The following is a 566,116-nucleotide window of genomic DNA, read 5'->3' on the forward strand; positions in this document are numbered from 1 at the left end:
ATTATAACATACAACTAAGTAATTGCAATTAAACGTAACAACCAGTCTCAACACGTAATGTTAGCGACACAAATTGTCTTACTTCTCACTACATCGCAGTTTCTGTCCTCAAAAAGTTGAACCGAGCGCGCAGTCAAGCAGTGCAGTTATTGATGCTTTCAACCTGCACTGAACTGACCTTCCCTGGACTCTGATGCTGTCGCCTCTCGCTAATACAAGCTACAGTATGCCCAAACACGTTTTGAATTGATGCAACCGCTTATTCGTTCGAGTTACTATGGCATCTGTAACCTTATATGATTTTTCCAGGACACTCAAAGTTTTCCAGGACATTTTTTTTTTTTTTTTCTCATTTTCCATGTGTTTTCCAGGCCTGGAAGACTAGTCTTTTCCAGGTTTTCCAGGATGCGTGGGAACCCTGTTATTAACAATTTAGATCCAAAGTAGAAACTGATTAAACAGCTATAACTGGTGAAAAAAACACATCAGTCTCATGGAACATAGGAATATTGCAAACCTAATTCATCAGATGGGGAGCCATTAGTTTTCAGAGTGCAATTTTACTGGTTCTGATTGCTCCATTTGGTCCTACAACGCCTGCCTCTCCACACCGACGCAAGTACCTGTTCACAAGCCGGTCAAACAGCATGCTCTGATTCAAGGTATCAAATCTGTTCCTCTTGGATGGACGGCTTCTCCCGACCTCCAGAACACCATTGATATGCGAGTGGTCTGCATCCCCGCTGCCCTCACCCCTCCGTGGATGACTTGTACGAGCTGCAACACAAAGTACTGCACAGTCACTCGGCCATTTCTTAGTAAATTAAGAAACGTTTTACAACTGCACAAGTGTTGATTCTTCAGGAGAAACACTGTCACAATCTGAGGGCAAGTCACTGAAATTACCTCTCAACTGTCACTTCATATTAATTTATAATTTGTACTGACTCACTGAGGTGAGCAGTAAATAACTTGAAATACTCCCTACAGTAAGATATTCTTCAGTCAAACTAGACAAATGTTCTACCAAAGTGTCAATCTTATATCAAAGACTAGGGCTGTGTTCGAAGGTTCGTTCGCTAGACAGGAATTCAAAGTTAGTTCTAAACCTTCGGCGGCATGCACGCACTGTATTTATTTATTTTTTTTTTTTCTGTTTACAGAAACCGTTTGACAATGTGTGAATACTATAAATCACACTTTAAATGTCACTTGCATGCAAAATTCAATCTTTTGATTTGTATAATGCATAATTACTTAAACAAAAGTTGTTGTATCAAAATCCACTACCAAATCGGTAATGTGTTCCGAACCTTGAAAGGTCAAAATGTACCCTTCATTGCAGCCCTACAGAAGACAATGAAAACTACTGTATAATGGTGCTAGAAGAAGGCTTAGCAGGGGGATACTCCAGTTTATCATAGTTTTCCTAGTATAAAGCGTAACCATTTGCATATTATTGAGGATGATGAAGACGGGTGTGTGGAATGCATCAATGCATGTTACCTATGAATTGTTTTTCAAATTTGGCGCGTTGCCCGTGAACAGGCCACAAACACTGGGTCTGTGCTCGTGTGTATGCTGTAGAGCACAGCCGGGATGAAAGCTGGCGAAGATGCCACTAAAACGTTAATAACATTGAAATACACAGGCTTCTTAAAATGCATATGAAAGCTGTTGGTAATGGAACACAGTATTTAATCAATAAACCATATAAGAATTTCTGCAACCAAGGATATGGAAAAAACAAATGTATTTTTGTGCAAGGTTTTATTTTTGCTAATAATACCATATAATTTACAATTGATGTCCCATTCATTATTGTAGTAACACTAGGAAGATGTGGTTTACAGTATTTAAGATTTTTATAATATATGCTAAATTGAAATGCATCAACTAAAATATATTTCATGGTGTAGAATTGATATACAGTGGTAAGTTAGCTGTATGCATAATGTAACAAAACAATATAAGACTTTCATTGCCATTGCCTTTAGCAGTGAAACATACTGGCCATTTCTAGAATTATCTCCATTCAGAAAAAAAAAAAAAAGATTAATTTGAGGCACATTGCTGAGCCCATTGATGATGTTTACAAGTAGATGGTCCCATTTCCTAAGTGGTCGGTCAAATAAATTCTTTTAAATCAGTTAACCCTTTCTTATGCAGTGGATTGTGGGATACTAGAAGGGGTGTTTTTTGGTGTGCGTTTAGTTACATATTGTTAGGACTTTCTCCCAAAATAAATCTGGATGTAAATGCTTAACTTGGACCCTAGTTGTCTCCAGTCTTGTATTGTAACAATGAGTTTTAATTCAGACTATAATAATGACAGTAAGGTACTGTTTGAAAAGGCAAATGTTTGGATTTTATTTATTTATTTATTTATTTATTTATTTATTTATTTAGTATTGCTTGATGCAGTCTTAAAGTTTGCAAATCTTAGAAGCTACATATTAATTGGTGCAACGCATATTTAAAACTTAACGTATAATACATCAATTATATTTCACACGCAAGTCAAAGTTTATTTAATTTATTTAAAGTTTGATTATATCCGTACGTACCAAGATGCAGCTGTTTAGACCTGACTGATTGTTGTGACATTGTTTTGCAAGCCTTAATTTAAATGTAGCCTTACTATTCATTCCATATAGGATTTTTAAGCTAAACATATTTTTCCAACGTATTTCGCAAAACAAATTGACCACTGATGTTGGAAACTGTATCATAACTGAAATAGAACTGAATACTCACATAAGCTGCAGTGTCCATTTTGTAATGAAGCTCCTGCACCGCCAGATAACCTGCAACATAAAGGCGACACACAAGGATTTCTCATACGCAGTGAACACCACATTGGACAGCACTGGATGTAATGCCAAGCAAATTGATGCTGTGCAGGCCTGCAGTGTTTTATATTACCTGGATTGTCGCGTGTGGATATTCCACTCCTCCCCCTGCACTTTGGATCGGAGGTTGGGTGAATTGTCACTGGATACTGTGTCGGTGTGCCTGCGGATGCGTTTCGACGGAGGTGACAAGCGGGCACCACTGGAACTACCATCACTATCCGGGTCTTTCTGCAAACGGATGAATGAAGGGATGGACATCACTTTCTGGTACATTGCTTAATACACTTAAATGGAATATATGCTTCATATGTATTTTCTGTTCAGCTGTTCCAAAAATACAGATCTAAATGCAGAAATGCCCAATATTTGAAAACTATGTTGCATTATTTACAAAGAGAATATAAAAAGTTGTATACTGCAAGTATACTTGTGCCAAAATAGGATAGTATAATGGTACCAATAGTGTACTAAAACTAGATGGTAACTTTACAAGTAAAGTTGTGGGGCTTGCTTTATTGGGAAAGTAGTCAAAGTAGCTGATTTGTGTCAAAAGGAACATTGTTTACTAATTGTCTTGTTTAGAATGTGCTATAATTTGAAATTTCTCAAAGTTCTATGACAGTTAATTCAACAGTGGGAAGTAGCCTACTGAAAGAAGCTGATGTGGTTACTAAACAGCTGTACCTCTTGATTGGTAGACGCCATTCCTGTTTTGATTTCATTTGATTTGAATAGCTGAGAAGTAGAGCAAGATTTCATTTACTCTAAGTATTTGTCTAACTTGTTGGGAAAGTGGTCAAAACGGCTGTTATTTCTAAAAATTCACAGAAAACGTAGCTGGTGCGGTTACTAAAACAGCTGTACCTCTTGATTGGTAAAAGTTATTTCTGTTTTGATTTCAGATTTGAATAGCAGAGAAGTAAAGGAAGATTCCATATGCTGTAACTTTTTGTCTTACTTGTTGGGAAAGTGGTCAAAGTAGCTGATTTGTCAAAAGTTACATCGTTTACAGTAAATAGAATGTTGGAAGTATGGGAGTTTTTAAACAATGGGGAGCTTTAGAATGTCGAAAAAAGTCCCATTAAAGTGAATGAAGATGGACAAAAAAAGGACAAAAAGCTTAATAGTTTAAAAAGTATAAAAGATATCAAAAGGTTGTATACAAGCACACTATTCCAGACCGGTCTACACATTTTAAAATTTGAACAGCGTTTCTAGCTTAAACGGTGTAAGAGGAGTAGCGTGCCAAAGATGAAGAAGAAGAAGAAGTAGTATGTCAAAGATTTAAAGTGGGGACTCTTGCTTCGCAAGCCCCACTAACCAGACAATTTTGGCACAAGTATACTTGCAGTATACTACTTTTTTGTAAGGCATGATATTGGATTCTGATCCAAACTTCTTTATACCCTGTTAAATGTTGAACACTGTGGGAGGTGAAAAATAACAAATGAAATAACAAAATGTGCACGCATTATATATTAAAATGTGCAAGTGTCGTATATTAAACATACAAGTCAAATACTAAATACAGTACAACTTCGCTATAACAACTCTGTTTGGGTCCAAAGCCTTTTGTTCGCTATAGTAAAAGGACAACCCAAAACTAACAAGCTGCTGGATTAAGTTAAGGAAGTCACCTTGGATAAAGGCATTAGCTAAATTATTAATAATATTAGTTCTGTTTTTTATTATTTGATTTTCTTTATTATTACAGTATGTGCCACTACTACCACATTATTATTATTATTATTATTATTATTATTATTATTATTATTATTATTAGCAATGAGATTGTGTGAATAAAAGTAGAATTACAAGTACAGTACCTATTTGTGGCGTGCTGCAGCAGTATTCTGGCTATATAACGAAGGCCATACAGCGAGGATGTAAATAGTACTATATCTACACTCGGCTGATGGTTTGGACCTGAGACTGTTGCTGCACTCGAGACTAAGTTACAAGCAAGCACCCATACATTTAAAATACAATTACCGGTACATTTTATTAATCACATTAAAGAAATGAAAAAAGCGACGTTAACATACTACGTTTATACACACCACAGGGGCTACAGAAAGCGTTGTTTTTTTTTTTTTTTTTTAATCCGAGTCAGTGATGATAATAACGTGTTTTGTATAACGCTAACGATTTAATAAAGGTAGCAACAAGATAACAAAATGTGAATCTGGGTGAGCAGAGTACATTAGCTTGTAATTCCAGTTTGTAACTTTGTTTAAAAACCAAAGCCTTCGATATAAATTGATATATTTTGGCTGTCGTTGTCGATTTTGCACTTCGTTTCACTGGAGCAGACAGGGTCATGTGACATATACCAGTGTGCTGACTGGATAGGATTGCTTGAGTTATCAGGGATGATACACAGGGCAATCCTCGCGCGATTTGGTCACAAGCAATATAGTTGCTACTACTAGCAAATTGCTTAGACAGTTGTCGTTAGAGCTGCTGACCCGCTTTCAAAATCATATTAATAATAAAAAATAAAAAAAATGCAGAATTATTTTCATTCTCCCGTGATACTAGTAAAATTCCAGACTTTCATAATGGAGACATGGTTTTTCAAGCATTTTCAAGCCCTGGAAATCAGTTTGGCATTTTTCCATACTTTTTCCAGACTTCCAGACTAGCGTACGAACCATGTATGATTTATTGCCATATATGTTGAAATACCGTCAGAGAAGACACTCGTAATTTCTACGTCATGTTGTCCAATATGTACGAGTCTTGAGCATAGTTTTAAAGATCTGGCAGTTTTCCAATCTGTCACATCAAGTCTGTGTTGTTTCAGGTGTGTATGGTCACGTCGTTGTGAAAGTATCTTGTCGCCCGATGAAAAACCGCATCGCATTTGGTGTGTTGTAGGGATGGGAATTTTAAACGTTTAAAACATTTTTTAAAAAAACATATAAACTCTAAATAAGTGGTTAAACGCTGAATTTTATACTAGACGTATAACCGGTCATGTGACAAATTTCACCAAACGCACATTTAACATATTAATTTGAGTAATTTATCGTCCTATTCAGCAGTCCGTCACGTATCTGACTGCTGTGGTGCCACAGTAAGAGCGGACATTATAAAAGAAGGGGTTTGGCAATTCACTCCAAGTAGTTTTTCTAATTGGGGCAACAGAAAGATTGACACTGGGGTGGGTTTTATTCTCGGTCGATCTGGTGCTTCATTAGTGCACTCTGTGGTATGGTTCAGTCCACACGGGGTAAGAAAAGCGTTGTTTTTTTTTTGTTTGTTTAACGTTTGCTATATATTTTTCATAAAACTGCATCTCTAAACAAAGTAACGAGGCAAAGCCACATTTTGAGGAACCGGACGAGAAAACCGTGGTATGTAAACACAAGAAACAAATTCAATGCTTCATCATTTGAAATGAAAACATTCAGAATTACTGTGGATGGAGTTACTGAATGCAGTAAAAAGCAAACATTCATAATGAACAGAACGCTCTCTAGATGGTGCCTGTGAATACGTAAAACACGATTTTAAAAGGCTACGTTCCCTTTAAGACCTTCATTTAGTTAGCCTCACTGGAAAAACTTAAGCCACACCAAAGAATGTTAAAGAAAACCGTACTGTTTTATTGTACACAATACAATAAACATATTGACTATAACTGTCCAACAGCCCTCTCCCCTAAACACCACACTCACCACAGGTTTCCCTAAACACACATAATACAGGTGAGCTTTTCAGCTTCCAATGCCAGCCTGAATGACATACAAACAAACAACACGCTGTCACTGGTAAGGTTCATAATAGCGGCACTGTCTGCTTTTTACAACTTCACAAGGCTAAAATAATACAATTTTACTACATGATTTTTGTGAACATGTGTTTATATTATTGTTACATATAAATATTCTGTATAAACTGGTTATAAAACATACTGTTTCAGCAAGACAAAAAACATGTAGATATTTAAAATGCCAGATCGTACTCTTTACTTACACAAACAGTATATTTAAATTGCACTATAACTCTGATTCCCATTTAATCAATGGCAAACTTAGTCCCACGTGAAAAAACGTACTTGCAGATTTCGTAAATTCTGAATTAGTTTTCAGCATATTTTAGCATATTAAAGAGATAGCAAACAGCGACTGTCACTATCACGGTCATATTTTTGTTTCTAATTAGAACCTCTGTCCCGCCAAACAAAACGTTGGTTGTATAATGTGTAATCAAGCTAAATGGCTTTTGTTGAGCAAAATGAATCAATACAGATTGTTCTGTTTCATTTCATTTACCAGCACACGTTCAAAGTAATCACGCTGGCTAAGTCTTACACAAGTACATTTTTCAAAGCCCTGGCCACCGTGGCGAACTTGGTGAAAATTAATTGAGCCACACGGAAAACCTTTCGCTTGTGGCGAGAAGCTAGCGGGAACATAGAAAGGAATTTTTTTTTTTTTTTTCAATATTAATTCAGAGAACGCATAAGTGTAAATGAATTATGTATAGGCTTTTTTCACTTTGTGTCCACAGGGCCAACACAGGCACATCTCAATAGCGCAGTACAAATACAAAGAGAGACATTTACAAAGATAAAAATAATAAAACAAATGCTTTTAAAAAGGCCAAATTCCCACTATGCTTATTTATTTTATTGTAGTCTATATTCTATAGATGTTTTAATATTACATGCAGGACAGCCGCTGTAAGATCGTTACCTTTATTAAAAATGTGCACGGATGAATCTACCGATTAATCAACTAATGCCCATAAATGTATTGATCAAAAACTTGAATCGAGTAACAGCACTAATTTTAATATATACTTTGGTGTGTTGGATTTTTTTTTTTTTTTTTTTAAACTTTATACTCAAGTCTTTGCGATTGTTAAAATGTTATTTGCTTATTTAGGGGTTCTTTGGAAAATACTAACCAGGGCTGTCAGTATACATCAGAATGTAATATAGAGTGTGTGTGTATGTAGATAATGGTTGGCTTCAAAGTATAAACTCAGGTCACTGGAAACGAGGAAGTGTTGAACAGGTCTTTAAATTATTAATGTGCAGCATTTGGAGGCGAGGCAAGACTTTGCTGGGTGGAGCACCATTTACAACACTGATTTGTAACTCAACAAGCAATCTGGTGTTTCCAAACTCCCTTCAACTGTATACTGTGTAAAAGAAAGGACACCACTCCAGCCCTCAACAGTAATAGTTGTTAGGGGGGCATGCTGTATATGTGTTTTTTTTTTTTTTTAAATCAATTGAAGAGATTTATAACAAATATAAAAGCAGGAGATAACAACTGTCAAGAATTCCAGTTCTCAATAATGCCTCCATAGTCGCACAAAGCAGTATACAGTAGTCAACTATAACAATAACCATCCACGGGTATATATATACATTTGTGTTAACTGCTTTAGATTGTATCTGATAAAATATTATTGTATTTATTTATTTGCTTTTTTAGGGTTCTGTTTATTTCAGAGCTAGTTTTAACTGTATAACAAAAGCTTACTCTGTCGATTGGCCTGTTCTCCCAAAGCCAGCTAGCTTTGTTTTCACAGCTGATCACGCAAAACTCAACTCCGAATGTGCACAAAAAACAAAGCCCGCGACTCCCTCAAGAAACATTCATCACAATCACTGACAGTACACAATTAACTGACTGTACAGTAATGCAACCCATCAGTTACAAATTAATTCACCATAACGTTGGCAACAAGGTGTATTATGTCTACGTTTTACACTGATATAAAAACAAGACATATCACGAACACGACACGTAAAAACTTTACAAAAAGTTTAAGCATTACACTTTCCAGAAATACCGACAATATCAACATTTGTCCACAAGAGGCGCTCTTTTCGATCGGTTTCCCTTCCCCCAACCTCCTACTGTGTTGTAATATATTTACACACAGCTGACAAAACACAATTTAACACAACGGGGTTTTGTTTTGTCTGTTTGCTTTCACAACTCTCCGAGATCCCGTGAAACGCTGCGGGTCACGGAACCCTCTGTGACAAGGCTTCCCAGACTGTCAAACAGTAAGCCGGCGAGACACATTTATTTTTACACAAAGAGAACTTGGACTCAAACATAAACTGCTGAAATTACACAGGTGACTCGAGCAAATTTTACCAAGACAGCTCACAGGGCGAATTCCGACCACTGTCTCCTGTCCCCGCAGCCACTTTCACTCAGCAAAAAGGGACGATATTTTTTGCTTAAAATTGATCCATTTGAACAAAAGGCAAGCAACAGACCGCAGGCCAAACAATATGAGTATACCGAAATGAACCCCCCAGTCTTACATGATTGTGTTCCTCCAAACTGGTTGTGTTCCTGACAGATGACCTGGTCCTGGATGAGATGTAATGGTTGGTACTGTGCGACAATGGCAGGGAGCTCCTCCGGGTATTCACCATGTTTTTATTTGTCCTCTTTATGTTGTTTTAGCGAGTGGAGTACCAAGGCGCCATTTCTCTTAATCTCGTTCTCCCTCTACTGTCTGTAGATGAACTACACACACCAGGACTTCCGCTTTCACAGTGGACCTCTTTCCCTGTTTGTAGTTGTCAGTTTTCCGTGTAAATATAAGTAAATAACTATTTGTTGTTGTTGTTGTTTTTACAAATTCATAACTTTTATTTATTTACAAAAAAAAAAATGCAAATTCACACTTTGCGCATTTGTCGTCATTATAATTCAGCCCTGGTCTGGTAGAGAGAGACTCATCCGATTATTTTCTTCAACTTCACTGTATTATTACAGAATTAAAGTTTATTTCTTATTTTTTAACAAAAGGTTGGTTAACAGGTTTAGCACTTTAAACCCTGCAGCTGTTAAGTTATATAAAACCCATATGAACATAAAAGAGTTTTGCCGTGACGTGAAGAGCGGCACTACAGCAGCGTATGGTGTAACTTTATCTAAATATAAGATACATGTAAAATAGCCTTATAAACTGATACAATTGGTTACATTGTACACATTGTTATCCTCGACATACATGTTGTGAAGCCGTTGGTATTGTAGATTTACATAATATATCTTCCTCTGGTTTATTTTTCCTTGGACTTTTTATTATTATTTTGCCACAAACACCCCTGACCAGGTCGACTCTGCACTAGTAACATGTGCGAGCACTGGGTAGATTTGTTTTGATTTTGTAAGGGCGGAGCTACAGCCGCATTGCTCCCATCATGTGCGTGAGGTCCACATCTGTTTAAGCATAGGGATGGAAGTCTTATTGCAGATAGCAGTTGCACCCATTCCAGGTTTTAATACGAGCTTGATTAGCCACTGTAATGTAACCAGTTCAAGTGAGTCTTATCTTATTTAGCTCAGTAAAACCAGGAATGGATCAAACTGTTGCACCCTCGTGGTTCTGTTTATCTCTAACTTTAAACGAGGGTTTAAACTTGTTCCCTTTCCAGCATTTGCCCAATACTTCCATATTAAAACGCCATTCCAATGTTTACTACGGGTTGCCTTTGTATAAATCCTACTTCATCAGATTTGCTTTTAAGTTAATAACCTTTTTAAATGTGTACACAGATATGTATCTTTTAAAAAACATGGAACATTACATTCCCTGAGAAAACTTCCATTTGAAAATATACAATATAAGTTTCTCCGAGGTTTAATAAAGTATCGTATAATAATGTTCCATGCATTTCTTTGTTTTTTAAAGTTTTTTTTTTTTACATATTAAGATTTTTTTTTTTCTCAAGCATATACTGTATGTAGAACGCATATAAAAGTAAACTATGGTAGAAAGCAGTCAACATTTACATTGGAATCGTGTATTATTGTTGAAGTGTTGATTGTGAAATGGGTTAATCCGTCTCATAAAATCTGCTGGTTTAAAAAAAAAAAAAAAAACCATCAAGATATGTAACGAGTGCAGGTGCCACTTGGTATACCCGGTTAACGTAATTGTCTGAATGAGAAGGTGTCTTTACGCCTACACGTAACCGTATAATCTTGTATTGTTTGGTGGATGCATTTTGTTATTCAGTAAGTATTTTCTACAGCATCCACGTTACTTTTGCTGTGCACGTTTTGGTTACTTTCACATTGTTGCTGATTACGCAACTGCTTGGGCCATCTGCTCTGTTTCATTTGGGTGATGCCAACATATTTCTCCAGTCTTACTACTGAAAAATATTTTTTGCCTTAGTCATGAATGTAGTGAAATTCAAACGTTTACATAAAAACCAAAAGTCGGACTGTACATCGTGGAGAATAAGATAAATATATATTCTGTTCATTTTTTATTAAAAATGAGTTTCCTTTCTTCCCATTCCACTTCCACATGACTGAAAACAACAGGTTACAAAAACAGTTAGCAGCATTCTAAAGGCATATGGTTTCTCTGAAACACTTATTTTGTTTAGGTTCAATCACTTATGCTACAGTATACAGGTACTATAAACTATACTGAATAAAGCCAAGGTGGCTTCAATATAGTTTATATTGGATCAAATGGTGTGAGTACACATTATTCAGTAGAACTGCAGGGAAATACATTAGTTATTTGTAACATTTTATAGTTAAATTGAAATCCCCAACTGTTTAAGAGCTCAAAACAATTAAAACAGCCTAATTAAGCTAATTATGAGTTCAATTAAGGATTTAGTTAAGTAATTGAGAGCTCAGTTGTAATGAAAACCAGAAGACACAGGGGTTCCCAAAGACCGGATTTGAAAACCACTTCTCTAAATCTGTGGTTAACACACCCTTGGAAGAGTGTAGTAAAGCTTTCTAACTGTCAGCCATGGTAAATGCATTCACCAATTAGAATTTTTCTGACTGGTATTTTTGCTTCTCATTAATTAGTAAATAGGGCCTGACACTGGGAAATACTATGTGCAGTCATCTCAATTTTCCTCCCGCAATTCTGGCAAAATTACCGCTGCTTTGTAAATGAGGCCTCTTACATTCAGCTTCTTACAGCTAGTGTATAGTGGAGCCGCATCTTCAGTGGTTTTATCCTGAACTCCCGATGCCTGCCACACTATCTCAGTGCGGAAGAATAATTAGGAGAAGCACTGTAGATCACCATGCTCCTAATTTAGTGGGCAATGGGCTACACTATCTGGACCAAAGCTTGAAAAGCCCATGTCAGACTTTCTAAATGAAATGATATTTTTAGAAGAGATTTCCAGGAAATGTTTTGCAGACACCTTTGTGTTTTATAGTATATGCACTGCTGTGAATGCCACCTATTATATTTTATATTGGGGGTTAAAAGAATTGCTCAATTTAGATGCAGCACAGTCAATGGAATGCTTTGCACACAGGTTTTATTTTTACTAGTTGTCAAGCAGTCGTATTTCTATTCTACATATATACATATATACAATATATTTTGTTTTTTATTCTGTTTATTTTATTCTTTTTATTTGTAGGTCTTGTTTTCATAAGCCTTTTTACTTATTTGATTGTCAAGAGCTTTGTCGTGGCTAGCCATTAAAAGCTGCTGTATGAAAATTATTTGGTTGATTATTGTGGCATTTACCAGAGAATCTGAAAACACCTGTTTGATGATGCTCTTGTAGACGTGAAATTTCTGTGCTTAACCATGCACCTTTACAGCTTCTTAGATGTAAAAGGAGGCACAACATGAAAGAAGTTAATACCATAAACAACAGCAAAGGCAGAGAATGGTGTTTTTCAGGTAAGCATTTAAATATTTAGGAACATTTGTTGTATAATAACTCTAGAGAAAATGATACATTTTGAACGTGACAAGGCTGTTTTTTTCTGCATTAATGAATATTATGTTTAATCTTGAAATACCTATTTTTAGGCTATGAAATAAGCCAATTTTTACAGTGAAAAAAATACAGCCCTTCCTATGGACAATCTGGCCACTAGAGCTGGAGAGTTGTTCCTGGCTTCAGGTCAAAGTGCATTAACCCAGAGTATAGTGAATTAAACTCCCTGTTTGAGTAACTGCAGTTAGAACCACTAAGAATGACAAGAAACATCCAGTAAGAGGTAAGAGGACAAAACTAAGCTTGTTGCTATTTAAAGATACACTGGACACTTTATACAACATGTGTGTTGCACAATAATAATAATAAAAAAAGGTTTGCAGATACAATTGGAACACAAAAAGTTCATTCACACTTGATCATGCTAGGAAGAAAGGGCATGTACTGTGTTTGCTTCTTCACAGATACATGTTTTACTGTGTTGTTAGCAGGACACTGTCCGTTCTTGTACAGATATGGGGTTGTTCAATAGGCAGAGGTTGTTGTGAAACTGTGGAAGAATGGATTCACAGTGAATGATGGTGGTCTCCGAAGCTACACAGATGCTGCAGATCAGAAGTCCTTGGAGTCAATAAAAAGAGGGCAAGTATCATGCTGAACATTGTATTTATTTTGATGACCACCGATATGAATAATACATAATGTATCAATGTCTTACCCCCTGTAGGGAACAATATCCCAGAAGATTGATTCTGTATATAGTACAGGCCTCCATTAATACTTTCTTAAGAACTATTCATTCGACTGTGATGAAACTTGCTACGGGGCCTTCCATTCCTGAATCTTTTGCATGAATTATAGCTTGCTTAATTTTCATAACGGCTTGGCCATTTTATGGAATTCTGCATGGACATTTGTTGTAAAGTTATTCCACACACTATGAATAGATCACCCTGACACTATTGAATACAACCACATTGATGAAAATATGCATGGATTTTTTAAATATGCTTTTAAAGATTCTACGGATAGAGGTCTGTGTTGGGGTACACCCTGCCCTTGTGTGTATTTTGTTTATTTTGTGTTATGTGTTATTATTTAAAACAACATTCCTCCATCCAGGGGAGCAACCACCAATAAAAGGTATTAAAACCAAAACTTGTCTCGGACAACTGGAGGCTGCTAGAGTGGAAAATGCTGGCAGATGTTTGACAACAGCTTATTTTCCCACCTGAGATTGCCACCAGTAACCATCGACCTGATATTGTCTTGTGGTCTGGATCAGCACACCTTGTTCACCTGGTAGAGTTAACAGTGCCATGGGAGGATGCTGTGGATGAGGCGTACAAAAGGAAGAAACTTCGGTACGCTCAACTAGCTGCTGAAGCAGAACAGTGAGGATGGAGAGTCCAGGTTTACCCAGTGGAGGTGGGTTGTCGAGGATTTGTGGCACACTCCACAACCTGGTTTCTCAGACATAGGATTCAGTGGCCAAGAGTTGCAACACATAGTTAAGAACTTATCTGAAGCAGCAGAGAGAAGCAGCAACTGGTTCTGCTTGAGACAAAAATATTCTTATTGGGAACCTCAAGCACAGTAGAAATAAAAAAAAAAAAAAACGTTGATGTAAGGAGGGTAAGTAAGCTGGGCTTAGCTGAGTGGGGGACGGAGGGGGGTGATGCTGGGACACCAGAATCATTATTGAGCCCTCTTAAGGTGTCGTGGGCTAGTCGACGAAACACCAAGGGTGGAAGGTGCCCACTTGAAGACCCCTACTCAGCTCAGTCCAGACGGTTGTCATGCTGATGCGCCAGGGAGGCAAAATAGGCTGATCCCTGCCAGCATTACACTTCAGCCATCAACACCAGGCAGAAGGATATCTACATCATCAGATGGAATGAAACGCAGATGGATCACATTAGTTTACAGTAAAATAAGCTATGTCTTAGTTGGTGCTTATCTTGGTGAGAGCTAAGTCCAGTATTAGCATGAAGTTTTAACAACTGGAATCATTTATGTATTTAGGTCCTATTGTTTTAGATTGTCAGGGAAGAGTTATTTACCTTCCCTGCCAAATCACTTCACGTGCAGAATGTGCCGGGGCTCAATTGAATTAACAAGTAATCGAGCCCCGGCACAGCTGTATAAAAGAGTGGATCAGCCGCTCATCATGGTTGGGTTGTTCAGAGGCAGAACATAAGGTAAAGAGAACTAAGATAGCAATTGCGGCTTGTGCTGGCTTTAAACTGGCACGATACAGGTTAGCTGTGTTTGTCTATTTGTTTTGGCCATAGTGTGTTTTTTCGCGGTCTTTGGGACCTGCTCATTCATGTTACTTGTTGTTCATACCCTCGACGGGTTACCATACCTTGTGTACTGTGTTCATTTATTTTCCTTGCGTGATGCTTTGTGTAATGCTGCGACAAATATCTGAACAACCATGTATTTGCAGGGGAAAAAAAACATGTAATTGCTAACTTTCAAAATTAGCAAGAGGAAAGATAGCTCTAGCTGTGTGGGATTTCTCTCTCTCTATATATAAAAAAACAGAAGATCAACGCAGCCACTCTCGGTCCCCTATTTACTCCTGGCTGTCAAAAAGCCTTAGCATTTTAGACACTAGCTGCCAATTCATGAACTCTACATACATGTGAAGTTGCTAGTGCTGCTTCAAATTTAGGAAGCAGTCAGTCAGTCTGTAATACAGGTTAGGTACGTCACTCCGACTTGCAAAAGAAATTACTTTACAGTGATCAACTATTCTTTTCATGATGCTATCCTAGTTTTTGTTATGTGGAATGTAATAAAAGAGAAATAAAATGGATAAAAAGTAATGTTATTACTTTATGAAAACGTGTCTATGACCACTGTGTTTATTGCGAAAACATAACAATGGCAGGGATTATTTTTAAAAAATGTGTAGTCTTGCTTTTATGTACTGTTTTTACCTGACCCATAACTACTGTGTGGCATCCTTTGTTTTGTAGTTAATTCACTAGGGTAAAATAAGGTCTACACAAATTATTCTAGGATATTTTTCAACTGTAATGCAGTGGTTCATATACTGGCTTTGATAACGCTTTGCAAATTAATGGACATTTGAATACTGAATCTTGAATGGATATCTGAAACATAAAAATGCCATGCTCATCCCAGTATGGAGTAGTGGTTAGGGCTCTGGACTTGACCGGAGGGTTGTGGGTTCAATCCCAGGTGGGGACACTGCTGCTGTACTCTTGAGCAAGGTACTTTATTACTCCAGGAAAAACCCAACTGTATAAATGGGTAATTGTATGTACAAATAATGTGATATCTTGTAACAATTGTAAGTCGCCCTAGATAAGGGTGTCTGCTAAGAAATAAATAATAATAATATTACTCATTATTCAAAGAAAATAAAAAAAATGCATATAGAAAAGCATTGTACGACTGTCAATACACATTGGATAGCTTGCCCGTCCTATAAGTGCACGGTGCTTGTATCCTAAGAAAGAGAAGAGATTGTTTATGTTTCTAGGCTGTGTGGTCCAGTGGTTAAAGAAAAGGGCTTGTAACCAGGAGGTCCCCGGTTCAAATCCCACCTCAGCCACTGACTCATTGTGTGACCCTAAGCAAGTCACTTAACCTCCTTATGCTCCGTCTTTCAGGTGAGACGTAATTGTAAGTGACTCTGCAGCTGATGCATAGTTCACACACCCTAGTCTCTGTAAGTCACCTTGGATAAAGGCATCTGCTAAATAAACAAATAATAATAATAATAAGTACTAGCATTGGGGCATGTTGGATTCCAGGCACTGTCTTCTCTGCATCATGAGTCTTGGAGATAATCAGTAGAAAATCAGTACTGTTTGTTGTTGTTTAAAAGCCAATAACGTGAGGACATGTGGCACTAACCTAATGAATGAGGTCATGCTGTGCCTTTGATTAAAAAGCCAGTGTGACATTGTTAAGCATATTTAACAACATCATTTCTGTACAAAATAGCTTGTCCAAAGGCTCAGAGGGCTTGCTTTTGATAATAAAATGTGAACCCTGCAATGGAACTGCCACTGGGTTGGCCAGCAGCTGGTGAATTTAATAAATCACTAATTAAATAATTTATTTCAGAGTCACTATAAAATAATGTGGGCTCTCATCATGGGCACTGAAAAAGAAAATCAGAAAATGAGTTAAAATTTTATGGATGTGGCTCCAATTATTTCCAGGGGTAAGTTATCACTCTAAAAAGTTTTAAGGATATTAACCTTTCATCCTGTATAATATTGTTACTCTCTTATTTTTTAATCTTGGATTTAAATCAATTCAGTTGGAGCAAACATGGTTTTGTTTTGTTTTTTGTTTTGTTTTACATTATCCTTGGGTCTCGCAGCCACATGAAAACACCAACTGGCACAATAAATAAATCACCCTTTGGTAACCTTGTGCATTGTTTGTTTTTATTTATTTACTTATTGATTGATTTTCATTTTTTTCAAATCCTACCATTGCTACTAATTATTATGCCAAGGTTTCTTTATGGTAACATGCTGGAATTATAATTGGTATCCCAATGGTATTTCTCAAACTTTTCCCTAAAAGTATTTTTAGCTGGTCCTCATTTTGGAGAACCTCCTGAGAGACAGTGCCAGTCATTTGAAAACCAACATGATAAATATTTAATTCTCATCATCATTCCGATATCTTTTTCGGTGCTTCAGGAATTCTTTGGGCTTCGTACAGCAGTAAGCTCTGTCTTACTATATAACTTATTCATGGCGCCTTGAAAGAGTCTTCTTCTCTTTATTATTGTATTGTTTTATTCCTTTGGAGCTGGATAAAGCATTCACCGATGAGGAGTTGGTAAAGGTAGAGGACTGTAAGAATGAAGTGTACATGCCAGCACAAAAGGTGTTTCATCCTTTCAGGAAGCAAGGCTACAGACTGGGAAGGTAAGGACATGGTTCACGGTTCTTTATGTGGTGCAATAGGTTCACTAGCCTTTTGATTTCTGAAGGTGTAGGTTTGAATATGAAGTGAGCTCCACTAATCAAGCAGAGCTGGTGCCTCTAAGGCAGGTTTGAAGCTTGTTCGCGGTAGAGGGAAGCTCACATTTCTACTGCTTGTGATATCATTGTGTTAGGTATTGCTTTTGAGCAATGGTGTTCAAGGAATCTGTTTGTGTAGCATGGCTTGTAAGAGTTATGATGTGTAGTACAGTATATGGTATGGTATATGCTATTTACAATCTAGTAGGCTCATATGAGCATTCATTTTATTAAAAGCTAGTGGTCGTTTTTCATCGCAAAGCTTGATTAATCATTTATTTTACAAAATGATGGTGTTAAAGATAACACTATGTTTTTAACTTTTTTGGTGAAGTTTTATCACTTTGGAGTACATTTAGATACCAGTGTTTTATTGTGATTATGGAAATCTTGCATGAGAAGCAATGTTGTATATCATTTAAAAACTGTAACATAAAGGGAAAATAGACAATTATTGTCATGTTATATGACAATTATTCTAGTTTAGTTTCTGTTCGGATTGTACAGCCTCTTTCTTCTTGAGGACACCAGAATCACGGTCATGAATCACAGAGGCAGAAATGTTAAAGGGACTAGGAGCTCTTAAAATAAACAAATCCAGTGTGGAGTAGTGGTTGGGGCTCTGGACTCTTGACAGGAGGGTCGTGGGTTCAGTCCCTGGTGGGGGACACTGCTGCTGTACCCTTGAGCAAGGTACTTTACCTAGATTGCTCCAGTAAGAACCCAACTGTATAAATGGGTAATTGTATGTAAAAAACAATGTGTAAAAAATAATGTGATATCTTGTAACAATTGTAAGTCGCCCTGGATAAGGGTGTCTGCTAATAAATAAATAATAATAAAATCCCCTGGGCTGGATGAGATCCTTCCAATAGTACTCAAAGAAATGAAAGAAGTTATTTACAAACCGCTAACTTATTTACAGGGGTTGTACCGACAGATTGGAGAATTGCAAACTTAATACCGATCCACAAACGATGCATTCCGGCGCCTCCTTAAGACTCACCTCTTCAAAGAGCACCTGTAGAACTCCTCTGTTTGTATCCTGGGACACTATCACCCTTCATGTAAATGTGCTTTATTTTGCTCTTATCAGCCCCTATTTTACTGCATTTAATCCTGTACTTCAGAAAACTGTAATCTGCCAAGTTTTTAACCTGTAGTACTTTGTATTTAATCACATCCTGATGTAACTATCACTATTTAATCATATCCTGATGTAACTATCACTATTACCTGCTGTATTATTGAATTGTGGTTTGTCAAACTTGTACTTTACTTGAACAAAAGTTATTGTATTTCTTGTATTCTAACGCTTGAAATGTTTTTGCTTACGATTGTAAGTCGCCCTGGATAAGGGTGTCTGCTAAGAAATAAATAATAATAATAATAATAACACAATGGGAGACAAAACCGAACCAGGTAACTACAGACCAATAAGCCTGACTTCTATTATATGGAAACTTATGGAAACTATAATAAGATCCAAAATGGAAAATTACTTTTTTTAAAAAATGGCCAATAGGCTTTAATTGACTTGGGGTTACGCTTCAAGTATGATTATATGCTTAAAAATAATCTAGCCATCCGAGAGACACCGATGAGACACTGAACTAATGACCCATTAATGCTATGCCTAATACTAGAATGTCTATGAGTTTTAGAGAGGGGCTTCAACCGATTCACGAGGTTCATTGCTTCATTGAGGCTACAAATCATACACGGGGCTTCAAATCGCTCACAGGAGCTCATTGAGGCTTTGGATCAGTCACATGATTCAGTGATTCACTACTTCAGGTGATTCAAATGACCACTGCTTCATGTGAAGCAAACAAATGACGTAACCCGCCTCGAACCATCTGAAGCACAGTGTTCCGCATGAAGCAACACATCACGTGATCTGACTGAACCAGAATCAATACAATGCTTCGCTGAAATACAGCCTAGATTACTCCTGGAAGGAAGCATGTATTATTTCTTTCTCTCTTTTTTTCAATTTGTTTATTTAAAAAAAAAATATCAGCAAATATGATTCTTTTAGTTTTGCATTTTGGAAAATGTAATTATTATCATTTTTTAAAATCTAAAACAAGTTCTCTACACACACTTCCTCTCAGGAGCAGGGATTCGATCCTGCGCTTGACAAGCATTTCTAATTATACGATTTACTAACTAGTTGCGCCACCGGGACTATTATCTTACTTGTTTCAACACTAATTTCCCAGCCGAGTACATCAGGTCAGATATGTCTACCTTTCTAAAGCAACATTATGGTGTTTTCGATTGTACAACAATTTTACATTTCAAGTATGATAGTGCGTATGCGTGTCTCGCTTTTTTGTTGGGTAATCACATGTGTGGTTGATATATAACCAGATAACAGAGAAATTATAAAATATAACTTCATTTTGTAAGTTACAAATGACACTGACAGAGCCTGTAAAAAGCGTGCTTTACGGTGTCTCGTGTACATTAGGCTACAGATCATAATTTCTAAATGCCAAGTTCCAGGCAAAAGCAGCCTGTGTGTAACTCATATGTTCAAGTTCAAGTGTGTTCAATGACGCGGCTCTACCAATAGATGTCACTATGGAGCACGACGCGCTTTAAGTGATTCGGCTCAGTGAATCTTTTATGAAGCAAATGGTTCAGTGGTTCAAGAGGCTTCACTTTTCCCACCACTACTTTACACAGTACCTTTGTCTTTATACACTTGCGCACACTATCAAGCGGGCTTTCTATACACACCAGCCCTGAACAGACTGGCTGCTTCATTTAAATACCCTGCACCTGGCTCTAATTTACAATGATCACCAATTTACAATGATCACTAATAAAACAATTAACACAACAACTAAATTAAACCAATGTGCATTTGCACATTTTTTTTTTCTTCAGCAGGGAGAAATTTAACCCTCTCCCTGCTCACAATATATATATATATATATATATATATATATATATATATATATATATATATATATATATATATATATATATATATAAACTGTGCTTGAAGCTTTCATTTAATAATTCTGACTATACTGTATATATAGTTAAGCCACTAGGTGTCTCTTTGTTCCACTGTATTTAGGAGTCCCAAAGTGCTGCAATTTGTCTAACCAGAGCATGTTGTGCCCTTAGCCCTAGGATTGACTTTTAATGATGGCACTGCTATCCTTTACAACAGTTCCTAAATAACAAAATATATCATATTTGCAACACGCTTGACTTCTTAATAGAACAAATTCGTTTTCCCATTTGTTACTACAGTAGTCTCTGCATATAGGTGAAACAGAATTTTTCCCATTGTAAATGCTCTGCCTAAAGGAACAGGAGCTTCTCTTAAAAGAACACCCTTTCGGCACTGATAGCGATTAGTTACTAACCGATTCAAAACGGATGCAGTACTGTTTTGTAACCTGATAACTCATCATCATCAAACTCAAATTCAAAGGGTTTATTCAATATTTTCCAAACTGACTTGCATTTAACGTGTGTTGGGGTGCTGTGTTAATAACCATTGTGTTAAAATTCATTCTCGTATCTCGTATAATTACTGTTAGAGCCGCTGCTGCATTTTTACCGTATGTAGGAGTGCTTTGTTCATTTAATTTGCCAGTTAGTTTATTAAAGTTAGTTTATTGCTTTTCTCTTATTCTGTTCATTTCATATGTTGATGCATGTGCATCATGACATAAGTAATAAATATTATTATTATTATTATTATTATTATTATTATTATTATTATTATTATTTGTTTATTTAGCAGACGCCTTTATCCAAGGCGACTTACAGAGACTAGGGTGTGTGAACAATGCATCAGCTGCAGAGTCACTTACAACTACGTCTCACCCGAAAGACGGAGCACAAGGAGGTTAAGTGACTTGCTCAGGGTCACACAATGAGTAAGTGGCTGAGGTGGGATTTGAACCGGGGATTTTCTGGTTACAAGCCCTTTTCTTTAACCACTGGACCACACAGCATACATTTGTATTTATTGATTCACATCGTGATTGGCATTGGCATATTGATTTTGTCCAGTGGTCAACTCTGTCTTAAAACACTTCGGCTCCCGAGGGGTGTTCTCTTAGCCAGAGATAACATGTAATATGATTATTGTCATTGTTTATATTGATGAAAATAAATAAAATAAACAGTATTTTACTTCAACTTTTTTTTTCTCTTAGATTACCTTAAACTGGCCAGTTACACTTGGAGGAGATAACCAAGACTTTAAAATTTGCATCAGCAACATTATCACTGGTACCCTTTTTGGTCTTTGTTTGTTTGATTATACAAATGTATACAAATGTTTCAAGCACAGTGGTGTTTTTTTTTTTGTTTTGTTTTGTTTTACAAATTGTATTATACGTTAAACAGATATTTTTTTTATATCACAAACATCTGATGCAAATTGGTGCAAATTCTGGTGCAAATTAACTGGAGCACACATTGAAAATCACCAGTTATGTTTCCAGTGTGTTTTGGAAACCATCCTATAAGTCAAACTAGGCACTTTGCTTATTAAAATTAAAATCCCTTGGTTTGTGTGTGTGTGTCACAGGTTATAACACTGTGTACCTTGGACATGAATACATTAGAAATCGAGTTATTTGTGGAGCCTGATTTGTGGTTAAATGTCATCTGGTATTAGTGGACTGTATGTTCAAGCCATCCTGCTCTCTCCTGTCCCTAGTGCTGCTCTCAGAGTAATACCGGAACCCTGGCCGTCAAGCTCAGTAACTCACAGCCCATCACACGCATTCAGATCTGGCTGGCAGATGGAAGGAGACTGGTGCAGAAATGTAATCTATTTTAATTTAAGACATCACTGATGTTGTGGCAGTTCAGTCCCATTGTAAATATCGCTACATGTTTGATCATTTTAATGCACAAATGTATCTGTTTCTAGATAGACTGGCTTTGGGATGCAATATTAAAATGATAATTCAGAACATGTTCAGTTGCTACAATGGGGTAGTTTACCATAAAGGGGTCTTTTTATTGGTACAATCTATTGTACTACTAAGGAGGAAATGGATTTGGAGGTTTTATTTATTTATTTATTGCATTTATATATCGCTTTTTATACAAAAGTATCGCAAAGTACTGTACAGTACATAGCAGAAAAAAGAACAAACCACAATACATTTGTATACCATGTCGCACATACAACTGCCACAGTCAGATCATTTAAATAACAGTATACACATAATAATACAAAAGCAGCAATTTTAAAGTTACATTAAAACCCACTAAGATAAGAAAGCCATTTTATAAAAGTGTGTTTTTAGTCTTGACTTGAAAACTGTAACGGTCCCAGCTTCCCTGACAAACGAAGGCAGAGCATTCCATAATTTAGGAGCTCTACAAGAAAAAGCCCTGGTTGCTGTGTTGCTTTTGTTGACCCCAGGAATAACCAGCAGCCCCGCATCCTGTGATCTCAGAGTGCGGTTTGGAAGATACGGGGTCAGTAACTCCATTCAGGGCCTTGTAAGTTAACAGCAAAATCTTAAAATCAATTCTATACTGCACAGGAAGCCAGTGTAAACAGGCCAAAACAGGGGTAATATGTTCACTTTTCCTGGTTTTAGTCAGAATTCTAGCGGCGGTATTCTGAACAAGCTGCAAGCAGGATACCAGAAAAAACTGCATTACAATAATCAATTCTAGATGAAACAAAGGCATGCATTAGTCTGTCAGCATCGGATACGGAAATAATTGTTCTAAGTTTGGCTATATTTCTCAAATGCTAAAAAGATATAGTAACTTCCCTAATATGTCTCAAATGATAGATCAGGATCAAAGATGACCCCCCAATCTCTTAATTTCTAGTTTACGTTTTGATGAGAGACTGCAAGGGTCAAGCTCATGTAATCCCACATTTCCTTTTAGTTGGTTCTGTGATCTCACTAGCATAATCTCCATTTTATCTGAATTCAACATTAGAAAAATCTGTGACATCCAATGCTTGATGTCTGTAAGGCAAGTAGTTAATAACACCCAGGCAGAAGAAATTCCTGGCGTTAGGGACAAATATAGCTGGGTATCATCACATAGCAATGGAAGTTCACTCCATGTCTGCGGATAATGTCACCTAATGGTAGCATATATAATGAAAACAACAAGGGACCTAGAATGGAGCCCTGTGGAACACCATAGACAACTTCCAATTTTACCTCCCAAATAGGACAAACTGAAACCTATCAGAAAGATAAGATTTGAACCATAATAGGACAAGGCCAGACAGTCCTACTGTGCTTTCAAGACTATTCAGTAGGATGGAATGGTTTACAGTATCAAAGGCAGCACTTAGATCTAGAATAATTAATACTGATGAAAAGCCAGAGTCAGAACTTATCAGCAGATCGTTCACAACTCTGACAAGGGCCGTCTTGGTGCTATGTGCAGCACGGAAACTAGACTGAAACTTCTCGAATATACCATTAAGAGTTAGACATTTTTATAATTGAATTGCAACAACTCTCTCTAGAACCTTATCTAAGAATGATAGGTTGGAGATTGGCCTATAGTTATTGAGTACTTCAGGGTCCAAATTGTTTTTCTTAAGCATAGGCTTTACCACAGCTACCTTAAGTGCTGAGAGAGCTATACGGGAGGAAAGTGAACCATTTAAATTTTTTAAAATGTGGGTATTAATAACACCGGGTATTAATAACACCAAGAACATCTTTTAATAGTTTTGTAGGAATAGGATCAAGAGAGCATGTAGTAGCTCTTATATGTCAAACTAGCTCTGTCAGTTCCTGCAAGGTAATCAAAGAAAAAGCCCAAATAACAGCCTTAATAGATGTAGTTGATAAAATTGTGCTGGAGTTCTCCTTAATAGAAGGTGTCTGTGGAATCTCATTTCTGATGTCTAGTATTTTATTTTTAAAGAAATGTAAAAAGTCATTGCAGCTGTGAGAGGAGCCAATGTCAAGGGGATGACAATTAGATGAAGGATTAATTAATTTATCTAGGGTAGCAAAAAGAAATCTAGGATTATTTTTATTTGTTTCAGTTAAATTAGAATAATATGATGATCTAGAAAACGCCAGAGACTTCCTATAAACCAGGTAGCCCTTTCATGCGATGTAATGAACATGCAGTTTAGATTCACGCCATCTCCATTCTAGTTTATGACCCTCATATTTCATCTTACGAGGTGTATCATTGAACCACGTGAGTATTTTTTAAAGACACTGTCCGGGTTTTGATTGGCGCTACAGTATCTAAGATACCAGTCAAGGTGGTGTTGTAGGTATTAACCAGCTCATCTACTGATAAGGACTCGGAGTGGTAATGAGCTCAAGACATCAGAAAGCTTAACAGCAGTTGAATAATTAAATGATGTAAATGCAAGGTCCACAGTCTTTTGAGATACTGGCAGATTCACCTAAAAAAGAATGGCAAGATGATCAGAAATACATCTAGGGTCAGTGCTTAATTTGAGCCGGATCCTGCCGGAACAGGATCCCTCACCTCTCAGATTTTACTTTTTTTGTTCCGGCACCTAATTTGCCCCGATCCGGTACCTCTCGCGGCATGATTTATTATTTTTTCCACTGTTTGCACTGTAAACATTCTAATAAAAGCGATCAGAGTTAAAGTTGCTTCTGCCTCCTCGTTATTTCTCCCGCCACCCGTAAAAGCGCATCCTATCCTGCCACACCGATTCCAGACCTGCTCTCTTATTTGTACATAGAGGTTATGGGGCGGGCCGGCGAGGTAAGTAACTGATCTTGAAACAGTGGTGGTCAGCTAGTGAGAGATCCCTACGTGACACGTCACGTAGCCTAGGCTAGTCGTCGCTACTGAATTTGAAACGTGTGGTGGGAAAGGAAAGCCAAATCAAAAATGAGGAGGAAACTGCTCCTGATGGCGATGCCTTAGAGAGCAGCGCTGTCTGCGCTTAATCCCGCCAGTTCAGCATCACCACCGGCACGTCCTCCACTAGCTAGTAGACCTACTAGTGAGTCAGACTCGGCGGGAGAGAGGGACGGGGTCGGGGAGGACTAGTGATGGGCACTAGTGAATCGATTCATTTCGTTCATTTGATTCACTGATTCAATGACACAAAACCAATCAATGTAGACCGCATTAAGATTGTTTACGTAGGTTTATTTGAACCGGAAAGAACGAGTCGTTCACAAACTACACATCACAAAAGCTAGGGAGAATCTATATTTGGATCACTTGGTTCATAAACATTAAATTAAATATAGTTTGACAAAAAATAATAATATATATTTAAAATACTGGAGATAACATAACCGTTTGAACCATTAGCATTTTTTAGCCATCAGTATCAATCTAATCTAATTTAATTTAATCTTTAAAAAAAATAGTCAATTGCATTTCTTATGTGTTGTTTTTTTCTATACATTTGGAGTCACCCATTGTTTTTTACAACAAAAAAGAGAGCCTCGAACGAGTGGTATTTGTGGAACTAATCCGTGGTATTTATTCAGCACATAGCAAAACGCTGTTTGCCCAATTCCTCTTCTATCCAGTAAACCTTTGGGATTAGTCATGTGATCAATCACACGTTGAAGCACACCCATAACCGCCACCTGTACATTTTATATAAACAAAGTATATATTTAGTATTTTTCAGTGTTTAACACAGTAAAACAACATTTAGAAAATGTATATTTAATGTGCGCGTAAAATATAATAGACGTTTAAGAACGTCATCCATTAGAATGTGCAGTATCCTCCTAAAAGGTTGTTGTATCATAACTGATACTACGTTTCACCTTGTGGACTAAGGGGAATCGCCGTCATTATTAAATTATAAAATATTTAACCGTAGTTGTAAATTGTCATGTATAAAATACATTCATTCCTCAAGGTCAAATATTTAATCACAAGTTATATAATTAAGCCTTGTGTACAATAACGTTACAATACCAGTAGATGTTTGTATTTATTTATTTTGGAAATGAGGTGTATATCTCAATTATTATTATTATTATTATTATTATTATTATTATTATTATTATTATTATTATTATTATTATTATTATTATTATTAATAATAATAATAATAATAATAATAATAATAATATTTAGTAATTTGGCTGACTTTACTCAAGATGACTTAGAAGTATTAATCATAGGGAGGGATGAAACTAGCGAAAGAGTGGGTGGAATGTACATTAACGTCCTCTGACGTAAAAAAAACAACAAAGAGCGCTCAGAAAAAAGGTTTTTGAACATGCCCGAACCAAGGCCCATATAGCGGCAGCAAGCATTGTAGCCAAGGCTAAAGATGACACCTTAACACAGATTATAGTTACATTGTTTGGCTACATTGTGTTTGTCACTTTTTTCTCATGCGTTCCGGTACCTCAGAGCCCCCCGGAACACCCCCCCTCTCGCGCTCACTATGTGTTCCAGGACCTCCCTATTTACAAATTAAGCACTGTCTAGGGTTATGATGTTCTTAACAGCTAAACCTTGAGAAATTACAGATCTGAAGTATGGCCACGATTATGCGTAGGACCTTTGACATGCAGGATATAATCTAAGGAATCCAGTAGCCTCAAAAATTCCAAGGAGTTAGAATCAGAATCAATGTCAACATGAAGGTTAAAATCACCCAATAAAAGAATCCTATCATATTTCACTTTCAGTATAGATAGCAGATCCCCAAAATCAGTCAGAAATAGTGGGTTTGACTTAGGTGGTTGATAAATAATTACAGTATGAACAGGTAATGGACCGTTTAATGTCAAGGTTTAAACTTCAAAAGATGAATAACCTTCAACAATTTCCTGATTGATTCTAAGTTCTAAGAGTGAGCTTTCTGGAAAAAAGAATAGTTAAGTGGAGGAGCCTCAATCAGGGAAACCAGCTGTTTATGGTTTTTGCATCGGTTTGCAGCTGAAAAAACAAACAAACCAAAAAACATTTTAGCCTATAGCATTCCATAAAAAAGGCATTTTTTATAACTTGTAAATTGGCAGATGGGTACATACAGCAATCTAAATGTTCCTGAAGACCACATAACATAACTTGTGCCTTATTCTATGTTACAAATTTCTTATTTTGTAACCCAAAATGTATTTTTAAACACTTATAAATATCTCTTGGGTCAAAGCCACGTATGCATGATGTGCAAATCAGAGAAATCAATGGAGCCAGCAGCTATTGTATTAAGGTGCATGGCAAAACATTTTCACAGTATGTAAATAAAAAGAAAGCTTTTAATAAGCATACATACACATAGAGGAATATCATCATTTCATATTTTCAATGTTATTGAAAATCCTCTGGTAAACTCTAAAGGCACCCTTGACTTTGGCTTCAGCTGCCATATTTAAGTCATATGACTTAAGATTGCTGGCAAATAGATACGGACTGCTTGATTTATTGGACCCTATTCACAAAACTTTAAGGGCTGTTTTAAAGTGATTCTAGCAACCTGGTGCCTGTGTTGTACTTCCATTAGCTTCATAGGTTTCAAATGTGCAGTTTTGAAAGAAACACATGTTATAAAAAATATGCACTTTCATTTTAAAACATGGTACCTGGTAGTACATTAAATAAAGCTCTCAGTTTCCTTGCCTCACTCTAAGGAAATCTGTTACACAAAATGATCACTTAAAGTATTTGGTCATTTCATCTCAACAGTGCCTTTGGGGTAAAATCAACTTACTGGTTGACAGAATGTCAGATAATAAGGGAAGCAGCAGGAATGTTTAATCAGGTTTCAGTGACCACGACTGGCCAGGTCCCCAGCATGTCCTAGTGGAAACTTCCCAGTCTGAAACCTTGTCTCCATGGTTCAGGAGCTTGGTAACATCTATAACAAATCACTGTTCTAGAATATACAAACTATATTTGAATAACTATATATAGCATTGGTAAGCATTAAACTGCAATTAGGAGTCTCTAAAATATAATATATCTATTAATATAACTGTATTATAAATTCAGGCATACTGGTGGTCCTTAAAAGGTCATTAATGTTGGTATAAATATTTTTTGTATGACCTTTTAAACAATAATGTTTGAATGCCTTTGTTACTTTTATAAATATTTTCTAAAACAGCCTGGAAGTAACACAATGCTATTTGAGATTTATGAGAATACAATGTTACTTCCTATACATGCTTGCCACCTTTCCCCTTCCTTTTAATAAACTGCTCTTTCTGAGTATCCTCCCCCAACCCCCCCCCCCCCCACACACACATATACGTACGTTTACAAACAGAAACAATCTTATCTTTAAACATGCATTATAAACTTGGAAGTAAGTGTTTTTGCTTTGTCGGAAAACTAAAGTACTGTATAAAGCAGGACTATTTCCAACTGTAAATTATTTATATTGGCAAGACACAAGTACAGATAGTATAATATAAAACTTGTTTTTTATGGTGTTCATAAACCAATGATAAAACATACCTTTAAAATAGTGCTTGGGCAAACAAAATGCTTGCGTTTGTCATTGTCTTCATGTAAGTGTGCTCATTCTTACAGAGTGGTTCTGAAGCTCACTTGGGAATGACTAGCTTGTGTCCAGCACCATAAAATAAAATACAGCACAAATCAGATTTTGATTCTAGTGTGGTGTTTAGATCCTTGTTTCAAATGGAAGTGCTGTCTCAATTAGAAAGTAAACTGAAATAATCAGAAATTCAGCACAACAAAATGAGTGTAAAATAATGAATACAAATATACTAAATATATGTTTTATTACACAGACACTAAAACACAGTTTCAATGGCAGGATTTACATGCTAATGCAATGTTACGCTTATATCACGCTGTGCAATGAAAATGTCATGAAAATAGATGAGCATGATACATATGAAGGGGATAATAAATATCACAGAAAAAAACAGTAATAATAATGCAGTTCCAAACAGAAAAGTATCTATTTATGCTCAACTAATATGGTAATATAAGCACTGCAATAAAATACATCCATGTAGCCGTTTATTTATTTATTTAGCCAGGAATTTTACTCATTGAGACCAAGGCCTCAGTTATAAGGGGGTCCTGGGCAAACAACACAATACAACGTGTGGTTCAAACATAATCAGCACCTTACTGATTATATAAGGGTTTTTTCTTCACTTTTTTCTTTATTCAGAAAAAATGCAATAAAATTCATTTTTTTCCCTTTTTCTGTTAAACAGTGTTCATGCCAAACACACCTTTTAAAATGCTATTGCTAACCTTGAATGGATGTTTTGACTGTAAAAAAGAGTCTGTAATCGTAGTCTTAAAATCATTAAAATAGATTCTCAAGTATGACTGATGACTAATGTTTTCCATATTTCCGTGCTACAGTTTCAAAGCATCATGTTAACCCTTACAGCTGCGAGTAGGACAAGTTTAGTGTGATTTCCCAGTTCATCATAACCCCAGACTCAGCTGTATGCTGAAGCCACTCCTTCATTTTTTTAGTATTATAAGAAATATAATGCTAGGGGAGCTTGCTCATATGAAAACAAGCTTCATTATGGTCAGTAGATTGCCAATTTGTATTCTATTACAAAGGTCCTTAAGAGGATAAAAGGTGTATGACAAAGTGCAACTTGCTTTCCAGGTTAAATTTGAAGTCTCAAAACTAATCTAGGCCTTAGGTTCCCCTCCCTTTTCATTATGCCTTGCCACCTCCTGTTCACTCATATTAAATTTGCAAACTTGCAAACCCACCTCCTGTTCACTCATATTAAAAAGGTATTGCAAACTTGCAAACCCATTGTGTGTTTGTTTTTTTTACCACAACAAAACCTACAGTAAAGCCCTAAAATAAAATATATATATTTTTAATCATTATTATTTTTAGAATTCAATTTTAAAGTGGTGTATTCATTTTTAAAGTGCACTTACCTGGACATTTTAAGTACATATATATGGGCAAGTCTATAGGCTGTTTATCAGTTGTGAGAGTGTGCTGTGAACTGCAGTCCCTCCCTTTCTGGCAGGTGGTCAATAAAGCATCCCAGCGTCTTACTGACTGTAGTATAAACTAGTGACTGCAGAGCCATTGAGAGAGATGGCTAAAGGAAAGGGAGCCACAGAGTGTTCATCTGACAAATGGATCAAACCCCCAGGCTTGCAGCCTAGCAAAGACACACACCAGGTATGAAACCTCTTGCTTCTTTCATTCGTTCTTGCAGTAAGTTTATGTATGTAACTGATGAGTGAGATCAATCTATCTATGGTTCAATGTGTTGTAGAAACTTTTAAAGATGCAGGGAATGATTACAAACTATTCTGAACCATTTGAGGATGCCAAAAGTATATATTCCTTATATAGCAAAAGATAAACACCATGCAGTGAGAGGCAACATTTAAGCCAAAGTTGACGAATTATGATTCAGATATGTGAACTGGCACGTGCTGTTAGTCACTGGGCCAGATATATCAGGAGCTGGAAAGTAAATCTGTGGATAAAAACAAACAACTTGTGCACAACTTCAGTTCATATGTCATGTCTCTTCTTCTTCTTCTTCTTCTTCTTCTTCTTCTTCTTCTTCTTCTTCTTATTTGATTAAGTTTGTTAACCTTATTAACTTTTGAACTACACAGGATATGTGTTAATGTAGTAAATGAAGCAGGTGTGCAACAGTGTGAATTTGGATTCAATAAACACAAAATTGAATTGTGGTCTTGTAAGGTGTATTTTCTTCATAAAATAATCCATCAGTCTTCTTCGGATAAAGTCAGTTGAAAACAGTTTATTCAGGAATCAACATACAAACAGGAGCAAAGCAAATCAAATGTGATACATCAGTGATCTCACACACAGGCATCAGTTGATGGTGTTATGAGCTGCCCTGGTACAGAGATGGTATGTCTGAGCTGGCATCAGTGTTAATGTTAATTTCTGAGCTGAGCTTTCATGGCATCAGAGATGTTCATTTTTTTCTGAGCCGGCATACTGAGCTGGTTACTTTATGCGCTGGCATCAGTGTAGATGTTTCTGAGCTGAGCAAAGAAATTACTTCCTACAGCACAGATATACAGCTAGATTACATAATTTCCTTGACCAAATTTGGTCTTATTTCCCTAGCATGATGTGAGACAAAGCATATTAATAGTTAACATCTGTGTTTCTTCTTCACTTTACCATGGTCAGCAGAAACGCAGACAACAAGAAGTTACATTTAAGAGTTTTTCTAAATTCTCACAGGCAGCAAAGCGCTATACCCACGCATGACAGCAGCTATGTACAGCTTAAGTTCACTAACCCTGCGTTGATTCAGAGCTTACATTAAACAGGAAAATCACACAATGTTTACAGACAGTTTCAATGATTTCTTTACCATTTAACCCTTTGCTGCCGACGCACTGTAATTTCGTAACTTTTGTTACGATGACAAAACATGTCATATCTCAGCCGTCTAACTAGCAAACTTGTTTTTTGTTTGTGTGGGTCGTAGCCATGGCTACGGGCTGTGTCATCATACCATTGGTTTAGGGCTTGGGTGGGTGGGACGTATAATATTTTAATTACAAGGACGAGTCTCTGCCGCCACCATTACGACTGAGTGTACAGCGGATTCGAAGACCTGTATCTCCGGTTCTACAATTGCAAGAGTGCGAATCAACACATCATATAAACGGCAAGTGCTTGAAATAATTAGCCATTATTTTTTTAAGTTTTATTTTAAACTTTATATTAATTTAAAATAAAAAAAACACACTGTGTCATATGTGCTTACTGAGCAGGGCTAACTTTTATAAGACTGTAGAGACGAGTAACAACTGTAACAGCATCTTTTTTTTTATTTCTTATAGTTAGTCATAGTTATATACGTTGTTATTTTAGATTTTTTTTTTCCTTTTTTGAACTTGTTTCTCCTCAGAGATTGACTGGGGCAAATACCGCATGTGATGCCTAACTAGATATTGAATATTTATTAGCTAGCTTGTGTATGTGTGTAAAAGACAATATTATTATTTAGCTGTGTATTTTTATCGTTAGTTTAACTTTATTATTATTTAATTATTTATTTCTCTGTGTGTGAAAATGGATAGACAATCAATATAATAATAATAATAATAATAATAATAATAATAATAATAATAATAATAATAATAATAATAATAATTATTATTATTATTATTATTATTATTATTATTATTATTAATTGGTATTTATTTTAACATTTTTTGTGTGTATGCCAGGATATGGATGGAGACAAGAATCAGTTCCAGCATCTGATTCAGTCACTGAAGAGGAGGAGGGCCCTGACTGAGGAGATCGGGATCCTCTTTGTGGACCACGAAGGCATGGACACCATGGAGGACCTCATTGATGAAGAGCTGCTGCTGCAGGAAGATGAAGAGGATGATCTGGAGGAGCCCCAGTCCAGCACTTCAATTGCAGGGTAAGTATACGACACGACAGCACACATCGCTATCCTGTTCTGTGTTTTTCTTTCCCCCAATTTTCCTTTACAGCTGTTCCTGTTCCCTCCTACTTTTTGCATGTACTTGACCTCCGGACAGTTCTTACACTTGACTTATTTTTTGGTGGTTAGCTTCTCTTTTACAGCTCCTGAACCTGTGTATCCTTTCATGAAGAAACGTCGTCACTGCATGCCTCCCTCTGTATGCCTCCCTCTGTACCTTCTATACCTTCTGTTTCCTCTTTTTCTAATCCACTGCATGCTCCTAATGTCTTACAGTTTTCTTATTTGCAATTTGCCTTCCAGTTTTTTTATTGCATGTTTTCTAGGTTTCATCTTTCTGTAAAGACAATTTACTGTAAATAGTTTAGTGATTATTATCTTGTATAAAATGTTATAAAATGTATAAAACGTTATTTGTTGTTATAAAATCTGTTTTGCAATAAAAGGTTTTCAGTCTGATTTTATTTATTCTAGTTTTGAAAATAAAAAATATTCATATAAAAGTTTTGTCTAAAACTGTTTATTTTACCAATATTTGTAATTTGCTTCTTTTTTAAATTAAAAAAAAAACAGTTTTTTACTTAATATCTTGTGTGTTGTTTCTTTATTTTTTATACTTAAATAAATATAAGTGTATTTCAAACAGGGTAATGTTTCCAATATCAGTTTTTGTAAAGTCTTAGGCCTGGTCTGCATTTGCCATTTTGGAGGTCGATTTTTCTAAAATGCTATGCATTGTAAAACCTTGTCTAGCTCTGGAACTGTAGAAGATATTTCAATTCTGATTTCAGATTTGAAATCCTTGAGGTATTATGAAGCTACAATATACCGTAAGTTATTTTTTATAAAACTTGGAAAGAGTATTTTTTAATTATTTATTATTATTTTAAATTTGCCGTTTCTGGGGTTGATTTTTCTAAAATACTATGCATTGTAAAATTATGCAGCTCTGCAACTGTACAATATATTTAAACCATGATATAAAAAGCCTGCAGCTCTCCATGTTCGGGGTGGGAGTTCAGAGGAGGAACGAGAGAGCGAGTGGAGAATCAAAGAGCAAAAACTAAAACTAAAACGAAACTAAACTTACCGTCGGTTCAGTGAACGCGATTGCCCATCCTGATTGGTTTGTTTGGTGTCTGTGATTATTTTTGTTCAACCTTTTGTTTTCTGTGCTCTGTAAGTCTGTTTTTTTTGTTTAACTATTTAATTTATTTTTGCTTAATAAAAACGGTGCCACCGCATCGTTTATTTTGAAACTGCAGCACTTGGTGTCAGTATTTTTCCCTTCCTGCATCTGACCTGACGTCACCCCCAGCCACCCTGTCACAGGGTGAAATGAGGGTGTGGCAGGGTGGCTGAACGGTGACGTCACAGCAGAAGCAGGAACTAAAAACTGACACCAAATACTGCAGATCAAAGTAAATGAAAGACACGGCGGCGCCGTTTTTATTAAGCAAAAATAAAATAAAAGGTTTTAACAAAAAGAAACTTCCTTACAGAGTGAAATAAAACAGTTAAACAAAAACAAGTAACTAACACAAAATAAATAAAACTACACAGGTCAGGCTGGGCAGATTGCCTTCACTGTTCCCATGTCTTTTTAGTTTCGCTTTCTCTCTCTCCACTCTTGCTTCTCATACACATCCACCCCGAATGCAGAGAGCTGCAGGCTTTTATAGCGTGGCCGAGGGGTTTAACTGGCTAATAATTAGTCTACTACCCCTCGGCCACAATCAGCACGAGTTTATTAAATTACTGTGGATGGAACTACCCATCCACGCTACTAAACAAAACAATCGGCTACGCCGTCCTAAATACATAAACAAAACAATAACAAAACCTGCTGCGTTTCGCCGTCATATTTACAATAACTAAATACAGAAATAATGACAGAACACACGGCACCTCGTCGTCATAAATATAATAAATCATAATAAACAAACACAAAACAATAATCTGCACAGGGGCGGAGGGGGAAACCCTGTTCTAAAAATAAATACATTTTACAGGGCACCTCGCCCTGTTACAGAGGGTTTTAATGATTAGAAATCCAATTGTCTGATGACCAGTCAGAAAACGATAATGAGCTGGCAATACACAGCAATGTGCATTGCACAGTAATGAAAAAGGATTGCAGTCCTGCAAACAATAAACACGGTACAAAACACACACAATTAGACACACACGATCACAGGTCCAAAGTGAGTGCTCTCAGTGCTTGTGGTGAAGTACAATATAATACGTGCTATTGGTGAAAAACAAGTGCTGTGGTGATCCGGCTTTGTGCTGGCACCTGGCGACAGCTCCAGATTTGTGTTTAGCCGTCTAGTGCTATTTAACAAAAAAAAAACACAGACAGTTACTAAACAGAAAATACCAACAAAACACTAACAAACTTTTTATTTTTATTTTGGGGATATCTCCCGGTCCTTCCAGTCTCCTCGTATCTCTGAAACCCAAGCGAAGGAAAAGATTTACAATTCTCCGGCCCCTTTTATGCGATTATGAATGACCCCTTGGTAAACGATTGCAGCTGACTCTATTGGCTGCAGCTGCTACCTCGTTTACCTTCCAGGTCAATACGTTCCTGCAACAGAGTCTTGTCTTTTTCCAGGCTGACTGACCTCCCGACCCAGGGAATGAACTTTCAGGCCAACCTGTCCAAATCCTTTCCCTTTCGCTACTTAGTGCCCTCACAGGTCGAGAGGTTTACAACCAGAACTCATTATATTTCCGTCACAAGGACATATAAGCAAGGGGTTTCACAATGGAAAGGAACAAATGGCTGATGAAACAATAAGAACGTGTGTGCAATTTAACTGGAAAAACGTACTGTTCCATTTATGTAATGCGTTATTAGGTGTTTTGTGACACTTTACCTAAAGTTATAGCGTGTCACTTTTAACAAAAGTGGTTTTAGAACCAGTTTTTATTGGTTTAATTATGGTTTGTACATAGGTGCAAAACAGCTATTAAGTAGAAACAACTTATGTGAAATAAATATAATCAAGCTGCACTCTATGAGTCATGAAAAACTGGTTACTCCCTACAAGGCCAGGGCAATATATAGGCAAGAGTTTGAAAAGCCTTACAGTCTGCAGTGTGGAAGGTAGTGGGAATGTTAGCCATTTGAGTCAGTCTGATATTCCTATAGTGAAAAAGTGTACAGCGCTTTCTGTAAGTTCCGTGGCACTGCAGATTCAATGAAGTTTCTCTTTAGTTTTGGCACAAAGTACAAAGCCTCTGTGTCTGAGTTTAGAATGCAGTAAACATTGTTTAGGGTGGCTTAACCAAATGTTAGTAGGCAGTGTAATTACAACTGTGGTTTAAAATTGAGACTGGTGCTGTTCATAGCTTCATGCCTATTATTAAAAGACATCTAGTTAGCTATGTCTTATATACCAGTAGTTGAAAGATGCATCATATTTTAACACATCTGTCTGAGAAGGCAAAAATATGCAAATTTTACAGCCACACTTTTTGTTTGTTAGTGGAGACTACTGGACTGAAATGTTGTGTATATACAGCTATGGCCAACAGTTTTGCATCACCCTATAGATATAATTTTGCTTCATAAAGTTGAATGAAACCTGCTGAATAATGTTACGTTAACATATTGAATTACATATCGCTTTGTATTTTTCCATATACTTAATAAAAAACTGACAAAAATTGAAACATTTTGTAATCTAACATGAAATACTGTATTACTATTATGGCTTCAAGTAGACTTTTGTGATATCATTTTGTAGTTTATGATGTGAAATATAAGATCTACATTAAATGATGTCTCAATCCTAAAATTCTAGGTGATGCTAAACTTTTAGCCACACACACACAGATAATTATTTACCCAAATCTCCTAGCACTACAAGGCTCATCTGTGTTTAATCAGATTAAATAACATGTAAATACACATAGTACTGCAGTCTGTCAGTCTGGTCATATAGCATTTAATAGTCATGCGGATTAGGTCTTAAATCACAGGTAAATGCAAAGACTATTGACCTTAAATATATGTACTGCATATGGGGTTACTGAAGTCATGCAAAGGACAATAAACTGAACAATAGCCATCATTGTGTATTTGTTCTGACCAGTACAGTATATCGTACTTTAAACTATGGTTGGGAGCTAAGCATCTGAGTTATTATTGAGAGGTGAGATAATATCATTAACTAATCAGTCAAATCAATAAACTCATTAATTAGTGCATTAATTATTAATTACCTACCATAATTAGAATCAAATTCTGTACTTTGTAACTTATTAAGGTGACAGAAGTCATAGACTTTCAAAAGTTAAATAAAAAAATACAAACTGCTCACATAAAAATGGCAAATTATCTGACATATCGTAGCAAACACTAAACCTTTTTAGAGACATTTAAAAACAAACCATATTTGATACGATTTACATTTGAATGAATATAAAGGACCTAAATTCTGTCTAAATACCACTTTCACTTTTTGGACACAATGTATGACATGTGACTGCAGAATGATTATTATTTATATGTGTAATTCATGACATTGTTGTCTTTTTTCCCATGTAGCCATAGTACAGAGATTAGTTTGCTGTACTGTTCTACACTGTTGATTTGTGTGTACTCTCTTGACCCAGTCTGTAACCACTGTCTACTGTTTAATAATTGCCAAAGAACCTAGACTAATTACAATTATGGAAACCATGATGTTTTCATGAGTAAAAAAGCCTTCAAGATAATTACAGTGCCTTTGAAGGAGTATCTGGTTTGCCATGTGGTTGTTTTAGGGGTTTCCTTTTATAAATGAAAACCAGCAAAACCATTGGCAGAGTGAGAGGTTTCTAGATGTCTGCCCAATGGAACAGATACAACAGGGTATTTGAAAGGACTGTGATGTACTGTTGAACATGACTACCATGCTGCTAGTATATTTCAGTGGTTAAAGAAAAGGGCTTGTAACCAGGAGGTCTCCGGTTCAAATCGGTCCCCGGTTCAGCCACTGACTCATTGTGTGACCCTGAGCAAGTCACTTAACCTCCTTGTGCTCCGTCTTTTGGGTGAGATGTAATTGTAAGTGACTCTGCAGCTGATGCATTGTTCACACACCCTAGTCTCCGTAAGTCGCCTTGGATAAAGACGTCTGCTAAATAAACAAATAATAATAATAATAATAATTTCATTCAATTTGGTCTTTCAGCCCTAAATGAGTTGCTGTCTTGGGATGTACTGTAAGTTCATAACTCAAATAGAAATATTTGTTAACAAGGCCCAGTCAGAGCTTGCTTTCATCTTTGAAAAACAGATACATTTAATTTTTTTAGCAACCTCTGGTCACTAAGCAAATTTTGCGCACTATGTGTATTTAAAACTAAGCCTGGGAGATTAATGACTACCGTTTTATGCTGCTGTATATTTTTTATTTTTGCTCTTTTTTTCAGATTCATCAAGACAGTAGACTTTCTGTATGTAACAAGTTATGTTTTGCAATTGGAGGAGCTCCAAACCAGGTGACCGGAAGTGCCACTGGCTTTTTCCTGCAGATCTATTTGCTTGACGTTGCACGAGTAAGTAAAATCAACTCATACTTCTCACTTACAGTACTGTAAGGAGTGGGAGGGTTCAGCTTTGTTGATGTTTCTACACTCCAAACTGGTAAACCTGGTCTTTCCAAACCTCTTTCTATTTTATTGTATTTGGTGATGTGAATAAATTACCCCAAATGGAAGAACCCCAACAAGTGTGTTTAAGTTCTGCAAGGCTGATCTGTTTTCATAGCTGAGAATAAACCTCACTAGTTATAGATACTAGTTATAGTACTGTCACTAAACCTCACTAGTTATAGATACTAGAGATAGTACTGTTACATACTGTGATAGTATCAAATTAAGCTGTTCTCTAGACACTGGTGTGGATTTAATTAATACAAAGAGAAGCTAAACACAGTGCTCATAGGTACTGTTAGAGTATTTGTCACAAAGGACCCTTCTTTATTGCTGTTAGTTATTGCTGATTAGATGAATTGTCTGTTGCAGACCTCCCTTGTTATACACTCCCTCTTCCAAATATTCCTGAACTGCCTCCCTCGCTGTCCATCATCTACCAATGCACCTACAGCAGCCACGTGACTACAGAAATGCATCGCAGTCTGCCTCACCCCAGCAAAATTCTCATAGACGATTAAGCAGACAAGAGTTGCTAATCTGTGACATTGACATTACTACAATATAGGACAAGTTGGTGTACTGATAAATGTAACATACTGATTGCTATCGTGGTTTATTGAATTTTAAATGCTCCTCTTTATACTATCACCCTTGCAGCTTGGATCTGTCCCGTTATTGGTGGTATGATGAGGGAGGACTGTACCTCATTTAGATAACATTGGGTCATAGGTAACATTGTAACTGCTTACTGTTGCTGTACCTATTGCTGCAAATCACAAATGCTCTGACTGAGGGATTGCTCCCAAAGTAATTTCGCAGTCCACTTTTCAAACTGTACTGTGAAACATGCATTGAGTATTCTGATAGTATATCTGTACATTCCTTGGTGCCTTACCGTGCGACTCCTGTGTGATGAGGGGGGCAGAAGTAACTGAGAATCCCTACAGTTACGGTCCAAGCACACTTTGCCAGCTTCCGAACAGCAAGCAGCCATCAGGATGTCATAACTGTGGCTCACCACTAAAACCTGGAACAAGACCCCACTGTCTTGTGCAAATGATGTTCTAGGTATGAATCCATGCCTGACTGGCAGTGAAACCATTCAATACCCAGAGATGGTACCGTAAAAACCAAAGCACTTAGGTTGTGATTAATTACTGTATTGCAATGGGGTCTATATTTGTCTCAAGAAAATAAATAAATTAATTAATGAATAAATCTTGGAGAAACGTTGTGGAGAAATGATTTCCTTTTCTTTTGGTGCCTTGTGTTCCCCTCAGATTAGCCCATTCCAAGCTTCCTTGGTGCTGTTTATTGGAAAGGCATGGGGGGCGGTAACTGATCCTGTCGTAGGCTTTTTTATCAGTAAAAGTAAATGGACCAAGATAGGGAGACTTATGCCCTGGTGAGTACATTTTTTTAATTTATTTTTTATTTTTTAATTTTATTTGAAGATACGGTGTACCTATTCATTTTAATGTTTTTGATTATTAATTATTTAATAGTTCTCCAGGGACAAAATCTCCAATATATGTCTTTAAAATACTAAATAGCCTGGTAAAGTGAAAATAACTTGTATTTTTTACTACACAAAAATTCTCACGTTCTTTTTTAAATTGTAATCAAGTCATCAAGTTTGGTTTATTGATATATTGTACACCACTGTATCAAAATACTGTATTCGAAAATCAATGTTAATGTAAAATATGAAATTGGAAATGAATACTATGAAGATTAGCTTTATTCCACTTTACATGATTGCAATCCTGTCTTCTATTTGGCTCCTAGAATCTACAAGGAGTCATACTGTAGAAAGTTTGTAATTGACATGTGAAAACATGGCCATAGACAGCATGCAATCCTGCCATCTGCATGAAGTGAGTCAGGTTATTTTGAGTGACCTGCAAACAGTCAAGTTATCTTGGGTCCTGCGCATTAGTAAAACAGGGGCTTCAAGTGTGCTGATTGTTTATCTGTGCATCAGTAACTGGCTTAAATTACAAACATGTTATGGTATTAAATATCTGTTTTTAGGACTTATGTGTAGAAAAGCCCTAAAAGAGCATAATTCCAACTAAAATAAATTAATTAATAAATGAATAAATTAAAACATATAATAGTAATAAGAATTTTTTTAAAAATTTGTGCTACTTGTACTTAATAAAGTGCAATACTAGAATGGCACTCAAAATATTTGCAAAGTGAAATGTAACAACAATTTCAATATACAACACGGTCATGTGCATGCTAGCAATTGCCAGTCAATGACGTGGATGTAACCAGGTCCTCAGATTCCCAAGTCTCTTTTTTTAAGTGTGCTTGTTACTTGAATAGAGTGCTTTTATCACTATTACTGTTTTCACATTAAACTAACATAAAACAACAACCTCTGACTGCTGCACAACGACTGCAACTTCCCTTTCCAATTCGTGACCATGTTTAACTACATGTTATAACCATATGTTTTTACCCTTTATTTATAGCATTTTGCATACCTTAAATTTAATATAGTAACCTATATGAAAAATATTATTGTGGAACTATATTTTAATATGATTTAATAACGATTGTTTAACATAAGTAGTGCTGTCTGGCACCGTTGCAAATCAGGAATTTTTTTAGGTTTTGGTTGAAAATTGCTGGGACACCAGGACAGGGGACAGTCCCTCTCAACCCAGAACCTCTGGTCACCCTACACAGCTTACATAATCAGCTTGGAACTGGATTTTATAAATGAATAATTGTGAAAGTCCTAATTAAATTCCAGAAACAGACTTGAGCGGGTCAATTGGTTTATAAGCTTTGTTTTTTTTTTCCCCCAAAGAGAAATTTGTGTTTTCAAAGAGGATTTCAAACACAGTTCCTGAAATCACCTTACAGGATATTCCAGTATAGGGTAGCCGTTCAATTATTTGCTTTCAGTGCATGATGCAACTAACTATACAACAGCACGAGTGATATAATCTTTTGTTTGTTTTACAAAACAAAACAATTGATTTGTAAAACAGTGGTCTATGTGACTGGGTTCAGACCATGTAATAGGAAAAAATAGACAGTGCCAGAATTGGCTGCTTTCACTGGCCGTATTCAGTTAAAAATAACAGAAGGACAAGGTCAAAAGGTCATGGCAAGTAGTGTAGACATTGCTTTATTTCAGCTTCTTAGCTATTCCCAGTGTTTATCCTTTCACAACCGACAGCTACTGGGCTGAACTACCTTTTTTGTTGTTCCAAACAAATTCCAAAGCACATTTCTTTGTCAACATGAAGTGAATGTTCTGAAGGATTTGTACACAGTATGTGTGTGAACTGTAGCAAACTGTGCAGCTTCCACTGAAATCTAAAAAAAAAAGTCCTAAAAATTAGGGTGACGCAAAATTGGAGGGAAGATATAACGTTAAGAAATTTTACTTTTAGGGAGGGCATTCAAGTTACAATTTCCACCAATCAGACACACTTTTATTAAAATAAATGTCTGACACCCATGTTTGGAAAATGAAAACAACATGTGCATAAAATGCAGGTTCCACTGAGGAAGGGCGAGGGCACCTTTTCTAAAGAATGTGGGAAAGAGGCAATGAGTGAAATATATATATATATATATATATATACGGAAACAGTGTAAAATGATCAGGTCTGGAACATTCTAGCAAGGCCAGGTTTATGTTTACATTCTTTGATCTTGTTTTTAAGGAAAATGCGGTTATAAGGTTTAATACAATGACTGCATATGAATAAACTAAAAACTAAATGGCTAAAAAAAAAATTTTTTTAATGGAAGCAGAATGTCAGGCACCATCTCCTGTTTTCTGTTTTAAAACAAATTGAAGTTGGTACATGCAACAGAACTAACAAATCCAAGATAAAGAGAGCTATTTTATTATTCTTGTATAGTGAATATAACAAATTTTAATAGTAAAAGCACAGCACAGTGTAATAAAGAATAACGAAAGCATGGTAAAGAGTTGGTAAGCATTGCGAAGAATAGCAAGGTATGGTGAAGCAAATTAATAAACATGGCAAACCAGGGTAACCTATGGTAAATGCATAGTGTAACCATAGGAAAAACATGATAAAAATGCTAAAAATACAGTGAACAAATGTTGTGGTAAACATTTATAAGGTATGTGCCCTGGAATTGTTACATTTTATACAGTAGTTAAGGATGTAAACCATGATATAAATACTGATTGACATTCAAAATATGTCCTTTTTAGTATTACCAAAAAAAAGAAAAAGAAAAACATTATCAATCTGTACAACCAGCATAAACGGTTACTATTGCATCGTTTTTTATATTAACTGTATCTTCACAGGATGGTGGGCTGCACTCCTTTCGTGGTGGTCTCCTATTTCTATCTGTGGTATGTTCCTCCGTTCCATTCAGGGAAGTTCATGTGGTACCTGGGGTTCTATTGTCTTTACCAAACCATGATAACAGTAAGTACTTTACTTACATTTTACTTTCACTTGATAACAGATCTACAGAGGCCCCCTGAAATATTGGGGGTGGTGAATTAGTGAGGGGCAATTACACAATGCATGAGGGTCTCCAGCTTCTTGAAGGAGGTTCTTACTACACTGGAGTGGGGGTGATTTCTTATCGTCATGCCCTACAGTATTTTTTGCCTGCAGTAAAAGTAAACACAGCAAACGAGAAATAGGGCAATGAATGGCAAGTGCATGCACAACACCATCCAAACCATCTTCCCCTTCGACAAAGAATCCAGAAAGAACTGTGCGCAGGTGCAGGTTCCAAGGCAAAGACTGGGATGCAGTGTCATACCTTCTCTACTCGGCTGGTCTGAGATATGCAGTGTTATGGCATTACAGAAAAAAGAGTTAGGGGGGTCCACTCAAACCCACCTTGCTCGTCCTGCCACACAATAATATAATAAAAATAATACAATATATTCATAGGGGCGGGGCTCCCCGTCACATCAGTGCTCTGATTAAGTATTATAGAAGATCAGCAGAGGCCTACATCGCTTGCCCTGGAAAGTTAAATAGCACAGCCACAGCGACCACACCCCACATGAGCTGACCAAGCCTGGGATGCACAAGTGCCAAAACAGCATTCCAGGAGGTTGTTCCAAAAACATCTTTGACATTTTTGATATGCTATAGTTTTGATATGCTGAGTCAAAAAATTCACTAAAATTGTAAAAGAGTGAACAAACCTTTGTTATTAAATTCTGTAATTGTATAAAGTATTTGTCAGTCTGTTGGTTTAGAATGTATTATCTTGCTAATACAATTTAAAATGCAATGCAATAAACCACTGAACCATTATCGGTTGTACAGTATCTGTACCAGTGCCTTGTTAAGGATTTAGTGGTGAGGTTTATCTTGTTTTAAAGAAAAGCTAACCAGTAGAAGGTAGAACATGTTTGTGAATACAAAGCCATTCCAGCAAAATATATTTTATGTCTAATTTATTTAAATGATCACATTTAGAAGCTATGTGTGACAGAGAAATGTAATGGTTCCCTAAGGCAAGGATAGTTACAGTGGTATATGAGCCACTTGTAGAATGGTACCACATTAGTATTTTCAATGGTATCACAATTCATGTATAAGTACCACTGTTCTACTGTATCAGGTACAACATCCACTGTCATTGCTGGTAGTACTGTGGTCTCCTAGTGGTACAGCTATGATGTAGTTATAGTTTCCCAATGGTAGTTTCTAAAAAAACACTTTTCTGTAAGGGTGGTGGATGCGCTGCCTATTAGGTGCAAAACAAATAATTATAGGCTTTAGGAAAATGTGTAAAAAAGGGTAATAGTTTGTTTTTATTTCTTTTTAGCCTGCAGTCTGAATATTTATTATACCAGCCAATGTATTGCAGCAGAGCTGGGAAAGAAGTCGTACAGTATGTGAAGCTGTGATCTTAATGCAGAGCAATTTCATGCTGGCTAATATTGCTGGTCAATATTTTTTTAATGGATTTAAATGTAATTCAGGAATACTTCATAATAGTTTTCTGAATACCATTAATGACATTTTTTAATGGATGAAGGGTTGAGAGTATTCCACAACCCATTGCTCTCTGATTAACTTAACTTAACTTTATCTCTAGTTCCACCACATATACCAGGGTTTGATTCTTTATTTATTTAGGGTTTAATTATTTATTTATTATTGACTTTCCCCAAGAGTCTGCCAAGGATCATCCTTTGTGTTCTCTCATTATCTTGTGTAACATGTGTTGCAGAGTGCATACAGGAGCCATGGACTGTGGTGCTGGATAATGATATGTCATACTAAGTTAATTGATAGCTTATCTAGCCAAACCCTCAGGAGCGTGTAAATGTCAGTTATTCATTGTCTGTGGAAGGCCTAATGACCACTTCAGTAATTGCTGTGCAGTTTTATTTAGCATTAAAAAAAAACTCTGATACGTTCTGTAAGTTTTATGTTTCACAATTAGATTTGGTGATTAAGACTTTAGAGATACTGTTTTACTTATTCAAGCTGACAATTTCACCAGGCTGAAAAAGAAGGTGGGAACCAAGAATATTGCTGCCATATGTATTTTTTTTAAAGCACGTATTTCAGATCTACATACAATATAATGATTCAGATGTGTATATACAGTAGTATATTGTATGTACAGTAGTACTGTACATACAAAAAAACAGTACTACAGTAGTCCTGTATATACTGTATAACTGTATATACACATACTCTCTTGTCGTAGCCCCCATCAGTTTTAAAGTTTATTTATTTATATAGTGTCTTTCACACAACGTGCCCCAAAGTGCTTTACAATGCAATAAAATCAACAAGAATAGAGTAAAATTAAACACAGAGTACAGAGAAAATTGTAAGATTGAGAGTAAAACAACAGTTATTAAGGAACGATTCAATAATTAAAAGCAACAAAAATACAGTGAAAGAAAAACATACAATAAAATTAACAAAAAGGAGTAAAATGACAATATTAATAGATTGATACATAAAATCAGGATTCAAAAGCTAATCTAAAAAATGAGTTTTTAACCTTGACTTAAAAACATTAAGTGACTCTGCTTCTCTGATGTCAGATGGCAATCTATTGCAGAGTTTTGGTGCGTTACAACTGAAAGCTCTTTCACCCTTTCTCTTTGTCTTTGGAATAGCAAGTCCAAAAGTCCAGAATTGGCTGACCTTAGAGCACGGATAGGTGCATATGGGGACAGGAGCTCTTTTAAATACTCAGGAGCCAGACCATGGAGCGCCTTATAAGTCAGCAGCAGAATCTTAAACTCAATTCTAAAACGTATTGGAAGCCAATGACGGGCAGCCAGTACTGGAGTTATGTGCTCTCTTTTCTTTTTTGGGTGAATTTAAAATGAGCATGCATTACCTAATGAGATGCTCGTTGTATCCACCATTTTACTCTCCAGCCTGCATGTTTTAATCTCCACTGTTGTGATCTGATCTAGAATTGAACCTTGCATATTAGAATAGTATATTTTATAGATGGTATTGTCCTCTGACATCACTTCATTTCATCTGCTGATTTCCATTAGGGTTTTCACGTGCCTTACTCTGCCCTCACCATGTTCCTCAGTACAGATCAGAAGGAGAGGGACTCAGCTACTGCCTACAGTAAGTTTACCCTTTCCACTCTCGTCTATTGACAATATTTGCTTACAATCTTTACCAAACCACAATAAACTCTATTGTCCTTTGGTTTATTCATCAAACATTTCAGCCAAGAGTTCAGGTGGAGTAGTGGAAGTCAGTCATCTTGGTTTTTGACTGCTTTTATATTAACTCATATATTTTCCTGTTCAAATCAGAGACTGTTGCATTATTGTTGTTTTTTTAATGGTGTCCAACAGGTACCCTTCTTATTATGTTTCAGGTCTATTTGACCCCACAGAGATTTCCACTTACGTGAAGTATTATTGTTACAATTATATTATTTTTCATTCTGACACATTTTATGACTTTTCCTACCTGGGGTCATGAACACACATGACTACACATAAAGTCATATGTAGCCAACTTCTCAACATAACAGGAGCTGTGCTCTCCTAGTCTTTTGAAAAATATTTTTTCATAATGCCACATTTGAGTTGAGTTTGCCAAAATAAATGGGATTTACAATTAACAGAGGCACTTTTTTGAAAATTGAGCTTATCTCTAATATTATCAGGAACCCATTTGAGGTTTGGGAAAACTAAAAAGACTATTTGTAAAAACATAAGAGATAGAGAGGGGGGGAGAGAGAACTGAAATTTATAGATTACAGTCATCCCTTAAATAGGCCAAAAGGAAGATATGGATTGAAAATATATACTAGTAAAAAACTTAGTAAAATTTGCACTGTAATTCTCCCATGCTTTTCATATTTGTATACCATGCATTTACCATAGTGTACTGTGGTTTGTCATGGAATTTTATTATTATTATTTTTTAAATATGCCATATCTATGCTTCACTATGCTTTATTACACATTGCTATGTTTTTACTATGGTAAACTTTTATAAGGATCGGTCCTTGCCGTGTCATTTTGCTTTTCCATATAGGAATGACCATGGAGGTGTTTGGCACTCTGATTGGAGCTGCGATCCAGGGGCAGATAGTAGCCAGCGCTCATGCCTCAAAACACTGTCGCCTCTACAACGTGTCTACAGAAGCACCTGGAAACGTCAGTGAAGAATCACACAACGTGTACAGCCCCATCAGCCCTGCCTTAACTCAAGAATTCCTCTCCCATGCAGTAAGTACTATACCTTGATTACAGATGTGCCAAGCTCCCCACATTTAATCTGGGTAGTTTAGAGTCAATCCCATGACTTCCTGGCTCCACTTTCACTGGAACCACTAAACCAAAAGATCAAACAGAAGTGCAGAGAGTTCCACCCAGAAACAACCATAAGTACTGCATGTACACCAAATCCATTTACTGGGCATGGGTTACATAACAGCCAATTTAACATTAATACCAATGATTGCATTAGACTGCTGTTAGACAGTTGATTCTAAAACCCAGTCAGGTTAAAGAGTAGCCACTGTAGGATAAACATCCTGTTAAATGTTAAGATGGGGTATTGTATTGGCTTGAACAGGAATACATGCATCTACAGACCCTTTACAGGCAGTACTAGAAGTTAATACTGAGGCCATATGATTTATCCAAGATGAATAACGAAAATACAGTAAATTCATAGTTAGTAGTTTTTAAAGCAGTACACTGCAATATGTATGAGGGAATCTACAAATCTTGCCCAATCTGTACATCGCCCCACCACTGCATATTTCTTACTGATCAGGAACTGAATTTAAGCAACAGATTTTACCAAGCTGCTGAAGCCTGGGGGCAAGAGTCTGGCCTTGGAATTCTCAGGCTGGATTTATGGGGCTCCTGATCAGTGCTGAAGCAGAATGAGGTTAAGTAACCCAATGCAGAAATGAAAAAGCCAATGCATGCTCCCTGAGGGCCCCCAGCCAAGATCAGCATGTCCAGGATTCAAACCAGCAAGCTCCTGACAATATGATTCATCCAGCACTTCCACCCAGTAGTGTCTTAGCAGGATTAGCAACCGTATCTTGTTCTTTTATGGAAAAGGTTTCAAATGAAGGAAAGCTGCTTTGTTACGGTAACATGTTTACCTGTGTCACTCACAAATATTTACAAAATTCTCAGCTTCTTGGTTGTTTCGTCTGTTAACATATTTAGCTAGTTTCAACGTATTTTCAAGGGTTTGTGGCTGAAAGAAAACCCAGGTTTGCATCAGTAGCTCGAAATAAAAATAAAAATACCCTTGTCATAACAGCATTGTTGTTGTGAACAGAAACAGAGCCAAAGCATGGTGGATGAAAATGAAATAACAAACATGCTGCCATGTTTATTTCTGTTGCTCTGTTGAGGGGCTCACTTTACTTGTGGCTTCTTTTTTTACATTATACGCTAGGAAAGCACTGACATCACTTCCTTCTTTAAAGACCCGTTGCCAAGGGTGATGGTTCTAAACATAAATTTTCTTGTTCTGTATCTCTGGGAAATGTAAAATAAGGATGAGATTCAATCAGATTTTGTGATTAAAATTTGGGGTGAAGCACTGTATCTCGTGCTATTTTTAAATATGTTTCATAAAAATCAACCTTGGAAATCATCCTGTCAAAAATCACGTTGAAAATCAATGGCATGTGGTGGCTGACAGCGAATGTGTAGAACCCTCTTCACGACCCTGTGGTGACATGATACTTCCCCAGTATGTTAAACGGAAACAGAGGTTCGTCCGTTCATCAAAATAGTGGGAGCAGTACTTGCTTCTGTACTCTCTAAAAACAGTATCAACACGTAAAAAAGAGAATAAACAACATAATATCAGGAACTAACATTTTCATTTTTGTGGTACAAGATGTTTAAAGTTAATGAAAAAAACACCATCTGTTATATTTACTAACTGTGTCTTTTCCAAAGGCGGTAAACCCAACTTGGAACATTCAATAGAGCGACTAACCATTGGTGAAAATGCAGTAGAAGCTACTTTGTGCAAGCATCTTGAGTGCCACATTCCTTGGAGGCCCCTTAAAGACAGGGCAAAGTTGATGCTGGCTTGCAGGGAGCTCAACCAATGGTTAGAAAATCACAGGCTTACATTTCAGGCGTGGTTGGAAAAATGCAAAGATTTTCACAAACTGCTTTACTGTGGTTTATGAAAAAAATGAGGGTAAACACATTTTTATTTTTGTCAGTCCAAGGTTAATATTTTTAACTGGTCTGCATAATTCACTTCCTTGAAATTTGCTGAGGACTTGAAAATAATGGTTACAGTCTTGGGGAGTTCTTGAATATTTACAATAATAACAACTTTTTCAATGTCAAATATTAAAAAAAGCAAATCTGATTGTAATATATTGTTCATCTTATAAAAAAAAAGCATCTAAGGTTTGAAATTATGTATTTAAAAAAAACAATTAAGAACCTACAGCTGCAGTGGCCCACATGTCTGCGTGGGAAATAATGATTGAAACAGAAACAGCAATAGATATACATATAATATGAAATCGATTCATTCCCATCTGCACACAGCCCCATGCATTACTGACATCTGCTTGCTTCAGGATTATGAGGTAGCTTATACTCTGCTACATTTGTACACCTGGGTACTTCACTAGTCTTTTATAGACAGGTCATATTTTGTATTGGACACACAAAAGCCCTTTTTTTTTCTTTTCAGAAAGAAGTATACATGGTTGCTGCTGGTGTGATAGGAGTGGTGTTCCTACTGTGCACAGTAATTCTGTTCTTGGGAGTAAAGGAAAAAGATGGTGAGCAGTCTTTCTGTGTTGAACATACATACTGTAATTAATAGCTGTGCCTTCTAATCAAGCAGTATTTTGTGGCTAGTTCCCCAGTCTCTGCTAAGTTTTTTTCCGTCAAGATTTTACTGGGTATTTAACAGTTAGTAATAGACATGGCCAAAAGAGGTGAGAAACCAACCCAAGTGTTTGAGGTTCACTGTTGTTTAATTTGGGACCCCTGAAGTTCTACTCTGACAACTTTCTGGTACATTTTTCAAGCACTCAAATGCACCATACCCAAAACAAGAGTGTTATGCTTTCACCAGACCTTCTGACTCTGTGTACTACAACTCAGCATTCCTGTCAGGGGAACTAATACATAGCCTGTAGCTATATATCAACTCAACTATTTGAACATTTGAGATGCTTCATATTTTCATTGTTGTAAAAATTCACTTTGACCTGTGACCACCATATTGTGGTCATGTGACTTCTTGGTTTCCACATAAAGGCCTAACACTTTGAGACACTGGCTTTAAACTTAAGGCACAATTGAAGTCAATGATTCTCTATGACTATTGTGTAATTCAAACTATTATGAATCAGTGTGGCAGCAGTGTGGAGTAGTGATTAGGGCTTTGGACTCTTGACCGGAGGGTTGTGGGTTCAATCCCAGGTGGGGGACACTGCTGCTGTACCCTTGAGCAAGGTACTTTATTTAGATTGCTCCAATAAAAAACCCAACTGTATAAATGGGTAATTGTATGTAAAAATAATGTGATATCTTGTAACAATTGTAAGTTGCCCTGGATAAGGGTGTCTGCTAAGAAATAAATAATAATAATCAATATAACCATTCCAGCATATTGTTTATCTGTGTGACTGTACATCATATTTACAGACCGATATTAAATCTATACTGCATTCAGAAATCCCACTTTGACCTGTAGTACACACAGTCATTTCAAGAGTGTCCTACAGTTTGAACATACATTTTCAAAATGTAAAAATATGAACACTTACTGCTTGACTAACTTCTCTTTATCATATTCATTACCTGTGAACAAGTATTACTTTTATGGGAGTAGTGTACAGATATGGCCAAACGTTTTGCATTACCTAGAATTTCAGGATTGAGACATCTTTTATAAAAAAAAAAAAAAAAAAATATGAACATAATTTAGATCTTTTATTTAACATCATGTAATCAAAGAAACAAAATGATATTGCAGAAGTCTACTGGAAGCCATAATAATAGTATAGTATCTCATGTTAGATTTCAAAATGTCACAGTTTTTCGTTAAGTATATGGAAAACTACAAAGCAGTATGTAATTCAATATGTTAACTTAACATTATTCAGCAGGTTTCATTCGACTTTATGAAGCAAAATGAGTTAATTCTATAGGCTGATGCAAAACTTTTGGCCATAGCTGTATACTAATATTGGTCCACTGGAAATGCAGTACCCTCCTACAAGCATTGCCCTATTAAACTTGGACCTATTAAACTATGGACCTTTATGATACATTAATTCTTTAATTGAAGTCTTCTTAATTTCCTGATGAATCAGACAAAATCTTATTACTGAACATTTTATGCTGAATGGTAATCTTCCTCCTGTGGCAGATGGGATGTCTATTGCTGTTGCTGTAAGATGATTTATTTTTGAATTTTCAAATATAATTTGTTGCATTGAAAGAAAGCACAGGAAGGAGACTTGGACATCTCTGACAAGAAAATTGAAATACTGTTATTAAATATTGATTATATTTCTTCTGCTTTGTCTAGATCCCTATGCATTGAAGACAGACAAGCCAATTCAATTTCTCAAAGGATTTAAACTGGTGATGCAGCATGGACCTTACATTAAACTGACTGCAGCATTTCTCTTCATATCAGTTGCTATACAGGTAACACTGGTGTATTACCAAGAAGAAATTCTAGCAGAACACACCGTTATTACAGTGGTCTATATACAGTAGGAAACACACACAGTCACACTAAGATGGTTACTTAACTCAAGAGCCCCACTGTGACAGTCTGGCTCGCAGTGGTGTGGTGGATGACGTCACGGACCAGGAAGTAACTGACTCCAAAACAGTGGATGGGCGGGTGAAACCGAGTGCAAAAGCACTCGGCGTATTTAATAATAAACAAACAACAGATTTAAACAAAATACAAACAAAAGGGCACGAGGGCCAAACGAATAAATAAACAAACAAGTAAGTGCCGTGCTGGATTATCCAGCACGTATTAGCAATTGTTTTTTAAATATTATCCTTCTCTCCGCTCCCCGTACTCTCTACTCCAACACCCCAACATCAAGTGCAGAGAGCTGCAGGTTTATATACTCTGGCCGAGGGATTAACTAGTTGGTAATTATCTTATTATCCCCCGGCCAGAGTCTGCACGCGTTTGGTAAGGATGCATGACTGTCAGCTATTTAAGTAATCAGTAGCTGATCAGCCATGCATCCTCACGGGGTTTTTAAATAATAATAAAAGACGCGGCGCTTTTACCCGCGCCGCAAACAAAAATACAAATAATAATAAATAGGGGCGGGACACTCCGCCACACATGCCCCCCCTTGTGCGCAGCACACATGGCCCCAACGGCCACCTCCCCCCTCAGTCTTAAAGTCCCGGAAGAGGGGGAAGCAAGTTACTTCTGGGGGGTGGCCATGGTGGAATCTCTGGCACCCCCCCATTCTTCGTGGCCGGCAGTTCCCTCTTCCGGGGCTCCCGCCACACTCTATCCTGCCGCGAAAGTGCGGCTGGGGGAGCTGGTCTCCTGACCTCTCCCCCCTTCTTCATGGCCAGCAGTTCCCCTCCGTGGGGCTCCGACCACATGATCTCCAGCCGCGAAAGTGCGGCTGGGGGAGCTGGTCTCCTGACCTCCCCCCCTTTCTTCATTTCTGGCAGCTCCCTTTCATGGAGCTCCGGCCATCGTGTAGCGACCCCAGGCGAAGCAGGATCCCTGGCGACCCCAGGCAAAGCCGGACCCTCGACGACCCCAGGCGAAGCAGGATCCCTGGCGACCCCAGGCGACGGCAGCAGCAGCGGACCCTCGGAAGGCGACGGCAGCAGCAGCGGACCCTCGGAAGGCGACGGCAGCAGCAGCGGACCCTCGGAAGGCGAACTCGGGAGGGGAGCCCCTGGCCATGGAGGCGGCAGCGGGAGCTCCACTTCTCCCTCGTACCCTGTGTCCTGTGGAGAACAAAAGGCAGCCCCAGGCGATGCAGAACAGCAATCCCCAGGCAATGGCGATGGTGGGAGGGGAAAGCAGTCCTCCCACAGCGGCTGAGACGGAACCAGCAGGTATTTACCCTCTGCTGGTGGAGCTGGGAGTGGCAAGCAGTCCTCCCATGGCGGCTGAGGCGGAACCAGCAGGTATTCATCCTCTGCTGGTGGAGGTGGGAGGGGCAAGCAGTCCTCCCACGACGGTTGAGGCAGAACCAGCAGGCATTCACCCTCTGCTGGTGGAGGTGGGAGGGGCAAGCAGTCCTCCCACGACGGTGGAGGCGGAACCAGCAGGCATTCACCCTCTGCTGGTGGAGGTGGGAGGGGCAAGCAGTCCTCCCACGACGGTGGATGTGGAACCAGCAGGCATTCACCCTCTGCTGGTGGAGGTGGCGGAGGCAGAGGCAGCTCTTGCTGCTCTGCTCCTGGTGATGGTGGAGACAGAAGCAGCTCCTGCTGCTCTGCTCCTGGTGGTGGTGGAGGCAGAGGCGATGGGGCGGATGCTGGCCACTCAGAGGGAGGCTGTGGCGGTGCTGGCTCCCTCTGCTGTGGCGGCTGGGCTGGTGTGTGCCGTGCTCCCTTCAGCAGCATAAATAGAGGCTGCTGGGGAACACCAGCATCCTGCCCTTCTCCCCCCCAGAAAAATTCAGGGGGTTGAGCCTGTAACTCCTCCCCTTCTGGCTCTTGGGACTGCAGCTTGGGTCCTAAGGCTGTGGAAGCGCAGACTTCCACCTCTTGGGCTATGGACGCACCGACTCCCCCCTCTTTGGGCTGTGGACGCACCGACTCCTCCCTCTTGGGCTGTGGACGCACCGACTCCTCCCTCTTGGGCGTAGGACGCACCGACTCCCCCCTCTTGGGCGTAGGACGTTCGGGCTCCTCCCACTCGGGCGTAGGACGTTCGGGCTCCTCCCACTCGGGCGTAGGACGTTCGGGCTCCTCCCACTCGGGCGTAGGACGTTCGGGCTCCTCCCACTCGGGCGTAGGACGTTCGGGCTCCTCCCACTCGGGCGTAGGACGTTCGGGCTCCTCCCACTCGGGCGTAGGACGTTCGGGCTCCTCCCACTCGGGCGTAGGACGTTCGGGCTCCTCCCCAGGCTGTGGAGGCGAAACCAGCAGGCATTCTCCCTCTGCTGGTGGAGACGGTAGCGATGGCTCCTCTCCCTCTGATGCTGGAGACGGTAGCGATGGCTCCTCTCCCTCTGATGCTGGAGACGGCAGCGATGGCTCCTCTCCCTCTGATGCTGGAGATGGCAGCGATGGCTCCTCTCCCTCTGGCGCTGGAGACGGCAGCGATGGCTCCTCTCCCTCTGGCGCTGGAGACGGCAGCGATGGCTCCTCTCCCTCTGGCGCTGGAGACGGCAGCGATGGCTCCTCTCCCTCTGGCGCTGGAGACGGCAGCGATGGCTCCTCTCCCTCTGGCGCTGGAGACGGCAGCGATGGCTCCTCTCCCTCTGATGCTGGAGACGGCAGCGATGGCTCCTCTCCCTCTGGCGCTGGAGACGGCAGCGATGGCTCCTCTCCCTCTGGCGCTGGAGACGGCAGCGATGGCTCCTCTCCCTCTGGCGCTGGAGACGGCAGCAGCAGGGTCTCTCCCATATCCGCAGCCAGGTAGTTGAACACCATGGCTGCGATGTCTGGGAGGGAAGCTGGGTGGTGTTGCTGTTCCCAGGCCTCCCAGCGCTCCCCATCTCTTGCCCACAGGAGGTTGATCACTGCAGGGAGGGCTTCCTCATAATCCCTCCCCGGCTCCACCAGCCAGTCCCAGACTCCCTCAGAGGAGAGTGCATTCGTCCTCTTTGGAGGATGCAGGTCCTCCCTCACTGGACGCTCTGGCTCCTCTTTCTCCTGCCATGGAGGGGGTTGGTCGGGTGCTATGTGACCCACCTCCCCAACAGCGAAGCACCACTCCTCACCTTTCAAGCAGGTGGGGCAGACGTCCAGCATGGTTGAGCTACAGTGGGACCTGCGACCGGCCCCACGCTGCTGTAGCTGCTGCTTCCTCCGTCCGCTTCTTCCCATATTTTTTTTTTTTTTCCCCAAAAACACACAAAAACACTTTGGAAAAAAAAAACGAACAAAAAAACGAGCTTTTCTTTCCTGGTCCGGCTATTGGAGGCGTTTGTTTTATCCCACTTCTGACACCATATGTGACAGTCTGGCTCGCAGTGGTGTGGTGGATGACGTCACGGACCAGGAAGTAACTGACTCCAAAACAGTGGATGGGCGGGTGAAACCGAGTGCAAAAGCACTCGGCGTATTTAATAATAAACAAACAACAGATTTAAACAAAATACAAACAAAAGGGCACGAGGGCCAAACGAATAAATAAACAAACAAGTAAGTGCCGTGTTGGATTATCCAGCACGTATTAGCAATTGTTTTTTAAATATTATCCTTCTCTCCGCTCCCCGTACTCTCTACTCCAACACCCCAACATCAAGTGCAGAGAGCTGCAGGTTTATATACTCTGGCCGAGGGATTAACTAGTTGGTAATTATCTTATTATCCCCCGGCCAGAGTCTGCACGCGTTTGGTAAGGATGCATGACTGTCAGCTATTTAAGTAATCAGTAGCTGATCAGCCATGCATCCTCACGGGGTTTTTAAATAATAATAAAAGACGCGGCGCTTTTACCCGCGCCGCAAACAAAAATACAAATAATAATAAATAGGGGCGGGACACTCCGCCACACCCACGAATGAAAAAAAATTAATAAATCTGTGCCAGCATGGCTGTGCTAGACCTCTCATCGCTACAATAAATACAGTGCTCTCAGGTTTTCAGTATAATGCCTGAACAGTGGTGGGGCTTTCTTCTGAAGCACTTGAGGAAACTGGGATTATCTCATACCCACAGAACTGTTAGGCCTTATTTTTCCACTGAGCACCCGGACATCTGTGGGTTAAAAACTTTCAATTAGGAGTGTTCTCCCTTTTATTTTCTTTATTTTATAAAATGTGTTTCTTTTTATGACTGGAACAGTACTGTCACCACACAGTAATGAGACAATTTAGCCACATAAGTGTCACACCCTCTTTATTTTTAAATGACCACAATGGTTTCTAGGTTAATCGGCCTGTGTTTACAATGAGGTACAGTGAACACATGAAACCAATTGTATGATTTTGATGCTCTCTCCACGAAGTGCATGAGCCAGCTGATAATTATGTGGGGCCAAACAGGCCATAATTCATATATTTAGTGTATGCAGTGTATTGGTTCTAAAAACTATAACGGTTCTTCTGTATATGTGATTGGCTTATGTGTCAAATGCATTGATTCACGTATACATAGTTGGTTAGTGTTGAAAATGTGCTGGTTGATTTGTACAATATATTGGTTTGCATACATAAAATAATGGTTTGTGTGAATATATTGGTTTGTGTGCGTACTATATATGTTTGTGTGCATACTATATCAGTTTGTGTGCATACAATATTGATTGCCTCACTTTGTTGATTTATATGCTTAGCACATTGGATTCTGTGTGCACAATACTGGTTTGCAGCGTTGGTTTGTATCAGATAATGATTCTTGTACTGTATTTATCCTGATTATAAATGTACATTAAATAAAATAGAGATATTAACAAATTTGTTTTCTGCTCCCCCCCCCCTCAAAAAATGTATATCATCCGACAGCAATTGTTACACAACCGTATACACATACAAACCAACGCTATGGCTGCAAACCAGTATTGTGCACACGGAATCCAATGCGCTAAGCTTACAAATCAACAAAGTAAGTGAAGCAATCAATATTGTATGCACACAAACCAATACAGTATGCATGCATACCATTATAGTGTGCACGCAGTCCGTTAGTATACATGCTAACCAATATATTATGCACAAACCAATGTATTAAACATACAAACCAATACAGTGTACAAACAAACCAACCAGGACATTTTCAACACTCACCAAATATATGTATACCCGAGCCAATGCATTTGACACATAAACCAGTCATATATACAGACAAACCAATGTACTACATGTGTTACATGTATGAATTATGGCCTGTTTGGCTCCTCATAAATAATATTTCTTCTCTAAGCATTGTAAGCTGTCAAATGGCTTTTTTTTTTACTTGGCTCACAGTGCACAGCAACAGATTCTGCTGTCTAGAATTCTAATCCTTCAAACTTCATTCTCTTGTGTATAATCTATAACTATAGTTCTGTAAGACAGTAACTGAGCAGATACAACATAGTTCAATATTTTATCACAATCTGCATCTAAAAAGGTAATGTACTCTCAGTGAATATACAGAAATCAGTAGCCTAGTATCTCTGGTCATTTATATCGCAGGCTTTCGTTTCAGTAACGTAATGCACAGTCACTAGCAATTAAGAGGATTCTCATTAATATTTTGGAAAGAAACGGACATGAGTGATTTCAAATCACTGACTTGACACAACATAGGATAACTGCAGAACAGTTAAATACAGTACATCGTGTGTAGGTAGTATAAAATGTTTTTATCTTATTCGTGTATGTGGGACAGGTGAAATGGGGGGGGGGGTTATGGTTGGGGAATAAAATAAGAGTTGGCTCTGACGCCTCACCTCTCTCAAAGTTCACCAGCCACCACTAATTATTATTAGTAGTAATACTAGTAATTATTCTCAATTATTACTATCCAAATAACCAGCAGTTACATTTTTGCTGGACTCGGACTCGACTCGGACGGTCTTGACTCGGACGGTCTTGACTCGGACTAGGACTTCCAGGACTCTCTCTCAGACTCGGACTCGGACTAGGACTTCCAGGACTCGGTCTTGGACTCGGACTCGGTCTTGACTCAGACTAGGACTTCTCGGACTCAGTCTCAGACTCGGACTCGGACTCGGACTTCCAGGACTCGGCCTCAGACTCGGACTAGGACTTCTCAGACTCGGTCTTGGACTCGGACTCGGTCTTGACTCAGACTAGGACTTCCAGGACTCGGTCTTGGACTCGGACTCAGTCTTGGACTCGGACTCGGACTCGGTCTTGACTCAGACTAGGACTTCCAGGACTTGGTCTTGGACTCAGACTCGGACTCGGTCTTGACTCAGACTAGGACTTCCAGGACTCGGTCTCGGACTCGGACTAGGACTTCCAGGACTCTGTCTCAGACTCGGACTCGGACTAGGACTTCCAGGACTCGGTCTTGACTTGGACTAGGACTTCCAGGACTCTGTCTCGGACTCGGGCTTGGACTCGGACTCGGACTCAGTCTTGGACTTGGACTCGGACTCGGTCTTGACTCAGACAAGGACTTCCAGGACTCGGTCTTGACTCGGACTAGGACTTCCAGGACTCGGTCTTGGACTCGGACTCTGTCTTGACTCAGACTAGGACTTCCAGGACTCGGTCTTGACTCAGACTAGGACTTCCAGGACTCGGTCTTGACTCGGACTAGGACTTCCAGGACTCGGTCTCGGACTCGGACTCGGTCTTGGACTCGGACTCGGTCTTGACTCAGACAAGGACTTCCAGGACTCGGTCTTGACTAGGACTTCCAGGACTCGGTCTTGGACTCGGACTGTCTTGACTCAGACTAGGACTTCCAGGACTCGGTCTTGACTTGGACTAGGACTTCCAGGACTTGGTCTTGGATTCGAACTCGGACAGTCTTGACTCGGACTCGGATACGGTGGACTCGACTCCAACACTGTAAACTGTAATCTTGTAACACATACTATTTAAAAAAGATGTTCCATTATCCCCCCCCCCCCCCCCCCCCCCATCTCTAGTGATTACAGTACAGGAGGCTAAAGATGTAGGAGGCTATAATGTATAATGTGTATAATGTGAAATAATGTGATATCTTGTAACAATTGTAAGTCGCCCTAGATAAGGGCGTCTGCTAAGAAATAAATAATAATAATAATAATAATAATAATAATAATAATAATAATAATAATAATAATAATAAAGAATTAAATTACTACTTACACATATTTACAAGCTAATAATTAAATACTGACATCATATTATTACTTTCATATATGTTTTATTAAAGGCCGTTGGTTTTTGGGTATAATTACTTTTACTTGTAAAAATACATCTGTGCTATGAAATCAAAAGGGGTACCTCCGCCCAAGCCTTTTACACAGGATGCATGATCCGTTCTTCTTGTTTCTCTTGACAGCTGGTGCAGAGCAACTTTGTCCTGTTTTGTACCTACGCTGTGGACCTCCGAGATCACTTTCAGAACATTGTGTTGACACTCCTGGTAAATACATTCCTGTTCAAAATGAAATAATAAAAACAGTAATCTAGTCATAACAGTTCATTTTAATCACATAATCTTGTCTAATAATAAAATCAGTTAGAGTGAGTAGCATTTCAAAGGGAGAAAGAAATACAGCAGAACGAGGGTAAATAAAAAAAAGAAACAAACCATGTCCAATACTGTAGTTCAGTGCAATGTCAAATGATGATGTTTTTTTTTCAATCCAGATGTCTGCTGTTATGAGTATTCCACTATGGCAGTGGTTTCTGCAGAGGTTTGGCAAGAAGACAACGGCATACTGTGGCATTTCAGTAAGCTTTTCTTTCTTTGTTGTTTTCATTCTCAAGCACACTCCACCCTTATTTACAAGGCTTTCCGTTCTGTTGGTACCTCTGATACAAAACGTAGAATCAGCAGACTATGCAGCAGACTTTTATTACAATGTGCGGCTGGGGATAATAGTGGAATGCTGGGTTTGTGGTATTGACGTTATAAATAAGGGTCTCTTTCGTCACAGTATGTACCGTGAGGGCTCTAAAGGTGATTTGAAACAGTGTCGTGTATCACGTCAATCTGCAAAGAGGCTGTGACAACAACAGTGAATGTGTACCATACTTCTTAATCAAACTGGTTAATTCTACTGTATTATTACATTATATAAATCCAGCTGTATGGCATTTATATTTTTTGTGAAACCTAAAAAAGCCAATTAAGCAATTGTTATTTTGATTTCATCTTATGCTGATAACGAATTTGTGTTTTCAGATTACCAATAGGTTAGAGGATAGGTAGTAGCACTGAGGAAGCTGGCTAGTTTATCACAGTGTTTACACAACATATGGTGGATAGCATGTGCATATTTTACAAAATCAGGAAAGCCTGGGCCCAAACCATGTCACGCTGTACTGCACATAAGAAGTGTACAGTGTGATGCGTAAGTTCAGTACAGAATGTAAAACACAGGTAAGATAGCAGGCCACAAAGGTATACAAACTCGTAACTTCACTATCCTATGGTCTGGTACTATCATTTGAAATGATGGTTTCCCATAATGCTAGTAAATCCTTATATATTGTGTTTTTCTTTTGTTTTGTTTTTTCTCGGCAGTGGATAATACCATTTACAATTATGCTGGTTTGCTTCCCGAATCTTATTGTGGCCTACGTGGTGGCTGTCTCGTCTGGACTTAGTGTTGCTGCCTCTCTGTTGTTGCCATGGTAAGAACACCAAGAGAACCTTGAATGTCTTTTTGTCTCTTTTGGGGTAGGGTAGCTGGAACGGTACTTCCATCCTGTGATGCTGTGATCCAGTCGGCACCTTTGTAATTGTCATATTGGCTAAATCCAGGGAGAGAGAATTGTGGCAGGATCTATCATTGTAACTGAAACTTTGCTGAGCCAAGACGATTGGGCAGCAGTGTGGAGTAGTGGTTAGGGCTCTGGACTCCTGACTAGAGGGTCATGGGTTCAATCTTAGGTGGGGGACACTGCTGCTCTACCCTTGAGCAAGGTACCTAGATTGCTCCAGTAAAAAACCGAACTGTATAAATGGGTAATTGTATGTAAAAATAATGTGTAAAAAAATTATGTAATTGTATGTAAAAATAATGTGATATCTTGTAACAATTGTAAGTTGCCCTGGATAAGGGTGTCTGCTAAGAAATAAATAATAATAATTATGGGCCCTGTTCACAAAGCATTAAGGACTGTTTTTTTAAAATCTTGTTTTCAGTTCATGAAACCCTTTTCAGCTGTTTTAGAGAGGGTTTTTAGTTTATTCTCATTTTTAGACACAGTGTTTTTAACCTAAGAGATCTAAGTCTTCCAAAAAAAAGTCAAAAAAATAAAAATCCTTTAAACAGTTTTGTGAATAGGAACCTATACCTCCTAAAAAAAAAAATTCAATTTTTATTTTTAGGTCAATGTTGCCGGATGTAGTTGATGACTTCAGATTAATAAATCCACACTCAAAGGGACATGAAGCTATCTTCTATTCGTTCTATGCATTCTTCACAAAATTTGCTGCTGGTATTTCATTGGGAGTTTCTACACTGTGTCTCGAGTAAGTGCCTGTAAATAATATTGTTTTGGTGGTGGTTGGCAGGGGTTGATTTCCTATCCCTAAATACATGTGAGAATGTGGCTGGAGCTAAATGGAATAATCGATGATAATTAGGCTCCAGCCATATAGTATTTAAGGAGAGAAAATGCTTTGTTTGAAGGAGTTGTTTTTGGTGAGTGTTTGTTGCTGTGGTTATTTTCAAAGCTTTGTAGTGAAGGCTAATGCCCAGCTGATGGTTTTTGGCCCTTGAGCCAGTTATTTGTTCCTGTTTATTGTGTGTGAGACCTGTTTTTCTTTAACCTTTTATTTTCGCTCTGTGAGCAGTAGTGTTTGATTTGTTCGACCTTTTTATTTTGTGTTTATTAAAAATGTGCAGCAGCACTTAAACTGCAGTTTTCTTGCCTCTGAGTCTCTCCCTGCTGATACTGGCCCACAACGCTGTCCTGTCACAGTGCCATTTTTTTTTTTTTTTTTTTTTTCCATAAATTTAACCATAAGCGATGTCTGAGGATAACTTGAAATAAGTTCTGCAAATATAAAGCCCCCTTGTGTTCATTGGAGGCCTCACATCCAAGTACTGGTCCAGTGATGTGGAAACACATCATGCTTACATTTGAGATGTGCTTGTTCATGTTTATTTCTGTTAACTGTGTATCCTTTTGTTTCAGGTTTGCTGGCTATGACACAGGAGCTTGTAAACAGCCACCTGGCGTGGCTTACGTCCTGAATCTTCTGCTTGGAGCAGTTCCTGTAGTGTTTATAGTCACTGGGTTAATTTTTCTTCTGCTGTACCCGATCACTGAGGAGGTCAGGCTAAAGAACAAGCATTCACTCAGGGAGCTCAGGTAAGCTTTGACAGGTAGACAATGCTGCACATCCTAATTGATATTATTAAACATCTAGCAACTAACATTTTTTTATATTGCCAAAAGTAATTGATTTTAGTGTTAAGGGGTATAGGTAGGAACGTGCCTTATTATATTTAAAGGTTCACTAAATTTAGTCTGTTAATTTGTTACTTTTTGGTTGTCCAGGCTTCGGAGCGGAGGAACAATTTATTTAACAGAGAATATTTAACAAGGGGCTGATTCCTCAAATATATTTGATCTCGTTTGCAAAGTACACTTACAAAACGTAATCGTATGACATGGTATAAATCTAGGCTAAATTCTCATTTGTTTACTCCAACTTGTTGTTTGTGCATTTTTTGTCTTAAGTAAAATTGTGCTAATGATTTTGGATTAAATAGCTTTGAGAATCTGGTCTATTGTATCAATTAAACTTAACATTGGACAATATAACACAGAAGACCAAAAACATTAATCAAATTGTAGTTGCGTCCAGTGGGCCATAATTAGTGGGTTATAAACTCTGGATCTGATGTACTGAGATGATCCATGTGGTTTATTTATTGATCTGAAATATTGCACACTTTTATTTTTTTAATACTGAAACATTTCTTTTTAATACAGAAAGCATTGCGACAATTCAGGAAGTCAAGCAAATGAAGTGAGAAGTATTGCATAACAACCTTTGATAACAAACGGAAGATATTGGAAACCTCACATTCCAGGCTACCTGGGATATGCTTCATTATTAGTGTATAATACACTGCAAACAAATTAAACTGATATTACAGTATCATTAAAGATTTTAGTGCTGTATTTAAACAAATTGTTTAACAGTTAAATATATCTATATATTTTAATGAATTTGTGTATTTTACAATTATTTAGGTAAGTTTATTTCAGGGAATGATTACACATTGTATTGATTTGGAATAAATTAAGCTTTTTTATTTATTTAAATAAACAAGTACAACCCAATAAATTTGAAGAGGTTTTTAGTGAGCATTTTATCTGGAAAGACTTTTACATATTTACTTTTGGTTTCATACTATGAGTATTAACAGGGTATTACATGGATCAGGAATGTTCTGTGACAAATTGTATTAATCTTCTGAAGATCTGATTTATTGAAAGAGATGTTTCCTTTATCATAAGATTAAACTTGCATTTTTTTCAAAAGCATATTGGTTCTCGGGTGTGTGTGTGTGTAGATATATATAATTTTTTCTAAATATATTTATACCTGTTGACCTGCAGTGTCGCACTGCAAACAACGTGCTGAACCTTTAGTTGGTGGTTCATCTTATACTTTTGACTATTTGAAAGAATATAAAGTCTTTACAAGAAGTGTTTTTCTAAATGTACTTGACTGAGATGTTTATTTACTTTCTTTAATAACATTTGCATCAGGTAATATTTCTCTTTACTGCACATTATTATACAGGACACTAACACTGAATAAATTATTTCTACCTTTGAAATAATTAAGGCTTTACTATACTTTGTGCCCTTTTGAATTTACTAAGCAATATTTACACAGATGAACCTGTTTTATCACCTTGCTTAATATCATGCCCTGTTTATTATCACCATTTTTCAAAAACCACCATAGGTTCTTTGAGAAATTACCTATCATCTCGCAAACCTGCTTATTGTCACATTTTGTGCAGCCTGTCAAATGCTGCGTGGGCGGTCTTAACGGGATACAGTTCAGTTACAAAACACCAGCGTCATCAAATTTCTTTAACAAACACCAAGTGCAACGCCTATTTGATAGCTCTCATCAGTAGACAATCCATGCCTTTTTTAGAGAATGACAAAACATATTTGTCCTGTAGTAAACTATATGCACTTCTTTTAAATGTAAAGAGCGACTAAATGTACAATATTAAAACACTGTTTAATTCACCGTTTTTTTTTTTTTCTCGCACATGTAATATGCTGTCATAATATCAGGACTCGCTTTATTTCACAAATTATGCCTGCACGGCAATCATGATACAAAGTGGGTTCATCTGTGTGTGTATATATACTGTGTCTAGTGTGAAATTTACACTAAAAACATGGTTGTTTTGGGGTTCACACTGTTTCTCTCGCATCAGCTGACAACCAGAAGACATGGTTGTCTATAGAAGAAAAGGTTTTCAATTTGATCAATGCAAGAAACTTACCCAGTGGCAGATGTCCTTAATACATCTACATCTTCTAGGTTACTGTATTGTGTTGTCTTGTTACAGTAATTCCTTCCAAGAGGTGTAGAAGGGCAATTAAATCACACGCTGAACCTTTATAGACACAAACACGTGTATTTTTTTCAAATACACCCCCTAACTGGAGATCTATTTGAAGATCTAATCGGAGTGAAATCAAAAGCTTAATATGGATTCATTTAAGCAGAACTACCACATGCTAAATTCAAACGTATTATTCATTTACAAGCAGAGGGGCAGTTGTTTGTTTTGGAAGTATTCAGAGTATCCAAAGCTTTTTTATACAATAAGTCAGTAACTATCAAATACCAGTCACTATCACAGTACTCTCATTTATAGCTGCTATATATTCTGAACTAGCTAATGCTAGCCAGTTGGACCCTAACAATGTATTTTGTTCTTTCTTGCATTTTCTACCAGTTGAGATTCCTAATAACAGATCTAGGCTATACGACTGATCTAATCAGGGGCGGACCTAATTACAGTGTGTTTACATGCTGCTGGTGAGCACACTTCACACGGGCAATGCTAGGTACATTCTGTGGGAGTGAATAATCCTGTATAAAGGAATAATCAGCTTGCCTTAAGAAACCTGGGACACTAAGTCTAAACAAAACAAATTGAGAAGGATACAGAAGGTTTTACTATCTAGGCTGCTAATGTTGATGACAGTCCAATAAACCTGGGCATTGAAGGGGTAAAGCCCCCAAAAAACTATGGCATTGTAGGGAGAACAAAATACTGTACAAATACTGTAAAGTTCAGCAGGAAATTAAATTAGACAAACTACGTGTATATAACATTGAAAAAAGTATTGCACCAAGTATAAAATGCATTACACGATACCACAAGTTCACAGCTGATATTAATTTGGCAATAGAAAATGTATACAGTATATTACATATACAAGGTTATTTACATATCAGGTACTGATTTTTCACAACACAAAAAATAAAATTCAAAACTGTTTTTAAACACAGTACATTTCTACCGTTGATATGTTATTTGGGTATTGCAGTAATTCTTCTGTTATTTTGATATTACAGTAAATTCTTTGTTCTCTCTCTCACATACCTATTATATTGTCCTTGTAAGGCTTGTTCTCTGCAGCCCACCTGAATTAAGTATAAACTCAAATATGAAGTGAAGTAAGCTTTCTTATACTTCATAGGATAGGATTAAACTAAAACTAATTCAGTGGCAATGTAAAATCCATATTTTCCCAGCTCCTACTTTCTTGTGGATCACAAAATACAAATTTCTTTGTGTTTAATGACCTTTCAACTAGTTTATCAGAGAGGAAAACAGCCATTGTGATGGTAAACAATAATTCAAAAATAATTTAAGCCCTTCCGAGTCAGCCAGATGAATGCCATATTGCGTAAAACAGAAAAAACTTTATCGAAACACCACTTCAAAATATACAGTTGCCAAAAACATTAAAAAACTATACCGTATCAAAAGTAGGTAATACATTCATTTATGCTTGTCAATGTTAAAAGGTCACTGTGCCTTTGCCTTCACATGTCTTTAAATCAGTATATTCTAACCAAAAGCACTTGTAACCAATACTGCATGTTTATGCATTTTATAAACCCATACTAAAATAATATAGATACATACAGTGTCTCAAAAATAAAGTTTTATATGAAAATCCCAACCCTCACTTTTGTATAGCATACAGTGCAATAATGCATGTTACAGTACTCAGTTTTCGGTAGCAAAAAGTTCTGGGACAACATTTAAGTTGCAACGTGTGGAGATTCTGACTGTGACATCTTGGCACTGTAGGAAGACAATGAGACAGTTTTCGCCCTCCCATCTCTAACTGCGATTTCATCCTTGGGTTTGAATGTTAATGGAACAAAGCCTTCACCATCAGCAACCAGAACTATCCAGAGTGTGCCTATAAGGGAATAGAAACATTACAGATAATCTTAAACAAAATGACAAACATATACTGAATATTTATATACATGTATAAGGGAGTTGGCTAAAGAGATCAGTAATGCTTATGTTTGTAGTTATTTTTAAATACAGTGCATGAAAATACAGTATATAATGCACATTTAATGTGAAATTGGCTACACTAAAGAAACTTGATATTAAAGTTTAAAAATAGAGCATACAGTTGTATGTACTACAGTATATATGTATATATATATATATATATCTATATATCTATATATCTATATATATCTATATATATATATATATATATATATATATATATATATATATATATTGTCTGGTACAGAAAAGGATTAGATGTGTTAAAACTAATACCGTGGCTTAAAACAAAGTATTATAAAAGTATTATAATATTAAACACAAAAATGTTACCAATCCACTATATATATTTGTCAATAAAACATTCCCTTTGTTTCAGATCCACGTCTAAATGTACTGTATATTATATGTTAATTAAGAAAACCTTTCATTTGACAATGATGGTAAACTCAGGGTAAACTACAAACAGATCCCGTGTTACTTACAGCATTTACACTGCACTGAACTAGTATAGGTTCACTGTAATTTGCAAACCAGCAGTCCAGTTTCAGATTAGTCAAAGGATGACCTGTGTGCCACATGAAGATGTCACATGTTGTGCCATAAGCCGATTTGATTTTAAACCCTAAATCGTATCTTCGTGCTTAATCTCTGCCTATTTTCTGCTCTCTCTTAAGCTCTACACAACAACACAGTTCTAAAGCACGTGTAATGTGCATAAGAGATTATGTACCCCCTGCAAGCAGCTGGTGAACCTTGGGGCAATGCAAGAGCCTGGTGTTTTACAGATGAATTGTGTGTTGTAAGGAGGATTCATAATGTTGGTAACTCTAAGTACAGACTGGCGATTCATAGGACCCATCTGAAAGCAAAGGTGGCTTGCTGCCTCAGTGTAGTTTATCCTGGAGTAAAATGAAATTTAAATAAAAGTTTTGAACTAAAATACCAATGACAAAGGACCATATGAAATATGGGCAGGTCAACACCTTAATCTGATAAAAACAAAAAAAAAAGAGACTGGATCATGACTGTAATTAGGTCTGGACAAATATGCATATAAAGAAAGTATATTCTTGTAGTATTAGTAGGTGCCTACTGCTACAAAACCAAAGCAATAGATTTTTTTATTTATTTTTTTACAAATTCATAAAGGAAAGGTATTTACATAAAATTCAGAAAGGAAAGGCATTTAGATGTTTAAAATCGAATTAGCTACATTAGGAAAATACTTTTAGTTCCCACCCCCACCCCACCTCACCTAATCTTCCTGAGGATATTTCCCTGACTGGAGAGCTCAGACTCAGGGTCAGCATGTTTGCCTCTTAAGCCCCTTTCACACCGGCATGCTCTACCCGGGTCAGGACCCGGTGTCATGCGGGTCGGGTACGTGATTTCACACTGCTTTTGATAAAGCAGGGTTGACCTGGGTGATACACACAAGTACACAATGCGCGTATCAATGCCCCGGAAGCAGCTTGTTACAGACGCTTCCATCCAGGCTTCTCTGGATTGAACCGTCGGCCCAAATGTTGATCAGAGCAAATATCTTTACACATCCCTGTGTCTCAATCAACAAAAATATGGCTAAACAGAATAAACAGAAATGTTCCTTGCGTAAGTGAAACCTTCACGCAGGCATGGCTGTTTGTTATTGCGTCAGCTCATGAACGGCTGTCAATCATTTTGTCTCGCTCAACCCGGGTCAAAGCGTGTCAACCCACATTCTGAGATGGCTCACCGGGTCCGACCCAGGTACGTGTTTTCACACTATGCGGGATTGTGACCCGGGTCCATACCCAGGTAGGAGTGCCAGTGTGAAAGGGGGCAAAACTACAGCAATCTCTAGTGACACAAGAACGGATTCAGGGCTTGTCCAACTGATAAAATATTGTTCATTGGCTGAATCATGCAATAGGCTTTAACTGCTGTTTCAGACTGCTGTATCTGCTTATTGATCGGGACCCTTGATCAGGTGCTGCAGCTCTGGGGACTTGCATGACAGTGATTATTAGAAATCGAGTCATTTTCTTTGTATTAAAACTGTGTTGTCTTACTGCAGCCAATATCATGTACTGCATTAGAACCCTGATGAATATACTTTTTTCATTTTAATATAACGCACGTGATGATCCTGATGAATTGTTTCATTTGTAGGTTTTTAGGAGACCCCATTTTAAACTAAAACCTATGGTAAAAACAGACACAATACACAGCTTACCGTGTGACATTTCCACAATGGAGAGATTAAACAGCTCTTGGACGACTCGCAGGGACAGCTTGCCTTCACACAGCAGCACAGGCCGTCTCTCATCGATGAATACATTCTCAGAAAGCTGCTTCTGTAGATTTATGAAAACGTCATAAGCACCAACTAATACTAGAAACTGTCATTCTGAAGATGCAGATCTGTCTGGGTCTCTTTGTTGACACATAGAGCTCCCAATACTGTTAGATAGGTCATCAAATACTGGCACTGTATACCCCAACCCAGTGGCACAGCCAGGAAACAGATATACAATATAACAACATATCTTTTGCTCTGTCACTTATCACTAAAGTTCTACATTCTCAGAGCCTGACAGGAGCTTGATAGTTGGTTCTCAACTGGTCAAACGATTTGTATTTCAGCATCTAACTGGGAAATTAAGGACCACTGTGTCGCATGTACAAAAAGTAAAATGGGAGCGATTCTGATTCTTGGTCATTATTTTACTAAATACGTGTTTGTGATTTGTAATTCTTTTTTTAAAGCAGCATAGTAGTTATTCGACATTACAATGTTATTAAACACTACTACTGCATGAATTGAGTAGCTCAACAATCCAATTGATGAAGTACAATTAATCCATTAAAGAGCAATATGCCTGAAGGAGTACTGTATTGTGTGATATTTACAATAAGCCTGGATACTGTCCACTTTATTTCCTGAGTAAGTTCCTGATCATACTGTAACTGTAAAAACATATCTAATTTGAGAACGCTAAATATTAATGACTATTAACACACACAAGGAAAGAAAAATGGAAAACTTGATCTCAAGAAGTGGTTCCATATGGTCTGTATCTTCTTTTAGCATCCAGTACCAAAGTGCAAACAATGTCCTGAAATATACAGAACTGAGGCACTGCCACTCTTTACTGCCTAAAATATAATAAAAAGAAAAACCATACAACCCTATCTAGGGCAACAATGTCAATTTACAGAGAAAAAAATACATTACCTAAAAAAATATTTTAAAAAGGTGCAGTATAATGTCAAATAGATTACACTGAACCAAGCAGCTATACGGTTTACCAATAATAATGCTGGCCACTATATAGCCTACTTTCTTATTTAATAGCTTGCGTTACATCACTTACATGGCAAGTGATGTTAATAAAGGGGGGCTCAGAAGATGCTGGATAGGCTCCAGAGGATTTCTTTCCATTTCGAGTGAAGTCTGTGATTTCCGAGAGGCATTGCTGTACCTCTGAAAATCTGACAAACAAATGTTCCAGGTTTTGCGACAGCTGCTCCACATTTTTGTCCTTTGGAAGGCTGTTACTCATTGGGACGGTTGGGGCACAATTGAGTCTTTCTGCCTCTAATCGAGGAGAGCTTGGCCTGCTGGGCTCACTGCAAAACATCCCCATCATATTCAAGCCTGCTGACCGGTTTATAGGCTCTGCATCAAAATGTTCAATGGCGATCGATGAGTCGCTGGAGGTTGCTTTGTCTGTAAGGTCTGTCACACTCGTCACTGGGCTCTCCTCACTCTTGACTTCTTCGATGAACTTTCTCCTGCCGCTGGGAGACTGGATGGCAGTATTTCCTGGCAGCAGTAGCTCTTTTCCCACCGCCCGATCTTCCTTAGACAGGTTTTCAAAGTACTTCTTAATGCCTGGGATGCTGACCCCCAAGTCGAGGAGAGATTGCGGAGATTGAGCAGATACTGTCGAGGAACAAGATTCTTTATCGTAAATGAGTTCCTTGGTCATCAGTCTGATGATGTATTTGTCCGTGTTTGAGGAGGGGAGGAAAGCAGGGTCGTTTGACTTCTGCTTCCCAACTAAAAGCAACAGCATTGTGTCATTTAGGAAGCAAACCCCCTTAGGCCTCTCGTTTTTCTGAAGCTGGATCTGCTGTATATTGGGCATGGCTGAGGAGGTCACACTGTACACCAGCACCATGTTGCATGTATTGGAGGCCACTGCCACAGTATGGGCTTTGGGATCAAAGGCTATGATGTCAGGGACCAGAATACCAGGGATGCTTACTTTTCTTGTTGTGGTCACCTTTCTTTCAAATGTCACCAAGATCAGGTGCGAAGAGTCTTGACCAGTTCCAGTAGCATGGTCTCTGCGCTTCAAATGAATGAGCGGACTGGGATCAGACTTCCTGTGATTTGCAAGGATATGAGTTAAGTCCAGAGGGCCAGATGTAGAGGAAGCTATTGAACTTACAGCCAGGGATCTTTCAGAGTCAATAGACTTCCTCCTTAAATCGAAGAATCTGTCTTCATCCACAACCAGTACTGAAGACTGAGATGGTAAAGATCCTGTTTCTGTACCAGTTGGGACATCAAAAGCAATTCCAGCATTGAGACCACAAATCTTATCTAAAGGTAGCTCGGTAGCAACAGCAACTTGGGCATCCATTGTAGACTCTATAGCACAGATGTATCCTCCAACATCAAATATCGGACAAAAAGAACACATGCTTAGACTCTTCTGAATGTCATTCCAAATGTACGAGTGGAGAGCACTCCCTATAGCAACTACCAGTCGTGTGCCGTCCTTTGTCCAGCATGCACAGTGTATCAGGCCACTGGCTTTTATGTCTGCTTTCACCCTGCGATTGTCCGTCCTGACAGTAAATAATACTGATGCATCCTTTTTTGTCAGTATTGCAAGGACATCCTTCTTGGGGTGCCACACACAACCCTGGGAGAGCACAGGAAAAGGCTCTCCCATTTCGCACGTCTGCCTGCACAGGAGTTTGTTCGGCTCCAGAGTGCTGAGCTGGAGCTGCCACACAGTAACATGCTTCTTGTGCTGGACAGCAAGAAGGGGTGGGGAGTCTGTGCAGCAGGCAGGACCCCAAAATAGTCCAAGAACGTGTTCAAACTGCCCAATGACATTGGCATCACCAAACATAGGCTCCCCATTGACCATGTATATGGCTGTTAGTCCTACCTGCCTGCCATCTGTCCAGGCAATTCCATGCACAGGGTGAATAGCTTGACTTAAAGCATTAAGACCAACCCTCAAGAGCTTTGCCTTGCCAAGTTCCATTCTTCTTTAAAAAGAAAAAAACTAGGAGAAAAAAACAGAAAGAATCAAACACCGAGCCACATTTTAATGAAGAAAATCGTCCAGTACTTGAAAGCACATTACAGAGACACTACAAATATGTGCTTGAAAAGGCTCTTAGACCTCTCTTGCAATGTGAAGTGTTTAATCCTAGCCATGCGCAGTGCCACACCCAGGTCTGAGCTGATTATGCTTAAATGCCCCAACTCAAGCTCTTAAATATGCCTTTCTGATATTTTTAGACATGAAAGAGGGCAGCCTCATGTAAACCTTTTAACCTCTTACATGCTTTAAGTGGCTGACTATTTTAAAAAAGAGTCAATGTGAAGAATATAACTGGCAATGGGCTGGAGATCTTGTAAATGAAGACACACAGATCAGACTAATTTCAATTAAATATCCTCAGGTGTACAACAGTACTTAAATAATATTCCAATCTATTGTTTTTAGCAACAGCATATTCTGTGATTTGCAGGTAAAAAAAAACAGTCTTGGAAAAGGCTGCTATATTTCAACAAGATGCATTTTGTATTGTGAAAGTGTTCACTTATTTATTCATGTTAATGTATTTCTTAATTAAAGTAAATATTAACTGTCTGTCACTGGAATGTCTTGTTACGATGATGGTGATCCATACAAAAGTCATAATGCAACTCCCTATCTGCAGAGCATTTATTAACTCGCTTTATACCTTTTAGATTTGGGATCCATCCGGGATTTGGGATATAAGAAAATATCTGAAATATTGACAAGACTAAACAAAAATTATATAACTGCATAGCAACCACCAGTAGGTAATACAAAAGTGTTGTGCAACCGAAGACGGGCAGACAAAGTCGTACAATAAAAAACGAACGCATGTGTGATTTGGGGATGACGTACTGTATATGTATTTAGTTTTTACACGTATAAATTAAATATAATTTCGCAAAATGTCATTCGTCAGCAGCAAATAATCTGTCAGTTTCAGTCTGGCCCACGACATTGCTACAAAAAAACGAATTGTACATACAAATATAAGAAATCGTATACATACACACTACACACGTATCACATATACTTACCACCTCATGCGCAAGACAGAATCAAAATCCGTTTCGGCTAAGCGCTCTGGGAAGTGTAGTTCTTTCGCTTTGTTCTGAAGTTGCATTTGCAGAGTATGGCCGCTTGTGGGTGCACACAGCATAGCAGTGCGTGCCAGAGGGCAGGAAACAAAACTGCAGCGATTTTCTGGGAGTCGGATATTTAAGCACAAAAAGGTTTTACAAATATATATATATATATATATATATATATATATATATATATATATATATATATATATATATATATATATATATATATATATACAGGAGTGTAGTGCTGCGGGGTCGGCAGGAAGCGCCTTCCCCTCACTTCTTCTTGGGCAGAGAGGAAGGGCACCGCCTCCGTACTTCACGTGTACAATATTTAACTGTTTTGCTCTTTATGGAGATCGATATACATGTATCTCTTTTACAAATAAATAAGATACAAATAAGCAAATAATATAATAACCGTAAGAAACCCTTAACAGATAATGAAAAAGTTTGAATATAGCGTGCCTCTGGTCTGGAACAACAGGTGTGAATGTGAGGAACCTGTCAACGCTGTGATAAGGTGTTAGCATTTTACAATTAGGTTTAAACTATATTTGGAACAGTTCTTATTTTTAGACCTCTCTCTCTCTCTATATAATAAATCAAGTATATACAATACGCGAAACATTTATTTAAAAGATAAAACTCAATCGCAACAAACAAATAAAGGGTACCTGTGGCCTTACACATTTTTTTTTTTCTTCTCATTCGCTCTTAGTCTAAGTGGCTGCAATAAAGACAGTGAGATGAGCTGATTCTGGACCAAACCATTCAATATACGAGAGGGAGGTGGGAGTGTTACTCATAGGATTAATAATAATAATAATAATAATAATAATAATAATAATAATAATAATAATGACAGTGTTTTAATCATGGGTGTATTAGTTTATGAAACTGGTTATGAAAATATGTATTTATTTATTGTTTATCTTAAATATAAATAGCGGGAACTCTAGAGCCATATATATATATTGATTACAATTATTCTACCTTTATATATATATATATATATATATATATATATATATATATATATATATATATATATATATAATATTGCTTTACAATACCTCAACACCTAATTATTTGGATTTGTAATGAATTTGTACGCTTGTTAGCCCTTTCAAATACAGTATCTACCTACTGTAGAGTGATAGACTGCTGTTCTGTTGAGTGAATGGTGAATATATATATATATTGTAACGTCCAGCGGGCAAAAAAAAGAGAGCCAGACGACCGCAGCAAGATCTCATTCACAGATTTTATTCATCAAGGGGTCAGCACGGGTCAGTATGGGTCAGCACAGCACAGCATAGCACAGCCCCGAGCTGCTCACAGCTAAATAGGGATTCCCCCCGAGCCCTACTGGCTCACACACACAGGGGCACATTTACATACACACAAACCAATCACTCAGACCCTCAGTCCCGCGCAAGCAGCTGACTGGCGGAACCGAACACAAATCACAGTGTAGCAAACACAGACCCTTATCTACACTGTACTGTGCACGTGACACCCCAGGCAGCGCACGAGCACTGCCTAGACACAAAACGCACTTCACTCACAGACTCATGCAGGATGACACACAAACGGTGGGAAAGACAGGACAGCACACACACACACATACACTTCACCCTCAGCTCACCCCTCAGTTCTCTTAGTCCCGAAGCGATCTGGTGTTCGTCGCAAGATTAGGCAAGAGGAGTGAACTCCTAGGCCAGATGCCTGCAGCCTGTAGTTGCCCTGGAACTTGCGTCTGGGGTCTGCTACTCCAGGAGGGGTTTGGGTCCCACCCCCAGGCTGTGCTGACAGGCTCTCCCGGGATGCGACTGCCAAGTTGTGGACACGGTCGCAGCGCTGTCGCTGCTTCTGGGGGGGTTGGACCCTCCCCCCTCGGCTTTGATGTTGTGTCCCCTGTGCTGCGACCGTCTGTCAGGGTGAGAGGTGTGGTGCATCTGCTATCGTCTCCCGTCCGCTGGACGAGCCCTGCCGTTCTGTCTCGGGCGCCGTGCTCCCTCCAGCTCTGCTGCCTGCCTCTGTTCCCCCGCTCCCAGCTTCGATCCCTGGACACTTTTCAGCGCTGACCGGCAGAACTGAACACAAATCACAGTGCAGCAAACACAGACCCCTATTGACAAATATATTTTCTATAGCTCCTTTCTTGCCAACGCATCCCTAAGCACTTCACATTACAAATAAATATACAATAACATATCAAAACAAATCCAAAAACCAATGGGAAAAAAATCCATATTAACAAAACTCTAAAATAGGCCTCCCAATCTACAAAAAAGCCTCTGCGTAAAGATGTGTTTTAAGCTTTGATTTAAATGCATTTGTTGAGTCGACATTACGGATAACAGAGGCAGAAGTGTTAAAGGGACTAGGAGCTCTTAAAATAAACAAATCCCCTGGGCCGGATGAGATCATCCCAATAGTACTCAAAGAAATGTAATAAGTTATTTTCAAACTGCTAACCAAAATCATGCAACAGTCTCTTGACACAGGTTGTACCGACAGACTGGAGAATTGCAAATGTATTACCGATCCACAAAAAGGGAGACAAAACTGAACCAGGCTAAATAATTGAATCTATTCAGTCTTGAACAAAGAAGACTACGCAGTGATCTGATTCAAGCATTCAAAATTCTAAAAGGTATTGACAATGTCGACCCAGGGGACTTTTTCGACCAGAAAAAAGAAACAAGGACCAGGGGTCACAAATGGAGATTAGATAAAGGGGCATTCAGAACAGAAAATAGGAGGCACTTTTTTACACAGAGAATTGTGAGGGTCTGGAACCAACTCCCCAGGAATGTTGTTGAAGCTGACACCCAGGGATCCTTCAAGAAGCTGCTTGATGAGATTCTGGGATCAATATGCTACTAACAACCAAACGAGCAAGATGGGCCCAATGGCCTCCTCTCGTTTGTAAACTTTCTTATGTTCTTATTTCAATGGGAAGTTTGTTCCATAATACAGGTGCATAATGACTAGAGAGCTACGTTTTACCATTGTAGTCACCAGAAACCCAGCATCAGCAGATCTCAACTGGCATCCAGGGACATAAGGTAAAACCATATGATTAATGTAGGCAGGGCCATTTCCAGAGACAGCCTGAAATGTAATTAATGAAATGTTAAAAATAACTATGTACTTCACCGCAGCTGTATTCTGAACCTGCTGTAAGCGATTGATGAGTTTACAAGGTAGACCAGCCAATATGGCATTATAATAGTCCAGACGGGATGAAACAAACGCATTAATTACAGGGCAGCAGTGTGGAGTAGTGGCTGGGGTTTTGGACTCTTGACCGGAGGGTTGTGGGTTCAATCCCCAGTGGGGGACACTGCTGTTGTACCCTTGAGCAAGGTACTTTACCTAGATTGCTCCAGTAAAAACCCAACTGTATAAATGGGTAATTGTATGTAAAAATAATGTGATATCTGTATAATGTGAAATAATGTATAATGTGATATGTTGTAACAATTGTAAGTCGCCCTGGATAAGGGCGTCTGCTAAGAAATAAATAATAATAATAATAATAATAATGAATTAAAATTTCTATGTCAGGTTCAGGAAGATACAAACAGACTTGAGATATATTCCGCAGACTTCACTACAGTTGAAATGTGATACTGAAAATTAAGAGTAGAATCAAATATTACAGTAGATTTGTGTTAGTTGCATAGCCCAACAGTTTTATGCAATTAATCAGCATATGCAATTATCATATACAGTGTAATAGATTGCATATAATTGTGAAGCACATTTCTTATGACAATGTATGTTCCTTATAATTGCATATTCTAGTTAAATGCACAAAACTGATAGGCACATGGGATATGCAATTAACAGGAATCTACTGCATGTATATTTTTTATAAGAAACAAGAATTTGCGATTATCATGTAAGCAATTCATTGGAATGCACGGTACTTGTTTCATTCTTAAACCTCCAAATGAACCTAATATTATATTGGCACACTGTGGCTAAATTGAAAAATCACTGGCAAAAAAAACAAGCTAGAAAACAATATTAGCAAGTTACCTCTCATCAGCAAAATAACTTTCAAATTGTTTTTGTTTTTTTCTCAATTGTTTTGTTGTTGTCATTTTCCAGAACTTTGTAATATGAGTCTGTGTTGAATTGTGTTTTGTAGTTCACTCAGCACATTGTGAGCAGGACTCTTGCATGACCCTGCAGCTGTGCTGTCCATGCATGCGAGAATGATTCTGTCTGCAACGTGATGTTTCACTATTTGGGAATATGCATGCAGTGCTGCACCAGCAATGACCCCTGTGGGGAAAAATTGATGAAATGTGTAAAACAATATTAGTGAAGCCAAAAATATGTTTATTGGTGTAATACAAGAATAGAACTATTTCAAGAAAGCAGAGACAAATGCTCTGGGTCACAGCGGATGGAATCTGTGCCACAGACAATGGATACAACCCCTTTTTAATAACATAGAACACTCCCCTATAATGACATCATTTGAGACCCTCCCCCACCTAAACACTGTGCTCAATGTCTCTCCATTAAAAGTACCATACATCCCAAATATTAATATGGACTATCAAATTTCCTTACAATCGTCCCTTAGATACTCTAAATATAATATATGAGGAGTATCTCACCATCATACACAGTACATAATAGTTCATATTCAATTACATAACAGTGATACAAAATAATACACACTTTATCAAAAGCAGTGATTTATAAGGAATTGATTTAAGATTGAATTTAATCCCAGCAACAAGCTTCTGTTTTAGGTTGTCTAGATGCATTCTAGATCTTACCTGCCATCAAATACCTGCCATCGATAGGGTTATTAAATCAATAATTCCTATAATCAACAACTCCAATAAGATAAGTTTCTTTGTGCGAATTCAAATTATTTCACCATAATACTTGTGAATCATTTGACGAAGATATGTAAACATCATCAGCGTTATTACAAAAATAGTTAAACTCAAAGTTATAGCACCCTTAAACAGATAATCCCAGTATGTATTCTTGTACAGAAATTACATATTTCCTTCATGTATGAATTCATCAATTTTGTGTCCACTTTAACCTGTATTTCTGCTAAATGTACCTTTATCCCTTCTTCCTCTCCCAGTAGTTGTTTTAATCTATCCGTAATTTCTGGAAAGGGATTTAGTTGAAGCTTATTGAAATCAAAGGTGTCAGCAGCATGAATCATCATTCTCTTTGGCTTAGAAGGAAAAATCATATTTCCCATGTACAGATGTTTAACAGGTGGAACACAAAAAGAAGCATTCTTAATCATACAAACTTGATTGCCTATTACATAGTTCTTCAGATTAGTAGTAAAACAATATTTACCATTACCTTGGTAAGCATAATTCAATACTGAACCATAATTCATTCTTTGGACAGTTATAATACAGTTACCTTCTGTAGAGTTAACATGTGTATTAGAAGATGACATAATACATCCTGGCAAAAATGCATTCACTTTCACCACTGAACAAGTGCACAGATTCCAGCCTCTGTGACCCAGAGCATTTGTCTCTGCTTTCTTGAAATAGTTCTATTTTGGCTTCACTAATATTGTTTTTCAGGTTTTATCAATTTTTCCCTACATCCCTACTCAGCGTGGCAAGGGATTCATGGGATATGAGCAATCCAGGGCATTGTTGGGCGCAGCTGGCAGGACTTAGGGGAAGGATGCGTGGCCTCCTGATTGGATGGTACAATTCTCCCTGGATTACAAATTGTTGCAAATGTATATGTAGTCTAGTCTAAAGGCAGTTTCAGGTGAAGGCACATTTGGCTATTGTTGTTTGTATTGTGTCCAAACACGTTGAATGTATTGTGTTTGTAACAGTGTTTTATAGGATGCATACACACACAGGAAATGTTTAATAAAATATTGGGGGCTCATACAAACTAAATCCACCACCTTGCAAATTCTCTGAAAATGGCATTAACAGCATATATACAAGAACCATCATGTTGTGCATTATGGTAGGGGTACCACGTTGCCACTAATAATTGCCTTTCAATGACATCTGCTATTAGCTGGAATTAAATAACACATGTCCTTAGCACAGTATGACCTGGAAAACAGCTAAATAATTCATTTGTATATTTAACAGTACTGTAGGTATACTATTAGGTTTAATACTTAATTCTTTAGAAAAATGGAAAAGTTTTTTGTCATATCAGACGTAAGCACTCATTGCAAAGCTACAATATGCAGAACTCACAGTAATCAACTATATGAAGCAATGTGCAGCTCAAGTTTCAAAATTACTGAAGCTCATAAAATGTTTGCTGAGACAGAATTAATATAAGATCATTCATTATACAGTATCTATAATATTCTCTATATGATATTAAGACCTGACAGGACTACATTGCTGTATAATGTTATTATTTCATAAAAATGATATCTGGAAACAAGCAACTGGGAGCTGGGCCAGGTTCATAGTCATATAAAAATAAAAAAGGAAAATGGGCCTGTTGTCATAACAGATCTTTATAAGGATATATCTATATAAGTAGTGTTTTTACACCTTTTAGCAACAATAGCCCATTTCACTTTGGCATGCTCTACCCGGGTCGGAACCTACCCGGGTCAGGACCTGATGTCATGCGGGTCGGGTACTTGATTTCACACTGCTTTTGATTATTATTATTATTATTATTATTTATTTCTTAGCAGACGCCCTTATCCAGGGCGACTTACAATCGTAAGCAAAAACATTTCAAGCGTTACAATACAAGTAATACAATAAGAGGAAGAAATACAATAACTTTTGATCAAGTAAAGTACAAGTTTGACAAACCACAATTCAATAATACAGCAGGTAATAGTGATACTTACATCAGGATATGATCAAATAGTGATAGTTACATCAGGATGTGATTAAATACAAAGTACTACAGGTTAAAAACTTGGCAGATTACAGTATTCTGAAGTACAGGATTAAATGCAGTAAAATAGGGGGCAGATAAGTGCAAAATAAAGCACATTTACATGAAGGGTGATAGTGTCCCAGGATACAAACAGAGGAGTTCTACAGGTGCTCTTTGAAGAGGTGAGTCTTAAGGAGGCGCCGGAATGTGGTCAGGGACTGGGCAGTCCTGACATCTGTAGGAAGGTCATTCCACCACTGCGGAGCAAGGGTGGAGAAGGAGCGGGCTTTGGAGGCAGGGGAGCGTAGCGGTGGTAGAGCTAGTCTTCTAGTGCAGGCGGAGCGGAGAGGTCGAGTGGGGGTGTAGGGAGAGATGAGGGTCTGGAGGTAGCTGGGTGCAGACTGGTCAAGGCATCTGTAGGCTAGTACAAGAGTCTTGAACTGGATGCGAGCGGTGATCGGGAGCCAGTGGAGCGAGCGGAGTAGTGGAGTAGCGTGGGCGAAGCGAGGCAGAGAGAACACCAGGCGGGCAGCAGAGTTCTGGATGAGCTGGAGCGGACGGGTGGCGGACGCAGGGAGGCCAGCCAGGAGGGAGTTGCAGTAGTCTAGGCGGGAGAGTACCAGGGCATGGACCAGGAGCTGGGTAGCATAGTTGGTGAGGAAGGGTCGGATTCTTCGGATGTTGCTCAGGAAGAATCGGCAAGTGCGTGCCAGAGTGGAGATGTGCTGGGAATAAGAGAGGCAGGGGTCCAGGGTGACTCCAAGGTTCTTAGCTGAGGAAGAGGGAGAGAGTGTGGTAGATTCCAGAGGAACAGAGATGGAGAGATCAGAGGAGGGGGAGGAGGAGGGAAAGAAAAGGAGGTCAGATTTAGAGAGGTTGAGTTTGAGGTGATGCGAGTGCATCCAGGAGGAAATAGCAGACAGACAGGTAGAGATACGGGAGGAGATGGTGGAGTCAGAGGTGGGGAAGGAGAGGAAAATCTGAGCATCATCAGCATAGAAATGGTATGAGAAACCATAGGATGCGATGAGGGGGCCCAGGGAGCGGGTGTAGAGAGAGAACAGGAGAGGACCCAAGACTGACCCTTGGGGGACTCCAGTTAAGAGAGGGTGAGGTGTGGAGGTTGCTCCACGCCAGGTTACCTGGTAAGTGCGGTTGGAGAGGTAGGAGGAGAACCAGGCCAGAGCAGTGCCAGAGATCCCCAGGTCAGCAAGAGATGATAGTAGAATAGAGTGATCAACAGTGTCAAAGGCAGCAGAGAGGTCGAGGAGAATTAGGACAGAGGAGAGAGAGGCAGCTCGGGCACATTTAAGTGAGTTGGTGACAGACAGGAGGGTGGTTTCAGTAGAGTGAGCAGAGCGGAAGCCAGATTGGAGAGGGTCAAGCAGAGAGTGGTTGGACAGGAAAGCAGAGAGCTGGCGGTGTACAGTCCGCTCGAGGGTTGATAAAGCAGGGTTGACCTGGGTGACAGACACAAGTACGCAATGCTCGTATCAATGCCCCGGAAGCAGTTTGTTACAGACGCTTCCATCCAAGCTTCTCTGGATTGAATGTTAATTAGAGCAAATGTTTCTACATCCCTGCTGCAATCTGGCTCATGCTGTGTCTCAATCAACAAAAATATGGCTAAACAGAATAAACAGAAATGATCCTTGCAGAAGTGAAACCTTCAAACAGACGTGGCTGTTTGTTATTGCGTCGGATTACAAACGGCTGTCATGCATTTTGTTTTGCTCAACCCGGGTCAAAGTGCGTCGATCCATCTCCTGAGGTGGGGTGTTGGGACCTTGATCAACCCCAGGTACGACCCAGGTATGTGGTTTCACACTATGCTGGATTGTGACCTGGGTAAGAGTGCCAGTGTGTACAGGGGTGTTGTTAGCAAAATGGGAGTATGCCCCCCCCCAACCCCAGTCTTTTCATGGAGACCCTGAGTCCCTATGATTGACACTGATGGACCCCGATGCCTGTATGCTTGCTCTCGCAGCCTGGTCCACGGGCCTATCACATGGGGGGACAAATAAGTCATGACGTGAGAGTCATGTGCAGCCATCTCGGTGCTGTGGGTGGGCAAATGGTTTTGATTGGAGCAGGTGTCATATGGGGCTGGAACTGGACAACTTTCTCATGCTCTAGCTGTAGAGCAGTGGTCCTCAACTGGGGGTACTTGTGCCAAATTTTGCATTAATTTGAAATATGCGCATGCGTCAGCGTTTCATTGAATTTTGTATGTGTAACTATTTACGTATTAATTTATGGTTTCAATGTGATCTTTTGGTAAATTATTAAGGTATGAGATCTATACACAAGATGAGATGTATTGGAATGTTGGCGAATACTTCAAAGTGATTGGTTGATTTCTAATGTATGATTTATAATTCTCGCTGTTGTGTAAGGTGGTGCGTGATTCAGAAAAGGTTGAAAACCCCTGCTATAGAGCGTGGTTGTCATTTTGTTGAGCAGGAGCAGTGAGAACAGCCGCTTTGTGTGTATTTCTGTACAGTTTGAGTATGACACTAAAGCAATAAAAAACAATTAGATTAAATATGCTCTCAGGTTTAAGTCACTTGTTCTATTCAGCAGTGTGGCAGCAGTGTGGCGTAGTGGTTAGGGCTCTGGACTCTGGACTCTTGACCGGAGGGTTGTGGGTTCAATCCCTGGTATGGGACACTGCTGCTGTACCCTTGAGCAAGGTACTTTACCTAAATTGCTCCAGTAAAAACCCAACTGTATAAATGGGTAATTGTATGTAAAAATAATGTGATATCTTATAACAATTGTAAGTCGCCCTGGATAAGGGCGTCTGCTAAGAAATAAATAATAATAATAATAATTCAGGGTTTCAGCTACTAAATCCCTCTGCTTGTCTTGCTGCAGATTTCATAGAAAATGATTCTAAAATGCATTGTTTACCACCAAATTCTTACAAATTCCTTCTGGGGGGGAAATCCCTCCAGTGCCCCCTTTAACATAAAGTAGTCTAAATCCATGTATGAATGGTCATCTTTGTTTGAAGAACATTAGCTAGGCATGTTGTGGTCAGGTAGTATTTCAGCCACCTGAAGAACCCTTTGTGCCAGACAGTGGATTTGTGATGTCCACACAGACTTTGACTGCCAAACTTGCTTCACTGTGACATAAGGTGGATTTTAACTTAAAATGTACAATAATAATACAGTATATAGTCCACAATAAAAGTGTACCGTACATTGTACCAAGAAGTGAAGTTTCAAAGGCATGATTAAGGTGCTCTCTGTGAACAGGTTGAAAAAAATGTAACTTGCATAATGCAAAAAATTGCTTTTAAAACAGCATGGAAACTAAAGAGGCACAAAATTGTTTTTTTTTTTTTTTTTTACAGTGGAGTATCTTAGAATAGGTCTCATTATCGAGCACTTCCTGTATAATAAGGCTCTCGAAAGTAGTTTTCCTGAGGACCCTCAAAGGGAAGCAGCCACAATGCTTATCTAGAGAAGTGCTTGGGAGTGGTTGTCGTGAGACTGCAGACTGTTGATAGGTCTCCAGTTTGGCTGCTCATAATGTGCTCACTTCAGTAATTTTCTTATGATAATCATAATGGTACTTCACTTTTCTAATGCATGTCTGAAATGTGATGTATTTTCACAAAGCTTTAACTCATGAGCTACTGAATGTTTGTTTTAAATAATTAATTAATGTTTTGCACCCACAACATTTTCAAAGAAACAAACAACAGACTACTCTGGAGCAGCAATTGCATTATGTAACTTATGGTAGCTCCATACCAGTTGGAATGAATATACATGGGTATATGGACAAAGAACAAGTTGAAACACCTGCCCTAACACTGTCAATAGGATGAAGAGCAGCCATGGCCACCCAGTGTGACACTTTGCCAACGTGTAAGAAAGAAAAATAGCATTTTGTAACATATCGATATGACTGCTGAGAGCCTGCAGTGGTCTGTGTGGAGTGGAAATAGATTCTGATGGCTTTCCAATGTTTTAGCCCCTTTGTGCTGGAACAATATTGTGTGTATGTATATTTGAGAATCACATTGAGGAAAATCATTAACCATGGAGAAATATTTATTGGTCAGATGAAGAATTTTAACGAGTAAGAAAAAAAAAAATCTCCTTAACCCAAAACTCACACTGTTGCTGAAGCATTATTATGAGGTTTAAAACTAAAATTGCAACAGGTGGTACAAAGGAAGCACAACAACAGGACATTGTGACTGAGATGTGAAGTGGCTGTTGAGTGGAGAGATGAAAGTTTCAGAAATCGTGACTGAGAATGTTTTATGCTTTAATCTACAGTAATTGTGCAATTGAGTACCAACAAATCTCTCCAGGATACTTGGCCAGGGTACAGATAATTGAGATAGGGCTATAATGAGACAAGTATGTATTATATCATCATGCTTATTTACAAAGGGTACATCAATGAATGCAAATGTTTAGGGCTTTATCCATTGGTTCCACACATAAACATTAACAATAATCGTAATGGTACTCTACATCTGTACTCTACAATTACACCAACACAAATGTTTTTAGACTTGCTCTTAACAGAAGACATCTTAGTTGAATAAGAGTGTTTCACGCTTGGGGTGTTGCTATAGAAGTGTACTACTTAAATAGGGGCTCAATTAAATTGTTGGCACTTTTCCAGGATTTTCTGGCTGGTTGAGTATTCTTGTTAATGTTTTAGAGTGACGTCACACTCTGGCATTGGGGATTCTCTTTTAGGTGGCTGATTCTCAATTGTCCATTAATAATAGAACCATTTCCCAGGTCTGTGGATTTTCCTAATTGATATAAACCAAATATTCTGTTTATTACTGTATATTATGGAAACAAAATCAAAATGTTGTTGTGAAGATATATACCTGTACATGTAAGGAAATTGTGACAAGATAATAAGGTGAGTATTGAAAACATTTTTTGGTAAAGCCATTAATATAATATTTTTGATGTTCTGCATAACACAATTATTCTTAAATTGTTTTCTTGTGGAATTTTTTTTTTTTTTTTTACTCTTTCCAAATCCCGGCCCTACCCTGGAAATTATATCTGCAGGAGACACAGCTTCCAAAAACTATTCTTCCCTTGGCAACAACATCAGCCTGCACGCCAAAGTCCAACCTCCACGAAACCAAAAGTCCCACCTCTGTATTTTTGGGGACTTTGATTGGAGCTAACATACAATTTTCCGGGCCTTAAGCAAAGAATACCATCTCTAATTGGATTATAGAAACCGTCAATCATATTTATCAGAATGCCTTTCTTGGCAAAATATCGGAGGTCGGAGAAACCAAATTGAGTGCTAGAGGGAGTGCAGTATATTCTAGTGAGGACATAGGCTATTATATTTCTCGTACTACATTGTAATAACTAAAACAAGTCATGGGTGTAGAAATTGAGACAATCTCTCCAGGAGATGGTAAGGCATATTGTTTTTTTTATTTTAATAAACCGTTTTTGTTTGTGTTTCAACTAAAGATGCTTTCTTATGAGATATACTGTTAAAGCGACTCTAGAGGGTTTGGCAGCAAATACGAGTTGTAGTATTGTGGGTTTTTATTTTAGTCTTGCTGACAGCCGCATATATATATATATATAAAAGAAGTAAAAATAAAATACAAATCTCCTCAAGTCTTCCTGGACTGTGGTGTTGAGGGGGAGGGGGGTTCTGATGAGCCCGCGACATTACTGTACAGTCTACTGTATGTACTACTCTGTCGTGTCAATGCACTGATTTAATTAAAACCATCGTCGGAGAAAACAAATTATTAGCTAAACACGTCAGCCCTTATCAATTAAAGATTGTCGTAATATACGTTTACACAGGCTGGAAACTAACTAAACGCATCATTTTAAGACAGTTAAGAGACGGCACCCGGACTGACTAAAAGCCGCCTTTTGTGAATTGAAAGAACAGTACTGGTTATAAAAAACAGTATGTACGTGTTTCTGCGGCTACCCGGATGCTTGATGAAAAAAACCTAAATCACCACAACTGCAATCAAACAACAGTTAGCTAAATATAGCTGCTTTAAAAAAAAAAGCCCATGTCGAGGTGGTTACACACACTGACATGTATGTTGGCTCTTTCTAGGATGGTCGGGTTGTAGTATCCTAACTAGGAGCCAGTAGCAGTGCTGTAGTACACTCACTGGACACTATAAAGAACAGGACATACCCCATGTGATCTTAATATATATTTTTATGTGTAAATCATTTGGATCAAACATCAGCATTTAATGTATTCCACAAGGTCTTTTACAGTTTTGTTTAAATGAATGCAATGAAACAAAACGTTGACTTTTTTAAAATACTTTTGTCATTTCATTATATTCATTTCCCATTTGTTTTTGGATTTTATCATGCAGGAAGAACATTTCCAAAGAAAGGGCAGACCTGTGTTGTGCACTATACAGGTACAGTACACAGTTAAGTGTTTGCTTTTGTAACAATAAGCAGATTCTGTGAAACATCCACCATGAAACTGCAAGGCTGTTTTTGGTATTTCTCCTACAGTAAGTGATGAAATAACAGGAAAAGAATGTCCCAGTTAAACAATAAATTATCTAAGACAGGAAGCCCACAATTATGTTAACAGGAATTTGGTTCAGACATGAAAGCTTTTTTGTATTTTTTTGTATTTAGAGTGAAGAGTACACTCTTTGGAGTATTTAGATTGGCTAACATTATAATATCCCCTTAAATATAACATGCACCTTACACAAATATTTATACAATATAGTTTGAGGTGCTTCACATTGGACACTCGGGTGAGGGAGCTTGATTTGTGCCAGGCTGTAACATTAACTGGGGTTGACATAGTCCCATTTCTGACTGGATTGATCTCAGTCTGCTGGTCATCTAAATAAACTGGACTGATTCCAAAGTCATTTCAATTGGATCATTGGGCTTATGCCACTTGAAAATTGTTTAAACATTGTAACCTGTACGGCACACTGCAATAATTTTTTTTTTTGGCAAAATATAAAACCACACATTATCTTGTTTTGAATATGGTCGCAGAAGGCAGCAGATACAGTAACACATATACCACGTTTCCATGAACCACAGAATTCGGGTACATGCTTGAGTTGGCTGGAAACGAAAATGTTTTAATTTGCTTTGAAATAATTTCATATTGGTTAATAGACTAGCAAGCACTGGTAAAATCAGCTCCGTTTTATACGGTGCAGAATTAATTTATTTTAACATTTTGTTTTGTTTACTGTCTGCAGCGAATTTATGTCTTGTCATTTAACATTTTAAATCAGTAGTATTTACTGCCCAACTTGTGATAATTCGGGTAACTCGGAAAAGCATGGTAACACCACATCTTTCACCAAGTAGAGTTGTCCGTGAACTCGAGTTGTGGGAGAATTCAGGCCAAGTCAATTGCACTCGAGTTGGCTGTCCATGGAAACTAGGTATACGCTTCTGTGTAAGCAATAAGACCTGACAGAGGCATTAGCAGACATTATGGATTGTTTTGGCAATGGGGCCCGAGACGATTGTTATTATTATTATTATTATTATTATTATTATTATTATTATTATTATTATTATTAGTCTTTTCCTTGGTAATTGATTAGAATATTTCCGGATATTGAGCAGTTATTAAAAATGCTTCTGGGAAAGTTGTCTTGTAATTGGACAGTAGGAGGAGTGTGACCTCTTTGGAAGTGGTGCCACTTGCTGAAGATGGTGATTGACAGAACGTTTCCTGCAGCAGACAGCGTGCGTGACCAGGTTTTGCATTGCTCTTTGTTGACGGTCCAGTAAATTTTAAGGCTACTTTCACATAGATGACCAGTCACAGACATTATTTCCCTGCTTTGGCGTTCGACAATAGCTGGATTGTTTGTGTAGTGACTGCTCAAACCTGCAGCAATTCAAATTTTTGCCATCATGTTAACGATTACATTTTTTTTTTTACTAATGGCCTGAGTATACCAGATATTTTCATCGCTCACATTGGTTGGATCTGGTCCGGTTCGTGGATTAAGATAGAAAGCTGGAAGATTCTTCGGACATTTCATTATATATTTCTCCAGTGAGTTGATGGGGCAGTGTGGATCAATTTTAAGGTCCATGGTGTTGTTAAGGAGACTTGCAGACCTGAAACCATTTTCATCGGTTTCGATCGGGAAAGCATTATGAGGTAATTCTCCTGAGCCTTCTATGCCTATCTGTCCAGAATCATAAAAAATGTAAAAAAAAACTGGTGGAGTGATCTTGTTTGACTGGTCAAAGTGTGCATGTGACAACAATATCCCAAGCACTCCACAAATCTGGCCTGTATGGTAGGGTTGCAAGAAGGAAGCCATTACTCAAGAAATCCCACCTTGAATCCCATTTGAAGTATGCAAAAAAACACTCAGGAGATTCTGTAGCCATGTGGCAAAAAGTTTTGTGGTCTGACGAAACTAAAATGGAACTTTTTGGCCTAAATGCAAAGCGTTATGTTTGGCGCAAACCCAACACAGCGCATCACCCAAAGAACACCATCCCTACTGTGAAGCATGGTGGTGGCAGCATCATGTTAATGGGATGTTTCACATCGCAGGGACTGGGGCACTTGTCAGGATAGAAGGGAAAATGAATGAAGCAAAGTACAGAGAAGTCCTTGAGGAAAACCTGCTGCCCTCTGCAAGAAAGCTGAAACTGGGACGGAAGTTCACCTTTCAGCATGACAACGAGCGAAAGCACACAGCCAAAGCTACACTGGAGTGGCTAAGGAACAAATGTCCTTGAGTGGCCCAGTCAGAGCCCCGACCTAAATCCAATCGAAAATTTGTGGCATGACTTGAAGATTGCTGTTCATCAACGCTCCCCAAAGGAACTTGACAGAGCTTGAACAGTTTTGTAAAGAAGAATGTTCAAATATTGCCAAATCTAGGTGTGCAACGTTGGTAGAGACCTATCCCAACAGACTCACAGCTGTAATTGCTGCCAAAGGTGCTTCAACCAAGTATTAACTCAGGGGGTGGAGACTTATCCAATTATGATATTTCAGTTTTGTATTTTTAATATGTAATTTTTTTCTCAATAAAAACTTTTTTCCCCTTAACAGTGTGGAGTATGGTGTGTAGATAAGTGGAAAAAAATCCTCATTTAAATGCATTAAACTCTGAGGTACTGACACAACAAAATGTGAAAAAAAGTTCAAGGGGGTGTAGACTTTCTATAGGCACTGTACATCAACTTAGAGTAGGAGAACCTTGTGATGTAAAAGTTAAATTAGACAGTGCAGTGAACAACTATTCAGCCAAAATGTGTACGTCTACAACATTCTAATTAACATACTGTAGGCAGCAGGGCTGATTTAGTCTTGAGCAATTGATGAGGCTTTTACTATATTAAGACAGCAGTGACCCTATTTGCAAAAAGCTAGCAGGCTGTCTGTGCCTTATTCCACCTACAGACTCCTCTTATGGGATACGGTGTAACAAATGAATCATAGTGTAAATTACATAAACCCAGTGGAATCCTGATCATACTAGAATCCATGTTTTGAAGACATTCCACATAATCATTAATTAAAATGTGTGGAAAGACTGAACTGCATTTAGCACTGTCAAGTCTCTGTTGCCAAACAAAGCCAAGCTACACCTGCTGTAGAGTTCTGTTGGCTTGTGCAACCTCTTTACTGGCCATTTGCCTAATTTTTGCTTGAATTCACATTTCTTAAACCCCCAAAGCATTACTATGGCATACAAGCTTAGATAGGTTAATTATATAAAGTGTGGTTAGCGTGCACAACAGTTTATAAACTGATCACATTTATTTTGGGCAGAATTTGCTGGCAATTAGTTGCAACTGCTAGTACTTAATCGTAGCCCATCCCTGTGTCCTTGCTAACTGTTTTCCAGAGTGTTCTGCCGTGCCACTTTAGAACTGGCATGCCTGAAGCTTCTAATGTTTCTATTGCAGTTGCCTTTTTCTGCTACTAATTTTAGCTTTGCCTAATTTTATCCTTGGGCAAGTTTATCAGTGGTATTACATAACACACTGTATGTGAAGATGTGTGAAAAGTGAAATATAATTTATATTGGGACAGTCCGCAGACAGACACATGATCAAATTTATTATTCTCCTCAGTGAAACTGATATGCAGTCGTGCTGTTACGAATGTAATTCCGTTACAGTACAGGGTGGTAAAAATAGCAATGGTGTCTCCACTACTTTGCCATCATTAGGGTATAGATGAAGAAGCTCAATGTTTATTATTTTTGTTTGTGAATAATTAGGTTTAAAACCACCTGCTCAAATGTGATACTTTGCATGAATGTTTGTTATAATAAGCCATTACACATACTGTGAATGTTGGACCTGGTGAGTGGTAACCTATTACACTGTGTAACAATTTTTTTTTTTTTTTGGTTCCTGGGTAGTAAGTGTTATTTCCTAATTGCTTATGCCTCAAAAGTATAGAAAATGGCTATTATTCCCCACAAACTTTGCTTTTGTGACCAGGACAGTGATATTTTGAAATTTACCTATTTTCCAGAACATTCCAGATAGATTCAGTGCTGAGTAAACTTGGAGTAACTTCTAGAACTTTCTAGAACTTTCCAGTAATATAAATAGTAGTATAAATACAGGGGCCTTAAGCCCACCGTTCAGTTTAGTTCCAGCTGCCTAAGTGGATACATATCTGCATTTTTCTGAGATGGCACAAAGAGGCTGCAAGCATCCGGCAGACGCATTTTGCTATGTCTGCGGCCAATTTATCAAGACAAGAGTGAAAAAGTACTCCGTGGAAGCATCTGCTAAGATGTGTGCAAAGCCGGTGTCTTCGTCGGACCACAGATAAAGAAGATCCTGGAGTGCAATGAATTCCCCAAGAAGCTCACTAGTAAGGAGAAAGCGGCTTGGAACAGCTTTGTCGCAGTGGTTCGGGGCTTCCTGGGCAATCACAAGGCTGAAAACTATGTGGAGCTGGTTGAGACTCTGGTGAAGAACTATGGCACAATGGGCTGTAGGATGTCCCTCAAAGTCCATATCCTTGATGCTCATCTTGATAAATTCAAGGAGAACATGGGAGCGTACTCAGAGGAGCAAGGCGAGCGCTTCCACCAGGATATACTGGACTTTGAACGCCGCTACCAAGGACAGTATAACGAGAACCTGATGGGAGTCTACATTTGGGGGCTGATTCGTGAAAGTGATTTACAGTATAATCGTAAATCTCGAAAAACTACTCACTTCTAAATCTTTTGTAGTCATTTTTGTATTACTTTAGTATAAATACATGTTAATTTGGATTCATATGTTGTTTTTTTCTGACTTTATGTAAACGAAAAGACACAAATTCACCCGTTTTCTCATTGGAAATAGGTAAATTTCAAAATATCACTGTCCTGGTGACAAAAGCAAAGTTTGTAGGGAATAATAGCCATTTTCTATACTTTTGAGGCATAAGCAATTAGGAAATAACACTTACTACCCAGGAACAAAAATTGTGTTACATAGTGTTATTAATGGAACTGTACTGATAATTAAGAATACGATTATGTCACTGTCACGGAACCTTTGAATTTTGCAATTTTTCAGTTGGACCATGAAAACAGTGTCAACAGGAAGTGATTGTGACATTTCCAGTGCTGCTCATAATGGCTGACCTTTGCTCAGTGCATGCCATGTATTTGAGCCAAATCAAGCTAAACACCATAACATTTGTGAGACAACATTATTTGAAAATATCCCACTGTTTGAAGACAACATTCTAGCACAGAGAATATTGGGCTGACTGTGAAGCAGTTCCAGAACTGAGCAACGAGGATGTTTCACAGTTCTGGAGAGGCATTACATCCCGATTTCCAGCTCTTGCTGTAGTTGCAATGCTTAGCAGCAGTCAACAGCGTCGATGCAGAACTGTCTTTTCATCTTTTACTGTGCTGATCTGGGATGACAGACGTTGCATCAAATCTCTAAATGCATAATTTGTACCAAAAGCACAAGGGCAAAACACAAAAAGGATCAGCAAGTTATTTTTGTTATAAAGTTAAACACTTACCCATTATAGTTGTTTGAAAAAGTATCATACAAAACTACTTAAATAATTCAAAAATAGTTCACTTTTGCAAGGATTGCATTAAACATTGCTTATTTAGCAGAAATATTACACTGTTATAATTCATTATTGCACAATTCTTTGTTGCCATGACCATACCGTGAAATGTTCTACTTTCTAACATGACTGTGCAGTGAATTATGCATAATTTTATTGTGACAGAATTGCATCCCTACTGATGATGCCTTGATCAAAGTACTATTTAAGGGCATCTGTTATTACTGGTATTGTACATTTCGTCAGTATATCCTTTTCAAGGGATATTAATGTTCTTTAACATACATGTATACCTTTTTTCTTTTGCTACTGCAAGTCTATCATTGTAACAACCAGGGATTTAGTTACCGAGAGGGAAGAAAGCAAAACAGAGATCTCACTTTTCCAAAAAACCCTTTCACTGCATTAAAAACATTCAGTTACACCACTGCAGAAATCCTTGTCAAACACTTTAGTACACAATTTAAACTCCTTTTTTACATAGCTTTTGTAGATTAGCAGTCTAACGAGCATGGCAAGGAGTGTTGTACTTAAGCAGTAGTGCCCATCGATGAAGGCTCGTAGCTGACCGCAACTGGAATTATGCTTCCTGAGCCAAAGGTGCTAACAAAAGTCAAGGTCAGCTACCACACGGTAAAGCCTTCATCGAGAGGATTCTATCGCTATTAGAAAATTATTTTTCTCATTATTTGATACCTACATTTACCTTGAACGTGCCCTTCCGCTGAGAAAAGTTTTAGGAAAATAGTGCCAACAGTGTTCATAAAGGATCGCATACATAATTTTGGGTTTTTCTGTTTTTTACTTGTCAGAGTTGCTTATAGTTTATCTGGACAGTGCCAGGTATATGAATGGAGCAATATTACTGACCTGTCTGTGTCCCAGTTTGTTGATGAAAGATGCTGAGCTCCGGTCGGCTATGATTGGCTGATTCGGCAGGTGTGGGTACATGACTGGTTGCTTTCATCATGCAAAGTATTGATTGGCTGGTTTTGGTGGATAATAAAAATACATTCGGACCAGTTGTGTCTTTGTTTGTATTTGCTGTCCATTGATGTGAAGTGAGCTTTCATTACGGCAAGTCAAAATGAAAAAGCTAGCACTTGTGCAGAATGATTTTAAATTTGATTCATGTTGACGCTGTGATCTACTGTCTGATAGAAGCCTGCTAGAGCTGCAAGCTGTGAACTGAATTATTTTCTAAGGTAGATGTGTGTCCTCATTTTTTCATGGGCTTGCTTTTAGAGGCCGTATGACTTTTCCAAAAAGCATCTGTGAGTTAAATTAGCCACACTCAGGTAGAAAGCTTGGTTTGCTTAATTAAGCTTTTAGTAAAACCTGCAATGGCTTCTGCACTAAGTTATTTTTACCTTTGCAACATGTAGTGTTTATGGGCATACAGTAATGTCATATTAAGTAGGTCAAAATAAAAAATGGATAATAAAATGCATGCATTCATCAGTTTAAAATGATGCTTTTTATCTTTTACATTAACTAAAACACTGGGAACAGCGTTTCATTTAACTGGAACCACATGCAATCTGCACTTTTTAGTCAGATTCAGTGGTGAAAGGTTTAATGCATTCCGAGGACTAACTAGAGGAAAGAAGTGACCTGATTTCTTCAGAAATCCATATTTCACCATTCTGCAGATTATCTCTTTTGTCAATTATTCATTGGGCAATGTTTTGTGTGGCTTCAAGATTTCAATTAGGAGATCCTTGAATAAAAAATAAAAATAAAAAGACCTGTAGGGTATTCCAGGATGTTTTAAATAATGTTTTAGTTACTGAGGCACAGATAAGAAGATGGAATTTAGATAAAGATTTTATACTGATCAAATGCGCAACACATTTACTACTTACCCTTGTTTAAAAACATTTGTATCAATAAGGAAAATGGATGTGCAGTCAGCGTAACACAGTCAGCTTGAAGAAGGCTCTCACCTCTTTGTTCACTTTCTCCTCTCCCACCTGTCTGCTCCACGGGCTCTTCGTCCCACAGTCCCCACCACGTGTGACAGGGTAGCCATGGTCAGTCAAGCAGGAATCACACGAGGAAGAGATGCATTGAAGTGATTCTGGGCTTTTATTATTCACACACCAAAACCAAATTACCTGCATCCTGTTAATTACCTTTTGCTGTTCTAGGGCTCCTGAGTTTCTATTCTTGGGAATGGCAAATTCCGTTTTTCAAAATGACCAATCACATTTTTTTCCGTTTTTTAAAAATGACCAATTCAATTTTTTCTGTTTTAACCAAGTTAATAAGAATTAACAACGTAATTTGAATGTAAATAAAAATGTTACATTAAAAATCTATTGAATTCATTTTAATTTTTTTTTTTACAGTAAGTCCCTGAGATACTGTAGTTTTCAGGAAAAATCTTTCTTGAAGCAGTCCACTAGTAACAGCAAATAAAGTAACAAATAATAAAGGTGTTTTTTTTTTAAAAAACAGCTTATTGCTGGGATTACAATATACAGACTAGTCGAAAATGAGGGGCAGTATTACAAAAATATACAATTTTCATAAAATTACAAATTAAATACAATGTTCAGGATACTTTTATCTCTTCCATCTGTAGTTTCATCTGCAACAACGCAGACTGGTTTATGCTGTACTTGCTGTAAAACTGCTTGCATGTGTTTCTCATATAGCCTGGACAGATAGAGTTCCCTTAGTTGGAGTTTTTTAAATTTAAGGGAGCCAGACTTTAAAAAAGTTAGGAGTAGGCGGGCCAGAGTATTTTACTCTGTACATTTTTAAGCAATAATATATTGAACAAGACTTATTTTACCATATGAATAGTACTTTAATAATAGAACAGTGCAAGTATCATTACAAACATTTTAAAATGTATGTGACATATTAATAGTATAACTGTTAGGAGGTGATCAGCACTTCTTCTTTTGAGCTCCTAACTACTGTGCCCTCTGGATACGCATTTCCAAAAGCTCCTTGTCTGGTTTCAAAATGCCTTTTCATATCAACTACTGACACACATTCATTGCACAATAAACACATTGGCTTTGCGTTCGGTACAGATGGTAAAATGAATAATAATAATAAGTATTTATTGGTCCACTCATTGTTGAATCTACAATTTTCACCATTTTCTGTTCTTACTGCAGTAGCTAGAGTAGAGAGAGCCATGTTAGAACAACACGAGTAAATATACTCCAAAAGTATTCCACAGAATAGAACTCTCACAAAACAGCTAGTAGCTTTTTTTTAAACTACTCGACTCGCACAGCACACACAGCACACAGGCAGCGCCGCAGCAGAGACACAGTCCATCAGCGTAACGCCCACAAAACCACCTGTTTTCTCATTATCCAATGATCCAAATGAACATACACAAATGTTTTATACAAGCGTCATCGCTGGGCTTCTGGTTGGTGTAGTTTTCAAAGCAATCCATTAATTTTTATAGTAGAATAACAGCGGTAAAAGACTGTTTGCACAGTTGTTTTTTTTTTGTTGTTTTTTTTGAAGGTGCAGTTACAAAGCAGAATTCCATTCCCAAAATGCCAATTCTGTGACCAATACCTAATTCTGCGATTCAGTCCGTGATTCTGCGATTGTGGAAAATCAGTAGCCCTACTGTTCTTGTGATAGAAGTTTACATTTGAGGTTATCTAATCTCCAGCCATAAACTTAGTTACAGTAGTTAGTAGTACAAGTAATCATACTGTAACTGTTACCATACATAGACACTGCTTACTCCAACACTCTACTGCCATTCTTTCAGCCCTTTTATCAGTGTTTGGTTACAGGATGCGTGACTGTAATCTTCTCAATACTCACATCTCCAAATGCTACAGCATACCACCCAGATTGGGTGTCCCAGCCTCCCTCATATTCCCCAGGCAGTTGATGGAAATTATCCCGCTGCCATCAATTGCACATTCTCAGATGTATTCCAGGGTTAGAAACTAACAATTTTGTGGTACTAGTCCTGATGTAAACTTACTAGTCCATATGTGAAGTGCCAAAGTTGGTCCTTAAAAATAGGCTTACATTTTATTTTCCTAAAAAAAAAAACACTGTTATAAATTTAGATTTAAAAAAGTTAACAAAGGCACCTTAGTAAACGCTCCCACCTCGTTACTGAGCGACTACTGTACTGTGTGCTGAGAAACTGACACTGTCCGCACCAGATGGGATGACAGAGGAAAAAAAATCTCTCAGCGTGTCACCTTGCCGACCACGAAGCTCTGCCTGAAATTTACACAGATGACACAAATAGAATGTTTATTTTATTGTTCATTACATGTGTTGCTATTTACAAAAATGCTGGCTGGTTTGTGGAGTTGGGGGTTACAGCCTGTGAGTGATTAAATAACTATGAATTACTACCTACAATAATGAATGTACTCACATACACATGCAGGCTTCACTAAAGTCCCAATTTAAAGACAGTACGTTTCACTGTAGCCCTCGGGATGAAATTGTTAGCTAGGTGACTGTATTTATTTTTTTTAATTTGCAGTGGGAGAAAACTGCTTCATCAAGTACGGTAGAATCTGCCAAAACTGACGGACGCCGTTTTTTCAGAGCCGCAAGTGAATGTTTTACTTTTTAAACGCTGCAATATTAGTTGTGATTGTGAAGCACTCACACTATAATTTGACAGAACAGGTGATTTATTTGCACTATGTGGGACCTTATTGAGCCCTGAAGCACTCAAGGAATCACTGCCTTTGCACCTATTATCTGTGATTAAAGTCTGGTTTTCAAACAAACTACTTACCACTGACCAGTACTGTATTGGTATAAGAAAAGTGTGTTTTAAAAAAAGCAATTTCATCTTCCAATCATTAAAATATGCTGACGATAATGTAAACAACACCAAACTACAGACAGCGAGTCCCAAACTTTAAACGTGTTACGGTTGTTTATAGGTAAGAACTCAACTTTATTATGAATATATTGTGTTATTATGTTTTAAGCAACATATTACGATAATGTTCATTATGGTAATTGTTTATTTATTAGTTTTAAAATGTTTAGTAAAACATGTCCTATTTTTTTTTCTCGTTAGTACAACTGGCCCCCCTATGCTAATGACATCTTCAGTCTTTTTTTTTCTTCTTTTGTGGTGGGGGGTCGCAACCCAGTATAAATCACAAAATACATTTTTGTAAAATTACTTTACACTTACTATGCAACGTGTTTCAGTAAAATCAGCCCAATAAACTTCGCATCCCGCGCAGAGGGAGAACATAAATGTAAAACGCCATTAAGTGGGGTTGGCATTACACAGGAGATGAAGGGAGATTTCAGTCTTACACCACGTTAGAAAATTTACTTCTGCATTTTTTTAACACAAGACTGTCAATATGAGCTTATATCTGTTCATTTGTTTTAAATACTCACCCAGAGGATCACTGAAACACAGACATCAACTGGTCCTCATCAGATTTAATTTGCCTCGGGCGAGCGTGAGTTTCTAACCCTGGATTCAGACCTACCTGAGACTACTCCCTTGGAAACTTGGCACTAATTTTTACGTTCATTTTAAGAAGGGGTGAACGGATATGGATAGGGTTCCCCTTAACCGGCCTTTTTGCGGTGGGTACACGCACTGCCAACACAAACCTGGCCACGGGTATATGAGATGAGTGACAAAGGTGCAAGGTTTCAATGCAGTTGTACTGTAGTTAACTATGAATACAATTATAGTTCATTGTATTAAGAATAGTCTTGTGTTGTCTTGGCAGGCATGCTGCAGAACGGGAAGAAGTTTGATTCCTCCAGAGACAGAAACAAGCCTTTCAAGTTCAAGATCGGTAGACAAGAAGTAATCAAAGGCTGGGAAGACGGAGTAGCACAGGTACTGTGAACTGTCAGCCGCGTCCTGTCTGTAGTATACTATGAATGATTCTGTATTTTACCTGAAAAAGTTGAATGTTTTTATTAGTGATTGTAGTAGTTTAGAATTCATTTTGCATGGCTTAATGCTTGAAATGTGTATAACCTGCAGTGTGCTGTAATAGAACTCGTTTCTTATTTGCTTCCCACAGATGAGTTTAGGCCAGCGAGCCAAGCTAACCTGCACACCAGACATGGCTTATGGGGCTGCAGGACATCCTGGTGTCATCCCACCCAATGCCACTCTTATCTTTGATGTGGAACTTCTTAAACTGGAGTGAAGGTGACAGGAGGAACCAAAAGAAGAGGGAAGAGGAGGCAGATATAGCCAGTCATCTCAGAGAATCCTGTTCCACTGTTCTTAGTATCTTAAGTGTTCTACTTATCTCCAGCTTCATTGCCAACCTTGTCATTTAGATGCCGATCTGTTTTCGTTTAAAAAAAAAATTAAGCTTGTATTCTTTTGTTTACATGTTAATTTGTTAGCTTTGTTTATCGAAAAAAAAGATTTTCATCTGAAGTTGTACATTTTGTTGAAGCTGCAAGCAACTGAAAAACAAATACTGTATATTATATCCTCCCCCGGCCTTGTTTTAATATGAATCATTTGATAGCATGCATTACTCATTCTCAGTTCTGGCATCACAAAAACAAAAACAAAAAAAAAACAGCTGTGTATAATTTTTAAATGAAAATCCCAACATCCATTAAAATCACAATAGGGACTGAGGAGGATGCATCTTCAAACCACTGCCTTACTGTTCATGGAAACATAGAAACGGAGCATAAAACTGTATTGTATTCTGTACCTACTGGGCATTGACAACCAAATGTAAAACAGTCGTAAATGTTAAAATAGAATGGTGACATTCAGATTGCTATTTGTGAACAGACGTGGGCAGTACAACTCCGAAATAATAATAGAGAAGCTAGCCTTTGCCTTTGAAAGCAGCCTTCCTGTGTTGTTGATGTTCATCATTTCCTTTGGACAGTGACATCAATCCAATCTGTAATGTGTTTGATCTCGAACAGATGACTAGGATTAATACAGGCTTTTCCGTAAGCATTTGCCTGAAGTTATTTCCAGGATATTACATAGTTTTAACAGCATTTTTGTTTCTGTTTTACTAAAGTGAAATCAAAAAAGCTTTCAAGAAATGTGTGGTTTAGGTCATAAAGAAATACTCCATTAAATATAAGTGCATTTACATTCTTATGGTACACTATGTATACACATCCCCACCTGGCTACCCTTTTTACCTACTGGTTCATAGCGTCTTTCATAGTGGACCACCATCACAAAGCACTTTACAAGATACAAGACTAGGGTGTGTGAACTATGCATCAGCTGCAGAGTCACTTACAACAACATCTCACCCGAAAGACAGTGCACAAGGAGGTTAAGTGACTTGCTCAGGGTCACACAATGAATCAGTGGCTGAGTTGGGATTTGAACCGGGGACCTCCTAGTTACAAGCCCGTTTCTTTAACCACTGGACCACACAGCCTCCACAATGCATAACGGAGGGTAGATCTGCCTGTGCTGCCTCGTCGACTTGCAATTAAGGTGGGGAGTAGGAAGAAAATCCAATACCTAGTAGGCGAGATCAAGAAATGAGAGACAGAACAGGTAATACAAGTATGTTTAGACACTGCAGTTCTACCATTATGGAAAGGGATTGCTCTGACCCACTAGAACATCGGCAAGCTTCTTTTTAATACAATGAAATATAGCAAAACTTTTAAATACGACCTCGTGGGGTTGTATTCTCAAAGTTAGTGGAGAAAAATACCTGTTTATTTAAAAAAAAACAAAAAAAAAACGTAATTGAATTTAAGGTCTATTAATCATTCTCGTTTTGTTTATTTCTAGTTTTAACAATAACGTTGAGTTTTCCCTGTTAAGAAAAATAAGTAGTATTCAGTATTTTACTGAATAAACAGCTTTGAGAAGAGGGCCCCAGAATTCCGTATTCGAGCATCTGTCAAGTGACAAGGTGACATAGCCGCACCCCCAGATTTGAAAAGGGGTTTCCTGTGGAACACTCCCATGTTACTGTAGACAGTATAATTTAGCATAGATTAAATAGGACACTGAAAAGTAGTAAACTAAAATGGGAAACTAAAACATTTACCATATAAGATTAGGTCATTGAAAATGGCACAAATTATTATTGAAGTTATATTTAGTATTTCAATTAAAACCACTTTATATACCTCTCCATTTGCTTTAGACACATTTTACTAAAGTAAAAGTCCTTGGTTGCTGCATTATATGTTAATGTATTACAAGCTAGCGTTGTCTAGAAGTGGTTTCCTGACCACTCTCACAGTTGTTCCTGGTAGCTGGTGAATACATGGTGTTTTCAGGAAGCCCAACAATGACTTTGTTGCTTTGCTGTGCAGTGCAACACCCAGGAAATCACAGTACACTTCAGATAATGTCATTTTTATTACAGGTAATTAAACCCTAATGGTAAGTAAGAATAACATACATTTAGGAATATTTCATTAAACCTTATGAGGTTTTTATGCCTAGCAGTGTAAAATCATAAGTTCTACATGTCAGACAAAAAGCATGCATATTTTCACAGGAGAAAAATCTTTAGATCTGATATTTCAAATCTAATGAAGCTAGGAGGAAGTTAGCAAATGCTTACAGGCACTGAGGATACCTGATTCAAATATTGGTACAGGGGTAAGATGTGTAAAAACTACATGTTATGCCCTCAAGGTTAAGTACTGTCTGTTAAGTACTATTCTCCATTTACACCTCTGCCATTTCAGTTTTAACACCACACCCTTTCAAGCTGCACAGTTTCTCATGAGGCACAGTCGAGTTCCTGCAACCAACCAAGAAGTGACAATATCTGGCACAACCCATGCCCTCAAGTGCCTAATTGCTTTTATAAAATGGATCTATAAACGTTTTATAAAAAAAGAAAGGAGAAATTATATATATATATATATATATATATATATATATATATATATATATATATATATATATAGTTTCTAAAGATCCCTATGATTTATTGTATTAAAGACTTTAAATAACAAAAACAAAACAAAAACAAAAACTTGCTTAGATGTGTTCAGGTTCATTTTTCTGACTTTAAATAACTATTTTTTAAAAAAAAACTTGTTTAGTTGTTTATCTGTGAGGTGCCTGCCTTCCTGCATATTCTAGGTAACATTGTTGCTAGGTAATTCACTCCCATTGGCTCTAGCACAGAGGTAAAATTCTGCCAGTACTCACCGGCACTCAGTATCGGGACTTATTATTTAATCTGCTTTTCATCCAATGTGGATGCATTCCATCCACTCACACAGTCCACTAGCGCAGCGTTTCTCAAATGCGCTTTCATTCAACAGATTCTGCTGCCTGCATTCTGTTTCCTCATACTGCTTCTGTTAGCTGTTATCGGCTATCATTAACGTCAGTATAACCACTGCATGTTGATCGGCCAAGCTTTTTGAAGGCAAAAAGCCACATTATTGTTCTCCATAAATTACATAGTTGATAAATATATGAAATAATTATCATAACACATTTTGCCTTGCACCGATTTACCACATTGCCAGAATGTGCATGAACGTTTCTAAAATGGCAAGTGATGTGTAGGACAGTATGGATTAACATTAAAACAACAGGATAAAGAAAGTCCTGCTTCAGAACATAGTGCATAAGCATAGTGATCAGCGTTTTGTTTTGTTGTGATCCTAGTATTTTCTGTTATGAGGTGCCCAGTCCCTGACCACATTCCGGCGCCTCCTTAAGACCCACCTCTTCAAAGAGCACCTGTAGAACTCCTCTGTTTGTATCCTGGGACACTATCACCCATCATGTAAATGTGCTTTATTTTGCTCTTATCAGCCCCCTATTTTACTGCATTTAATCCTGTACTTCAGAATACTGTAATCTGCCAAGTTTTTAACCTGTAGTACTTTGTATTTAATCACATCCTGATGTAACTATCACTATTTAATCATATCCTGATGTAACTATCACTATTACCTGCTGTATTATTGAATTGTGGTTTGTCAAACTTGTACTTTGCTTGAACAAAAGTTATTGTATTTCTTGCTCTTATTGTATTACTTGTATTGTAACGCTTGAAATGTTTTTGCTTACGATTGTAAGTCGCCCTGGATAAGGGCGTCTGCTAAGAAATAAATAATAATAATAATAATAATAATAATGAGGATTGTAATAAACAAGAACCACAACGGTGAGGTGTTTTTTCGTTGTACAATGCCCCCTTTTCTAAAACATTTTGAAGAGTTTATTTAAGTTAAACATGAGTTTTCACTTGCATGTACATCTAAAAAAAAAAAAAAGAAAAATAGGAGTAAGCCGCAGTAATGAATGATATTACTTTATGAAAATGTGTCTTTTGCCACTTTGTTTATTGTGCAGAAACCATAATACTATGGATACTTTTACACTGTTTCTGCCTGGAAAATCTTTTTATGGAATAGATCATGGTAATTAATCTAGGCAGAAACACAACAGAGAAACACACAGAATATATTATTGTAGGTAAAGTAATAAGTAAAAAAGACATAAAAGAAACAGGCATATATGATCTCATCCAAGGCTATTATTGTAGCATGGCCCAGGTCCTGTTGTAGGTGAGTACCCAGGGTCTGGAAAGTATGGGGATGATTGCTGAGAATATTATGGAGATTAAAATGGCAAAGTCAAGTACATCATTAGTAGTAGTAATGCCTGTTACATAAAAACATGTGAGGGGTATTTTAGCCCCTATTGTGCATTCTTTGACTTATACCTTTTTGAATCTTTTTTATACAATTTTTTAAAGATATCTTGAAACAAAATTCCCTCTCTACAGCAGTTACTGCATAGTGTAATATTTCTTAATGCTTGTCATTTAAGGTTTAACTTAAGTGTTATATTACAGTACATGACTGAGTGATACATGCAGAGGATGTATCAGCTTCTCTTCTTTATGGTGAATTGGTTATAATTGATCAGTTTTTAAGACTTATTTTGTATTCATAAATGTATAGTGTACCGATATGTATATGTAATGTTGTTGAAGCTGACACCCTGGGATCCTTCAAGAAGCTGCTTGATGAGATTCTGGGATCAATAAGCTACTAACAACCAAACGAGCAAGATGGGCTGAATGGCCTCCTCTCGTTTGTAAACTTTCTTATGTTCTTATGTATACATTTTAAAAGTATTTATTCATTAGCAGTCAAATTGTCTCCATTTTTAAAATGTTTACACCCAGCTGTGCATACGAGTACCTGCACTTGTTTGTTGAGAATTTCACCCCTGCTCTAGCGCAACATTTCCGAAAGTGGGGGTCGTGACCCAAATGTGGTTTCTGATGGGTCGCCAAACAATCTAAAAAATGTGACGTTTACTGCACACTGTTAAGATTTAGTTTCACTATACAACTTCTTATGCTTATATTCAAAATAAATATAATTTGCATACAAATCATTAGCAGTAATTATGTAAACAATGTATTGTTTTATCACCAGTCTTCTGCTTTAAATATGAATTAAAAAAATAAAGTATAAGGTGACATTTTATTTGCGGTTACTTGGGATTTTGAAAACAGTTGTTAAAGTGGATGCAAAACGAAAATATGTCTAATCCTGCTTGCAGCTCAAAGAAACAAAACAAACAAACAAACAAACAAAAAACTCGCAATTACTATCTTAATGTAAGTTTTTCTTACACTGGTGACAGGGATGATCCGCGTCCTCATGTGTCATTTGTTCTGATATACTGGCTCACGAAAGCTAAGCCATCGACATCTTGAGACACGGCATCCAGACTGCATTGGGAAACGACACAAGTTTTTTCAGAAGAAAGCTGATCAATTAGCTAAACAGCAAGACGTTCTTAAAAAATCAGTCACTGTCTCAAAGAAGGAGATGAATGTGTCCTACCTGGTCTGTTGTCGGTATGTTTGCAATGCTTGATGTTGAATTGAAAATTAAAACTGATATTCAGTATGGTGCAACACAATTTAAAATTGACATTGTAACGTGGAGGTAAAGCAACCAAACTGAAACGCATAACTACTAGTTTACCACGAGTAAACTAATAAATGTCTAACTTCTGTGCTCTCTGTTGATTTATTTTATAGCAATGTACAGGTAACTACAGACCAAAACCTTAATTATATGTAAACTTATGGAAACTATAATACGATCCAAAATGGAAAATTACCTATATGGTAACAGTATCCTGGGAGACCGTCAGCATGGTTTTAGGAAAGGAAGATGGTGTCTAACTAACCTGCTTGATTTTTCTGAGGATGCAACAACGAGCAAGATGGGTCGAATGGTTCAAGGCTACGCATGGTTTATGCGCTTTTTTTCAGAATAGACCCTTAAGTAATTAATTTAAAGTCAAATTTGTACAGTGGTATCGGCGCTATGCATTAGTGCGAGAGGTCCCGGGTTCGCGCCTGCCCTCCGCCTGTGTGTGGATTGCCTCGCTCTGTGTGATGCGCCTGCCTGTGGGAACCAAGATCTCTACATTGGTGTCAGAAGTGGACGCAGGTACCCCGGTACACACTCGTCGGACTGTAGCCTGGTGAGCAAGTCCGGGGTGGACTTGAGGCTGGCAGGGGAGTGTGTAGCGTGCACGGGGGAAGGCAGCAGTAGGGCTGGTAGGTGACGTAATCACAAGGAGTGCGTATATCAGGCTTATGTCTTTGTATGTGATTACGTCACCTACCAGCCCTACTGCTGCCTTCCCCCGTGCACACTACAATATCTATATATATATATATAAGAAATCCAGTCATTTAAGCATTTAACAGGCTGATTTGTTTGTTTTGTGGTATTAATTTAATTTCCACTTTTTTCTAGCATGTCAATATTGCATTTTTGTAACTGTAAAGAGAGTGGGTGGCGGTGGTAAAGGAGAAGAGACAGTGAAGAATGGTGACAGTCGAATGGTTAAGAGATTGCGTGTGGTATGTCGAAAAATATAAAAATATCCACAGTTAAAAATGAAGAGTCTGTTTCAAAAGATGGCTGACACCAACTAAAAGGAGGAAAATAAAACGGAATACCTGATGACTGGATCCGACTGAAGTTACAGAAAATGACTGGTATGTACTGCAAATAAAATACCAGAATAGCGTCTTGTTTAAAATAGCAAACTGATTCATAGTGCAAATTAATATAAAATGGAAGATATGAGAAGACACCTTTGACAGCAATTTTCTTTGATTTTGGTGGTGCAGTGATACGTGGTTAAGCACAGGTGCAGTGATTCCTAGTAGTTCCTAATCGTGACACTGTGCTGGATATTGTGACAGCTTGGAACACTGAAGGACCAATCAGCATGCAGCATTCTAACACTCCGTTTTATAATATTAAATTAACAATTGTATTGTCTTGATACTAAAAGTATATACATATTGTAATGTACTACATCTGGAGAACCAACTGTTCAAGGAAAAAAGAAAGGAATAATAAATAACCATTGTCACACAATTCTGTTTATGAAGAATGCAACTTGATGGCACTTGGAGTCCCATTCTAATTTGTTTTGATGTTTAAAGTGCATATCTCCAGTGAGATTCCTGTCCATCATGCAATTTGATGCAAAACTGCTGCTTCACCTGTGGAACCCCACAACAGTAAAAGCACTTACCTCTGGTGAGTCATCTGAAGGAACTGGTGATGTGCCAAATAACAAAAAATAATTACAGTTACTCATTTCTATTAGAACACTGAAATCAGCAGAAAATCCATGTCAAGTGTCCCGTTTTAATACAAACACACACAAATCTACATTTTCAGTGTAATCCCATGTAAATACAAATTTTCATTTATAGCAATATATGTAAGGCTTACCGAACTGCTTTGAAATATAGGGGCATAGCCGTTATTCCCGTCTTTGAGTAAAATTAACTTGCTATTTACTCCTTTCAAAAAACAGTTAATTGAAGACCTACAATTTTACACCTCAAGCTCCTTTAACAGAGTTAAAGGAAGAAAGCTGAGTGCACCACCTTTGATGTTTATCACCCTCTTGGGGCTGGATTGTTGTATTACCACATGTGCTGTTATTGTACCTATAATACTCAATCCCCACCTACTGTAAATGTAACACACTGCAAATTGGCCATTAAGTATTAGGAAACCCCTGTACATTACTGATTATAGCAGAGTAGATAATGTGTCTGTAATCTGTATTCTTACCTGCTTGGTCACCATTAATCTCTTCTTCAGAAAATGGTACGGTCTACATGAAAGGAAAAAGCAAGATTTTACAGTCAAACAGTAAATGTTTGTTTATCAAGTATTTATGCCACTAAAGTTGGTTCATATAAACAGAGTTCACCAAGTTCATTGTAAAACATTTTTTTAAATAATTGTATTATATTTTTTTATTATTTTGAAGGTAATCAAATGTAACTAACTCCATAACAGTAAAGGACTGTGACAGAGAGCGAATGAATCCTAGTCTACAAATCTCCCTCCCGACCTGTGACGGCACAGTATAACAGGAACAGTGTGCCCCGGACTGTTTGACAGTTCATTCCAGGGTCAGTTGGAAGTCTGCCATCCAGAAAGGGGGTGGAGCCACAATACCAGAAGTCATCGCCTTAAAGCGGTAGGCGATGTGTCAGTCACAGATTGGAGGACCCGTGATTGGACTCGCCACCGAAGGAGGCTTGACTTAGGGTATTTCAGGGTATGTGGCCAAGCAATCTGGTCCTTTGTTACGGTTACGGACGGACCTGTAAAAGGAGTACAGAGATAAGTTAACCATGAGTGCTGTATTTTGTTTATGTTTATAACTGTTCATTTGTAATTATTAGACGGCTAAACACCCGGGAGCTGTCGCTGTCAAACCAGACTGGGAACGGCAAACCCGGATTACAACTACTGCACCAAGTCACTAATCACTGTGTATTCACCACCAGCACGGGAGCACTGTGAAAGGATGTGGAGCCATGCCGGGACATTGCCTTTGTTTGTTATTGTTTCAGGATTGAATCCCAGTATTATTTGGCTGTGGAAACACATTGCTGTGTAGATGCCAGCGCTATTATTGAACAGTGCCAAACTGGGAAAAAGAAAAATAAACGAACTGTTTGCACCGTGAACTCTGTCTGTGTGTTATTGTTGGAGCACTGCATCACCTTTACAGCTGCGCACCTCAAACCACTTTGCCACACGTGGTGTTAGACTGGGATTATGGACGTCACTACACTATCTGCGCTGTTACAGGTGCTGGAGGATAGACGGGAGGTTGCGGAGAGAGAGAGAGAGACAGGAGAGATACACGGCTCTGATTGAGAGGGTCAGTAACAACAACAGCGCTCCAGCGGGACCAGTGATGGTGATCCCCAAGGCAAGGGTGCAGAAAATTATGGTAGAGGATGACCTGGAGGCATATCTGGTGGCGGTCGAGTGACTGGTATCACCGTGTCATGGCCACAGTACTGACGCCGGGTTGCTCGAACTTGGTGTGATTGAACCTTCCAGGAGCGAGTGGTGCAGTCCGATTGTGATAGTTGGCAAAAAAGATAGCACCAAACGCTTCTGCGTTGACTTCCGTAAGGTAAACACTATTGCCAAGTTTGATGCCTACCTCATGCCTTGGGTCGACGAGCTTCTCAACAGACTGGGAACGGCAAGGTTAATCTCAAATTTGGATCTGACGAAGGGATACTGTCAGATCCCCTTAACCCACAGGAAAACTGCATTTTCTATCCCTGATGGTCTGTTTCATTTCATAACTATCCAGAGGTCTCTCTTGGGGTTGGCCGGTTATTACGCCATGTTGATCAACCCTCTAGTAAACCTCACTAAAAAGAGCACACCAAATTCAATTAAATGGACAGCAGAATGTCAGGGGGCATTTGATACTGTTATGCAGAGACTCTGCTAAGCCCCTACCCTTATCACACCAGATTGATAAGGAATTCATCCTCCACTGATGCTTTGGATGTTGGTTTGGTGGCAGTCTTGTCCTAAAAGGTAGAGGAAGTAGAACACCCCATCATGTAACTCAGTAAAAAGATGCACCCCCGGGAGCGCAAATACTCCGTAGTCGAAAAGGAGTGTTTGGTCATTAAATGGGCTACTCACTCTTTACAATGTTAAATGCTGGGACATTCGTTCAGTCTCATCACTGACCACACTCCACTCAAGTGGTTAAGCACAATGAAGGACAGCAATGCCCGGATAACTCGGTGGTACCTGGCATTATTATTATTCTTATTTATTATTATTATTTATTTCTTAGCAGACGCCCTTAATCAGGGCGACTTACAATCGTAAGCAAATACATTTCAAGTGTTACAATACAAGTAATACAATAAGAGCAAGATAAATACAATGACTTTTGTTCAAGCAAAGTACAAGTGTGACAAAATACAATTCAATAATACAGCAGATAACAGCGATAGTTACATCAGGATATGATTAAATACAAAATACTACAGATTAAACACTTGGCAGATTACAGTATTCTGAAGTACAGGATTAAATGCAGTAAAATAGGGGGCAGATAAGAGCAAATAAAGCGCATTTAAGGAAGGGTGATTGTGTCCCAGGATAAAAACAGAGGAGTTCTACAGGTGCTGTTTGAAGAGGTGAGTCTTAAGGAGGCGCCGGAATGTGGTCAGGGACTGGGCAGTCCTGACATCTGTAGGAAGGTCGTTCCACCACTGCGGAGCAAGGGTGGAGAAGGAGCGGGCTCGGGAGGCAGGGGAGCGTAGCGGAGGTAGAGCCAGTCTTCTAGTGCAGGCGGAGCGGAGAGGTCGAGTGGGGGTGTAGGGAGAGATGAGGGTCTGGAGGTCTTGAACTGGATGCAAGCGGTGATCGGGAGCCAGTGGAGTGAGCGGAGTAGCATTGCAGCCCTTCATGATTCACCGTGCAGGGAAAGACCAACAAAATGCTGTTTTTTTTTCCCGGGAGGGGGGTGTAATGGGAAAAGCAGAGTTAGCGGAGTGTTCCTTCGCCTCCACTGAGCTATGGGGTATGTGACAGAGAAGGAATGAATCTTGGCTATAAATCTCCCTCCCGACCTGTGAGGGCGCTGTGTAAAGGAAACAGTGTGCCTCGGACTGGATGGTCTGACAATTCATTCCAGGGAAAGATGGAAGTCGGCCATCTAGAAAGGGGGCAGATTGGAGAAAAAATGGTTACACTCGCTAACCAAGGTGGCGTGTCTAACGGTACGAAAGGGGACATGGCTAAGCGATCTGTTCCTTTGTTATGGTTGCGAGAGAACCGCTGAAGGAGAATAAAGTAACCATGAGTGTTTAGTGTTTGTTTGTTTTGTCATTTGTAATTGTACTTGTTTGTTCTTATTAGACGACTAACATGTACCGGGAGCTGTCACTTAAGGCCAGTACCAACCCGTACAGCACTGCACTACTGTACACAAATAAACTGTATTACACCACTTGCACTTTAGCACTCACTCTGGACTTGTGATCATGTTTGTGTCTTTGTGTGTGTTTATACTGAGTTTATTATTTTGGGACTGTAACCCGTTATTTAAAACAGTGCAATACACATTGCTGTGTACTGCCTGGGATTATTATTTACGATCGCAATGACCTGGATTACAAATGGGAACCAATAAAGAATTGTTTGGAATTGACAACTTTGTTGCCAATCATCTGTTACGCAATACATCACTTCTACACCTGTGTACTGCAAACCACTTTGCCACATTAGGCTACACATTACATTATGTAAAAATATAAATCTGTACAGTAGGTCAATACAGTATACAGTGCAATAGTAAAATCAAATGAATACCTAGCGCACTTTAAATAAAATAAATCATGCTGCTGCATTGTACACATTGGTGTACAATGCAAATAAAATATTTAAAAAAAAATGAAATTAAATGATTGTAGTATTTTATTTTTTATTTTTTTATTATTATTGTTTTTAACTTGGCCTAGACAATTAACACAAAATAGATCATGGTCCTATACAGATGCTCAGAACAGTGGCGTGCCGTGACAAAATGGACTGGGGCAGCAGAGTCGTCGCAACCCCCACCCCCCCTCCTTTTTTTAAGTGGCAGCTACCTGTAAGTGCCGAGTATATCCTTCCCTTTCTGTGTCAGCTCGGGGATCTGTGGTGTACATCTCCCTTTTTTTTTAACAATCTCCAATTTTTCAAAGAAAGTTCTCCTTGAAAAAGGATTTGTAACCAAATCGACTATGATGTCTCCGTCTTCTCACATTTTTTTTATTTTAGTGTAAAATAAAATTCGAATTAATTAGATGTTGTAAAGGTATTTATATTTATCAATGTATATTTATAAGCAATATCGTGTGAAATCCAGCTGTCCTCCTAACTGCAGTGCTAACCAAGGAATATTCATGTTTTGGGGTTGCTCACTAATGATTGGTCAGCTGTCAGAGCTTTGACTTTCCCATTGGTTCCTAAAGCAAGGCCTTCAAGTGAGGCAGAGAATACCCTGGGAGATTTATGGCCCGCCTCTGCTCACTCCTGATTGGTCGCCGGTCTAAAATAAAAACAAAAAAAACAAAGACATTCTTCAACTCGTCTATTGGTTAAACTCACTCAAGACCTTCAACTGAAACGGAGAATACCCTCAACTTTTTTTTCCTAGCGTTTGGTCGTTGTTTTAGACTTATGCGGGGGAAATGCAGATCTTAGTGGCTGATCACATCCCCTTCAGAAAACCCCTAGACCCCTAGCCACTGGTGTGCTGTGAATTTGGCAGGGGTGCAGTACCAGCCCAGACCACCAGGAAGTACAGCCTTCAAGAAGAGCAAATAAAATACAACAGCGATTAAATAAGTAGATTTAAACGGTAATACAGATCCACAAAAAGGGAGACAAAACCGAACCAGGTAGCTACAAACCAATAAGCCCGACTTCTATTGTATGTAAACTTCTGGAAACTATAATAAGATCCAATATGGAAAAATACCTATATGGTAACAGTATCCTGGGAGACAGTCAGCATGCTTTTAGGAAAGGGAGATCGTGTCTAACTAACCTGCTTGATTTTTTTGAGGATGCAACATCGACAATAGATAATTGTAAAGCATCTGACATGGTTTATTTAGATTTCCCGAAAGCTTTTGACAAAAGTCCCACATAAAAGATTAATTCTCAAACCCAACGCAGTAGGGACTCAAGGAAATGCATGCACATGGATTAGGGAGTGGTTAACATGTAGAAAACAGAAAGTACTGATTAAAGGAGAGGACCTCAAAATGGAGTGAGGTAACCAGTGGTGTACCACGGGGATCAGTATTAGGTCCTCCGATATTCCTAATCTACATTAATGATTTAGATTCTGGTATAGTTTATTTAGGAAATGCCTTTATCCAAGGCGACTTCCAGAGACTAGGGTGTGTGAACTATGCATCAGCTGCAGAGTCACTTACAACTACATCTCACACGAAAGACTGAGCACAAGAAGGTTAAGCGACTTGCTCAGGGTCACACAATGAGTCAGTGGCTGAGGTAGGATTTGAACCGGGGACCTCCTAGTTACAAGCCCGTTTCTTTAACCACTGGACCACACAGCCTCCTATAGTAAGCAAACTTGTTAAATTTGCAGACGGCACAAAAATAGGATGAGTGGCAAACTGTTGCAGCAGCAAAGGTCATTCAAAATGACCTAGACAGCATCCAGAACTGGGCAGACACATGGCAAATGACATTTAATAGAGAATGGTGTAAAGTACTGCACGCAGGCAATACAGATGTGCATTATAAATATCATGGGAGATACTGAAATTGAAAAAGGAATCTATGAAAAAGACCTAGGAGTTTATGTTGACTCAGAAATGTCTTCACCTAGACTGTGAGGAAGCTATAAAAAAAAAAAAGGCCAACAAGATGCTCAGATATATTGGGAGAAGTGTTGAATTTCAATCAAGGGAAGTAATGTTAAAACTTTACAATGCATTAGTAAGACCTCCCCTAGAATATTGTGTTCAGTTCTGGTCACCTTGTTACAAAAAGGATATTGCTGCTCTAGAAAGAGTGCAAAGAGCGACCAGAATTATCCTGGGTTTAAAAGGCATGTTGTATGCAGACAGGCTTAAAGAACTGAATCTATTCAGTCTTGAACAAAGAAGACTACGGGGTGATCTGATTTAAACATTCAGAATTCTATAAGGTATTGACAATGTCGACCCAGGGGACTTTTCCGACGTGAAAAAAGAAACAAGGACCAGGGGTCACAAATGGAGATTAGATAAAGGGGCATTCAGAACAGAAAATAGGATGCACTTTTTTACACAGAGAATTGTGAGGGTCTGGAACCAACTCCCCAGTATTGTTGTTGAAGCTGACACCCTGGGATCCTTCAAGAAGCTGCTTGATGAGATTCTGGGATCAATAAGCCACTAACAACCAAACGCGCAAGATGGGCCAAATGGCCTCCTCTCGTTTGTATACTTTCTTATGTTCTTATGTCCCGGGTTGTTCCCAGAGATCAGAAAATGCTAATCTTCTGACAGTCCCTAACATTCGTTTGTACTCTGTCGGAGACAGAGCATTTAGTTATAATGCCCCTTCTCTTTGGAACTTGCTCCTGATTCATATCAGGAATGCTAGCACAATTGAATCTTTAAACGATGTTTGAAACCGTATTTGTTTGGGTCTGTTTATTTGTAGCTGGATTATATATTAGATACAGGCTTTTTTATAGATTTTTTCTAAAGCGCCCAGAAATGCTTGCATGGAGATCGCTATAAGTGAAATTTGTATTGACTTTGTATTTGACTTTAAGCTAACTTGGTAATGACCTAGTTTTGCTCGGCGCATCGCTGGTCCCAGGGCATTTAATACAGCCGTTTTTGCTGGAAGCCATGAAGCTAAATCTTGAACTTGTTTTGGCTTGAAATGTTAAAGGAAATCTAGATTGTACTGTAAAGTGCAATCAGTAAATGCTCACAAGCTAACTTTAATCACCACTTTATTGATTTAAATAAAGTGGTGCCACTCGGGGACCCGACACCACTTCATTGAATGTTAGTTTTGCAATAATAGCCAACGAACTGTGAAATACCAGCAAAATAATTGATTGTGGCAAGAATAACTTGAGTCACTTCAGTTTATGACTTAGGTCTGTTCCCAGAAGCATGCCAGTGTTCTGCTAAATACGTATATTGCAAAGACTCATAGGACTGTTAACATTGCTCTAATGCACATTCAGTGGAGTGCTCTGGGATTATGCTCTTGCACATTTTGAAAGGTATGAGGGGGGAAGAGAGAGAGAGAGAGAGAAATCCACATCTTTGTCCGTTGATAGGTGAAAGATTTGCTAATGGCTATCTGGCTCAAATTGTGCCTGTCTTGGATAAGTGCTTGCACTTACTGGACTCTTTCTGACAAAAATAAATATCTGGTCTAGGTTTCCAGTCTTCATGGTATTTTGCCATCCAACACACCTAAACAACCTTCCCCGTTCACCGCTATTAAGGAACTCCGTACAGGGTAAAGTGGAGTGCAGTTTAAATAATCTGCACCATTGACAATGGATTCTGTCACACCGACACATTAAATTGTATTTCAGTATTCAAAGACACGGTGACCTTCCTCAGACACAGCACACAAAAAATATATTTTACAATAAACTCAAATGGAACCGGGATGTGCAATACATCCATGCCCATCCCCTGCGATGTCCACGGTTGAACTTGCCGTACAGAAATACAGAATACGCCTGTGCAACTTTAGTATGAAGCCAATGTCTAAAAGCATGTATCTTTATCATCTGGAAAAGAAAAAAAATCACGTCTCTCTTAGGTCACAGGTAAAAGTGAAGGGTGCAGTTAGATTTGTTGCAAAGTTTCCACAATGATGGACATTTCTAAACTGTTCACAGTTAAGAGTTTGTGAGATACATTGTTAGCAGTAGTAGGTGCGGCAGCAGCGGGTCGACAAACTCATACAAGCTCCTTTTACAGGGTTGCTTAAGAACTGCTATTAAACCCACAGTGTTTATCTCAGTGAGTTATTAGACAGAGACTGAACTGCATAAAGCATTTTATTTAAAATAGTATTAACAACTTTGATAACTTGAACAAAAATTAACATACGGTTTGCATTATGTGAGACAGTATAAAGAAAATCACAATTGCAATGGTCTGTACTAGGAGTTATAATGCAACTCTAACCAAAGTGAACAGTTTAAACTTGTAACTTTAAAACAGCAAGTTTGCTGTGGTTTACAGGGAATCAGGTGTTGGGGAGCTGAATTTTTCTTATTCTGTTTTGAGTGCCAGTTCTGGTTTTTTTTTTTTTCGTTAAGTTTACGTGGCAACTTTTTTTTTTTTTTAAGTTTAGGGAGCGTGTGAAAATTACACGCTTTAACTATGTTGCCATTTCTATGTTCACTAGTTTGCTCTGTGTACCTTTTTTTCTGAGAAGTGGCTTACCTTCAGTCAGAATCAGAGTATATTACAAAGCATCTGTGGATGGGAGATTTTTCGGGTGGCCGATTTTTATAGAGGTTTACAGTGACTCTCTCATGGAAAATGCAGTTACCTGCTTTTCACTGGACATGGCGGGTTATGGGGGGGGTTTGCTTTATTAGGTACACACTGGAGAATTGCGGAGATGTGTTACTGATGACAGTGACAGCTCGTGCGGGGGTAGGCTCTGTTGCTGGTATTAATGAGAGCGTGTTTCCCCTATAACACACGGCCATGTAATACAGGAAATATCAACTGGATGAACCCAGGCAGGTCAGCACAGCAGGTAATCTAAACCATTCCCCAGTTGAAATCTTCAACCTTGTTACTAATATCTAGTCCGTTTGAAGTAGATCTGTGCTATAGTCTGTAGTTTGATTTGAAATGTCATATTATAAGGTACATACAATTACAACTACAAATTTCTTCCACACATGGCAGAAAAAATTACAATAACACTGAAAGATGTATAGTGGTGTACTCTATTAAAATAGCACTACAGTTTGTATTTGCATTAAGGTCCTAGATGGCCATTTAAAGTCTATTTGTGCTCTGTATCCAGGCTGTAAAATGTTATGTGCATTTTGATGCAAGTGGAAAAATAGTTTCAGAAGCATTTTCACTGTTGCCTTTTAAGTTTGCAGTGGTTGTAAAGTACCCTGTCCATGAATTAGCACTATATGAAAGTTAATGCAGTGTAGATTGATTGATAGGATGTAGTGTAGAAGGTACAAGGTGCTCGATTGTCGTTTTGCGGCAAATAGTCAACAGGTTGTCCAGTGTTCAACAAAATGAGGTAGAGTTATTCACAGCCCTAAAAGTTAAGCTTTGTCTGATTATTGACGGTTGGAGTCTTAGGCAGTAGTGGTTTCTAGTTTTTTTTTACCATCACAAGTCACATGGTTTTTCTGCCATGTTGACGTCTTGAGAAAATAATTTGGCTTTTCACAGAAGCAGGGTAGCAGTTTAATTTCTTTCTGGAACGATATGCTGAAAATGTAGTGGAGGAACAGGTTGTATGCGGTTTCAGACTTTGCAAACAGACAGGGTAGCAGGCTCACTAGAGGTGGTATTGAGTCACTGGACCTGAACACTGACCAGAGGCTGACTGCAGCACAGGGAGCCCAACAGCCGATGAAGCCAACACTGACGAGCACTACTATCTAAAAGACAATAGACGGGACCGATTTATTTCACAGCTCAAACTCATCTCTTTAATGGGGCAGCAGTGTGGAGTAGTGGTTAGGGCTCTGGACTCTTGACCGGAGGGTTGTGGGTTCAATCCCCAGCGGGGGACACTGCTGTTGTACCCTTGAGCAAGGTACTTTATCTAGATTGCTCCAGTAAAAACCCAACTGTATAAATGGGTAATTGTATGTAAAAATAATGTGATATCTGTATAATGTGAAATAATGTATAATGTGATATCTTGTAACAATTGTAAGTCGCCCTGGATAAGGGCGTCTGCTAAGAAATAAATAATAATAATAATAATAATGAGTGAACGCGATGGATTAAAATCATATTCAACAGAATGCCACCATCTAGTGTATAAAATAAAACCACACATTGTATCTGTAATCTCTGATTAGTCACACTTTGTGTTTCATTTCCTCTAGCTTAAAGGTAAAGAAAGAAAACTGCAGTCATTTTTTTCTCTCAGGATCAGTTATCCAATGCAAGGAGTAAACGGAAATGTGTAGATACAAACACTGAATCTGTTACACATACAGTAATTATTAAAAATGGACATTGTGAACATCTGACTTTCAACTTGCACTGTAGGTTCAGCTACCATTAAATTGTGCAGTTTATGCAAACTATTTACAACACAAGCAGTATTGCTAAAAGTTGTTTCAATTTGCAATATTTTGCAATCTCAGGCCCAAATTTTTGTTTACCATTTCATATAACTAAATGTATCTTGAACAAAGCACTTAATGGGAATTTCCGACACCAATATGACAAATTTTCTGTATGGTCATTTAGGACGCAACTCACTGTTTTCTGAAATATAAATGTTAAAATGGTGTCATGGCACAGCATTTTATTTATTGCGACAGTGAAAAAAAGGTTACTACAAACATTGTATCTCCCTGAGAAATTATTCAGCTGTCAACTGAAATATATTTCTGCTATTTTTTTTAAACTTTTGGTAAGATATTAAAATTAAATGTTTTAATTACTAAATGCAATCTATTTTTCAAATGTAGTATTCATGCAAACCTTCCATTGAGCTGCTTTAAAAAGGTTCTGTGCAGCATTCTCTAATCAGTGAATTGTCTTCTACACATCCTCACAAACAAGCATGTGTGCACGACCCCAGAAAATAGTCAACATTTTATTCATAGTTACCAATAACACCGTGTAACAATTTTTTTTTTTTTGTTCCTGGGTAGTAAGTGTTATTTGCTAATTGCTTATGCCTCAAAAGTATAGAAAATGGCTATTATTCCCCACAAACTTTGCTTTTGTGACCAGGACAGTGATATTTTGAAATTTACCTATTTTCCAGAACATTCCAGATAGATTCAGTGCTGAGTAAACTTGGAGTAACTTCTAGAACTTTCCAGTAATATAAATAGTAGTATAAATACAGGAGCCGTAAGCCCACCAGTTCAGTTTAGTTCCAGCTGCCTAAGAGGATACATATCTGCATTTTTCTGAGATGGCATCAAGAGGCTGCAATGGTGGCATTCCTGATGGGTCTCCAAGGCAGTTTTACCAAGTTTCCCTGCTATCTTTGCCTTTGGGACAGCAGGGACACCAAGGCGCACTACCACAGGCGGGACTGGCCACAGCGGAACGAGTTCTCTGTGGGGAGAAACAACGTCAAGTGGGAGCCACTGGTGGACCCCCGGAAGGTGCTGATGCCACCACTGCACATCAAATTGGGCCTTATGAAACAATTTGTCAGAGCTCTAGATAAGGAGTCGGCAGCCTTCAAGTACCTTCAAGACTTCTTCCCTAAGCTGTCTGAGGCAAAGGTCAAAGCCGGTGTCTTCGTCGGGACCACAGATAAAGAAGATCCTGGAGTGCAATGAATTCCCCAAGAAGCTCACTAGTAAGGAGAAAGCGGCTTGGAACAGCTTTGTCGCAGTGGTTCGGGGCTTCCTGGGCAATCACAAGGCCGAAAACTATGTGGAGCTGGTTGAGACTCTGGTGAAGAACTACAGCACAATGGGCTGTAGGATGTCCCTCAAAGTCCATATCCTTGATGCTCATCTTGATAAAAATTCAAGGAGAACATGGGAGCGTACTCAGAGGAGCAAGGCGAGCGCTTCCACCAGGATATACTGGACTTTGAACGCCGCTACCAAGGACAGTATAACGAGAACATGATGGGAGACTACATTTGGGGGCTGATTCGTGAAAGTGATTTACAGTATAATCATAAATCTCGAAAAACTACTCACTTCTAAATCTTTTGTAGTCATTTTTGTATTATTTTAGTATAAATACATGTTAATTTGGATTCATATGTTGTTTTTTTCTGACTATGTGAACGAAAAGACACAAATTCACCCGTTTTCTCATTGGAAATAGGTAAATTTCAAAATATCACTGTCTGGTCACAAAAGCAAAGTTTGTGGGGAATAATAGCCATTTTCTATACTTTTGAGGCATAAGCAATTAGGCAATAACACTTACTACCCAGGAACAAAAATTGTGTTACATAGTGTAATTAAATACACACAGCTGTCAGCCTCCATTCCAATTTCATTGCACTGGGAATGATTGCTGTTCCCCATTGCCTTGTACGCTTTATGGATTTTCCGTGCTATTCCAAAGTAGCATACGATGATGGTCAGAGCTGGTACTGTTGTGCAGAGTATGAACATACAGATCATAAATGTAGATCCGTTGACTTTAAATTCACTCCATGTGATTAAGGAAATTTGATAGTCCATATTAATATTTGGAATGTATGGTACTTTCAATTGAGAGATACTGAGCATAGGGTTTATGTGGGGTATTTTGGAATGCAGGGTCTGTCTCAAATTCCAGATTGAGTAGAGGGAGAGCAAATATGACCATTTATGAAGGGGGTTTCACAGCTCTGCTTGGTTGCATGGTGGGATGGGAGAATCTCAGAGATAACAGATGTAAAGGAATTTTTGTGAGGCTTGAAAACTTGCCACGTACACAGGTATAGTGAGGAGGGGTCATAAATGACATTAAAACGGTGTGTTTTGGAATCTACAAAACTGAAGTGAATGCATTGTGTGGTGCTCAGTTCTACCTAGGGTTACCATGTGGCTCCAGATTAACCGGACGCTGTGAGACAGAACGGGATTTCAAACTTGCCCCTAAATTGAAATAAATGAAGGTGTAAATGAACCATCCTTAGCTACAATTAATAATGGTGCTTAAATACACGCATGCGCGTCAAATAATTGTATTATACCAAGAATGAATTGCAGTCAGTCTCTATTTTTTTCTGTTTGTTAAAATTCAATCGCCCATATTATTCTGCAAATACAATCGCATCATCATCTCGTTGCTCTATCGATAAATTAGCTATTGGTTCATTAAGATCTGATCAGAAGCAGCTGATCAGTGTGACTTGTTTGCTGCGCCCAAGCAATTCCACCACAGCAGGATTAATCTCAGCAAAGGTTGAGCTCATTTATACATGAATTACTTTCAATTTAGGGGGAATTTTGAAATCCCGGTCTGTCTCAAAGCGTCTGGTTAATCTGGAGCCATATGGTAACCCTAGTTCTACCAATCTCACTGCAGCCCAGAGTGACATGACTCTGGGCAATACAATAGTTCTATTCTTGTATTGCAGCAATAAACATATTTTTGACTTCACCAATATTGTTTTTCAGTTGTTTATCAATAGTTCCTTACAGATAGTATAAGATAACCCAAATGTATCAGGACTATACTTTCCCCAGCCAAGTAACGGGACAACTGACCACATCAAAGCATAGAGCCAGGTGAAAAGAATCATAATAGACAATTCTTCTTGCTCATCTTCACACTTTAAATAAGACAAACACCTCATTAACATAACATGTTAAAGATTAGATAGCAGGGTTCCGAAAAATATAGCATTATATGTTTCCATGTGTTGCTACAACTGTTTAAATAACGTACCTGTAATTTCTCTTTTCCTTGTCAACATCCTGACAACTTCACACTTAAAACTTTAGTCATTTTCAAAGTTATTTTCAAAATAGTCGCTCTAGTGCACCAAGGTTTGAGATCGGTCCTCAAAAAAAAAAAAAAAAAAAAGTACTCTGGCTTTTCTGTTCCACGTTATTGCTGTATTACCTGTTTGACAAAGTGGGCAATGATCCTTACTATCCTCAGGGCCTGGGACCCGTTACAGTATTTTGGATTTTAAACTAATATGACTTGTTTTACATTTATTTTTTTGCAAATTCACCATATTCCAAATTCTTACTTTTAATTGTAGGCACACTTGCATCTCTCAATGTTGATTATCCCACACTGGGGATGAAATCACCTGCAATGAGTGGAGGTGGTCGTACATATGTATGTACAAAAAATAAATGTATAAAACTAAACAAAGTCTTTGTCAATGTCACAAAAGACATTGGGAAAGACGTCAATATTCTCTTTCAAAACCTCTGTGCTCTTTGAAGCTACTGTATTCTTTAAAGATCAAAGGCAATTTATCAGATATGTGAACTCACCAGGAAACTGCAAATTCTGAGACTATAAAATCAAGTTATAGCCATTATGGTTAAAGTTATTATGCTGGAAACTCCAAAGATTCTGATTAATCCATAATAAATACAGGAGCAGTATCCTCCCAGCCAGCTATGGTTCCAGGCATGGGCAATGGCAAGTGGATACATGCCGATTGTCATCCCAAGATCAGTCACAGCTCAGGAGCTCAGACGGCTTGAGGCGGGAGGATTTCTAAAGCAGTGACAAGGACCGCTACATTTCCCAGGACAGCTGGAAAAGAGCAGGGATTAAACAACAAGCACAGTTTTAAAAAAAGTAGGAAATATACCCTTTGGTGTAATAGTAAAAATGTGTGTGTGACAGCGTTAGATCTCTTCCTCTGCCTAGGGACAGATATTGTGTGTCTAGAGTGAACTAAGCTGCATCAAGCTTGGGCAGTGACATTTAAGGCAGTGACATGTCGCCAGTCCTGGATGACTGTTGCCCCACCCACCCCTTTCTCTTTGTAAAGGCACACATGAAGTAAATATTGTATTAATTCTGGATGAATAATACTCTGGGAAGTCCTGAGATTGAGGAGCTATTGAATTATCTGCTTTAATCAGATGGGATAAAATTCACATGATTCATTAGTTTTGTCACTTCTGATATTAATCAAATAAGCAGCCTTAGATGAATAAATTAATTGGGTTCCATTCAATTAAGGAGGCTGTGTGGTCCAGTAGTTAAAGAAATGGGCTTGTAACCAAGATGTCCCCGGTTCAAATCCCACCTCAGCCACTGACTCATTGTGTGACCCTGAGCAAGTCACTTAACCTCCTTGTGCTCTGTCTTTCGGGCGAGACGTAATTGTAAGTGACTCTGCAGTTGATGCATAGTTCACACACCCTAGTCTCTGTAAGTCGCCTTGGATAAAGGCGTCTGCTAAATAAACAATAATAATAATAATAATAATAATAATAATAATAATAATAATAAATCTAACCCTTGGATGATCTAATACCACCGCCCATTTAGATGCATCATTAGATAACGTTCATGAATTGATTACTTGAATAGCCCCCATTATACTTAAACCTTTTCAACGTGGCCATATACAAAACTACAGTAAGCAACCTCTATTAACAGCAGTGTGGAGTAGTGGTTAGGGCTCTGGACCGGAGGGTTGTGGGTTCAATCCCAGGTGGGGGACACTGCTGCTGTACCCTTGAGCAAGGTACTTTACCTAGATTGTTCCAGTAAAAACCCTACTGGATAAATGGGTAATTGTATGTAAAAAAAAAAAAAAAAAATGCAATATATGTATAATGTGAAATGTATAATGCAATATCTTGTAACAATTGTAAGTCACCCTGGATAAGGGTGTCTGCTAAGAAATAAATAATAACAGACAACCCAGTTTTACAGCACACTTCCACCAAGGTGTCTTTGAGGCCCAGACCCAGAATTGCAAGTTTAAGCACTGGCATGCACTTTTTATTATTTACAATAACAAAAAGAAAAAAAAACAAACAAAAAAACCTAACTTTATTTTGGAGTACTAACTAAACTCGCTGGTTCCAGTTCTATCTAAAATCGGGCGGCTAAGCCATTTACCGATTAAAACAGTTTATAAACACACACAAAATACAAAAAAGTTCACACAGTACCTTTTAAACCACACCGGTTTCTTCACCATACCAGCCTTGCTTCGCACAGACTGGAGACTGCCCAGAACAAACACTTTCTTTCTTATTATATACCTGCCTGCTAATTAGAACCAGGTGAATCTCATTTTGGCTGTCTCCCGTGGCATTCTGGGGGATGTAGTCTTTTGGCCCCTCCTGGACTACATTGTTCTCCTTTTTCCTCCTAGTGATACAGTACCTGTCAGGAGATGCGCAATCTGCGCTCGGGAGATGTGTGACCTGGTGACGTATTTTCCGAATGAGTTCACGCAGATGGCGAATTTGGGCAGGTTTTGCACAAAATCTGAGCAGAATCTGCGCAGCATTAGGTTTCCTAGAATTTAGAATTTCTCTCAACATCACCTCCATTTTTGTTCTGTCAGAACTGTTGTTCATCTACCAAAGCTGTCCACGCTCCGTCTGCACAGACCGTGACGTTACGCGCAGACTCCCGTCTGCAATCTAGCCGGCGACAAAGTGTCGCGAACGCACCCAGTGAGAAGCGTTAGCAGCATGGAAGGTAAATCAAGAGTACCTGCGCTCGTCGAGTTCACAAAAACCATAGAGTAGACAGGGAAAGAACTGAGAAATGCCAACCTAAAATACACTGGTTCTAAAATAACTGAAATCGTTTTTGGTCTTTTTATTATTATTTATTACCAAGTATCAATAAGAAATTACTTATTTGGTGGGTCAATCAATATATTTCTTTATTTAAGTAAGTTTAAAACTTAAATACGGTAGAACAAATAGGGGTTTAGTAGTGTTTGTTGTCTGGTTTAATGTGATTTGATCAAAATCTATACTATGTTTAAAACAAAATCATTGTTTTAGAAAACAAAAAAGAACTGGCAAAAAAAGCCATATCTCAACAAAAGTGCAAACTACCACTTGCGAATCCAAACTCATCTACAAACTTATAAACTTATAAAAAACAAAAAAACAAAACGTAATAATGCACTGTACAAGAAATGAACACACAAACAACTCTCTGGAGCTTTAATAATTGTATTAATTGTATATTTCCGTAGCCTACAACCACTGGCATGGCAGCACACGGTACATATGATCAATGAAGCTGTTGCATGCCACTGTCATCTTTGTTTTCCCGAATTCCCGAATTGAGTTAATCAGACGTGTTTGGTTAATATAATACATCAGGATTTGCTTGCTGGTTTTATAGTTAGTTTGGTTAAAAAACATTTAGCTTTTTTAACTTTTCCAGACAAAAGGAAGTTTTCAATGATTTTTTAATAAGTTGTCTGTGGATTTTGTCACAGTGGATGAACAGATCACTTATTACACTGGTAAAAAAAAAAGTGTTTGTTTGCACTGCTGGGGTGTTTTGCATGTGTTTATGAAACAACAGCTACAATACCAGTCTTTTACGTTAGTAGTTTTTCAAATTACTGTACGTTTGAGCATTTTAACTACAGGTAGTGGACAAAAAAATGGAAACCCCAATGTAAAGTCACTTAATAGGGCGTTGGGCCACTATGGTATCCTGCTCTGTGGTGTTCTCGGCGGACCGTTTTTGATGAAACTGGCTGCTTGCGCCCCAGGTTGAAATTTGCAGTCAATTGATCTGCAGTTGCTCGTCTGTTTTGCCTTGCACTTCGAATTAATTCACGAATATCACGATCCTGGAGTATGCGCTTCCACCCACTGTTGCCCTTTGCTGATGATGTCTTTCCCTCGGAGTTCCATGCCGACATCACCTTAGACACCGTTGCTCGTGAAACATCAGCAAGTTGAGCTGTCTTGGTCACTGAAGCTCCTGCCAAACGCGCCCCAACAATCACCCCTCTTTCAAAATCACTGAGGTCTCCTCTTGCAGCCATGCTAGCCATAATTATAGGCAACCAGGCCTGTCCAGCATAGCAATGGGCAGCAGTGTGGAGTAGTGGTTAGGGCACTGGACTCTTGACCGGAGGGTTGTGGGTTCAATCCCCAGTGGGGGACACTGCTGTTGTACCCTTGAGCAAGGTACTTTACCTAGATTGCTCCAGTAAAAACCCAACTGTATAAATGGGCAATTGTATGTAAAATAATGTGATAACTGTATAATGTGAAATAATGTATAATGTGATATCTTGTAACAATTGTAAGTCGCCCTGGATAAGGGCGTCTGCTAAGAAATGAATAATAATAATAATAATAGTACAGTCTACTGTGCGTCACTTTGCACAGAACTAGATAACAATGTGTGAAGAAGCTATATCTAGTGAGATACATCTGCACCACAGTGGCTTGTCAGGCGTGAACACGTAAGATACAAGATTAAGTTACCTTGTGTTTAAAGTCCAGCTGTTTACACGTGTCACATATTTTTAAGAACACGTTTCTTATGTGAAAGTCATTACACCCCCTTGCTTCCACCGAACAGGCAGTACTTTCATGCCTCACTCACATTTAACCTTTACTTGATGAGGTGAACTGGACAGGGATTTTTTTTTTTTTTTTCAATTGTGTCAATGGTCTTGTTGTTGGGCACTTAATAACACAATTACTGTTGCAAATAACTCACAACGTAACAACAATTTTTATTTTATTTTTATTTTCAATTTTTCCTCATTGATATGTTTCCAGTAACTGTTTGAGGTTGAGTGTTTGTGGTCAATGATGTTGATTCTTCTGGAGCCTCCCCTTATAAACGTTTACCTTAGTAAAAGTATAGCAAAGTGTAATAAAGCATGGTGAAAGCATTATAAAGAATAGGTAAGCATTGGTATGGTAAAGCATATTAAAAACATGGCAAACCAGGGTAAACTATGGTAAGTGCGTAGTATAACCATGGGGAAAACTGGGAAAACTGAAAAAATAAGAATAAAAAATACTGTGGTAAACTTTTATAAGGGTGCTTCAGGAACATCCATGCTTCCAGTAGCATTTATACGTAGTCCAAACCTTAAATCTCAAAAGTCACTATCCAATTACAAATTCATTCCCCAGCATGATGACTGAAATATTACTTTCTGCACAAAAGTGTGGATTTTCCTAGCGCATTTAGTACTGTATGACATTTGACATTTCATTACCAGCAGCTAGCAGAGGCAAGCAGATAGTTAAGGAGACAGGAAACACACATCCCCTCAAGCACAAAGATGCCATCCCCGCTCCTTCGATCGCTTCCTAAGGAAACGTTTCACAGGAATTTAGATGCACCATTTCATTTTCTACAGTGCGTGGGTACCTGGGGAGAGCAAGCATTCATTCACACAGAAGCCATTAAGGGTTACATAACATACTCGAATGTTGTTCTGTATAACAATAAGTGCAAGACGAGAGGAAAGTCATGTTTTGAAGACATCAATACCAAATTAAAAAGACAAAAAAAACACTTTCTGGAATCATAGAGGCGGACGAAAAGATTGATTTTAAAAGTGGTTGACTAATCATTCTTCATATGTCATTTCTTGCACAATTAAAAAAAATATTTTGTTGATTTTTCAGGGAAAATTAAAGCTGTTGGCATGCAGTTTTCAAATTTAAATCAGAACCTTGCTTGAGCCATCTAACCTTGGGTTGTGTAAACACTTGTAAACATGTGATGTGGCAACAGCAATTCCACTCTGTCTACTGCCTGAAGAAAAAAAAAAAAGCCAGTGGAATGCAAGGACAATGCTACAATATAAGGGTAGAATAAATTGAATCAAAGTGAAAATAAAATCTGGAAGCAAAGGTTTTACAGCAAAAAATTATTATTCACATTTTTATTGTGTGCACTGTGTGTACGATTTATTTAATGTCTTTAACATTCTAGCGTGTTAACTATCACTTTGAAAAATGAGAAGAAAAAAAAACTTCTAGTCCTTAAAATTGTCCTTATTTTTTTAATTAAAAAATAAATGAATTAAATAGGACACCATGTTAAGAAATGTTATTACAATCTTTATTACTATATTTTACCATACCTTATATAGCATGCAGATTGTACTTTATACTGGCTAATGCATAGGATGGACCATCTGCATCTTTGCAAATCACCTACAATCACATTCATGATGCCCTTTCATCTCCACCCCACCAACTCCCTATACCACTTTTTTGACCTTTCATTTTTGGTCTTGCATTTCTTCTCTTTAGAAAAAGTAACAACATAGCAATTCTTTACACTATTAAAGAATACATGGATGCTTGAGGCTTAATTTCTGTGACTTCACATTTCCATGTGGCTTCTGAAGTATCACAGATGATAGGTGTTCCTCTACCACAAAGTCACAGCATTCATTTTACATGGTTTACCCACTGGCAGGCTCCCAAGGAAACTCTTCACAGCTGCAAATAGAAGACATAGTGCATATCAAACTGGACTAACTATGATTAAGTACTAGGTTCACAACTGGCACGTGTAGAGGCTGTATGTGCGTGCTAGTTAATCTTTATTAAATGTCAGAAAGTTTATCTTTATGCAGTATTATTGAATCGTGCTGATTCTAATAAACGTCTAGCATGCACACATTACTAACATTACTATCTAAAGCCACTCCGAATCCTGTGGGACGGTGAGCGGTCGCGGTGACTAGCTTGACGTTGAAACTCCATCCCTCAGCCTAGGTGGATGCACACTCATAGAGGAGCTTTGATTAAGTGGGTGGAGAATGTAATGAATCTCCTCCTAGCAGCTGATGAGTTAATAACATCACTTAATAACATCAGCATAAGACATCTCTTGACTACAGAGCTTGCTATTTAGTTGAATTGGAAGACGTTTGTCTTCGAACCGTATGGTTTGCAGTTAGCGTCCAGCCCTTATCTTTGAGATGCCAATTCATTTTTTGCTGGAATAAGGTGCTGTGACAGTTTCATGATATGACTGTTAGATATGGCATTGCACATGCTACCTATATACCTTTCAAACCATTTGTGATTTCTCTTCCAGTTTGACAGCAACCTCCTGATTTATGAGAATGAAGTGCTGTTCACATTTTACCGGTACGGATTACATCAGTCTCTTTATGATTATGATTAGAGCTTCTAGTTTTCGTGTTTTAGTTTGATGATCATGTGATGTCTCTTTAAAAATATTTTGAGCAGAATTGCTTTCTTAATCAAACACTAATTAGCAAAGGAAGCTGTTTCTTTTTACCCTTATATCTTGATGGAGTTAACATGAACCTGCATTTCGTTCTGGCTCTAATCGCCTAATTCAGTTTATTAATTTCCACTGTGTTAGTTTCTAGTAGTGCGTCGCTAATTTAAACAATCTGGTATTCAGTTAAGGCTTAAAAACTATTAATTAAGGTTTAAAGAGAGGGAGAGAGAAGGAAAATAAAAATCAAAAACTAGAAGCCCTAATTATGATCATGAAACTCTACTAACCCCATCTCCTCTTTCCAGGTTGAGAGTTGCCTGTCACTGTCTGGGATCCACTGGCTGAATTGTTGTTGGAGAACTGCTGGGCAACATATTCTGCTGACAGGAACAGCTCTCCAAAGTGGGATGTAGACAGGTAAGATCCTGGAATATTGTAGTACTGCTGTAAAATATAGTAACTGGAACTATGGCTGATTTTGTCCTGACTATACTTTCTATCTTTCTAGTTGTGAGAACTCTGCTGATGAGTACTTGACCATCTTTCACGCAGTCTCAAGCAATGCAATAATGCTGTTCCTGTCCCTTCTGATGAGGTTTAAAGTGAAAATGTTTTCCTTCATAAGAGGCTAGGATGCACTGAAAACAGCGCTGACATCAGGGTGGGTGGGGGGGATCAAGGGGTGTCAAGTGTCAAAAGGACACACACTCTTACTTGAAAAAACCTAATAACAAGCACAAAGAACTAATAGCAAGCACATAAAGTAGTTCAATCAAATATACCAAAGCAAATATCACCCAACGTAATATAGGCCATTCCAGTAATTGGAGCACTCCTAATAAGCCATGTCATTTCAAGCCCAGAATGTTGTGAGTACACATTCTATTGCACAAACAAATGTAGCTATTATCACAGCACTTAATATATTCTGTCAGAATGCACTATATTGCTGTTGTAGGTACTAAAATCTATCTAATCTGAATCTTGTAGCACATCTACACGCAAAGGTTGTACGTGTTAAACATAGATATTTGCACCTTACCAGTGTTTATTTTTAATTTGCACCATTTATTCTAATTTATACCTTATTTCTAGAAAACATATGCTTATACATGTAGAAATTATATTAATTAAAGAGCATATCAAGGGAAACAAATGCATTTTCCAGTATGCTTCCATTGGGTAAATCGTTCACCGGATGGTGCTCCTCCCATTGGCTTGTCAAATTAAGTTTTGATTGTAAAACAGGAAAAGTAAAGTTAAAAAAAGCTATTGTAGAAAAACATTTTTAATTTTGATTTAAAAACAGTAAGAGTCCCAGCTTCCCTTGCAGAAGAAGGCAGAGCATTCCATAATGTAGAAGCTTTTCAAGAAAAGACCCTTCCTCCTGTATTATTTTTATTCACCTTAGGGATAAACAACAGCCCTGCATCCTGTGATCTAAGAGTGTGATTAGGAATACACAGGGTCAATAATTCCTGTAAGTAACTGGGTGATAATCTATTCAGGGCCTTACATAAGTCTTAAAATCAATTCTAAACTGCACAGGGAGCCAGTGCAAAGAAGTCAAAACAGGGGTAATATGTTCACTTTCTGGTTTTAGTCATAATCCTAGTGGAGCAAAACATTTAACACTATGGGAGTTAAATTTGCATCTCTTTCAGTGTATAACTAGCACCCTTTATTGTAAAATTAATTACCTAAGTGTTCGGAAATAACACTGCTGTAGTGACAATTTAACTTGTATTCTGTAGATAAACTATGTGCACTTCAGAAGTGTAAAGTAATATCTTCATATTTTGTCAAATATTGTTTCATTGCATCAAAAGTAAATGAAAAATATTGTAGCGAGCACAGAAATGAACAGGGAGACACACACCGAGGTTCACAGATACAACATGGTTTATTTAGAAAGAAAACAGCAAGTCAGCACCATCCAAACACTCACATGCACATACAGAGACAGCCCTTTCCCCACCCCAGAGCACTACCCCCGCATCTCAATGTGACATTCACATAGTACATAAAACAACACAGGAAGGTTTCAACAGTTACAGGGTATGGCAAAATAACCAATATGGGCATTTACAATAATCACAACATTTATGACAACAATAACAACAGTATTTTCCTTACGCTATTTCCCACTCCCAGTGTTCTCTGCTTCTAATTAACATGTTTGTGAAAGCCGGCTCCGGGCACGGCCTACATTCAACAGGCGAGTCAGTCCAGCCGTGCCATTACAGAAACCGACGACTAAAATCCCAGATGCTGATATTACTCTGGATTAGTGTACTTTAAAATCAACACTAACGGTTAACACTGGAATTTCAACACTGGCCAATTTTCTGTGAGTATCAATTTTGTCATTTTGCAATTTAGTAATGTCATTGATTTGTGAGCAAGTCTGTTAGGTGTATAGTAACACCTGGCGGGTTCGCTCTTTGAAATGGCTTAGTCTTCATTCATGTGCTTTATTTTCTCTTAGTACTCATCAAAACAAACTACTGCCTATTCAAGAGTTTGCCTACATTCTGAAAACAGAAGCCAAATAGATTATGGGGTAGATGTAAGTATAGGCGCAGTGCAAATTACTCACACAAATAATGATCCGCAATTATGCTATCAATGTCTCAATATGAGCGCATCGGTCTGTTTAGCGTCCTCACTTGCAGCCCAGAGGTGACAGAGTTAGACGTACAGAGAGCAATAGTCAACTTAAAAAAGCATTCTTGTTGTTTATTTTTGCTGAATCATTACAAGTGTACTGAGTTTGCAGAAGCTTAACACGAATGACAAGCTCTGCGCGTATCCGCAGAAGATTCAAAATCGCAGGAACCCGCTTTCATTAAATGAACAGGGCACGTGAAAAGCGAAAGATTCCTGAGCGCATGCGCACAACAAACAGGGGGCACTGAATTTCAGGAGGAACTGAATTTCATACTACATGGGGAAGGGGGATATTTAGTGATATTTAGTGTTTCAATGTTTAATTCAGTGTATTTGTCTTCTGTTTATTATTTGTATTTAAATATGTTCATAATGTTTATAAATGCTGTTGTTATTATTAGAAGCAGTTTGAAAGCAGGTTGACAGCTGCAGAATCTAAACTAAACAAAAAAAAAATGGTCTTCAAGCCAGTAATCTGTGACAACTGCATGATGTGGGAAATCCGAGAAAACCCAACAGAGCTCAACCAAGTGTGTGTAAAGTGCCGCACCATCCAGGACTTGCTTCAGCGATTAAGCCTGCTAGAAAAGGAGATGGAGGAAATGAGACAGCAACAGGAGCCTGAGGAGCTGACACACCCACAATTCATGGAAGTCTGCACCCCTAGCAGACTGAAAGCCACCAGGGAGATGGAAGAGAGTCGAAACAGCTGGGTTCAGATAGGCAGAAGCAGGGAAAAAAAGAAACTTCGTCAAACACAACCACCAGAAATCCAGACAGCCAACACATTTGAGCCACTTCAACATTTAGATGACCAAAACCAACATCACGAGAATGAAAGAAACAACACCCAGGACCCTATAAACAGTGCTGACCAGGCAGCAAAAAGAAGGGAGGTCATGATTGTTGGGGACTCCATACTGAGAAACACAGCAAGTTCAGTTCGCAGTTTGGACCCCCTTACTACAACAGTGTGCTGCCTTCCAGGAGCCTCAGTCAAGCACATCACTGAGAATGTGGACAGGCTCCTAGAACGAACAGGAGATGACCCGGTAGTAATCGTCCACTTTGGTACAAACAACATTGGAAGAGACAGGCCAAGATCCCTGCAAAACAAATTCAGAGAGCTAGGAAGCAAATTAAAAGACAAGACCAAAACTGTGGTATTTTCTGGGATACTGCCGGTGCCTTGCAAAGGACCATATGGACAGCTGGAAATACAAAATCAAAATGCATGGCTGAAATCGTGGTGCACACAGGAAGGCTTCACCTTTCTTGAACATTGGAGCACTTTCTACAACAAGGACTATCTATACAGGTGGGACGGACTGCACTTAAACAGAAAGGGAACCAATCTACTCGGAGAAAGGATCCTTCAGGCGGTACAGAAGCATTTAAACTAGAAAGGAAGGGGGGAGAAAACAAAAAAACAGAAGGGAGACTACATCAAAACAAGGGCAACAACTCAGGTAAGACCACTATTAAATGTATTTATCTTAATGCTAGAAGTCTCAGAAACAAAATGTTAGAACTTGAAGCTACTGCACTAACAAGTAACTACGATGTGATAGGTGTTACAGAAACTTGGTTGTCTGAGAGTGATTGAGACGAATATAATATTAGTGGGTACACACTGTATAGGAAAGACAGGCAGGACAGAAGAGGCGGAGGGGTAGCGCTATACATAAGAAATAGCCTTGAAGCCCAGGTGTTAAATCAGGACAAAGAAAACAATGCAGAATCAATATGGGTCAGAATAATGGACACAAATTCAAAGGGCATAATAATAGGAGCATGCTATAGACCGCCAAATTCAGACGCTGAGCAAAATAATCTGTTGTACAATGACATTCGAAATGCGTGTAGAAAAGGAGAAGCCATACTAATGGGGGATTTCAACTTCCCCTGTATAAAATGGGAAAACCCAATGGGGGGCACGACGGACGAAATTGAAATGGTGGAAATGACAAATGACTGCTTCCTAACGCAATTTGTCAAGGCACCGACTAGAGGGTAGGCATGCCTTGATTTAGTCTTTTCAAATAATGAAGACAGAATAACTAAAACAGAGGTCAGAGAGCCATTGGCAAACTCAGACCACAACATGGTCTCATTTGAAATATCTTTTAAAACCCCAAAAGTAATGACTAAAGCTAAGGTTTACAATTTTAGAAAAGCAAACTACGAAGGTATGAAACAGAGACTAGTAGAAGTAGATTGGAGTAAAATAGAGAAAACATCCACAGAAAAAGGGTGGCTGTTTTTTAAAAATGTAGTACTAGAGGCACAAAACAATTATATCCCAAAAGTAGACAAATCTAAATCTAAAACAAAATGGCCCAAATGGTTTAATTAAAAAAAATATTCAGCAAAAAAAGGCACTTTACAGAGCGTTTAAAAGGGACCAAAAACAAAGCACACAGAAAGAGTACTTGGAACTGCAAACACAAGTCAAAAAGGAAGTTAGAAAGGCCAAGAGAGAGATAGAAATCAATATTGCTAAGGGGGCTAAAACCAATTCCAAAATGTTTTTCCAATATTATAACAGCAAGAGAACATTCAAAGAGGAGGTTAAATGTCTAAGAGACACAAATGGCAAAATCATAGATGAAGAAAAAAAAATAGCAAATATATTAAATGATTACTTTTCACAGGTTTTTACAAAGGAGGACATGGACAACATGCCCCACATGTCGACCTGTTCCTATCCAATTTTAAATAACTTTAGCATAACAGAGGCAGAAGTGTTAAAGGGACTAGGAGCTCTTAAAATAAACAAATCCCCTGGGCCAGATGAGATCCTCCCAATAGTACTCAAAGAAATGAAAGAAGTTATTTACAAACCGCTAACCAAGATCATGCAACAGTCTCTTGACACAGGGGTTGTACCGACAGACTGGAAAATAGCAAACGTAATACCGATCCACAAAAAGGGAGACAAAACCGAACCAGGTAACTACAGACCAATAAGCCTGACTTCTATTATATGTAAACTTATGGAAACTATAATAAGATCCAAAATGGAAAATTACCTATATGGTAACAATATCCTGGGAGACAGCCAGCATGGTTTTAGGAAAGGGAGATCATGTCTAACTAACCTACTTGACTTTTTTGAGGATGCAACATTGGAAATGGATAACTGCAAAGCATACGACATGGTTTATTTAGATTTCCAGAAAGCTTTTACAAAGTCCCGCATAAAAGATTAATTCTGAAACTGAACGCAGTAGGGATTCAAGGAAATGCATGCACATGGATTAGGGAGTGGTTAACAGGTAGAAAACAGAAAGTACTGATTAGAGGAGAAACCTCGAAATGGAGCGAGGTAACCAGTGGTGTACCACAGGGATCAGTATTAGGTCCTCTGCTATTCCTAATCTACATTAATGATTTAGACTCTGATATAGTAAGCAAACTCGTTAAATTTGCAGACGACACAAAAATGGGAGGAGTGGCAAACACTGTTGAAGCAGCAAAGGTCATTCAAAATGATCTAGACAGCATTCAAAATTGGGCAGACACATGGAAAATGAAATTTAATAGAGAAAAGTGTAAAGTATTGCATGCGGGCAATAAAAATGTGCATTATAAATATCATATGGGAGATAGTGAAATTGAAGAAGGGAACTATGAAAAAGACCTAGGAGTTTATGTTGACTCAGAAATGTCTTCATCTAGACAATGTGGGGAAGCTATAAAAAAGGCTAACAAGATGCTTGGATATATTGTGAGAAGTGTTGAATTTAAATCAAGGGAAGTAATGTTAAAACTCTACAATGCATTAGTAAGACCTCACCTATAATATTGTGTTCAGTTCTGGTCACCTCGTTACAAAAAGGATATTGCTGCTCTAGAAAGAGTGCAAAGAAGAGCGACCAGAATTATCCCGGGTTTAAAAGGCATGTCGTATGCAGACAGGCTAAAAGAATTGAATCTATTCAGTCTTGAACAAAGAAGACTACGCGGCGATCTGATTCAAACATTCAAAATCCTAAAAGGTATAGACAATGTCAAACCGGGGGACTTCTTTGACTTGAAAAAAGAAAAAAGCACCAGGGGTCATAAATGGAGATTAGATAAAGGGGCATTCAGAACAGAAAATAGGAGGCACTTTTTTACACAGAGAATTGTGAGGTTCTGGAACCAACTCCCCAGTAATGTTGTTGAAGCTGACACCCTGGGATCCTTCAAGAAGCTGCTTGATGAGATTCTGGGATCAATAAGCTACTAACAACCAAACGAGCAAGATGGGCTGAATGGCCTCCTCTCGTTTGTAAACTTTCTTATGTTCTTATGTTCTTAACTGTTATTTTGGGGGTTTTATTTGTTGTTGTTTTTACTAAAAGGCAACAATATACCAATCATCTTTGTGAAGAAATTGTGAAAGAGCAGGCAGTCAACTAATTGGTGGGTTATTAGATATTTTTGCAGAGTTAAAAATAATATTGTCGTTTCAGAATTGTTTTCAATGAACAATCCAAAGTCATGCAAACACAAAAAAGCTATGTTTATAGAAAACAAATATTCAGCAGTTAATAAAATATACTTTTCTGAAAACTTTGTGGAAACAAGATGCATGATTCGAATTTAAAAGGAGCTTGTGAGCACGCCGCTTTGTAGCCTGTCAATTACTTTATTCCTTCTTGTGCTGACAAATGGTTCACGACTGAACTATTGGTGTTGGAGAAAATGAAATGGAGACCGCAGCTGCACCTCAGCGTTTTAATTTCTCTCCTGAAGGATTTGCTGAAAATGCAGTAAATGAATGGGTTGTATGCTGTAGAGGACTTTGCAAACAAGCAGGGCAGCAGGCTTACTGTTGGAGTTATCTGGTTACTAGAATTGAAAATTGTCCAAAAGCTCACTGCTACGTAAGGTGTCCACCAAACAATGAAGCCACCACTGATGAGCACAGCCATCTAAAAAACAAAAGAAAGACATGAGAATAAGTTAAATTAGATACTAAATTATTTTAGCAAAGTGAAGCCTCCACTCAAGAACACGTTGGGGTCTAATTTTGTGATCCAAACAGTAGCAGATTGAAATACTGCCATCCTTACAATGCGTTAATCCTGATGGAGTTTTCCCCTTCCAGGTGTTATTTATTGACCCCTGTTTAACGGTAACATGAATAAATGTCATACAAATACAGGAGGAAGAGGTGACTATTACAGCAGGTTTCATAGTGTGTCATTATTTATATTGCATCCTCTATTGTTTATCTTTAAAATATCCTGTTTAAGGCTGCCATTTGTTTCCTGAGACCAATCTTTGTTCTCATGGCATTGCCATTGTCATAAAGTAATACAGTAAAGGAAACCCAAATGTTTTTTTGTTTTTTTTTACTCAAAATGACAAAAGATGAGGCTATATTGTGTCAATAGATGTTCCATTAACCTTTAATTAATTTGTAAAATATTTGTTATAATACTTCTCCATCACTATTTCTCCATCTGACACACAGTACACATCAAATAACAATTATGTGTAGGACATTTTAAAGATGTTTAAGTCAACTTAAAAAATGAAGGGGTTAGAGGGAAAAAAAAGAAAAAAAACACTTACCAGTGTATACTTATTTTCCATATTGCGGGAATGATTGATAGTTTCACTGTTTTGAATTGCTCGATAAGCTTTGTGAAGTTTCCAGACTATTCCAGAGTAGGACACTGTGATGGCCAAGCAAGGCAATAATGTGCACAGGACAAACATGCACACGATAAACGATGATCCATTGAGAGAATTGTGATACCCAGCCCAGTCTACTGAACATGAAAGGCCAAATGGTTCCGGACCATAGTGACCCCAGCCCATCAATGGAAGCAAAGCCCAAATTGTTGCATAGAGCCAGATACAGAAAATAAAGATGAAAACGGTCCGCTTGTCAAACTTGTTGCCTAAGAGCAAGCATAAAATAAAATTCAACCAATTAGTCATTGGATTTATACAACTTAACAGGCACTCTACCTTGCACAATCATTGCCGACAACAACAATTATTTCTTGTAGCATATTACAGGGTTATTAAAGGGACCATAACTGTAGGCAATTGCTTTGAAATTAAAGGTCAGTCCTTGTTGAACAATAGCAGACACAGTGAGTGACTGTTAATTTTAGGTACAGCTGGTGCTTAATGACTATATTGCAATTACACCAAATTACCTACAAAACGTTTTAATTTAAATAGGTTGAAGCTAAGAAAAAAAAAGTAAAATTTCCATTTAACACATTATTGATTCAGTTGTTGAAGTAAAGTAATAATGTAAGACTCCTTCATGAGTTCCTGAAAGAGGAATTTTGTTCAGTAGAAGCTGGTGTCTACTCCAGTCTAAAATTACACAAATAGGCGCATTCCTGGGTATGCTGTTTACTGAGCTATTTTATTTCTTGTACAGTATAAGACCATGTGCCTGTTACTTAAAAGCCTCCACAGCTGAAGAAAAGGACAGATACAAGACGTAAGGGCTAAGATATTTATAAATATGCATTACGATACAACATTGGGGTAAATTGTGGTTGCGGTAAAATCCCATATTGAAGCCTTTTCGTGTGCCATGTCACCATACTGATTGAGATAAAGCCAGGTATCCATTTGAGAACAGTTTATTTTTAAGAGTTCAGTGGGCTCAGTCCTGTGCACCTTAAAAAGTAACCAGATGCAGTATGGATTTTGATTGTTGGGACCCGATGATTTAGTAGCACATCCTTTCAACAAGGTGTATAGTAAATTACACCACTAATGCTCATGCTAGGACTGCTGAATTCAACAGAAGTAAAAGCTGAAACACATTGCAGATTTGTAATGTCAAATTAGTACAATTCTGGATTTTCGGGATTGTCTCGTGACAGGCTCTGATGATTTATCTTTTGGGTCCTGTATAAAAAGTACATAAAATGTAACAAGAACAAGGGGCTTTTCCTGGCCTGTCAAATCATTGTAGACAAACAAACTGGCAAGTAAATGAAATGGGTAGACTTAACGAATTATTTTGTGACATTGCAAACCTTCTGTTTCAATATAAATGTTATATGTCTTGATAATTGTAGCTTGTTATGTGTTTATTATGCCGGATGACAATAGTATAATTTGACCTTCAGAGTTCTGCATTTACTAGAGCAAAGCTGCCCAATCTAAACATGATGTGCAGACCACCAGGAGGCTCTTAAATAAATAAAAAAGCCTAAATATTAGAAATACAGAATTAAATAAAACTGCTTATCAAATGGTTTACCACAATCCACTGAGAGCGTAGGATTCTGGGGATTTATAGGAGAGCGTCCACCTGCCTGTCCACGTGTTACAATGTAACAGAAGGTCCTGGCAACCTGCTGTATAGCTGTCTATTCTTTTATTTACAGACGTGACTGGGTGAAGTATCTTAAACTGTATTGTGTACATACCTGTGCATCTTGAGGTTCTTGTCAGAAAACAACGCACCACGGCCATCACTGTTAAAGTCACGATGCTCGCCACACTGAACAAAAAGCCCATTGTGCCATAATATATACAGGAGGAATCACCCCCAACCCAGGCATGATTGAAGGCAGAGGCTATTGACAGTGGATACATGCTGAGTGCCATTCCAATATCAGTCACGGCCAGATTCAGAGTCAGGAACTCAGGGGGCTTCAGTTTCGATAACCGCCTTGCAGCTGTGATGAGGACTGCTGAATTCCCCAAAATGGTAAAAGCAGCTAAAACACAAACCAAATACATATTGTATATTACAGCACCCATATCTCAGCAGTTTATAAATCTATGGTATTTAGATAGTTCCTTTACTTACTTATAGTATTTTGATAAAAAAACACAGTTCAAATTTTATTTTGCTTATTCACTAGATTGAGTCCCAGACATTACACTGTACTAGACCTTGTCTGCACCAAAACGAAAGCAACAGTTTCAATTTTCCAAATATACTGTGTTGTATTTGAAAAAAACAAAACAAATGCTTTCCATAATTAGAGAATGTAGCAGGTAAGACTGCAGGATCCAGGGGAATCCTTTTGCTATTACAGCTAATTAAGCAGTAATTGATTAATGGTTAACAATTTGAGGGGTTATATACAGTAAACTAGATGTGTTGCTGTAATTGACTCCTAAGAGAAAGAAAGAAAGAAAGAAAGAAAGAAAGAAAGAAAGAAAGAAAGTTGTATTCCTACCTCCTCAAATAGGTAAACCTGTGGCACCGCCTACTCCCAGTGTGTGTGTGTTCTTTAATTTTGTTTTATATACTTTTTGTTATTATATTTTTTGTAGATGTGTTGTTTATTGCTTTTATTGGTAATTTGTAGAGCAAGGCTGTGCAGAGAGTGCTGTGTACACAATCACATCTTGCCTGAGGTAAATGTTTATTTATTTATTTTTTGTTTTAAAGTAATTTTGGTATGTTTTGGTGTTTCACAACCTGCTTGTAAAAACCAATAATGTAATAATGTGCAGCTGCAAAGGACTAGATCTGGGTAAAAAGGAACTTAATGATGAAGCATAATGTAATTAAAGTATTGATGAGGTGCTTTATTGCTACAAATGGTGTGACAGTGACATAATAAATATAACTGTTATGCAACTAGACTTAACTAAGTTGAATTATGTTCTGAGTGATTACATTTTATTTGTTCTTCCCATAGTTGAAATACTATATACTGTATGTGCTAGGAAGCACTTTTCTAATTTTACAGGGCATGACAATCTAGCAAGGGTTTTAGCAAAGAACTTGTTTATAAGCAACGCCAGCTTTTTTGGGACTGACAATGGGAGTGATAATGGCAGACGCTGGGAGATGTAAAAGCATAATATGCAGAAATATTGCTTTCTCTATTATGACTAATATCACGTTACAATTTAGGCTGAAATATAAAAAGTATTTGTTTCCCCAGGTTATATTGCAGTATCCTGGACTGATTTTCTTACAGCAAGTTAGAACCCCCCAATACTTCCCACGATCATGCTTTATATCCAAGGCAGGTATAATCTGATTATTTATTTTTTTCACATGAAAAATTCATTTTCTGTGTTGAAGCATAGTGTCTATTTTAATGATACCCTGTCGAATAATCCTGTGTTGCATCTTACCACTAGAAATCACCTAACACTAAGCAAAAAAATTGTTTTAGCTATGAAGCCTTATTAAAGTTAAAGTTAGAAAATGCCATCCTTACAGCACATACCAGCTTCTCAAATGTCATTACTAAAGACTATATATATTTTAAAAACATTTGAACCAAATACACTTTTCTTAAAATATTCACTTACCTATTACCAAAAGAAAAATTCCAGCCCCATAGTCCACAGCAGAGGACAGTTTTGATACATACTTCACGTCCATTTCTGAAGATAGACTGCTTGTGTCCACCAATTTTTAAAACAATTTGATGTAATTTCAAAGATCAGTGTAATGCCTATTAACCTATTCCTTTCAAATCGGGAAATCTAAAAACATTGCATATGCACTAGGAAAAAAAAAATCCAAAGCTCTTTGCCTAAAAAGACACTGATTCCAAACTGTAGACACAGAACAAAAATGAGTTTGCCTCATTCATTCAGCATGTTCAATGATCCACCTTTTAATTGAACCACCTAAAGCTTTCTCCTGATTCACACTGCAGCTTAAATGAGATGTTGGGAGCTTTATTTGAGCATACACACAATAGATTGAATGTCAGGGGATCTTTAATAATGCTCAGTACCAAGGAGAACTGTATTACATAACAGCTTTTACCTCTTTCTGGATTTTTAGTAAATTACACTGAATTTTAGCTGACCTAAATAACAACAGAATGTGAACAAGTTAGTAAAGCAGTGCCATTTCTTCATATTAACTTTAAATTGCTTGATGTAATAATAATAATAATAATAATAACCCCCTTAATCCAAGCTGCCCTGTACTGTTTACCAGTATTTAATCCCCCTTTATAAAAAAAATCATAGAATGACTGAGGAACCATCCCTTTTACTTGTTTAGTATAATATGTTACAGCTGTTTTTTCCTAAATCAATTAATCAAAGCAGCTGTAGCTTCAGCACTCAGTTGAATAACGTCTTTTTACAGATTTCCCCAACATATATATTAGGTATCTAGGGAGAGCTTAATGCTGAGAAGTACTTGGAACAGCTTCCAAATCCATACAGGACTCCACAGGAAGAAAATCAAATAACTATCTGAAGAAAACAGCATATTTAGATTTTTTCTTTTTTTAAACAGCTTTAATAAGTAAATTCCTCATTTCTGAAATATAATAATTCTGCATATATTATTCAAGTGTACAGACAGCATATCTGTTGGGAGAATTAATGGATTTTCAAGATTGATGTGGTCTTTGAATTTGCCTTTCAGTGTAACAAAAGTTGCCCTTATTAAAGCAGTCAGCCATGGTGATGTGACCCATTGATCCTCTCATAAGGGAGGTAGTACAGGAGAAAGGAAGCTGCAGGGCTTTGGAAGGACCTTTCAGAAACACAAGCCCCATATCTAACTGTCAAAACTAGAGCTGTACACACATCTAGGAAAGATAACACCACTTGAAACTGCAGACCACTCCTAGTTGAATACTGTTTTGAAATATATTTTAAAAAATCCATCAAAAAAGTAAAGATTCAAACTAAGATTTCTAAAAAAAAATGTATTTTTCTGTTGGTAGGCGTATACAAAATGACATAGATCTCAAGAGTTAGCAAGGGTAAAATCATTTCATTTTGTAAAATGTTTATTTCCGATTGTATTTCGTATACAACTTTAAACGTGTTTTTCATTGGATTAACATTTTTCAATTCTTCAAAAATGAGCTAAAGAAGGGTCTGCTCACTTCAGTTTTTATTCCACAAGGGAAAAGTTTCAAACCCTTAGTGACTATGTTTGATTTTCTTTCCCTGCCACGTGAAAAAAACCCATTATGCATCAAAGCAGTCTGCAGCATGGTACCTTGGGATTGGCTTTCAACAGAAATATGTATCACACAGGATACTGCCAACGCCATAACCACTGAAAACTTCTGACCAACTGGGTGGAGGGAAGGGAGGCAAATATTCACCATCCATAGGCTGCAGTGATATTAAGAATGTCCATTTCATTAGCCAAGATGGGAAAGTTGGCAATATAGTGCTGAATCCTTAAATTTATTATTATTATTATTATTTATTTCTTAGCAGACGCCCTTATCCAGGGCGACTTACAATCGTAAGCAAATACATTTCAAGTGTTACAATACAAGTAATACAATAAGAGCAAGAAATACAATAACTTTTGTTCAAGCAAAGTATAAGTGTGACAAACCACAATTCAATAATACAGCAGATAATAGTGATAGTTACATCAGGGTATGATTAAATAGTGATAGTTACATCAGGATATGATTAAATACAAAGTACTACAGGTTAAGCACTTGGCAGATTACAGTATTCTGAAGTACAGGATTAAATGCAGTAAAATAGGGGCAGATAAGAGCAAAATAAAGCACATTTACATGAAGGGTGATAGTGTCCCAGGATACAAACAGAGGAGTTCTACAGGTGCTCTTTGAAGAGGTGAGTCTTAAGGAGGCGCCGGAATGTGGTCAGGGACTGGGCAGTCCTGATAAATAATATGTGAGATCAGAGGATTTCAAATGTAGTTCTGTAGAACTAATGCCACACTACAGCACTGGAATGAAAAGAAAAAAAGGGCTGTGGCACCTTCAAACATGAGTTTTCTATTACCTTTTTTTTTTGGCCCCGACATTCAGTCCTGGTCTGTCTCTGTGTCCCGTGGGGTTCGGTTAAGACCTTAAGACTAATTTAATTTCTAACCATGGGCTGAATTCCAACCTGTCACTACAGTAAGCCTGAATAAGCCTATTTTCCAACTTTTTGCTATAAAAACTTTGTGACATAGTAGCCAGTGATATTGCTTGGATTTTAGAACAGTGATATAGGTATAATAGATATAATAGATACCAGTAATAAGAAATAAAGCCCATTTTGATAAATGCATTTTTTTATGCTCACCTTTCTGCTGCAGTTTATTTATTTTTTAATAATAATTTGACAGCCTCAGATTTATTCAGGTCACTTTTTGTAATAAAACCTTGGGTCTACACACCAATCTAGGATTGACACATAAGAAAGTTTACAAACAAGAGGCCATTCGGCCCATCTTGCTCCTTTGGTTGTTAGTAGCTTCTTGTTTGAAAATAGCTTACAGCAAAATTACCTTGTATGTTTGACATAAGCCTATCAGATACACTGTCATTATTTTATATATTACATTTCTGAATAAATAGTGGCTAGATGTGGGTGAAACATCCTTTATCAACAAGGTACTTGGTAAATTGAGCTCTCAAGTTTACTCATCTCCTGTTGTTGCCTTTAATCTGCTGTTATATATGACAAATGAAGATAAATACTAGAGTGTAATTACTCACACAAAATAGGCACGTTTCTTTATATTGCTGTGCAACTTATGGAAACGGAAGTACTTACGGGTTTGTGCCTGATTTTGATTAATGTAGATAGTATCTAGAGAAAAAACGTTTTCAACACTGGCCTTTTTTATTTTTGATATTAAGGTTTTCTACTTGTTTACATGCTATATTGTTTTAAAAAAAATAGTCAGCAACAATATGTAGAAAAGCTGGAACTTTATTTGAAATCTAGTGGTTAACAGAATACTGTATTTAATAACAGGTAAAACAAAAGGTGCAACACAATAGGTGTCACAGAACATCTTCTATCACTTACTCTTAGCATGGCCAAAATAAGTGTTTCACTATAAAAGATAGCTGTCCATGACGAGCAGTGAATTTAACAAAAGCTCATTAGAGACAACAGCAGGGGAAATAATCAAAACTCAATACTGGAGCAACAACACAAAGCATCAAGGCGTATTTGCATGTTATGCTAATTATGTTTCAGATGGATTTGCTTGTGGCGATTAAGGTGGCTTGGGGTTCGAAATGTAGTTTTACACTCAGAACACCTGTATGGTTTCTCTCCAGTGTGAGTTCTAATGTGCACCTTGAGATTGTAAGAACTGGACGTGGAATAGTCACACTGATCACAGCTGAATATTTGCTTGAGCTCCAAATGACTCCTTGCGTGGCGACCAAGATGCCGCATACTAGGAAACAAAGCTTTACACTGTTTACATTTAAATTGTTCTTCAACTTTACTGGTTAAATGCACAAGCTTATGGCGATTTAGTTGGCTCAAGGTACGAAATGAATAATCACACTCTTCACAGTGGTATGGTTTCTCACCTGTGTGGATTCTGGAGTGACACTGTAGGTTGTAAGAATTGTTAGAGAAATATTCACACTGATCACACTTGAACCGTGCACCTACATCTAAACGCTGCTTCTTGTGAAGGCTGAGACTGTTTAGGCCAGTGCTTGTATGGGGTACTGTATGAGCTTGGAGGCTGCTCTCCTTGCGCTCTGTGTAATCACAGTCATTACATGATTTATGACAGGTTTGACAAGCAGAAGCACACTGGCCACACTTGTACAGTTTTATATCTGTGTGGATCCTTACATGTATCTTCAGAGCTTTTTTTCGATTAGTTGCATAGTCACATAGCTTGCAGATATAAGACTTGGAGTCACAGTGTGTCAGTATTGGATGTTTAATCTTCCTGCTAAACACAGACTGGCACATGACACAACTACATGCTTCTGTAGTTTTCGATTTTGGAACATTCAGAATGTCTTTGTCATTTATCTTTGTATCTGGTCTCTTTTCCCACTTCAATTCTTTCCTCCTGGCGCTTTTGATGGCACGGGTTACATTCTTCACGGAAACTAATAAAAAAAGAAAAACAGATAAATAAATGACACAACATACATTAGTATACAATGAATATATGAAGTTGCATGCTGAAATTATTAATTCTAAGTTATAGAAGCAGCGACAAAACTTATAAAGCTGGCTTTATATCACAGTGTCATTCATCAATGTAAAGCAGCAACAGTAAAACATAATACAGACGAAGGAGGGATGCAGAGTTATGTGGAGTTGCAAGAGAAATCATAGCAGATTAAATACTAAAACCAAGAATGTTATTGCCAAAATATTAATGTGGGACGGATTTAAAAACAAGATGTTACATTCTGGGTAAAAAACTAAATACATAAAGACTTGTTGGAAGTGGGGGCTAGGTAACAATATTGATGTCAAGCAAAAACAGTACGTGCATGCAAGCCAAAAGTACAAATGCTTAGTGCTTACTTTTTTTGGAACAAAGCTCAGACACACAATTTTCAAGTGTTTGACCTTGCTGTGTCGCTATCTGTGGATGGTCCAGTGCGACATGGTTAGTCATCGATTCCTGCTTCAATGAAAGGCTGCATTTGTGGGTTTTCTCCTTCAACACATTTGTCATAGGTGCAACGCTGGAGCTAATCAGAGATTTCTGTTTACAGTTTTCTGCTAATTTATCAGATTCAACCAGAACAGCAGTTTGCTCGTCACAGAATGGAACTGAAATCCCATTATGTAGTTTGCCTTCCACCACTCCTTTATTTCCAGCTTCCAAAATATATGAATCTGTCAAAAAAAACAAAAACAACTTGTGATCAACTTATGATAGTTGACTATTACTTATAGATAGTGGTGCAACAATTAAATCGATGCATCGATTATTGATCATCTGTCCTTAAATTTCCCCAAGCTTCGATTACATAGAAGTGAATTGATTTATCAAATTAGAACCCAGTTTGAAGTCTCCTGTTGCCAGTTTGCATTAAAACCTTGAGTGCGATTCTTTTAGTGCTATTATGGTAGATAAACAATGTCAGCGCAATGCTGGATACGCACTTTAGGCCTCTACATTCGCGTTGGATATACCCCGTGTAAAATGAGTTGAGTTGCTTCAATGGTGAGTTATGCATTTTTTTGCACTAAAAAAAGTGTCAAGAATACAGCATATGGCTCCCGAGTGGCACATCCAGTAAAGGCGCTCTATGTGGAGTGCAGGATGTGCCCTATAGTCTGGACGTCGCGAGTTCGAGTCCAGGCTATTCTTTGCCCACCGAGGACGGGAGCTTCCAGGGGGCGGTGCTCGGCGATGCCCGGGGGGAGGGAGGGTTAGGTCGGCCAGGGTGTCCTCGGCTCACCGCGCACCAGCGACCCCTGTAGTCTGGCCGTGCCTGCGGGCTTGCCTGTAAGCTGCCCAAGAGCTGCGTTGTCCTCTGACAGTGTAGCTCTTAGGTGGCTGCATGGTGAGTCCGCAGTGTGAAGAAAAGCGGTCGGCTGACGGCACACGCTTCAGAGGACAGCGTGTGTTCGTCTTCGCCCTCCCGAGTCAGCGCAGGGGTGGTAGCGATGAGCTGAGCCTAAAAATAATTGGCCATTTCCAAATTGGGGAGAAAATAATAAAAATAATTGGCAACGGCTACATTTTTATAAAAAGAATAATCATCGAAATATACTTTGCTTTTTTTGCTTTGTCGTCCATTTCTACTATTTTACCTCCAATGCTAAAAACTAGATTTTAGCAACCTAAATCAAAACAATGCAGCACTGACTTTGTCCTACCCCCTAGTTCACAGTACTGGTCACAGAAAAGCAGTACAGACCAATAGGCTGATTAAAACTTCGTTGTCATTTGAATAGTAAACAAGAACGTGAACCGCTTTGGAGATTTTTTTTTTTTTGTAAATGTTATTTGTGGACGTTTTTTTTTTTTTTTTTTTTTCTTAAGTGTAATGCACACAGGACGGCGAAGGAATAAAAAAGGTCTATCTACAGAAGGAAGATACGTAGTTTGCGTCGCTTGCGTTGTGCAGTAGTTCATTAAGGTTTCTTTTTTTTTCCTCTCCGTACTTGTTCAGTATGCATTGGCCCCTAAAAGAGATGAATTTCGCGGTGACCCCTCAATTTCCGCAAAATCGCAATATAGGTAGACCCGTACTTATAGGTTATATGCACTGCTCCAAACAGCAAACATTAAATATGGACAAAATAACACCATGAACAGGGATCAAAAGTAAAACCCGCCCACCCGCCAAACACGGGTTAATTTGGTCTGTGGCAGGTAAATTTTACATACTTATACGCCACAGTGGCGGGCACGTTTTTGTATGATTAACACTTTGAATGCCATCGGCTCTGTGCCAGTGATGTGAATTTGTGACAGACCGCTGTACCTTTAATAAACAGAAGCTGTTGGCCAAAACAAGAAACTTGAAAAAATATGTCACTGCAATAAGCACCACAATTTCTGCTTTTGATTGCTCTATTTAATATATGCTGTCATTCAAGCTGGTTTTAGCAAATCACATAATAATAATAATAATAATAATAATAATAATAATAATAATAATAAACCTTTATTTATATAGTGCAATTCATGTACAATACAATTCAAAGTGCTTTATATACAGAAAAAAAAAAAATACAATAATAAACAGTAAGAAAAGAGTAGAGTTATTAAAAACAGAAGTAACAATAAAACTCAGAATAAAACATAAAAATGTTATGGAAAAGCTATATTAAAAAGGTATGTTTTTAATCGAGATTTGAAGATTGCAATTGAAGGTGAATCTCTGATAAAAGGGAGTAAGGAGTTCCAGAGTGTGGGGGCATTAAAACAGAAAGCAGCCTCTCCCATCCTTTTACCATTCACCCTCGGAATACATAAAAGGCCAACATTTGCAGATCTCAGAGTGCGTTCAGGCTGATAAGGAATTAGCATATCATTTAGATATTGTGGAGATAGTCCATTCAGTGCTTTAAAAACTAGTAATAGGATTTTAAAATCAATTCTGTAATGCACAGGAAGCCAATGCAATGATGCCAACACAGGCATAATGTGAGCCCTTCTTTTTGTTCTAGTTAGCATTATAGCAGCAGCATTTTGCACTAGCTGTAGACGTGATATAGCATGACTTGTAAGTCCAGAGAATAAAGCATTACAGTTACCTAACCTAGAAAAAATAAAAGAATGTACTAATTTCTTTGCATCATCCAGGACAAGAATGATCTAACTTTCGCAATGTTTCTTAAATGATAGAAGGACACTCTAGTAATGTATTTTATATGTGGTTCAAAGGAAAGTGCAGAATCAAATAACCCCCAGGTTTTTCACATTAGATTTTACATTTGACTTTAGCATACCTAGATCAATATTTGTCGAGTCCATCTGTTGATTAGAGCCTAAAAGTAAGACTTCTGTCTTATCGGAATTTAACTGTAAAAAATTCGGAGACATCCAGCTTCTAATATCGGCTAGACATTTGAAAAGGACACCGATAGCTGTTGTGTCACCTGGCTTAACAGATATATAAATCTGTGTGTCATCTGCATAGCTGTGGATATTCACCCCATGTTTACGAATGACCTCCCCGAGAGGCAGCATGTATAAAGAAAATAACATGGGACCAAGAATGGAGCCCTGCGGAACACCACATGTAATATTAGCTAGTCCAGATGTAGATTCTCCTAAGGCAACAAAATACTATCTATTCATTAAATAGGATATGAACCAATTTAGGACACTACCAGAAAGGCCCACCCATTCTCTAAGATGATTAATTAAAATCTTGTGATCCACAGTATCAAAAGCAGCACTCAGATCTAAAAGGATCAGTACAGATAAACACTTATAATCTTATACTTATATGTAGATCATTTACTACTTTGACAAGTGCAGTCTCAGTGCTATGGTTAGCGCGAAATTCTGATTGAAATTTCTCGAAGATGTTATTATTTTCAAGGAAACTATTAATTTGTTTAAAAACGACTTTTTCAAGTACCTTTGCTAAAAAAGGAAGGTTTGAAATAGGTCTAAAATTACTTAGAACTGAACTATCCAGATTTGTTTTCTTAAGTAAAGGTTTCACTAAGGCTGTTTTTAAAGAAGAAGGACTCCTTCCTGATGACAAAGAGCTATTAAATATATCAAGGACATAATTGGACAGCTTACGAAACACCTCCTTCAAGAGACTTGGTATAGGATCCAAAAGACACGTAGAAGATTTAATGTGTATAACTATTTTATTTAAGTCCTGTAAGTTAATCAGAGAAAAATAATGTAATTCTGTTTCGATTGTTTTTGGTGGCACACAGAGCTCAAAATCATTTTGTGGAATTTGATCCTTTATTGTAAGTATTTTTCCATCAAAATAATTACGGAATTCTTCACACTTGATAGGTGAGGCCACAATGCAATATTCAGGTGAAGGAGATGGGTTTACTAATCTATCAATAGTTGAGAAGAGGACTCTAGCATTGGTCTTATTTTCTGCAATAAGACTGGAGAAGTAAGCACTTCTTGCTGATATTAATGCGGCATTATACTTTGATAGGCAGTGCTTTAAAATATCGTATTTTATTTTTTTAATTTTGTATCTCTCCATTTACGCTCTGCTTTGCAACAATTTCTTTTTATCTGATGTATATCATTATTCATCCAATATGAAAGTGATGTTGCTGACAACCAAACGAAACAGAGGAGGTGGTGCTTGCGCTGTGAAGTGATAGGACTAGTTTTCTGTACAGTCCGTCAGTCTCTCTCGTTTTTTAAGAATTGAGGTAAGTTTCTGATATTTACTTAATTAAATCTAAAATGATTTTTATAAACAGCTAAAAAAAATGCTTACTGCTAAATTATTTTAAGTAATGTTTACATGTTTTTTTCCCCAATTGATTTAAAATAAAGTCAAATATTAAATATGTGTGGAAAATATTTTGCTGGATAACTGATCAAGAAAATAACTTGGTAAGTTTTCAGTCTTTGTGTGAAAGGCATAGCAGGCAGCTTGTCAGATTTGAGTGCCGCGGGAAACTTGCACAGGTTCGAAACAAACCAGACATCTTGGGCTGTACTTCCTTTCTCTCCATGATTACTTTTTACAAATAAAAATGCTACCACAGAACAGCAAAAACAGTACAAAAGAAGTTGGTGAAAATGCTGAAAATTATTTTTGCTGATGAAAATAAGATCACCCTGGCAGTGTTGTCTATTTATGTCTTGAATTACTCCTTCTTGGTTATTTTTTTATTTTCAGAATGACAAAAACATACACTGCACTGCGGGCTGTTGGTCTTCTATATGCTGACCAAGTCATAGTTGATAAAGGCAAACTGAAACTCATGCAGCCTACTTCATTGCTGCTATCATGGGTTGTGCTTCCAATCTGTTTCCACCTAATTCTTCCCTATGTGTTACCTTCAGCCACTTTGTGAATCACTTATTCAATAGCTATAAGGCTTAAAACCACATTCTAAATGACTTATTCAGTAGTTTATTAAAAAAAAAAAGGTTGGGAAATGGATACACATGGCAATATGTATATAAAGAAAGCTACAGTACGTTATAGCCATACACTGGGGTGGGCTAAAAACAAAACCAAACAACAACTGCGTTTAATGTGATACTAGATAGGCTGGCTGTATGGGACGTAAAATGAAATCTGTTACTTCTCACAATTTTCAGATTTAAAATGCATCCAGAGTTCTACATTGCCTGAATCCTCAATGTGGACATCCTCACTTCAACACAGTAAGTTAACCTTTGTATATGTTTAGTGACACATACATGCAATTTATTATATTAACTGATAGACAAAGAGAAGGAGATGTGATACCTTTTATTGGACAAACTAAACTAAACAATAATAAATCACAAGCTTTCAAGACCTCACTTCAGGTGAAAGTAGGAAAGAGAGATTGAAACTGTATGCACTTGAGTGGTGTTCATTTTTAATAACTGATTTTGCCAGATGATAATAAAAACTGATTAAAAAAAAAAAAAAAAAAAAGCCCCGAACTAAACAAAAAATAAAACCTGGAAAAATCCAAGCCCTATGCACACCCCACGAAGCACAGGTTTAAATTGTTTTTTTATACAAAACAAATATCTGTGAGCAAGAAATGATAGTACTTACGTTTCTCTTCATTAACAGATATAATAGGTCCCTCCTCTCTTTCATCACCCTCCTCTGTATTTTCAGCATCACTTCCCAAGCTTGTCTGCTCAGGGGCCAGGTTAGTGTCTTTCACATGTCCCACAGTGGAATCCAGAGCACGGGAAGTATTTTCTATAATGCTGGCGAGTTTGGAGGCTTCTTTGCTGTGGTGAAGGTTGACATCCACCTTTGATTGCTCTCTCAGATTTTCTGCAGGCACAGCTTTTTCGGACCCATCATCTAAAGACATTGGTTCATCTACACTTTGGCTATCTAAAGCAATATGAAAATCACTTATAACATGCTTGCAAGGGCTGCCTTTACTCTCCCAAAATGTCTCAGATAGCGGTCTTATATCTGCATCATGCAAGAACCTTTTCCTATTCTGGGAGGCTTTCCTCAGGATTTCAGCATCAAATGACCTTTTGGCAAGGTTTATTTGTATGTTTTCTAACTGTTCCCCATATTCAGAGTGGACAGACAACTGTTTACTGTTACTACTTTTGCTGGTAGAACCATCACATTGTGGTAATTCTAAGAAAAAAATGAAAAGATTGTGATAAATTGTTACAAAGACAGTGACCAAATACTTTTGAGATCAACTTTGATTATTGACACCTGACAAAGTCACTGCCACTTGTTACAATTTAACACTAAGGCTCTTTTATATGGAACATTTTCAATGCCACTTCAAAAACTTAAAAAAATAAATAAATTGGTGCAGAGAACCTTACACTTTACTTGAAAAAAGCAATGATTAGCCTGACTTTATATTGGATAGCAATGTGCTTTCAAAACACAGTGTCTGATCTAAATACTGCCACCCTAATATTTCTACAGATTTGTATGTAGTAAAGGTTATAGGTGAGCAAATAAATCACCACTGGGAAAAACAACAAAAAACACTGAGGAGCAGCATTTAAATCTCCTACTGTTGAGGTCAATAAAATAGACCCCATATATCTGATTTAGGAAGTCTGTTTCTGTTTGATGACCAAGTAAGTGCAAGCAAACAGATATTTATTTTCTCTAGTGTCATAACTTTAAAGCTGTGTAAATTAGTCTTTTGGGGACATTTCCATTTCAAATCTCTCCCCTCACTGCTAATTTTTGGAAACATCATTATCTAATAATTTTGGATTGCATATTGGGCTTCAAACACCACATGCTCTTGAATTCAGGAGAAATTCCACTTCCACTGATCAATCCTTAATCAAAATGTACATTAGTCTGTATGTTCTAAACTCCCAAACAAAGAAATACCTGTGTTTCAGGTGGACAGGTTAATGGTTACACCAATTTATTAAGATAACCATGATACTTGGTACCCATACATAGTTCTTCATGAATTGCAATGATGTGCATAGGAGTTGATTTAATAAACGTGTTTCGCTGGACATCTCAGTTCTCATTTTGATGTCACTCACCAATTTTAGCAACTTCTAGTCATTTTCTTTACCTTCAGCCAGTGAGTCTATATCCTCTTCATCATCACTTAAAACACATATTATAACTGGAACCATGACACAGTGACCCCCTGAATAAGGAATGGAAATGTTATTGCGTTAGTACTTTGGACAAAATAAATACATCAATAATAAAATTAAAATAAACATTTACAATACAATCCATTGCCTAATTGGTTGGTAATATGTAAAATGTATTTATTTAGCATTCTTTGCAAACCCTTCTGCCTCAGATTACAACGATGGAAGTAAAAGTCCTACTGCATATTAGTTCACCCCATTCCAGGTTTTACCACAAGCATTATTTGCTACTGTGTAAAGGGGACAAGCTCAGGAGTGTCTCGTTAAACTCATAGTAAAAGCAAGAATGGATGACACTGCTATGCATTGGGAGTCTTACTTCCAACCCTGGATTGTTTTCAGTTTCAAGATCTTGGCCACAATTGCTTAGTGGTTATGCCCCCTGAGAAAGGGAAGTAACTACGGTACTATTGATTTAGCTCAATTAAATTAAGATCTGTTCTTTTAAAACACTGGAAAAAAGTATTGCCATACATAGTGTTTGACAGTCCAACGAAGATATTCAAATGATCTTCAGAATTCTTCAAGCACCAGCAATAGCAAGTCTACACTATTCATGGTATGATGTTAATTCCTCTGGTAAAAGTGGGCTTTCATGGTCTAGACCAGTGGTACTCAACTCTGGCCCCATTTTCACTTTTAATTTGTAGTTCCCAACACACTTAGGTGTAATGTAGGAAAAAAAAGTCAATACCCGTCATACAGTAAGGGAAATATAAAAGTTACCAAAGTAAGATAAAAATGTCCTTCTCCTTCTTCTTCTCCCAACATATTTTTTTCAGACCCCAGGCACTTTTATCCACACATATGGATATTACAGGACATCCAAGTTTAATGACAATTAACATGTTTTGTGAACATGGAAATATACTAGGGAACACACTTATTGTGACGTCTATATAGTAAATGATTTATTTCTGTTTTAAAATGTAACATATGACTGCAAAAATCTTTTTTTTATATAAATATCAAAAAAGGTCTGCCATGCGTGGGATTTGAAACTATACCTTTCAGTTTGCAAGCGCATTGTGTTGCTGTCAGTGCTACACAATTAGTTGAGACATTTTCATTTAAAGTAGGAGGCTAGAAATTCCATGTAGAAGGCAGGGGGGTATGGAGGTCCTCCCCCAGCGTGGGTGCAAGTGGCAAAGCCCCCCACTGAAAACGAATTTCAGGGTTTTACAGGGCTCTAAATCCTGCCAATTTAAACAGACAGATAACCAGTGTGTGTTTATGCATATTTGTATGTGCGTGTTTGTGTGTGTACTTTTTATCTGCATTTTGTGTGTAAATGTCAATATTACTTGACCAGTTTTACAGCCACTGATTATGCAGTAAAATACCTGACCAGTACATCTTGTAGCTCATAGTGATATTTTTCGTTTAATAAAGACTGAATCAGCAAAACAAAGCAGACAAAAATAAAAACAAATCCGTCATATTCATTAATTGCGCAATGCGAATACTGTTTCCTGAATTAAATGTACATGTTAGGTTTCAGATCGATCTTTTAAGTCAATGCATAAGACATTTTATAACTCACTGTATTTTGTAGACTTTGAGTGAAAAAGACATTCTTGCATAGAACACGTAGGTTGTTTGTTTGAAAAAAGTGTTATACAATGTCATCCCTCTGCTGTACAGTTATTGACTCAGGTATATGATTGTATAGTTCGGCCATCGCTTGTAAGCTCGAAACAGATTGGTCCATTCACGGTGTGCATGGAAACATAACCCTGGAAACTAAATGCCCTCAGAGAAGGAATGTTTTACTCGACTTACATACGTAATGAATTGTGGAAATTGCCACTATTTTACTGGAATAAAACAAACATTTTGAATACAATTCACTGGAAGAGCACTGGAATTTTTTTTTTTTTTTTTTTTTTTTTTTTAAGATAACTATTTTAGGCATCTCGTCTGGCAAAGTAGACAGCAATTTAGCAGGCCTCTGGATGGAAATGAAAAGGCTGAGCAGTATTTTGAAAGATGAAGTCAGCCAGCTGAGAATTCTCGGGACTTTGTTATATTTTGGAGATTTTTCAAGTCATCACTCATCTTCATCATCATTCTGAGATTCTGATCTTGAGCTCTGAAAAATGTTGGTTTCCTGTCCGTGTAACGCTCATTTTGGTCCCTATTGGCGCAAGGAAGCACGGTTCCTCTCAATACTAGTTGTTGAGAGTAACGCTATTTGTGGTCCCCACTGGACAAAAAGGAACGTACATTTTTCTGAGAATTAGCTATGCTGAAGGATAGCCTATATATTAGCCTATATAATTGGTAAAAGTAAAACATGAATAAACATTGAAATAAATGAATACATAAATCAATACATATTTTTATTTCTTTATCTATTTTTTTTTTTCACTATAGTATAAACACTGCCATTTAATACTGCATGAAATGAGAATAAATACTCAACAGTTCTTGTTCAGTTGTATTTGTGAAGATTTTTGTACATAAAGGTTGTCATACTTTCATATATTTTTACTTTCAAATTATACTACAACGTCCCAGACAATTGCTTTGTTGCAGGACTTGTTTTCTGTTCTGTTTGTCTCATCTGTCTTTTATATGTTGCATGTACTGTAAGGGGTACAGGTCACACTGCTACTTAGCATGGGAAGGGGGAGTGAGTGAATGTGTGGGGAGAATGTGTGTTGCTGTTATCGGGGGTTGAAGAGCATGGATGTGACTGGTTGATGATGAGCCGGACCGGCAGGAAACGACGAGAGGTTATATAATAAGGGGGTGCATGAGCCTGGGGACAGTCCAGCGCTGAACTTGAATGATGCGACTGAGCAAGTGTGTGAGCTGTGACCGGAGAGAATATGCAGTGAAAGTGCCAAGACTAGGGTTATTATTTTAATGCCGTGAATTCCGGCCCGACAGGAATTCTCTGTAGTTTCAAATAAAACAAACATTTTGAGAATTCAACACCATCTCCCTGAGCACTACTTCCTAAACATGAAAACATTACAATATATTAAATGAGCACATCAAGCTTATGACAGTTTGCAAAATCAGATGAAAGCTTTCTATACAAATCGGGATGTATTGTACATGCATTTTATGTGTGTAACAAACACATTTTTTATATATAAAAAATGTAGTTGATATGAATGACACTCTCATTGAACATACATCATTTTGCACACATAACTATAAATGCATTATATATATATATATATATATATATTTTTTTTTTTTAACAGATGTAGCAGGACAGGGGGGCCTGCAATATAAAAATATTTTGTTTTTTGGCAGGGACAGAGTTAAAGTCTCCCTGCCAAGGTAATTGCTTTTGTTTAATTTAATTGTTTTGTTTAATTATCACCTTCACCTGGCAATCATTAAAATTAGAGCCAGATGCAGGGTATAAGAGGGAAGTAGTCAGTCTACTCTAGACTGCTGAATAGAGGGAGACAGAAGGTGTGCTCTGTTTTCGTGCAGTCAATGTAAAAGTAAGTGGTGTGTTAAAACTGGGTGTTTGTTTATTGACAGGTAAACGGCTTAGCCGTCCTGCGTGTTAGTCAGGGACCTGTGCAAAGTTAAGTTAGGCTCTGCATGTGAGCTAGGTGTTTGTTTTGTTTTGAATTCTTTTTTTTTATTAAAGTGTGTTAGCGCTGGAAAAATCCATTTCTGTGTCCTGGGTCTGCTTTTAAAGGGGCAAAGAACCTAAGTAGAAGCAGCTTGTTTACAATATATATAAAAGCAGGATTTGAACCCTAACTAGTCATACCTTCACTCCAGTTACATAACTGCTATGCTACACAGATCTCAACCCTTTCAACAGACTAGGCTACTATTTACATTTACCCTATCCAAACAGCAATACATTGCCTCAATATAGGTTGAACAATTTTGCTTTTCCCGTAGTGTGTGTGTTTTATAAGTGAAAAAAGAAATGATATCTTAAACAAAAACACATTGGAAATGTGAAAAAACGCCAAGTTATCAAAAGTGCCCAGCCATTTAAAGTGGAGATATCAAAAACACAAGCTGAGTTAGCAGAAACAATTGGGGTAACCTTGGCCCCCATTGGTTTTACAGTTGTGCCTATTTGCTTTGTGCTGGGCAAGGTTGCCCCAATGGCTTCTTGAAACTTGGCTTGTGTTTTTGATATCTCCACTTTAAATGGCTGGGCACTTTTGATAACTTGCCGTTTTTTCACATTTCCAATGTGTTTGTATTTCAGATTAACTACATTTGGAGTAAAAACCTGGACTGGATTAGATCTCGGCCTGTGTTGAGTACCACTGGTCTAGACAAAGGGCCTCGTTCTGGTAGCGTGAGTCTCGCATAAAAAGTGCAAAAGTGAACCAGAAAAAACTCCAGCAACTAAAGAATATTACATTACAACATTCTGCATAGTAGTGAATTTGAAGAACTGTTTAGGTGACAAATGGTTTACTCATACAGTTCCTTGATTGTTACAGAATGCGTTAGTTGTGTTTGTTTATTTTGTTAGATGAACCAATGGTGGCTTAAACATTGAGTTTAAAACATATAATCCACCAAACTTACCACCCTCAGACTGAGATGCTTCATACTGCATAGTGTCCATTTTACTCTCAACCTTCCTTTCTTCCCAATTAGGAGTATGCTTTGGTCACTTTATCAGTACTGATATGCCCTTAAAAAGAACAAGATATTTTTTAAATATTTAAATGAAACAAACAAAAATTACATACAATTTGCTACAACCTATAGATTCGTAATGGCTTTAAGTGAAATCAGTTTAGTAACACCGATCAGGCCTCCACATCCCAAAACCTTTAAAAATCAGAAGCCTCTGAAAAGGACTGGGTGGGCATGTAGAGACTGAACTACTTCATTTGAGGATGTCCCTCAAAAGGTACTTCTAGGGAGTTGCTCATGCTGATGAAGTAATGCAATCTATTTTGGTGGATCGCAAAGGGCCCCACGATCCAACAGCAGTAAAGTTAACAAGACCACAATAACGTCAACTGTTCTGCACTTTTTAGACTGCAGGTCTCTTATTGCCCAATAGCCTCACACACGTATGTTGGCACACCTGTGAATCCAGATCCATGCAATTTATAGTACAGGCCACCACTTATACGTCACCAGGTCACGCATCTCCCGAGCGCAAATTCTGCGCAGCTCGCGCACCTCCTGACAGGTACTGCGCTGGAGCAGCCGCGGCTCAAAACAATAGATGAGCGATGGCTGATAAAGAAGTGTGTAGGCAACCAGATACAATCCTCACTCCATGTGCTACTGCCACCTAGTCAGGGGGTGTGAATCGCCTTCGAGTCATGTCATTAATTATCTTATGAATGATTTGTAATACAAATTAAAATGATTTGACTCTTTTTCCATAGTTATTATACGTTTCAAATATTCAGATATTTATTCTAAAGGTTTAAACATATAAAAAAAATAATAATAATGCTAAACAGTTGAAATGAACCTAAAACCGCTCTTATTTTCAGCAGGTGTCATTGGGTATTGATGAAAGGCTATCAGGGACAGGGAATAACCTGTTTTGAATTAAGGACAAGAACTCTGCTTTAATAACAGGTAGTTGAAGTGAGATATGTGACCATATGTGCAAGTATTTGAACTATTTTTGTCCCAAATCAAAATACAATACTGTCTAAAAACCCCTTTGTGAGAGGGCGGGGGAATCCTGCCCGTTATAATACTCATTAACTTGTCTCACATCACAAAACATACGTTTATATTATCTCTTTATAGCAGGGACTGTTTCTACTATACATTTTCTGATCATGCTGTAAATTATGAAGCTGGTGGAGCAAAAAGGTAACTTCATTGCATCCACTTCCTCTGCGATTAGAATTTCTCTCATCACCACCTCCATTTTGGTTCTGCTCAGAACTGTTATTCATCTACCAAAGCTGTCCCCGCTCCGTCTGCACAGACCGTGACGTTACGCGCCGTCTGCAATCTAGCCGGCAACAAAGTGTCCTGAACGCACCCAGTGAATAACTTCGTACCACTTAATTTGAACCGATGAAACATAGGGGTTAACCATACTGACGGCATATCAAATGCTTAAATGCTACATATGGGTGCATTCTTGTAGAACAAAACACATTTCTACAAGGAATTGCATTAGTTCCAGTTGAGTTTCAATAAATACTTTCTGATTTAAATACAGGCCTATGTGATAGTTTGGTATATTCAGTCTATTTAAAACAGTAGGTAGGTGTTTATTTTTTAATTGCTTCTATATAAATTTATTAGTCGAATAATCCGCTACCGAATAATAACATTTCGCTACCTACTTTCCAGGCGTGTAGCAAAGCCTCACTACTGCCTTAAAAAGTTAACTTCTACCCTTGTTATATCACTCCTTTGTCCGCCACTGATTTTTCAAAATCCTGACATTCTGTTGCTACAAAGATTAATATAAAAACGTTTTTCATATACTTACTTGAGTACTGTTTCAAACTTTCTTTTAAGCGGTGACCGAATAACATAAACAAAGTTTTACAGGAACACGCCACTAACCGTGAAAGATTACTTCCTGTTCCCCCAACACTGGGGCACGGGGCGGCGCATTTTGAGAATAGACTTTTATTTATAACAGACATCTCACGCATTAAAACTGTTAAGTAACTAACCAGATAATAAAACGAAGCCATAACATTATATTACAAAAAAAGTCAAAACTATAAACTTACGTTTAGCTCCATCAACCAAAATTAGTTCCCCCCCAAATATCTTTATAAGAAAAAACTGCATTGAAATGTTTTGAGAAAAAGCGTTCACCTTGGAGTACTGGTTTGGTCTTTGCTCTTGAAATTATGGGAGCGTTCACGGAGATTATTCTGTGCCGAATCTGACCAATTCATAGAAGACCATTGGCTAAATTGGTCAGATTCTGCACAGAATGATCTCCGTGAACGCACCTATGTACTATGCTCTTCAGACACAAACACAACCGGAGCTCGTTTCTATACTCTAAATTCAAATACGATAGGTCTTTCAACAAGTTATGAAGTTATCACCTGCTGTTTCGATCAGTTAATACCTGTTTTTATATTTCATTCGAATTCTAGTTGGTATTCTGTTTCAATACGACACGTATTTCTAGCAATTTATACCCCCGGGGGGGGGGGGGGGGGGTGTCTATGAGCAGGTAAATGTATTACATTGTTGCAATTTTGTTGGCGGGCATAGGGCTGTAATGAGTACACTTTCTTTTTATATTTTTAAATACTAAGTATTATTTGTACACTTTATTATTTTGTTTTGAGTGTCACTATATTCATTTCTGTACGTATTGTTTCTTTTCTTGGTTATCACTGATGCGTTTAATCGCACGTTTGGTATGATTAAGGCACGCTTAGATTAGATGATTGGTAGTATGACAAACGTTGATTTTAAATAGCTACATGCTGGCGTGTTTACTTGTGCTGTCTGGTTTTATTGTAAATCCTCCTGCTGCCGTTGTATGTCATTTTGAATGGGGAGTTGTTTTATTTGGTTTAGATTTGTCCTATATTGTCCCATTTTATATATATGATTTTGCACATGGGTGAATCTGTTAAGAGTTTTAATTAAAAGTTATTAAAACAAGAGGATTGCATGAAAAATAAAGTCCAGGCAGTGAGCAGTGTCCCACTTGAAAGCAGGGTTGTTGTGCTGCTGCTGTTTGACAGGCAGTGTCTTGCTACTGTTAAAATAATCAACAACAACAGTATTGTAGAATTCAACATGAAGTAACATCATGCTATGCAACATTGTGGTTTGCATACTTTTTATTTGTAGTTTATCGGAAGGTTCTTGCAAGTTTAATTTCCATTCGACAAATGAGTCTAGATTTACCGAATAATTTAAGCATGGCCTATGATGCAGACATTCAGATGGAGCCTTAAATAGAGACTATTCCCTGGCAGAGCACCTAGTGCAAATAAGACCCAAAAGAGATACTTTCTTACCCCCAATTCACCAGACGGGCTCCCGACTTTCCACAGCTAGACAGAGAGGCCAAATTAAGAATCATTTTAGGGGAATTTGGAGACACTGCTGACCTAGCAGCTGAATATATAACAACCTGCCGCAAAATGAGTGACACAATGTAAATAACCATACCTCCACACTCTTTATTATTATTATTTATTTATTTATTTATTTATTTATTACCAGACACCCTTACCCAGGGCGACTTACAGTTGTATACAAAATAAAATACATATCAAGAATTACAGTACAATTAAGAGCAAGATACAAAATACAATGACTTCAGTGTAATGCAAGACAACACAACCCTCCGGGCTGTACTCGCGTAGCTGCGTCTCCTTTGTACTACTGGGTACATTTAAAGCATCCCTTTTTGTGGGAGACAGTTTTGTTATACTTCCATTTGGCAGGCAATGTAAGTGTTTTGCGCTAAAGCATGGTTTTGTTCCACCCAAGCTCTCAATGACCTAATTGGTTTAATTATGTGATTAATTGGACACATTTAACACAGATTTCCAGGCCTCAAAATGTTTTATAGCTAGTGCACCTTGAATCAATAGCATTTCTAAAATCATCACCTTTAAAAGACCTTGAAAAAATATTAAATATGTCCAATTGAACAAATAATTAGATCAATTAAGTTAATTGAGAGCTTAAGTTGAAATGAAAACCGGAAGACCCTGCGGCCCATGAAAACCTGAGTTTGACAGCCCTACCTAGAGGCTGTTTTATCCTTGCAGGGTCTATTTAATATAACAAAACAGCGGTTGGGGTTTTACACTTCCATTAAAAAGATGTTTCATTTTCTTCATCAGATCGACCACTGTTCAATTGAATCCAATTATTTTAAATTAAAGCCTGTCATTCTTTGTATGCTATTCCCCACAATTACAAAATATAGGATCATGTTTCTACCCATAATTACCTAACAGTTGACCAAACAACAATCAACAAACTCAAATGTTGAACATTTAGAGTTGGTTGAGGGTTACAATCAGCTAACCTCCAATTTAGCAAGTTGCAGCACTTGCTTAGTCATAATTAGTAACTGCTACCTTTGTAATAGTGTGAGAAATTACATTTTAAAAGTTTCTTTGCCAATAACTACTTATATGGAAAGTGTATGTTGAATTAATCTAAAGGATAAGGAATTATCATTCAAAATTAATGTGCTAATGATATTAGCAACATGTTATATTCATATATGCAAATTCTAACACATCCTTCCTATATTCACTAATGAAGTGTCTTGTCCTGTTATACTGTACAACGCTCTACAAATGGGCTGAATATTTGTGTTTTATAACATTATTTGACTGCTATGAACATAAGAAATGTGGAAAAATATATATTTTTAATTTCCATGTGCTGGCCCATGGCAGAACTGTAATATTACACACCTATGGGGCTCCCGAGTGGCGCAACCGCTAGAGTGCAGGATGCGCTCTATAGCCTGGACGTCGCCGGTTCGAGTCCAGACTATTCCACAGCCGACCGTGGACAAGAGCTCCCAGGGGGCGGCGCTCAATTGGCCGAGCGTCGCCCGGGGGGAGGGAGGGTTAGGTCGGCCAGGGTGTCCTCGGCTCACCGCGCAGCAGCGACCCCTGTAGTCTGGCCGGGCGCCTGCGGGCTTGCCTGTAAGCTGCCCAGAGCTGCGTTGTTCTCCGACGCTGTAGCTCTGAGGCGGCTGAAGCGGACTGACGGTATACATTACATTGTATATTGTCTTATACAAATGTCTAAAATCATAGCAAAATGTAATAAAGTACAGTGGAAGCAGTACCCCTCCTATTCGCCGCATGGCGCTATGCCTCCCCCCAAGTGCTATATGTAACAATCTTGTAGTTTTCCTTTTACCGCAATCCCATGGTGCTTTGCAGATGGAACTCGAAGAACCGTATTGAAAGCTGTGGTTACTCGAATTAGAGTAGTGTGTGGAAAATCTTGTTTAAATTGTTTTTAAAATTGGTTATTTTACTTTCCAGACGTAGAGTAACAGTAATCAATCTATAAGATGCCGCGGATTATGATAAAAGGAGGTGTTTGGCGAAATACCGAGGTAAGGCTAAAAGCAATAAAAACAAGTACGGTAACTGCATGTTCCACGTATATTTCAGTTATTTTGATTCCGCAAAATAAAATGCAGTGTCTATATTTTTGTAGATAATAATAATAATAATAATAATAATAAACATTACAACGTAAGAAAGGTTTGGGAACGAAAAAAAGGCCATTCGGTCCATCAAGGCTCGTCCCTGATTTTTAGAATGGGAAATACTTACTTACTCTGAAAATTAACAACATTGAAAAGCTAACTCCCAGGCTTGAAAATAAGAGATTTCTACTTGTTTTTCTTATACCCATTAATACCCATATAAGTCCCAGTCTTAGAGAATCCCCGTAAGATCTTGGGACAAATATATCAAATGTGCCGTTTTGACCTGAACTGACCAGAATTCGTGTTAGTATAGAGTACACTTTTGTGTACACTGTAATAAGTGCGTGCACCTGTAGCAATAGCCTATTCAGCCCCAAGAACAAACAGAGCAAATAATTTCATATAATTATTCTAGCATCACTGTCAGTTGTGTGCTTTTGCCTTGTATCTAAATGTCAAATTTAATTCCATACGTTTCCTACAAATATTATCAGCATAACAAAATAAAAGCAACCCCCTTGTCTTATATGTTTACCTGATCCACTATTGCAGAATGTGTATGATTTATACTCACCTAGAAATGCAACTTGAGCAGGAGCATCCACAACTCCAAACATACAGCTATCAAAACAGAAAGCAATGTTAATGTATACCTGCCCATGGAAAACAAGAGATTTAGCTAAAGCAAGGCTACAGAAGATGTGCTGTGGAATTAATATAAAGCGTAGACCAGTTTGTTCATCCCCTGCTCCCCTCTTGTGTCTGGTGTGTTTGGGTTAATATTTTAAACGCAGAGGTTTGTTCCATGGTGTAAACAACATGATATAACTACTTCTGTTTGGTTTTGTCCCAGGATGAAATCCTTAAAGCAGCTGTTATGAAATATGGCAAAAACCAGTGGTCCCGTATTGCTTCCCTGTTACACAGAAAATCTGCCAAGCAGTGCAAAGCTAGATGGTGAGTAAAACATTCGCAATGATGTAATTGAAATGCTAGGTTACATTTTTTGTGCTAGATTGTTGTTGAATATATGTTCACTAAGTCTTGTTTGTACGGTCTGTGTGTGAAATAGGTATGAGTGGCTTGACCCAAGCATTAAGAAGACAGAGTGGTCACGCGAGGAGGAGGAGAAGCTGCTTCATTTGGCTAAGCTGATGCCAACTCAGTGGAGGACGATTGCTCCCATCATTGGAAGAACAGCAGCTCAGTGTCTGGAGCACTACGAGTTCCTGCTGTAAGTGTCTCCTTCCAAGCTGCAAGACATTTCATCTCTCAATATAGATAATATATATGAAGATTTAACAGTAAAGTAGTTCATAAACTATGTGCCATAACCTATAAACAAGTTCTGCAGTCTAGAATACCATCTTCCATAGCCTTCTACACTATAGCTGTATCATATTTACTCCTCCGTTTGTGATATCTGGCACTTGTACACTAATTCCAAGAACAGTGTTAAAGGTGTTTTAAAAATGAAATGTTAACACTATAGCTATATGACACTTCATGTAGAGCGTGTATTTATGGAACCTTTTACTTTAAGTACTTACACATGGCGCATATTTACTACTTAATTAAATAGAAATGTTCACATTCCTAATTATGTATTTCAGAGACAAAGCTGCACAGAGAGACAATGAGGAGGACACTGCAGATGACCCTCGTAAACTCAAACCAGGCGAGATTGATCCCAACCCAGAGACGAAGCCAGCCAGGCCCGATCCTGTTGATATGGATGAAGGTACGCAATCATAAGATTAGTTTCAAGAAGGTGTTGGTGATTTGCGTACTGCAAAACAAGGTTTTAGCCAGTATTCCTGGTGGTGGTGTATTAAAATGATGTTTTAAAAAAGTGTAAATATCTGCCCTTTGTGACATGAATTTTCTTTTTTTCTCAGATGAACTTGAGATGCTTTCTGAGGCAAGAGCTCGTCTGGCTAACACTCAGGGTAAAAAGGCTAAAAGAAAAGCAAGAGAGAAGCAACTAGAGGAAGCCAGGTAATAAAAGCAGGGCTAAAGACATTTTTGCCTTAGGAGCCAATAGCTCCTAGGCCAAACATTTTGTGTGCCAAATACAACTGTTGGGTGCCACTTTAAGAGCAAGTTGGTTGCTTCCATATTCAAGTGCTTAAAATACAAGAAAAACACTATAACAGAAATGTAATGTTTGTACTCCCTGGTTTGCTGCCTCATTGTTCACCTATGCTCCCTGACACTGACTTGCTCTGCCTTGCCTGTCCTCCATGTGATCTGCTGTTCTGACACTGTACCTGTCCTCCATGTGGTCTGCTGTTCTGACACTGTACCTGTCCTCCATGTGGTCTGCTGTTTTGACACTGCACCTGTCCTCAAATGCTGCTGCTGTAACTGTTCTTCCTCATGCTGTCATTTTACATCTTTGGTTCTTTAAAAGTGAACTTTAAGGAATTTGGCCTTAACTTAAGCCTGTGAACTATATGCAAATATCAAATCTTTATTATTCACAATCTTAGTCTGCCTTACCAGATGCCCTGTGGTGCTTGGTCTGCCTCCCTGATCACCTACACTGTCAGGCACGGTAAATCAGAGAAGTATGGTAAAGTCACATTCTTGAATGGCAAATAAAGTAAAGCACAATAAATATGTAGTATAAGCATGGGAGAAGGATGGTAAACTGCAAAAACTACTGTGTGAATGTATGGTCAACTTTGAGCAACTTTTATAAGGATAATGTTATTTGCTTCTTAGTAAAACAAAGCGTACTACAAATAATCTGCAAATAATGTCTATTGCTCAAACATTATAACTCAACTAATAAACAGCAACCTTGTACCTAAAATGTCTGTTGTACCAGCATTACTACTAAAAGTCTGGCTAAAAAATGTAGTCTTCAGATGGTAAATTACAAATAAAAATGCAAACCTAAAATGGCTGACAAAAGACTTGTTAGAAAGTCGGTTTATAAAGTAAATCATGTACCTAAATAAATATCGATAAAGCGATCAATCTGACAAGTAATTTTATATATAAATGCAGTAAATAAAACAACGTGCATGGAAACACGATAACGTGTCCTAGATATATTACTAATGTCGAGGCATGGATGTCTGCCAATTTTCTTCAGCTGAACACTAGCAAATCTGAACTCCTTCTAGTAAGATCTAAAACTCAATTTAAGAATCTCAATATAGCTGCCCTGAACCTCGGAAACTGTCTGCTGCTGCCTTCCCCCACGCAGTACGAAGCCTTGGCGTACTTCTTGACAACAACCTCTCCTTTGATGCCCACATCTCCTCCATGGTCAAATCTTCCTTCTACCATCTTTGAAACAAAAGTCTGTCCCTTACCTTTCCTTCCTGGATGCGGAGATACTTTGTCATGCATTTGTCTCCTCTTGACTCGACTACTGCAACTCTATGTGGTGGTCTCCTGGCATGCGCAATAAACATACTGCAGCTAGTTCAGAATGCCGCTGCCAGGATCCTTACCAGATGTAAAAAACGTGATCATATCACCCCCCGTTTGCCTAGCTACTGGACTACCTGGAAAGTTCAGGATTACTTTAAAAATTCTCCTGCTCACCTACAATGCCCTTCATCACACAGGTCCTGAGTACCTCCTCAACTTGCTGATCCGCTATGTCCCTACCCACAAGCTGAGGTTCTTCGACTCTGGCCTGCTTGTTATCCCCAAGCAAAAGTGCACCACATTTGGAGAACGCTTGTTTAGCTTCATGGCTCAGACTCTTTGGAACTCTCTCCCAGCTTTGGTGCTGATGCTTCCACCGTCGCTCGCTTTAAATCAACTCTCAAGACCCACCTGTTCTTTCTTGCTTTCCATGCTCTTTAAGCCTGATATCTGCTATTAGCTGCTGTGTTGCTGCTACTATTTCATGTATTGTGCTACTATCATTTATTATGCACTGTTTGGTTTTTGTAAACTGTATAGCATGTATTATGCATGTCTCTGTATTTAAAGTATTATGGGTTTTCTTGTTGTTACTGCATCTTATAAAGCCCTTTGTGATGGTGGTCCACTATGAAAGGTGTTATATAAAATAAAAAATGATTGATTGATATGTAATGACATTAGTAAGGGATATGTGAGCAAGAACATAAGTAAAAGAACAGGTACAAAATCAAATCATGAGTCATCTTGCCTTCCATGTCTGTAGCGAAAATAAGATCCAAAAGCTCTTCATCCTCTAAATCAGGATCCTCACTTCCACTAGACTAATCACAATCACTGCCACTCTCCAAAACGAACTGTATTGCAGTCTGCGCATTTACCTTGCGAGATTGCTTGCTGAATTCCATTTTACAAAATTCTCTCTCTGTTTTCACTTCTAACTACAATCTCACCTGGGTTCAAAGTTGGAACCTTCCCTTCAGCCCACATGACTGTTTGAAGCCTATCAGTACACAGAGATCACATTTCAGCACTGTTTTAAATTGTGCATTTGAAAAACTAACCAGGCAGCGCTGTGAATGGGCAGGCCTGAAATATTTGGGCCAGGCCCTGAAAGGGTTAAAAGGTGTGCACTGGCATCAGTGCGTTCATCCGTATTGCACATATAAAAAATGAAAGTGGGAGATTGCACTTTTTCAGTATTTTTGTGTCCCATAAAGACAGTCGCAAAAAAAAATTTAAAAATTGTCACATTTTAGTCACAGTCTGGAGCCCAGGAAAGTGTATTTCAGTCATGATATGTTTAGTTTAAATACATCAGTCTAATGCAGTTATCCTGTTGAAATCAATGTTTACGACTCCAATGTTTTTATCCCACAAACTAACTTAATGAATACATACAGTACTGTGCAAAAGTACTTTATATTTATCAATTAACAAAATGCAAAGTGAGTGAACAGAAGAAAAATCTACATCAAATCAATATTTGGTGTGACCACCCTTTGCCTTTACAACAGCATCAATTCTTCTAGGTACACTTGCACACAGTTTTTGAAGGAACTCGGCAGGTAGGTTGGCCCAAACATCTTGGAGAACTAACCACAGTTCTGTGGATTTAGGTAGCCTCAGTTGCTTCTCTCTCTTCATGTAATCCCAGACAGACTCGATGATGTTGAGATCAGGGCTCTGTGGGGGCCATACCATCACTTCCAGGACTCCTTGTTCTTCTTTACGCTGAAGATAGTTCTTAATGACTTTCGCTGTATGTTTGGGGTCGTTGTCATGCTGCAGAATAAATTTGGGGCCAATTAGATGCCTCCCAGATGGTATTGCATGATGGATAAGTATCTGCCTGTACTTCTCAGCATTGAGGAGACCATTAATTCTGACCAAATCCCCAACTCCATTTGCAGAAATGCAGCCCCAAACTTGCAAGGAACCTCCACCATGCTTCACTGTTGCCTGCAGACACTCATTCGTGTACCACTCTCCAGCCGTTCGGCGAACAAACTGCCTTCTGCTACAGCCAAATATTTCAAATTTTGACTCATCAGTCCAGAGCACCTGCTGCCATTTTTCTGCACCCCAGTTCCTGTGTTTTCATGCATAGTTGAGTCGCTTGGCCTTGTTTCCACGTCGGAGATACAGCTTTTTGGCCGCAAGTCTTCCATGAAGGCCACTTCTGACCAGACTTCTCCAGACAGTAGATGAGTGTACCAGGGTCCCACTGTTTTCTGCCAATTCTGAGCTGATGGCACTGCTGGACATCTTTCGATTGCGAAGGGAAGTAAGCATAATGTGTCTTTCATCTGCTGCAGTAAGTTTCCTTGGCCGACCACTGTGTCTACGGTCCTCAACGTTGCCCGTTTCTTTGTTCTTCTTCAAAAGAGCTTGGACAGCACACCTGGAAACCCCTGTCTGCCTTGAAATTTCTGCCTGGGAGAGACCTTGCTGATGCAGTATAACTACCTTATGTCTTGTTGCTGTGCTCAGTCTTGCCATGGTGTATGACTTTTGACAGTAAACTGTCTTCAGCAACCTCACCTTGTTAGCCGAGTTTGGCTGTTCCTCACCCAGTTTTATTCCTCCTACACAGCTGTTTCTGTTTCAGTTAATGATTGTGTTTCAACCTACATATTGAATTGATGATCATTAGCACCTGTTTGGTATAATTGTTTAGTCATACACCTGACTAATATGCCTACAAAATCCCTGACTTTGTGCAAGTGTACCTAGAAGGATTGATGCTGTTTTGAAGGCAAAGGGTGGTCACACCAAATATGGATTTGATTTAGATTTTTCTTCTGTTCACTCACTTTGCATTTAGTTAATTGATAAATATAATCTATTAACATGTCTATTTTTGAAAGCATTCTTACTTTACATCATTTTTTCACACCCGCCTAAAACTTTTGCACAGTACTATATATATATATATAATTTTAAATTTAGTAATCGGCAATTCTTTTTTTAAATATTTCTCCCAATTTGGCATATCCAATTATTTTTAGGCTCGACTCACCGCTACCACCCCTGCGCTGACTCAGGAGCGGCAAAGACAACACACAATGTCCTCCGAAGCATGTGCCGTCAGCCGACCGCTTTTTTTCACACTGCAGACTCACCGTGCAGCCACCTCAGAGCTACAGCGTTGGAGGACAACGCAGCTCTGGACAGCTTACAGGCAAGCCCGCAGGCGCCCGGTCAGACTACACGGGTAGCTGGTGCGCGTTGAGCTGGGAAATTAATACATATTTTCAACAGCTTCAGGCTCTTTCTATAGCTTATATTTTGTTTTGTAGTCAACTATATTGCTTCAGGTACTGTTCACAACTAAGTATTGTACACCACCTGACCACATCTGGTCAATTAAAATTTTTATTTGAAGTTGCTTAAATATATCTATTTTGTGTTCCACACTTCTTCTTTTCCTTTCTTTTGTGCAACAACCTGCTCTACATAGACGACTTGCAGCGCTTCAGAAGAGAAGGGAGCTGAGGGCAGCTGGCATTGAGATACAAAAGAAAAGGAAGAAGAAAAGAGGTGTGGATTACAATGCAGAGATCCCCTTCGAAAAGAAGCCAGCTCAAGGTTTTTACGACACTTCAATGGAGAATTACCAAGCCTTGGAGCCAGACTTTAAAAGGCTGCGCCAACAGCACCTTGATGGAGACTTGAGATTGTAAGTATTCCTACATTTGTTGTTGACCAGTCATAAACCAGTGAGCTTATGTTCAATTAACCTCATACTAGGTGCATACCAACATTAAGATTAATTTCATTCATATTTAAAGTTGCCACCTTCCTTATGAAACAGATGGCTAAACAAAGGATCTAATGGCAGCGTTAGATTCCAGAGTCTTTTATAATGACTTGTAGAATTATGTATTGAGAATTCTACATTGCTGAACATGCAGAAAACATTTAGGATCATGTGGTGGAATATACAGCAATCTTTACACTTATTTCCGGTAAAATCTTAATGTATTACAGTGAAAAAGAGGACAGAGACCGCAAGAAAGATAAACAGAAGATAAAGAAGAAGAAAGAATCGGATCTCCCTTCTGCTATTTTGCAGACCAGTGGAGTGTCAGAGTTTACAAAGAAGAGGAGCAAATTAGTTCTTCCAGCGCCACAGGTATGCAGATATTTTCATCCGGGAACAAATATCAATGTACTATTTCTTGTGTTAAATATACAGTAATCCAAGCAAAACAAAGTAGTTGTTTTGTGTTTAGTTTTACGTGGAGCAAGAAATTGCAATAAATGCAATAGAAATGTGTTAATAATATCGATTTTTTTATAGCGCCATTCATAGTAGAACACCATCACAAAGTGCTTTACAGAGGTAGGCTGTGAACTGTGCATTATATGCAGAGTCGCTTACAATAGGACATTGATTTAACGTCTCATCCGCAGGATGGAGCACAAGGAGGTTAAGTGACTTGCTCACGGCCACTTAGTGAGTCAGTCGGTGGCAGAGGTGGGATTTGAACTGGTGACCTTCTGGTTACAAGCCCTGGACTTTAACCACTGGACCACACTGCCTCCTTAAGCATTTGCTTATTTCTTGATTGTCTTCATTTAAAATGTACACAAACTCTAGTTTAGACACTTGGTGGTGAAGACTTAACATTTCAAGATATTGCCTTTATACACGTGTTTACACAGATACCTTCCATTGAACTTGGTTATTCCTTAGTCAAGCTTTGTTTTTGTTTGTTTTTTAGATTTCCGACTCTGAACTGGAGGAAGTTGTAAAACTTGGACAGGCCAGTGAGCTGGCTCGTCAGACAGCTGAAGAGTCTGGAATTACCAATTCTGCGTCCAGTGCTTTGCTGTCTGAGTATAATGTGACCAACAATGCAATGGCACTGCGCACTCCGAAAACACCAGCTGCTCAGGACAGGATTCTCCAGGTAAAGTTCAAACACTTGAAATATCTAAAAAAAAACAAAAAAACAACAACAATACAACAAATCAAATTACAGAGGCAGGGGGTTGTTTTAATAAATTTGCACACACCTAACATTAATAATGGAATACTGAACATGTAAAATAAATTTAAAAAAATATGTTAATGCATTTACAGCAAGTTATTTTAACAAGAAGGAAGTTCGCTAGTAGGCGTACTGTTAACAGCAACACGACTGCATACTTATTTTATTACAGTATTTGAATTAAACGGAACAGGAAGGCGGACATGTTGCAGATATGAAGATTTACATTTTAAATTAGCAATGTTTATTAGGCAGTCAGACATTGTCTAGATCTGCATAAAAGAAAATTCACAATTCAAATTATTTTCTGCTTCGTAAAGATTATAGTGATTCCACTAAAAACAAGTAAAAAAAAAAAAACGCAGTGAAAACGCGCTTTCTGTGTGCTAACAGCTTGATTTTCAAGAGGCAAAATAAAAACTAGGTTGCAAAGGGGGATAGGGTATCTACAGTAATACAGTACAGTTGACACATGCTACGTGAAAACAAAATTTGATTTATATTCCCTTTTTCCCATTTATATTTTAATAGTATTGCAATTCCTTGGGCAATGTTTTACCTTATTTAATCCTCACTTGCCTCACTAGGCATGTGTATATAGTATATAGTATACACAGTACATTAAGTTAGCAATTTGTTTAAATCCTGAACAGGAAGCTCAGAACCTGATGGCCCTGACGAATGTGGATACACCTCTGAAAGGTGGTTTGAACACCCCCCTTCATGAGAGCGACTTCTCAGGAGTTACGCCCCAGAGACAAGTTGTCCAGACACCTAATACAGTGCTTGCCACACCATTCAGGTAACCTGCACGTTCACTTATGATTTTGGTACTAAATGTACATTTTAAAGCGTTACAAAATAATACACCTGTTCTAGCTGGTGTGTTGTGCCGGTTGGTTAACCGTGTCGTGGATCTCCTGTTCACTGCTCTAAGGTACAGGGGTCTATTGCATTTATCTAAATCACACATGGAAATAAGACTCTCATTGCATAGTAGTTTGATCTATTACGAGTTTAACTCATTCCCTGCCTTGCTGGCATTCTAAAGACAGTATTACCTTTAAAAATGTGCCATCATTGCATTTGCTGATCTCTCCCTGTTAAAATAATGTTACGCAATGTCACTTAGTTCTCTAAGTTTGACACATTTACAGTCATTGTTTTGTTATTTATTTCTAATTACACTTAATACATTGCTACACCATCCCTATACAGCTGCACAGCTTTTATATATTAATAGTGTTTACATATTGATATCTACCATATTTTACTATTACTCAGAGATTCTAAAAATTAAGTTTATAATAAACTATATCACTATACAGTGTTGTAGTTTAATGTTAGCTATATTTACTATTTCGTGACAGCATCAGTGAGAACAACATTTTCAATTCCAAAACAATTGCGCTTGTTTGGAATGAATTATGAAAAAAAAAAAACATTGATTCGTCAATAGCTAGATTACGGTATGGATAATATTCTCTTTTGAAAGTTGCCTATTAGCTTTTCAAGAAGGGGACACACCTTGAGTAATGGATCATAATCTGGCTGATCCCTCTCAATTCATAGGTTGTTGTCTACAAAATGCAGGCAATAACTGAGAATTCTATGTTTTTTTAGGCATCGTTTTAGAAAAATTAGGAGTCTGTGTAGTGGATTGTGTGGCACCATTCCAGTAATCTGATATTTGTGGTTTGCTAACGATCTGAATGCCTAGAAAAATGTATTTCTGATCAGTTGTTCTTCAATCATGAATAAGGCCCTGTGAAAATCGTGGAAATTCTTTAAAATTCACGGCAGTGTCATGGGTAAATTATCATATTTCACAGAATGTGCACGGAACTATTTTATAAATTGTGTACAGATTATTATTATTTTTTTAAACATAAAATATAGAGATAAATGCACTGACATCAAAATCAACGTCAAAGTTATTCAAGTACTTTACAAAAGCTTGTGAAACAGTGTTGTAATTAATAGCCTGTAGGTAAAGCGTATCTGCAATGACAGCTTTCAGTTCTAGTACGTCGGATGCATGTTCACCATGTAGGTCTTGCAAAACAAATACAATGTGTAACCCATACTGACCTTGGGTATCAGTCGACTCATCAGTGACCACTGACAAGCAACCAGACTGTTTTACCAATTCCATAATCCTGCTTTTAATACTCGGGAACTTTAGGTAATTATTCATGTCTCAGCTGGGCTGATGAAGGAATTACTCCACCATTTGCTACACTCAGTCTGAAGAATTTACGTAACTTTTGGTTGTCCGGTTTTTCAAGGGGTATATGTGCGCAAACAAACGTCTCAGTCAGGTCAATATTATGTGTTTTGAGTTTCACGTTTTTTAGTGGACTTTTGAACATGGAAGTCACCATTTTTGTTTCTTTGCAAGTAAAGCAGTTGCACTACTGCTCTGGATTTCTGCCTTTCTCTTTCAGTGAATACTTAAATCTAAATGTATCTGTTGGTTCTTTCACTATTAACATCCTAAAAAAAAAAAAAAAATCATATTAAAATCAGCACTTTTTATCACAGCTGGCTCGGTGGGTGGTCTCCAAGCTGTGCTGTTACTCTCCTCACTCCCTGTCATTTCCACCCCTCTGCCTGTCATCCCGCTTGCATTCTCTCTCCTTGTCAAAACCTCCTCTGACCCTGCTCCTCTCTCAATTTCTCCTTCATCCTCTACAAAGAATACATTCACCAGATCTTGCTCCACAAATCCCTCAAACTCCTCTTCACTCTCGCTATCCCAGTTAAACAAAGTCGCAGCGGGCAGGATAGAACCTTTGTGTATGGAATCAAACATCCAACAGTGCATGGAGCAGAAAAAAAGATAGATGTTTGCAAATAGCAAATTGAAAAAAAACAGAATGACCCATAAACTGCAGCTAGAAAATGTAATTACCTTTTCTGAATTATATTTATTGCACATTGATGGCTGATCAGTTTTCTGTATCCTCTAGAACGCCTACTAATGGAACAGATGGGTTGACCCCACGTGGTGCACTCACACCTAAACCAGCTATTGAAATAACTCCTGGAAGAACCCCTTTACGTGACAAGCTCAACATTAATGCTGAAGAGGGAATGGTTGATTATAATGATCCATCCTATTCTAAGCACCTGGTAAGACTAAAATAAAAAGACTAAGACTTGGGGTAGCAGTGTGGAGTAGTGGTTAGGGCTCTGGACTCTTGACCGGAGGGTTGTGGGTTCAATCCCTGGTGGGGGACACTGCTGCTGTACCCTTGAGCAAGGTACTTTACCTAGATTGCTCCAGTAAAAACCCAACTGTATAAATGGGGAATTGTATGTAAAAAATAATGTAATTGTATGTAAAAATAATGTGATATCTTGTAACAATTGTAAGTCGCCCTGGATAAGGGCGTCTGCTAAGAAATAAATAATAATAATAATAATAAAATATGTTTTTATGAATGTACTAGTTAAGTATCCACTTGATTAAGAGAGTTCATGCATGTAGTTTGTTGTCAGGTGCATATCTACAGGTATGTGTGCTCCTTAAACCCAGATATTTATTTGTAGTTGTATATTTAATTTGTTCACAACCACTTCACTTTAGTTCCTAGTTGTAAAGTAGGGCAGCAGTGTGGAGTAGTGGTTAGGGCTCTGGACTCTTGACCGGAGGGTTGTGGGTTCAATCCCCAGTGGGGGACACTGCTGTTGCACCCTTGAGCAAGGTACTTTACCTAGATTGCTCCAGTAAAAACCCAACTGTATAAATGGGTAATTGCATGTAAAAATAATGTGATATCTGTATAATGTGAAATAATGTATAATGTGATATCTTGTAACAATTGTAAGTCGCCCTGGATAAGGGCGTCTGCTAAGAAATAAATAATAATAATAATAAAGTGAAATGCTAAAGAAAAACTTGAGCATGTATGTGATTTTCAGCAGATTGGGGATATGATGCAGAATTCTTCTATTGCAATAGGAAAGAGAGTCACGTGAACAACTAAGAATGGGCTTGATGGGTTTACCAGCACCAAAAAACGACTTTGAGATTGTCCTTCCGGAGAATGCTGAAAAAGAACTGGAAGAACATGAAACAGACGAGAGCTTTGTAGAAGACGCAGCAGAAATTGACATGAGGAAACAGGTAAACTGTAGGTTTTGCTACACTGCACACTGTAAGATGTTTATTTGGCAACAAAAACTAATAAAAAATGAAAATAATTGCAACATGATATAACTAACTTCACATGTTTCATATTGATGTGATTCATATTGGGATGTGCCTAAAAAGCTTCTGTGGTAAAAACTGAAAGGTATTTTATTTCTGGTCCCTTTCAGGCAGTCAGAGATGCAGAACGTGAAAAGGAATTAAAGCAAAGACATGTGGCTGTACAAAGGAATTTTCCAAGACCATCAGAAGTGAGTTCAAAAATAAATATTGGCATAAATGTTACCCCCTTATTCCACACTTTTAAATGTAATGAAAGTGTTTTTGGGTTGATTTAGATTATAATCCTGGCTGGCCGCCAGAGTGTCCTGGTTAGTAAAGGGTACCAAGATAGACGGACAATCTAACAAAACAAATCTTGCTGTTCTGTTTTTACTATGCTAATCTTTTTTTTATTTTAATATAGGTAAATGAGACCATCTTAAGACCTTTGAATGTGGAACCACCTTTAACAGAGATTCAGAAGGCAGAAGAAATGATAAAGAAAGAAATGATCACCATGATTCACTTTGACAGCTTGCATCACCCCTACACAGATGCTTTGGATAAAAAAGCTAAAGGACTGGGGTCTGGATCGAACAATGCAGAACATATAGTATACCTGGAACGTAACCTGTATGAAAAAATGCAGGAAGATGATCTGAAAAAGGTAAGTGGGGGAGGGTTTATGGTTTCATTCAATATAAATGGAATGTCTAGGCCATACACAATTGTTAGTCACAGGACTGTATTGGTGGACTTCATGATGGGTTTTCTGATAGGTTACAAACATTCCCAATGTGTTACTTTATTATTGAATGCAATGTATATAACACTTTTATTAAATTAAAATGAGTCATTTAAAAACATTGCATATTATTAAATTCAGTAAACATTTCCCAGGGGCATGCTCCTAATAAAGGGCGTTTTATCTTAAAAGGTGTATTAACAGTACATTGCTGAATTTAGCTTTCCACAGATGTGTACATCAAGTTTAGTAAATGCCAGTATGCAAACATCTGTATTGAAATATCTACCAGCCCTCGAGACAAAATGTCTTTGAGGGATATTTGGTATGCAATAGGATTTTAAGATTTTTAAAGTTTAATATACACTTCTCTGAAATATCCCTTAATTGTTTGGATCGGTGTATCATATTGACTTTTTCTCAAATACTAAACCTGAAGTGAATAAAAATCCTTTATTAAAAAAAGAAAAAGTAACAACATGAGTGTTTGTGTGATCTTCAGGCTGATGAGCTGTTGGCACAGGAGATGGAGGTGGTGAAGCATGGCATGGGGCATGGAGATCTCTCAATTGATGCTTACAACCAGGTGTGGGAGGAGTGCTACAGCCAGGTGTTGTACCTTCCTGGGCAGGGGCGATACACACGAGCCAACCTGTCCAGCAAAAAGGACAGAATCGAATCTCTAGAAAAGAAATTGGAGGTAAGTTTCAGTAGCTATAAAGAAAACTTTATGTATTGACATAATTTCTCCAGCAGGATGCAGCATTGCTTTGTGTATATATAATTACCAGTATGTGCATCTGGTGAGGTGCTTTTGAACTTGTTTTACAAAATATATGTGTTTTATTTTTATTTAAATTTATTTATCTAGAATTGTTTGTACATCAGAATTACGATTATTATTTTTTTTAGTAGAAACAAGTCATCTTCATTGGCTGTTTAATTAACCACGTCTTCCCTGTGTTGCACAAGCAGTTAATTCAATTAACCACTCATCAGCACAGCACCACCCAGCATGTTTAAAATAAACATCTTGAAGACTCCTTGAAGATCACAGGATATCCTTACATGCGATTAAAGTTGAATCACTTACCTTTATTTTGATACCAAGAACGTCCTTGTCCAAAACTGGAGTAATCCTTCTTCAAAGTGTACATGGTACATTTGCACTCCTTTCCGCCTCCTGAGGGTTAAAAAAATATATACATATACATTTCACATACCATAATTGAACGAAAAGACTGAAGCTGCTTTTTTATGCACAATGCAACTTCATCTTAAAGCACAGGTATGCATTGGTGTTGATTTTATTTTATTTTTTACTAGATTTTGTACATGTTATGTTTCCAAGTACACTATGATATTGTTTATATTTGTTTGTGGCATTTTAAAGGCATTTACTGTTTGCACAGTTTTGTTTTCTTAAAATGAACGAATACATTATCTTAAAGAAATGGTTAACATGTTTAGCACTTAAACAGTTATTCAATACAGAACAGTTTAAATAATATCAACCAATTTTGTCCTCCCTTTGGTTTAAATTATAAGTGTACCACGTATATGTATGCGGGATGCATTTGCACCCCTTTCTGCATTCCCTGAGATCAATTATTGACGCCGGCAAAGGGTTAACACTAGAAGCCCCGCGGGAGTCATTTTGGCATTTTTTGGTTTTAAAATGTAATTTTCTCCAGTCGTGTAACACATATGGGGCAGTGCGTTCGTGTACCTTTCTATCCTTATGTATTAAATATTCACACAAAACATGAAACACGGGAGCAAGAAATAAAGGAGATATATTATATTATACCTAAAAGCCCCGGAAGCAGTCACATTGACGGCCACACAGAAAACACTTGTATTTTGATTATACAGAACAGTATTCTACTTTATTATTTTTACCAGTCCACAATGTGTTTAGCTGTAATCAGATTAGTCTCTACTCTCTGCCTGAATGAATGACTGACAGTCTGTTGTTTTCAATCAGCCTTTTGATGGCTGGCGCCTGCTTGCCAGTTGCGCTGCTTTGGTCAGTCAGTTAGCATCGGGACTAGTGAAAATAAACACCAGAGACCATTGAGTTTTACAGCGCAACAAAATATGGAGGTGATGTTTTGGATCAGATGGCACGTATTTCAAGTATTCCGTGAAAACTGGCTCCTGATGGTGGTCTGTTCAGGTGTTTTACAATGTATTGGACCTAGCAGCCATCAACTCCTGGGTACTTTACAAAGAATGCACAGAAGAATTTATCAAGGGGAGAATATATTTTATAGTTAGCACTGCAACTTCGCAAAAAGCATTTGGAACAGAGGGAGACTGCCAAGCGTGTACCCACAGCTGAAGCTGGCAACCCCGCTAAGAGCCACAAGACGCCAATGCCAGGTTGGCAAGTGCAATAAAAGTAAAACTTAGGAGAGCTGTGCCCTGTGCAGAAAGGCGGCGTGGAGAAGTGCATTATCTGTGTTGATTGTGAACAGCCTTAGACTCAAGGTAAAGAAATACCCTTTTTTGTTGAAAAAAAGAAAAATAAATTACTTTTTTTTGTGCTGTGCGCTTCTGTAAAATGTTTTTTCTAAGTTTATTTATCTACGTTGTTCAGTTGCTTTTGCTCATCTGATAATAAACCGATTTGCTGTTAAAAAGTTCAAAATGTATTGCTATCGCTTCAGTAAATGTGTATGTTGTAAACCGATGTCTGTTCAGATGTTTATTTACATTTTCTTGTTTTGATTTGTAAAATAAATGTTCATATACAGTGCCTTGCAAAAGTATCCAGACCCCTGACCAATTCTCTCGTATTACTGAATTACAAATGGTACATTGAAATTTCGTTCTGTTTGATATTTTATTTTAAAACACTGAAACTCAAAATCAATTATTGTAAGGTGACATTGGTTTTATGTTGGGAAATATTTTTAAGAAAAATAAAAAACTGAAATATCTTGCTTGCATAAGTATTTGACCCCTGTGCTGTGGAAGCTCCCAGTTTACACCGATGAAAGAAATTGCCCTAACAAGGACACAATTACCTTACCATTGGCCTCCACCTGTGAACCATTAAAGTTGCTGTCACATTTTCTGGATAAAAACCCCACTGTTGAAGGATCATTGGTCAGGCTGTGAATCTGAAGGAAAATGAAGACCAAAGAGCATTCTACCGAAGTTAGAGATAAAGTAATAAAAATGCAGAGATTAGGGAAAGGGTACAAAATAATATCCAAGTGTTTGGATATCACAGTGAGCACAGTTGGATCAATAATCAGGAAGTGGAAGCTGCATCACACCACCCAGGCACTGCCAAGAAAAGGCCATCCCTCAAAACTCAGTGCTCAAACAAGGAGATTTGTGAGAGAAGCCACAGAGAGGCCAACAATCACTTTAAAGGAGCTACAGAGTTCAGTGGCTGGGAGTGGAGTAATGGTGCACCAGTCAACCATATCAAGAGCTCTGCATAACACTGGCCTGTATGGGAGGGTGGCAAGAAAGAAGCTGTTACTCAAAAAGTACCATCTGAAAGCACGTTTGGAGTTTGCCAGAAAGCATGAGAGTGACCCAGCTGCGATGTGGGAAAAGGTTTTGTGTTCAGATGAGACCAAGATAGAGCTTTTTGGCCAAAACTCAAAGCGCTATGTTTGGCACAAACCTAACACTGCCCATGCCTCACACCATCCCTACAGTGAAGAATGGTGGAGGCAGCATCATTCTGTGGGGATGCTTCTCATCTGCAAGGACTGGGCATCTTGTTAAAATTGAAGGAAGAATGGATGGAGCAAAATACAGGGAAATACTGCAAGAGAACCTGCTTCAGTCCGCTAAAAAACTGAAGCTTGGGAGGAAATTCACCTTTCAGCAGGACAATGATCTAAAAGCAACTCAAGAACAAAGAGTGGCTCAAGAACAAAAAGGTGAATGTCCTACAGTGGCCCAGTCAAAGTCCTGATCTCACTATTTGAAAATTGCGGTCCACAAGCGTTGTCCAACCAACCTGAACAACCTGGAGCAAATCTGCCAAGAAGAATGGGCCAAAATCACTCTGATACTATGTGCAAAGCTGGTACATACTTACCCCAAAAGACTTAGCCCTTTGTGGTCCATTTATTAAATGCGCGTCAGGCACGCCAGGTCTAATTTATTTTCACACGCGCAGTTAATTTTAGACGCGCTGTTTAAAAGTATTTTTTTTCACAGTCAAACGGGTTTAAATGGCCCTGCATATCAACAAAGCACTCACTAGGCATCTCACCTATGTAAGAAGTAAATAATAATAATAGTTGTACATACCGATCAATCATCGCCTGATCACTCGTTTTATCACCAAACTCCTCAATAATGCGATCCAAGTCATTATTTTATTACTATAACATCTCAAAAAAGCTCTGCAAATGTCCGTGTTCTCTGTGCGCTGATTCACAGGCAGCCAGCTTGTTTACTTACGACCGCCCCGTTATCTGATACCAGGGCCATGTATGACTATTCATGAAATACGCCGCCTTTTTTTTTTTTTTCGACTTGTCTCGGCTCCTGTCGTTCCCACTCGGCCATTGAATGGTGTTCTCAACTTTTTCCAGAGAAAAAACGAATATAATGATGTCAGACAGGGTCCGACAATGGACCTGATAGGAATAATTGCAGTGTCGGACCAGGTCCGACAATGGACCGCAAAGGGTTAAAGCTGTTATTGCAGCGAAAGGTGGCTCTACCAAATATTAATGTGTGGGGGTTGAATACTTATGCAAGCAAGATATTTCAGTTTTTTATTTTTCTTAAAAATATTTCCCAACATAAAACCAATGTCACCTTACAATAATTGATTTTGAGTTTCAGTGTTTTAAAATAAAATATCAAACAGAATGAAATTTCAATGTGCAGTGTTTTGAATACAGCTGTCAAAAAGACGACTGCGGGGCTTCTAGTATATCTCTGGTCCTTCTAGTGTTAAAGAGTTTTCTGGTATGGTATAACGCGTCGTACTAAAATGTTTTATAAATGATCAGTGCTTAATGTTGTCTCTTCCTTGCTATAAGGCTCTCGGTTATAACACACCTCAGATATAATGCTCCTACAGCAGGTCCCCCAATTCTCTATACTAGTGATTCATACAATATTTCTACAGTAAATACAGTACCAGTGTTCAAACTGTAAACAACTTCTCAGTCTAACTTCTGTTTGTCTCTCCCTTTTTGATACAGTATCTGAAGAAAAGCTGTGCTGGTACTTTACAACACAGACATCTTATTCAACATTCATTTAATATAACTAAATAAATATTAGGCCTATTACGTGGTTGTCTTTCCTAATGTATTTACTTTTTTGCGGCGAGAGGAGCTGCAGCTTTCTCTGGGAGACGAGACGCTTCAGCTCCGCTCCGGCAGCCAAACCTGAGGCGAGCCCATTCCCTCTTCCCTTCTCCCAACACGCTTTCTTTCTCGCACTTAGGTTGCTTGTCTGTCGCTTCAAACTGTACTACTGACCGCCATTTAGCCAGGCTATTAATAGTTTAAAAACTGCTAATTAAAATGATCCATGAGTGGGAATGTTACCTTTTTTTTTTTTTTGTAAAAAATATAGCTTTGATTACATGGTGCTTTATGCATGGTTAATTCACGAAAAGTTACATTTTTGCTTCACTATATGTGCATTATAGAGAGGGAGTTATTTGATTTTGTATTTTAATCAGGTGTGTGTTGTGTCCCGCAGGGCTCCCCACCCCCTTCCCTGTTTATAACGTTCTTCGGTTATAACGCTCATATTGTCTGTCCCCCCGAGACCCGTGTTATAGCGAGGGAGCACTGTATAAGGATAAAATTAACCTCCATTATATACAGTAAAATTGATAACTAAAACAACCTAGAACTTATAACGGGTTAGAGAGCTGGCGCCACTGAAACTGCGATTTTAAGCATATTTTGTTCAGACACATATGGTTAAGTTTCTGTTAATCAAGGAAACATTTCACAAAGGGTGGGTTTGTTTAATATTTCTTGGCATGGAAAAAGAGGGCGGCGACCTGGAATTGATTCACACAGCAGCTACTTCTGAGGGGAGAAAGGGCGGCAGAAGTTTCATTCAGAGAATTAACACGATTTATAGTAGCAACAGCTGCAGACCACATTTATCATTAATGCATCAAAACGTCCTTAATTTGGTTCCAAACACAGTTGTCATATGTAGTCTAATCAGAAATACAGGGGAGCCTAAACCTGCTTCTTATTAAACTCAAGTGAATAACTAAAAATAAATGATGCATAGTTTCATCAGGGTTTACTGTGAGCGTGAAACTACAGGGTTTTGCATTTCTTATAAGCTCGCACGTAGCAAAATGTCACTATTTAGTATTTGGGTTTTTATTTTTAATGGTACAAGGTCTTTTGGTCAGCAGCCTATTGGTTTGCTACAAGTCATTGTATCACTGAAACAGAACACATTTGAGGGGGGAGATGCTGCCACTAAGAATAACTAGTAAATAACCTAGTGGAAATTGCCATATTGTATATTGTTTTAAAGTTTCCCTTATTATTATTATTATTGTTGTTGTTATTTTGTTTGTTTGTTTTTAAAGTGTAACATTATGGTAACCTGAAATGAAACCTGTAAATAGTTTGACTCGATCTGGCTATAGCCGACCACATTTTTTGAAAGGGGAAAGATCTAACTCCACCCAACCTCATTTTAAAATTAATTTAGATAATGGACCCAATAAAATGCAGCCTTGTAATTTGAGGATGATGCAGTAACCAATTAAATTGCTTGCTTTGCTCATGTTGAAACCAAAACAATAGCAAGTATGAAGCTTGTTCAAAATTTTGGTGTGTTTTTTTTAAATATATTTTATAGGAGTGTCTTGCTGGTTTTCCATTTGGAACTAATGTTTGTCTAGTTATCTTGCCTCTTTGAGCCTTTATATTAGTCAGGCATTTAATTTGATGTGAATGTTAGTCAGCTCAACAGCACTATTTTATATTTTGATACCTTGCTCTTAAGCCTCTACATCAATACTTTTTATTTCATTTGGAATGATGCATTAATTCAGATTGCTCTCTTGGGCCCGCTAGAAATCCATATGTAGGCTGGTAGCATAAAAATACTTTATACTAGCTGTCACTATTCAGGGAAAAAAACAAAACAAAAAAAAACTACACACAGGACATTTAGCAGATGCCTTTACTACAATGTTGGCCTCATTCTTCTGGCAAATGACCTGATTTAAGTCCTCACGGCATTAGTGGGCAGCAGTGTGGAGTAGTGGTTAGGGCTCTGGACTCTTGACCGGAGGGTTGTGGGTTTAATCCCAGGTGGGGGACACTGCTGCTGTACCCTTGAGCAAGGTACTTTATCTAGATTGCTCCAGTAAAAACCCAACTGTATAAATGGGTAGTTGTATGTAAAAAGAATGTAATATCGTGTAACAATCGTAAGTCGCCCAGGATAAGGGGTCTGCTAAGAAATAAATAATAATAATAATTAAGAAATGCATGTTAAATAGTAGTGAAGGTGGGTACTCCTTTCGTAAGGGCCCATGCTTCAGGGGTGTTGAACCCCAGGATAAAAATGATCATAGTAGAATTACAGGTTTTGACATTAGCACCTGCATGCACACTATTTTGTCCAACAGACCAGATGTCAGTTTGACAGACTTCAGGCATTAAATTATACCAAATACAATGAAGAACAAGTGCTAATATTGTACACTGAAAATGATTAAAAGATTGTCACATGCTTGGTGCTCCTATGGCTTAAAGCAAAGTATATCAACTCGGTTCTAGCTGATCATTCATTCTTGTTTTTAGCTGAATCCTAAGTTCCATTGTTCTAGATATTGGATATCTCAAGTTGAGAAAGTGTGCCGTTAGTCCCCTTTCAAGTATGAAATGTAACCAAAGCTGCTCCTTTTAAGGGAGTGGGGGAACCCCCATGGGAGGGTCGTCACTTAAATGTTTTGGAGCTGCAGGCAGTTCATTTTTTTCTGAGAGGTACAATGGAGACATGTGTTGATCGGTACAGACAACACAGCAGTGGTGGCTACATCAACCACAAGGGGGGTCTCCGATCTCTCTGTCTCAATCGTGTTGCCTGGGAGCGTTTACTATGGGCTCACAAACACTTGCTTTCAGTAAAAGCAGTTCACCTGCCAGGGGTGAAGAACTGGGTGGCGGACCTCCTCTCCAGAGGGGGCCCCCACAGTTCGGAATGGCGACTTCACCCAGAGGTTGTGAACCTCATCTGAGAGATGTTCGGGTGCTCAGGGATAGATCTCTTTGCGACCCAGGAGTCCACCTATTGTCTCCACTGGTATTCCCTAGTGGAGAATGGTCACCCGCTCGGCACAGATGCACAGGCCCACAGATGGACCAGGACTGTGCTCTATGCTTTCCCAACATTGCCACTGCTTCCACTGTGCATGGAGAAGATCATGCAAGATCGGGCTTGGGTGCTCTTAGTAACCCCAAAATGGCCCAGGAGGACCTGGTACTTGACACTGGCACAGCTCCTTTACGTTCAGCCGTGGTAGCTGCCGGCCCGTTGTGGCCAGCTGAGCCAGGCACGGGAGACTGTGCTATCCAGACCCAAAAGCTCTGCAGATATACTGCAATTTTTTGATGAAGGGAAATCTCCCAACATGCTTTAGGTCTACCTGGCAGCTATCTAAGCTTGTCATATTAAAATTGACTCTGTCTCCCCAGGAGCACAGTTCCTGGCGGGACAGTTTTTCTGAAGGGTGCTCAGAGGTTAAGACCCCTAGAAAGGACCTTGTCCCTAGCTGGTGACTTAATGTAGTGCTGGATGCGCTTACAAAACAGCCCCTACATTCAGCAGAGCTGAAATTCCTGTCATTAGACAGCGTTCCTGCTTGCTATTCCCGCCGTTTAGCGGGTAGGTGAAATGCAAGCATTCTCAACAGCGAAAGCCTGTTTGTTTTTTGCAGAGGCTAGAACTAAGGTTAGTCACCACAATAATCCTGCTTTTCTCCCTAAAAGCATTTCTGCTTTCCATATCAACCAATCAGTGGCCTTTCATCCACATCCTTTCATATCTGACAGGGAGAGAAAGTTCCATACGCTCTGTCCGGTTAGGGCACTGGCATATTATGTTGACCACACCCAGAGCTGGCATCGATTGGAGCAATTCTTTATTTGCATTGGGTCTAAGTCTAAAAAAATAACAAAATGGCTAGTTAGTCCAAGTACTTGCCTTTTAAATTGAGTTGTAGATCAGTACTCCTGGACTTATAGAACTGGAGACACAGATGTTTTAAAGTCTCTAGATGAATCTGCAGTGAACTCGGCTAAAATGGTGGCGTCTGTGATGCGTCTTCGTAATTATAATATTATATGACCCACCCACCTTAGCCCTAAACCAATTATATGGAGACATGGCCCGTAGTCATGGCTGTGTCCCACGCAAAAAAAGAGATTGGTGATTGGATGGCCGAGATATGATATGAAAGGTCATAGATCACATACGATCGATTTTAAAATGCTCCGGTAGCATAGGGTTAAAGGAGCAGCTTTGATATAAGTACTCAGGTAATTCAGGCTATGAGATTAAATCCCATTGGCTACTGGTTACATTTCTATTTCAGGGAATCAGGGTTATGATAATAACCTAATGTTACGTTTTATTCACCAATAGATCAACAGGGGACACATGACGATGGAGGCAAAGAGGGCGGCAAAGATGGAGAAGAAAATGAAGATCTTGCTGGGTGGTTATCAGTCAAGAGCAATGGGGCTCATAAAACAGATGAATGACCTATGGGATCAGATTGAACAGGCTAACCTGGAACTGCGCACATTTGAGGAGCTGAAGAAACACGAGGACATTGCCATCCCAAGAAGACAAGAGGTTATTACTGTTTCCAAAATGCAGATGGTCTTTTAAGTGCTGTTTAGCAAAGTTTTGCAGTTTGAACTAATTTGTGTGTTTTGTTTGTCAGGCACTTAGAGAGGATGTCCAGAGGCAGCAGGAGAGAGAAAAAGAACTACAGCAAAGATACGCTGACCTTCTTCTGGAAAAAGAGACTTTAACATCTTCCAAGTTTTAGAGCAAACCTCTATTGTGAGGTCCAATGGTGCATGCATCCAAAGCCCAATAAAGTTATTAGTGTGATTTTTGTACTGGCTGCAAGATGAAAGCTTTTCAGATGTCATTTTCTGCAGTTGTGTGTTTGGAAATCGATGTAGATTTATTTCACAGACTTGCTACAACATTCCTCAGTTCTGCCACAGACAAATATATATCTTATTGTTGGGCATTGCAAGACGGAGAAGGATGCTTAAACGTGATCTCATTTAAATGTTAAAATCCTATGCCAGAGGTGGCCAAACCGTGCCAAACAGCATGTGGCTTTCGGTGAAATGCTGGGTGACGCACACTTTGCAGCACGAATGAACTGAAGAAAGAATAATAAACAAAAAAGAAATGAGAGAAAGTACAAATAAGCACAAGGAGTTTATTTTTGTTCTCTGTATTCATTTGTGTTTATTTTTCTTTCTTCTCTCCCCTTCTCTCTTTTCATTTTCTTTGAGTCTGCATGTTCACTGCAAGGACATTTCGTCACTTGATGACATTTAACACCGCGCGTTGGCCCATGCGTATTTCGATCCTCTCGAGTGAAAGCCGGATGCGCAGTTGAAAGTCAATTTTGTAATTTTGAATCAAGTGCTTGTTCGTTTCATGGAGACAATGACATTGAGCAAACCATCTACGAGTAATAAACGAAAGTATGAGGCTTTAAGCCAGAATGGGAGGAAGAGTTTGCTTTCATTGAAAACAGTGGTAAACCTCTGTCTCATATGCAACAAATCACTTAAGTTACACACTGTAGTCTACAAGGCAAGCAACCTCAAACGTCATTATGAAACAAATCATAACAAATGTTCATCTGAATATTCTCCTGGATCAGACTTGGAGAAACAAGCTAGACTCTTTAAAAGCATGCTTCAGCAGTCTGCAGGTATTCCTTTCAGCGTTCAGTAAAGAAGCTGATCGATTCAAGTGAGTTTTGTATGGTGTGGAATGTCGTTCGTGTCAAACGTCCTTATTCAGATAAATGAATGTTTTAAAAATTGTGTTGGCGTTAGACTAGAGAGTGTATGTTTAAATGTTATATTGCAGGTCTAAAATTATATTTACATATCTTGCGTCGTGTCATGAGCAGGTACTGTAATACCTTTCAAAATAAATGCAGTGCATTTGTCATCAACAAAGCTCTCAAAAGTATTTATACACACAGCAGTCATACAAACTTTTTTTTTTGAGCATTCAGATCTTCAAGGGAAGAGCTTATAAAAAATAATTCTTACAAAAATATCTTGTGGTGTTTTTGGTGAAATCAGGGCAGTTATCACATTTTGCTTCATAATAACTAAATATATTTTATTACAGGATAAACAGAATTAATGGAAAAACACCAGTGTCACCCCTAGTAGTAGTGTTTGTCACCCCATTACAATACAATGTGGTCATTATATTATTGATGTGCAAATTACAGTACTGTTTAAGATTGCACTGATTTTGAAACCCAAACAATGCCACTTCATTCCTTATATTTTTAAGTGAAAGCTGTTCACACAATATTCATCTAAGGGTAAGCAGGTGATCAGAAGCCACACTTAAAATAAATAAATAAAGTAAAATTTAATAAAAATTGCTGTCGTAAAACTTGCATGGAATTATGTTTGTCATTGAGGACCTAATCATAAAAGACCAACTAAATACTGCTGTAAAATAACCTTGATACTATTATTTTAAATAAATGGGCTAATTGGCCAATCTTGAAATATTTGTCTTCAAACTTTTATAGAACAATTTGTATTTCAATTGGGCTTATTTTATGTTTTTTTTAGGTTTGTACCAAACCTGTAGATTTGAGTGGTCTATGTTAATAGATAATAATCTGATCTGGGTGACACAATTCATTATATAATATTGATGTTTTTGTGCAGTTCAGCAATTTCTGAACTGTAGTGGTGGTGTTTCATATAAATCTCACAAGTGTGTCCCTTGGGTGTTCTGCATTAGTTAGATCTACCATTAAAGTAACAGCAAGTCACCAAGATGATGTCGACAGAGCTATCACAAACAGGTCTGGTAATGTGTCACTCAAATAATATCACAATAATATGGATTTACAGAGAATCTTACAAAAATCACATCATATTTGGAAAAAAAAAAAAACCTGTTTGGCAATGCAAAATGTACCCTACAGGCCAGATTTGTGGAGTGCTTGGGATATTGTTGTCACATGCACAATTTGACCAGTCTTGGCCATGATCGCCTGTAGCTCTTGCAAAGTTGCCATTGGCCTCTCGGTAGCCTCTCTGATCAGTCTACTTCTTGCTAGGTCATCCAGTTTGAGGGACGGCCTGATCTAGACAGGGTCTTGGTGGTGCCATACACCTTCCACTTCTTAATAATCGTCTTGATCGTGGTCCAAGGGATATTCAAGGCCTTTGATATTTTTTTATAAACTATGGTTTGCCAATCTGCATTAAAATAAAAGGTGCTGTCATGGACACCTGTCAAAACCTGGACAAAGATATGACACACATATCAAACATTCCTTCAACAATAGATGGCAAACCAAATCCTAAATGGTGTCTTTGTTGTTGTTCTTTATTCCTCTATTGGCTACCGCAGCCACAATAGACAAAGTATTTTGAATAAATTGTAATTTTAAGATAAGTTTGGTTTTGAGGCAGCTACTTACTTTACATATGCCTGATATCTTTGCTGGTAATGGCTGTAGCAAAGTAAAATGAAGCGCTTGTGACCAAACCAGATTAAAGTCTAGTGGACTGAAATCCATTACAGTACAAAGCTTCTGTTGGAGTTTCTGCTTGTGCAGACAGTCTTGCAGCTGCTGTTGATTAAGCTGTCTCGTTACACCTTTGACATGTTGGCTTTCGTATCATTGCAGCAGTATGTTCCAGCCTGTTTTTTTCATTCACCTATTTTTATAGCATGTAACACACAAGAAGCCACTAATGCCAGGGTCAACAAGAAACCCATATAAAAATCCAGCAGCACAACGTTAAATGGCTATGCAAAAGAATATAAAGTATTACACGTATGTATGTTGTAGGGATGCATTGTGTTTTAAGCCCAGTGGGCCACATTGATGATGTCATCAGAAGATTTAGAAAAAGCTATGTCAGCATCAGAAGCTTTATATTGCAAGTGTTTCATAAACTTGTGGGGAAGGGACTTGTGGCTTGAAGAAGAACAGCCTTAATAGGTCTTGAATGAATGGATTTATAAATTATCTCTCCATTTTATAACAGACAGACAAGTGATGCCACATAGTTACATTAATTGTAACTGTCAAAGAAAATGTAGCTTTTAACAGCCTTTCGGTGCTGTATGTGCAAGGAGAATTGTAATAGGCTTGACAAGTATAACAATCTGGTTGACCACTACCGATCGCTGACATCTTTCAAACCTCAAGGCTAATTTATTTTCCAGAGATATAAAACCTGTAAAATGTGACCACTTTTTAAAATAAAGCGACAATTTTAATGGTACTTCAGACCTCAGCAGTTCAGGTCCATGCCAAACCAGTAGGGCTCTCTTCCAAAACTTAAATTTTTAATGTAAAGGAAGTGTAGGGAAATAATTTCACTTAATCACATCCATCCGCAGGGTGCGCTTGCAGCAATTTCCCTATTAGGAGGATTAAGTGCACCTTGTGTTGAATTAATATTAAGAAATAGCCTTTTATAAAAGAACCACTGGCATTTATACAGTACACAGCATTTATATATATATATATATATATATATATATATATATATATAAAAAAAATTCATATTGTGCTTTTTATTATTCATTTTATCTTTAATTTAAACATTTTAAAACCACTTTTGTTTCTTAATACTCCTTTTATTGTTAAATTGTGTACACTACAATTGAGTCTTGTAATTTGCTTTTAAAAAAGATGTTGGTCTCAATGAGCTCTTTTTTTTTGTTTAATCAAATTGTATTTAAAAAACACAAACTGTTAACTATACTCATGAAATTAAAAGAAAAAAATATAAAAAATCCAAGGATTGCATAAAAATAAAAAATAAAACTGCATTTACACACACCAGTTGATATACAGTACATCTGATCTTTGGCTGTTAGTTGTAGAAATAAACAAAACTGAAACAAAATCTGACAATTACGTCATCATTGAGCACAGTCCCATCATCGCCATAATCCAATCAATAACACAATTTGATTTGGTAAAATTGGTAATTTACTATATTTGACTCCCTGCCCTTTGCATGCAAGGTCGCATGCAAACTTTTTGAAAATCAACTCTTACACTTCCCTAACTATTCAAATGGGAGTGTATATGTGCCAGGAAAGAAAAGAAAAAAACAACACTACGTTTTACTACTGGGCAAGCAGTCAAAGAGCTGCTTTGATTTCACAGAAACATTTACAATACATCTGAGGCTAATCTGTGATTTCAGCCAATTGAATCTTGTTTGTGTCACAGTAGTTTTTAAACCTCTGGATGTCATGCAGTATTTCATGGTGTTTTTCTTTTTTTTTTATATATATATATATAAAAGAAGACTTAAATAAATAACTGCAGGTTTTGACTGCCTTGCATAATGACAGTGACTTTTACTGACAAGGACTTCTTGTAAAAATCAAAATTTTATAACTATGGGGCAGATTAAATATACATTCTGTGTGTCACTATAGCTAAAGCAGGGTAAATAGTATTTAAAAAAAAAAAATCACAATGCAGCCCAATTGCTTGGTATTAAAACAAAAATTAAGGCGCGGCACAAAGGGTATTTTGCGGCTTCTCTAGGGGGTGTGTCATTTTAACGTGGTTTAAAAACATATTCCTTCAGCCTTGTAGAAATCCCTGTTTAACCAGTGGTGTGATACCCGCTACAATTATGGAATTCAGCATGAATTGTAAGTCTCGTCTGTCTAAAACCAATGTAAACCTGATTGTGCAGTCTGGCATCAAGTCCCTTTTTTTTCTAAGTTTGTAATAAAATATATTTTGTAAATATGCACATGTCCCATGGGTATTGTACAACTGCAGTAAAATACTTAAAATACTAGAGAGTAAAATTGAAATGAACACAATCCTTGAATTACAGGGTAAACTGGACAGTACCTCTACTGTATGTACTATAATAGTTTGTCATTTATACCTTTTTCTAGTTACAGTATTAAATCAGCACACTGTATTCCTCGGCACACCTTTCTAGTAGTGCTCCCTTTTTGAGTGACAGTGAGTTATATATTTTACAGTTGGTAAACTTTTGTATGAAACATATTTAATACAAACATATTTATCTGACATATTTATTGTTAGTGTTTTTTCACACAAAATGTCACATAAACGGAAATCAAACGTTGAACATAAACTGTGCTTTTTTTTTTTACTTTTTCTGTTGCCACTAAATTTATTTAATACCTGGGTCAGCAACACAAACATTATGTAGCCTATTATACAATAGAATTTTTATTAAAATCAGTATCATAGTATCTCTTTTGAAGCTGTGTAAGAGAAACCAAAAACTGGGAAGCCAGACAAATTTTCGCCTTCCCCAAATGCATTCCTGCCTTCGTTTTAGATTGAATCTACCCCTAACTTCTTTTTAGCTGAGTATCTTATGATTTAGTGCTGTGTGTGAGGATGAACAATGATAATGCGACAATAACGTGTCCATACAAAGCTGTCAGTCTTGCTGTATAATTTTGGTGTATACACCAGCCCTCTTCCTTTCAGTGGAAAATTGAAGTGTAGTCTATATTTGAAATACATATCATAGCTCACTTTAACTAGTTATATACCCAGTATTACAGTAGGTTTTAGTGATAGTGTGCATTACAGAACCAATGAGATTTAGAAAAAAAAAACATTATAAATGACAAATATTTTCTTTAAGCTTTTTATCGACCATTAGAATATACTTTTATTTGAAACATGCTTGTTTTCTCCAGAATGTGGAGAGGTATGAAGACTATGGTAGAATGTATTGCATTATGAAATAGGAAAGACCTGACTTAAAACAATTAAAAAGAATGGAGAACCGCATTCAAAGTTAAGAAAACAGGTAGGCAGGGAATAAATATTAAATGTAAAACATGGAACTAGATATTTGATCAGAATTTTTTCTAAATATGTAACACAAACCACGGCTATGCCAGGGCTGACACTTGAGTAACCACAGCATGTTCTTGTTGGTGTAGTTTAGGTTTCTGGTGGAATTTGTTATCCCTTAGGCACTGATTAACATGAACCACTGTAACAAACAATGTGGTTTTGTTGGTGGGTATTTACAATCGAAACAGGATCATTTGTGCAAAAGTGGAGGTGTTCCCATTGGCAGGTTTCAAATCTTTTTATTTCTCAGACCTCTGTATTATAGCAGCAGGTTAATAATTCAGGGGACCTCAGATGTTGTTTACAGGCCATCATCATCATACATTTAAAAGCTCTGTTACACATACGTTTGTGTTTTATATAATAAACCCATTCCTTAAGAACAGAAGAGGGGTCCGTTCAATTGACCTAAACAGTGGCAGATCGAAATATCTTTTCAAAAAGGCCATTGTAATGAAAATCCCAACTCTAACCCTGAACCTGTGTCTCTGCAGTGTATTTCTGTCTTTACAACTCCAAGGAGGATGTCCTGTTTTAATTAAAAAGCAGTATTTACAGTACATCCGCTACTATTCAGATCAATTGAATGACAGAGCCCAAGCAATGTTGGGAACAAGTCAGGGTCAGTTTCAACAAAGCTGTTCCTATCTAGCACTATATTAGGTTCAATCCTTTGATGCTATATATTTCTCAGCAGATGCCCTTATCCAGGGCGACTTACAATTGTTACATGATATCACATTATTTTTACATACAATTACCCATTTATACAGTTGGGTTTTTACTGGAGCAATCTAGGTAAAGTACCTTGCTCAAGGGTACAGCAGCAGTGTCCCCCCACCTGGGATTGAACCCACAACCCTCTGGTCAAGAGTCCAGAGCCCTAACCACTACTCCAACCTGCTGCCCAGTGAAATGTGACCATCGGTCAACCTCATCAGTCCAGTTTAAGCTTTTCTGAACAAACCCGTCTTGTAGCTTGCTAAACATGCTTCACTTGAACCAAGACATGTACAGAACTTTAGTCCAGTCCATTAAAACCTACAAACACAAGAGGGGCTCGACTGGTAAAAATAAACATGGTCGTCCTTGTTCCAACTTTTGAAAAAGGGCATATCAAATACATGTTTTACTTTTATCTGTTAACAATATGTCATTTTAATGATGTTCTAAACCAGGGGTGCCCAATCCTGATCCTGGAGGGCCAATGCCCTCCTGGTTTTTGTTCAAACTGTACACTAAATTGATTAATTGGACCAATTAAGCTTTTAATAAGGGCTTGATTGGTCCAATTAAGTAATTTAGGGCACAGTTGCAACAAAAGCTAGGAGGGATATCAGCCATCCAGGACCAGGATTGGGCACCCTTGCTCTAAACCCTTCTGAATTCTTTGAAAATGACTCACCCCAACCCAAGCCTTCATGTGTAGTTTTGTATAACAACACACACACATTTCTTTATCTCATATTATGTCCAGTTAACATTGCTTTCTGCTTTCACAAACCTGCTGCTATCAGAGTATTTAGTTTTGGGAAAGGTTATTCAGCAAAATTTTATTCTCCCTCAACATATCACAGCACACTGTTCAAACTGATTTTAGATCCAAGTGAGTTTAGTTTAGTGAAGATTAGTGAAGTGAGTGACCAAAGATTAATAACAGGTTTAACCACATTGCCAACCACAATACTTATCATATCACAATATAACCACCATTGATTGTGTGTCTGCTGCGGTTTTGGACTCAAACCAGCGATGCTATTGATACAGGCATATTGTGCAGGGGAGGCTAAGTATGAGTCTTTACCATTAACATGTAAATTAAAAGTGAAATAACAGCTGGCTTATTTCACAGGTCTGTAAATGTACACTGAACATTCAGCTTGAATCAGACAGCCTGCCAGCATGGACCTTCCCTTCGAACATGGAAGGATAGAGAATTCCTATTTCATGCCTTAAGTTTGTAATTAGAGGTTAAACTTGTGTCAGAGCGCTCAGTAGAGCGGAATTTAATGCCACATGCCTTTCACCCGAGTTCAGGATTTAGATGTAGGGAAGGCACTGGACGGATAATTCTGAATGCTCAGAGGCAATAAACAGAGGTATGCCAAGACTGCCCTGAGAGAATGATTTTTTTTTTTTTTTTTTTTTTCAACCAGACAAATACTATTACATGGAGATGTGCCAGGCTATCTCTATTTAATTCAGATAGTCTGCAGTTGGTACATTTTCTACCATGCCTGCAGCCTGTGGCCTGCACTTGTGAGGTTTGGTCTGGTCAATGACAATTCAGATGCCAAGTATTTGACTTCTATTTACCCCATTCTACTCTATAATAAGTAAACTTAACCTATTTAAGGTTATGTCTGAAGTGTTCATACTGTAGTCAATTTGTTTTTGTAATTTTCTGACTCCTTAACATCCCATGGCTCTTATAGCCAAAAAATCTATAAATTGGCTGTTACAAGCAGAACCACCTGGTTGACTTGCGTGAATGTATACTAATATGAACTAAAGGGATCATTATCTGTAGCCCATTGACACAGACTTATATGGGATCACTACCAACATGCATTATTATTATTATTTGTTATTTAGCAGACGCCTTTATCCAAGGCGACTTACAGAGACTAGGGTGTGTGAACTATGCATCAGCTGCAGAGTCACTTACAATTACGTCTCACCCGAAAGACAGAGCACAAGGAGGTTAAGTGACTTGCTCAGGGTCACACAATGAGTCAGTGGCTGAGGTGGGATTTGAACCGGGGGCTTCCTGGTTACAAGCCCTTTTCTTTAACCACTGGACCACACAGCCTCCTGTACACATGTACGGAGAAACGAGTGAAAAAAGTGATGTGCATTACAATATTTAAACACCAGATTGTGCATATAAATATGTTACATAATAGATTTTAGATTATTTACATGTTATGGGTGTAAACATGATTTTTTATTGAATGCATATTGAATAATGACGACTTTTTGTTCTTAATAACTGACAGCTGCACTTATGATACACATTTTTAGCATATACTAGTATGTATACTGTATGCTATTAAGGCTATCACTAAGTCCTGGGGTTTTTTGCACAGTAAATGTTTATCCAGGTTAATTGGATGAAGGTTCACTTTTTAGTGATGTTTTTCAATGACCCGAATAAGGGACACTGTGTGAGTTCATATAAATTACAGTGCCTCTTGTAACATCAGTCCTACCGGTAATTTAATTATCCATCTGGTTACTTGTTCTGCATCACTGAACACCGGTGCGGTGTATATATTCAGCACTGCACGGCAACTAGTGAATTCCAGGAAAGAAGTACATAAAAAATGTATTCACTGGGCTTTTGTACCAAAATGTTGGTATCCCAGATATTATGGATGTGGTTGGTAATGACCAGCTCTACAGCTGTAAACAATATATATTTTAATTTGAAGAAGGAAAAATTGTCCACCTCGACTATATCTGGATTTAACCCTCTAATGCTGGTGCTCTATTTCTCACACATTACCCTTTTCGTTTGTCGTTTGTATGTGCAACAATTTACTACTTTTTTCTATTTTTGTCCAGGTCGGAGCTACACATTAACTGAAACTGAAAAAAAATAGTGTAGGCGTGGACTGTAATGTGTGTATACACCAAAAAAAACAAAAAACATTTTAAAATAAACCCAGGTCAATGTCCAAGGTATTAATATCTGCATGTAATTTCCTTTTATTCTCAATATTTATTTCCTATTACTTCCCAGATACAGTAATATGATGACAACCATAAACAGTCTGGGTATGCCTGGAAAGGCTGTGAGAAGTTCATTCATGTTACATCAACACCTGCAGGAAGGAAGCAATTCATTGGCAGACAAAGTGTTTTGTACACTTATCAATGGAATCATCTACACTGTGCTTCCTCCAAGCCCATAACATATACAAAAACAAATAAACAGCATAATAAGCAACACGTGGAGTGGAGTATGAGGGCTCGAAGACTGACAGCAGAGAAGAGTGGAGTCAGGAAGTTCTCAGGACAGTGACTCAGACCTACTTTCACAGAGTTATCAGACAAGTGAGGAATGAAGGTTTCAGTCATTAACCCCAAATCTCTATGCCTTTAAAGCTCCTATACGGGTAATTATATGAGCAAATGGATTGAAATGTATTTCTTTAAAGGAATCATTGTTCCTCTGCCCACTTCCTCCATGTTTCTTATCTCTCAATTTCCAACCCATCACATAGAATGACATCATAACACATCTACTTTATATCGCCCATGGACTTACCCTAATGTATATAGTATTATAGCTCTGGGGGAGTATTATTATTTATTTCTTAGCAGACGCATCTTATCCAGGGCGACTTAGAATTGTTACAAGATATCACATTATTTTTTACACATTATTTTTACATACAATTACCTATTTATACAGTTGGGTTTTTACTGGAGCAATCTAGGTAAAGTACCTTGCTCAAGGGTACAGCAGCAGTGTCCCCCACCTGGGATTGAACACACGACCCTCTGGTCAAGAGTCCAGAGTCCTAACCACTACTCCACACTGCTGCCCATGAGATCAGACTACCACCACATAACAGTCAGACTAGTTTGCCAATCTACACTGTACTAATCTGCCACCTCCAGCCACCATTAGGGGTCACCGAGCAGCTACGGCTTACAGTACAAATGTGTATATATATATATATATATATATATATATATATATATATATATATATATATATATATATATATATATATATTAATCAAGCAATTATGACACGTTATAGCTTTGCTGCCTGGAGCAAGTTGCTTTCAGGTGTTATTCCACTTATTCAGAATACAAGAGCTGACCGTGTCTTCTATTAGCAATGCTGCAGTATTAGAGTCCATGGTTTGTCAGGAGCCAGGAGATACCTGGATTTGGACCAGGTACCTAGGAACTTACAATGCAGATCCTCTCACTCCTCCTAGTTTAAACAGATCAGGACAAAGGAACATACATCTTTCATGGATGAGTAAACTATCCTGGAAAGGCAGGATTTAAGAAAGGGAATGCATGTGGCTCAGAAAAGCTGTCTACAATCAAATGCGTCATTTTCCTCTTTTTCACAATTCCTTGTACAGTAAAAGGTTTGGTACAGCCCAAACAGATTTCAGGTCAGCTTTCCTGGAAATGGATTAGAGAAAACGAATTCACTGGTACAATTTTCTTAATGTTATTTTTGAGTAAATTATTTAATTTCATTTTGCAGGTCTAACACTAAACAGGGTGCATACGATGACACAAGTATAACAGTTCCCATTCTCTTTATTTTGTCAGTGGTCCAGTTCACAGATTGTGTGTTTTACAGTTTAACTTCATCGCTGACCTGTTTATCCTGTTGTAAATTCTCATTTAGACATCAAAAATATCCAAATATAATGACGTCTCTGGTGTAAGCTGGTACAATATATTATTACACTGAGTTTTACAAAGACAAGACCTCAAGGGAAATAAGCTCCAAGTGCAAACCAAATGCACTAGGTCTATACTTTTTGTTGGTAAATAATGCAAGACATTACAATTTGTTGGCACCTGAGCATACTCCACAACGCTTTCAAATTAGACTTTACATGTAGAATCTACACAAACTACTCCACATTGATAAAGTTAAAAAATGCATATAGAATATAAATAAGTAAGATTTACAGAGAAAAACAGATTAATCTTAGCTGCATAAGTATTCAACCCCTTTGCTACTGCAGCTCTAAATCAGCTCAGGTGCAAATGATTTGTCTGAAAGGTCACAAAATTAGTGAAATGGTTTCATCCTGTGTGTACTCAAAGTGGTTTAACTTGTAGATGATTTCCCTCAGGTATATAGAGACTTTCAAGCTGCAACTCACATAGTGATCCAACAAAGCAACCATGAAGACCAAGGAGCTTTTGAAACAAGTCAGGGATAAAGTGGTAGAGAGGCACAGCAGGAGAAGCATACAAGAAAATTTCAAAGGCGCTGATTATCCCTCTAAGCACAGTGAAGTCCATCATTAAGAAGTGGAAGATGCATCATACCACCCAGACACTACCCAGATCAGGTCGCCCTCCCAAACTGAGCAACTGGGCAAACAGGAAACTGGTTCAGGATGTCACTCTGTAGCCAACAATGACCTTGAGAGATCTGCAAAGTGCTCTGTCTGAGATGGGAGTCAGTGTTCACACATCAACAATAAGCCGGTCCCTACGCAAAGCTGGCCTGTATGGACAGGTGGCAAGAAAGAAGCCATTACTCAATTGCAGTCCATCGACGATCCCCAACAAACTTATCAAAACTGGAGCAATTTTCCTGTGAAGAATGGGCAAAAATGTCACCATCCTACTGTGCAAAGCTAGTAGAGACCTATCCAAAAAGACTCATAGCATTAATTGCTGCAAAAGGTGCTTCTACCGAGTAGTGACTTAAGGGGCTGAATACTTAGGCAACCAGTACGTTTCATTTTGTACATTTTCTTTGCAAGTTTTGCTGACATTTAACCGCCTCCTCATATAAGTGTTCAGTTTAACCACTACAGCTTTGAATAAAAAAACGTTTGTTTGAAAAACTTTGCATACATTATTTGTAATTCAACAAAATATGACATTATTGGTAGGGGGTGAATACTTCTGCAAACCACCAAATATGTCCCTCAGCACAGATCTCACCATCTACTTTCTGCTGCTTTCTCTCGCTTGATACTGTTCTAGGAGTCTAGGCACTTCAGCATGTGGATGCAGACAATACTCTTAATTCTTTCAAATGCAGTGTTAGAAGCCTAATCTACAAGTATGACCACTGGCAGTGTACAGAGCAGAAAACAAAGAAGGCTTCTGACATCCATTCTCTGTTATTAAATTATAAACAGCTGCTATTTAAAAGGGCAAGGCTCTTTTTGGTTACAGCACTTGCTAAGGGTCAAGTTTAAATCGTTTTTTTTCTTGCTGAATATGACCACAAATGCACCGTAGTCTTCAAAGACAGTGTTGTGATTAATACAATCTACAATACATTATAACAAGCCAAACCACTTTTGTTTTCCTAACAAGACATGTGCTAGGGTTTTGCCTATTTCAATAGTTCCACTAGTGGTTCTTGCATTCAACCTTGTTATTACTTCTGGTAGGTACTATGGTGTCCAGGTACCTTGTGTTTCTACAAAACAAGGCCAAAGCAAAGGCACATTTTTTGTAAGAATAAAACATATTAATGGTAAGAAACTAGAAAAAACCTGCTCACTACATCGTCCCTTGCTTGTATTACATAGTTAAAACTGTTTTATTCCCTTCAGAAAATGTACCTTTATTATACTTACTTCAAGATTTTAAGTATAATTTATAATTTCAACAGCAGTTTTGTGTTTAGCTTGGTTATTATGTTAGGCACTCATTTTGCCAGAAGGTAGTTATGGTGTAAAGAACATGAGTTGTTGTGTTTGTTAGCAGGTAGTATGATATGCTCAAGAAATTGAAAATGAAAGCAAAATAGCGATTTGGAATATGCAGAAACAAGAGGCTTTGTTGCCATTTGATGCGGTCTGATAACCAATGATTAAAACCAGCTGCATCTGTACGATGCTCTCAGAAGAACAGAAGGAGAATGGGAAGTCATATATAAGGATCAAATATCCCTGCAGTACAGCAAATTCATACATAAGAATGAAGCTCCTCAAAAACAAATACCACAACACCAGTCTTGTCTGAAAGCTGGAGAAAAGACTTGTAAATGTCAGATTGTGAGGTCTTGGCACGCTCTGTCAATGCAAACTGTGTGTGATCTCTGTGTCCTCTCTGGGCCCGCAGATTTGGCTCCAGTTTCACTTGTAGAAAGACATTCTGGCTAGAATCACAATTAAAAGAAAGGAAAAATATTTTGTGTCGGTGGTATCCTACCCTATTTTTAAGGGGGGAGGTGTTTTACATCAATATTTCTTATAGATCCTTCACATTAACACTGAATAATCTATATTGAATGAAAATATAATACCATTTGGATCTTGTGTATTGTTATTATATATAAAGTTATTATTACAAAATACATTCATCTATTGAGTTAAATAACACTGAATTTTCATTCAGTTCCTTAATAAATACTGTCTACAATGTGTCAACAGATAATCTTAAGGATTACATGCAGAAACTTCCTAGTGTGCATCTTTTTCTTGGGCTCTCTCTGTTCCTGTCCCCTACACGCCACCACCATGTACCTTTATGCTTGACATCAGGAATGTGTGTGTTTAATGAAGCTCTTGACAGGTAAAGACTGTGAAAAGAGGACAGTTTGTTCTCCCAAGCTGTTGAGGCTACGGGCCCTGTGTTTGGTTTGGACACCACGTGTATGTGGAAAGGAAATTAAAAAGGCAGGGTTGTAATTTACTGGGGAGAGTGAAACAGATGTAAAGGTCTTTTTTGCTGCCTTGTTTCCAAACTTCCAAATGTGCCACAGCTGAAACAGAACTAAATGTTTTAGTGTTGGCAATAACAAGGGTATTACGATTGCCAGCTCTCTGCTGTTGCCAAGCAAGGATTGCCTAAAGGCAAATGGGTTTATCAAATCCAAATGCTTTATGAACTTGACTTCTGAATGTGCTGCATTCTAGCTGTTCATATATAAATAAAAGCATGTATATTTAGGGTTTTAACTACTGTATATGTGCAAAGGCATATCTGGTGGAGACCAAACCGTAAGTATATATATTATACTTTAGAATCGTTAGGACAGCATTTTGTTGTCCTGCTGCCTTCCTCGGACACTTTAAATACATATTTGTTAGTTAATAGGATGAACAAAGTGATAAAACAAAGATTTACTGTAATCTCCTTGGTCTTTAAAATAAAAGTGATGTATCAACAACAAGAAAATGGGTGTACTCACAGTAAAGTAATTTCAACAGAGTTACCAAATAATATAATTATTAAACAAACAAGACATGCAGAAGTCAACTGATGTCTTTTTAATCTGTGTAAAATGGAAGCCTGACAGAAGTCTTTTTTTATTTTTTTTTTATAAATGTAGTCGTTGCCAATTATTTTTTATTATTTTCTCCCCAATTTGAAATGCCCAATTATTTTTAGGCTCAGCTCACCGCTACCATCGCTGCGCTGACTCGGGAGGGGCGAAGATGAACAAACGCTGTCCTCCGAAGCGTGTGCCGTCAGCCGCCCGCTTCTTTACACTCTGCAGACTCACCGTGCAGTCACCTCAGAGCTGTGTGGGAGCTGTAGGAGGCTGTGTGGTCCAGTGGTTAAAGAAAAGGGCTTGTAACCAGGAGGTCCCCGGTTCAAATCCCACCTCAGCCACTGACTCACTGTGTGACCCTGAGCAAGTCACTTAACCTCCTTGTGCTCCGTCTTTCGGGTGAGGCGTAATTGTAAGTGACTGCAGCTGATGCATAGTTCACACACCCTAGTCTCTGTAAGTCGCCTTGGATAAAGGCGTCTGCTAAATAAACAAATAATAATAATAATAATAATAATAATAATAATAATAATAATAATAATAATAATACAGCATCGGAGGACAACGCAGCTCTGGGCAGCTTACAGGCAAGCCCGCAGGTGCCCGGCCAAACTACAGGGGTCGCTGGTGCGCGGTGAGCCGAGGACACCCTGGCCGACCTAACGCTCCCTCCCCCCGGACAACACTCGGCCAATTGAGCGCCGCCCCCTGGCAGCTCCCGTCCACGGTCGGCTGTGGAATAGCCTGGATTCGAACTCGCGACGTCCAGGCTATAGAGTGCATCCTGCACTCTAGAGAAGTCTTTTTGAAAGCTCACCAGAAGGCTGTTCGGCCTATCTAGTGGCACACAGGCCAGTCAAGTCCAGTGAAATGTTCCTCATGGTATCTGCCTGCACACATCACCTATTGGTTACTACGTCCTTCCTATGAGATAGATAGATAGCTCGAGGAACAACATTTTACTGAGGTTAACAGCAGTTCAAATTCTGGGAAGAAGGCACGAAAAGAAAATACTGAAAGATAAAGGAAAAAATACACAACCACAAGTGTTCTGTGTGTACACATGCAGCTGCTTAATAGTTTCCCCCACCTACCACAGACTGCTTAGTTTCCTAATTGATTGATTAATGAGACTGTAATGGGGGAGAAAGTGTGGATTTCAGCAGGCCACATTGGTGTTGGCACAAAACATTCCTGTTTCATTTTATTGCCCTTTTTTAAATAGCTGAATTACTTGCTCATAGCATTCCTCTGTCATTACCTTTTACTTTACGTAGTCCTCCAATGAAGTTCCATGGATGTAGCATCACTTCCATTGTGGTCCTGAGGCGATGACCCAATAGAATGAATTACTGTGTATCCTGAAGGGTGAGCTTTACAAAGTGGAACCTGACAGACACAAATGTTTTAGTAGTTTTAAAAAGAAAACCAAAAAGGGTGGCTAATTATTTGATAAGGTGATATGACACTTAAAATTCCATGTCATTAAAGTAACTTTTTTGCTTGTCTGTCTGAGTTTTTGTGGTCAGACCAAATCAAATCAAGAAATGAAAGACCAGCACCATAACTCATACAGTACCTATATGAGTTATGGTAGATATTAAGATATTAGGATGACTGCTTAGTTCCTTATATTAGAGCTGGAGGGAATAGCGAATAAACAGTGATGGCCCTGATTGACAGTTGAAGCATTTTGACTAAAAACCTATTAGAATAGTAATGACTATCAAGTATAGTAGAGCCCAATGTTGTAAATCAAGTCTATTGATAAGGGTTGTGCAAACATCATCTCGATGAAGCGCAGTGTTTATAATGGGGGACTCACCTCTGATCTTGTTAAGGATCTTGTTAAGTGTTATCAAGAGACATTATTTCATTACAATTATATATTAAAAAAAATGTACCAATCCATGGAGCCTAAATCCTTATGCACAGTAAATAGCATATCAAGGTATTATTGTTATTTATTTATTTAGCAGACGCCTTTATCCAAGGTGACTTACAGAGACTAGGGTGTGTGAACTATGGATGAGCTGTAGAGTCACTTCCAACAACGTCTCACCCGAAAGACGGAGCACAAGGAGGTTAAGTGACTTGCTCAAGGTCACACAGTGAGTTAGTGAGTGAGCTGGGATTTGAACTGGGGACCTGCTGGTTACAAGTCCTTTTCTTTAACCACCAGACCACACAAGAAACAACCCAGATCAATCATGTGTTCCTTCCAGCATCTCAGCTATTTCTTGCTAGGTTTGTACCATTATAATGGCCTAATTCCTCTTAGGGAATTTGCTCTAGATGTGAGGGGTTTGGCATTCAAAAAGAATGAAAATGAATGCAGGGGTCCTGGAGGCACATAGCGTAGAATGCATTTGTTTAATTAATATACTTACAATTTGACTCTAAAAATCTGGGTAGAGATCCAGCCCAAACAAAATGACCACAAATCCTTCTGATCATTTGACAGCTGTGGAGGGCTTATGCTGGATGAACGGAGACAGAACCCAGCCTGGGTCCAAACGTGCGCAAAACACACATCAGAGGACTTCACTCAACTGGCATCCACTCAAACATAATTAGCCATTTAATTCAAAGTACGAATAAATAAGCAGTGCGACTGATTCCCCTCCCAAACCAATAAACAGAGTTATGCTGGGGTCAGGCTGGAGGCAGTCAGTGGCACTGCAGTATGTGGAGAGTCCCAGCGCTGCACTCATTTGTGGTATCTGTGGCCTGTGGATTGGCTCCAACGCTAGCTCTTACCTTTCACCAGCAAACCCATTATTACCACTTGTGAGATGCTAGAAATCTGATCAAAGAGGAGAAAACTGCACATAGGTTTTGGGCTGCTAATCCTTATTAATGAAAGCAATTTGGGTTTAGCAACCCAAAGCTCTAGTTTCCGGACTGTTATTTAACACAGTTGTACTAACCAGTTTTTGTACAGTAAGACTATAAGGCTATTTGGAGAATTCATATATATATATATATATATATATATATATATATATATATATATATATATAATTATTCATTATAGCCTACTGTAAAAGCATTTTGATTAAAATAACAGTTTACTAAAACAGTCAAGTCTTTGTCCGAATGGTTTATTACACAGTATCCCAGTAGATGGCAATGTTGCCTCACTGTGCATTGACACAGTTACATTTTACCATTGACAGATTATGTTTTGAAATTTCTTATTTTATACAAGTTCCCACAGAAGGTTTTAACAAGGAGCAAGAACCATTGCACACTTTGTAACTTTTAAGCTTTTAAAATTTTGTTCAAAAGAAATTAGTTGGTAAAATACCATGCTGAGTAGTATAAAATTATATTTTGGGCATACCAGATTATATATTTTATTGTTATTGTCTTTTGATAAATGAGTGTACTTAAATATCAGCTGTTTCAATTTGGTATTTTTAAAAAACATTTTCAGTGGTCTTAATTTAGACCTTGTTTCCCACATCACAAAACATTCATAAAAAAAACCATAGAATCATCTTTTCAGCTTTTTACCTACACCAGAGCATCACTACACCGCAGTGCAATCTAGCACAAATGGCAGACAGTGGTCACTTTTGCATGCAGTCCAAGGACTGCATGGATTTGGAGGTTAAACTGCCCCCTCATCACTCCCCCATAAGGAGTTAGCGGATGCTTGCTTGTGTTGCAATGCTAGGCTGTGGCTTTCCTGATTTCAGTCTCCAGTGCTGTCCACGATAGGGTATTTGAAGAGTGTTAAGTTATGACCAATCTTTGGAAAGATGCTGGTCTGTCATGGCTGAAAAACATACTGTGAAGCTGAGAATAATAATGCCTCCCTACTATGTACTATAGATCTCAATGTCTAGTGATCATCTCAGCGATCCCACTAAAACAGCAGGACCTAAATGGATTATTACACATGTGGATCAATGTTCTCCTTGTTTAAAATAAGTTCATTTTTCCCCACTTGAGAAAAACAATAGCATCTGTCCTGTTCTGCCATACTCTTTTGGTGGCTGCCCCCAAACACTGCTTTATTTTTGGATTTTTAGAAACCATTGAAACATAGTTTTAAAAGGTTCATAAATGTCTACTGCAACGGTAATTGTATACAGTAAATTGAAGTCCAAGAACGCTGGTTGTGAGCTGAGGTCAGAACCAGTGTTCAGCTGTCATCTTGTGCCCTGTTCCTAACCAGAAGCCTGGTTATTTCGAACTGTCAAGCTGCCTTTTATTCATTCATTTATTCATTATGTTATGGTAACGTAACTGCAGTAATAGAAAAAAGACTTACAAACACCGGTTTGAATTATTAAAAAGTATCTTTGTGTATATGGTGGCACCAAGAAATAAAACAGAACAACATTTTACTCTTCTTTTTTATTTTTTATAAATGTGCATTGTTATTATTATTAGGGCTATAATATTATAATAACTGTCACTTTGGCAAGTGTATGTGTAGACTAGACATTATCTTTCATATTGTATTTATCTTCTGTACTGAACATAGAATCAAACAGGAAATTGTTGAACTAATTTGGTGATCTCTTATCTATATTGACTGTCAATTACAATAGGCTGGTGTAAGGATACATGCAAAGTGATTTGCTGCTGCAAAACACTCATGTTGTGGCCAAAATCTGCGTTTTGCACGCGCAAACAATGTTTAGCTGCTGTAAAGTGGAACTTTAGTGGCGACTAAAAATGTGGCATATGTAAAGAATGGTCTTCATCTGGTGTTGTGCCTGCCATCATTAATCAATTTAAATGATATTGAAATGTATTCAAATGAAGAAAAGAGCATGGAATTGGGTGGGATCTGGTTATTAAGTGGGCGCAAACATTATAATGTGGTGTAAGGATTTTGCCTTGCACTTGGGCAATTGCTGACCTTCAAAAACTTTGCACCTTGTAAGAGGAAGTGCAAACGATTGTAGAAGCAAGTAATTAAGAGCTGTATAAAACCACACACCTGCAGAGACCTGTCATTGGCTTCAGTATGGTTGCTGTGGTTCACTTCCTGATGCGGTGACGCTTGGCTCTTGTTGAGGACAGGCAGGAAAACCTTTGGAGGAGAAGGGCGATGGAGAAGACCCTGCATATTCAAACCAGGGTCACTTTGTTTGGAATGCCGGACAATGCGGTGGTAAGGTGTTATCGTCTTACTCCTCAATTCATCCTAGACCTAATAGCTGAATTTCACCTTTTTATACCTGGTTAACTGTCCTCCTGGTAACACTGACAGCATTGACTTTCTCCACTATAGATCATATGACCTCAGCCGTAAGGACTCTCAGCTCCTTCTCAGAAAACTTTTCTTAGTCTGGAGATTTGGATTTTGCAGCCACTTTTGTTTGCACTACGCCTATCCTTACATCAGCACCTAAATCTAAATTTTAGGCTAGTGGATTCCCTAGATTATGTCCAGCATGTTAAGGTCGTACTCATAAATGTGGCCATATTCTAGATTTAGTAATTTGTAATGGTTTAGTTGTTCAAAATTTCAAAAGTACTGATCTCACTTACTCTTTAGATGAGTTGATTTAACACTGTGACAAGCAGGCTCTAGTGGTTACGTCAGACCAGAAAGGAGTAAACAGACAGACAGTGGATGAAATGGTAAAGGCGCTTGCTTGCGCCGGTTTATTGTAAAATAAAAGGTTTGAACAAAACAAAACACAGGACACGGCACTTGCGGTCAAAATAAACAGACAAACAAAACGAACAGACACTAACAAACAGGGACGAACACTAAACAAACACGCACTGTGCTGGTCCTCCAGCACCACATAGCAATTGCTTACTATTTCTTTGTACTTTCGATTTTCTCTCCTCACTCTCTCCCGTTCCTTCGCCCTGAACACACAACCCTGAGTGAGTGAAACGTGCATCAATATATACAACTGTGCTGGGATTCAATTACCAATTAATTATTCACTTGAATCCCAGCACGTGAACTAAATCTGTGCAACCCTGTGCTTACATATTATTAACTACTTTAAATGCACGTGAAGTGATGTGCAATTCCGTACCTAAATACAATTATACATTTTAAATAACTTGTGCTGCACACACCCATTTATATCCCGTGCAGCCATCTCTATACACCAACATTAACACACATAACATACAACATATAACACACAAATGCACACAGGGGCGGGGCACATTGCCACAAACACCTACCGCATCTCTTTGACTAGTATCTACATACAGTAGCAGTTTAAACTCAGAGTGTCTTTTAAAAGAAGCTTGTCATGGTTTAATGATACGACTCATAAATTGAAATGTGAGGGTTGTAAATTGGAACGTAGATGGAAGGAATCTGAACTGCATCTTTATTACTTTGCATGGAAAAGTCTTTAGGTTAAATATAGGAAGGCTCTGACATTGGCTAGATCATTATATTATTCAAATTTAATCAAATCTTAGATTTATTTTTGCTTCCCTAGACACATTAGTAAATTCTCCCTCTAATACTCCCATCCTTAACATTGGCTCCTCTTATAGCTGCAATGACTTCTTAAATTATTTTCTAAATAAAATTCAGAAATCATATTGTACAGACTCCTTCTATCATGGAGGACTCTTAATTAGATAATTGTATCAATTAGGCCTGTTAAGGCTACTATGGAGGCTTTTTCCTTGAGAACCTGAACTGACAGAGCCAGTCCTGCATATGAGACCCACTACACAATGCTCTTGATCCCATTCCTACCAAACTATTAAAATATTTTTTGTGTGTTATTAATACTCAAATTTTAAAAATCATAAATGGATTACGTACCTCTGGTTAGTTCCATTAGCACTTGGACCTCAAAGTCCTTATCAGTTATCTCCAATCTGCTATTTTTAGTTAAGTTCTAGAAAGAGTTGTTGGCAATCAATTACACACATTTCTAGCATATATGAAAAATGTCAGCCTGGATTTCGTGCTGCACATAGCACAAAGACTGCCCTTGTTAGAGTTGTAAATTATGTGTTGATAAACTCTGATTTGGGCTTTCCCTCAATTTTGATTCTCCTAGATCTAAGTGCTGCTTTTGATGCTGTGGACCACTCCATTTTATTGAATCGCCTTGACAATCCTGAAAATCAGTAGGATTGTCAGGACGTGTCCTATCTTGGTTCCGGTTTTTTCTTTCCAATAATTTTCAGTTCATCCCTGTGGTTGCGCTGAAACTGGATTGTCTGAAGTTATCTCCGGTATTCTGCAGGGCTCTATTTTAAGTTCTTGGTTATTTTTGTTATATATATATATATATATATATATATATATATATATATATATATATATATATATATATATATATATATATATATATATATATATATGTTACCTTTAGGTGGTATTAGCTGCAGACATGGGGTGAAACTCCATTGTTTAAGCCAGGAATATTGGTCTTTTAAGCCACTTCTGCTGGGGTGTTATTAGCTGCTTGTCTTGCAGACATCAAGTGTTGGATGTCGCATAGCTTTTTAATGTTGAATTCTGATAAAACAGGTAATGCTAGAGGTCTCTCTAATCAAAATGTCAGTTTACTTGAGCTAGACTTTAGCAGTCTCTCATCAGAACTAAAACTAGAAATGAGAAATTCAGGGATTATCTTTGACCCTGATCTATCATTCGAGACTCATATTAGGAAAGTTACTAAATTATCCTTTTATCATTTGGAGAAATATAGCTAAACTTAGACCTATTATTTCTGTACCTGATGCAGAAAGACTAATGCATGACTTTGTTTAATCTGGAATTGATTATTGTAATGCACTTTTTTTTCTGGTATCCCAAAACATGTGGTGTCTCGTTTACAGCTTATTCAGAACACTGCCACTAGGATTATGACTAAAATGAGAAAATGTGAACATATTACCCCTGTTTTGGCCTCTTTGCACTGGCTCCCTGTGCAATTTAGAATTGAGTTTAAGATTTTGCTTTTAATTTATAAGGCCTTGAATAGATTATCACCCAGTTACTTACAGGAATTGTTAACCCTGTATATTCTTAATCACACTCTTAGATCACAGGATGCAGGGCTGTTGTTTATCCCTAAGGTGAATAAAAATAATACAGGAGGAAGGGCCTTTTCTTGAAAAGCTTCTACATTATGGAATGCTCTGCCTTCTTCTGCAAGGGAAGCTGGGACTCTTACTGTTTTTAAATCAAGATGGAAAATGTATTTTTAATTGTTATATTTTTTCAAACTAGCTTTTTAACTGTACACAAAATGCCACTGGGATTTGAATTGATCAACTCAAATCTGAACTCGAACTATGGCCACAGTCAGGCTGCTACCTTTTTCATCAGCAGTTAAGAATTACATTGGCTCCTGGATGTTTAATAAAGTGGCCAATTTTTTCACCCCGATTTTTCTACCCAATTTGGAATGTGCAATTATGTTCCTTCACCGCAGCAATTCCCCACAGCAGCTGAGAAGAACTGAAGATCAGTGGGCATCCTCCGAGCTGCTTGAGCCCACAGGGTGTCTGGCCAGTAGGGTCCACTACAGCGTGACGAAAAGAAACAGGCCCTGCTGATTCTCCCAATGCGACGCTCCCTTTGGAATCCCCAGTGAAGATCAATGACTTTGCACAGCCAGGGCGCAAACCTACGCTCCCCAGTTAAAATCGGTTTGATATCACTCATTTGCCAATGGAAATGCACAGGATCCATTTCAAATTGCTTTCAATTCGATGGCATATTAATTCTCATTTTGTGGTCTAATTAGAAGATTGACCTGTAGCACAGATATAAAAAATGCACACCATTGTATAATACACCATCATTTAAAACATTTGAAAGCCTTATTACAGTATAACTGCAAGTAACTGGAAAGTTGCAAAACCACCATGACTAAGTGGTTGTTTCGCAGGCCAGCAGTTCATCCAAAATGGTGCCCACAAAAAATCTTTAGTGCATAACATCCTGACTATGAAGTTTGTTGCAAACCATATGCTAGTACAGGAGGACTGAAAATCAATGGACATCCCCCATTTCCACTGTCTGAACAGTGGCCTCTTTTTACCCAAGACTGGAAATGTGCATGTTAACCCAGGGGAGCCTTTCCCTTTAGAAAACTACTGTATGGTTATACAACAAAGGCACCGTATCATCATACCACTATGTACACGTCAGAGGATTTTGATTACACTATAGTACACATACAGTACATATTACTATCGTCTGCATGTGCCTGAGGCCCCATTAAAGAGAAGTTTAATTTGTTCATTTTGTGGCAACAAACTTATGCTTTCACTGTCAATTTTTTTTATCGTACTATGCTTCATCAAAGTCAATATTTAGAGAACAATGTTTAGACAAATAGCTTTGACCATTTGAGGCAGATGAAAATGTAATTTCAGCTCAACCACTTAATTAAGATAATGTAGGGTTTGCATCCCTAGCACCAAAAGCATCCCTTTAATCGCAAGACCACTGAGGGGTTGAAACTGAACGAGTTTACATTTTGTGTATTTTTAAATGAGAACCTTGAATTAAAAGCCACATGGAAAAACAAGAGATGAAAGAAACAATGACATTCCTTCTCACAGACAAGGAGTTAGAATAACTGGAGCTAAATATAAATGCGTGTTATTTATAGATTTATACACTCAATATAAAAAAAAAATCCTAAACTATAATTTACCTCAGGCCATCTTGCATTATGATAGTGTTGATTCATTTACATTTTTTATGTTTTACTGGAGTGAAGAACATCATGTGGAAACTATCAACAAAATGCCATTGCTCTTTGACTAACACCTTTTCTACACTATTGCTGTTTTGTCCCCAACTGACTAACTACCCTGTATAACTAATCCAACTACAGTCACAGACAAAAGCCCACTACACTTAATATAAAATAATCCAAGAAAACATGTTAAATACAAGCAATTAGCTCACATTAGCCACTAATTACCGGTAATATGACAAAGACCAAAATACACAATTTAAATTTGTATAAAAAAAACCAAAAGAAATGAAGCAATTCAATCTCTCTCAATCACCACTACTTTTAGAATAAACAGGCTGGTTGATTTTAAAACTGCGGACATTAATAACTGCTCATACCCTAAGCTATACAAAAGAAAACATTTCATTACTTTAACAGTCTTACTAGTATAAAATTAAGTCAGAGGTTATTGATGAAACAATGAGGTTATAGTTTGATTTCAGGTTCTACTTGCAGCTGTGTGTGTCAGTACAGTGATTGCACTTCCTGAACACTCACTGGCGGTGTTTACATGCAAGTTTTAATCACGCTACTATAGTGCATTCATGACGTGTCACACGCAAATGACGCATGATTGTGCTCGTTCCAAAAGTGCACGGCAAAAAAAGTGTGTGACTTAAGTGTCATTACACTTTGGTAAAGCACGGTAAAGTGCGCGCTAATTGGCCTAATTAGTCCCATAGCAACAAACTCCAGTCGTGCAAAATACTTAACGATAGACTTTCATGAAATAACATGATACCTCCTTGTGGCAATGTGCCCCGCCCCTGTGTGCATATTATGTGTTGTATGTTGCGTGCGTGTGTAAATGTTGGTGTATAGTCATTGGTACACGGGATATAAACGGGTCTGTGTTTCACGTGTGATTTAAAAGGTAGATTTGTATTTAGGCACGAGGAGGGTACAAATCACTTCACGTGCTGGTTAAATGTAATATGTGAGCACGGGGTTGCACAGAATTAATTCACGTGCTGGGATTCAAGTGAATAATTAATTAGTAATTGAATCCCAGCACAACAGTATATTTAGATGCACATTTCTTTCACTCGTGGTTGGGTGTTCGAGAGTGGAGAACGGGAGAGAGAGAGAGAGAGAGAGAGAGAGAGAGAGAGAGAGAGAGAGAGAGAGAGAGAGAGAGGGAGAGGGAGAGGGAGAGGGAGAGGGAGAGGGAGAGAGAAGGAGAAAGAAAAGCGAAATAAAAACGTAAAGTGTTTGTTCTCACCGTGTTTGTTTGTCTCCGTGCACCGTTTGTTAAGTGTTAGTTCGTTTTGTCTGTCTATTTATTTTGGCTTAAAGTGCCGTGTCCTGTTTTGTATTGAAACCTTTTATTTTCTGTTCTGTTTAATTATTAAATGCTGAGCGCAATCACGCGCCCAGCTTCACCAAACCACATCTCTCTGTTTATTTATTTCCTGGCTCTGGTCTGACACCACCCACTCCGGCCGTCTTTGTGACACTCCTCCACTTCCCCTATGTAAAAGAACGCTCTTCTCTGGGATACGGTCTTTCTGTCCTCCTCTGTGTAAGTAAGATTTTCCTTATCCCAGTCTTACTAATACAAATCAGTTAAATATCCATCCATCCATTATTATCAATCCGCTTCTCCTGATGAGGGTCGCGGCTGAATTATATATAAATTGCATATAGAGATGTTGATTTATACCATTATTTATTCATTTCAGTGTATTATGAACAATGCATGAGAACTACTAGATTGACACCAGGTCCGCTGGACGGATGAGGAAACTCGTTCCCCCCTCCACATTATTGCGGACCTGGGGGTTATGGATGAACTGGATTCAATATGGTAATTGCGCCAGCCATCATTTACTTTTCTAAACTAAAATATGCTACCGCGGTAAAGTTAGCTTGACGTTTGATATTCGTTTGATATTCAACTCAAGCTAACCCGACATGAATGAAAATGGCTGTATCTCGCCAACCACAGAAGCTCAAACCAACTTTAATTTAAAGGAGACCAATTGTGAATTGTTTCACAGTCTCTGTTTTACATGTGAATCCTAAGAATAATTTCTGGAAAATAATTACATACCGCACTGTGGGAGGGTGCGGGTATTCACTGACACGGGAGACAGAAATGGTAGTTGACAACACCACACAGGTGCTCGGTTTTATTATTTTCTTTTTGTACTCTGGTGAGGTGTACTGATTTCTTTGAGCCCGTAGAGGGCGCTTGTGGTCCGTGGACTGGCTACCAGCTATGGTATCCAGAACCAACGGGGAATACCACGGCAGGGTACTCAGCTACAGTCCGGCACTCGCAGGTGCTCACAAATTCTAAAAACGAAAAAGGCAAAAAGAAACAGGGAAAATAAAACACAGTAAGGAAAAAATACAAAATAAATGTGCTGCACTTCGCAGCGTGAATCTCCCCAGTCGTCGCTACCTGTACGACCCGGGACTCCGTCCTACACTCTGCTGTCTCACTGTACAACAATACTGGGGCTGCCCAACGATCCCCCACTTTTCCCTTTCTTTCTTTAAAATTATTTTCTTTGATTTTTCTTTCCGGGCGTTTGTTATCCTCCCGTCTTTCGGTAGTCAAAGCGAGACCGCCTTGCTCGCTGTTCCAGTTTAAAGGGGCAGATCTGAGGAAACAACAGAGTGTTACTTTATAGGTTAACAATCCCATTAAAGTCCGCCTCCCAGCCACTCGGAGAGGGGAAAAGCACACACACCCTCTTCCCCATCTCTCCGTGTCACCGCCATGACTGGCAGGCAGACCCCACGGGACTGCCGCCCCCTTCCTGCAGCATCGTGCATGCGTCAGACGGCCAGTCCAGGTCTCTCCCTGTTACACGCACATACGCACACTTAGCCTCAGCCACGCGTAAATGGGCTTTATCTCCCCAACCACAGTAGCTAGAGCGTCCAAACCAACTTTGATGTGAAGAAGACCAATTGTGAATTATTTCACAAGCTCTCCTTTACATGTAAATCAAACAAATAAATTGTGAAAAACAATAACATACCGCATATACGCACACAGGCTACCTGACACGCGTAAAATGGCTTTATCTCCTCAACTACAGCAGCTACAGCGCTCAAACCAACTTTAATTTAAAGGATGCAAAATGTGAATTGTTTCCTCAGTTTTTGTTTTAACTGTGAAGCCTAAGAATAATTTGTGAATACAATAACATATCGCATATACACACCACTGTCCCAGCGTCAATTAAAAGTGCTCGATATCCCCAACCACAGCAGCTATAGCATTTTCAAAACAATTTTAATTTGAAGAAGACCAGTTGTGGAATGTTTTACAGCTTCTGTTTTACTAATAATAATTTGTGAAAAAACAAATGGTTGGGGATATCAAGCCATTTTACGCATGTCGGGCTAAGTGTGTGCGCATATGCAATATGTTTTGTTTTTCGCATATTATTCTTAGGATTCACATGTAAAACAAAAGCTGTGAAGCAATTCACAACTGTTCTTCTTTAAATTAAAGTTGGTTTGAACGCTGTAGCTGCTGTAGCTGCTGATCCAGGAGCATCGTCTGATGCGCCTGGAGTACAGAAGGATGTACCGTCTGATTGCACGCACCGCTGCCAGGCAGGATCGGCAATACAACCACCTCTTGGAAAGGCTGGACCACGCTGATCAACAGCACCAAGAGGTGGTTGCGTTGCACGCCGAATTTCTGCACACAATAACAAGAGAACTGCAGGTGCCTACCCCAGCTCCCGCTGAGGTGGGCACCCGTTCTGCTGTGCGCAGTCCTGCCGAATCAGCGGTTCGAGAAGTTTGTACAGAGCAATACCCACTCGCTTCTGCAGCGCCACAGGTGTACGGACATGTATTGGTGACGGCTCCATGTCCACCCGTACAAGTTCCACCAGTTGGTCAAACGTAGGTCGGATGACCCGAAATGTTTCAATCCATTGTTCGTCAGAGAAAGACTCTGAAGCACAACCTCCTCCCACCAAACAGAGGGACGATGATGCGCCCGCATTCGTCTTTCCTGCAGATGTACAAATAGAGGTCTGTACATAGGGACGAAGTGGATGAGGGTGTCTTCTGAAAAGAAAGCTCTAGATAAGAAAGCAATAGATGCACGATTCCTTTCCTGCAAACCCATTGCATGGGACTGAAGGAGTTCTTCCCATACAAGACTTAATCTAGCCAGTGTTTGTCTGCGTCTTCTCCATCCATCCAACTACATTGTAAGTAGGCCTATGATTTTATATATCCTTATAACTAATTAGCAAATACACACAAATTATGTATTTATTATATTAACAGCGTTTGTGTAAGTTTCCACATTTTCTGCATAATTAATTTTAATATTTCAACAAAGTACCTGTGTTTGAAACCAACACATCATGAGCTGTTTTTAATATATTTGTTCAACATTCACGCACATTTGTGATTACACCATGTAACAATTTTTTTTTTTTTTTTGGTTCCTGGGTAGTAAGTGTTATTTCCTAATTGCTTATGCCTCAAAAGTATAGAAAATGGCTATTATTCCCCACAAACTTTGCTTTTGTGTCCAGGACAGTGATATTTTGAAATGTACCTATTTTCCTGAACATTCCAGATAGATTCAGTGCTGAGTAAACTTGGAGTAACTTCTAGAACTTTCTAGAACTTTCCAGTAATATAAATAGTAGTATAAATACAGGGGCTTTAAGCCCACCAGTTCAGTTTAGTTCCAGCTGCCTAAGTGTTCCCCAAGAAGCTCACTAGTAAGGAGAAAGCGGCTTGGAACAGCTTTGTCACAGTGGTTCGGGGCTTCCTGGGCAATCACAAGGCAGAAAACTATGTGGAGCTGGTTGAGACTCTGGTGAAGAACTACGGCACAATGGGCTGTAGGATGTCCCTCAAAGTCCATATCCTTGATGATCATCTTGATAAATTCAAGGAGAACATGGGAGCGTACTCGGAGGAGCAAGGCGAGTGCTTCCACCAGGATATACTGGACTTTGAACGCCGCTACCAAGGACAGTATAACGAGAACATGATGGGAGACTACATTTGGGGGTTGATTCGTGAAAGTGATTTACAGTATAATCGTAAATCTCGAAAAACTACTCACTTCTAAATCTTTTGTAGTCATTTTTGTATTACTTTAGTATAAATACATGTTAATTTGGATTCATATGTTGTTTTTTTCTGACTATGTGAACGAAAAGACACAAATTCGCCCGTTTTCTCATTGGAAATAGGTAAATTTCAAAATATCACTGTCCTGGTCACAAAAGCAAAGTTTGTGGGGAATAATAGCCATTTTCTATACTTTTGAGGCATAAGCAATTAGGAAATAACACTTAATACCCAGGAACAAAAATTGTGTTACATATTGAACGCATAATACTTTTGTTTAGCACATTAACAGTTACGTAGTTGGCTAAGACTAATATATATGGGTGTGTGAAAGGACATCAGTAGCATAAGAAGCATAAGAAAAGCAGTAATGGGAATTGGTGAGTGCTGTCAGTTTTTGTACACATGCTACTTCTACCATTTCTAGAACAACTAATTCTAAACAATAATAGTAATAACTATTATTATTTTCTTCTTCTTGGCAGCATGAACCGTTTTAACTGCAAGCCCATTGCATTCTAGACAGATGGGGGGTAACCTTCTCTTCATCTCTGCCTAGCGCGTAAAGCCTCATGTAAACCCCTATGAATTATTTGAAGGATATCCTTTATCGCGCAGCATCTCTTTTCAGCGCGTTTGGTGATATTTAAATAAACCCTCCCATTATTTTATTATTAATGAGGTCGTTTGCATCTGGACGACTAAATTCTCTCTCTAAAATAAACTCATGTAAATGTGGAAGCAGAACTGTCATGACCAAAAAAGCGCGAGAGATCTGTTGTCACGCTTTTCAGTTTTTGCTTGTAAACTGCCCCACTGACGTTAATAAAAGCCTGCATACAAGCTCCTTAGATACTTTCTGCAAATCTTTGAGAAGCAGTTAACAATGGAACTACCAATATAACATATTAAACTGGTTTGACAGTCTTTACCAGCTTATCTGTGCCTCTCAAAGACATACTGCAGAACTCTCTATATGTTAACCTATAGGAAGATAGGTTCCTCCCTATCCTTTGATCTCCTATCAATCAAAATCTACTTTCTATTTAATCCATTAGTCACACTGTACACTTCCGTCTTGTGTTTTTCGTTTTGGTGAACCTAAGCGGACTTTAAGACCCCCAGGAATTTTTCTTCAGCGGAATAAATAAAAAACCAACAACAACAACAACAACAACAACAACAACAACAACAACAATAATATAAGTATAATCCTCTTATTTGGAGGATTTAGAAGATCAATTTTTGTCTGTATCGGAAAATTCTCCTACAGCTTCAACCCAGGATATGGTCAGCCCACCTCTCTTTCCTCTATCAGGCGTCTCCGTAACATCTAAACAGGTGCCTCCCGAACAGGACAGTATACCACTACCCACTGTCCAAGGAGTCAATCCCCATCAATCTAAGCAGCTCCGGGCCCAGGATACACCTCCAGAGCAACTGTGCTATAAGGACTGGACTCTCAACAAACTCATAAAAACCCTCCTCAAAAATGGTAGCGAGATCCCAGCAGGGAGCAATCGGGAATCTCTTCATTTTCTATTGTAATTCCATCTCGGCAGAACTAATTTTTCCACCTAAGAAAACGCCCCAGCCACGCTCAGCTGTCCAGTGGCCCAGGTCAGACAGCAGTCAGACTGTCTCGGAGTGTCTACTGCAGCTGCCAACACGTCATCAAACCAGCAGGCAGCAGCTCCAGCAAGCGAAACTCAACAGGAACATTCTCGCATTCTCAACGAAATAAAAGCATTCATGCAACCATTCGCAGATACCTTATCATCAGTCAAAACCAAAATCAGCAACTTGGATAAACGGGTGTCCAACATCGAGCAAGGAAAGCAAAGTTCTGCAGTTACAGTGATTTCCTCCATTCCTGCAATAAACCCAGCCACTTCTGCTCCAGCTGCAGTCACTTCTGGCATGATACTAACTCCGGTCCATACAGTCGAGTCTCTGATCTACAACCTCGCAACTGCCACAGCATATGGTTCCAGTGCCGCAAGCACTGCCTGTAGTCATTTAATATCCCCGCAGATTCGTCAAAATGTAATAGAAGGGAAGGATGTCAACCTGGTTTCACTTTTGATGGCTACATCTGAATTTTTGGACCACAGAGTAGTGGATTGTGGAGATCTTTCAGTCACTCTGAAATCCAGAGACCCCAGATTACTGAAGAATCTAACTGGGAGAATTCGTCCTTGCCTTCGCTATTTACAGAGATGTGCTATGTTCAGTATATCCAAACCGCAGACAAGAATTAGATTCCTATGAATTCTATATAGTAGAGCTATCTGTCAGATATGGAGGGACCATGTTTTTCAATTGGCAGCAGTCCCAATGCATGCAGTTTTTGATTCTACCACTCCCTTAAATATACCCATTTTAAAATAAAAACTTCTGAATCACTCAGACAAGATCTTTGTCAACTATTTAATGGACGAACTAGAGATTGGTTTTTCAACCCAAGATAGTACAGTCTCTCATCCAAAAAGAGATCGAAAAAGGATTTCTGGCCGGCCTGTTTTCAGCTCCCTGTTTCCAATCTACAGGATTAACCCTATTGGCATTGCTATTCGGAAAATGTCTGGAAAAAAGAGTCTCATCATAGGCTTATCAGCACCACGGGGGATCAAGCACCAGTAGCATCAACTTGCTCATTCCTCATGATCAATTTTCTCTAAAATACATTACTATATCGGATGCAATTCATTCAATTAAATTAGCAGGTTGTGGTTCCTGGTTAGCAAAAGCAGATAATTAGACACAATTAAAGTAATGCCAATCCATCCTTCTCTTCGTCACCTGTTTGAGATATGCTGGGAAAAATATTATTTTCAGAATCTTTGTGCTGGATACTTCTCAATGCAAACCATATTCCATTTTTGCTCCACCTACTTGATGATTTTATTTTGACCTCTCCTCCCTCAGATCCACCTGCAGAAGCGATCTCAAAAGTTTAATTTCAGAAGTTGGTGTCCCGCTTTCAGAGGAAAAAACAACTGGTCCCGTTCATTCACTGGAATTTCTAGGAATCATACTGGCCAGCCTTCCCGTATCTAAACTCGATCGTATTCGTTCCCTTACTTTGTGATAAGTAAAACTATCAGGAAGCGCACACTACTCTCTGGGTCTTTTCAATTTTACAATTCACATTATTCCCCAGGGACGGACATTTATATCACAATTACTCGCTCTTTCATCAACAGCAAAAAACTTGGACTCCTTCATTAATATTTCATCAGAAGCTAGAAAAGACATTAAAATGTGGTCTGCTCAAATACAACATTGTAACAGCCTGTCTATGTTCTATCATGATTTCATTTCAGCACAACACAACCTGGCCTTATTTCTGGATGCTTCATTTAAGGGATTCTGAGGTTTTTTAAATAATCAATGGTTTTCTAGTGCATGGCCACTAGAAATCGAAAACCTCATCACCACATTTAAAATCTACAGCTCTTCTCAAAATGTATCCAATAGTAGCGGCAGCGCACCTATGGGGTCATCTTTGGCCAAATAAATCAATTCTATTCTATTGTAATAACAAATCTACAGTGCATATTATCAAAAATATGGATTTCAAAAATATGGCGCCTAATATGGATTTCAGTATCAAGTAATTTTTCAATCCAAGCGCGCCATCTACCGGATATTGATAATAATGCAGCTGATGCCCTTTCTCGTTTACAGATTTCCAGATTTCACAGTCTGGTTCCTACAGCCCGGCCAAATCCAGCAGTAACACCCCAGTTCTACCAGCTAATTATCAGAGGACTACTCAATGAAGAACAAACATACAGGGATGCAGCCTTGCCCCTTCCAACAGATCCTCTTATTCCACTGGCTTGACCACTTATTTGACTATCTGCTCCCAAAGCAGGATTAATCCACCACATTCAACCAGGAATGGATTAAAGCTTTATAGTGCATGCATATGATTATTTACATCTTGAAACAGCTTCAATTCAGACCCATTTCATCAATTCAGCTGCAACGTTATATTTAGCATTGATTCATATCTCATCCATCCACATTGGTTTCTGGAGCAGGACTTCCCCAGGACTTCGCCTGGGCTACCAAAGGTTTTCCCCCTAAAAAGAAAGTTTTTTTTTCCTTTCCACTGAGCGGAGGGTCTTCACATAGTCAGTAGCAAGCCAGTTACTAACCTTCTTTGTTCTGTTAATTTTATTTTTTTATGCATTGGCGGTTCTTTTGTTTGTCTGCACTTGTAGGAATTTTTAGCGGGGAGCCAGGGGTCAGTCAGTTGGGGGTTAATGAGTCGCAATTCCCCGACCTTTGTGCAAGCAACGCCTCCTTTACCTACACAAGGGAGGTTCTCTCAGTGAGTCAGAGGGGACCCCAGGCCAAACACAACCTTTTAGCACCTCATGTGCTATCACCGCCCTCTAAAATCCACCTCATCGAGGGCAGCTCTCAACGAGCCAGAGTTCATCTTTCTTTCTTCCTTTCAGGTTCTCAAACCCCTGTGTGGTGGGCCCCGATAACAGAGGGACCTCCTCTTATATGTTTTCAAGACCCCGATAACAGAGGGGCCCTCTCATATGTTTTCAGGGTCCCGATAACGGAGGCGCCCACTTTGCTATAACTTTACTAACTCTTGGTCCGACATCTCTACAGGAGCCTGGCTCCCGCCCCGTGAAATAAAATTATACAGTAAACAGATTAATTAATTACATTCATTTTGTGCACACTTTCATATCTAATATTCTCTGAGAAAACAAGTTAATAACAGCAGTGTCCTCAGTTAGCCGAAGAGCCTGCAGTTCCCCTTGCCTTCAGGCATTATAACATACAGTAGCTTCTATGCCTTAACCAACAATTGACTGTTTTAGCCTTCTTAAACACTTTGCCCTAGAAGACAGCTTTCAGATGAAGCACCTGAAGCCTGTTCTCCATATGTGCAAACACAAGTTTGGCGTGGAATATCACAGTGGAGCTGGAGAGTGTGGAGAGCAACCAGAGAGCGATTCCTGACTGCTGCTTGGCAGAACATAACCATTTTGGAGGACCTCTTGAAATGCAAAAGTGCAAAAAAAAATAATAAATAGCAATTTGACCAGTGTAAGCTGTAAGGATCATTCACTCTGGTAAACCGTTTACAGGTACCATTGGCTTTGACTTTTTATTTTCTTTATGGATGATAATGCATCTCCTCACCAAGACAGAGGTCAACCAGCCTCAGGAGCATAATGTGTGTGCCTAATTTATAAAGCCAACACATTCCACCAAGCCATTAGAACAGACCATAAACTATATAATTATTAATACTTGTGGAGAAATGCATGTACATTAATAAAAAAAATACTGGTACTGGTATATAAGAAAAAAATAACATGAGATGCTAAAAGGATCATGGCTTTTTAAAGGTCATTTGTATAGGAAGTGATTGTAGCTTTAAGACCTCCAGTGCCTCCTCTATATTGAGTATAATCATTGTGTCACATATTTATTCGTACAGCGCAGCAATCGTGAGGAAGCACAACTTGAGTGGAATCGGTGATTACTTCCAATGTTTCCTAATTGCCATACCCCTACTAATTAATTCATCAATGCCACTTGGCACATGAATTATGTGAAGGCAGCACTAAGAGTAGAAACTCCGGGAAGGTTTCTCACCATCAAGAACAACATTGTTCGCTCCAGGACCACCTGTTTAAAGAAACAGTGTAGTATTTTTTTTTTTTTGTGAATCGTGGCCTGTTTCTCATCAAGCAGTGAGACACCCAGGTGTTTTCACAGCAGCCCTTGTGCTGGGACTCTTGGAGCTGCTGTTGATTTCTGTTTGCCAAACTTCGCTTTCAAGAGGTGTCAAATATCGAGAACCTGTTCCAAATGCCAAGCTAAGCAAAAAGAGTTTTCCTCCAGAAGAAAAACGGTGTTGTTCCAACTTGGCTGTTATTTTAAAATAATTAGTAAGGCAGCGTATAAAAACAGGTATGAGTGCTGTGCATGGTTAGAAGATTTTGGCAAGAGCTTGTGTTGCATGCATTGATGGAATTTGACTGTGACCACTTATTATAGAGAACTGGGGCCAGGTTTATTATCATCCCGACCTGAATCAACCTTTTTCTGTAAACATAGGTTGTTACCTTTATGGTTACGGTTTAATCTAGTTTGTAATCGTACAGTATACATACTAATAATTAAGCATATAAAAACAGACATGTGTGAGTTCTTGTTCACTGAATTAGATAAAGATTACGTAATAGTTCCCTCTAACCTTATGGGAGGCTACTATGAATAATTTTGACCTGGCAACTTAATAAATATCTCCAGGTCACTTTATTTTGGTTGGGTACTTTAAAGTCCATATCTTACATAGAAAATCATTTTTTTTGGCTTTGGGGTCGTACTTGGTTTACTTTCATAAGAAACTAAATCTCCATGATAAATTTTAGAGCACTGAGAGATGTAAAACGATCAATAATTCCGGAAAAAAACGACAACGTACCAATGATGCACAAAGTTGGCGTGACGTCACTAAGGGGAACACATACCAGGAACAGATGAGAGATATACATGGCTTCAGACTGTGAAAGCGATCATTACAAATTTCTCCAGCGTTTTGAGTAGTCTGTATTACAATAAGGACAGCGGGAGTGTGGTGTGTAATGAAAGAAATTGTGGGGAGGAAGAATAAGTGGTTTGAGGTCCGATTCTGAACTGTGTTGAACCTCCAGCAGGAGAAAATAACCACACTAGCATGAGGAATGCGAGCGACACGCCCCCTTGTCTGCAGGACGGCAATTCTGAATGTTGTTCTTGTATACAGTTAACCCTGGCTAGCCATTCATTTATGGTAATTAAAAAAAAATGTATTTCTATATTTGGCTTGTTGTACCATTTATATCTTGCAAATATACTGTTTCCCACCCACTTAAAAAATAAAGCATTGTTTATATTACAAGGCCGAAATGACTTGCATGGTCACGTATAGCTCTTCAACTTCATTCATGAAATAAACACTTATGCTTTCCTCGATTTAGTGGAATTAAATAGGCCTAACCTCCTTATGAACTGCACGTAATTATTATTATTTCTTGGCAGGCGCCCTTACCCAGTAATGTGCATATGATCATTACCTTAAAGATCAAATTAAAAATCGAAAACTTACCTTAAAAAAGGTGGATGAGTGGATTCATTCTTTTGATTTCTGCATCAGAAATCTTGAGCACGCAATGTGTTTGTACTGGTTTATAGTACTCAGACGTTATTGTATAATAATAATAATAATAATAATAATAATAATAATAATAATAATAATAATAATAACATCTGACGTCTGAAAAAACAAATGCAACATTTGCAGATAACTGATTATGGTAATCATTGGTAATCATTTCTGTATCTGTATGAAGTGTCTTATAGATGCAGCTATTTAAAAATGTATTTTGGATATATAAGTAAACGGTATGGAATTGTTTAATTAAGGCTGGTAAAAAAAAACAAAAAAACAAGTATTTTGGTTTTTAAATGGTTCTGCTGTTGTCAGGGGAAAATGAATTAATGGTCACTTACTTGATGATTGTCTTTGTGAACAGCTGTCTTTTTAAAGGTCTGCGTGTGTTTGTGAACTTGTGTACCAGTGTCTTACAAAAGAGAACAAATAAAATTTGTACCTGCCAGAGACCAACAAGTGATCATTGCACTGTGCACTGATGAACTCGTTGATTTTACTTTCACGGAATACAGTAGTTTTTTTTCTTTTCATCCAATGCATTCCCTTGTGCCGATCTGAGGTGACACCATTTAACCATCGTGAAATAGGTCTGTATGTATGATCGTTTTGTTTATGCCATAGACATATGCACGCATGTTTATGGTTTGTGTTTTCCCCTAGTGACGTCACAGATATCAAGATTCGAAATCAGGGCTTTTTTGGTGGAAGCACTCAAAATAAACTTTAGATTATATATTTCTTACAGTTATAGCGCAAAAGTATTATTATAGTGTAGTTTAATAAAATATAATCAAATTGTAACATATGGACTTTAACTACCTGAGCATGACAAGCCTAATATTGTTGTGGATTGTGAGGAGACGGTTATAAATGTGTAGTAAATCATGGTAAAGCAAAACTGATAGTATATTTTAGTAAAGTACTGTAACAGCACAGGTTAACCATAGTAATTAACAGTAAATGCTTAGGAAAAGTATGGGTAAGGCATGGCAAACTGCAATCTGACTGTGTGGGTCTTAATAAAAGTGTGCTTGAGCTGTGAGCTCTGGACGTTAGTGAAAGTCGAAGCTGTGGTCTCATTATTTCCACTACATACGAATGACACCCAGTTGTGACTGCTGTTTGTAAGACAGTCAGTCTGGTTCTGTAAAGACTCTTAAGAAAGCAGAACGTTTTTAATTTCCTGGTCTTTTGAGACAATCATTTTAGGTTCAGAAGGTTCAGACTATTAACAAATGATTGTAGTTATACAAGCTATAAGGTTGATTGCTCACAACTAGTTAAATACATGTACTTACAGTAACTATATCACATCTGCTGTTTTAGCCAACATTGTAACAAAATATACTGATCAGGGTTGTCTACACATAGACTTCACTCTTTGTAAACAAAAGCAGATGTATTGCATCTACTTAATAAACTTGAATCATCGCGGAAGTACAGCTTTTTTTTGTGTTTACCATAATGTCTACAAAAAGACATAAAATATAACAAATAATTGCTCTTTCAAAAAAAAAAAAAAGACTTGGGAGTAAAGATCTCAATAATTTTGGACCAATGTATCATTCCTGCTGTTAGGCTGCAGGATAGAGTTCAGAAACAAACACATTTGTACTGTTCCTGACTACTGCAGTCTATAACATTATAAAAAAGACATCTTGTTTGTGAAAGCTCACTTTATTAAATAACCTCAACAAAGTTTCTACTTCATCAACAGAATCAGATAACCTGGTTTTAAAACGCCTTGGCATTCTGAAATGTATTCAGGTCAATGGACGAGGTGGTCATTAGATATTACCACAAATCTAATGGAGTTTGGCAAGCCGCTGCTTTGTGCTGCAATGAAGTGGCCAAGGCAACAGTGCCCTATGGCTACTTTAGCAGTGCACTCTTGGGAATAGACTGTGGTTTCCGTCTAATTAAAGAGGCAGTGTACAATTTCACCAGGAGATAGAACAGACTACTCGTTAAGCACCATCTCATTATAAACCATTATAGATTAGAGTTGAAAGCTCTTGCCAAAGAGAGAGAGAGAGAGAGAGGTAGAAAATCCGGAACCGTGTACCCGCTGGGAAAAATACCCGGATCTTTTTCGGGTAATGATTACAAAAAAAAACCAAAAAAAAAAAAACCTACATATATGAATGTTTTACGTGCATGAGGTTAGGGTTAGGGTTAGGGTTGGGGTTAGGATCCTGGCAGTGGCATTCTGAACTAGCTGCAGTCGGTTTATGGTGCGTGTCGGGAGACCACCATAAAGAGAGTTGCAGTAGTCGAGTCGAGAGGAGACAAATGCATGACAAAGTATCTCTGCATCTGGGAGGGAAAGGTAGGGACGGACTTTGGAGATATTTCGAAGGTGGTAGAAGGAAGATTTGATCACGGAGGAGGTGTGGGCATCAAAGGAGAGGTTGCTGTCCAGAAGTACACCAAGGCTTCGTATAGTGGGGGGAAGGCAGCAGCAGACAGTTTCCGAGGTTCAGGGAGGCTATATTGAGATTCTTAAGTTGAGTTTTAAATCCTACTAGAAGGAGTTCAGATTTGCTAGTGTTCAGCTGAAGAAATCGATGTCTTGAATGCAAGCTGAGAGCTGGACCTTGGCAGAAGGGCTTCCAGGGTCAAGTTTTAAGTAGAGCTGGGTGTCATCAGCATAGGAGTGAAATATAGAAAATAATGAAGTTGACTGGTCACATTGTTTGGCAGCCATACTGGATTTTTCAAGCCAAATTTTCATATGTCCGTAAAATCAACACCGTTGCACAAAAAGTCACAAAACTTGGTAGGGTGGTATAGGCCTTTGGGAAGTTATGTCAGAACGAAAATGAAGGTCACAGGTCACATGATTTGACAGCCATATTGGATTTTTCAAGAATTTTGGCCAGTTTAAAAAAATCTTGTCCAAAACATGGGAACCGCACGGCCTGTCGTGGTTTATACCTTACATATTTTAGGGATGACATAGGGTTCTCGGGTATCCGGGTTACCCGGTTCTCGATATTACCCGAATCCATTTTCAGGATTCGATTCCTCTTCGAAGCCCTTTTTGCTAAAATCGAACGTCTCAGTTTTCCACGTAGCAGAGCCACTCGACTTGACCGGCTAGACCAGTGGTTTTCAACCTGTGGTACCTTTACTGGTATTATTATTTATTTCTTAGCAGACGATATGCGACAGGCCTGCCACTGGTACGCACCGACAATTCTTTATGACGATATGATTCCATAAAAAACAACTTTTTCAGGGGTTAGGCACAAAAATGCTGCATCTCCCTTTAAAAGTGTCAATATTTACAAATGCGTGATGACTTCGGTCTGATATAATATACTGTATATACACACACACACAATTAAAAGTATGGCAATGCAAGCTTTCAAATTTTTCAGCCAAACTATATTCAAATGGCTTACCAAACGAAATTCATAATTTTGCTTCAAAGAGGTTTAAATACTCAATTCCTGCTCGTTTATATTCTTCATCAAAATCTCTTTGATTTAAAAAAAGGACATAGTTATAAAACAAACAACACGTTTTGACACTAACGTGTATATTAACAAAGGCAGAATACATGAACCCCAGTTTCTTGCAGCAGTTGTGATAGTGACCAAACATGTGAGTACTGTTGTGTAAAAAAAGTAACTTAAAATGAACAGTTGTTTAGGAAATGTAGAACAAGAACAGCAACAAACAAAAATACACTTAAGGTTTGTGTCTTGCACACGTGCCATTAACAAAATGCCCTGAAAACTTAACGTAATTAATGAAGGTCTGTAATGCAGTAAAAAGAGCAAGAATTAAACAAACAAGTACATGAAATGGTTACTGTACCAAGCTGAAAAAAGTTGTCTTTGTGAACTCCAATAAACCAATGTTAGCTTTCACCAGTCAAATCGTAGAGTACCTAAATAAAGTTTTGAGTCACCTCAAATTGATTTTTTTCGTCTCTTGCATCTTGCATCCCAGTAGATTTTGTTACATTGTTTACCGTCAGGAGTTTAAGTGATTTAATTGCACAAGATTCCATGGTTAGATGATGAGCTGATAATGTCTCTTGAGCCAAAGAATCAGCCAAAGTAATTTAAGAGCAGCGTTACCATTATGTAAAACAGTATGTAGTGTGAGCTTTGTACTAAAGCAGGGTCTGCTGTTGAACAAAGTTTATTTCTCAAACTGACCATTTAAAAAATGTGAAAGCAGAACACACAGAAATGTGTGCGGTCAGCTGGCTTCCATTCCCTTCCCTTCCCTTCTCCCCTTCTCCCCTCCTCCCCTCCTCCAGCCATGATGTACAACTTCATTTCGACCTACTGCCAAACACACGCGCATTAGTTTGTAGTGCTTTAGGGGCAAAAACGTGTAATTAACACTTTCCAGGAATCGGGTAACCTGGTTCCTAGAAGGCCTAAAACATCTAAAAACTGTAAACTCTCAATCACTTTCATAAAGAATGAAAACAAACACAAAAAAAACACAAGATGAACTACTTAAAAGTTTTTTTAAAAAAAGAATAAAGGTAAATTAAATATTATTCACTTACACTTAATTGTTGTTTGTAATAACGGGTATTGACTGAAACCATTTAAGAAGTTAGTTCATTAGAATTTACTGAACTAAAAGACTTGAATTGTTTTGTGTTGAATTGCTGAAATGTTCTTGGTGTGGTTAATAGATTATGACATTGCCCACAAATTAAAAACAAAAAGAAAAAATGTTTTATGACGTGAAAGGACCAGTTTTCCCCCTCTATTCAAGTTGTGCAGTCCTTCAATGTGTTTGTGTTGATTCTGTTTCAGACAGTAGTTTATTTAGTCAGTGTAGTGTGAAGAGTCCAAGTCATTTCCAGGATGACTCCGGTTATGGGAAGTTCCACCCCTGTTGGGAAACCAATTGGCAGTCAATCTTTATGTGAAATGCAACATTTCTTCCCACCATCCAGGTTCATAATCAGCACAAAAGTTAGGGTACCGCCTGTATGCACTAGTCTTACCATTATCATTTTTCTCAGGGCATGCAGTTTTATTTATCTTATTTATTTAGCCTACAGTACCATGCTTATATATACATTGCTTCAATAGGTCTGGTTATATTTTCATTTGTATTTACTATCCAACCTTGCCTTACTTTTTTTCTTCATTGATTCATATATTAAATATGTACTGCAGACTCAGCCATAGTGGAAAATGAAATGCCCCTCGGGAAGACTATTGTTACCTCTAGGGTTGCCTGCGGCTTTGGGCATTATAGACCCCTGTCGGTGAAAAATTGTTGTCCCTCGGTTCAATAATTTAATCATTTGTTCTGTTTTTATTTGTGGTTCTGGAAATGTATATATCAACATGGAAGGTAGTATATGATACTGTTTCAACTGTAAAAATACATGTTTAATGCTAGATACATTTCTATGATGATATACTGTATAACGTACACAGTAGCAGTACTTATCTGTACTGATACTATTAAGGTCAGCTTATGCGAGGGTGCCATGTTAACAATGTGCTACTCAGTTACTACAGACACATTAACTTTAGTCCAGTGATTTATTATTGGCTTTTGAATGTCAAAATAGTTTAATTTGTTGTAATTTAGTGATATCATGTACTTCGGTTTATAACTGGCAGCAATGCATTGAACTCACTGGTTTGTTCATGAATATGCAAATAGCATTGTGTGATTTTGCTGTTCTAAATTCATGGCGCGGTAAGCAGTGGTCCTCTTTGTTTTGTCCTGAGAAGACTGAATCTGTCTCGACTTTTATTGTTCCCTCAGTCTCTGTTTTATTACTCTCCCACTAAATACAGAAAAATGCACTTTGTACATTGCCAGTAATTCAGAGGGAAGTTCTGTTCACTGCCTCTTTAGACCCGTAACAAGACTATTTCTTCAGTATGTCCTGCAGTTTTCATACCAGAGGCAGTGGGAATTCATTCATCTGTGCCTGAAATTCATTGTAAGCATCTCCTTTGAAAAAAAAAAAAAAAAGGAGCATTGCAAAATATTAATATAAATCACCCTACTAAGTACCATCATATAATTTTGTCAGAAATTTCTAAAATGTAATATACAAAACACAACATGAAAAGCACAGAGAAACTTTGGATATTACATTTCTAGTTGTTTAAGGTATACATAATTATATATCTATATCTATCTATATATAATGTATATATACATAGTATTATATTATAGTATTATATTATTATATATAGTATTATGGTATTATCTATCTATCTATCTCTATATATAGCGGTATATATATTAGATAGATTTTTTTTGTGTGTGTAAATCTAGTACGATTGTTGGACACTGCAACTTTAAGTCAGGCAGATCAAATTGTTTAGTCAGCCATTTACAAGTGAAAAGCATTACCTACTTAATTGTGTATGCGGACTCATATACAAAGCAAAGCAGCTTTCTGTCATATAAAATAAGAAGTCTGTATTATGAGACCTTTGATGCAGCAGAGAACGGCACTGTCTCAGAGAAAAAGCAGGTCATTGTTAATGAATGTCTGTGAAGGGATGGAGTTAAAAAAAAAAAAAAAGTATAAATACCAAGAACAGTAACAAAATACCAAGCTTTGTGTGTGTGTTTTAAATAAATAGAAATATTACTATTTGAAATCATGTATATTCTACATTAAACTTGGAAAAATGACTTGAGGAAGCCAAAGAAAATATAAGTATCATGTAGCCTTTCAAATTTGCCTTTTATATACCAAGGTCAATAAAATAACCATGTGTATTGAAAGTTCTACTATTCACAAAGCGTACAGAATAATTTATAAAGGCGTGAGGCTGTTTGTCTGAAATCTTCGATACACCATCAATGCCAACTTTCATACGGCATTCACAAGAATGACCTCACCAGGATTAGCACGCTTAAACTTACCTGGGGTTTTGGAGGAGTGCCAAACCTCCAAAGATCTTTCTTTAGTTTCAACTCTTTATTTTTATAGGCTTTGTATGACAGTATACTTCGTCACTTATGTTCATAACTGTCAAATTATATTAAGTGTTTCATGTGTCATTTCTACAGAGGTCAAAGTATTATTACAACTAGCTCCAACTTCATATCATTAATGTTGGTTAAGACAGGAAGTAAGACAGCAAGAAAACAAAGAGAATATTCTTAGGAAACAATGATCATTTATATCGTGGTTCTGGCTTTCACTCGAAACAAAAGCGGTCGCTCATTTAAAACAGTCTTCTCGTGAGAATGTGAAACAATACACACTTCAGATCATTATGTTAAGCAGTAAGTGCTTATAATTGTCTGTGATCAGTTCAAGTTTGATACAGTCCAGGAAAATAATGAATATGCCTCTTAGTGTAAAAAGGGAATAAACAGTTGTTTCATTCACACCACATTGTTAATATCCTAAAAAAAAAAAAATACATTTTTGTGAGTTTGAATGAAGTATTTTGCCAAGTGTGCCTCATTCTTGACTTTTTTAGACTTTGCAATACTGTAACAATGGAAATATTTGCTAGCATAATTTTTTCTAATAGAATTATTGAATATTGATCCAACCAAAAAGTCTTTTTCATTTTCAAACTACATGATGCAACTAGATTATCCATTACAAATTTAAGAGTGCAGAATTTAAAAAAAACCCACAAAATTATGACAAATGTTTATGTTTTTCTAAATTCAGTGCTATTGAGTGTTTAATAGCTGGATGTATGCCACTGTATATCTATTGTATGAAAAGATCTACTCACTATAAGAATAAACAACAATTACAGTTTATTTTAGTATTTCTAAAAATGTGGTCTGGCAGAGACAAACAAATCTTCAAAATTTATGTTGAAAGGTAGAAAAATACCATTTCGGGGCAATTGCGGAACTGTACAGTACAGTAGTAAAAGCATTTAGCATGTGCAATTTAATTTGTGTGTGTATTAAACCTTTTTACCTAAAATACAACATGGACCTCAGTTGAAAGTTCCTTTCCCTATTTATAGACGTTTATAGGCATGTTGATTATGTATCAAATTCTAACTGAACAGCAGTTGTGCGGCCAATATTTTTCACATTGGAGAGTTATACAGGATAGAAGAAAGTGGAAAACAAAGTTAGAACCAGGAGATACAAGGTTACATTCGCCGAATGTCCTTCCCAATCTTCTATTAGGACTAACCTTCTGTTGCAACCCCATGATATCTAAGCTTAAATTCCATGCTGACATATGGCCCAAGTCACCCATAAATGATGTCTCATCCTAGTACTCCTCACTGTAACTGAGGGGAGGACAGTGGGAAAGATCTGATCCTGCACACCTTGGCTGAAAGCAGAGTATGCTAACTCAATATCCAGATGTTACAGCGGGTAGGGAACTGATACTAGGGTTTGCACTTAGGGTGTAATAAAGGGTATATAACATGAGTTGCCAACTAAAAAATGCTTTCATAAATCAAGGAGTCTTGTCCTGTGAGGAACACAGCAAGGCTCTGTTATATTATTTATGAGCACAAATGACACATTGCAGCTCTTGAAAAAAAGGGTACCTGTGCTTTCTATATATACATTTGGTTTCTTGTTTTCTTTTAGGAACTTGTCCTGTTTCATGTTGTAGAACGAGAAATGATTATGTCGTGTCTTATAATGAATGTCATCTCATGCAGTTTGTACAGCATTAACTTATAAATAACAAAAACAAACATGAAACATAAAGCATTCTTTTATCACTTCAGAATTGTGCTGTAGTATTCTAAGGATGGGATGAAATGTTTGCCAACTATAGGATAAGGTACTGGGATTTTTACAAATCTTTAACAGTGCGTGGTTGAGTTCTATAAAATAGGTTCAACATCACCAATAAATTAAACTATTAGAGTTCCATAATCCTATCATTTTGGGTAAACAAAACCAATTATGAAACATTATGAAAATGCTAATTGTATGGCTTTGAAATGTTAAAATTTGTGCACAAATAAGGAGATTTTAAGCTTTTCACAGTATTCATAAAAGTTAATAATAATAATAAATAATAATAATAATAATAATAATAATAATAATAATTGCCACCACTGGATTCATCAGTCATGATACCCTAAATATATGTATGGATCCTTCTTAAAAGAATGGATGTGTAAACCATGCATACACAATGTCATCCGAAGGGCGTAACAGTGGCTTTTTATGCACTGCAATGGAATAACAGTTGGGTTTGAGGGGGAAAAAAAAAAAAGGTATGACCACAAACTAAGGAAAGTGCCCAATGCATTTTAAGTATAAAAGTATGTGTTGCTAGAAAATGAACAGCGTAATGGCCGTGTCTTTACATTTTTATGGCTGCATGAAAAAAAAAAAGTTTAATCAGTCAGAATGAGATTTTCAAGAGTCTTGACCTCTAATCTAACTGAAATGGTTGTCTTTGGAAGAGGTTTACTTATTCATGAATAAAGAACTGGCTTGCTTTGATTTGACAAGTTAATAACATGTTACTTAAAATTAGAGATGTTGCATTCCAGAGGACCCAGAGACATTGTTCCTCACAGACCAAGATTCAAGACACCGTGACTTTCTAGGACTGCAGCCACATACTCTTCTCCTTTTACAGTAAATCTTGCCAAGGATGCTAGGATCCTAACAGCCATCACATGCAATTTCATATTTGCATTGCACATAAGAGACAACTATTTTATTTTAACTAATGTTCAGCTATGTTCTATTTTGCATGGCTAGGATGGTTAAGGCTGACATTTTGCGTAGAGTTTTGCACACATTCAGATGTCTAGACTAAATCCCTACTCGGGCATTTTTTTTTTTTTTTTTTTTTTTTTTAAAAAGACCAAGCCATTCAAAATGTAGTGGTGTGCCCTATTCTCAAGCCTGGATACATTAGTTTGTTAACCTCCTCCTCCTCACCTAAATTAAGCATTTTCACAGTTAACTTTATGGAAGATTTTCATCATGAAGCTAACGACAGTGATTTCATAACAGGTAACTGAGCTGCAGTATGAGAATGATTTATTTTCATGATTTTTCACAACAATAAAAATTCAAAAGTTGACAAACCATTTTTGAAGGATCAGCATTTATTGGAAGCATGAAAGTGCTACTTAATAGCCCAGGTTTCCTGTATAAAGTTATGTGGAAAATGTGGACCACTAACGTGCTTCCAGTGTTGTTTTACGTGTGGCTAAATCGGTCCTGGCTCTTTTTATACAATCAGAGTAGTCTCATCCATTTTATGACCCCTTTCTGTAGGATTATGCATGATCTTACTGAAAGAAGAATATCCTGTGTTTGGAAACTTTATGTATTCTCTTAAGCATGGTAGATCGAACAGCTAGGCCTCTGTTGAAAGGGAAATTAAGTGTGACATTTATTGTGCAGATTTCAATTCCTTATTCCAAAGATGCATTTCTTGTTAAACAGAAACCGTGCTGTACTATATTGCTACTTGTTTCACTTTAGCATGTTAGCTTTTTCTTTGCTCTTGCTTTCCCAGCCACTGGCCTTTGGGCAACAACCCTGTGTGGGAACCGATGCTCTAGACTTAAAATGCTCAGCCTAGTTAACTTGCTCGGAGAAATTATAAAATGCTACTTATTCCACCAATATCAACTGATGGGCATAAACTCCTTTCTATATATTCCCCATGTCTAGTGTAATGTAAATGATGTTCAGCCCTGCACACTAGGTTGGAGTTACAAATGAACAGATTTAGACCTGGCAAATTACTGTGATAAAAAGTTTTTCAACAGGAGCAAATCTGAATGTAGCTTTAAAAAGTAAAATGTTCTTTCCAGATGAAAGCAATATTACTGCAATGTTTATTTTCTGCATTTAATCATACTCCTGCTAATGCTCCAAGCTATAAAAATAAAAAAAATAAACAGAAATGTTGCCTTCATGAGATCAGATTAGAAAATCCTCCTGATATTTCACGCAAAAAATAAATACATCCTGAATTCAAGAAATGGCAGTGTAAATCCCCCAGAGGGCACACTGGCCATACCTATGGGAGTCTGAAGGAAGCAAATATTAAGACTGATGGAAACAAATATGAAGACATTTTTCTAAACAATTTCACAAGGCCCTGTGTAGATTACTTCTAGGGTTTCTGTTAGTTAAACGTGATTTAACTCACCCAAATGTTTTGAAAATTGTATTAGGTTGAAAATAGGACACAAGAATTAAATTGTGGGTTATCAAGTTACCCCATACACCTCTCCAATATACTGTTTCCTATCAGGCATACTGCTTGGACAGGATAACGTTTCTGGATGACCTTCCGCAATCACGTCATGCCTTTGTGTTGAGTTCTGTGCAAAACATCATTAAGAGGCAGTTATTAAAGTGAGGCAATGTAAAATCTGGAAAACTACATTCCCTGTTTCCATAATCTTCTTGAATATTTTATTCATTGTTCACTGCTAGATGCCGGTGAAACAGTGTTGTACAGTAAAAGCAAATGTGCAAGCTGAAACACACAGCTTCACACACCAAAACAAGTAAAACGTAACTTTTAACCTGACAAACAATTGCTACAGTATGTCACACTGCAGTTTGCAAAACGTGATTCAGAAACTCTCACTACAGGCCAGGAGAGTGCTTTGATGGACAAGTAAATGAAGGTTTCTATAAAGGCAGATGAGATGCTCATCAGACAAAGTTCCCCTCCATAGTCTGAGTAGACTTGTAGGAACAAAGTGTATTCCACCGGATTATGTAAGCAGCGGCAGCAGCAGGCTCTGTCCTTGGGCTGCAATACGGATCTGCACATCCAGATCCTGTGAAGAAGCACCTCACCTGGATGATAGGTGTTGACAGAGTTTAAATTGTAGTGCTGTTGTTCAGGCATACCCATCATTATGTAAATATTCTACTGTATATGCAACATCATTGATAACACAAAACAAAATTGATTAGAAAAGCCAAAAAATCAATATCCGGTGATAATTCTAAAGAGTATCCAGAAACATCAAAGGATTACCAGAAAGAAGGAATGAAAACTTCACAATGGATCCAAAGAGAACACCTGCCAATAACATCACTTTGTGAGGTAAAAAGGTTAAAGGAATTAGGGTGGGTTACCAACACAATGGATTACTGTACTAGACAGTGTGGAAGATTATCATTAAATGTGACATGATTTGTAAACAAGACCTTAGTTTCTGCTGAATGGATTGCTTTTGTTCACACAAATGTGCAAAAATGCCGTCAGTTATGTCTTCCTCAGCAGCAGATGGTCACCCTTTTTTTCTTTTTTAAAAAAATCCTACATTTACAGTTTTCCCTGAAAAGAATTACTGTTCCAAATAAGAAGTGGGATGAGTGTGTTAATATTGTATGAGTAAATGCAACCTGTCAAGAAACAGCAACATTTTACAATGCTGTGTATTTTAATTAATATATTAAATATCTAAAATGTCTTGCATTTTGGATTCAAAAGAATCAAGAAAGCATTTACCACACTGTTTATTATATTATAGTTCGACACATCATGGTAAAAATGTTGTCCCCAATCCTAAAACCAAATTCTGGATAATCTGGTAAAATTTGACATTTAAAACTCAAAAAACTAAAAAAAAAAAAAAAAAAGATGTAAACATGCTAAGACTTGTTTCTGCTATGTACTGGCATGCCAGAGCAAAACTTATATTCTGTTGAGAGTAGATGTAAATATTGTTTAATAAAAAATCTGTTTAAACTATTTGATTTCTATCAGTTAACCGTTTAACTGTAGTTACACCGTCACACTAAATACCCTTTAAATAAATAACCTTTTCCCACATATTTTGTCTCTGTCATGTGTTGCCATTTGTTTACCAAACATAAAACGCTTGAAATGACCACAGATAAACTGCAACTTTAACAAACTGTGCCCACAACTACTGAACTAAAACATCTTAGTTTAAAAAAAAAAATATATATATATATATATATATATATATATATATATATATATATATATATAAAATTTAAACCACTGTACAGATGAACAAAAATGTCATCTGTTATCATAGAGCAGCGGTTCTCAGACTTTGCTGCAATGTGAACCAGCACTGACATTCTACCGAGGTCAAACTTAGGTTTCAATCTATAGTTGGCAGTAATTATATGACTGCTTGGTATTTACTAGTCAACCTCCAAATCTATGTTACACGGCAAACCAACACAGAAAATTATGGAGTCTTTTGTACTTTACTCAAATTTTTACATGACCTTCAGCATTGATGCAAAAAACCACCGAGGACACGACCTCAGTGTCCTCATAGCTAGTTACGGCCATGACTGTGACCCCCTAGTTCTATCTAGCAATAAAAATGACTACTTTAGATTTTTTACAGCCAACAGTAAAAAAATAAATAAAAAAAATGTAAAAATGCTTCTAGGCTGCCACAGTTTACACGATCGTATCACAAAGACAGCTTCTTGATCCACCTTTCGATTATGTCAGTGAGAAAAAAAGACAAATATAACTCGTCCTTGGAGTAATCTGTTAACAATATTTAAGTGATCAAAACGATCTGCCAGGTAACCATGCAAAGCAAGCCATTTAGCACAAGCTTATTGTTTTTTTTTTTATTTTATTTATTTATTTTTTTTACTGCTGGATTGGGTCGTTGTTGTTGGCACTTCAATTGCTGCAGTGTCACTCGATTCCACTTCATTACTCCCGTTTCCAACACTTTTCTTCAGAAAACTGTCAATTGTTTGATATTTAAAGCAACGTTTGGAACTCCCTTCACAACAAAAATCAGAGACTACAGAAGTGCATCCTGCTGACATGGCAAGTTGGTTGCTAGGTAACCAGTTCAGAACTTTCAGACAAAGGCAGGTAGGGTGAGGGACTAATTGGGAGTACAATTGATAAAAAAAAGTGGCAATAATAATACATTAACGTACATACTTCTTAAACTAAAATGTTTCTATTTTTATTTTGCAGGTATTCAACACATAACTTTGTTTTGACCGTTCTGTCTTTACACTGCCTTTTCAATTTTGACGCCAGCTGCTGTGCTCCGCGTACGAACACCGGTAATCGACAGTTGACTAAATCACGCCTAGCCCGATGTCATGTGTTGCCAAATAAAAAAAAGTTACAGGTAGAGGACTTGCAGAGTTCAGAGGCAGTGCGTAAAGAGCACATGTTTTGTTGGATATTTAAAACACAAAATGCCGGACACATTTTATCAACTTATATTATACGTTAACTGTTATTTAAAACGTGTATTTATTTATCGCTTAACCATTTAACCTATTACATCCCTAGTCTCTACTGTTCGACCCGGTAGAAAATTGTTAAGTCTAACTCAATTACTGTTAACGTCTTACAGTGTATCCCATCTCCATATTGAAAAAAGGCAATGCATTAATATTAAACTTCTCACAGTACCGCTGTCGTGACAAATTACTTTGAGACATGTGCATGTGTGTTCTACCATCAAGTGTTGCTAGCGATATATTTTATATTGGATATTTTATATTGCTGATCGTAGTACGCTGGAGAATCAGTGCTCTTCTCTAGGAACAGCATGTCTAATCTATCTTTGCAAGTACACTATATGCAAGTATATGTTTTGTTTGGGTTTTTGTTTGATTCATTTATGCCTTTGCTTTAAATTTGTTTAATATTGTGCCGTGTTTGTGTGTGAGGCAAAGCGCCTCAGGAGTGGAGTTCCGGACTCTAATCCTGCTCTGTATGTGTGTGTGTGTGTGTGTGTGTCTGTGGAGTGGAGTTCTGGACTAAAACCCTGCTCTGTGTGCGTGTGTGTCTGTGGAGTGGAGTTCTGGACTAAAACCCTGCTCTGTGTGCGTGTGTGTCTGGGGAGTGGAGTTCTGGACTAAAACCCTGCTCTGTGTGCGTGTGTGTCTGTGGAGTGGAGTTCTGGACTAAAACCCTGCTCTGTGTGCGTGTGTGTGTGTGTGTGTGTCTGGGGAGTGGAGTTCTGGACTAAAACCCTGCTCTGTGTGCGTGTGTGTGTGTGTGTGTGTCTGGGGAGTGGAGTTCTGGACTCTAATCCAGCTCTCTGTTTCTACGGCCATGTGTAGTTTACATTTTTGGGACTGCACTCACTATGGGGAAAGCCCAGATGCACATGAACCATTATTATTCGGGTTCGGGTCAGATCCATGGTTATTATTACGAGTTTCACTTCAGTTTGGGTCGGGTAAAAACGATGCCGGTTCCCTTGTTATTTTGGACCTGTGAAGACCTCTAGTTGCAAGCTCCCTTAACAGCATTTAAGAACAGGACTAAACTGTATAAACATATTCTTTAAAATTACTCCCGAGTGAAAGCTTTGTGAAAAGTGCCCATGGTGACAAATGAGGACATTTTCACAGAAAATTAAAATCTTGATAGCACTCTTAATACTTCCTCTTAAAGCATGTTCAATTAACTAAAGCTGGGCAAAAACATTTTAGGAAAATAAAAATTCAATAAAAACAGGTAAATTTGGACCCATTTTTATTTTGGTTTGAATCATCAAAAACGATAAATCCACATGCACATTTGTGATTGAGCTACCTTCTGCATATTTGACTGAAATGCAAAAAAACAAAAACCAATAACAAAACAATGACTCCCTAAAAATAGGTTACGCACTTTAGGATTCCAAAGAACAAATGTTAGTAACAAAATATTCCAACTTAATATATTATTATGAGGGTCTAATGGAACATATTCCATAATGGGATAAACATTTACTAATGTCAATTCTTTTTTTTCCATTTTACTTCAGTCCAAAACGTTACAAGTTGATAAACCATTAGCATTTTAAACACCAACATGCTGTAAGGTGTCCAGTTTGTATAATTAACACTACTAAATAAATTAATACTTTGATATTACATTCCTTTCAACTAAAGTTTGTTGAACTAAAATAATTGTAATATGGATTTCCAAGTCCGTGAAGACCAAAGTATTTTCAAGAACACAGGGAATGTCTTCTATGAAGGGTTTCAGATGATGAATAAAACCATGAAAGAATTACCAGCAGACTTTTTTTGTAGTCTAGAAAGAATAAAAGACAAAGGGGCCTGTTTTAATGTCAAAAACAGTGGTAAATCTTAACATGATCTTTAAAACACTTAAATCCAGTACTATAAATCACAAGAATAAAACAAATTATAAAGTCTACCAATTTAATAATTTAAACACAGCTGATTGGTGATGCTGGCCAACTGTTATAAATGTAGATCCAATATAAAAATCATGCAACCTGCATGCTCAGTGACCCCTAATGGTGGCTGGAGGTGGCAGATTAGTACAGTATAGATTGGCAAACTAGTCTGACTGTTATGTGGTGGTAGTCTGGTCTCATGGGCAGCAGTGTGGAGTAGTGGTTAGGGCTCTAGACTCTTGACCGGAGGGTCGTGGGTTCAATCCCAGGTGGGGGACACTGCTGCTATACCCTTGAGCAAGGTACTTTACCTAGATTGCTCCAGTAAAGACCCAACTGTATAAATGGGTATTTGTATGTAAAAATAATGTGATATCTTGTAACAATTGTAAGTTGCCCTGATAGATTATTAATATATATATATATATATATATATATATATATATATATATATATATATATATATATATATATATATATATATTTATGCTGAAAAGTCACCTTCAAACAGTACCACCATTTCCGGTTTCTTCAGCCATCTCCAATCAACAGGCTAGAAATGTCATCCCATTTCTGTGGTAGGCACTCTGTCAAAGAGAGGAAGAGGGAGGGGAAGAAAAATCTGCAATGAATTATCACTTCAGCTCCAGAGAGGCAGGCCGCTTTTCCGGTTTTGTAGACAAAGCTGGCTGGAATGTAATATTTTGTTTTAATTTGAACATTTCTGGCGGTAGACGTATAAACGACCACTTTGTCTATTAAAAAAATCTTCATTGTGGTTAACAAGTGGTTTGTAGTACTATTTCAGGAAAACAGTAGACACTTAAGTATGTGGATGCAACATTTTAATTATTTGTACTACACATGTCTGCAGAGGGGAGCATTACTGTCTGTTGTAAATTCAGTCAAAATTCTGTTGTCACATTGGATAAAATAATAATATGAAAAAGTCTTTAACGCTCCAAACAGTTTTATTACACTGAAGTGATGTGTACTTCTGATAATTACGAAAGAGATCAGACTTTCTTTTTTGCTTACAGGGCTTAATTCATAATAACAATGATGTGTGGTGTGTTGGTCTATTACAGGAGAGGTAATGACAGCCTACAGTGTCACATTTTAACCACGTTACTTTTGTATCCAGTTATTATCTGGCTGGGAGAAGAACTGACCTTTGCTCAGTCGGTGTGGCTATGTTCCAGACAATTAAGTACAACCATTTCTGAGTGCATGTAAACAAAACCACTGGGTTCATTAATATACCTACTTTTATCCCCTGTGCCGCAGTATGGGTAACCCCAACCCAAAGGAGAAAAAAAGGCAACTGAAGCTGTCTAATTTGGTTAGAAACACTTAATGACCAAAAATTGCTAGTGTATTGCAGGATTATCCAGGATAACATGATTACAACAACAAAAATAATAACAGAAGTCTGCATAATATATCTAATTCTGTCGAGGATTTTTATGACATATAGAAATACATATCACAGTTTACGCAGCATTGCTTGAGTTAGGTTTAATGAACAGTCACATTGCTTCCAATTGGCCTTTAAAACACTGAATGTGCAAGTTACCTGCCTTTGATAGGTACTCAGTTGTAAAGGTGAGGGAAGGACAACTTTTCTTGTGATTGCAATCAACACATTAATAAAAAGGTGTGTTTTTATTTAATACCTACCGACAAATACTTCTTAAAGGTAATTTCTCTGAATGTAACACAATTTTTGTTCCTGGGTAGTAAGTGTTATTTCCTAATTGCTTATGCCTCAAAAGTATAGAAAATGGCTATTATTCCCCACAAACTTTGCTTTTGTGACCAGGACAGTGATATTTTGAAATTTACCTATTTCCAATGAGAAAACGGGCGAATTTGTGTCTTTTCGTTCACATAAAGTCAGAAAAAAACAACATATGAATCCAAATTAACATGTATTTATACTAAAGTAATACAAAAATGACTACATAAGATTTAGAAGTGAGTAGTTTTTCGAGATTTACGATTATACTGTAAATCACTTTCACGAAATCAGCCCCCAAATGTAGTCTCCCATCATGTTCTCGTTATACTGTCCTTGGTAGGGGCGTTCAAAGTCCAGTATATCCTGGTGGAAGCGCTCGCCTTGCTCCTCCGAGTACGCTCCCATGTTCTCCTTGAATTTATCAAGATGAGCATCAAGGATATGGACTTTGAGGGACATCCTACAGCCCATTGTGCCGTAGTTCTTCACCAGAGTCTCAACCAGCTCCACATAGTTTTCTGCCTTGTGATTGCCCAGGAAGCCCCGAACCACTGCGACAAAGCTGTTCCAAGCCGCTTTCTCCTTACTAGTGAGCTTCTTGGGGAATTCATTGCACTCCAGGATCTTCTTTATCTGTGGTCCGACGAAGACACCGGCTTTGACCTTTGCCTCAGACAGCTTAGGGAAGAAGTCTTGAAGGTACTTGAAGGCTGCTGACTCCTTATCTAGAGCTCTGACAAATTGTTTCATAAGGCCCAATTTGATGTGCAGTGGTGGCATCAGCACCTTCCGGGGGTCCACCAGTGGCTCCCACTTGACGTTGTTCCTCCCCACAGAGAACTCGGTCCGCTGTGGCCAGTCCCGCCTGAAGAAAGTGCGCCTTGGTGTCCCTGCTGTCCCAAAGGCAAAGATAGCAGGGAAACCTGGTAAAACTGCCTTGGAGACCCATCAGGAATGCCACCATTTTGAAGTCTCAAAATGCGTCTGCCGGATGCTTGCAGCCTCTTGATGCCATCTCAGAAAAATGTAGATATGTATCCACTTAGGCAGCTGGAACTAAACTGAACTGGTGGGATTAAGGCCCCTGTATTTATACTACTATTTATATTACTGGAAAGTTCTAGAAGTTACTCCAAATTTACTCAGCACTGAATCTATCTGGAATGTTCTGGAAAATAAGTAAATTTCAAAATATCACTGTCCTGGTTACAAAAGCAAAGTTTGTGGGGAATAATAGCCATTTTCTATACTTTTGAGGCATAAGCAATTAGGAAATAACACTTACTACCCAGGAACCAAAAAAAAATAATAAAATGTGTTACACGGTGGTATCAGCACACCCCTAATGGTGCCATAACAGACAGAAATTGTTGAAATAGCAGTGTTTTTAGCAATTGGAGTGGAAGTGTTGATAATAACATTGGCAAGCAGAATAAAAAATATTTTATTTTTTAAGAATTTATTTTTTAATTCATTTTAAAAATTGATGGGTGTTTACTCAAGAGCCTCTGTTTTCTAAGGGCCATCAGTCTCACTGCCTAACATCGCACGAAGGGAAATTGGCAGTGAATTAATTCACTAAATTTATCTCGCTTGTTTTCTAAAGAGTACATTATTCTGCTCTTCCACACACTTCTCTCTTCTGCAAATAAAACTTTTAAATCTGCAGGACACTGTGGTGTTTTTGTATCGACAGTGTTTTGTTGTGTTTATGTACTGGTGGCACAGTTTGTTTTTAAAAACTGAAGTTAGCCTTTTTATCTAGCGTCACCAGCGTGTGTAATAAACATGGAAAAACACCAAAGTATATAGGAAAAGAGGAAAAGCTACAGTCTGTGCATTGTTATAGATCATATACAGTACCTTTATCTATTTAAATAGTTTTCCTTAAGTTTGTACACATCATGTTCACCCAGTATACACATGGCGGTGATTTTCAGGTCAGTGGTAAAATATTTTAAAATTCACAGAGGCCCTGGATTTTATAGTTAACATTAAAAAATGTCCAGATGTATTAAATTTACCATATTACAGTTGGGACTTACGCCCTTTCTACTGAAAGCACACATTTCTCTCTCAAATAAAAACAGAATAATTGACCTTACCCCCTAATAAAAATGTTATACTCTTAGAAAATATAAAACCAAGTCATTTTTAACAGGAAAATAAGTCATTTTGACTTGGTCTGATGTAGCCTGGTATGCAAACAAACATTCCCATCTTCTCTAAGCGGAAAATACACGAGACAGACAGAAATGAAACTGGCCACCGAAAAGTCCTTTGAGACTTGTCAGAGACTAAATGGTGTATAGAAAGCACACAAAACCCTCACCTGCTGTCAGGCGCACCCCCAGAAATTTTTCACATGGTACGCACAACTGAACCACACTAACATGCCATCTCATGCCGATAACTCCTCTGCATCAACATAGTGGTTCAGCCTATCAGAGTGCTGCATGTTTGTTATTATTTCCCGAGTTTCCCTTTCTAAAAATGAATAAACGCAGCGCTCTGCCATTGAGAACAGCAACTACTGTGACAGTCAAATAGTCCACAACAACAGTAAAAGCTACAAATAAACCTATTTGAAATACAGACTTAAACTAGGGGGAAAACTACTGTGAAAATCGTGGAAATTGTCTTTAGAATTCACGGCAATGTCACGGGTAAAGTATTGTATTTCGCGGAATGTGCATGGAACGATGCAACCCTGGTTCCCTGAAAGAGGAAATAATCAAGTATGGGTTATCGCCGTCAGGCGGTAGGGATTGGCTGAGCTTTATAGCAAAGCTGCTGATAGGCCTCTGCGCGAGCTGACGTGTAAGCCCGCCCCCTTGGAAGCTTACAATACGCAGAGCGCAGAGATCCTCTTTTGCTCATCTTCCTGAAGGCTTCCGGAGTGACCTCGCAGCTTGATGGTTATTTTCTCTTTTCAGGGAATCGGGGTTGCATCCGCAACCTATCGTTCCCTTTCAATTCGAAAATATCAAGTATGGGAGTGTACCCAAGCCGTCGCGACGGAGGATTCTCGGCAGTAGGACAGACTTACGTCATAACTCAACTGCATGGGCAATCCATCTACGCATATGCGGAGCAGCGCCTCAGCTCGCAATGACACCTTTCCTAAGGTGGAATAGTAAACACCATATTGTCAAACTACTCTATATGTCTGCATCTTGAGGCGTCATAAGAACATAAGAAAGTTTACAAGCGAGAGGAGGCCATTCAGCCCATCTTGCTCGTTTGGTTGTTAGTAGCTTATTGATCCCAGAATCTCATCAAGCAGCTTCTTGAAGGATCCCAGGATGTCAGCTTCAACAACATTACTAGGGAGTTGGTTCCATACCCTCACAATTCTCTGTGTAAAAAAGTACCTCCTATTTTCTGTTCTGAATGCCCCTTTATCTAATCTCCATTTGTGAACCATGGTCCTTGTTTCTTTTTTCAGGTCAAAAAAGTCCCCTGGGTCGACATTGTCTATAACAGTTGCCACAACTGGAGCTGTGGGAGACTGCAGGGGTGGGTTGAAAGCTGCCTGGATGTTTCAGGGCTGCTTTGGCTGTGCTCGCTCACGAGGGGCCTGACCGGAGCCACAAGGGCGTGGTCTACTGCCTCCTCTAGGAAGCCACCCTCCGCGCTGCGGCCTTACAAAGGTAGGCTGCCCGTGTGCTGCCATACTTCCGGGAGAAGTCTTAGTACCCCCTGGACGTGCTTAGTGTTGTGGTGGTGTCCTACGCCACTGTTGTTCTTGTGGGTGTTTGGGCTGAAAAGGCTTATGTGGCCACATTTTCGCCATCTGCTGCGATACCTCCCAGGCCTTACAGCGTTGCAGCGTCTCCTCTACCGCTGGGCCAAACATGTGCCCCGGTGTAATGGGAGCATCTAACAAAAGGGGCTTTGTGGCCACCACCAGGGACGCAATACTTCTGCCCTGCGCCCGCACATTTAGCTGGGCTAGCTTTACCAAGAGTTGGGCAACTAGCCCCAACTCAGTCCTAAGAGACACCGAAGGGTACTCTGGGAGGTCTTTTATAAGCACCGCCTGATAAACTGATAGGAGGCTGGCCACATTGGACAGCCTAAGGTGCACCTCAGTGATCCTGCATTGCTTGTTAGGGCACGCAGGATCCTTTGTCAGTCCTGAAAATGTCGGTGTCTTCACCAAGGCTGCGAAGGCTGCGTCAACTGGCGGAAAGTAAGGCCAGCTTTGCTCGCTTGCTGCACGGCAAAAACGGAAGCCTTCCGTGAAGTTGCATGGGAAGAAGCCGGAGTCCCCCATGTGGACTGCACCCCCTTAATAAAATCGGGGAATGCCGGAAGCATCCTGGGCTACTGCAACCGTGAAGGTGACTCAAAAAGAGACCGCCGAGGTTGTTCTATGGCTGGCCATTCGATCCCCAGATGATGAGTTGCTCACTCCACCAGTGACCATAGGGGGTCATTGGTGTCCAACACCTCCAACTCGGACTCTTGCTCTGAGTGATGAGAGACTAACTCCGCCTCTATGCTGTCCTCTTCAAGAAGAGGCGCCCATTTTGATGCATCCCTCGAGATGGCATCCACATCCCACACCCCTTGGGGTTGTTGCACGACCGGGACGGACAGAGGCTGTGGAGGAACCATCGGCTGGTTGGCAATTGACCCGTCCAGTTCATCCGTGGCTCGTGGCACCCTATTAGCCAGAGACATGAGCAGCGATTGCTGGCCCATCATGACATCCATAAATTGGGACATCTTAGAGGCGAGTTCTGAGACGCTGGACTTTTCTCTGTAGCGCCTGTCTTGACGAGGGGAATGAGAGCGTCCCCTTCGGCGAGGTGACCCGGAACAGGATCTTGAGGTCCGACAGGGGCGTTCCCTGCGAGGGGAGGGACCTCACGACTGCATGGACGGGCTACGGGAACGTTGCCAAGCTTGTCTGGTGTCCGGAGACCTTTGGCCAGCCGTAAGCTGGGAAGACGGACTCCTGGACAGCCGTAGCTTCACTGGCGGAGTTGCCGAAGACGACGACGGGGCAGATAGGGTGTGGGAAGACCCTGAGGAGGGGGAGTGACCCCCAACCGCTTTCCTTGCCCTCTGGTGGAGAGTGTGCATTTGAAAATTCGTGCACAATGCACAGAACGTCCTGTCCGCTAAGGCAGAAGCAGCATGGTCTGGACCCAGGCACGCCACGCTGTCTTCATGTGGGTCGTTTGCCGGCAATTTTGCCTGGCAGGTGACAGAGCGGTGTAACCCGGACATGTTCATGACACCCCGCTTGCCAAAGCATCGCGTGTCGATAATGTGCTGTTCAAAGCGCTAACACCACGCGCTGAAGCGTCGAGCGTTGAAGCGCTGCACACCGAGCCCCGAAGCGCCGAGGGTGCGTGTACCGAGTGCCGAGGCATCAGGCACCGAGCGTCGAGCACGAAGTGTCGAGCGTCGAGGGTGTGTGCACCGAGTGCCGAGGGTGTGTGCGCCGAGGGTACATGCGCCGAGGGTACGTGCACCGAGCATCGACCACCGAGAGGCGCTGCAGCAGCACTGTAACTAGTGCGAAACGATTGCTGTTAAAGTGGGCTACAGCCCTACAGCTACCGCGCGGCAGTGATGTTTACAAGCCGCAGGTGGTATTTATTGGAGTGACTGCAGCAGCAGACTCCACACTGGGTCTAGCTGCAGGCGAGACCGAGGCTGCAAAAAATTACGCGGCCTAAGGCCAAGCACACAACGCGTTCTCTAAACTCTATACTATTACATAAGGGAGAGAACAAAGGGAGAGAACAAATACAAAAACCCCCATATATATGTGACACAAATGTGTTCACGTAGTTTGGGACCTGGCTAAGCTGTCTGTATTGTAGTGCAGACAAATGTGATCCAGACCGTAATTGCAAGTATTAAGTTCCTTTAATAGTACCAAAATTAAATAAACAAAACACACAGAAGTTCTTCACAAATAATAACTACTACAGTGAACACAGTACAGTATTTTCTTCATGGATGGACTGTTTCTGGAGGCGACCCTTTGCACCAGAACTCAAGTAAGTACTTGGTGGTTCTCTTCCAATTTCCCTTTTCCTGTTGTTTTTTTGCTGTGTCCCCTTTCCTTTCTTTCCAAATGCTGTGGAGCTCCAGCAGATGGCGCTGTGGAGTCAGGTCCCTCTGGCTTCACTACATCCAGGTTTGTACTTACTATTGCCCAGTGGTCCTTTGCAGAACTGCACAGCCCAGCCAACCTTTTGTGAAGGTATAAACAAACTACTCTTCAAGTTAAATAATTTATTAACTGTACTATAACTACAGTCAGAGTACTGTTCATAAATCTATATTATATTTTTCCTTACAGGGTTCCTCTCTTTATGGAAATCAATCCCGTTGTGGATAGCCCCACTTAAAATGCCCCGTATATTGTGAGCTTTGAGTTACCGTCCCGTTACCCTGTTGGCTTCAGCAAGGGTTTCTTAAAAATAAGCACCAGTCCCGTACCACAACACATCCAGGAACGAAACACAACACGTCGTACTCACTGTGACTGCGTCCGTGTTGTATGCGTTGTTCCATCGTGTTGGTCCTCTGTCGGGAAGTATTTGTAATCCTCGGTGATCCTCTGTTCTATGTATCAGACATGAGCCGAGTGCAGCGTCTTGCTCTCGTCTGGTATTAAACGTGCGCTCCTTACGCGCACCTCTTCGACAAGTTGTAATTTCAAACCGAGTGGAACATCCCGGTTTTATTTGATATTTTATTTATAATCCTTATTGCTCACCACTTTGTCAGGTTGAAAACTCGAACTGAGTGCAGCGTCCCGTTCTCGTTTGATATTCTGTTTGTAATCCTTAATGCTCACCACTCTGTAATATAGCAGACTCGAGCCAAGTGCAGCGTCACCTTCTCGTCTGCTGTTTTAATTTCATCCGTAATATCCCTCGCACCTGTTCTCTCCTCCCCCTCTCTCCTACCTAGCAGCCTTTTAAAGTCACCGCCGTTCCCCGTCATGCAGTGCCTGGTTTCCTGGTGTTCGTTGGGAAATGTAGTTTCTGGTCCTTCTATGGAGGTATTTAATCCCTTAAAAACCTCACTCCCATCACAATATATATATATATACACATATACACACACACACACACACACACACATACATACATACATACATACACACAACAATATTATACAAATATAGAATACAAATACTAATATGTAAGGAAGACGGGCGGCGAAGAGGCCAACGCGGACAGAACGCAATGCCGAAGCAAAGCGTGAGTGAAAAATAATATATATATAAAATATATATATTAAATGCTCTGCACAGCAAACACTAAAATCAACCCCGAGAAGGGGCGATAGCCAGCTTCTCAAGCTTAAAAGCTAACGAGTACATTCAGTGAAATAAATTTGTGAAACGGTGTTGTAATTAACAGCCTGTAAAGTTTATCTGCAAGGACAGCTTTCCGTTCTAGTACATCAGATGCATGTTCACCATGTAGGTCTTGCAAAACAAGTACAATGTGTAAACCATACTGATCTTGGGCATCAGTCGAATCGTCAGTGACCAGTGACAAGCAACCAGACTGTTTTACAATTCCATAATCTGCTTGTGATACTCTGCAACTTTAGGTAAATATTCACGTCTCAGCTGGACTGATGAAGGAATCACTCCACCATTTGCTACACGCAGTCTGAAGAATTTACGTAACTTTTGGTTGTCTAATTTTTCAAGGGGGATATTTCCGCAAATGCCTCTGTCAAGTCAAAATTGAATGTGTTTTGTGCTTCACGGTTTTCAGTGGACTTTTTGAACATGGAAGTCACTGTTTTTCCATGATTTCCATGCAGCCCATGAAATTTACACAGGGCCTTACTCATAAATCTTTTATGCTGGTTCCAATTCTAATAATTTTACTCTCACAATCACTACAACTAACATTACTCATCCCCTAAGCATGGCGTATAAACATAAACCTTTTTTTGTTATACGAGACAACACAGGCAGTTCAACGAATAAAACATCAATAATAATAATAACAACAATAATAATATATAAGGAATAAACTCTCGTGGCAAGATAAATGACGTGACCGATGGTGGAGGATCAATGTCACCAGAAACCCGAGATACAATTACAGGCTATTTACTGCACACTTTGGTGTACTTTATTATAATTAGTTGTAGCCATTTACAATAGCTTGAAAAAGTAGCACACATGACCATTTCCCTTCCCTTGTTTTTTGTAATGCTTTTGTTTTGCCACTAAACTTTGGTTTTGTGAAGTCCATATGGTTACCATAGTAAAACTTTTATATTTATGTTGTGTTAAATACCTGTCTTTGACTCCTAGTATACCATAATGTTGTTGAGTTGCTCTAGTGGTACATGATAAACTTTCCTATTTTCTCCATTTTCTTCCAGGTACGCTTTTACTAAAAGTTTTAGTAAATGTATATCACTCAATGTCTTTTATCTTGTGGCAGCATTGCCCTGATTTTCAACAAACATATCTCTGTTTTCATGAGTAACATTTTGAAATCTGGTCTTCATTTTCATTAACTGACAGTTTGTGTGCTGTTGTGAAATCAGTTTGGGTCTGGGGTAACTTACCCTCTAATTTTAACAGTGAGACAGTAAAATGTATTTTCAGGGGGTAAAATTCAACCTTATAAACAGTTTGTTTAATATTATATGTACAAGTTAATTACATTAATTAATGTATCAGTTAATTACAAAGTTCCTAAATCATAAGTCATATTATGTTAAAAAGGTGACCCTAAAGAATCTGTTAGTAATGTTTAATTTACAATGTACAATGCTTGTGAGTAAAAAGACTGTATTACAGGGCCTGGTCACTTATATTTAAAACAAAATACAGTTTTAATAAATCATTTTCTAAACCATAAGCATTTTCAAGAAAGCACAAATTGTGAGCCTATAAATATTTTTGAGGCCTAATAAAAACAATTGTTTATTGTTTGTATTATTGAGTTATAATAATCTGACAAATCTACATGACAGTTGGTGATTTCCTCAGTCTCATGGTATATATTTTCATTCTTGCTTATATCTTGCTGTTTTTTAACGCTCACTAGCTTCCTTCTGTTGCAGACCATGTACCACAGAGAAAAGAAAAGACACAACTTGAGTTACATTTTTATTTATATTCAGTTAAATAAGTAGTTAAAAAAAAAAAAACCCTGCTTACATGATAATTGTTGTATCGTGGGCTCACAACTATCGTATCGTGGAAATGTATTATTGTTTCATCCCTACTCTAGACCTTCTGATTACTGTGCAGATCCATATACTGCAGTGTCACTCGCTGACAGAGGGAGCAAACATCAAGGTTTTAAAAAGGAATACAAACAGAAATCAAGGGAAAAAAGCTGAATGACATTGATTAACAAACAAATACATTATATGCATATCCTGTTTGTGTGACAATGATTTACATTGTTCCTTTTATTGTATTTAAGTTCTTCATTTTATTTAGCTCTCAATTATTAAAAAAAAAGTCAAACCAGAGGCTGCAGTGTTGGCCCGGTGTGCCATGTGGAACATTTAGTTTTAAAGTAATATTTTTCATAGATTTTTAAAAATGTTATTAATTTTTTTAATATTTTTTTTTTTCAATTTTTCATACATTTTGAAAATATAAATTAAGCAAGTGAGACAAGACCCAGACAGCGGAAGGATTTATTTAACATTAGTGAGGGGAACCCTGCCCTTTAAACAAGAGACATTCCTGGAACATTAACTGGCTGGCAAACTGGAAAAAAACAGGACAGGCTATAATATTAACTTTCATTCCTGGGACCTATAAAACAAAGAGATTCCCTCATTTTAAACATGAAATATTCCCTCTTTTTCCCTTACCACAACATTCCATTATGTGTTTATCTTCAGCTTTTTATATATATAAAAAGCCAACTTCCCATACCTTTGTCAAGGGAAAGTTTATTTGAAAACAAACAGTGGAGGTAGGCTTTTGATGCCATGGTAACTATACTCACTTATTTCTATTTAAATCTATTAATGTATTTGTGATCTAATTTACTACATAGTTAATGTAACAATTTATTTTTATATATATTTTTAAACAATTTTACCCTGTTTTTTTTTTTTCATCAAATATGAAATGGCTAATTTGAGTGAAGCCTCACCACTTCAACCCTCTTACCGATGAGGTATGAAGATCAATGGGCAACTGCTGTTTTTCATTTACCAAACCTAAGCAACGAGTTTTGCTTGGATGCTCTTCTTGGCCTGAACATTTGACTGTACAATGTCTTAAGCATTATTTAATTTGCTTTCTGACGGCACTTAAATAATAATTATTTTTCTGTGTGACTATGAACTGACTGTGGAATTAATCAAATTAAACTAAGTAAAGATGAGTGGAACAGCTAGAATTGTGAACCAGGCTCGCATTAGAAGTCAATCTGTATTTCACAAGGACAAACAGGTTGCAACCTTGCAGTTGGCAATTCCTAAAGCTGCAGAAGCACATACAGTTCATATATGAAGAGATTTAATATGGATCAGTTTCAATGCATACTCTTTAATGCACTACTAATGAAGTTCTGAACATCATAACCATTTACTAAATCAAGATGGCATTTTTTTCCCCCCTTGTAACTAACACACAGCTGCACTGTACAACCCAGCTATGTTTTCTATATTTGTCTTGACATGATTTAAATGGATCTCTTTGTTCTAAATATAAAAATACACACCACTGTACATCCAACTAAGAACCAAGAAAAATAAGTACAGAACTCCTTCCATATAAAAACAATTTATTTATGAAGTCACCACATCAATTAGCTGAAAATCAAATGTTTGGTTTAGAACTGTAATAAAACCACAGGTAATCATCAAATAAAATTATTCCCATCTTTTCCAAAATCCCATTTGACTGAATTTTATTTAAAAACTAATAAACTGGACCTGGAATGGTCAGCTGTGGAAAGAAAAACTTGAAAACCCAAAAGAGCATAAAAACACAAAATACCTTTCTGAAGTAAAGAAATAAACCACCCTGTACACAGATTGCAGATCTAACTTTGTTTTGGCAAGAAGTTTATCTTTGATTTAACAAATTTAGCATTCACAGGAAATCCTGAATGCGCAGAACAACATGCTTTCGAAGCTTCAAGTAGTTTCCTATACATATTACACATACAAAGATAGACCTCTTAATTGAAAATGGGTTGCAATCCAAATTCAACTTGGTAAGTTTATAATATACGGATGTAACTAGGGAATAATAATGCAATATCTGAAGGAACAGTTCCTTCCTGAGCAAAATGTGTTTTAATTTATAATTTAGACACAAGTAGCATTAACAGCTCTGAGACTGGAAAGAATTTCAAAGTCTACCCTCTCCCCTCCCCCAGAATGAACAAGTTATACTCCGAGACTGGAAAAGAAAACAAATTATTATCATATGTGGCCCCCTTCCTTTGAGGAAACAAAAATTATACAGAATGCATTCTCTTTAAATGCATTGTACATCTGTTGATATAAAAGTACTTTTAAGTTGTTGATTAACTGACTTAAAATATTGAAGATTCTGGGTTGATTTCTCAAAGGTAGTCTCGTCTAATCTTTATGTAAGCTGCTTACAATTGTCTACCTGGAAGCTTTTTTTTGTCTTGCCCAAACAGACTTGTCTAATGTAATTCCATGCAGTTCCCTTTCAAGTACGAAATGCAACCATTACCAAATGAGTATTTACCTAAAGACCCGAATCCTGAAAATGATATACCAAAAGTGCTCACTGTGACGCAGTCGTGACTCTGCCCCCGAGGTAGCAAAAGGACTCTTTAAGACTGACCTGAGAGCGCCTTGTTCAGATAAGTACTTTGTTGCTTCTATCGGTATATATTTCTGTTTTCTTGTGTTTTACACAAATGATGTGATATTTAAAATGAAATCACTGTAATATTTTTCTATTATGATTTTCTATTGTGTGCACTACAGCATGTTGCTAGTTATCCTGTGGAAGAAGAAGAAATCCAGTGGCAGCCCCTGCAAGGATGCCAGCCACTTCACCTGCATCAGCCCACACCTGATCCAGCTGCTACTTCACCTGAGGCATGCCCTTGGAGGAATTAGAAGCTTTCACTGCACTAGTATATGCCCGTGGAGCATTTGGTGCCAGAAGACTAGGTTACTGTTGATAGCTGTGCCAAATGCGCAAAGACAGTCTGCGGTAAGTGCACTGCATATTTTGAAAAGCGCAGGATAGGAGGCTGTCTGGGAAGGCGTGAGCTGGCTCTTCGCCATAAGGCCCAACCGTTGAGACTGGGCACAAATTAGCCAGCTGTCCAGATAATTGAGCACTCTGATGCCTTTGAGTCTCAATGGGGCCAAGATAGCTTCCATGCACTTTGAGAAGACACGTGGAGCTGGGGAGAGGCCAAATGGCAAGACACGTAACTCATACGCTGTTCCCTGATAGGCGAACCGCAGGTACTTCCTGTGCGTTGGTTTTATGGGGATGTGGAAATAGGCATCTTTGAGGTCCACTGTGATGAACTAGTCACCTGGCCTGATTCACTGCAACAGCTGTTGCATTGTCAAAATTTTGAACCGCCTTCGGCAAAGATACAGGTTGACCTGTCTGAGGTTGAGGATTGGTTTGAGGCCACCATCCCGCTTTGGCACTAGGAAGTACTTGGAGTAGAACCCCTCCTCCAACTGGAGAGGGTCTAGCATGTGAATAGCCCATTTTTGCAGCAGAGCTGCTACCTCCTGAGACACCACAGTAACATCTTGTGTCGTCATCATGTCCAAAAGTGAGGGGGATCGTGCTTGAACTGCAGCGAATAGCCGGTCTGAATGGTAGTAAGCACCCAGATGTCTGTGGTGCACTGACGCCAATAGACCAGATGGCTCCCTCAGAAGGGGCCCTGGGCCTGTTGCAGCAAAATCTTAAGGCTGCTGCTTTGCCTATTATTATTATTATTATTCATTTCTTAGCAGACGCCCTTATCCAGGGCGACTTACAATTGTTACAAGATATCACATTATACATTATTTCACATTATACAGTTATCACATTATTTTTACATACAATTGCCCATTTATACAGTTGGGTTTTTACTGGAGCAATCTAGGTAAAGTACCTTGCTCAAGGGTACAACAGCAGTGTCCCCCACTGGGGATTGAACCCACAACCCTCCGGTCAAGAGTCCAGAGCCCTAACCACTACTCCACACTGCTGCCCTATGGCTTGGCCTGGGGCTTCTGTCTCTGCGCAGGGTAGTGGAACCTATTATAGTGAACCCGAACATTGCCTTTGACAGTGGGCGCAGCCGTCTGTGCCGATCTTTGAGGATGCAGGGGCCTAGAGCACCATTTTGCTGCTGGTTTACGTACTGGAGGTAGTCGCTTGGGGAGCAGACGAATCAGCTCCTTGGTGGATTCATACGCATGGCGAGGGCGCTGAAACATCTAAACCACCGCGGGACCGAACGTATGCCCTGGAGTGATCGGGGAGTCCAACAGTGGTGCTTTATCCCAGTCAGGCACAAGTGCCTAGGAAAGCCAAAGCGGTTTCCAGCGCAGCCATGTTTCTGCATACAGCCTGTCCATTGAGTTTGGAGACACAGAGCACGTTTTTGTTCATGAGGCGCAGCTCATCCAGCTGTTGCTGTGAGGACCTGTGGTTCTCAGCGAGGGACCGTGGCAAATGCGACTGGCAGGCTACCAGGATACTATCATGTTTCGGTGATTTTAGGTATTGTTCTGTACGGGTCCACCGGTTCACAGTCACCGTGGGTGGCAATGTACAGGGATGCCCAACTGTAAAAGTCACTGACCAAACCACTCAGTCAGTACCAACACAAGATTGAGGGAAGCCTATATATATATCTATATATATTGATATCTATATCTTTCATAAGTGAAACATGTCACCTGTTCTACACTGTGCAGCAGTTCATTAAGATGGTCCAAGATTATCAATTACAACAGTTCAGGCTGTGTGGTCCAGTGGTTAATGAAAAGGGCTTGTAACCAGGAGATCCCCGGTTCAAATCCCACCTCAGCCACTGACTCATTGTGTGACCATGAGCAAGTCACTTAACCTCCTTGTGCTCCGTCTTTCGGTTGAGACGTAATTGTAAGTGACTCTGCATCTGATGCATAGTTCACACACCCTAGTCTCTGTAAGTCTCCTTGTATAAAGGCGTCTGCTAAATAAACAAATAATGAACAAACGCCAACAAAATATGACATGCAGCCCCAGTAGTGGGAAAACAGGAATCATCACAAAGCAAGCTGGTGTTATGAAGATCCCGAGCAGCTTCTTAGACTGATCTGCAGGGAGGTGGGGAGGCTTCATCAGTGAGGTCTGTGTGTCTCCCAACCGTTAAGCTACACTTAGACCCTGGACCAACACAAGGTTTAGCTGTTCCTGTCCACAGTTATGCGTGTGGCTGGTTATAAGCTGTTTCGACAGAGTCCAACAAAAATTTGTCAGCCCTTGAAACAGGGAGGCCTGGCATGTTAGAAAGGCTTATTGGATGTATTATATATCTTTGGTGAAATACTGCCTGCTGACAGGACAAGGAGGTAGAGGTACAGTGGTTACCAAACTACACAGAAGTTCAAAAAGTGTAAAAATAAAATGCATTCCTTTAACCCAAGGAGTGACCCTGGATGATTTCATCGACCATATATTACAGACTCAACAGGAATCGAAAGCAGATGTAGAGAAACTGGAATTGGTTGATATTATAAGGTAGCGAGGGAGAAACAGTAACTGAGGAATGCATTGCTGATCAGATATATATTATCTTTTAATGAACACATTATAGGCTTTATTTTTGGGTACTGAAGTGCAGCATCTGGCATATGGAGCCACTGCCACATATTTTATACTTTGCTTAAATAGCACGGCTCCTTTAAAAAAAAAAAAAAGAAAAAAAACTTTACACATAGTCACTGAGGCCGTTCTCTATTAATATGACTTATTTACAGAAGTATTTTAAATGGACCTAGAAGCAATCAGGCCTGAATTACAAAAGGATTGTTTTACCAGTGATTAACCTAAAATGAATCATCGTAAAATCTAAAATCAATATTTGCGATTAGAAAAAAAAAATGTATTTGTTTATTTCATTTATTGAACCATCCCCTACTAGAAGCATTGTGGATAAAATAATGGTTTTGAGTAAAATGTCTATTTTAGGGCACCCTGTTGTTGAAAGGTATATATGGATTCTAAATATCCTTTCTAAAAGAAATGTCATCATTTTTATAACTTCCATACTTTGTTGCTGGTTTCCATCGGAGGTGAATTTACACAGAGTGAGCGTTTTATTACTCAACCTTTTTTTTCAAATGAGTGCTGATCAGATACCTAAAAAGACAACAGCTTCACATAAAAACAGTTTAACACGGTTTTACAACTAATTTCCTTAAGTCTAAAACACAGTATCACACAAAGTAAAAAAGACAAACAGCAAAGGAGGAACAGTAGGGCACTCCGTACTGCAGGAGACACATTTATTTCCTTGCATTAAAAATAAATAACCATGTGCAAAGCATTAGCTTTCACAAAATATTAAGAGTAAAACCACAAAGGTCGCTTTACACAGAAATAAGACCTACTACAATACCACATCAGCTGATTATTTAAAATAAAAAATAAATAAATTAAAAAAGCATCATAACGACTGCCGAGGGAAACAATATTCCACATGTCCAGGGCAGAACGAAGAAAATCTCAAAGGAATGTAGGACTTTGCTGAATTAGCTACTTTATTAGTACGAAAGGAAGGGCAAACTTCTTGGGCAGCAGCTTTTTTTTTTTTAAACTTATGTCGCAAAGAATCGCAGCAAAGAAATTTGCTCATGTCAGGAAGCCAGAAACTTACTCCAAGCTTTGTTGAGTAAAGAAGAAAATAGTTTGCGCTCAGTTGTTCCCTGCTCCTATGTCTGCATCTCTGCCAAAGGAGCAGGAAGAGGAGAGGGATGAATAACTGAAAAGGAAAGATGTTTATCTTTGAACAGTATCACAATGTCCTCTGGTTAGCCATAGCAGCCAAGACGTTTACTGCATCTGAAAAGGCAGATAGTTTCTTCTGCAAAAGATGCCATTCTAAATACGATGCTTCTGCCAGGAGGAGCAACTCACACATGCAAACTATTATAAAAAAAATATCTTATTCTTCTCTTCTTACTACACTGATCATTAGACATGTATTTAATGTAACTACAGTATCTTTTGTGTTGATATACAGGCAGCACATTTTTCTTTAGAATTCTGGTCTTTTTTTTTAGTATGTTACTGCTTAAGTTTCCAAATAGAACATACTTACGTCTATTTATGCCCTTTCACTTTTAACTTGTTTAATGTTACCACATTTGAAAGCATAAATACAAAAATGATTTGAGTACTATAAAAAAAACAGACAATATAAAGTCTATGTCCTAAAGTAGTACATCAGTTATAAGTGAGGGATAAAAGGATTTTGTGCATATGGATACTGCAGGGTACACAATTATGAACCTTTTTATCAGACTATCCTCATAATCTAATCAGCATACCTTTATATGAATGATCATCAATCAATAAAATCTGAAAGAAATTAATTTAGCCGCTTTGGACAATCTGAACTGATAAAGGCAATAGCCACAATGTTTTGAAACTTAATAAATTCAATAACAAATGCCTGCAAGTCATTCGCAATGTTTTTAGCTGAAACAATTGTTAGTAAGATTTTTTAGGTTTCTTTGAGTATTTACATATTTAAAACATTTCTGTGACGTCATCCTTTGACGTTTTTATTGATTAATTCTATGAATCAACTAACTAAAAGTGGCTTTGAAGAGAAGGGGAGTATGGGGCAGATATATTGTTGATTAACGAATCCACAGTTAGTATTACACATCCGCAGAAAACAGTGGATTTGTTAACGAAACCACAGTGAGTCACAAAAATTCAACAGAAAAGAGAATACCATTTTATTATGCAACAATCATTTCAACAATTAGTTAACTGGTATTACACATTGCAAACGTAACACTTAGAAAATGGCTTGTGCTTTCAATTTAGCATTTTATATTGTTTGCTAAAAGTAGTGTCATACATTAATACTTTGGTGCTCCTGAGTGGCACATCCGGTAAAGGGTTGGAGATCGCTCGTTCAAATCCTAGCTATGCCGCTGCCGACCATGGACGGGAGTTCCCAGGGGGCGGTCCACAATTGGCCAAGCACTGCCCAGGTGGGGTAGAGGTGAGGTTGGCTGGGGAGTCCTTGGCTCACCACACACCAGTGATCCCTGTGGCTGGCCAGGCGCCTGCAGGCCTGCCTTTATGCAATTCAGAACTGCGTGGTCCTCCGACACTAAGTTCTGGATACGGCTGCACGGTGGGCTTGCAGAGTGAAAAAAAAAAGCGGACGGCTGACGGCACTCATTTTGGAGGACGCGAGTGCTAGTTTTCGTTGCAGGTGTGAGCCAGGTTGAACAATAATTGGACATTACAAAATTGGGAGAAAATTGGAAAATGAATAAAAATAATTGTTAAAATAAATTTAATTTTTTTTTCATAATTACAAATTGTGACAAAACTATTTACAATACAGTCGGCGCTGCTTTATTGGGACGCCTTGGGAGAAATAAAAATATCCTGTATAAACGGCTGTCCCAATTAAACAAGAGGCATTTGAAACGACCTTAGTCATAAGTTTTTATTTCTAAATGAAAAGAAAAATAATGAAATCACATCACATTGTGATTAAATGTTAAATACATAATATAAAATACAAGTCAATTGTTTTGTTTTATTCCTAAACAAAATTAATTGCTGTTTTTTATTTCTACATGAAATGAAAAATAATGAAAACACATCTTATCACAAAGCGAGGCATCTGCGATGATGACACACCAACTTTCTTTGCAGCCTGAAAAACCACAGGAGACTCCAGCTCGTTCAAGAGTTCAACGTGGTTTACGCAATATATGCAAGTCACAGCGTAATCAATACTCACTGCACTGCACTGAAAAGCGATCTCCCTTCATCATTTGAAAATACTGTATCCCAATTAAACAAAGTGACATCCCAATTAATTGGGAAGAACCGTTTCCTAGAGTTGTATCCCATTTAAGCAGAAATCCTGATTATCAGTATCCCGATTAGGCAGCGCAGACTGTATAACTTTAAAACACAGTTCCGGTTCCTACACGTCTTTGGTGGATAAAGCATGCTTGACAACAAAGGATGGGTTTAAACAGTATGATACCTGTATGTTTATATTCCCACGGTGTCCTGTTTCCAGTGAGAACACGGCTTCTTTTAACATCAAACAGTACAAAACAAAAACAAACCCTAGCTCATGTTTTGGATCGCCAACTAAGCTTAACAGGATCCCTACTGTACCTTTTAACAAGGAAGCTGATCCGGTTTACTTGCTTTAAATACACAAATCACAGATTTAATAAACTTTTTTTTTTTTTTTTTTTTTTTTTAACGTTCATCGCATTCAGGTCTATACCCAGTTCCTTACCTTCCCACAGACAACTATTGTCTTTGAAACCTATCCTTTTATACCTGCCTAGCTTGTTAAATTACAAACAGATGTATTAGTTTACTGATTGCCAGTCAATCAGTGTTCTTGGATAGCTATGGCATTGCGGGTGATGTAGTTTTTCATTCCTAATTTAAACAGGAAGAACTACATTTCTTTTTTTAAGTAACAAAAGCAATTTCATCATCACATTGCAAACCATCAATTACACAGACATTATATTTAAATTCAGCTTTTGCATTTCTTTCTTGGCTTTAACTATTGTTCAAACAAGCTTACAGTACTTCTCGAAAACCGATCACTTGCAATGATAGGTCTGCATCTGTTTTAATAATAACTTCAATAACTTTCAAGATAACAGTAACCTTCCCCTCCGTTCCCAGTTCACATCATTTTTTTCCTACCTATATTTCTGAAGAGGCACGCCCCAATGAAGCTGGAGGAGTGACGAGGGTGTGGTTTTAACAGAGTGGCTACTGTGATTGGATACAAACTGAGAGGCTATGGCTGCTGTGATTGGTTGTGGAGTTTTGAAGCACAGATGGAGAGAAAGTAGACAGCATTTAACAAGATGGAGAATATCTAATTACTGTATACAAATACAAGTTAATTTTTTACCTTAGGATCTAATAAATTGGATTATTATGATGACACTGTATTATTTATTTTCTTTTATACTTGTCTAATACAGTTGTTCCCAACCTCCAAAAATGTCTTGGACCACCATATACTACAGTACTATCATAGTGACACACAACCACTATACAAGGAAATTCTATTCATTTTGCTTTCCACTATAGTGTGGCAATTGATAACAATGCCATACAGGAAATGGACTAACTTAACCTAATGAGATGGCTGGTGCTGTTTCAGCGATGTCACAGCTTGAATGTCAGGTACTTTGAATTCAACGCAACAAGTGCAGAAAATCCACTTTCACAAGAGTATGTGGTGGCGAACGTGTAACCAGATGCCAGTCAGATTTCGTTGCGTGAAGATTAACTTTAAAAGAGCTGTCACAAGAAAGCTCTGTTAGGCTCTCTTACCCCTTTGATGTCAAGTGAATGTGCATTTCACTGTCAGCGTTCACGAATGGGTTTCTAATCCACTTGTTTTTTGAGACGATTCTAAGTGGCACTGAAGATTAGCTAGCTTCAAACTTTGGTTCGATAACACCTCGTAACATACAATGGCAGCGGTTGTGGCTCCTCTTCACTACCGGTCCAAGTAAATCCTATTTCCAAGTACGTATCGCTGTACATCTGCACGTTGCAGGGTTTACTCGATACTCCTCCAGTAGCGGCTCATGATTTTTTTTGACAAGTGAGGCAGACACCACAAAACCACCAATATGTGGAAATAGAGAAGGATTTTTTTTTTATATAATTGTTAAAACATCTTTAAGTATACAAAAAACAATTGGTATTTATGTAATGTGTGTCCTAAAATATTTACTTGACAAAGAATATTGTATAATATCGAAAACTACAATAATATACATATATTAGATATATCAAGTAGACTATTATGAAATAAAATAAATAATAACATGCCACCATAGCAATCCAACATATTAGATTCTGAGGTAAAAATTAACTGTCTTGTTAATGTCTACTCTCTTGCCTCCTCTCCCTCCCTGCTTCAAAACTCTGTGCCCAATCACTGCAACAGCAGTCTCAATTGAAGCCACACCCTCGTCCCGCCCCCGCTTCATTGGGACGTGTCTCTTCAGGAATACGGGAAGGAAAACAAATCACACTCCCGGTTCACATTCATTTGTTTCTTGCATTTTTATTTTTCTAATGCCACTTCCATGTTCTACACCTAAAACATAGTACTCGCTACTATATTCACTTACAACAGACACTTTTGTCTGTGTGGGATAATGAACTCAAACTCAGAGGAACTCATGAAAACTCTGCCGCAATGTGAGAGACAAACATTAACTGTTAACAACTGAAAACCAAATCCAATTACCAAATTAACAAATCAAATGGATCTCTTTATGGAACAACTATCAATTAGGAAGAAATGTTTTAAGTGGCATAAATAACTCAAAGTGTTGAAATCGGTAAGAAAAATAATCCATAATTTCTCGTGCCCAATGGCATAAATGATCCCTTACTGAGTTTAATAGTCTTGGTTGTTACAATTATTAACCATAATTAAAGTGAATAAGGGAAGAACTTGACTCACCGCCTAATTTTTAGTCCATTTGAAAGGATGTTGTTCAGCAGTGTGGAGTAGTGGTTAGGGCTCTGGACTCTTGACCAGAGGATTGTGGGTTCAATCCCAGGTGGGGGACATTGCTGCTGTACCCTTGAGCAAGGTACTTTACCTAGATTGCTCCAGTAAAAACCCAAACTGTATAAATAGGTAATTGTATGTAAAAATAATGTGTAAAAAATAATCTAATTGTATGTAAAAATAATATGATATCTTGTAACAATTGTAAGTCGCCCTGGATAAGTGTGTCTGCTAAGAAATAAATAATAATAATAACGAAAGCATTACGTCAAAGAAATAAAGTAAAACTAATTAACAGAGAAACATTATATAAAAAGTATTTTGAAAAAGTCCATAACATTTAATTACACACTATCCTGCTTAAACAAGCATTCTATTTAGAAGAAACAATGAAACACCGATATACAGTATGACAATCTACCATTCAACCAGTCGATGACGTAAACAGTTAACTTTGGACTTAAGCCACACCAACAACGCATTTTGTTCCTTTTCAGTTTTGTGTGCCTCCTCACCAAACACAAATTATTAAATTTTGTGTCGATGAGTGACCACCTGGAACCTCCTTTCTCTCAAGAACCCGTTGAGGTGTCTCAGGTCTAGGATGGGACGAAGGCCGTCGTCCTTTTTTGGCACAAAGAAATACCTCGAGTAGAACCCCTCTCTTTGAGGTGTGTTCATGAGACGGATGGCTTGTTTTTGAAGTAGTGTTTCTACCTCTTGCTTGAGGGCCAAGACCTGGAGAGGGTCATTCACGGATGTGACCGTGATCCCTCGAAAGGGAGGAGGTCCTGAGTGGAATTGCAGTGCGTAGCCGGTGTGTACGGTGGCGAGCACCCAGGAGTCTGAGATGCAACTGCAGATGGTGTTGTGCGAACGGGTGGGTCCTAGGCCGCTAGCCTTGGGCCCCTGCTGGGGCTGGGGCGGAGGCTGCCTGGAGCGGTTCCGCTGGAACTGTCTCCCTTGGGCGCTGGTGCCCCATGTCTGGCATTCCCCCGTCCTTGCTGCTGGCTCCTTGCCGTGGAGCCTGGAGGCAGTGCCTCAGGTCGCTCCGTGGTGCCGTAGGGACCTGGATAGTCTGGGTTACCATGGTAACTGCCGGACGCCAACACCTTACTCTTCCCCATGCCGAGGCCTTCCCCATACTGAGGGGAGCATCACAGCTACCTGCTGGGACGCCTCTCGCTCTCTGTGAGAGCGTTGCAAGATCTCCTCTACTGCTGGTCCAAATGTATGGCCAGGGGAGACAGGAGCATCTAATAATGCGGACCCTCACTTGGGACAGCCAGAGCTGTCTGCACGCCACCACTAAGCCTGCCAGGCTTCTGCCCAGGGCTTGCCCCTGGAACCCTGAAGTCTGCAGCAAGGTGCCCGAAACTGTGCGTAGCTCCGAAGCTAGTGGCTCGGGAAGGGTAACTGATCATAGCATGCCGTCCAGGTAGGCCGTCAAAAGGGCTCCTGTGTTAGCGAGCCACGTGACCTGTGCTTCAGCGGCGTATGTCTTTTTCAAGTGAGCTTCCGTGAGCATACAGGATCTTTTGGACAGGCCTCCCACAAGGGGGGCTCGCACTAAGGCCGCTATTGTGAAGTCCACCGGAGGGAACTGCACGAGCCCTACTGCCTCTGCTCCCTCCATGGAGGGAAGTGCGGCTGTGCTCTAGGACACGCTGGGCGCTGAGGCCAGGTGTTGCCAAGAGAATTTTACCTCCTCCAGGAAATCCGGGAATGTCGGAAAAGGCTGGGGGGTCGAAGTCTGCGCTGGTCTTTTTTGTAGAGTACTCTTCTTGAACCCAGCGCAAAAAGAGCAGGACGACCTGTCTGCCAAGGCAGCATAGGCATGCACGATGCCCAGGCACCTCACACACAGGGTGTGTTTGTCCTGCGGAGGCAATTTCCTCCTGCAGGACGTGCACAGGTGGAAAGTCAAGGTACCAAGGCTATGGAGCACCAGGGGCCCGAGGGTCTCGAGGGTACTGGGGCGCAAGGCTAAAAAAGACCTTGAAGTGTCGAAGCCTGAGGTGTACAGTCCTCGAGGTGCTGAGGATGTCGAAGCACCGAAACACAGAGGCTATGGAGCGCTGGGGAACTGAGGCCACCGAGAGCGCAATGCGCGGAGCTCAAAAAACCTCAAGGGCGTTGAAGTGCCGAGGTATGGAGTCCTCGAAGGCACCGCTGCACAGGCTTAAAAAGCCTTAAAGCGTCGAGATGCAGAGGCATGTAGCTCTCGATGTACCAAGGATGCTGAAGCACCGAGGCACCAAGGTTGTGGAGCGTCGGGACACAGAGGCCACCGAAGCGCGAGGCCCGAAAGGCCTCTAGGCGTTGAAGCGCCGAGGCATGCAGTTTTTGAGGCACCGAGGATGCCGAAGCACCGAGGTACCGAGGCTATGGAGCACCGAGGCATGGAGCCACCGCTGTCGGCAACGACAACCAGTCACACAACCAGTGCAGCGCGAAGCTTACAATGGAGTGGAGCACCCAAGGTGGCGTCTGGACCGTGTGGAGCCCTCAACCGGTGCAGCGCATAGCCTGCAGTGGGGTAGTGCAGTCACGGACCTGGAGCAGGAAGAGGAGACAGACAGAAGAAAAAGAAAACACACCTGTTCAATTTTTTTGTTTTTTTTCTTGACAGCAAGCTTTTTTTTTTGTCTTTTTTTTTCACTGCAATAGTAAAATCAGTAGTAAATCGGTGGCCTGTAGGGGCGCTAGGCCGCACAAACCGAGTGGGCGTACTGAGGTCGCCAGAGCCATCGATTCAACAGCGGCTCCACAGCGAGGCTGGACTCGCTGGAGGGTCGTGTTCTCCCTTCTCTTTTTTTTTTGTTTTTACAGCTGAAAAAAGCAGAGGAAAATTATAGCAAGGTACATGCAGCAAGCTGCAGAGGTTAGAAAACTGCCTACAATCGCTAGGCGATGTAGGCTGTTGAAGTTTTTTTTTTTTTTTTTAAATGAAACGCAGTTGCGTATCGTTGGCTCAGCCTTCAATTGACTTGAGTTTTTGATTCCGGGGAAGTGGCAAGCCGACTTCCAGCAATTACTTGCAAGGGAACTCACAAAAAACTTGAAGAAGGAGCTCTAAAGAGTCCAATTACAACTGGAAAAGGTTAGAGTAATACTCACCCACCTTACCTACCTGTCTGTGAAAGGCAAAGAGCCTGACATCTCCGCGCAGTAACTATTTATTACCTCGGTGAGGCGGGGCCGAGGACGTCACTCTGCGGAGGGGCCTATCGGCAGCTTTGATATAAAATGCTCAGCGAATACCTGACAAGCAGGCACATCCCAAAAGTATCATTGGCGGCCATCTTCGAAATGAAAGGGAACCGATCTCGAGAACCGTACTCAAAAACGCTTGAATGAATCCAGCTCAAAGCATCCACACTGAAGTACCGTTTCCTGTTTAGTCAGACTTAATGCGTATAAACAGTATTAAAATAGTCCAGTTACAGTTCCTAGCAGCGCAATGAACAGTGTAAATTAACACGATAGTATCCCACCATGCACTGTATTTTATTTTAAAATAATGTATTATGCCCCATATTAAGAGGTCCATATTGCTAAAAAAAAAAAAAAACACAAGTATTTTAATTTACATAAGTAAATGCGAACACACACACACACACACACACACACACACACGTAGGGCTTGAAGTTTTGGGGTTTTATTTTTAATTGGGTGACGTCTCTTTAAACAAATTGAGCTGATTCCATTTCATAATTAAACTCTGAAAAACTGAATTGTTCATCTCGATCCTACTTTTACTGTAACTCGCATTTCATTTTTGCAGTCGCCTAATTTAACATTGTGCTTTTGTTATTTTCCCACTAGTTTAACAGAGATGTCTTGACAATTTTTTTTTTTTTAAGCACAAAAATGAATACCTAGTGCGGAGTGTACTGATAGCAAGTCCTTCAGACGCCTGTATTTCGCCAAACATATCACAAAGCACTATGGGATATTGGAGGATACACAAAAAATGTAGTTCAGTATTACAGCTTCCACACTTCTGACAAACCGCACTACCTGATGCAATCTAATTTAGAACTGGACTTGAGACTACCCCAAGGTGGTCTCGGGTGTGGTTCTCGAGTACCGTATTAAATGTTGTGTAGTGTGGACCTAATGTTATGACCCGTGATTTACGAAAATGTACTGTGAATTTGGTGGGGCCCTAGCCATATAGACACATTTAACATAGAGTTAGATATACAATAAAGTGTCTTCTGTAAATTGTATACGAAAAAAAGAGTGTTACAGGTGTACCCCCAAAAGACAATAACAAGGACAAGGTTTTAAAGTCAGCACTCGGATATCCGTTACCCAGATACACGTAAGTCGCGTTTTACTGCCCTTGTATTAAAGAATAAAATCAATCCCCATTATATATATGTAACAAATTAATGCACTTACCCGTCACATGCGATTTCCGACTTTCACCAGTTTTCTGATACAAAGCCCATCTCTTCAATGTTACAATTTATGTGAATATCCTTCACAACCCGTGTTTAAAAAAAAAAAAAAAAAAAAATCTGCCAAATCAGTCTGTCTTATATTGTGCAATTTACACAGCGTTTCCTTCAGTTTCACCTGACGAAAATGCTGCCAAAACAAAGCAAACGAGATAAGCTAGGGTAATGTAAAAGTTAATCATTAAACCGTTTTAGATACAGTGATGTATTTTTTTTTTTTTTTTTATCTGTGATCTTTAGTTGCTTTTGTGCATTTTCATTTGCAAGTGAACTGTGACATTAGGGCCATATCGAGCACTATATTCTGCAATTTTGAATACTGACTTGGGATACTGTTTTAGTTCTGGAACTGTTTTTTTAATCTTTTGGTTTTGCTAAATTGCATTGCCTTTTACGTTTTATGCAGTTATGTGCATAGATGACATTTAGATTTCATTTTGCTGTTAGGTCATTAATGGGATATTTTACATATCGCTACAACACGTACCGGATTTAAAAGTATGTACTGTATTACAGTAAACGTGTCGTTTCTAGTTTTGGCAAGTGGTAATTTCAGAATCATATCATTCTGAATTAAAATACTACTAGCCTACTTATTTTAATCCTTTCAGATATGTATTTTTGATATTGTACGTTTTTCAGGGAACACAAAAAAGATACAAGGGTTGGAATGGGCCAAAATGAAATAATTAGATATGTGTCACTGAAGTTAACGGTCACTGAAGTCAAAATTGTATAGGGTCAGATATGTGAGTGCTGACTGTACTGTCTATTTGGACTGCTGTTTGAATGAGATGCAAATCTCAATGTGTTGTGTTGACATGGTTTTGGAAACTTCTCAAATCAGATTAAATAACAATGGACATTTTTTAGGAACTTGGCTGTAGAAACTGGCTTTGAGGCAGGGATAAAGGCAATTTACATTGCTTACACAGCCATATCAATGTGCTAGTATAACACATGGACTTTGTGCAGATATTCATGACACGACTCAAATCTGGTTTACATATAAGAGTAAGCAGTAGGAGAAACACATTTGTGCACAGTGGTCATGTGTTTGTTATTTAAAACTGTAAATTGTTTTCATACTGCCATTAGTATTTCATCAAGCTAAATTATTTTTAAAGGAAAGGCAGTTTATCCATATAATAAATAAGGTGTTTGTTGACTACAAAGTTAGCTACTTGATTTGATAGTCAAAAGAGTGTATATCCCAAATTATTTTTAACACCTGTAACTTTAATCATACAATACAGCAGGGGTCGGTAATTAAATTTCATGGTGGGCCAAATGTGCGGGCAGCTGCAGAGTGGGACACTTAGATCCCCAATTCAACCCAACCCCCCAGATGTATGCTACTTTTTAAATTTTTTTTAATGTTATTCTTCGTTCCTGTGTATTAGGATTCCAATACCATAGCGAGGCATAAATGTAACGCAATGAAGCATTTAAAATAAAAATGTGTGCTCCTTTTGAATTAACTTTTTTTATGTTTTTGTGCATGCCTGTGTATGAGGGTTCCAGTACCATAGCGAGACTTAAATGTAATACAGTATGTCGTTGTATGCAAAACCTGATATACAAACACTTTGGAATCAGTATTGCAAAACACTTAATTTTCTGCTCAGTGGCAAGAAATATATTGTAGCAGCAGGCTATGTGCCGGGTTTCCAGCAGTCAATAGAGAGACAGACAAGAGGGTGCAGTGAAAGCAGTGGAAGACGTTATGGGATGTGAAAATATTAGGTCTGCTTCCCGAATGAATGGGGCCATAGTATTTTTCTTAAATAAAATAGAAATAGTGAACAAGCTTGTGGAGACGGGAACAGTGGTAAATGATACGTTCACTCCTGTACTCCCTCTTACAGCCCCAGCCAAGAAAATCACCCCGTCTAATGTCCCCCCCATTTCCTCAAGAACAAGCTACTCGAGAGAGAGCTGGCCAGACATGAGCAGATTATGTCGGGGATAAAAAGAATCCCATTGGGATGCAAAGAGCCGCAGCTGAAACACATCGTTTCATTCCGAAGGCAGCTTTTTATGATTCTAAACAATCCAAATGAATAGTTAAGCATTATTTTAAAGTTTAGAATCAATCAATCTTTATTTTATTCAGCACCTTTTATAGTGGACCACCATCACAAAGCGCTTTACAAGATGCAGTAACAAGAAAATCCATAATACTTTAAATACAGAGAAATGCATAATACATGATACAGTTAAAAAAAAAAAAAATTGAATTGAAAATAATGATTACGTTATTTACGTAACTTCAGAGTCAAGGAAGTGTTTCAGGTGTGGGAGCGAGGGGAGTGTCATAAAAACTGTATAGAGCAAGGGGAAGAGGGGGAAGCGAGTTCCAGTGCCCAGTGTGATTCTATTTTCTCTCTTTAATTTTTTAATGAATGAGTTTAAAATCAGGAGCTTAAATATAAATGGGTGTAGAGATGCGCTGAAAAGAGCTGCTATCTTTGAATATATTAATCAAAAATATTGAAAATGTTACTTTTTTACAATAAACTCATAGTGACAACGAAAATTAAAATTGATTGGATGAAGAAATGGAAAGGCGATATTTTTTTTAGTCATGGTTCAGCTCTGAGTGCCGGAGTGGCAGTTTTATTCAGTGATAATTTTAAACCCATTTCTTTTACAGTTGACGAGGTAGTCTTAGGACGCCTGCTTGTAAGGGCAGTGATCGAGCAAAAGACTCGTTTTTATTAATATTTACGGACCTACTGATTTTTTTAAAATCTCTAGACAATGCTCTGTCAGGATGTAAAGCAGAAGAATATTTATTCTTTTGTACTGAAAACAATAAACTAGACAGGAATCACATAGAGCCACACACACAGTCTGCAAGGGAGCTACGCAAGATAATACAAAAGTGCGAACTCCAGGATATCTGGAGAGTCTTTAATAAAAGTAAAAGACAGTATTCTTTGGTAAAGGTTAGGGATAATGCCCTCTCCTTGGCTAGATTAGACCGGTTTTTAATGTTTTAAACATCATTTTAGCACTTTTAAATTACACTTATTACACCAACTGTCTAATCTCTGCCTTGTAGTTTCCAGTGTTTTAATATCATTGTTAAAAGCGTGCAGTTCTCATTGGCATTTTAACACCCTTTTAACCAGTGACACTCATTTTAAATCATGTTTTACTTTGTTTCCTGGCAGAGATGGAGGGCGCAGCAGAGTTCTTTTAATTCCCTTAGGCAGTGGTGGGACATAGGGAAACTGCTGATCCGCCAGTTCTGTCAGCAGTACACTGAGTGTCACTAAGGACATCAATGAGTCAATGACAGCACTGGAGACGGACATCCTGGAGCTCCAGACCAAGCTGATCCACTGCCTGCGGATGGAGGATGGGCATGAGCCAGGAGAGATTCGCAGGAGGGCTATGCAGTTCTATAAACAGCTCTTCTAGCAGGGGAACAGGCAGCTCGCACACACAGTTTCCACCAAGGGCTTTCACAGATCCCTGAAGAAGAAAAGGGTGGCCTGGAGAGGGCGCTTACGCTGCAGGAGCTTACAGCGGCACTGCAAAGCACTGATGGGCTCCCAGTGGATTTTTATAAGAGCTTTTGGTCCCTGCTTGGGGAAGATCTGCTGTCAGTGTTCACGGAAGGTCTGGCAGAAAAGAAACACTCAGCTGTAGGAGGGTAGTTGTTGCTCTGCTGCCCAAAAAGGCGGACCTGAGTGAAGTGAAGAACTGGAGACCCGTTGCCCTGCTATGTGCAGACTACACATTTCTTTCTAAAACACTGGCCAACAGACTGAGGGAGGTCATGGTGTCTGTGGTACACTCTGACCAAACATACTGTGTGCCCAACAGGTTGATTTTTGACAATATTTTTTTTAATTCGAGGCGTTTTTGCAGTCTCCAGGCTACTGGGACTAAATACTGGTTTGATTTCACTGGACCAGTCTACTTGATATAGTTCTAACTTCGATACCTCTGTCTACTTGATATAGTTCTAACTAATACAGCCATACTGTAACTGCAGTAAAAATAAATCTGTATTCAGATGTTATCAGAAATTAGTTTGCAATGGAAACAGCAGGCATAATTAAGAGACTTCTGGAATATCCTCTAAACAATATGCTGTATCACCAGGTGTCCATGTACTGGGCAATATCGTGGGTTTGTTAATTAGAAGAAGAAGAAGAAGAAGAAGAAGAAGAAGAAGAAGAAGAAGAAGAAGAAAAATAATGTCAAGGAGGTTTCCTACCATTACAGGTGTGAATGGTGGGGAAAAAGGGTAATGTATTGTATAAAGCACAGATTAGCAGGACGGGTCTTCACTCCAACTCCTTTTTTGCAGCCTTTCTAATGCACATGGTAAGTTTGTGTTTTTCCCCAGCTAGGGTCAATAAAGAAAGAGTAGTAAACATGATTTACAATGAAGCAGAGCTCTGGCCAGAGAGCCCAAGTTGTTGCTTCAGCCAGACCCAGAAAGTCTGATCCATTCAGGTTAATCTAGGAGTAGTTTACCTACTAAAATGATTTAGTGGACAGTCAGATGTCTCCAGCTTGGGGGGGGGGGGGGGGGGGGGAAGGAATGGGGTCGAGGGGAATGTAAATCAAAGGTGATTGGCAGGTAAGGTATATAGGCAGCAATCAGCCAAACTATGTGAAAACTGGTACAATTTCAACGAGATAATTTATAAAAATTTAAGTCAAGAGGTATACAAGAAAGACGGCTGCTGCGGCTGCTAACTAGATGCACAGATAGATTACATGCCACTGAAATAAACACTTCCAGATGCGATCATACAGAAAACCATTTACACAAGAAAAAGTTTGCTTTTATAAATCTAAAAATTAGTTTCAATAAGTTTTATTTTTTTATTATTGGCTTCCTACAATTTTCTTTTTTTATAATTTTTTTTTTAAGTTATTATGCAATAATAATTATGAATTGATAGCTTCTTGGCCATTGTTTTGCATCTTCACTTTAATTTTAATACAGAATTTCCCAATTAAAAGTGTATATGCATTTATACGTATTATGTATCTACAGTAGAACAGAGGTTCAACCTTTTTTTATTAAAGAAAACGACAGTCTAGGGACCATCAGCCCCACCGTCCCCCGCCCCCCGCCCCAAGAATCAATACCATTTTTTTTTTTTTTTTTAATAAATCTTGGCTTGGGTCAGAAAGTTTATAATTAATTAACTGTACTGTTTTATGATTAATTAATCTCCTTTAAAATATCACATACCTCACCTAGAAAAGCCTAATTATTGTTTATAATTTACAAGGTAAAATGCACGTTTCTGTGCTGTTTGCCATCAATATATACCGGTTACCGGTTATAGAAACAGCACAGGGTATTTGCTTTGTCAAAACATTATAAAGATTACCAAACTGTACCTTTGCAAATGTAACGGTTTCTTAGTTGGAAATCTCACTGGCTTCATTACTGCCTCATAACTCATGAGGCACACCCATGCACACATATGGTACAAAGCCAGGTTTTATTTTATTTATTTATTTATTTCTTAGCAGACACCCTTATCCAGGGCGACTTAGCATTGTTACAAGATATCACAAGATATCACATTATTTTTACATACAATTACACTGCTTCACTTTCTCTTACTTCAGTGCTGGTTCCCTTCGCTTGCTCCTCTTTCTGCTTTTCTCAGATTCCTGAGCTACACAATAGTGTTGTTTTACAAATAACAAACTTGTCAATTTTTTCTAGTTATTAATATGCTTGTTTATACATGATGAAAATAAATGATTGTGTCTGTTGCAGGGCCCCTTAAAGCTCAGAGCTAGATCTTTTGGTTTTAATTGTTTCTTCTAAAATAACAGCACACTCTGACTCAGTTTTCTTCAGTTACACCGAGATACCACAATATTTGGGTTTAACCACAAAGCGTTAAACCACTGCCTTTCTGCACAGAAGACGGTGTGTAAAATTTTCATCTATATTGGGTCCACATACGTTCGAGAAGCACAATATGATAATATTGTACATTATTTTTTCCTTGCAGAAAGAAATTCCAGTATTTTAAAGTTAATCATTAATGTGTACATTTTCACTTTCCTACACTTACAGTCTAACGGTTGAAATGTCTATTCTTTCACAGCTTTTGATTTCTTTGGTAAAGATTTCATAACATGTTGATATGACAGTAAATGTTAATCTAATCTTTTTGTATACTTTTACCTGCCATTTTTTTTATAGCCATGCTATGTACAGTATGATCAACAGTACAGATGGACTAAACATACTGTACTGTATGTCCTCTGTAAACTGAACCCTCTGGTAAAGATGTCCTTTTTGGTACAGTAAAGCAAACTTAAATAGGGCAGAATAGAAGTCAGTGAGAAAGGTAATTGAAAACAGACCACGGCTACCATAAACGCAATTACAATGACCGTTTTTATTACCACTAGAAATGCTACATATCATGTTCTTTTTAAACCAGCGTTTGAAGGGGAATTTGTATTGATTGCCTTAAATGGTCCCGCTTCACCAGTGAAATACGTGCAACCAAACTGGTTTTTAATACAACACAAAGCCGAATTAAATTGTAAGTTGTCCGAATAAAATAAAACAAAAAATATAGGCGATATAAAAAATAAAAAAAACAACACACTAGAAAACTAAAAAAAAAGCATGCACAAACCTGTACTAACTTCACTGCATGGTGACCTGCACTCTGACCTCATGGACACAATCTCCAAGTTAAACTGGAGCAGGTGATCAAAAGTTAGATTCCACCCAATGAGGGATGAAGAAGGTGTATTGCAGTTTGGGTCTAGACTTCAGCAGGCATGAAAACAGCACACAACTGTCTGACTTCCACTTGGCTGTCTGTGTTTTGTGGCTGGTAGACCAAGTCTGGCTGAAGCGATATGCTCTAATTAGGTTAGCCAACTTAGCACCATTGGGATCAGGAAAATATCCACATCTACTAATCTTGCTTAGTTTGCTATTGCAAGAAGCCTGATATAAGCCTATAAAATTACCATAATATACCAACGTATGCATGTCTGATGTTTTCCAAAAGTGAAAGCTGCTGAACAGACTGTGGTGCCTTGCTATATAAAAGGCAGTTTAATGATAAGCAAAGATGACAAAACATATCAAACCGTCAAATGCATCAGATTTGAAACTGTCTTCAGTTAAAATACCTTAAAGTTGTGCTCATTAAAAATAACTACTTTAAACTATGGCACAGAAAAGAATATAGGCTGTCAGTTTAATTACAGTGCAATCGAGTTTTGAAAGTGTAACCTTGGATTCCATTCCTCTAAGTGAAATACTTGGTTTCTAATATAGGTCTGCATAATGTGGGTATGTGCCAAATGAACACATTTACTGTAATTTGCTAGAAAACATTCATTTTATTGGACTGTTGTTAGAAACCACAATACCAATTAAAATAAGCATCACGGCGCATTCAACAATTACATAACTGGTTAAAAAATAAAAAACAACACCTTGACCCTTAATCTGTTCCATTAGTAAAACCTGGCATTGGGGAACGCTATCTACAAGAGGGAAATAGTTAAAATAAACAATTAAATATATTAGCTACAATGCAGTATATAAAAAAAAACTGTCACAGTTCATCGTACTGGTTTAAAGGGTAACTTCTATCTGATGTTATTTTAAGTACTTGTATCAATCCACAATAGCAACCTGTTTACAATGCTTCACATCTGGGATCAATGTGTTTTTTTAATAATCATTATTCTGCTCGCTGTTCACTGCCAGAGTTCCTCACACTTCAGTAAAGTTATATCCAGTCCCGGAATTTGTAGGATCCAATTCATGCCTGTTATGCTCTACATATTTATATTAAAAAAGTAAAACAACATCACAAGTCACAAAGCAACAGCAAAGTCACAAAAAAAAACAGCATCCCACAAAATTAATCAGGTTGCAATTTCTAGGCACACCCATGCCACTGCAACTGATTCTTGTACTCAGCCATTATATAAATTAACATCACTTATTTATGTTGCTCACGTAAATAAAAAAAATAAAAATAAACATGAAACACAGTAACTTAGATTACAAATAACCCAACAAAATACAAGCAGAGCGCAAGAAAAGTACAAAGGCTTGCCAATGAGTATCTCCATCTTTGATCTTACAAAAAATCAAAGTTGCTCTCTTCTTTGCTGCTTACAAGTTCAATTTAAAACATGTTTTTACCCACAACCAGGCCTCAACAAGATTAAGCATCTCATCTTCTTGAGTGGTATGGCAGGCTAGTTTTATTATAATTTAAATGATGTAGTCATACATGGTAAAGGTCAACATCTAATTGAAATCCAAATGTAATATTTAAGTAGCTATTTTTTTTTTCTAAAGAGGTTTTCATATGATTTCATTTATTTGTATTATAGAACATTTGACATTTTGCCCCCAAAGCACTGTGAAGTTATTTCAAGAAAACTATTTATGAGTGATTAGGTTTTAAAACCTGCATTATCAAATTACTCTGAGCATCTTTTGAGACTATATATATATATATATATATATATATATATATATATATATATATATATATATGAGTAGTTGAAGTCTCCTATTTTGTTTGTAAAAACGAGCTTATTCAATGACATGTAATCAAACGACAATGTACAAACAACCAAGATGTGTATTATTTATATATGTGCAGTTTCTTTATATTACTTCAAGGGCTTGGACTGGCACTAAGGGAAATCTTGCCACATTTAAAAAGCACAGAATAATAATAATAATAATAATAATAATAATAATAATAATAATAATAATAATAATATTTCTGGTAAAATTAAACATTAAAAATCTATATATGTTAAATTGTTTAAATGTATAACGAGTGAATAAAATGCATGCATTTTTTAATTAATACATCTAAATATTTATATTGAGATGTTACAATTAAATCTTTAAAATGCTGCTTCTTTCTGACCAGTAATTGACTACAACATCATAATATATATACTGTATATTAGATCAGATGAGCCCGATATAGGCTTTAGCATATTGCAACAGGAGCCAGTTTAAAAGCTTAATTTAATCACAACCGTACATAATTTGGCTGATGACCTCTCAAACTGCAGGACCGATAAAGAGCCAATGAATAAAAAGCATATTCAATGCCCTGACTGTTTAAATATAAATGCAACACCCAGAAAAAAAAACCCAATAAATATGGTACTCAGTGGTAATACATGTGTATACTGTAACTGATATCATTTGGATATCATGGAGAGTTTTGCAGCACACAAGCGATAGAGTTTTTTTGTTTGTTACAGGAAATATTCTTCACACACTATATACCCTATTCTTTTATACCATGACAAGGGTTTACACACACACACATATATATATTATATATATATATATATATATATATATATATATATATATATATATATATATATTTTTTTTTTTTTTCTTTTTTTCGTTTTTTTTTTTTACATTCCTGGCAATGCACAGAGATGCACTGTGCCTGGTTGGGATACCTGGCTGATATCAAGTGTAATTGGCCCTTGTGTTATTTGTATTGCAATAAGCATTTCTTAACAAAGGACTTGCAATGTGATTACAGAAGATCATGAGGTGTATGTTTTTGTCTTAATAAACTGATGATCCTTCAATTTGTCCCTGGAAATGTTATGCATTTTTTGATAAGGTACAATGTTTTGTTAAATTCCTCCCTGCTGAAGTTGTTATGTTTAATGGTTTAATTAGAATTGTTAATTGTTTTATTATTATTATCCCCTGCACCTGGTGATCATTGTAAATTAGAGCCAGGTGCAGGGTATAAAAAGGAAGCAGCCAGTCTGTCCAGGGCTGGTGTGCATAGAAAGCCCGCTTGTTAGTGTGCGCAAGCGTACAAAGACAAAGGTACTGTGTAAAACGTTTTTGGTATTAGTGATTTAAAAACTGTGTGTTTTGTTGATTTTGTTTTAGTGTGTTACAGGTAAACAGCTTAGCTGTCCTGTTTTATAGTGAGGTTCCTGTATTGTGTTTAGTTAGTGCTCAATAGAGCTAGGTGTTTATTTAGTTTATTTTGCTTTATTAAAAATCTTAGCATGCAAGCGCTTTCAAAACCCTCTATTTCTGTGTCTGGGTCAGTATTTTAAAAGGCGAAACGAACCTGAACCGCAAGGCTCGTTTACAATATATATACTGTATATATACACACATAAACATACATACACACACACAAGCAACATTTCAACTGCATTTAAAGACAATTCTATTTGAAAGTGTATTTTGTGTTTCCAAAATGGACAAAATTTACTGAGTTTTATTCCCCAGTAGAATTATGCCACCTTTATAAAGAAAATTACAGTAACCACAAATTGCTCTCAACAATTCCAATACTTCTTAGCTTTGACCACTTTAAAATCAGACTTCTCTAAGATTATAAATATAACTTTTTATGGCTCTGTTATTACGTACTGTGAATGGGGAGAGTGGGCCAACCTTGTGGCTGTAGCGTCGGATCGCCTCTCTGATGTGGGCGGGCTGGATGGCATCGTTTTGAGCCTCGAGACCACAGGCTGCAGCACTCTGCAACAGAAAAACACATCAACTGTTACTAAATCAAAAACATTGCTTTCTGCATGGCTCTGCACAACAGACCTACAGTACACACAATCAGAAAATTGAAACCTCTGTAAATGCAACACCTAAATCTTATGACACAATTAAACTCCCCCAACTATAAAACAAAAGGCAGAGACGTCATCATTAATTTAAGCACACACACAACTATTATGAGGCATACTGAATGTCTCATTTTGGTTGATAAAAAGATTACTAAAATGGATTAATCCTTCTTCACTCTATGCGGCCTGTTGCGCTACCCTTGAATCTCAATGTTTCACTCCTGCTTCAAATTAATTCATAAAATGCAGCAGAGAAATGTATTAGATGGCTAAGATCCTGAAACCGGATGTTGTGTAGATCTCAATATTAAACACAGACTTTAATAAAGAAAAATGGAAGTCAATTATTCTTTTTTTAAAAGTGGTCCAATTTCCTTATTAAAAATGATTTATAACAGCAGCCACAGATCCACATCCATTTAGAGGGGCACCCTGACTCAAAGTTGAACTTCATCTTTCCTGAAACTGTGTAAAAAGCAAATATCTGAAATGTGCATTTCTACCTTTGTAAAGCAGTAAAGTATTATGTGGAAGAAAAAAAAAACAACAACATTCAGCTACACTTTTCCATATGCTGAAACAAAGAACTGTCAGAATCTCTTCCCTTGAGATCTTGTATTTTGATTATTATTAGTTTCTCCAATCTAATCCTACAAATAACTTGATTATGATAATGATGAAAATGAAGAAGAATATAAAACTACTGGGAGGGAGGTGTGAATCTGCTTTAAATCACTTATCGAAATCTGATCCTTTACTGTAGGTCAGTGAAACCCAATTAAACATACATAATGACACAAACGAAATGTGCATGGTACTTTGTACTTCGTAACTAGTTTGTCTTGAATCTTTGATGACCCACATTTTGATATCTTTCTTTTCTACTTTCTTGAATTAAAATGATATGCACAGACCTTCTTTCTTTTCCTTTGTTTGGCCTTGCTGCTGGAATTGTGTCCCAATCCACCATTCCCCAGGGTGCTTGAGTAAGACTTCCCTTGGCTCTGCTGCCCAGAGGCTGGGGTGGAGGGTGTAGATGGAGGGGTGTTTTCAGGTGAATCTGGGTTGCTCTTTACAGCTACAGACAGCCCATGAAGATGTGCCTAAAAATTATGTAGGTTTAAAAAATATTTTTTTAAATACATTTTGAAACAAAAACTAGTGTTAAAGTCCACACAAAGAAGCATCCACTGTTGAAATATGTTCCAATCTAGCAGATTCTATTTAAATTAAACATATGATGAGAAGCATGCAATGTCAGCACACAAGGAACATGTTAGAGAAATCAGCTATATTAAAAAAAAAAAAAGAAACACAGTGGTTTACTACTGCACATACCAAGCTGACATTTGTTATGTTCTCAGCGGCTACTAGAAAACAAAGGAGGTTAGCTGCATGAAATATGTGTTTGTGCTATTTCATACTTTTTATGTGGGATGCTTAAAATGTATTGCAAGCAGGGTGGGACAAATCACTTTGTATGCTGGTGGCCATTTGGCCACTAGCTTTCAAAACCTAGTGGCCAAGTGAACTTTTATAGTGGCCATGTGACAGAGAGCGAATTAATCCGAATCAACAAATCTCCCTCTCGACCAGTTTCATTCACGAATTGGAGGAGATGTGATTGAACAAGCTATCGGAGGAGGCGGGGCTGAGGGTACTTTAGGGGGCGTGATGCCGTAATCGGTTCCTTTGTTGTGGTTGATGGGAGGAAACGAAGACGCAGAAAACAGTGAGCGAATTGTTTGTATTTGTTGCAAATAACTGTGTACCATTGTCTTTGCCAGACGGCTATTATACATATCCGGGAGCTGCCGCTTCAAGCCAGCCATAAGCCCGGACTTCACTGCACCTGTACACCAGCAAGCACCCCTGGATCAAGCACCGCACCTGCACCTAGAGCACGCACTGTCCAGAGACGTGTCTGTATCTGTGTTGTGTGTCTGTGTTTTTGTATTATTATTTCAGGACTGCAACCCCTTGGTTTATACGCTGGCAATACCCATAGTTGGGAAGAGCCAGCATTTATTATTTACACGGTCATGGAGACTGGAAAAAGAAAATAAAAAGAACCTGAACCGTGAACTTTGTGGTTGTCTGGAGCACCTGCATCACCCTTTCACCTGCGCACTGCAAACCACACTTTCACAGGACAATATGAGGAGACATGTATATTTTGCACAAGTTGCTTTGTTTTCATGTAATTGGTGTTTTTTTTATTATCTTTAAATTGTGGGAGGTTAACAATATACAATTGAGGTGCCAGGGAACTAACTCCATACAATTCCAGCGAACTATATTCTCTGCATAATATGCCAGGGAACTATTTACATTAAATGCCAGGGAACTGTTTTCCAGGAAATAACTATATTAATCAAATGCCAGGTAAGATAACTATATAAAGATTCCAGGGAAGTGAACACATTTCTTTATTTTTCAGTTACTGTCATAGTCAAGCTGGCTAAAATACCAACACTCTGTTAGCTCCTCCTCATCATCTTCAATTATTCTCATTTTCATGGAGTTGGCCAGATGCGGATTTTCCAAATCCAAATGCAAATAGATTTGACTTTTGCTTCATTTTCTTTGACATTTTATTTAGGGTAAGTAAGAGATATTTTGAAAAAAAAAAAAAAAAAAAAATCACATGCCATCTAAGCTAATCAACTGAGCAAGTCAGGGAAACTCAATGGCCTATAACACTGCAGGACTCCTGTAACACAGATCTTTTTTTTTTTAAAGCTGTGTAGTTATTTTAAAGCTGTAAGGCAGCACAGACACCTCAACACTTCTTTTGCCCCTTCTTGTTGTTGGGGTGAGGGGGATCGCCTTGCTTTTAAAGTTTCTTAATTTTCTTTAAGTTGGCAACAGTTGTCTCTTCCGAACTGCATACAACGCAGAATTCATTTGGAATGATCATTTCCGCTGTTCTACGGAAGTAAAGGGGGCCGGTTCCACAAAAGGATTGGCTCTGCAAGATCAATAGGGCAGTGCAGATTCTAACAGTTAAGCAAAAAGCCTTTACTACAGAACCGAAGTTCTGTTGTATATACTGTGAATGCTTAGTCACCAATGTGACGACTTCATGGTAAAATCTGCTGGCCATATTAAAACTAAAGGTCTCATTTGAGGACCGGACGACCTGATCTGAACCACCCTGACTGCAATTTCATTAGGATACACATCCAGTTCAGCACTAGCATCAGGTCATTACGAGTTTGGTGGTGTGTTACTTAAAAAACAGTTGTTTGTTATATTTAGTTTTTATAGCCAGTGTGAGTGTCATGGCTGCCTAATCACTTTAATGGGAATAACCATATCTATCACTGGCAGGAAAGTAAAGAGCCATTCAACCACAAATAAACCTCAAAGATGGTGCTACAGCACATAAACTACTATATAAAACATATTATTATTATTTGACTTTTCAGGTGCATTTAACATCTATTCAATGTATAGGTGTGAATATGTATTTTTACCATGGTGTAAAAATGGCACCTATCAGTTTTATGCCACGAATGGTGAGACGCAGAGGATTTCTCATTTCTTGTGTCATAAAACTGATAGAATAAAAGATTCTTGGCAGTAACTTATTTCTACCACATGGTTTTAATTACATTTTCTAAAAAAATATTATTTCTACAGGATCGTTGTTTTTTCCCCCACCTTGGTCGAGTAAAATAGATGTGGAATCTTTTTCAAACCGATCTGCTTGCAGGTAACTGACTAGTCAACATGAACAACATCACAGTAGTGTCAGTAGAAGTATCAATTACATTATAACAGCTACAGATTCAGTGTAAGATCTAATTTTGCTACCAGAAGAAAAAAAAAAATTGTGTTTTCACGTCAGCCTAAAACAATTCAGCAATTTGTAATATTATACCATTAGCTGCACTCTTGTTTGAAAATCCAAATACTCCTGTTACTGTATGTGGGACCTAATCATGACTAATTAAGCAATACAAGATAATGCACTTAAAGATCATTGCAGAGTGTTGTGCCTAAATGTAGCACTGTCTACAATAACAAGTTAAAAAATATGACACTATAGTATAAAAAATGATTAGGCAATATTATTATTATTTATTATTATTATTATTATTATTATTATTATTATTATTATTATTATTATTATTATTATTATTATTATTATTATTATTACCAATAAACATGCAATTCTGTACCAGTAAACATGCAATTATTTTTTTAACAAAGTATTTGACTGCATTTCTACTTTACAACAGTTTATTAACATTATATATCACTGTTTTACCCTTTAATTTAACCTAATAGCTGCAAAAGACATTACCTCAGCAGTAGCATTATGGTACTGCATGTAAGCTGCTGATATTGCGTGGCTGAATGGGTCTCCGGCTTTAGCTGTCATGTCTTGTTTCACCAAAAGAGCCAGGTCAACCAACTACAAATATGCATAAAAAGTATTATTAGGTATATAAATAGGTTACAATGTCAATACAAAAATGGTAAGATACTAATCATTGCAATAATGCTGCACTAAGAAAGGTATAAAACAAAAGCAAAGAATCACAAATCTGTAGCTTACAAATTATGAGGGAAGACAGTAGTGATTTAAGTTGCAAAGCTGTAATAACATTGCAGAGAAATCAAATTAATCTCAATTTAAAAAAAAAACAAAAGCTTTGTGTAATTTGGGAACATCAGTGTAAAAGAGTTGATGTATTGTGTAAACATAATTGTTGTATCAGTACAATTAAGAGCATGTCACAGCAGTGAATAATCTGGTAATAAAGTACCTGTGCCACTGTCTCATATGCCAAGTAGGACAGGATTTCCATGGCAACAGCATTTGGCTTTACTTCCAAACTGCTGCAGTCCAACCATTCCCTAAATTTGGATGCTTTTTTGGCTGATAATGAGAAAGAACATACATGGTATTAATTTGTTTAGCTGTAACAATTCTGAATAAGGGGCAGAGACACAATATCATGGCACTGTCTTTATTAAAAACAAACAAAAAAAAAAAGACTGTGTCAAGCAAACACAAAGTTGGCACACTTCTTTCGTGTTTAGAATCCAGGACAAAGCAGCAATATAAACCAACTGCTTAACATAAATGTATATTACGTACAGTAGGCAAACCACTGTTAACTGGAACTGAAAATATATAGGATGAGAAATGGAATTTGTAACTGAATAAGCAGAGCAGGCCCCAGCAGCTCAGGTGACAGAGCACAAGAACACAGAGAGAGAGGCCAAGGTTCAAGTCCTTAACTATTTGCAACTCAAACCAGTATCAGTATATACATCTATCCCTCACATATTGATGATATAAAGAGTTGTCAGTTATATTCTGCAATGTAGACTACAGCTATGGTCAAACGTTTTGCATCACCCTATAGAATTAACTAATTTTGCTTTATAAAGTCAAATGAAACCTGCTGAATAATGTTACGTTAACACATTGAATTAGATACTGCTTAACGAAACACTGAGAACTGTGATATTTTGAAATCTAACATGAAATACTGTACTACTATTATGGCTTCTGGTAGACTTTTGCAATATCATTTTGTTGTTTCTTTAATTACATGATGTTAAACAAAATATTTCAATTATGTTCATATAGTTTTCTTTTTTAAATCATATCTCAATCCAAAAATTCTAGGTGATGAAAAACTTTTGGCCACAGTAGTACTGTACGTCCTCTCTCCTTTTGATTGGTGTTTTCTAATGTCATTAAACTTGCTTCAAGCACTGGATAGTAAAGCAATTACTATATAATGGTTTTTGTCCTCATGCTCATGGAATTATAATGATAGACACTGATACTGTTAAATATTAAGACTAGTCCTAATTTTGTTAGTGAAGCACAACTGAAATGGATGTGCTGAAAACATGTTTTGGTATATCCACTGACATTTAAAGAACAATAAGGGCTGTTTTTAACAGCCATGTGATTGCACTGTTGGACAATACTAAAATCGTCATCCATTTCACTGTATTTTTGGTGCTCATTTCACTTACAGCCTTTTGTTTGGTGGTCATGCGCTTACTTGTAATGTTTTTAACGGCCTCTCTAATCTCAATCCTTTGACCCTGATTCTTAGTCATCACTTCACAGCATCTGGAGAGATGTTTTGCTGCAGGATCAAGCCTGTTAATTTATAGTCTGTTATTGTCACGGTCTACAAAACACTTCCAGTAAGTAGGTTTGTGTGCCGGTAAAGCTTTCATTCTGTCAGCATGTTATTAGTGTTGGAATGTGGTGTGCCGCCTAGCATTGGTGATTACTGAATGGGTAACCCAGCAGGGGTGTATAGAGGCTCTATACAAGTGCCTTGTATGTAAAAGTTCCCTTTCACAGCTAAAAATGGATCCTCGCATTGTCATGTTTGTTGAGTCAGTTGACATGTGGGGAATAAAATATTATGACTTATAATTTTCAGCAGTTTGAGTGGTGGCCACTTAATATTTAATCTTTAAACCCAAATCCTTCTACAGTACTTATCCCTGCCTCAATCTAATAAAATCATGCTATTACTCCTTTTTACTGTGGGAAAAGACAAATAGGTAACACTTTACATTGTGTCTATAATCACTGTGTATTTAAATACATGTGTACATGTGTAATTACAATGTTATTATGCATAGTTACAATGTACTTAACATGTACATTTTTTGCACGATATAACCCTCACCCTAAACCCCACCCTTTTCTGATACAATTGTGTACTTACATATATTGTGCAAAAGGATTTACACATTAAGTACATTGTAACTACTGTACACATAACATTGCAATTATGTGTAAGTACACATGTATTTAATAAGTAACTACTGTGTAACTAAACAGTAATTTGAGACACAATGTAAATATTTACCAAAAAACAATTATAATAAAGCCATAGATGCTTAAATTCATAGTCACAGTATTCCATTGTAAATGGTGGTAGGAGCCAATGCATTTCTGTGTCTGACTGGTTTTATGAATGTCAAGAATTTTCATTTCGAAGAACTTAATTCTGAAAAAAAAAAAAAAAAAACCACCACAACAACAACCTGCCCTTTAACCACCCAGAATATTTTTTGGACTTTCAGAATAGATCTATGACAGATAGATCCTTTTAAATACTTACAAAAGCTGAGCTGTCGACTTTCACAAAATTCAGTATATTGTGCACAATCCATCATTCTAGTCTGTTTTTCAGCTCTCTGGATAAAAGAAAGCTAATGGTGAGAAAAACGGTATAGAATATTAAATAAAAGGTTTTAAAAAATGTATTTTTAATATCAGATTCAATGTATTTTTCCTTAATAAACATTTTAAAGTGTTTTAATTATCTGGGGCTTTTTTTCTTCAGCATAAACATCTCTATCATACTGCTGAAAGGCAACCATTCCATTTGTTTTACATAAGTTCCAGATGCACCTGACCAATGAAAGAATTGTGCATACTGTTCATGAGCAGCAGCAGCCATGTGTTATCATGCAGACAATCTGTGCTTTAATCAGGTGCATACGTGGGAATACCATCAAAGTTCTCCAAGCATCCAATTTACAATTCAAAGGGTTTTTGTTAAATTCTCGGGCATGTTACAGTCAAATAAAACACCACTTAAGGTAAATGTTTGTAATATATTAGATAATAAGTATGCAGTCTACATGAACACACTCAGAAGCCCCAGGGACTTAATGTTATTAATGGCTTCCTAACATGACAAATAACATTCTTCTGTAGTGTTTAAGAACTTAAGCTTTTAGCAATTGCAGCAAAATAACAGTGCTTTTATTGCAGCTCAGCCTATTCAACAGGCATGTAATAATAATAATAATAATAATAATAACAATAATAATAATAATAATTAGTTACAGTATAATAAATACCTTTGAAATGTTTTCTGTTTACTTCTTACTGAACTTGTTTACACCTTGAAATACTAAGATATTTGATAGTTCAGGTAGCCCTGCCTGCTAAACACTGCACAAAACAAACCTTACTGGTTGGTAAAACTGTTAAAAAAGAACAACACTACGTTACATTATTATCCTAGCTCTTTAATCCTCTGTTAGCAGCTGAACTCCAAATTCACTATCCTGTGGGTAGTTTTTGGGTGATATAAGGTTATGAAATAATGACATGATAATAAAGGATTATGAATACCTTTGGATTGTATTTACAAAAAGTGAATCTTCTAAATTTTCAGTTAGAAACTGTTTAAGAAGACCAGCACCTTTCATTGAGGGTGTCACAACCACAGCTGCAACACCAAACAATTTCATACTGTACCCTTTCAGCGTACCAAAGCAAGCCATGTCAAAAAAGTAACAGCATATTGTTCTGCAATTCATCAACAGATACTATTGATGTACAGTACCATCTAAGATTTAGTTGTTGGAATGTGAATAAAGATTTTCTTTTTAACTGTTTGCAATTAATAAGATAATGTTTTAAAATTTCAGTCTGAAACTAGGCTAGATGTTGGCTAATAAGTGACAACTAGAAAAAAAAAATTCTTTAAGGCCCACTATCATGCCTCAATTCTTCTTCGCATCCTTTGCTTTGCAGACTGACTGCAATATACAGTAGCTACACTCATGGGGTTAACTGTACCTATTGTAATTTTTTTAATAATGTCCATTTTTTGTTAAATAAGCAGTTGGCAAGAGGTAAAAAGCTTATTTGGTGTGCATACTTTAATGCAGGTCAAATTAGTGTTCTAGATTTTGCTGCCTTTGAGAATAATATCCATCACCATCGTAAGAGAGACATTTTTTAAATAGTTCAACAGTACTGTATGTATATACCTATTGAATCACATGCACATGCATCAAAGTGGGGCAGATTCAGAACATATGCTAAACAGACAGAGGTATCTTTCCTTACTCTTGTTTGCCTGCTGTTCACGGAGACCACCCCTTCCCAAGATTCCCTGCAGGCTACAGACTCTTGTATATAACTCGCCAACCCCTTCTCTTTAAACTCCTGCTTGAATTTATTACTGCAAGTGTTAAATTTTGGGCTGGCACCTGTATTGAAACATTTCCTGTCTCGGACCACTGATTCCTCAGTAAAATTACAACATGCTGTACATTTACTAGATGTATTTTAATACGGGTCATAAAGCCCACTTAAGGTTTATGACTAACTTTTCCGGGACTTTAAAACTTGGTTTTTACAGCTCTTAGTTTTGAAATGTGTAGAAGCACAGTTTTACTTGCTACATCGTGGGAGGTTACAACAGTAACTTAATGTACAGTAAGTGCAGAATAAAGACTTTGCTGATATTCTTTCAGTTGGCCCGAACAAAGCTGTAATTTAACTACAGTCAGCTGAGAGAAACATACACAAACACAGAATGCAAGTCAGAGTACTGGTTTAAGTAGAGGTTTCTTATAGATTCCAGTAAATACCTCCAGCTTTCACACTGTTAAAGTTTTCAGAACACAAGTAACTTTCCCAAGCTACATTGTTAATCAGTAAAAACCTTGTCACACTAGTTTCTTTATTTCTTATTAACCAAGTTTCTTAATTTCTTCTTAATGTTTTCGTTTTTATGTATTTAAAAAAACATTCCCCTTTCTCTTAACTTAAGGCCAACACATCTGTTGTAAAGTATAGCATACAAATACAGTCCGGAGAATTGGTGTTCAGTACTGGGTGACAGCACATGATACATAATTGCTATAAGCCTATTGCGACCGGGTGGTGTATGTGTTATAGTTCTAATGCCACAAGTAGATCTCTTTGATTAATTTTCTTGATGGTTTGGTATATTTCCAAGTATGCAAAACCTCTCAAAATAAATTTTAAACATATTTGTATGTATCTGTGTTTAATAGTTTGTTGCTTGTAGACAACATTCACAATGGAAATATCTCTAAACTGAAATCTGTAATTCTGAAGGGTACAGAATCTGTGTTTTATTGTAAATATAATTTCAATATTGTAGTGCATTGAAATGATATATTATTATTTCCGACATGTGGCAGTGGCGCAGGCGTTAAAACTCAGGGCAAAACATGGTACCAAAACCACTTCACAGGATGAAGTCTGATTGCACCCGTTTATATATAGACCAAAAAAGACATAAGAAAAAAAAAAGACCATTACAGTCTCTGGATCCTTAATTGAATAAACATATGTTGGATAAAGACAAAGTTAAATCAAAGCAATTAAGTAATGTTACAGTATTGCAGTACACTCAGGATGTCTGGAAAAATGTGTCCTTATTTCCAATGTTTTAAAAATGAACGTACATCAATTACTTGTTTACCAGCTGTCATGGAAACACAGATACAAACTGAAACAAAATAAACTCCATTTTGAAATGTGAAACAAGCACCAGTGTTATTATAACTGTTTAAATTTCACGTCCTCATGGATTTCCACTAGACATAAAATATTATGTCTAGTGGAGCTTCCAAACTACTACACTACAATTTACACAACAGGGTATTAATGGGCTTTCAGATAATGTAACTATGGTAACACAATAGGATGGTATTGGTCATATTCATTGTACTTTGTTTTCAGTACCAGCATTTCTTCTTTATGTACAACCCGTCAGATACACTCCCTCTATGTACTGTATGACATGGCTGCTTTTAAATGAAACAGCTGCTCTCAACGTTGTATTTACATTTGTAAATAGAAGAGAAATGCAAATCTATAAAAATATAAGAAAATATCAAGGCACTCTCCCCTATAGTCACCTGTTTACAATACATGGTGGTTATTCTGGAAAATATTAATATTTATAAAGAAATACAAATGTCTGTAATTACATGTCTATAAGTGTACTTGATTTTAGATTATGCTATATTTTTTTCCTTTGATTTATAATTTGCATGTTTGTGTACTTTGATTGTGAGGGATGTAAATGAGAGAACTTGCAAAGCCAGCATAATCGTTAAACATTGTTATAATTACAGTCAAATAATTAAAGAGAAGATGTGTTGTTTCTGAGAACAGAGAAAAGACATCAAGGAAACAGCACAGCACTGAGGCTCTAAATTATTACAAAGGCCACTGTATCTATATATTCAATTAATTATGCTTCAGATACCACACCTTGAAAATCAAGTGATGTGAGCTATTTCACTAAATGTTTTTCCTTCTTTATGCAAGTCAAGGTTGTTATAATAGTAGAAAACACTACTGGAGGCTTTGAGTAAATTGTTGATGCTCATAATGCATCAGTGTAGAAAAATGCAATACGTCTAAGACTTTTGTGACATGAATTAGTGAGAAAAACCTTGCATACCTGCACCCTCATTTATATATATATATATATATATATATATATATATATATATATATATATATATATATATATTTTTTTTTTCTACTGACTCCATGAGACACTTCCTGTCCCAATTGTTTTGCTTTTGATGAAGAAACCATATGTGTTTCATGAATACAATGATTATGTGTATATTAGCTTTGCCATCTGATTGTTTTTTAACCAGCCTGGACAATTTTTGTCCTGCCTTGCCAGCAGTGGCACTGGAACAATTTTTAAAGTGGGGGTGCTGAAAGCCATTGAACAAAACTGTAACTCCTGTATATGATGGAAGCCATGCAAAGCCAGGGGGTGCTGCCACACCTCCAGTGCCCCTGCTTGCCGGTTGCTGGTGAAAATATTTAATGGGCTGTTTTTTGTTTGTTTTTTTTCCTCACTCAAGACTGTGATCATACTGGGACACATTTGTTTTTTTGTCCATATAAAGCTTACAGCAGTATACCTACCCAATTAACCTATACGCAACAGCTGATGCCTATCATCGGCATCTATCAATCAATTTGCTGTTGGTGTGGGAGGAGGCCAGTGTCTTGTTGGCAACCCTACTGTGTATGCAAGTCTCATATATCCAAATGGTATAGTGTGCTCTTTCAAGCAGCCGGGGGAGGGGTGGGTTGGAGATGTGTCATTAAAAATCTCATGGAATTAATGTACAAAGTTGACCTTGTTTTTTTATCTTCAAAAACAACAGGAGCAAACTTACCACTAATTATTTTTTTTTCTTTCTTCAGACTACTATGGTACCTTCTATTTTATATATGTTGTGCCTGTTTGTAAGCCTGTTTTGTAGTTGAACCATTCTATATGTATACAAAATATACCTATACTGCTATTTGTCTCAGTTCATGATGCCAGATGCTGATCACTATGGACAAACTGGATAAAAACGATAAAAATAGGAGACTGTGTGGTCCAGTGGTTAAAGAAAAGGGCTTGTAACCAGGAGGTCCCCGGTTCAAATCCCACCTGAGCCAATGATTCATTGTGTGACCCTGAGCAAGTCACTTAACCTCCTTGTGCTCCGTCTTTCGGGTGAGATGTAATTGTAAGTGACTCTGCAGCTGATGCATAGTTCACACACCCTAGTCTCTGTAAGTCGCCTTGGATAAAGGCGTCTGCTAAATAAACAAATAAAAACAACAACTTATCATCACTGGACATAATAATATATTTGCAATTATATGTACATATTCCCTGTATTCAAATTAAGGATCTTAAGTAAGATGTATTTAAACCTGTTTCATACATATAAAAACACATATAAACACTAATAAAACACTTATAAACTTCTTAAAAAAAAAAAAAAAAAAAAGAAGATTTGATGAGTACTTAAGAAGAAGTAACACATGGCTTTCCAAATAAGCACTGGCAACATAATAACTGATTAGGCTGAAAACAAGTACTGTGTCTGTCACTAACATTAGGATTGAAGCGTTTGTGAAACTTAAAATGTTTCAGTTTGGATTTGCTTAATGGAATTTGGCGAAACAAAATTACAATTACATCATCTAGTTGGTTGGAGTACTGGTATACTGACCTGACAGTACAAGACCCAATTATAAATTATAAAAGCAATGTTCAGCCACACTAATCATTTTTAACTAAGTGTGGTTCTCATGTGATGGCAGTCAACACCTCATAGTAAATCAAAGATTCCCTTTACATCCTGTTCTTATAAGCAAATCAAAATTAAGATTTTTGCTATTCAGTATATCCAGTTCTTTGGAAATGCATTTCCTGATTTTTCCTTCATCAATGACAAGGCTAGCTTTTAAAAAAAAGTACTTCTAATTTCAGTGGCTTTTGTCATACAGCTCAGCGTTCTTTGATACACAATTATAAATTATTATTATTATTATTTTTTAAATTATTATTACCTATTATTTCCTGGTTGCTGTGATATATTATATATATATATATATATATATATATATATATATATATATATATATATATATATATTTTTTTTTTTTTTTTTTGGTCGCCCTGTATCACTGGTCATGTTACATGGAGCGTGACAGGTTCTTGTCAAAAATATAGGTTCTATTAATTTAGTCACATTGCTGCACATATTCACTGTCACTGCCTTTAAAAGGTGTTTCAACCCCTGTGATGTACTTATTTCTGCTCGGCAAGCATTGCCCACAGCTAGAGTTTTATGAACAGTTGGCTCCAGGGGTAAATTGAACAGATCTGTTCCAATTTAGCTACTTGATCCAGTGATTAGAAAAAAAGTGAAGTTCTTGCCACAGAAGTGCTGTTTTTGTAGGAAAGTACAGTCTATGTATCTCCCAACAAATCTCAGACCAGCACCCCAAAGAGTCTCTCTGCAATCTTGGCATTATGGAGAAACAATACAGATCCCACACAAGTTGACAAAGATACTTTTAAACAATACCATCTGATAGTGGTGGAGTAAGTCAGAGAAAATAATAGTTGGCGAGGAGATCTGACAGAGCCCTAGAAATGATTGATGGCTTGCCTAAAGAAATACAATCCAGGCTGCTGACAAAGCAAACTCATCCTTGTGTTGTATGATCCGAAATAATACAAAAAAGAGCATCTTAAAGACTACTTTCTATGACCTGCTCTACATGCGTGGCTTTATAAGGACAGTTGAGTTACTTTAAACACTACGCTTCCTCAATCAAACTTTTTTTTTTTCTTAAATTGTATCTGTGAGCCATCTTGTCTTTTTAACATTATCCCATATGTTGGGGTAATTACTAAATTAGAAACTCAATTACTGTTTTGTTTGGTAGATGATAGCAAAGGCTTACTGATCTGGTATTAACAAAAAAAATAAAAATAAAAAAATAAAACAAATATGAGTGACAGCAATAGATAAATTTGAATTCAAAATGAACATGAAAATGAGTATAAGAAAACTGAAATTAAAAGTACACCAAGTTACTTCCCAGGAAATGTGGCATTCTGAATTGATTCAAATTTCAGTGGGCAGGTAATACATTTTGCCATAAGGCCCTGCTCTCTAAACAAAGTAAGAGCCCCTGGAGAACATGGTACTTCATTCCCTAATATTGTTCTGATCGCTTAAACATATCCATTAGAACACTCCATTAAAAAAAAAAAAAAAGCTCAGAAAACCACAGCCACTCTGGGCTACTTCCAGGATGACTAGAGCTTTATTGAAAAGGGACATGAAACGACTTGTGTTTCTATGTTTCATTATTATTATTTTTTTCCCCTTTCTGGCACTTAAAAGATTCTCATTTAGGAAATATAATTACAACTTTTGCCTGGAAGGTTATGAGTTTTAATTGGCAGTTTCCAAATGAAAGACAACCATTTTCTTTTCTTCCTCTAACTCTGTAAAAAGGAAAATAAATATATGGAAAATATGAAAATGTTTTTTCCTTTCTAAAAAATGTAATACCTCAGCCACTGCTTTATTAGAACTGCTTATACCTAGAACTGCTTATACTGTGGTGCAAAGTTGAAATAATTATATAGAAACAGAACTTAAGTCTAATTTGATAAAAGGCTGCTGACACTGCAAGACAAGTATTTTAGCTCAGTATTAAGTTGGTTCACTCATCTCCTCACAGCTTAATAAGAGTAGAAGTAACCTGTCAGTTGAAAGTGAACCTTAAGGTTCTCTTCATTTGAATGCTCCTGCTCATTAGCTCAGCTTTAACTTTAAAAATCCAAAGAGTGTGGGTGTTAAACCGAAATGATCCTTAAGCAAATGACTGGGGATTTTCAATTAATAAATTCCTTTATTTAACCAGCTGAGGAAATATGTTCTTTGCTATGGATGGGGTACTTAAGTACAATGATATAACAAAATGGATAATTTTTTATAGCACTGGGCAGAATATGGCAGTAACCTACTGTACTATATAAAAGTTAGAATCTTTATTTTGGATCAGTGGATTGTGGGACACCAGAAGACTAATGGCAGTTCTATATTTTTTGGGTGTGTTTAGTTCTCCCAAAATAAATCTGGATACGACTGAACTTGGAGCCTAGTTGTCTGCTGTTTTTCTTATTGTTACACTTACTTTTATAGTACAATAATGATGACGTGGTAATATACATTAAAGATAGGAAATTGCATTCCCGTTCTGATTACGGTACAAAAAAAAAAAGAAAAAGAAAATGCTTGATGCAGTGTTAAGGTTTGCAATGTTGGAATCTACATAGTGTTATCCGTAACAATTGGTGTGCCACATATATATATATATATATATATATATATATATATATATATATATATATATATATATATATATATATATATATATATTTTAAATACAATAACTATATTTCACATTAAATCAAAGTTTATTGGATTTCTTAAAAGTCTGAATATCTGTATGACTATAGACAGCCGTTTAGATGCGACTGATTCTTGTGACATTTATTAAACAATAACATCAAAGGCCTATTTAAGAAAAAAAAGTCTAACACAGTTACAGTTAAAATATGATGTGTTTTTATAGTTAACAATTAGAAGTAGCTGAGATACAGAGTTTTCATTTCATCTTAATATAAAGTCCAATACATTGGCTGATCTTAAAACACAGCAAAATAACTATTTTATTTCATGCTTTTTTTACAAGCAATGTTGAAAAAAAGTATTTGAGAAACTCTAATTGTTAAATTCAACGAGCTTGTGTTCTGAATTCGGCAACATAACAAATACTACTAGTACCACCACAGCAATGTATTAGCAATTTACAAAAATATATTGGTGATATTTTACTTGGTTTCAAATGCAATAACAAAATGGTCAGTATAAAGCTGAATTTAACCAGATTTGTACTTTTCATGAAATGAAAAAAAAAATTATGCGTTCAACCAGAAGTCTTATGTAATGTTATCAGGGAGAGAGACGACAGGGATAAAGGCATCGCATTAAAACTTAAAAATGTAGCTCTACTATTCTTTTCAAAGGGGAGTTTATTTTAAACTAAATATTTTTCAAACATATTTCGTTTCACAAAATCTAACTATAAAGTTCCCCATAGTGTTTCAGACTTTGAACTTCATCGCCTTTTTCTTGCACTAGAATCAATAGCCTAGTGTAACCTGCTTGTTGCTATGTGAAGTATGCAGAGGAATGTAGTGTTAAGAACTGATACTGGGGTGGAGGAAACAGTGTGTGTCATCCATGGGAGTGTGTAATACAACACACTCATTACAGGAGTGACAAAACGTGGAATGCATTGGAACACAACTATATCCAAAAATTACGGTTACCATAAACAGCCCTTCTAAAATGAGTGTGTTCACCTCTGAAGTTGTACAGGAAAGTGCAAATCTCTCACTTAACCACATAACCACAAAATGCCAGCTGAGATTATAATTTTTGGGGGGTTTTCAGCAGTGTCCACTTTTTAACAAAAGATGACCTTAAAAGTGTTCTGTTTTTCTTTTAAAGTATATGATTTCAAACAGTTAGCATGTTGACTGCCACCCACCTCCAGTCTCTCCTGCTTGACTTCATCAACGTCATCATCATCAAACAGGGCCAGGAAATCTCCGGTTTGATCAATGGAGCTGAGGAAATCGTGAGCCAACTTCTGCCGTTTGTTTACACTGCTGCTGCTGAATTTGTCTACATGTGGGAGAAAAGGGGAAGGAAAAACAGCTACAGACAGTTTCTACACATCTGCTGCACAGCTGTGTCTGTTTATACCTGACCCCTGCACTTTTATCAAATGAGCCTCTATCAGCTTTCGAGTGTTCATTTTAATTTAATTTTCACCCAAACCTCAAACAAATAACAGAAAAGACCAACATAACCGAATTTTGTATTTAGAATTCGCGGGTATGATTCCAGGAAGATCAAGTACACATTCACAGTGTAAACTGACAGAAAATAAAATGTGGCCTACAGTATTGTAATGATCTAAATACACAATAAGAACTTTAATACTGTCACACTAAAAAGTATAAATCTGCTTTTTTTGGGGGGGAACCTTATTTTTTTCAGTTATGTCAATAATCTATAGTTTTTCAACTCAATGTTACATAATAATCTTTTCAGTGCCTTTGTCATTTTATAGTGTCTCCCAGTGTACCAATGAAGAGAGACTCAAGTTTATTTTTGAGCAAGGGTTAAACATCATGAACAGGACAATAAAGACACTCATCTTGTAACTGAACTCTAACACATTCAATTCTAAACAATTTGTTGTTTGTTTTAAGATAAGATTGCTCAGATTTATAATATTGAACTAAGGACAAGTTTACAAGCTCAGTATCTGATTTCAGGCATAATTTAAGCAATGTACTGAATGCTTCGCAGTACAACTATATAACATACAATGATACTACTTAGAATTTCTTTTTATGCACAGACACAGTACAGGCTCCTGTGCAATACAGACTGTTGGATTTTTCCTTCCAAATGCTGCCTTTAAAATGATAATCCCATTGCTCAAATTACTTGAGGAAAACATCTAAATGAGTATTTTAATGTATTGAAAAAGATATTCCCCTCTTATCTTGCCTATTGTTACACAAATGGCTAGGACAGATGATTTTTCCTTCTCTTGTTAAAACTATTCATGGTAAATATGATAAGCTATATTTTGGAAAGTTGTTTTAATCCTGGGTTTTAATTTTTGGTGTAAAACATCACCCAATATGCATAAAACATTTGACATTGTTTTTTAATGTATTGAGAAAAGTAGTTTGATTATTTAAAAAAAAAAAGAAAAGAAAAAAAAGGTAGGCTAAATAGAGAATGAGTAAAAAACAGCCACCTATGTAACTGAGTTGAAAGCTCAATTTCCCATTCATATAAAATAATTCATGTTAATGATTTTAAAAGACCCTGGTTTCTCCTAGTTCTTTTTTCCATGAGCCAAGATCTCACATGAATCGAGTTTGTGACTTAAGTTAGAGCTTCGGAATATTATCTGCACAACCTCAAACTTCATCAGAAGTGTGCCAGATATGTCACTAAAGTACTTGAAACAAACTGCAGTGTCAAACATTCTGTAGTGAAAATATCTTTCTTTTTTTTTTTTTTTTAAGATGCACATAGGAATGTTCTACAGTACATACAGATGCACCTTTACTAGAAATTAATTTCTTCAGTCTCACTGTGTAGCACTACATATCCACTGAATTATATTAAAGACATTTACAATGTTTAAATTCCCAGGAAATCAGGAACCTTACAATTCATACATGGGCATCCAAAAACATACAACTAAAACAAATAATCAACAATATTATTCATTCATATTGGTTTTTACAATACATATTCAATTATTATACTACATACATGTTATACCTTTTATGAGATAATCAACTTTTTTTGGTGTGGTTTAGGGGTTTAGTTCGGTTTGTTTCTGTTAAATGTATGTATGTATATTTGCATTACAAAAAGTTAATTAAAACGGTCTGCTAACCTGGTTTTGGAAAAGACTTACATTGGTGCTGCTGGAATCAAAGTTTAGTTAAGAAGTAAAGACAAAATACTAATATTGAATACAGTACATACCCTGAATTCAAAATACAGAAATTTGAGTCACTATTGGAAGCAATTTTTCTATTTTCTATATTAAACTTGAAACTGAAGAACACATGAATCAAAATGTCAAATCCCAAGTCACAAAGCTTTTCTACAGAATACATTATTTACCATACTGTATTCTGTTTAATGTATTTTTTTACAAGAAGTTGAAAATATTCACCAAATAAAAAAACAAAACATACCATATGTGTATATCATTGAAATGCTTGGACACCAGAAGTTCAAAATGCATTTTCTTGTGAGTTATGATCTCTATAGTGTATAGGTTGTAATTACCTGTTTCAAGGGCTTCTTCGTCATCAATACTTTTAAGGATTTTGGATTTGTAATCTCGGAAAACCATGTATTTCAACAGTCGTTTCATTTTTTTCTGGAAAAGAAAGTATGTTTCTAACTAATAAAGCAGAAACATTATGCCTCTGTGCACTAGCGGAGCGGAGTGAAAACACTGCCATTTTTAACTCTTGCATTAACTGGAGGAAACGTTTTCATGCTTCACTTCTGAAACCAGCACGCTGTTAAGAGTGCATCTGCCAAGAAGTATTTATGTAGTCAAGCAAATCCAACATTGAGTAAAATATAATTATTATGACATTAACTTAACACAAAATCGGTACAGAAAAGCATAGTAGAATTGGAGAAGAAGAACACATGTTTGCATAATTGCAGTTAAACTGTTTTAATCATATAAGTGTCCTTTCTTATGTTTGCAAATAGGGAACCTCATGAGTGGAAAATTATACATATTTCTACCTCGCAAATTTACCTTGTCTTTTCGCATAAGAAATAAAATGTCTTCAGCAGTTATGACCCTAGCCCCTCTTAGCTGTGACACTTCAGCAGCTTGCTGTAACTAAAAAGAAAAAAGAAAAACAAAGTGTTTCTGACTTTTCAATGTTCAAATAACACTCAAATAATCCCGCACATGGTATGGGATCTGTGCAGCGTATAGAATAAACACACAGTAGTTTAGCATACACAAAGTTCTTCATGAAAACAGGCCAGCAACTGTTCTACACACTGACAGCTTGATTGTGTCTTTGAAATCAGAGCGTATGGAAGAAACCAGCTAGATTAAGATCAATAAATGAAAACCAGTCCTTTAAAAATACAATAAAATCTACACATCCTTTTTTTAAGCAGGAATTCAGAACCTCCGAGCTCAGCATTAAGAAATACATTAATACACCTGAAAATAATTTTATGAAATTCAATCCCTCATGCTCAGACGAGCCATGGTTTCACTCAGTATCACTGGATGAATAAGTATATTATTAATTCGAGCTCCCATGCTGGTACAACGTGAACAGCCTATTCAGAAGTTTGAGAAAAAAGTCAACAACAACAGTAGCTGTTTCTAATATTCCTAGAAAAAAGAGTTTTTACTTTTTTTGGCTGCTGCTCAATGGGCAGGAGATCCAGTCCATAAATCATTATATTGGACCGGTCATATTTTTATTATATATTTTTACGCTCACTGCATGCACACTGAATTTAACTGTTTTTGATAATACACTCAATTAATATTGTATTAAGTTTAATACAGGGGGAAACTTTCTCACAATATGTAATTTACAGCAAGAGACAATAACCAGTAACGGTAATGCTAGATAAGCCAGATGTTCAAAAATAATATTATCACACAGCCTGTAAGAAAACATTACTGAAAGAACTATACAATAATGTTAACACCACAATTAAGTCCAGTATTAATTGGAGTTAGTTAGTTAAGTAATCTAAAACATAATAAAATACTTAAATAAATAAATGAGGAGTAAGGATAACATTTATGCTCTCAGTGTCAATTTGTCAATTGCATCTTTGTGTCATTACGTACAAGACTAATCTTTCCTTCCACTCTGTTAGTTCCTAATTTGTAAAATGTTATTTTAGAATGCAGGAAAATAATGATGTTCATATGGAAAGTGTCTCCAAGAAAAAAGAAAAGAAAAGATGGCAGATATGAAGAGCGTCCTTTCAGTTGGAGCTGAGATTTCTTTTTGTTGCTTTAGGGCTACAACACGTCATTAATCAGTGTCACCTTTTTCACGAGATGATTGCATTCCAGATGCAGAGCAGTTCAATTAGAATTTGGTTAGAATTAATAAAACCTTTCATCACAAATCTTTTGGGGTTAAAATTCCCAAATACGTTGAAATCCACAGCTGCTTTACCAATGCATGTTCTTACTCTGACATACCTGACTGCTGTTTTAAAGAGCCTAAAGTTTAAATTTAAAAAACAAAATTGTACCAATGTTCTTCATTTTTAATTTTTAAATTTTTTTTTAAAATACACTGAATAAATACTTTGACCTGACACGGAATGAAAAGCTATTTTTTAATGAGGTATAGAATTATGATTGAACTAATTTAAGTACAGTAAACAATTACGAATAACTACATAATAAAAACAGATGTATTCTTGTAAAATGTCTGAACCTTTATTAAATGGAACAAGTCAGGAAAGATTATATTATATATATATTATATATATATATATATATATATATATATATATATATATATATATATATATATATATTACACATACATATTCTATTGTTGGCACACAGAGATTATCAATGTTTTCAATGTTTTTTTTGTGAAAGGAAAATAAAACTGTTCATATTTATAAAAAACACTAATAATAATAATAATAATAATAATAATAATAATAATAATAATAATACAAAACAATAAAAATAATGTTACATAAGAAATCAAAAGTGTGCCTAAGTTGTTTGCAACTAGTTTTGTAAAATTCTGTTCACAAAACAAATACATAAGAAACCTTGATAATTCAGGCTCAGGGAAGATGAGAGGGGGTGTAAATATAACTTTGTCAGGCTTACTGGTTGGTGATTTACTGATCCCCTAAATAACATCATTAAAATGAAATAACAGTAACTAAAATACTGCAACACTCCTACAGTAGATAAATATGGGGAGTCATCCAATTACTACAGATCAAAATATAACTTCAGGTTACTTACCGTAACCCTGGTTCCCTGAAAGAGAAGATGACCACCAAAACATTACTTATGGGATATGCCTGCTTATTGGTAGGCATTTACTGAGCTCTTTATATCAGATCTGCCGATAGACCCCTTCCTGGGGTGACGTCCTCGGTCCCGCCTACCGAGGGATTAAACAAACACAGTCAGCCCACGGAAGCCACGTTCTCTTTTTGCATCGAACATGTGAGGGGCGACCGATGTGACCTCACTGGTTGGGAAAGTATACCAGTGCTGTTGTGAAGGAGAAGGAACGGCAGCATATGAAGGACGCATCAGAACAGCATAACCCAAGGTTAGCAGTGCAAGCGTGCAACCTCAAGGACCCTCGTGCCTAATGAAGGCAAGAAAGGACCTATCACATTAAGGAGATAAAACCTGGAGAAAGTATGTGACGTAGCCCAGCTAGTCGCAGTACAAATATCGAACAACGAGGCCCCTCTTAAGAGGGCCCAAGATGTAGCCAACCCCCTGGTAGAGTGTGCCCAGGTGGGGGCAAGCCAGCACTGTCATACGTAGTCGAGACTGTCCACAATCCAGTGCGACAGTCCCTGCTTCGAGAGCAGCTGTCCTAGGGTCCGTATACCGTGACAGACAAAGAGCTGGTTAGTACGACACAGAGCTCTTGTCCTATCCACATAACACCTAAATGCCCGCACCGGGCAGAGGAAGTTCAATCTCCTATCCTCTTCCAAACAAAACAGAGGTGGATGGAAAGACTCCAGTTCCACAGACTTGTTCAATTTGGAATGCTGTGATCACCTTAGGGAGGAAAGCAGGGTTTGTACATAGTGACACCCTGCTGCCATCTTCCCAAATACGCATACAGGAGCTATTCAATCACGCTTATATTTCTTTCTTCTTTTTTTTTTTTTTTAAACTGCAAGGCAGTAAATACACCCACACACACAAAACAAGCTAGACTATGCCTACTGCGTACTGAGCACTGTGTGCACCGAGTATCGTGTGCACTGAGTGCCCCGAGTACCGTGTGCACCGAGTGCATGGAGTGTGCTGAGCACTGAGGGCGCTATGCGCACTGAGTACCGTGTGCACCGAGTGCCGTGTACACCATGTGCACTGAGCACCAGGCACAGTATTCACAGTGTGCACTGTGTGCACCGACTGTACTGAGCGCGCTATGTGCACCAAGGTACTAGATACCGTGCACACCGAGTACCTTGTGCACTGTGTGCATGAGTACCATGCGCACCGAATGCACTGAGACGCCACACACAGTGAGGCACTGAAGTACTACACCGAGCTGAGCGTGCATGAGGTACCGAAGCACCAGGGAGCAGCTAATGCAGCGGTGCATACCCTAACTGCATGTAATCACACACCTTGTCAGTGCGCAGCATACACCAGGGAGACACACAGGCTAAGCCGCAGCGGGCGTGTTGAAAAACAACAGGGGGGAAAAACACACTTGTGGGCGTGCCGAGGCAGCCAGCAAGGTCTACTCTACAGCGGGGACCGGTAAAACGCAGCCTTGGTGGAGGAATATACACGGCTGACTTCTTCTTGTTGTTTTTAACACTGCACTGCAGCTAAACCACAGCACAATGCAGGCAAGCTGGGTTGTGCGATCGGGTCACACAACAACGATACAACTTTGTATTTATTTATATTTCGCACTACTGCGCGTACGGCAGTCGGCAAAATCACTCAAGAGCAGGGTTACAGCAAAGCCTAGCCCCGGTGAAGGAACTGCGTTCTCCCGAAGAGTGTAAGTCAGAAAAGACACAAACACACACAGTCCTTTAAATCAATACTGCACAGGCAGTCACTCACATATGACAGACAGCAAGAAAAGGGAAGCGAGTAGGCTGCTGAAGAAAGGAGAAAAGGAAAGAGGCTTTGATTTGGAGCCGCTGATTCCACGAAAGCGGCAATCCAGCTTTCAGCACGAATGCTGGGGAACTGCAGTCAACTCAGAAAAGCTATTTTTCAAAACACGCTCAGTTCAACACCGAGGTCTTACCTTACCGTCCTGAGAGGCAAAAAGAGAACATGGCTTCCATGGGCTGACTGTTTAATCCCTCGGTAGGCGGGACAGGGGACGTCACCCCAGGAAGGGGTGTATCGGCAGATATAAAGAGCTCAGTAAATACCTACTGAGCATTTCATATATTTTTACAAACAAATACACTAGAGAGACACATATCCAGTTAGATGATTGATTTTCAGAATATACTATATATATATGTGTGTGTGTGTGTGTGTGTGTGTGTGTGTGTGTGTGTGTGTGTGTGTTAATAGAACCTCCTGTAGAAATCCACGATTGGAGGACTGGACCTGGACTTCAACACCCATTTGAAAATTAATATCCACAGCAATATATTAAGTTTATATTTTACTTATTCATGTCGAGATCAATAAGTACACTAGAAACATTGAGCACTTTTACATCGTTATCACACTGGCTGCAAATTAATGACATTACTTATATTTTAACATTCAATTCTCAAACTCAGCAAACATGTTAATTTCAATATAAAGCCATACAGATAAATAAAATAAGGAAATGCATGATTAAGTTATAAAACAGTTTGTTGAATATTACAGGCACCTTTTGTAAGAGGTTGCCTCTGACGATGGTTCCAGTTGGATTTGTAGCTGGACTGGGGTTTATACTTCAACCTGTGTAGTTTCAAATTATTCTTATTTCGACTGTGATTGGCTGCAAAGACAACAGGGCCTGCCAGAGATTTGGTAATGTTTGTTGGGTTGGTTTTTCTTGTGTGCAGTTTCCTAGTAACTGAAGACATTGTATTCTGGGAGATTGTGAGTTGATAGTGTAAGTTTTACGGGAGGTGGGAGGAGAGGCAGACAAGCTGTGCAGCAAAATTGCAATGCATATTTTTACACATTAAATTTAAATTTAGTGCTCACCTTGGATTTTTTAGTGCGTAAAAACGACAGGTACGCAGCTTATCTGGACCGCTGTATGTATATGCATGTGTGTGTGTGTGTGTGTGTGTGTGTGTGTGTGTGTGTGTATATATATATAATCGTTTCATTCTAAAAATCAATCATCTAACAGTGCATATGTGTCTCTTTAGTGTATTTGTTTGTAAAAACAGTGGAGGCGTATAGTGGGAAACTATGGCTCTCGAGGGAACGATTATAGTTACCGATAGGGGTAAGCCGCAGGTAACCTGGAGGTAACTATAGTTCTTCCCGAGGGGCCGAGGTCTGCAGTCCATATTTGTTTTATGAATCAGTCAAGAAAGTAATGTTTTTGAAGTCCATAGCGCATAGTTATTAAAGTTTTTTTTGGCATAGAACTTTCCATCTGACTTTCTCACTGCGGCATAGAATTCTCGGAGGAGTCTGTTGAGTTTGTGAACGTCGTATTTATTTACATCGCTTAGTTGGATTTGTTTGAATTTTTGGAAGTCAGAAAATGTTAGGTTATTATCATAACCCTGGTTCCCTGAAATAGAAATATAACCATTACCTGAAAAACATATAACAAAGTGGCTCAGCTGAGCCTGTAATGCAGTCATGGCCACCCCCGAGGGTATAAAGGACTGCGCGCACAGATCTCAGCATCATTTTTCCTTCAAGCCTGATGCAATCATGGACGCAGTGACCTTGAAGCTTAATGGTTACATTTCTATTTCAGGGAACCAGGGTAATGATAATAACCTAACATTCCCTTTCCAGTACAAAATGTAACCATTACCGAATGAGTCGGTATCCCAAGCTGTCGCAAGAGCAAGACTGCTGCATGACTGGAATGCTACAAAGCTAAGCCAAGGCTGTCATGTCCTTTACTATTCGGAACCCCAGTAACAAGTAGCTAGGGCAAACAAATTGCGGGAGAAACTCACCTCTATGCCAGTGTTAAGGGCTGACTAGGAAGCCACCCTTAACCCTCTAGTTCCAAAGCCAGGGTTTTGAGGATCAACAACATTTAGCCTATAGAACCTAGTACAGGTAAGGGGAGTTGCCCACACTGCAGCACTGCAAATGTCCTTGACAGACACACCATGGAATAAAGCCCACAAAGTTGCCATGCCTCTGGTGGAATGGGCATTGAGCTTCTCTGGAAGGGGCAAGTTGGCTCGCTCATAGGCAGTCCTGACTGTGTCTGCTATCCATTTGGACAGCCTCTACTTAGACAGGGCTTGACCATGGGACTTTGCCCCACAGCAGGCAAAAAAATGTTCAGACTGCCTCCAACTTTTTATCCTGTCAACATAATATGTTAGGGCCCACACTGGAAAGCCTCCAACTCCATAGACTGGTTGACATGAAATGCCGAGATAGTCTTTGGCAAAAAAGCAGGATTAGTACAGAGCATAACCTATGCCCTGACTTCTGCAAAAATCAAGCAGACTTTTGCAATTGGGAATGCCTGCATCTCACTCACCTGTTTTGCGGAGGTGATTGCAAGCAAGAAAGCCGCTTTTAGTGATAAAAATTTCAGCTCAGCTGAATGCAAGGGCTCAAATGGAGGCTTAATGAGGGCATCAAGCACCATGTTAAGCCTCCAGCGAGGAACAATATCCTTCATAGGCGGCCAAAGCCACTGAGCTCCTTTCAAAAATTGCTCCACCATGAAGTGAGCTCCTGGGGAAATGAAGTCAATTTTGATACGGCAAGCTGAAATAGCTGCCATAGGTCAGGTCGTAGGGTCGAGTCCCCAAGGCCAGCACACGCCTGAAAGACACCGCACCTGTACCCGTACTGGGAACTTGTGGGCGCTGCTCTGGCATTTTGCAGGGTGTCAATAACCCTATTGGACAGACCCACATGGGTCAAATGCAGCTGTTCAGGGGCCAGACCCAGAGCTGCAGGCTCGACGAGTCGAGATGCCACAATGTCCCCAGTGCCAGACTGAGCAGATCACGGCGCTTGGGCCGTCTTCATGGCTGGCCGCTCAGGAGCTGCATCAGGGCTGAAAACCAGAACTTCCTGGGCCAATAAGCAGCTATTAAGAACACCTTGGCGTGGTCCTGTCTGATTTTCTCCAGACACAGCGGGAGCATGGCAAGTGGTGGGAAGGCATATAATAGCTGGCTTGACCACTGGTGTGCCAAGGCATCTAAATCGCCACCGAGTCCCAGCCTCCTTTTATAGAGAACCAGAGGGTCGTTTCCTGGGAGGCAAAAAGATCCATCTCTGCTCTCTCGAATCTCACCCAAATGAGGCGTACCACCTCGGGGTGAAGCCTCCATTCTGAGGTGCTGGGAACTCCCTTTGAGAGAAGGTCTGCCGCCCAGTTTGTCACCCCAGGCAGGTGTGCAAATAATCCGCCAGCCAAGTGGATGAGAATAGAGGATATTATTAAGCAAAACAGACACTTTTATATGTTTGTTTAGAAAAACTGAGTAAATAAGTGACTGCATTTAATCTACCGAATCAAAAACAAGACAAAAACAATTTTTTTCTGAATTTTATTTGTAACTATACTAGTCTGTGTCACAGTGCACAATCAAAACTTGCACAACAATAAAAACCTACAGAACGAGATACGTGGTTTATTTATCATTATTATTTTTAAAGCTTTTTCTGCTTAAATAGTATAAGAGTTTGTTATTTAAACAAATGTTAAGTTCCTGACAGGGTTTGTAATAAACAAACTACTTTTATAACAAATCTGATTTTTATACAGACGGTTCACTTCCACTCACCTTCCCACCAAACACATTTGTTTCTAAACTTGTCACTCAAACTGCTTGCAGTGTGTGGTGGGCGGGGAGGCGGGAAGCTGTTAAGGGCTGTGCGCTTGTAGCTCTAGTCGAGTAAAACAAAACAAAATGTGAAATGCTAATGTGAAATGCTAATGATTTTAAGGTAATGACAGTATTTTGTGATCACGTGACGCCCCCCCTACAATAGCCATGCGACCCCCTTTTGGGTCAGCAACCCCAATTTGAGAAACCCTGGTGTAGCCAATACAAATACATTAAAACTTGACAGACAGAGGGTGATAGCAGGTGGAACACTGTGAAAGAGACTGAATGAATCTTAGTGTTAGATCTCCCTCCCGACCTGAGAGGGCGCAGTGTAAAGGAAACAGAGTACCCTGGACTGGATGGCCCGACAATTAATTCCCAGGGTTAGGTGAAAGTCGGCCATCTAGTAAGGGGACAGAGCTACAGTACACTAAATCATTGACCCGGACGGGAAACTATGTGGCATCTGCAGATTGGAGGAGCGGATATGCTAGTTAACCAAGGCGTCATGGTTGATGGTATATAATGGGAACGCAGTGATGTGATCTGTTCCTTGGTGAATGGTTACATTAAATGAACAGAAGGAGAACCTGTGTTGTGAAACGTGAGTGTTTTGTTTGTCGTTAATAATACTGCAATTATTTGGATGACTAACAGGATCTGGAGCTGTGGCCAAAGGCCAGCACTAAACCCGGATCAACAACACTGCACTAAAGAACTGTATTCACCACGAGCACTAGAACACGCACTGTGGACTGGTGTTTGTGTTTGTGCATGAGTTACGCGTGGGTGAACTGAAATGGCACTGTTATTATTTCAGGGCAAACCCGCGGATTATAAATAAGCAACACACGCCTCTGTATTGCTTCATTACCATTGTTATTATTTTATGGTTGTTTTGCTACCAAGCCATTGGATTTAAAAAAACATTAAACAACATTGCACCTGGATTATCATTATCTGTCTGTTTATTAATCACTGCTGCATTACCTTCACTTGCACATTGTTAACCACTTTGCCACAAACACAAACAGAATCCCACCCATTTTGAGGCTACATTAGCCAATAGCAATACAGTAGACCTTGGAAAGCATGACATAAGGTAAGCTTTTTTTTTTACTTTTACAAAATTACAAGTAGGCTTAGCTTCCATACCCTCTTATGACGAGCCGCCACCAAGATTTTATATATATTATATATATATATATATATATATATATATATATATATATATAGACACACACACATACAGTGCTCCTTGGATATAACGCTCCTACAGCATGTCCCCCAATTCCCTATACTAGATTCATGCAATATTTCTACCGTAAATACAGTACCAGTGTTATTCAAACTGTAAACAACTTCTCAGTATAACTTCCATTTCAGTCTCTCCCTTTTGATACAGTATCTGAACTGAAGAAAAGCTGTGCTGGCACTTTATAACACAGATATCTTATTCAGCATTCGTTTCATAACTAAATAAATATTAGGCCTATTACATGGTTATCTTTCCTAATGTATTTACTATTTTGCTGTAAGAAGAGCTGCAGCTTTCTCCGGGAGACGAGACGCTTCAGCTTCACTTCAGCCCCGCTCCGACAACCGAACCTGGGGCGAGCCCATTCCCTCTTCCCCTCTCCCAACCTGCTGTCCTTCTCACACTTGGTTTGCTTGTCTGTCGCTTCGAAATGAATTCCCGACCGCCATTTAGCCAGGCTATTTATAGTTTAAACACTGCTAATTATAATGATATATATATATAGCGTGATTACATGGTGCTTTATGCATGGTTAATTCACAGAAAGTTACATTTTTGCTTCACTATATATGCATTATAGAAAGGGAGTTATTTTATTTTGTATTTTAGTCAGACATATCTATTTAATATTAATTTATGCCATGCAATATAAAGTGTTACCATATATATATATATATATATATATATTATATATATATATGTATCTTTGACTACCAGTATATAGCTCTGTCATTCTAAAAAGTGTTTTTCCTTAGAGACAGTAATGTGGAAGGACTTTTTGCCTTTTGCTTTTACCAAGTTTTCTTGAATATTATGGTGTGTCCCCGATAATAGACTTGTTTTGGCAGTTTAAAAACAAAACATGTAATCTAAATGAATGTAGTCTTACAGCCTGCATGAACATCATGCAAGATTTATTTTATTCCTTCTTTTTTTCCCCCCACACAAATCTCTTTGAATACTTAATTGAGTACATTTGTAAGTAATTCTGGGTTCAGTCTTAAATATGGCTTATCCATGGTTGCTTGACAAGGTGAGAGAGAGAGAGAGAGAGAGAGAGAGAGAGAGAGAGAGAGAGAGAGAGAGAGAGAGAGAGAGAGAGAGAGAGATTAAATATACATAAAAAATAAAGCAGTATAAAAAGACTTTTCAAAACATCTGCAGAGTGGGTTACAAGGCCTTTTAAATCTGAAATATAAACAGGAGTCTAGTGGACGCAACAGGCTGGAGAAACACGATGGAGTACCATTGGAAAATTACAGATATTATATTAATCTACAGTTTACTTGTACTTTTCTTGTATTTATTTATGCATTTACTTATTTATTTGGGAGGGGTGATGGTAATTATATAGTTAGTAATAGTTAACATTTCAGAAATAGCTTAGACTTTCAAAAAGTGTCTGTCCTTGACATTAATCATGTGTTGACAGGGTACATAAACAACGTGGATGTACTAATAAAAATCTAGACACATGAAGGCATTGACTTCTCATAGAAATGTTTCTGAGTTTCTGTTTAGTACTTCTATGAATAATTTATGTAAGATCACTGGGAATATAAAAATGGATTGATTAAAATGGTTTGCCTTACTGAGTTTAAATAATTGGAACAGCACAGGCTAGTATTAAGAAACGTATAGGTACACCGGCATTGCTCATCATTACGACTCCCACACACAGATAGAATCATTAACCCACCCAGCCAGCAGTAACTTTTCTTAACCCATACATTTCTTCCGTTTTTCCCCCACAGTGTTTCCAAGGGAATGGAAATCAGCAGGTGATGTTTGCATATCACCATGGTTTCCTCTCCTACTGTTTTGAACACATTTAGAAACCAAAAATAGGTATATTAGGAGGAGAACTTGCAGTTTAGTTACTGACTGGGAGTGTGTGAGATATTTGTATATCACGGTTTATAGTTACGTATACTGATTCTAGCTCCCACCTCTATGCTAAAATCTCAGTGCTGAAAGTCTTTTTAATTTTTTCCACTGTACAATAGCAACCAAAAAGATACATATAGAGCAATAATTTTGCCAACTAATCAATCTTCTCCTAAAAATATTGCCTGTGAAGCCAGAAGTTAGATTTCCGCAAGACACTGCACGATATGTGGGGCTTCTGGACTGGTTAACATGAACATGCTTTTCTCACATGTGCAGTCTGTTGGAGATACTGTATAGCTACACTGTAATCAAAATCTAGGTACTTAGCCTTTTAGCACATCACACCCATCTATGCACATTTATATCTAAATGGTTTTGTGCTAATCCAGTCCTTAAAATGGTAAATAAAAATGTTGTGTGGTTTAACACGGACGCCTCATTGTGCATGGCTATGCTTACTCTGGATAAGGCTACTTTATTTTAAATTAAACACAAGACCGTTTCCATCATTTCTGTTCTCTTCATATTGAAGTTCCCTTTTTAATTTAAACTTAAATTTAGATCTAAAACTTAAATTTAGATCTAATTTTAAGTTTAGTTTAAACTTAAAATTAGATCTAAAACCCTGGAGAATATGACTACTTTTCTGACTTGCTTGTCCCTCTGATCATACTGAGACGATCTGCTAACAGGAGAGTTACATGTAGTTTAATATCTCAGTTTCTGCCAGTAATATGTGATAAAACAGGTTTTTAATTTCTCTTTGAAAAACCTGCTGTTTTGAAACAGTTGTTATAATTAATTTAAATCAGAATTTTGTAGTTTTAAAGGAGAACCAGCGCAAGAGGTTGGTGCACTTACATAGTTCAGACAATTTTACTTTTGATAACCTGATAATGGTTGTGGAAAATTCTGCTTGATTCAAGCACTGAACTAGCCATTCACTTCAGATACCACAGAAGCTGAGTGTCTTGTACCAGAAAGCAAACATGGCCAATATCTTAAAGGGAAAGATCATTTCTGGGGCACATTTTCATGTCTTTAGTGACAGACTTCTAATCCAATCAAGCACAGAGAGCTTAATTTACAGTATGCCCAGGAGCAGTATGTAATACTTGCTGTTGCCACTAAATACAAGTAGTTTAAAAAAAAACAACAACAACAAAAAAAACACTAAAATAGATGCCAAGCGTTTAGACAAAATAAAAGGTTATGGATAAACTATGTAGTATTCTGTGTACCCACACCTGTCTTCTCTGTCTCCTATGCCTTCTGTTGATCTAATACAGGGATTTGCAACCTTTTTTGAAACTGTACCCCTTCTGTCAGGAGGTTTCAGCTAAAGTACCCTTTACAATTTTCGCTCACTGAATGGTACCACAGTTGCAATAAAAGGCAGAATAATCTGGTTAACACATTTCTTTTTTCCCAGTTTATTTAATATATAATTTTACACAAGTCTGGGACTGACAAATTGCTGAAATCCAAACAGCAGGCTTCATTTGTAAAACTTAATTACATTTCTTTGGATGCAAATAATTAAAAGGCAGTATTTAAGAATCTTAGTAAAAACTCATATTCACATTCTATTGGGCAAAGTCATTATAAATAATACAAAATTGTCTGCAGTGTAAATGTTTATTACGTTACTATTTACTTCCCACCTCAGCATAATTGTGTGCCATTTAAAATGTTTACAATATCAAAAACATTAACCTCAAGATAAAACTATAATTGATTACTAATAATAATACACTTTTATTTTATCAAAGCCAGCATAAAAATGATCCAAAGGGACTCTGTATAACTTTGTCGCTTTGCACTTTATGATTCTTGTATTTTCCTTCAGTTTTCTATTGCTAGTAAAAAATTTACCAAACACCAAAAACATATTCAACCAGCCGCTGTTAATAAAATGCAGCCACAGTTATAAACAAAAAACATCAAATTATAGTATTGTGATGACTATGTATGGTTTACCAGAGCATTTATACTTCTAAACGCAGAAACACTGTGCTTCACTGATATGAGAAGCTGAAAACAGCAAAGATCATGAGCAGCACAGAGCGCTCTCCAGGCACAATCGCCAGACGCCTGCTTCCCCTACATATCAGAGTGGAAATCCACGCAATCGAAATCGCGCATGCGTACAGGTGGAAAATGTGGATGTAAGATTGTGTTTTTTTTTTTTTTAATTAGCAGTTAACTTTGAGCTGCTAACAAAGATTAAATAAGTATACATCATGGTTTAGAGAATCTATAATACTGTTAAAAAAAATCATTATTTTCTCTTACTTTTATTTTTATTTGTGCATTTCTGAGTCATCCTGCATACCCCCTATGACCCTTAGAAGTACCCTCAGGGGTACGCGTACCCCCCGGTTGAAAACCCCTGATCTAATACAACAGGAGTATTTCTTAAATGTTCCTCATCACTGTCCCTCATCTTGCTGGAAATAAAAGTGGGCGTGTACTAAAAAGCTGATTGGCATTTGCTGTACAATATATCAGAGCCCTTTTTCGTTCTGGTCTGACCATTCCATAAACTATTTGTGGTTATGGTTATCGTTCCAGGTGTGACCGGGGCTTCAGACCTCATCATAATCATTTATTTAATGACGTGTATAAGATTGAGGAATTACAATGAACACACAAATCAGCCGGTAACAGTTCACATACACACCAATGCAGCACAAATAAACACTTATTCCTTGAATGTATAGGACATTCCTTGTTCTATATATGTCGTTTCTCAATAATGCATTTAACCTACAGTGCAAGTGGAATTGTATTGCTTTCCTAACATTCAGTATAGGTTCAACATTTCATTCTAACAAAGTACATGAACTCCTCTGTCTCAATCTCACTCCAGGCTCACTCTGCTGCCAGTTCCCTCAGCTCAACTACACAGACAGTGGCCCTGCGTCTACCGCTCACAGGCAATATAACCCAAGCATTTATCATTTAAATGCAAAACAAAACTTTGTTCAATTACAATTCTTCTAATAACATAAGTTATTTGGAGCAGCAGTGTGGAGTAGTGGTTAGGGCTCTGGACTCTTGACCGGAGGGTTGTGGGTTCAATCCCCAGTGGGGGACACTGCTGTTGTACCCTTAAGCAAGGTACTTTACCTAGATTGCTCCAGTAAAAACCCAACTGCATAAATGGGTAATTGTATGTAAAAATAATGTGATATCTGTATAATGTGAAATAATGTATAATGTGATATCTTGTAACAATTGTAAGTCGCCCTGGATAAGGGCGTCTGCTAAGAAATAAATAATAATAATAATAATAACATATCACAGCTAAGGCTGCTCAATTGTTTAATAACAATTACACAAGCATACTTTCAAATAAGCAATTCATATGACAATATGAGTTAAGCAGCTTAGTTACTTTTTTTAACAAGGTTCAAACTGAGGTTTTTCATATGCACATTAAAAGCACAATTTAAGATAACTACTTTATCAATTTCTATGTGTTGTAATTACAATTAATTACAATTTCACAAGGGAAAGGTAATGAAATTATACTCAACGGTTCCTTGAAGACCCCAAAAGTCTGCAGAACAAATCTTCCGTTGTAGTTAAATTTTCACTTCGTTTCCACAGATCTTCAAACCCAAGTTGGGCTACTTTATCTACAAAACCCAAGTGGGGTTTCACACACGTTCTGTGTGTTTTCTTCTTTGCTTGAATGCTTCGTCTCAAACACAGACACAGTCTCATTATGCTGTAGTTTTGACAGAAACACTGTCTTGTATCCGAGTCGGGAATGGTTCATTTCGATGCATAGATAAACTGACACGCAGACGTCTCTCTTTCCTATCAGTCCTGAACAGGGAGCTTTCTTTGACATTTGTTTATTGCAGGAGACAGAATCTTCTTGCTGCCAAGAGGTATAAAGCGTTACGCTATCTTCTCTTATGGAGCCAATTCGGGGACCAAATCGGAAACCAATTCAAAGTTCTTGCTGCAAGTTATAGGACTTTGACATAAAGACCTATATATTACCCCTACAACTGTCTTCCATTGTGTTGGCCTCACTCTGCATGGGATGAATACACTATCTAATAATGACCTCCTTCGGCTGTCTTTGGCTTTTGTTTCCTCCATAAATTCTGATTGGATGGTCCGATCCTGTAGAGGAGACCCTTTGTGTCGGGTTCAGTTAAAGAACACTGGTCAGAGAGCTCACTACCCCCGCCTTTGTGCTGGGTGTTCAGAAGATGCTCCAGTCAATAGTTCACATGCTGCCCTGCATACTGCGTGTTCCAGAATGAATCCAAAAGATTAGTTCAGATATGTACTTATATCAAAAATAGTTATTAATTCCAGGCAATTGTGCCTACAAGAGGCAGTCGTTCACTGTGATGCCGAATCAGGAGATGATGTGTTACAGAAACTTCTACATGTTCCTAATAATCCAACAAGAATCAAAATGGTAATCCCCATAAAAGATTTATTACAGATTTACTGAATAGCACTTGTATGCAATGGTAGTCACTGGAAACAAAAAATACTAAGGGCCCAGGTCAATTAACTTTTAGCTAGGGCCATTTTCTTTTTTTTAGGAAATAATAAATCAATGCAATAAAACAGAGCTGACATGTACTGTAACAAAACTTGAACGATAATTCACAATAAAAATGAGCCCACCCATATTCTGTTTATAAAAATGATTCCCCCCCAGTGATCAAAACAAGCCAGCCTAAATGGGATTTTACCCTGTTAATTTCTAAAGACTTCATATTCTTTAAATTCTTTAAATTAATTACACACTAACCAAAGATTTGTTTCAGTCCTTAATACCATACTACGATGAAAGATTTTCAGTTTTGTCTCTAACATACAGATGTAAATAATTGTAAAATACAATAATTAAATTTAAAAAATCCATCATCCAGATGTGTTTAAATGGTTCAAAGTGCATTTGTACAGTACGATTTCCCAGTAATCAATAACAGTTGTTGTGATGAAAGATGTGCAATTTGATGGGGTATAAAATGCATTTCCAATATTTTCCTTTTTAAAGGACATTAATTCCTGACTATAGCAAAGAAAAGATTAAATACAGTTACAGCCTGCCAGGGTGTGGTGTGATCTTTGAATGCTACATTCTGTGTTGAAATTAATTTAGGACAGAACCATACAGCTCTTTTAAAAATATATCTAGAAAAGAGTGCGAGACAGACAGCTCCAAGGATCTCGGACAACGACAAAAGCAGGTGCCTGGTGTTGAAGGAAGTGTACCAGCCCTCATTCTTAATTAAATGTGTATATTTAATTATGGTTCATTTCCAAATGATGTTGATATCAATGAGCTGTTTCACATCACATTAGCACAAGAAAAGCTGGTCTTTCAAACTACAGAAGGACAGAGAAGAAAAATAAACAAGCCCACTGAACATAATTTCCTCCTTATTGATACTGCAAAGTTATGAAATAAAATCCATTATTTAGTTACACTGGAGAAGGCAACAGGAAGAGAAGGGAGTGTTCCAGTCACAACCACTCTGTAAAGATCAATTACATGACTTCCTTTGAAAGAAGAAAAATCATGTATAAATAGACTGGAAAACTCCAAACAGTGTTTTGCAAGGCAGACCACTGTTCACCATCCAGCAGGGTCCTTTAACCCCTTCACTTCCTTTAGGTCACATTCCATCATGCTATCTAAATAAGGTTTTAGCATAGAGTTCTTTGCAGTAGAGGTGCAACTGGTTGGCCTGTGTGGCTTTTCTGTGATGATTTACAAGCCTTGGCAATGTGCATTTTGCCATATACTGCATAGCAGTTCAGCACACAAAATATGTTTATGAACAATTCAGTTTGTGCAGAATTGCTGATTTTGGCCGAGGGGCCCACAGCGCTGCAGTGGCTTTTGGCAATACAAAAAAATAAAAAATTCTGGGCATAATTTAACTCATTGCGATTCGGCAACCTCTTCTGGTTAGGCACCCGATTTCGTGTAGACAGACTTCACACGCTGGACCCCTTTCAAGGGTTCAGTTGCTTGGTAACATCAGTTTCTGGAGTTTAGTGGGTGAAAAGAGACAACTCATCTTTAGCCTTCCTGATCTCAGTGGTGAGACAAGGGAATTTCAAATTAGGTAAAAAATAATAAATAATTGAACAACAAAAAAAAAAAAAACACAACAGGTAAACCATTTCAGACCTCTTTCCACCATGTTTTTTTTTTATTGCATTTAGTAAAGCTAATGGGTGGATGAATAATTAAGTCCTGTGGGCAAATAACAGTGAGATTTAGATCTGCCAGTATTTCAGTCATTAAAAACAATTAAAATAGGCCCAGGGAGAATAACATTGAATATCACATGCCACCAAATTATGATTTCTTTATTGAAAACAATTATCTTTTGTTTACCTTATTAAGTTAGATACTAAAAAAAACAGCATGGGTATATCCATCATAATACTGTAGAGTTTCTTAGTGCTAAACAGAAATACCAGTTATAAAATGTGCTTCAAAATAGAGCAAATCACATGGACATGAATAAATCTAAATCATTTATATTGGCTAGGACTTAGAGTGCTAGATTGAGGCAGTGTTTGAATTACTATCAGTGCTGTGTCCCCAGCTAAACACACATAATTGATCTTACTAATTCCATAGCACTGTATGTTAAATACTACCCAAGAATTTTTCATTTACTGAAAGAGGCCGCATTCAAACATTGCCAAATAGGCCAATCTGTTTTATAATTGCAATCGTATGTGCTTTCCATTTTTTTTTTTTTTGCAATTTAGATTTTTTAAATAAAGAACTTCATAGTAACATGCATAGTACTATTGCCACATTTATTAAGTTCCACACTATAGTATGCTTATTACTAAAAGGCTGAATCACGCGGTTATTCTTGTTACAGAAGGATTTTGAGACATACTTTGTAATTTAAACTCCCTAACAAGGGCAGTTATCAGTTCTAAAACACTACAATTCCTAAGAGTGTGGGAAGATATATTCTGAAAAGCCTCACTCCTACATTACAACATGTTTGGTAATTCAGATTATTTACAAGTTCCCTGCCTTGTCAGCACCGAATTCTGATATCAACATATCTCCCTCCTTGCAACAAAACAGGCTGCTAGTTGGCCTTCAGCTAATGAACTGAATATGCAGTACATGTCTTCACTGTTTTCTGAATAACACGTACATCTCAGTAGACTGCACTGCTCCACGATCAAAACATTAACAGGACTGGTGACAGAAACACGTAATCATATTAGTGTAATTTACCAATTCGGCTTACTACCTGAAAATCACACCAAGCCTTTGAACACAATGATGTTTGTTTGTTTTTTTAAAGATGAAACCAATATTCTGCATCAGCAAAACATTTTGAATGTCAACACATCATTATCAGGAACAAAAAACAAAACAAAACACACTGTTCTTCAAATTAGTTTTGCAAAACAATACATGTTTTTAAATAGTCAGTTTTTCATGAGTGTGTTTAACAGGAACATTGACAGTAAAATAAATAAATAAATAAATAAATAAATAAATAAATAAATAAAATGAAAACCACCCTGAGAACTATCCATCCAGTACTGTAAACTTTATATGATAAATATATGTTAAATACTGTACATTCTCTTTTGCTTCAGTATCATTCTAAAATTACCGTAAAAAAACATTGTATAGAAGTCGATTTTCTAGGCATTTTTGTGGGGACCTTAAAAGGAGGGAGCGACTAATACACTGGTGCGATGTATGTATAACTGTCAACAGCCCGAAGATTTTTTCAGGATCTATGGGATTCAGGTCGTGTTGCTGGGTAGAAACACAAAACCACGGTTCTAATTAAAAGTTTTAATGAGTTACTCTCAATCATTCTGAATGTTAAACGCAAGCTTTCAGACTCTTGACTGACCTCCTCTCGACCCAGACGCGTGTACGTGGAGAAAATAAAAATAGTGGTTAAAGTTATCAATATGAAAACGTCACAGCTATACTGCTTCACTGTTAACACAATAACTGTCCATCTCTATGAATTTCCTTATTCCCACTCTCCCGAGCCACTGATTTGTCAGACTGAACCTGCCCCTGGGATCTGTAGCAAACAGCTATTGGTTGGAAAGCCGAGTAAACTTATCAAGTCTTCCGTTCGTTGTAACTGCAATTCTATAATAAAGCAGGTGTCTGTCTTTGAGACTGGATAAAGTAGGAGAGTCAGACAAAAAACGAAAATGCTACACAACAGGTTTTAAATTGCATGTTGTTGAATTTGCTGAAATGCACGGCAATCATAATGCTGAAAAAACAGCGCGTGACTGGAGACGAAACAAAGACAATAAATGTGGTGAAAGAAAAACAAGCTGATAGAGGAGGAAAGAGTTAATGTCCCGTGGTAGAAAATATTTTGTTTGAATGGGGTACTTTTAGTGACTTTAATACATACTGTAACATGTTCTACATGTCAGTGCAACACAGCAGTATTCTAAAGTATGTGTGTGGTTATGGTTCTGATTAATAAAACAAAATGAATGTATTTGTAAAACTGGAAATGTAATGCTATTGTACTGCACCATATGCAACACTAAGATGTTTTCTTTACTGGTTATTAGATGGTGCACTGTTTATTTATTCATTTTTTTAATTATTTTTTTGTTTGTTTTAATTGATGCAAGCAGCCCTGTTTAATACTTTTCTTTTAAATTTGAATTAATACAACACATTTGTAAAAGCCAATGCAGCTGGAACTACATTGCCCAAGTATGATTTTGGAAATAAATGTTCAGTAAAACAAAGAAGATATGTTCTTGAAGTGTTTGGGTGCTTGATACGCTGAAATAAAATAGGTTAATAGATTGTGATATGGGATGTAAAACTTCATTTTACACTCTGTTAATTATTACTTTTTAAATCCATTCATGTACCATTTGTCAGTGGTTTACACTTTTACTACTGGAATTTACAGTACTGCAGTAGTATTGTATCTATTTTTTATTCATTTTGACATTGCATTTAAAATTTACTTGAACAAATTATGCTGAAATTTTGAAAAACTGAACAGTTTCTAGCAGTTAAAAATGAAAAACAACAAAATACAATTATTAATTGAATAAACTATTGCAAACAAGGGTTATTCTGAAACTTGTGTATTTTGCTTTATTTATTGGTGTTGAGCATGTAGGAAAAATAAATCAATTGTAAAAAAAAAAAAAAAAAAAAAAAGTATTTTAAAACACAAAAATGTGTTTTCCTAAGAATTTTAGGGTAGATGATTCACTGCAGTTTAGATGTCTGAACACCAGAGCACAGCGGTAACTCGGTTTGTTTTGAGGTGCTCTGAGGTACTGTACTGTCTGAACCCCCTGGCAGAATTGTACTTTCTAAACTATATCAGTTAAGAGCTACAAAGAGCTAAGTAGCAAGAAAAGTGAATTCGAAACAAAATCTGCATTGAGGTGCACATAGAAACATTATGAATGCAAGCACATGATATAGTAATATAGAAGTAATATAGAACACATTTGTATGTACCTGTGTCAATATGTTTGATGTATTTGTGCTTGTACACAACATTCACAATGTATCTGCAAATTGAAGTCTGTAATTGTGAAGGGTACAGAATGGACACTGCATTGTAAATCTGTAAAGCACATGTGTGTTGTATCAAATATATTGCAGTGAAATGGTGTAGTATTATTTTATACACTTACACACTGCATTGGATTATTTAACAAGGAGGATAACTTTTTTTGTGATACACATTACTTAGAAAAATGTTTTAGTTAAATAATACATAGTATTGTTTTAACCTACGTTAAATTGTTAGTTTTCTCTACATCATCTCCTTAGTTGTATCCCTCACAAGCTGCTTTTTTTTTTTTTTTTTTTTTTTTTTACTGTGTGTTCAGTAGCTTTCCTTATCACAAAGGTAAACCTTTTGTATTTAGGTTTTTGCATATCAAGTTTCATTTTTATTGTGTCACCACAACAAAAATCGCTGTGGATTTTTTCTGTTTTACTGTTTACAATCAACAGCAAACCATGTTTTGATGAAAACCGTCTCTAAATTGAGCACGATATCTGTCGTTCATGATAGAAATGTGTTTGAAACACAAAAATGTATGTGACTGCTGTAGTTGTTTTTGTTGAAAACTTCAGCTTGTTCTAGAAGACTATTGTATTTTAGTCCCGAGTAACAAGTTACCAATTTCTTTCCCAGGGTAAACATGTTTTTTTTTTTTTCCCAGTGTATAAACTTTTAAATGGGAGATCTAGTAGCTTGGAACTAAAAAACAGACATTATAATATTTCAGAAGATATAATTTTAAAGAAGATTAAAAAAGTAAGATTTTAAACAAGCCAGAAATCAAAACTCCTGAGCTGCACTTTGGCTCAAGGCATGCGAGGTAGTGTCATGCATGCACCCAACATATCATCTGTGAAGACATCTCCCAGCTGGTTCTGATCAGCATCACTTGTTTAACACTAAATATTACCCTTCACTAGACTTGTACATGGTTTCACATCCTACAGGTAATATTATTCCTATGAGGTGTTCCACTTTTATTGCTTGTCTTGCTACAGAATACCGCAGGAAATCTGTAATTTCCAGGTTTATAAAATACAGTAACTTGCTAAGCAGGTATGTTTTTACATATAAAAAAAAGAACAAACAGTTTTATACTGGTATACTTAAAACACTGTAATCTTAGGTTTTATTATGTACAGCACACACTATAAATCATAACATGACACAAACTCTCTGGCATTATATTGATATACAAAATGTGATAATGTTGCCTTGATTGATACAAAATGTGATAATGTTGCCTTGATTGATACAAAATGTGTTAATGTTGCCTTCAGAAACAGGCTCTAGTAAGAAAACATAATAAACTTGTATTCGGACTCAATCAAGCCGTTGTTCCACATGACTATAGTAAATAACTAGAAAAACAAAGCTAAATGGGTTAAAAATAAAGGCAAATATATTAGTTAAACCTGTGTTGCCAAATGGAATAAGAAGAAAGGGAAAGGATAGCTGATGGGCTTTACTAATGCATCTACTACATTCATTGTAGAGTCTGGTTTTTAATCACATAATCCAAACTTATCCTATGCTTATCTTAAATCAGACTCAAAATCTAAAAGTATGGCAAAATGTGTCTGACAGAAAGGAATACAATCTTTAGTTTTTTTTTTGCTAATAATCTTTTAATTTAAAAAAGCTATATAATGAAGTGTTTTGTTTCTAGTCTCCACAACATGTCAAGTAAAAGTACTTGTCTCAACAATCGTACACTAAATCCCTTTTAAATCACTGAACCCTGTCTTTGTTGGTTAACTTCATGTTTCCAGGAGTGAATTCACACATTAATATAAATGATATTATTCTCTGTATAGAGCCACACACAGTCCCCATAATATTGGTTATGGTCGTTTTATCTTGATTCTTTGGTCAAGTTCTCTTGATGGGTTAAAATAGGTTCTGGATCCTGGTGTTACAGGTAAAAAGACCCTTCCTGTGCTCCACACCCACGCTCATGCCTCATACACACTCCATGGCAGACATTCTAGTTTTCTGTGACTAAACCAGGAAGCTCCGGAGCTACAGTATTTCACTATGGGGTGGTGTCATACTGGATTCATTTTTGCGATGTTTAATCAAATTTGATCAGACTTTTAAAGTAAGTTTCACTATTGCCGCTAGTCCCATGATGAAATCTAAAAACCTGATGACAGAACCTAATTGAAAAGAAAAATACCGTTTTCTGAACAGCATGCACAAAAATCAAGGGAACCCAATATTTTCTATAGTGTTAAACAGGAGGCAGAGGTGTTTTGTCAGCTCCCATGCGTAATCCCAGATGCTGTCTTTTTTTTAATCTTTTATTTTTTATTTTTTTATTTTTTTACCAGGGCAGAACTTTTAGCAGTGCGATTCCACATGTACAAAGTTTCAAATCTTTCATTAATGCATGGAGAGCACATTTCAATCCAACACATGTACAAAAACAGAGTGTGCCTCTCTTTGCTTTGGAATTCTTTTGGAATTTTTTTTTTTTTTTTTTTTTTTTAACGAGCACTGTAGGCTTTCATTTAATCACGACCAGAAAACACAAGTTATTCAAAAGTATCTAGGGTGAAATGGTTTTGATTTAACACATCAACCAAAGCTGGATAGTTTGAGATAATTAATATTCTTTTTTAGGGGTGGGCAAGGATATGAAAATTGTATATCGATATCGTGCACGTGCTTCAACATCGATAATATCGCAGAAAAATATAATAACACAATTGCAATATGAAACATATTTACATATATAGACTTTAACTGACATTTACATATGAAAAGTAATAACTTTAACTTAGTGGTGCTTTGCTTCACAATATCCATGGAGAAAAACAAGGTCTTGTTATATTGCTTTACTATTCCATGCCATCATCAGCCACCTCAAAACCGAAATATTTCTATAGACTAGCCAATCAGGAAGTAATTTAATCTTCTCTGTGTATAAATACAGACTCATGACACCTCTAAAAGTATTATGTACTGTGTCATGCTGAATTTTGAAATGTGTTTTGATGTTTTAAAAGTACATCTCATTTATAATACAAAAGTTCAAATTTTTTGAACTAGGACTCGAGTCACGACTGCAAAAGACTCGGACTCGACTCAGACTCAAACTTCTGGGCTCCGTGACTCGGAGACATTAACGACGAGTCCTTTTTTATATCCTATTACACAAATAATATTACAGTTACTAGGAAACCTGTGCCCAATAAAAACTCACCCAGCAAAACATTATCCAATCACTAGTTAACCCTGTTGTCTTTGCAGCCAATCATATTAAGAATAAAACACTGGAAGCGAGTTAGGTTGCAGCATAAACATCCCCTCACACAAATCAAACTGCAGCCATCACAGACCAAGTTTTTTTTCCCCCTCTTTTGCATTAAGTTTTATAAGGATTAAATAATGTCAGCATGGTAAACAAGTAAGTAATTATTTCTTTTCACTATTTGAAACTGTGTTCTAAGTCTTTTTAAGCACTTCAGAAATACATTTCTAAAACTGCATTCTTGAAAAACATGTAATTTGATTTTTCTGAACTCCCTAAATCTCTGGAATATAATGGATTTGTTTGCACTGAAAACAGTAGAACATTGGTCACCTTAATAATTTTGAGTTTACTGAAAACAAAAACAAATGAAAAAAAGAATAAATCATAAGTTAAACCATACTTTTAGAGCTTCTTAATTCATATCAGAAAGTCGCTGTGTGGTTACATATTCTGTGTTTTGCTTCTAATCTCCACTCGTTCCCAGCACATGACATCATTGTTTGCAAGCAACGTCAGTGAATTCACCTGGCAAATTCAGTGTAAAACTAGGCACTTAAATCGTCTGAAATCGAAAACAGCCTACCTTCAAACAGGCAGATATATCAGACAGAATAACTTAATACCACTTAATTTACCAAATTATTAAATTATTTATTATGGATGTGGGAAAAACACATTAACAATACGCTGTGCAGCATCAGCCTAGAAATCTGTCTGTGTGTTACTTCATGTTTTCATTTCATTATAAACCTACACAGAGGGGAAGTACATAGACATAACGTTTTTGTGTAAAAGACAAAAGATAAAAAATACATGATCTGAAATCAAATGAACCGAAGAACAGTCTTGTAAATGCATCATTGTATTACAGACTTAATACAAGTGAAACATAATGTTTCTGTTTTGCAAAATAATAATATTAAATCTACTATTTAAGAACACAGTATACAGTATATACAGTTCCGGCAATGTCTAAATCAGATTGGCAGATTTTACCCGACTTGAAGTCAAAGTAGATGCTATAGTCAGAGGTGAAAGTAAATTTAATTAATTACCTGTGTAGTGTTATTTTCAGGTATGCATTAAAAAGCGGTACTCAGCGCACTGCACTTGCTCTCGCTTTACTAAACAACTTCTGCCAAGAAAGTAGGGAAGCGCCCATTCAAATCTAGTATGTTCTGCTGTTTTCGGTATTTTACATTTTTTTATTGAATTTATGATATTTTCCACTTTTACGTCGTTTTTAATGTAATTTATCATATTTTTCCACCATTAAGAAAATAGTATGTAAATATTTGTCATATGCAATACATTGGGTTTTGTACATTTTTACTTGTGCAACTTTGCGATGGACTTCTCGTGAATTGTTTTTTCTTTTTAGAGAAATTAATTGTCCGTTTCCAGTTTAAGTTTGTAAAATAATAAATGTATAATTAATGGTAAATGTACCTCTTTTTGACAATAGGAAAATGCCCATCAAATCGCAATTGATAGCACATGTACCAACATATGACAGTGCACCACTTTCTGACATCACACCGGTCAAGTTTTGGTACGCATACCATATTCAGACGATGTACCACTTTCTAACACTACACCGGCTCTATAGTCCAGATCACAGCTTCTATCAAAGTGAAAGACAACATCCACAAACTTGAACTTAAATCTTATCTATAAACTTCAGGTACATTCAAACAGTATTCCAATTCCAAAAGAAGATAGTGACAAACACGTTGAAAAAGGCATGCAAATAGATAAAACCAGCTAGAAAAAATAAATCAAATTATTTTTTGCATTTTAATTTTTTTATTGCAGGAACCTTGCAGGAACTGACAAAGCTAGTTCAATATATGAGAGCTACTACATGCTCTCTTGATCCTATTCCTACAAAACCATTAAAAAGATGTTCTTGGTGTTATTAATACCCAAATTAAAATTATAAGTGGTTCACTTTCCTCCGGTATAGTTCCCTCGCACTTAAGGTAGCTGTGGTAAAGCCTATGCTTAAGAAACACAATTTCCTCCATAACTATAGACCAATCTCCAACCTACCATTCCTAGATAAGGTTCTAGAGAGAGTTGTTGCAATTCAATTACAAACATTTCTAACTCTTAATGGTATATTCGAGAAGTTTCAGTCTGGTTTTCATGCCGCCCATAGCACAGAGATGGTCAGAGTTGTGAATGATCTGCTGATAAGCTGACTCTGGCTTTCCATCAGTTTTAATTCTTCTCGATCTAAGTGCTGCCTTTGATACTGTAGACCATTCCATCCTACTGAATCGTCTTGAAAGCACAGTGGGACTGTCTAGCCTTGTCCTATCCTGGTTCAAATCTTATCTTTCTGATTGGTTTCAGTTCGTCCTATGGGGAGGTAAAATCGGCATTATCGGAAGTTGTCTGTGGTGTTCCACAGGGCTTCATTCTAGGTCCCTTGTTGTTTTCATTATATATGCAACCATTAGGTGACATTATCCACAGACATGGAGTGAACTTCCATTGCTATGCTGAGGATACCCAGCTATATTTGTCCCTAAAGCCAGAAATGTCTTCAGCCTGGGTGTTATTAGCTACTTGCCTTACAGACATCAAACATTGGACGTCACAGAATATTCTAATGTTGGCTTCAGATAAAACAGAGGCTAGTGGGCTCACAGAACCAACTAAAAGAAAATGTAGGATTACATGAGCTTGTCCCTTGCAGTCTCTCATCAAAACTTAAACTAGAAATTAAGAGTTTGGGGATCATCTTTGATCCTGATCTCTCATTTGAGACTCATACTAAGGAAGTTACTAAAGTATCTTTTTACCATTTGAGAAATATAGCCAAACTTAGACCAATTATGTCTGTATCCGATGCTGACAGACTAATGCATGCCTTTGTTTCATCTAGAATTGATTATTGTAATGCAGTTTTTTCTGGTATCCCAAAACGTGTGCTGTCCCGCTTGCAGCTTGTTCAGAATACCGCCGCTAGAATTCTAGTTCTAGTAAAACCAGAAAAAGTGAACATATTACTCCTGTTTTGGCCTCTTTGCACTGGCTCCCTGTGCAATATAGAATTGATTTTAAGATTTTGCTGTTAACTTACAAGGCCCTGAATGGATTAGCACCTAGTTATTTGCAGGAGTTACTGACTATCTTCCAAGATCACAGGATGTGGGGCTGCTGGTTATTCCTAGGGTCAACAAAAGCAACACGCCCATCTTGCTCATTTGGTTGTTAGTAGCTTATTGATCCCAGAGTCTCATCAAGCAGCTTCTTGAAGGATCCCAGGGTGTCAGCTTCAACAACATTACTGCTGTGTTTGATTGCTGAAAAGAGTAGCTGGGGGCTGGCCAGCAGTGGATCCCGAACCAGAAGGTGGGCGTGTCCTGGCGTAGCAACTCGGGATAAATGGGTCAGCTGACACACCTCGAAGCGGCTGAAAAGCCAAAGCACCAGGACCATCTACACTACCCCGGACAACAACCCTGTCCCAATCAACCCGAAGGAAACGAAACCGCCACCCACCGTGTGCGGAACCGGGGTCAGAGTTTTAGTTATTAATATCCAGAGCAAGGATTAGTTTAGGGATTTTAAATCCCAATTAAAACTATAGGAGTGTGTGACAGCACGACTTCCCTGTACAGCAAGAACAGCACTCAAATATCATTTGTAGTTTTGTTTTCTCAGTGTTTTGTTTTGCCTTTTTGCATTTTCCATTCCTGTTCCTTTTGTTGTATGTCTGCTGTGTGATACCCATTGCTGCTAGTGTCCTGTGTTTTTTTAGTTTGTTGCACTTTAAATAAGTCCTGAGCACCTCGTATGAACATCCCCTCCATGTCTCTCACTTAAGCGTTCTAAGTTAGTAGTTACTCATATTCAGAAAACACACTTAAGTGAGCATTAACACTCAAGGGCCATGTTTTCAAACCGTTTACTCCATTCTTTAATTAACTCCTATTTTTTGAAAGCAGATAAAATCACGTTGATGTTACTAAATGCTGAAGAGAACGTGGATTATGTAATTTAGCTGTTTGGTTCTAGTTTTGTAAAATTAACAGGTGTTTTACATCTTTCAAAAATTAGGAGTTAATTAAAGACTGGAGGAAAGGCTTTGAAAATATATCCCAAGGTTCTTTAGTGTTTGACCTTATGAAATAGCATAGAAATATAGTAATATACTTGTGATCTGACAGATGAGATCTGGACCCATGTGGCTGTACTAAGACAATTGCATGGGCAGATCCTTTTCAGTGAACCATGTTTGGTTTGTCCATCCATTTTATGAGACAATAAAATAAACAGCAGATAGTAATGTAGATGGTTCTATGTAACCTACAAGGATGCAATGTAATATCCTCTACAACCAATCCCTACAGCATCAATACCACCACAAATAAGATTCCTGGGCAGTGTTTGCTATAACAGATGACCTCCTGTTGGTGTGGGCTTAGAAATCAGGAAAAAGTATTATGTAGATAAAAATAAACTCACTTATTTCTCTTTCTTAATGTCTAACGGGCACAATAAAATAGCAATGATCCATTAAAACAGTCTTTGCTTTCCAACTGCTACAACATGTGCTCTGTGAAAAAACGGGATGCAGGAACTATATTTTACCAGCTGGCTGCTTTAATTAAATAGATCTGCACAATAAATACTTTACCTCAAACCTTACATATATTACTTCTGTACACGGACACATGGGAGCCCCTTGTCTACTTATTTAATTTATAGTGGTGGCCTATCTTTAAAGAATTAAATGAGAAATTGCAGTAGTTGCAGAATACAGGACTCGTGGGCTTGATAAAAACATTGGACCAGGAAAGTGCTTTAAAATAACTGCCTACAATAGCTTTTCCAGCCAACTTTTGCACCTGGTGTTAAAAGAACAGCCAAGTGAACTCTGATTCATTTTTAGCATGTCAACCCAAAGTGATGTCTTTTTTCTGTAATGTTTGGGTTTCTAAGTGGAACAGACAACTAGGCCTAACTTATAGTCAATCAATTTGTGAGGCTTATGGGGAACCTGGAACCTTCAGCTCATGTTTTAATCATATTTAAGTCTACTACAAAAGTTTTGTAGGCCTGTCTAATAACTTGTGAAATACAGACTGTAACTGAGTTAAACAAATGTAATGTTGTCATTCATAGGCTATTAAATCAAACTCTTATTTAAAAATATAATTGTTAATCCTAGGCGTTTTCGTTTGATTTTAATACTTACAGTGCTCCCCCTTTATAACGCTGTAGTCATGAGCCATAGTTAAGAGACCGTGCTATTTGTGTTTCACCTTATAACAAGACTATTAGTGTTAGTGCAATGGCATTATGGGGCAAATGGGAGCCGTGACCATACCGCCTTATAACCTGTTCCGCGGTATAAAGGGCTGCCTTATAAAGGGGGAGCACGGTATATTTAAAGAAACTTTTGCAACATTAGAAAAAAATATCTTCATGCAGAAAAACTATCAGTTAAAAATAGCATTATATACCCCTGCAGAGGAGATCACCGAAAACATATAGAACCTTAAATCATGCCAACAAGAGTACAAAGAAATAATACTGGTTTTCCCAGAAAAGGATTCTGACTGTAATATTAAAAAAATATATATATATATTTGGTTTAAAAAACAGTGGTATGCCTCATAGTTAACACTAGTTAAATGGAAATATAACATTTATTTAAAGTTTAAAATGTGTTTGTGGGTCCCCGAGTGGCTCACCTGGTAGAAGCACTGCCGCGTGGTCATACAGCGCAGGTTCGCGTCCTGGCTCAGCGAAGTAGGCTAGTTTTTACTGGGAACTGGGTGAGGTAGGTAAAACCGGCAGAGACTTTCTGCTCATCGGTCTACATCGAAGCCTGCTGGCCAGGCGCCCAGTGAGCTCAGAGCAGACACCTGCAGGGCTGGCCTTTGCCCTTCAGAGGTCAGTAGCTCGCTGACATCTGCTGTTGAGTTCCTGGGTGAAAAAGGAAGCTTCCTTGGTGGTGGGATCGGAGGACGTCCACCGAATCTCCTGAGCCATGTGGGGAATTGCTGGGGTGATGAAAAAAGTAATTGGCGTTCCAAATTAGGAGAAAAATTATAACTGGACACACTAAATTTAAAAAAATAATAATAATTGGTTTTTGAAACACACATTCTGTATTAAATTATACAGAAAATGCCTGAATAAACTTAAATGCAGTCGCATAGGATGACTAGCAAAATAATGGTCTCTTAGACAAATACCCTGTCATTTTATATCAGTAACCTCACACCCTGTGCTAATTCAGACCCATGGCTGAGTGGTAAAATGAGCAAAAACTGCCTTGATGTCACAAATCTGAGCACATAAGGTGTGGGGAGAAGACGTAATGGTGAACACTAGGTGTCAGTGTAATAACCCTACTGAAACTCTGTTTGCCAACAAGCAGAATACTGCATTTCTTGTTTTGGAGGTCTCTGTGATCTTTATTAGTTTTAAAAGCTGAAATCATACTGGCAGACATAAAAGGCGTTAAGGAAGGGTGTTATCTTGTAATTGCAGAATGACGTGCATACCATATATTAAAAGTGGTAAATGTTATCATGATTCAATAATACCTTGCTTCACTACAGCTGTTTGTAGCTGAAAATCATTAAATGTTGCGCTCATTTAAAAAACGTACAGATGTTAACCAAATGACCTCATTTTCCTTGTACAGTATGACTTTTTTTGCTGTTCTAAGCTTTGACTGCAGTTTTCCAGCTTGTAGTACTAATGATTAAGGTGGTTAGATTTAGAGTGGTTATATTATGGCTTTCTTCCTATAGCTACTGAATGAGTCATGAGGATGTTAAGTGGAGGTCAGTATAGGTGAAGATCATATGGTCTTAGCTAACCTATCAGGAGGAGGATAAATGTACTGAGTTCTACTGAAGCTCACAAGACAAGTTAACTTGACCATGACTTGATTTCTGTCATCTTTCATTTAATGTTAACAAAACTTAAAGAATGCTACTGATCTGTTGCAAAGCTACCATAATATGTAAAAATGTGTTCTTATATACAGAATATGACATACTTGCTTGACTTTTTAAACTGATTTCAGTGATAACATTTAGATTAAAAGATATTGGCTGGTATTTAAAAGCTGTGTTTGTCATATTTAGGATTAATAAAGAATCAGTGTTTTACAAGGCCGCAGTGCAACTCCCTGAGCAGGACATCAATTTGGAGGTTATCAAAATACGGCAAACTAATATAGTTTGTAATTGTATTAGGAGAGAGGAAGCAGAGGTACCACAGGGACCTAATGAATCACAGGATGGAAACAATCTTTTGGCTAACCCAAACATTAGAACTTTGTGCTAAGTCACTGAGTATATATACAGCTCAGCAAACCGGAACACACTCTGTGTATACATGTACAGGACAGAGAGTGTTCACAGACCATCTGGGAGACATTTATTGTGTAATTCGGTCTATTACTACTGTGGTCTTGCTTAAATAGCATGCTCAAAAATTATAGTCAACTGCTCGGTTACACCTGGGCAAAACTAGAAATAATAGACTCGTAAAAAAAATAAAATAATAATAATAATAATTTAAGTTTATCACCTTCATAATGATTTTATTTTTCATTCTTCATAATGTCATTTGGGTCTATCTAGTTATGTGTACTGGGAAATATAGATGGATCAAGCTTGCAGAAGTGAAATATTGCGACACGCAACAGATACAATGTAGCGGCCCAGATCAAACATTCCCCACTAAATTAGACTTGCCTATTTTCACAATGCCCCAGAAACTAAATTAGGCTGTTTTGTCTTCTTAGGCCAGTGTGTCTATTTATATATGTATCCCTGAGTAATAAGGTTATGAAAAAAAAATATTCACATTTAGTAAATCCTTTCACTCTTATTTGCAACAATACATATTTCTACAGTATTCCATCACAGCTGATTTTTTTTTTTTTTACACATTATTGTTTTATTTCTCACATTTCCATACCAATATAGTCTACTCCACCCCATCAAAATGATACTACTGCCACAGTGCAGGAATACAGATTACAATTTTCAGTGGCATTAGGGAAAACAATTATATTTAGTCGTCTTTTATTACTGCTATACTGTTAAAATACTGGTACTGGTATATTGTGTAATATTCTGGTGTTGTACAATATATTGCCTACAGAACTCAGTAATACACCCTTTGGACTATAAAGATTGGCAAACTGACTCACTGATGGCTTATAATATAATAATGTATAATCTTATTTGCATATAATTGGGAATCGTCCAGACTAGCTACTGATGTCAGGATACTATGTACAGGCAGCGCTACTGATATGGCCTTATTAAACGAACAAGACAAGAAAGATTTCACTTCTGAGTAATGATGTACAAAAGAGAGGACAACTTCCTTTTTGGCCTTGTATGTATTCAACTTAATCAATAATAACAATAATAATAATGAAACGGACACCCTGGGATCCTTCAGGAAGCTGCTTGATGACAATTCTGGGATCAATTAGCTACTAACAACCAAACGAGAAAGATGGGCCGAATGGCCTCCTCTCGTTTGTAAACTTTATGTTCTTATGATAATACAAACAAAACAGACCGTGTTTCAACAGAATTAACAGCATACAGTATGTGTGAATACAAACTTCATTTTTAAGAGCTTTTGCTCCCTACTGTAATTAACCCATGTTGAAATGATCAGCTATAGAACTGTTTCCTGTGTAATAATATTTGTATTACATTTTTTTTTTTTTAATTCATTTATTTATTTATTTAATTTCCTTCCTCAGCCGTAACAAAGCTCAGATGTTATATACATCCTTCTACTGCTGCAATCTCCCATTTGGCTCAAAGAGCACTAGTGTTCAAGATGTAATTGGGTTATCAGAAAAAATAATGCTATTTTATAACGAAATAAATAACGCACTGTATAAACAGTACAAAAAGATGATGGTGGTCATGATTTTGACAAACTAAAAAGAAAACCTACTGCGCAGTAGGTTAGCACAACATGTCAAACAGCAGTACATCTGCTGAGAACAACATGCTAAAATAACACTTGATTTAAGAGTTCCGTCCCACATGGAAGGTCAAAGCAATCTGCTTTTAGAGGCACTTTCACTTCCTCTGCCGCTCAGGAGCTGTCCCTGGGCAGGTGAAAGGTTAAACAATCAGCTTGTCTGCAAGGCTACTACAAGTCCTCCTCTTAGCAATGTTCATTCTTGAAAAAAACATTAAGGTCACCTCAGGTCAGGGTTACCGACAAAGTATTCAATTCATGAGAACTACAGCCTTTACTGCTGAAAAAAAAAAAAAAACACAACAACTGGGATAAAAACTCAAATAGTAGTAGAGAAAAAAAATGCACGTGTATAGAAGCAGCACCTGTGTTGTGTGAAGTGTGAGTACTGAGAAGGCCGCAGTCAACAGGGCTGTGAACAGCCAAGTGCCGAGACTGTTCACAGCCCAACGTACAGCATGTAGGGGGACGGTATCCTGCTGTAGAGTGCGGCCAAGTTCCAATACAAGAAAACAAACAGGCTCCGCTGCCAAGAGCTAGGCCTGTGTCAGAGGGGCTGCATTTAAGCCTTTTTGTTTAAAAAGTTAGGTGAATTGTGTTTATTTTGGTTTTGTTTTGAGAATTTTTTTTTTTTTTTTTTTTTTTTTTAAACCAATACAAGTGCATCGCTGTACTCCTGTTAGCGAGGTTTCCAAAAAATACAGTGTTACAAGTCCACACTTGTTGCTACTGTTTAAGGATGTTAACAATGAAAAGAAAAATGACAGGTACTTTATTTAAACAGCTGTAGCAACATGTGGGGATGCATAACACTATTTTTGTAACCCCATTATTTACTCTTTAGGTGCAGCTGTGTACTCACTTATATGTTTATTACTGGCTAGTTAGTCTATCACAGTAACGTATATTACAGAATACCTGTGGCTATGCTTCACCAATTTTTGTTTGTGGTCTAAAACATACTGGCATGAGGTACATAAGGAACTTTTCTTTCATTACAGTATTGCTACTGCAATGTTGTGTCTACTGTATGAAGTAATAGGTCTATCCTGAGGTGCACATGTTCATTCCTGCACTAAGTTACCAATAAGCGAAATATTTTATGGAGTGACTGCTCAATGAAGAATGTCTTTTGGGCAGATTTCCACCCCAAGTAATAGGCTGCTCTGAAACAACAGGACTAAATAATTAAACATTATATTGATGATTGTTAGTCCTTGTATTGGTCGTCAAAAGTCATCTTCATAATTTGCCATATTTTTAAAGACATCCATCAGTAAGTTTATATGAAGTCAGGCCTTCTCAAAAGTGTTTTTTGGTGGGGTATTGTAATGGATCTAGTGGACATCTCACATAACCCAGTAAACCCTCCATCGATTACATGTTTGCTAAATGAACAGGTCTTAGGTGTATAATCCAGGTTGTTTCATGTGTACAGTATGTTGTTCCCATAACTTTCATGGTGCACCTAATGAAATCTTTAAAATTTTGGGAGCCTTTACAGATCCCTAGCTCCCGAGCCTGGCTGTTATCAATGGTACTGCAACTGGTTCCACCTGCAGTTCAGAACTTAATTTTCAACCAGATGATAAACTATATACATTTAGCAGTTCTCTTTGAATCTGCAGCTCTGTGTTTTTTGTATTTTAAAAAAGTACTATATATGCACCTCACTTTTTTTCCAGGAAACTACAGATAATTAAGTTATAGATACAGATGTGTCAGATCAAAAGTATGCTGGGATGCTGACAGGAATCCACTGATAATTTGACAAGTAATAACAATTAGGAGTGCAACCCACAGTCTGTAAGGCACACCTCTAACCCTAACCTCTTGCACATTCAGTTAGAACATGCATTATGCAAGACAAAGAGTTAACAACATGTGTATTGTTAAGAAGTCTTGAAAATATTCTTACCAAATGAATGAGTTGGGTGTGAACAACGTCTTCCACTAAAGAGGCCGTCACATGGAGAGGCCGCCGGGCATCCCCCAGAGCAAACCTGAAACAGAAAGCATATAAAAAAAATAAAAAAAACAGATCACATTACTGATATATTAAATAAATGATGGGGTGTGAGTAAAAACACTGAGTGAGTGAGTGAGTGAGCTAAAGCAACAACTACTGTTTTTTCTCTGCGCATGCGGCAAGGTAAATCTACCTGCACACATACTCTTTTACCAGTGGTTGTGTCACCCCAGTTATGAACAAGCTGTGGGTGTTTTGGTAATAAATAAATAAACAAACAAATAAATAAATAAATAAACAAGGAAACATGTTGGGATCTTGCTAACTTGCTAAGCAATACATTGTTTAATAAGTCTGTGTTATTCATGCACACCAGCAACATCTAGTGCACAGCAGTGCCAGGCTGAGGGAAGAATTTATTGTAATAGAAGAGGAATACAGTACTACTTCACCATGAAGCTATGGGCTTATTCTGTCTTTGAACTACTGTACCAGCTGAACTGCTCAATCTCAGCGCGCTGGATGAAGAGAGTTTCAAACTGTCATGCACGAATTAATCATTTTTATTTTTATTTTTTTATTTATTTATTATTTATTATTATTATTTTTTTATTATTATTTTTATTATTATTATTATTATTATTATTATTATTATTATTATTATTATTATTATTATACTAAACATTATGTGTGGTCTACAACGTTTCTGGAAGGCTGGTTCTCTCTTTTATTCAGCTCTTTGGGAAGGATCTTAATAACTCCCCCGACACCGTGTATCTCAAGAAAGTTATCTGGTCCTTCTATTGTTTTCTAAACTTTTTCAACAAAATATTCAAGTCATGCTCCTGAGGAGCGCATCTGATAAAGGCGCTCCTCGTGGAGTGCAGGATGCGTCCTATAGCCTGGACATCGCCGATTCGGGTCCAGGTTATTCCATTGCTGACAGTGGACGGGAGCTCCCAGGGGGCGGCGCATAATTGGCTGAGCGCCGCCCGGAGGGGCTTGGGTCGGCCAGGGTGTCCTCGGCTCACCATGCACCAGCGATCCCTGTGGTCTGGCTAGGCGCCTGCGGCCTTCCCTGTAAGCTGCCCAGAGCTGCATTGTTCTCTGACGCTGTAGTTCTGAGGTGGCTGTACGGTGAGCTTGCAGTGTGTAAAGAAGCGGGCGGCTGACGGCACACGCTTCATAGGACAGCGTATGTTCGTCTTCGCCCCTCCCGAGTCAGCACAATTAATATAAAACAGTTCCTAACAACACTTTATATTTTGTGTAATCTAAGTATAAAAACAGGTAGCATTAATAGCATTCTGTACATGAATCCATACTGTATACAGAAACACCTCAATAGGACAAACTTAGCAAACCCTGTACATTATTATACAATCACAAATCTGGTCTTGTTTGACATAATTGACAAAGCTCATGACATTCGATCACACATGAATTACATTCACAACCATGGGCTCTATCAACCTTGGCAAGCCCAAAGATCTTATCAGTTGTACCTTTATAAAGCCGCAAACATTGACAATGACCTAGATACAAAAAGGGAGCTGTCAACTAAAAGTCTGAAGGGAATTAGGAAATTGGATATTAAAATTAAAGAAAATTTAATTTAAATTAAGAATATTTTCAATCTGATAAATAACAAATGTTTCTTTGGCTACCAAGCCCACAGAAAGTGAAAAAAGCAGCTCTAGAGGCTCATCTCTGAAAGGACCCAGTGTTGAAGCAGAAATGCCTGGCTGGTGACAGCAGGGGTGCTATCTAGACTAGGACTGAAATGCTCTAACAGCACACTGTGATAATCTGGCAGCATTGGGCTTCACCTGACAGACAGCAGAGAATTAAAATGACTACCACACTTGAGTTGTACTAATAAAAAATAACTAGAACTGGAAAGTACAAGCTTTATGACATTCATTTGAGTAAGTATATAGACCCGGAAAATTGCACATTACGCTTTGCTCTCTCTTCTCCACCATAAACAAATGCCTTTAAAAATGTATATACATTCACCTGCCAAAAAATAACCCCTATTAAGTTACAAGTAGCAATTTGGGCAATAGGGCTGAAAGGCTATCCTGAAGTATTAAGAAACACTCTGACATTCCCAAGCCATCCTCATACTGTGCAATGCTGTAGGATGGATTCACCCCCATAGTGCCTCAACTGGAATAAAATATGTCAAATTCTAACTGGAATTTTTACCTGGGCCATCCCCTCTGACAGACACATACAACAATTATATACAATTGCTGTTTACGCAGCTTCCACAAAAGTATACTTAAAACGTCTAAAATGACATATTTGCCCTGTTCAACCTTTTTTTTCCCCCCCACACATCAATAAACATAACACCATGCAGGAAGTGCTCCTTCAGTTACTCAGGTGTCTGCACTGGGATTGATTTAAAAAGGTTCTGAACACACCTCCTGGTTTGACAGATCCTTCAGTTACCCAGGTCTCTGCACTGGGATTGAAGGTTCTGAACACACCTCCTGGTTTGACAGATCCTTCAGTTACTCAGGCCTCTGCACTGGGATTGAAGGTTCTGAACACACCTCCTGGTTTGATAGATCCTTCAGTTACCCAGGTCTCTGCACTGGGATTGATTTAAAAGATTCTGAACACACCTCCTGGTTTGACAGACAGCACATTAGGCCTGTGTTTAACGGCTAGTAAACAGTAAGAAAACTAAAAGGAGCTGTTAAAAATAAGTACATGTATTATGAATCACTATATTCTAGCCATTTCCCTAAATTATTGAAGGAATTGCCTGAGTCGGAAGACCGGAAACCTCAACGACTTCTCACCATGCTGCTACCATGCTAACACTTTTACATGTACCTTATCAAATGTACAAATCACTAAGTGTTGTTTGTATCTTTGCTTTCTTTTCACAGTTTTTCCCACACTACTTCTGCCAAATTTTGTTCCCCACATACAGAAAGCTTGATATCAACGTGGTGGTTTCTGCCGAAAGTGAAAACCACAGTATAGCCACAGCCACTTCCTTTTTCTTTATAAAGTACACATTATTTTAAAGCTAGTGAAAAATAAAGGCCTACTTACTAAATATTTTAATTTCAGTATTTTGTTATCTATAACAATGTGTCTATATTGCTGAACTGTCCATGTTACTGTTATTTATATAAAGCTGCAGCATACATGCAGAATTCAACCATTTTAATTTAGCTTTTCATCAGTAGTGTTTTATAGAAGAAAAAATACTACTGCAGTCAACATTCTCTTTAATTTTTATTCTGTTTTTAGAAGATATGGGAATAGTAAATTACATTACTAAACCCAAGTTAATTTACTTAATATCTGAATCACGAGCAAACAAACTTAAGCAACCTACAGTAAACATATCTGTTAGACCTTCCATTACAGATTCTATAACATGTGTAATATGATCCCCCATATTTACATAGAGATAAATAAACAGTGACTCAACATCCTTACACCGCTCTAATACTGCCCAGTACTATCCTGTTCACTCAGTAGCTTCCTTGGTTTGTGTAATTTGTAAACATAGAGAAACCAAAGTACACTTTAGGAACGTAATTTCTTCATAGGTGGTCTACAAGCAGTTAGCTATCAATACGCCTAAATACAGAGTAGGAAATGTGAACTTCCATTTATCTTTGATGGAACAAAGTGATCTGTGTAGGTGGAAAATGATTTTAAAATAAAGATGCTTGACAGATGGACTGCCATGCACCCCAAGTAATAAACCCAAACAGATTTATATGTACTTCTTTAGAAAGGGGTCGTTATAAAGTCTGTGTGGTAAAGCAGGAAATACATGGTCGTTTTGCTTAAGAGATACAATATACAATGCAATTAGACTGTATTAAACTCTGTGATATAAAGTGGCTTCTTGCATTTACTTTATTTACTTATTGTAAACTTGTAATCACTCTTTGCTTATTATATTATGAAGAGAAACAACTATGTTTTGTTTTTTTTAGGATGGTTTAAAAAAAATAATAAAAATTGTGTGTGACAGAGTGAGGTGACACGTAAATGTGTCTCAATGGTCACCGCAACTCTTTTGTATACATTTGTAAAACCTTTTAATAGAATCTGGCCTCAGTATGTTTCTGGAAACACATAAACTAGTTCCAAATCACCTGACTGAAATTGCATAGTTCTGTGGCACGAGGAATCTGTATTCTACAGCACTTGAACCATAGGGTCCTATTTAGCAAATATGTGCGCAGCCGCTTCCGCCCTGGCAAAAATGACAACGCTAGCGAACCGCCAAGATAGTGCATGAAAATGTGATTTAGAAGGCGGGTCTCAAGCATGGGCTAATGCACATCAAATAGCAAAACATGCATCTAGCCAATCAAAGCACAGTGGGGGAGTAAGGTTACAACCAATAAGCAGCCAGGAGGGGGAGAGTGAATACTTATGAAATAAAGTAAAGTAATCTATAAGGCTTTGTCTGACCTACCTGGCAATTGCAGAATCCGCAACCTCCACCAGTGAGGCTTAAAGTTCAGGATCTGCTTCCCACTGATCACACACTACTTGCACGTTGACAGAATAGGTCCCCTTACGATTTATGTAGAGGTGCCTATTCTGTGTTGGTGCGCAATTGATGGCTCCCAGGACACTAGGAAACCCATACCTCCCAAGAAAACCCTGCTTTATATTTTGTTGCAGCTTGTGAGAGAAATGGATGAATTCTCCTGCACACTTTACTAAAATTGCAGTTACATTTCGCACTGAGCTGACTGGCTCATGCCTGCAGTATAACCCACAGTAAGTTGGAACGAGCCAGAGGCATAAAATGCTAGTGCAGCAGGTACCCTTTGTGCTACAGGCAAACAGTGTGCTCTCTGCATGTCTCCCTCCAGGTCAGCCTGAAGCAGTTGGTAGATGCCAGTGATTGTTTGTCTGTTGATGCAAAATTGCTGCATCCATTGTGTGTCAGACAGGCTCAGAAAAGACAGATGACTTCTAAATATTTGGAGGATGTCTCCTCTTCCTCCTCTCTCTTTGTCTGGCCACGTAGAAATCCAGTCCGCACTCCATATTTCTTCTATTTCTCTTTTTTCTCTCTCTCTTTTCTTCGCCTGCTTCTCTGGTAGTTTCAGCGGTATTTATAGTTGACCATGAATTTTGCGCACAGTTTAGACCCCATTTTCATATGTCAATTGAAACGCAAACGCTAACACTGTTGATGGTTTGCTAAATCATTACATTTGTAACACTCCCCTAAAGTTCAGTCCACGTCCAGCACTAATGCTGGCTTGCCGGGTGGGTACTAAAACACGGTTTTGCTAAATCACATAGGTGGGCAGAGTCAGTTTGCCCACACGTGCGCCTGATTCTGGTGCGCTAACTGTCCGCAAAAGTGTTTTGGGATTGCCTTAGGGCAGGGGCTCCCAAACTTTTTTTGCTGCTACCCCTTCAGAGATTTTTTCTTGGTTGCTGCATTCCCCTCTTCTAGTAAACAGTACAATATTAAGAAAAAAATATGAATTTTGTAACATCATGTGTAAAATGAAAGCAGGCTCTACACAGGCAGTAGCTTTGTGCTTAAATTCAGCAGTTTATTAGAACAGGTCAAATACAACAATTTTGCCACAGCAAAACAAAATAATAAAAATCTCTGTGCTAAATTCCAGTCTACCTCTCGCTCTCACCGAGATACTCACTCGCACAACTGCGCTCAGACTTGCACTCCTATTTATCTCTTTGCATTAAACCACACCCTCCATCCGCCTTCACCAATCCTGGGCACGCCATTTGGACCCCAATCTCCCACCAGTATTCTGGGGGTACAAATGCATATCCAGGATTGGTGAACCTAGACAGACTGGCAACCAAGACATTCCTCCTCCCCCCCCCCCCCCCCAGACATCCCCCCCCAGACATCCCCCCCCCCCCCCCCCCCGTGGCATGGCACAGGAAAACATTATGAAATACAGAAACATAAAAGACAAACAAATGGGACAGTCAATAAGTCCTGCAACAATGGAAATCGCCGGGTCGTTAAAATATTGTAGTGTTGAGCGTCCTGTACGTTCTATCATGATACAGTGCAGCTGGGACAGCAGCAAAGGTGCAACATTTAAATAAGCGACTAATCTTTAATAAAGTTATAATATATATTTTTAAGATGGATACACTTTACAGGCTACGATAGGTCTGAAACGACATAAGTTCTGTGGACGGGGATTGGACAGATTTAACAGGGGGTTGGTCAGATTGAATCACCGAGTCTGCCATTTACCGCAGAGCTTTTACAATTGCCAGGAAGTCAGAAAAAAGTATTTTCCAGTCAGGTATTGGCGCCCCCCCCCTAATAACAGTGCCCCACAGTTTGAAAACCTCTGCCTGAGGGATCTGCGAACGTTGCTAAATAGGGCCCATAGTGTTGGAAATAGGGCTCTGAAGAGGCAACTGGGTTAATATATAAGCTGCCAACAATTTTCATTATTAAATGTCACCTGGAATCATCAAAAAAAGATTAAGGAGGGAAACGTTACAGTTGGGAGGCCAAATACATTACTACCCTTCGATCTAGCAGTATAAAAAGTTGAAATTCACATTGACGTTATTACCACTTACAGTAGGAAATCTGGATCTCTCTCTTTTTTTTTTTTTTTTTTTTTTTTTTTTTTGTGTTAATACTTTTGGGCCCCACTACAATTAATAACTGGTAGAATTCATGGAATCTATTAGTGTCTTTTACTGGCTCCAAGAATCCAAATTACTCCCTTCAGGCCCTTTGCCTGCACAAATAAAACAAGCTGTCTGAATCGATTAAAAACCATTTTCTGATTTGCATATCTTCAGTAGTAGTGGGAAAAGCTGTTAAGCTTATGCTTTTCAGAAGGTTCATACCTGCTTTTGTACATCTGTCTATATCATTGGCTATTTATTGAGACCTTTAATTAATTGTTGACCCTTAACTGTGAGAACTGCACTGTATCTGATCAATTAACTTTTACTACTTCCTTATTTAAGCTTTTTTTTCCTCCTCTTCACAAATTTTTTTTGTGCAACAAATCATGATGAATGCCAAAGGAAAATCTATAATTTAATCCAGTTGCATAATTTATTCCATTTGTTTAGTTACAAAGAGCTTCAGTTCTGACCAGGAAACTATTGAGACAACTGTCTTTCTAGAGCTTGCAGACTGGACAGTGATCAATCATTTTTCTCTCAGCAAAATGAGGACAAGTTTTTCTCTAGTCTCAACAACGCCCCCAAAATAGTGCTTTATAAAGCTGGAGGAAATTTAGTTGCATAGTCCCATCAAAAAGACTTTGATAAAAGCAATTATAAAGAACAGAAAGGAAAACATAAAATGTATCAAATACATTGCAATAAACATGACTATAATTGTGAACATACGGGTTGCCCTAAACAAATCACTTCTACATTTAGTCTTTCTTGGTTTTACATTCTTTTGATTTTTTTCCCCCCACTGTTTCATCTACGGTATTAAGGGACTCTACTGGACTTCAGTGCAATCGCTCAGTGTAGGTTGAGCGAGACAAAATGCATGCCGGCCATTCATAAGCTGATGAAATAACAAACAGGTCATGCCTGCGTGAAGGTTTCACTTCCGCAAGGAACGTTTGTTTAATCTGTTTAGCCATATTTATAAAGACTGACCATCTTAAGACCCTTTCACACTGGCATGCTCTACCTGGGTCAGGTCCTGATATCGTGCCGGTTGGCTACGTGATTTCACACTGCTTTTGATAAAGCAGGGTTGTCCTGGGGTGACAGACGCAAGTACACAATGTTCGTATCAAAGCCCCGGAAGCAGCTTGTTACGGCCGCGTCCATCATCCTGAGGTGGGCCGATGGGACCCGGGTAGGAGTGCCAGTGTGAAAGGGGCTTTAATGAACCATAGGCAACTCAAGAGTAGGTTCCTATAGATCAAAGGTGCACAACCAAACTTTTATCACGGACCGCATAGCCAGAAAACTAGTTTAACCTCATGTTTATAACGGGCCGCGCATTATGAAAGAATAATCCAAGTTTAACTATACCAAGTGTTACAATGGTTTGTTTGATCTTTTTTTTAGAGATTAAAACAAAAAAAGGATATGTTTAACAGCAGGGAACGATAAGTGTTTGTTCTTATTATAGTATGTGTAAGGGCTGCATTTTGTAAGCATAACACAAAAAGAATGACAATGATGAAACAGAATCTATTATCTTATCTTAGTCACATACCTTCCGAAGTATATATATACACACACACACACGCCAGCTAAACGGGACACACATATTATGGGCAAAGCTTAAACCAAAAGCTCAGGACCTCGCTGTACAGATGGGGCACACAGAGTTTGAACCAAATGATGGACGTCTTTCTCGCTGGAAGCAAAGACACCAGATAGTGTTTAAGTGTGAGCATGGCGAAAAGCAGGATGCTGATTCAGCAGCAGCACAGACCTGGTTGACTGAGATCCTCCCAGGTCTTATCATTAATTACACTGCAGACATTGTAAATTATGTATTGCAGACACGTAATGTTAATATGTTCAGTAAACAAAATTACAGCACTTAAGAAAGACTTAATTAGCAATAAATGCTTTTAAAGCTTTCAATACTTGTTCACATGTGTTTCTGTGCATTTTATCAGCTGTACTAATTGACTAATCTGACTTCTTGCGTTGTTTAACTGCATTTCTCTTCAGCGAGACGCCTGCTTAAGTGGGACGGTTGTTCACTCCACCGGGGTGTCCCGCTTAAGCAGCTTCAACTGTATATATACTTTATGGGGCTCACAGCAAACAGTAATGCAGTGCTGAAGGGACTTTTGGCAACCAAAGTGAATGTGCTGTGTGGAAGCCCACTAATGCCTTGATAAAGATGGCCAAGTCTGCCACACAACCACACGCTACAGGGGAAACAGTGAAAAAGGTATGAATATATCATAAGTAATTACTGTATGTCTATGAATTCTTATACAGTATAATGCTTGTTATTATCAGATGCTGTAGCATACCACTGATCTGCTTATAAAAAGTCCATCAGTAATTCCGCCCCCCCCAAAAAAAATCCAGATTGTCAAAAGTTGGCAGGTACGTAGTGGTAGTCTGAAACACCCATCTAAATGTCTGCCAGGGAAGTAAAATGATGTTGGTTTTCTGTAAATTTGCCACATCCTTTTTTATTAAATGCGTTTAGGATTCAGGACTTTAAACGGAAACAGCTTTTGTAGTGTTATGTAAATTCCCAATAAAGATCTTCAATTAAGAATGCTACTATATGAGTTTTGTAGTGATACCAAAAGTGTTCTTTCAAATCCCATCATAAACATTTGTCCATTAAAAAAAAAACTAACACAATTATGCTTTTGTAAAATTATTGCACAGATCAAATGAGCTATAACAACCCTGCCAAACAATTCACAAATGGATCATACCTTATTTAATAATGTAAATTAATACCTTTTATTATTTGTTGTTCACTATTACTTAAATAGTTCCTAAATATCATGGCATTTTTTCTCTTAATACAGAAATAGTGCCAGAAGTGGATATTCTAAAAAAAACAAAAAACAAACAAAAAAAACTCTTGATAGCAGACAGCTTATAATAATATTAATCAGAAGCACTTGCTTAAATGGAAATTGGAATATTAACAGTTTGATAAAGTTGCTAAAACTGTGTAATTGTACTGTGCATCAGTGTCAGAGATATGCTAATAGTTTTTACAACAGATATAAAAATATGGCCAAAAGTTTTCCCTCATCCTATAGAATTAACTAATTTTGCTTCATAAAGTCAAATGAAACCTGCTGAATGTTACGTTAACATATTAAACTACTTTGTAGTTTTCCATATACTTTAACAAAAAACAGACAAAATGTTTTAAAAAAAAATCAAACATGAAATACTGTACTGCTATTATGGCTTTAGGTAGACTTTTGCGATATCATTTTATAGTTTCTTTGATTACGTGGTGTTAAATAAAAGATTTAAATTATGTTCCTATTCTGTTATTATTATTTTAATTACTGGTATGTTTTAATCCTAAAATTCTAGGTGATGCAAAACTTTTGGCCATAGCTGCTAAGAAATAAATAATAATAGCTGAACAATAATAGCTTGAACAAGAACAAAAAACATTTGCAATTTGAACACACATACATACATACATACATACCATGAGATTTATAATCGCTGACAATCATGCAATGATCTTGAAGACAACTTGTTTTATAGTCTATTATTATTATTATTCATTTCTTAGCAGACGCCCTTATCCAGGGCGACTTACAATTGTTACAAGATATCACATTATACATTATTTCACATTATACAGTTATCACATTATTTTTACATACAATTGCCCATTTATACAGTTGGGTTTTTACTGGAGCAATCTAGGTAAAGTACCTTGCTCAAGGGTACAACAGCAGTGTCCCCCACTGGGGATTGAACCCACAACCCTCCGGTCAAGAGTCCAGTGTACCATTAATTGAAGAAACCTGCACATCCACACACTATTACCCACAGAATCACTCACAAGGAAAATTAGAGTCAGAAGCTGTTGGTTTAGATAGTGGGCTTTCAATCCTGTCCAAGTCAGGCTACCAAATTATAAACTACATCAATTTCAAAATTTCATGAATATTTACTTTCACTTAAAATAACAGAACTGTGAAAAGGGTGCTTTATAGTGTGTGTGCGCTCTGGACTCTAAACTAGCACAGCCCCTTGACCAGAAGCAAGAGTCAGGATTGATTTATCTGCCAGTTACAGCTTAGTTTAAGTGAAGCTTACCTATTGCATAATATTTAGAATTTGTTCTCTTTTTCCACCACCATAACTTGCCTAGGTCAATTACGATTCACATCCACACTATCTACAGACTAAGCAGCAGAGAGATGTTTATCTGTACAGTCTTTTATAATCTTATGATATGATTTCAATCTGTAGCACCCACAACTCATCATCTCATTCATGTAGTTACATGGTTATCAAATTGCATGACATCTATACTGTTTTTATTAAACGTTTTTATTAAAATAAGTGATTCATTTGAACACCAGATGTACTTATGACAAGTATTGTACTGTACAAGTGTTTTCTGCCTAGGCTGTACAGTAAGTACACAATAACCACTATTAGAGTCGTAAAAAAGAAGATCACCATGACCTGCATGCAACGAAAAAAAAAGCATGGACAGACGGACAGATCCTTGTTATTCCACCAGATCATGATACTCTCACGCTAAAGAATGCCCCATCATTTCATCACAATTGGATAAGCATTTAAGCCAGCGAGCAGACTATGAACCAAAAGTAGGCACACAAAGTACTTTAACAGCACATTTTCAGAGGAACATAATTGAACATTATAAAATTAAGAAGAAACTAATACTAATTAAACTAATTTAACGGTTTCTTGTAATTGTTTTATTCTGCTCTGAAAATGTACCGTTGCCTTTGCACTTGCTTCATAAAAGGGCAAGGTCTCTCAAATTAAAACTATCAGGGGGGAAAAAAGACAAAATACAACCGGAAAACCACTGGTGCTCTGTCTATTGCAAGCATAAACCCTGCTTTTAATTCAGGAGACCTACAGCATCTAAACTTAACATATTTGCTGCCCACAGTAAATTGATTCAGCCACCTCTCTTGCCAGCTCTACACCCAAGTAAGCAAATGCAAACTATGGTCAAACAAAACACAGGGTCTATTTACTCATTTGGCAGGTACAGAAAAAGGCTACTGTTTAGGGCAGAGCTCTGTGTCTGGCAGTGAGTGAGCTAAGAGAACAGAGAGGATTAACTAACATGTAACACAATGTTCTAGGGTATAAAACTTCTGGGTGTCCACCTGCCTGCCCACAGCAGGCAAAAATGTCGAAGCTATCCAATATACCTCTCTCTCTCTCTTCAGTCTTTTTGCTGCGATAGATTTTAAAGTATGCATGTGAACAAAAACAAAGCGTAATCTAAGGGGCATGTCGTATCAGATCGGATGGTTTGTAACCATAAAATAAAACAAATGTGAAAAAGATTCCTTCATTGTGAAAAGAAGTTGCAAACAACATAGCAATGAAAAGGTTAACGTTTACTGGACACCACATATAACGGAATGTTAATGAGAGAATCGTAGAATACAACTGCGTAACAACTAGAGCCTATGTCAAAGCATGTGCTCTGTATCATTCATATGGCCAGAGTTTCAAGCAATGTGGAAGTGAAAGACTTTACTTACTGGTTAGAACTTTTAACAGAACTTAAGTAAGAAAATCAAAGAAAACAGCTGTGTACCAGACATTAAATACAATAACATATTAAGTCGGGCTAATTTCATGGTCAGCATCACATTTAGCATAAATTATGTATATAACCTTGCAAATATGAAGTCGCAAATCTCAAATGGTTTCTGAGACACAACGGTTTGACATTGTGGCAGCATCAGACTGGCAAAAAAAAAAAAAAATCAGGAAAGGATAAAATGTAACCTAATGAATCAAAGAACACACCTGTGTAATGAGGGACCCCCTAAAGTCTGTGTAGATATCAGGGTTTAATCATCCTAAAGGACATCAAACTTGTCTGCCCTCTTACAATTAAGCATTCTGAGTGAGTGTTTCTGTTTTTTTTTCTTACTGCAAACTTTTTTTTTATTTTTATTTTTTTTATTTTTATTTTTATTTTTTAATTATTATACACAGCTTATTAGGGTGTCTGACTTTCAGGTGAAATTTCTTTCCAAATTCGGGTGAATGCTTTTTTTTTTTAAAATCGGGTAGAATTATTTAATGAAAAAAATCAGGTAGATTTAAATCAAGAAAGAATAAATTCAGGTAGAAACTGGGTTTTTATTTAGAAAGAAATAAACAATAGTTTAAATCCCCAACGTATGTATATTTCATTGGGGTATGCAAACTTTTGATGACATCTATCTCTCTCACACATACTGTATATGGAGGAATTTCTCTATTCCAATCAAGTTTTATTTTGTAGTGGAGTTGCAAGTATAATTGCACACAGAACTAAACAACTTTACTCCATGCTGTTTTACAAAGAGAAACTATCGACTGCTACATCTAAATGATTGGCTTAAACACACTCATAAAACAAATAACTGAGAAGAAAAATGTGCAACAAAAGAAAAAAAAAACCTTAAAGCTATATTGCTGTAATTTTGAAAAATCTAAATCTATCACTCTCTCTCTCATATATATATATATATATATATATATATATATATATATATATATATATATATATATATATATATATATATATATATATATACACACACACAGTGCCTATAGAAAGTCTACACACCCTTGAACTTTTTTCACATTTTGTTGCCTCAGAGTTTCATGCATTTAAATGAGGATTTTTTTCCACTTATCTACACACCATACTCCACACTGTTAAGGGGAAAAAAGTTTTTATTGAGAAAAAAAATTATATATTAAAAATACAAAACTGAAATACCATAATTGGAAAAGTCTCCACCCCCCCTGAGTTAATACTTGGTGGAAGCACCTTTGGCAGCAATTACAGCTGTGAGTCTGTTGGGATAGGTCTCTACCAACTTTGCACACCTAGATTTGGCAATATTTGAACATTCTTTTTTACAAAACTCTTCAAGCTCCGTCAAGTTCCTTGGGGAGCGTTGGACAGCAATCTTCAAGTCAAGCCACAAATTTTCGATTGGATTTACGTCGGGGCTCTGACTGGGCCACTCAAGGACATTTACCTTTTTGTTCCTTAGCCACTCCAGTGTAGCTTTGGCTGTGTGCTTTGGGTCGTTCTCATGCTGAAAGGTGAACTTCCGTCCCAGTTTTGGCTTTCTTGCAGAGGGCAGCAGGTTTTCCTCAAGGACTTCGCTGTACTTTGCTCCATTCATTTTCCCGTTTATCCTGACAAGTGCCCCAGTCCCTGCCAATGAGAAACATCCCCATAACATGATGCTGCCACCACCATGTACGGATGGTGTTCTTTGGGTGATGTGCTATGTTGGGTTTGCGCCAAACATAACGCTTTGCATTTAGGCCAAAAACTTCTATTTTAGTTTCATCAGACCACAAAACTTTTTGCCACATGACTACAGAATCTCCCGAGTGTTTTTTTGCATACTTCAAAACGGGATTCAAGGTGGGCTTTCTTGAGTAATGGCTTCCTTCTTGCCACCCTACCATACAGGCCAGATTTGTGGAGTGCTTGGGATATTGTTGTCACATGCACACTTTGACCATTCTTGGCCATAAAAGCCTGTAGCTCTTGCAAAGTTGCCATTGGCCTCTTGGTAGCCTCTCTGATCAGTCTCCTTCTTGCTCGGTCATCCAGTTTGGAGGGACGGCCTGATCTAGGCAGGGTCTTGCTGGTGCCATACACTGTCCACTTCTTAATTGTCTTGACCGTGCTCCAAGGGATATTCAAGGCCTTTGATATTTATTTATACCCATCCCCTGATCTGTGCCTTTCAACAACTTTGTCCCAGAGTTCTTTTAAAAGCTCCTTGGTGCTCATGGTTGAGTCTTTGCTTTGAAATGCACTACCCAGCAGAGGGAACCTACAGGAACTGCTGAATTTATCCTGAAATCATGTGAATCACTACAGTTTAACACAGGTGGAGGCCACTTAACTTGGTGTGTGATTTTGAAGGCGATTGGTTACACCTGAGCTAATTTAGGATTGCTATTACAAGGGAGGGTGGACACTTATCCAACCAAGCTATTTCAGTTTTATTTTTAATCAATTTTCTACAAATTTCTAGAATTTTTTTTTCACTTGGAACTTGTGGGGTAGGATGTGTAGATAAATGAAAAAAAAAAAACTATTTTAATGCATTTTAATTCCAGGCTATAAGGCAACAAAATGTGAACATTTTGAAAGGGGGTGAAGACTTTCTATAGGCACTGTATATATTACACTAAGAAGCCACATTTTTCTAATAGGTAAATCAGCTTACTGTCATCGGCGCCAGTTCTGCTCTGTTGCATTTGAATCACAGACAACTGCGCATGTGTTCAAATACAGTATGTGCCTATTTGGGGAGTTTTCAGGTTTAACCCGAATGCAGAAAAAAGCATGGGGGGGGGGGGGGGGGTGTATATTATAGAATACAGTAGCCTATGGCATATATGCTGCCATTTTTAAACATACATTTAATTTGGCCTCAAGCCTTTATTGATTTATTTGTTACCAATACAAAATGCTGTAAACATTTACTAAAAATGTTGTTTATGACGTTCTTCTCAAATATTAATGAAAACCAAACGGCTCACAGAGGTCTACAGAAGTGCCACTTTGGTATGTTTCACATTACTTTTTGGCATCAGTTGAGTTTTCTTTTCAAAAAAGGCAAAGCTCATATCCATATTTTGCACGTATAAGTTAGATCAATCCTTTTTGATTATTTTTTTAATACATTTTAATACTGTAAGGCTGGCTGCACATTTTTATTTACTTACGAAAATAAATTGCATAGATGAAGCAGGAGGGTCCAAGTTTTGATTTTTGAGGATTTAAAAATGATTCTATTGTGCATTGCAGAGCAGCAATATCTTTTTTGTAGCAAGGTGACCAAAACTGAACACAATATTCTAGATGAGATCATACTAATACATTCTAAAGTTTTAACATTACTTCCCTTGATTTAAATTCAACACTTCACTAAATATCTGAGCATCTTGTTGGCCTTTTTTTATAGCTTCCCCACATTGTCTAGATGAAAACATTTCTGAGTCAACATAAACTCCTAGGTCTTTTTCATAGATTCCTTCTTCAATTTCAGTATCTCCCATATGATATTTATAATGCACATTGTTATTGCCTGCGTGCAGTACCTTACACTTTTCTCTATTAAATGTCATTTGCCATGTGTCTGCCCAGTTCTGAATGCTGTCTAGATCATTTTGAATGACCTTTGCTGCTACAATGGTGTTTGACACTCTTCCTATTTTTGTGTCCTCTGCAAATTTAACAAATTTGCTTACTATACCATAATCTAAGTCATTAATGTAGATTAGGAAGAGCAGAGGACCTAATACTGATCTCTGTGGTACACCACGGGTTACCTTGCTACATTTTGAGGTTTCTCCTCTAATCAGTACTTTCTGTTTTCTACATGTTAACCACTCCCTAATCCATGTGCATGCATTTCCTTGAATCCCTACTGCGTTCAGTTTGAGAATTAATCTTTTATGCAGGACTTTGTCAAAAGCTTTCTGGAAATCTAAATAAACCATGTCATTTGCTTTGCAATTATCCATTGTCGATGTTGCATCCTCGAAAAAAAAATCAAGCAGGTTAGACAAGATCTCCCTTTCCTAAAGCCATGCTGACTGTCTCCCAGGATACTGTTACCATATAGGTAATTTTCCATTTTGGATCTTATTATATAGTTTCCATAAGTTTACATATAATAGAAGAAGTCAGGCTTATTGGTCTGTAGTTACCTGGTTCGGTTTTGTCTCCCTTTTTGTGGATTGGTATTGCAATTCTCCAGTCTGTCGGTACAACCCGTGTCAAGAGACTGTTGCATAATCTTGGTTAGCGGTTTGTAAATAACTTCTTTCATTTCTTTGGAGTACTATTGGGAGGATCTCATCTGGCCCAGGGGATTTGCTTATTTTAAGAGCTCCTAATCCATTTAACACTTCTGCCTCTGATGCTACAGTTATTTAAAACTGGATAGGAACAGGTCAACATGTGAGGCATGTTGTCTGTATCCTCCTTTGTAAAAACTTGTGAAAAGTAATAATTTAATATATTTGCTATTTTTTTTCTCTTAATCTGTGATTTTGCCATTTGCATCTCTTAGACATTTTATCTCCTCTTTGAATGTTCTCTTGCTGTTATAATATTGAAAAAACTTTTTAGAATTGGTTTTAGCCCCCTTAGCAATGCTCATTTCTATCTCTCTCTTGGCCTTTCTAACTTCCTTTTTGACTTGTGGTTGCAGTTCCAAGTACTCTGTGTACTTTGTTCTTGGTCCCTTTTAAACACTCTGTAAAGTGCCTTTTTTCTCTGAAATATTATATATATATATATATATATATATATATATATATATATATATATATATATATATATATATATATATATTTTTTTTTTTTTTTTTTTTCTTTAATTGATCTATTAAACCATTTGGACAATTTTGTTTTAGATTTAGATTTGTCTACTTTTGGGATGCAATTGTTTTGCGCCTCTAGTACTACATACGTGTCATGTGTATCATTGATATGACCACATGAAACAATGTAGCTGTGAAACAGTTATTTGCTACTGGACACCACAGCATGTGAGCGGAGTGGAGCGCTCATAAACACCGCTCCTCACTCTCTTCCTCTTTGAAACCGCTCGCTCCAAGGCTTTTATTTCCCCAGTTTGAGTAAAGTGAATCTTCTGCACCTCGATAGGATCATTCACAAGACAACCCCAAGCCGAACGACACGATTTCAGCTATCTTAAAGTAATTTAAGCCCAAGCTGATGGGGTCGTATTTCGGCTTGGGATCCTAACATACACTGAACCTTTTGCACATATCATGTGGTTAAAGATTTGTTTAATTGTATAAGCTTTGTGAAATATGCAATTAACATGGTTCATATATAAGCACACAATGGCTTTCGCTGTTGTAATAAAACTCTTGCTGTGCAAACTGGATATTATTGATTACTGGTTATTTTGTTAACTTTAATTATACAGGGCGATGTACAGTGTCAAATATTTTTCCTTTGCAAAACATCTTTTGGAGCAGGCGTGGTGCCAGAGGCTTTTTGTGCTCACGCTCCGCTCAGGCACTTTACCCACTCCACTCCACTCCACTCCACACTCCTAGCAAAATGGTTCCGCTTCACTCACATACTCAGCTGGACACTACAAGTAATGGGACTCAAGTGAAGGAGCCATAGAACATAGCAATGTACTATTTGCGTGTGGTTTGTCATGGATATGGGCCGGGGTAAACACTAGTCGGTAACGGAAATAACTGACTAAATCACAGAATACAGATGTGTACTAAACGTGGAGACAACAACTCAAATTGCACTTTCACTACACAATAAAATCCTAGTTATGCCTTTGGTTCATGCATTAGGCATATGGAACAATTCACACAAAAAAATCAAAATAACAAAATACCTTCAATGAGTGGAGCTATGTTAGCACTCTCTAAACCTTGCACTTAATATTGCTTATCAGCACAATACAGTTGTCAATGGAACCAGGATGTGAAGGTATCAGTAGTGACAGTGGAAATGTTTCTATGCTGTATGACTGCTGTAAGACTGGAACCAAAGTCAAGGTATCACCAAATGTAATTTGTTTTCTTTGTGTGTATAACAGGAAAATGTGGTTTCATATAACTTGACAATGCTGTTTTAGTGCTGTTAAACAGTTAAATCCTTTATGTATACAAGGAAAGGCCTACAGTATTAGCAGTGGGTTTCTCAGTGAACGCAACAGGCTCAGGGATATTTCACCACTTACTGCTGTTACACTCAACCATATCCTCTATGGATTACTTTATAAACACCTGTTACCTGTAAATCAGAAGCATTTCAATGGCAACCAGATAATTAATGACAAGTGGGTGGTTATCTTTCTATAATCATATTAAATCTGTTCATATTGTCTGAGAAACAAAATATCTAAAGGTTGATGGTTGAGCCCCATTATCTGACAGCTTTGTAAATGGATATCAGCACAGGCGGTGCCCATGTATTTACAGCTGTGAGCCCAAATGCACCTTCTACAAAAAAAACAAAAAAATGCTTAGACCTTTAGGTTTTATGTTTTAGCATTGTTCAGATATAACCAGGGTAGATATTCTTAAACTTGAGACACTACTCGTAGTTCTAACATAAGCTGTGCAACAGAGGGCAGAAAAACGGTACCACATTTAGCATATTCTGAAACTTGTATTTGTTTTCAGGAAGTACGTGTGTGCGGGAGGGTGTATGCAATTTCTTTGAGTAAATTACACATTTATCTGTAAAACACATCAGAGGTCTTCCTGCTCTTTAGAAATGCACCCAACTCCAGATGTATTGCAGTTTTTTGTTAACTGAATTTGTTGAATAGGGATACTGACACAACTTACATATTTTAAATTTATACAGTATTGAAGCAATACATACTCCTTATCAATTGCAAAATGGTTCAAGACCTTGCTGTATAGCCTTTAGTTGTTCTGTATGGTACTGTTGATTTTCACTGATTTTTTTTTTTTTGTATGGTGTTACACTAGTTCAAATATCCAATATGGATTACAAAAGGAACTCCAAGGACTAGCTTTGAGCACTTCCAAGAATTCAATTTCAAACAGGCTCTGAAGTAACAATTATGATGTCAGAGTACTCATCACAGTTACATTAAGAGAATATGTTTGAATCATATTGTTACCATACTTCACTTCTGGTTATTAGTATTGTCAGCTGAGGCACAGAAACACTAGATAAAATACAGACAATATTAATGATGCTGACAGGGACAAAAACATTACCAAGTATTACACAAAATGTAATTGTTCCTCAACAGAATAAAAACAAAAATGAAAAAGGAAAGGCATTTCAATTTAAATGTGCTTTAAAGTAATTATAAGAACTTAATAAGAAGAATAAGCTTACATCAAATGACCCAATGTTTGAAGTCCTATGTTTTTACAAGAACATTTTAACATGAATACATATCAGAACATACTTTCATATTGATAATTCACTCTAAGCCAACTGGATGAAAGCTTGATTTATCAATTGCCTTGGCCAGTTTGAACCTGACCGTCCATGCTTGTATGACACATGCAGTAAACGCTGAAGCATTATTGACACTGCATCCTGGGGCTACTACTGTACATTTGTTTGTTTATAAGACACTGATCATCGTGGTTAAGACAGGATGGAAATCTATACAAATATATCAGGATGTGTGGTGAATTATACTTTTGGTCAGTCACAAGTGACAAAGCATTCAATATGTAATTCTTTGCATAAAAGGAAAGTAGTTACTATTGGTGATTTTGGAGTGGTGTTCAAAAGAGAACCATACAGTGACTTCTGTTTATCAAACATTTTCAAGAGTCTGGTTTAATCTATTTCCTGTGAATTTGTATTTGAAACTGTGAACTATATTGCTACTGCTGTTATTGGTATTCATCTTTTCACACAAACCAATAATGCTAAATCAATAATGTACTTTGGCCCACTGCCTGGAGATCCTAGTCCTAAATGCTATCCAGTCCTCAGAAGGCATGCTTACAAGCATGCAAAACTGTAACCAACAGTAGCGTGTTGACACCCCCCTAGAGTTTGCTTTTTTACAGCTGGGTTATCAAAGAGCAGATTAAATTCTTTAACTTTTTTTAGTGTGAAGATGATGTTTAATCAGCAACAGTGACAGAACAAAAACGAAACAAACAGTGATCCAGGAGAGAATTAAACCTCATGACAAAAGGACTTTCATAAGAAAGCGGCATTCCCTGTTTACTATGCAAAGGTAAACTCTAGACTTCAAAAGCCTGCATATTCTTCATCAAAATCCTTTCTCACATCATGTACTGTATCTCCACCAGATGCTTATCGTTGGTCATATAACTTCAGATCTTTATTCCAAGACACATGTGACTACAGTAGTCTACAATGCCTGCTGCCATAAATGAAAAACTCTTTGTATCATATTTTAAGCATGCGAAAATACTAAATATCATGCAAAAGTATCACAAGATTTGTGTGATAAGTTAATGTACCAGTGTAATTGTTTGGAAAGCTTTGTGTACATCATATAAACGCTCGGGCTCCCCCCTCGTGGGCGCTACGCTCAACGCTCGGGCTCCCCCCTCGTGGGCGCTACGCTCAACGCTCGGGCTCCCCCCTCGTGGGCGCGACGCTCAACGCTCGGGCTCCCCCCTCGTGGGCGCTACGCTCAACGCTCGGGCTCCCCCCTCGTGGGCGCTACGCTCAACGCTCGGGCTCCCCCCTCGTGGGCGCTACGCTCAACGCTCGGGCTCCCCCCTCGTGGGCGCTACGCTCAACGCTCGGGCTCCCCCCTCGTGGGCGCTACGCTCAACGCTCGGGCTCCCCCCTCGTGGGCGCTACGCTCAACGCTCGGGCTCCCCCCTCGTGGGCGCTACGCTCAACGCTCGGGCTGCCCCCTCGTGGGGGCTGGACGCTCAACGCTCGGGCTCCGCCCTCGTGGGCGCTACGCTCAGCGCTCGGGCTGCCCCCTCGTGGGCGCTGGATGTTTGGGCTTCCCCCCTTTGGGCGCTGGATGCTCATGCTGCCCCCTCGTGGGTGCTGGACGCTTATGTTGACCCCTGGCATTTTCCTCTGGCATTGGGGACAGTGGATCATCCAGGTGTGCCTGAGAAAGCCAAAGCTGCCTACATACAGCTACCAGCGCAGCCAGGTTTTTCCCTACAGCCTGTGCGTTGAGCTTGGACACACAGAGCAGGTTCTTGTTAACCAGGCGCAGCTCACCCAGCTGTTGCGGTGAGGGCCTGTGGTTCTCAGCGAGGGACCGCGGCAAGTGCGACTGGTAGGCTACCAGGATGCTGTTATTAATTCCCAAGCCATATGGAGAAATGCACTGGCTGAATAGGCTCTATTGAGGATCACCTCAGAGACCTGGCACTGCTTGTTAGGGCAGGCAGCATCCTTAGATATGATCACTAAATTAGGTGCCTAGACCAAGGTGGCAATAGAACCCTCAACTGGCAGAAAATGTGCCAGACCCAGCTTCTCTGCATCATGCACCCTATATAGTGAGTCCAACAACCAGGAAACAGCAGGAGCTGTTGCCGGACGGTCCCAGGAAGACTGAATTTCAAAAAGAAAGTCCGGGTGAACTGGGGGGGGGGGGGGGGGGGGGGTATGGGAGAGGCGGTAGGCTCGTCATCGAAAATCGACTCTTTTTTCCCCTGCTGTAGGCCAGCGCACTTGCAAGATTGCAGTAGCCCTCTTGATTATTGGTATAAGCTCTGCCGACATGGAGCGCTTAACCGCAGGGGATAGAGTAGAACCCGATAGAAGAGAACCAGATAAAACCCGGGCCTGATGCAAGGAGCAAGCAATGCAGTGTACAGATTCAGTTGTACAAGTGCTGCCTCAATCTGCTTATAGATAATCGACCGGGCGGGTCAAGACCCGAGCGGGACTGGTTTGGTCCCAGACCGGTGACCTGAGCACCAGTCGGTAGCGGGATGGAACCGGGTCGGTACCTCGAAGGTACTGGGTTGGTTCAGTACCGGTTCGGTGACTTTAGCACCGGGTCAGTACGGGTATGTTACTGGGACGGTTCGGTGACTTTAGCACCAGGTTGGTACAGGTACAGTACTGGGTTAGAACCAGGTCAGCACTGGGACTGTACGGGTACGATCCTGGTCGGTACCGGTTCGGTGACTTCAGCACCAGGTCACTGCAAGGACTGTACCAGGTCAGGAGCAGAGCGGCTCGGTAACATCGGTACCAGGTTCAGTACGGGTCCGTCCATCAGTTTGCAATAACCGCGGGTGGCAACGTACAGGGATGCCCACCTGTAAAAGCCACTGGCAAAACCACTCAGTCAGTACCACACAGGAGACTGATGGAAGCCTGCTTGTTAGAAGGTACTAACATCCTTCGCAATGGTGCTTAAAAGCTGTCGCCAAAATGGCATCAAGATACTGTGGTTGTAACTGCAACAGATACACACACACACAAAAAACAGTAATTAACAATTACATGAACAACATAAAACGTCTCGTATGGTGCTAAAAAGCAAAAACAAGAAATAAAATAAGCTCCAGTCGGAGCTATGCAGCCTGGGGGGGACAGCACAGTCAGCCGACTTATGTTGCTGGATCACTGGGGAAGGAGTGACCCTAGCCGCTGACTTCACACGGGGCACAAGGCCGCAGCGGGACGAAACAAGCAACATGCTGTAGTGCACACACTACGCATAAATAGTAAAAACTATTACAGCGATTAGTTTAAATATTACATATAACTGTGTAAAAACACAATACACAGATAGAAGCAACAATGTACTTATCTGAACAAGGCTCTCCGATCAGGTCAGTCTTGAAAGGAAAAATGGCAGAGATCTGTGAGTGCAGTGCTTTTGTGCCCTCGGGGGCGGGCCATGAATGTCACAGGCTCTCTGAGCAGCTTTGATATATAATATTCAGGATTCGGGTCTTTAGGAGGTAAATACCCATATGGTTTTGTTTACATTTCATACTTGAAAGGGAACATAAATATTATCATTTCAATTATTTTTAAATGACCTCTTGAGAGTTAAAACTAATGAACTGTTGGAACACGAAATAGGCAACCAGAAACAAGCCTCTGAACAACAGTAACCACATGTGTACACTTAGAGTTTCCTATATGTCAGTCTAAAATCTTCTCTTTTAGGTGACAAAAAAAAAAAAAAAAAAAAAACACATGCTGCATCCTTCTCACGCTTTGTTTTCAGTATGCAAGAAAAAAGAAAGGGTTTAATATCGGTCATGGACAGTCAACGACTGGCCCGAAAAGAAGACCAAACTGCCTTGACACGAAGATGTAAGCCAGTGTATTGTGTGACTAGAACAGACGCTAAGAGCATGGCTGAGAACATCTCTCGTTTTGCATATTCAACTTGATTCCCCTGTGTCTGGAACTACAGGCAGGCTTGATGAAAGCCACATCCTGAGCCACAGACTGCAAGCACCTGGTTTGCACTTACAACTGGATGAAATGAAGCACCGTCAATGTAATGATGTTGACAGGCATCCTTAATATTTGTATACTGCTGCTGCGTTTTTTTTTTTTTTTTTCAAAAATACTACATGCACCTAAGCAATAACCTGTGCAGTAAAAAAAAGAAAAGAAAAAATGTTAACTCCTTGTGCCTTCAGAATTGTATGACTGGGATTGCCCTGCTGCTCTCTATGAACAAGCAGGCTACTGTATGTCAGCAATAATGCTTTTATTGCCTGTTACGTCTGTAAAAACAAAGCTGATTATGAAGAAAAAGTAAAATGACCACAGCCTGTATCCCTGTCTTTACATGTAAAATTTAAGTGTGACAAACATACTGACAGACAAGTTCCTCTATATATCCCCCAGATTATAAAGAATGGCATAACCAAGTTTTAACACAATTGGATTGGCAACCACAGTTTCTAATTCTGACATGAATACATATGTCTGTACAAGAGGTATTTGAGGTGCTTAAAAAGGGACAGAAAGATGTGTTTCAATAAAAGAGTACCTTTTTTAAGGTCTTTGCAATCCTTCAGAGTAGTTCTAAGTGCTGTTGCTTAAATATTGAGTTTAACTGAGTTTCCACCAGACCTCTCCAACCTCCTTCTTCTACCTAAAGAAAACATTGCAAGACTAGTCCCTGTGATAACATTAAGCTGATGCTAAGTAGTTATTCCATACATCCGCAAAGAAATTCAAGGTTAGACTATTGTAATACTCTGTCCGCAGTGTCCTGAACACACTTTAGTTTTTAACATATAAGTTATGACCAAGGATCCCGTTACTGTACTGTGCTTTACCTCACTGGATAGCTCACTCAATATGGCTCTCTTGTCACCAGTTATTGCCTATTTATTTAATTTATTTAGTTCTGCTCCATTACTCTTAAGTTATTTGGGATGCTACGTAACAGGTGAGTAAAACAGGCATCTTAACTGCTTTAAAAGTATACAGTATGCGAATGCAGGCTGCTCTCTTTAATCTGTGTTTTCATTAACTTTTATAAAAGTATATGTTTAAGTATCTCCAAAATCTAATTGTTTCTCACACACACACACACACACACACACAAACAAAACAAACATTTATCACCAAAAATGTACAAGTAACCACCCAGAAGTGCAGCAAACCGTTACCCTGCTCCTCTTCCCCATGTTGACAGCAGAATCATAAATGTTTGAAACGACCAGCTTCTGTACCTCCTGAGTGATTCCACATGTCTGCAATCCTGTATGTATTTTGCTTTAAAATAACCCTTCAGATTAGTCATCCAGAAGCTCCTAAACAGAGTATGTGTGATCATTATCATATCATATCATACACTTAGATAAATTCTAAAACTACAGCTAACGAAACAAGTATGTCCGTAGCATACATCACCCCCCACAGCTGTAAATTCAAAATCATCAGTATGACGAAAAAGACACAGTACAGAATAGTCCAGAATGCAAAAATTGTACGTGTGATTTACAGACGGACGTACAGACAGACAGACCGACAGGCAGACAGACAGACAGACAATCGCCAGAAACTGATACTCTCAATAGTTTATGATAAATAATGTTAACATCAAGTTACGTGATAATTGGATAAGTGGTTCTCCAGATATATATAAGAACATAAGAAAAAGTTAACAAAACGAGAGGAGGCCATTCGGCCCATCTTGCTTATTTGGTTGTTAGTAGCTTATTGATTTCAGGGAAACGTTCCCTTTCAAGAATGAAATGTAACCATTATTTTATTGTTGAGTGCACCAAAACCGTCGTAAGAGCAATATTGTAGAACGACTGGAATGCTACAAGGCTAAGCCGAGAGGCTGCCTTGCGCATTACTATACAGAACCCCAGTAACAGTAGCTAGGGAGAACTCACATTTATGCCTGTGTTTTAAGGGTCAACTAGGAAGCCGCCCTTAACACTCTAGTTCCAAATCCAGAGTTTTGAGGATCCACGACATTCAGTCTGTAGAACCTAGTGAAGGTATAGGGAATAGCCCAATTCGCTGCATTGCATATGTCCTTGACAGATGCACCCTGGAACAGAGCCCACAAAGTTGCCATTCCCCTGGTGGAATGGGCAGGGAGTTTTTCTAGAGGGGGCAAGTTGGCCGGCTCACAGACAGTCCTGACCGTGTCTGCTATCCACTTGGACAGCCGCTGCTTAGGAAATGGCTTGACCATGGGACAGCCCCATAGCAGACAAAAAAATTGTTTGGACTGCCTTCAACTTTTCGTCCTGTAAACTTAGTTTGGTGACTTTAGCACCGGGTTGGTATGGTATGGCACCGGGTCGGTTCAGTACCAGTTTGTTGAATTTAGCACCGGGTCAGTACAGGTACGGTACCGGGTCATTTCTGTGACTTTAGCAGCTGTCCGGTACGGGTACGGTCCGGGACGGAGCCGTGGCCGGTGAGGTAATCTCAGTCCCAGTTCGGTGCTTGTTAGAATGGTACTAACAACCTTCATAATGGTGATGCTAAAGCTGTCACCAAAACAGCAGCAAGATACTGTGCAAGCAATCACAACCGAAGCATCTTGGTCCTGTGCAGTGCTGCCGACCACAGCAGCTACTCTTGCTGCACGTGTGCTATAGCGTAGTCTCTGCAAAAGAAAACGGAAAACATACAAGAGAAAAAAATGTTCAGATATTTTTATCTTGCTCCTAATTGTATTATTACTTGTACTGTGATTCTTGAAATGTATTTTTGTTTACGACTGTAAGTCACCCTGGATAAGGGCGTTTGCTAAGAAATAAATAATAAAAATAATAATAATAATAATAATAATAATAATAATAATAATAATAATAATAATAATAATAATACAGTAATTTTAACAATTACATAAATAACAAAACGCAGGGTTAGAAATTCCTGCTCGCATGAGGCAAATTAAATATGATGAGGACTAGTTGATGTCTGTGTCTCAGTAATCCTCTGGGCGAGTACTTAAAACAAATGTACAGATATACTCTTACAGTGATGAGTGTAGCAGTGATGAATAAGCATTCATAAATGCTTACAAAACTGTCACTCGGGACTGAAACCTCCCTTCATCTCCCCTTCAATGTCAACCTCACTTAATGACATTTTACGTTTCTGTTCTGTCTCTGCGTGGGGTACAAAGTTTATTGGCCGTTTTAATTTACTAAAACATGCTGCATCTTTGAAGTAAGTGTAAACATACTGCATCTTTAAAGTAAGCGACTCCCCCACCACAAAAGAAAAAAAAAAAAAAAAAAAAAAAGACTTAAGATGTCATTAGCAAAGGTGATTTGTACTAACAAGATCAAAATAGGCCACATTTTACTAAACATTTTAAAACTAATAAATAAACAATTACCATCATGAACACTATCATAATATGTTGCCTAAAACATCACACAATACATTCATAATAAAGTTGAGTTCTACATATAATCAACAGTAACACGTTTAAAGTTTGGGACTTGCTGTCTGTATTAGCTTGGTGTTGTTTAGATTATCATCAGCATATTTTAAGTGATTGGAAGCTGAAATGACTTCTTAAAAAAAAAAAACAACACACAACACTTCTTATACCAATACAGTACTGGTGAGCGATAATTAATTAGTTTGGAAACCAGGCTTTAAATCACTGATAATATGTGCATAGGCAGCGACTCTGTGGGTGCTCTGGGGCTCAAGCACCAATGGGGGAAAAATAAGGTCCCGCATAGTGCAAATTAGTCACCTGTTCTGTCAAATTATAGTCTGGATGCTTCACAATCACAACTATTATTGCAGCGTTTAAAAAGTAAAACATTCCCTGGCAGCTCTGACAAACCGACAGATCTCTGACAGATCCTTCACATATTCAAATCCATGTATACAATGTCTCCCAGCTTTCTTGAAAAGATCTGCGTTTCCCTCATTTTTCTTTTGTATTTGTTATGCTCTCATTAGTATCCAACCTAGCAGATTCAGCATCCATCAGTTCTGGCAGATTCTACTGTACTTGCTGAAGCTGTTTTCTCCCACTGCTAATTAAAAAAAAAAAAAAATAGCCATCTACCTAACAATTTCATCCCGAGGGCTACAGTGAAACGTACTGTCTTTAAATTGGGACTTTAGTAAAGACAGCGTGTGTATGTGAGTACATTCATTATTGTAGGTAGTAATTCATAGTTATTTAATCACTCACAGGCTGTAACCCCCAACTCCACAAACCAGCCAGCATTTTTGTAAATAGCAACACATTTCATTTGTGTCGGTGTCAGTTTCAGGCGGAGCTTCATGGTCGGCAAGGTGACACAGCTGAGAGAATTTTTTTCCTCTGTCATCCCGTCTGGTGCTGTCAGTGTCAGTTTCTCAGCACACAGTACAGTAGTCACTCAGTAACGAGAACAGGCGATTGATCGATCTGTAGGTGTGTTTACTAAGGTGCCTTTATTTTATTTTTTTTTTAAATGTAATCTAAAATCTGTTTATTTTTTTAGGAAAATAAATTGTAAGCCTATTTTTAGGGACCCCAACTGTTGTTGTTGATTCCAACTTAGGCACTTCACATAAGGACTAGTAAATTTATATCGGGACTACCAAGTTTCAAAAGGTACTTGTCCTATACAACAATATTGTTTGTTTTTAACCCTGTAAAACGTCTTTTTAGCCAGCCAAACAAGAAATAAATAACTCCAGTCAGAGATATTGCAGCCTGAGGGGAGAGCAGTCAGCAGACTTATGTTGTTGGATCCCTGCGGAGGATCGAATCTAGCCACTGGCTTCACGTGGGCCACAAGGCCGCAGTGGGAATTATCAAACAGGCTGTAGTGCACAAAATATGCTTAATTTGTAAAAACTATTCCAGCAATTATTGTAATATCACAGAAAATGTGTGTAAAAACACAATAAAAAATAAAATATATAGCAGACAGAAGTAACAAGCACTTATCTGAACTAGGCTCTCCGGTCAGGTCAGTCTTGAAATGAAAAATGGCTCCGAGATCTGTGACTGGAGTACGTTTATGTCCTCGGGGGCGGGGTACGACTGAGCCACAGGCTCGTTGAGCAGCTTTGGTATATCTTATTCAGGTTTCAGGTCTTTAGAAGGTAAATACCCATACGGTAATAGTTACATTTCATACTTTAAAAGGGACCTGAACTATAGGAGATACTAAATTTTGTATAGTATTACTCCTTATTACAAAACAAAACTGAAAAAATAACACAGCAGCACATACAGGGTTTAGTCATGCAGTGATACAACCTGTATGAAATGTCACCACTATTTGTCTCTTCTTAATGAAATCACATTTGTTGTATACAATATTGATTCATTCAATGTCAGAAATAAAGAAACTTTAAGCATAAATATTAAATAAATCTTAATTAAATACGAATTAACAGGTGTATACAGTACAGCCTTCACTTTGTAAATTAACAAATCTGATTTTGCAATCGAAAACCAACGTTAGAGAGAAAAAAAGGACACTCAATGGCAGGCAGTGTGTTAGAGTTTGCATTCCCTTACAATTTTTAGCAAATCCAAGAGTTTTGTTTTTTTTGCCCACACTGCTACAGATTGGTATTTGTGAATTAGTGTGCTGAGAGTATTTCCTATTCTGCCTATGACACCTATAAAGCAACTACAGTAGGTTACTTAAAATACTGAAACTACAAGTTCAAATAACAAACAGCCTGGAAAATATATAAGGAGGTGTGAAGAAAGCCCTTTTTGCAGAGTAGGAAAGAAAAGCCAGACATGCAGTTCTGGGATACATTCTGCAGCAGCAAGTTTCTTCTGATGACGTGGTCTTTAACAGCAGGTCTGTGTAAATTACAGAGCAAAAAAATACACAATGTGGTTCTAGTCATTTAAAATGATGTGGCAGATAGCATTAGTACATGATGGAAAAAGATGACAGTACGGCTGAGTAATTGGGGTAAGTCATAGCATTTCAATAGGCACTCAATGTGACCCTATTTGGATCAAATATTTTGGATGCACTTCATGGTGAATGGCATCATGATTTGTTAGCATTTACTTAATTTAATTTTGGCTGTTTTATAGCATCCAAGACACTGGGCAGATTATTGTATGAAAATGATCTCCAAGAACTATGGTGTCAACCATATAATTTTATTTAAAATGGTCAAATGTTGCTGCCTGTTCTTTTTAACCAACATATCCATTGATCAAGTGACTTCTGAACTTTTCTGATGAAAGTTGGTTTTACTGTACTGCAAACTCTAAAGAATTGTGGGCCTGCTAGGTAAGTTACGGTTTATTATAACAATTATTATGTTTATTATGTATATCTATGATATATTTTAACCACAATACAAAACAATCAAACAAACAAAAACACAGGCAAGTCAATAAGTAACCAGGTTAAGAACCCTTACTCCATAATCTTGGTAAAGCATGATGTAGGGCATGTTCATCGAATCTCCCATTGTCAACAAGACACTAAAGAATGTTTAAGGGAACATTTCTGTTCTTAAAGCTATTCCTGGTGCCAGTTCAGGACTTGATTACCACCAGTGATATCAGAGAGGCCTGAGATCACAGAAGCAGCCCTTTTTGTTGGGTTGCTCTTTTAGCCATTAATCCTCCACTGCCTGTAGTACTTTGAGAACAGTCCCAGTGCTACATTCCAAGCCCAGATAAGTTTCAAAAGGATATGCAATCAAATGTCTACCAACAGCAATTGCAATCAGTCCAATCACATCTGCATTCTAGTCAAACGTTTGTTTTCTACTTTTACACACTTATACAAACAATCAAAGTAACATTATGTGCATTTCTGATATAGGACCTTATTCACTCAGAATTGTATTATTACTGGTAAAGAAGCCTACATCAGCCCTTGGGAATTTCCAGTCAGACAATTCCATAACTGCTTGCCTACTCATGTACAATTACAATATAAACCATCTGTTTATTCCTGTGATCATTTTAGGTGGGGTCTAAAAGGTCAAAAGGAAAATTTATTTAAAGTTTCAGATGATGAAAATGTAAAACAAACATTTTTGTATAAATTGCATCAGTCTCTTAGTAATACACAAAGCTGCACTAGTATAGGACTACCTTACCTAAGGTAACATTGGGGTAGTTCAAGATTAGAGCTAAATCAGGGTCTGTGAAACCAGACACAAGTCTTTACTATTATTACAGTAGGTTAAAAAAAAAACACTAGTGACGGTTGTCTGCAAACTTTGAAGACACTGACATATCTATCCCAACTCATTTATCCCATGTTCAATGGGGACTTTAATTCAGATGAAAACTAACACCAGGGAAGCACACTGACATTTCTCTGTTGTAAAAAACCTTGTGATGACATAAATTATCTTTTCGCAATCCTTTCTTTAAATTTATTATAATTTTTTTTTTTTTACCCTAACCAGTATCTTGAGACTTGTAATCTGCCACATCAAATACCCCCCTCAGAATCAACAAGCCGCTTCAAAAGGAGAGACATACACGTAGCACAGATAGATTTGGCATTCTGGAGGTGCAATATCGCAGATGAGGGTAGCTTTTGTACAAGCTTGAGCATACTTGGTTACTTCTGTCTGCTATAGAGTGCTTCTACAATTCTCCCTTGTACTGTACTGTATGTATGGAAAAAATGTATTGCAATAAAAAAAAGGGGGGGGGTCATGATATTTTCTGAACGATAGTTGTTTTTTTTTCAGCTGTTTTTTTTAAGGCCGTAGCAACGTTTGGTTGTTTCCATTGTTTTAAACCACAAATAGTAAAAGTGTACCATGTATACTGCAAACAAAATAGCAAATGCACGCTTCAGCACTTTTGAAAGGATATGGAAATGTAGTACATATCAAAAATGTGCATGTGACCTACAAAACTTTTCAGAAATACATGGAATGGCTTATAGTTGTGGTGAAACATGAACATTTTGTCATTAATTTAAAATCTTCTTTCAAATTGTAAAACTGAAATAAGACAAATCCCAAAACGTCAAAAAATGGGAAGCAGTTGTTATTAGACCATACCAAAGATTTTTATTACCAAGGAACATTAAAAAACAAAAAAGGTACTCCCTTTTTTTTTAATACTTAAGTCCCTGAAGCATGCTCTACCTGGGTCGGAATCTACCCAGGGTCAGGACCCAGTGTCATGTGGGTATGACCCAGGTACATGGTTTCACACTAGATTTTGACTGGGTAGCCAAAACCCGGGTTGGAGTGTGTGGCAATGTGCCCCTCCTCTGTGTGTATTTTTGTGTTTTATGTTGTATGTTGCGTGTGTTAATGTTGGTGTATTGTAGTTGGTACACAGGATATAATGTGGGTAATGAGCATGAGTGTTTAAAATGTAGAATTGTATTTAGGCACAGGGATTGCACTACCACTTCACATGCATTTAAAGTCTTTAATAATATGTGAGCAAGGGGTTGCACAGATTTAATTCATGTGCTGGAATTCAAGTGAATAATTAAATCGGTAATTGAATCCCAGCACAATTGTATATATAGATGCACGTTTCACTCACTCAGGTTTGTGTGTTCGGTGAGTGGAGAACGGGTGTGGAGAAGGAGGTAAAGTAAATTAAAAAGAAACTAGAAAATAATTGCTACAGCCTGCTGGAAGCACCAGCACGGTACTTGTTTTGTGTTTAGGGTTTGTCCACCCTGTTTGTTAGTGTCTATTTGTTTTGTTTGTCTGTTTATTTTGGCCACAAGTGCAGTGTCCTGTTTTCTGTTTTGTTCAACCTTTTTATTTTCTGGGTGTTATTAAAACACTGAGCTCAACAGCGTCTCAGATTCACTCACCACTACTGTCCGTTTGTGTACTCCTTTCTGGTCTGACGTCATCACTAAAGCCAGCCTGTCACAGAGTGCCAGTGGGAAAGGGACTTAGTTGAAAACACAAAATGTAAAATACAAAAGTCTTACACTGAACATTGCAGATTGTCAGACAGGAATCAGAATCAATGCAGAATTAAAATCTGTAACCTGCAGCATGTACCAGGCTTTATTTATTATTTCATTAGGAAACATTTCCTTGCAGAGCGCTGATCATATCGTAGTTAAATATCAGTGCCTGCCATTCTGAAAAGTCATGATTGCAGTATCTACTCTACTGTTCAGCCTGTGTTACCAGCTACAAATTCACTTTGACTCAAAAGCTCCAATTTATCTGTACTGTGTCAAAGTTTGGTCCACTGCCTGCAGTTAGTGTTCAGTTGGATAAGATGCATCTAGTACACATTACAGGTGTATGCGCTACGCATCAAATGCCAGCTGATTGGACAGGAAAGGAAAGAAGGGCCAGAACACCAAAAGTTAAGTTTTGATAGAACCATTTTCTTTTTTTTTTTTTTTTTTAATTACTGTCAATAGTTTTAACTACTTTAATATAAAAATAAATAATCTACAATCACAACCTTCCTAAAAAAAAAATTACAATGTGCGCAACCCTAAAAAGACGTCACCTCATCACTTTCTTCAGAGTAAATTACCAAATCACATTACTAATTTTTATACAGTAATATATATGTATTGTAACCATGTTGACATTGTATGCAGCCCTTAAATTACGTTCCCACTGGATCAATAAAACAATAACTTAATTTTTAAACTCTGAAAAATGTAACAGCAATTGTAACTGTCACCAGTGTGCAACACAACTAACAGTAAGCATACAACAATTGTCAATTCTACATCTACATAAAAAAAGGCTTCAGTTTACCAATTGCAGTCAGGAAATGATAAGCCTGAGATATAAAAATGAGGTATGGTTTTGTATTCAGTTTTTTTTCCTTTCTATTTCTTATCTTTAATTGCATCGTACTTCTGTCTTTAATTATAAAGACTTACTTATCTTTGAATGCAAACCACTGTAATTGTTTTAAATGTGGCTTAAGCACCTGTCATATCTCAGAGAATATAAGATTTGACAACACAGCACGCCACATGCAGATATATACTGTCAAGTATTAAATGCTGAAGTCTTTAATACTTTAGTATCTCTATAGTTTTTTTTTTTTTTTTTTAATACTTAAAATAATAAGCTTCTCTGTTCAAAACTCAGGTACAGATACTGTGGTAACACTTAGGTAACCAGCACATCATTTAAATGTTACCTCAGCGTAATTTGCATAATGACGTACTGTATTATTATTATAATTTTTAAAAATCGGCAGAAACAAAATTGTGTTGCAAAAGCTCATCTGCAAAAGTAGATCCTAGTAACATAAATCACAACAGTGCTCCCCGCTGTTTTAGGTTCTCAAGGCACAACACACAAGACGAGAGGATGTCAGCCATTTGCAATACATCTGTGAGCCATTTTAAATCTAACCCTAATGGTTTGAGATATCTAAAATGGTTTGAATTTGCCATCTAAAATATAGTCTGAGAAGTTGAATAAACACTGGCAGCAGCAGATTTACTACAACATAACCGCCCATACACGGATGCATAAAAATGATTGTGAAACTATGGTACAGAACTTGCTGATTACAGTACCTTTCCCCACTTATACACACAAACTGCAGTGCGTGCTCATGTTTCATGTAAAAACGAAACTATCAAGATAAAAAAAAAATCTAAATTACTAAAACAAATATGAAAACATTATTTAGACATAAAAGGTTTAATAAAAAAAAATACATCACCCCACAGAAAGCACTAATTTTGAAATCCCCCTCCCTAAAGGGAAATCCTTCAACCGGAGAAATCTGCATGTGTAAAACCAGGTGGGTGGCCAAAATTGGCCCGTCTACCCCTGCTCTTTGTTCCAACCCTGTTCTAAAATGTTTAATTGAACCAAGTAAAACTGCATCCAGACCCTGAAGTAGTTAATTATATAATTTCACTGTTAAAGCTGAAGTGGAATGGCGACTCTAGACTGGACACCCATGGTGTAAAATGATAATATTTCACTGCAATATGTTCATGAAAATTGGGCCCTATGTGTATGGGTTTGTCATATGAGTGAATGGAGCCTATGGAAAACAACAGCAATATGGATTATACCATCGGTATGTATAGTGGCATCCAGAAATGTCTTCTGGTAAAAAGTGACAACACTCTTGTTCCGGACAGAGTAGCAGAGCTTTCATTCCTTTATATATATTATATATATATATATATATATATATATATATATATATATATATATATATATTATATATATTATATATATATATATATATATATATATATATATATATATATATATATATATAAAAAGTGTTACTGAACTGGTTGAAGGGTTTACAAGATAACAAATTACTTTCCTTAGCTTTCTGCTTTGTTGTGCGTATTCCTGCAATATCTTTTTTCAAAATAATTGATTTTTTAAAATATTTTTATTAATGTATCCCTGGTCATTTAAATCAGTTTTGAGCAGTTATTTTAATTTTAAATCGGTTCTGCATCGGGTCTTCCTGTCAAAATGCCTTCTGAATTCACAACATCAGCACTTGCATCCAACCTGTTCATCCACAAACATTTCATTTTTAAAGAACAATTGTGAGAATTGGATTCGAACGTTTTATCTCGGGGATTGGAGTCAAGTTACCGATCCGTTGTATTATTGTACAGCACATCAGCACAGTGCACTTGCTGTGGCAATTGTGCCTATAGGGTATATAATATATGCCTATATTTAGTTGATGTGTTTTTCTTGTTTTGTTTGCTTATTTGGATATCTAGATAAATCTAAATAAATGTAAGATTTATATTAAACAGGGATCAATAGTACATTCTTTAATGTGTGACAGTTAATGATAAATGCTAATATGGATTAAAATAAGATTAGTGCAGAATGAAACGAGAAACAAAACAATACTATTTTTTTATGGTGATATGTTTTTGAACTATAAAATGTACTGTAGTTTTGCTATTTGTAAATTGAATGAACAGAAGTCCCAGTTTATTCAGTAAGAATGAGGGAAGTGGTTTGGAGAAAAAATGTGCATAACAAACTCCCAAACCACAGCCAATCTGCAACTCCCCTTTATTCTTAACAGGTGATCGATTTCAGGGAAGTTTGAGGGAAGATAAGTGGGATGTTTCAGTACTGTGCATCATGGAAGTTAATTTGAGCTTGTTACCTTCCTAGGTGTCTCTCTCTCTCCTTTTTTTTTTTTTTGAGTTTATTCACTTTTTTTGTAATGGAGACTACAGAAAGTTTAAAAATAGTTTTGTACCATTTATAAAATAGCATTTTAGCAAAGGCTCTGGGAGTGTGTTTCAGTTCTGCTGCTTAGTTTATCTTTAAATACGTAACATTACGATAACTACTTAACTACAGTAATGGCATGTTTTTTAAAATAAGCAGAAGTTTTACTTAAATTTTGTGAAATTATTTTTATGGAAATTGAGATAAATGACATACATGGAGCACTCACCCAAAATGTATAGCAGTGGAGGAAGTGGCAGGTTGATGTTACCTATTTTCACTGCAGCCATTGACTGGATTTAAGGACACTTTGACATGTAGCACATAAGCATGAGCGCATTAGAGGTGGGCTCCTGGATTTCTTTAGGCGCATGTCCAGTTTTGCAGTCAAACTCCTCACTCTAACTTGAGTGGGCTGTGTCCTGTTTGGTTGTAGGGACTGACAATTTACTCCTACCCCCTAAACCACTGGACATGTGTTTTCAAGTATATGTGATGACTGGTTGCTGTACTCAGAATTTCTGGCTAGACAGTTGGTTGAGGAAAATTACAGTATGAATTTTATCCCTGAAAGTCACTGGGTAATCTTAATAATAGGGCAGAAATTGGGGGAAAGAAATACAGTGCTGAAAGAAATTATGCATTTCACACCCGTTTTTATGAGTGTGGTTTTTGTAATCAGCCAGCAGGGCATCGTTGGAACCTCTCTAATAGGGTTGATGATGGACACTTAAATGCAAGACCTGATGTCAGTTTTAGTGAGAATACCATATACACATACACTGAAACAGGATACAGGGTCTCATAACCTTGATTTGTAAATGAAGTGAAAACATATCAAGTTGAAAGAAATCCCTTTCACCCACAGCGGTAGTCATTTCTTCATATAATCAGCCTTTCCAAATTATAAGTGTATGTCAAGGAAAAACAATATTGAATCTTAATCCCTCTCGTCAAAAAAATAAATAAATAAATATTTATATATACAGTATATATATATATATATATACAGTGCCTTGCGAAAGTATTCGGCCCCCTTGAACTTTGCGACCTTTTGCCACATTTCAGGCTTCAAACATAAAGATATGAAACTGTAATTTTTTGTGAAGAATCAACAACAAGTGGGACACAATCATGAAGTGGAACGAAATTTATTGGATATTTCAAACTTTTTTAACAAATAAAAAACGGAAAAATTGGGCGTGCAAAATTATTCAGCCCCTTTACTTTCAGTGCAGCAAACTCTCTCCAGAAGTTCAGTGAGGATCTCTGAATGATCCAATGTTGACCTAAATGACTAATGATGATAAATAGAATCCACCTGTGTGTAATCAAGTCTCCGTATAAATGCACCTGCACTGTGATAGTCTCAGAGGTCCGTTTAAAGCGCAGAGAGCATCATGAAGAACAAGGAACACACCAGGCAGGTCCGAGATACTGTTGTGGAGAAGCTTAAAGCCGGATTTGGATACAAAAAGATTTCCCAAGCTTTAAACATCCCAAGGAGCACTGTGCAAGCGATAATATTGAAATGGAAGGAGTATCAGACCACTGCAAATCTACCAAGACCTGGCCGTCCCTCTAAACTTTCAGCTCATACAAGGAGAAGACTGATCAGAGATGCAGCCAAGAGGCCCATGATCACTCTGGATGAACTGCAGAGATCTACAGCTGAGGTGGGAGACTCTGTCCATAGGACAACAATCAGTCGTATACTGCACAAATCTGGCCTTTATGGAAGAGTGGCAAGAAGAAAGCCATTTCTTAAAGATATCCATAAAAAGTGTCGTTTACAGTTTGCCACAAGCCACCTGGGAGACACACCAAACATGTGGAAGAAGGCGCTCTGGTCAGATGAAACCAAAATCGAACTTTTTGGCAACAATGCAAAACGTTATGTTTGGCGTAAAAGCAACACAGCTCATCACCCTGAACACACCATCCCCACTGTCAAACATGGTGGTGGCAGCATCATGGTTTGGGCCTGCTTTTCTTCAGCAGGGACAGGGAAGATGGTTAAAATTGATGGGAAGATGGATGGAGCCAAATACAGGACCATTCTGGAAGAAAACCTGATGGAGTCTGCAAAAGACCTGAGACTGGGACAGAGATTTGTCTTCCAACAAGACAATGATCCAAAACATAAAGCAAAATCTACAATGGAATGGTTCACAAATAAACATATCCAGGTGTTAGAATGGCCAAGTCAAAGTCCAGACCTGAATCCAATCGAGAATCTGTGGAAAGAACTGAAAACTGCTCTTCACAAATGCTCTCCATCCAACCTCACTGAGCTCGAGCTGTTTTGCAAGGAGGAATGGGCAAAAATTTCAGTCTCTCGATGTGCAAAACTGATAGAGACATACCCCAAGCGACTTAAAGCTGTAATCGCAGCAAAAGGTGGTGCTACAAAGTATTAACTTAAGGGGGCTGAATAATTTTGCACGCCCAATTTTTCCGTTTTTTATTTGTTAAAAAAGTTTGAAATATCCAATAAATTTCGTTCCACTTCATGATTGTGTCCCACTTGTTGTTGATTCTTCACAAAAAATTACAGTTTCATATCTTTATGTTTGAAGCCTGAAATGTGGCAAAAGGTCGCAAAGTTCAAGGGGGCCGAATACTTTCGCAAGGCACTGTATATATACACACACAGTATATATATATATATATATATATATATATATATATATATACATATACACATACATATATACACACACACATATATATATATATATATATATATATATATATATATATATATATATATATATATATATATATATATATATATATATAAAAATGTTGCAGCTTAAAAGCAATGGTTTATGCATACCTAAATTATGTTTTTTTTTTATTTTTTTATTAAGTACTCAAAAACATAAAACTACATCACATGTTTAACACTTTTTTTTATTACATTTTTTAGTAAAATCTTTTTCAACTGTTTTAGTGAGGGTTTGTTAGTTCTCATTTTGAAAGCGATGTTTAACTTAAGAGAATAGTCAGCACTCCGATATCTGTTACCCAGATACACGTCAGTCGTGTTTTACCACCCTTATATTAAGAATCAAATCAATCCCCCAATTTCCGACTCCGTCACCAGTTTTCTGATACTAAGCCCATCTCTTCAATGTTACAATTTATTTGAATATCCGTCACAGCCCATGTTTTATTTTTTTTCTGTCTGCGTGCCAAATCAGTCTGTGCAGTTACACAGCGCTTTTCAGAATCATATTGTTCTGAATTAAAACACTTCTGTTAAATATAGTACTGTACCAACAAAACCAATACATTACATCTAAAATGGAAGCCTACTTATTTTAAAACAAACAGTCTTTTTAGATATGTATTTTTGATATTGTATATTTGTGTTACCTGAAAAACGGACAAGGGTTAGAATGGGCCAAAATGAAATAATCAGGTGCGTCACACACGTTTAACCGTCACTGAAGTTTCTAGGGCCAGATATGTAAGTGCTGACTGTAGTTATAAAACATTCTTCCAAAACAATCCTAAAAACAAATCCTTAAAACAATCCTCAAAACAGTACAAAGTTTTGTGAAATCGGGCCTATTAACTCTTAACATAAAAGCGTTACACGTACTTTTATTAAAGTGGCTGCCATAGGGCCATGGCTTTGATAAATGCAAGACCGCTGTAGTTTTATAAATATAGTTTCACAGTCATACTTCAGTGCAGCGGTTCTCATAACTGAAAACAAGTTCTAGTGGAGACATTTGTTCTGTAAGGCAATACTGAATGTAAGAGATCAAAAGCATCTTTGAAAGTGTATTTTACTGCAAAATTATGGAAATGTGTTCTTTCCCAACTAATTAATTGGAGTAGGAAAATAATATTTAAATCCTTATTTGAAGAGGCACAATATATGAACAGGTCATATATCTTTGAAGAAAAAAAACAACAAAAAAAAAAAAGAAAACACAACACTTGGACCCCGTTTCATAGAATTCACACGTTACATCCAAAATAAAACACAATTCAAGGACTCATAGCTGTATTCTGATCCAAGCACTGCAAATGCTATTGTAAATCGAGATGCATTTTCATCCAGATAGCTGCATACATACTATCTGAACTGCCCTTCTACTGCAGTTCCAATAACAACACTCATGCTCTTGAATTTCCAATAGTGCACTTTAATGTACTATGGTTGATTTGTTTCTCATAATATCTATGTTATAATCCTTCGGGATTCTTTTTGATCTACAAGCAATTCTTCCTTTAAAGCAGGTCAACTTTAAATGACAGAGTAAAAAAAAAAAAAAAAAAAAAAGGAAAAAAGAAGCCAAGACAGATTTTTAACATTGAATTTGGTTGTTTGTCAATTTTGTATAATTAGTGGCTGTGCAGTTAACCCGGTAAACATATTAATGTCAATATAATGAGTGGAGGAATTAACTGCAGGAATCAATTTTAAATAATAGATCATAATAGAATGAATAAGCACTTCTCAAAGTAACTGCACAAGTCAATGACCACCCAAGTATAGGGATGTATTTAAACTATCAAGTTCTTTATATAACAATGGAAGGAACTCCATTCCTTGACCACACACAGGCAGAACAGCAAGAAAAGGAAATATTAACAGGAAATAAATCAACAATTTAACTGGACACATTAAGACTTACAATATTCTACATGGCTTGCATTTCGAAGGCTTGAGGCACCAAGCCAGAAGATACAATCCCAGTTCTGCAGTACAAGTACTTTGTATTCTTTTAACTTCTTTATTACACCACTTTATTAAATAAGCAATGCTTTAAAATATTAAAACATTTCTATTGTTTGAACAAAGCTGTATTAAAAGTGCCTATGAGGCATGTGTTAACACTTACTGTACTGTGTGGTTTTCGGATTATCGGATGTTTCTGTGACTTCTGAGGACTTGTTTCTTATTTCTACACTGCACTCTTTAATCACTCATAAACAGTACAGTAGGTTTCACACATGTAAAACATGGCAAGGTTCCATTATTAGACATGTCAAATCGAACTGTGTCTGTTTAATTAGGTGGGCAATAGAAAAAGATTACATAAGTCACAATATTAATGCTCCAAAAATAATAGTTCACAATTTATTATATTTAAAAAAAAAAAAAAAAAAAAATCTAAGCATCACTATAAAAACAGCCCTTAGACTACCAGGAGAGGACATTAATACAGACCAACTGAATGCTATTTTTGGACCAAAATAAATTGAGGACCAGTTTAACGAATGTGACTGGACAGTATGTATGTAAAAATGTTAGCTTATTATCATAACCCTGGTTCCCTGAAATAGAAATGTAACCATTACGATTCGGTATTTACCTCAATCCTGAATATTGTATGCCAAAGCTGCTCTTTGAGCCTGTGACACAGTCATTGCCCGCCTCCAAGGGCACAAAAGGACTGCGCTCCTATTATGTCTGCTATCCACTTGGACAACCGCTGCTTAGAGAGGCTTGACCATGGTACTTAGCCCCATAGCAGACAAAAAATTGTTTGGACTGCCTCCCAACTTTTCATCCTGTCAACACAGTACGCCAGAGGCTGCACTGGGCAGAGCGTATGGCGCTGCCGCTCTGTCAGACTGGAAAGGAGGTGCATTATTCACCACGTTTAGCCTCCAGCGAGGAACAATGTCCTTCATAGGCGGCCGAAGCCACCGAACCACTTTCGAAAACTGCCCCGCCAGGAAGAGCTCCTGTTGTATTACTGCCATGGGACAAGTCGTGGGATCGAACCCATGAGGCAGACACCACGTCTGAAAGACACCTCACTTGTACCCATACTGGGAACCAGTGGATGCTGAGTGTCCAGAGTGTCAATAATCCTATTGGACAGACCTAGACGGCTCAAATGCAGCCGTTCAGGGGCCAGACCCAGAGCCCTCGTGCCCGACTGCTCAGGTCACGGCGCTTCGGCAGTCTGTACGGCTGGCCGCTCATCAGGGTTGAAAACCAGTCTCTCCTTGGCCAATAAGGGGATACTAGGTGCACCTTGGCCCGGTCCTGACACAGCAGGAGCAGAGCGAGCGGTGGGAAGGCGTAGAACAGATGCCTCGGCCACTGGTGTGAAAAGGCATTTATTGCCAGTGGGTCCCCGCCTCCTATTATGAAGAACCAGAGGGGACATTGGGTTGATTTTTGGGAGGCAAAGAAACCTATCTCTGTTCTCCTGAACCTCTCCCAGATGAGGCTCACCATCTCGGGCGAAGCCTCCACTTTGAGCTGCTAGGGACTCCCCTTGAGAGGTCCACCACCCAGTTTGTCACCCCAGGCAGATGTACTGGATCTCAAAGAGAAAATCCAGGTGAACTTGCAAGCAACAACAACAACCGAAGATGGACAGCACAGTCAGCCGACTTATGTTCCTGGATCCCTGGGAAGGAGCGACTCGAGCTGCTGGCTTCATACGGGGCACAAGGCTGCAGCAGGACGCAACAAGCAACAGGCTGTAGTGCACACAATGCACGTAATTTGTATAAACTATTACAGTGATTAGTTTAAAATATCGGAGGCTCGTGGGTTCAATCCCGGGTGGGGGACACTGCTGCTGTACCCTTGAGCAAGGTACTTTACCTAGATTGCTCCAGTAAAAACCCAACTGTATAAATGGATAATTGTATGTAAAAAAATGTGTAAAAAATTGTATGTAAAAATAATGTGATATCTTGTAACAATTGTAAGTCGCCCTGGATAAGGGCGTCTGCTAAGAAAACGAAGACGACGACAACAACAACAACAACAACAACAACAACAGAGCTCTCCAAATCAGGTCAGTCTTGAAAGGAAAAATGGCACTGAAATTTGCAAGCGCAGTGCTTTTGTGACCTCAGGGGTGGGCCAAGACTGCGTCACAGGCTCAAAAAGGGCAGCTTTGGTATACAATATTCAGGATTCGGGTCTTTAGGAGGTAAATACCCATTCGGTAATGGTTACATTTCGTATTTGAAAGGGAACAATAACGATACAGTAATATTAGAAATATGAAAAGAAACTTAATAAATTAATTGACAAACATCGAAGGCAGGAAGAAAGACTTCTGTCCGAAATGTCTGAATTGAATTAATTACGCTTATTTTAGTATTTCTAAATAACTTCTGCAAAAAATGTATTTATTGCTGTAATTTAGTAGCATATGACTGTATATTAGCCAGTTCTCTAAAAGCTAGAAACCAGAATCTACAGTATTTACTGAATAAACATACTTAAATCTAGAATTATTTTTAGAGATGGTCAGTTCTTAATACATTCATGAATAAAGAGATACACATTAGCTTTGGAACTTTCCATCAGTCTGTGTATATAAAATACACACACACACACACACACACACACACACACACACACACACACACAATAATATATATATATATATATATGTAGCGATGTGCCCTATAATTCCGTGTTGTGTAAATCCTTACTGTCACTTTAAATATTAATTGGAAAACAAGGAGGGATGTGGTTGGAGGATTTCTTTGCAGTGCAGAGGTTAAAAAGGGGGAATGGGGTTTAGAGAAAAAAAGAGAGAAACATGGAGACGTGCTGATTTGGTGGTTTTAAGTTCTGTTGTTTTTTTCCAATTGTCTTCCTAACCTAACAATGTCATCAACCGTATGTGATCTACCACGCAAATGGCTAGTAAAGTAAGGATTCGTATTTTTAAGCATTAATTTCACTATTTCAGACTCTTGCATATCTGTCTTCCACCTTTTACACAAGGCCCGATAGCTATAAGCATAATTCTGAAGGGATTCCTGATTTTTCTGCTTTCGATTTCTCACGCGTTCAGCCATCTCATCTTCATAATCATCAGATAAAAATGCAGCCAAAAACTTATCCTGAAATTCCTGCCAACCTCTTACTTGTTCACGGGCAATTTCCCACCAATCCCTTGCTATACCATGCAACACATTTCTGAAGGTAGCAAGAATTTCAGAATCCAACATAGGACGCAAAGCAAGAAAATCACGGCATTTAGAAAGATACAACACAGGATCTATTTCATCCTGAGGTCGACCAAAAGAAGGAAAAAACAGTTTAATAGGCAACTTCACCACACTAGAAGTAGAAGTACTTGGCCCACCACTAGCCCTCCTAGATTCATCAGGTTTTACTTGGGTCACTTCAAATCCTTTATACTGGGACTCCAAAACTTTAACTCTCTTTTTTAAAAGTTCATTTTCCTGAGACAGAGCTTTCACGTCTTGCTGAATCTGGACATGCTTAGTGGCAACATCTTCCACCAGATTCTGGTTAAGTTCAATTTGTTGGATTTCTACTTGACTAATCCTATCATTCAAAGCTGTAATATTAACAGTGAGCTTATTTAAAACATCCGCCCTAAGATTAACCAACTCTTTAAAAGAGTCCTCCAAAGTGTGTTCCATATGTCCAACCATAGTTTTACATTCTTCATTAGTTTGCTCCAAAGCCTCTTTAATAAAAACAAGTTCCATTTGCATTTCTTGTTGTTTAACATCATTTGCCTGTCGTATTACTTGCATTTTCTCTACTACTGCCCGAATAATTTCTACATTACGAGCCAACCCAGCCATTTCTAAACCTACAGGCCGTAAAGATAATGAAATTGGTGTTGGTAAGGGTAGAAGGGGTGGAAACAACACAGGTGAATGGGACTCCTCCAAATCTACCAAAGAATCCTCTCTAGTCTTAGAGCTGATATCATACTTAATCTGGGCAAGTTCTATATTGCCAACATTAAGATCAAACAGTTCCTCAGGTACCTCAAATCCAGTAGCCATCTTTAAAAATGTTAACAAATATAATAAATACAAAATATTAGGGGGTCCCATCTGGGGTGCCAAATTATGTAACGCTTGGCGATCTGGGGTGCCAGGTAAACCTACAATTTTACCATTTATTTATTCTCACCAACCCGCTACTAGGACATACTAGAAAATTCCACTACACCCTATATATCCAGGGGAAAATAGATCGAATTTATTATGTTAACTAAAGAAAGGAAAATACCAGAAACAAGGGTTTAAAAAACAATGAATAACATTCCACAAATTAACAAGAGTCAATTCGATAGTTACAGAATATTAGTATTTAAATAGTCATTTCATACAATTAGTAAGAGCGCCAACTATTGCACACCCTTAAGTAAATATTGCACATCCAAATAACAGTAGCACTTATTCAGAGGTAGTAGTTATAAATACATATTGCACATGACCAATAGCAACACCTTCAATTAATAAGCAGAGTTGTTAATCAATTTGCACACATTTAAATACATATTGCACATGACCAGTAGCAACACCTTCAATTAATAAGCAGAGTTGTTAATCAATTTGCTCACATTTAAATACATATTAACAAACCCAAAAAAGAAAAACACATCCATTATGCTCTATGGTTTACAATTCATTTAAAATGTACCTAACTACAACTACCCAAATGATTCTACATTAGCGCAATTAATGGGTCAAGAGCCCGGTAACTAAGTATGTACATATATATATATATATATATATATATATATATATATATATATAAACAAAACCATAAAGCACCTAGGACGTTGCAGTGCACTGCAAAATAAAAATACTAACAATATATATATATATATATATATAAATATATAAACACAAACACACTGTGTATATATAGATTGATGACAGGCCAATTTTTAACATGGTAAATATGTTTGTTGGATACTAATGTTAAGGGCTATCAGGGTAATTCAAGCAAGTTATTTAATTACCCATCTAATCTGGGCACAGACAGTTGCACAAGCAAGAGTTGCATACAAAGTGTTCATATTTTCTACAAGCAGATTTACGGCAAATATCTTATTGCTATTATTTAAAGCTGATTTCCTAACAACTTTAGATGCTTTATTTTATTGTAAAAGACAATAAATCAGAAAATGACAATTTTACCCACCATGTGTGGCAATATGGCTAATAAATACATATACATAGCTGAAACAGTCTGAGCGACAGAGGTTAATCCACTTGGAAGAGAACTTTTCCTATTAACATATACATATGTTGTACTGTATCATACTACTGTCGCTGGACTGGGGGACACAAGGGCTCATAAAAAAAAAAAACACTAACATTTTTGCAGCTGGAAGCAAAGTTAAATTCACAACATAATTAAATAATTACTTGTGTAATAGGAAATAGTCTTCACAAAGGTAATTATATATTTCCAAAACAGAAAACTGCCCATTAAGATACAGTATTCAATAACAGTGATTAAACATATACAAAAAAAAAAAAACTAGGATGAGTCCACACCCTTCATTTAGCCTCCAATAAAATACTTCAGTTTAATATTAGAAGACTAAATTTAAAAAATGTATACATTTCCTCCAGCTTTGAAATATTTACTAGTAAAAAGCATTAAGTTTTACCGAGTTAACTTTTTTTTTACACTTATTTTCATGGTAGTATATCACAGACCAAAACAAATGTGTTTGTGCTACTTCTAGATTAGGCTACTTTTAAGAGTGTTAAAGAAAAAATAAAACAATATACATTATAAAGAGGCACAAACTACATTTATTCAGAAATACAATTTATGCCTATAAATAAGCATATGCTGTATCTGATTTGGCTTCACTTCAAATACAAAATATTTTATTTTGCCTGTACTGTATTTGTTATTACTCTGACTACTATGTACTATATTTTCTTGTACAATGTTTTAAATATATAATTAAACAAAGGCATAGGAAAATGCTGCTTATGAGGTTAAAAAAAAATTATAAAATGATATGAAACTAAATACAGGGTTTCATTTCAATCAAGGATGGATCTGCTAACATTTTAAACCACAAGAGCAAAGCTCATCTAGTTTTTTTTAAAGTAACAACAAAACCAAGTACTGGAGTTTGTATTCAATTTCATACTATCTATAATGCTCATTATATACACCCAAACGAAGGGAAGAGTGGACATTTTATAGTACAAACTGCATTAAGTGTGGTCATTATCTAAAGAAAAACAGCAAGCCTACATCTCTTTGAAAAATCAAGAGCGATTTACAGTGTGTGTGATGAAGAAAGGGTTTTATTTTGAGAACTAATGCAAAAAAAAAAAAGATTAAGGGTAGAGAAGATATGCGTACAAGACCAATAGTGTGTAAGGCAATGTTTGAATAATAATATGGTCGAGAGGTTTGTTTCCAAAATAACTCTGTTCACATTGTTAGGAAACACACTATGAAAATAAGATAATGAAGTAGTAAGTTCCTTTGGAGTTTGCATCACACTCCGCTTCACTTGGTTTGGTTCCACGCTCAGCCACACTGCACAAATACATACGCAACCCAGTTTCTTTGCCCAAGATTATTTTAAAACAAGAATTGTTAATTGAATGTTGGGTAGTGAATCGTATCCCAGAAACTTTTTTTTTTTTTTTTTTTACTGCAATCAAGTAATCAGCAGTAAATTTCATATTTTAATTTCCCTTAATTATATTTTTTCTCAGCAGTACACTTCCTAATTACAGTCCCAAGTATTTCTGGGCATTCTGCTTTCACATTTCTTAAAATGGTCAGTTTAAGAAATAAACTTTGTTTAGCAACAGCTGACCCTGCTTTAATACAAAACTGTTTTTCATTATGGTAAAAGTACTCTTAAATTGCCATGCCTGCTTCTTTGGCTGAAGACAGAACTGGGGAATCTGCTGCGCAATTAAATCATCCTAAACCGCTGACGGTAAACAATGTCTGGGATGTATGATGCAAAAAAAAAAGTTCATCTGGACTCAAAACTTTATTTAGGCACTCTACGGTTTGACTGGCAAAAGATAACATTGGTTTATTAGAGTTCACAAAGATAACTTTTTTCAGCTTGGTACGGTAACCTTTTCGCTTCCTTTTGTGTTTAATTGTTGAGCTTTTTGCTGCATTACTGCCCTGCATTAATAATTTTCTTTATTTGAAGTTCCCATTGCATTTTGTTATATAATCGTATGTGTGCAACACACAAACCTTAAAAGTATATTTGTATTTTTCTTTTTCGCTGTTCTCGTTCTATATTTCTTAAATGCAACTGATCATTTTAAGCAAATGTTTTAGACAACAGTACCGACACGTTTGGTCACCATCACAACTGTTGCACGGATATATATTTTGTAATCATAGGTTGCTCAAAAAAAACAAACAAAAAATACCCACACTGTACTACTAAACATCAATAGGAAATGAACCTGCTGTTATTAACATTTTTACCAAACTACATCAACTCAGCTGCTGTCTCCTTGCAGATAAATGCAGAGACTCAAGTGAGACATCATTGGACAGCAGTTTCAGAAGAATTGTATGCTGGGTATTGTAGTGCCTAAGTTAAAAACACCTACAGACTACACACCTCTCCCAGGATTGAACCACTGCATTCTGGTCATTGTAGTTTTCTGTAGGAACTCGTTATACAGGCAAGTGTGACATCATTAGAAGCCCCCACGCCTGCGCTTTTAAAAGAGACCGAACCCGGAAGGCTGTCTCTTTCGGAGTGAACGAGTTAAAAGGCACGAAACTGAACTTATGGAGCCGAGTCATGTGATTGAATCCTTGGCTTCGGTTAATTGTCTAGGAACGTCTGATCCGGACACAGGATACGTCTTTGGAAAGCCTCAAGCCTGCGCTCAACCACAAGACTTTCTAACTAGAAATGAATAGGGCTGAATTGAAAAGAGTTAAAGCATGTGATATGCGTTTATATATATATATATATATATATATTACACACATACACACACACACACACACACATATATATATATATATATATATATATATTTATATATATATATATATATATACACACAGACGGGCTCAAATTTGTTGGTACCCCTCCACAAAAAACGAAGAATGCACAATTTTCTCTGAAATAACTTGAAACTGACAAAAGTAATTGGCATCCACCATTGTTTATTCCATATTTAATAGAAATCAGACTTTGCTTTTGATTTTTTATTCAACATAATATTGTAAATAAGAAAACAAATGAAAATGGCATGAACAAAAATGATGGGACCGCTAACCTAATATTTTGTTGCACAACCTTTAGAGGCAATCACTGCAATCAAACGTTTCCTGTAGCTCTCAATGAGACTTCTGCACCTGTTAACAGGTAGTTTGGCCCACTCTTCCTGAGCAAACTGCTCCAGCTGTCTCACGTTTGATGGGTGCCTTCTCCAGACTGCAAGTTTCAGCTCTTTCCATAGATGTTCGATAGGATTCAGGTCAGGACTCATAGAAGGCCACTTCAGAATAGTCCAATGTTTTGTTCTTATCCATTCTTGGGTGCTTTTAGCTGTGTGTTTTGGGTCATTATCCTGTTGGAAGACCCATGACCTGCAACTGAGACAGAGCTTTCTGACACTGGGCAGTACGTTTTGCTCCAGAATGCCTTGATAGTCTTGAGATTTCACTGTGCCCTGCACAGATTCAAGGCACCCTGTGCCAGGCGCAGCAAAGCAGCCCCAAAACATAACCAAGCCTCCTCCATGTTTCACTTTAGGTATGGTGTTCTTTTCTTTGAAAGCTTCATTTTTTTGTCTGTGAACATACAGCTGATGTGACTTGCCAAAAAGCTCTAGTTTTGACTCATCTGTCCAAAGGAAATTCTCCCAGAAGGATTGTGGCTTGTCAATATGCATTTTAGCAAATTCCAGTCTGGCTTTTTTATGTTTTTCTTTCAAACGTGGAGTCCTCCTGGGTCTTCTTCCATGGAGCCCACTTTCGCTCAAAAAGCGACGGATGGTGCGATCAGAAACTGACGTACCTTCACCTTGGAGTTCAACTTGTATCTCTTTGGCAGTTATCCTTGGTTCTTTTTCTACCATTCGCACTATCCTTCTGTTCACTCTGGGGTCGATTTTCCTCTTGCGGTCGCTCCCAGGGAGGTTGGCTACAGTTCCATGGACCTTAAATTCTTAATATTTGCAACTGTTGTCACAGGAACATCAAGCTGCTTGGAGATGGTCTTGTAACCTTTACCTTTACCATGCTTGTCTATTATTTTCTTTCTGATCTCCTCAGACAACTCTCTCCTTTGCTTTCTCTGGTCCATGTTCAGTGTGGTGCACACAATGATACCAAACAGCACAGTGACTACATTTCTCCATTTAAATAGGCTGAATGACTGATTACAAGATTAGAGACATGTGTGATACTAATTAAAGAAACTAATTAGTTTGAAATATCACTATAATCCAATTATTTATTATCTTTTCTAAGGGGTACCAACAAATGTGTCCAGGCCATTTTAGAATATCTTTGTAGAATAAGCAATAATTCATCTCTTTTCACAGCTTCTTTGCTTTATTCTATGACATACCAAAGGCATGCAAGTATACATGATAAAATAGCTTTTAATTTCATCACTTTTCAGGAGGAATGAAGCTTTATTTCAATTAGCTGTAAGGGTACCAACAAATTTGAGCACATCTGTATATATATATCATACATACACATACTTGCATACATATACACACTTACATACATACACACACACACACCACGTTGCATTCATAATATTGACACATGCTTTTAAAAGGGAGAGACAGCATTTTTGTGCCTAACCCTGAAAAAACAGTTGTCAACTTTTTTGTTGTCGGATTTGCAATCGTTTTAGTCGCAGTCTGGAGTCCTGCACCATCATTTCTAATTTCTCTGTGATTCAGTGGTACAAACAGATTGATACATTACAATGGTGTGATTGAGGGAGTATTTTGGTTGAGGAATCCTATCGTCAAAGAAAAACTGCTGGTGTGTACCATTTGCAAGGCTGTCATGTACCAGTACAGGGGCCACAGGTTGAAAAGCACTGCTCTTTAGTGTTACATGATGACGACTGTAGAAACATTCACTATCACACCCATCGTCGGCTTCTCTGCGCTCATTGATTGCTACAAACATGTCCTTATTTTTACAGTGTGAGTTCTGTCTTTGTGTATGCTTATCAAAGCCACTGTGTTTAAAAGTTGTCATTGTTTTTGCTTTTCTGTGGAGAGTGGCTCCTGCAGGAATAATTGAATGTGTTGCCTTGTTAAACTTAAAATAACAGAATCATGATGCAAATCAGACTAGACATACTTATTTGTCCTGAAATAATGTTCCAGCTCAAACCCAAAGAGACATTATGTTATAAATAAGGTAAGCCCATATGTATAGGTGCGATTCATTATATTACCATGTTCTGATACTCGAAATAACTTTACAACTATGAAAAGAAACTTAATAAATGAATTGACTAACATAAAAAGTACCGAGAAAGACTTCTAGTCAAAACATTTTCATTGAATTAATTACGTTTCTTTTAGTATTTTTAAACTTGTTCCAAAAATGTCCTAACCAAGTTTCATCACTATTGGAAAAGTGATTCTCTCTATATATCTTTAAATTGTGGTAAATACATTTCCTTGACTTTCTTTTAATATTTTAATAAAATTCACATTTCATTCGAGTTGCTGGAATGCATAATATTATTACATCTGCTTTGCAACAACCCAACCTTACCAGATGCTTGAATCTGCAAAGTTGTTAATAAACGCTGTACTGATGAACAGAGTAGCATATATAAGGAACACATTGTTTAGGAAACCATGTGGCACAGATTTGCACAATGTTGGTGGCATTGTAAGGATCTGCTGCATATGCCACTAACACCACACTGAAATACTGTATTCTAGATAGGCCTCCTACCTGGCCTTCAAACAAATGTAACAGAAAACATATGCTTATGATTGGCTGTCATTGATTAAAACAAGAATGCTGCATGGACATCAACATCTGAGGTTTGCGTAGCGTACATCTCCATTCTCATCTGAAAAGGAATCCATCTTCTCTGGAATTCCTTGTTAAATATTGTATACATTTAATCTCCTCAAGTAGAGGGATCTGTTTCCTATTGAACGTACTGTATATGCAATGTATTCAGCCAGATCAGTAGGACTGGCCAACCTTTCTGATAATACACCTTCTACAATCTACAGTCGTTAACATAGCAGTTAATAAAATGTATAAAATGCTGAAAGTGTACCTATAGATTCAAAAGAGCTTGTTACCCAGCACCCTGGATGAAGAATATAATTGTATATAAAAATATAAAATAATAATAAATAAAAAAAAATAAAAAATACATGTTTTAAATCATTTTCAATACAACCTCAAATAAAACTTTAAAAAATCACACCAATATGCTATCTAACCTTGTACTGCTGTTCCCTCAAAATGTAAATACGTTATGTTGGTGTATTCATTTTATTTTACTGGAAAGCATACAGACATGTTTGGGTTATGGTTGTTTCCTTTGCCAATGCTTTGAAACAATCCCTTAGGTTATATTCTTCAAACTTTATAAAAACGGACAGCATTAAGCAAGACAACCCCATGACTGGCATTTTGCCACATCCACTAAAACAAATGTTAACTATTCCAATCCCTATACAGCAGCACACTTTTTTTGAACAAAGTAAATATTTCACTAAATCTGTAGATGCAGCTCTGGTGGCTAACCAAAAACCCTGTTAGAAAACCACTGCTCATAGAAGGTCATTCATAAACTACTACTTATTATAAATGCAAAACCTGTACATATCTTATATGTACATCATCATCAGCAGCAGCAGCAGCAGCATGGTTCATTCTATGGTCTGTATTTGTTTGTATGGTTTATTCTACGGTCTATTTGTTTGTATGGTTTATTCTATGGTCTGTATTTTTTTTGCATGAGTTTACCAAAGGCTCAGTAGCTGTTTGTTTAAAACCTGTTTGGTAGCCCTACGTTTCTCTAACAAGAAAACCAAAATCACCACAAGGATGTCCAACAATTGGCTAACCTCAAACAGAGATGCTCACCAATGTTTTGGAGTCCTGACCAAAGATCAGAAAACCAACCTGTGATAAGAATTCTAAATGAAACCTCACTCTAAGGCTTTGGGTAAAGAAAAGTGTTCTTTTGTGGTTACCATTGAACAACATTTAAACCAAGCTGTGGTATTAAATCTCACCTAACATGTTTTTTGACAGATGAGTAAAATAGTACATAACATAGAATAACTGTGTATTGTAACACTTAATATATAACTTGATACTTAAATGTCCTTCAACCAGCTATGTCTTACTGAACAGGCAGTGGGGTTTACAAAGAAAAAAAAAAAAAAAAACTTGCTGCCAACTATGTTGTATGTATTTCTGCTAATAAAAGGATTTTATAAATGTTTCCATAGTCATTTTCAAAGTAATTTATATTTCCAATGAAATGTTCTACTTTCTTTTACATTTCACAAATACATTTCAGTGTTTTGTAGTTAGTGTGGATGACATCATAATCAACACCTTGCTCTGTCTAGGTTTGACTACTTTAATGTAATGTTATTTAGCTTTCCTTAGTACAGCCTACATACAGTAGATTTCAGCTGGTGCAGTATACAGTTGTAAGTGATCTTTTGAGGACTAAAAAAATTATCACGTCACATTTTGGATCTTCACTTGTTTTCAGTCAAACAACTGTTTTCTTTCTATTAGTTTTAAACTGCCTCCAACGCAAAGATATGCTTTCAAGTCCTAGCTAGACATTACACATTATGTTTTTGAAAATGTCCCTATGACGTGCCAGTTAAAGTTGTATGCAATGTCTCTCTATGAACAGTGTAATATCAATGACGTTGTCGTTGTTGTGGCTGTTGTTATAAGTTCCTAAAAAGAAAGCAGCCACATACTGTATTTGAAGCTCATATAACAGCTACCGTTTTTTTCAGCAATCCAACATGTATACTCAACATTTATGGAATATGGATGGTAAATGACATAATGACATGTGGAACGACTATTAAACTCCCATTATAGTCAGTTAGCCAGTCAAGCACATACTTGAACTTATGTGGAAATTGCATTGTGTTTTAAAACATATTTTCTCTGCCTGTGTAACAAACATGTATTCTTAGATAATTCTTCCTCTGAACATTAATGCCACTTATTAGGTTTAAAAAAGTTATTTTCCAACAAAATGTCTTATGGGAAGGTTCATATCATAATATACTGTAGCTTTTGTACACCAAATGGCTCTATAGTGAATTAAATGTACTGTTCAGAAGCATTAAAATATGTTTAGCTTACCGATTATAAGAATAATTAAAAGTCATATTCAACACAACAAAATGTTTGTGTATTACATATCTGTTATTGTACAAAATCTTAAAATTCAAGACCACTTTGCAATGAAGCATATTTCTACTGCCCATAAAGTCTCAAGGTCTGCCGGAAACACCGTGTTTCTTAAAACACTGAGAGATGTGCCAAAACCTCAAAATATTGCCAGACACTGCTGAAAGGTGGCAGAAAGACAAGAATTATATCTGGAGTGTGGTCTTATCATGTTGCCACATAAGAACATGTGCCTCCATATCAAATTAATAATTGCCACTGGTATAACTCATTTTGTATACCAATTTATATAAAAATGTACAATAAATATGAAATACGAAACTGCAATCCAGTGACTAAGGCCATAAAAGGCTGAAAAATTGACACTCCATCTCAACCCTGACATGAAAGTCAACCCTGATTTTTAAGTTTGAGCTAAAAGCTCCTTTTATGAAAGGATAAGATATTTCTGCTGGTAAAGTTTTTTTCTAATGACGACAAAGCTTTTTCACAGCACAGTATATTACAGAAGAACTTCAAACCAATGAGACCTATTAACCAGAAAGGTGTCTTTAATGGGTCTGCTTCCAGAGGGGCAGTCCAACGTGCAGGGGAGAGCTGCAGGGGAATTGTGATTCTGAAGGTCCTGTCAGCTGGATTCGTTATGATGACCAACTAAGCCTGCGCAGAACCACAATTAACAACCTAAACTACCCAAAAGGTTTGTCCGAGCCTTATCGCAAACAGATACATCAGCAATACATATTTTTCAATGTATTCTTTTTGCTTGCATTTTACTACTAGATAAATAGCATAATTAAAATTATAATTTAAAAAGTAGTCTGTCCACTGTCATAACTTTTCTAAATCTGTGGAGCAATATAGCCCAAGTTTTAAAACACTGCTTATACTACAGCGTATTTTAGCATTACCACGTGTTCATTAGTAATGTTGTTGTTTGGGCTGTCGGGTTATTCGTGGTAGTTTGGTGGGAGTTGTTTATTTTTTGGCAGTTGTTCCGTTGAACATTTTCCGTTCATCTGAAAAGTGTTGTGCATGTATTTCCTTTAAAAATGTACATCCCATGGTATATGACTCATTCCTGTAACAAATTATCTTATTAGAATAATACAAATACACTGTATATACACCTTTAATAAATCAGTGAGCTTTTATTTATTTATTTCACCTATTTAAAAAAAAGATTACCTTAAAATTCATACTGCAACTACTTAGTTAAGGGTTTAAAAACAAATATTTATTGAGTATCTGGATTACCTTGTTATGGTATGAAGCCAGGATTTAATGATGTTGATCTGTTTCACCCCTGCAATTTACAGTGTCTTTCAACAAAAGACTAGCCTGTATTACTGTACAGCCACACCACATTTGTACCAAATTTCCTTTTAATCATTGGAGGATGCAAAGACCACTGATTTAAAAATAAATAAATACAAATAATTCAAAGCTTGCCATTTCCATTTGGTGTCGTTGTTCACATCACAACAAACATGAAGATAATTTTAACAAAGAAGAAACAAAGGCATGGCTTATAATAAATAAGTGAATATTCAGTAGAACTTTAGCTAGATTTTCCAAATTTGTTATGGCAGGTATATCCCAACTGTAAATCTGGATGACAGTTTTATACCTAAACAGTACACTTGGCAAATAAAATAAGTAAGGTATTATTTGCACAGTCCATTTGTATCACCCAGCCAGTTTATTAGCGATCATATCATCCAAACAGCCAGTTTGCAAGGCTACAACTTACAGAGTAGGCCTATACAGTAGAACCCCAGAGTTACGAACACCAAACTTACGAACTGCCTGGTCTACCGAACCCCCACTTAACGGGAAGTATGCAATCACGCGTGCAATGCAACCAGATAGGCGCTCCCACAGAAGCGGTGTGTTTGTCATGGAGAAGGCAAAATTATTGTACCAATAAATGTATTCAGAAAAGGAGGCTGAATGAAAAAAAAAAAAAACACAAAACAGCACAATGGTAACCCAGGTTTTCCTGGACGTTTATATCCGTGTTCTTGCTACAGTTACAATTTCAATGTAGCCATTTTCCATGTTTTACAGACTTTAGAACCATAACAATATGGGTATTGCATTACTGTACTGTATCCTTGTATTATTCTTCAGATTGAGGGTGTAGATAGCAGGTGTACACATTTATTAAACCATTGAAAACTAATTATTTTTCAGAGTTACAGGCATTTCAGCCTTACGAACAACCTCCATTCCCAAGGGGTTTGTAACACTGCGGTTTTACTGTAGATATATTTTTTTCTCAAAACAGGTCAATAATATTGCATTAGGCCCAAGGTTAGAAAATGTACCTTGGATTTCCATGATGACTTTGTAATGTTTCAGATGACAAATTAATACAGAATAAAGATGCAATAATATAAGTGACATCAAATTACTGTACCGTGTATGGCAAATGAAAATACATATGGATGTAAAAATGAAAAAAATGGACACTTTACTAGCACATTAAAAATATAAAAGGTTTCAAATACAATTCCTGTATTTATAACCCTTTATTTTCAGAATACACTGCTTACTGTATCTTGTGACCAGTATGTATATCTTCAATACTGCCCTTACACAATCATTATAGGATACTATATAGAATGTTATAACCCCAATATACTGCACAGTTTGTAACTCTTATACAAAGCACAACAAATAACGTACAATCTCCTAAAACTGCCTATTATACCACAAGTATTATAATAATTTTACAGTGAAATCTATTCAGCACTCATAATCCAAATGTTTATCACAACAACAATATGAAGCCCAAAACTAAATTTGACCGATCGCCAGAACAAACATTTAAGAGAGAGTTCTGGTAGCTTCTGTGATTTACCTGTGTCAACAGTTCCACATCCAGGCACTAGACAGTGCCTGACCACAGACCAGCCAGCTGGTGCAATTATTCATACTATTGCTAATAATCACGTCTACATATTTGCAGCTTGCACCTATAATTATATGTGAAGGATATCCCCAGGCTTAGGAAAGAGCATCAGCCCTTTCAATGTGAGTTTAACAGTTTTAAACCAGCATAACTGAACAGCTTTTCATAGAATACATGTAGTTGCCTTGAAAAAAAGCAGTCTATTGGAAAAGAACAGAAATGTTAACAATTGATAAAGGCCTACACTGGACCACTATTTGTTTATACTAGATACCAGTTACTGTATGCAACATGGCAATAGTAAAATCTCTCCTCAACTGAACACTAAGCAATAGTGATGTGTCAGGTCGATGAGAACCACTATACAGTGCATGCAATAGCTGGGTTCATTGTAAAAACGACCTTATTACAGTAACACCTGTAAATAATTGTGCTTCCTGCAGAATGTTATCAATACAAAGAAAATCACCATTTGGAATCCTCTTTTTTCTGAGCCTTAACAGAGCTTCGACATTTCTTGCTTAACCTCCAACCCCCGCAAGTAGATGGAAAGCATATCTGCCAACAAGTAAAAAATACTTTGGTGGAAAGTAGACTGAACTAAAGATCTGCTTTCTGAGTGTAAACTGTTCAATCATAGAATAACATATTTCACATAACAATGGAATTATATTTTAGTTTAACATTGCACACAGTTTTAGGACACTGAATCTATTCTGTAATATACCAGTTTTGCTAATGTACCAGTGTAAAAAAATGTGAACAAATGGCATCTTAACTCATCCCTGATTAGTGAAAAGTAAAACAAAGTCAAGACTAAACTTGGTTCTCATTCAGTATATAATAAATAAAAAAGAAGGATAAATACAAAGCTCAGAGGATAGGTAATCTATACCCTAGCCACAGTTAAATAGCTTTTCACATAGTTGAAACTACACAAAAACAAATTGACAAAAAAAAAAAAAAAAAAAAGAAGTGTCTTAGTCTCAGGAATTAAACAAACTATAAAAGAGCCCTTGCTCTGTTTCTGGAAAAGGTTTGCACACCAGTATTGAATCTTGAAAATGTTATTATAATAAGAGATCCGTTGAAAGACAACATTAGTACTGAATAAATAAAAACAGCTGTTGCACTGGAAACACAAGGGGTATGTATGCAAATACTTTAGCACTTCTAATAAACACAGAATGTACTCAATAAGAACTTCTATAACGTCTTATAGAGTACAGGGGGTGACCCGGACAGAGTGGATGTGAAAATGGATTAAACTAATATGAAATGGGTTTTGTACAGAAAAAGTTCAGATATGAAAGGGAATGGGACTTTGTTCAAAATTATCAATCCTTCATGATCGATTCTATAGGAATAAATTGCTTTGCAATGATTTGATCAATCTACAACTGCTACAGTGGGATAGTAAGCGGGCGGCATTGAGATCTAAAAAGAAGAGTAAAGGCTACGTCTCAAGTGTTTTATTTTCCAATAGTATCCACTGTATGGTGTGGATGATGCATAAGAAACATTGAAAGTAAATGGCAAACGTTCTGTCCTCAGTAGCAGTTTCTCCAGCGCAGCGCTAGCAATGAAAGGTAAACAGTATAATGAGGTCATTCTTTTTAACAGAACACCACATTAATAAAACAAACAGATTTAAAATATTGCATAAAGCATTAAGACAGCTCCAGTGTGTGTAATTAACACATCTATCATAGAAACTTAAAGTCTTCATCATCCAGAAATCAAAAGGTTACATGAACCAAATATGGCAGCCACAGGTCAGAGTGAAGGTCCTATTACACTTTTCCACAACACCAAACAAATGAAAATTGTTTATGAAAAACATGCAGTTGAAGGTACAGCAGCTGGTTTGCAATGCATATAAACTACCCTCATGTGGATTCCTAATGAAAACATTAAGAAACCTTATAGCAAGACTCCACAATTACAGGTTTACCAGAAAAAAGTGATGCAAAGATCTCTACACTGACCCTTCTGCTCTCACTGTATGAATGAAAGAGAGCAGTGTAACATTATTACTGTGTTTGTTAAACCGTTTAAAGTAGTAGTATGACAAACGAACATTACATTTAATGTTGAGGGCCAAAGTGTTTTGTTAATGCCCCCTTTCTTTTTATTCATTTGAGATATCCTAAATGTTATTTGTAATTGAAACATACTGTAATCTTCATGTGCATTTATTTAATTTACTTCTGTGTGTGGAACCACTAACCTTGTGCCATTAAGGACACATTATATGTAAGTATTTATTCTGAACCAAAATAAAGAAAGACACCTCAAGATTTGAAATTTGATTTGAACCCACACTGCCTCCACAGGAATTTAAGAAACATAAAAAAGTTAAACATAAACTCAATTTAAAAAGGGGGCCAATACTTTCATCCACCCACACCTCGTGTATACAAGAAGCAGTTTGAGCATGTCCATATTAGTGTGTCTGACTCTTCTAGGTAGGAGCCAAAACAAAGATTGCCATTTAGAGCATTCACTTGACAACATACTCCATCAGAGTTTGTTTTTTCCAGGTCATAATCTGTTTACTGTCTGTTCTACAGGACTTTTTCTAAAGGTGCGTTCCTAAGACAGCACTTCATGCTTTACTTCATGCTATACCAAAAAATTATTAAGCAATAGTGCTTGATGATACAGGCTCTACCGACTGATAAAATGACTGTGAGAGGAGTCATGTATCCCAAGCTGAATGTAAATAGTCTAAGATTGGTATTAAATCAGGGTCTCAGATATCCAGTTTTGAAAGAAACACAATATAGTAAACTCCATTTGGTTTCAGTTATTGTTGCACTTGCTTGGTCATTTCACCTGGAGGAAGTGTACATGCAAACAGATAACCTGAGAATAAGGCATAGAAAATCGAGAGCTTTCTTTAACCTTAATGTAGTACCAGATATCACATATCAGGTTTAAAATGAAAACGCATATTTGCTACAACATCTGATTCTTTCAAAACTGCAAATCTGAGGGGCTCCCAAGTGGTGCATCCAGTAAAGGCACTCCGCCCGGAGTGCAGGATGCACCCTATAGCTTGGAGATCGCTGGTTCGAATCCAAGCTATGCCGCTGCCGACCATGGAGGGGTGTTCCCAGGGGGCAGCGCACAATTGGCCAAGAGCTGACCGGGCATGGTAGGGGTTAGGTCAGCTGGGAAGGCCTTGGCTCACCACAAACCAGCGACCCCTGTGGCTGGCCAGGCACCTGTAGGCCGGCCTGTATGCAATAAAGAACTGCGAGGTCCTCCGATGCTGTAAGTTCTGGATATGGCTACACAGCAAAAAAAAGCGGACAGCTGATGGCACTCGTTTCGGAGGATGCGGGGGTTGCAGTGGTGAGCCAGGTTGAATAATAATTTCAGACAATGTATGTATGCATGCATGCAATAATTTAGTTTAAAATATATACTGTTTTTAATATTTCCACTGCAGTGCATCAACAGAATACTTGATTTATTTTCTTTTTTTTCATGCAGCTGCCCCGATTACGAGGTGTGGCTTCTTAAAACTTTCTGGCAAACGTTTTTTTGAATACTTTTTCTAAAATAGAAATGTACACTTAGTGCTACTGGAAACATCCCATTCTGTATATTTTGTCTTCTGATGAATACACTCAGAACTGCTCTCTTTCTACTGTTACTGTAGCAGGCAGAGGCTAGCTGCAAACCGGGAACCTTATGTCTCTGAATTGGACATCTTAACCACTGTACAAAAGGGTGATTTTCCTCTAGCTCTTTGGTACAGTATTTCATTACTTTACCTCACCTCACCTGCAGGGGTGAGCTGCATCTGTGTCAGTAGTGTAAATTAAGACTTGACTTACTTTGGAACCACTAATAATATTTGTACATTGCTTCAAATATTATCATGATTGAATTAGGCAATTATCACCTATTATATGTTAGAAAATTATGTTGGGCATGCAAGAGTGACAGGCGAATGGGAACGACAGTGATGTGATATGAATGCATGTTGTGGTTTTATATGTTGGAAGTGATAAAATGACCCTAAACAAGCATCCCTAAGCGTTTTACTTTGGGAAGTAGTCTGTTATGTGTATTTCCTTGATGAGACCGCTCTCTATATCTTGTGCATTCACATTAGGCGGATACAGCTTAAACTGATGTCATGCTTTCAGACTGCTTAAGGTATGAAAGTGAATGAGTGCATGTAAGGGTTACAAATATGAATATAAAACCCAAGGCTTTATCGGATTATTGCAATTTGCAATCCCAAATGTCTTTCGGAGGCTAGCAGTGAATGATAAAGGTTGGTGCAAAATTAAGGCAGTTATTCACCTTGTACAGTGTGACAGACGGATGCATGGGCACAATCACAGTATAAGGGTGCCCTTTTTTTTTTTATTAGAACCCTAAAAAAAAAAAAAAAAAAAGACTAACTTGCTATATTTACTAAGCTTGCATTATTCGCATTGGCACTGGCCTTTGAAAGTGTGCGATGACATTTAATAGAATCCAATAATGCATCAGGGCTAAATACTAAATCATGTAATATTCTATCATTACATTTTAATCAATTATAAAATGTTCAGATTCCACCCCTCCCCCCCCCCCAAAAAAAAATTGAAACGCCACAGCAAATAAAGTAATTACAATTAGCTTTGTCCTTTCAAGCGAAATTTGGTTTGCAGAGGACCAGTTTAATTAAAGCTCTATCACATAATTATGTAACTAAGTTTAGATGTCTTCAGAAAAGTTGCATTATTATAAAAAAAAAAAATAGCTAAACAGTTATTTTTAAAGAAACACATGTTTTTGTTCTGTTTATATCTTCAGAAAGAACATTATGTATAATGAAAAACACTACCAGTTTGTTTTTTTATTATTATTGAATTGCTATAAAACCCTAAATTTGTCAATTTCAATGGTTTTACACTCAGTCTATTTCTTGTCAGAACAGAACACATCAGCATTGTGGTAAAATACCAAAGCTTAAAGTGAAAAAAGACAGACATGCTTTAAATCAGTCTTTAATAACAATGGCCATCATCCCCGCCATTTACCACAAGCTGTACTGTATAGAAGAGTTATACGATTAATAAAAGATCTTCAATGTCCGCTTGGTTTTCTCTGAAGTATTTTTTTCATGACAGTAATTTCTATTACTGGTTCAGTTTTGTCTCCCTTTTTGTGGATCGGTATTACGTTTGCAATTTTCCAGTCTGGTCGGTACAACCCCTGTGTCAAGAGACACTTGCATGATCTTGGTTAGCGGTTTGTAAATAACTTCTTTCATTTCTTTGAGTACTGTTGGGAGGATCTCATCCGGCCCAGGGGATTTGTTTATTTTAAGAGCTCCTAGTCCCTTTAACACTTCTGCCTCTGTTATGCTAAAGTTATTTAAAACTGGATAGATTTTTGCTTGTCACATTTTTATTTGTCATTGTTATTATTATTATTATTTATTTCTTAGCAGACACCCTTATCCAGGGCGACTTACAATTGTTACAATATATCACATTATTTTTACATACAATTATATTATTTTTTACATACAATTACCCATTTATACAGTTGGGTTTTTACTGGAGCAATCTAGGTAAAGTACCTTGCTCAAGGGTTCAGCAGCAGTGTCCCCCACCAGGGATTGAACCCACGACCCTCCGGTCGAGTCCAGAGCCCTAACCACTACTCCACACTGTCTGTTTGGGTGTTTGTTATTTCTGTGTACCCCAAGGTTTCCGATAACAAAAACACCCAAACAGACACAGTTACAATGGCAAGCAGTGTTGCCAAGTCTCACGAGAAAACAAAACGGCACTGCCTTTCAAAACAAGCCCAACCCATTTCAGAGGGAGGGGAGTGGGGGTGTTTATACAAATTCATTTTTTTTTTTTTAGTAGTTCTAGTTTTTCTTAGTTGAAATGGTGGGGAGAGGCTGATTCTAAAATTCTAATGACGTGCATATACATTGACACCAGTCAATCACGCAACCCTCAAAAAATTTAAGCGACGTTACAAATACAAGCTCAATTTTGCTTATTATAAGCGGACTTGGCAACTGTGATGGCAAGCAAAAATCTACAAACTGAAAGAAAAACACACCGTTCCACTGCCATATCGAAGTTGTGTCATTAACAGTTTAAATTCAAATTTTCCTCAGCAACAGTGTGACTGTACACGGGGAACATCCAAAATAATGCCAGACAATATTTCAATATCAGATTGTTCTGAAACTGATAGGGAGATGGAAATTTTGGCCGAATTCGACTTTCCCATTTCCTTCCAAAGATGCAACATAATGACTATTGTGAGTAACATTAGTCACTCCGGTTAGAATAAAGGATGGAAGAAAAAACATTAGGTTATTATCAAAACCCTGGCTCCCTGAAATAGAAATGGCTGCCAAATAGACCTTTAAATGTAGAAGAGGATTTCCCCTCATCAAATAGGTCCTGTAAATATTGCAGTATAAATGCCATAGGACAGGTTGTGGGGTCAAAAACCAGGCAGGCACCACGGCGGAGAACCAGAGTCTCCTGGGCCAATAAAGTGCTACTAATAGCACTCTGGCCCAGTCCTGCCTGATCTTCTCCAGGCACAGCAGGAGCAGGGCGAGCGGTGGAAAGGAAAACAGCAGATGCCTTGGCCACTAGTGTGCCAAGGCATTTACTGCCAGTGGGTCCCCGACTCCTGTTATGGAGAACCAGAGGGGACAACAGGTCGATTCCTGGGAGGGAGCGGTCTATCTGTGCTCTCTCGAACCGTTCCCTTTGAGAGGAGGTCCGCTTCCCAGTTTATCACCCCGGGCAGATGTATTGTTCGTGCTGAGAGGAGGTGATCGTGCGCCCCGAGCAACATCTTGCGGGCTACTTGATGGAGACTGAGAGACCTGAGGCCACCCTGGTGATTTATATAGGCCACCACAGTAGTGTTGTCTGTCCGGACAAGCACATGTCTCCCTTGAACTTCCTGTAAAAAATTCTGCAAGCAGCAGCTTGTATACAATACTTGACGAGACTCAAACTGGGTAGGCTGGTACTGGACGAGGGATGGCATCACTGTTTGGACCACAATACCATCCTAAGAGGGCTGGTAAGTGCAACACCCTTAAATCAGACCCCTCCCCTGCAGAGCATGGACAGCACTATTAAATGTTGTCTCTCACATTAAATGTGGCATTTTGGAAAACATATGAAGATAAAGAAAATGAACAGAGTCACACAAGTAACACATATGTAAACATCCAAAAGTTTATATGAGTAAATAGACATTGACAGCAACACTTTTTTGTTTAACGTTTTGATTATGTTTTATTGGCTACTTACAGCAGAAGGAAATGCTTCCTTTCACTATTTCTTGATAAGATGATAAAGGGTGTAGAAATTACAGTTGGAAAACCCCTGGTGGTCATTTCCAGACCACCACACTGGGCAAAATGGGCAATTTCATTAAACAACTACATTTCCTATTTCAAAATCATATCCATTTTTACTGTGTCCTCCCCCGTCCCCCCAGTTTGGACTTTTTTTCACAGCAAATTTAAAGTTACAGTTAAAAACAAAACAGCATTCTAAGTAGTCTTAATTCAATATATTTCAAGAACGAAATGTAGGATTAATGCAATAGTTACATATAAGTATGTTACCTATTGACTCTATGGGTGTGGCATACCCAGTTTCGAATAACATTTTCCTAAGAAAAAATAAAAAAGGAAAATATTTTCCAATTATTTTAAATAATGCAGAATGCCACATCCATAGTGTTTTTTTGGTAATGTTTTGGTATCATATTTTAATTCCACCCAAAACTTTCTCTGCAAAACTAATTTATTAAGCTGTATATTATACAGTAACAATGAACCTTTTCTTACTATAGTATGCTCAAATTAACATTATGGATGTGACCATTTCTGGATAGTAGACATCTAACACTTTGAGATACTGGCTGCCTAATTGATACACAACTACTGTTTATTCTGTCATTCCCTAGGCAAAGTTCAAGTTCAGGTTCCATTGTGGGTATTGTACAAGAAAAATTAACCCTTTTGTGGCAGCATTTTTACATCCCCGTTAGAGAAGACTGTATGAATTTGTAAATCTGCCACCACCATTTTTACACCTGCTAATCTAAAAAAATGTCAGATGTGTCAGGCAAAATCTAAAGGCTTCCATCACTTTGACCTGTGAACAAAGATGGCTGCAATATTTGGGTCATGTGACTTATTGGTTTCTGGATGATAAAGACCTAACGCTTTGAGATATTGGCTTCCTACTTGGTGTACAACTGTATTCTGCGAGTCTTGTCACTAAGCTTTTACCTTTTCAGTGCCACCTTGTTTTAACCCTGTCCATACTAATATGATGCAGACCACTCGCTTTCAGGCAGTGTCTATACAGTATTGTATACCGTCGTATTCTATGATTCTCTCAATAAAGTTCCATTACAGGTGGTGTTCAGTAAAAATGTATCATTTCATTACCAATTTTTTTAACCTTACCTTAACCTTAGGACATATCAAATTCAGATTTTTCTTCTTAAATTGTATCATTCCCTTTAGCCGATTCCCTGGATGCTTTGTTTTTGTTTACAAAAACTCTCAACTATAATTTGTGTTTCAATAAGCCATGCAGTTTAATGCAGTACATTATCAAAATGTATTAGTGCAGAAATCATCAGATATATAGAAATGGTATTTAGTGCAGAAATAGCGTATCTGTGTGGAAGCAGACAGTCATTTAATTGAATTCAATTGAGTACAGTATAGTGCAAGCCAACAGACAGTGCTGTATTGTAGTTCCTGAAACCAGTGACAAGTGAGCAGAAAGCAGACTTAAGCCTCTCTTAGCCTGGCAGTCAATGTGAAGAGCAGTTACGACAAGAAAGACAGAGCAAGATCAGTGACTTTTAAACCAGCTCTCTGCCTCTGAACAACGCTGATTATGTACAGTACATATTTTGACCGTTGTTGGGACATTATATTTTATTTGCATCATTGCATTTTTTGAGTTTTCAATTGATAGCGCCGGGATTTCCCCAAACAGTAAACTCAATTTCGGCTAATCTGTGTTTTTCACTAATTCAGGCTTAAATTGGTCTCAATCTGCACAGATTAAAACGGGGGTCTACTGTATTTCTAATCTAATTAGAAAACATTGCAGTTTTGCCGATAGTATATATTGGAAGCTTTGCAAATATGTTTGAAACAAATCGGCTATGTTTATTAAACTTATTGGTAATGGTATTGGTTTTGAATATTAATATGCATATGTAAATACACGGTGCCCCATTCATTGACTTTAATCATAATTCTGGAGACTAAGAACTGTGAGATTTTACCAGGACCTGGTTTGAAAAGCACTTCATGCACTGTATGTTATCAGCCATGTTTGTTTAATCAATTAAGGCGCTTTAAAAATTCAAAGCATACCCAAGTATATGTTTGTGAGAAGAAAGCACAAAAAAGTGATTGTCTTTTTAAAGACCAGTATCTGCTCTATTCTGTCTTATACACAAATGGTCTAAAATTAGAGGTCTTATACAGGAGCGTCAGTGGTTTTGCAAAAATAGCCCTTTTTTTTTCAAAACCTTAATGTATAAATGAAAAACTAAATGGCTGGTGACCCCCAAGTCTACTGTGAAAAGAGACAAGTGTGCCAATAAACTGACAAATTAAGCATCCAAAAACCACAAATGCAGGCTGACAAAGTCCCAGTTGTTGTCCAATTGTTAACAGCAAAATGCTGATCTCAGATTTTAATGGCTTGTTTTTCAAGAGATTTGTAAGTGCTCTACAAAGCATTGTATTCGTCGGAGAATAAACTACTTTTAGAGGAATACAAAGGCAAGACTGTGTATAAATACTTTCAGGTTGCAATTACTTATTCAATCCCTAGTTATGTTAAAAGAAAGGAATTATTGAGGCAGATCAGTTGTTTCTCATACAGAACCTGCGGAGGAGTTTCTGTAGGTGACTTTGAAAAAGAAAAAATCAACATGAGTTAAGTAAATCGATCCTTGGGGAGGGAAAGTGGAACTGTTCTTTGCTGCAACTTAAGAGTAAGTAGCGGGGTTCTGAAAAATATAAAAATACATACATACCGTCTTGAAGAATACAAAAACAAAAAGTACCATACTGTAACGAGCACGGATGGTGGTGCTCTCTGCTTCCGACTATTGGTGTGAACAGGTGCTGCGGCTACTTAACTACTGCGGCCAGCAGCTATTTTGTATATAAACTGGGGAAAATGTTTATTGTCTGTTAAATTACTGTTAATTATTGTGTTATTGTTATATCGAGTGTTCTTATTGCAAAGTGTTGTGTGTTATTGAGTGTTGTTCCTGTATTTATGTTATGTCACAGTCACTGGTGGTAGGGGCTGCAGGAGTGCAGGAGTTGCTGACTCCTGCAGTCTACAGTGCCAGAGTGGATGTTTCCATTCGAGGAGCTGTTGCCTGCTTGTTGGTTGCTGCTGTCTGTTTATAATTAGAGTTCCACAGCTTAAATGCAGTGTGTCTGTCTCATTCCTGGATATAACCGACAATGATTTTAAGAGACCAGCTTTGCTAAAATACTTTTGAATACTTCTGACAAGGCGAAAATTGTCTTGGGAGTCCCAGTTGTCTGAGACTGGAGGGCAAGTGGGGAAGTTTCCGAAACATGATGCACAATCAACCAAAGCTAATGAGTACATAAAGATCCCAGACTGAAAGCACTGGGCTTGCATCAGATTCAATAGGTCTGTGACATGGTCAAGCATTTTATTAAAAAAAAAAGTAAAATAATACAGCTAAATGTGTCTACATTACTAAAATCAAGCCAAGGGTGGTGTGAAAATATAAGAAATTAGTTTTAAAGAAACCAGAGCCTTTAATCCACAGTTAAAGCCACATAATGTAGGGTGGCCCAACAGAAATATATGTAGGCCAAACTCATATTACACATAGGTGGCATTTTTTTTACTAAGTTTACGAAGTTTCTAACTTGCAAATAAAACAAAATTGTCCACCAAAACACTGAAAACCATCTCCTAAAAGTCATTGCCCTGGTGTTTGAACTCAAGTGTAGGTACAGACTTGTTTACACTAGATTTGGTTCTTGATTAGAAGGAAGGAAAAAAGAAATCACTTCAATTTTCAATGGTCAGCCACAAAACCAACATATATTTCTTTAACAAAATAATGTCATTGTAGTTATACCCAACAATCCCACAAGCCGATTTTGCTATTTGTTGCAATCTCAGGTTTTCAGTTCTAATTCTGATTATGTTTAGATTGCAAGGATGCCACTTAGTATTACATATGTCCCTTCAGTTCTTAAAGTTGACTCTTAAAACTGCAATTCTATTAAAAAATAATAATAATAATAATAATAATAATACAAAAACGGTTTCAAAACCACAAAAAAGAAACCGGAAATCATTCCTGAACAAAAAACATGCAGATTTAATTTAACACACATTTATTTTAAATCAAAAGTTGCCTGTTAACTGTTGTAACCCACTTACTGATCAGGAAGACTGTAGTTACCTTCATTTTTTCTGTCTATCACCTCTTTTCATCTTCTAAAATTAGGCAAAGGATGTTCTCAGACAGAGGCAAGGCCGAGCCCAGGAAGTCTGCAGCTGAACCCACCGTGTGGTCGCTGGAGTGTGACCCTGCATGAATGCAAATGTCAATGTAGTGCTCCCTACAGGTCTCTAGCCATGAGGGTAACTTGGCGCAAGCAGGAATTCGAAATACACTCAATTCTTTTTCACCTGTGCAGGTATCCCTTTCTGTACAAGACTCTGTCTATGTACCTTACAGCTGTAACTCTCCTTCTTGGAAGCAGTTCTGTGTGACCTCCAATGCAGATGCCTCCCCACACCACAAGTATACCCCTCCAAAACGGTTCTATTCAATTATGTTCAACTGAGCAAATCATTCCCCTTGTGCTCTCCATACTCTTAACACATCAATCAATGGTGGACAGAAGAAATCTGCACTAATCAGTGATTCACGGGGCGGAGCTATGCCACCTGATAGTGTTTATTGACAGAGTTAGTAAACATATACACATGGAGAGAGGGGCTCCGCCTCTTCCAGGCCCAACATTTACTTGATCGATAGACACGATAAACAGGAGAGGGGCCACCGTCTTTGAGGTGACCCGACATACGAGAGGGGCACCGTCTCTGAGGTTACCCGACATACGAAGAGGCTTGCGAACCGGAAAGAAAACATGAATTAGTATTGATAACACAAAAGAGGTTCCGGCTCTTCCTGACCCAACATATACAGTAGGGGGGTTCCGTCGCTGAGGAGACCAGACAAACAGGAGGGGGGTCACCGTCTTTGAGGTGACCCGACATACCAAGAGGGGCACCGTCTCTGAGGTTACCCGACATACGAAGAGGCTTGCGAACCGGAAAGAAAACATAAAGTTAGTATTTGTTAAAACATATAATGCGTGGTGTTCCACCTCTTTGAAGCCCAACATAATAGAAGGGGGGTTCCGTCGCTGAGGAGACCCGACAAACAGGAGAGGGGCCACCGTCTTTGAGGAGACCCGACAAACACGAGGGATGCCACCGCTTGGGGACCCTCACATAGAGGCATCAGACCTGAAAGAAGAATCCCAAAAGAAACATACATGCAGATGGAAGGGTTTGGCCGGGGGTCCCCTCTGACTCATGGAGAACCCTCCTCTATGAGGTAAATGAAGCAGAGCTTAACAAAGGGTTGGAGAAAGTGGAATCACTAACCCCCCAAAAGATGGACCCCCGGCTCCTCGCTGACGCAACATGAAGAAGAAAAAAGAGAGAACCGCCAATGCATAAGAAAGAAGAAAAGAGAAAACATTTAGACGAAAGAAAACAAACACTTAACGTGACAAAGGGGTTAGTAGACTGTACCCTAATGACTATGTGAAGACCCTCTGCACAGTGGAAAGAAAAAAAACCCTTTCTTTAATTTTATTTCTTAGGGGGAAATCTTTGGTGGCTCAGGCAGAAAGGTCGTCCCCACTCCGGACATACTAGCAATGGACTGATGTGCGGAGGATATTTCAGATGATGATGAACGAATATAACTTTCAACTGCTGATGAAGTCCAGCGCCCCATATTTTTAATTAAATGCTGGTTAATGTTGGCTTTTGAGGCTGAAGTAGCTGCCCCTATTCTAAATGAATGAGGAGTGTAGAACTGCGAAGGAAGACCTGCTCTGGATACCACAGTGGAAAGGTGTGTTGAAAACCAATGCCTTGATACAATGGACCGGCTTGAATTGATAAACAAAGGGTCGGAGAATGAAATGGCTTTGCGTTCTGCAATGTACTTCAAGATGGAAGTGAAGGGATACAGGAGAGTTGATTTTAGAAAGCTGAATACATTGTCCTTGCCGCAGTTGATCTGTTTTTGAAATGCGAAGAAATAAGATGAAATGAGAATCTGGGATGAGCTTGAGGTCACTGCAGCGAATACCTAGGGTAGGAAAGCTGGCAATAGAAGGAACTGTATATTCAGAACATCTCAAAAATCCAAAAAATGCAGATAGACATATGACTTCCATAGTTAAATCATCAAATGCAGAAAAACAGCCGTGGCGGAGAATTGAAATCAATTTACTGAGAATGTCTATAGAAATAGGCAGGCGAGCAGAAGGAGGAGCCGGAGAGCACTTGGAAATTCCTCGTAAAAGGAGACGAACCACTGGAATTGATAATAGAGTTGGGGAATTGATGGACATCAAGCGAAATTGATGCTGAATTCCTGACAAATATAGTCTGATTGTAGCTGGTGCCAGATGTAGAGAGTCCTTTGCATGCACTATGAACGCCATGATCCAGTCCTGGTTGAATGGAGTAGGATTAATCCTGCTTTGTAAACATTAAGTTACATAACATGCCCAACCTGTAGAGTACGAGGATCTGGTAGATGGGGCAAGTGCTGATGCCATGTAATCTTGAGCTGAATTAAGAAGTTTATTAATAGTTGGATTTAGTTAAAAATCAGCTGATTGAACTGTGGCGTTGCTGCTGGATATTGCAGAGCTGAGGGCAGCAAACTGTGGAATTTGGAAATCTGTAAACGGGAAAGAGCATCAGCTGCACTATTAAAAATGCCCGGTAGGTGGCAAGCTTGTATTAGGAAGTTATTAGAGACTGAAATCCATACTAGCCACCGCAGCAATTGCATCATAAGAGCGGAGGAGGAACGTCCTTTATTTATAATATGCACTGTAGTTGAATTATAGTAAAATAGTATTGATTTCTTAGACCAGAGATGACCCCATAGCTGGGCAGCTGCTACTATTGGGTATATCTCTAGCAGAGCTGTGGATTTTAGATGAGGAGATATGTTCTCGATTTCCTCAGGCCATGTACTGCAAAACCATTGATTATTAAATAGACCTCCGAATCCCAGAGATGAGGCATCAGTAAATAAAGCCATATCGTGAGGAGCTGAAATGAAATCATCATAAAACATAGAGAGACCGTTCCAGTGCTGAATAAGCGCAGACCACATTTTAATGTCTTTCCTAGCTTCTGAAGAGATATTTAAATAGGAGTCCAGATTTTTTGCTGTTGATGCCAGCGCTAGCTGCCGAGATATAAACGTCCTCCCCTGTGGAATGATACGTATTGCAAAATTAAAAGTAACCCAGCAATGAAAGCAGTGCCCGTTTTTTAATTGTTTTACTGATCTGAAAATCCTGAATGAGCAAACGAATATGGTTAAGTTTAGACTCAGGCAGACAGGCTTCAAACTTTTCTGTATCTAGAATGATTCCAAGGAATTCCAAAGAATGAAAGGGACCGATTGATTTTTCTTCTGAAAGCGGAACGCCAACTTCAGAAAATAAGCTTTTAAGATTGGAAATCGCTTCTTCTGGTGCATCTGAAGGAGGAGAAATTACTAAAAAATCGTCCAGCAAGTGGAGCAAGAATGGGACATGATAGACATTAAGAAGAATCCAGCATAATGCTTCCGACAGGGTATCAAATATCTTCGGGCTGCTGCGGCAGCCGAAAGTCAATTGAGTGGCAAAATAAAACTTCCCTTCCCAGCATATACCAAACAGGTGACGGAGAGAAGGATGGATTGGCATTACTTTAAATGCGTCTGATATATCTGCTTTTGCTAACCAGGAACCACGACCTGCTAATTTAATTGAATGTATTGCGTCTGCAATAGTGATGTAATGCAGGGAAAATTGATCTTGGGGAATTAATGAGTTAATGCTGCTGGTGCTTGACCCCCGTGGTGCTGATAAATCAATAATGAGACGCTTTTTTCCTGACATTTTCCTTGTGGCAATGCCGATAGGATTAATTCTATATACTGGAAAAGGAGGAGCTAAAAATGGACCGACTATAAATCCTTTTTTAATTTCTTTTTCGATGAGAGACTGCACTGATTGTGGATCTTGAGTCGCTTTAATGAAGATTTTTGCTTTGGAACGAGGAAGAAGGAATTTGAGTAAGACCGGTTGAAAAACCATTTTTTAATCCGTCGATCAGGTAATTAATTAAGTTACTGTCGGGATGATTCTGTAATTTACTTGATAATGCCAGGATGTTTATAGGAGTAAAGACGGTGAGCATCGGGGAAAGTCACTTGCGTTTTAAAGGGCAGATTGTATTAGCGTGAGCGTCACCGCAATTGCTGCACATGTGGATAAAATTGCATTGCCTATTCGAACAGAAGCCAGTATTGAAATTGTTGCAGATTTGTCTTCCTCCTGAAAATCTAATACTGCGCCCGTATTTGTCTTTACTTGTAGATTGATCGAGGGGAGCTGAAGAATGTATAGGATTAAGTACTGAAGATCTGTATGAATTAGCGGCGAAACCGGGTGCTTTAGAAGTTGATGCAATTGCAGCTTTAGGGCAGAGGGCTGTTGAATGAGCTGTTGAAGCGCAGACCCCACATGCATTAGCCCTTAGACCAATCTAAATAGATCTGGATCAGGTTTTGCCCAATTGATGATGTGATTATCTGCTGCCAATATCGCTGCTGCTTTTGCAGAGAATGCTTTATGATACTCATAAAACAAACATAGTCCCTCTGTATCTGACAGACAGCTCCACGATGTAATATTCGTAAGATTCCAATTCAGCTCTGCGGTTAGGATATACCGAGTATAACACATCTCTGAATATGGAGAAAGCAAGGACAAACTCCCCTAATGTAAGATTTTTAAGCAGTCTGGGATCTCTGGATTTTAGAGTTACCGCCAATTCTCCACAGTCGACTACTCTATGGTCCAAGAATTCCGAAGTCGTCATTAATAGTGAAACAAGATTAATGTCCTTACCTTCGAGAATGACACGTCTGATTTGTGGAGATATAGTGCGACGTCTAGCTGCCGATGGAGAGGAGGATCCGTATGTAGATGCGGTAGCAAGGTTCTAAATTGGAGAATCTGCCTCGCTGGCTGAAATTAGGGCTGGACCGGAAGAAGCTGTAGGTGGCGCTGCAGTATTTGATGCTGAAATTAATGACTGCGCTGTAGATTGTTTTCCCTGTTCCATAATAGACAACCTTTTTTCTAGATCAGACAGTTGAGAACTGACCGAAGATAGAGTATCAGAAAAAGGCTGCATAAATGATTTTATCTCGTTGAATATTTGCGAATGTTGGATTTCAATGGCTGGCTGCTGGTTAGCGGTGCTAGTTGTGGGGGTGGTTAGATCCGGAATAGACTGCCTGCTGTCTGTTTTAGGACGCTGAATGACTGGGCTCGGCCGATTATGTTTTTTCGGAGGAAAGACTGGTTCTGCTGAGACTGAATTGCAATAGAGAATGAAAAGAGACTCTCCATCACTTCCTGCCGAAATCGCATTACCATTTTTAAGGAGGGTTTTTATCAATTTATTCATGGGCCAGTCCTTCCAAAACAGTCGATCCGGAGGGGCGTCCTGAGGCCGAAGACGCTTGGATCGCCGCAGATTCGATGTATGGGTGGCAGGAAGGGTAGGCAGCATTTGAACTGGAACCCGGTCGAGAGCCTGATCAGGAGCCTGATCAGATGTAACTGAAATACCAGAAGGGGAGAAAAAACGGAGACTGGATGGACCCTGGACTGAAGCTGAAGGAGAATGATCTGTTAATGACAGAAAATCCTGGGAATCCTCTGAATCCGATGACAACTGCTGTAAGTACTCCATTATTGAGGTACGCAAAAGTAGATGGGTCTTGAAATCGCTTAGGTTTAAGCCAAAAACGAAAAAACACAAGACAGCGAGGTAGAGGTGACTAATGTTTAAATAAGGTAGATTTAATTGATGACAGCAGATGATAGGTTGTTGGTGCCTAGCTCCGCCCCCTGAACCCCACATATAGGTTAACATATAAAACAAGTTCCCAATGACAGAGCCACCTCTTCTAGTGATCTAGGCCGTAATCAGCTTCCTTTTCTGTGTTGTGAGGTTAGTTGAGGAGCTGTAGCTGGTATTCTTGACCTGAGATCAGACTCATGCAACACTTATGGTGACAAGACTGAAGTTAATATCAAGTCCATGTGCAATTCTTCAGTACCATATTGGTTAGATATCGGCCACTGCGTAGTGTGGTTGACCTCCAACAACCTTCTCCAGGACATCTTGTGTACAAACCTGTGGTTTGATAATGTCCACAATCCGGAAAGAGCAAAAAGGGTCACACCGAATTAACCAACCACAAATATTTTTGCATCCCCAGATTCTAGCAGTTGAAAAGTTCTGGCAGTCTGTAGTTATTATTATTATTATTATTATTTTTTATTAGCAGACGCCCTTATCCAGGGAGACTTACAATTGCTACAAGATGTCGCATTATTTTTACATACAATTACCCATTTATACAGTTGGGTTTTTACTGGAGCAATTTAGGTAAAGTACCTTGCTCAAGGGTACAGCAGTAGTGTCCCCCACCTAGGATTGAACCCACGACCCTCCAGTCAAGAGTCCAGAGCCCTAACCACTACTCCACACTGCTGCTAGTTAACAATCATTGTCTGCCACCACCTGGCATTATAAGAAGCCATGGTTCCCAAACCAGCAACATGTGGGTTATGTCATTGCTCTGCTAATCTTAGTTGTGGTTTCCCTGTAGGTTGGTGTGGCAAAGTGGTTGCTGATTATGTACAGGTGCAGAGGTGATGCAGTGCAGGCATAAACAGACAGAGATTTGTAATCCAGTATAATCCGGGTCTGGTGACCAAATAAGAAGCTCCGGTAATACAACATATGTAAAACCCAGAGTACAGAAAACAGGGATTGCAGCCCTAAATAATAAAAGACATGTTATCTGCCCCACAATAATACTTGCCACAATCATCCCGTCCAGGTGCGTGCAGTAGTGCTCGTGGTGGGTGATAACAATTTATTATAGTTCGTGACAGTTTTAGTGCAATGGTGATCCAGTTTGGTGCTGGCCCAAGGCGACAGCTCTGGATTCGAGTTAGCTGTCTGGTGGTTCAAAAAGAGACAGTTACTAACAAATTACAAACAAAACAAAACACAACACTCTTAACACACAAGTCTCTGTGTCTCTCATGGTCCTTCCAGTCTCTCAATAAAAAACAAGCGAAGGAAAAGATTTACAATTCTCCGGCCCCTTTTATGTGATTATGCATGACGCCTTGGTAAACGATTGCAGCTGACTATTGCCTACAGCTGCCTCCTCGTTTACCTTCCAGGTCAATACGTTCCTGCAACAGAGTCTTGCCTTTTTCCAGGCTGACAGTTCATTCCCTGGGTCGGGAGGTCAGTCAGGCCAACCTGTCCAAAGCCTTTCCCTTTCGCTACTTAGTGCCCTCACAGGTCAAGAGGAGAGATTTACAACCAGAACTCATTATATTTCCATCACAGTTGGTTATAAACAAGGTATAGTAGCATGGGACAGTATGAACTGGTGTGGTTAACATCATGAACCATCAGTCTGTGCCATCAATTCCGGCAAAATGCTCACCTTCTGCAATTAAATATCAAGTTCTTCTACACATACCGAATTGTTCTCTTTTTTCTAAGTGCACTCATCTCTATTTTATTGTCAAAAAAACTACTGCCAATTTACAACCAGCCAAGCATTGCAAGTGTTTTTTTTTGTCAAATTAGCTTGCTGCCATATTAAATTTCTGTTAATAATAGGGTGGTACTGGGTGGGGGTTGGGCATCTAGGACAAGCTGCATATAATAATGCCAAATTCAGCGCCATGATAATATTCAAAAGGTAGCCCCTCACCCCACCTTGCATTAGATTTTTTAGGTAAAAAACACAATCTCCAATAAAGATTGTTATGGCTTAAAAGCTATAATAAATTTCTGAAACTAATGTTCAGAATTAATATGAATCTACAATTCAATAAAGTATGTAAAAAGAAAAAAAACAAGGTTTTTCTATTCTTGAGGATGTACAGCATTGATACACATTTTCGGAAAAAACTGGGGCAATAATTTTTGGGCAAGTGTGATGCTCACATGATATTTTTGAGAACAGTCCTTTGTACTATCCCGGATACAATCGTTATTTAGAAACTGGTCAAGTGAGTTATGTGACAGGGCAGAAGCCCTGCACACGTAAATAGTGGGTTTGTGTTTAAGTTTGGCGTGTGGCGGCTGGGTCTTGATTGAATAATGGATCATCAATCAAGTCGCAGCCACATGGTATAAAAGGAAGCAGAAATCTTTTGTCTGGTGGAGTAGTTGAGGGGAAGTGTTTGTACTGTGTTTTTGGGAAGACATTTTAGTGAAGGCCATTTTCCAGCTTGAAGTTGTATTTTTATTTTGGCCCTTGTGCCTTGTTTCTTTGTCTTTGAATTTGTTTATTAATAAAAGTGAGCTACAGATCTTAAACTGCAGCCTTCCTGTTTCCGAGTCTCCTTTCTGTCGGGTAACAAGCCTTAGGCCCCACGCTACCCTTTCACAGTTACCTGTACTATAACGTTAAAAATCTATTTAATCAAAAGCCAGTATAAAAGCCAGTAATAATGTTTCAAACTGCAGAATGTGTGTGTGTGTGTGGTCTTACCCACATGCTGTACTGGCTGGGTACACTTTCACAAACTACAGCTTAGACTCATCCGATGGTAGAGGCACTGGGGAGCTTCTGTCTCACCTGTCAAACTGCAAGACCATTTTTCAATGAATTTTTAAACTGAAAGTCTATGGACACTAGCCACAGTCCTACTGCATCTGTTCTTGATAAATCTACTCCAAAAGATGGAGACAATCACTGACGTGAGTTGCAATACAAAGCTCCAAAAGACAAGCAACATCCTGTCTTTCACACCACCTTCCAAGAACAAATTAGAGAATGCAGGGGGGTTCTTAAAAGGAAACAATTTGTTAAGACTTAGTACATAAAAGTGGATGACTTCTTGACATTGGAGACTACTGTATATAATGAGTATAAAACAAATGATTAGAAACTCAAAGCTCAGTCCAATGTTATATTAAAAAAAAGAATGAGTTACATTTTTACAAAGCATAACAGCCATGCTCATTTATAACAGATGCAAAACCTATTTTTAAATATGTACCATTAATTCTACTTTTACTATACATTCAGAAAACTCAAAATGATTAAGTCAGTATTTCAGATCAAAACTGTTTCAGAACTTCAAAATAATGGTTTTCCTGCAGGAAGACTGCTGCCACTATAATCTGATGTACCTGCAGAAACTGTTTAAATTCTGTTTCCAAGACAAACTCCAATCACATCCCAGCATGATGTTTTTCTTTAAAAAAAAAAAAAAAAAAAGAGAAAGACACACCACTATAGTTAGTGAAGGAACACAATTAGTTATCGTTGGTTTGATTTAGTTGCATGTTTTCTATACATTGTATGAAGTGGTAGTTTACAAAATATTGCATTATGGGTAGAAGTTTCCGTTTTAGCATACCCACATCCTCTGCTGCCATTCTAAACAAGTTTTCCATGATTTTTATAAGCTATCTCCCTTTCAGAAAGAATAAAAACAATGAAAAAGTCTTAAGGAAATGGTGAAGGTTCATACACTACAGGAAGCATTCTGTGGTATTTTGTGCATAAATCTATGCAAAAGGATTTGTGAATATCAACTTTTAGCCTTTAGTTAAAAGCAAAAACTTGTACGATAAGGACAAAGTTAACCATATGAGGACACCTCACAACCTTGTGGGCCCCCTTCGCAAAACCTGAAATACATATTTGTTTTAATTATGTATTAGAATGTTAGATATAAACAGTGTATTTTTTTTTTTTTTTTTTTAATAAAATACTAGCTTCTTTAACAAAATTACTCAACAAAAGGTGTCGTGAACAACAAACCTCATTTTTATTGGCAGTCTTTTATAACTAGTGAGTTAAAGTTTTGAGACGGTCATTTCTGGAAAAGATCATGTGCAAAAATTTGAATGTAAATTGAAAGTACCTAATATTTTTAGTGGCATATAGGTTTCCCCTTAAATGTTTATCACTGTATTTCTGCAGTTTTCCCATGGTTATAACTATGCATTTACCATAGTTTACCCTGGTTTGTCATGTTTATAAATATGCTTTAGCCTACTGCTCAGTGCTTTACAATGCTTTCTTATGCTTTACTATGCTTTACTATACTTTGCTATGCTTTTGCTATGTGAGACTTTTATAAGGGTCTTTAATGATTAAATACATTTATAACATAAATTGCACAATAAGTTAATAAATAAATGAATGAAAATTAGCATATAGAGTATATGCTTCACACACTACAGAAAACAAAAATAAAAAATAAATGATAGACATGACATGTGTTTTCAAATATATGTCCACGATAAATGCATACTGTGCACATATTTAAGTCTCAAGTTGTCATTTACACAAAAATAAAACAAACATACACAAGCATACAAATTCAGTCATTAGTTAAAAAAAAAATGTTCCAACATCCAAAGCTGGCAACAAACTACTGACAAGGGGCATTTACATTCTCAGTCAAGTGTTCAATCATAAACCATGCAACATTAAGTTATAACCATTTGGAGGGTTTGCAGTGCTGGTTTAGACTTCTCTATCTTTTTTTCTAGAAAGGTTTTTTCCCCTCCATTCAGTCCACAAGAAGGGACTTGAAATTTAAATCACTGCCGCTGCTATTAATTTGTGTTAACAATTGTTTAAGCCAAGTACAAATAAAAGAAGCACAAATTGTAGCATAAACAGGCAGTCGAATAGTTTATATATTCTAAAAGTTATATATGTCTCCATGTGTTGTATGAGTAACCAAAACAGAAAAGGGAGGGCTCTTATTTTTTTTTTTTTTTTTTTTTTTTTTACGGCTTTGCGGTTAAGTGTGAAACACAAAAACCTGAAAAATATATATAAAAAAAATTATATATACTTTCATAAACATAATTATCATATAGTCATCCAATGTCTGACAACATTAAAGTTTTAAAACGTAGTAACTGAATAACTGACTGTTGTATCCCAATGGTCCCTAGCATTAAAATAAGGCATGACAGACAATCAAGATTAGTTCAAAGCAATTCTGCTTTCATTAAGTGACAACAAAACATAATGCACTGATTTCAAATACAGATAAGTAAACTAAGACACTTAATTATCCTGTACAAGAGCCTAAAACCTGCATATTTTACCTGCTTAACAAGCATGTGGAGCCAGCAATCACAGAACTAGTCATGCGCTGCCAAATAAGATATTCTTTGAGGCTTGCGAAACAGACTGTGATGAATCACAGCTCTTAATTCTCATTATTCAACACCGCCAGCCATTCCTGAAGGTGGTTTGCTAGACAGACAGACATGATTTAAGGTTTTTATAAAGGAATCCCCACACTGTCACTTCAAGGAGGGCCAATTATAGAACACAGCACCACTCAGTCAGCAAGCAGCCAGCAATCTGATCTCAAAGTGAACCTCTCTGCAGTAACAGAAGCACGAGAGAGGGGTAGAGGGGGGTAAACAAAAAAAAGAGAACACAGAAGGAAACCACCCATCCAGCAAATATGAAGCAGACCCCAGATTGCAGGGTAGTCCAGAGACATAATTTACTGTATATCATCACTGTTGTTCAGAATTTTACACAGCAACGGTGCCAGCCACTTTTCTACTGATATGATAAAGTGAAAGGCTAAACTGTATGAGTGCAGCTTAAGTCCTGCTCTCCATATGCTTCATTGGCAAATGAGATTGAGCTTTTTTACCATTTGTACCCACTCCAAATGCTCATGACTCATATACAATTTAAAAGTTATGTCCCTCTGGATGCCAGGAAGAGCTGTACCACGGGCCCTTTGTAAAAAAAAAAAAAAAAAAACCCACAACGGTAGGCTGTCCCACTTTACTTTTGTGCTGTGATGTCACTTACCACATGACCCAGCCTCTCCAGTAACAGCACATCAAGGAAAAAAAAAAAAAAGAGTTTTAAAGCTTATGCCTTTTTGGATTGTGTGAATGCTTCATTCGCCTCACAAACAACCACAGAACCACAAGTGTGGTGCGAATTTTCTCCAGGACGACAGCAAGAAGCCTCTGGTTTGTAAATGGTTAATCTCCGCAAGTCATTTCCAGTCACAGGGACCGACCAAGTCAGTAAGTACTCGCTAACCACAGCCTATGCAGCAACACTGGTCCATCAAATATTTGCTCTTTTCTTTTTTCGCATATTGCATGTTATTTGTGGCTATACAATTTATTAACAACAAACTGCTTACCTAGATGTGTTGTGGATAAAAAAAATCTAATTTTCCCTGCTATGGTCTGTATTTTCAGTTTAAGACTTCGAGGGTCAGTAAAACCACAGAAGGACAAGAACCAGTAACAAAAAAATAAATAAATAAAAGACTGGCTATGGCATCAAACAGTCTATTTAGCTCAGTGGCACCATGTCAGCAAAACTTCTTCTGGGGTAAGTATCAAAATCTTCTCAACTTTTTGTTAAAAGAAAAAAAAAAAAAATGCATTTCACTTTTTGTCATTCATTATTCATAAACTGCATATATGTGTGTGTCAATCATGCCTTCATTAGTATTCACCTGCAAACATTTTGTTGTTAATATTTTTTAATCTATCATGAGTATGTTTGCTAACATATCTAAAGGTTGAAATAGTTGTAGAACCTATGCAGGACCTAAATGTATGTTGAGTTTATTTTTCTTTTTTTTAAAAACAAAGAAAAACTCACTTTCCAGCAATTTATGGATTAACATTAAAACAAGATGTTGAATACTTCAGTATGCAGGAATTGTTTGATATAACTTGAATTTGTGGTTAGACTCCGGTAAATTGTCTATACGATGCAATTCTCCGACCAACTTGTAGCAGCTGTGTCACTGTACTGTCTGACCACTTAAATGGTTTCCACTATTTGGAGGAATATAGCTGAATCTGACCTAGCAACATCTTCTACACACATGTATTTCGACTCGAAAGGAAGGGAGCAATCTACATACCTGTATGAACAATTTTATCCAGTCGGCATATTGCTACAATTAGGTGAAAATGTCAATTTCAGTCATATTTATCACATCACCCAACATAAATCAGCACATTAAAACCAGTTAGAAAACAAGTGCAATAACAATAAAATAGAAAATAATATATATATTTAAAACACGCAGAACGGTGCATTCAGTTTTGTAAGAGAAGTGCACTCAATAACAAACCACTTGATTTACCCAGACGTTTACTAGCAAATAGGACACCTGAAATACAACAGAAGACGCAAATCCTTCTCATTTTTTGTGGCAACCTGAAGAGAACCTCAAAAGGTTACATTGAGTATACAAAACAGTAAAAAAAAAAAAAAAAGTCAAAACAGCCAAACTACAGTACCTACTGTAAAGACTGTATTTCAGCCCATAAACACAGCAAAAAAACAGTTTTGCACTTACAATATTTTTTCAGTGATGTCCAGAATGCTAGAAAATATTTTAAATCTCTGAACATACCTACAGCAAGCCAATAAATTATCTAGAAGTTTAGGCAAGTCTCTATGGTTCAAAATACCCTTTTCCCACCTCCTTCAAACATTGCAATTGGCTAGGCTCCTCCAGTGTTGTCATCAAGCAACAATCTGAAGATCTAACCGAAATACTGAAACACTGTCCATCTGAAAGTATAAAAGCACTGTTCCAAGTTTGTACAAATAATGTATGGTCGTGTTCTAGGTTGCGCTGAGCCATTGAAATAAATTAGTAAAACCAACGGCTGCATTTTACAATATCAAACAAAGCTGCTATTGCAAACTAAAGGTACACAATCCACAGGGTTTTTAGACAACATGTGAGCAATGTTTAGAGCAGACAATTAGGTTAAGGTTCTTAATTTATTTTTGCACTTCATATACTTGCTAAGAAGACCTGAGTTTGCTTTCAAACACACTTTAAAATCACTAGAAAACAAATGTTTATTTTACCTAAATACAGTGTGAACAAATTATATTTTTTACTTTATATTGTCTAATCATATTAAGGAAAACATCACACACACACACACACACATATATATATATATATATATATATATATATATATATATATATATATATATATATATATCATTAGTTTCAATAAAATAAAATCAGTGGCTTCACTTGGTATATTGTATCACTGCTGTAGGGTTATGATAGTAAAACATACTGGTAGCATTGTTTACACCACTTGTATTACTGTTTATATTTCCATGTTAATGTTTTCTTATTAGATGTTATGTTACTAAAATTTGCAACTCAAAACATTATACAAAATGCTTCAACACAGATTAGAGTTTGAAAGAAATTGTAAAGCTGCTAGTTGTAACATGACGAGCAACGTAGGTTAAATCTAGTTTTCAGAACCATTAGTCTTCAGTTCCTGTCTTTCATAAATGCTTGTAATATGTGAGACTAGCAACATTACATCAAGTACATAGCTGAAACTAAAAAAAACAGAGATAATTTCTAACACTGTACCAAATCCCTATTGATAAACCTGACATGTTTCTTAAAGTTATAGAAAAACAAAAAATACTGTAAGTGCAGGATTAGTTTAGACTTTTGAAACTTGATAGATAGCTGCACTATCAAAAGTAGAAAAGTCATCTCTCACCTCAAAACAGCATATTAAATATTCCATTCACTGATTAAGCCATATTTAAAACTAACCTGTAAATGCAGTTCAATAATACTGTATGAATACATAAACAATTTGGTTTGCCAGTAAAAGCAGATCTAAGCAATGACACCAGAAAGTTCATAATCTATGGCGATAAAAAGTAAACTTAAAAACGGGATTGTTGTGCCAAAGATTGAGTCTTGGGATGCCTTAAGGAAGTAAATTACACTTTTTAAATAAAGCCATCACAGATGTTGTACAAAGTCTCCCCGGTGCTTTTAACCATTGCTAATCAATTACAACTTTAGTGCTCCAAAGCTCACGTGCTTTCAATTTATTATTGCGGTGGTCTAAAATGACTCAATAGTGTGGGTTAATTTGTGCAATTAGCTATCACAACTTTACTTGAGAAAAGAAAAACAGAATTAATAAAAGAAACACAACCTATGCACTAAGCCGTACAAAGATTCTAGAAGTCCCATTATTACGCACAAGGTTAAAGGTTAATAACACTCTAGAAAAGTGTCAAGAAGGTCACAAAGTAATTATACTAAGCTTCTATAATCAAAAAATAAATACAACTACTGTAGGATACCAAATTTACTTGAAATCCACATGTTCTTAGGTAAACAATACTGCAGTTGTGTTTTGTATCAGCAAATGTGAATATGTACTGTATACAGGGAACTGTAAACATCAATAATTTAAATTCAGTCTAAACATGTTTATTCATAGCCTGAAAATCGGTCAGACTTGTCTGATCTTAATTCTCAGACACTATATAGATTTGTAAAATTACTGATTATGCAAAATAAATATTTTGACACGGGTGCTTTCGGGGGTTGCAGGGGGCAAGATTTATTGCAATACTTACATATACTGAAAAATAAAATTAATTACATACATACATACATACATACATACATACATAGGCTTCCTCTTCCAAACTTAACTATCAAACCGAGCTAAACACCTAAATATTATTAGACAAACAAAATCAATTTAGTTGGTATGGGCAAACAATTTATTAACTTCACTTTAACTTGGCTGAAACATCACCAACAGCTATTGCCCAGCTGGATTTATAGCTTCATATGTTGACAGGACAGGAGTCATAAGACCACTCTTCATGTGTGGCATTTGTATATAAAAAGACCACACCGCAGATATGTAAAGCACAATTTTCCACTAGACAGCAAATGTTAACTTTCTCTCTTGCTATTATTGGCTTTTCACAATTTAGCGAAGTTTGCAAAATCAATGGGGATGGAGAAACAAACCAAAATTTAAAAATAGGAGGGAGATATGGAAAAACACATGATTAAAGAAAACTTGGGAATTTGGCAGAATTCAAGGCTAGTTGAAAACTCCCAAATTATTTTAAAAGTAACCTAATATGTAATTCGAAGGACGATTCAGTTGCATGAGCCCGTAACTTAGATCTTGCACAACATCTTGAGACATGAGTAGACATCTTAAAGTATGCCAGACATCCTCTTTCCACCACAGAACCCCAACAGGGAACTGCAGTTATCAAGAAGTAATTTTACATCCAGATAAAAGCTCACATGCAGCTACTACGTAGAGACACAAGTGTGATCATTTTAGAATTCTTCACAAAAGGTGTACAGATTAATCCAGTGGGATTCGTATTTTAAAAACTTGTTTTTTACATAAACATATGCTTTGTTTGTATTGTACATCAATCTAGCACTGGACTTTCAGCATCATTTTTATACCACCTAGTAACTTGAGTAATTCTAAAAGAACAAGGTTCAACATCACCTCCATTAGGGTTAAAATCATTGCTTAAAACAATGATGAACACAATTTGTTGAAGCATTTGTCAACCTGAACTTAACTGCACTAACGTTTATGAAAATGTCAAGACAATGTTTGAAGTTATTGATCAGCTAGCTAATTAAGCAGCTGGTATATAAATTTAAAGAATGTTTTTTATAGCATCAACAAACATTTTCCTTCTCACAATTAGGTTTTATTTATTTTTTTAGTTACTCAAACATTCATATATTGCCCTGAATCATCCCCGATGTGAAAAAAAATGATACTAAAATGTTACAAGCAAAACACTAAAATCATAAAATACTTATAACTTGGATCTTTCAATTTTATTCTTCAAAACACAAATAGAGTTTAAGCCCCTAGATGTCAGTTATACTGCCTTAGCTCTGATTTCTATTACATTCTTATCTATTTAGCATTAAAATACATCCTATGAAAAACAAGCTTGTATTAATACTCAATTAAAAAACATCTATACATTACTTTTTTTCAATAATAGATACAAAATTATGTAAAGGCAATATGTATTTCTATATTTAAACTGTTTACTGGGAATAGTAAGTATATAGTAGTATAAAAACTAAGTAAATCTGCCGCATAACAAACATTTATTATTATCATCATCTGTAATTATTACATTTTAAGATATCTATAAACAGCTTTGCATTATACATATTTTTTAAATAAAAATACATATATATATTTTTTTAGTTTTGTTGCAAATCCTGTAGGTATTTCTACAACTTAAGAGATATTTAAAAATTACTTGATAAAACACTTCTTAAAATCGTTTACTTAAACAACTTTTGTAATTATAGAAATGTAAATCTATAGGTGTCCCGTGGCTTGGAAATTTGAACTCTATCTTGAAACATGAACAAGTCACCATTCAGTATAGAAATACCCTGTTTATTTTGTTTGTTTTGTTGGTTTGTTTTTTTGAGAATCTATATTGTCTATATTGATAATAAAAATGTTTAAAGTAATGAATGCCATGGCAGTATGTTGATTAACTGTATGCACCAATTAGGTTTGCACTCCAAGTAAAACAAGTCATTCCTGTGTCTTCAAAAGAACATTCTCAACATTTCCCCAATGTTCTTTCATGTTCATGACTTTGCAGGTTTGATGACACTTAAGGGCATAATCCAGGATTGTAATTCAAACTCCCTCTGAAACATACCTAACAAAAACATACTACTTTGGAAAACAACTTAGCTAGATGCAAAATCAAAAACTAAATATTGCAGCCAACTAAGTAAATGAGTACCTTTCCTGTTAATCCTTAAGAAAACTTCTTATGTATTGTACATCACTGCGTTTTAATGCACATGCCTATTAATTTTCTTCTTACTCGTCAAACTTAAAAAGGAATTGTATTTGCTTGACTATTAAACCTGTTAACTAATTATGCTGCAAACACTAAAATCAACATAAAAACTTGAAGCAGTATATGTTTTTATGTCAATTTCAGTGTTTGCAGCATCTTTGTTTTTTAGTATGTTTTGTAATTCATTTTCTGTTGCCCGCCATTTTGCTTTGTTGCATGAAGAGAGGAAGGACGTTTAGCACAATGACGTAATTTGAGGGAGTTTGTAAAAAAAAAGCTATTGACCGTAAACAGCGTCACAGGGGCAATAGTTGGATCTATTGTTGGTCATGTGATGAGGTTTTAACCAATCCTATGCCACAATTTCTAAGGACTGATTCATTCATTCATAAATACATAAATAAATAAATAAATAAATAAATAAATAAAAATAAAACACACACACACAAAGGCCTTGGTCAAATATACATGTACAGTAATTTACTTTTTAAATGTAGTGTCAAATACTCTCTTAATCATTCCTGTTTTTCTTTATCAAATAATAAAAAGAGCAGGGTAGACTGGTGTGCTTGTTCTTAATTATTTATTTTATATACACACACACACAGAGTATATAAACACTTTTTTTTTTCACGTGACCGGGATAAAGTATGTAAACTAATTATATGTTACGCAATGTAATTTATAAACAGCATTCTTCTTAAAATCATTTTTGTTATTTAAAAAAATAAATTCTGGCATCAAAAGAAAGCATTGCAAAACATTCCTAGAGGCAATAAACCTGTGTTTAGTTGTATCATGCAAAATTTAAAAAGGAAGAGCTCATGAATAATAATTTAACACTTACTTCAAAACCACATCCTGAAAAACAAAACATTTTGAAGAGAATGTGAAGCCTGTCCTTGTCCTTTTTCCTGGTGGTGTAGCATCCATTTGTTACTTTATTATTACACATAGACGACTAGGAATAATTATTTTGAAATATTAATAATAAATAGTTTTGCTATAAAGTGCATGTAAATTAGTTTGTTTTAAAATCAACCCAAGCTGAATTTGTCTGGTAATGACTGCCCTTGTATTGAATATACAGACACATGCAACAGTGTAACCACACATCTATTTATACTCTATTGTATGTAAAGAAAACAATGATTATTATTATTATAGGAGCAAGTACACTATCTGTATCTGTAAGTTCATAATTTATCTATATTTATCTAGTTTAGTTTTTTTTATTTGACAATGAAAAACATACCACTGCTAAAAGAATGATTAACAGCAGCAGTAGAGTATTTGACATTTAACTAGTAAATTACTGTACATGTATATTTGACCAAGGCCTTCTCCTGTATACGATAACTGCAAGAAAACAGGAAACACGTGTCAGTCGTTCTAAAAAATTATATATACACACACACACACAGTGATAAGACATGATAGTTTGAAGCACTATATAGGCTTTGAGTTTCCGCAATTAAATATGCTGCTTCAACTAAGATCTCAGGCCATAGTATATGTACAGCTGCAGCACCAACCTACCCATTCTACACTATGTAGAAACAAATATATTTTGTCGGTTTTAAAACCATACATTATATCAACCTACCTTTGTATGTTTCTCCTGGTTAAAACAAACAAACAAAAAAATCCCTTATTTCAGACAACAGATTTAAAAGGAGGAAAATTAAACAAATTAACCAGTGAACATTCTCTGTCCTGGTCACACGTGAAGCTTTGTACGCTATTAGCATATTCTAGAAGAAATATTGAATGTTGAAATGCAGAAATATGACTTCAGTAAGCTGTTTTGAAGTGATCCTGGCGTACCCTAAACAAGGCATTACCTGTTCTAGCCCGGCATAGGAAAGGAGCCTTTTTTTTTATTATTGATTTAACCTTTATAGGAATTCCGAATATCTTTAGACTGAGGCATTGCTTTACAATTATTTATAATATGATACACATAAGGTTTATATAAAAATCTGTGAGGACTGAAAGGCTTTTACTTAAGTTAATTTGTCCCTGTTTCACTGGGAATTATCAATATTATAGACTTTTCATGCAATCTATATATCACTAAACACAGCACAGCAGTAAAAAAATAACATATACATATATATATATATATATATATATATATATATATATATATATATATATATATATATATATATATGTTTTGTTATACCAGTTAAACAGTGTAATATTAAATTTGATTTTATTCTCCTCTTTAAAAAAAAAAAGAAGTTCTCATGTCCATATCAAACTATTCTGCCCTGTTCTGCTTTGGAAAGTACTTCAGTTTTCATTTTATACTGCTGTTCATACAGTAAGGATTAGGAGTTCAGATAAACTAAAGCCAGAACTTGCTAAATGTTCTAGATCATTTGTTTTCATATTCTTGCCGACTGAAATGTCAGATAAAGTTCAAACTAACAACAATATGTATGAATTGAATTAAACTAAAAAAACATTAAAAACTGACGTCTGGTTTCACAGACCCTGATTAGCACTAATGTAGTCTTTCCTATGCTAATTAGGATCTATGAAACCACATGAAGTGTAGGGTTGAGAGAGCTGTGAACAGCTGGGTTACAGCATTCTGGTGATTTACAGTAATCTGCAAATGCGCTAGCTAGCTCTAAACAGTGCATTCATCTACTATAATCTATCTAAATACAGTAAATAACCTAAAACGCAATTTGAGTGGTACAAGGGATGAACCACCTTATCATTTTTAGTGATCACTCGCAGTATAACTTTCAACCTGGACCACAAAGAAAATAAAAATATATTTACTCCTCCACGTCACTTAAAGCTGTCTAAACAAACAAACAAACAAAATAATAAATAAATATAGATAAATAAATAAATAGCTCTGAATCTGGACCTTTATCAAATTAAAACCAGATACAGTCAGGTAAATAGATAATGTCTACTCATGTCTCAAGAAACTGTGTTTTTCTTGCTTCCTGAAGCAAGGCCCTTAAAACAAACAGCATGTTTAGTCTTTGCAGGACATTGGAAAATACTACTGGACTTACAACCAGGGGTTAGTTTTCAGGAACTCAAGTGGAGTACATAATTTGAGTATGTTCACCTGAGAGTGTGAGTAGGCACTAAAATGAAAACCCAGGTAACTCTTTAAAGGGAATTTGACCACAAAAGCTAATGTTTAACATGTGCTGTATCAGTTTTGACAACACATGAGATCAACAACATCCTTCTGGTAGTGTTTAGGCGGCTATATACTATTCTTTTATGCTTCTCTGTAGAGAGAAAAGAAAAGAAGCCAACATGATATCATTGCTTCATCATTACATAGCACTGAATCAGAGACCAGCACCTGTGAGAAACTAATAAATACAAAAGCTAAACAGAAGATGCAAAAACCCAGAACTGAAAATGTGTGCTTTGGCATTGTTCGGCAGCTGTGACTTTGAAGTGGATTTGTGGATTTTGTCTGTTATATTAAATGCCTTTAGGGGGTCTTCAATCTTGTGTCTCATTGCCACCCAGAGTAATAAAACTGCTCCTTTGGAGGACAAAATTCATTCTGTTCTACTTGCAAGACAACAAATATTGGTATATGGATAGGTGGCAGTCTTGCAGAATCAGGGTGCTAAACGAAAACCACAGTAACCCCTGTAAAACTGAAATGACAATGTACTGTATCGATAAGGCAATCTCTCCATATCAGATTGTGACAGGAGCAGAGGGGCGGGGGTAAAAGAAGACATAGCAGACCATGGGTTCTGGGCTGAAATGCTGGTTTGGCACAATGTTACTGAATACAGACTGGACGCAGTTAGTGATGTGTTCCAGCTCAGCTGGGTGATTTTCTTTGTTTTCTCTTTTCCCCACTGTTGTTTTACAACAAAAGGAATTATTTTTTTCTCTTTAACCATCAAAAAAAGAACAGAAAACAACAACTATAAAAACAAAGATGAATGAAGCTTGGTTTAAACACAGTAACCTCCCCACACAATAAGTATAGCTACTCCCCCCCCCCCTCCCACCTGATCATTGATTAATTGAATTCCCCACCTTTCCTACTGAAAGCAAGGAATTGACCCACATTATGTGGACCAGGAACACTCTCCTGAATAAATTCTTTAAAAATACATTGTTTACCACAGAAACTGTTTCCTTTTTTTTTTAATAAATATGTATTATAAAAGAAAATAATAATAATAATAATAATAATAATAAGTTTTATTATGCACTTCTGTTTCACAAACCTTAAGTTGATTCACAAACCTTAACTTTACCATGATGAACATGACTTTTTTTTTTTTTTTACTAGTTTTGGTTTATGACCGTTGTTTTTTAAAGCCCAATTTTAGCAGTATAGCTACGGAAATGTAAAAGTTAACAAATTGTTTGATGGGAATTTCACATTGAGCTAGTGCATTGTACTTCTGTTGAGGTTGCTTCAATACAGAAAGGCATTCTCCCACGGTTTATGTTTTCATTGTTTTCAGAATTTTATGAGGAGAAAACAGAGACTTTGCTGACAAGCATTTTTATTTTTTCCTTCTGTCATCTAGGATTGCATGAAAACAAACGTCTGCAAAAACTCCAAATCAAAACGACGTTATTTAGAAAATGGTTTTCAAAGTTTAGTTCTGTAAGTTTTGGGAACAGAAACGGTTGTACAAGCCAATGTTGACTTGCAGGATTCATGGAGGTGCTATAGTTACTGTTCAGTAATCAACGCTTTGTTTTAAATGTACAGGCTTTACACTGTGAATAAGACTGAAGTCCTTCATTGTTTTTCCTTGTGATTTTGAATCATCCTAAAGAAACAAGACAGCTGTTCATTACAAGTGAAAAATCTTCAAAAAACACTGAATTACCATTTAACACAGTCATCCCCAGGGAAACTACACTATCTATTAAATCTGTAACGTTTCTGAGATTTTCATTTGGGTAAGACAGCTGCCATTTAGAAACAAAAGCTTTTGTTCAGTCTAAGTGAGGGCAATGATTCACCAACCATTGTACAGTAACTCAGATTTTACCATGCATCACACTGAAATACTTTTTAATGAGAGCACAACAACCTGGACAAAAATATAACAGACAAGGAGGCTTTGTTTTCAACTGGGTCTTCTTAAGCACTTATAAAACTTTTAGCTGACAAACGCTTTGCGCACTAACAACCATTTGATAAATGTGTTTTGTTCGGCGGGGGGGGGGGGGGGGGGGGCAGATATACAGGAAAGCACGTATAATCCCAATGTCCCTAAATGTCTAAGGATGAACCATAGCTTAGCTAGTGCAGTAGCCTATGTAAACTACTTAAAAAGACCTCAGACGAAGCTATTAAAAAAAAAATAGCTTATGAACGAACAAAAGATTTGTCCAAGCTATGCAAAACATATTGTAGTGTGCATTAGGAGGCCTATGCGGTTGTACATAGCCAAGCAATAAATACTAGGCTGAACTGAGCAGTGCAGGACTGGTGTGAAACAAGGACAGAGTCGGGCGGTGCATTACAAACAAAACATCACTCCATCTGCCCTGGGGGTTGTTTAGCATAACCTGCCAGTGTGTGGAGTTTCTGTCTGCGCGCGCCCGCCCACCCAACACCACCCAGTACAGTATGCAGTATATTATATATATATATATATATATATATATATATATATATATATATATATATATATATATATATATATATATATACATACATACATATATACACACACACACACACACACACACACACACACCTCTTAATTGAGTAACTCTTAGTCTGATAGTCATGGTCACCGTACCCAATTATGTGGGATTTCAAATTTTGCTCTTCTGTTTCTGATTTACTGTTACGCTGGCATCGTAGAAAACAAAGTTGCATAACAAACAGCCATGTAATTACGCCTAATTCTTCTGTGGGTTTATCTGTGGACACCACATTTTCCAGTTAAAACATGCACTTTATTGTTGTCTGCTGTATACTGTTCTGTACAGTTTTCCAAAACAAGCATTATTTTTAGACTTCTATGAAAACATCCTAGAGGTTATTTTAAAAAAGCTGTTAATTTTCATTAATCCCAAAATGGACATAAGAGAATCTCCCTTGATTCAAGACATATACAAGAAAATAAGCTTTTTTTTTTAGGATTTCTGAATGGACGTTTTTTTGTAGTTATCTATGAATGCATACTTTAACATTGCACATAATGTTTAACTGGGCTAACATACCCCTTCATACATGGCACAAAAGGCCATTCAACGCTAGGAATCTTTCAGTTATTCAAGGGTTAACCACAGTTTTTCTCTTTTTTTTGCGTAGAGCAGCCTCAGCAAAAAAAAATGTAGTTCAAATCTCTGGTAAACAAATACTCAATAGCAGTGCTGAGAGGTTCTTTTCAGTACCCAAATTACAGTCTGGTTAACCAGAGAGTCCATGAGCCAGATCATTATTGCTGTTTGTTTCCAGTGTGACTTTCCCCAACTCAACACTCCAAAAAAACAACCAGGGACCCTTTAAAAAATAAAAAGATTTTTAAAAAAAAGGCAAGCAGGCAATAAAGACAGTAGCTGAAATCACTCATAAAAATACCCAGAGGGAACGATATCAAGACTTCACTCCTAAGCAGGCACTCAGCTCTGATAATTACTCTTAATGAGTTCGGCTACGTGATGTCATGGCAAATAAGCTCTGTGCAAACGGGAGTCTTTTCTTGTTCCCAACCACAGAAGCTTTAAAGTTCACTTGCCGCAATAAATTACATTATGTTGAGTTTCATTAAATACTGTAACTAGACTGGCATTTACTTATTTACTTTACTAGCTACATAATTATTATTTTTAAAACTATTTTTAAAATACCAGTACTTTAGTAGGTGTATTGCCAATACTTGCTCTTATAAATGACTAGCGTGACTAAGTTAGCTGAGGATATACTCATCAGACACTGTATCCATTTGACTTGATGTTGCCATTTAAAATGGTAGAATAGATTTGGGTGGAGGCATGACAACACACATTTTATATTATATAGTTATAATATAAAATCCCAACATCCATGTAAATAAATACTGGAACAGGAGTTTATTTTTTTTATTTTTTAAAGCCACAATTTGTTAAGACACGACTGTTTATTGAAAAATTATAACTGAAAGGCATGCTATTTGGTATTGTATCAATAAGTCAGTATCTCCATATTAGATAAATTTAATAGAAAACCAGTTGTCTGTGTCATTCCCTGGAATAATTTTAAATTATATATTGTTTAATGCAGTAAGCTACCAACAACAAATGGGTGTTTATGTTATCACAGACCTCTACTGGTACCTTTTAAACTAGTATTAAACTTGAAGAGCTAGTCAACAGTTCAGTGCAAGTTCATCTTTAACAATAAGGAAATTCACTGAATTATTTATTGATCTTTTAAGTTTCCTGGTCCTTAATTTGATAACTGATCATTTGACTTTGATTAACTGAAAGCTAAACTTACCATCAACTATACATCAGTTAATCAGATCCAGGAAATCAGTGTCGCTGGTAGTGAAGGGAATTCTGCTTGTAATGTGCTGCAGATGACAAATTAATAGTTGTCCCAGTTTCTGAGGGACATTCTAAAAGGGTTCACATAATTTACCTACAGAATTAACAGAACATGCACATGTGCTGTATAATTGATCGCATATAGTGCGACATGTGGGATTTTCAGGAGTACAAAGACGTATTATTACAAAGATGTATTATTCTGTAGTTAATATGTCTCACATATGCTTACAACATGCACCAGTTTCACAGGTAATTTCAAATGCAAAATGATTCCTATTATTTCAGTAGCTTAACAGTAAAGTTACTGGTATATCGTATATTCCTTGTAGGGAAAAGCAGATTTAAACTTGTATAGGATTTGGCAATTTGACAGGTTAAGCATACAACTAATATACCATAAACAGTATTTGAAAATATGCTTTATTTTATTTTAATCCTATTACTTGAACATTAGCAAGCCAACAAAAGTCTAGAACAGTGTTATGAATATTATTAATAAAAACTGATTTAATAAACATGGTTTAAAATAACTTGCGAGTTAAATATTTTTAAATAGGCACAGTACTTCATGTTGACTGTTCACAAAATCAGGAAAGAATGATTGGTCATGCAAGTTTCACATACTTTACAATTTTTGCTACATTAAAATACAAGGGATTAACACCAACCCAGTGATCCAAAATATACAAACAGACCAACATAATAAACCCACCACAGTCCACTGTCACAAGACAGTTCAGACCGGCAAACAGAATCAATGTGCCCTTTGAATTGAGAATTTAATTTGATGTGATGCCCCACGTGTGTAAAACTGTCATTCATATTAAAACTGTCTGCTACAATTTTTGTTAAGATTTTTGTTATTTTTGTGATGCATAATGAGCAATGTGACGAATCTGTAAATGAGTAGGTAATAAGAAAGCCTGTTTGACCCCAATGTTCCCTGTAAGGCCGTGAAAAACAAGACTTTCTACATCAAAGGGATAAAAATAAACGTATCACATCTGCACCCCAGGAAATACATCACCAGTCATAATGAAATAAGTCTCTATTCTATCACATTCTCTTGTATTTATACACAAGTTGTGACTGGAGGGGATAATAAGAACCCAACTACAAGAGTCTTAATGTTCGCTGAACCAATAAGTTGCCTTCCTTATCAGTTTTTTCATCTTAAAATGTGCGCTATTAACCTCAGCTCTTTAAAATGTGGCATATCACAAACCTTTTTTTTTGGTACATTCATCACAATGCCCGATTTACACAACCCACATTTAATGCACAAACAGTTAGCTTTGTACTGTTCGACATAAGCCAATAAACCATCCCCACTGGTAAATCCATCATATTTTCATAAGTATCTATGGATAATTCTTTACAGTATCTAAATATTGGCAATCAAACACACAAAAAATATTCTCAGGGGTTTCAGAAATCAAGGGTTTGCAGTAGGATTTTTAGAACCATATTATATGGTAGAATATTAAAACTGGAAAAGACCATGTATTTGTAGCTTTAAATATTTGCCATTTATTGTCAACTACATGGAGCTAAACAGTGTTTAAAGCCTGGAACCTGGACATCTCAGGAATGCAAATAGCAGTTTCGCACATTCCATGTTTTACTACGAGCTTGATTAGCCGCAGTGTACAGTATAGGGTACAGGTAAAATGCTCATGTGTGTGTCTTAGAGACCAGGAATGGATCAAGCTGCTATGCAACGAGTGTCTTATTTCCATCTTTTTTTTCTTTTTCCAACATGATTTTAAAACTAAACATTTGTTTGTCTACGTTCATGTTTTAAAGCAGATATGGAATCCAACCGTTTACATTATATTTTAGTATTGTAATATAAAATAAATTGTAATCCATTAAAATAAGTAATTTCAAAACTGTAATCTAGAAAACCATCTTAATAGGAAAAAAATAGACTGAAGCAGTAAGAATGTGTAAACTTGGCTGACAAAATTAATCAACCGCCTATGCAGAGAAAGTAGCCAAGTGCTGTACAGTAAGTCCAAACACAAAAAATGGTAAGTTAACTAGCATACTGCTCATTTCGAGTTTAACTGTGCTACTAAAACTCGTTTTAGACTATTCTGCTGTGACTTGCAATTGGAAGGCTGTAAATAAGTAAATATGCAAACTGAAACTCTGAGACTTGTATGTAACACATAAAAGCTACATCTCCCTGTTGAAAGTTAGTTTCAGTTACAAGACGAAAGAACACAAATCTTTTATAGAGCACCGATCCAAAGACAAATTACAGAGATGTTTCATGAGCTCGAGAAAAATAAATAAATAAAATAGAATAAAAAATAAAAAAAACACCTTCAACATCCCAGGGCTACCTCACCTCAAGCTGATGCAAAATGCACTTCTGCCCCAAAAAATACATTCAAACTTACAGGCCATGTGTGTATTACTAATGTTATTCATTACAGTAAATCAACAGATTTTTTAAAGTTATATTTAACCTTGTTAGAATAACTACTGCTAATATTTTATGGTGTTTTGTGAAGCGTAACAATATAGTAATATTGTAGATAAAAAAGGCCACTCAAGTTAACAAATAATGGAGTCTCAATGGAAATAAACAGAAGAATCCTTACTTTGCATTCAGCGCCAGTATGTGGATTGCACAAAATAAATACTCTGTCTGGACTCTTAAGCCTGGCAGCAGAGCTGTAGAATTTGTGATTTTTTTTTTTCCCTTTACTGGTAATAGACGGATGTTGCTGAAAACGTTGTTTGTTTATTATTATTATTTATTTCTTAGCAGACACCCTTATCCAGGGCGACTTACAATTGTTACAAGATATCACATTATTTTTTTACATACAATTACCCTTTATACAGTTGGGTTTTTACTGGAGCAATCTAGGTAAACTACCTTGCTCAAGGGTACAGCAGCAGTGTCCCCCACCTGGGACTGAACCCACAACAAGAGTCCAGAGCCCTAACCACTACTCCACACTGCTGCCCTATTATATTCATTCTAAATACTATTAAACTGAGGGACCAGATTAAAGTCTTGATCACCACTTGAATAAAAAGTTCTCAGACTAACAGCAGCTACACTATAAAAAAACTGAATTGTAAAAACCAGATACTCAAAGTCTCCAAACATCTGCTTTCAGGAAAGCCTCACATCACTGCATGTATGAGAGACATTTTATATGAAAAATGTAGGTGTAAGAAGCAGCTGCCTATTGCTTTTGATCAAACATATATAATTAATAGGATCCACTAGGTTTTTTCTATTAAAGTATTTTAAAAAATGTGTTCAAAACTACTTATATTCTTATTGAATCAAACACGTATTTGTACAATCCGCAGAGCCAGTGACAAATTTTACTCAGCCTTTCCTATCACACTTTGAGGAGCTCAGATTTCCGTCTCTCCCCTGACCTCTCCGCACGGCCTTCTGGTTGCCAAGCGCTACAAGCCTCTCTCTGTCTCTTCTCTGCCTTTTTTTCCTTTAATTTAGTTAGAATATATATAATATATATATATATATATATTCTCTCATGACGTTTTGTGTTTGAGGGAAAAAAACACACACACACACACACATATGTATTTGTAGTGGTAATCAGGAAAGTGTTTTCATTGCTGTTAACATGCAGTCCAAAAAAGAAATGTGCAGATGCCATCTTCTCATCATTGAGTTTTGCACACTGCATGTCTTAAAACACACTCGATTGGCTATTGCTAGGTATCACTTTGCTTCTCTTAACTAATAGGAAGTCGTCCAAACTGATAAAGATGAAGAGGGTATTCAGTTGTAGTGGTCACATCATTACCCCCTCTTGCTTCAGACTGAGCCCAGAAAATGTTAATATTTTGGTGTTTGTCCACAGTAATTTGAAATAAAAAAAGCAGCATTATTTTGCCGAGTCTGTGTGAGCTGCAATGAACACTACTTCCAGTTAGGTAATGCCTGATAGAACTGTAGTACCAGTGTGTTGTATTTGCGGGATTGCCTGTAAGCTGCCCAGAGCTGCGTTGTCCTCCGACGCTATAGCACTTGGTGGCTGCATGGTGAGTCTGCAGTGTGAAAAAAAAGCGGTCAGCTGACGGCACACACTTCGGAGGACAGCGTGTGCTCATTGTCAGCGCGGGTGTGGTAGCGGTGAGCTGAGCTAAATAAAAATAATTGGCCACTTAATTGGGGAGAAAACTACAAAAACACAAATTGGCGACTACCAAAATTAAAAAAATATATAATAATAATAATAATAATAATAATAATAATAATAATAATAATAATAATAATAAAAAATGACATACCGCGTTACGACGATAACCGTACCGTCAAAATTTGATACCATGACATCCCTAGCCTGAACACACTCTTTCCATAGCATTAACAGTCAGTCACAAATAAATATTGCCAAAGCTCATTTAAAAGTAAATAAGAGATTTTTCTGCCAGCTCTTTGTGCTAAAAAACTTTTTACAACTACAAAGGGGTGGTTTTGTACCTCAAATAGAGGATTCCAGTGACTAACTTCAGATACACCATTGCCAGACATATCGGATGCGTTTTACCACAATGTTCATATATTTTTCCTACAATCATAATTGGAAGCATCCTAATCTCAAAAAAATAGCCACTTTTGTTGCAAATTGCAGTTTATTATAATTAAAATTCAGAAAACAATGAAGACAGTTTACCATGCCAACTGCACAGCTTTTTTAAAACGTGCTATATAATATCTGTTCATTTACTTGCATTACAAAAAAAGAAAAATATAATTAATCAGTCTAAAAAAATTATTGCAAGTACAATAAAAAAAGAAATACATCAATACAGAACAGTGCCCAATATGCACCATGGACAATTATAATTAATTATCTTCCCTTACAGTTTAAACAGAACTTAAAAATAACAATCTCGTGAACACATTATGAAAACTATAAAAACATTCACCATTAAAAAATTAAACTGGACAAATCTCTAGTTGAAAATGTGATATTAGTTTTACTCACATCAAATAACATCATACAGCCTTTTCTGCAAGAGTCCCGGTTGTCTTACAGATGTACTATAAATATTTTTCTTTTGGACAAGCAGTTGAGCAAAAAGGATGTAGGCTAGTCAAACACAGCGAGGAAAGAAAGTGCAAAGTGGAATGTTGGACCTGTCAAAGTGTCTGTATTCTCTTTAGCACCTTGTGTTAGGAGCGGAGTATTGCTGCAGGGACTTCCATCCAACATAAGCACTTTTCAGTGCATATTTGAATATTGCATATCAGGAGTTTTGGGAAACATTCAAAAGGCAGTTTTTTTTTTTTTTTGTTTTTTTTTTGCATGTACACTGAATTAAATGACCAATCTTTCTAGAACAGTCAAAAGAAGGGCCTGCCTTAGACAATTTGCAATGTAGTATTGTGTGCATGTGCGAGGCCTGGAGAAGGTCACCAGCTTTCTTAGGATTTCACTCCGAAGATGACACTGACCATCAATGATTGATTTTGTCTCCGTCTCCCTGAATTGATCTTCAGCATCAGGAACAGACATGGTAAATTACATATACATTAATGTGCATACTATAGATAAATACAGCTGGTCAAACAATTAGAGGATACTGCATTTCCAGCATGGTATATTCTTATTTATCTCAAATAATTGATCTGCAGAAAGATCCTGAGAGAAACAATAGCAATGCTCTAAAAATTGGTTCTCTTGTTATCAAATTATTAAAAAATAAAAATAATTAAAACAGTAGCCTCATTATATGCATTTTTACTGTTCCATTTTTTCCTCCCATGAGTCAGAGCTCCCTGCCATATATAATACAAGTAATCTCAATTAGAGACCTCCATGAAGGCAGCAGACAGACATGGCAGCCGGCTAAGAGAAAAGAAGGAAATTATTTTTACATTTTCCTTCAGTGTCCTGAAAAACCTGTCATACTAAATAGAGTTATTCATCATGACTGTAAACTTTCATCTTTTATTTATGAATATATTGTATATCAGTGGTCAGGGATATAGAATACCCTCTCCGATCTCGTTCCACAGCACAGCGCTGGAGGAGTGTCATATCATGAACATCAGATGTTAGTCATTTGCTAGAAAGCAGTTTTGCCAGATCCTTACTCCCAATTGCTACCTTGGCAGAAATAGATGATGGTGCCATTCCTGTCACAACGTATGTAGTGAATAAGTTAATGAAAAACTATAATTATATGCGGCGATCAACTCCTCATTAAATTTAGAACCTCGTAACTGCAAAGCACTTTCTGGATGAAGTCAGAAGTATGATTTCTTTGTATCATCATTTTGCTCTATGTGTAGCTTGCCAAGGGTGGAAACTAATCTTTAACATTGGACTAAGCTTAAGTTCCTTCAGAAAGTTTCTTACATAAAGCTGTAATTAAGTGCCTTGCAAAATGTAGGACTGCAACTGAGTCTCAGCCAGGGTCTTAAGAAGTTTATACACTTCCGAGACAAAGAAATATAAAAAAAGTTAGTAACAAAAGTACTTGGGCAGTGACAAATTAGAGAATCTAATAAAAATATCACTACAATTCAAATTAAGCCAGACTTGAACTGAACGTTAAGCAAATGTATTTGTATTATTATTATTGTATTTGAGTGTAATATGAAGAAATTCAAGCAAGTGGGATTGTTTTCTTTTTTTGTGGAACACCTAGCAATTACCCACACCACTGCAGAAATATATACAGACACCATACTTCCATCCTAAAGAATGATGTAACCACACTGGACTTCATCAGATCACAGTGAAACATGGGTTTCACCATACTGTATTCTATATTAGTATTGTGTACATATAATGAAGCAAACTATTAGTAATGGCATTAGAAAATTGAATATATGTTAATATATCATCTGCCTGTGCATTACAATATCATGGCATTACCAGAAATGTACAGATTCACCAGACAAAAATGATGTATTTATTTATTCGGTAGATAATTTCATAGGCAGAACCTACGGTCAACCTGCTTGTTTGTTCAAGCTGAATTCTCCCAGCAGTCAGATCAGAATTTTACCTCTGAACAAGCAATGAGTTTAAAAGATCCTAACAGCACATGGCAAGTAGGGTTTTATATGAACATTTCCCATCTAATATGGTAAGGAATCACCTCCTGGTGAAAGGAAAAACTGGAGATCTCCCGCTTTGCACTATTAATCAGAGCAATTGTTGCCGACACAAGCATAAACAGTACAGGGACGCCCAAACCTTTCCAGTACATAGTCTCTCGCAGCAGACACTGCAGAAAGTGACAGCTACTGTTTGGACTTAAGCAAAATGAAAGTGCCATTATTTTTACTCACATCATGCTTTGTAATTCAGGAACAAAACTTGTCGGTTTTCCAGATCCTCTTCCGGCACTTGAAGCATAGCTTGACATGGGGCTGGCTGCATTACTGCTCATCTGTTTAAAAAGTTGTAATGATTAAATTGTAACTTTATTAGAAATAATTGCATCTGTTTAAATTGCAGTAATTCTAAAACCACTTCATAAATCAAATGTGGTTTTCACATGCAACGCTTTTTGATTTTCTGAATGATAAACTCTATAATACTATTACAGAATAACATATCACTTTGGCCCTAACTTAACACATTGTCTACTATACTGTAGGTAAAGCACTTCACTATGTGTCTTTAGGTTGCACTGGATATACAAAAGTGAGTTTCAGATTTGTAGATTATTTAGAATATTTTTGTCTGAGCCTTTGCTAGGTAACCAATTTATTTTTGACAATACAGAGTGTGATAAGAGGTATTTTATCTTTAAATTACAGTGCTCTTAGAAGAAAACAGTTTAGGCCACAAGAGATATGTGATATTACAAATAATGTAAGTTCATCAGGATATACTGTACATGAAATGTATTCAAAATATTTATGTATATTTAAAATATCAATTTCTAGCCATGTTGAAGCTCACACAGTAATTGTATTGAGATTGTCTAAAAATATATCAAAGGAGCCCTGGTAAATGTTAAGACTCATTCATTTTATTCCCACCAACAGTAAAGAGCAGTACAGGGAAACTGTGCCAAACAAAAAGCTGTCTCCTAGTACACAGACGACTCTTCAATCTTTGTCATCTGTTTGTTTGCTAAGTGCTGGACAACTTTCAACCATCAAACTTCTTTGACTTTCTTACTATTTTTAGTGACATCTGTACAAAAACAAGCCTCGCTCCAAAAAAAAAAAAAAAAAAAAGTGCTTTGACAACAGATGAAAGGTAAATTAATTCTTCACAGATAAGTTCTTTGTGGAAACAAAATGCAAGTTCTTGAGATTCTCCCCCCCCCCCCCCCCCCCCCCCCTTGTTGAGCAAAAGAATACCACAACTTAATTGTTCTTAATACTTTAAAACAGCTCATTATGTCCTACCTGTGTCTGAATTAAAAAAATAAATAAATAAATAAATAAAATAGTAGACAACCTAAAGCCATTTGTTACTTTAATAGTGGTCATTGTAATAAATCTAAAGATCTTTTTCCACTGTGTTTTTTAAAGTATAAGTGACATTATTAAGCAAACATACCGGTGGTTTAAAAAAAAAAAAAAACACACAACACAACACACAACACACAAGTAAAACTGTATTATTCAGATCTCCAACTATTATAGAAAATATTGTATTATACACATTTGTACATGATTAATCTTATACTAAATAACAATTAACCTGACTAACACCTTATTTGTCTGCAAACTACTTTTAATAGATCGATAAAGAACTAAAACTAGATAAAGATATGTAATGCTCAAAGCCCTGAGTGTCATCACTGAAATCACAGGGAAACAACCTGGACACCTTTCAACTTTAAACTATTACTTTCTCTCTAGTTACAACTTAACATCCACAGCCACATTTACTCTTAATTTACATTAACATAGTACATTCTGTAGCCCCTGCTCTGTTAACTAAAGTATCTGAATTAGTCTACCGGTAATCATTCTAGACATTTGGAAGAAAGGCACATTTTGCAGTTTAAAATTGGTGACATGCAATTTAAATACTACTGCACAGCCCAATCTTACTGTTCCCAGGGGTTTGCAGCTGTAGAGGTGCCTGCACGTGGCAGGGTTTAAGAAATGTTAACTCTTTATTATATCATACCAGACTAGCTTCCAATGACATAGAATGTTACTTTTTATGAAATAATGCCCTAGTTCACAGTCACATTTGCAGGTGGATTTTTGTTATTGAACTCAAAGCTTTAATTTTAGTAGACCAGTGGATCAGCCGGATTTAAACTGGTTTAAATTTAAGACCGTCACATCCGACTGATCCATCTCCATAATCATTTTCAGACTGCAGTGGCTTGCACACGAGAAATTCCAGGAAGAAATAAACCGTGCATCAGCAGAATGACTATCGCCATCTGCATGAAAATGATTTGCATGCTTGGAGGCCGTTCAGGGATAACATGTTGACAGCTGAGAGACGAAATCACCATCTTCTGTGGGCCAGAGAACATCGGTGGTGGCGATGAGAGAACAGTGGAGTGTTTTGCCCTTGACAAACCTGACGGAAGACAACACGCGTGGAGACGTCGTGGTGAGCGCTATGCTGACTGTTGTGTTGTTCAAGCCAACCGGTGGGGTGTTGGAAGTGTGAGGATATGGGGCGGAATTTCCTTTAACACAAGAACGCCTTTGGTGCAGACTGAGGGCAACTTTACTGCTCAGCGATATAATGACGAAGTCCTTGAGGCAAGTTTTTCCGTTCCTGCAAGCCAATCCAGAAGTGTTGATTTTCCAGCTGGACAATGCAAGACCACACAGTGCTAGGATTACAATTGCACGACTTCAAGAAAATAATGTTGAGGTCTTGCCGTGGCCAGCTTTTTCTCCTGACCCGAGTCCAATAGAACATCTGTGGGACCAAATCGCCAGTGCCATCCACAGGAGACAACCGCGACCAGCCAACCTTCGCCAGCTGGCTGCAGCTGCACAGAAAGTGTGGCGGAACATCCCACAGCAGTCTATCCAGAGGCTGATCAGGTCTACGCGTCAACGCTGCCAGGACTGTGTTAATGCTCAGGGAGGTCATACCCGATACTAACTTTGTAATGTTTTAATTCTGACAATGTCACGTTTCATAATGAAAACTTATGATTCTTTGATCTGTATTTTTGTTCACACTTTCTGTGATTTTGTTTAATATCCATGTTTAAAATATTTGATTAAATCCAATAGACCTGAGTTGCGTTTCTTATGTGCATCAGTATATTTTATATTTATTTATATAATTTATTTATATAATTTATATATTATATATATATATATATATATATATATATATATATATATATATATATATATATATACACACACACACACACATACACACACACATATTCTTTATTTCAAGGCCTTCATCCAGATGCGACTCTCATTACCTAACAGTAGCACAATCACTAACATTGTTTTCTAATGATCTAAAAACAGACTTACTTTTTCTAATTCTTTAGTCCCTCCATTAGCATGTAGAGTAGAAAACATGTATAGTGTAGCCTTTGCATTCTAAGTAAAATGCATCCTGCATGATAATGGCTCAAACATTACCGGTATAGGCAAACCTTGGGACAAAGGGGAAGATTATCCAAGTCTTAATAAAGAGGCATTCAAATTTAGTATGGCCATTGATCTGTGCAAACAATTGCCATTTGCAAATCTACTGTATGGACATTTCCATACCCAGCTGACTGTAGTAAACATCATTCCGTGTTGCCCAACTGTACATCCTGCTGTAGCTAAATCATAAAACACTATCTTCTCATGGTGATTTATCTTACCTTCAAATCACACAGGTGTACAGCATTTTCTTGACACGAGACAAAAATTCGGAAGGCTCTTTTCTATAATTACTTCCCCAACCGACAGTTTGTTTGATGGTTTGGTTAATTAACTTATTTAACACATCAAAGTAGTGCCATGTGAACACTACATGCTTTCTTCTGGACATTAAACAAAGAAACAAAAAAACAAAAAAGCAGAAGTCTCCATTTCCTCCAATAAATACAGTCAGCATGAAATTGAAATCCTACTGTAATCTCCCCCCATGGGTTAAAGTGCTGTAGCAGTTGTACTTTAAATTGCAACGCAGATGATTGCCATACTCTGTAAAATGAATTCAGATGTGCAAAATGGTCCAGATTATTTCAGCATCCAAAAGTTTAATACACTTACTTAACATGAGTGGGTAGAGTAAGGCAACTCTTGCTGTTTATAGCATTTTTTTCATAATTAAATTGACTTTTATGTCCCTTTACTTCTTTATTTTTTTTTCCTAGAGACGCCTAGTCAATTTAACAGATTTAAACTTGGCCAACAAACTGAGGAAGCAGAATTTGAACCACTTAGTGCATTTGTTTATTTATGTTTAAATATATTTTAAAAAGGGGCAGTTTAATTTGATTTGAAATATATGACAATGTTAATAGAGCCATGTGTCAAAATATGTATTTGTATATAAAAGTTAAACAATGGAGTCCACTGCCAATTATATGAAACAATACCTTAACAATTAAGGTAAACATTGTTAATATGGAACATTTGGTGTAAAAATGTAAACATCGAAAACAGCTTTTTATAGAATAAAGCATGCTGCTTCAATAGGGTTTATTCAGTGTTGATTATCATTTTCCCATTTATCAGTGCCATAATTTTACAGTCGATCTTCAGAATTTACAGAAATCAAAAACATATTTTGTGTTTAGCACGAATGTAACTTGATCTCTTAATTTTTTTTCTCCTAACAATGAAGAGACAAAATACAAGTCAGTACTTTTCAGAAATTGTCCTTCAAACCCACATCCCCACGTTCGGTACCACACATGGTCCACACCTCAGCTTTGCATACGATGTGAAATCATGCAAAATCCCTTTTCCTGGGATAAAAATGTTGGTTAATTCCCCTGGGACACAAGTAAAAGGAAGGAAGCGATTATTCTAAAACTAAATAAATATTAAAATCACCCCATTATCCTTTCCTTTGTCATTTTAACAATTGCAGTTTTTAAATTCTCATCAATCTTTTCTGCAAACAACCAAAAACATGCCACTGTTACCAACACAAAAAAAAAATCTCCAAAGGGACAGATTCATAAAGCATGCCGATGCAATCCCATGTATGTTTACTAGGAACTGTAAGTCACATAACTAGGATTTGAGAAAAATAAGCTAAGATACTATTTTTTTCAATGATTCAGCAATACCCAGTCTTTCTGTAAGAACCCATTACAGGGACTCCAGTAAGATGCAAACTGACTATTTGTTTTAGTTTTGAAATGTGACCATCATTTAAAACCACGTGCAGTTGGTAAGCATGTCCAGTCTGTATAATTGATTAATTAAAACAAAAAAAAACACATCTCATAATTGTTGTACTTTATATGAAATTATTACATAAATATAAATGCACTAATACAGTAGCACAAATCATTGTTTTTTTATGCCTGTTATATAAATTAATAAATCAATACCATTATATCATCTTAAAGTTTATTAGCAGTGCCTCACAAATCACTAAACACACTCAAAAATGTCTCTCCTCCAGACATTTTGTCTTGATGTCAAGTCCCCTGGAAAGCTCTCAATATATTTCTTTGTGACTCAGGCTAAATTCAGACAGTGATGTGGAATTTGTGCAGTCTAGCCCTACGGATTAAACCAGTGTGGCCTGATCGGGAAACTCCATATAGTGGTTCTGTGTAGTAGAGGAAGTAGTCTGTAACTCTAAATTCCCATGCAATGCTAATTTTACCACCAGCAAACTGTCTAAAACGTGCATTGCAATGTTAACTTCACATGGTATGACATTTTGTTGATAAAGTTTTAAAGAGGATGTTTCTCGCGGCTCGAAATCATTGCAAATTAAAAATTAAAAACAGGATGGGTACATGTTACAAAACTGTTAATTTACATTTTACCTGTGATACATGGTTTTGCCTAAATTATTTAATAAACTGCTACAGCATTTCACTAAGATTTTTAATAGTGCTGCCCTGTAACTGGGGAAGTATTACGTGTGGCTCGTCACTGAATAATAATAAGTCCGACACAGAGCATTGAGTGTTAACACACCGCACAGGCGCGTAGATTTAAGAAACACACGTGCTGCCACTAGGGTACCAGCAATGGTAGCCCGAGTGTCAGATTTAATAAAGAAAACAAAGCTAAAAATAAAAGTTTGCCACACAAGGCGAGCACTAGCCTCATTAAATGTTACCCTCTCTATACTGATTGGGATCAACATCCCCTAAACTAACCTACAGCTGTTCAGGCCTCCCAGAGACTCCAGGTCTTTATGACAATCCTGGCTGGGCAGAGTTCTGAGGCATCGTCTAGCAGTTGAAGGGTTCCGTAGTAGTTATCCTGCAGAGCGGATGGTCTCCTCCTCGATATAAACAAACCACCCCTCTGTGTAGCATTGTGGCACAGTCGCCTCGAGTTGTGGTGCAGACACTTCTTGAGCTGCGTGTAGCCTCCTCGGGCACGCCCCCCAACCAATCCGGACCTCCCAGTCAGCTCAGCGCTGGGCAAGCCTACCTGCTCAATTAGTTGCTTAGCAAAGCATTTCCTGTCATCCACGCAAGAACCAGCAACAGGGTCCCCCCTGTCACATGTCCTAACAAAACCTGAAAGAGTCTAATGTGACTAACTTGGTGTATCATAAAAAAACTGTTACCCACAAACCCAGTACAGACTGGATATGACTTGAACTGCGGAACCGGCAATATTGGTCATTTTACTTGTAATATAAACGCAATAGGAAAATAGAAAATAGAAAATCAACAACTTGAGAGGAAACATTGCATTTGCTTGAAAACTGACCCATGGTATACTAGAACTAGCTGTCAGGATGAAACTGCGTGTGCTTAACTTCATAAAGGTAGACTTGCTATATCTTTAAGATGCAGTAAATTCAACTGATGATGTGGAATGTCTGCCTAGGGAATGTAGCTCTGAATACTTATTAACAAATCAGTCGTTTGTGTGTGTGGTACTTTATAAATAATTAATTTGCACTGCTTGCCCACAGGAAGCACAATGTATTTCTGCAAAACCTCCTATCCTCATGTGTGATTTTTTTTACTTTCCTCAGAAGTATTTTAAAGTCACAAGCTGTACTATGTGAATCTTACTTCTCTTCTTATATACATTTTCTAAATTATCTACAGGACAGTAACAAATATTCATCTTTGACCACATTTATATTAAAAAAAAAACTGTATTGCACTTGATCTGCAAACCCTAAAAAATGACTACTGAAAAAAGAAATGGACTTGTTACTACAGTACATGTACCAGGGGTATTGTGCACCTTGTAGCCCTACACATCCACAAAACTAGATTCTCTCACTTTTCTGAGAGTGATGACATTGCAAAGCCCAAAAGCCAGAATGCACAGTGATGTGGTCAATAAACAGTCACATCAAAATCTCTCAAACAGGTCGAGTAATAAATGGAAATACGACCCGCTGCATAGCAGTTTGATCCATTCCTGGTTTTACTATGAGTTTATGAAGACACACCTGAGCTTGTTATCTATACAGTGGGGCTAAACAAGCTGGTATTAAAACCTGGAATGGGTGAAACTGCTATGCAATGGGAGTTTTATTTCCATCCCTGTAGACATGGGTATGCAGCACAGTTGATGCAACATCTTTCTGCAAAAAAAAAAAAAAAATTATATATATATACAAAAGTCTTAGACATGTTGAATTTTTCTACTCTGATGCATTATGAGCATCAACAACTTACTCAAAGCCTCCACTAGTGTTTTCTATTATTATAACAAGCTTGACTTGCATAAAGAAGGAAAAACATTGAGTGAAATAGCTCGCATCACTCGATTTTCAAGGTGTGGTATCCGAAGCATAATCAACAAGTACAGAGAAACATCACCTGTAATTGACAAACCCAGGACTGGAAGACCCAAAAAGCTGTCTAACAAGGATGAGTAATACTTGAAGATAATATCCTTAAGGAAAAGAAAGACGACAAGTGTTGAATTGAAAACAGAACTGGCAGAAGGCACAGGTGTCGTTGTCCATCCATCAAAAGTCCAAAGCACACAATTTCTGTGTTCTTGTGCATATTTTAGCCTTTTAGTCGTGTTCCCCTTTCTTAACAGAGGTATTCTTACTGCAACACATCCTTTAAGTCCTGATTTCAAGAGTGACCTTCGTACTGTTGATTTGATTTTTGTTTTATTTTAGTGTTTAAATTTCAGTTTTCATTTGCTTGTTCAGCTACAAAAAGGCACAAGTAAACATCATGTTATTACTTTATGAAAACATGTCGATGGCCACTGTGAACGTTGTCAACTTTATGTACTATTTATTTTGGGAATAAACAAAACAACGTTTAACTTGAACTGTTATTTGGCAACCTCTGTTTTGTAGTTAATTCACTGGAGTAAAGTTAGGCCTACACAACGTATTCTTTACTCCTGGGATATTTTTCTACTATAACGTGTTACATATTGTAACTTCTTGCTGTAAAATAAAGGAACACACACAGGGGCCCCTGCTGCTATGCTGTCTCTGCCTGCATTCTGAGCAATATAATGGCTTTCATTACTTTTTGAAAACAAATATCCGAACGAATATTTAAATTGAGCAAATATCCGAACGTGAAAATCCTGTGTTCGTCCCAGCACTAGTTATAAAGTGCTTAAGGTTTAAGGAAATATAAAGAACTCCATCTCTGATGCTTTATTTAAACTTTGAAGGTTGATTGCACCGTACCAAAATTAGTCCACTTGATGCGTCTAACTTGCGGATTAAGCAGGCTTAGTTGACTTGCTTAAGACTAAAGTTAGTACACTTTTTAATCCCAATTGCAGCATACCAGAAGATAATCACCACAGGTGGATCATCCGCTAAATCGGACTAAACAAGATAGTGATTGCAGCACATCAAATTGGATGTGAGATGATTCTGTCCAGGTGGACTAACTTAGTACTGTGAAGTATACGATTAACTTAGTACACTTCCTCGTCCTACGTTTGTACAGCACATTAACACAAAGACAGCGCCATTATTCTCTGAAATGACGTCTGAACTAGTGAAGTGAAAAGTGAAGCCTTTTGAACCTCAGTCTGAACACTTTGAAGCATTTGGTTCAGTAAGGTTTGCTCGCTGAGTCACAGAACTATCCTTAATAAAATGGACAATTGCACTATATAATGTACCTTAATATATTGTTGATACACTATATTAAGCAATTATTCATTTTCTTAGGTAGACAGTGAATGTATCTGGTAATTTAAATAAAGCTATTATAGCAATTTGGCACCCTTTTTCCTTTTTTTATAATTTATTATGGTTGAGGAACAAATGGTTCTGAAGCAACTGATTTCATTTTTTTTTTTATTAAAATATTGTAAAAGCTTTAATATAAAGTGCTGCACAATAAGATACGGTGTATTTAAATAAAAAAGCATGTATGTCTGATGTATTCAATTTAACCTGAAATGTCAGTGTAATGTGTATTAAATATAAACAATAAATTCAGAACTTAACGTTCAGTGTCAAGCAGCAATAGGCTACCGGCAAGTTAAAATGCAAGTATGATCCGTGTGCGGAATGTGCATAAAAAGACAAGTAGTAGGTTACAATTATATTAGGACTTTAAGTGTACTTTTACTTAAATGTGTTTGCCCAAATCACTCCTAATGTAATAAAAAAAACACTTATGTTATCATTTATATATTTATTATTTGCTTTTTTCATACCTTTTCATATTTCTGACTTTTTTGCCGGTTCAATATCTACAATGTAGTTTTTTTTTAATCAAATGCTAGTAATGATGATGTACAACTAAATGTCCGAGTTTGTCTTTACATTTTAAATTGTGAATTTCCATCCTCATTTGTAATGGCTTATTATGGGTTAGTTCTTATTATCGGTCTATAACTTGTTCAGGTCAGCTAAACCAATTTTCAGGATTAGCTGTTTGGTACACTGCAATCAGGGTTAACTTAGTACAGATCTGCAGGATTTGTTAGACCGCATTTTAGTGCACTTGATGCGGGGACTAGACACTGTTCTTGACTGTTCTTGAAGGTTAGTGTTTTGAAACATGAAAATACCTGCGTCCTAACCTTTTATGAAACATACGAGAAAGGTTTATTGTATATCAGACATATCAAAATAGGCTTTTTGTTAAACGACTTGTAAATAGGGTTTGATGCATCTCCTGCTGATTCTAAACATGGATATAGAATACTGTGGAAGGTTTGCAAGACCAAATATGAAAATCACTTTTTTTTATGTTAATGGAAACAAGTTGAAAGTGTCTGTTGCACAAATGCTAGAAACAGTATCCAAACCTACCACTTAAGTTACACAACTTGAAAGCTAGTGGTGTACGATAAAAGGTATGATGTTTAGCGCTTCTAAAGGCAGTTCTTAAACACAACAGTAAGAGAATAAACCTGTAGTTCCCATTCTAAAACTGTTCAAGTCGAGGTTACTTCAGGTGAGACTTCAGCTTGAATACTGATTCATCAATGCGTAAACCAAGCTTATTATCACCTCCTTAGAATTTAATCACAGCACCCATCAGCGGCTTGTGGCACTTTAAAAGGAAGCACATAAATTAAACCATTCTAGTGTGACATTATTATTATGAAGTTTGTCTTTATGAGTATTTTTAAACAAAGCCATTTATCATCACGGCAATGGTAATCCCTTTTTAAATTAGTATGTGAGAGTTATAGAGCAGGCAACAAAATAGCAATTCGTATCCAACTTTTTTTTTCTCAAAGAACATAAACTGAACGTGTTGATAAAAGTTTCAAGAGTCAATACCATGAAAATAAAAAATCGTTTAATACGTGGATAATCTGGAAACACTCGTGTCTGTTTGATTCAAAACCCGCTGCGAATGTAGCAGAGCAGACAACAATACTGTAAACTGTGACTTTTTTTTATTTCCCTGAATGTATTGTGTTCTGCTTCAATTACATACTGAAAAGTACAATAAGAACAGCTACAGTGTTTCCCGTTGTTTTTCAGCTCTTATGAATTTGTACCACGCGAACATCTTACCTTTGTCACCTCCTCTTGCTCCAGATGACAGTTCTGCCCTCTTGCAGTGGCAGACTCCTATCAAACAGCGCGCAAGGGCTTTTCACCCCCATTCTACGCACGTACGCAGTCACCTAGTTTTCTGCTTTCTGGGAGTTGTAGTTTTATATCTGTCACATAACCGGCTCAAGCATGATTAAGTATTTCTGTGGTTCTTGACGATTGCTTAAAAGCGCGCTAAGATAAAAAAAAAAAACAAAAAAAAAAAACAGTTGCGTGTGCTAGAAACACATCCCCACAAAATATGTGGGGATGTGTTTCTAGTTACTTCAACGTAGAGTTTACCAAAAAAATAAAACAAAATACAATACAATTCCCAAGTGCAACACATACTCCGCACACTGCGACTTCCAGTGTAATCTTTGGCGTATGTGTTAAGTAGGGAAAGCAAACTGCTGACTGCGTGCAGCCGCAACACTTATTTAGGTTCCCTTAGGTTATGATAGGGTAGTGGTGTGACATACAACCACAAGTAAAGCATCAATTAAAGTACTGTAATTGTATACCAAAGTGTCTATGCCCCAGGTAGCTTCTGTCTAATAAAACATCAAGAGATGTATAGCAAATATATGTATTATTAAAAAAAGCGACGAAACAGGTGCTGCGTGTTTAATTAAAGTTTAATACTCCCCCCCCCCCCCATATAAAACACCGTTGTTTTTTTTTTTTTACTCACACAGCACAAGATTAGGAAGTAAAGTTTATGCACTGCTATCAGAAATGTAATTTAAAAACAAGCGACGATTCCTCTTTTCCCACCGTAGCTCTACTTTACTGGCTTAGCTCTCCCCCGCGCGACTTTTCAACACTGAAAAAAAAAAAAAACGGAAGTGACTAATTTCTCCTTAAACTGCCACTTTGCTCGTTTTGAGTTAGTTCTAATAAAGGGAAGACATTTTGGACCCATATGTATCTTTCAGTTATTCTACGTGCCTGAGACGGGTACGAACAGAATGTTTTCTTTTGTGTTAGGCTTACAGAATGGTAACTCCCTTCCAACAGGCGCACACAAAACGTATTTAAAAAAAAAAAAAAAAAAACAGAACAGAACAGAAAGTGGAACGGTTGTTGCTGAAAACCATACACACTTCTTCAAATATATGAAAAGATGTAAGATCGCACATGGAGATTTTGATAGGTTGCTAGCGAGCTCTGAGAGGCGTGTGTGCTTTTTACCATTGGGTATGTACATAGAACAACTGCGTTTTCAGGAAGTACCAGTCTATACCTTTATAATCCGATGGGTGGCTTATTATACTTTTCATTCATTGAAGGAAATGCATTAGACTGTAGGTCATGATTATTTTTTAAACGTTCGCAGATTTGGGTTTTTTTTCAGAGACTTTAAAGGTGCAAAACAGAAGATCAAAGGCGCAAAATTAGGACGGCTGCGGAAGTGAGAACAGCCAAAGAAAGAGAGGGACTTAATCAGACTTCTCTTCTGAAGAGACAGAAGCATTTGGTTATTTATTTTGAATGCAGTATGATGACTGGCTTCAGACACCACGTGTTTGAGTCTCATCAGCATAATGATCGGGTAAGACTGTATATATAAACCACAAAAACCTGATCATTAGAAATTCCTGCCTCCAAAGACAAACCACATTTCGGGACAAAAACTGTGGCTTTTTTCGGTTCCTTCATCCTACCGACCGCAACTTTTTTTGGATCAACGAGAACATTTTAAACCCTATACAAAAAAGACTTTAGATCTCTGTCTTAAACATTTTGTGGAAAACTTTTAAAGGGGAATATTTTTTAAAGGACTACAAAATGCAGAATGTAGGCTATTATGACCCAACAAACAAAGATATAATACAAATGAATTTATTTATTTTTCAGTAATTAGAAGTTTGTGTTTCTACTTTATTATTATTATTATTATTATTATTATTATTATTATTATTATTATTATTATTATTATTATTAATAATAATAATAATATTCTTCACGAAGTTCACGATTTTGAAGACTTCCTGGAACACTTGGCATGTGTATCATTTGTTTAATTTATAAGGAAATTCTTTCTTAAAGTTTATTTGGAGGGGGATCCAATAATCCCAAGAAGGCTGTTGAAGTTTGTCTGAGTGGATTGCTCTTATAGAGTTACCGGTGTACATAAATCAAACTTTATTTGGCCAGGCAGAGATATTTGGATCAGGAAGCATTTCAGCTTACAAAGCCAGAAACATTTTTGAAAAAAAAAAAAAAGACTTATAAGGGAAACTTAGTGATACATGCAAAACACATTTTATATACAGGAAAAACCCAGACAGGTTATAACTGTATAGGGACCTTAACCCCGAGACAACTGTGCAGTGTGAACTGCAGTGATACAGAAAGATTGTTGTGGGGACAGGCGGCGCTTTATCTTCGAAGCTCATCAAACTTTTAATGTTGTATATACCGAAGAAGGCTTTGCTATCAAAACTGGCTTTTGCTACGATATCAAACTACTCATGACACGTTTCAAGTCAGTCGCAGTACTGAAGAGAAAACTTTTTTTGTAAAAACGTTTTAACTGAATGTGTAAAGTAACATTTTTTTTTTTTTTTTTTTTTTACCGAATCTCAGTCGCCTACCTTTGCTAATTGTGACTGTTGTAATGCGCATTCCCGTAGATCCCAGCTCCAGCCGGAGGTTCAGTCCCCCGTCCAGTAGCCTTCAATCCGTCCCAGCTAAAATGAGCGAACTGAGCCCGGCGACTGGGCAGCAAGAGGCGGCTCCAGCGGTACCCAGACCTCGGGCGCACGATAACCGTACAATGGTAGAGATCATCGCTGATCATCCAGCAGAACTCGTACGGACTGACAGTCCCAACTTTCTTTGCTCCATCTTGCCGTCACATTGGAGGTGTAATAAAACATTACCCGTGGCATTCAAGGTAAGGTAACTTAACACATTCTAATATATATATATACATGCTTTGTCTCCTAAAACGTACTGTACAAATCAATATAGGTTGCAGTTGTGGTGTCATCAAAAATAATTATTTATTTGACACAGCTGGTGGAGTTAATGTTAGCCTATCTATCATTTAATATATTGCATATGCCACGTTTCTATACCACACGTTATTTTTAGAATTGTGAGCTTTAGTTACAAGTATTGTGATCAATGACCACATCGAATGCACTTTGGCTGGCATATCGAAACGTTTCAGGTATACTGCAGGTATGCTTTTTAAGATTTAATGGGGGTCTGTATAGCCAATACCAGACTGCGGAGATATGTATACATAAAGCTATTTAAAACACCCAAATACATTTATTACAATTTAATATTCCAATCAAAATATATATAGTGTTTTTGGAAACTTCTAACTTAGAAAGGCATCATTAGCGCTACCCTTTCTTGTATAGAGCTTAAGCTGTTATTAGAGAAAACAATGTTTCTAAAATTGTTGGTTATTCGTCACGGAGCTTTCTTTTTTGTGGTAAATAAAGCCAACATGCAGAGAGATCACGTTGTCAAACATGTAGGCTATTTCAGATTGTATACAATGTTCTATTGAGGCCAGTATTACAATGTCATCAATTCATACCTGCTTGTCGGAGCACACGCCGCCTTTCTGAACTCATTGCGACATGTTACATATTTATATTCTATATCAACCATTTAAAGAATACAGATATCACAAGCTACATTTGTGAATGTATCTAGATTTGCCTGTACTAATTCAACTAAAACGCATATTTACTATTTCTAAAGAATAAGCAAATTGTCTGATTTGACAAGTCAAAGAAACTATAACTTAGTAATATTGTATAATGAATTAAATGTTATGGTTTCTAGGGAAGCACTGTGATATCGCATAAGGGTTTTTTTTTTTGGTATTGTAATGAAGACAGTGTATTACCCACTGTTAAAGCATTATGACTACTAGACAAACTACACGCAAAAGCTGAAGTTGAAACAGCACAGACATACTGTATTTCATAACGTACATTTTAAAGCTACTCTTTCTTTCTTTCTTTCTTTCTTTCTTTCATGTGTATATATCTATATCTATCACTCTCTTTCTCTCTCTCTCTCTCTCTCTCTCTCTATCTCTCTCTCTCTCTCTCTCTATATATATATATATATATATATATATATATATATATAAATACATGCAATAGATAAAGCAAATGTGGAGATTTTTTTTAACTTGATATATATTGGGCTTCATTCTTCGGTGAAGTGAGTATGTACCACTTTTCAGTTGTCTTGCACTGTTTCTGATCACTAATGCCGCCGTCTCCCAAATAAACGATGAATAATTTAGGGGTCAACACTAGAAAGCCCAATGGGTCTCATGGGTTCAGACTAAAATGTTACTTTTGTTTGCTGGGTTGCTATTACAGTTGCAGACTAAACAACCAATGATCTTGTGCATTGTCGGTGTAACATTATTAAACAATTTGAAACAAAGTTAATTGGTATAATTAGGTACATTTAGGGTTAAATCAATTACATTTAGCAAGCCTTGTAACACAGACGGGTTGCAAAACTGCTACTGAGTAATATACTTTAGGTATTTTTATACTTTTTTTTCAACTTCTGGACTAATTTCTATATTCAGTTTATTATTGGTATCATAAATACACACAAGTTTACATTTACTTTAAAGCTACTTCAGTGCTCTTTATTATATGGCCAAAAAAACCACACATTTAATTAATACCAACCTTACAAATTAAGTTATATACAAGATGCATGTTTTGGGGACAAAACCTGCAACCAGTCACAGTCATTCAGCATAGTTTCAAGTTTCCATGTATCCTCTGCATTTGCATGAAATAAATAATTACAGAATGTTAATATGCTTATCTTTGTAATAAACAACATATATATTTGTAACTTAAAAAGTGCTTTTATCTCCCCAACTTCTTCACACATTGTGGAGTTTTAAGCAATATGTTTTGATTACCCTTTACTAACACTCAACAAAACTTCTTTTTCCTAAAAAAAAAAAGTTAAATGCATAAACCTAAACTGAGTGACCATGCAGCAGACAGTGCAAGATAACTTCTCTGTTAGAGTGATTAGAATTACTTCATCCTCTAGAATTAGACAGAAGGATATTGCACATCATATTCACAAGACTCATGCCATGATGGAGCTTTCTAACTGAAGTTAACGTTTTGGTGGCATTACATTATCATTTCCACCTAGCTATTGCTCAAGATAATACCGGTCTGTGAGAACAAACTTTAACATGCTTCTTTTTTTAAGGAAGCTGCAGTTAATAAAACAAAATGCTAGAAAGAATAGTATACAAAAAGTTGCACTCTTTGACTAGAAAAGGTTTTAAATGCTCTTTATACCGTAAGTGTGCCCCCTATACCCCGTCAGAAATATAACTAGAAGCTCAGCTTTGCATTTGTAAATGCAGAGGGTATGTGAGAGTTTATTGTTGAAACGGTGTGCATTTTTCTGCAGGTGGTAGCTCTGGGGGAGGTCTCTGATGGGACAGTGGTCACAGTGATGGCTGGTAATGATGAGAACTATTCTGCTGAATTGAGAAATGCCTCTGCCGTCATGAAGAACCAAGTTTCAAGGTTTAATGATCTGCGATTTGTGGGAAGGAGTGGACGAGGTATGTTGTATTTCCTGACGCTTACATGAGACCCTGCTTGACAAAAGAGAACACAGCAGCAGATTTATATACAATGAAAAGGTAGTCATATCAACTAATGGACGGAGGCCTGCGGCAATATTGTGGTGTAGCTTATATAAGGCATATGTATTATTATTTTACAGTTTATGTATACTGTACAAGCTTGCAAAATATGGACAGAGGAGCTAAGCAAACTTCACTGACTCCCACCCTATGTTACAGAGTAAAACTTCACGGTCAGGAAAATTCTTGGGATGTGTATTTTAGGAAATTGAAATTTAAACACACCATTATTTTTTGTCCTTTTTAGAACCAGGAACAGCAACTAGTTGTTTGGAAAAGGGATAATTATGTGACAGTCGATGGATGACATCTTGTCAACATTTTTCTTGTGTCAGCTATTTGTATAATAATGGAATTTTCCCATTAAACACATTTTTTTCAATCACAAATCCATTTGGCTTCAAATACTGTTTAGTGGAATAAGAAAATGATCCTAATGTCAAATTATAACTTTACCTGCTTTCAAGCAAGACCCTTTTGTAGTCCTTAGGTTATGTGAGATGCTTCAGTGTCTGTTGTGCTACTGGGGGAATCAGCTGAGATGCTATTACCTTGGGAGTCCTAACATACCCCATACTTCTATCAAATGAGACTGTGGATTTGTTATCAGTTCTGTTTTTTTTCCACCAACTGAAAAAAAATGGGAATGTTTAAACTTACCTTGAAATGATAGTGCTTTTATAGCAGTTTACTATAGTTGTAAGGCATTCCATTTTAGATTGCATCATTTGTATCCAATTATACCATCTGAAAGATTAAACATGTTTACAAACCTTACTAAATTGATACGACACTGAGTGATCCTCTAACTACACAGCAGTTTCTCATAGTTAGTAGCCTCTACTACAGAAACAAAAACAACAGTGATGATTTCCTCTGGGAACTTCTGCATTAGACTCATAATTGCAGCAAACAATCTGAATATATCTGTCATAGTAAATTAATATTACTGCACTTCCTTAGCAAAAGTGCAGGAGGATTTGTATTTTAACTTGTAATAACTAGAGATGCAACATTGATTTTGAGGGCCTGAGCTTTAAAACAATAAAGTGACAACAAAAAGAACAGCAAGCCAGAAGATGTAGACAGCATTAATCTATGACTGCCCCGAATCGACTCAGAACAAATTAAACATGTTCTACATAAAACGAAATTCTGATTGATCCACAAAGACAGATAAAATGCATTTAACCCCCTGAAGAGGAGGAATATCCCCGGCAACCTGTGACACATTTGTTCATATATCTTGATAACTCCTTATTCAAACTTAATGAAACATATCGACAAGGGCATTCCTTAATACACATTCATATCCAAGTCCAGGTCATGGTGACCAAGTTTAGCAGAGGTATGGCCTCTAATTGAGTTGCCTAATAAAAGCAAAATCTTCAGAACCACTTGCCTAAATTGGATTAAACATAACAGGACATTTTTTACAACAAGTCTCATGCTTGAATATAACGCATGGTAACCCACAATGACACCTGATTATGTGAGCTATTAAGAACATAAGAAAGTTTACAAACAAGAGGAGGCCATTCAGCCCATCTTGCTCGTTTGGTTGTTAGTAGCTTATTGATCCCAGAATCTCATCAAGCAGCTTCTTGAAGGATCCCAGGGTGTCAGCTTCAACAACATTACTGGAGAGTTGGTTCCAGACCCTCACAATTCTCTGTGTAAAAAAGTGCCTCCTATTTTCTGTTCTGAATGCCCCTTTATCTAATCTCCATTTGTGACCCCTGGTCCTTGTTTCTTTTTTCAGGTCCAAAAAGTCCCCTGGGTCGACATTGTCTATATCTTTTAGGATTTTGAATGCTTGAATCAGATCACCACGTAGTCTTCTTTGCTCAAGACTGAATAGATTCAATTATTTTAGCTTGTCTGCATACGACATGCCTTTTAAACCCGGGATAATTCTGGTTGCTATTCTTTGCACTCTTTCTAGTGCAGCAATATCCTTTTTGTAACGAGGTGACCAGAACTGAACACAATATTCTAGGTGAGGTATTACTAATGCATTGTAAAGTTTTAACATTACTTCCCTTGATTTAAATTCAACACTTCTCACAATATATCCGAGCATCTTGTTGGCCTTTTTTATAGCTTCCCCATATTGTCTAGATGAAGACATTTCTGAGTCAACATAAACTCCTAGGTCTTTTTCATAGGCTGAAGGCTATATCTTGGGAAGTGCTTGATTTGTTACACAAAGTATTCAATCAATACTTTATTTATAAAGCGTCTTTCATACAAAAAGTATATCAGAGTGCTGTATGGGACAAAACAGAAGAAAATCAAAATACAATTCCTGTGTATGGAAATGAAAGAAAAACAGAGTTTAGAATTCAAATTAAAAACTATAACATAAAAACAGAAGAAATTAAAATATAATACATTTGTATAGAGATTAAAGAGAAACACAGTTTAAAATTCAGTTTTAAAAAGCTAATCTAAAAAAGTAATTTTAAAGTACTTCTGATATGAGGTGGCAGTGCATTCCACAATCTGGGAGCACAGTGACTAAAAACTCTCTCTCCCTTCCTTTTTTGTACACTTGTGGGAGGCACAGAAGGCCTGCATCAGGTGATCTTAAATCACGAGAAGGTATATATGTGACTAGAAGTTCCTTTATATAATCTGGTGCCATACCTTTAAGTCAGAAGTAACATTTTAAAATCAACTCTAAACTTCACTGGGAGCCAGTGCAGTGAAGCCAGCACAGGTGTTATATGGTCTCTTTTTTTCGTTCTGCTGAGAAGCCTAGCAGCTGCATTCTGTATAAGATGAAGGTGATTTATGGCGTGATCCAAAAGCCGAGCGAATAGAGCATTGCAATAGTCAAATCGAGAAGACACAAAAGCATGAATTAGTTTCTCAGCATCAATGTTTCGCAAATGGTAAAAGGACACTGGTGACATTGCGAATATGCGACTCAAAAGATAAATCTGAATCAAATAAGACTTCTAGATTTTTCACTTCCGTTTTTATGTTTGTGGTCAAATTGCCTAGATCTATTTTAGACCTAATTTTTAGACCTAATAACAGAACCTCTGTCTTATCAGAATTTAACAGTAAACATTTTTGGAACATCCACCTCTTCACATCACTAAATCATTCATCTAAGGCTGATACAGCCAGTGTATCATCAGGTTTTACAGAGATGTAGAGCTGTGTTTCATCGGCATAGCAGTGAAAGTTTACACTATGTTTACAGAATATTTCACCCAGCAGTAACATGTACAAAGGGAAAAGAAAGGATCTCAGTATAGAGCCTTGGGGAAGGTCACAGACAACCAATGAAAATCCCCCCCACAGTCTCATAATGAAACAAATTGCTGTCTGTTAGTGAGATATGAGCCATTTTAAGACAACACCGGACAATCCAACCCAATTTCTGATACGATCAGTTAAAGTGGTATGGTCCACTGTATCAACAGCAGCACTTAAATCTAAAAGAACAAGAATAGCTACACAGCTGGAGTCTGCACTTAACAGCAGATCATTCACCACTCTGATGATTCTCTGTACTGTGCGCAGAACGGAAACCTGACTGAAACTTTTCAAGCACTTTGTTACCCTCAAGAAATGAATTCAGCTGGTTTGCTCCTACTTTTTCTAGAACCTTCGTTAGAAATGGCAGATTTGAAATAGGTCTGTAATTGTTTAAAGCAGTAGGGTGTAGGTTTGGTTTTTTAAGCAGAGGTTTAACCACAGCCATTTTTAAGGCAGAAGGAACTACTCCTGATGTCAATGAACTGTTTATTATATCCAAGATAATTTCACTCAAATCATTGAAAACTGCTTTTAGAACTTTGGTTGGAATTGGATCCATCAAGCAAGTGGAAGAATTAATTTGCATTACCAATTTATTGAGATCTTGTACTGTAATCTGAGAGAATGATTCCACAGCAAAACTAATCTCATTACACTGCATATTCGAAGGTGGAAACTGTATTCCTAATATTTTGAAAGTAATTAAGAAATTCCTCACATTTAAAAGTTGAGGATTCAGAATGAGCAGGAGCATCAGAGGACCGATTTACCAGCTTATCAATAATAGAAAAAAAGCACCCTAGATTTATTTTTGTTTGTTTCAATAATGGAGGAAAAAAAAGAACAGTTTGCTGCCCTCAGAGCTGTGCTATACTTTAATAGATGTTGCTTCAAGATTCCATAGTGAACATGCAATTTGTTATTTGGCATTCCAGATTGGTCTCAAAAAGGATAGCAAGATGATCGGAGATGATTAGATCTAACACTGACAGATTGTGAACGGCTAAGCCACGAGTGATGACTAGGTCTAAAGTTTGGCCACGATTGTGAGTAGGTCCTTTAACATGCTGAACATAATCTAGGGAAAATCTAGGAGCCTTAAAAATTCCACTCTCTTTGGATCAGAGTCATTATCAATATGTAGATTAAAATCTCAAAGTATAATAACTTTGTCATATTTAGCAGAGAGTATACCAAGTAAATCATCAAATTCTGTGAGAAAAGGTAGGTTGGATTTGGGTAGATAATTACAGTAATCACAGGTGATTGACCTTTTAAAGTTAAGGTTAGTACTAGTGATTCAAAAAACGAATAGCTTTAATTCTATTTGTCTGTTAATGTTGTTATCGTGTTTGTTTTTGTTTTGTGTTATTTATATTTTTCTGTGGAGGATATGACAGTTACTGACAAACCAAAGCATAGTTTACAGTTTGTTTTATTACATTATCTCTTAATTCATTTAACAGATTAGCAATTTACAGTAAACATTCTTGATTTAAGTGGCTTTATCAATTATTTAGCATTTGGTCTATACACTACATTAGTACTAAATGGAAGTTGCTACACAAAGAAAACTATAATTTCAATGATTGATATGTCTTATCTTTGTAACTCACATTTTGAATGCTGCTGAGAGCTGTCACAGCTTAGCCTTTTAACTTCCACCTAAACAATGACAGCTGCATAATAGCTAAAACCCAGCAGTAGCAGTCTTTGTTGTGCTATCACCAAAAAAAAAAAAAAAAGGTACCCCTTTAAATGAAGATTCTCATAAAGCGTGAAAGTCGGCAATACAAATAAAAATAATAAATATAAAGCTTTGAAAATTAAACAAGAATATAAGAAAGTAACAAAAAGAAAATAAATATTTCCATATTCTCCACCTCAAAAGTTGAAAAAAAGGGTGTGCACAAGGTTTTACAAAACTTCTTTGGCTGGATTCCCAAATAGCATATATATATATTTAAAAAGGCAGACTTAACTGCTTGCAGGCTTTCCACACATGGAAGATGAAGAAAGCTTCTTTTGATGGTGTAATTATGTCCAAACAGAAATGACCCCCCCTCACACACACTTATGATCTTGACGGAAGAAGCCCAGCTTTTCTCTTTGAAGCAGGCGGGCTTGGTTGAGGATCAGAAGGGCTGCAGTCTGCTGCCAGAGGCAGGAAGGAGTGAAGAGCTCAGTCCAGACTTGTCTTCCAGGCTCACAGAGACCAAGAGGATGGGTTTTCATATTGCACAATTGCAGTGGGAAACAGCAGTGTAGTGACAAGCAAGCTTAATAAACCAAAACGAGACCAATAGGGTTGAAGCTGGATTACTTTTAGCATGAATTACAAATGAAATAACACTTAAATAGAAATGGTTATGTCTCATCTCAGGATTATTTTATATGCAGTAGGTACTGTATATCTACTGTACTTCAATGTTGACAAACTATGAAAAAGGCCTCTGAGAATTAAACCAAATGCAGCCAAGAAGCAGGCTTTGTGGTCTTTCGTTTGGGAGGGTGGGATCCCTGCAGTGGGTGGGATCCCTGCAATGGGGTTGAAGATGTAGTTTTTATTAAAATTCTTAAAACTTAATACACATAACTTTGCAACAGCCAAAGTAATGTGTATTATAAAATCACGTGGAGTGTATTATCACTTCAGTTTCAGTTTTACATTTTTGAATAGTTTTCTATAGAAATATCTAGCATATGTAGATTTCATTGGGAGTTTGAGGGAAGTGAAAGGGAGGGTATGGTCTGTCTAACTGCCTGTAGATGCACTTCTTTGTAATCAGGGGCCACCTAACGAGTACAGGCCTGAGGCTGATTAAACTAATCATCTGTGACTTGTTATAGCCATGATACCAAGATGTGGATTTAATGCAGATAAATTATGAACCTGTGCCTGTGCATATTATAGAATTGTATACAATAATCAATTCCCTATAGTACTTAAAAAGCCTGTATGACCAACTTAAGTTCTGCAATGCACATATTCATTAGAGTAAGAAACGGTACTCTTCAGGAAAGAGAGACCAAGTAAAGCCTAAATAGTTTGCATATGATGTGTTGATGTGCATATGATGTACATTACTACACAATGAAATGTGTAGATGTTTATTAGAATAGACGTTATCTCTTGAAGTCTCTCAATAATGGGGGACATGTTTTGTGTTGTTTGGTGCTCATGTGTTTATTACAGCTTATGTGAAAACCTAGAGATATGAAGCCTGATTTATACAGCTAAGACGAAAATGAAAGACAATAGAAGTGTTGAGGAAGCGAGTCTGGCAGTGCAGAGAAAATATCAAAAAGAAAATCGAAAGAAAAGTCAGCATACACTCCACCAACTTGCTTTAGGAAACTGGTTTGTTGGTGTGTGAGGTGAAATAATATTTTTTGTGAAATGGTTGATTAGTTATTTGGTGATGTTTAGAAGATTAGCTTTTGTAAAGCATTTTTTTCTTGATTTATAGACTTAATATTTTTTTAGTTGTGCCAAAAAACATCTACATCCCCTTAATATTTGAGTTTTACATAATTATTTTCCAAACTTCACTATACTATATCAGAAACAGACCAGTCTTTACTTACACATAGCACCAGGTTTTATCTTTTAATAATAAATCATATACTGTATAAAGTTAAGTAGCTTAAAACAGGGAGAAAAGGCAGTATGTGTGTGTACTGTACAGTAGCTTGGCAGATTAATTCTGTAATGATGTGCCAGGTTAGAAATCCTCTACTTTTTTACGTTTGTTTGAGGAGGCAGTGAAGATGTTATTAAATTCACCTGTTCTTGCCGAAAGCCTTCACAGACACAGCGGATTAAGTCAGACACATTGTGTGTACACATTACAAGCACTTTATTAATCCTGGAAACCGTGCACTGTTTACCATGTGCTGCTAACTGTGAATGTGGATATTTGATAGGTGCTTCAAACCCGATGGAAACTAATATCATTGCCAAAACAGGACAATATAAATGGCAGTCTCCTTGAAACAAAAGTTGTTCAAGCTGTAGGCGCTGCAAACAGTTTCCAAGTTTGTCCTATTTGCATTTGTGCATCGAGTATTCTAACCCAAAGGAGAAGCATACCCTTGTTAATGGGGCTATGGTGAAGGCGCCCATACAAACGTAAATATTCTTCACAGTAAAATACATGTATTGTATGCCAATGGTATTTGGTATTTAACTGTTCTGTAGGGGTAGGCAAAAATGAACAGTGCTGTCTAGTTAACAAATGGGTTGTCTTTTCCAGATGACCACAGGGTGACAGTATCAGACGAGACTGAGGAAGAATGTGCCTGTGTGAGTTTTAAGAGGGGTTTGGGTGGTTAGAAAATAGAAGAATACAGGAGATCTGTGCTCAAGGCCATTTCATTGGAATTGCTTTGGAGCCATAAAGTGCTTAGAGATCTGCTTACAGCAAGTGGACTGATGTCCAGCACATTTATAGTCATATTTGTAAAAGAAGTGAACCGCTGAAAAGATATGTTTACCAGCGCAAGCAATAAAACATTTGGTGTTGTGCGTTCTAATACACTGGCTCAGATGTAGATTTGGACCCGAGATTGATGGCTGTTGTATTGAGTCACTAGTGTTACGCCCACCTTTTCCTGTTTCAGTAACAGATTGCAGTTCTCAGTATCTGACATGACTAACCATTACATACTTAAATGATTACAATTGGGTGAGTCTGCTGCTTAACAGACACACTCAGCAACCCCATGCACAGTTTTATTTTACTGACAAATCTAATTCACTGTCTGAGGTAGCATTTTAGTCTTTATACTAACATAATATACTTAACACTTCCTTCTGGATAATAACAGAAAAAAACAGGCTTAAAAGCCCATACAGTATGTATGCATTTCCTTAAAGCAATGTTATGTGGTACTCATGGTATTCTGTTAACCCTTCAATTTCTTAGAAACTGGTACAACAAGAACATAAAACAAAAAATGATAGCTGATTACCATTGTATAACATGATTCAGCCTACAAAGGATAGCGTGTTTCAGTGACTGATTGTTGTGGTGATACTGAGGCCTACATCTTTTTTGATGGGTTAGCTAGATATTTTCCTCCTAGTCATTAACTTAAGTACTGTCTCTGATTGTTGGGGAGTGAGTTGGATCGAGCTCATTCAAGTAAGTATCTAGGTTTATTGTGTGTTTCACACAGCTGGTGTAAGAGGAGATACGGCTTCTCATGTTCATGGAACACACACACATTAATATCAGATTCCTTGAGCGACTGGGTCTCAGATACTTATAACACATCAATAAGTTCATCTCCACAATGACTGGAGAAGAGGTAAGTCTGGAAAAAGGCATTTTAAAACAAATGTACCTCATGATACCAATGGTAAACCCAGTGAGGGAAAAGTCTATTCAACTTCATTAAACATATAAGTAGTGGTGCATATAGACATTTTAGGTAATTTGGGGGTGCATTAACTATATGAGGGCCTTTGTTACAGTAGGCCACTGAAATTGTCATTGTTTATTGTTCATTGGTCTTGAATTCAATTTTGTCAGTAACCCACAGCCATCATCATCACCAACTGCAAAATGCAAATGAGCGGGAATGCTGAATGCTGCACATTGTACATGAAAGTTATGGATTTTTAATCTTTTATGTTTTGCAGGCAAGAGTTTCACATTGACAATCACAGTATTCACAAACCCACCCCAAGTGGCAACTTACCACCGAGCAATAAAGGTTACTGTTGATGGACCTCGGGAACCAAGAAGTAAGTACCCCAGTATTTATCAGTGTGCTGTAATAATAATAATAATAATAATGGACAAGGTTAATGGCCCTGCTGGCTTGCAAGTCAGGCTTTAGTATAATCATTTTAAAATCCTTGTGCCATTGCTGGCAAATTGCCTCACATTTTTACACAACTGGAAAACAAAACACAAATCTGCTTGTGTCGTGACAGGGTGGAGACAGTATTTCCAAACAAATATTTTGTAGCCTCATACTGTATTGGTGTAGGGTATCAGTATGCCCCCCCCCCCACCTCCTCACATTCATTTGACATATTGAAGGTATACATACTGTGCAATTTGCAGGTTACTTTTGGAAAATACCTGCAAATTGTATGTTTAAGACTTACATCTCGGAGATTAAAACTGCCACTCCCTGCTTTTTATTGTCATTGTATGAAACTCTCTGTTGAAGGATTATAATTACCAGTAAAGACAGAACACATCATTGCCTTTCTGCCATTGTTCAAAGACACAGGGTGTCTGGAAACACATGTCTGCTGGCTAGCTGAAATGTGTACGGGCCATTTCAGAATAAATAATCAGGGAATTGTGATATCCCCTGGCACAAACAAAAACAACACATCAAACTTGACAGTAGTATTCATAATAACCTTTGCATTAAAGAACTGTATAAACACTGCAGGTTGTCAGATTTGTAAGTGAGTAATGATGGCCTTGCTAAGGGTTTAAGATGTGGGTGTTAGCTCTATAAGAGGCTTCATTGAAAAAAGTGGCAAGAGTGGAGCAATAATTCGTTAAATGAGCTGGCTTATGAGTGCATACTGTATTATGAGTGATTATAAGAGTAGAGCATAATGTTGAACAACAGCATGTCCACCAGGTATGAGTATGTGTGGAGGGTGCTTTTGACATTTGTACTCTGTACCTTACAAGCATTATCCTATATGTCACCATGTGTACCTCTTAAGCCACCTACTGTACCAGGGATGCAAATTTGGCACTATGGTGCTAGATTCTAGCACCAGGGTAGCTCATATAGTACCAGCAACATTAAATTCTGGCACCAGTAGACATGTTTATTTATTTTTTTTAACTTCATAGCAACCATAGATGATGATAGTTTCTCATTGGGTCTGGACTATGACCCACCCACACTCATTATCATACACAGGAGAGAAGGTTTGTGTCGTGAGGCAAGTTTAACTGCAGAAACTGGTTGCAAACATGTCTTTACCTTTACACAATTAACAATTAAATAAGCAAGTCAAAAAGGTATGTGGGCAATAGTAGACTTAACAGGTAATGATAAACAATACATTTTTACGATTTTCGTATTCACAATCCTCTTCATTTTACTACAAAAGTTAAAGATATTTTGTTGATTAAACAATCATCATGGTTTGAATAGGTGCATATAATCACAGATTTAAGTTAAAACCAAATCAGTTGTTGCAGCTAATTGTAAATCGAATCCATCAATAAAATTAATCAACAATGTGCACAGCTTTCTTGCTAACTATCGAGTGTAGCTGAATTCATGAACTATTGTTTTGTTTATACAGTATGTTGAACGCTTGCCGTCTTCGTTTTCTTAATATTGCAATTTTGGTCTTAAGTGCTTACATATAAATATACAGCACACAACTGTGTCTAATACCATTTCTCACTAAAAGCTCATGGATGGCGGGGGGTGATATTGTAGGCTCAAAACATTTTCAGACACTTTCAAAACAGTTTAGTACCCCTGTGTACATAGAACATTATGGAACTGGATCTGTTCCAAACTCAAGGGTTAAACCTCAATTTAACCTTTCGGTTTGACAGTGGATCATACTGTCTGTAAATACTTTCTGTGGAATGACCAAATTACCAGATGTAGAGCCCAGTTGTTAAATACCGTACACACACACACACACATACACACACACAGACACATACACACACACAGACACATACACACACACACACACACACATACACACACACACACACACACAGACACATACACACACACACACACACACACACACATACACACACACACACACACACACACACACACAGAAAATGTAGTTTAGTGAGTGCAGTCCTAACGGTAAGGTTGGGTACAGTAGCAGAGTTACTGTTTTCCTTCTCTCAATACACACACTAAATAGCCATCATTACTTAATATGACCTTTGGATTGCTGTTCTAAGGTAAAGAGGGAAGTAAAGCTATCATTAGGTTTTACTAATGGGGCATAAAAAGTTTATGATGTCCATCAATGCCAGCTGGTCTGGCATGAAGCTGTTCCAGGATAAATTTTATTCATAAAAAATATTGTCATCTTTCCTTTTTTGGCTCTAGAATCAATGCTGTCACATCACAAACAAGTTTTTTGTTTCTTCTTTTCAATAAACACATCTGGCATTGGCAGTTGGAGCCACTTCATAACAGCACATGATCATCCTTCATTACCAGATTAAAAACTACCCCATGGTATCATTGATGTGCTTGACTTTGATCTCCCGCACTTCTGATTCATCTGCCTTGTTTCTAAACTTTCTTGAAAAGGATGGCGGCAGATTACTTCCAAACGCTAGATTATTGGGTAGAGTAAACACACAGAAAAAACCATAACAATTTCTTACATTTTCACTCTGTGCCAATTTAAATGCATCATAAATGCAGACAGATGCAAGAGGATCTTTTCGTGAATGTGTCATCATATTCCAAAGTATATGTCCCTTTCCTGACTTTATCTTTCAGCTAACTTCTTTGTTGAAAGACTGATATCATCCAACTGATTTTAGAACTACATATTTTACTTATACAATGAACACCCAGCAGCTAAGTACTAGAAGAGATCATGAAAAAAAATAGGGTTTATAGAATGTATGGAAATTTGACACAATAAGTGCATTTGACGTAATATGTAGTATTTATGTCTTTAAAAAAAAAAACATTATGATAAGTGAAATGCTGAGTTCAGGATAATAATACATTAATAATAACTGTTCGATGAAAGACTTTTGAAACACCTAACTTAAAAATGTACAAGCAGGACATAAACAGTAAATCATTGGGATTAAGAAAAATAACGAGCATCCATAGTAGGGAAAGGTAATGTTAAAACTAACAGACCTGAATAATTGGATCACTTTCATGAATTACCTTGTGCTTTGTGCAATTGGAGCTCAGTCTTAAGGTTTTTTTTGGTTGTTGATTGGGCTGTCAGGAGCTAGGCAGGTGGCCAGGCAGGAAATGACACATCAAGAGGCAAGTGTGTTGTGCAACATTTTAAGAGACTGATGCAAGGATCTGCTGCCTGTTTATGCATTCTTTAAGGAACAATGAGCATGACAGGGCTTCTTCTCTGGGATGCACGCTGTGCTTGAAGCCGAAAGAAAGAGTTCTGTGGAACAGAACACTCCAAATCAGACTCCTGCAGCACCACAGTCTGAGCAAATCCAGCGCCGGTGGGTCTATATAAACTATACTCATTCATGTCTAGCTTAAAATCCCTTTTCTGTTCCATGATTTATGTCAGTAAAGGCTCTTCATTTACAAAGAGGGGTTTTCTTTGCAATTAGACTGAACATTAAAAAAAAAAATGCATGTGAGTAATTAGGAGGACCGAAGGAATTTGGCATACCAGTACAAGCTCATAGAGGAAATCTTTAAGTAGGGAAAATAACTGAACACACCCTTTCTGTAATTCTCAGAAGCAGGAACATGTGGCCAGTGCTTGATACATTGCAAGGTCGGCACTATTTTTTCTAACATGAAAAAGGACCCACAATAAACAAATCAGAATGTTCATTTAACCCTTATACCAAGTTGCTACCACTATACTGCTACTGGACTACTAAAGATAGAAGTCATCATTAAAGAATTAGCAGAACTTACTCAGGACCAATTCAGTTTCATGCATTTAACAGAGTGCATATGGAACCTCAATCCCAAATAATAATTTAAAAAAATCCCCACATTATTTCTTACTGCATGAAATGATTTGTTTCCTAAAATGCTTTTTTACAAGATAAAAGTTAACTAAATGTAGGCAGTGTAGTGCTACTCGATTTACTTGTTGAGGTTGTCTAACACCTTCAAGTAATACATTATTTGTTAGCAGACCCATAGTTTAGTAGTACACCAGCAGTGATAATACTCCACTAATACTACTGGTATGCACTGCTTATGTATTTGACATGGAAATGACTTGTACTGTCAGGAGTGCTTGGGCTGTACAAACACAGTAACCGCACTGTATTTTAGTAATACTTTAGCAGTAGTCAGGGAAGGTGTAATATTAACAAGTTCCTTTTGTGAATAAATAGCCTACACTTCAGCAAAAGATTAGCAAATTTGGTGCAGTGCCCCTTCCAGGAAACAAGAGACAGAGTGAGCTCTCTCCTCTGACAGAGTAAATAAACGCAAAAAGACGTTTCTTTGCCCAACTCTATTATAGCTGGTTTTAATGAGAACCAAAACAAATAAGAGGAACTAGGCAATGGCGTAATTACATATTTTAAAACCTGTTCTCTGTTTCTCGAATAACATAATCCCCTTAGTCACTAAACCAAAATGCTCTATGAGAACTTGAAGTTGAATTAAAAGAAAATTGCTGACATCTGTTCTTACAAAGCTCCAATGGTTTTATTTTTAATTTACATTTCCAATAGACCTTAATAAGTCCATGTATTTGGACAGTAAATGACTTAACAAGACTAATTACTGGTTAAACGTTTTAAAATAAACTACTTTTTAAAACTGCAGTGTGCCTCTTTTCAGGTGTGCAGCTCAAATCATATACTTTTAAACTACTTCTGTTTTTTGTTGTGTTTTTTTTTCTTTCTATTTCTATTACAAACAAATTTAGCTTGTGTTGTCAGACTTTAACCTTGACCTACTGTTTGGCCTGTTGTGGGCCACAAGCTCATTTTTGTGTTGAAGCAGGCTGCACTTCATTTGCAGAATGAGCGTGTTAATGTTAATGTTTATAGAATGGTTTAACAATGGGCTTGTTACAGGTTCCACTTGCCAGTGTTTTATTATGATCAGGCTCTTTGGTTTCTGTGGTCTTTTCTGTGTGCCTAATAAGATGACAACTTTTGCTTGTTTTTGTGGTATGCCACTGCACGCAAAGCTGGGGTTACAAATATGTGAAGTTGTTTTTTGATGTTGTTAGAGTGAAGGATAATAGTTTGGTTTTGAGGCCGCTTAAACTGATATTAAAAATAATTCTGACTATTAGCCTCGATGGGGGGATGGGGCAGGGATTTAGAACAATAGAATCTTCAAAGCAGTTGTTTGCCAGTTTAACAGCCTTTGATTACCAAGCCCTCTGAAGTTGAGTAGCGTAGATCATTAGTGATGATGTTTTGCAGGAAACTAATAGCTACATTTCTGAAAACACTGAAAATAATAATTTTTAATATGGGGCACACACAGCATCTTTAAGAAAATGTTTTACCCATGTTGAAAAAAGAGCTCTGCTGTTCTTTCTGGCTAAACTATCCATTTAACAAAACAAAACAAAAAAACCTTTAGCTATTAAGAAAAGCTTAGGTATTTTTTCAACTTTAAAAAAAATGCAGTTCAAGCAAGGAAGGACATACCAAATTGTGTAAAAAACCAAAAAGAAAAACAAAAACAAAGATGTGTTCTTTATACACGCTACTTAATCAAACAATATTTTTTTGTTTGTTTGTTTTTGTTTGTAGGTGCTACTACAGTTTTTGAAAGTACACTGCAACTCTGTGTGTGAGGACGGGAAACTAAAAGCAGGATGTGAATTAGACAAGAAATGGATATTTTAGGCAATTTATTATTTTTATCTTCCAGAACCTGTAGGTGGCACAAACTGTAACTGCAATAATACAAATGATTTAAAAAAACCCCAAATCAGACACTGACCTGGTACCAATTGTACTGTCTCATTCAAGCCCTGCTTTTTATTACCTTTACATATGAGAACACTTTATTGACTTCAGTCTGGGCGAGACGCTACACTTTTGTAAGAGTTTACAAGCCAGTAAAGCTAACACATAGCCCAGTCTCTAAAAAATGGCACTATTTAATTCTGAGCAAATTGAGTAAAACAACCAAATGTGAATCAGTCTTGCAAAATTCAGGTGATGACAGGGCAGTGTGGGAGATAGTGTGAGACAGTTGTTAGAAATCAAACATCAGGCCTATCATTCAAACATAGTCCAAGTATAGACTTACGATTGTAAGTCGCCCTGGATAAGGGTGTCTGCTAAGAAATAAATAATAATAATAATAATAATAATAATAATAATTTACCCTTACGTTTGCCTTCAAACACAGTAGTTCAGTTGAAGAAACCTGTACTTGTGCTATGTCGATCTAAACCGAGCCCAGTATACTGGAGCTCCTCGCTGTTATACAGCTTTATACAGCTGTTAGTTTAAGGTAGCCATATTGACGGAGGACAACAGAAAAAATGTCTACTTCTATATTTAGAAATGAAAGGACATCATTTCTAAATAGTTTCTTTCAGGCGTCTTGCTCTTGATTGCTACAGTCTGCCTTTTTTTTTTTCTTTTATGAGACTAGAAAAACAATGGTCTCAAATAAAGTGTATTCTTGCAGGTTTCGGAAACCGTTTGTTCTGCAACTGCAGCGTCAATTAGTTTATGATCTTAAATTAATTAAATTACAGGCCTTGAAGAAGAAAAAAAAAATATTTGATTGACAATGAATCTGTACAAAAAATAATTTAAATGCTTTGTAACCGCCTCTTTAATTATTACATGTATCTTAGTTTATCTTTTTATATTATCTGCATACTTCAGTGCATTTTATAAGCTGAACTGAGTCCTGGAAAACTTGTATTGTCTCGTACATGGTTCCCATAAAGATTCTTGAGTGCGGTAGCCAGACAGTCTTCAAAGCTTTACCTCAGTGTTTGTTAATTCAGTGAGTGTTGTAAATGACATCACAGTGCTTGTCTTGAAGCTTGTCCATTTCTCGCTCTCTCTCTCTCACACACACACACACACCCACACAAAGATCTTCTTCCCTGCACACATAGTAATGTGTTTTTTTTTTTTTTGTTTTTTTTTACCTGTTGCTAGCAAGGTAAAAAAATGAGAAGGCTGAATTTAATAAAAACATGATTTTCTAGTGTAATTAGGTCCCCAGGGGGTCAGCTTGCACAACAAAACACACCAGTGATGATCATACTATATACATATATATATATATATATATATATATATATATATATATATATATATAATGTAATAAATAAATCCCCTCCCAAAACCATAACTGACAATAAATCAAATATTACAATAGGACTTTTTGTTGCACAACAAACTAAATTTCATTTGTCTCTAGACGCTGTTTAAGCATGCAGACAGCCAATCAATTTATAAAGCCCTTATACTGTAGTGTGTGTGCCCTTTCTTGGCCTGGTTTACTTCCTGCAGCCTGGAACGCATGGACCAGACATACTTCTGGCACCATACCACCCCAGCCTGGCTTGTTCCTTGGCAGGCAGCTTCTTGAGACCCCTGAAGTTGGTTGGGTGCCTGGTCTTTACCCTTTTTTTCAATAACTGCCATCTCTAGCCTTGTGCATCTTCAGTAAACGACAATTGAGAGGAACGGAAGTTATCAGCGAGAACTACCAGAGAGACTATACAGCAAGGATAGTTTATAGTTTTACGTGTTTTCAGGGTATTGGCGCAGCAAAAGTAAATCAGCCGAAAGCACCACTTTTAATTTGTAGTTCCCAACACTCTTGGGTGAAATGTAGAAAAAAAGTCAATACCTGTCATACAGTAAGAGAAATAAGTCGCCAAAGTAAGATAAAAATATCCTTCTCCTTCTTTTTTTCTTTTTTGTGGATTTTTGCAGACCCCAGGCACATTTATCCACGCATATGTATATTACACGACATCTGAGTTTAATGACAATTAACTTGTTTTGTCAACATGGAAATATACTAGGAAACACACTTATTGTAACATCTGTATCATTTATATTAATTTATATTAAACGATTTATTGGTATTTTAAAATGGACTAGTCGCACGCATCGCACACACACACACACACACACACACACACACACACAAAACTTTATTGGAGACCACAGGGAGTTTAATCCATGCATATGTATATTACAGGACATCCGAGTTTAATGACAATTAACTTGTTTTGTCAACATGGAAATATACTAGGGAACGCACTTATTGTGACGTCTATATCATTTATATTAAATGATTTAGTTCTGTTTTAAAATTGAACATTTGCTTGCAAAAAATATATAATATAAATATAAAAAAGGTCTGGCATGCATAGGATTTGATGAAACTATAACCTTAAGCTTGCAGGTGTGTTGAGTTACAGTCAGAGCTACACAATTAGTTGAGAAAACAAGCAGTATTTTGAAAGATGAAGTCAGCCAGCTGAGAATTCTCAGGACTTAACTTTTACATTTTGGAGATTTTTCGAATCATCATCATCATCATTCTGAGATTCTGATCTTGATCTCTGAAAAAATTTGGTTTCCTGTCAGTGTAACGCTCATTGTGGTCCCTATTGGCGCAAGGAAGTATGGTTCCTCTCGATACTGGTTGATGAGAGTAATGCGCTATGCTGAAGGATAGCCTATATATTTGGTAAAAGTAAAACATAAATAAATAAATAAATAAATAAATAAATAAATAAATACGTTAATAAATATTGAAATAATTGAATACATAAATCAATACATAGACATGTATATTTCTTTCTTTATCTAGATATTTATTTATTTTTCACTATCAGATATAAACACTGCCATTTAATACTGTATGAAATTAAAATAAATACTCAGCAGTTCTTGTTCAATTGTATATTAGTGAAGAGTTTTGTACATAAAGGTTGTCATGCTTTCATATATTTTGACTTTCAAATGAAAACATATTTTGTAACGACTCGGACAATTGCTTTGTTGCAGGACTTGTTGTCTGTTCAGTTTGTCTCGTCTGTCTTATATATGTTACGTGTATTGTAAGGGGAACGGGTCACGCCATTACTTAGCACGGGAAGGGGGAGTGAGTGAATGAGTGGGGAGAATGTGTATTGTTGTTTTCAGGAGTTGCAGAGCATGCATGTGGCTGGTTAATGAGGCGGACAGCGACGGGAAACAACGGGAGGTTACATAAGGGGTGCATGAGCCTGGGGACTGGAGACAGTCCAGCGCTGAACTTGAATGAGAAACTGTGGGTGTGACCGGAGAGAATATGCAGTGAAAGTGCCAAGACTAAAACGTAGAGTTATTATTTTGGTGCCGTGAATTCCGGCCCCTGACAGGAATTCTCTGTAGTTTCAAATAAAACTAACAAAACTAACACCGTCTACTACTTCCTAAACATGAAAAAGTCACAAAATACTAACTGAATGGACCAAGCTTATTAGGATAGTTTGCAAAATCAGATGAAAGCTTTCAATACAATCGGGATAATACATAATCATTATTAACAAAATCTTTTTAGTCTCGTTGCTTGTTAAAAACTGTAACTTTATTGCTATACTACTTGCAAATGTTGTAAAATGGAAGGACAAACTTTGTGGCATGAAAGCTAGGGCGTCTGCATTGCAAGCTGCATTGGAAGCATGTCTTGGGTTCGATTTGATTCCCACACAATGTATATATACTGCAAACTTAAAAAAAAAATATATATATATATTTTTTATTTATGTGTAATAAACACATTTTTGATATGAATGACACGTGTTGATATGAATGACACTTTCATTGAACATACATACTTTTGCACACATAAGTTTAACGTGCATATATATATATATATATATATATATATATATATATATATATATATATATATATATATATATATATATATATATACAGTGTATATATATATATATATATATATATATATATATATATATATATATATATATATATATATATATATATATAATATGTGTGTGTGTGTGTGTGTTACCCAATTTGTTTCTTCTAACTTAGCTTGTGTTTTTGATACAAGTTAGAATAAACAATTGGGGCAGCATTGGCCCCCATCGGCTTTACAGTTGTGCCTAATTGCTTTTTGCTGGGCAAGGTTGCCCCAATGGTTTCTTGAAACTTGGCTTGTGTTTTTGATATCTCCACATTAAATGGCTGGGCACTTTTGATAACTTGGCATTTTTTCACATTTCCAATGTGTTTTTGTTCCAGATTCTCCAACACCATTAGAGCTACAAAGATAGAAAGAAATATATACAGAAAGAAAGAAAGGGCCTGCACAGTTTAATGACAGACAGTAAATAAAAAGGTTGAAGCAGACACAAAAACAGGACACGGCACTGATGCCAAAATAAACAGATAAACAAAACAAGACACAAGACTAAACACTAACAAGTATCGTGCTGGCCCTCCAGGAGGATAGCGATTGTTTAAATTCAACCTCTCTCTCCAGTACCTCCTCGCTGTACACCTAACCCCCCAAGTGCGTGAAAAGGTGCGCTTTTTATACATCTGTACCGAGACTCAATTGCTAATCAATCATTCAATTGGAGTCTCGGTACGTCTGCACGTGAATTAATTATGTGCACTCCCGTGACCACACATTACATTTTAACCAGCACGTGAAGTGATTTGTGCCATCCTCGTGCCTAAATACAAATCTACATTTTTAAACACACGTGAAACACAGACCCTTTTATATCCTGTGTACCAATGCCTATACACCAACATTAACACACCACACGCAACATATAACAGACACGGGGGCGGGCACACTGCCACAGGGCCATATACTTATCCTTGTACCCACGATGTAGTGTTGGGTGAGCGTAGACTTTTACACTGTTTTTTAAACCTTTCATTTGATCTCTCCTCTTCAGGCATATGTGGATTGGTCAGACACAAACTTGTGCTAAAACCCACACAGTTGTTAAAACCAGCATGAACTCATTTCAAATAGCAATTTATGTTCCTTGTAATTTTAACAGGACTCCATATTATTTTGCATAGTCCCAGTACTTTCCTATTTCTAGACCATGCATTCCACTATAGATTTTGGCGGAAGGAACACCTTGGCTATGCAACCCTCCATTTTCTACTCAACAATGTATCTTTTATATTTTAAACATTTACCAGTCAGTAACAGCCTATTCTTCAGATAACCTGTACACCTTCAAATTACTTTTGAGAGGTACAAAATGTCTCATGTAATATTAGGGGTGTGCCACTTTCATTCGTTATCATTTTAAGCATTTACAATATATAGAAATGAACCTGGCACAAATACGTTATCTTTGTATGAGTGCTTTTTACTTAGTGTGTGGTTTATACTGTTGTTTTTCCATCTCTCTGTCTTTTACATGGAAGCTAGGATTTTAGGGACTTGCCATAATAACTCCATAAAATCAACCCATCCCTTGTTTTATTTAGCAGTATTATACTGGTATATATTTAACAGATATCCCATAGCTCTTTTCAGTGAGCTTGCAGCCAGTTCTGCAGCTGACTGAGAGAGGATTATCTCTGGGACCACATAGTGGTTCATTAGTTAGTTCTAACCATCAGAAGCTCAATTTAGACACTGAGTGGCACTTTATGTAAAGATGTGGCTTGTTTGGCTAAAGTTATTTCTATCCCATAGCATTTTAGGGCCAGGTAAAATTAATTCCAATGCCATCAGCTGGGTTCATTGCAGGCAAATCTAATTACACTTAAAAATCAAACCCTAGTGGGCTTGATTTTAGTCCATGCCTAGCAGAAATAATAGGAAGCCCTATAACTGCAGAAGAGATGACAGAATTAATATTAGCACTTTGTCTGTCTGGTTCATATGGGTAGGTTTTGTTTGCCAAAGAGTTACAGCAATTGTAACTTTACTGTATTTTATATTAATTGTACATCAATGAATACTTGTATCACACATTACAGAGGCTAACTGAAACACACTTGCATTGGGTACTGTATATCTGCTACTCCATTTGATCCAAAGGTTATAGAATCATGGTTCAGCAAGCATAGAAACCACCTAATTTAAATACATTCGCCCCCCCTCTCTCCCACAACTTAAAATTATGTTTGAAAGAGTCTGTTCCTCAAGCCAATGGCCAAAAATGTAATAATCATCTTATTTATCCATATTTCACGCTGTCAAAGACTTTTTTTTTTTTTTACCAGTCAGAATGTACTCGCCCAGTACGTTGCCCATACAATAAACAAGGCGAGCTTGGACTAATCAGATGTATCCTGCTTATAATTTGAGACCCATTTTTAATGCTGTTGTGGGAGTAAAACATACTTCACATGTTATTCTTCCATCCACGGGGAAAATAATGCCACGCTCTCTGCCATGTGCCGGGGTGGATACACTTGGCCAATGTTTTTTTGTTTTTTTTGCAGATACTGTTTGTTTGCAACAAGAGAGATATTTTATGAATTATGAACAATGACTAAAAACTGTCATTCATCTATTCCAGTCAGTATTGCAGAGCTCTGAAACACTGAAGAAGGACCTACTGTATTCTAACGGAAAACCAGCAATATAAAAGAAACTAGGAGTCTAGTTTCAATGCTTTTACTCCAGTCTTTTACCTGCGGTACTAATAGGCCCTATTCACAAAGCTTTACCTCAGAGATGTTTTTTTTTTCTGTTTTATTAAACTACATACCAATCTGCAGCTAATAATATCTCAGAAGAAAAACCTTGTAAAGAGCCTGGATGTTTAATTGCTGTTACACAACTTGTAAACAGCTCAGATTTCTACTGGGTTGTCTTTTTTTGATTCACACAGTTTTTAGTGGGACAGGCCCATGGATACAGTAACTTGGTAAAGATTTTATATCAGTTTCTTTGGTACTTTAAGGCTAACACAATAACAATAAACAAGTTGTCAAACATTAGCCCTTGCAACTGCCATATTGACACTTCAGGGACACTAAAGTACCTTACTGGTACTATGTTAGTGCTTTTCTATTAAAATAAATATAACCTATATGACTTTAGTACTTTAGTAGTACTTTCCTAACTAGTAGTGTGCTTAAAATGAGACTAATCCACAGCATGGTTATACGTTGATGCAACCCCTCCTCACTGCACAGACGAGTTCCGCCCCTCAACATAGAAGATGATTATTTAGTCAAAGTTCAGTTTTTTAACTTGTATGGTGTCAGTAAGTTGCAAGCTACATAAATTGAATACTTAAATCAGTGATATTTTCTTTTCCCGTCTCGTCAAATGGGCCTCTTGTGAAAAAAAAGCACCTGTTAATTTCAGTTTCTTTAGTTTTTTGTACGTCCCTTGAGTGTGATTGTGTCTTATAACTGGGCTGTGTCTGTATTGTTCTGTTCTTGCTTCTCACCCCCAGGACAGCACTGAAAATTCCTTTTTCTTTTTTTTTTTTTTTTTGCCTTGATAAAAACCTTAAATAAACATTATAAAAAAATATCTTGCTGAGTTTACGATAAGCTATATCTAAAGAGTAATTAAGCATACACAAAATACTGTCGATTTGAACCACGCTCACTCACTCATTATTAAATTAAAATACATGGTTTAAACTAACTTAATATTCATATTAAAATTCAAAGCTTGATGACACTCAAAGACTCAGCTACATGCCCTGTCTACTATGTGACTATGAAGATCCTAAGTGTCATTGCCCAGGGCATTATGTCCTGTCTGGTAGTTAAATTCAAATGTCTTGATTTATTTAGAAGTTATTTAATGTTACTGCTGACATAGAATCTTTAGGAACTCTGTTGATAATTAAACATAAACGCCTATATATATATATAATACATGTTTTTTAGAAGGAATTGAAAAATCACAGTTACAATGGGGTCAGATGAGTTGAATATACAGTACAGGGCATACGACAAGCATTTATTGTACCTTTTTATTTGATTCCTTTCTTTTTTATTATTCAACTTCTTTCCTTAATGTAATTAGGTTTTGCAAAATTGAATTTAGCTAGCACCCCTTGCCAGCTGGAGACAGGCCACCTCCAGCAAGAATTTCTCCTTCTTCCGTGGGATATTTACTTTGCTGCCATTCAGAGTTGCCAGTTCAGGCTAGCCAGACAGGCTCGCTCTTTAGAAATGCAGCTCTTTACTGCCTTTACTATTGTTTAATTATATTGACACAAACTTTGCCAATAGATCTGCACCTGCAGCACTTTTCTTTCTCATTTTTGCTGCCCCGGCTACTGTTTGTGTACTTCTTATTTTGCTTATGAATCCACACAGAGGTGTAGCCTGGGGAGGAACATGGAGGGCAAGTTGTGTGCTTGCCCTGCGTGCTTGTGAATTGCTGTATTCAGTGGCAGGGTGTCTTGTTGGGACACAGAACAGTTTAGGCTCAGGTATGCAGTCTCTTTTAAGGAACGATGTAATGTTTTGCATTAAAATTATATGCATGGCTGACAATAAACTGGCTCAGGTTTTCACTGCAATATACGCATACTCAAGCAGAAGATCCTATCCCGTATTACTGATTTAATATATTCATGGTTCTAGCAAAAAGATGCTAACATTTTCATTGCATTTTGTAGTGACGCCTTTTTTTTCTTTTCTTTTTTTTTTTTAATAATGGTCCAGCCACTAAAGGGAACAGTTCCAAGCTCACTTTTCTTGAAGTGAAGGATTCTGTTTCTCTCTCTCTCTCTCTCTCTCTCTCTCTCTCTCTCTCTCTCTCTCTCTCTCTCTCTCTCTGTCTCTCTCTCTCTCTGTCTCTCTTTTCAAGCTTTTAAATGTTATTTTGTAAAATAAAGTCATTCTCAGACGTACATACCGCTTGTGTAGATAGGGGTAGATAGGGGATAAACAAGCAAACACATAATATTTAACTTCTGTGACAACTGATTCTAAGCAAGCGCATTTAGTGCTGCTAAAAAAAAAAAAAAAAAAACAGGGATAAAAGATGGTAAAGCCTCCCCTGTTAAAGATACTTTAGTGTACTATAACTTTTTGGCAGTACTACAGTATAGCATTGTTTTAGTATGGGGAATGAATGTGTGTATTTGCTTAACAAGTATGCACATTCGTTTTGGCAAGAAACCGGTTTCCTTTTTTTCCCTGGACAACTTAAAAAATCGTACTGTAAGAGAACACGGCTGCATTCTCTCTCTTTCTCTCTCTCTCTCGCTGTTCGCAGGACACAGACAGAAGCTGGATGACCAGCCGAAGCCTGGTTTGTTTTCAGAGCGCTTGAGCGAGTTGGAGCGTCTTCGCCAGACCACAATGAGAGTCAGTGTCCCGACACAAAACCCCCGATCCTCCCTCAGCGCAGTGCCTACACCCTTTAACCCACAAGGCCAAACCCAGATCTCAGGTAAGGGGAGCGGGAGACACCTGAGAGCCAGGCCTCGAGTCTGATGGCTTGAAAGACGCTAGTAATCCTGCAGAGGAATATTCCTGCTGCAGTAGATTAAGTTCCCCTTTAATATACACCTGTTTAAAGTGGAAAACCAACAAAGGAACCTGTCTTAAAGGTGCTGTCTAGTGCTATCAGGATTGGGCGTTCATTATTTGTAGAGTATCAACTAGTCAAATTATGCATACCTATAGTATTATATACACATTTTCAAAAAGTAAGTAATATAACCACAGAGAAGGTGTCAGCCCCCCCAAATAAAAACCCTGACAGTATCGTTAAAAACATTTTTTTTTTTTACAATTTTATTTTTGTTGGCAGGAATTTTGCTGTCATCTTCTTATCTTGTGGTAGATAATGTAATTCATCTTGGCAAATGAAAATTCAGCTTTCACGGTAGCAAGCATTAAACAACTGAAAAAAAACCTGTGCACTCTTTTAAGTCAAATGGACTTAAAAGCCGAGAGACTTTGTCATTTTCAAATGAACAGTGAGATAAATGATCGCTACATCACGACACAAACAAGCGAGTCAATCAACCAGTTGCCTAATCACAAACATCAACACCCCAGCCCAGTGTGAGTGACATCACTTCAAGACAAAACACTCAAAGACCTCAAATGCAGCCAGAGGATAGGAAACCACACAGCAGAGACTTGCTGTGCAGTTTCAAAATACAAACTGCTACCCATATTGTAAAGAGTTAGCATTTAGAGGCAGACAAAATGCCCTTGGTCACCTATATTAGTGCTATATGTTAGATTAGATCAGTAGAAATGTAATCTGTGCTGTTTTAACGTTTTGTACATGGATTGTATTTACAGTGCCAACAGGAACATTGTTGTTTTGATTTGCAGAGTGCAGTATTTGCATATTAGACTGGCCTCTCCCTGTCTAACTTGTTTAAGCTGATCTGGGCAGAGTGCCATTGTATAAGCCCAATCCATTAAATATTGTTGTTGAAAGAACTGCTTTACATTACACCCACAGACAAACACTCAAGCAGTACTGTTTGCAAAAGGAGGATTTTAAAAAAAAAATCAAATAAACCTGGTTTGCTTTGTTATGAAATATTGACTTTCAAGGGAGGGGTTGTAATGCCCCCAGGTCTTACAATTATTGTATTCTGTAGTGAATAAGTAAATTCAAAACCTCATTATTTATATGGTATTTATTCTGGTAACTTCTATGAGTAAAGGTTGAAGGCGAAAAACAGTGTGGTGTACTTTCTGCCTTTAAGTTTTCATTTACTGTATTTGTTTTTAATAAAGTTTTTCCAACACATACATTCTGGTACATGGTTTATCGCTGTGCTTTCCTCACCAAATTTCTGAGAACATGTAATGGAAATTTCACACATCACCTGTTTTTTTCAAATGCAGATTCTGAGGTTTGAATGGTGGCGGTTGAACGGTCGTGGACTGGGCATTGATTTTTCATGTTTGACTGTTTAATAAGGGAATTGTTTGTTTTACATTTGTTATAATTGTTGTTAGTAACCACAGCTACAGTTGTTGTTTGTGTGTGAGTGCAGTGGTCTTTCTGATGGACCGCATGCTTCGGATTTGGAGGTTGGTTCAAGTGTTGACTGCTCTGGAGGAGATTTGCAAACCTCACTCAACAGCAAGTGTAATGGGCAGTGTTGTGTGATGCACTGCCAGTATGGATTCTGTCCCCTGTCGGTGAGATGAGATGAGGTTAAACGCCCTTTGCATTGTGGTTAAGACGGTCATTTGCGATACACAGGGTCGCCGGTTTGTGTCCAGCTTCTGCCCTGTTGCTCAAGCATACAGTTTTCCTGGAGATATTGTTGTAGGGGGACCACAGGCCTGTAATTTGAGGACTGGTATGGAGAGTGGGGGGACACTAAAAACGACCGATTTGCAGCCCACTGTTGACTGCATGCAAATATGTTTTGTGAAAATTCCAATTTGTAAAATACCAGTTTTTCCTTTTTTTCCCCTTCCAGACCCCAGACAGACCCAGTCATCTCCTCCCTGGTCGTATGACCAATCTTATACACCTTATCTGAGCCAGATGACTTCACCATCCATACATTCTACAACCCCGCTCTCCTCCACCCGAGCCACAGGGCTTCCTGCTATCAGTGATGTGCCAAGACGCCACCCAGGTAAACAGCTTTCCACTCCAGTGCAGAACAACTGTGCCAATAGGCTTTGTAGTGACGTAGTTAGACCTCCAAGCCTCAGCGCACTGGGTTTTTTGGGGGAGAAGATTTATTAACTACAACTAATAAAGATGTGTAGTTACTTCAGTAAAGGCTTACGAGATTACTGTTTTTTTTAAGTCATATTCATTTATTGGCTACAGTCTCAGGCACCTGTTGGTTAAACGCCAGGGAACTTTTACAATCTCACCAGCAGTAATGTACTTGGGATTGTAAATTATGTTTTATTCCTGCACAGCTGCTGCATAGGGTTTAGAGGGGTATCCAGTCCCCGTTACCAATTTGGGAAGGGGGTTAAATACGGCCACTTTTGATCTGCATTAGGATTTTGGTAAGAAATAATTTGTAAAGAAATTCAATCCTAGTTTAAAAAAAAAAACCTACTGTGAACTTGTATAACATGACCACTTGTGAAAGTGGTAATAACAGGGCTGTAAGTGGCACAAACTCCGAGGAAGCTAAGGAATGATTCAAGGTAATATGAGAACTCGGAAAGTAACAGTTGTAATAGAGCATTAGTTTAATACAGCTATAGACGAATATTTCTGCTTTTACTTGACTGCTCATTTACATTTTTAATGTCTGTGATTTTTTCTTTCATGTACCTGTTTGACAAACTGCCAGGTGGTTTTCTTAAGGGTTTTTCTTATTTCTTTTTTCACAAAGCCTAGAGCAAATGTTAAAGTTTAAATGACTTCTCACTGCACTGGTTCATTGACAGTCTGAACCCAAGCCAAGTGCCTTGTAGGATTTGATTAGTTTAGATTTCTTCTCTCTTTCATCTAAGAGGAGGGGAGGTTTGTTCTTTTAACAAACAGCAGCAAAGCACCTCGCGGTCCTAATGCCCACCAAATGCAATTCATCAAAGAGACATGTATAATACCTTATGTTCTCATAAAAAGTGACGGGCAGATTTGAACCCAGGCCTCACACTGTATGAGAAGCCCCCGATTCCCTTGACCATTCTTCGAATAATGCCTCCATTAAATAAAATAATAATAATAAAATAATAATAATATACTGTAGTTTACTGCAGTAAACTACAGTATAAGAAGAAAGTACGGTCCTTTGCAGTACAATGCAATATATAAATGTACCACATGGGACAAACTACCTGAGCAGTCACTATCTTGACTCATCACCTGAATTCTCCTTTGCATAACGTTCCCCTTAGATCTGCAGAGGAGTTCCCAGAGTTGTATAGCCTGTACATATCCAGCTCTTTTGTGTATCCCATACAAAGCTTTATTCAGCATGTGCATCCCTTTCCAGTGGCATACATTTGTGAAACCTATTACATGATAAAACGTGACCTACAATCTTTAAACGATATAAAATCAGTACTAAGAGAACTGGATTTAACTCTCATCTTAACCAAAAAGTTTCAGAGCTTGGCTACAATCAATATCCCTGTTTAGCAGATTTACTTTCCAATTCTGCATGAGTCAACAGACATTAGCAGTCATATTGCATGTTAATTTATCCAACATAAACAGCTTTCAGAAACTTTGTTGACCAGCCACAATTTGAACAGGTTCCAGTTTCTTTAATTAACTCAATTATGAACTGTAGTCTTTTCAGAGACAGGACATTGCAAACTGTATTGAAAATGACATCAAAAGATAGAACCGATAATCATGTAGCAGTTCTTTGGTTTATTAAATTGGTATTAAACTGCATTCTTTAAAAAAACACACATAACACATACAAGTAAAATTACAAATGTGAATGAAAATACGATATGATATTTTCTTGCTCTAAAAGGTCTTTTATACTTTACTGGTAGAAATACTACTTTATACTCTGATTTTGTGGTTTGGCAAGACTTACCTTAATTGAAAACTTTATGCAAAAGTTGAATTAATAGTTTCAATAAATTACAAAGAACATTCAATAATGTAAAAAAAACATGTGGTACATCCTTAGGCTCAACAAACTGCTCTGACACAGTATAATTCACCAACTTCCTTTATGAAGCTCTTACCTTTTTCCACTAACATGCAGATGGATTATCACAGAGCCTCTGCTAAAGCCTTTTTAGGGCCAAGGAAAAGTCACCCTGTCACTTTTTAAACAGAGCTCTTCTTTCCTGGAAGAGGTTTTCTCTTCGAATTGTAGATATCTGATAAACAAAAAATGGACAATTGTAATTGACCACACATGTTATCAAATGAACACTGCTGTGATATTCGCAGCACTTCAAACACTGGATTACAGTTCCCAAGGCAGACACTGAGACAGAGAAGACTCCTCATGATTTATGATAACAATATTGCGTTTAAGGACACTGTTTTTGGGAGGAAAGTCTTTATTTCTTTGCGGCCCACTGTTTTGGTAGCCACAGCCTATTAGTGGTTTTCAATTTTTAGAAAACCAATATAAGGACTAAAAGAGCAGATTTGCCCTTTTTCTTTGGCTAATCGGAGGCACGCAACCACATCTGAGGGGGCACTTGGCTCATTATGAATTTCATGGAAACTGTTTCCCTTGAAAGCGTTTCCATATGTGCACTCCCGATTTATCCCAACTTTTTCCAATCTGAATACAAACGCACACACACACATACTGATTGGAGCTAGTTCAGGGATGTGACAAAAAGGCTCACGTGATCACAGTGCCACTTGTGTGGCCTCTTTTAAAAATACAGTGTGCCGATTCTTGGCTTTCATCCCATTGTAATATCTGGTTTCAAACGGGAACTTTTTTTCAATTTCACAAACCCTTAATCAATGCAATATTGATTCTTAAGTTCTTCCAGATAGGGAGTCTGGGACTGCACGATCTGCTTGCGATATTGTGGTAATGTTAGTCTCAATCAGTATTTTAAACTTACAATTTAAAAATCAAGTTGATGAGAAAGGAGAGGGAAACTTAATGTTTTATTTAGGATGTTTTTTTTCCCAGTTTTAATAGTCTTTAATGCTCAGTTGTTAAAAGACCAGGCTGCTGTTTTTTGCTGTGTCCCATTTTGGATCATACTCTTCTGTACAGTGATTGCAGTTTCATGTGTGTTAGTAATGGGCTGTTTCATAGACTGGCAATTGATCCAAAATGGCGCAACAAAAACTTGGTGTGGGCCTCAGATATTGCTAAACCCAGGGCTTGACCTCATGTCATCTTGTTATGAACCATGACAACAGAAACACACATCAACTGTTTGGCATTGGTGCTTTTTTAAATTTCCTGGACCTTCCTGAATTATCCTGAGGTGGTAAACTGACATACTCCCAGCAGACATTTAACCTACTATATTAAGCGATTTAGTTGTTGCAGGTTCTGTGGACACCCATTTTATAAGTGTCAAAACAAAATGACCACAAACAAAAACACTGCAAATTTCATAACATAGAAACCTTCATCAAGCTTTGCCTTTAGTTTTCTAGAAATGTACTCTATATTATCTAATAAATGAAAAAAATGCAAATTGTAAGGAAATCCAGTTCACAACAGTAGAAGTTGCTGATTGGCAGTTAATAAGGATTTCCAGTGACTCCAAAGCTGACCCAGCAATGCTACTGTATTGAAGCAGCACTATGGGGGGAGTGGACAGAGCACTAAAGACCTCGAGTGCACGCTGATTTTAATTAGTCAGCACTGCCGTGCCTTATTTTACTGACCACACTCAACACGCAGAATTCAATACCCGGAATTATGCATGAGGTTTACACACACTGTATAATATATATATATAGTAATTCACAATATTTTATGTTTTATTTATTTTTTACTGTAAAGGATATGTTTTTAATCACATGCAGATTAATGTAATGTAAAGCATCCAGAGATGATAAAGAACAAAAGCAAGAAAAGTATAAATATTACGATTAAATACCAATAAAAACACACAAAAATACACAAAAATACAAGGGTGGCAATTTCTGGCATATTTTGGAAATTATTTCTACCACAAATTACTACCGGTAGAAAAATTCTGGCAGGGCAGCATATTGTGGCAGTACACCAGCGTCAATGGTGCATTTGGTTACTACCTCAATGCGATCAAGCAAATACCGGCTTCATGATTGGTGAATTCCTCATACTGTACAAAAACGTAACATGAGCGTCAGAGGTGGAAAGTTTAAAATGGTTGTGTAGCTATTGTTGATTTATTAGCTATATTCATTTCAACAGCTGAACTACAAAAAGGCGACGTTGCATGCAGGTGGTGGGATTCTGTTTTCCTCAACTTGTAATGTGTCTTTGGATCATCTAAGAAAAGGTACTATTGAGAAGTATCTTGACAGCGCAGTACACAAAAACAAGAAAATCAAACTTGAAGTTCAGGCTAAACAATTACCGAACAAGCAGGTCACAATCACAGGATTGTTTAAAAAGAGCACAGAAAGTAGAGAAATGTCAACACGTTTGAACAAGTGGAAGCCTTAGTGCAGCAAACATACCCATACAACGGCTGGTCAATGAAACATAAAATATGGTGAATTACTATATATATATATATATATATATATATATATATATATATATATATATATATATATATATATATACACACAATCTAACTTCATTATAACGAACCCCCCTGGGACCTGGAGTAATGTTTGTTGTATCAGGTTGTTCACTATAATAGGATTTGGCAATTTGCTGTATCAGAATAATGAAGAAATGCCCAAATTATACAATATACAGTAGTTCTTTCAAGACAACTTCACATTGATCAACATTTAAACTGTGTATTTAAAAAAAAACAGTGAAGAAATGAAAACAATAAAAAGTACACTTACATGCTGAATAAGTAATTACGTGCCCTTTCTCTTTAAAAACATATCCAGCATAGATTTGCTTCATATTTTTCGTGCTTTTCTCAATGCACGCTGTTTCAATCTTGTTACCTCCTTACGTCTGTTGCCATCATTGCAGTTTGTGTGAAGATGGCAACAGTTGCATACGTCACACGTGATTTGCACTTTAATTCGAATTAGGCTACCAAGGTCTTTGTTTTCACTGAGAGAATAACACATTCACACTGGAGAAAGTTCAGAGATTGTTTAATCCAGGTAGATTTTGTAAAAGTGATCGTTCTAATAGGGCTAATTTCCATTGAAAAAAACGGTTCTTGCTGCATGGATCATTAAAAAAGGGGGTTCGTTATAGTGAAGTTAGACTGTGTGTGTGTGTGTGTGTGTGTGTATATCTATATCTATATATATATATATATATATATATATATATATATATATATATATATATATATATATATATATATATATATATATAGTGAAAGACTGGCTCTTTGTCAGTTTTCCCTCCTTCAAATAAACAATTTGACACCAGGATGCCAGTAGCGTATGTTTATTGTTTACAGCAACAAAACAAAATAAACAAAACAGAACATAACCCGGTCTCAGGTCCAATCTAAACAGAAATGTTATTATCAAATTACGAGGCAGGCTAAGCCTGTTACCTCGTTTCCAAAACCAAATCGCAATCCAATCTCTTTATCCAAATACCTTTTCCAATGTTTTTGTTTTCCAGTTTTCAAAATAATAATAATAACTCTTCCACTCGTTTGCTCTCCAACTCACCAACCAAACTCCCTCTCCAACCCCCCACATACACATGTCTTTTAAAACATAACCAATTACATCATTAAACAATTACCAAAACATTAAACCAAACAATTAACTGGTTGTTTTGTTGTTTGGACGCATGTTAATAATGTTTGTTTATATACATTTATAGAAGGGGGGGGGGTGATTTGGCATGTCAGCGGTACCACCAACCTTATATATCACATTCGCTGCTATCACCTTACTTGCAGAAGGAAATTTGAGTCCCAGTTAACAGGTAAAGGCTAGTACGTCGATTCCAGGCAAGCAAACAATCGCATCTATGCTCGGGGCAAACTATCCAGCTAATTCAGCAAGGGCGAAAATGATGACGGGAAAGTGCACGTTTTTTAATTAAAGAACTCAGACCAAATGGAAAGGTTGATTCTGCAGACTTCAGAGGCTTGGTGAACGTCCTGGACCCACGATACCAAGTACCTAGCAGGAAACAATTCTTGGAGGTTATAATACCACAGATGAACAACAAAGTAAAGGCTGAAGTGAAAGCTGAATTGAAGACTGCTAAACAAGTGTTAACGTATAATGTACACATCTACATTTTACAATAACCCAAATGATTATTAAAAAATTATCTGTATAAGCCTGACCAAACTTTTATTATCCTGTTATGAACTATATTAAACCATTTTTATATGTAAAGAACAGACACACAGAAGTTGGTTCTGTACTGGTGCCATTTTCTAATATGCAGAAACATAAAAAAGGTTCTCATTTCAAATTTCTTATGGTTTATAGGATAATAAAACAAAATATTTCCATCAGTATTGAGGCTACATTGCTCAAACTCAATATTGTGGTGTGCACAGGGGAAGGCGGCAGCAGTAGGGCTGGTAGGTGACGTAATCACACAAAAAGACATAAGTCCGTTATACGCTCCTTGCAAAGGAGCCGGGTTTTTTGTACAGTGGTATCGGCGCTCTGCTTTAGTGTGAGCGGTCCCGGGTTTGCACCCGCTCTCCGCCTGTGTGTGGATTGCCTCGCCCTGTGTGATGCGCCTGCCTGCGTTAACCGAGATCGCTACAATATCAATGTTTTCGAGGTTCTTGGCACTTTCGCCTGTGCTGACGCAGCTGACATGGGCCCATCGTGCACACCTGAAACACTGCACCTGAAAAATACAAAAAAGGAAACTGAAAAGTTTTGCGGAGTGCTTTCTTTACTATAGCTAAGTGCCATGTAAGGGAGTCCCACCAGAAAAAAGCACGCAATAAAGGGGCTTACTTTATTATTATTATTTGTTTATTTAGCAGACGCCATTATCCAAGGCGACTTACAGAGACTAGGGTGTGTGAATTATGCATCAGCTGCAGAGTCACTTACAACTACGTCTCACCCGAAAGACGGAGCACAAGGAGGTTAAGTGACTTGATCAGGGTCACACAATGAGTCAGTGGCTGAGGTGGGATTCGAACTGGGGACCTTCTGGTTACAAGCCCGTTTCTTTAACCACTGGACCACACTGGACTACTGCACGCAGGAGGCTGGACCACACAGCCTCCTGCGTGCAGTAACATGTTGAGCAGATACAGTCTATAGGTCATTTTTATTATGTACTGTTTTTAGGTGTAGTTGAATAAACATACATAATTAAAACCTGTCATCGCTTCAAATCAGCATTGTTTCCCTGATTATAGACGTGATGTACTTTAGATAAGGTTGAGATATCTGTTACTCAGTTGTAGTATAGTTGGTCATGTTGTCCAAAGTGCTTTGTGATTGTGATCTACTGTGAAAGGCGCTATATAAAATAAAGATTGATTGATATTTAACAAAGACTTATTTGGTTTTGCAGGAGCTTCAGACTTGAGCCCGTTTTCAGACCCCCGGCAGTTTGAACGACAGTTCGCCGGCCTGTCCTCCCTCACTGAGAGCCGTTTCTCCAATCCCAGGATGCACTACCCAGCCACCTTCACCTACACGCCCACCCCAGTCACGTCAGGCATGTCACTGGGCATGTCCACAACCACCCACTATCATACCTACCTGCCACCTCCTTACCCTGGCTCCACCCAGAACCAAAGTGGACCTTTCCAGACCGGCAGCACCCCCTATCTCTACTATGGCTCTTCTGGATCCTACCAGTTCTCCATGGTGCCAGGAGGAGACCGTTCCCCTTCCAGGATGCACCCGCCTTGCACAAGTGCCTCAACTGGCAGCTCCCTCATCAACCCCAATCTTCCAAACCAAAACGATGGAGTTGATGCTGATGGAAGCCATAGCAGCTCACCAACTGTGTTAAACTCAAGTGGAAGGATGGATGAGTCAGTCTGGAGGCCATATTGAAACCAGCAAAACTTTTGTGAACCTTAAAGAACCATCAGCTTTAGCGAACCAGCGAGATAATATGAGAGCAGTAACATATCAGCTTCGTAATTTTAAAATGTAAGGGTTTTAAAGCACAAACCAAACTTAATAACCCTCTTTCAAGAAAGAGGCATGTTAAACTACAAAATAGCCTTATATATAGCCTTAATGGTACAATTGAGAGATTAAACATGGTACATAAGACTTTTAATGTTGATCTGCAATGGTACTAGATTTCAGATTGTTCTCACAGCAATAAAGAGGAATAGAAGAGATCAAGAGACTTTTTGAAAGAATATGGAAATATTTATGGCATTCCACTGCAAATCCAGTTGCTGAAATTGCAAATCATGGACAGGTCATTATATTAATAAGAGCAAATGGGCCAAGGGCTTCCATTTTATTATTGAATTTGACTCTTGTTTGTCATGTACATAGAGTTGTGTTCTATTTTATAAATGCTGTTTAGTTGAGCGTTTTTTATATATATAATTCATAAATGTAATGCTGCACATTTAGCACTGAGTGCCAGTCTTTGCTTATTTTATATATGTAACAGAAATTCTGTTCATTTTAAAGGTACCAGCTTAAGTGTTTGTTTATTATTTTTTCATAATTTAATTTTTAGTTGCAAAGTTGGTACTGAAAAAAAGGTAACGCCTTTTAAAGCCATAAATTATTATAATGTATTTGATAATTAAAACATTTTAAATAATGTTTGAAGCATCTTAGTTAAATTAATAGCTTATTTTCTTTTGTAATTTAAAATATATATTGTTATTTTGTGAGGACTCAAAGCAAGGGGATCATTTAAGTTCATTATGTTGGACCACATATTTTTTAAATTAAGTTAAAGTGCCATTTTAGACAGAAGGCCAGTACGCTACCAAGGTCAAGCACAGAGTTCCCTAAGCTCATAAGCACAAGAACTGGATAAAGTATACTCACATGCTTGGTATGAATGGTATCAAAGCTTTTATTACTGATTTTAGCATACAGCTTGGAACATATCTAGGCCTTGTTTGTATCATATGAAGGACATAAGTTCTTTTAATTCATACAGTTATATGCTTGGCATCTCAAAGCCAACTTAATGCATATGAAAGTCGCAAGTGAGGCCTTAGAAGTTCCAGCTCTGCGTAACGAAAAGCACTTACTGTTTCAGAAATCTGTGGTTAGAAGATCCTGGGTTTGAACACCAGCTCCTCTTCCACTTACCTTCTGTGTTGCCTTTAATACCTTGTGTCTCTGCACCACCCTATTGTAATTAGGTAAATAATTAATTTAAAACATTATCAAATATATTCATATTTATTTTGCACACTTCCGGCATTCGGACACCAATTAATGACACCAATTAAAAAAACTTGTTTCTTCAAAAAAAGGAGAGTTCTTTTTTTTTGTGCAATGTCTGTTCATGGGAATGCTCAGTAGTACAGTTCTACACATATTTGTTCAGTCCCCTTAATGACAGACCTATAGCATCTAAACTGGTTATTCATTTGGCTGTATAATGTGTAGGTCTCATTTTGATAGCTGCCATGAAGTTCCACGTGAAAAAAAAGAAAGAATATGGTATTCTTATTTATTGCAATATTTACACACTAAAAAAATGAATAACCATCCTAAGCCAATGTTACTTTTTAAGGTCTGAATATGTTTTATGGATTTTGTACTGTGTATTTTGTTTTGTTTTGCAAAAAAGCAGTAATACAGTATGCCTGAATACGCTTCATATGAGCATTGTTTAGTATTCTCTGGTCGATTGATGATGTCATTGCTTTTATTTATTGTCTGTGGTAGCTAGACGTGTACACCATGGAATTGGAGTACTGCAAGGGCAAGCTGTTACCTATTTTTTAAAAACAGGTAGTATATTTGTAAACTTATTTTTTGTTATTGCTGAGAAAGTCTTGTGAAATATGAATATGTTTTTGTATACATATAAAAAGTAATTTTCTAAAGGTTCTGGACCAATGTAATTTAAGATGGCTGCAGGCAGCAACCTGGGAAGCAAATGTAAGGATTGTTTTGTTTGTTTGTACAGTCAAGCACTTCATTGTCTAGGTGGAATTATTACCAGCCCTGTTTACTTCCTGGGACGAGAGGCTTTTCATAAGGAGTTATGGACATTGCTTTTCAGAAGGAGCTATGGACATTGCTTTTCAGAAGGAGCTATGGACATTGCTTTTCAGAAGGAGCTATGGACATTGCTTTTCTTCATACTGCACCAATGCATGACTCAAAGTTTCAGACCAATAAGAAATCAGTACTGGTGACCCAGCAGTAAACTTTTAGCTGTATGTAAGTAGGTTTTGTTGCATTTGCAATTTCAATAAATGCTAATCAGGCAAAATGAAATATGCATAATCAGAACTTGCTTTGCATTACAGTTGCTTCAAAAGATTACAAGAGCATTAATTCTGGAGATTATGCTGTGTCATATTTCTTATATGCCACTGTCAGTCCAGTTACACTAAAACATAGCTGAATATTTTAAACAGAAGTGAAAGACTATATTCTTGCCATGACCAAGAATACCAAAATATTTACAAAATTAATATCTGTATTTTCATTACACCCCAGAGTTGAGACATTCTTCAACCATCTTGCTTTCTGAAACCTTGAATACACCCCATTTTGTATTTCATATTTGTTGAAAATTGTTTACATATTGTTTACAGAACTGTTAGCAGATAACAGCAAGTAACTCTTTTCAGTGTATTACCAAACTAGAATATATATATATATATATATATATATATATATATATATATATATATATATATATATATATATATATATATATCACCCAACAACCATACTGTTACATAATAGCTTTAATTTCTCTCATTGAGCTGTTTCATAGATACGCTTACCATTCTTGCATACTGCTGGAAAAAAAATGCATATTATGTAATATTTGTGTAAACATAAGCTTTTTTTCATTGTCATTGTCAAATAATTGCTTTCTATGCATATACTGTACCGATGCAATGTGTTTTTATTGTGCCTCAGACACCATTGAGTGTGAATGAGTTTGCTCCTCCAAATGATAAGGGACTAATAACAATTAGTGAGATTGTCTGGCATTTTCTCATGATTGTAACATTTATTGAAGTTTGGATTTAAATAAAAATGGCTTTTTTGGTACTGACTCATGATAGTAGAACTTTATGTTTGTGTGTGTGTGGTGGGGGTGTTAACAGAATTTGTACTTCAATGAACAGATTTCCTGCAATTAATTGACAGGAAATTGGTCACTGGAGATTCTGCAAGCTTTTAGTAGACTTTATCTATTTTAAAAGAGACAGCAGTACACTGCCAGTCACAGAAAAATAAATATATTGGACTGACCCAGCTAGCTATTTACAGGCCTCAGATAACACTCCTAGCAAAAAAAGCAGCTTTTATCACATGCATGATTCTTTTGAATCTAACTTTGAGATTTTGCTAACTGAATTGTTATCTCTCTAATTAACAATAATCCATTAAATGAAAAAAATGTAAATAGTGAAATATTGAAATGTTGTTATTACCATAATGCTTTCCATAAAGCGGTTAAGTTTTGTTGTTTGAACCCCCTAACTGTTTTGCTATGTTAAATGTTTTTTTTTTTAAATCATTTTAGTCGTTTTAGTTTCACTCCCTCTCTTTTAATGTAGCTTCTCTATCTGTCTTTCCAGTCCCCCTGTCTATAGAAAATGAAATTAAATTAAATTTTAAATGCAACGCAGACTCTTTTGAATCTGATATTAACAGAAACCGTCTTGTCGGAAAGGAAATGTTTTTGAAAGACACCTCTTTAGTTTTGTCTTTCTGTGTTCCAGCTAATTTTAACCATTCAGTTTTGTCATAAATGATGTAAGTATGGTTGCTTTAGGGCACTATACAAAGTGGATAAATCACTTTAATCCCATGATCCCATCCTTCGGATGAGACATAAAACCAAGGTCCTATTGTAAGTGACTCTGCAAGTCTCTGTAAGCCACTTAGGATAAAAGCGTCTGCTAAATGACTAATTAATGATAATAATAATAATAATGATCCACAATCTGCGTTTTCTTAATACGAAATGTCATACCTGCTTAATATCCTACTATTTGTGCTCTCCGGCATTCTCTTGATTATTGCTGTCATTATTATTTTCCAGTAACTAATGTCCCTTTTCAACCATTGGGTCTGTTTCTAAATACACTCCTACAGTAGCTGAATTTCTAAAATAAGGTGCTTTGAAAAATGACCAACAGGGGTGTGCAGATGTAATTTCTGTCTGCACCTCAACTGTGGTCCTGTATAGGGATTTTCCATTAATTAACCCAAAGTTGCAGCAGAGGTACACATTACAGTTGCACACCTCTAAAGAACATGGTCGGTGCTTCTAGTTTTGTAGCTAGCTAGAAATTAAGTTAGGAGACTGGCTGTCAGGTTGCAGAGGCGGTTAGCCTTAATCTCTAACTGGCCACACATTGCTCCTGTGTTAGAATGTTTCACATAGCATAACAATTTTGCAGGTGAATTATGTTTGCCATTAGGAGAGTTGATCCTCCTTCCATTCATGTTCTTGCAATGTGTACCTTTTAGATTGACACCATGGTAAAATAAATAATGTATAAAAAAATCTAGTTTTTTTCTGCAAAAAGGAAAAAAAATGGCCTTACTGTACAAAACCAAAAAGAGCATGACAATGGCTTGAAATACTTCAATCACCATAAAACATGGTGCTGAGAACATACATTTAATAGTATTCTTGCTTTTTCATTTGCATATGCTTTAGCAGCAGTCAAAAATATATTTCAGGGTTTACTTCATTTCAAACCGTTTGACCGTTATAGCACATAGGTACACAAACAATTATTTTTGCACCCATTAAAAGGGCTGGTTTAGTCACAGACTAACTACATGTGTTCCGTAAATTATTGCATGGGGTTGTTTACAGCTTCTCTTTAGCTTGCTGTCCACCATTTATCAAGTGAGTTGACAGCTCCGGATGGAATGGGCTGTGTATTTAAAGCTACAGTAAGCATGACATCCAGATCCACTGAGCTCTGGCAGGATTTGTGTATAGTTGTGGTCAAGATGAGGAAAGAGACCTTGCCAAGGCACTTAGTTTGTCATAACCTACAGTTGGGTGTTTTGAAATCTACAGAGCGTACTGGGTCAGTTCAAAACAATCCCACTTATATACAGCTTGTAACACCCATGAAGTTTACTGATTAAATTTCCGGTATTGCAAGCTAATCACAGGCTGTGCATGTTCCTAGAAGTCGTTGTAAAAATTTCAGTTTCAGCAACGGTAGGAAAAATAAATTATCCACCAGACTATGACCAAAAATTGTAGACTAGGACTAAATATTTTCACTAGTTATTTTGAAATGTGAGGTCTACCTGGAATTAACCTCATGTGGACAGAACTACAGAAGCAGTTTTTGGTAGACCCATTTGACTCCTTGAGACCATATATATATTGTCATCCTTAAATGATATGTTAATCCAGCTGGTGTTTTTTGTTGCCTTGTTCATTTTCCAATATAATAAAAAACAGAGACAGAGCAGATGATTTAGATGCTGTTATTAAGGTCTCCTGCTGTTCAGATCATTCAACTAGACCCCTTGCGAGTAAATTAGCCTTTGGAGTCAAGCTTCTAATTGCAGGGAAAACAGTAGACTGATAAAAACAAGGACAATGTGTACATGAACACATTAAAACAATACAGTTTAATATGATTACACTTGAAGTATATAGTGGTACATATGTTAGCAATGTTTAATAATTGTAATGCTATTTACAGTATGTATAAATATACACACATATTTTTACATACAATTACATTTTTTTTTTACATACAATTACCCATTTATACAGTTGGTTTTTTACTGGAGCAATCTAGGTAAAGTACCTTGCTCAAGGGTACAGCAGCAGTGTCCCCCACTTGGGACTGAACCCACAACACTCCGGTCAAGAGTCCAGAGCCCTAACCACTACTCCATTAGACCAAAGCCGAAGAGGTGTACAATAACAGTTTCAAACAGAACTAGAAGTTGCAAGCATCCAAGGAGTTATTGTGAAATATAAGCATTTTGATTGGTTGCTATATGCCTGTGAAGTTTCAAAAGTTTTTGTTCAAGTGTTCATTTTATGCGAAATATATGCAACTAGAGTAATGCAGAAATTTGATTGGCCCATGGCAGACATGTTTTTTACTGTAGCAACTTCATTTGGGCAAACTTTAAAGAAAACCATACTTGGATCATGTATGCAAAGTTTTGCTTCAATCAGATTAATTAAAATTATAATTAAAGTTCGGGAGGAGGGGCATGCACCAATCTCCACGTCACCAAATTGAATCATTCAATTTACACGTCAGCAATTAACTCCTGCTAGCATTATAAATACCCTTTCCACTTACCCCTTGTATGCGTTTTGATTCATTTGTAATCATTCAGTCATGGACAACATTTTGGATTACTGCGTTTCGTCAGACGACGAATTGTTTGCTCATTCCCCGGAGCAGAAATCCCTTACTTCGATACAACCAGCTCCTCCCGTGTCAGGAGTATCCACTCAAAGGCAACTGCGATCCGCAGTTGTTTCAACACCAGCATTTTCAGCCCAGATGTCCGCTTCTACATCTCTTTCATCGGATCCTTCACCTGTTCGCCGCCGCAGCGCTAGATCAGCACAACATTCTGTCAATCTACTGTTCGCCGTAGCTCCCGCCTATATACTAGAGCGGCTCCACCTTCAGACATCAAAAACTGGACAATCCCAAAGCTTCAACAGTTTCTCCGCAATAAAAATATTATTTTCAAATCGACAGCACGTAAGGAACAACTATTTAACTTGTATTTATCTACTCTTCAGGTTTCCCCTCGTCGCAGTCGTTATGATGAAACATCGGATCGTCGCTTTCCAGTTCCCTCCGCCGCTCCCTCTGAATCAGCCTCTCAACTTCCCGAAGACCCAGTGGGCGGAGCTACCGCAGCAGCCGTCTATCAAAGTCTCACACAGCAGCTCCTGGGCAAGTGAGTACTGAGACCTTTTTACAGTCAGAAGCAGCTGCTCCCGCAATCCGTCCCGGGTTTTCAGTGTCTGCTGCGGGTGTTCTACAGGCCCCTGCCTTGCCTTCAACTATATCCTCCCAGGTTACTCTCCTCAGTCCAGACGTCCAGCAAGCCACGACAGTCACTTCTAGGACCACTTCAGATGTCCAGCAGGCCCCATCAGTGGCCCCTTTTTTGTCTAATTCAGTCCAGCAAGCCCCTGTCCAGGCCCCTGGCCCCTGCAGCCACTCTGGCCGCTGTGAGCGTCCAGCAGGCCCTCACAGTGGCCCCTTTCTCGTCTAAGTCAGGTGTCCAGCAGGCCCCTGCAGCCACTTGGGCCACTGTGAGCATCCAGCAGGCCCCCACAGTGGTTCCTTCTCTGTCCAATGCAGGCGTTCAGCAAGCCCCTGCATACTTGTCTTCTGCCTTTCCAACTTTGGGTGTCCAGCAGGCCCCCACAGCCCCTTCCTCACCTTTTGCGGGCGTCCAACAGGCCCCCGCCTTTCTGTCCAATCTTTCCTCTATCCCAGCATGCCCTTCCTCCTCCACAGGCTTGCAACAGGCCCCTCCTTTTCTTCTTTCTATGCCCAGTTCCCAGCAAACCCACACAGCAGGCTCCTCACTTCCATCTCAGCTGGGCCCAGCACTTTTTTCCTCTTCTTTCCCCTCGGCTATGGGCGTCCAGCAGGCCCCCATAACTGCACCCTCCTCTTTCACTCCCTCAGCAGTTGGAGCTCCCCAGTTTCCCCCAGCTGTCTAGTTTCTTAATAACCACCCTTTACTTCCTCCCTCAGCAAGTTCTGGTTTTTCTTTAAACAATGCTGTTGCGTTGCCTCCTCCTGAAAACTCCCTGATCTTCAACCCCAAGCCAGTCTCGCTTTCTTTGCGCCACCGGATTTTAGCAGGTGCAGATATTAACTTGGTTTCCCTCCTTACAAATACCCTAGATTCAGCCAGTACCAGGGTGGTTCAGTGCGCAGATCTTTCAGTTACCCTCAAAACTTCTGACCCCCGCTTATTCAAAACTCTCACCATTTCTGAATTTATCCTAGCTTTCAGTCATTTTAGAGATATCATCTGTAAATTCTATCCTGACCGGCGCCGTGAGCTGGATGATTACATGTCAATTATTCTAGACCTTTCTGTTAGATTTGGAGGATCACACTTCTTTCGAATACCACAAAGCCTTTTCTGCAAAAGCCGCTGCTCGTCTCCAGCAATGGAACCAAAGGATTTATTGGGGAGCCTTGGATCAAGATTTATATTCATTTCTTCACTGGTCTCTGGCTGTTGGCATGCTCCTTATGTAACTCCACCGCTCACCCACCATTTCCTGCTCCCTTACTGCCCCTCAGCCCCTCCCCCCTTCTGTCCTTGTCTCACAATCCCTCTTTTTCTTTCAATCCTTCCAGGTCTAAGGACGGACGCGGCCGTAGTATTACTTTTTCTGGCGGCCGTCAGATTTGCAATAATTTCAATGAAGAAGCCTGCTCCTTTTCTTCCTGCAACTTCCTCCACATCTGCAGCCACTGTGGGGAAGCACACTCACGATCTGTCTGTCCCTGCCAACCCAAATACTTGGCCCCCTCTATAAAAACCAAACCGTCTATTGCTAATTTTCCAAAATGACTGCTAAAATTTCTTTCTACACCTGTCAACACTCAAGCCCTGGCCACAGAGTTAATCAAGCACCCTGACCCATCTTTTGTCTCTTATCTTATTAACAGTCTCACTAAAGGGTTTTCCACTGGTCTCTTTTCCTTTCCCACCTCTTCCATCAATTGCAATAATCTCCAATCTGCCATTTCTGACCCTGACACTGTTGACATTTTACTAAAGAAAGAGTTAGAAAATCATTTCATGATAGGGCCCTTTGAATCTCCTCCTTTTCCCGTATTTCACATTAACCCCCTTGGCATTGCAATAAAAAAATATTCTGGCAAAAAGAGACTGATAATTGACCTTTCTGCTCCTCATAACTCCTCTACTCCCAGCATCAATAGTTTAATTCCCCATGAAGATTTTTCACTACAATATGCAACAATTGACCATGCAATTTCATTAATTAAAGTCGCCGGGAGAAATGCAAGGTTGTCCAAGGCCGACATCTCAAATGCATTTAAAATCATGCCCCTAGATCCTGTTCTATGGCACCTCTTTGGAGTACAGTGGCGTTCCAATTTCTTTTTTTCGGTTCGTTTGACTTTCGGCTGTAGGAGCAGCCCCAAGATTTTTAACACTCTGTCAGAAGCCCTGTGCTGGATTCTTCTAAACAACTACCACATTCCCTTCCTGCTGCATCTCCTGGATGACTTTCTCCTCATTGATTTTCCTCACGCTCCACCTGCCCAGAACATCACCATTCTCAGATCTGTGTTTTCTAATCTAGGTGTCCCCCCAGCATCAGAAAAAACTTCGGGTCCTCTCACTTCCATTGAGTTTCTAGGCATCATTCTAGACTCGCAATCTTTTTCAGCTTCACTACCTCAAGAAAAAATAGATCACATCATATCTATCATTTCTACTTTCCATGTAGGTCCTCCTCCTACCAAACGTGATCTCCTGTCCCTACTAGGCCATCTGAATTATGCCATGCGGAGAATTCCTCAAGGAAGAGCTTTCATCTCCTATCTTCTCCAATTAGTCCCATCTGTCGATTCTCTCCATGATGTTATATGTCTAGACTCTTTCTGCCGCGAGGATCTCCGCCTTTGGGAACTCTTGCTGAAAGAATGGAATGGAATTACTTTTTTCTATGATGACTGCCTCCTGCTCCCTAAAGACATTCAACTCTTTACAGATGCAGCTCCTTCCCTCGGCTTCGGAGGATACTACAAGGGGAAATGGTTTTCGGCTACATGGCCCGAAGAATTCAGCATCATTCCCTTGTCTGAACAGTCCTCATCATTGTACGAAATGTATCTGGTGGCCGTAGACGTATTTCTTTGGGGGTCCACTTGGGCCAAAAAGTCTATCCTCATACACTCAGATAATTTAGCTACAGTCCAAATCATAAATAAAGGTCGCTCATCTTCTTCCCCTTTAATGAAAATATTCAGATGAATTACCTGGTTATCTGTCTGCCACCAGTTCATTCTTAGAGCCCAACACGTTCCGGGCCACCTAAACCTAATTGCTGACTCTCTTTCTCGTTTACAATTTCAGAAATTCAGATCGCTTGCTCCAGAAGCCGACCTGCTGCCAACTCCAGTTCCTCCCTATTCAGACCTGATATTCCCGTGAATCATCCTCTGTATCCTCTGGTTCTACAAGCTCAAGAGACAGCTCTTCTCAGTATTGCTCCCCGCACCCTGCAGACGTACTGGTCAGCTTGGAATTGTTTTAAACATTTCCGGTAGTTTCATCCTTCATTATTTCCCTTCAAAGCAGAGCTATAAGAGTATCTTCTATCAAAGTATCAATTGCTGGTATCTAGTTTTTTCACAAACTCATATTTGGTTTCCCTAGTTTGACACTTGGTAACGCTCAGATTTCATTAATTTTGAAAGGGCTTCAAAAGTCAGAATCACCTTCCCCCCCCCAAACCCGCCTACCTATCACTTTTGACATACTTTCCCAGTGCATCCGCTTTATTCGTTCCGGTTACTCATCTCAGTTTTTAGACAAAACTCTTGAAGCTCTGTTCCTCCTAGCTTTTTTGGGGGTTTCTGAGGTGCTCAGAATTTACAGCAAACTCTTATAAATTTAACCCTCAGATCCACCCGTGCATTTCTGACTTGTCTATACTCTCCTCTGATGCACTTACTTTTTTGCTCAAAAGAAGTAAAACCGATCAGGAAGGAAAGGGATCCCTAATTTATCTGTTTAAATTAAAATCCCAGGTAAGCCCCTATGAATCCCTTCTCTCTTTTTTTCAACTCTGCCTTTCTCAGGGTGCCACAGCTTCCGACCCTTTGTTCATTAATGAAAACGGAGCTGTTGTTAATCGGCATTGGTTCATTTTCCACCTTCACCAGATCCTTTCCAGAGCCGGATTCTTAGCCAAACAGTTCTCTGGTCATTCATTCAGGATTGGGGCAGCTTCTTCAGCTTCTCGTCACGGAGTTCCAGACTGCATTATTAAGCAGCTAGGTCGCTGGTCTTCTGGGGCTTATCAAGGTTACATCAACACAAACATTGTAGATCTTAAAAATGTTTTTTCTAAGATATGCTCTTAGTACCGGTAACCCTGTTTTAGGGCTTGTCCTTTAGTGAGCTAATACTCCTTGTGGCATTGAGACTTGCTTGTTCTTTTGGGGTCTCTGCCTCGTCCTCACGGCCAGGCGTGAGTCCTCAAACCAAGTTAGGTTTGATGCCAAATTAATGTTTTCTACGGAAATAATGTTTTTTTTACAGCTATCGCATACATCGCATTTCTTTTAAATAAATCGTTTAAATCAAATAAATTTGTGTGATTGGTGTTTTGTCCCGAACTACTGAAATGAAATTTATAATTAAAGTTCGGGAGGAGGGGCATGCACCAATCTCCACGTCACCAAATTGAATCATTCAATTTAAACGTCAGCAATTAACTCCTGCTAGCATTATAAATACCCTTTCCACTTATCCATTGTATGCGTTTTGATTCATTTGTAACCCACCACCTTCCCCATCTCCACCTCTTAAAATTAGTTTAATTTTCCTATTGGGGGGGATCTCTGCCTCGTCCTCACGGCCAGGCGTGAGTCCTCAAACCAAGTTAGGTTTGATGCCAAATTAATGTTTTCTACGGAAATAATGTTTTTTTTACAGCTATCGCATACATCGCATTTCTTTTAAATAAATAGTTTAAATCAAATAAATTTGTGTGATTGGTGTTTTGTCCCGAACTACTGAAGCGGTTTTGGAGAAGACATTTGTGTGTTAATTACATGGCCGCCATACCACTGAACCAATCGGCATCATTTCGAGCACCGTGCATCTTGGACAATCCCTAACCATGTATACCAAGTTTCAGAACTCTGCGATAAGTGGTTTCTGGCAAGAAGATGTCTGTAAATTGTCCAAAATTTGTCATAAAATCCAATATGGCTCCCAAACCACGTGACCAATCGCGTTCATTCAGCTGTGGACATTAGTTCCCATTGGCGTCTACAACTGGCGTGAAATTTTCGTGCAACAATTTTCATTTTATGCAACTTTAAGGTTTTGTTGGCGGAAAGATAAATAATAATAATCTTAACAACAACAATAGGCTTCCCAGCCAGGGGTTTGAAAGCCTAATTATTTGTGTTCAACGCTGTAATTCCATCTCAAGGACCTTCTGCTTCAGTCTCATTATTTTTATTTCTAGATCATCTTGATGGAATTATACAGCATTTTAATAGACCCTGCCAATTGTTATTCTCAATATATCATGAAATAATGGTATGTTCAATTTTTCTTTAAATGTCCCTGATTAAGTGGTGTCTGAAGGCTGTATAAAACCAGCTGAGCATATTTTATAGGAGGTAGAATGGTTGACTGTTTTCAAAACATGACATCATGTTCCCAATGTCTGCTGAGCCTGCAGGACTTGGACGTATCATATTTGATATTGAAATGTTTAAGTGTTGCAACTGCTAATCAATAAAAAAAGGTCATTGTACTAAGGAAGCACAAGGGCATAAGTGGTATTTCAACAGTGCAGCTTTTAGAAGTCATAAACACAAATACTCTCCACAACATTACAATTGCAGTACTAGGACTATGTTAATGTAATGAGGTAGGCCACACTATAGACTGTACACATCTTTAGATTGAAAACTTTAACTGTTCTCAATGGGAGCTGTATTGCTATTTCTGTCGACCCAGATTTTTTTTTTTCCAGGGTGTCCCTCAATAACACTTGTTATAATCCTGGGTTCTTGTGAATGCAAGCTTTAGTTCCAATAGATGCACCCTTGGTGATATGGTGGTTTTGCCTTAAGGAGTTACATATGAAACCAGACTTTATTTACCATGTGCTTTCTCAGCCATTACATTACAATAGTTTTTGGTTTTTGTCTCTGTCTTTCATGCCCTATAAAGAGTAATTCTTCTGGAGAGGGTTTTATGACGTTAGTCTCCTATTCAATTGTGTGTAGTGCTAATATTGCTACAAGAGACATAATATTAGTAATTTAGCAGCCGCTTTTATCCAAAGTGACTTATAGACTGGGGGGTGAACTATACAATACAACAGGACCTCGGTTTTACCAGTACATCTCATCCAAAGGACAGAGCACAAGGAGGTTAAACGACTTGCTCAGGGTCACACACAATGAGGCAGTGGCTGAGACTGAACCTGGAACCTCTTGGTAACAAGCCTCTTTCTTTAACCACTGGACCACCAAGCCTCCTATATGTTTCTTATTGGTAGCATATATATATATATATATATATATATATATATATATATATATATATATATATATATATATTTTTTTTTTTTTTTTTCCCATATATAAACACTTCTTTGAGTGTATATATTTGGGTGACAGTGGTTAGCTTCTGGGTTTCATTTGTGTAATAAATAAAAGATACAGAAACTAGCTAACTGATCACAAACTCAGACAGTGAAATCAACACTCCCTGTTTTATGTGAACTTGTTATTTAGGCTTCATTCACAACAATAGAATTCCTAACAGAATCCAACGGCTGTTCAGTTTTAGCAACTGTCTTTCATACCAACATCTGGAATATTAGACAGCAGTTAAACTATATTGGTCTATTGGCTTTCCACTTCATTTTTCTTGGCTTAGGGCTCGTACACACACAGCCTAAATGCGGTTGCGAATTCGCCTCTTGCTCTTCATATGGTTTAAGTACACACACAGTTCGGTTGCAAAAGGCAGTAACAACCGCACTATTTAATCCTGTTCGGAACAAGTAGTGAGTACGGTTATTAATTCAGTTCAGTTTGTTTATACGCAGCAACTGTGTGTGTGTATCAAAAATGCACTAAAACAACTGCAGTAGGTGCTCGGTGGATTTCTGCACAAGTTTCTGCAAAATAAATGACATTCACAATGTTGAAGCCAAAGTTCTGCATAAACTGTATGACCTGCACTGGATTCTCCAATTAACCTTAAATTACCTGAGTGAACTTGGCACACCTGTATCATTATATGTGTAATTGTTCAATTACAGTTCAATTACACACCTTTCCAAGCTTAATCATGCACAGTTCTATGTTGTGTTTTACATTTAGCGAACATTCTTCTCGTATTTTTAACCACTTTTAGTGACCCCATTTGTTTGAAAAAAACTGTTATATAGCATGTTTCTGTATTTGTACCTGTAATTGCTGCTTGGTAGAATAAACAGAGTTAACATACAGTGCTCCACTTTATAACGCTGTAGTCGGGAGCCATAGTTAAGAGACCGAGTTTGTGTTCTGCCTTTATAACGAGAATATGTAAGTTATCTGACAATGAATTAATTGGGCTTGTGGTATGTAATTTAAATAAAACAGGCGTGTTGGAGAAAAGTTGTCAAGTACAAGATATAAGATTCTCAACTATACATAGATGCAATTTGTAAACAAGGGGTGTTATTACTGGGACGTTTGAAGTAAGTCAAGTGCGGGAAGCTTCAGTACTGCACTGCAGGGAATTTACACCTTCAGTGATGGCGCTTATGACTCCAGTTAGGGGGTGCTATATATACCACAGAAGTAACACATTAGGAATCATTTATTAGCGGTTATTTACTGTACAATATCTAAACATGATTAATTATGATATTAACAGTATCATGATTATAACACTGGAATATAATGCACCTTTTGATATTACGTTTCATATTATGACTTACAAAAGGTAAAGTTTTATAGCTTAATTATTATTATTATTACATGATTATGTATTTATTTATTTATTTATTTTAAACATCTAATTTATTGAATAATATTAATAATTTCCTAAATGTGTTTATAACAACTTTTATGGTCTATTATTTATTTATTTTTTTTATGGACACTTTATTAAAAATATCTATGGGATCCTGAAACTAAACTGTTGCCAAGACATTTGTCTAATTGTTTCTTTTTAATTTTGCTCAGTTATGATTAATGATGTAAAGTTAGGGTTGAAAGCAATATAAATTGTACATATTCTTAAAAGATGAATTAATATTCTCTTCCACCCAATGTAATCATTGTTTTAAACGGATTACAGTTATTTTATCCACCAACGAACTATACTTTGCTATGATATATTGTACACTGTTACAGTGCACCCATTGTTAATTTAAATTACCCAAATTACTTAACCAAGTATATTACCGTCCCTCACGCTTGATCCCTTCTAATAGACACACACTCCAGCTTGTGGTCTTGTTGTGGATTATCTTTTGTCTGCGAAAGGAATGTTGACATTGGAACTGCACACTGCTCCAGGATCATTATACAGTATTGTCAGATGACGTTCCAGATCTGGATTACAATCCTGCTGCAGCTCTCATTAAAGAGATGTCCTTCCACAAGTGTATGCAACATCAACACACAATAAACTGACTTGGTATTTTTTAATGAATCACGTTTGCTTGCAAATGAAATCCAGAGCTTCCTGCACGACAGGGTAGCAGTTTCACATCACTGTTGTATGATCTTTCTTTTCATGCCTGTGTAAAGGCACTGTTGAGTTTTCACCGTAAGCACTGGGTTTCTTTTAGCTCTTTGCTGGATAAATATCTGATGTTCACAGCTCAGCAACAGAGACAGTACATAAGAAGAACATAAGAAAGTTTACAAACGAGAGGAGGCCATTCGGCCCAACTTGCTCGTTTGGTTGTTAGTAGCTTATTGATCCCAGACTCTCATCAAGCAGCTTCTTAAATCAACCATGTCATACGCTTTGTAATTATCCATTGTCGATGTTGCATCCTCAAAAAAATTAAGCAGGTTATTTAGACACGATCTCCCTTTCCTAAAACCATGCTGACTGTCTCCCAGGATACTGTTACCATATAGGTAATTTTCCATTTTGGATCTTATTATAGTTTCCATAAGCTTACATATAATAGAAGTCAGGCTTATTGGTCTGTAGTCACCTGGTTCGGTTGTGTTACCCTTTTGGTAGAACAGTATTATGTTTGCAATTTTCCAGTCTGTCTGTACAACCCCTGTCTCAAGAGACTGTTGCAGGATCTTGTCTAGCGGTTTGTAAATAACTTCTTTCATTTCCTTGAGTACTATTGGGAGGATCTTATCCGGCCCAGGGGATTTGTTTATTTTAAGAGCTCCTAGTCCCTTTAAAACGTCTGCCTCTGTTATGCTAAAGTTATTTAAAACTGGATAGGAACAGGTCGACATGTGGGGCATGTTGTCGATATACACCATTGTAAAAACTTGTGAAAAGTAATCATTAAATATATTTGCTTTTTTTCTCTTTGTCTATGATTTTGCCATTTGTATCTCTTAGGCATTTTACTTCCTCCTTGAATGTTCTTTTGCTATTACAATATTGGAAACACTTTTTGGAATTGGTTTTAGCCCCCTTGGCAATGCTCATTTCTATCTCTCTCTTGGCCTTTCTAACTTCTTTTTTGACTTGCATTTGCAGTTCCAAGTACTCTTTCTGTGTACTTTGTTCTTGGTCCCCTTTAAATGCTTTTTTTTTAATAGATCTGTTAAACCATTTTGGCCATTTTGTTTTAGATTTTGATTTGTCTATTTTTGGGATGTAATTGTTTTGCGCCTCTAGTACTACATTTTTTAAAAATAGCCATCCTTTTTTGTGGATGTTTTCTCTATTTTACTCCAATCTACTTCTGTTAGTCTCTGTTTCATTTCTTCATCGTTTGCCTTTTTGAAATTGCAAACCTTAGCTTTAGTCGTTACTTTTGAGGTTTCAACTAGCACAAGACCATGTTTGCCAATGGTTCTCTATCCTCTGTTTTAGTTATTGTGTCTTCTAGTCGGTGCATTGGCAAATTGCGTTAGGAAGCAGTCATTTGTCATTTCTACCATTTCAATTTCGGCTGTCATGCTCCCCACCAGGTTTTCCCATTTTATATGGGGGAAGTTGAAATCCCCCATTAGTATGGTTTCTCCTTTGCTACATTTCAAATGCCATTGTACAACAGATTATTTTGCTCGGTGTCTGAATTTGGCGTGCTCCCCTATTATTATGCCCTCTGAATTTGTGTCCATTATTTGACCCATATTGATTCTACATTGTTTTTTCTTCCAGATTTAACACCTGGGCTTCAAGACTATTTTTGATGCATAGCGCTATCCCTCCGCCTCTTCTGTACTGCCTGTCTTTCCTATACAGTGTTTACTCACTAATATTATATTCGTCTCAATCACTCTTGGATAATCAAGTTTCTGTAACACCTATCACATCGTAGTTACTTGTTAGTGCAGTTAGTGCAGTAACTTGAAGGTGAAGCCTTCCTATATACACCACGATTTCAGCCATGCATTTAGATTATTTATTTCCAGCTCTCCGTATGGTCCTTTGCAATTGCTGGCAGTATCCCAGAAAATATCACTGTTTTGGTCTTGTCTTTTAATTTCCTTTCTAGCTCTCTTAATTTGTTTTGCAGGGAACTTGGTCTGTCTCTTCCAATGTTGTTTGTACAGATGTGGACGACTACTACCGGGTCGTCTCCTGTTCGTTCTCCTGTTCGTTCCATGTTCTCAGTGATGTGCGTGACAAAGGCTCCTGGAAGGCAGCACACTGTTGTTGTAAGGGGGGTCCAGACTGTGCACTGAACTTGCTGTGTTTCTCAATATGGAGTCCCTGACAATCATGACCTCCCTTTTTTTTGATTTGACCAGCACTGTTTATGGGGTCCTGGATGATGTTCCTTTTGTTCTCTTGATGATGGTTTTGATCATCTAAATTTTTGTGTCCAATTTGTATGAAGTTTTGATTTCTGGTGGTTGTGTTTGACTACGGTTCTTTTTTCCCTGTCTGCCTATCTGAACCCAGCTGTTTTGACCCTCTTCTATCTCTTTTTTCTGTCTGTTAGGGGTGTAAACTTCCAAGAATTTCGGGTGTGCCAACTCTACAAACTCCTGTTGCTCTGTTATTTCGTGCAGCTCCATTTCTAGCATACTTACTCGTTGAAGCAAGTCCTGGATCTTGCAGCACTTTACACACACTTGGTTTAGCTCTGCTGGGTTTTCTCGGATTTCCCACATCATGCAGGTGTCACAGATTACTGGCTTGAAGGCCATGTTATTTTTTTTTTTTTTGTAAGTTTAAGTTTAGTTTCTGCAGCTGTCATCCTGCTTTCAAATTGCTTCTAAACTGCTCCGCACTTTTTACGAAGCACTTCTCCACGCTGTCGCTCTCCAAACTGTCCCTGCTCAGAGTCCAAGATACAGTGCAGCGGACAGACATACAGTAAAATGACAATTGGATTCCATAACCTATAACCAACCAGGATATTTCGAGTTGCCTGTTGGTAGCAAGGTTAAAACATATAAAATGTATTCAGCTTTCTTTCATCTTGTGTATGGGTTTAACTGGTTTGTGAATGCCATATGGTTGCCATGTAGAGAGGTCCTCTCTTGCATGAGTACATGAAAACAGTGATTTTTTTCTTTTGTTTTGCAAGTCAGTATAAAACGTTCTGGGAAATGGTTTATTTTAATATCACGTACTGATTAATACAAGCTGATTTGTAAGTAGATTTATTTCAGTTCTTCTCAAATGGTAAAATACATCAATCAAAACCATTGACACAAATATTGTAACATGTAAGATATATATATTAAACTGCTGACACATTTGAGAAACTGAGCAGACATTTTACTCGTAAACACACACAACAAAACTTCAAAACTGAACACGTTGTCTAAATCTGTGGGTATTTTGTGCAATTGCCAACAAACAACACTAATTTATGAAAAAATAATTCCACTCCTGGAAACTCAATCAGTACCACTTAATAAACTTTTTTAAATATGGGAATCATGTATCTACACCTCTGGCCAAAAGTTTTGCATCACTCTCTAGAATTAACTAATGAAACCTGCTGAATAACGCTACGTTAATATATTTAATTACATACCGCTTTGTAGTTTTCCATATACAACATAAATCTGACACAAATTGAAAAATGTGTCATTTCGAAATCATAGAAAAACAAAGAGTAGATGAACACCCAAACAGCATAGCCGAGGTGCCGGCCAACGGAGCAAAGCTTAAATCAACAAAGAAAAAGGGAAGCTGCACACTCAAACATACTCCTAAAAGTTTTCAAAATGTATTGACAAAGAAACCAACGTTTTGTCTGCAAAGCCTTTATCAGGGTATAGTGAGCCACTAATAGAGTTTTTTTTTTTTTTTATAGACAAAGTAGCAGATGCTAACAATCAACAAATTAAGAAGTCATAATCAGTCTACATAATTGATAGTTGTATAAAGACATAATAGATTGAAACAAGTTATTAATTAAAGATAAGTATAGAATCACTTGGATAATGTTGTGTAATTCATCAATAGAAATAATGCAAAAGATAAAGCTAATGTATAACCAGTTATACTTTATAATGGATAATTGTAACACCTAATCATCAGCTTTTAAAAAAACTAATAAAAACTAAATGAAATTAACAAATTAACAAAAACACAATCTTTATTATTGATCTGTAAATTACCCCAAAAAATATATATAAAATTAAAATGTATCATAGAAGAAAAACAATAATAATAATAATAGTAATTTAAAATAATGGTCTAAGATCGAAATCAATATTCATACCATTATGAATAAGAGTTTTTAGATTATGGATCCAAAAAGCTTCTCTTTTTAAGAGAAAAGTATCAAAATCACCACTCCTCCTTGAAAATTCAACCTTTTCTATACCAAAATATCTAAGAGATGAAATCGAATGTTTGGCTTCTATAAAATGATCAGCAACTGGATATGTTTCATTTTTCCATCTTATCGTGCTACTGTGTTCAGCTATTCTAGTTTTAAGAGCACGTTTAGTTTTACCGACATAAGATTTAAGGCACTGGCATTGGATCAAGTATATTACTCCCTTTGTGGAGCAAGAGATTATACCTTTAATAGGAATCTGTTTGAAAGAATGGCATTTCAAAGTCCATATTTATAATTCCCATCTGGTATAAGTGTTAAGAGTACTTGTTGAGGAGAGGGAGGTAAATCAGTTTTAACCAGACGATCCCTAAAATCCTGTCTTCTTTTTAAAACAACAAGAGGGGGATCCAAGAACAGATGTGTCAAATTGCTGTCCAATTTTAAAATGTGCCAATATTTATGTAAAATTCCATTAATTTGTTCTGAACATTTGGTATATTTAGTGGAAAAATTTACAGAATTGTGCTTAGTTTTAGTTTTATCTTGTAAAAACTCTGTTCTTGATTTGTGAGAGATTTTTTGGGCAGCAACAACTGAGACATTTCTCCATGTATCCCCGTCTCCGAAATCTTTCTTTCATATCCATGAAAAATCACAGTCTCGTTGACAAATGCGTTTAATTCCACAGAACTGGCTGTAGGCTAAACTGTTTTTCAATGGAAGAGGATGGTAACTATCTGATGTCAATAAACTATTACGGTCAGTGGGCTTTTTGTACAAATTAGTATATAATGTATTGTTTTCCCTAATAATCCATAAATCTAAGTAGTTAATTTGCTCAAAATTGTATTGTATAGTAAATCTTAAATGTTCACAGCAAGAATTCAGAAATTGGTGGAATATTAAGAGCTCCTGAACACCTCCTCTCCACAAAACAAAGATATCGTCTATGTATCTTTTCCAAAGTAAATATTAGGCAAAAAATTGTTAATTTGCGGATTGTTTCTCTAAATAGCCTACATATAAATTAGAAATCTAACATGAAATACTGCACTACTATTATGACTTCCGGTAGACTTTTGCTATATCATTTTGTAATTTCTTTGATTACAGTTTTTTCTAAATTGCTAAAGCAAAATTCCTGAAACTATTAGCACAATTCTCAAAACAGTTAACACAAACACAGAAACTGACTCCTCATTATCAAAACTATCAACACATTTCTCTGGTTAACACACAAAATGCTACATTCTAAACCACCTGTATGGTTCAATTAATGCAATTCCAACACTTTAATACAAGTTTCATATGTGAGTGTCTTGTTTCCAAAACCCATATATCTGTATGCTGTTGTTCACAATTAATGCTTACACATGGAAATATAAATTTCACAATTTATCAATCTCTAATCAAATGTCACTTGTGCATAAAAGGTTGATGTTACAAATTGTGCTTAAACATGAAACTGGCAGGAGAAGGTGGACAAGTTGGTGGATGTGGTCATGGACATGGTCATGGACATGGATGTGGATGTGAACAGAGGGGTGATCACAGTCATGGTCGTGGTATTGTGGGCAGACAGCCCAGACAAGTGAGACAAAAGCGTGCTGCTGTCTCAACTGAAATACGAGCAATTGTCATTGATCATGTCATCAACAGAGGCTTGACAATGAAAGCAGCTGGGTTGATAGTTCAACCAAACCTGAAACGATCCACGGTTGCATCTATCATCCGTACCTTTTGTTCTGAGAATCGATAAGTCAAGTGCATATTACAAAACATACAAATATATAATTATGAGCATGTTTTGTGTCATATTATCATACTTGGCAAAAACACGCAGACGTGGCCAAAACATAATTGGACAGCGTGCCACTGTGGATGTGCCTGGGCAGCGTGGAGGGAACATAACTATATGTGTTACCATCTGGCATAAACGGTGTTGTTTGTTGCAGTCTATTGCTTATCGCATACAATACAGAGCAACTGCTAGTCTTTCTTTACTCAATCACCTTGTCCAACCCGATGCAGCAATGTGGGCAGGAAGACAGGTCACAACATTTGTCATTATTTGGGACAATATGAGTTTTCATCATGCTGTGGTGGTGCAGGAGTGGTTTGCTGCACATCCCTGCTTCTCGGTACTGTACCTTCCACCGTATTCCCCTTTTCTAAATCCTATCGAGGAGTTTTGCTCCTCCTGGAGGTGGAAGGTGTATGATCACCATCCTCATGAACAAGCCACACTTCTCCAGGCCATGGATGAGGCTTGTAATGACATTACGCCAGAAGACTACAAAACCTGGATCCGTCACACCACACGATTCTTTCCGCGGTGCATAGCCAGAAAGAATATTCGCTGTGATGTGGATAAAAACATTTGGCCAGAAAGAAATGAGAGACTTGATGATGTCAAATAAATATAAATGTGTATATGTATATTTTATATGTATATGTGTATATTTTTATCTCTGCCCTTGTCTCCCACCTCTCTCTCGATTTCCCTGCTTTCACTCCATCCCCTCCTACCCACAAAGCTGGCTGTCAACTGGACCTCACCTTCTCCAGGGCCTGCTGCCCCTCCACTGTCTCTGTCACCCCTCTGGATCTCTCTGATCACTATTTCATCTCTTTTTCTCTGTCTCTCCCCTCTCTCCCTATTCCACCTACCCCCCACTGTCACCTCCCGCCATAACCTCCGTTCTCTCTCCCCCTCTGTCCTTGCCTCCAACGCTCTCTCTCAGCTCCGTCCTATCGACTCCTTCTCCCAACTCTCTGTAGACTCTGCTACCGCCGCCCTCTTCTCCTCCCTCAACTCCCTCTGTCCCCTCACCTCCCGACAGGCCCACCCCTCCCCTCCCCAACCCTGGCTCTTCTCTGTGCTCCGCTCGACAAGAACAAAACTGCTGAAAAGAAATGGAAGAGAACCAAACTCCCTGCTGCCCTAGACCCCTACCGTTCCTTCCTCTCCTCCTTCTCCTCTACTCTCTCCTCTGCTAAACGCTCCTATTTCCAATCTATTATCCAATCCTCCACTAACAACCCCCGGAAACTATTCTCTACCATCTCCTCCCTCCTCAACCCCGCCCCCTCCTCCTCCCTCCTCTATCTCCTCTGATGACTTTGCCTCTTTCTTCTCCTCTAAAATCTCTAATATCTGTAAACTCTTTAACACCTCTCCTTCTCCCCACCCCCTTTTGCTCCAACACCAACACCCTCTGTCTCCCCTACTAACTCACCCTCCTTCTCCTCCTTCTCTCCCCTCCCAGACCCTGACCTCTCCTCCCTCCTCCAGGACCCCCTCCCCACTCACCTCTTTGAAGCTGCTGCTCCTGCTCTACTCCCCTTCATCTCTTCCCTTCTCACCACCTCTCTCCTCTCTGGCATCTTTCCCTATGCCTTCAAACAGCCTCTATCACCTCCCACGTCAAAAAACCTACCCTCGACCCCATCTCCCTCCAGAACTACCGTCCTGTCTCCATCGTACCCTTCCTCTCTAAAACCCTAGAGCGGGCAGTACACCGCCAGCTCTCTGCTTTCCTGTCTAACCACTCTCTGCTCGACCCTCTCCAATCTGGTTTCTGCTCTGCTCACTCCACTGAAACTGCTCTCCTGTCTGTCACTAACTCGCTAAACTCTGCCCGTGCTACCTCTCTCCTCTGTCCTAATTCTCGTCGATCTCTCTGCTGCCTTTGACACTGTCTGTCGATCACTCTATTCTCCTATCCTCGCTCACTGACCTGGGAATCTCTGGCACTGCTCTGGCATAGTTCTCATCCTACCTCTCCGACCGCACCTACCAGGTAACCTGGCGCGGCTCAACTTCCACACCTCACCATCTCTCAACAGGAGTCTCCCAAGGATCAGTCTTGAGTGCTCTCCTGTTCTCTCTCTACACCCACTCCCTGGGCCCCCTCATCGCATCCTATGGTTTCTCATACCATTTCTATGCTGATGAAGCTCAGATCTTCCTCTCTTCCCCCCTCTGACCCCACCATCCCCTCCTGTATCTCTACCTGTCTGTCTTCTATCTTCTCCTGGATGCACTTGCATCACCTCAAACTCAACCTCTCTAAATCTGACCTCCTTTTCTTCCCCTCCTCATCCTCCCTCTCTTTTGATTTCTCTATCTCCATTCCTCTGGAATCTACAACGCTCTCTCCCTCCTCCGCATCCAAGAACCTCGGAGTAACCCTGGATCCCTGCCTCTCCTACTCCCAGCACATCTCCACTCTTGCACGTACCTGCCGATTCTTCCTGAGCAACATATGAAGAATCCGACCCTTCCTCACCAACTACTCCACACAACTCCTTGTCCAGGCCCTGGTACTCTCCCGTCTAGACTACTGCAATTCCCTCCTAGCGGGCCTTCCCGCATCCACTACCTGTCCGCTCCAGCTCATCCAGAACTCTGCTGCTCGCCTGGTGTTCTCTCTGCCTCGCTTCTCCCACGCTACTCCACTGCTCCCGATCACCGCTCGCATCCAGTTCAAGACTCTTGTACTCGCCGACCGATGCCTTGACCAGACTGCACCCAGCTACCTCCAGATCCTCATCTCTCCCTACACCCCCACCCGACCTCTCTGCTCCACCTGCACAAGAAGACTGGCTGTACCTCCTCTACGCTCCCCTGCCTCCAGAACCTGCGCCTTCTCCACCCTTGCCCCTATGGATGTCAGGACTGCCAAGTCCCTGACCACCTTCCGGCACCTCCTCAAGACACACTTCTTCAGACAACACCTGTAAAACTCAACTCTTCCCTTCTGGACAGTATAGCACTCTGCCTTTAATGCATTTTAACTTGCACTTATCTGCTCCCTATTTTACTGTATTTAATCCTGCACTTAACCCAATCTGTAGTATTTTTTATTTCACTTCCACTCGTATCTAACCATGATGTAACTGCTCTTGAACTGCCCCAATATCAAATCGTACTGTGTTTTGTATTTGCTCTATATATATATATATATATATATATATATATATATATATATATATATATATATACAGACGTGCTCAAATTTGTTGGTACCCCTCCACAAAAAACGAAGAATGCACAATTTTCTCTGAAATAACTTGAAACTGACAAAAGTAATTGGCATCCACCATTGTTTATTCCATATTTAATAGAAATCAGACTTTGCTTTTGATTTTTTATTCAACATAATATTGTAAATAATAAAACAAATGAAAATGGCATGGACAAAAATGATGGGACCGCTAACCTAATATTTTGTTGCACAACCTTTAGAGGCAATCACTGCAATCAAACGTTTTCTGTAGCTCTCAATGAGACTTCTGCACCTGTTAACAGGTAGTTTGGCCCACTCTTCCTGAGCAAACTGCTCCAGCTGTCTCAGGTTTGATGGGTGCCTTCTCCAGACTGCAAGTTTCAGCTCTTTCCATAGACGTTCAATAGGATTCAGATCAGGACTCATAGAAGGCCACTTCAGAATAGTCCAATGTTTTGTTCTTATCCATTCTTGGGTGCTTTTAGCTGTGTATTTTGGGTCATTATCCTGTTGGAGGACCCATGACCTGTGACTGAGACAGAGCTTTCTGACACTGGGCAGTACGTTTCGCTCCAGAATGCCTTCATGTCTTGAGATTTCATTGTGAGATTTCAAAGTGGTAATGACGTGCAGGTGAGTGCAGTGCAGAATAATTACACAGACAGACGTTGGTACAGGTGCAAGGGTGTTTATTTATTTTAGTAAATGTCCAGAGCCTCAAGGCAAAACCTGTAAATAATAATAGTGCTGGAAGTGATACAGCGGTGTGTATCACTTCTAATTTATAATCCCGCGGGTTTGACCCGCAACCCCAAAGTCCCGTTCCGACACCCACACTAAACACGAACACAAAGACAGTGCGTGATTCAAGTGCTAAAAGGTGCACACACAAAGACAGTTGGTAGTGAAAGGTGAGTGGTGAAGTCCGGGTTTTTCGCTGGCCTGTGGCTGCAGCTCCGGATCGTGCTCAGTAATCTTCTGTGACAAATAACACACAAGACACACAGTGTTAATACACAGACACAGCACACTCACGGTTTACTCACGGTACGGGCTCCTTCTTGGTTAGTTAACTTAACCATATGCAAAGGAACAGATCACTCAAGCCATGCCCCCTATTTATACCCTCGCCCATGACCCCGAGGTTAACGAGCGCATCCGCTCCTCCAGTCCTCGGATGCCACGCCGCTTACCGTCTGGGTCACTGAGCTCGGGTGCCATGGCTCCGCCCCCTTCCGAACTGACCGACTTCCATCTACCCTACGGAATAAATTGTCGTGCCATTTCATTAAGGGTACTCTGTTCCTCGTATACCGTGCTCTCACAGGTCGAGAGGGAGATCTAACACTAAGACTCACTCGATCTTTGTCACAGTGATACTAATTAAAGAAACTAATTAGTTTGAAATATCACTATAATCCAATTATTTGTTATCTTTTCTAAGGGGTACCAACAAATGTGTCCAGGCCATTTTAGAATATCTTTGTAGAATAAACAATAATTTATCTCTTTTCACAGCTTCTTTGCTTTATTCTATGACATACCAAAGGCATGCAAGTATACATGATAAAATAGCTTTTAATTTCATCACTTTTCAGGAGGAATGAAGCATTATTTCAATGAGCTGTAAGGGTACCAACAAATTTGAGCACGTCTGTATATATAGAGGTAGTGGACAAAAAAATGGAAACACCAATGTAAAGTCACTTAATAGGGCGTTGGGCCACTATGGTATCCCACTGTGGAGTTCTCGGCGGACCGTTTTTGATGAAACTGGCTGCTCGTGCCCCAGGTTGAAATTTGCAGTCAATTCATCTGTAGTTGCTTGCCTGTTTTGCCTTGCACTTCGAATTAATGCATGGATATCACGATCCTGGAGTATGCGCTTCTGCCCACTGTTGCCCTTTGCTGATGATGTCTTTGCTGATGAGTTCCATGCCGACATCACCTTAGACACCGTTGCTCGTCTTGGTCACTGAAGCTCCTGCCAAACGCACCACAACAATCACCCCTCTTTCAAAGTCACTGAGGTCTCCTATTGCAGCAATGCTAGCCATCATTATAAACAACCAGGCCTGTCCAGCATTTTTATACATGACCCTAAGCATGCTGGGATTTCATTTGCTTAATTAACGCATGCGCCACACCTGTGTGGAAGCCCTTGCTTTCAATATTTCAATATACTTGGTGTCCCTCGTTTTCCTATGTGTTTCCATTTTTTTGTCCACTACCTGTATATATATATATATATATATATATATATATATATCTATATATATATATATATATATATATATATATCTATATATATATATATATATATATATATATATATATATATACAGTACTGTGCAAAAGTTTTAGGCAGGTGTGAAAATAGACATGTTAATAGTTTATATTTATCAATTAACAAAATGCAAAGTGAGTGAACAGAAGAAAAATCTACATCAAATCAATATATTATAGGCACCCTTTGCCTTCAAAACAGCATCAATTCTTCTAGGTACACTTGCACACAGTTTTTGAAGGAACTCGGCAGGTAGGTTGGCCCAAACATCTTGGAGAACTAACCACAGTTCTTCTGTGGATTTAGGCAGCCTCAGTTGCTTCTCTCTCTTCATGTAATCCCAGACAGACTCGATGATGTTGAGATCAGGGCTCTGTGGGGGCCATACCATCACTTCCAGGACTCCTTGTTCTTCTTTACGCTGAAGATAGTTCTTAATGACTTTCACTGTATGTTTGGGGTCGTTGTCATGCTGCAGAATATATTTGGGGCCAATCAGATGCATCCCTGATGGTATTGCATGATGGATAAGTATCTGCCTGTACTTCTCAGCATTGAGGAGACTATTAATTCTGACCAAATCCCCAACTCCATTTGCAGAAATGCAGCCCCAAACTTGCAAGGAACCTCCACCATGCTTCACTGTTGCCTGCAGACACTCATTCGTGTACCGCTCTCCAGCCCTTCAGCGAACAAACTGCCTTCTGCTACAGCCAAATATTTCAAATTTTGACTCATCAGTCCAGAGCACCTGCTGCCATTTTTCTGCACCCCAGTTCCTGTGTTTTCGTGCCTAATTGAGTCGCTTGGCCTTGTTTCCACGTCGGAGGTATGGCTTTTTGGCCTCAAGTCTTCCATGAAGGCCACTTCTGACCAGACTTCTCCAGACAGTAGATGGGTGTACCAGGGTCCCACTGTTTTCTGCCAATTCTGAGCTGATGGCACTGCTGGACATCTTCCGATTGCAAAGGGAAGTAAGCATGATGTGTCTTTCATCTGCTGCAGTAAGTTTCCTTGGCCGACCACTGTGTCTACGGTCCTCAACGTTGCCCGTTTCTTTGTGCTTCTTCAAAAGATCTTGGACAGCACATCTGGAAACCCCTGTCTGCCTTGAAATTTCTGCCTGGGAGAGACCTTGCTGATGCAGTATAACTACCTTGTGTCTTGTTGCTCTGCTCAGTCTTGCCATGGTGTATGACTTTTGACAGTAAACTGTCTTCAGCAACCTCATCTTGTTAGCTGAGTTTGGCTGTTCCTCACCCAGTTTTATTCCTCCTACACAGCTGTTTCTGTTTCAGTTAATGATTGTGTTTCAACCTACATATTGAATTGATGATCATTAGCACCTGTTTGGTATAATTGTTTAATCATACACCTGACTATATGCCTACAAAATCCCTGACTTTGTGCAAGTGTACCTAGAAAAATTGATGCTGTTTTGAAGGCCACACCAAATATGGATTTGATTTAGATTTTTCTTCTGTTCACTCACTTTGCATTTAGTTAATTGATAAATATAATCTATTAACATGTCTATTTTTGAAAGCATTCTTACTTTACAGCATTTTTTCACACCTGCCTAAAACTTTTGCACAGTACTGTGTATATATATATATATATATATATATATATATATATATATATATATATATATATATATATATATAAATATTTTTTTTACAGGAAGTTTAATTTTATAATTAATACTGTATTCATTTGTACCAATCAAATAAGACCAATGCATCCTAAGTTTACTATACATTTCTTTAATGTTTTTTTTTGTGAGTTTTGTAATTGGTTGAAATATCTGAAAAAATAGGTATTTTCTTTTGCTTGAATACATAAACACAAAAGCTCTGATTATTTCATGATTTCGTGTAAGCATTTGGTTATGCAAGATGTATAATACAATTTGACATGAAAACATTTCATTTTTTCATTTTGTTTTGCAAATGTATGAAGCTTTTTCTAATTGAATGGATGGTTTTGGTTTTTGCGTTAACTGTTTTGAGAAATGTGCTAATAGGTTCAGAAATTGTGTTTTAGGAATTGAGAAAAACTGTAACTGTTTTGAGAAGTGTGCTATCAGTAACTGTGCTTTAGTGATTGAGAAAAACTGTAAATAAAGGATCTAAATTATGTTCATAAAGTTTTTGTTTTTTTATTATGTCAATCCTAAAATTCTAGGTGATGCTAAACTTTTGGCCATAGCTGTATGATGGCCATCGCTTAGGGGAGATAAAATGAAGAGCTCTCCTAAGAGATGGCCATATTAGACATGGTCCAGGCCAGTCGCATGAGAGAGATCCAGGACAGCATCAATGAAGCTTGTGACAACAATGTGAGCTTGTGGACCATTGACCAGATTGTCAAGAAGTATAGCCTTCAGATGAAACAAATCTACCAAGTCCCTTTTGAGAGAAATAGTGAAAGTATAAAGAAATTGCATTACCAATATGTTCACATCGATAGTAAGGGGACTATATGCCACTTCCATGCAATGGTTGGACTACTTATATAAAGATATACTGTGTGGTAATGCATAGAAATATAATGGATCATATTTTCAAATTGATATTATTCTTCACTCCACTGCACTCAACTCAACCCTTTTGGATGTATATGCCATACTTATATCCTGCCTTATATATAAAAATACAAACTGGTGTTACTGTAACTCAAAATATTAAAACGCTTAAATGTTTAGGAGACACTGTTCCCATGTTAATTAACATGTGTTTATGTATGGACTGAAATATTTCAAAATAACAGTTGCATTTTATTTTGGATGATGGGTTAAATGGAATATAACTTTGTGTCAGATATTATTAATGTGAGTATTATGTTTTGCATGGTGTGTGAATAGATTTGACACATTGACTTAATTTTGCAAATGTGTGATAAGTTTTGAAAATGTGCAAAGTGTTTTGGTATTTGAGTTAAACGTTTTGATAATTGTTTTAGGAGTATCTAAAATTGTGCTTTAGCAACTGAGAAAAACTGTAATAGTCCAGGCAGCTCCCATGTGCATCTTGTAACCTGGGGGTTCATGCTTCAGCATGGGTCTTTCGTGCACACTATCAATGAGGAGAGCAAACAGCCAAAAGTTCAGCTGGGATCAACGTTTGGTTTGGATCATCCAGAGCAGGAAACCACTCAATAGAGTTATTTTGTGCTGCTGGCATTTTTTTTTTCTGCTAATAGCAAGCATGGAGCCTCTAACAGGCACTCTCAGACTGCTTTACATTATTTCAAGACATCACAGAAAAAAGGATTTAAGAAATAAAGATAAGTATCTGTTTTGAAGAAATTAGACTGGGGAAAAAAATATGTTACTGTACTGTAAAGGGACCAAAATAAAGCAGTACTCTCTAAAGAGGGACCCTGGTCTTCCAACCTAAACCTTCACAGAGAAAACATACTTACACCAAAAGAAAAAAAAAAGATGTACAATTTGCCTTTTTGGTTTAAGAGGTGTCAATCCAGGCAGGGGAAACTCTAGAATCTGTACACCCCCATTGTTTGTGTTAACATGCAAGTCTTCTGAATTAGCTCATACCTATTCCACAGAAGTGCTGCTTTGTTTAGTATTCTCACTGAAGTCCATTTACTGCTACCAGAATAAAAAAAAATATCCTTGAGAGTTGACATCTGGTATCAGTGAGCTTGAGCATCTGTGTGGTCCGACTGGTTTGTAATGCAAGAAACTACGATAATTGTGTGATCCTGCTTCGCCTGTGAAAGCCATGAACTTCATTGTGGTCCTGTTTCCATCTAAACCGGTCAATGTGAGTGTCTGTGTGATTTTACCTTAGTCTTCACCAGGGTTTCTGTCACAGCAGTAGCTTGAGCCATTTAACGTGGTGTCACGTCTCATACATTTACACATTAAGAACATAAGAAAGTTTACAAACGAGAGGAGGCCATTCGGCCCATCTTGCTCGTTGGTTGTTAGTAGCTTATTACTTTTCCTGTGCTTCAGTTTTCTGAACAGATAATGTAAGTGGCAAAGTTCCATTTCATAAAATGCATAAAGTTCAGGCTTCAATTGAAGCCGTCAGTTTTTTAAACAAACAAAAAAAAAATAAGAAACAGATTTGTGCTCTCACCATAAATACTGCCCACAGGTATTTTTAACATATACAAATTCAGTTCAATCTCCTTTAAAGCCCTTTTTACAACAATGCTCAAGCTTCAGTTTTAATGTGACATTAAATTATAATAAATAATAAACTACATTCCGTCACCAATATGGTTGACATTCGTTATCAAGGTATGATGGTATTTAAACAGATTACGAAAGATGTATTCAGTGGTAGAGGACTGGTCTGGTATTCAGACCAAAGTACCTCTAGGGTTGCGAAGTGTGCTCAGTGTTTTATTCCCCAGCTGTCATTACCGGCTCCTTTGTATTTTTTGGAAAAGAGGTATCAGGAATATTATAGGGTGCATTGGGGGATAATGGACAGGAAATTTTGTAATGATGAAGGTCTGTTTTTGTGGAATATATTTTTGCTCTGTCATTTTGTTCCACTGAATAAGGATTTTTTTTGGTGGAAAAATCTAAATCCAAAACAAAATAGGAAAGAACAGCACTGCTATTGAGACCAGACTATAAATACTTTTTTTTCCCCTCATAGATATTTCCTGGACCAATATGTCCATTATTAATGCCCCTTTTATTTCTCAGCTTTCTGTGCATTTCATATTTTAAGTATTACATATTCTTGCCATTGCTTGCCATAACAATGTTATGCTTTACACAGCTTTGTGACTGCAGTATTAAGCCTTATGTGCTCTGTAACAGGGGTGTACTATTACAGCGTGGGTATCCTCTGAGAGAATGTGAGAGACACAGGTGGTTTGTATTTGAAAACACCGCTCAGGCATCCAGGTTTTATTAACTACAAGTACTGCAGGCTGTTGCAGTGGTTGGTGGCTGCCACTAGGGTTATAGAAATGGCAGCCCTAGTGCGGGAGGGTTAGGGTTAAAAACACTGAAAAAACAACTAAGAAATAAAAGGTTGCCAAGCTCTGGCCAAGCGCTACTCCCACGAAAAGGGAGGTCCCGTTTCAGGAACCTTCTCCCTACAACTTGGGTAGGATTAATAAATCCCCTAAATTAATCCCGACCTCTGGTCCTAAGGATCACAACCTGCAGTCATGAGGGTCGTCGTCCTCCTCCTCCTCCTCCTCCTTCCCCCCCTCCTCCTGCAAAGCATAGATCCTAACATCAAACAAAGAAAAAAAAAGGAAGAACAAAGAAACTGGCTTTTCAGCCTCTTTTTAATGGTAGGTGACCAGGGTTAATTGATTGTCAATTATTCAATTCACCCCTGGAAACACTGGTGCACGTATTGATTAATTCCAAAAATAAAACAAAACACTTTCACAAAAACAGCTCACCAAGCAAAATAAAGGTTTAAACAAAAACACGAGCACAAAAAAAAAAAATGACACCAAACAAGTACTGTGCTGGTCCTTCCAGCACGAGTAGCCATTGTTATTCTTTTTAGATCTTTACCTCCTTCGCTCTCTGTCGTTCTCTACTCAACACTCAACCCTGAGAAGTGGTTGATCCAGCTCTTTTATGCAGCTCTGCCTGGGCTCGATTGCCTGTTAATCATTCAATCAGGCCCAGGCACAGTCTGCACATGAAGTACTTTATCAGGAAAGGCAATCAATCCTTCCCTGCCAACCTTAAACACCCATGAACAAATACATACATTACGCAAATACAAAATAGGCACAGGAGCGGGTTGTACCCTGCCACAAAACTCTAATAAGTTTTGCATAGCTGGTATTTTCTGCGGTCATGTGGTACATATATCACAAGTACCAAGGGCCCACAAGCAGTCTTATCTGTAAGTGTTAAACAGTCCGGTCTCTTAGACTTCAATTTCAGCCCCAAGACTGTTGCCTTTTTTTAATATACCTCACTGGCACATGTGCCAGATACTCTGTGCAGCATATTGAAAGATAACCAAGATAACAAGACCTTCATTGAGAATGAAATCCGGTCTACTCGCTACTTGGAAAGCCTGATTCCTCGTAATTCCATCCGTAAAGCATAAATAAACACACCACAGTGAGTGCGCAGTGTACATTTACATCAATGCAGATAGCACCTGAACACAGCCTGGTCCAAACCAAACTGTTTACCTGACCCCAGCCAGCCCTTTAATGCATCTATAATAAGCAGCAGCCATGCTTTCATACACTACCCAACAAGAAGCCTATATATTTTCATTCACCCAATTTATTTTAGTAACATTGATTTACATATCATTTCCAGAATAATTTTTGAAATATGAGCAAGGTCTTGAATTTCATCGAAAACTAGAGATGGACATTTTTCATACTTAAGCCCCTTTCAAGTCTATCACAACTGGCTGCATTCTGTACTGTGCCATCCGTCTCTGGAGCCCGGCCAAGGACAATCTTCAAAATCCCTTTACGGGTGTGCTAGAGGAGTCCGACCTGAAATAGAACCCTCGGTGCCCCTGACAGGCTGAGCTTTTTCGCCGGGCTCCAGGCTCTGATTTATTGCAACGGCACAGCAGCCAGTCCTGGTAAAATATGTGCTGCCGCTCTGAGGGATCAGGACAAATGAAGTGTGAAGCTCTGAAGAGAGCATAGGCAGGACCTCTGCAGTCACTAAACACTTACAGCATGTTGGCAGCGAGCAGATCTGTGGTCTGAAAAGCCCAACCTCAAAGGAATATGAGAGCCCGCATGTGCTGCAGGCTCGAATCAAGCTGACACCCCTGACTTCTTCCATGCATTGTTATACTGGGGCATTTTCATTCTTGTCAGTTTTATTTACATTTCTTTTCTCGTTTTTCTTCTTAAACTCAGGATGGCCCTGTTGGGATTAACCTCGCTTTTGTGGTGGAGTCTTCACTGAGGCACACAAGGCAGCATCTCACCCAAAGTCAAGGTGGCTTAGCTGTAAGAGCTGTTGAATAGGAGCCAGGGCATCCTGCTTACAATTCCCAGCTCAGCCAAAGACATCAGATACTTGTGAATCGGTGGCTGAGCTAGGAACTGTAACCAGGATAAACTGGCTCCCAGTCCCCACCTTCACTTTGCTGCCCACAACTTGGCACCATTAATGAGCGCTTTTGATGTGTGCAACCCTTTCCCATCATTAAGGATACAATGTATGGGGAGTACTTGAAAAGGTACTCGGAAAGGTTAAAGAGCTAAACAATTGCAGATCCTCAGCCAAAAACGAATATACTCTACAAAAATGGAGACATCATTTAGCTTGTGCCAGTGCTCCGGGAGCTCTGCCACAGAGGATATACAAGCAAATGTACAATCCAATTCATGTTCCAGTGCTATAGAGTCATTTTTTCCAAGATAATAACCACACTGCACAAGACACCGATCATCACTAAGTCTTCACTTCAACTTTTCATTTCAGTAGACATCTGTTGAAGCATTGCTCTAACCACAGCCATTTCCAGTCCAAAGATATATATATATATATATATATATATATAAACACTCCTTAAACCCGCCCTGGAGGAACCACCCTTATAGAGGCTGAGAGAGTAGCTAAGCCTCCATATCACTCCATATATCTCAGGCCTCTTTTTTGGAGACCACTCCCGCAAGTGCCAGTGCCATTGGTGTAATTGCTCTGTAATGGGGTCTACCGTTTTGTCTGACGTGAGAAATGATACAGTTTTCAAATGATGAACCGTATGAAAATAAAAAATGTTGTTGCTGCAAAAAATAACTCTATATATAACATGTACAGTAAAAAAAAAGGCTTTCCTGTCCAAAGAGTGACTGTACTCTATGATATATTTTAGGATGTGGCATCTATGAGTAAGAAAAATATTAGTATTTTGACACCCCAAATGATGAAATGCCAAATAATAATAATAATAATAATAATAATAATAATAATAATAATAATAATAATAATAATAATAATAATGCTCTTAACAACAACAGTGGCGTCGCTCCTGTCTATAAGATTAGTCAGCCTGACACTAGTATTGTTCAAACCTGAAGATTGTGTTAAAACAGTTTATGTTGGTGTCGGTACTAGTATGCAGCTACTGACGCCAACAATAAGATACGAAACCGTGATCCACAAGCAGAAGAAAACATGAAGCATAAATGCAAGCACCTGTAAATGGAAGCAACTGTAAAGGCTAGTACATAAGGTCTAGAAACAAAAATCCCTCTCCCTTAATTACAGATCCAACACTTCCTTATTATTTTTAAAATAAATATACATTTCCTCAGCTGTGGAGGATTATTATATATATATATTGTGAGCCATCTCACAGGCCAACCCGCAGGGGGTGCACATGGTGGGCCGGAGAGAGGATGACCGGACCCAGCAAACAGCACAGGAGGGATCACTGGCAGCTCTGGAACCAGCCTGCAATGATCAGGAGGAGATAAGTGGGCTATGGGCTACAAGTGCTCATATTTAGGGATGTTAATTAAGATGAATAGATTAGTGATTGCCTCAATTGGCCAGCACCTGTAGCCGATGCAGTTAACAAGCATCTCCTCCAGCCCAGTGATATAAAAAGGCTGAGCAGTCACTAGACAGGGGATCGTTACTGAGGAGAGAAGGACTGAGCCGTGTTGGAACCTTTTGTTTGTTTGTCTTGAGAATAGTTTTTTTTTTTAAACTACTCCCGTGCAAGATATATGTTTTTTTTTGTTTGTTTTCCGTTTGATGTCCTTCAACCTGGAAAAGACCCAAAATAAAAGCACACGGATCAACCAAACCTGTGTTCGCCTCTGTGATTAATTCCACATTAAAAAGTGGTGCCTGCATTCAGCAAGCCTACAAGATATAATATTAATATAATTTAGTTTAAAAAAAAAAAAAAGAAACTACCCCTAACAGCTTCTAAATCAGAATGTAAATCCGTAGACGGGAACAGTCATGTTTTCTTTGGATCTAACTGGAGGACGGGGATAGGAGGTACGCACCGGAACAATGAGAACTCGTAAAGAAAGAACCTACAAATTTGAAATGGTTTAACACTTAGGGTATTTAAAAAGTTCATTGACCATTGTTAAGTCAGGTATTTGACTCACAACATTTTAATAATGAGAGGAATTACTGTTCAGAGTTGATTGTGGCCCCTTCAAGTACTGTGCATGTCATCTTGAGTTATCAGAGGCAAAAGATGAACTTTCATGTGATATGGTATTAAACCCCTACAAGCAGTATGTATTGTAATGTACTGTAGATTGAGATAGAACCTACTAACTCAGATTCAAATCACAGCCTGTTCAAAAACACCATGTTCGGTTTCACAAAAGAGGGCCTTATCAAGTATTAGCACTGGCCACTATTAGTAAGGTAGCTATCCAAGCAAGAGACCTTATAATTCACTTTTTTGCATACTTACAGTGACCCCCTCCATGCTTTCATCTGTGCAATAACTTGTTACTTGCAAAGCACACAGCTCATTTTAACAGTAGCATCTTACTTACAAAGAAACCACCAGGAAACCAACTTTAGTACATGCTGTCAAACTGCACTACCACAGGAACTAATTACTAATGAGCCACCAAATATGACTTTTACAGCCACTCAGTTCTACCACTTAAAGCAATATGCAAGTTATAAATCATAACACACACTGTAAAGTAAAGCAGGAGAGTATTTGTAGTTAGTCTGTGAGGCATTTTCATTTAACAGAAACAGATACTTTTAAACATATGATGTAGTCTATTTTTCGAGGGTTATCTTAAGATCAGTGAGGTTGAATATGCTGTTAATGCTGATTTCATCAGATCAACCAGTGCCTAGGAAACCATTTTTTTTAGAACATTGTACAACAACTGGGAAATCACCCTGGATTGCATGAACCTCGTTGGTTATCCAGGGATTACCTCAAAAATAAATTGCAAATGCAATCCAAGTGGATTCCATGGTACTGTAAAATGCTCTAAGAATCCAGCTGTGGCTTATCCTGGCAGGGTAAAGGTGCAACCCCTTTGTATCTAAACATTTTTTACCTGCAAACTCACTCAAGTCAGGGTTTGGAGCACTTCAGGGTCATGGCAAAAAGCTACACAAACTCTATAGAATAAAGAACATTAAAAGCACATCATAAATAAAGGGGTTTGTCAAAAGAGCAGAAGCATATCACATGATTAACTGTGCAACAAGTTCCCCTCAGCTCGTTTATTTGAAAGGTGTACAATATTGGGTCTAAATCTGTTTTCCAGACTGCCTATTAAATCACTGTGGAATCCGAACATAACACAGCTACTGATTGGTTTATACATGGTCAGAAGTAACTGGTGACTGAGGAAGACAATGGCAGAGATTGGTGACATCTGGGAGGCATCACTCAGAATGCACAATAATCAGTGCAGATAATGAGAAGACTGTATAATATTGATGTCTATTAAAGTTTCCAATAAAGTTTTCACTCTGGCAGTGGTTGGGGCGGGCTTTTCTGGCATGGACTTGGTCTTGGTTACCTTACTCACACTCGTCCCCTCAGTAATGTTACACTTTTCCTCAGAAGGACAAGGATTTTTTCATGATGATAATGCAACCACTGGCAGAAGTTCTCACCAAGTACTGATACATTAGTCATAACCCGAATGATTCTATTCTGACCTGTTTTCTGGTAATGTCTTTTACAAATGAAAACAATGCCACCATTTCCAAAATATAAAACCTTGGTACCAAAAACAGGACACCCAAAATGAGCGGCTAGTGTTTGTATTCCTTACTGCTGTGACGAGGATGTCATATTGTGAATCATCCCCACCCTTTATCACATCCTGTCTGCTCCAGTTGGCCTGTCTTCTCAGGCAAAACAAACAAGAAACACAAAAAACATAATTTCTTGTGTTGAAATGTGCTGTGTTTAGCACAGATAAATATATACTGTTTATCGATATAAATTAAACGAAAAAAACAAATTCAAGTAGATAAACATTTTAGCTAATGCTTTCATTTCATGACGTTTGTTTTTAAATAAACAACACTGTAGACATTTATTTTGCAAAGGCAGAAAAGTAAATGAAAACCAAAAGCTTGTATTTCAATCACATTGCATTTCCAGGTAGACCTAAAAGGGTTTTGATATTCAGACTAGCTCTTCAGAAAGCCACACAGGTGTAACTTACAAGCCATTTTGATGACGCTCTGAGGTAATGTTTTCCTAAAGCCCTCATTTTTACCTCCAAGGAAACACAGTGCACATCTGATGCTGATCTCAAGTGAAACCCGTTTTGAGGTCTCCACAGCCCTCTGTAGAACGTGGGCCACATCACAAAATTATCATAAAACTCAATTGGCAGTCAGTTACCAAAAGAGGTCCCATGATAAATAAGCACGGAAAGTAAATTAACATCTCATCCAATTGTTGGGTGAGTCCTGCATGGAAAGTTTTGAGCAACACTGGCACAGTGTGGGAAACGGAATATAAAGCACACCTGTGCAGTTACTTGTAGCCTTTGGACACACCAGTCCTGTCAATCCTTGTACTTTTCAAATCTCTTTGTTTAACTTGTTTTCAAACTAATAGCATTTCTTGTTAACAGGACAGTCTACTGAAATGTCTCCCTCCTGTGGAAGATATTTTCATAAACCTGAAAGATGTTACTAAAATAACAATATATTGGCAAGTAACAACAAAGTAACAACATATTCGGGCAAGTTGAAGCCCAAAAGACAACTCACATATAGCAATACCAGGACTCCATAAGTTAATAATTAGCCTGCTTTTTTAATTATAGTTATAATTTCTTTTTTTTTTTTTACAACAGTTTGTTGGTTAAAGCTGTTCTGTCACACTGGTAATTTGTTTCCCCACAAACTCTCAATAAAGGCTAAACATAAAATAATAATTAAACTACTTACATCATTGCCACACTGATTACTTAAATTACCATAACAGTCAATATAAAAAAACATTAAGCATAACATAGATCAGAAATTCTATTTCTGAATAAATTTAACACTCTACTTTAGTATGAGGTGCCATTCAGGAAATAATTAATTGGTTAACAGTATGGTTAATTCATAAACAGTATGGTTAATTCATAAACAGTATGGTTAATTCATAAACAGTATGGTTAATTTATAAACAGTATGGTTAATTCATAAACAGTATGGTTGATTCATAAACAGTATGGTTAATTTATAAACAGTATGGTTAATTCATAAACAGTATGGTTAATTCATAAACAGTGTGGTTAATTCATAAAGAATATGGGTAATTCATAAACAGTATGGTTAATTAAAAAAACAGTATGGTTAATTCATAAACAGTGTGGTTAATTTATAAATAGTATGGTTAATTCATAAACAGTATGGTTAATTTATGAACAGTGTGGTTAATTTATAAACAGTATGATTGATTCATAAACAGTATGGTTAATTTATAAACAGTATGGTTGATTTATTTTCAAGATGATTAATTTACGAACAGTATGGTTCATTTGTTTTCAAGATGGTTAATTTATAAACAGTATGATTGGGACATTAATTGGCACTGTGAAGGACATCCTTGGGGTCCTTACTGTCATACCATATAGACGTGTAAATAAAGCATAGTCTTATACGTGGATGCTCATCCTTTTCCAAGAAAATAACAACTTTAGTATCTCACATTTGCCATCTGAGTACTAGAAATGTGAATAAAAAACTGAAATGCAAGCTGGCCGAATAAAAAGCCAACTTCAGCATTGTGTTGTTTGGTGTGGCAGAGACACATCAAAAACTGGGGTCAGCCTTGATGAGTGTTTATTAAAAAAAACTCCTGACTTCATCTTCATCAGAATTTGAGGACCGCTGTGTTGGAGTTAGACTGTTAAAATTGTTGTCCAATGCATCTGATATTGACTTTTGCACATCAGGATTCGCCAGCAAGTTCGAAAGAATTTTACTAATATTATTCTTTTTTTTGTTCTCTTTATTGAGAACTGTATTTTACAAAGTTAGGTCTAGATTCTTCTGGGCGTTTTGAAGTTCATTCCGACAGTTGGCTGGGTGACCTGCAGGTTGGACAGGCTGCCAATGTCCAGCAGCTTCAGCATCTCCTTGGTATCAGGATCAACTTCAATGATCTCCTGATCCAAGGCAGAGACCTCAGGAACATAGTTGTACCTCCTCTCTCTCTCTCCTCCTCCTGCAGTTTGATAGAGATGCCTCTGACTGGTCCCCTCTGGATGCGTTTCATCAGATGGGTAACATACCCAGCAATCTTGTTGCAGAGTTTCTAGCTGGGGATGATGGCAATCTCCTCGCAAACTCTCTTGTTGGTGTGGAAGTCATTGCCAAGGCGGGTGTAATATTTTTCAATGATGACCTGGCGGCCTTTTTCACATTGTTCTGACATGTCCCATTTTATCAGACAATTTGCAAACTCCCCCATTTCAACCACCTTGCACATTATCTCCATACAAAACCTATTCTAAAAAAAAACACCTAAAACGGTGCACTACGTAAAACCACTAAAACCTTCTGTGGCAAGGCAGAAGAGAGCCCTGCGTGTAAATAGGAGCAGGGCAAAGATAAATGTTTTGTGGTGATTTGTCTTGATGTATGGTATACTTTAAAGGTGATATTGTGGGGGTTATTTAAAAGAATGGGTTACTGTTGTTGTATTTAAATGTATTTTGTCTTTAGTTAAAAAACACAATGTTTTGGTTTGTTATTGTTTGGCAGTGTGGATGGGGTTAAAGCCCCATCACACTAAACTTGTGTGGAATGTGACCGTCTCTGAATTGATTAATTTATTGTTAGTTCGGAGATGGTCACATGTATAAAAACCTGCAGCTCTTGTTGTTCAAGGTGGGTGTACAGAGAGGAGGTACATGGGAGTGAAAGAAACAAAAGTAAAACAGAAGGATCAGCATGGTACTTGTTTTGAAAAAGTGTTTGGGTATCTGTCTCATTGTTTTGGCCATCGTGCCTTTTTGTTTGGTGTCAGTGTGCGAGATGTGTTTTGGTTTAAATGTTTATTTTGCTCTGTGAGTGTTGTTTTGTTTAATTATTTTATTTTAAATAAATATGTGCACACCAGTGCTTTCACCCGCTAGTACTTGTCTGTGTCTGTCAGCTTCCTGGTCTGGGGACATCATCACTCAGCCAACCTGTCACACCTTCCATAAAATATTTTAACAGGCTACTTGTGACTTCAGGGCGCTATTAGTATTACAGTTATTCCACTCCATACAATATATTATCACAACACAGTCCCAAACAATATAAGCAGCAGTGAAACAATACTTCCTCAAAAGGCCTAGAAAACTCAGTTTATAGGTCCTGTACTTAATCTAAGTCGCCAAACACTGTCCTGGTAGAAACGCCAACAAAGAAAGGTAAAGCTGAAGGTGACAATTCCAAGAACCTCCTAATCCGTTGGTTTATCCCGCTGTAAGGCTTGTATTTACCTCCCTTCAGGCTTGGTCCCCCCTTTCCAGCACCACGACCCAGGATCCTGCAATGGAAGAACAAACAACACTTGATCTCCACACTCCCTCTGTGTCCCTTGTCATTCACCATGTACACCCCGATCTCGGCCCTCCTTACTCTGGTTTGGTCTTCCGACCCGGTACTTAACTTAGGTAGGGTAGAACCTCACATCTCGGGTGTGTACAGGAGCTGGCCGTCCGTCCCTTGGCTGGTGCCTGTTTGCTCTTCTGGGACGTCAGTCATGGAGGGGGTACCTTGAAAGGAAGCAATAAAACACCTTGTCATAAACCACCATTAACACTGGTAATATAAATATGTCTGCCAAGTGTCTTTACTTCTGAAGCATTTGTCAAATGCCACATGATCCTCAGTGTAATAACATTAACAGTCCTCTTTTAATCCACAAAGCGCCACTTCAACAGTAGAATTCAAGGATAAATAGTTAGCTTTGCTATCACTTTCTGACTGGTCCTTCCTTCCATCAGGGTGCCATGTCTTTATCTTTCTGCATTGTTGTTGTTTACCATCCAGGTCTGTCTGGCAAAATGACCACCTTCCTGTGTCCTCCATTTGGTTCCCCCTGGAACCACATGCTCCTTTCACATACTTTTGGTTCCTTTTTTTATAATGGACTGTCAATGATAGTTAATTGGTGCAAATGGAAAACACCTGGCTGCATTTGGAATTGGGGAATGGGACTAATTTCTCCTTCTATTAAGAACATAAGAACATAAGAAAGTTTACAAACGAGAGGAGGCCATTCAGCCCATCTTGCTCGTTTGGTTGTTAGTAGCTTATTGTTCCCAGAATCTCATCAAGCAGCTTCTTGAAGGATCCCAGGGTGTCATCAGCAACAACATTACTGGGGAGTTGGTTCCAGACCCTCACAATTCTCTGTGTAAAAATGTGCTTCCTATTTTCTGTTCTGAATGCCCCTTTATCTAATCTCCATTTGTGAACCCTGGTCCTTGTTTCTTTTTTCAGGTTGAAAAAGTCCCCTGGGTCGACATTGTCTATACCTTTTAGGATTTTGAATGCTTGAATCAGATCACCGTGTAGTCTTCTTTGTTCAAGACTGAATAGATTCAATTCTTTTAGCCTGTCTGCATACGACATGCCTTTTAAACCCAGGATAATTCTGGTTGCTCTTCTTTGCACTCTTTCTAGAGCAGCAATATCCTTTTTGTAACGAGGTGACCAGAACTGAACACAATATTCTAGGTGAGGTATTACTAATGCATTGTAAAGTTTTAACATTACTTCTCTTGATTTAAATTCAACACTTTTCACAATATATCCGAGCATCTTGTTGGCCTTTTTTATATCTTCCCCACATTGTCTAAATGAAGACATTTCTGAGTCAACATAAACTCCTAGGTCTTTTTTAACAGATTCCTTCTTCAATTTCAGTATCTCCCATATGATATTTATAATGCACATTTTTATTGCCTGCATGCAGTACACTTCTCTAATAAATGTCATTTGCCATGTGTCTGCCCAGTTCTGAATGCTGTCTAGATCATTTTGAATGACCTTTGCTGCTGCAACAGTGTTTGCCACTCCTCCTATTTTTGTGTCATCACACGTGCTGTTGTACAAATAACACCACACACTTAACAAATAAATATATAACATAAAAATCAAATAAGCAACAAAAATGCCTCCATTTGGGCAATGATCAAAAATAAAGTGTGAAACATAACAAATGCAAATGTAACCAAAATAATATAATAAATACAAAAGCAAAACATAATGTACACAACACCAACTAATTATTCACTCGTGACACACACACCACCAAACTTAAGTTTCTTTTAGTTCTAGTAAAAAAGTGTTTTGCTTGAAGATATGGATGAGCTCAAGCTACCCCTGCTTCTAATGTCACTGGACTTTGCAGCGACTCCGTCCTCTAGTGTAGGAACCCAGACCCTTTCATAAAAAAAAAAAATTACAAATACAAATGAGGAAAAATTCAGAAGTGGAGAGAATGAAAGGAAATGAAGAGCAAGCAAACAGAAATATTTATAAAAGACCTGGTGAACAGGATGTTTAACTGGGTAAACGGGAAAGACGCTGTTCTGTGACATGCTTTTATGATTCAAATCTGTTTGCTTTTGAGCATAAAGTATATACAGTATACATATAGGATTTGCTTAATCATCCACAGAGTTTACAAAGCCTGTCCTTCTGTAGTATCTTGCCCCGAGGGAAAGGAAAAATCAACGAGCAGGAACTCATCAGACTTGCTTTTTCAAGCTGCCTGGGCGTTGGCACCAAGGTCTCTAGCATGAGACATGCAGTTCAGTAAAAGCCGACTTCAGCAGTCTGCACGGCGTTCAACTATATATGTAATATGAGAGACTGCAAGGAGGAGGATTTTCATAGTCCTACGCATACTATTTTTCACATCATGTACAAATCAAAATGTTTTATATTGAACTTGAATCATTAGTACTAAGGTTGGCGTGAATTAGTGCTGTGCATAACAATGATTCCCTTTTCAGCTTTTAGGAAGAAAAAAAAAATAGTTAAAAGATAACCATGTCATATTGTGATAAGTTGCTTAATGAGCCCCACAATATGCTGCACAGTTTAGCAGCTGCGTTGGAATATATAGCTTTTTAGTAATAAAAATAAAATGGTTTTGATTACACCCAGGTTCATATTAATAACATAGAGTACACTTTAGAAGCCAGTTATTATATAAAAATAGGGTTTTACATTTTAAGTTTTACGGGAAATGCTTTTAAGGCAGGAAAAGGAGAAACATGAGCCATGAGTGAAAACAGATGAATTGTTTTGCACTGCTGGCTTGCTGTTTTCAGTTGGTGTTAATGAAGGTATAATATTTATAGTCACTGGATTATGTTTTTAATGAAAAACGGACAATTAAAAAATGTGACATTTCGAAATCTAACTCTATTTCGATATAATATTGTATTCTTTAATTACATGATGTTAAATAAAAGATCTAAATTATGTTATAGTTTTTTTAATTATGTCTCAATCCTAAAATTCTAGGTGCTGCAAAATGTTGGGCCATAGCTGTACAGTATATGCAGCCATTGCGCAATTCTAATCTCACCACCTGCAACAACAGTGTCTGGTGGTTCCCTAAACAGATGGTCTGTAAGCAGAGGTATGCCACTGTGGAGGAGCTCAAGGATGCCAGCCGCAATGCATTTGATCTGCTCAGTTGGGCAATACTACAGAACTTCTCATTAAGTTTCCTTCTGCAAGAAAAACATGCTGATGTTGTGGCCAGAGAGCGGTTATAGATATTCAAAGCAAAAAAATAAATAAAAAAACATGGATTGTAATGGTGGACATATTTAAAGTACTTTGCAAATAACTATATTAATTATTTTCTTAATGTGTTTACACCAGGACTGTCCCTCATTTGACTGAGTAATGTGTTATGCAAAAGGTATAGCTGACACGCATCCTGTAATATACAAAACATGAATGAAAAATGGCCACCTATCTCTGTGTGTTACGGCAGGTGTTCTTATTTTTGTTTTTATTCATCCCCTGTACATTTCATCCTCAATTCACACAGACAGTGTTTTAAATGGGTGCTCCACTTCCTTCTGATGGTAACCACAGAGGATTAAATAGATTATGTACTTAAGCTGTTATATCTTGACAGGCACTTTTACGGGAAAGTTATATGTAGAATTGCATTAAAACCTTATCCAAACAACAGGTTCACACAACAGCTGAGCAAATAAGTGATTTCATTCTCCTCGAACTGACTGTTGAAAAAAAAACATACAAAACAAAAACAACAGAACTATTAGGGAGGAATAAGGAAAAAACAGAAAGTTGCCACAGATACCAAAAGCGACAATGCGCAGGCCTTACAGAATCACTTACACATCTGCCAGAGCTCATTGCATCCCACTGTGTTTGATTACATATTACATGTAGTAAGAATGCTGCCACAGTGTTGGATATGAGAGAATACAGCGCGTACACTTTTAATGATTCAATGATGTTGTGGTTCCCAGGTTGTTTTAAGCTAGTTGCTATGTTGTTGTAATGCTTCTTTCACTTGCGCATGACAACAGTTGTTTGTTGTTTCAAGTTCGAGCTGCCAAAACGCAGTTAGTGTAAAAATATTTAGAGCAAAAACTTTGGATTTTGTGTAGGCCTGTTTTTTAACTGAGAACTCCTGTATAGCTCTTATCAGATTACCTTCCTCATTTTTTATTAATTGTGCTAAATATAGCAGCTTTTTAAAAAAATGTTATTACCTGTTGGCATTTGCACTCCTGCATTGTTGTGTTTGTCCCCTGTTGACTGTAGAGAAAAGATATTACTCCACAAAAGCTAATAACAGATATAAAATTAACTAAGGCCTTTATCTAAAGATCCCCACTGGAAAAAAAAAAGTTTCGGGCAACTTGCTTGAGAAGAACAAACAGTATAGGACCAATTTTCAATGAGCCAATGGGAAGCAAGACCAAGTACAGGCAAAACCCACACAACATACATCAAGTCCCATGAGGGAGAATAAAACCATTAACAACTTCCAAGGGAAAGCTAAAGTTCACACAACACTTCACTCTTCAAATACCCCATAATGTAAAGAAGGTGCTTATTGCCAACTTCTCTTTGTGGTTATTAAAAATACAAATATGAGTCAATGACTTATGCCACATTATGCTGTAGTTGTACAGTGAATGCCTTCTGACTGTAGGGTACAAAGTACATATCAGGGAAAGCTGTTCATGTACATAAATGAAAAAAACAAAGAGAACATAGAAGTGTCATAAACCTATAAGGAAAATGTAGATTGTTTTACCAGGTTGTAGGTTGTTTTTTATGACTAGTCACTTTTGTATATGGTAATTCATGCATCTTAGCAATAGCAGCATAGTAGGTTTCCATAATGCCTTTCAGTTTCCATTGGAAACAATGGAACCATTATTTTCAATATAAACCAATAAGCATTGCATTGCATAAATGTGACATTTTGTATCAACAAAGAAACTGAGAAAAGTTTATAAGAGGCTTGCTTTTTTACACATGCTAAAAAGGTTTTTAGAATGAGGGTCAGAGGGTATGGAGGAGAGAGTTACGATACCCACATGGAAAAACATCCATTCCATATATATATATATATATATATATATGTCAAATATATTATATCATACTGTATATGGCATATATGGTTACGTATAAAACTATATGTAAAAATTTAGTCTTTGCAAATTTTTTTTTTTATTATTTTCTCCCCAATTTGGAAATGGCCAATTATTTTTAGGCAGCTCAACGCTACCACCCCTGCGCTGACTCGGGAGGGCAATGACGAACACACGCTGTCCTCCGAAGCGTTTGCCGTCAGCCGACCACTTTTTTTTCACACTGTGGACTCACCATGCAGCCACCCAAGAGCTACAGCGTCGGAGGACAACGCAGTTCTCAGGCAGCTTACAGGCAAGCCCACAGGTGCCCGGCCAGACTACAGGGGTCGCTGGTGCGTGGTGAGCCGAGGACACCCTGGCCGACCTAACCCTCCCTCCCGCGCTCGGCCAGTTGAGCGCCGCCCCCTGGAATCTCCCGTCCTCGGTCGGCTGTGGAATAGCCTGGACTCAAACTCGCGACGTCCAGACTATAGAGCGCATCCTGCACTCTACTGGATGCGCCACTCGGGAGCCCCCTATAAAACTATATTTTAAATGCAACAAAATTAACAGACTTACAGTGGGCTTTTTTTTACTGACAACAAAAGAAATCAGAAACAATAAAACACATTATAAAACTGCCTATTTGTATGCACTTACATTTCTTTAGGTCTTACTTGCTTCTTATGGTCATTGAGGGAAACATTTGCAGACTGGATCATTTGCTTTGTTGGTCTGTTCACTGGACAGGAGCTATGGCTAAGTGGTATTAGTAAACATCAGAATCCCATTGTTCAAAAGAAGGAGCCACCATCCCGGAGGGAGAGAAGCATACAAAAAGTGAAGGTGTTAGAAAGGAAAGATTTGGTAGCCCCCACTCCGGGCATACTAGCACTATTCTGTTGAGCTGTGGAAATGTCTGACAGAGAGGAGTGTAGGTGTCTACTGCAGAGGATGTCCAGCGCCCCATTCTTTTAATCATATGTTGATTGATGTTAACTTTGGCTGCGGAGGTAGCTGCGCCTATACAAAAAGAATGGGGAGTGTAGAACTGTGGGGGCAGACTTGCTTTAGATATGAGAGAGGACAGGTGGGACGAAAACCAGCTTCTTGTAACTACACAATGATTGCTGTTAATTAATAAAGGATCCGAAGGATTAGGCGACGATTAAACAGGTAGTTAGATATTGCTGAATAGGAGCATAAAGGAGAATTAACCTTGCAGAGCTGAATGAACTGGCCTTGACAGAACTTATCCATTTTGGAAGTACGGAGGAACAGGATATAATGAGAGTTAGGAACTAAGGAGAGATCACTGCAACAAATACCTCCAGAAGGGAAACTGGCTTGGGAAGGAACTGCAAACTCGGAGCAACGGAAGAAACCAAAAAAAAGCAATCAGACAAATAGACTCCATAACTAGGTCATTGAAGGTGTTGAAACAACTTTGGTGAAGAATTGATATAATCAGAATGCCTGTACAGATGGGTAGGCGAGAAGGGGAAGCAGTGGGGCAGCTTTTGGTTATCCCCCGGAGCAAGAGACGGGTGGCTGGGATAGTAACCTTAATCTGAAATGATACTGAATGCCAGATAAATAGGATTTAATAGCTCCTGGGGAGAAGCGAAGGCAGTCTTTTGCGTGAACGAGGAAGGCAAGCATATAGTCCAGGTTGAATGGAGTTGGAGGAATCCTGTTTTGATTGCATAATAATGAAAAGGCAGACCAACCAGAGGAGTAGGAGAAGCGAATAGAAAGAGCAAGGGCGTTGTTCATGTATCCCTGGGCAGCAGTGAGCAGGTTTTGAATAGCTGAGTTCATCTCATTACCAGTTCACTGAATGGAGGGACTGCCAGAGGGAAATGATGAGCCGATGGAACCAGACATCTGAACCTGGAAATCTGAAGACGAGAAAGGGCACAGGCATGAATGATTTCCAAGTTGTTACATACGGAGATCCAGACGAGGCAGCGTTATAATTGCATGATTAATGGAGAAGAAGAATGTCCTTTATTGATAATGTAAACAGTGGCTTGGTTATCGCAGTAAAATAAAATTGACTTATTTTTCCAGCGTGGTCCCCATAAATGAGCCGCCACCAATATGGGGTAGATTTCAGTTGAGGAGAGAGAGTTTTTATTTCCTGGGGCCATGAGTTAGAATCTCATGGCCTCCATTCTCCATTGCTGAGAGAAGAACCTGCCAAATCCGGAGAAGGATGCGTCGGTGTGCAGAGATAGGTTGTGCTGGGCTGAGATGACGTCGTCATAGAAATGAGATAAACTGTTCCAGTGTTGTAACAGAGAGGACCACATCCGGATATCTTTCCTTGCCTCTGCTGAAATGTTAATGAAAGAGTTGAAATTTTTTACTTTGGCAGACAGAGCAAGATGAGAAATGAATGTCTTGGCCTGCGGAATGATACAAATAGCGAAGTTGAAGTGACCAAGCAACGAAAGAAGATCAAGTTTCTTGATAGTGCTGGAAATCTGGAATTCTTGAATGAGAGAACGGATGCGAGCAAGTTTGCTGGGAGGAAAGCGGGCTTCAAAGTGGATGGTATCGAGTGTGATTCCGAGAAATTCCAGGGTGTGCACTGGTCCGATGGTTTTCTCTTCTGAGAGTGGAATGCCAACTGATTTAAAGAGGGTTTTGAGATTTGTGATTGCTTGAGCTGGGGAATCCGAGGGAGGCGAAACCAGAAGAAAATCGTCAAGGAGATGGAGAAGGAAAGGGATGTGGTGAATATTTAACAGAATCCAGCATAAAGCTTCAGAAAGAGAGTCAAAAATCTTGTCAGCTGAGTGGAAAAATAGAATTTATTGTTCCAACATATCCTGAAGGTGTGACAGAGGGAGGGGAGGATGGGCATGACTTTAAATGCACCTGAAATATCTGCTTTAGCTAACCAGGATCCTCGGCCAGCAGATTTGATTGATTTCATTGCATTGGAGATGGAGATATAGTGGAGGGAGAATGGATCTAAAGGGATTTGAGAGTTAATGCTGCTGAAAAGGCTGTCATGAAGAGCTGATAGATCAATGATATGATGACATCTTACCTGACATCTTCCTGGTAGCTATGCCTATGGGGTTAATGTGAAACAGAGGATATTGGGGGGGGGGGGGGGGTTGGGGGGGCTGAGAAGGGGCCAACCATAAATCCCTTAGATACTTCTGATTTGATGAGAGTTTTAACTATTTGAGGTTCTTTGATAGCTGATTGTAGATTTTTGCAGTGCAGTGATGATGAAGGGATGTGTTCGATTCCTGCAGAAAAACCATTAGAAAGGCCATTGATGAGATAGTTGATGAAAGTACGGTCTGGGTGATTTTGCAGTAAATTATTCAGTGTGAATTATTCAGATGAAGCGGAGGTGGAGCCAGCACGAGAAGCAGAAGCCAAGCTGTAGATTGGCAGGTCGACTGCGGGGACAGGAGTTGCTGGAACGGCGGTAGAGCTTGCAGTGGCTGCTGCAGTAATGACAGAAATGGTGGCGGACATACGAGAAACTCGCCCATCCAAATTTCCCAGGCTGGTGCTGAAATCCGAAATGGCATCGGCGACAGGTTGAATGAGTTGTTTAATGTCCTTGAGAATTTTCTGATGTAAATCGTAGAGCGAATCTTGGACGGCTGGTGGATGAGGAGCTGGAGCTATTGAGGCTACTGGCTGCTGAGGATCTGAGCTGGTTGATGGGGCGGTTTGCTGCACGGATGCAGTGGGGCGTGGATTTCTGATACGCTGAGCTGCGGGCTGAGGAGGAAAGATAGGTTCGGCTAAAATGCTGTTGCAGTATAGAATAAAAGAGTTTTCAGGAGTTTATCGACTTACCTTTGAAATACAGCCGAGCTGGAGAGGATTCCCGAGGTTGACAGTGCTTGCTTCTCCGTGGCTGGGCTGCAGAAGATGGGTTAGCAGCGGTTAGAGCGGCGGATGGTACAGCTGGAGGTTCCGATAGAGAGGTATAGGTCCGGGGATGGAAAGCTGAGGAGAACCCCTTGATCTTCCAGATGGAACATGGACAGAAGTGACAGACGTACTAGCCTGTGGAATAAACTCTTCTTCCAAGCCTTCTGACTCCTATGAGAAGGAATAATGCTGTAAGTTTAACATCTTGATTTTAATTAAGAACCAACATTGCTGAGTCTTGCTGAGTTAGTGTACAGGAACAAAAAACTCAAACACAGACACAGAATAGGGATTGCTCAGGGTTTATATATGATTGGCGCGAACTGAGAAAGGAGGTGGAGTCCTGCCTCCTGTCCCCTGAACCCCACCTAAAGGTTAACATAAGCTGGTGCTGTTTTTAACAGCAGCCAGGCTTGATAGTTAGAATTTGATCCAGCATGTCTGTAGACAGTTGATTTCTTATGTATGGTTTTACAAAGTTAATCTGAGAAAAAAAAAAAAAAAAACTTGTTTTAATTCTGCAGTGTTGTCTGGCAAAGTCAACATATTAATGCTAAAGTTGGCAACTGTAGGAAAACGTGGTACCAGTATTCATCAGCCGCCAGATCCTATCCATCAAATCAGTCCAACCCGACAGACAGGCGCACGTGGCGTGGTAAAGCCTAATATTCTACTAAGTGATGCAAAACTTTTGGCCATATATGTAAATTATATTCGAGTACATAGCCCACGGTGTGGTACTGACAACTACTGTACCGCGTATTGCTTACCGCTGCTGTGTGTCCAGGTGCATATTATAGGTACCACACCGTGAAAATGCTCAGAGATTCCTGTCTCAGGCTTCACGTGGTACTGCATGCATTTCATTTCTAGGCTATCCAGCATATTTCCAAGTATAATCTGTGTGAAAAGCATTGCAAGCTGGACAATGTCTCCCGAGCTTGTTGTGCTTTGGCTACTTGGTTGAAGAACGCATATTAATTTCAGCACAGTATTGTTCATTGGCATTCTTCTTTTGATACTTTTCACTGCCATCACATACGGTGTAGATTTATGTCAATCGCGCTGATGAGCAGTATTGGGCAATACTGGACCGCCCAAGGGCGTAATGAGGCCTGACGCCGCAGGCCCTGGTAGGTCCAGTATTTCCCAATACCACCCACCTCGGAGGGTCTTACTGCGCTTAGAAAATAGGCAACTGTTATGAAAAAAAAGACAAGTTTTGTGATTTAAATTAGGTGGCTATCTGACCAGGTGAAAAGGCACTTATGCTGGTACTTTTTACTTCCTGGTTATCTATTGAAATGTAATGTACCCCCACTCCCCCCCCCCCCCCCCCTCCCCTGCCAAGGGTACTAGCCAATGAAATGCCAGGAAATAAAAAGCCAATTTTCTAATTACCAATACAAAATGAACAGTGAGTTGGTAACACCATTTATAATTGCACCGTAATTACACACATCTGTGTAACTACTGTACTGTATGTGAGCTATTATTACAATGCCTCATAAAACATCTGTGCTGAACAGTACAATAAGTGTATACCCAGAAGTACTCCTTACAAAGTATTTTAAAACAGGGAGCAAAGCAGCAGAGCAAAAACAAAAACTTCTGATTTTGGTGTAGCGGTAAAACTTTTACTAATAATATATAGGAGGCTGTGTGGTCCAGTGATTAAAGAAAAGAGCTTGTAACCAGAAGGTCCCCGGTTCAAATCCCACCTCAGCCACTGACTCATTGTGTGACCCTGAGTAAGTCACTTAACCTCCTTGTGCGAGTGAGATGTAGTTGTAAGTGACTCTGCAGCTGATGCATAGTTCACACACCCTAGTCTCTGTAAGTCACCTTGGATAAAGGCATCTGCCAAATAAACAAATAATAATAATAAACCCCTAAGTATTGTATCTGTATGCTCCAAACAGGTGATTCTCAGAGCCAGCACTACAATTTTACAACCACCTTGGACGGCTTGCAAATTTCAGAAGGCTTTGACCTGCAGTTTTCACTTCCAAAAATGGCTTGACTTTTTTCTAAAGTGGCAATTTCATTTTCATGATAGCGCTAAACCCAATCCACATGCTGTTTAATTTAAAGCAGGGACAGGGCTGTGAGTCTTGCCAAGAAACAATACAGGAACATGCTTTTTCCACGAGCTTGCTCCAGGCAATAACATTTCAAATATGTGGGCAGAATTTTTTGTCTTTGAGTGAAGCCAACCGTAGTTAAGTTATATGCATTTTTTGTATGAAAACAGTTGTATAAGCCCTGTTGATAGAACGCTAATTGAGAACTGATGGATTGGAAATATAAAGCACCATCATATGATACAGTATAAAATTTTTTGGGGATATGTAGCATAATATCCATGGTTCCAAACAAAGGAGCTTATTTTGAACTTAATATTCACGTTACAAATAGGCTGTTAGTCTTATTTCAAAGACCTGAGCATTTGGGCTGCCCGTGTCTGATTTAGATTTAGTCTGAGTTGCCTTGTTTCCACACTTTTTGATAATTAAGATATCTGTGACACGCATGACTGGAAAATTAAATCTCTTTAAATCAATAGAAGCATGTGATGATTTCCAATATGAATTGGACAGTTATAGCAAGTTTTAAGTCTGGTGTGTGCCGTACTTTGCACATTTAAAAGCTTGAACCAGGAAATATAATTATAGACAGGTATTTCCCATTGCATAAAATCGCATAGCAACATTATTAATACAATATTTTTTAAATCTTCAAATATAAAATATACACATCAAAGATCTTAAAGCACTTTAAATATGGAAAATACAGATAAAAAGATATGTGACTTTTAATGCTATTATTTATTCATTCAATGTTATTAAATTAAAGTATATTCTAGCTAGACATACACACCGTAGAAGAATAAAGGTTAAAAAAAAGTAGAAAAAAGCTTATTCCGAAGAAGAAGTTAGCTGAAACGTTTGTCTATGTGGCTATTGAAGGTTTACTTTGGATATGTTTTTCAAGTTATGATGGAATATAATTGTAATTTAAAAATAGCCTGTCCACTCTGTTTAGGGAACAGGCTATTTTAGCACACCAAAAAGATGTGAGGCTCCGTCCAGTCCGATACTCACAACCTACTCTACTGTTTTAAGACTCAAACCTTCCAAGCAGTTCATTTCTGTAGCACACAGTACAGGATGTGAATGAATGTTTTATTAGAGAACTGCATTTAATACAGTGAGATCTTCTTTATTTTACATAGCGTTTTACAAAAATATAGATATAGTTATTTTAAGAAGAAAAAAATGCAACAAATGGATTTACAAATCATGGACTTGCCTATTGTAATGTAAACGCATCATTTTGATTAATCTCATCATAATGTAAACAAAAGATTGTACATTAAATACCGGTATGGTTCTCTTATTCACTATGCTTATCTTGGTTATGAAAGAACCATGATTCAGATACTGTTTTATTTCACTCAGCTAGTTCATGCTGTTGTTATATTGCTTAACTCAGTTTACTCAAACACTCTATACCACACTGTAACTGTCCAAGAGGACTATGTAAATTGCTGTTGTGTGGCATAAACCTTCCAAATATTCTAATTGCAGGTAACTGTACATATACAGTGCCTATAGAAGTCTACACCCCTTTCAAAATGTTCACCTTTTGTTGCCTTATAGCCTGAAATTAAAATGCATTAAAAGTTTGTTTTTTTTTCATTTATCTACACATCCTACCCCACAACTTCCAAGTGAAAAAAATATTCTAGAAATTTGTAGAAAATTAATTAAAAATAAAACTGAAATAGCTTGGTTGGATAAGTGTCCACCCCCCCCCCCCCCCCCTTGTAATAGCAATCCTAAATTAGCTCAGGTGTAACCAATCGCCTTCAAAATCACACACCAAGTTTAGTGGCCTCCACCTGTGTTAAACTGTAGTGATTCACATGATTTCAGGATAAATTCAGCAGTTCCTGTAGGTTTCCTCTGATGGGTAGTGCATTTCAAAGCAAAGACTCAACCATGAGCACCAAGGCGCTTTCAAAAGAACTCCGGGACAAAGTTGTTGAAAGGCACAGATCAGGGGAAAAAATATCAAAGGCCTTGAATATCCCTTGGAGCATAGTCAAGACAATTATTAAGAAGTGGAAGGTGTATGGCACCACCAAGACCCTGCCTATATCAGGCCGTCCCTCCAAACTGGATGACCGAGCAAGAAGGAGACTGATCAGAGAGGCTACCAAGAGGTCAATGGCAACTTTACAAGAGCTACAGGCTTTTATGGCCAAGACTGGTCAAAGTGTGCATGTGACAACAATATCCCAAGCACTCCACAAATCTGGCCTGTATGGTAGGATGGCAAGAAGGAAGCCATTACTCAAGAAAGCCCACCTTGAATTCCATTTGAAGTATGCAAAAAAACACTCAGGAGATTCTGTATCCATGTGGCCATGTGGCAAAAAGTTTTGTGGTCTGACGAAACTAAAATTGAACTTTTTGGCCTAAATGCAAAGCGTTATGTTTGGGCTGGGGCATGTGTCAGGATAGAAGGGAAAATGAATGGAGCAAAGTACAGAGAAGTCCTTGAGGAAACTCTGCTGCCCTCTGCAAGAAAGCTGAAACTGGGATGGAAGTTCACCTTTCAGCATGACAACGACCCAAATCACACAGCCAAAGCTACATTGGAGTGGCGAAGGAACAAAAAGGTAAATGTCCTTGTGTGGCCCAGTCAGAGCCCTGACTTAAATCCAATCAAAAATTTGTGGCATGACTTGAAAATTGCTGTCCATCAACGCTCCCCAAGGAACTTGACAGAGCTTGAACAGTTTTGTAAAGAAGAATGGTCAAATATTGCCAAATCTAGGTATGCAAAATTGGTAGAGACCTATCCCAACAGACTCACAGCTGTAATTGCTGCCAGAGGTGCTTCCACCAAGTATTAACTCAGGGGGGTGGAGACTTATCCAATTATGATCTTTCAGTTTTGTATTTTTAACATATAATTTTTTTCTCAATTCACAGGGCGTGAGCTGGGGTGAAGGATAAGGCAGAAGAAGCAGCAAGGAGCAGTTAGTAGGATAGAAAAGATGGTCGCTGACTGAGGGCGGCGATGCCGACACATCCCAGGGGCAGAGGGCCCAGCATACCGAAGAGAGGATAGAAAAGAGGTTGCTGACTGAGGGCGGCGATGCCGACACATCCCAGGGGCAGAGGGCCCAGCATACCAAAAACACATACAAGGGTTATGACTCGGAGCGCCGCCCCTCGAGAGGAAGTCGGTCCCGGAGGCTGGGACACGAGAAGAGATGAGAGAGAGCGGTACCCAGCATCTGAGACTTCTGTAAGGGGCGCTCGTAAAACCCCCAATTGGCCGAGATGTCACGCTGCCTGGGACCTGAAATAAGGACAAAGCATAGGAGGTTAGTATGGGACTCAGCACGAGTGGCCACATCCTGAAGGAGAGGCAGAATAGAACAGAGCCTCGAGTGAGGTAAGATAAGCGCAGGAGCTGCGACAGGACAGAGTTTGGCCGGGGGTCCGCTCTGACTCACATGGTGAGAACCCCCCTGAAGGTAAGGGAGGCGGATGCCTAGCCCTGAGGTCAGGGAAATGAGACTCACTTGCCCCCCAAAGGATGGACCCCCGGCACCTCACGAAATCTCCCACACCGTGAGACAAACAAAGACAGCACATGCCAACACATAACATAAACAAAAGACCAGAAGGACAAACAGAGGGATGGTTAGTAATTTGTTAGTAGGATGTGACTATGTGTATACCTGCCGCTCAGTGGAGAGGAAAAAACCCCTTGAGGCTGATTAGGGGAAAACCTCTGGTGGTCCCGGCGGACAGGAAGCTTCCACTCCGGGCATTTTATTTTGTTTATTTATTTATCAGACGCCTTTATCCAAGGCGGCTTACAGAGACTAGGGTGTGTGAACTATGCCTCAGCTGCAGAGTCACTTACAATTACATCTCACCCGAAAGATGGAGCACAAGGAGGTTAAGTGACTTGCTGAAGGTCACACAATGAGTCAGTGGCTGAGGTGGGATTTGAACCGGGGACCTCCTGGTTACAAGCCCTTTTCTTTAACCACTGGACCACACAGCCTCCTATGTCTAACATAGATAAATAAACTTAGAAAACATTTCACAGAAGCGCACAGCGCAAGAAGTTATAAAAAATGTCAAATTTATTTTTCTTTTTTTCGACAAAATGGTATTCCTTTACTTGAGTCTAAGGCTGTTCACAATCAATACAGATAATGACCTTCTCCACGCCGCCTTTCTGCACAGGGCACAGCTGCCTGAAGTTTAATTTTTGCATACTAGCAATTGTAAAAATGAGCAGCAACTATACGAGAGGAGGTTGAATGAATGAATGTACGGATCTACTGTGGAAGAGGACCAGCTCCCCACATTCATGGTCTGGCTGTGATTGATGTTGGCCCTCGTGGTAGAGGGGGCTGTGCCTATACAGAATGATGGGGGGGGGGGGGGTACCTCCATCTTGGAGGTATACAACCGAATGATGAAGTAAATTAGCAGCAGAAGAAACGGTGGATTCTGAGCTTCTGAGTAGACCGAAGAAGGCTAAGATGCAGATGATCTCCATAGTTAGATCCTTGAATGGGGATAAGTGGCGTTTGCGAAGAGTAAAATGAGAATGTTCATTGATGTAGACAGGTGGGAAGATGAGGCAGAACGGAAAGCTCGTAAGAATCCCACGGAGTGTCAGGTGAACTGCTGGTATGGAGAAAATGGGGGAAGAGAGAGAATCCCAAGCGTGGATGATGAAAGCCAGGATCTGGTTTGATTGAAGGAATAGGATGAATCCGATTCTGGCACACAACGTTGAAAACACTGATCAAGCTGTAGAATATGAAGCTCTCAAAGAAGGGTGAAGGCTGCAGATATGAAATGCTGAGCAGATTGAAGGAGGTTACTGAGAGTAGGATTCAGTCAAATAGCAGCAGGTGAAGCTGGGGAGTCTGGAGGGGGGGAGGGCAGCAGACAGGACCAGCTGACGCAACTTGGATACTGAAAGTAGAGGCAGAAGGAGAGCTGGAACTGACAGTTGAGGTAGCAGCTGGAACTGAACGAACATGTGTAAATCGACTGCTGGGGAAGCTCAGCACCCTTTGTGCTCCATTTTCTGGAGATGAGATGTCGACCATCCTATGTGTTAGTTAATACAGGATCGATCAGCGGTTTGCTACTATCATGTCTACTTGAAATGGAAAAGGTGAACTCACATTCAGAGATCATTTGTGACCAGACAGTGATATTTTGAAATTTACCTATTTCCAATGAGAAAACGGGCGAATTTGTGTCTTTTCGTTCACATAAAGTCAGAAAAAACAACATATGAATCCAAATTAACATGTATTTATACTAAAGTAATACAAAAATGACTACAAAAGATTTAGAAGTGAGTAGTTTTTCGAGATTTACGATTATACTGTAAATCACTTTCACGAATCAGCACCCAAATGTAGTCTCCCATCATGTTCTCGTTATACTGTCCTTGGTAGCGGCGTTCAAAGTCCAGTATATCCTGGTGGAAGCGCTCGCCTTGCTCCTCCGAGTACGCTCCCATGTTCTCCTTGAATTTATCAAGATGAGCATCAAGGATATGGACTTTGGTGAAGAACTACAGCACAATGGGCTGTAGGATGTCCCTCAGAGTCTCAACCAGCTCCACATAGTTTTCGGCCTTGTGATTGCCCAGGAAGCCCCGAACCACTGCGACAAAGCTGTTCCAAGCCGCTTTCTCCTTACTAGTGAGCTTCTTGGGGAATTCATTGCACTCCAGAATCTTCTTTATCTGTGGTCCGACGATGCTTTGACCTTTGCCTCAGACAGCTTAGGGAAGAAGTCTTGAAGGTACTTGAAGGCTGCCGACTCCTTATCTAGAGCTCTGACAAATTGTTCCATAAGGCTCAATTTGATGTGCAGTGGTGGCATCAGCACCTTCCGGGGGTCCACCAGTGGCTCCCACTTGACGTTGTTCCTCCCCACAGAGAACTCGGTCCGCTGTGGCCAGTCCCGCCTGTGGTAGTGCGCCTTGGTGTCCCTGCTGTCCCAAAGGCAAAGATAGCAGGGAAACTTGGTAAAACCGCCTTGGAGACCCACCAGGAATGCCACCATTGCAGCCTCTTGATGCCATCTCAGAAAAATGCAGATATGTATCCACTTAGGCAGCTGGAACTAAACTGAACTGGTGGGCTTAAGGCCCCTGTATTTATACTACTATTTATATTACTGGAAAGTTCTAGAAAGTTCTAAAAGTTACTCCAAGTTTACTCAGCACTGAATCTATCTGGAATGTTCTGGAAAACAGGTACATTTCAAAATATCACTGTCCTGGTCACAAAAGCAAAGTTTGTGGGGAATAATAGCCATTTTCTATACTTTTGCGGCATAAGCAATTAGGAAATAACACTTACTACCCAGGAACCAAAAAAAAAAAAAAAAATTGTTACACAGTGTAGTTATAGGACATTGTTTCCGTATCTGACTTGCAGCTCACGTTGATGAAATGATAACTTTGAAGGTTGAATAAAGTGTAATTTGTTGGTTTGGAGGAGAGGAGCCAGATGAGGAAGCACGAATCCGGGAACAGGAAGAGGTCACTGGAATGGATGCCTGATACAGGGAAGCTGGAAGTTAATGTGACAGTAGATACTGAGCATCTCAGAAAGCCGGTAAGTGCGTGGCTTCATGACCATGTCCTCAAAGGGGCGCGGGCGTGGGGGGGGGGGTTGCAGGTAGAGTTGACATTGAAGAATGTCAGTTGATATAGGTAGACAAAAAGGTCGAGGCAGGAAGGGAACTCCCGAGAATCCATCACAGTGAGAACAAACTGCAAGAATGGATAGAATAGCTCTACTATAGCAAACCGGCTTAAAATAGAGACAGAACTTGTGGTATTATACTGCCATCCAGAGGTTACGATTGGAATTAACCATTGACTTGAGTGAAGCAGGGTAGAATATATGAGGTAATTACGATTAAAATCCTTGTCTATGTAGAACATTTGCTTATTCCTTTAGATTTGAATAATAAACATTCTAGACATGGTAGGACAGTTAATCGTGTATATAAATAAGTTAACGCAGTATTGAGATGTCATGATTCGCCGTGTTGAATTTGTCTCCACCAGTTGTAAAAGCGCAGCAACAGGAAGCCAGAAGATTGCAGTACTGAGGCACAGAGCGCGCAGAGCCTGATGAAGCTGCCTGGTCACCATGGCAACTTACCACTCCCCACAGTCATTCAATGAGGGCGTTGCAGTACAGCACTGTCGTTGGAGCATGTTGTGACCAGTCAAATCACGAGCCGCCACTGGTTGAAATTGAGTTTGTAATGGGCTGGATACGTCTTTAAAAGGTTGAACGTAGCTGATGGAGGTCCACAGCAGGATCTTCTGATGGAATGGTAATTGTGCTGGCTCTGTGGGAGCAGGGGTGCTGGCTCTGTGGGAGCCGTCTGATTGCGGGCTAGGAGTAAAGAGAGATTCCGCAGACAAAGCTTCGTGGTGGATTTAAATAGAGCTAAAGCAATCACTGACAACGGGAATGTTGATGTCTTGTCGAAGGAGCTTGAAAGTTTAGCGGAGGACCAGTCTTTCAGATAAAGTTGCAGACAAGTTGAGTAATGAAGCTGCACTTTGAACGCCGCTATTGCTGAGGTGGAGACTGGATGTGTGATAGAGTCCTGGCAAACTTGCCTCAGGTAGCCGAGGAGAACACAGACGAGACTGAGATAGAGATTGACGTTGATACGCCGACACAGGCGCACGGGATTTAATCAATAAACATAAACAAAAAGTAAACAATAATGTCATGTGACGCTACCAGCGATGGTAGCACACAGAGGACGATACACGACTTTACACACACTCAAAAATAAAAACACAATACAACAAACTATAAATCAAAGGTGCCGTGAAAACGGCAGGCCTTGCAGCAGCCCCGATCACAGTGATCGCTATGTTTTTATACTAACGATCTGCCGAGACACGCCCACCTGCCTGCTGGAACAGCTCATTGCTTTCAGCTGCTGCTCCACACAGACAGGTAATCGTCCACGGCGGAGCGCAACATCAGTTAAACAATTAATTAAATCAATTTACAACAAATAATGCAAAAATATACAATAAAACTACATATTTCCCCATGTGTAGGGCTTCCGCCCTGCCACAGATGGAACAGGAAAGACACATGTTGGAGCTCTTGGAGCCGAAAAGAGAAGCTGAATGAAAAGAAGGATCACCTCAGCAGGTAGGAAAATGATTGATAATATCTTGGCAGCGCTGTGCAGAGAAATGACCTGCAGTGAGCGAGACAACGAAGTTTAGATATTAGCGATGGAGCACGAAACAACGGCGTCTGAGCGTTTGCTACAAAAAACGAAACACTAGACAGAAAAGGTGCAGGTGATCAGGGCTTAAATAGAAAATAGATACTAATTAACAGGAAATTAGAAAATTAGAAGATTAGAAGCCCCCAGCTCCATGCCCCCTGAACCACGCATGCTAACATTAAAAACTTTTTTCCCCTTAACAGTGTGGAGTATGGTGTGTAGATAAGTGGAAAAAATCCTCATTTAAATGCATGAAACTCTGAGGCACTGACACAACAAAATGTGAAAAAAGTTCAAGGGGGTGTAGACTTTCTATAGGCACTGTATATATATATATATATATATATATATATATATATATATATATATATATATATATGTATATGTATATATTATAAATGGCTCTATTTGTTGTAAAATAAATGTGATTGTGGACATTTTAAATATTTTGAATAGATTTCACAATCAGGCTGTACTGATGCAGTAGAAATAATTACATTCAAATAATGTTTTTAAAAAATCTCAACCTGCAATAGACAGAGGAGGTTCTAGTACAATAATTTGCTTGGACGCTTGTACTGTATGTGGCTGGATGGTCTGTTCAGCATGTGTTTAATTCATTTACATATTTTCAATGAATAATAATTTCTTGGCAATATAATTGCTGATCTCTCAAATTTTAAATCTACATTTTCACTAAATGTCAAATATAATTATGCAATGTAAACTAAATAGCAAATATAAATTCCTCTTAAAAATGACAATTTTGGCACATGTTCATCTTAAAAGGCCAAATAAATGGATAAATACAACATTATCTTTAGAAAATATAAACCGTGTCATGGACACCAAACTTCACATGCAACATTCTAATCCGTCTGGACAGACTTATGAAGGAGACTCGTTGTATGTAATAGTAAAAGAAACTTAACTTGGGTTAAGAAATGTTTTGCTAAAACATGTTTTCAGTTGCATCTCACTTCACCAATTCAGTGCCAAATACAGAATCAATTCTGCACCACTAACCTCCTACAGAACAAAACAAAATCTGTATTGATTGTAATTGAGCTTAAACTGTGGACCTGAATGAGCAGTGAACTCTCATATTCTGCACATCCAAGCTTACCAAGACTCCGAATGTCAAGGCGGAGGTAGGTGGGGTGGGGATTTTAGAACCTGTAGCCACTAGCTTTGGATTTACCCTATCCTTAGCTTCCTGCTGGTCAATACATATATTATAGCTACATTCTAAGAAATACCCTATTTCTTACTTACTGTACCTGTTATGCCTCAGACAATCGTGTTGAATACATTGTCTTTTCCAAGTTTAGGGAGCTGACACTGCAAGTTTATAGGAATTAATTACGAGTGGCAGCAAGTCTTTGATTGCCTGACTCTAACCATTATGACAGTTGTTGGAACCGTTCCACACAAAGAACAAAGTCTCCCAATTTCAGTATTGAAAAAATTGCCATAAACTTTGTGTGAAACATGTGATTCTGGTAATTAAAGCAAGCTCTGGCAACAGCAAACTGGTTTTATTGCTTGCTTTTTATGTTTTGTAAAAGAAAATATTACAATTAACAGAAAGTTAAGCTTCAAAAAACTAAATTGAAATTGTCAGTGAAAACTAAACTACATTCTTGCAGGTTTTAAAGAAACACAATGTAAACCATTGTGTGTGTTTTATTAACTAACAAGTACAGTGAAAATGGCACGCATTTGAAAATGGGCTAGAAAGTAGAATACAAATCACTGTGATTGCTCTTTTATTTTTATTTTTTTTACAATTGTAAATTACAATTTACTTTTACTAAATTTATACATATTTAACACCTATAATATATTAAACCTTCATTTAGAAACATTACATTTGCATGTAGTCTTATATAATAGATGTAATCAATATTTAACTTTCAATAAGGCAATGTTATTATTTCAATTTTAACAATGACTTAAATGTATTAAGTTGGAAACCAATGATACCGAATGGTTGCATGGTTTCCTTTGCTGATGGATTTCATTTAAAAATGTCACGGGATAAGTTTTTATGGAAAGTGCAACAGCTGTCTGAATTAAACAAAAAAATATGCTTTTCATTTTGGTAAGGGAATTTACCTGCCTCTTTGTAATAAGGAATGTGCCATTTGGGTCAACAAGGACCAAATAATTTCCCCCAAACTCAAATCTCTCCTGAAACATTAATTCAGCAATTGATTTAGTTTTCAGACCGCCTCTGGCAAATATCTTCCATTGTCTTATCTTGATCGGCTCCAGGTTTTGTGATCAATGAGCCAGCTGCTTCTCAGTCTCAGTTACAAGATTAACCAAAGCCAAATATATATTCTTTTTCTTTCAACAGACATTTCTGACAGTCATGATTTATACAAATCTGTTTCCTTTCACCTTAGTGCTGCACAGTGGCAGTCATCTTTGAAGAGGCAGGGAAAGCAATTAACAAGGGTGTTTGTGGAGAAAGTTTCTCTTGCTGCCCAATTGCACACACAGTAGCTGTGAAAAGGTAATATGTCTGGAGTGTTCATCACATAATATCATTTCTTTTTGGGAAAGACACAGTACTTAAAGGACTGATAGCGCTTTCCACAGGGTTCTGATTGTCAATAATGTTAAAGAGTGGCATATTAAACACTAGACCTAACTTCATTTCAGCATTATTTCATATTACCCGGAGTTTCTTTTTATTTTTTATTTCAACTTTGACCAGGAGCTTACATTCTTCAGCTCTTTTATTTTGTTATTCACAAAACAATTGTTTTAGTCTTAAAGAAAAAAAAACATTTGTAAATAAGTATCTGATACATGTTGTTTTTGATATATGAAAATGTATTTTTGAATAATAATAATAATAATAATAATAATAATAATAATAATAATAATAATAATAATAATATTTATTATTATTATTATTATTTTCAGTAGATAAAAATAAAGCATCTCATCTAATGAAATTAGACAGAATGTAAAGCAAGTAATATAAGTTAGAAAGTTGGAAATAATAAAAAAAAAAGTTAAAAAAAAAATGTTATGAATTGTTTCTCGAATTTGCAAAACAAAATTACAAGGAATTTAAAAGCTGTCAGAATTCAGACCAGTGTTTAGACAATGTACTGGTTTTGCTCCATATCATGTTCTTGAAATGTAAATGTTTTTCTTTTTTCAAAACAAATAAGTTCTGCTAGAATATCGACCTGTTAAATTGTATTGTGATGTGTGCCGTGCGAGTGTGACAAAGGACATGATATATAGGGTGTTAATAATTTGAAAAAGTTCCAATTATATTAAAACCTTGACATTTTCTGATTTTGACTGGTACAATCTTTCATAAAGGAACTCAAACAGGGAGCCAACTGTAATTTTGACAGGCTCCCTAGAATAAAAATCCCAGACCTGCTGGCAGATGGATCACATTTCAAATGAAAGAAATGTGTAGGAACTGAGTTGGTGAAAAAAACTTCCTTTACAGGAACTGCAGTAATTAAAACCCAAGAGGCAGGCAGGCCCAGTGCTAATAGTTCATATTGAATGAGGCTGTGTTTCTCAGACTGCTCTGCCAATCTGATCCCCATCACTAACAGGGGTTATACTGCTGAGATATTCGGCTCTTTTTTAATGACCTATATGGATAAATCATATGGGGTAAACTGGTATCTGATTAAAATCCAGTGTTGCGTTTTATTACATTTTTCGGGTTACATTTTAATTGCTAAAATAAGTGATAGATAGGCTGTGAGAGTTTGAGGGGAAAACAAATCAAAGCATGTGTTTTGATAGACATGTTCTTTGAAATACAGGGAACGATAACTTTCTTCTTCTTCTTCTTCTTCTTCTTCTTCTTCTTCTTCTTCTTCTTCTTCTTCTTCATTGGTTAATCTACAAGCCTATTACCAGCAAGTTCCAATTAACCTATAAGGTGTATATATACCTATTTCACAAACTCAGTCTTGCCGTGCTTTCGGATTTACCGCTTGTTATTTATTTGTTTGGTTGCGTACCCCTGGCGGTCATGTCAACATTGTGCCTTACCTTCGCATTATGGATTCAACTCTCCAAGCATAGAGCAGTCCAGGCTTCGGTGCTTCCCACTGGTTAGCGCCTTCTCGGCACTGGCAGTCAAGCTCGCGCCAACTTGACTGATGCCGGTCAAGACTTCTGGTATGCGTCGCTTGGTTCAGCCTGGTATCTCACAACCTCACAGAATAGGAGAATGGTGCAGGGAGTGTTCTGTGTGCCAGAGTTGCTGCCAATCTGGTCTGCAGAGGGCATAATGGTATGAAGTTTATTTGAGATATTAAGTTTATTTTGCATGTGTGATATGAAATGGACCATGAGACCGAAATTTCCAATTCATAGTTGATCAGAAATGTTTCTACCGTGATTTATTTATATAACACGGGTGTTCTCAGTATTTAACCAAAATATAATGTTCAACTATAAACACATAAAAAGCAGTGTTTTATCCTGCTGTGATCATTTTGTTCCATGTGCCAGATTTCTCTAAATGTCACACAGCAATTTCTTCAGGATCAAGAACAATTCAAACAGTAATTTGCCTGGGACATTCAATTTCGTCATTTGCATTATTTTTCTAACCACAGACTAGACTAACTTACCAGAAGAGAATTACTTCATTTAAGTTATAAAGAGACCTCTACACGTTTTTACAAAAGCTGCTCATCGCCTTAGAATCTATTATACTCTAATGTATTGCTTCCAAACTCTGATAAACTGGATGTTCTATCACTCACTCACACCAATCCTCCAGATCAACAAACCATATCAACAGATCCAGTAGAAAATCTATTTTAATTTGGAAATGATGCTGCGGGACATTCAAGGATCTGCTTCAACATTCAGGATACAAATGTCGCTGCAGGACATCTAAAGATCTACTCTAACCTTTATCTTCCAAACCACCATCACAAAGGAGTCCTGGAGTTCTGTCAACGTTCTGCGCTCCGGATGCTTCTCCCCATTCAAGTATGTCCTTCTAGAAACTACGTCGTCTCTGCTACTGTGGATTCCTCCGGCATGGCAAAATCCACGCCGAAACCTGGTCCTTGATTCATTATCGGACCAACGCATCGGAGACCTTAAACTTCCATCTCAGAGTTATGTATTCCATACATTTTAAAGCACGTAAAAAATATTGCACTAATTGTATTAATTGCTCTTTCTGCTTCTAGCTGCCAGTCGAGGCATTTTGCTGCAGTTCGTGTGAACTGTGAACTTCAGTCTCTGGTCGTGTGGAGCGTGTAGAGTGTCGTGCGGGTTGCATTTGCCCTTTTCTGCTCCCTCTGGCTGCCTGTTGGGGCCATGCTGCAGTTCAGGGGGTGTTTTCCATCTTTCGTAAACAAAGTAAATCTGATAAATTAAGGTAAGGAGAAACTGTTCACATTGCTCGCACTAATTCTGTTTTAGGTTTTTTTGTACCCACACTTCAATGCTGAGATATTTAGCCACCAGACCCCAATCTGCACCTACTATTTCTAACTGCACCGAACCCGGCAGTCTCCAAGTCCGGGTTTCTGCAAGACTCCAAGATCTCCAAAAAGGCGACCTTTCTTCCTCGAACTATTCGTGCCATTCATTCAGGACCGGAGCTGCAACCGCATAAGTGATGAGATCCACATAAGGAACAATATTAAAAACATTCTCGTTGTCCAACAACATCTGGAACCAACATCCTAAAGAAGGACTTTATTCCAGCATCCAACCCTACCATATCCTTTGTATATGTTGAAAGAAAAACAAAACAAACTGCATTTTGCTATATGATGCCACCTATTATGTATAATTATGCTATAATTTTTTATAGTCCAGGAGACAGCTGAAGGTCTAGGGCCCTAGGAGATTTTTTTTACTTTTTAGGTTCTTCAGTTACACAACAGTAGATATCACATTATGTGATTTTTCTTTTTTTTTGGCAAAATGTGTGATGTGGTGTAGGTGGCCATAATTATATAGGTATTTGCATATATTATTTCTCATTTTTGGTTTTTGGTTTGTTTTTGTTTTTTGTTCTGAGCGAATAGGGATTCTCCACAAATCTCTCAGCCTCTCTGTTCCTTTGGGGGGGGTGTATACGATGCTCCTCTGCCTAATCATTTTTGTTCACCGGGATGAACACGTCGCATAGATTTATTATTTTATTGTTTGTTTTCTTTAGCAGGTGGCACCGGGATGCTCTGAAGGATGAGGCTGTGCTCCAACTATTTTTCTTTTTCTTTTTCTTCACCCATTGTTTGGGTTCAATGTTTTTGGAAATCTGTAAGATTTTGTATTATAATAAAGGTGGTTATTTAACACAAGATTGTCTTGACTGAATACATTTTAGGATACCCATAACCTGCACAGGAGTATATATTTTAAAAAGACATTATAAAAAAAATGTATTTGAGCAAATACTGTAGGTCTTCCTACAATTATTATTTAGATAATTATAATATTGAGATAAAAATGCATGCACATAAATACTTCTGTATATTGAAAGCAGGGTACACCATTTAGGGTCTGAGCTATTTTTGCATTTTTATTTTACTGTTGTTAGACAGTAAAAAAAAATGGTTACAGGTACATGTCATACACGAAATTAATGTGCACACACTAGGCTTCCATTAAAAAAAGTTAAAATAGTCTGGGACTCACCCTGTTCAATACAGATAAGAAAAACCACAGAAAAAGAGAAACGCTTTGTAAAATTTATTTTAAGCATGGCCAGCTCATATCTGACAATGCGCAATTAAACTTCAACGCATAGGGAACATGGAATTTTTTTTTTAACAAATAGGAATTATGGCCTTATACAATATGGTCCAATACCGGAAATACCAAGCAGGGCTGTCTCTTACAGTGCCTGAGTAAAAAAATTTAAAGGGCCAGGTTGACGGCAGGATTTTTAACATTAGGTGGACCCTATAAAGCAGGGGTCTCCAATCCTGGTCCTGGAGGCCAGGTGTCCCTTCTGGTTTTTGTTCCAACTGTACCTTAAATTACTTAATTGGACCAGTGAAGTGCTTATTAGAATGGTACAGTTGGAACAAAAACCAGGAGGGACACCGGCTCTCGAGGACCAGGATTGGAGACCCCTGCTATAGAGTTAAAATGTAATACATGTATTTACAAGAACTGTTTAACATAGTTTATGAAAAATAATATTACACCATCACTATTTGGATTTTACTGCTGTCATTGATTACAGTATTCAAATGGTAGTTACAGAGCCTACAATCAATTATTACAATGTAACAATTTACATCAAGTGTCTAAAAGTATATTGTAATTACACCATAATAACATATCATTTACACATACAGTGGTGTCATTACAAAGTAACAACATGCATATTTACAAAATGACCAATGTTTTGTAGCGTATTTTGTAATTAAAACTGTAATGTATGTACATGTGGTTGCGTAATTACTATTGAGGGGGTTGAATGGAGAGGCAGATGATGTTGTCCTGCAAGTTCTCCTTTGCAAGTACAATGGATGCTGGTGTTGAAGGCTGGCTGCCTGAAAAATGGTGGCTCTTTCAAGGATATCTATTGTACTCCCTGCTGCTCCTGTCCAAGTTTTTTTTTTTTTTTTCCCACAGTGCCAAAAATAATTTCAACATTGCTGTTTAAAAACACTACAACACACAAAGGAGCTTGTAAGACTACATTTTTTACCTGAAAATTGTGCACAGTTATTTTAGTTTGCTTTTTGATATATAACCTAAATTAAAGCTCAGGAGCGTAGCTATGCTGTGTTATTTTCAGACAGTAATTTATATGTGTCAGTCACTCATGATGCATGTTATTTTAACATCTTTTGCCAATATGTATTTAAAACTCATGGGGGATGTGGGGAACGTGTGCCCTTACATGGCTGTACTGTTGTGTGCCTTTTCCTCAGGTGTACAGCTATGGCCAAAAGTTCATAAAGTTGAATGAAATCTGCTAAATAATTTTATGATAACATATTGAATTACATACTGCTTTGTAGTTTTCCATATACATAACAAAAAACTGAAAAATGTGACATTTTTTAAATCTAACATGAAATACTGTACTACAATTATGGCTTCCGGTAAACTTTTGCGATACCATTTTGTAGTTTGTTTGATTACATGATGTTAAATAAAAGATCTAAATTATGCTCATATAGTTTTTTTTTTTTTTTTTTTTTTTTAATGATGCCTCAATCCTAAAATTGTAAGTGATGCAAAACTTTTGGCCAAAGCTCGGGCACCATGTATTTTTGTTTTGAGTTTCTTTGAAGATTGTATATATTTCAATATAAAGCCTTGGTTATAGTTTACATACATTTTAAATTAGAAAATTATTAGAAACTGATTACTATGAAGAATCTTTCAGAAATCTAGTACATTTTACTTTGGGTATAGATTTCATTTTGTGCATAAAACATAAGGCATAGTTAAAACACTACGGTATGTTTAATAGTAGCTTTTGTGTTTTATAATTCAGGAAGTTAATGCATCGTATGGTGGGTGTCTCACAAAAATCTTACCTCTAATTTGGCCAAACTGCATGAATTCATTAGCAACAAAAACTGGGGATGCATAAAATCTTAAAATCTTTTTCTTTTTTAAAGCAGCCATTTTTTAATAGCTATAGAACCCTCATAAGAGTGGTTTACCGTCTAGTAAGACCCTTCTCGTTATTTTAATAGCTATAGAACCCTCATAAGAGTGGTTTACCGTCTAGTAAGACCCTTCTCGTTATTTTAATAGCTATAGAACCCTCATAAGAGTGGTTTACCGTCTAGTAAGACCCTTCTCGTTATTTTAGTCATCCATGTCTTCAGTTTGGGATCTTTACCTGCACAAGATCGGCCTTATCAGATGGTAAAGCCCTCTTCTTTGGGTTCTGCTGCATATGCAACAATTCATTTATGTGACATATGATGACTGTTATTTAACTTTTCTCAAGAGGACCAAGTTATTATTAGCCAAAATGTGTGAAGCCAACAAAGCACAGGAAGTTGTTCTGTTCTGTGTAACAGCTACTGTATTCATCTCTTCCCCATTAGAGTTTAGAACATGACTCCATCCTCAATGTCCTTCCTAAGCAAAGTTGTGATGTCGTAAGACATAAGCAATTAGACATAAACACATTTTCATTGGAAAAGTAAACTGAAATAGCATTTTAAATGTAGTTTATTCTATTTTACCACTGAAAGTGTAACACTCCAATTTTGTTATGTGGAGTGTTTTATTTTATGTATGTAGGTTTTTTTAATTTTTTTTTTTTTTTTTTTTTTAACTGAAATGTACTGGCCTAGATTTTAGAAGTATATCAAGCACTGGGTTTCATAGTGCCAGCTGAATTCTGGATATTTTACCACTCACACTGCCTGTCTGTGATTATTCCACCAACAAACGTCAAATTATACGCTTTAATGTTTTACTTTTGCATAATATATGTTTTTTTTAGGTATTGTCTTGTGAACTTCAGTTGAGGCACCTCACATCTTGTTTCTTTTCTTATGAACTCAAGTTTAGTATTTGATACTGAGAGTAAAAAAAAAAAAATAAAGTTAATGGAATAGAAACACTCAGTGTTTGTAGTCACTGGGCAGAATAATTAGGCACAACTGGACAAAGAAATAACAATAATACGGCCCTTGAAGGTTATACTGTACCACGAGGCAACCAAAGCATACCATTTGAGAATTCCTATCCCTTTTACAGAAAAGTATGAATGTCAGTCAGTGTTTTATTTAATATGCATTCATTCCTGGGGGTGTGTGTTTAGATAAGGACACAGAGCCATGACATATGCTTTCTGTCTCAGTGAGAATATTACTGCCTATTACAGTATGTGACCTCCTCCAGAGAACACCTACAGCCTGCTGGGCTTTCAGATGAGTGGTATGTTTACTTTGAAACGAAGCTCAGCATTAATTTAGGCCTGGGATACAGTCCTATTTGCTTGTTGAATAAAATAAAACTGAAATTAGAGGCGAGTAAGTTTCTAAAAGCTTTGGCTCGAAAGAATGCTAAGCTTTTTCCAGTTCAATCAGATAAAACTCAGCTTTAAGTCTGCTGTTTCTTGTGCCCCAGAGCCAAGACTACCTTTCATGGTCAGTTCCTCCTAGTATGAAAATAGGACAGATATCAGAGAACAGTTTATTATTTTTAGCAAGACATTAAGGACATTAAGGTAAGTCTAGTTCCAGTAGTGACATAGTCACCAGCAAATAATAGAGTCTCATTCAGTTCTGTCACCAATCATACTGTGCATGCTGATTGGTTCAAGTGCAGTGGGAGTGGGCCAGTTAGGGCAGACCAGGCCTCGACCAGGGCTCGATTTTGGGAAGTTAATACACTGGGCTGCACCTGGTGGGAGGGACCCCCGAAAAGGTCATAGACAGGGACATATGTTGTGGTGGGGGAGATAGTCTCCTCACCTCCCAGCGTTACAAAATAAACTGTATTTTAGTCATAAAAACAGACTTTAAAAAACATTCGTTACATCGTGAAATAAGCAGGGGTTCAGGGAAACTCGTTTTTACACATTTTTTGTCAGAAATCAAAAATTACTGTTGGCTTTCTCTGGGATCAAAAACAACATTAACGACAGATTCACAAATGAGTGATATTAATCCATTAAGTACCAGATACATTTTTCTTTTAGAAAACAAACTGTATTTATGTAATTTGATACATTGCATTTAGACTTTTGTGGTTAACAAAATTAGAGTAAGTTATCATAACCATATAGTAAAAGAGAAAACTAAAACAACAGCCAGATGCCAGTTAAAAATGCTCCCAAAAATTAGAAAATAACCTGTCATCAAATGAGGACAATGGGTCATAATGGGTTCCGTTTCAATTCGAAGATGACCGCCAAATTGAATACTTTTGGGATATGCCTGCTTGTCAGGTATTCGCTGAGGATTTGATATCAAAGCTGCCGATAGGCCCCTCCGCGGAGTGACGTCCTCGGCCCCACCTCAACGAGGTAATAAATAGTCACTGAGTGGAGATCTCAATCTCTTTTGCCTTTCACAGACAGGTATGTAAAGTCGTGAGTATTACTCTAACCCTTTTTTCCAGTTGTGATTGACTCTTTAGAGCTCCTTCTTCGGGCTTTTGTGAGTTCCCTTGCAATTAATTTGGTGGAAGTAGGCGTGCCACTTCCTTGGAATCAGAAACTCGGCAATTGAAGGCTGAGCTAACGCAACTGCGTTTCATTTAAAAAAAAGAAGATCTTTCTTCATCAGCCTACATCGCTTGGTGATTGTAGCCTGCTTTCTAACCTGCATGTGCCTTTTTTTTTCCTCTGCTCTTTGCAGCTGTAATAAAAAAAAAAAACAGGAGAGATGGGAGACACGACCCTCCAGCGAGTCCAGTATCGCTCTGCAGCCATTGTTAACTTGAGGGCTCTGGACAACTTAAGTGTGTGCGGCCTAGTGCCCCTACATGCTTCCTCCATTAGGCCTTGGCCTTACTGTTGAGCTAACTGCGCGAATCACCACTCACCCATATTGTGTGTTAGGAGGGAAAAAAGGGGGAACAGGGGTGTTTTCTTTTTCTTTCTTCTGTCTCTCTCCTTTCTCCAGGTTTGTGACTGCACTACCCCGCTGCAAGCTACAGTGGCTCTCAAAAGTATTCACCCCCCTTGGACTTTTCCACATTTTATTGTGTTACAAGATGGAATCAAAATGGATTTAATTAGGAGTTTTTGCCACTGATCAACACAAAAAAGTCCATCATGTCAAAGTGAAAAATAAAATCTACAAATTGTTCTAAATTAATTACAAATACAAAACAGAAAATAATTGATTGCTTAAGTATTCACCCCCTTGAGTCAATATTTGGTAGAGGCACATTTGGCAGCAATTACAGCCATGAGTCTCTTTGGATAAGTCTCTACCAGCTTTGCACATCTGGACACTGCAATTCTTGCCCATTCTTCTTTGCAAAATTGCTCAAGCTCCGTCAAGTTGGATGGGGACCTTTGGTGAACAACAGTTTTCAATTCTTTCCACATATTCTCAATTGGATTGAGGTCCGGGCTTTGACCTTTTTGTTTTTAAGCCACTCCAGTGTGGCTTTGGCTGTATGTTTGGGGTCATTGTCCTGCTGGAAGATGAATCTTCTCCCAAGTCCCAGGTCTCTTGCAGACTTCAGCAGGTTTTCCTCCAGGATTTCTCTGTACTTTGCTGCATCCATTTTGCCCTCTATCTTCATGCTCTTTTGCCCTGATGCAGAGAAGCATCCCCATAGCATGATGCTGCCACCACCATGCTTCACGGTAGGGATGGTGTTCTCAGGATGATGTGCGGTGTTAGGCTTGCACCAAACATAGTGCTTAGCGTTGAGGCCAAAAAGCTCTATTTTGGTCTCATCAGACCATAGAATCTTCTTCCACTTGGTCTCAGAGTCTCCCACATGCCTTCTGGCAAACTCTAGCTGAGATTTGATGTGAGTTTTTTCAACAATGGCTTTCTTTTTGCCACTCTCCCTTAAAGGCCAGTTTTGTGAAGCACCTGGGCTATTGTTGCCGTATGCACAGTGTCTCCCAGCTCAGCCGTGGAAGACTAACTCCTTTAGAGTTGCCATAGACCTCTTGGTGGCCTCCCTGACTAGTGCCCTTCTCGCCCGGATACTCAGTTTTTGAGGACGGCCTGTTCTAGACAGATTCACAGTTGTGCCATATTCTCTCCATTTCTTAATAATGGACTTTACTGTGCTCTGGGGGATATTCAATGCCTTGGAAATGTTCTTATATCCTACCCCTGATTGATGCTTTTGAAGAACCTTATTCCGGATTTGCTTTGAATGTTCCTTCGTCTTCATGATGTAGTTTTTGTTAGGAAATGTACTAACCAATTGTGGGACCTCCCAGAGACAGGTGTATTTAACCTGAAATCATGTGAAATACCTTAATTGCACACAGGTGGACTCCATTCAACTAATTATGTGACTTCTAAAGACAATTGGTTGCACCAGAGCTTATTTAGGTGTGTCATAGCAAATGGGGTGAATACTTATGCAATCAATTCTTTTCTGTTTTATATTTGTAATTAATTTAGTAGATTTTATTTTTCACTTTGACATTATGGACTTTTTTGTGTTGATCAGTGGCAAAAACTCCTAATTAAATCCATTTTGATTCCATCTTGTAACACAATAAAATGTGGAAAAGTCCAAGGGGGGTGATTACTTTTGAGAGCCACTGTAGCTTGCAGCGGGGTAGTGCAGTCACAAACCTGGAGAAAGGAGAGAGACAGAAGAAAGAAAAAGAAAACACCCCTGTTCCCCCTTTTTTCCCTCCTAACACACAATATGGGTGAGTGGTGATTCGCGCAGTTAGCTCAACAGTAAGGCCAAGGCCTAATGGAGGAAGCATGTAGGGGCACTAGGCCGCACACACTTAAGTTGTCCAGAGCCCTCAAGTTAACAATGGCTGCAGAGCGATACTGGACTCGCTGGAGGGTCGTGTCTCCCATCTCTCCTGTTTTTTTTTTATTTATTACAGCTGCAAAGAGCAGAGGAAAAAAAAAGGCACATGCAGGTTAGAAAGCAGGCTACAATCACAGAGCGATGTAGGCTGATGAAGAAAGATCTTCTTTTTTTTAAATGAAACGCAGTTGTGTTAGCTCAGCCTTCAATTGCCGAGTTTCTGATTCCAAGGAAGTGGCACGCCTACTTCCACCAAATTAATTGCAAGGGAACTCACAAAAGCCCGAAGAAGGAGCTCTAAAGAGTCAATCACAACTGGAAAAAAGGGTTAGAGTAATACTCACGACTTTACATACCTGTCTGTGAAAGGCAAAAGAGATTGAGATCTCCACTCAGTGACTATTTATTACCTCGTTGAGGTGGGGCCGAGGACGTCACTCCGCGGAGGGGCCTATCGGCAGCTTTGATATCAAATCCTCAGCGAATACCTGACAAGCAGGCATATCCCAAAAGTATTCAATTTGGCGGTCATCTTCGAATTGAAACGGAACCCATTATGGACTTTTTTGTGTTGATCAGTGGCAAAAACTCCTAATTAAATCCATTTTGATTCCATGTTGTAACACAATAAAATGTGGAAAAGTCCAAGGGGGGTGAATACTTTTGAGAGCCACTGTAGGCTTACACTTTAGGACCTAACTGTAACTTAAATACTGAAAAATACACAAAATACATGAATGTGCATTCAAATCATAATTAAAAAATAATAACTTACTAGCACTTTTATTCTTTTACATAGCTGACATTTTTAATGGTAGGCTCAGATAAAAACAAACAGTTCACAAACCATAGTCGCTTTTGTGTACGAGGTACATGAACTGAAGAACAGCTCTATATAAGTAGAAGGTTGTTTTTTTTAGTGCTTAATTATTATTTAAACTATTGCATATACCCACAACATCGTCCACCAGACCACATAATGGAATTCTGAGCAAACCTCTTTACTCATGGAATATCGAGGAAAACATTTGTATTTATTCGCATAAATTTTTAGCGCTACATAAAATCAATAAAAAAACAAACAGAAAAACTTTTTTTGTTTGTTTGTTTTTCACGCAGTAATTTTTTAATATCAATAGAACCCCCATAAGAGAGATTTACCCTTCAGTGAGGCTCTTCTCATTACCGGTATGTTAGTCACCCTTGCCTTCAGCTCAGGACATTTAAGGGCACAAGGCTGGCCTTTCCACACGGAAATGCCCTCTTCTTCTGGTTCTATTGCTCAATTTATGCATGACGAACAACAGCATACCAATATTGTACCATACCGTGCTTTACAATAGATACTGCAGGCCCCGTCCCACAAAGCTTGTGCGTTATTATATTTTCTGTTTTTTATTTATAAAAATACTTCTTAATATATTAAAGCTTTGAGAACAGAAGAATAGAAAAGGGGGCTGTGTTAGTATTTAAAATAATTTGATAAACAAGTTTCTGAACAACATGAATTGTGCAATAGTTTATTGTTTCTAATCAGTTTCTTACAAATAAGGCTCTCGAGACCAGCATGCACAGACCTGTACTGATTTAAAGCGTTACCTTCCATTTAGGAGACACTTCAATATTAAAAAAAATAATAATAATAAATAAATGTGTATTAATATGGTCCAAAAGTTTCATATGTAGCCAAAATAAATATTTCAGTGAGCATATGAATCTAAGAGAGAGTGCTTTACCACATGTCTTTTCTTTTTTCTTTTTTTGGAAGCTGCAACATTATTTCCAAAACATAAAGACATGAATTGTTGAATTGTTCTCTTTGAACATTGTAATGTCCCTATACAGGGACAACCTACAGGTTATTATATTCCTTATTCATGGCCCAGGTGCTGGAATGTATGGGCTGTTAGGAGAGCTTGGCACATCATTTCTTCAGTAAGACTCTATTCTATAGAATGATTTATGGGTTGTCAGTTTACACACACTGTATGAATTTCTTTCGAGAGCTGTGAATAGTGCAATAGCCTTATCACCTGCATGATTGCGAGGCAAGAGGCAGCATGACGGGAAAGTGTGTTTCTGATTGTAATGCACCACAATGTACAAACTTATTTGAAATACGAATTAATAGCAATACAGTTTGTACCAATGCAAAGAAATAAAATAAGCACCCGAGTAGATTTGAAAACGGTCCTAGCATATCCTGACAATAGCCTACTGCTCTCTTTGAACACAGTATAAATGCTACTGTTGACCTCCAAGGTTAATCCATTACAATAGACAATTAGATTTAGTGACTGTTGGTAGATACAAGCAGTTAACGATGGTGCAGCCCAGAGGAGAATAAGATGGATTTCAGCAATTTCCTTTTGCTTTATACAACTAAAAATGACAGAGTGAGAAATGAAGAGTGTGATTAACGTGCTGTTAAGTAGAGCAGTTCTTTTTCCACTTAACTGGCTACAGGTGGAAAGTGAGACTCTGAGTCTGAACACTGTTTAAAAAACTATTACAGGCGAGCAGACAGATACCGATGACTTTCCTTAATGACCACATTTTCAAGTAAGCTCCTGCTAAAGAGGCTGATTTATTATCTTTGTTGGTGTGTGGGGGTGTTTGTAAGGTGGTGCCTATCATAAAGAAGAAAAAAAGGTTTTACAAGGTTCCTATTGTAACGAAGGATGTACTGTCATATACTATTTACCAGAATATTTTCCTCTCTTTTAAGGTGTAATAATTACTTTGCAGTTGAAGGAATTTTTTTTTTAATAACTAGTAATATATATATAAAGATTGATTGATTGAGAGATAGGAGAAAAACTAACATGCACAATACAACTCATTGAGGACAACATGGTGCTACAGTAAGCAATGTTAAAGGCTTAGGGCTTGACTACTTTGTTAAGAATTATTAGGAGACACATCAACAACTGCAGCTGAGTGACATCTGAAAGGCATTATATAATTTATTCAGAAAGATGTATTTTATCAGAACTTGATTCCAACAGGAACATCTTGATCTAACTGTTAAGTTGGTAAACACAGTAAACACCATCCTGCCATCTGTCTGGTGATGCCATGCCTGAGGGGTGTTGATTGAACTCATCCCATGGCTCCCTAATTAGATTCAAATCTGGGCAACCCAAGGAAGGCTTGTGAATTCCCAACCGTGCTCTTCAATCCAGTCCGTTTCTGGGTTGATGTACAGTAACATTGTCTTCTTGGTTTGAATCATACCTGTAAGGAACAATGACCGTGCAACCTGTGGGTGGGTATTGCACAGTGACTTGCAATACCAAGGGATCATGGGAAGCCAGATGAGTTGGCCAAAAAGGCACCACTAATGAATGACCATTCAAGAAGCTAACTGTAAATCTTTATATTCAATTTTTTTTTTTTTCAGCTGATGTTTTCATATGTGTTACTCTATGTGAAAATCAGAACTGGCTGAAACATTGCTTACTTGCTTGTCCCTATTTAACAGCTAGTTAGACTGTATAACTTTTTAAAGTATATCACACTTGAATAATTAACGATTTTTAAGCGTCACCCTGCAGAGAGAGTTAAACATTTGCTCTTATGCTCTGAAAGCATGTTTGCTACAGACCCAGTGAAATAGTCCTTGTTTTACTTTGTAAACATAAACCAGCAGTCCTGAGCAGTGTAAATAGTAGCAGGTCATTCTTATTCCCTCTAATGGGATGATAAAGCAGTCTGCCCTAGTTCCTTTCATCACTGTCTTTATATGCTGGCAGGAAGGAAGTATGAAATAAAAACAGGATTTTTTTTTTTTTCAAAAGCTTTAGTGTGAGTCATGCAGGAGACTTATTAGTGATTTTAAACAAGAAAGATGAGGCATTAGTCTAGAGTAATGCTGGCTCCAATCCATGAGACACAAAAGAAAACGCTGTGTATTTTTGTTTAAAATAAAAGCTATGCAAAGAAGGTCATACAACTTAGATAAATAAATAAAAGCAGGAATGGCTTGTGGAAACACAAGAGTGCAGCTGGTAGAGTATGATTCTGGACTCATTACAAATCGAGCACAAAGATTATTTCACATATGATACTGGACTCTCATTAGAAATCAATCACAAAGATTATTTCACATATGAGACAGTACTTTCATTAGGAATCGAGCACAAAGATTATTTCACATCTGACACGCTTTGAAACCTCTCCCCTGCCGAATGTTGTCTTTTCTCTCTGTACGGTATATTTTATTAAATATTCATGCAAAGAAAATAGTTTAATAATGATCCAGTCTGCTGAGGTCTCTAAAATGAAAGAGGGCAAATTCTTAGCAAGCACATGAACCCTGAAGGCAAACATCATTATCTGCTCTCCCTGTGGGTCCCCAGCCAAGACTGGCATGACCAGGATTCAAACCAACATGCGCCCGATCGGGCAAGTCACCCGCACTCCTTAACTAAAATAAAACACGTGACAAAACCAATGTGCAGTGTATAGGTTCCCCAGGTAAAGAAACAGTAAAGAACATTTGAATATCTCACACAAGGCAAATAAAAATGGGCTGTAAATCAAAAGCATACTGTAGAGAAACTGAGATCCACCTCTTTTTTTAAGTGGTTTGGTCTTTTATTAAAAAGTTATTCTTTCAGATTTCCTTTAATATTCTATTTCATTGTTTATGTTATTGTGGGGAAGGAGGGGTGTATAAACTGTTTGCTTATTTTGGCCAGTTTATTTAAATGTCTTTCATTTTTTTATATTCTGTGATACAATTTTGATTACATTTCCAGGTTTGGCTGGAACCTTGACTTTTTTGCATGTCTGTGACATACATTAAGCCTTCAGAATGTCAGGAAATAATCCTCCTGTTTCATTTATTGATTAATATTTATGTATTCATTTTTTGTTCTGGTTTTCATTAAAATAAAATGTATTTTGTTGGAATGTATTTTTGTTCCATGACAAAGTAGATTACATCTTACAAAAATGGCACATGTTGAACTAATGGCATTTCAATTAAAGGTATATATGATAGCCTTAGAACCATTGTGTTTCCTTTCTTTAGCTTAAGTATCAATTTGGAATGTTAACTTTAGTGAAAGTTCAGGGGGGCGTGAGCCAGGGCTTCGCTTCTTCATAATTTTACCTGTCTATCATCATTAACTCCCTATTTAAAACCAGTCACAGCTCAACTCTTTCTCTTGCGTTTTGCTTTTTCATATGCTGCAGCCCATTCTCTGTGAAAAAAAACTCTTGATTTTCAGCAGACCTGCTGCCCTAGCACTATGGAGGTCAAAACGCCCCCGCCAGCAGGCTCAGCCTCCGGAGCAGCTATTTTAAGGATTAAAAACCCTGAATGACAACAATATCAACAATCTGGCTGGAAGCAAGTGTATGGCGTTGTTCAATAATAAATGTACCTTTATATCTGCTACACCCACGTTGCCTCCTTCTCACAAGCATGCTTCCGCAAACTCGCTCGCACAGAGTCCAAGGACAGGCTGCAGCACAGCCCCTCCTCTCCAGTCATGAAAAAAAAAAAAATTGTTACATTATAGCTTCCGATGCTATTAAATCCATCAAAGCAGTAGGCCATGGTGGATATTTTATACACTTTTAAGTCATGCCCATTCATCCCTTTCTCCACCACCTGTTCGGGATCAGCTGAGAAGACGACTTTCTCCTTATATCCCACCTTCGGACCCCCCTGCTAAAGCAATCTCTAGTCTGCGATCCCTGTTTTCTTCAGTAGGCATCCCCCTCTCAAGACAAACCATCAGCCATCACCTGATCAAGACCATGGAGCGTTGGTCCCTTTAGCAGTCAACTCCTACATCCGATATCACTGCAGCACATCAGTCTATAGCTATCATGCCCGGAGTGGGGGTGCCCTGTCCGCCATGACCACCAGAGGTTCCTAACAGGGTTTTTTTTTCCTCTCTGCCGAGCGGATGGCCATCACATAGCTTGTTCCACTAACCATGTATTTTAGTAATTTTGTTTGTCATTGTTTGTCTCTTCTTGTTTTTATGTTATATATTGACACGCAGTCTTTGCTTGTCTTCACAGGTGCGGGTTCAGCGAGGAGCCGGTGGTCAGTCTTTTGTGGGGATAGTGAGTCTCACTTCCCCGACCTAGAGCTCCAGTAACTCTGCAGGTTCTTCATGTGGTCAGAGGTGACCACCGGCCACACTATTCTTTCGCAGCTCATGCGCTATATCTTGCTTCAAGAAAAAGGCTCTGTTTTACTTCCCTCTTTATCCTCCTGGGATGTGGCCCTCATACTCCTAGTGCTCGAGTCCCATAACTAACAATTATTTGTGTTCTTTCAGATTCTGTTTTCTTCCTTACGTCAAGACTTCGTATGAGCCTTTCCGCCCTCTGAGGGTTGAACCTGGTTGGTAACTGGGACCCAGTCACGAAGCAATGCCTATAACTACTCTCCAAGAAGTCAGAGGACACTGTGTTTTCAGGGGGCCGGGGGCCATTAGGGCTAGCCTCAACTCCATAGAAAAGGCTCTCTCGGTTGGAGTCCGGCCCGGCCTTTTCTCTCTCCCTTGTCTAGAGGCCGAGTCTCCGATTCTAAGTTGCAAAAAACACTCCCTTCCTCTCATAGCCCTGGCTCCTGCCCCGTGAAATATATTTTAATATATGTTTACTGTTAAGTCTCTGATTCCATTTTCATTCTGGTTCAAGGAAATGTGCAGCCAGGTCTCCAGTGGCTCACTTGGTAAAGGCGTGGCCACTGGCACTAAAGCAGACGGTGCAAAGCATGATACCAAAATTGCATTACAGGGCAAAGGCAGTTTGCTCCTGTTTTTTCATCAAAATCAGGGGCAAATGCGTTTTGCTGTAATGTTAGAGGTTTAACCCATCATCGAAATCAGGCCCATACAGTCAGGATTCAGTTTGTATTGACTGTGGCGCCCCTGTGGGTTAGGGAGGAAAAAATATCAGGGACTGAGCCACCTCACTGCCCTACAGCTGTCCCAGTTGGTTTGGTGCTGGGATTGGAGGACACTGTGAATGTGTGGGTGGCAGTGTGTAGGTGTAGGGGTGATGCAGGTGCTCCAGACAATGACAGACACAAAGTTCATAGTTCAAGAGCTTTTATTTTCTTGTTTGAAATAATAATGTTGGCTCTACCCAACTATGGGTATTGCCAGCATATGAACCAAGGGGTTGCAGTCCTGAAATAATAATACAAAACACTGACACGCAACACAGATACAGACACGTCTCCGGACAGTGCGTGCTCTAGGTGCAGGTGCGGTGATTTAAACAGTGGTGCTCGTGCTTGAAGTGGCAGCTCACGGATTCGTATTAGCCATCTGGCAAAGACAAATAGACACAGTTACAAAACAAACAAAAACACTTTACTCACAATCTCATAGTCCTCATTTCCTCTCATCAACCACAACAAAGGAACCGATTACGGCGTCACGTCCCCCTAAAGTACCCTAAGCCAGCCCCCTCCGACAGCTAGTTCAGTCGTGTCTCCTCCAATTCATGACTGACACTTCACTCACCGTACTAGGGTGATGACTCCTAGTACCGTGACTCCGCCCACTTCCTGAATGGCCGACTTCCGACTGACCGTGGAATGAACTGCCCAACCATTCAGTATGAGGCCCACAGTTTATGTTGTACAGCGCCCTTACAGGTCGGGAGGGAGATTGTTGATTCGGATTCATTTGCTTTCTGTCACAGACACCCACTGACTTTCAGCTCTCCTAAGCTGTTGTGGGGAGTTGCCACAATGAAGGGACAACAACCTAAAGCTAGCGACTCAACTGAGCCAAAACATTGCTACTGTAAGTGTATTAAAGCAGAGTAAAAGTTAGCACAGACAGGCTTGGTAAATCGTATATATGTAGACAAATGTAAAATATGATCAAAAACCTTGTCACTTTTAAATCAGTCAAGCTTTTATTAACAAATTCTCTAAATACAAAAAGAATGGGAAAACTGCAAGTGCCATGTGACTGTATCATGGTAAACTTTTAAAAGGGTTGAATCTACATCATTCATACAACCTTATATGTCCCTGTTTTTTTTACAACTAAATGTTATTCAATGAAAGGGAAAAAGACCACTGTTTTACTAGGAGGCCAACTGAGAGTTGTGCCACTTCCCTTGAGAGTTGGTGTTCAAAGAATGCTCATTATGAAAAGCAATTAGTCTTGGCAGAGTATCTCTCAAAACAAAATCCCATTACCAGTCTGCACGATTGTCTACCTAATTTTCTAAGTGTGATTATCTTTACGTGCTAGGCTGCTTTGAGATTCTAAAAGGTTATCTGTGCTGGGTTAACAGCTTGTCTATGACTGTTGCCCTGGGGTGCAGGGTTTTAACAGTGAACACCAAAAACCTCTGAACTCAATCTGAAAGGTGTTAGAACTTGTGGGTACAGAGCATACAGTTTGATACAGTTCAAATTCATCATGTAAAATAAAGAACATTTTACTTGGTGTTGAAAGATCAGAAGAACGTGAAAAGCACAAGTTACAGATTTAAGTCTATACAAGCAAATAAGTTAAGTGAGTATTGTGGTTAATTCATATAGGGTGCACACATCAGAAGTATTTTAAGTGAGAAAACTGTGCGAATAAAGTAGTAAATATGCGCAAAGACTATGCGATACAATTACCGGAAATAAGCATCATTAAATGAATGCAGAGCTTATCAGATATTAAAACATAGATACAGATATTACAGATATTAAAACTACATGTATTGCAATTCAACAGTACGACCCAGTTGGTAAAGGATTTTTTGTTGTTGAAAAAACTCAAGTTGAAGCTTAGGTACTGTAGGTATAGTAAAGATCTGAGGCATTTGGAAACAAACATTGTAAACTACTGTAGTCCTAATGTACATGTAGGGAACTGCAAAATTATAATGCAAATGTTCCATGGAAAACTTTTAGAAATGCTTGTCAAACAACATACATGTAGTGATATTAGATTTCTTATTTTCTAAATAGAGGACTGTCGCCATGTTTATGGCCTTTGATCTCTTCTTTCTCATTTCTAGGTATTTCCTGTCTTGGCCGAGATTTCCCGCTAACTGTGGAAATTGTATTGACGATTACTGACAAGTTCATACTACCATCAATTATATACTGTGATGCAGCTCTGTGGAAAACACCTACACCTCTTCACAACACACACTTCAAATTGATTATTTTATTAACAAATTATTAGATTGTTTAGTGTTTTTTTTATAAAGAAAATGGGTCTATTCTTTATATTACTGTGGCACTGATGGAGGCAGACAGCTCTATGCCAGTTGCAGGTATTTCCTGTACCGTGCATACTTAGTGTTGTAGTTCAGTAAAACTGCAGAATAATTCCAGGGCTAAGTAAATAGAACAAAAAAAAACACTCTATGCATTCCTGTTGTAGGTGGGAATGGAAGAATGGTAGACTTCAGGGGAAATGAGAGGGCTGGAGAGTGGAGACAAGTTTGCTTAAATATGGACCTGCCCCTGACTTAAAACAGAAATTAACAGGAATGTAAATTTCCCAAAATCAACATTTTTATACTGGTGCACAGACATGGAAAGTAAATGAAGAGACTGCTGGCCAGTTTGCGATATGTTTAGTACACATTTGTAATCCAAGACAGCTGCTGGAAAATACTTCTGTGATTTAGCTATCATTAAGTGCACCTGAATCAAGAATAGTGATTATTTTAACATGGGTGCTACACATGTATTTTATTTGAGTGCAATTAGAACGGCAACTCTTGTTGAAGTTTGTCTGTCTTCATTTTTTAAAATTTAAAAGTGCCTTAAGTTTGGTCTGTGCAACAGTGCGTATGGTTATTGCTATGGTAAACATGGCAGTTTGCTTGTGGGATTGAGAATCATACAGTTTATTGAAGGTGTCACTAACCAATAGCAATTGTTACAAAATACTATAGTTCATAATGGAATTAAAGACGTTATGTCTTTTTCCCTGTATAATTAAAGTTGTATTTGTTGTTTTTATAATATGTAAAGTCCACCACTGTGGTTCACGTGTGTTGCATTTTAGTTGTAGTTAATACGTACCACCATTAGATGGTAGCATAACACACTATATTTTAAGGTATCGTAATCCGTCGCATATCCGACTGCGGTGGGACCAGAGTGAGAGCGGATATGTAAAAAATTGGATGAATGAATCCTGTTTTAAATACCATTATACACAGCTGGAACAATTACTATATTCACACAATTATTGTTTTGAGGTTCCGCTTTTATTAGGGAGCTCCCCTAAATCCCTTGTTTCGAAAGGTACTGGGTATTAATGCTTGTGACAGAGTAGCCGTCTCCCGTGTCTGTGTGTGCATTTGCTGCTGAGTGACAGGCAGGAGATCGAGACGGAGGTTGAAGCTGATACACCCCGCAGGCGAACAGGATTTATTTACATATCAACACACTGAACAGCTCAGACACTACCAGCAATGGCAGCGCACGGAGCACATACAACACAGTGTACAAAATATTTGGTAGGATCTACAATATCTGAACTAATCTTCTCTGTTCAATAATAAACTAACGTTGCTGAAGAGCTTGATCATGGCGGGTAAACGGTTAGGATATGTGACGGGCGGATTACTGTAGTTGGTGCTGCTACTGTAGTGAACTGATAATGCAGCATGTAAATGTCAATGTTTTTTCTCTACGTTAACAGTCAAATTTTGTTTGATTTAATTTGTATG

At 37.9% G+C, this 566,116-nt stretch overlaps 10 protein-coding genes and 2 pseudogenes across 22 annotated transcripts in view; 5 read left to right on the plus strand and 7 right to left on the minus strand.

The window, feature by feature from the left end:
* The window catches only part of LOC117402349 (ATPase family AAA domain-containing protein 2B-like), a 107,900-nt gene extending 98,484 nt beyond the window's left edge, over positions 1–9,416 (minus strand). Inside the window, exons 1-4 of the mRNA XM_034921161.2 lie at positions 9,157–9,416; positions 2,926–3,083; positions 2,758–2,807; positions 624–777 (exon numbers count right to left, since the gene is read on the minus strand). Of these exons, the coding sequence (XP_034777052.2) occupies positions 624–777; positions 2,758–2,807; positions 2,926–3,083; positions 9,157–9,270 (476 nt within the window). The 5' untranslated portion in view covers positions 9,271–9,416. The remainder of the gene's footprint in view (positions 1–623; positions 778–2,757; positions 2,808–2,925; positions 3,084–9,156) is intronic.
* Positions 9,417–9,979: 563 nt separating this feature from the next.
* ubxn2a (UBX domain protein 2A) lies at positions 9,980–22,413 on the plus strand. The gene is made up of 5 exons (XM_059024750.1): positions 9,980–9,994; positions 13,100–13,213; positions 17,365–17,495; positions 17,561–17,621; positions 22,291–22,413. Exons 1-5 carry the CDS (start codon positions 9,980–9,982, stop codon positions 22,411–22,413), a joined length of 444 nt encoding a protein of 147 aa, XP_058880733.1.
* Positions 22,414–30,612: 8,199 nt separating this feature from the next.
* Positions 30,613–63,436, plus strand: LOC117403409 (sphingosine-1-phosphate transporter MFSD2B-like). Of its 2 annotated transcripts, XM_034005532.3 has the most exons (14): positions 30,613–30,699; positions 38,405–38,530; positions 39,910–40,034; positions 42,945–43,068; positions 46,146–46,224; positions 47,152–47,345; positions 49,813–49,903; positions 51,667–51,788; positions 59,262–59,345; positions 59,573–59,656; positions 60,453–60,562; positions 61,263–61,406; positions 62,075–62,251; positions 62,879–63,436. In XM_034005532.3, the coding sequence occupies exons 1-14, from the start codon at positions 30,613–30,615 to the stop codon at positions 62,931–62,933; spliced, it is 1,602 nt and encodes a 533-aa protein (XP_033861423.2). In that variant the 3' UTR covers positions 62,934–63,436. The 2 variants fall into 2 exon arrangements, with proteins under 2 accessions (XP_033861423.2, XP_058879740.1); XM_059023757.1 differs by lacking the exon at positions 62,879–63,436 and having other exon boundaries at positions 62,075–62,255.
* Positions 63,437–63,478: 42 nt separating this feature from the next.
* On the minus strand, positions 63,479–73,004 carry LOC117402594 (WD repeat and coiled-coil-containing protein-like). Of its 2 annotated transcripts, XM_034003915.3 has the most exons (4): positions 72,830–73,004; positions 69,834–71,768; positions 68,693–68,813; positions 63,479–66,370 (listed from the first exon to the last, which is right to left on the minus strand). In XM_034003915.3, exons 2-4 carry the CDS (start codon positions 71,745–71,747, stop codon positions 66,207–66,209), a joined length of 2,199 nt encoding a protein of 732 aa, XP_033859806.3. In that variant the 5' UTR covers positions 71,748–71,768; positions 72,830–73,004; the 3' UTR covers positions 63,479–66,206. The 2 variants fall into 2 exon arrangements, with proteins under 2 accessions (XP_033859806.3, XP_033859805.3); XM_034003914.3 differs by lacking the exon at positions 72,830–73,004 and having other exon boundaries at positions 69,834–72,770.
* Positions 73,005–85,048: 12,044 nt separating this feature from the next.
* Positions 85,049–98,894, plus strand: LOC117402565 (peptidyl-prolyl cis-trans isomerase FKBP1B). Of its 2 annotated transcripts, none has more exons than XM_059023758.1 (4): positions 85,049–85,204; positions 86,154–86,213; positions 97,582–97,694; positions 97,885–98,894. In XM_059023758.1, exons 1-4 carry the CDS (start codon positions 85,168–85,170, stop codon positions 98,011–98,013), a joined length of 339 nt encoding a protein of 112 aa, XP_058879741.1. In that variant the 5' UTR covers positions 85,049–85,167; the 3' UTR covers positions 98,014–98,894. The 2 variants fall into 2 exon arrangements, with proteins under 2 accessions (XP_058879741.1, XP_033859739.1); XM_034003848.3 differs by having other exon boundaries at positions 86,154–86,201.
* A 16,137-nt stretch (positions 98,895–115,031) lies between these two features.
* Positions 115,032–119,137, minus strand: LOC117403201 (opsin-5-like; annotated as a pseudogene).
* Positions 119,138–132,563: 13,426 nt separating this feature from the next.
* On the minus strand, positions 132,564–138,826 carry opn8a (opsin 8, group member a). The gene is made up of 4 exons (XM_034003345.3): positions 138,475–138,826; positions 136,620–136,913; positions 134,785–135,116; positions 132,564–134,138 (listed from the first exon to the last, which is right to left on the minus strand). Exons 1-4 carry the CDS (start codon positions 138,545–138,547, stop codon positions 133,848–133,850), a joined length of 990 nt encoding a protein of 329 aa, XP_033859236.3. The 5' UTR covers positions 138,548–138,826; the 3' UTR covers positions 132,564–133,847.
* A 2,990-nt stretch (positions 138,827–141,816) lies between these two features.
* On the minus strand, positions 141,817–157,489 carry LOC117402419 (zinc finger protein 493-like). Of its 4 annotated transcripts, none has more exons than XM_059023759.1 (6): positions 157,412–157,489; positions 155,177–155,285; positions 150,559–150,636; positions 149,079–149,372; positions 143,419–143,736; positions 141,817–142,991 (listed from the first exon to the last, which is right to left on the minus strand). In XM_059023759.1, exons 2-6 carry the CDS (start codon positions 155,214–155,216, stop codon positions 142,093–142,095), a joined length of 1,629 nt encoding a protein of 542 aa, XP_058879742.1. In that variant the 5' UTR covers positions 155,217–155,285; positions 157,412–157,489; the 3' UTR covers positions 141,817–142,092. The 4 variants fall into 4 exon arrangements, with proteins under 4 accessions (XP_058879742.1, XP_058879743.1, XP_033859426.3 ...); XM_059023760.1 differs by lacking the exon at positions 157,412–157,489 and adding an exon at positions 157,324–157,384; XM_034003535.3 differs by lacking the exon at positions 157,412–157,489 and adding an exon at positions 157,074–157,180.
* Positions 157,490–160,476: 2,987 nt separating this feature from the next.
* On the plus strand, positions 160,477–185,876 carry LOC117403390 (cell division cycle 5-like protein). 2 transcript variants are annotated; one of them, XM_034005503.3, is made up of 16 exons: positions 160,477–160,664; positions 161,617–161,720; positions 161,836–161,997; positions 162,377–162,504; positions 162,662–162,761; positions 167,614–167,832; positions 168,144–168,288; positions 168,881–169,069; positions 169,804–169,952; positions 172,123–172,285; positions 173,118–173,282; positions 173,477–173,557; positions 173,773–174,015; positions 174,596–174,793; positions 183,727–183,939; positions 184,031–185,876. In XM_034005503.3, the coding sequence occupies exons 1-16, from the start codon at positions 160,620–160,622 to the stop codon at positions 184,136–184,138; spliced, it is 2,412 nt and encodes an 803-aa protein (XP_033861394.1). In that variant the 5' UTR covers positions 160,477–160,619; the 3' UTR covers positions 184,139–185,876. The 2 variants fall into 2 exon arrangements, with proteins under 2 accessions (XP_033861394.1, XP_058879744.1); XM_059023761.1 differs by lacking the exons at positions 160,477–160,664; positions 161,617–161,720; positions 161,836–161,997; positions 162,377–162,504 and adding an exon at positions 167,162–167,334.
* A 50,699-nt stretch (positions 185,877–236,575) lies between these two features.
* LOC117403042 (transcription initiation protein SPT3 homolog) lies at positions 236,576–441,123 on the minus strand. 3 transcript variants are annotated; one of them, XM_034004896.3, is made up of 13 exons: positions 440,941–441,122; positions 430,188–430,288; positions 329,263–329,347; positions 294,432–294,518; positions 293,942–294,035; positions 291,597–291,733; positions 281,983–282,058; positions 279,640–279,752; positions 279,174–279,284; positions 275,776–275,964; positions 274,653–274,763; positions 237,749–237,834; positions 236,576–237,138 (listed from the first exon to the last, which is right to left on the minus strand). In XM_034004896.3, exons 2-12 carry the CDS (start codon positions 430,286–430,288, stop codon positions 237,793–237,795), a joined length of 1,146 nt encoding a protein of 381 aa, XP_033860787.3. In that variant the 5' UTR covers positions 440,941–441,122; the 3' UTR covers positions 236,576–237,138; positions 237,749–237,792. The 3 variants fall into 3 exon arrangements, with proteins under 3 accessions (XP_033860787.3, XP_033860785.3, XP_058879746.1); XM_034004894.3 differs by having other exon boundaries at positions 281,983–282,073; XM_059023763.1 differs by lacking the exon at positions 294,432–294,518 and having other exon boundaries at positions 281,983–282,073; positions 440,941–441,123.
* On the plus strand, positions 409,577–484,247 carry LOC117403041 (runt-related transcription factor 2-like). Of its 4 annotated transcripts, XM_034004890.3 has the most exons (8): positions 409,578–409,720; positions 409,901–410,036; positions 443,601–443,863; positions 446,404–446,560; positions 455,565–455,669; positions 470,792–470,968; positions 472,980–473,141; positions 480,579–484,247. In XM_034004890.3, the coding sequence occupies exons 2-8, from the start codon at positions 409,979–409,981 to the stop codon at positions 481,067–481,069; spliced, it is 1,413 nt and encodes a 470-aa protein (XP_033860781.1). In that variant the 5' UTR covers positions 409,578–409,720; positions 409,901–409,978; the 3' UTR covers positions 481,070–484,247. The 4 variants fall into 4 exon arrangements, with proteins under 4 accessions (XP_033860784.1, XP_033860781.1, XP_033860782.1 ...); XM_034004893.3 differs by lacking the exon at positions 470,792–470,968 and having other exon boundaries at positions 409,577–409,720; XM_034004891.3 differs by lacking the exons at positions 409,578–409,720; positions 409,901–410,036 and adding an exon at positions 442,002–442,761.
* Positions 484,248–521,089: 36,842 nt separating this feature from the next.
* Positions 521,090–521,581, minus strand: LOC117403200 (small ribosomal subunit protein eS17-like; annotated as a pseudogene).
* Between the last annotated feature and the right edge of the window lie 44,535 nt (positions 521,582–566,116).

The sequence above is a fragment of the Acipenser ruthenus genome, chromosome 5 (assembly GCF_902713425.1).
Source record: "Acipenser ruthenus chromosome 5, fAciRut3.2 maternal haplotype, whole genome shotgun sequence".
NCBI classification, from domain to species: domain Eukaryota; kingdom Metazoa; phylum Chordata; class Actinopteri; order Acipenseriformes; family Acipenseridae; genus Acipenser; species Acipenser ruthenus.

Bases quoted from the DNA above. Each gene is read 5' to 3' on its own strand.
- ubxn2a (XM_059024750.1), top strand. The intron at 13,214-17,364 runs GTATCATGCTGA...TTGTATTGTTTT, and splicing joins AGTCAATAAAAAGAGGGCAA to ATTCCTTTGGAGCTGGATAA. The intron at 17,496-17,560 runs GTAAGGACATGG...TGATTTCTGAAG, and splicing joins CAAGGCTACAGACTGGGAAG to GTGTAGGTTTGAATATGAAG.
- LOC117403409 (XM_034005532.3), top strand. From the start codon at position 30,613: ATGGCTAAAGGAAAGGGAGCCACAGAGTGTTCATCTGACAAATGGATC. The intron at 38,531-39,909 runs GTAAGTAAAATC...TGTTCCCCTCAG, and splicing joins ATTTGCTTGACGTTGCACGA to ATTAGCCCATTCCAAGCTTC. The intron at 61,407-62,074 runs GTAAGTGCCTGT...CTTTTGTTTCAG, and splicing joins GTTTCTACACTGTGTCTCGA to GTTTGCTGGCTATGACACAG.
- LOC117402594 (XM_034003915.3), bottom strand. From the start codon at position 71,747: ATGGAACTTGGCAAGGCAAAGCTCTTGAGGGTTGGTCTTAATGCTTTA. The intron at 68,814-69,833 runs GTAAGTGATGTA...ATAAATCTACAG, and splicing joins TTATTAACATCACTTGCCAT to AAGCAGCTTTCTGAGAATGT. The intron at 66,371-68,692 runs GTAAGCTGTGTA...ATTCCCTTATAG, and splicing joins CATTGTGGAAATGTCACACG to GCACACTCTGGATAGTTCTG.
- LOC117402565 (XM_059023758.1), top strand. From the start codon at position 85,168: ATGGGTGTAGAAATTGAGACAATCTCTCCAGGAGATG. The intron at 85,205-86,153 runs GTAAGGCATATT...TTTATCATGCAG, and splicing joins GACAATCTCTCCAGGAGATG to GAAGAACATTTCCAAAGAAA. The intron at 86,214-97,581 runs GTTAAGTGTTTG...TTGTCTTGGCAG, and splicing joins CTATACAGGTACAGTACACA to GCATGCTGCAGAACGGGAAG.
- opn8a (XM_034003345.3), bottom strand. From the start codon at position 138,547: ATGGACGTGAAGTATGTATCAAAACTGTCCTCTGCTGTGGACTATGGG. The intron at 136,914-138,474 runs GTAAGTGAATAT...TTTGTGTTTTAG, and splicing joins AATTTTTCTTTTGGTAATAG to CTGCTTTTACCATTTTGGGG. The intron at 134,139-134,784 runs GTAAGTGTTTTT...TTTGTTTTTTAG, and splicing joins TGGAAAATAAGTATACACTG to ATGGCTGTGCTCATCAGTGG.
- LOC117402419 (XM_059023759.1), bottom strand. From the start codon at position 155,216: ATGGACACTATGCAGTATGAAGCATCTCAGTCTGAGGGTG. The intron at 149,373-150,558 runs GTAAAGAAAATG...ATATTGCTTTAG, and splicing joins TATAGACTCACTGGCTGAAG to ATAGCCAAAGTGTAGATGAA. The intron at 143,737-149,078 runs GTAAGTACTATC...TTTTTTTGACAG, and splicing joins ATCTGTTAATGAAGAGAAAC to ATTCATATATTTTGGAAGCT.
- LOC117403390 (XM_034005503.3), top strand. From the start codon at position 160,620: ATGCCGCGGATTATGATAAAAGGAGGTGTTTGGCGAAATACCGAG. The intron at 161,998-162,376 runs GTAAGTGTCTCC...TATGTATTTCAG, and splicing joins GAGCACTACGAGTTCCTGCT to AGACAAAGCTGCACAGAGAG. The intron at 162,762-167,613 runs GTAATAAAAGCA...TGCTCTACATAG, and splicing joins AAGCAACTAGAGGAAGCCAG to ACGACTTGCAGCGCTTCAGA.
- LOC117403041 (XM_034004890.3), top strand. From the start codon at position 409,979: ATGGCATCAAACAGTCTATTTAGCTCAGTGGCACCATGTCAGCAAAAC. The intron at 446,561-455,564 runs GTATGTTGTATT...TATGTTTTGCAG, and splicing joins TGTGGGAAGGAGTGGACGAG to GCAAGAGTTTCACATTGACA. The intron at 470,969-472,979 runs GTAAGGGGAGCG...TTCCCCTTCCAG, and splicing joins AGGCCAAACCCAGATCTCAG to ACCCCAGACAGACCCAGTCA.
- LOC117403042 (XM_034004894.3), bottom strand. From the start codon at position 430,288: ATGAGCAGTAATGCAGCCAGCCCCATGTCAAGCTATGCTTCAAGTGCC. The intron at 294,519-329,262 runs GTAAGAATATTT...TTTTCTTTTTAG, and splicing joins ACACCCAACTCATTCATTTG to TTACAGCAAGCTGCTGAAGT. The intron at 282,074-291,596 runs GTGGGTGGCAGT...TCTCACCATTAG, and splicing joins TCAAGCAGGAGAGACTGGAG to CTTTCTTTTATCCAGAGAGC.